The sequence below is a fragment of the Panthera leo genome, chromosome D3 (assembly GCF_018350215.1).
Source record: "Panthera leo isolate Ple1 chromosome D3, P.leo_Ple1_pat1.1, whole genome shotgun sequence".
Lineage (NCBI taxonomy): Eukaryota > Metazoa > Chordata > Mammalia > Carnivora > Felidae > Panthera > Panthera leo.
In genome coordinates this window covers 46696811-47273526 of record NC_056690.1, presented here as the reverse complement: position 1 = coordinate 47273526, position 576716 = coordinate 46696811, and the positions used below count along the sequence as shown (strand labels likewise).

At 39.9% G+C, this 576716-nt stretch overlaps 5 protein-coding genes, 1 long non-coding RNA gene and 2 other non-coding genes across 26 annotated transcripts; 2 read left to right on the top strand and 6 right to left on the bottom strand.

The window, feature by feature from the left end:
* Positions 1-31130: 31130 nt before the first annotated feature.
* Positions 31131-31234, top strand: LOC122204339. Its single transcript, XR_006195624.1, has one exon. It is a non-coding gene; the product is annotated as a U6 spliceosomal RNA (small nuclear RNA).
* Positions 31235-88899: 57665 nt separating this feature from the next.
* Positions 88900-102070, bottom strand: HRH4 (histamine receptor H4). The gene is made up of 3 exons (XM_042910609.1): positions 101875-102070; positions 95494-95657; positions 88900-90008 (listed from the first exon to the last, which is right to left on the bottom strand). The coding sequence occupies exons 1-3, from the start codon at positions 102068-102070 to the stop codon at positions 89175-89177; spliced, it is 1194 nt and encodes a 397-aa protein (XP_042766543.1). The 3' UTR covers positions 88900-89174.
* Positions 102071-116226: 14156 nt separating this feature from the next.
* Positions 116227-147025, bottom strand: IMPACT (impact RWD domain protein). Of its 4 annotated transcripts, none has more exons than XM_042910676.1 (11): positions 146894-147025; positions 145688-145816; positions 144667-144719; positions 142430-142492; positions 133138-133223; positions 129879-130001; positions 127252-127349; positions 125066-125139; positions 121183-121273; positions 119719-119853; positions 116227-118764 (listed from the first exon to the last, which is right to left on the bottom strand). In XM_042910676.1, exons 1-11 carry the CDS (start codon positions 146927-146929, stop codon positions 118696-118698), a joined length of 957 nt encoding a protein of 318 aa, XP_042766610.1. In that variant the 5' UTR covers positions 146930-147025; the 3' UTR covers positions 116227-118695. The 4 variants fall into 4 exon arrangements, with proteins under 4 accessions (XP_042766610.1, XP_042766611.1, XP_042766609.1 ...); XM_042910677.1 differs by lacking the exon at positions 146894-147025 and adding an exon at positions 146433-146454; XM_042910675.1 differs by lacking the exon at positions 146894-147025 and adding an exon at positions 146210-146409.
* A 23528-nt stretch (positions 147026-170553) lies between these two features.
* OSBPL1A (oxysterol binding protein like 1A) lies at positions 170554-413721 on the top strand. 6 transcript variants are annotated; one of them, XM_042909435.1, is made up of 28 exons: positions 170554-170761; positions 189114-189236; positions 196493-196578; positions 197869-197943; positions 223070-223181; positions 228388-228473; positions 229616-229760; positions 247421-247482; positions 247585-247629; positions 248905-248978; positions 249097-249160; positions 258900-258998; positions 260159-260281; positions 266396-266477; positions 275379-275485; positions 308588-308750; positions 330713-330869; positions 374650-374725; positions 392467-392601; positions 393576-393673; positions 394633-394815; positions 402466-402573; positions 403467-403556; positions 403793-403919; positions 406469-406585; positions 407183-407306; positions 408843-408933; positions 412482-413721. In XM_042909435.1, the coding sequence occupies exons 2-28, from the start codon at positions 189116-189118 to the stop codon at positions 412582-412584; spliced, it is 2853 nt and encodes a 950-aa protein (XP_042765369.1). In that variant the 5' UTR covers positions 170554-170761; positions 189114-189115; the 3' UTR covers positions 412585-413721. The 6 variants fall into 6 exon arrangements, with proteins under 6 accessions (XP_042765369.1, XP_042765364.1, XP_042765365.1 ...); XM_042909430.1 differs by lacking the exons at positions 266396-266477; positions 275379-275485 and having other exon boundaries at positions 412482-413720; XM_042909431.1 differs by lacking the exons at positions 170554-170761; positions 266396-266477; positions 275379-275485 and adding an exon at positions 188627-188646 and having other exon boundaries at positions 412482-413720.
* On the bottom strand, positions 224401-224473 carry TRNAN-AUU. The gene has a single exon. It is a non-coding gene; the product is annotated as a tRNA-Asn (tRNA).
* Positions 226508-281138, bottom strand: LOC122202972. 3 transcript variants are annotated; one of them, XR_006194996.1, is made up of 3 exons: positions 280569-281138; positions 263397-263489; positions 226508-226699 (listed from the first exon to the last, which is right to left on the bottom strand). It is a non-coding gene; the product is annotated as an uncharacterized LOC122202972 (long non-coding RNA). The 3 variants fall into 3 exon arrangements; XR_006194995.1 differs by lacking the exon at positions 226508-226699 and adding an exon at positions 244238-244532 and having other exon boundaries at positions 280569-281137; XR_006194997.1 differs by lacking the exon at positions 226508-226699 and adding an exon at positions 262441-262609.
* Positions 413722-414069: 348 nt separating the features above from the next.
* Positions 414070-433058, bottom strand: CABYR (calcium binding tyrosine phosphorylation regulated). Of its 9 annotated transcripts, XM_042909442.1 has the most exons (7): positions 432954-433056; positions 430224-430396; positions 430071-430124; positions 419230-419580; positions 418309-418377; positions 415550-416153; positions 414288-414431 (listed from the first exon to the last, which is right to left on the bottom strand). In XM_042909442.1, the coding sequence occupies exons 2-7, from the start codon at positions 430369-430371 to the stop codon at positions 414377-414379; spliced, it is 1281 nt and encodes a 426-aa protein (XP_042765376.1). In that variant the 5' UTR covers positions 430372-430396; positions 432954-433056; the 3' UTR covers positions 414288-414376. The 9 variants fall into 9 exon arrangements, 8 of the variants coding, with proteins under 8 accessions (XP_042765373.1, XP_042765374.1, XP_042765375.1 ...); XR_006194993.1 differs by lacking the exon at positions 415550-416153 and adding an exon at positions 414070-414157 and having other exon boundaries at positions 414275-414431; positions 418309-419580; positions 432954-433058; XM_042909439.1 differs by lacking the exon at positions 414288-414431 and adding an exon at positions 414070-414157 and having other exon boundaries at positions 415546-416153; positions 418309-419580; positions 432954-433058.
* Positions 433059-437546: 4488 nt separating this feature from the next.
* Positions 437547-544366, bottom strand: TTC39C (tetratricopeptide repeat domain 39C). Its single transcript, XM_042909444.1, has 14 exons — positions 544101-544366; positions 498992-499040; positions 497031-497159; positions 494408-494522; positions 483807-484161; positions 481924-482092; positions 453200-453293; positions 450229-450336; positions 446757-446866; positions 445610-445733; positions 441991-442088; positions 440301-440405; positions 438997-439035; positions 437547-438326 (listed from the first exon to the last, which is right to left on the bottom strand). The coding sequence occupies exons 1-14, from the start codon at positions 544265-544267 to the stop codon at positions 438237-438239; spliced, it is 1752 nt and encodes a 583-aa protein (XP_042765378.1). The 5' UTR covers positions 544268-544366; the 3' UTR covers positions 437547-438236.
* Between the last annotated feature and the right edge of the window lie 32350 nt (positions 544367-576716).

The following is a 576716-nucleotide window of genomic DNA, read 5'->3' as shown; positions in this document are numbered from 1 at the left end:
TGTATCACGAGTATTGGTGTATTTCTGACTGTTATCATAATTAACTGAAATTATTATCTCCCAACTATTATACTTTGTTGTCTTATATTTGGAGGTAGATTGGTTATATTTCTTTTTTTTTTTTTTAATGTTTATTTATTTTTCAGAGAAACAGAGCATGAGCAGGGGAATGGCAGAGAGAGGGAGACACAGAATCTGAAGCAGGCTCCAGGCTCTGAGCTGTCAGCACAAAGACCGACGTGGGGCTTGAACTCACCAGCCGTGAGATCATGACTTGAACTGAAGTCGATGCTTAGCCAACTGAGCCACTCAGGCACCCCATAGATTGGTTATATTTCAACTTAATTCCTTTTACATACAGCTTTAGGAAATTAAAATAAAAATGCACCAAAACCAAATGGGATTTATCCCAGTAATGCAAGGAGAGAGTTCAATATAGGAAATAATTAATAAAATGAACCATTTCAATAAAACAAGGAAAATGATAAAATTATATCATGAATTCTGAAAATACATTTGATAACACTCAGCATCTATCACTGATAAAAACTCCTAATACTCAGGAACATCACTTCCTTACAGTGTGTTCAGTACTACCCCTGCCCTGAGCCCCATGCTTTACAGTCCACCCCCACCCTTCCACTGCTGGACCATCCTTAGAGCACCCAGGACCGCAGAATTCCCTATTCAAATGTCCCGAAGCCTGGTGACATCTGGGACAGCACTATCTCTTTTCTAGTTCATTGTCCAGTGGGCAGACCGTCCCCACACAGACATCCCCATTCACACTCCAGGCCCTGGTGAAGACCAAAGAACGGGCATTTATGACACAGGGTGCCAACAGAGCTCAGAAGTTCGGCTGGGGTAACCTAACACATAAGCGGACCATGAGCCCTCTCCATCTGGGTTAAAGCTGGAAGGGACAAAAAGCTAAAAGTGCTAAATTTCCCCAGACTGCTACATTTCAGCACAAACTCTGAAGAGTCCTGAAATTCTGTGTTTGAGTCTGGCTTCCAGATCTTTATAAATATATCATGTTTTTCATGACAAATAATTATTTTACTTAACAGGTTTTGGCTTGATTAATAACTATAAAATGTTTACAGATTTGTTATGTCAGTTTTCATTTTGGGTCTTGTCCCAGTTCTCATAAAAATCAGGGCACACCAGTGTGGCATAGTGTAGCATTATAAGAGTAGGGTTTTATCTTGAGCCAAAAACTAGGATCATGCACAATGAGGAAAAAACAAAAAACAATTAATCCTTTTAAAGAAGAAGCAAAATGACAATATCCATTTTCACGACCTGGGGACATTTTTCAATAGGAATTAGCTAAAACAATTAGATAAGATAAAGATATTACAAACAATTGATAAGGAAAAGCAAAATATCAGTATTTGGAGATGATATAAATGTCTGACTAGAAAACCTAAAAGAGGGGCGCCTGGGTGGCTCAGTCAGTTAAAAGTGTCCAACTTCAGCTCAGGTCATGATCTTGCAGTTCATGAGTTCGAGCCCACATCAGGCTCCGTGCTGACAGCTCAGAGCCTGTGGCCTGCTTCAGATTCTATGTCTCCCTCTCTCTCTCTCTCTGCCCCTTCCCCATTTGCGCTCTCTCTCTCTCTTTCTCTCAAAAATAAATAAACATTTTAAAAAATTTATTAAAAAGAAAACCTAAAAGACTCAAATGGAAAAAAATATTAGAAATAATTTTTAGTTTGTTAAGTTGACTTGTAACAAAATCAATATACAAAACTCAATAACTTCAGCCAATTAATAAATATAAGAAAAAACATATTTGTAACTGCAACAAAATGTAAAATATATACACCCAAGGGTAATTTTTAAATTTGTGACACCTCAAAATTTGCTTTATAGGTAAATAAATAAACTTACAAAAATGGTTATAACAATCCTGAAAAAGAATAATAATTAAGGAAACTGGCTTATTAGATATTAAAATCTATTATAAAGCAATAGTAATTAAAATACCATGATGTTTTCTCCATAAAGAAGCAGGGTAATGAAACAAAAGAGAGTATCCAGAAATGGACCAAAATGATCTAGAAATCTAGTACATGATAAAGGAGTCATTTCAAATCAATGGAGAAATAATAGGTTTTTCAATGATTTTGGAATATCTCATTGCAACAGCTATCTGGGGGGGTGGAGGTAAAGTAGGGCCTCTATAGATTCCTAACTTTATTCTTTTTATTTTTTTTAAGTGTTTATTTATTTCTGAGAGAGAGAGAGAAAGAGAGAGAGAGTGGGAGGGGCAGAGAATCCAAAGTGGGCTCCACAATGACAGCAGCAAGCCTGATGGTGGGGCTCACACCCACGAACCCTGAGATCATGACCCCAGCAAAAGTCAGACGCCCAATTGACTGAGCCACCCAGGCGCCCTTAAACTCCTAACTTTAAAGTAAGTCTCAGAGATATGAAATATGTTGATGTCTAAAATTAAGCCATAATTTAAAAAAATACTAGAAAAACATAGGGATTTTTGTATTGGCTTGGAGTGGGAAGGTCTTTCTAAGCAAGACAGAAAGGCTCAATGCATAAAAGAAAATAATAAAAATTCTCACTACGTAAAACAATAAAATTTAGCACAGGAAAAAAATAATAAAGTCAAACACACACATATAATTTAACAAGGTTTTTTTAAAAGAAAATGAAAAAAATTTGCAACACAAATGACAAGGAATTAATCTCTCCAATATACAAACTTATATAATGAATACATTAAGAAAAATAACAATTTAATACAGAAAGAAAAAGAGATAAAGAATATGCAGAGAACATTCACAGAAAAATTTTAAAATGTAATTCAATCATAAATATAAATAAATACAACTATAATGAAATAAAAATGTTTAGCCTCCCATCCTAGCAGATCAAAATTCAATAATAAACCAGTGATTCATGTAGAGTGTACATTGGCATTCTCTCACTGAGTCCACAATTCCAGCTCTAGAAATTCATCCTGAAGATATGCTTAGCATTTGAGTGTGAAAACCTATGTAAAAGCGTATTCGGTGTGGCATTAGTAGTAGTGGTGAAATAAGAAAACAACGTCAGTGACCACCACCCACAGGACAGTTAAATACACATTGATACCTTTATCCAACGTGCCCACTTTGTAGAATGGTTACTGAAAATGTATGAATATAGAACTAACTATCTTTAAGATACGCTGTAAGCAAAAAGAGTAAAGAGCATTTTGAGCAATATATATAGGACACTTCCGTGTGTGTGTGTGTGTGTGTGTGTGTGTGTATGTGTGTGTGTGTGTTTATGTATATTTGTAGATAGAGAGAATACATCTACTTCCTAAGAAACTCACAGCAATCACCTTGGGAGAAGACTGAGAGACTAAGGCCAGGGATGAAGTAAGGCTTCTTTCTTCCTGTTCTTGTATGTATTGTTTTTCTTATTATATGCACAGATTCACCTTCCAAAAAAATTAAAATATTAAGATATTTTAAAATATTTCATGCCAAAAATAAAAGCATCAAAAGAAAAAATGTGTAAATCAGACTTCATCAAAATTACCAACTAGTGTGTTGCAAATGATCCTATCAAAAAAGCAAGAAGATGACCCCCAAAATTAGAGAAAATATTTTCAGATCATTATAAGAGGAGGGCCTGGGTGGCTCCTCTGACTTCAGCTCAGGTCATGATCTCACGGTTTGTGAGTTTGAGCCCCACATCAGGCTCTGCACTGACAGGTCAGAGCCTGGAGCCTGCTTCAGATTCTGTGTCTCCCTCTCACTCTGCCCCTCCTCTGCTCACGCTCTGTGTTTCTCTCTCTCTCAAAAATAAACATTTTTAAAAATCATATGAAATGTCCAGAATAGATATACCTAGAGACAAAGAAGATAGATTAATGGTTACTGGAGGCTGGAGGAGGGGCTTGGGGGACAGGAAATGGGACAAGACTGCTAAGGAGTGTGTGGTTTCTTTTGGGGGTGATGAAAATATTCTAAACTTAGATTGCAGTGATCATTGCACAATTCCATGAATATACTAAAAAACATTGACTTGTACATTTTAAATGGGTGAATTTTATAGTATGTAACAAAAAGCTGTTAGAAAGAAAGAAAGAAAGAAAGAAAGAAAAGAAAGAAAGAAAGAGAGAGAGAAAAGAAAGGGAGGAAGGAAGAAAGGAAGGAAGGTAGGGGAAAGCTGTTAGAAAGAAAGAAAGAAAGAAAGAAAGAAAAGAAAGAAAGAAAGAAAGAAAGAAAGAGAGAGAGAAAAGAAAGGGAGGAAGGAAGAAAGGAAGGAAGGTAGGTCCCCTGGATAGGGGACTCAGCCTCAACATGCCAGCTGAGTAGATGGCCTTTTCAATACTTTCTTGCCTGTAGGGGAAATCTCATCCTGCTGGGATAATGGGGCAGTGACTATACGTGAGCTAAACACTGCCAAACAGGGCCCCTCATCATCATTCGGTAAATATTTATTAGAGACCTTCATGAGCCAGGCCGTTTGAAGGACTGGGGAGGCAACTGTGAGCAGCACAGAATGTTTCCTTTCTTCACAGATCTTGGATGTCAGCTGACAACAGCTATCTTTATAATGCATTGTATGTTGCCCACCTTATATGGATCATCTCTTGTCATCCTCACAAGTATGAGTACTTCCTTGTGGATACTCCTCTTGTGGGTACCCTATGAGTACTCTTACTATGCCCATTTTACTGATGGAAACTAGTCACAGAGCTGATAAGCAGTGTAGTCAGACTTCAATCGTAACACTCTGACCCCAGAATCATGCTTTGGACCCCTGTTCTGGGTCTATTGGTTATCTAGAAAATAAGCAAACATCAACAGCCAGTTACCATGACAGCCAGTGACCAGCAGGTTTCTGAGAGATATGTTTAGAGGGATGTTTAGATATCATTTAGATGAAGTGATCAGTCTCTATGAGGAAGTGCAGCTTAGGCTGACAACTGAAGGATGAGAAGCCACCACGAAAGAGAAGAGAAGGCTGAGGTGTTGCAAGGCGTAAAGCTGGATCGGGAGGTGGCAGAGGCTGGGGGGAGGGAGCAGAGCAAGCATGTCCTGACCGGCCAGAGAAATGAGTTTGGGTTTCATTCTCAATGTAATAGGATCTCACTGGATGGTTTTAAGCAAGGTGAAGTACAGAGCAATGAGTCGGGTCCAATTCAACATGTGTACTGGAAGTAGAATCAAGGAAAGGAAGAATGGATGTCTCCTGAGACCCTGGCCTGGTGCCTTGTGTCAGGCCATGATGTCCTCATGCTTTGACCAAGTCTTTTATTTTCCTTATTCTGACGCTTTGACACCCACGGCCTTGCTGACCCTGGAGGGACGGCCCCTCCCTGGGTTAGACGATTCTTAAAGATAGTAAACAACTCATCCATGAGTGTGTTCTTTTTTTTTTTTTTAAGTTTATTTATTTACTGAGAGAGAGAGAGAACAGGAGCAGTGGAGGGGCAGAAAGAGAGGAAGAGAGAGAATCCCAAGCAGGCTCTGTGCCCAGCGTGGAGACAGATTTTGGACGCTTAACCAACTGAGCCACCCAGGGCCCCACATGTGCTTTTCAAATGCAAACCAACCAATTCACAGCCCACACCTCAGCCACCTCCTTTAGTGACTCTCACACTCCAGGCCACTATCTACCTGCCCTAATCACTCCAGGGTCAGGTGAAAGGGATAGCCCCTGAGCCCCAGAGCTGGCTGAAATGATTCCAACTAGCCAGTCCTATGCCTGCTCATCCTTCCTTGCCTGTTCCTTCCTGTGGAAACCACAGCAAAGGCTCCTGCCCACAGGTCCCCTCTCTCTGTCTGCCTCCTGACCGACCCTAGTCTTCCCTGTGTGGCCTCCAAAGCACAAAGTAATCCCCCTCCTTAGAAACTGAGTAACAATCTCTCTCTTCAGTAGCGGCTGTCTCTGGTCTATTGACCTAACTATGCCTCACATTTCCTATTCATGCACTGTATTTTAAAACACCCTACTCAACCAGAACCTCACTTCTTGGGGAATAGAAAAGAGAGACATACACATGGGAGGCATACACAGAGGAGTGGGGGTGGCTGAGCGTTCAGGGCCTTCATTGACCCTTATGAGGATCTCCCCAGGCTTGAGATCAAGTGAGCCCCTCAAAGAACCACAAGATCCAGGACAAGCCCCCTCTTTTTCCCATTCCAGCCCCCACCCCCATCATTTTCACGGGCACCCCCCAGACTGAGAAACAGAGCTGGGCTCTCACTCCACTGTCCCCACCACATGAGGTGGAAGGAAGTCCATCTGCTCCGGGCTGGGAATGAGGCTCCAAATTATGTGCTCATTGCACTGTTCACTCCCCACAAGCTGCACTTGGACACTCAATGCTATTGATATCACAGATATTATTTTAACAATAGCTTCCAAGATAATTAAGCCAGCGAACATCTCTGCCTGGGGAACCATAGGCAGGGTCTGTGAGAGGGTGGGACAGGGGTGACTGAACATATCCACACTATTAAAAGAGGTGAGAATTAGCAGAGGCACTTAGAGGGATTTCCAAGAGTTGTTAAAAGTGATCAAAGCCTTTTCTTCCTCAATAAGACCTTAATTGTGCTGAGAGTTACCACAATTAAGCAGTGGGTAGCAAATAAAATGCCCTGGCTCTTTGCAAAGTGAAGCAAGGAAATTGTGAAACTGGGTTTCAACAAGCAAGATTTTCAAACTCCTGCCAGGAAAGTTCCCAGAGCACCAGATTCAGAGACAGTGTGAGTACAGAGACAAACACACCTCACTGCACCCACTTCCAATCCTGGAAGCCAAGATGGGAAGGGCCCAGGAGAAGCCCTGGCCAAGACTTTCTTTATACCAGTGGGCACGACAGAGCCCAAGAAGTGATGTGAGATGGCTGAGATCACACAGCTGGGGAGAGGAGACTGTGGCTTGTTTCCAGAACGGGGGGGGGGGGGGGGGGGGGGGGGGTGCATTTTTGAGTGGGGCACTTTTGACCTTTGCCCTACCCCAGGTGCCCCCATCCCCAGGCCCTCACCCCACTTCCATGGCCCAGGCAAGCCAGGCTTCTACTTGGCCTTCATGACATAGACAGGCAGCCCTCTCCTGGGAAGCCCAGGGGACATGGCCAACTCCCCGGGCTTTTGTGGCCCTCTGGGCTCTCAGTATGGTCACTGTCTCCTCACTAGTCCCTAGGGTACCAGATGCAGGCTGCTCAGTGAGCTGACTCTGACTCAGCTACCTTCCTATTCGCTGTCTTACTTCCTCAAGCCCCACTCTCTACTTTATAATGTCCCATCTGACTTATCTGACAAACCAACTTTTGCTAATGAATTCGTGAATTACAATGACCAATTTAATTCCTCAGCAAACTTTAAACAGAATATATATATATTCTAGGCAGAAAAGGCCCATTTGAGAGTGTGCAAAGCCTGGTATTTCTCCCATAGGGGATGGACATATATATATATATATATATATATATATATATATATATATACATATATATATATATATATAATATATCATATATATGTATATATATCATATATGATATATATATATACCTAAACCACAAGGTACCTGGAACAGACCCCTAGTACCTTGTGGTTTAGGTATATATATACATCCCCTGTGAGAGAAATACCAGGCTTTGCACCCCTCAAATGGGCCTTTTCTGCCTGGAATGAGAGGAAGTCTCATTAATCCAGAGAAAATAATTAGATGTAGAATCCAGAGTGAATATTTGTCCAATGCTTATCTGATCTAACAGAACTGAACTTATCATAGCTTAAAGTCGGGATTTCTATTACATATGTGAAGAAACAAAATTCAACTGAATAAATTTTAAAGATCTTATTGGCTTTTATTCAATGATTCATGAATTGGGTAGCATCCAGCCTAGCAGACAGAAAGGAACACCACAGAGCTGCACATAATGAAAGACTTTTAGAGGCCGAAGGAGTGGGATCAAGGACGTTATACTAGATAAAAAAAACAGGTTGATTATTTCAAAGTTACTTTCCTTTAGGGGATAGTGGGAGTCTATCAGACAGATGACCTCACTAGTGCTGATCAGGTGGGTCCAGACTGACTGCATTCAGATCCCATTTCTGGAAGAGCCAACACTATAATTAAGTCTCGGTTTGGTGAGTTGGGGCTAAGCATAAGTGACTCCATTTGGGGCCTGTTGTCTTGTTTTAAACACATAACACAAAATATTCATCCCTCTCAGGTAATGTCAATACAATGGAAACTTTTAGGGGAAACACTATCGGATTTGACTATTGACCCGGTGTTGGCATGTCACAGAATTGCTTCTTGAACCCTGGATTATTCTCTGGATGTCTTTTTCTAAATTAAAAAAATATTTTTTAAGTTTTTTTTAAGTTTATTTATTTATAGAGAGATGGTGGGAGGGGCAAAAAGAGAGAGAGAGGAAGAAATATGTGTGTATATATATACATATGTATATATATGTACATGTATATATACATGTATATATATGTATATATGTATATATACTTTAAATAATTTATCATTAAAAAAAAAGGTATCATACTGATTCTGCCAAAAAATTAAACACCTAGTCTTTATTACATATTTTCAAGAAACCACATCTTGAGGCACCTGGGTGGCTCAGTCTGTTAAGCATCCAACTCTTGATCTAGGCTCAGGTGACAATCTCATGGTTATTGAGATCAAACCCTGTGTCAGGGTCCACTCTAATAGCACAGATCCTGCTTGGGATTCTCTCTCCGCCTCTCTCTGCCCCTCCCCCATTTGTGAAATAAATAAATAAGTAAATACATTAATTAATTAATTAAATTAAATACATTAAATACATTAAATTAATTAAATTAAATTAATTTAAAATTAATTAATAAATAATAATTAAATTAAAGAAATTAATTAAAGAAATTAAATTAAAGAAACTGTATCTCTTCATTACAGCAACGACTATGTAGTCTCTGCACAACTCTTCTGCACTTAATTCTTGTGCTCTATTCTATTAGGAAAATACTAGCACAGTAACCACAAAGAACTGAGAACTTGAAAGGACCTTTAGGCCCATGAACAATATTTGCCTTCATTTCAAATCAACTTTGTTTATTTGCTTGAAAGGAAATGGGTGATACCAACTCTTTGTAAACACTGAACCTTGAAAGCTCATTTTTCCCATTTTTCTTCTATTTCTCGAACATTTAAAGCAGGGCCTATATCCGTCCTTGGGATAGAACACTCAAAAACTGGAGATTGACACTCCAGTGTCTGTCCTGACACTTCATAACTCTTCGTTCTGCATACTCAATTCTTCGTTTCTGGAAGAAACCTCAGACATCAACTCCAGTCTGCAACGGAATACCCTTCAATGGCTTACCATTGCCCTTGAGATGAGATCAAAATGCTAACTACACCATGTGCAACCCTCCATGTGGCCTACATTTTCCTTCATGTTGCAAAATTGAGTCACAACACCTTTGGCTGCTGTAGAACCTTCACAAATGCTGTTTGTCTGTGCTGCCCCCCGCCCTTGATTCCATCTCACCCCCAACTCTTTAGGCTAACTCCTCTTCATCCTTCAGTCTCAACTTAAACTCCCTTATCTTCCATCTCAAACTAAACACCTTTCCTCAAAGCCTTCCTTGACTCCTCAAACTTGTATAGCACCATACACTTCCCACCTAAAATTCATCACCCTAAAATTATTTTTTTTAATGTTAGTCTAACTTGGTATCCTATATAATCCAAAAGGACATGAACTATATCTGATTTATTCCCATAGTCTCCCCATTTCTTAGCACACATCTTGGCACAAACTGAACAATAAACTAAAAATTGTTAAGTTACATTGAACCATCTGGTCTACCTTCCTCATGTTACAGAGGAACGTGAAGAAACTCACCCAAAATCACCATCTTTGGTTGCAGCCAAGAATTAGAATCCAGGTCCCCCAATGACCAGTCCCAGGGTCCTTCTCCTGCCACCTTCCCCCATTCCTGACCTTACTTAGCTCCCATTTGTCACAATCCAGGCACATACAGAAGATTGATTCCCGCCATGGATCAATTTAATTTAAATTGTCTGACATCCACCTTCTCCATTCCGTATGAGGGTGAACTAGGAAGACTGCTATTTCTCAATCTCTTATGAACATGCTGGGATTCTTATTTGGACATCACACAGCTGAGCACATAGCTAGCGTGTAAGAGCACACGCTACCCCCACTGCTTTGTTCAGCGCCTTAGAAAAGTTAATGCTACATGACAATATCCTTTTGGTGTAACTGTTGAAATAGCCTTCTTTCCCCAGTGAGGAAACATCCCAAATGAGTGCAAGGTTCCCTCCAGTGGTGTCATCTTCAATGAAGCTTGCCCATGTCATTTGCAGTTAGGGGTTCATTGGTCAGAAGTGTTTTCTAGAAATGCGTACAATGGAAACCATTAGAGAGATACTCAGAGCCGCCAGCTAGCCCGAAAGTTTAATCCACTATATTAGCTATAATGGTGCTAGGCAGCTGCTAAAGGAGAGGAAAGCAGAGGAACCAAGAGAGTGCCAGCCTTGTACTAACACCCTCACACGAGGTTTTTAACAAAAGCCCAGTGCCGGATGTAATATAATTGTAGCATTAATAATCTCTTCCAGATTACTAAAAACATCTTTAAAATCCTTCAGATAATGAAAGGATCTGAAAAGACCTTTCAATAAGCCTGTGTGCCTCCACTGTGCGTTACTAAAGTGGAATTCTGTCATCACTTTTATTTTTGCTTGAGGTGGGCCAGGGGAACCCAATCACCCTTGGGATAACTTTCAGGTTCATTTCTCAGCTAGACAGTTTCATACATGAATCCCAGAGAACAGTGACATTCTTGTTTAGAAGGCATTGGGTAGTATAGGAATTCTCATCTCTGCAACCAAAGTCATCAAAAATAAATTAGGACTTAAAAAAAAAAAAAAAAAAGAGGGTCATTATCAAGGGCTCCAGATTCACACTTGTTCATCTGATGAGTTATAGTGTATCATCTGTGCCAGTAACTCTGTGTTACAAAACAGCCAGTGCAATATCTGAGGTACAGATTACAGACTTTGATCCCAACTTGCCCGTTAGAACGGGAAACTAGGCTTGCTCTTTATATTTTATATCTCCAAATGTTTCCGAGTGAAGAGATGAGAAAGCGGATTGAATCCTTCAGTTCTCTCTTTATCCATGCCTAAATGGGATCTTAGGAGTGTGTGTGCTTACCTCGCCTTTTATCCAGCCTGCAGTGTGACTCATCTGCAAGCACAAATTACCTCGCTAAAGTATTCTTAGGAGAAATAATTAGCCACATGCCCCTCCTCCGCACACTCGCCCGCATTCCTCGGGAGGCCCGGATGCCTGACATAAATCATTTAGTCCTGAGCCCTAGCACACACCTTTCCCACTGGATTCCATAATTGGCAAAGTAGTTGCCAACTGGGTTTAAAGTGATTTGAAATTGTTTTCCATCCAGTCTTGCTGATAGCAAAAGGTTTCCCCTTTACCTCAAGCATGAGTTACAGTAACATGATTGAGTGTAACCAGTTATTCAGTTCAAGCTGTGATTCTGATACAGTATAGACAATATGAATTCCCCAGAGCTCAGTGAGGCCATCTCAATGGTCCGTTTAAGTCCAATTCAATTAGACTCACCATGGTTCTTAGACTTTCTTAGGTATGTGTGCAGCAGCCCTCGGGGTTGAATGTGAGACCGGTATTCATCTAGGACTTTTAAATTAGGTCTCAAGTGTCATCATTCTAAATGAATTATTACAGTGGTGTGTTCACACTGCTATAGTTGAAGTTATGTTAGCATCTCCTCTCAACCATTTTAATCCACTGTGGAACGGAACTTGTCATGTAAGGTCTCTGCCAGAGAGTGACTTTTTCCTTGAAACCCAGTTTTTAAAATAATTGGTCTACCAAGTAAACACTGTGATATGCATTTTTTGATGGAGTGGAGGGAAAGACCACCTTACTTTATTGGGAGTTGTTTTGTTTGTCTGGACATTTCTTTTACTTTGTAAAGGAGCACATGAAAAAAAAATTAGCTATCTTACTATTGAAATTTCTTTCATTTAACAGCTTGAGTCTTTGATGCATCCCTATTTGGAGGTGGCTGGGGGGAGGGGAGGTCAGACCTAAAAGTTGATATATTGGTAAGCTTTCTTTTGCCAAATTTTCTGTTGCCTGCCTCTGTGATCTCTCCTTCTAGAGCCTTAGCTAGCATTTTCGCCTTTCTTTTAATTTCCCGGGCTTTATATGAGCCCCAGTCATGACATCAACAAGCATGTGGGAACATCTGTCTGTGTGTAGCTATTTCAGACATGTGAAAAAGTACATGCTCATTTCCCTATGCTAGAGTTGCCTAACCAACTATAGCACTGAGCATAGTGACCGTGACATTAACATCATAGTAGAGGGATCAGCCAGCCTAAGGAGGAGAGCACCCTTTGCATGTATCATCAATAACAAATCACATGCTAGAGAGAAAATAAAATAATTACAGGACCTACTTTTCTTTATTCAGGCAATTCAGACATTGTGGCAGTGTTCCAAGTTTTCCAGAATCAAGGGGTTGCCGTAATCAGGCTCACTCTGAAAATGTATGCAAGAGAGAGTTTAAAACAACAGAGCCATGAAATTCAGAACAAAGTGACAACAGGTGAGCAGATTAAATGGGACACTAATTGGGTAGTTTATAAATCAGAAACACAGAATGCGAACATATTCAGGGTTTATTATTCGTTCCCAATGAAATAAAAGCAGAACTGGCAAATTGACTGATATTTCTATATGCTAGCTCTGTGATTATCCCTGTGGCTTTTGTCCATGAAGTGTAAAAGGAAGGTGCTATTTTGCAGTCATATGGTAAATTTGAGTGATGTACCCAAACTATTAGGTTCCAGTTTTCCAACTATTCAAGACACCTAAAATATGCGAGGAGAGTATAATGGTCTATCTCTACACAAAAATAAGCTTATTTTTAGTCATCACTATGAAATCGTAAGCAAAACCATTACAGTCTTCACAGTTTACCTATTAAATACTTGCATGCTAGAGCAAGTAGTGGAAGAAGTATTCCCCAACTGCCTAAAGTGACCAGAAAGGGGGAAGAAAATGTTAACCAATTGTAGCGTTGAAAATTGGTTGCTGCTGATTTAAATGGATGCTCTGGCTGTTTTTATTCCATCAATACATTTTTTTTAAGAAGTTGTATTAATTAAGGATAATATTTGCCAGGCTAAAGTTCCTTGCCTACTTGGATTTTAGGTTTCCCCAGATATTAGCACAGTTGCCTCATCATTAACACCAGGTCTCAGCTCAGATATCCCCAGAGACTCCTTTCCTTACCACTCTGGCCAATGGAGTCCCCCTCCTGCTGTCACACTCTGACCCATTACCCTCTCATATTCTTTGTGGATTTATAACCCGAAACTACCTTGTTTATTTGTTTGCTGATATGGATACTGTCTCTTTCCCTATTAGAATCTAGGCAGGAAAATTGTCTTTCTTACTTCTATATCCTCAATGCCTAGCTTATGCTTCATATACAACAGTACAGGAAGGAAGGAAGGAAGGAAGGAAGGAAGGAAGGAAGGAAGGAAGGAAGGAAGGAAAGAAGGAAGGAAGGAAGGAAGGAAGGAAGGAAGGAAGGAAGGACCTGCACACCACACACACTCAACAGGTGATAGGAATTCAAGTCAAGTTATCTTGACACATGAATTTATCCATGCTATACACATGTGAAATATGGATCTATTCCTCAAAGGAAGAATTATAGAATTGGTACTATCACACGCCATCAGGAAATGTGTAAATAATGTGATGTAAAATAATATCTGGGAGACTCAAAGAACAAAAGGAACAATATAGACCACTCAGTGAGGCAGAACTGAATTCTTAGGTTATCAGATTGGTTTTCATAGTGTTGGAATCTGACTGGGTATCCATATGGAGCTGAACTTGAGTGCCCAGTAGACTCCATGAACAACACAAAGGAGAAGTCAGTAAGGGGATTTCTGATTCCTGCATTACAGAAGACTAGATATCTCAGAATGCAATCCTGAAAATACCAAATAAATTATGGAAGCATTTTTTAACTGTAGTAAAATACAACACATAACACCATTTTATCCATTTTCAAGTGCACAGTGCAGTGGAATTAAGTACTTTCGCATCGTTGTGTGACCATCACCACCATCCACCTCCAGAACTGTTTCTTCATCCCAGGCGAATATTTTATACCCATTAAACTCTCCATCCCATTCTCCCCCCAGCCCCTAGTAACCACCATCCTACTTTCTGTCTCTAAGAATTTAACTACTCTAGGTACCTCACATAAGTGGAATTCTACAATAATTGTCCTTTTAGTGACTTATTTTAGTCAGGATAATGTCTTCAAGGTTCTTCCATGTTGTAACACATGTCAAAATTTCCTTCCTTTGTAAGGTTCAATAATATTCCATTGTATGTATGCCCCACATTTTGTTAATCCATTCACTATAGTAAACACTGGGGCTGTTCTACCTTTTGGCTATTGTGAATATGTCACGATAAATATGGGTGTGCAAATATCTATTGAAGCCCCTGCTTTTAATTCTTTTGAGCACATACCTGACAGTGGAATCTTATAGCACTTAGATTACATGGTAATTATTTTTGTAATTTTTTGAGGAATTTGTGTACATTTTTCCATATCAGCTGCCCCATTTTACATCATTGCCAGTGGTGCACCAAGTTCTGATTTCTCCACAACCTCAACACTTTTTTGCTAGTTGTCGTTTTTTAATAATGGCCATACTAATGGATGTGAGGTGGTATCTCATCATAGTTTTGATTTGCATTTCCCTGATGATTAGTAATGTTGAGCATCTTTTCTTATGCTTTCTGGCCATTTTTATATCTTCATTAGAGTATATTCAAGTTCTGTGCCCATTTTTAGTCAGGTTGTTTTCTTGTTGAATTGTAAGAATTCTTATGTATGTTATATATACATATATCGTACATGTGTGTATATACAAACATATATATTTATAATATATATTAGATATTCTTTATCAATTATGATATATGTGGTCTGTAAATATTACTCTCATTCTGTGGGTTGCTTTTTCACTTTGTTGATAGTGTCCTTTGATGCACAGAAGTTTTTAATTTTTATGTGGTAAAAAAATATTTAAAAAAATTTTTATATTTATTTTTGACAGAGAGAGAGCAAGAGACAGAGCATGAGCGGGGGAGGGACAGAGAGAGAGGGAGACACAAAAGCCAAAGCAGGCTTCAGGCTCTGACCTGTCAGCACAGAACCTGATGTGGGGCTCAAACCCACAAACCTGAGTTGAAGTCAGATGCTCAACCAACTGAACCACCCAGGTGCCCCCAAAGAACATTTTTAAATGTATGGCTATGCTGGTGAGGAAGAAGGGAAAGTCCTTAAAGCCCAAGATAATGAGAAATGTCAGACTCAGAAGATAACCAAGTTTGAAACCACCATTTGGCCACCATAGATGCACATTCCTGGATTCTTAGCCACGTACAGGTGGCAAGAAAGGAAACAAAACCCAGAGCCAAACAAAGCAGGAGATGTATCTTAAAGTTGAGACTCCCTAAAAGTGACACTCTCAGTGGGTATGTTGTTTTATTTATTTTATTTATCTTCTTTTTTTTTTTTTTTTTTTTTTTTTTGAGAAAGAGAGAGAGAAAGCAGGGGAGGGGCAGAGGGAGAGGGAGAGAGAGAGAGACTCCCAAGCCTGCTCCAAACTCAGTGCAGAGCCCGTCCTGGGGCTTGATCTCGAGACTGTGAGATCACAACCTGAGCTGAAATCAAGAGTCAGATGTATAACTGACTGAGGTACTCAAATGCCCCTGGTAGGTATATTTTTTAAAAAGATTTCTGAGAGAGAGACGTTTGGAATACTTGCATGTCTCAGCCTTGTCTCTGGTTAGAGTACAACAAAGAAGATTCTCCCCCAGTAATTACTAACCATAAGTCCATTTTCATGCATGTTTGGGACCAGAGTTCATTATTGCTGGAACTCAAGAAAACTCAAGCCAAAAATTTACTATGAAGCAGCCTTGGTTGAGGAATTCACAAATCCACTCTGGCAAAACACAGGTTAGACATTAAAGAACAAATAAAATTGCAAATAACATGAGTTTACCATCACTAGACAAAAGAGAAAAACAACTAACATACACAGGAATCAGCAGAAATGGCAAAGCATAGATACTGGAGCCACCTGAAGATTTTGATATAGTGATATAGTGACTAGAAACTAAATAAGTTTACATGTTTCGAGAAAGATTTGCAATATTTTCAAAATTATGATGAGGATTAAAATAGTATCAAAGATCCCCAGTAGGCTCAGAAAAAACTAAATAGAGCTTCTACAATGTAAAATTGAAATTAAGGGGTGGGAGGAGTCAAGAGATGGATAAAAGCAATGAAGAAAACATGGAAACTTGAGGAGCAAGATGAATAAATTTCCAAGAATGTGGCACAGAGAGAGAAGCAACAAGAAGGAAAATATGAGAGGGGTCAGAGGACACAGAGGATAGAATAAGGTCTAAAATCCAATCAGAGTTTCAGAGAAAGAAATTAGAGACAATGAGGAAGAAGCAAGTATCCAGAACTGGGAAATATCTACTGCCCTTCAGATTTGAGAAACCCAGTGAATCTCAAGAAAAAGAAATACAAATAAAATTCACTAATTACCATTTCTATCCACCAATAATGAAGAAGCAGAAAGAGAGATTAAAATAACAATCCCATAGGGGCGCCTGGGTGGCGCAGTCGGTTAAGCGTCCGACTTCAGCCAGGTCACGATCTCGCGGTCTGTGAGTTCGAGCCCCGCGTCAGGCTCTGAGCTGATGGCTCGGAGCCTGGAGCCTGTTTCCGATTCTGTGTCTCCCTCTCTCTCTGCCCCTCCCCCGTTCATGCTCTGTCTCTCTCTGTCCCAAAAATAAATAAAAAACGTTGAAAAAAAAAATTTTTTTTTTAAAAAAATAACAATCCCATTTACAACTGTACCAAAAATAATAAGATACCTAGGAAGAAACCTACCCAAAGAGGTAGAAGACCTATATTCTGAAAACTATAAAACACTGATGAAAGAAACTAAAGAAGACACAATGAAATGGAAAGGCATTCCATGCTTATGGATTGGAAGAACAAATACGGTGGCAATGCCCCTTATGACCCAAAGTAATCTACACATTTAAGGCAATCCCTATCAAAATACCACCAGCATTTTTCACAGAGATAGCACAAACAATCCTAAATTTTATATGGATCCACAAGAGGTTCTGAATAGCCAAAATAATCTTGAAAAAGCAAAGCAAAGCTGGAGGTATCACAATTCTGGACTTCAAATTATATTACAAAGCTGTAATAATCAAAACAATATGGTACTGGCACAAAAATAGACACATAGATGAATGGAACAGAATAGAAAGCCCAGAAATAAACCCACAATTATATGGTCAATTAATCTTCAACAAAGCAGGAAAGACTACCCAATAGGAAAAAAAAAACAGTCTCTTCAATAAATGGTGCGGAAGACTGGACAGCAACATGCAAAAGAATGAAACTGGACCACTTTCTTACACCAAACATAGAACTAAATTCAAAATGGCTTAAGGACCTAAATGTGAGACATGAAACCATAAAAATCCTAGAAGAGAACACAGGCAGTAACTTCTCTGACATTGTCCATAGAAACTTTTTTCTAGATAGGTCCCCTGAGGCAACAGAAATAAAAGCAAAGATAAACTCTTTAGGAATGCATCAAAATAAACATCTTCTGCACAGCAAAGGGAATAATCAATAAAACTAAAAAGGAACCAACGGGATGGGAAAAGATATTTGCAAATGGCATATCCAATAAAAAGCTGGTATCCAAAATATATAAAGAAGTTATAAAACTCAAACCAACACCCAAAAAAACAAATAGTCCAATTAAAGAATGGGCAGAAGACATGAATAGACATTTCTCCAAAGATGTCCAGATGGCCAAAAGTCACATGAAAAGATTCTCACCATCACTTACGATCAGGGAAATGTCAAAACTACCATGAGCCATCACCTCACAACTGTCAGAATGGCTAAAATCAACAACATGAGAAACAACAGGTGTTGGCAAGGATGTAGAGGAAAACAAACCCTCTTGCACTGTTGGTGGGAATGCAGACTGGTACAACCACTATGGAAAACAGTATGGAGGTTGCTTAGAAAGTTAAAAATAGAACTACCCTACCATCCAGCAATTGCACCACTGGGTATTTACCCAAAGGATACAAGAAAGGTAATTCAAAGGGATACATGCACCCCTATGTTTATGGCATCATTGTTTACAATAACCAAGATACAGAAGCAGCCCAAATGTCCATTTATAGATGAATGGATAAAGAAGGAGTGGTATCTATATATACAATGGAATATTATTCAGCCATAAAAATGAATGAAATCTTGCCATTTGCAACATCATGGATGGAGCTGGAGAGTAAAATGCTAAGCAAAATAAGTCAGTCAGAGAAAGACAAATGCCATATGATTTTACTCATATGTGGAATTTAAGAAACAAAACAAAGAGAAAATAAGGGAGAGTGAGAGACAAACCAAGAAACAGACTCTTTAGAGCATAAACTCTTAACTATGTTTACCAGAGAGAAGGTAGGTGGAGGAATGGGTTAAATAGGTGATGGGGATTAAAGAGTACACTTGTCAGGATGAGCACTGGGTGATATATGGAATTGTTGAATCACTATATCATACACCAGGAATGAATATAACACTGTATGTTAACTCACTGGTATTAAAATAAAAACTTTTGGGGCACATGGGTGGCTCAGTTGGTGAAGCATCTGACTTTGGCTCAGGTCATGATCTCATGGTTCCTGAGTTCGAGCTCCACATCAGGCTCTGTGCTGACAGTTCAGAGCCTGGAGCCTGCTTTGGATTCTGTCTCCCTCTCTCTCTGCCCTTCCCACACTTGTGCGTGCTCTCTCTCTCTCTCTCTCTCTCTCTCTCTGCCTGTCTCTCTCTCTCTCTCTCTCTCCAAAATAAATAACCAGTAAAAAAAATTTTTTAATAAAATAAACACTTTTAAAAATTCACTAATCACATCATAGAGAAGAATACCAAAAACAAAGATCGTAAAAGTAACCAGAGAGAAAAGATAGTTTACCTATAATTAAAGTCATGGCAGGCCACATTGACAGTCAGAAGACAATGGAGTATTTCAACAAATTGAGAGCAAATAGCTCTCCATCCAGAAGTTTAAAGACTATCAAGGATAAAAGCAAATTTTCCGAAAGAAAAACATAACTAAGGCATTTCCTACCAACTGATCCTCACAAAATGCAATTCTACAACATATATTTCAGGAAGAATGAAAATTAAACCAGAGCAGAGTCTGGGATTCAAGAAGGCAAGAGAGAATAGTGAGGGGAAGATAATCTTTGACTGTATAAAACAATAATGTGTCTAATTTGTGGGTTAAAACACAGTCAAGATGGAGTCAAATGTACCAAACAGTAGTATAGTATGTAAGTCAGAAGGGGATAACCGGACTTAGTCATCTTGGGTTTTGAGTGTCTGACAAGACAGCAAAGAAAATAAATGCAGACTATGTTAAGTTATACATGCATAATAACACATCAACATTGTAAGAATGGAGATGGTGTATACAACTTTCAAACCAGTAGAGGGGGGACAAATGGAATGAGAAAGATAAAAAACAAAGCTAACCACAAAAAAGACTTAAAGATGGGAGAATAAACACAATTATTTGAATGAACAAAAGGCTAAATTTGTAATAATGGTAAGAGCAGAAAGAAACATCGATTATATGTCCAAAATAGTGACAAAGAAATAAGCTAATATAATATGCAAGCTATACTTATAAATAAAATCATATTTTATAAATCAAAGCACCTACATGCATCTGATTGGACATACAGCTTAAAATATTCTGATCAGGGATTTAAAAGCCATGCTGGAATTTTGTAAATCTATATAGAAAAGCATACGACCTACATAAATCCAATGTAGGGATATAAAAATATATATGAATAAATAGAAAATGCAAGTTGCAGAATTGTACATATAATCCTTTCTTTGTTAAAAAATTTTTTTTCCAGTGTGTATGTGATTGAACTCACACATAAACACACACATCTACATAAAATGCATAGAAAAAATCTTGAACACATGGGAGGCTCTTTATAACTTTATGCATTTTGCATTATTGGAAATTGTTTATACAATAGGCATGTGTTCCTTTTATAATAAAAAAATAATAAACGTAGAAAATGCAAAAAAAAAAAAGCATCTAAAGGGCTCAAGGGACTATAAACAGATAAGAAAAACAAGAGGGAATAAAATGAAGGTCATGGAAAAGAATCAGACCAGAAAAAAATAAAATAAAAAAATATAGTGAGAAATTGGAAAACAGGAACGCCAAAAGGTTATATAAATGTTGTTCTGGTTAACTTCTCCGATTTAAAAAAAAAAATGGCTCTTTTATTTACTGGTTGGTTTTATTTTTTTGTTTTTTTATAATGTGTGCTGGTATGTTGCCAAAGCTCTAGATTTCTCTGCAGCTAATTAAGACCCTTGTCTGGATTTGGACCCTGGAGATAAAGGTCAAAACTGCTGGTAGGGGCTCTCAATGGTTTTAACTGTTGTTCTTTGCACTCCTAAAAGCTTAACTCCTTAATTGCCAACCTGAAAAATGGTGTTGTCCTTTCCCCTGACAAACCCTCCCTCCAGTTTAAATCTTTGCCCATTTAACCCCTCATTAACTCATTGAACCCCTTCAACTGAATTTACATGTTTGTTTCTTGCAGCTTTGGTATTTTCTGGAGATAATGCTGCCTGGGCACATCATTTCGTCTCTCCTATGGCTAGTTAACATCAGGACCCTGATTTCCCAAACTGCCACAGCTTTTTCAGAATTAAAAGCCCTGTGAGGAAGGTGTTAATCAGAGCAATACTAAAACAATTGGACTCTAGGTACTGTCTCAAATCCTGAGGTAAAAACAGCTCTGAAAATATACAGTGGCTCCCAGGCATCAAAAAAAAGTTATGAAAACTTAACGAGGCAGTGGGCAAGAAAGGCCTAGGCAGGAAATGAGGTAATGAGTCATATGAATTCTAAAGTCTACAGACGTGTGTGTTAGGAGGGAAAGGGAAGAAAAGAAAGGTGCCCCTCTGCACTGCCTGATTTACGGCAAAATACAAAAATATTCTGCTAATGCAGTTTTCGGGAGATTCAGTTGCACAATTAATTATTAAGTTCTCAAAAGAAAATAGGAACTAACGGTATGACTAATTAAAATTCTGGCCTTAAAAATACTGTAACCAAAATCACTTTATTCTTAGCTAATGAAAAATAACATGATCCACCGTTGAAGGCCCCCTCAAAGCCTGCTTGGCGTATTCACAATTCTCTTGGTCTCAAAGCTATCTGGCTCTTTTGTTCCAATACAATAGCCTCCATATATCAGACTATCTCTGTTTGCTTCAAGCAACATGGAGAATTTGCTCCTTTTCCACTATGTGAATTTTCATCTTCATGAATCCCTTTCCGCGTAAGCAAATAGGCAGGTAGGTACCTAATATAGTGACTGCAGTGGTCCCCTGAAATCTCCTAAGAATGTCTCCTGTGCCCCGGGTTCCAAAATACCAGGAACACCACCATGGAAGAGACTTAAAGCCTAAAACAGAATTTAAAATTAGGAAGTTTCCTCTTCTTCGGGTCTCTTTTAAAATGCAAATATGAGGGACACCTACCTGACTGGCTCAGTAAGAGGAGTTTGCAACTCTTGATTTCGGGGTCGTGAGTTCAAGCCCCATGTTGGGTATAGAGATTACTTACATGCGTACATACATATACACACACAAACTTTAAAATGCAAACATGACAGGAGATATAGCATACAAATCGCTAACATTATAGTTTGAATTAATGCATCAGAGATGCCAACTACCTGAGACCCAGGGTAAGATAGCTGAATGTAGATTTCTTAAAATATTTACGTAGACATTTAGCTTCTTTTTCAAGACTCTTAGAGAAAAAGTGTTACTTTTATCACATGTACTTCCTTTCATATGAAATAGAACCTAAACAACATGCTTATATAAGAGAGGGAAAAAATTCTTTTTTCCCTTACCCAGCTTAGGCTCATCAGCTGGAATTCTGCAGATTAGACTGACATGAGACAGATTAACAAGAGGAAAACAAGCCTTAGGTTATTAACATGTGCATCTCACACACAAAAGTATTAAGAGATGAGTAACTCAAAGGGGTGATTAAAACTTCAACTTAATAGTACCTTAGCAAAGAAAAATAATTTTGTAGAGAACTGACAAGACAAAGGAAAAGAACTTTGAGCTTCTAGGAGGAGCAAATTATGGAAAGGCAAATCTATAGGAAAACTAATAGCAAGTAAGAGCCAGTTAGTCAAGTTTGTTATGTAGATTCCTCTGGTGCTATCTCTGGGCTGATAAAGATCTAGTTGTCTCCAGTGATTAACTTCTCTCCTTCCTGGCAGAGAGGTGACAGAGGACACTTTCACAAATTTGTGTCCTGCTTTTCAGCAAATAGGAAGAAGGCAGAGCGCTTTTCTTACATCTACTTCTTCTCAATTGCCTTCAGCTCAAAATAATCTGTATGTGAAAGTGGCATATTTTAGGGTGGCATATTCTGCTACCCTTCACTTATTAGATATTATTAGTAATGTTGATATGGATTATTTTTTCTATTTTAAATTTTCTATCCATTCAGAAATGAATTTTAAAATTCCCGGGGCACCTGGGTGGCTCAGTCGGTTGAGCGTCCGACTTCGGCTCAGGTCACGATCTCACGGTCCGTGAGTTCGAGCCCCGCGTGGGGCTCTGGGCTGATGGCTCAGAGCCTGGAGCCTGCTTCCGATTCTGTGTCTCCCTCTCTCTCTGCCCCTCCCCTGTTCATGCTCTGTCTCTCTCTGTCTCAAAAATAAATAAATGTTAAAAAAAATAAAAAATAAAAAATAAATAAATAAATAAAATTCCCAACGCAGTGGCCCTAGATAATACCTGTAGGTATTAGGTCAGCCTGACTGGGTATCTTAGTGTTATCAGATTATACCATAGACCATTTTCAATTAAAAAATAACAACAGCAACAACAACAAGCTCATCTTTGATTTTTTTTTTCCAGTAATAATGCCTTGCTTCAATTTCCCACCTTTAACCTTGACATAAATATGGCTTGAGATATTTTATAGATGAGAGTTTAATAAGACTTCTAAAATTAGTCTAATTCTATTAATGTTTTAAGGTTTTGGTTTTTATAAGATTTATAATAGAGAAATTTGAAGAAATGTTTTATAATGGATAATTGATTCTTTCCCATTTTGTGAATGTTTACTTAATGACTTCTGTTTTTCCAAGCTACTTCCAAAGAAGTAGAAGCCACTTAGTAAACAGAAGTGTTTTACCAGTCATTCCTTCACCAACATGTGATTCTCTGTCCTGTTGTGATAAATAGTTGCTATCATCCAGTGTGGCTAAATGGGTTAGTCATCAAGAAAGATTCACTTTGTTATTTTTGGATGCTCCAAATATTAGGTGGGTGTGTCTCTATTGCCCCTAAACTCTGGGTCAGAGTAATTCAAACCTATATTCTATGGATTACAGATGCTCAAAGCCAACCTCAGATATTCAGTAACACTATTAAACCTATTTATATATCATACAGAGTTTCTCCTTAAATAGTTCAGTTTATGGTTCTCCCTCAAGTCTTGCTTATGTCACCCTGGTCCTATGCTAATGCTGCTCTAGTGATAAAACTCTGCCTTCATTTAAAAAAGCAAACAAGTAAAAAAACTACTTATGCAAGATATTGATATTAAGGTTGAAAGCTGAAGGAAGGAGTCTTTAGCTTACACTATATCAAGCCTTGGACATACTCATTTTCATAAGCCTTTGACTTCCTCTCATGCAGAATTTTCCCCTGTCCTTTCAGGGCACAGGATTACAAAGCACAATGCCATCTCCCTGTTTCCTCTCCCCACTTTCCCCTTCTTTCTGTCACTCTATGGTTCCTCCATCCCAGGTTTGTTTTAGAAACCACCTTTCTTTATCTCATTGTTATATGGAAAACTTCAACTCTCTGTCTATAATAACTATGTCCAAATTGGTTTTTGCCCTCCTTTATGTATCAAACATACCTAGTTGCTCACAGAAGGGTTTTTAACAACATGAAATCCACGATCTTCAAAAAGTCCTGTGAACTGACCAATAATTACTTTAAATATAAGTGGACTAAATTCTCTAATCAGAAGACATGGAGTAGCTTCATGAATAAGAAAAATAAATAAATAAAGACCCAACTATATGTTGCTGACAAGGGATTCACTTCAGCTTCAAGAACACACATAAGCTAAAAGTAAAAGGATGGAAAAAGATATTCCATGCAAGCAGAAACCAAAAGAGAATAGTAGGTGCTATGCTTATATCCTACAAAATAGACTTTAAGTCAAAAGCCATTATAAGAGACAAAGTTCCTTATATAAGGATAAAAGAATAAACTCATCAAGAGGAAATAACAATAGTAAACACATATGCATCAAACACTGGAGCATATATATATAGTAAATATATATAGTAATATATATATATATATATATATATATATATATATATATATATATATAAAAAGTAAATATTTTATATATATATATATATATATATAAAGTAAATATTAACAGGGGCACCCGGGTGGCTCAGTGGGTTGAATGTCCAACTCTTGATTTCGTCTCAGATCATGATCTCACAGTTTGTGAGAGTGAGCCCCAAATCAGTCTCTGCACTAACAGTACAGAGCCTGGTTGGGGTTCTCTCCCTCTGTCTCTTTGCCCCTCCCCTGCTCACATGCATGCTCTTTCTCTCAAAATAAATAAATAAACATTAAAAAATAAAGTAAATATTAACAGCTCTGAAGACAGAAATAGCGATATAATAATAGTAGGGAATTTCAGTAGCCCACTTTCAACAATAGGTAGATCATCCAAACAGAAAATCACTAAAGAAACATTGAACCTGAACAACACTTTAGACTAAAAGGATCTAACACACATGTTAAGAACATTCCATCCAACAGCAGCAGAATACACATTCTTCCCCAGTGCACATGGGACTTCTTCAGAATGGATCATATGGAGGTTCCTCAATAAATTAAAAGTAGAATTACTATATGATCCAGCAATCCCATTTCTGAGTACATATCTAAAAGAAATAAAATTACCACCTTGAAGAAATCTCTACATTCCCATGTTCATTGAGGTACTATTCACAGTAGCCAGAATATGGAAAGAATCTAAGAGCTGGTCAACAGATAAATGGAAAAAGAAATGTGGTATAAACAATGGAATGTTATACAGCCTTAAAAAAGAAGGAAATCATGCAATGAAGGACATTATGCTAAGTGAAATAAGCCAGAGAAAGACAAATATCACAGATTCTCAATTATATGTGGATTTTTTGTTCAAAGTCAAACTCATAGGGGTTCCTGGGTGGCTCAGTCAGTTAAGTGACCAACTCTTGATTTCAGCTCAGGTCATGAGCTCATGGTCAATCAAGCCCCAAGTCAGGCTCTGCGCTGGGCATGGAGGCTGCTTAAGATTTTCTCTCTCCCTCTGCACCTCCCCCATGCTCCCTTGCTCTCTCTCTCTCTCTCTCTCTCAAAAATAAATAAATAAATACATAAATAAATAAATAAATACATAAATAAATAAATAAACAAACAAATAAAAGACAAACTTATAGCAACAGAGAGTAGAATGGAAGTTACCAAAGGCTGAGAGATGGAAAAAAGGAGACATATTGGTCAAAGGGTAGAAATTTTCAGTTATAAGATACAAGTTCCGGAGACCTAATGCCCAGTGTGGTGGCTATAGCTATTAACACTGTATCGTATACTTGAAATTTGCTAACAGAGTAGATCTCAAGTGTTCTCAGCGCACATACACAAAAAATGGTAACTGTGGGAGGTGATGGATATGTTAAGTAGTTTGATGGTGGTGGTCATTTCACAACGTATACATATATCGAAATATCACATTGTCTATCTTAAATATAAATAATTTTTATTTGTCAAAAATAAATACATAAAAATAAAAATCAAAGTCCTGTGAGCTATACATAGCTGTATTTCTTCTTCATTGTATAAGATTGTTGGAAGTTCTGAGATTTTTCCCCCATTTTTATTTTTTTGGATGCCCCACCCCCTCAACCCCCCACCCCGTACATGAACCTGGGTCACTGCAATGATTTTTTGCTGCCAATACATATCAGTTTCCACAGTTATTCTAAGAAACACACACTGTAGGTCCTTGCTTCTCTACAGATGGTGCCTACATCATGTTAAGCAAACAGGTTAACTGAAACAATATGATGTTGACCTTTGCTGAGTGAAAAAAGGGAATCCATTTGCAATTTCATGTTTGATGTATTTTGTGCATTGTAGGTACTCAATAATGCTGGTTAAATGAATAGTTGTAAAAATATGCTGCTGGTAAATAAATTCTGAAGTCTTGGCTTCAATTAACATTTTAGATAGGGAAGATAAAAATGATAGCTCCACATTCAACATTTGTCAAGAAGGATGTAGCCTGAGGGGCAATGTTACCAGGGTGCAATTTAAATAGCACCACCACAATAATTAGTTGAGTAAAAGGAAATTGATTCTGCATATTTTTTTAATCTATGCATTATGTACACACATAAAGCTTAAACTGGTTTAAACATTGAGGTGATTTATGTAAAAGCCCAGCAAGTATGACAGAAAGTATATTCAGATGGGAAAGGTATTGTCATCTGAAAATATGAATGTGCTTGTGGTGTCTTTCTGGCAATCTTAATTTTACTGCTCTGAACATAAACATTTATATGGCGAAAGAACATAAAAGTCTCAGTTTTTTCAAAGGCACTTTCAGGTATGTCGCTTATAAAACAGCTCCTCATCCTGGAATGGCACTGTAGGCAACATACACTGTCTCTTTATCAACCGTCCAAACTCCTGCATTTTGCAACAACAGAATCCAACAAAGAAAAATAATTAATCAGATGTACCTATCAATTAAATTTGCATCCATGGAAATTTGAATCTCTAACCTTGGTTTTGTGTAACCTCTGGCCATTTATTTGCTAGTCACCCGCCACGTGTAATATAATTGTCTGTTGGTATGTCTTAGCCAGTCTCTGAGTCAGCTCATTGAACAGAGACTGGATCCTCCTCTATGTATCATGCCTGACGAATAAAAGGCTTTCAGGAATGCTTATTACAGGAGTGAATGCCAATGATCTGATTATTTGCTCTTTGGGGCCTCTCTGAGATTTATAGTTATGATGTCAACCTCAAGTTCTCTCTGTCCTTTCTTGAGTCATCTTGTCCAACCTCATACTCGCAGCTCGCATTGCTAGAGCATGTGTCACACTCAGGAGCTGTGCACCCCTAAATGCATTCTCATTCAATCTTTAACACCAGCCTGGAGGGTTGATGTTCAGATTATCATTGGATTCATTCTCAGAAGATTTCACTGAAGTTTGAAGAAGTTAAGTGTTTTGCCTGAGGTTACACAGCTAGAAAGAGACCAGCTAAGAGTTAAGTCTCTATCTGTTGGATTCCAGAGCTTCCATGTGATTTTAGGCATTTCACTAAAATTCTGAACTGGAAATGAGCCAAAGAAAAAGCTGAGTGCCCATTAGTAATGGATAAAAAGCATCTTGTCTCTGAGGACCTGGGGGCTTGTAAAAATTCCAAGAGTTCTTCATCTCTTCCATCTTCTGTGCCCTCGGTGGAGGCCTTGAGCTTGAGTTACTAACAGAGAGAAGTGGGAGGGGAGATGCTCCCCTGAGTAGTGATCTGCGTCTCCACTGGAAGATGACTGTGGGAAAGGGCCAGGGGGGGTGGGTAGAAGCAGGTGACACTTTCTTCTGGCTTTAAATGCACAACCTGTCTGTAGCAGTGGTCCTGCAGTTCTGTACCAGAAGCCAGTACAAAAGCAAGATTCAATTATGGATTTCACCTTTACATAGCTCTAGGGGGAGAGAAGTATATTAATTAAATTTAACCACTGTTGAGTTCATCCAACTCCTCCCATGCTTACCAGGGGCATCTCCATAAAGTGTGCGGTGTCTGCGAGCAGCCAGAGTGAGTATCTACTACGTGTATGATCCAAGGGAAGCCAAAAGGCCCATGGCCTTCCTCCCACGCCTTACTTAGCCTGCTCCAGGCACAGAGCCTTCCACCATTGATCTTCTCCACAGCCTATAGGCTGGGCCAACCTCCTCCTTCCAAACTTCTCCCACAACATCCTTTGCAAACAAGTATACAACATCATACAGCATATGTGAAAGAACAGCAAAACTGTGAGTCGAAGAAAGATCTCTCTATCCCTCCCAACTCAATTCTAGCATTCTAGTGGTAGATGGAGTACGTGGTGAATCTGTGAGCAAGGTCTCTGGGGGTGATCAAACAGAGGTGGGCGGCCATTCAGCCAGATCCTAGTGGGGATCCTGCATTAGGCAGAATGTTAGAAGAGGTGGTCCCTAAGATGTGATTCTCTAGTTCTATGAGTACAGTGCTAAGTCTGAGTGTGGTACAGACTGTCAACAATCCAGGTGTTCAGACAAAGGGGAAATGGTGTCTTTCCAATGGGTTATTCTGAAGACAATTTGTAAGTGCCCAACCATCTCTTTGTCACCTAAATCAGATCATTAACAATGGTTACTCCTTGATAGGATATTATTTCTTTGTTGTGTTGCTTATTTATAATCCAACCTTGTCTCAAAGAAGCTCTGAGGTGACTGTAATGTAAATTGGACAAAGCAAGAGTATTAAAAATGCAGACACAGACCTAGAAACCTCCCAAACCCTCGAGCCTAGCAGCTAGCCATAGTATTTCCTGTATATGGAACAATAGTGACATCCAGTGGTCAATTAAATTATACCCAGATGAGGTTTGCAATTTGTCCCCAACCTAGAAATAATTATACTGGGAAAATTATTTTTTGAGCCACTCAATGTGGGGCTGTTCTGAACTTCAAGAAAGACTTGATGTGTCCTCAAATGCAGGAAAAGACTCTGTCTCCCAGCCTGCAGCTTTAATGTCTGCAGACAGGATTTGCTCAAATGTAGGAAAAAAAGAACTCTCTACAGCCTCATCTATAAAATGGAGCAGGTAATAAACTACCTGCCAAATTGGAGCCAGCAATGAGTTGCCACGGGAAGCACAGTGTGTGAGGACAGCCATAAATGCACACCGGAGGAAAAAAGGAGAGAAGGTATTCCATAAGTCAAACACAGAACAAAGAAAGGAAAGCTGAAAGAATGCGGCCAGATTAATGGTCTCTCAGGCAGAGAACGGCATTGAGGGTAAGGCCTTTGGCTTATTTGCTGCCGTATCCCCAGCACTTAGCATGGTATCCAGCACATGGCAGGTGCTCAGATGGTCTTTTACTCCATGAATAAATGAATGAATGAATTGAGGGGTTTTCAAGCATTCTGTCCTAAAGGACCTGCCAGTTAGAGATGAGGCAGGTCTGCTCAGCCCAGTTTTGATCTGCCCATTGCCCTGTATCTGAAGACCAGCAGGAAAGATGAAGACTCAAAATGATCTTACTGATCTGAGAGTGAAAAGCTGGAACAGTAAAGTGGTGTCCGTAAATCCTATGTCTGTGTGGTTTATACTGAAAATGTACGTGTTTAGTTATCTGATTCACTAACAGAGGTATTCAGCAGCTGACCCACTCACTAGTTAAGTAGTGGCCCAGGAGAACAAAACAGGAACCTGTGATAAGCAGCCCCCAAGGTCAAGGTTCAGACAGTTCCTGCTTTATTCCCTTGGGTCCTGACAGCCAGACTTAATCAGAGGCCAATCTAAAGAGCCTTTTGGGCAGACGTGCTCTAGATGGTTTTGCATAAACCGTAGCTTTAGATTATTTATCTAATTTTAAGTGAAATATTTGTAACAAGAAAATAGCATTCAATACAAACAATTTTCTTTAATGACATTTTAGGGGCCAATTACATAGAAAAATGTCTTTATTATTTAGAAGATTTTACGACTAAATATGTTGATCACCTTGATAGTGTTAGCAAACAAAGCAAAAATTTCAAAAATATAGTCCAAATCATCTTATACCATTCTCCTCTGGATCCATCTTTGTGGAGAGGGAGTTAAAAGAGTCTTAAACTACAGCGAATGTCATTTTTGCATAGCCTGTAAAAAAACCAAAATGGCCAAAAGTGATGATTTCCAATTCATGTAATAATTCATCATCCTATAACTTCACCAAAAAAATGTAATAAAACATGATATTCTTGGTAACAGTAGTATGTCTGAGATTCTAATTATAATAAAATACAGAGAAATCCAAGGCAATTTCTTCCTAAAACTGTAATTAGTATAAAAGAGCATAAAGTCTTGGAACAACAAAAACACATTTGTATTAAGAAGATCATTCTTGGCCATTACTAGAAAATTGTGAATTCGTGAAAAGCCACATGTATATAAATTGTTAGCACAATTATTATACTCTTCTCCCACATGAAATATGATAATATCAACATTACCAGCAATAATAAATTAAAGAGTGTGCATGTGAATTCATTTAACGATTTTACTATGTCTTCTGTGCAGATGGGCTGCAGTCTAGATTAAAGTAAAGATTTGTGAGATTCACGAATTGCGGAAATGAATCATTACAAATACAACACAGTCTTCCTGCTTATGGGTTCTCCCATCAGCAAAATGTCATTCACCTTCTAACATAATACGTAATTCCACAACTTCCCAAGAGCATATATGGCATCCTGGGAACCTATTCAGCCCTCAGTATGCACAAGTAAAAGTCCTTGTATGCGCCTTTAGTATGCAACTCTCAAGGTCCAAAAGCGCAAGTGTCAGAGAGAAGAGAAAGGTCCTATCAGAGACCAGAGAAAGGGGTCTTCTGCATCCGTAGTTATGGACGCCCGCCATACTTTGTCCCTGGATTCCATTTAATTCATTACGTAATACATAAAAGACACTATACGGAAATACAACTGTTTTCAAATGAAAGTCCACTTAAATTCATTTTCTGAGTGCTCACTTCAGCAGCACATATACTAAAATTGGAACGATACAGAGATTAGCATGGCCCCTGCGCAAGGATGACACGCAAATTTGTGAAGCGTTCCATATTTTTTATTCATGTTTGAGGCGTCTGGGTGGCTCAGTTGGTTGGACATCCGACCCTTGATTTTGGCTTAGGTCATGATCTCATGGTTCATGATTTGAGCTCTAAGTCTTGCTCTGTGCTGACAGTGTGGAGCCTTCTTGGGATTCTCTCTCTCCCTCTCTTTCTGCTTCTCCCTCACGCACACGTGCATACTCTCTCAAATAAATAAACTTTTTTTAAATTTTTTTTTAACGTTTATTTATTTTTGAGACAGAGAGAGACAGAGCATGAACAGGGGAGGAGCAGAGAGAGAGGGAGACACAGAATCTGAAACAGGCTCCAGGCTCTGAGCTGTCAGCACAGAGCCCAATGCGGGGCTCGAACTCATAGACGGTGAGATCATGACCTGAGCTGAAGTCTGACGCTCAACCGACCAAGCCACCCAGGCGCCCCTAAACTTTTAAAAAATATATTTAAAAAATAATAAAATAAAATATTCATGTTTCATGGTCAGATTCTCCCATTAAAGTCGAGAACAAGATAAGAATATCTGCTATCATCACATTTGACAATGTCTTACTAGACAAGAAAAAGAAACTGTAAGGATTAGAAAAAAGTAAAAGATCCTTTTTTGCTGATGGTATGATTATTTACATAGACTGTATAGCTCTCTGAGTAAACTACTGGGATTAGTAAGAGAATTCAGAGTTACTAGATATTACTAACACCAATAAATATCTTCTTGATATACCAGTGATTATGAAATTAATAGAAAAAAGATCTCATTCACGATGGCAATAAAATAAGAAATTTGGAAATAAATGTAATCAAAATATGTTTAAGACCATTATCTAGGAAATTCCAAGTTATTGTTTGAAAGCATAAAAGAAGATTTGAACAAATGAAGAACTATACCATGTCTGTGAATATGAGAAAGGTGTCAGTTCTTCCTAAGTTAAACCACGGTTTTGGTGCGTTTACAATAAAAATCCCCAGGCGCCTGGTGGCTCAGTTGGCTAAGTGTCCGACTTGGGCTCAGGTCATGATCTAGTGGTCCTTGAGTTCAAGCCCCATGTCTGGCTCTGTGCTGACAGCTTGGAGCCTGGAGCCTGCTTCGGATTTTGTGTCTCCCTCTCTCTCCGCTCCTCCCCTGCTCACGTTGTCTCTCTCTCTCAGAAATAAATAGACATTAAAAAACATTTTTTTAAAATCCCAATAAAGTGATTTGTGCCACATAATAAGCTGATCTAAAAATTCATGTGACACACAAAAATAAATTCAAAATGGATGAAAGACCTAAATGTGAGATAGGAAACCATCAGAATCCTACAGGAGAAAACAGGCAGCAACCTCTTTGACCTCAGCCACAGCAACTTCTTACTTGACATGTCTCCGAAGGCAAAAATGAACTATTGGGACCTCATCAAGATTAAAAGCTTCTGCACAGCAAAGGATACAATCAACAAAACTAAAAGGCAACCAACGGAATGGGAGAAGGCATTTGCAAATGACATATAAGATAAAGGATTAGTATCAAAAATCTGTAAAGAACTTACCAAACTCAGCACCCGAAAAACAAACAATCCAGATGTGAAGAAATAGGCAGAAGACACGAATTGACACTTTTTCAAAGAAGACATCCATATGGCAAACAGACATATGAAAAGATGCTCAATATCACTCATCATCAGGGAAATACAAATCAAAACCACAATGAGATACCACCTCACACTGGTCAGAGTGACTAAAACTAACAACTCAGGAAACACCAGGTGTTGGCGAGGATATGGAGAAAGGGGAACCTTCTTGCATTGTTGGTGGGAATGAAAACTGGTGTATCCACTCTAGAAAACAGTGTGGAGTTTCCTCAAAAAATTAAAAATAGAACTACCCTATGACCCAGCAATTGCACTACTAGGAATTTATCCAAAGGATACAGGAGAGCTGATTCAAAGGGACACATGCACCCCAGTGTTTGTAACAGTGCTATCAACAATAGCCAAATTAAGGAAAGAGCCCAAATGTGCATCAACTGATGAATAGATTAAGAATATGTGGGGTGTGTATGTGTGTGTGTATGTATATATATATACACATACACACACACATACATACACAATGGAGTACTACTCAGCAATGAAAAAAGAATGAAATCTTGGCATTTGCAATAATGTGAATGGAACTGGAGGATATTATGCTAACCAAAATAAGTCAGTAAGAGAAAGATCTCATGATTTCACTCATATGTGGAATCTGAGAAAGATAACAGATGATTATAGGGGAAGGAAAGATATAAATAGAAAGGGAGGCCAACCATAAGAGACTCTTAAATACAGAGAACAAACTGATGGTTGATGAGGGTGAGGAAAATGAATGATGAGCATTAAGGAGGGTGCTTGTTGGGATGAACACTGGGTGTTGTATGTAAGTGATGAATCACTGGAATCTATTCCTGAAGCTAAGACTATACTGTATGTTAACTAACTTAAGAATAAATTTTTTTAAAACAATAAAGGAAAAAAAATAAAAATTCATATGAAAGAGTCAAAGGCCAAGAACAGTAAAATAAATTTGGATGAATACTTGCCCTACTCAGTACTGGAACTTTTATAAAGCTATAGTGATTAAGACAGTGTGGGATCAGACAGATAAAAAAGTAGAAGAGTGGCACCAGAAAAGAAGGCTCAGAAGTGGACCCACATGTAAATGGAAATTTATAGCATAATATGTCAATGGAAAATGGTGGACTGTTCAGCAAATGATGCTGATGCAATTAGTTATCTGTAGGAAACAAAATTAGATGTCTTCCTCGCTGAATACACACAAAAATATGTATTAAATATGTAAATATTAAAAGAAAAACTAAAATATTTTAAAAGTAAAAAAATTCATTTTCTGAGAATTTTTGAGGATTTCAAGGCAGCTTGTATTTTTTTTTTTTTTGGTCAAATTTTTATTTAAATTCTAGTTAGTTAACATACAGTGCAACATTGGTTTCAGGAACAGAATTCAGTGACTCATCACTTACATAGAGTACCCAGTGCTCATCACAACAAGCGCTCTCCTTAGTACCCATCAACCATCTCGTCCATCTCCCACCCACCTGCCTCCATCAACCCTCAGTTTGTTCTCTATCATTAAGAGTCTTTTATCCTTTGTTTCCCTCTGTCTTCCCCCTTCATATGTTCATCTGTTTTGTTTCTTAAATTCCATATATGAGTGAAATCATATGGTTCAAGGCAACTTTTTAAAGAATTAGATATAGTGATACTTTTTAATAACTAGACACCCCCTCAGCTAAAGATCTGTGCAGTGGCTTCCCATCACCTGCCCCATACATTCTGACTTCCTGAAATAGCACATAAGACCTTAGTGTCCTAACCACTCTATGCCTCCCTCCTGCCACCCACACCGTGCCCCCTCCCTACCCAATGCCTCCCCCAGAGAATTTTCAACATCTCAAACAAGTACAAAATCACATAAGGGACTCCTTTATCGACATCTCCCTATATTCATTTAGCAAGCATCTATTTCACACCTTCCGCATGGGTGGCTCTCAGGATAAAATGTTGAACAAAACATTGTTCCTATCCAAGAAGCTCATAATCTGGTAGACTGCCATCGGATGTTGCAGAGTTTCTCTAAATCTTAGGAAGGAAATAAGACTCACACCACCTTTCTAACTGCCAAGAAGAAGGAGTTATAAGCCTGAATGACAGGATAGGGTAATACTGATAGCCAAACTTCCAATTTGGGAAGCGGCTTCAAAGTTCCAATTACATCCAAACGTGGGCCAACTTAGACTGGTTACCCAGAGAAGATAGGAGAGATAGGAGAGAGAGCTGGCCTTAGAAGTGCAGAGTGGAACTCAAGGGACCATGATGAGAAAGATGATCAGGCCTTGGGAGGGCGCTGGTAGGATCAGAGAAAGCGAAGACTCCTAACCTTCTGGGGACCCAGAAGGCTGGGCAGAAGGCAGTGGTTGATTTAAGCTCACCAGGAAACAGTTCAGGATGTGGGGTGTGAAGAAAGACCAGAATTTAGCACTTCAGAAACCTGGAAGGGCTAAGGACTTCTGCCCTTTGGCAGAGAGCAACCATAAGAATTTGTAGAGCCAGAGTAGAACAAAAGTAATTTGGCCAATTCCTCAGTGGATCTAAGGAAGGGAAAACTAGACTGTGAAAGACTCAGTACCTAGCTCTCACCGTTGACCAAGATTTCTCATCAATGTACAGAAGGAAGGTGAGGGAGGCGAGGTCTCCAATGAATAGCATCTGTGTCTCTCATTTTCTCAAAGCTACATTAATTAGGCCCTTGTTAGTTCTCATGACACCTATGTGGTATTATGATCTCCATTCTACAAATGAAGAGACTTGAGAACCAGAGAAATTGTGCTCAATATCCACATAATTACTGTGTGTTGGAGCCACAATTCCAAAACCAGTACTTTTAATCACTGTGCTATGTTGCCTCTCTGAGTCATTTACTTGGTCCCAGGTGTCATGAGAATTAGAGCTCTACTGGACACCATTAAGGTAAAGGCAAGTTACACATAAGGTAGTAAGGAGTGCTGGTCACCTCAGCGATTTCCAGGTTGACATCATACCAACTTGCCTTTAGAATTAAAATAAGCCACCAGGTGCTAGAGTCGTATGGGGGAAAAAATAGCTAAAAAGTATCAACACTGTCCGATCAAAAAACAACAACAACAGTCAGATAAATGCACATCTGGTTTGTGCTATGGAGCAGTCATTGCAAAACATAAATAATTTCTCTTGAAACCAAAATACAGGATCAAAATTAATGAAAAAGAAAAAAAGCCATTCCATTTTAGAAGTCAGTGATACAAGGTGGTTACACGTGGAAGGGACTAATTTCTGTCCATCGCTAGAAGGTGTTGGTGGTTATTTTAAGTCTTTGCCATGCCACCTAGACATGCTTGCACAGAGGCAGGGCCTGAAGAAGAAATGTTCATGCCTCAGCAGAGGCAGAGTATAGGGACCTGCCAACTGAAACTTGGTGTACTGAATAAAAATATTTACAGCACCACTTTATGAAATGACCCATTTTCAAGGCATCAACTGCTTTATGCAATACCCTATCATGCTAAAATGTTCTCTTCTGAGTCCACATATAGAGGAAGTTGAAATATGTTCTTATGAATATCGACATGATTAGAACAGCTATTTGTTACTAAATCTAAAAACGTACTTTAAGGGGTGTGGGATTAAGGATGCTGCAAATTGAAATTTTGAATGTGTCTATTTCATATGGTGAACAAGACCTCTGAAAGCTTTGTTTTCTATTTCTTTTATGCCAGTAGAAAGATATGTATGCTCTGCAATTTCAGGATAATGTTTTTGCTTTGCTGCTTAGTGATATAATGGAAAGAGTGCACGGCTGAAAATTTGTCTCCACAGTGCATCTAGAATACTAATACCCCAGTTATCATAGAACTTCATTTATTTAGAAAGATGAGGCAGGTCCCTCTGTTTTTCTTCTTTATTCATTCATTTAGTTCAGTAAATGCTATACGTAAGGGAAAGGAATGTAAATGTTCCACTAGACCGATTTCTCAACCTCAGCACTATTGACATTTTAGACCAGATAATTCACGTGATGGGGACTGTCCTTCGCATCGCAAGGTGTTTAGCAGCATCCCTGGACTCTACTTACAAGATGTCAGTAATACCCATCCTCCCAAATGTGGCAACCAAAAATGTCTTCAGATGTTGCCAAGTGTCTGCTATGGAGCAAAGTCGCCCCCATTGACAATGATGCATTCTCCAAGCCCAATGGGCAGGCATAATTGAGCTCTGATTTTCCCGCTATGCCGTCAACAGCCATCTTTTTTTCACCAGAAGCCACTGTGTTTGTGGATGAGTTCTGCTTAGATAAGGAGAGTTCTCAAATGCAGTAAATTGGAGGTTCCACTCTCACATGGGTGAGAAAAATGACCAGGGCCAGTTAGTTATATACCGGAGAGTTTCCTCCTCTAATATTTAAGTACAATTTTGTTTTTGTTTTTTAACAAAACACCACCTTTGCTTCACCACCTTTAACACATCTAGTAATGTTGTCAAGGAGACAACCACCAACTAGCAGATAACAGCTGCGCCAAGATAATTTGACCTTGGTTTCTGTCTGTTGTTCCTGTGCACACACACGGTGGACCTTGCAGCCTCCTTAAATCAGGGCTGGCTGCATGATTATTGTATCCAAATAAGAAACTCACAGATTCTAATCTCCTGATCTTACCTGGTTTAAAACCAAAAAGACACATTTCATTTGTTTCACCAGATCAAATAAAGAGGGAGTCTGGCAATAGCGATAAACCCCAGAGATCAGCTAAATTATGTCCCAACTTGACATTTATATGAGCACACGCCTCTCAATCTCCGGAGGTGATTAGATTAAGTGTATTTTAGCATGAGCTTCAGGCACGCACATCCTTAGAGATTCAAGGACAGGGGTGGATTGTGACTAATACCATCACTGCTTTTATTCAAATGTTTTGTGTTGCCAACATGCTGCCTAAAACGTTACTTAGGATCGAGAACCGCATTTCAACAAAGCACATACAAAAGCTTCTTACATTTCGGGATTAAGGTTTTCATACCCGCTTTAGCTCAGACCCTGAGCAAATATTTCTGCCGTTGAGACATGTGATCATGGTTTCTTATCTGGGCATCATCCCACATGGGGGATACGTTACCTCCAGAGACTGGAATCATTTTGCTCAGAGATTTTGATTTACTTCATTAACTCCAGAAACCTCAGGAGAGGCGGTGAGACTGAGCACTGGAATGCAGCCTGGTGGCAGTGAGTCTCCCGGGGGCATGGGAGAGCAGTGAAAGACGCTTCCCTACCTCTGCTCTATGTTAAAAATAAAAACAGAAACACTAATGCCCATAAAATTCAGAATTACAGCTGAAATGCCAAGTCACCAACAGCTAGTCAAAACCCACTTCTTTGTCCTGGTACCAGTTAAAATCTCATTGATTGCATCCAGGGGATACCACATTTGTCATTCTTAAAAGGAAAATGAGCAGTCACAAGGGATTTCAGATTTCAGACCTGATAGTTTAAGGATAGTAAAATACATCTCAAAATGCACTATTTATTGACATGGAAAAGAAGGAAAATATTGTAGTCTTTATTTTTATGTATATATAAATTATTCAATTCCTTCAATCCAAAAGACATTTCAGTCTTGGCCAAAAAAAAAAAAAAAAAAAAAGATTCTGAGCAGCAGTTTAATGTTATAAATTTTTAAATATTTTATCTATCACTGGTCGAATAAAGCAAACTTTTTCAATTGTAGAAATTTATGTTGTTTCTCTTGCTTCCCTGCCTTCTGCTTTACTCTCAATGTATTATTTAATCTATAAATATTATGACTATTTATCCTCTATTTTTGCAGGCCGATGGCAATATTCTACCCTGTTATCGTTGTGTCAGACCCTACCTCAGAACAAGGGGCCTAATTTGAGTGTCCAAAAATAGCTACACTTGTCTCATAAACACCAAACACAAAATCCTTTGGAAAGACAAGTCCCTCTCATCATGGCCAAACTTCCAACATCCCATCACATAGAATCATCTGTGGCAATAGAAAGTCCAGAAGTCATTTTCTTTTTTTGCCTATACTTACCCTCATTTCAAGCCACAAAGAATTACAGGTAACTTACAAAAGTATATACATTACAAAAGAATAAACTAGGTGAAAGAATCAAGGAAGAGGTAAATGAGAACAGGAAGTTGATAAAGCCCAGAAGTAAGATCAGAATGCAGAGATGCACAGCATGGGACCCTGTCTGGTTGCAAGAGGTGAGCCCTGAGCTTGACTTCAAACTTCCTAGTGACCATATCAATGACAGAAAGATGACTAGTTGTGAGATCGCAAACAAACTGTTCAATAACAGTTCTATTGGAAGTCAAGTCCTGAGGTTATCACTCTGAGGACTCCTCCTAAGAAGTCTTATCAGACTGGGGCCTCAACCGCACCTGGATTCATTTTTTTCATCTCCTTAACCCTTCTCAAGGCAACACCTAATCCTCCCCAAAGAGGACATAGTTGGTTCTCATTGTTAAAAACAATCACTAGGGAGGAAAACTTGGACACAACATCCAGTGACTCACAGCTCTGCAAATACTCCTTACTCCTTCTTTCTTACAGGTATATTACATCCCTTGTCTCCTTTCTACAGCCAGCTCCCTAACCCTCCTTTCACATGGATGAAGACAATCCTACTTTCTGAAAATTGTATGTGTATATAACCTTGGCACATCAGCCCCAAGAATCAATAAACCTTCATATTAGAATCCACGGTGCTTTAAAAACATGTTTTACTCTAAAATATGCCCTACAAACTTACACGGAAAACTGTGGAAAATCTGTATTGTGTGTGTATAACTTTCTGTAATATATATGTGCTACCTAAAATCATTTGCCCCCAGTAAAACCTTTTTGTGGGGGGGAGAGAAAATATTATGGAAAAGAACAGGCAGCAGAGAATGATATGAATATTACATGCTCTTGTACAGAATGTCTTCAAAGGAGAGGAGCCTTGCCAGCGTAACTGAGTAATGATCTTCGAACACAGCATTAAAGTCATAGCATGAAGGAAGGGAGATAAAATATTTAATGACATCTTAATATTCCCAGTCTTGCAAAAAGCCAAGAACTGGTCACAGTTTATCAATGGTCATACATTTTAATATCATTAGACAACAATTTTCTCAATCAGAGTATTAGAGCTACCAAAAGCATAGGGTGGTAGAAAGCAAGGGAAACAAAGTGAGCTATAAACTGCTTGGAAATCCTGTCTTTTTCAGTTGACTTTTAATATGAATGTGGAAACTGGGCTCGACAATGAATTGGCTCACTTGGCTAACAGCTTGGCCAGAACCTCAATAACTATTGAGCATGTTTCTATGAAATAGCCTTTGTCGAATCATATTGAGGACAAGTCCTCAAAAACCCCACTTGACTCCTGGGACACGAGTGTGGTCAGAAGTCATTGTAACATCTGGTATCATTGTCCCCAAATCTTCCAGTTCTCCCTGTATGCTTCGGTTCCAGGAGAATAATACATCGAGAGCTTTGCACCAGGCAAGCAGATGCCTGATGAAGAGGGGATGAAGAGGAAGAGAAGGCAGGGAAACCTGTTTCATCATAAAGAGAAAAGCAGACAGGCATGAAAAAACAAAAGCGGGGAAACAGAAAGCAGACTGTGGAAGGTAATTTATTGAGTCACCAAAATGCCTCAGTGCATTTTCCTCTCCTCTACTCTACCACCCCCTTCAAGTAGCAATGTCCTGACTATTTTCTTGCCACAGAAACTTATGACACAAAACAGAAGCTATGTAAAGCAAATGGCTCTTCTGTCTTTCAAAGAAGCCCAAGCTAATAAAAAAGCAATTTTTTTTAAGGTACAAAATGCATTAGTCAGCTAGGACTACTATAAAAAAGTACCACAGACTGGGGGCCCTAAATAACAGACCCACAGGTCTAGGAGCTTGAAATTCAAATTTAAGGTGTCAACAGGCAGGGTTGGTTTCTTCTAAAGCCTCTCCTTGGCTTATAGATGGCTGTCTTCTCCTCCCTCCACCTTCACATGGTCTTCCTTCTGTGTGTGTGTGTGTGTGTGTGTGTGTGTGTGTGTGTGTGTCCTAATCTCTTCTTATAAAGACATCAGTCGCATTGCATTACAGCCCACCCTAATGGCCTCATTTCAACTTGATTACCTCCTTAAAGGCCTGACCTCCAAATACAGTCACATTCTTAAGTACTGCAGGTTAGGACTTCAACATAGGAATTAAAGGGGACTCTACTCAGCTCAAACAGAGAGATATATATTTTGAGTTCTAGAGGGAGAGGTGTGTGAGTCTGGTGGGCAGTAAGGTGATAAGACTTAGAAGGAGTCTCTCTGTAGGACAATTAGGAAGGACAGACTTAAACCCAGAGATCCCTCAACCTCTTTCAGAATTCCTCTGCTGTAAGCACCACACTCAAGGAACAGAACCTCTGAATCTGAAGATCAAGACACCAAGAGTTTCTCTGGAGGAACAGACTGGTGGCCAATGACCAGATGGTCTTCCCTGATGTCTAGGCTCCAAGTCCCAAATCCCCTGCAAAATTCAGGGCTGGGAGCCTACAGAGAGGCTTAGTAATGGCCAATATTGAATTTCCAGACAGTCCTGTGGAATAGGGGCTCAGGGACAGATTTATATTCATTTAAAGCAAATACAGAATGTGATATTTCTTGTTGTTTATGGACTGAGTTCATACCTTCTGGAATCAGGTCAAGATATATACTATAAAGCCTGAGAAAGAATTAAACAACAGAGAAACCAGTCCTTATCTATACAGTAAGCCAACCAAGGTAACCAAAACAGCACCAGACGCAGTGCAGAGCTCAAACTAAGAGGTCTCGGGGTACAAAGCAATTTATTTGGACTTAAGAGGCAAGAGTAAGTCAGATATCCTGACCTACTCCAACAACACATTGAGCTCCTCCATGAATGATATTAATAGTAGTTAACAGGTGCTAGGAGCTACCACATGGTCAGTCTTCCCAACCCATCCAATCATGCCAATAATCCCATTTCAATTTAAAATCCTTCCTGATCTCCTATATACCTTAATATTTTAGCACTCTAAATGATTTTATATATCTTTTGTTTACTCAGTCCTCCTATTTAAATGATAAACTTCATGACAGCAAGATCTGTTTGGTAACTCCTTTGGACATCCTCACAGTGCTTAGGGAAATTTCACTTAATCATGGGTCACAGTTATGACTGAGGAGTCTGTTTTTCCCTCCCTCTATAAGCATTAAAAAGAATCCATAAATCCCTACATCCCTTTGTGCTCTTGAGACGGAATGGGCAATCTGAATGAAATCTCCCTGTTTTTCCATTTAACACAGGTTAAGAGTGTTTTCAGAAAAATTTTCTGGCAGGTAGCTAAGTTCTAGAATGACCAGTGAGAGGGGAAAAAAAATAGGTCCAGCATTAAGAAAAACAAAAGAAACAAAAGGAGAGGCAAATTGCAGAGAAAAAAGTATGAGAACATGGTTAATTGGGTTTAGGATAATATTAGCACTTGAAATCCTTACTCTACCCCATTTACTCTAGCCAAATATATACCTTTTCCAAGAAAAAGTTCTGGAAGTTCTGAACCATTAGTAAATAGAACAAAAAAAAGCAGATAGGAGATCATATTGCCCCCTCTATTCCAAATAAGGTTTATAATATAGAACAGAGGTACACACCTGCAGACAAGTGGACTGTGTAATGTGTAATCTAATCTCTAAATTAGATCCTCCTTCTCTACTCTGGGATGACTGAGTGCCCGTCGGTTCCTCTGATAGATGCCAGACCTTTGCCACTAAGCTTGCTTCAGGTCAAGAGCAATCAGGAACGTGTGTCCTCTGAGAGCAGCTCACCAATCAGGGAGGTTTTTCCTCTCCAAAGTGGAGAGTAGACAGAGGCTACTGAGTATCGTGCTAGTGAGTATGACTGACCATGGAAGAAAACATCAGAAGTGAAAAAGGGTTCTTCCTTTAATGGATATGTTGAGCAAAAGCTTCCAAGATCTCAGTGGACCATCTCACTGACAGATACAGAGAAAGAGATGCAGAAGGTTCCAGAGAGAAGTCTAGGGCTGGGACATGCATCTTGATGTCACAGTGTACAGTAGTGGCTGAAGTCATGCACGGATATGGGATTCCACAGAAAGAGGAGCCAGGGTGTGAGGAAAGGGAAGCTAGGAAGAGAGCCCTTAGAAATGCAAGCAAAGGGTAGAGCAAAGAGAAGCCAAGAAAGTGATGCAGAAAGAAGAAACCGAGAATGGTATTGCAAAAACCAAGAACAGAAGAGCTGGAAGAAGAAAAGTCAGTACCAAGCTGTCAAGCAGCCCAAGTTTGGGTATGAGGTTTGGCAGATAGGTAGCCTTTGGGGCACCTCTGCCCTTCTGCAGAGTAGTTTTGAGAAGCTGGTAGTGAGAAGCCATACTGCAGTGAGATGACAAATGAATAGGAGGTGAGAAAGACCTGTTCTCTGCCCTCCAGGAGAGGAGAGCCCTACAGCAGTGGTTATCCATAATTAACCAGGCAATTACCAAAGGCACAGTCTTTTTTTTTTTATTTTTTTAATGTTTTATTTATTTCTGAGAGAAAGAGAGAGAGACAGCATGATCGGGGGAGGGGCAGAGAGAGAGGGAGACACAGAATCCAAAGACAGGCTCCAGGCTCTGAGCTGTCAGCACAGAGCCTGACGCGGGGCTTGAACTCATGAACCACAAGATCATGACCTGAGCCGAAGCAAGATGCTCGACCGACTGAGCCACCCAGGCGCCCCCCCAAAAGGCACAGTCTTCATCTTAGACCCATGAATGTTCTCCCCAAAGGCCCCAAAAAATCATACAGCAAACCTTATGTGCTTTGTGTATCTGTGTATTTTTCTAGGTTGAGATTTATAGCTTCCTAAAATCTAATTGTCCAATATTAGGAGCCAAGAAAACAGATAGCTGAACAGAGATGGCTCAGGATTTTAAGCTCTTGTAAGGGCAAGTGTCTAGTCAAAGTCTGTCTTGGGGTCTTGGGGTCCAAGTGGAGTAGGACAAGAACTAAACCCAGAAGGCAACTCTTCCAGAAATGTTTATCCTCAGATACTTGGGAGACACTTGAGGGGTCAGTTGAGGAAATCTTGGTAAAGAACAGGAGAAACAAAAGCAAGTCAGAGAAAGCTGGAAAGCTAGAACTGCCATCCATTCATTTCACAAATATTTGATAAGTGCCTGTTATGTCCCGGGGGCACTGCTAAATCCTGGGGCTATAGCCTGAGGGAATTTGTCTTTAGAAAGTGAGAGATGGAAACTTGAGATTTCATGGGTGAAAACAATTCTTTTCACTACCTCTTGTTAGGTTTGTTCAATTATTTCATTCTTAAGTCAGAATGTTCACATTTGGACAAAAAAAGAAAAAAGAAAGAAAGAAAAATCATGCATGGTGAATTAACCTACCAAGCTGTCAAGATCAATCTCCAATTCATTCGTTTGAGTCTTGGGGGAAGAAGGGAAAATGCAGGATGACAATTAAAAAAAGAGAGAAAATTGATATGTTAAAACTTTGCATTTCAACTTTGAGCTGACATTGTGGTGAGACTCTTTCCAGCTGCTTTGTCTGGCCATGTCAAGAAGTGACCATGATTTATTGTGCCACCTCCACAATTTCAATGCGCTTGATCTCCCACCGGAAGCAGTGACAAGTAAGGTTAACTGCTGTGTGAAGAGACAGTATGAGTAATGCTTCATGAACAGAACTGGCACCAATCTGCAGCACGAGGTGGTGGGGGGGGGGGGGGGGGGGAGGGATGTTAGCCATTGGTCAAATCCCTTCCAAATAGCAACTTCCCTAATGCCCTAACACCTTTTGGAACAGTCGATCCTTGTACAGAAAAACACCCTGAATTGTGTTAGAGTCTGTTTCCCTGTCCTTATTCCCTCACAAACATGCAAACAGCCAACCTTGCTCACACTTGCATTTTGTATTGTTAGTGATTACTCACATTAAGTGTCCCTATATCATGCCAGCCCCGTCTGCGTGCTTTATAGTCTTTATTACTTCAGTCAGTCCTCATCTTGTCATTCCCTGTTATCATCCCCATACACAGAAGAGAAGAATGAGGCAGGTTAAGCAGAATGAGGTTATTAAGTAGCTCACCAAGGAGTAGGAAGCAAAGCCAGGATTTGAGCCCAGGTGGTCTAAATGTACAACCCCGCCACCCTACTCCTCCATGAGTCCATTCTTATTTACTTAATTCAGTCAACCTATTCTAATTCATATTTTCTCCTTAACCAAGCTTTCTATATTTCCAAAGGACTATTGCTTGCCACACTACTGAGGAAACTAGCACATGCATCACCACAGAAAATATTTTTTTATTCTTCCACGATTATAGTTTGTCTTGATGAATAGGCTCTAGACTGGAATTTTTATGCCTGCAAATATTCCATGAATGCTAATCACTTGCTCATATGTTTACACCTCATTTCCTCCAAATAAATGAAAGAGAGAAAAGAAAACTAACATTTTCTTAGAACACCTACTTCATTCTAAACATTGTGGTGAGTGCATGAAGCCTCACAGTGACCCCATGAGGTAAATGTAATTATCCTCATTTTATAAATTGAGACATGGGAGCTCAAGGAAGTTCAGGACACTTCCCCTGGTCTAATTATGTGAGAGGCATAAGTGGGCTCAAAGGCCCCTGTGATTCTCCTTCCCCAGGACTAGACACATGCTGTCTTGTGTATGTAACTCGGTGCCTCATATTTTGTTATTCATACAGATAAGGGGAAACCAATGGGAAAGAGATAGGCAGGAAGACAAGAGATTAAGGAGTAAGGTGAGAGTTGGCATCAGAGCTTAGGCACCCCAGAACACTGGAAAAATGGCTTCTCTGCATCCCAAGTTTTCTCAAGGTCTGTCTAAATTATTGTCAAAGACTTTAGATTACAAAATTGGCTGGACGGCAACCTTGAGATGTCACACAAAATCTTCTTCTCTGGCAAAAAGCCAAACTCCTTCCATCTTCTGGCAAATGCACAGTACCTGTGTGAAGTGTTCTGCTTTCCAAAATGCCTGAGGACAAGGTCAAGGATGGGCCGCTACTGGGATCTCATCCCATACAGTGACTCAGCTGGTAGGGATTGGGTTCCTGGAGGAAAAGGTAGGGACCTAGCCTTCTCTCCTCATATGAATATCATCTTAATCTTATCTTCTCAACTCTTTGCCCTCATTGAAGAGTTTGTGAAAGTCAATTCATATCTCAATTCAAACTCTCTTTTGTCCAGAGGGCAAAAAATGCTGTTGTTGTTTTTGTCTAATCGAAGTACTGTGCTGTAACTGGATTTGTAACAGCAGAGTGTCAAAATGCCAAAAAATGTCAAAAATAACATCAAAAAAAAAAAAAAACAACTCAGGGGAGACATGTTATAGTCCTAAATGAACATCTTTATTTCTCTTTGTTGAAATGTGTTAGTCTCTTCTCAAGGGTCTTAATAAACCTAAAAAAAAAAAAAAAAAAAAAAAAAAAAAAAAAACATACAACACTTAATGAATGCAATTTAAGGGCCAATTCAGCCCTTGATACTCCCATTCCTGTCATAACATCTCTCACTTGTGTTTGTGAGTTCTCCTCTTTCAAGTCTTCCCATGCAATTTCTTCTTCAATGAAGGCTTGTTTTCCCAACATCCACAAGCTCCAAAGTATATGCATATTGCCATAAAGTTAGTCAACTAAAAATAATTAATTTCAATTTATTTTGTTTGTAATTGTTGAGGAAAACATCACAAAGTATTTCTTGACACACTACAGGTAACAGTCAAATTCATAGCAATCCCTTGTTGCCAAGGGTCTATATATTTAATTTAACAGGCTTTTCAACAGCATTCAAGAACATCTATAAGCAAGATGCTGGCCTCCCATGATATGGCTGAAAGAAGATAAGAATATTAAAATTTCAGAGGTTATTCAAATCATTCAAAGTATTATAGTGTCTTTCTGCATAACTTGAAGAGGAAGTATTTACTTGTCTCAAGATCCAGAGTGGAGGTTTTATCTAATGCCAGGAAGCTCCTTGAATTTCTTGCTTCAACCCCTTTATTGGTCATCTACTGCTTAGTGACTGCTCAGTTTCCCCACTGCAGAGGCAAAGGCAAATGAATCAAAACCTAGGCAAAATAATTGGAAACTACATTGACCGATGACATAGCATAGCCATAATTATTCTACAAGAATTATTTTTATTCTAGGAGGAAAAGAGTATCTCTGCTAAGTTCAAGAACAGTAGAGGGTGATAAAACTTAGGACAGCTGGTGGCCATGCTTGCCATGATGTGAAGAACCTCTTTATAAACATGAAGTCAATAAAGGTAGCCAAGGGCCAAAACATGAAGAGCAATCTCACCGATAATAGTTGAATGCTTGGATCCAGCTGTACCTAAAGTCAGACCTATCCAAGTTCTTGGAAATCCTAGATTTCCAAGTTATATGAGCCCATACATTTCTTTTTGTGCTCATATTAGTTGGATTTTGCTTCTTTGCATACTTGAATAATAAGCCTGATAATTCCTATAGGTACAGAAAACTGTATTTCTTTCATAAGCCCAAGGCATCATGGTTCAATGTGGGTGGGTTTTTAATTTTTCTGTTGCTATTGCTGTGTTACAAAGATGTGGGGTGCTTATACCCGGATGATTCCCCCTCATCTCTTTGCTGGTAAATTTTCACTACCAAAGACCACAGATCACCTTCCCAACACTCGTTTGCTAGGTGCTCTGATACACCTATGGTGGGATTATAATCTAATGCAGTCTTTCTACCTAGCTAATTAGCAGTAGGGATCAAGAGTCTTTGATATTCATACCACTGGGATTATTCCAAAAATGCCAAGAAATCCTTTAATGGATCAAAAGTGAAAACTCACACACAATCTCCATAAGTGTCGAAAAGATATTTGAAAACTTCACTATCTGCTTTTTATTTTTTTAATATTAACAAAATAGGAAAAATGGATACTTCCTCAGCATGATACAATATGCCTCTCTCAACCCAAAAACCTCCATCATACTTAATGGAGAAAAACTATACATATTCTTAGTAAAATGAGAAATAAAATAAAGATGTTCATTATATCAACTTCTATTTAGCATTATTTTGGAGATATCAACCAAGACAACAAAATAAGAAAAAAAAATGAAGCATAAAAATGAGAAAAGAGGAAGTAAAATTATTATTATTTGAAGTGGTCTAACAATTTATCAGAGTGGTCAATAGACTCCATTACAAAACCATTATTAACCTAAAAACAAGTCATAGTATGACTAGTGACAAAATTATTACATATATTTAATAGCCATTATAGATTTAATAGGCAACTACCAGCTATCTTATGAAATGGAAGAAAAGACTCCATTTGCAATAGCAAAAAAAAAAAAAAAAAAAAGATTCTAAAATACCTAGGAATAAATTTAGCAAGAAATGTGCAAAATCTACTTATATTAAACTTTAATGCTACTAATGAGGAAAAGGACAATAAACAAATGGAAAAACAACCATTTTCTAAAATAGAGAATATCAAATTATATAGATGTAATTTCTTCCCAAATTAAACAATGAATTTGAAAATACTATCGGATTAAGGGGGGGAAGCAGGCAAAGCAATTCTAATGTTTATATGGAAAATATAAATGGACAAGACTGTCAGAAAGAAAGAAAGAAAGAAAGAAAGAAAGAAAGAAAGAAAAAGAAAAAAAGAAATCTGAACAATAATAAAGAAGGGACACTAGCCATGCCAGGTATTGGCATATATCATAAAAATTTTTAAGTATAATTCATGAAAAACTAGGTCAATATAACAGAATAGAGAAATCAGAAATAGAACCAAATATATATAGGAATTTAATATATGATAATTCTGGCATTTTAAAATAATGAGGGAAAACATACAACAAATGGTATTGATTAGCTATTTTTTTAAAATTTAAGTTATATCTCTATCTTACACTTAACGCAAAAATAAATTTTAGATTCAGCAAAAATTTGTGTAAAATACAACTCATAAAAGTACCAAAGGACAATGGAATAGTATATTTAAAATCTCCAAGTAGAGAAAGGCTTTCTAAGTGTGTATGACAAAACTCAAGACCTTTAAAATAAAAAATATTAATACAGACAATCATACACATAAAACCCTTCTGGAAAAAGAACATTTCTGAATAGCAAAAACAAATAAATAACAAACACTGAAAAGATAATCTGAACCAAAAAGTACTTGCAAATAATATCACAATCAAAGACCTATAATTTCATCAATATAAAAATAATGCCCTCAAATTAACAAGGAAAAAACTAACCCAAAAGAAAGCACCTCCCAAAACACCCCACCCCCCAAAAGGAAATAATAAATGGCTATTTTAAAATGCTCAACCTCATTCAAAATAAAAGAAATTAAAATTATAAGGAAATAACATTTAGCCTCTTAATTGGCAAAGATCAAAACATTTTGTAATATATTGTGTAGATGGGGAGAATAAAAAAACAGACTCTTTTCTCATATTACTGGTAGAAACATAAATTGATACAACTCAATGGAAATACATTTTGTAAGACAGTAGTGCCCCCTTATCCATGATTTTGTCTTCAACAGTTTCAGTTACTCTCAGTCTGGAATCAAATGATCCTCCGCTAACATATGGTCAAGTCAATAGTAGCCTAACACTCCATCACAATGCCTATGTCATTCACCTCACTTCATCTCATCCCATAGGCATTTTATAAACTCACATCCTCACAAGAAGCAGGGTGAGTACAGTACAATAAGATATTTTGAAAGATACCACGTTCACATAACTTTTATTACAGCATATTGTTAAAATTGTTCTATGTATTATTAATTTTTGTTAATCTCTTACTGCGCCTAACTTATAAATTAAACTTTATCATAGATTCGCATGTATAGGAAAAAACACTGTACATAGATTTTGGTACTACCATCGGCATCCACTGGCGGTCTTCAAATTTATCCCCCCAGATAAGGGGAGACTACTGTATCTATCAAAATGTTAGATGTTTGTAACTTTCAACCAACCAACTCCTACTATCTTATATGGTAGAAAAGAAGGTCTACACAGTGATAGTCAATACGGTATTGTATATTGTAGAAACAGATTAGGATTCATGTAAATGTCCATCAACAGGAGACATATACTCAAATATTACACAGCTAATAAAAAGAAAAATGCATCTCTTTATATATGACATGAAACAATCTCCAGGATATATGTGCCCATAATATAATTTATCTGAAAGGAAAAGCAAGAAAATGAGGTGGCTGGGAGACAGAATGGAAAGGAGACTTGATTTCACTGCATGACCTTTTGTATCATTTGAATTTGTATCTTACACATATTTGTATTACTTATGAAAAATAATTTAATAATTTAAAAATTATTAAACTATTTTTAAATAACATATCTGTATGGTAACAGTAAGATCATTTCTAAGGCTCTATTTTAAGAAAATAATCTGAAACAGACCAAAGCACATGCACAGAGATATGTCACAAAGTCTTGTTTGTTTGTTGTATTGTTGTTTTGTTTTCATAATTAGGAAGTAGTAACAACCTAAATAGATAATGTTAAGGAAACTTTTAAGGAAATATTATTACATTTACAAAAGGGAATATTATGCATCCATTAAAAATGATGTTTATGAAGAGTTTTTAACAACATGGGAATGTGCTGATAGGATTTGGTGAGAAAAGCAAGCCAGAGACTTTTTTTTATACACTGGGATCTCAACTAAGTAAAAACACATAGAAAAAAATGTTAAAATATTAATGATAATTATCTCTGAGAAATGGGATTACAGAACATATTTTTCCTTTTTATTTTTCATAGCATCCAATTTTTCCAAAATGGGAATGTATTTTTACTATAGCAATAAGAAAAAAATGTTGAGTAAAAATTAAAATCTGTGTTCTTTTATTCACAATTGCTGGTCTCCTTACTAATGACTGGTTCAGAAAACCATGCCCTCTGGGACTTCCTTTTAAACTACATATAACATTGTTTTCTGCTTTCTAGTAGGATCCTACCAGAGGTGGTGATTTCATTTTATGTCTGCACTTGGTGCTGAAGAGATCAGTGCCCACCTTTTCATCATCACACCCTCTGCATAAGACTGGACATCTGGGCATCCAGCAGGATGACAGTTTCTGAAGTCAAATTGCTTGGATAAACATCCCAATTCCGGCATTCTCTACTTAATGTCTCTGTACTTCCATGGGGATACAAGAGATCCACCGTGTAATGTTGCCATGGAGATTAAATGAGATAGTTCATTCAGGGTGCATAGCACAAAAGTGCCTGGCACACAACTAATCCTTAATAAATACTAAATATTTTTCAAAAGAGAAATTTGCTTTTTGATGCAAGACCATGACTTCAAAACATGACGATAAATTCTCTTAATAACAGCCAATTCTTTATCAGTTTATCTGCTTTTGTTCTTCTCCAACAGTTTGAGGTTCTGTCACATGGCTTGAGATTTTGTCACCCGCCCTGCATTAATTCCACGCTGACTCTGCTGCCTTTGAAACCCACACTAGCAGGAAGCTTCAGGGACTTTATAAAGGTTTCAGTGCTGATGCCCTAGGGGGGCTGGCTGTCTTAGGAAACAGGGAATGAGTTGGGGGAGGGGAAGGTCAGAGGAAGCCTTCAGAGGATTTGCATTTACTCCTGAAAGGCTGGAGTGATGGTCAGAGTTCTTTATGCAGAGCAAGGATTCAAGATTACTCATAGACAATAGATTAATTTCATACCTAAACTCAAAAAAAGAAGTTTGGAACTAATATCTTGATTTCTGAACACTGTTCTCCACTAAAAGAAGTCAAGGGCTATTTGAAAGAAAGTTTGTTTCCAGGACTGAGGCAGGAAAAGGAAAAGATGCTCCTGGAATATTGTTTTGTGCCTGAAACTAAGGAAGTGTTCAAAAAACGATAAGGACCCGTCAAAGGAACACAGAAGTCAACTTGAAGGTGCTCCTACTGAGCGTCAAAATAAATAACAGTAGTAATGGATGATATCCTTGAAATAAAATAAAATTCCAAAACTACATACTAATGGGAGGGAGGGAAGAAGGAAGGAAGGAAAGAAGGAAAGGCCACCAGCAGTGTACAAAGTTTCCATTTTGTCCACATCCTCATCAACACTTGTTATTCTCTCTCTCTCTCTCTCTCTCTCTCTCTCTCTGTGTGTGTGTGTGTGTGTGTGTGTGTGTGTGTGTGTGTGTGTGTATAATAGCCATCCTGCTGATGAGTATGAGATGATATCTCATTGTGGTTTTGATTTGCCTTTCCCTAATGATGAGTGATGTTAAATTTCTTTTCATGTGCATTTACTGTATTTACATTGGAGACTATTCAAACCCTTTGCCCATTTTTGAATTAGATTGTTTTCTTGTTATTGAGTCATAGGAGTTCTCTATATATTCAGGATATTAACCCCTTATCAGTTCTATGATTTGCAAATACTTTCTGCAGGATACCTTTTCACTCTGTTGATAGCGTCTTTTGATGCACAAAAGTTTCTTGTTTTGATGTAGTCCAGTTTATCTCTTTATTCGTTGTTGCCGATAATTTGTGTGTCATACTCATTCCATAGACTCTTAACTTGTGCCATGTTCAAAGATTAGTGCACGGGTATTTAATTGACTCAGTTATTGACATCCGTGTCCTGTCACTTACCATTCAATGACAGCCAGTGATGTGGAGCTCTTCAGCACCCACTGCAATGATAGGCTTCCCATTTCAGGGTGGCAAGGGGTTGAGGACTGACCCCACAGATGATCAGTTTTTAAAAACGAACTCATCCAGGCTCCTGGATATCTCAGTCAGGTAAGCAACCGACTCTTGATTTTGGCTCAGTTCATGAGTTCTAGCCCCCTATAGAGCTTTGCCCTGACAGGGCAGAGCCTGCTTGGAATTAATTCTCTCTCTCTCTCTCTCTCTCTCTCTCTCTCTCTCTCTCTCTATCTCTCAGTCCCTCCCCCACGCACCCACTCTCTCTATCTCAAAATAAATAAATAAACTTAAAAAATAATAATAAAAATAAAAAATAAATGCAAACTCATCTAAGAGAAGCAGAGCTAAAAATTTTTTATCAAGGAATCACATCCTCTTATGGTACTGTCATCAATCAATAACCAGCTGATAAGCTCAGAGGAGATCAAGCCTGCACCAGGGACATCCATCCTTAGCCTACTTTGGTCTTTGCAAGGGAAGGGAAATGTTAAATGCAGCCTGAAAGCCTGGTGACATAGAAGAGAAAAATATTTTGAACTCTGTTTCTTAGGCAGCATAAAAATTTGTGATATGTTGATCAAAGATAAAAAGCAGCAATACAGAGTGATGAGTTTGTCCTGAGGGGCTGGCAGATAACTTTAGGCACCAGAAATTACATCGAGCTTCAGATAAACTAAAGGCATATCTAACAACAGTTCCCTCATACAAAATGAAAATAATGACCTCTCAACTTTTGTCCCTAACATGCGTTTTCTAGAACCTTCTCCCTGTGTTCATGTTACTCATCTCATCTATAACACATATGTAATAATAAAAGCAAGTGCTTATAGACACTTACTATATGCTAGACACTGTTTTTAAAAGCATATATTAGCATATTTAAACCCCCCAACAACTCTATGAGGTAGTTAATGTTATTATCATCCCCATTTTATAGATGAGGAAACTAAGGCACAGAGAAGTTTTAATAACTCATCCAGGTCGCAAGGCTTAGAGGCCAAAGCTAGAATTTGAACGTAGGCCATCCAGTTCTAGAAGTGATATCTTAATCGTAACAATTTGACAATCTATTGTCTTTGGACTTAGAATGTGTACACACACACACACACACACACACACACACACACACCTGTAATCATCCAAAAGATCCCTCTTTCAACACAATTTCAGCAGGAGGGAAGAGCAAATATATTGACAGGTCATCTGTCATTCTCTGTGGTCTAAGTAATATATGCCAAGCTTTTGAGATTCCTGAATACAGACTCAAATAGTTTATGAAGAATATGCAACGTATCTTCAAAACAGACTGGGATCTACACCTTTGGTTCAATGAATAAATTTTCTACTATGGAATGTCAGACAGCCTCAAGTATGTAGGAAAATCTAAGTGTGGAGATGCTCCAGTCAAAAAAACGTTTGCTAGTACCTTAAATTGCTCTGGATGGGCAGCTATCTTTATTCTTGTTGCATTTCTCAGGCCTCACCTGAGATCTCCTGCCACCCAAAACTCTCCCTTCCCATTAGATTAGTTGTGTTTCTTTTTTTCCTCAATACCACATTTGCATCTTTATGCTTCAATTTCCTTATCTGTAAAATGCGCTAATTAAGTCACCTACATCATAGGATCATTAGGAGAATTAAATAAGACATGTAAAGTTCTTGGAATGGCTGGTGTAGAGCACTAGGAAGTGTCCATTGCTATTGCAATTATCACAAACTGAAAATCCATGTTCCCTCATTTTGCATTTTGTGTGATGGTTCCACGTGGCTGTTCCTGATGGACTGTGGACTGTTCCATCCATCTCATGACACTATCACAGATAACTTCAGCTCCTGATTGTGAATTAAATTATGTCCTCCCCAAAATATGTTGAAATCCTTGGCCCCAGAAACCATGAATGTGGCCTTATTTGGAAATGAGGTCTTTGAAGATATAATCAAGTTAAGATGAAGCCATACTGAATTAGGGTATACTCTAATCCAACACAACCACTGTCCTTATAAGAAAAGAAGACATGTGTGCATGCATGCACACACACACACATATGCACACAGGAGAATGACACGTGACAATGGAAGCAGAGATTGGAGTGATATATCCACAATCCAAAGAGACCCAAGGATTTTGAGCAACCACCAGAAGCTAGAAAGAAGCAAGGAAGGATCCTCCTCTAGAGCTTTCAGAAAGAATAGACCCCTGTGAGAGAATAAATTTCTGTTGTTTTAAGCCACTCAGGTTGTGGTAATTTGTTATATCAGCCCCAGGAAACTGATCCACTGATCTTTGCTTTTCACTTTATGTGTTTTCCTTCTCTAACTTGCCTCCCCAATGTCTCTTGTTCAAGTTCTGGTGCATGAATTCTCCCTATCTTATGAAATACCTGATGAAATATTTAGTCACAGTGGTCTGTATCAGAAACTGTCCTGTTCTCTAGAGTTTTTTTTTTTTTTTTTAATTTGTTATACATTAATTCTTTCCCTACCGCAAAATACCCCAGTGCAACAAAGGGCTATGACACAGAACACTGAATTTCTTCTATTTAACTCTGTCAGCATTAGGGAACAATGTGTTATCATTGGAATCAGAAGCCAATCTTGTCCTGCTGGGTTATCGTGAATCCTCATTTGGCTCTGGCCATTCATAATCTTGATGTCCTAATATTCTTTCAACTGGGAGATTGACAGAGAAACCACTGTCATTTCACTGAGTGATTATTCAATTCCATATTCCTAAATCTCATTTTTTCCAGCTTCTCTGAGTTAAACATTACATTTTATTTCAGCTAAATCACCCCTGTAATAGGCTGAATCTTATTCTGTTAGAGATTTTGATGACTTCTCCATTGATGGAACATAAAACAGTGTCTAGCATATATACATTTTTACAGTTTAATTCTGGGCTCCCAAAAGATAAATTGTGAACCAAATGGGGAAAGAGACATGAATAAATAATGCCAGCTGAACAGACTAAAATATGTAGGGAAAGTTAAGCCCCTCTCAGTAAATGTCAAGTATGAAATTGTTTTATATAATTTTATTCATTGGACCTAACCTACTCCCACAAGATTTCATTTGATTTTCAGAGATTGATACCATTATGTTCTGCATTTCAAGTATGAGATCAAAACATTTCCAGCACCAGACTTCAGCTTCTTGCACTGTGATGCAGAACTTGCTTTAACAATGGTGCATTCCTCAGAACAGAGTGAAGTCTATGGTTCATCAAGACCCTACCCAACACTGCTCGCTATGAACTGGAATGTGTGGGTAATCACTGAGTGAGAGTTGAAGAGTGAATCTCCACTACTATATCAGATCAGAGCAAGGAAGCTTAGTGCAAGAGCAGAGGAATGACTCCTGATTTTCAAAAGCTATTGCCCCAATAGCGGTTAATTAGAGACAGCGCAGCAGCCAAGCTGACCACACATGTAGGCATATGTGACAGAGATTGTCCACCAAATTATTTGACTTATCCCCCTAGACACACAGCTAGACTACATATCCCAATCTCCCTTATGATGAGATGTTGCCTGGTGATTGAGTTCTGGACATTGGAATATGGATCATAGTGGTATACTCCACCTTCAAGCATGGGCTACAAACCTTTTCATACAGTTCTTTCTATTATCTCTCTTTCTTCCTCTGCTAGCCAGACTCTGAGAATTCAGGGGAAATTTTCAAAGCCTTAGAGTGGAAGCCAGCAAGGTGTTTCCTATGAAGGGCCAGAGGGTAAATATTTTAGGCTTTAGAGGTTATACAGTCTCTGTCGTGACTACTCAACTCTGTTGTTGTATTAGGAAAGCACCCATCAACAATATGTAAATGAATGAATGTGTCTGTGCTCCAATAAAACTTTATTTACAAAAACACATTGGATTTGGCCAATAGGCCATAGTTTTCTAAACTCTGCTCCAGGGGACCACTCAATGCAAGGATCTTTGGGTCCTGAGTAACCATGTGGATCAGACCATCTCCTCCTCTGTATTGACCTTATTGGCTGGGACATGCGTGACAGGCTAGACATGTGACAGGCTAGCGTGACAGGCTCTGTTCTGCTCCTGGCAGAACAGAGGCGTTACCTTAGGAATCCAGGCCAACAGAGGCATTATCTTAGCACACATTTTTGCAATCACCCCCATTTTTGAAAGGATGTATTTCATATAGTGCCCTTCTTAAAGCTTCTTCCTAGAAGTGATGTGTCCTTTCCACTCACATTTTATTTGCTTAGTCAAGGCATATGACTACATCTAAAATGGAAAAATTGGAGAGGTGATCCAACCACATGCCCAAGAAGAGAAGAGAATTTGATTATTTGTGAATGACACTAATGATACTACAGAATGTTAAATAAAGCCATCAGTCATTCACATCTTAAGTGCAAGAAAAGCTTAGACTGCTATCGTCCTAAGGATGAAGACTGGTCTATGGGGACATCTGGGTGGGTTAGTTGGTTGGATGTCTGCCTTCGGCTCAGGTCATGATCTCACGGTTTGTGGGTTCAAATGCCACATCGGGCTCTCTGCGGACAGCTCAGAGCCTAGAGCCTGTGTCTCCCTCTGTCTCTCTCTGCCCCTGCCCTGCTCGTGTTCTGTCTCTCTCTCAAAAATAAATAAACATTTTTAAAAAATTTCGTGAAAATAGAAGAGTATAAAAACAGTTATATTAAGTTCAGAGAGTTAGAGGGTTCTACCCAAAAATTTGCTGATAAAACAAAATATTCCCTAGATTGTGTAACCAGATCTAGTCCTGAACATACTCGTAACAGGAGTAAGACTGACTATATTCTTGTCTTGACACTGGCTCTTCTAAAGTTGCAATCACTCCACCTCTAAACATAGGAAAAAGAAGATTAATACATGTTGAGCTCCAACATGAGCTCCCTGTATGTGAGGGACTTAGAGCCAAGGTCACAGTTGAGTTGAGATGAGGAATAAGTGTCTAGCTGGCCCACAAGCAGTCCCAAGGATCTTTTTGTCCAGTGGAATGGAGACTATAGCCAAGCAGAAGTGAGGAGCAACTGATATGAATGGATATAGGGTTGGCTGGGAACCCAACCTTCAGGGCTAGGTCTGAGCCCCACACTAAGAGGCTGGAGGCAGAGGCTGGCTGGGGCTATTTTCTTGAGAGACTTTGTGAGATATAAGACTTAAGTGGTGAGTCTTTGGAGTCATTGGGATTTTGTGCCTTTCATGTAGCAAGTGCACTTACAGTGGGGTCTTGGTTCGCTAGACAGAAGTCAGACAAGAAGAGGTCTGTGAGAAGAGTCTTCATAAGCCCAAATCAGATAATCCCCTCAGGAGCTCAGAAATAATGGAGGAAAATTGAGGAAAGATGGAAGGGATGATGTCCTGAAGCAATGGGGGACACTGGCCATAGAAATGTGGGCTTTTCTTACAAAGTGAATTAGTCAGGGTTCTCCAGAGAAACAGAACCAGAAAGTGAGTGAGTGAGTGAGTGAGTGAGTGTGTGTGTAAGGAGATTTATTTTAAGAAATTAGCTCATGCAATTATAGAGGCTAGCAAGTCCCAAGATCTACAGGGTGAGTCGTGAAGCTCAAGACACAGGAAGGTCAATGATGTAGTTCCAATCCAAAGGTTGGCAAGCTCAAGACCCAGGAGGAACCAGTGTCTCAGTGTGAGTCCAAAGGCATCAAAAGAAAAAAACAATATCCCAGTTTGAAGGCCCTGAAACAAAAAGAATTCTCTCTTACTGGGAGGAAGGGCAGTCTTTTTGTTCTATTCAGGCCTTCAATTGACTGGACAAGGCCCACCCACATCAGGGTGCCTTATTTAGTCTACTGTTTCAAATGTTAATCTCATCCAGAAATATCCTCTCAGAAACACCTGAACGTGACCAAATCTCTGGGTACTCTGTGGCTCAATCAAATACACACATAAATAACCATCACACAAAGTAACCTCTTTTATTCCCACAGACTGATAATTTTCTATGTCACAGAATCTTTCCAACAACTTCTGAATTAGGTATTACTGAGATAATTGAAGAGTTAAGTGGACTCTCTGAGGGCATAACTAATGGAGGAGTCAGGATTTGAACCCATGACTTTATATGTTGGTTGTTTCTAACAGTTTCCAGCATAAAGAATCCTTTTTCTATGCCATAACCTTGTTTATTTCTTGATTTAAGAAAACTATGAAGAAAAAATCTTAGGGGCGCCTGGGTGGCTCAGTCAGTTAAGCATTTGACTTCAGCTCAGATCATGATCTCACAGACTGTCTCTATTCCATTGGATATTCTTTCCTACTTTGTCAAAGATTAGTTGACCATACTTTTGTGGATCCAATTCTGGAGTCTCTATTCTATTCCATTGGTCTATGTGTCTGAGAAACTTACAGAAGACCATGGGGGAGGGGAAGGAAAAAAAAAGAAAGGGAGGGAGCCAAACCATAAGAGACTCTTAAAAATGGAGAATAAACTGAGGGTTGATGGGGGGTGGGAGGGGGGGAAAGCAGGTGATGGGCATTGAGGAGGGCACCTGTTGGGATGAGCACTGGGTGTTGTATGGAAACCAATTTGACAATAAATTTCATATTAAAAAAAAAAACTCACCAAAAAAAAAAGAAAGACAGAATAGATAATGAGATGAATGTCCAAACCAACAATTTTCCCTCCTATATTCCGTAAGTAGGATTGATTCTGGGTGTGTTAGTCTTCAGGTGACAAGGAAAGTTAGCCCTTCAAGGATGGAATGTTTCCTAAGGACATAGGGATCTTATAAGATATTAAATCAGGACAGTTATCCAATCTTATATTCCACTATTCTCTTATTCTAGACAAATTAATTTATTATATTTTATAGGTCTGAGACTTTCTTATCTCTGCTTGTGTTAAGTTTGTCCACCCAAAATGCCCTCCCTCCCACCCTCTCATGTCTTATAAAACTCCTGCTTCCCATTGATGTTCAGCTCAGATGCCACTTTCTTCACAAAGGTTTTTCTTCACAAAGGTTTCCCTGAGCTACTGCCCTCACAGCACCCCCCATCTTACCCAATCCAACTTCTTCTGAGCCTCTATAGTGCTGTGTGCCTCTCCTACGACACCTCTACTTTTCCTGTGGATTCATGGGGTGTGGGGCTAATTGTGCTGTCACCTTCATCTTCCTTCCAGATTGTAAACTCCCTGAAGTGAGCCTGCTTTATTCATCTTCACGTGCTTCAACACCAACTCATTGTCAGCACTCAACATGTATTAAATCTCGTTCAACTCAGCACCCAGAAATTTGTCAATTGTCACAATGATTTCAACCACCATTAAAACAAATCAAGATGTTCTAGTTCTTAACCTGGGTAGTGGGATCAAGAGCATCATTTTATAATATTAATATAATTATTACCAATTCTTTTAACATGTGTGATATAGTTTTTTAAGAAAACAGGAAAAATAGAGGTCTCATGGATTCCCCATCATCTACACATCACGTTTACACATAATATGCAGCTTAAACTGTAGAGGGCTCTAGGTCGACCATGCTCTGGCTTTAATTCCGCCCTGGATCCTTCATATATTTCTTAGAGCTTAGTCACTGCTACCTTAAGAAAGCACTGGTTGAAACTTGATGCCTATAATTCTTAATTACAATTGCATTGCTGGCTTTATGTGCATCTCTGCTCATTTAAACTCAATGCTGACTGACAAATTGTGCTCGTCTGCCTATCCGACAGTAATTTAGTCAGGCAACCTGCAGCTTGCACCAGATTGATGAGCAGCTGTTTGATCTGTTTGGGGATGTATTGTTTTCTTGGTGTAGACTGCTTTGTGCTGCTGCTGAATGGATGGATGGTTTTGTCTCCTCCAGTGACATTGTGGACACTCTGGATGGCCTCTCCTGTAACTCCAAAGGCACATTTTAAAAACATCGATCACTCTCCATTGCAGACATAACATCACAGAGAAGAGCAGAATGAAATGGCTCATCAGACTCAACTCAAACTCCTATCGTTGTTTTTCAAGCCAGTGAGAGTTCAGGTTGATACTCAAAAGGTGGCTATCCTTCAACTGCAAACCAGAATCTATGCATTTGTTACACACGGTGATTTCTCTCTGAAGAGCTTTATGCCAGTAAAAGTTGCCTTTCGGTAGAATAACCCTACCCACCACGACACAAAATACAGCGCAATACAACATTGGATCCTGAACCACCCACTCTTTCCCATGGCCTTCAGCCTCTTAAGCAAGGCAAGTTACTGAGTTAATTATCTGAATCTCTTTACGCTGTGAAGAGATCTCTCTCCCTCATGATTCACACTATATTTTTTTTCCAGTTCAGGTTTTCATGGTCCCTGTGCCCTGAATGCAGAGTGAAGGAAAAGTGAGTATCCCTAAGGTAGAACCAATGGCTTTGTTGAGATATAATTTACGTACCATGCAATTCACCCATTTTTAAGTGTACAATTAAATGGACTTTGGTATATTACAGTATTAATTGTTTTAAGTTGTGGTAAAATACATATCATGTAAAAATTTGTCATTTTAACCATTTTTAAGTATACAGTTCAGTGGTATTATTACATTTACAGTGTTACACAACCTCCACCACTATTTCCAAAATGTTTTATCACTCCGACAGAAACTCTGAAACCATTAAGCAATAACACCCATTATCCTCCCTCTGGCCCCTAGTAACCTCAATTCCACTTTCTATCTCTATGAATTTGACTATTTTAGTACCTCGTATAAGTGAAATTATACAACACTTGCCTTTGTGTGACTGTCTTATTTTACTTAGCATAATGTGTTCAAGATTCATATCAATAGTGATAGCATGTATCACTATTGCCTTCCTTTCTATGGCTGAGTAATACACATGATACCCCATTGTGTGTGTATATTACATTTTTTTATCCATTCACCTGTTAATGGACATTTGAATTGCTTCCAACTTTTGGCTTTTGTAAATAATGCTGCAATGAACATGGATATAAACTATCTGTTCAAGTCCATGCTTTCCATTCCTTTGGGTATATACATAGGAGTGCAGTTTCTGGGTCATATGGTAATTCTATATTTAGCTTTTTGAGGAATCACCAAACTGTTTTACATAATGGCCGCATCATTTTACACTCCCACCAGCAATGCACTAGGTCCTAATTTTTTCACATCCTTGCCAACACTGATTATTTCCCATTTTTGTTTTTATAGCCATTCTAGTAGGTGTGCCTAACATCTTTTTAATCCTTACAGTCTGGGGTAGCAATTTTCACAAGCAGTAGTGGGAAGGGAGAAGGAGACTGCCCAACTGGGGTTTGAAAATATACCTACACCTCCACACTTTAAGGAACTTAATCTAGGTCAGTTTTAATTCCAGATGTTTTCTGGTGGCCTCATCTTATGTTCTGTGACATTGATGGTGGGCAGGGGGGACCCTAAGGTCACACAAATCCTCCTACTTGCAAACATGCTAATTGGCTCATATTAAGGGACAACATCAAGTGAATTGATAAGTCACCCATAGAAGACAATAAAGCATAGACATAGTATATATAACAGTAGTATATTTTATATGCCATGTATAAGGAAGTCTCCAAAAGTCGAAGACAAATATTGGGGCAGGGGAGAGGAAATCAACCTCTGAAACTGAAGACAGTAAAAATCAAATATGTGCACTTTCTTCAAACTCCCAACCCACATACAAACCCAATATCATAACAAATAAGGCCAATTATCTCTTCGCGGAGAAAATAAAGCAATTAGTATGGGTTTTTCAGTCAGATTCAGGCTCCAGAGGACATCTCCCCAGCTCTCCAGCTACTGCAGGTTAGATCTGACCTGAGACCACACTTCGCTCACTCTTTCCCATCCCTCCCTGGCTCCCTTCCTTCCCTTTGGTCTTCCTAAAATGCACACCCTCAATAAATCACATGCATCTGATGCCCTGGCTCATAATTTGGCCTTATACCAAGTATGTGTTGTCTTAGGGACCTGTTCTCCTCATCTCTGAAATGGGGATGAAGTTATCTCCCAGGGTCGTGAAGGAAGACCTGTGGCAGCATTTAGCCAGCTTTCTGGGAACTAATAGGCACCCACTAAACACTGGAATCTGACCATTAGCTCCCCCCACACTCCCTCCCCCCCACCCCTGGGGCAGACAATAAAAAATTACTGCAGGGAATGTTCTGGTGGAAGTGAGGGTGAGGTAATGTTCCTGGAAAGGCAGGGACAATTTCACAGTGAGTGCGGCTCAATCTCAGACACCAGTGGTCCATTCTTCCTGACCTTAGCAACTCTACTCATGGTTCTACCCATGTTGTTGCCCATGAACATAGCTCTGTCGACTCACTCGTGAATTATTTCTAGTTATTCCTATGTGACCCCCAGAAAAACTAGGACTGTTAGGCACTCTGTAGTTGGTCAGTAAGCACTGATTCAGTTACCACTGAAATCATCTGGTGAGAGAAACTCCAGCCTAGTTTCAACAGCCCAGCTCATACCAAAGGATGATGGTGTACAGTCTGACAAAACAGATGCAATGCACAGGAGATGGGGTACTATCCTGGGCATTTAGGTCCCAAAAGGAGAGAGTCAGGAGATGGCTCACATAAGGCTACAGAATACATTTTCCCATTTGTTTCAAGATATGCTAACTATTCTCCAGCCCCGAATGTGCTGCTATGACTTAAAGGTCCACCCCATCTTTGTCTACCTTATATTTTGGTCCTCAAGCCCTGAGGATTCTACTTGCTTAGAATTAAAAGTCCTGCCCAGAACATTTTAATTTGCAATCAGATAAACAATATTTCTTACAGATCAACCAAGAGCATTTCATCCTTCCTTCGTATGACTTCCACCCCAAAGTGCACAAAACGATTCAGGAAACAGACATAATAGTTGTGAAGTCAGACATAACCAGATGGTTTTCCAGTCCTGGCTATCTAAATACCATGTCATCTGTGTTACATAATTCTTACAGGAAGCACGCCGCTTTAATTGTGCAGCACAGATCATGACAGATTGCTCAGTTTTTTGACATCATTTTCTTTGGTGTTTGTTCTGCTCTGAGCACAGGGAAACTAATTATGTCCAGGTGGGGTCCAGGTGCAAGTATGTGTGCTAACTCCGGAGGGCCTGCTTATATATAAAATGGTTTCGTTGGAGTGTTCTATCTTTGAAAACTTGCTCTCTTGGCCCTTTTTAATAAGTGCTCATTTCTCTCTAAATATTCCCCCATCCCCACACTGACTAATGACTAATTGAAGTTCTACAGCAATGGAACAGGCTCTGGGAAGGAAGAGAGTCTCCATTGCAGATTGTGGTCTGCCATTCTTTACGGTCTCTCTGGAAACCTATCTGTCTTTACGGCACGTGGGCTCATTCCTGAAATTAGCATCATTATATACAGTGCTAAGATGACTTAGCTTCACTTCATGTTTATAGTAGAAAAATGTACTTGTTAAGAAGATATATCCCCTGTTATCAAAGCAACTGGAGTTTTGAAGGAGGATGCTTGGTAGTGATGGCCACACAACAATGTGAATGAACTGAGCTGTACACCTAAAGACTGTTCAAATGGTGAAATGTTATGGGATGTATATCTTGTCACATTAAAAATAAGTAACTGGTACTGTTTCTAACTTTGGGAGATGGGATCAATAGAAATTAGAGCAGTATGCCAACTTCAGATTGGTAATATTTACAGAATCCTTCCATTTGACGGGTTACTTCAGAGACCGTCACCTTATATTGGCATAGAATTGCTTTCTGGTTTGCAAAGCACTCTCAAAAACCCTATCCTACTTGGCCTTCCTTGCGTATACAAGACAAGTGGGTTTATTGCCATATTGCAAATGAAGATTGTTGCCATTATCTTTGCTAAATAACAAACTAGTGACTTAAGAGGTGCACTCATTTGTTACTCACCAGTCTGCAATTATGGACAGCGCTTGGTGGGGCTGGCTGTCTTTGCTCCACACACCATCACTCTGAGTGGCTCACCAAGGACTAGAGGGTCCACCTCCAAGAATAGTTCTCTCACATGGCTGGCAAGCTGGTGCTGGCTGGCAGCTAGCAGCTGAGTCAGTGATGTCAGCTAAGGGTTATTCTTCACATGGTCTTCTTCATAAGGCTGCTTGGGCTTCCTAGAGCATGATCATTAGGTTTCAAAAGTGGACGTCCCGAAAGATAGGAAATGGCAGCTCCCAGTCTCTTAAGCCTTGGGTTCCAAACCTGGCACATCATCACTTGAGGTACATTCTATTGGTCAAAGCGGGCATATTGTTCACCAATATTCAAGAGGAGCAGACATGGACCCAACCTCTTGAAGGAAGGAACAACAATCCAATTTGTGAGCATCTTTACTCGCCACAAAGATGTCAAGGCTTAGAGTGAGTTGGCCATGGTTACTCAGGTAGCAAGTGAGACTTAACCATTCAGATTTCTCCACCAAACTATTCTGGATTAGTATGCTAATTATTGCACCAAAATCCATATAAGCCATTTGAAATTATTTCTTTCCCATAAAGTCAGTGAATGATCATGCTTAAACCACTTTTCCTCCTTCAAGTGAGAGTACTGAAGTAAACTCTTAAAAGTTACTCTTTTGGGGCACCTGGGTGACTCAGTTCAGTCATGAGTTTGAGACCCACGTTGGGCCCTGTGCTGACAGCTCAGAGTCTGGAGCCTGCTTCAAATTTTGTGTCTCCCTCTCTCTCTGCCCCTCCCCCGCTCGCACGGGCTCTCTCTCTCCCCCTCTCTCTCTCTCAAGAATAAATTTACATTAAAAAAAAATTTTTTTAAGTTACTCTTTAAAATACAAAATGCTTTGAAACACATCTCTTTCAGGTCTGAGTTCTAGGTATACCACGAAATCCTTAATTTGGTGTCTGCCAATGATTTAAACACGACCTCACATAATATTTATCACCGCCAAAATGCATACAAATGCAGTATCATGTGTCCTAAATCTGAGCAATTTTAATATCAAAACTGTCATGCTTATCAAATTATCTCAAGTAGCAAGGGAATTTATTTTACGTCACCTACAAATCTCAAAGACTAAAACTGTTCTATTATGGTTAAGATGTCATTTTCACGATATGAAGTTCCCATTTAAGGTGAAGCTCTGTAGGTGAAATAACCATTTTGCTTTGAGAAATCCTACCATGCAGCCAAGTTTGCTGGAAATAAACTACTCCATCAAGTGGGAGATACTGACCTATGAGGCTTCATGTTGACAAATGAGGTTGTTAAGCCATGGAGACTTGGGAAAACGTCTTTTACAATGGAGAGAGCTGGCTGACACCACCTTAACCAAGTGATCAAACTCCACATCCACATCACTAATAGTGGAACAATCTGCCATTAAATGCCTCTCAGCATGATACAGGGGGAAGGACACAGTACCACTTATAAAATAGCCCTGCAGAAAATGTCTGAAGTTGACGCTCATCAGCCTCCACACCTGACTTTCAGGACACCTTTCTCGAAGGAAGTTCCTCCACTGAACCTTAGAACACAGAAAACGAGTTGAGTAATGATTTATTCAATTTTCCCAAGAACAAACCATAACGAGTACCATTCTATCTGCATTGGGATAGAAGTTCATTCATGACATAAGATGGGTGTCATCAGACATTACAGCTTAATTCTTTCCTGGATCTTCAGTTGCAAAGGATCAAGTGAAGCAAGGAAATAATCAAACATATCCAGAACATGAGACAATCTACAAAACAATTTGCCTAGTCTCTTCAAAAAGAAAATGTCACAAAAAAGTGATATTTGTTAATTAAAGGAGACTAATGACCTCTCACAAGGGATGATTTTTGTGTATTTTTTACCTTTATCTACAAAGATTTCTATATAATATATCCTCTTTGTATCAAGCTTGTGTCCTCAAGATAATGTCTGGGGCACCTGGGTGGCTCTGCTGGTTGGGCATCTGACTCTTGGTTTCAGCTCGGGTCATGATCTCACGGTTTGTGAGTTCAAGCCTTGCATCAGGCTCCCTGCTGATGGCCCAGAGCCTGTCTGGGATTCTCTCTCTCCTTCTCTCTCTGCCCCTCCTCTGCTGTGTCTCTCAAAATAAATAAACTTTAAAAAACCTTTAAAAAAAGATAACATCTGAGATTCACCCAAGCTATTGCATGATTCAGTATTGCTCTGTTTTTTATTGCTGTGTAGTATTCCTTTGCACAAATAACTCACAATTTATTTATCCATTTTATTGTTGATGGACATCTGGGATATTTCCAGTTTGAAGAAATTAAGAAAGCTGTTATGAGCATTCTCAAAATGCCTTTTAGTGACACATTCAATCATTTCTCTCCAGTATACACTGAGGAACAGCATTGCCAGATCATAGAGTCATTGTAAGTTGAAATTTATTAGATTCTGGTGAACAATTTTCCTAAGTGGCTGAACCAATTTATACTTCCAGCCAAAGGATCTGAGAGTTCCAGATCCTCACCTCTTCTGGGAGACGGGGGAGGAAGAAATATTGACCAGGAAAGCTATGAGAAAACCTTCCAGGGCAATGAAAATATTCTATTTATCTGTTAGTACTTACATAGGAATATATTTAATAAAAATTCATCAAGGTCTAAAGCAGTTCTTTTTTTTTTTTAATTTTTTTTTTAATGTTTTTATTTATTTTTGAGACAGAGAGAGACAGAGCATGAGCAGGGGAGGGGCAGAGAGAGAGTGAGACACAGAATCTGAAACAGGCTCCAGGCTCTGAGCTGTCAGCACAGAGCCTGATGCGGGGCTCGAACTCACGAATCACGAGATCATGACCTGAGCCAAAGTCAGACACTTAACCGACTGAGCCACCCAGGCGCCCCTAAAGCAGTTCTTAAAAAAATCAATTGTGAGGGAGGAGCCAAGATGGCGGAACAGCATGGAAGTTTTTTGTGTGTCTCACGTCCATGAAATACAGCCAGACCAACACTAAACCATCCTGCACACCTAGAAAACTGATGTGAGGATTAACACAACAATCTGCACAACCTGAACCACGGAATTCAGCAGGTATGTGGCACAGAGAGGTGAACTGGGGGAGAGAGAAGTGCGGAAGGCAGGGAGCCGCTTTTGCCTGCCAAGAGAGGACGGAGACAGGGCTGGGGTGGGGTGGAGAATACGGGAAAAGCATGCCCCCCAAAAGCAGCTGAAGAGAAAGTGGAAAAGTGGAATCAGCCGCAGGGACTGAACTAAAAAGGGAGAAAGGAGAAAGGAGAAAGGAAAGGGTTTAAATCCCATTAAGACTATAAACAGGGGGAGCACAGAGGCTGAAACTCCGCAGCTCCATACCTGGCGGTGCTGTGGTGAGAAGGAAGAATCCCCAGGAGCAGAGTGGAGTCCAGGGTTCTTCAGGCCACACGGGAGAAGCGGTTCCCCTGCTGGGAGGACACCTGGTAGAGGCTGTGTGAGTCCCCCAAAGGCAAGGCTCCAGTGGACCCGGGAGAACAACCACATTCCCTGGTTGCTGGAACAAGGTCATTAAGGGTGAAGCCTGGTGCCAGATGCGTGTTGTGATTTTCCATAATCCCTGAGGCGCTGCTCCTACACTGTGTCACAAACTTTTTCCGGGGCGGACTGGCACCTGGCCGCAGTCTCTGGGCGTCGACAGCAGCACGGCCCGCAAACATTCCTCGGTGCGGCCGGCACCCGGCCATTGCTCGGTGAGACCCTCCCGCAGACGGGCAGATCAGGTCAAAGCCGCAGTCCCTCAGAAATAAGGGGTCGGGAAAAACAGCCGCATCTGAGACAAAACTCAGGAGGGAGGTGCTGCCTGGGGCTTGGTCACGGACCGTGTAAAAGCGGGGAGTGGATGGAAGCCGAAGACAAAGGATGGGTGCGTGACTGCTGATCAGGGAGAAAAGAGTTCTGATATTAGAGACTGAATACCTGGGTGACACCATGTTCACGCTCCAGCGCATGCGCATATGCATCTACAAGCACTACAAGAATCCAACCCGGTAAGCTAAGCAGCGCCATCTAGTGGAGAACGGGGCCATTACACTAAGCCCCGCCCAACTGGGCCAACCTCACTCTTCAGGAACACAAGTCCTTCCCCCTGCTTAGATTATGGACTATAAAGCAATTCATAGTTTGACTTCTAGGGGAAAACGAAGTAATTTCAGTCATACTTAAGCCTGTTCACTAGTCCATCTATTCAATTTTCTTTTTTTTTTCTTTTTTCTATTTTTGTTTCTTTTCTTTTTCTGGAATACAGAAAGAGAAAAAATTCATTTTTATTTTCAACTCTTATTAAATATATTTTTCTTTAATTTTTTTCTACTATATTTTTTACTTTGGTGTAAATTTTTTCAGATTCTATTTTACTTCCATCATTTCATTTTAGTCTACTCCAATGTATTCATTTTTTCAAATTTTCAAACGATTTCCTTTTTTTTCTTTTTTTCTTTCCCCTTTTTTCTCTATTGTATCAAGCCCCTTTCAACACCCAGACCAAAACACACCTAAGATCTAGCATCATTTATTTGATTTTTTGTGTGTGTTTGTTTTTAATTTTTTAATTTTAATTTTTTTACCTCATCAATTCCTTTTCTTCCTTCAAAATGACAAAATGAAGGAATTCACCCCAAAAGAAAGAGCAGGAAGAAACGACATCCAGGGACTTAACCAACACAGATACAAGCAAGATGTCTGAACATTTTAAGACAAAAGAGCACAATTTAAGAATTAGAGAAATCAGTGACTCATTAAAAAGGAACAACATCAGTATCATAAGGGTCGCAGAAGAGGAAGAGAGAGTAATAGGGGTAGAAGGGTTATGTGAGCAAATCATAGCAGAAAACTTTCCTAACCTGGGGAAAGTCACAGACATCAAAATCCAGGAAGCACAGAGGACTTCCACCAGAGTCAACAAAAACTGACCATCAACACGGAATATCATAGTCAAATTCACAAAATACTCAGTCAAGGAAAGAATCATGAAAGCAGCAAGGGAAAAAAAAGTCCTTAACCTACAAGGGAAGACAGATCAGGTTTTCAGCAGATCTATCCACAGAAACTTGGCAGGCCAGAAAGGAGTGGCAGGATACATTCAGGGTGCTGAATCAGAAAAATATACAGCCAAGAATTCTTTATCCAGCAAGGCTGTCATTCAAAATAGAAGGAGAGATTAAGTTTCCCAGACAAACAAAAATTAAAGGAGTTCGTGACCACTAAACTAGCCCTGCAAGAAATTTTAAGGGGGACTCTCTGAGGGGAGAAAAGAAGAATAAACAAACAAAGAAAGAAAGACTAAAAACAACAAAGACTACAAAGGACCAGAGAACACCACCAGAAACTCCAACTCTACAAGCAACATAATGGCAATAAATTCATATCTTTCAGTATGCATTCTAAATGTCAATGGACTCAATGCTCCAATCAAAAGACATAGGGTAACAGAATGGATAAGAAACAAGATCCATCTATATGCTATATACAAGAGACCACTTTAGACATAAAGATACCTTCAGATTGAAAGTAGGGACATGGAGAATCATCTATCATGCTAATTGTTGACAAAAGAAAGCCAGAGTAGCCATACTTATATCAGACAATCTAGACTTTGACATAAATACTGTAACAAGAGATGAAGAAGGGCATTATATCATAATTAAGGGGTCTATCCACCAAGAAGACCTAACCATTATAAACATTTATGCTCCAAATGTGAGAGCACCCAAATATATAAATCAATTAATCACAAACATAAAGAAACTCATTGATAATAATACCATAATAGTAGGAGACTTCAACACCCCACTTACAACAATGGAAAGATCATCTAAACAGAAAATCAACAAGGAAACAATGGCTTTGAATGACACACTGGACCATATGGACTTAACAGATATATTCAGAACATTTCATCCTAAAGCAGCAGAATATATATTCTTCTCCAGTGTACATGGAACGTTCTCCAGAATAGACCACATACTGGGACACAAATCAGCCCTCAACAAGTACAAAAAGATCAAGATCATACCGTGCATATTTTCAGACCACAATGCTATGAAACTCAAAATCAACCACAAGAAAAAATTTGGAAAGGTAACAAATACTCGGAGACTAAAGAACATCCTACTAAGGAATGAATGGGCTAACCAAGAAGGTAAAGAGGAAATTAAAAAGTTCATGGAAGCCAATGAAAATGATAACACCACAACCCAAAACCTCTGGGATGCAGGAAAGGCAGTCATAAGAGGAAAGTATATAGCAATCCAGGCCTTCCTAAAGAAGGAAGAAAGATCTCAGATACACAACCTAACCTTACACCTTAAAGAGCTGGAAAAAGAACCGCAAATAAAACCCAAAACCAGCAGAAGACAGGAAATAATCAAGATTAGAGCAGAAATTAATGCTATTGAAACCAAAAAAAAACAGAACAGTAGAACAGATCAGAAGCTGGTTCTTTGAAAGAATTAACAAAATTGATAAACCACTAGCCAGTTTGATCAAAAAGAAAAAGGAAAGGACCCAAATAAATAAAATCAAGAATGAAAGAGGAGAGAACACAACCAACACAGCAGAAAAAGAAACAATAATAAGAGAATATTATAAGCAATTATATGCCAATAAAATGGGTAATCTGGAAGAAAGGGACAAATTCCTAAACACATATACTCTACCAAAACTGAAACAGGAAGAAATAGAAACTTTGAAAAGACCCATAACCAGTAAGGAAATCAATTAGTAATCAAAAATCTGCCAAAAAACAAGAGTCCAGAGCCAGATGGCTTTCCAGGGGAATTCTACCAAACATTTAAGGAAGAGTTAACACATATTCTCTTGAAGCTGTTCCAAAAAATAGAAATGAAGGAAAACTTCCAAACTCTTTCTATGAATCCAGCATTACCTTGATTCCAAAACCAGAGACCCCACTGAAAAGGAGAACTATAGACCAATTTCCCTGAGGAACATGGATGCAAAAATCCTCAACAAGATATTAGCCAACTGGATCCAACAATACATTAAAAAAATTATTCACCACGACCAAGTGGGATTTATACCTGGGAAGCCAGGCTGGTTCAATATCCACAAAACAATCAATGTGATTCATCACATCAATAAAAGAAAGGACAAGAACCATATGATCCTCACAATAGATGCAGAGAAAGCATTTCACAAAATACAACATCTTTCTTGATAAAAACCCTCAGGAAAGTAGGGATAGAAGGAGCATGTCTCGAGATCATAAAAGCCATATATGAAAGACCCAACACTAATATCATCCTCAATGGGGAAAAACTGAGAGCTTTTTCCCTAAGGTCAGGAACAAGACAGGGTTGTCCACTCTCACCACTGTTATTCAACATAGTGTTGGAAGTCTTAGCCTCTGCAATCAGACAACACAAAGAAACAAAAGGCATCCAAATCAACCAGGAGGAGGTTAAACTTTCACTCTTCGCAGATGACATGATACTCTATATGGAAAACTCAAAAGATTCCACCAAAAAGATGCTAGAACTGATTCATGAATTCAGCAAAGTTGCAGGATATAAAATCAATGCACAGAAATCAGTTGCATTCCTATACACCAACAATGAGGCAATAGAAAGAGAAATCAAGGAATCTATCCCATTTACAATTGCACCAAAAACCATAAAATACCTAGGAATAAATATAACCAAAGAGGTGAAAAATCTATACACTGAAAACTATAGAAAGCTTATGAAAGAAATTGAAGAAGACACAAAAAAAAAACAAAATGGAAAAAGATTCCATGCTTCTGGATAGAAAGAACAAATATTGTTAAAATGTCGATACTACCCAAAACAATCTACATATTCAATGCAATCCCTATCAAAATAACACCAGCATTCTTACAGAGCTAGAACAAATAATTTGCTAGAACTAAAATTTGTATGGAACCAGAAAATACCCTGAATAGCCAAAGCAATCTTGAAAAAGAAAACTAAAGCGGGAGGCATCACAATCCTGGACCTCAAGGTATACTACAAAGCTGTAATCATCAAGACAGCATGACTGGCACAAAAACAGACACTCAGATCAATGGAACAGAATAGAGAACCCAGAAATGGACCCACAAATGTATGGCCAACTAATCTTTGACAAAGCAGAAAAGAATATCCAATGGAATAAAGACAGTCTCTTCAGCAAGTGGTGCTGGGAAAACTGGACAGCAACATGCAGAAAATGAACCTGGACCACCTTCTTACACCATACACAAAAATAAACTCAAAATGGATGAAAGACCTAAATGTAAGACAGGAAGCCATCAAAATCCTCAGGGAGAAAGCAAGTAAAAACCTCTTTGATCTTGCCCGCAGCAACTTCTTACTCAACACGTCTCCAGAGGCAAGGGAAACAAAAGCAAAAATGAATTACTGGGACCTCATCAAAATAAAAAGCTTCTGCACAGCAAAGGAAACAATCAGCAAAACTAAAAGGCAACTGACAGAATGGGAGAAGATATTTGCAAATGACATATCAGATAAAGGGTTAGTATCCAAAATCTATAAAGAACTTATCAAACTCAACATGCAAAAAACAAATAACCCAAGGAAGAAATGGGCAAAAGAGATGAATAGACACTTCTCCAAAGAAGACATCCAGATGGCCAACCGACACATGAAAAAATGCTCAACATCACCCATCATCAGGGAAATACAAATCAAAACCACAATGAGATACCACCTCACACCTGCCAAAATGGCTGACATTAACAACTCAGGCAACAACAGATGTTGGCGAGTATGCGGAGAAAGAGGATCTCTTTTGCACTGCTGGTGGGAATGCAAGCTGGTGCAGCCACTCTGGAAAACAGTATGGAGGTTCCTCAAAAAACTAAAAATAGAACTACCCTACAACCCAGCAATTGCACTACTAGGTATTTATCCAAGGGATACAGGTATGCTGTTTCAAAGGGACACATGCACCCCAATGTTTATAGCAGCACTGTCAACAATGGCTTTTTTGGAAAAGCCCAAATGTCCATTGATGGATGAATGGATAAAGAAGATGTGGTGTGTGTGTGTGTATATGTATATATGTGTGTATGTATATATATATATATATATATATATATATATAATGGAGTATTACTCAACAACCCAAAAGAATGAAATCATGCCATTTGCAACTACATGGATGGAACTAGAGGGTATTATGCTAAGTGAAATCAGTCAGTCAGAGAAAGACAAATATCATATGACTTCACTCATATAAGGACTTTAAGACACAGAACAGATGAACATAAGTAAAGGGAAGCAAAAACAATATAAAAACAGGGAGGGGGACAAAACATAAGAGACTCTTAAATATGGAGAACAAAAAGAGGGTTCGTGGATGGGGTGATGGGCTAAATGGGGAAGGGGCATTAAGGAATCTACTGAAATCATTGTTGCACTATATGCTAACTAATTTGGATGTAAATTTAAAAAATAAAATTAAAAAAATTTTTAAAAATCAATTGTTAAAAAAGTAATCAAGGTCCACACTTGAGATTTGTGCATTTTGTAGGTCGGTTCTACATCAATGAGAGAAGAGAGACCAAGAGACTAACAGCCTTAACAAGCAAACTTATGGCAGTCTGGACCAACTCCCGGTTCAAAACGAAAACCAGTTATTAAAGATCATTGGGAGTCAACTGGAGAAGTGGTAATGTGGACCAAATGTTAAATGTTATCAGAGAATTATTTTACATTTTCTTAGGTGTGAGCGTTGTATTGCGGTTGTGTAGGAGAATGTCCTTACTAGGAAATGTACCCTGGAGTATTTAGGGGTGAAGTGTCATGATGTCTGTAATTTACTTTCAAATGGTTCAACAAATATGCCTGTGTGAGAGGAGGGTGGAATGTATTCACACAGAGACAAAGATAAAACAAATATGGAAAAAATGTTAACCACTGTTGAATTGAGGTAGTGGGTATAAAGGGGTCTGTTACATTTTTTTTTCAACTTTTCCGAATATTTTTAAATTTCTATAATAAAAACTTGTGGGGTGGGGAGAGAATATAGAAACCTGAAGTAACCACCTGAAAATGACAAAGTAACAAAGAAGACCCTAGGACAAAATCTAGGAATCTTGACTTCTAATTCTATGCCCTCCGGGACATTGTTTCTTCCCGGTGTCACAAACCGATTGTTAAATATGAACATGCTTTTTTATATCAATTTCCTTCTGCAAGGTACCCCCAATAGTCTAACCAGATGACACAAAGACACCCCAGATTTCTTTTCAAAATAAATTGAACTTGCATTCTGCCCACAGACCTACACCTCTCTCTGCAAATATCTCTCCTCCTCCCCCTCTCTCTCTCCTTCTCTTTCTTACTTTCTGTCTGTCTGTCTCTCTCTCTCTGCCACCCCCTCTAGACACCTCCCTCAGGTTTACACAGCCACTTTCAAAACCTCGCCACAACCACTTTACTCACGTCCAAATTCCCTTCTTCTAATGCAAAAGCTAAATTGAAAGCTGAGTGGCCGAGGCAGCACACAAAGCCCCGGTGATCCCCCTCTCCCCCCAGGGCAGGAGGGGGACACCAGACAACGCAGCTCTTCTGTTTGAGGTTCACTAGCCCAGCTGCAGTGCTGAGCGGAGCTTCTCAGGTGGCTGGGCCACTTTGAAGGTTTACTTTCAATTAAAAAAAAAAATAAGAAGAAGAAAGAAGCCAAATCAGCAGCTGTCAGGGATGCAGGGAAGATTTATTCAGGGTGGTCAAAGGGGAGCGGCCAGCAGTAAAGGCCTGGAGATAGACGGGAAGGAAATTCAAGCTGGAGAGAGAAATTCCTCCTGGCAAGGTCAGGCCGGCACTGGGCTGGTCCTTCTGGGTAAGGCGGCGCTGAATCCGATTGCGGGGCTCGGTCACAGGGGAAAAGAGGGTCCTGTTTGCAGACACTTGGAGGGTGGGCTTGGGGAGGTGAGCTACCCAGGGGAAGTCAACCGATCGGGCCTTGAACGCACAGCTTATTAATCAGATGAAACCAGGCCTGCGGGATCAAAACATGACTGATTTTAAAATTGCTTCCTGATTCAAAAGCTGGTGTTGCCCACCTCAAAATGTGATGAGGGGTGAGGAGGCCAGGTCCCCGGGCAGTTCTGCAGGCACAGAGCCTCCATTGAAGTCTGCCTGTGTGGAGAAGCCACGCAGATGTGGAGAGAATAGAGGCAGCCAGGGTCTGCGGTTTTATCACCTTTCATTTCCTGTCTCTGTTCTTCTATGGCTTCAGACATTTGACGCGCTATTGTGAAAACTAATGTGTGCTTTTCAGATGGAATGAGCCAAGTTCCCAGTTAACCCTGATCAATGCCCAAGTAACTAATAGAAGTAAACAGTTAAGCTTACAGGCCCCAGTTTGAAAACACTATCTTCTCAGCCTCTCTCCCCAAGGCTACCCTCCTTCTCCTTCCCACCCAATCTTGGAGGCCATGGGAATATAGAAGCCAGAGTGGGTTCTATGCCCCACACCCTTCCGCCAGAGGTGCTAAGTGTCCAAATTACACCTGCTCGAATTGCACCATGGGTAACAAAGGTTACTATGAAGCTGCTGTTTGTGCCTATGGATGTTGCCCAAATATCCCAGACTTCATTAGCCTGTGATTGCTTTAAACATGAATATATATGTATATACACATACATACATAATTTTATTGTAATGTAGACCGAAAAAGAAGCATTTAATTTCCAAAGAAATTATAATAGACTAAGCCTACACCTGTCTGATCCCCAGACATTGGCCTTTTTTGTACCCATCCTGTCGTTTCTGACAGATGCCCTTGCACACGCCCACAAGCCAAACTGTCAGCTGCAGTCAGCATGAGGCAACCACCATTTTTTCCATCTCCAGCTCTCCTTTGTCCTTGCCCACCACACGTGAAGTCTCCTGCATGGGGAAGGCACAGGAGAATCCAGTGGTCATACTGAAGTCCAAACGATGTGGAGACCGAGTTCTCAGAACAGTGCTGGGCTCCTGGCAACATGGAGGAAAACGCATCCTTCCTAGCTCTGTGTCATACTTTGACATCTGGTCACCCAGGCAGTTCTGTTATGCCAAGAGAATCACAAAGTCTTTCTGAAGATTTTTTATCAACTTCTGGATCACCCTTTGCCTGGAAGAGAGTCCTCAAGTAAAATAATTCTAGCAACTTGTGGTCCTCATTCCTCTCTCCAGAGAAGTTCAAATATAAGCCAGGAAGATAAAATTTCTCATTCCCAAACTGCAAAACAAAACTTCACAGAATTTTAATAAATGAAATGTATATTGACTGATAGAGATGGAATGAAAGTATAATCTGCATCAACAGGATCTGGGACTCTCCTAAGTCAAAATTTTGTGTAAATCTAAAAAACCTACCAACACTGAGGAATGCCCCAACTAAATGGAATGGAACATTGGGGGCAAGATAAAGATTCTAAACTTGGCTTAGACTCATGGAACACGGTGTAACAAGAAATTATAAATGATTACATAATTAAAATAATTTCTCCTTTTACCTCCTAATATTACAAGCTGCTTTTGGGGCTGGACATTAACTAGACCTGAGCTGCAATACCAGAATTAGCCAGTAGATAGTGCTGTCTTAAAAGGAGAAAACAATATCGAAAACTGCTTTTAGGAAGATAATCGAAGTTAGAGGATCATGAGTTCACAGCTGCCTCCGACTATTAAAGTTTTGGATATTTGGGCATACCAATCTTATAAATACACAGCTACTTTGGGGGGTCACCAAGAAATGTAAAGAATAGATGAAAAAGAAATGCCAGTAAAATAATAGTTTAGGAAAGATGTGCATAGGTTTGTGTATGTGTAAGAATAAGAAGAGAATTACTGTTTTCAGTGAATTTTGGAGAAGAAAGATTTTTCCAGTTTTATTGAGAAATAATTGACATATATCACCGTATAGGCTTAAGGTGTCCAGCATGATGGCTTGATTTATACACATGGTGGAAAAATTGCCACAATAGGCTCAGCTAACATCCATCTTTTCATATAGATACAATAAAAAGAAAAGAATAAAGGAAAATTTTTTTTTTCCTTTTGATAAGAACTCTCAGGATTTGCTCTCTTAATGACTTTCCTATATATCATACAGCCGCATTAGCTATAGTCATCATGTTATACACTATATCTTGGTACTCATTTCTTTTATAACTGGAAGCTCGTACTTTCTGACCACCTTCCTCCAATTCCCCACCATTGCTCTCCACCTCTGGCAGTCACCAATCTGGTCTCTGTATCTGTGAGTTTGTTGGGGTTCTTTATTTTGTTTTGGGTTTTTTTTAAGATTCCATATATAAATAAGATAACGCAGTATTTGTCTTTCTCTGTCTGACTTATTTCACTTAGCCTAATGCCTTCAAGGACCATCCATGTTGTCACAAATGGTAGGATTTCCTTGTTTTTTCATGGCTGAGTAATATCCCATTGTATATATATACTACAATTTCTTTATCCATACATCCATCAGTGGACACTTGGGTTGTTTCCATGTCTTGACTATTGTAAATACAATTGCTGAGAACATGGGGACACAGAGATCCTCTATTACCTTTGGATATATTCCCAGAAGTGGAAATCCTAAATCATATGTTAGTTCTATTTTAAAATTTTTGAGCATCCTTCATACTGTTTTCCATAGTGGCTGTACCAATTTTCAATCCCACCAACAGTGCACTAGGATTCCCTTCTCTCCACATCCACGTGAGCATTTGTTATCTCTTGTCTTTTTGATGATGGCCATTCTAACAGACGTGATGGGATATCACACTGTGTTTTAGTTTGCATTTCCCTAACCAATTGGTGATGTGGAACATCTTTTTGTGTACAACAAGTACATATACTTTCATGTATCTTCTTTGGAAAAATGTCTGTTTAGGTCCTTTGCCCATTATTTAATTGGGTTATTTGGGGGTTTTGCTATTGAGTTATGTGAGTTCTTTATGTGTTCTGGGTATTGAGTCCTTATGAGACCCATGATTTGCAAGTATTTTCCCATTCCATAGGTTGTCTTTTCAGTTTGTTGATAGTTTCTTTTTGCAGAAGCTTTTTGGGGGGGAAGAAAAATTTTTCATAGGCTTTGGAGATCCTGTAATGCAGTGATTTTATTTATTTTTTTTTTGCAGTGATTTTTTTTTAAAAAGCAATAGTTTGTCATGTTTTCACAAAGGAAAGATTAGCAGATGAAACAAATGAAATAGGCACAGAAAAACTTTTATACTTTCCTTTTAGTCTTAAGGGGTTTTTAAAAGATTCCTTGAGAAAAGATTCTTGTTCTTGGAATATGCATGTCTGTGTATGTGTGTGTGTGTCTATGTGTGTGTGTGTTGTGTTTTTGTGTGGCTGTGGAGGGAGTAGATCTGTGTGGGTGTATAGATGTGTGTATGGGTTGCTGTGGGTGTGTGGATATGTGTGTGTTTGTGGATGTGTGTGGGTGGATGTGGGAAGATGTATGAGACAAGGTGGATGCGTGTGTGTTTGTGGATGTGTGTGCACACTAGTGCCCTTATGGGAGCACCTTGGCTCAGTCATACCTTCTAGTGGGGGCCAGGGGCGGGGGAAGGTCGTTGTTTTGTTTTTACAGAGTTTATACAGCCTTCCCTGATTTTATGAGCTTAATTCAATTTAAAATATTGACAAGTGAGATGGCTGTTATCAGATTTCTTTGAATTGTAACACAAAACCATATTGCCTATGTATTTATTCAGCGGCCGCTCCTCCAGAAACGCGAAGCAGAAAACTATGTGGAATTACTGCCATCTTGTGGAGAAAATAGAGCCTAACTATTGTGAAAGTGGGGGAAAGGACCATTATGTTTGGGTTTCCTTGATTTGGATTTGTTTTGTGTTTATTTGATTTGATTTGGGGTTTTGTTGAGTTCGTTTACACTCACTTCCTCATAAAAGCTCTGATTCACTAATGTTCCTGTGTGGGAGGAGTAAGCAGAGATTTGCTAAGTGTGGAGAGGCCGTGTGGGATGGGGCTTATGCATCCTGGCGCTAGTGTCAGACTCCCTGAGTTCAAGTTTGGTGACGTTACCTGCTGATTATATCACTGGGGCAAGTCATCTACTCTCTTTGTTCTTTAGTTTCCTTGTCCACTGCAGAAGAATAACAATGGTGTCTGTTTTACACAGGTGTTCTAAGGGATAAGGCAATTAATCCTGTCTGTCACGTACACAAGTTTCCATGTTATCATTATCCATGCAAATCCTATTGTAGCTTTTTCCAGTGGAAGCCTTGTCTATGCTGGTCAGAGAGAACAGCTACATGGCCTTGCCATGGAGGGACTGGGTTGCTTGGAGAGACAGAGACAGACAGGGTAATTCTGCAACAGCACAGCTGTAGGGCACTGCCCTCTCTTGCCTCCCTACAAACATCACTATAAACGAACCATTCATCATGCTGTGTCACTTCGTGGCTGTGCACATTTGTGTGCAAGTCCCTGTTGATTCCAAGCTAGCTGACATGTAACCCTTAAAGGCAAGGATGGACTCCACCTAACCTGCCCCCCACCCAGTGCCCACTATCTGATGGGAACACTGTTGGAGCTATTTTCTCAAAGCAGCATACATTATCCTCAGTCTGGAGAGCAATGTAGAAGGATGTGGGCTTTAGAACTCCAGGCGACCCTCTTCTGGGTCCTCATGAATGCTAGAGAGTAAGGAATACTGAGGACTAGATCAGGGTGTCCAACTCCGTACCAGGGGGACCACAGGCCCTTGAGAGCTATTCGTAGGTCAGTAATTGTGAACTTCAGCCCAGCCTGAGCCAGTGAAATTAGAGGAACAAAACCCAAAAATAAAGGTTGAACTCAAAACAGTTGTCTTCCAGAAACAGGAAGTCAGAAAAGAGAACGTCCAACAAGTTGCTTAACTGCTACCTTGGCCATTACCCAGATAGCCTAGATTGGGGCAAGAGCACAGGAAAGATAGAGCAATCATTCTGAAAACATTTGTCTTCCAGGTTCTTAGAAGGACCAGATAAAAGCCTTTCTATCAAGGAAAAAGTATACCTTTTATGTCTTTATCTTGACTATTAAAAGCTTCAGGAAAGGCTGAACATCAGAAAAAGGTTTCAACAATTCTCTAAACTTTCCTTAGGATTTCCATTGCTCTGCTGATGTTGCCCATCTGTTCTTACATGCTGTTGAACTTATCCATTCATCATAGTTGTTTTAAATTCCCGGTCTGATCATTCCAACATCTCTGCCATGTCTGGTTCTGATGCTCTCTCAATGTATTCAAATTGTGTTGTTTTTTTTTTTTTTGCCTTTTGGTATGCCTTGTCATTTTTTCTGCTAGCCAGATTGGATGTACTGAATAAAAGGACCTGCTGTCAATAGGCCTTTATAATGTGATGGGGAGGGGAGTGGAGGGGAAGTGCTCTTTAGTCCTGTGATTAGGTCTAGGTCTTTTACGGAGCCCTTGACTCTGAACTGTGAACTCCACAAACTTTCTGGATTTTTTTTTCTCCGCAGTTAAATGGGTCAGGATGGCTACTGCCAGCTGGAATTGGGTACTTTCTTCCCCCAAGGTCAGTTAGGCTCTGTAATACCTCAGCAGGTTAACTAACCTGCTCTGGTTAACCAACAGTTACCTAAACTTTTCCTGCAGGATGTTTCCTTTTATGGTCAACTCCTTGTGATCTGTGGTAAGAGAACAGAGAAAGGCAGAATTGCAATCTGAACAAGATAAATTCGGCTTCTTCCGCTAATCCTTCATAGAGCTACTTATCACTAACCAGACTGGCTGGTTCTATTTAAAGTCTTGTCCTTTCCCCTCTTCTTCTCAGAAGTTCAGGCATAGAAAGACATCACTACAGGCGTGAGCAAGGAGAAAAGCATTCAAAAAAGACAGACTATTTAATACAAACCGCACAACCAGTTGCAATGGAGTTAGGTTGCGGGACCTGACTTAAGGTAGAAACTTGAAGAAACTGAAGGAGGCAATTAAGGGAGAGACGTACATAGCTAAGAACAGCTTGTTGAAACTTGTGATGCCCTTTCTCTTCCATCCCCACAACGCAACTTTACCCTCATGGGTGCATCTACCCTATTCGTTTATGATGGTTCAAAATCAATTACCCTTGCTATGAAGTCATTTTGCAATGACTATGTTTCTGTGGAGAAGTAGGTCTGCCCTTAAAAAATGTCTGTCGCATTACATAAGAATGTGTATGTCTCTTTTCTCAGCTCCCACAAAAGAACGAGTGATGTAAATATCTACATCTCTCTGGAAATCAACACGGTAGGGTAAGCGCTTGCCATGTCAGCTACCTATTGCTGAATACAAACCACTCCCAAAATGCAGTGTCTTGCCATTGCTCAGGAGTCTCTGGCTTAGCCGAGTGATTCTTCTTGTCTGGGCCACACTAGGCTCCCTTCAGCTGGTCTTGGTTAGCCTGCATTTGCCCATGCACCTCCAATTGGCTGCTGAGTCAGCCAGGGTCCAGCTGCTCCAAGATGGGCTCAGCTACTACAGCTTGATTCTGCTCCACATGGTCTCGCATCCTCCAGTCGCGCAACCTGCGTGTGTGCACCTGACAGCTGAGCAAGGTTCTAAGAGTGAGAAGAGACATGCACAGGCCACTTGAGACCTATCTGCCTTGTCACTTCTGCTGCCTATTAGTAGCAGCTTATTGGCCACAGCAAATCCCTCTTGATGAGAAGAGCTGCAAAGTTACATTGCAAAGGGTGGGGATACAGGAAGGGATAGAGAATTGTGTCCATTTGGGCACGCTCACACGATGTATAAGGAAGACAATCAGATCTTCACGATATCCCCAATGTTTGAATATCCCCTAGAATAGATTTTATTATCTCTTTCCTCTTCTTTTGGTAACTGTACCTCTCTTCATTTAAGGAAACGGTTTCTCCCTCTCCAGGTCGCATAGTTTGAATGGGCTGACCCTACTTCCCTGCCACAGAGATTAGTCTGAAGGAGGAACTAACCCAAGAGGGCAGTACTAGCATCTACTCTCCCCCACAGGGATTGGTCCTGAGATATTAACACAAGGTAACCATTGGGCACTCAATTGATATTTTCCAAGATTTTTTTTTTCTCATCATTACTAGGAGAGGTGCTGTCCCCATTGGATCAAGAAGAACATGAGCATTCATCATCCCAGCCTTATGGAGAAGCCACATGTAAAATAAAGTTGTCACAGTGTCCCTGGACTATCTCATACCATTGTGTTTCTGCACTTTGGCAACAGAAACCAAGACACTCACTTTGGCCCAGGTGGTTCAAATGGTATTTCTGTCACTTGTAACTTAAGGAATCCTAACTGAAAGAACCCCAGAACATAAAATTTCAAACAGAAAAGGCCACATTTGTACTTTCTGGGGTACTCACTAGTTTCATGAATCACTCTTCTTTTTACATATAGAGCAGGAGTTGTAATTCCCATGGTGGAAGGAAACAACCAGTAAATGGAAGTAACTAAATGAAGGAAAGTATCCTGCCCCACCCACCATGGAAGTCTGAGCACTGGCGACCCCACCCCTTTGGCATCTAAGCCCTAACTATTGGGCATGAAGCACCAGTTAGAACTCCAAGTATTGGTCCTCTGGGATCCCAGATTCTCTTTGATTCTCTTTCGTTTCTCTCTGTCCCTAAAGATGGTTATTGCTCGCTTAAGTTATTATGTATGGACTCTGTCAACATCTACTTCTTTCTCATTTAGCTTTCCAATAGCCTGTATTTACCCAAGTCTTTGTATTAAATTCCTTCTGTTTGAAATAATTAACATACCCTCTGTTTCCTTGACTCAACCCTGACTGATAACAATCATTAGAACACAAAGTTTATTTTGTATGCTAGAATTTCTTTTTCTGAAATCATAATGTGAAAAATAATTTCTTCAAATGCCAAGATCCTTGCTACAAGAAAGTAGTTACCAACCAGCCACAAAAAAGACTTCTGTAAAATAGTTATGATTGTTCTGTTACTTATATCAAAGCCCTCATGATTCGTAAAAAGACTAGACCTGAAGTGTCAGTCATAATTAGCATTTATATCCCTAAATCTGTCTTCGCTCTTCTTGAATCTATTTTTCTTAACGTTTATTTATTTTTGAGAGAGAGAGAGAGAGCTTGGGCGGGGTGGGTAGAGAGAGAGGGAGACACAGAATCTGAAGCAGGCTCCAGGCTGTCAGCACAGTCCATCTTGGAGCTTGGAGCCACGAACCGCAAGATCATGACCTGAGCCAAAGTCAGATGCTTAACCGACTGAGCCACCCAGGTGCTCCTTCTTGAATCTATTTCTTTCTCTTTTAAAATTTTAAATATGTATATATTTTTATTTTTAATTTTTGTTTTAAATATAATTGATTGTCAAGTTGGCTAACATGCAGTGTGTACAGTGTGCTCTTGGTTTTGGGGGTAGATTCTTGTGGCGCATTTGCTTACATACAACACCCAGTGCTCATCCTGACAAGTGCCCTCCTCTATTTCTAAACAGGTCAACCAAAGCCAACGCTCAGGAAACAACATTCTAAGAAATGTTCTGCTAATTATACCAGTGAAATTGGGTCTGGATTTAAAATGTGTTAGTATTTTAAATTTTGAAAAATACGTATTTTAAAATACTTAAAATTAAGTATTACATATTGAAGTATTTTAAATCAATTTGAAATTAGGTATTTTTATTTAAAATTTAATAAGTATTTTTAAGTCAGCTCTATATGTGGGGAAAGGGACAATAATTACTCATCTAGAATAGGAAACTTCATTTCAGGGAAAAATTCACCTGAGGATATTGTGAGAAGTTTAGATATACAAACGCGTGTTTCTAAAAATGGAATTACATTATTTTTTTTCCCTAGAAACACCTACACCAAACTAATAATTATGACTGTTTCTTGGTTACAGGAATTGTTTTATTATTGTCTTTTTATGATCAGTACATACTACTTTACTTATAATGCAAAATATATTTTGAAGTTTCTCCAGGGCAAATTTAAAAGCCTTGGATTTTAAACCTAGAATTTATATTCCATATTTAAGGAAAATGCCTAATGAATTCCTCCTCAATAAATATCTACTGCGCACCTGTGGGGTGCCTAACACTACAGTTAGAGAACCCCAAAATAAAACTCCTACCCTATGGAATTTAAATCAACAAAGTTCATCGGCATCTTTACAGTTAGGTAGCTAACACGTGGTAGACTCCTAATAAATGTTTGTTAAATGAATACATGACGGTACCATCAAAAGTATTTATTTATTCAAACACTCATTTCACGGAGGCTTGGCCTTGTTCTGTTCATTCATCATACATGTATCATATTTCATCACTTCCAAGACACACATTGCTCACATTTCAACAACTCTGAAATCAGAATGGGACTTACTATCAATGTGATTTTTAAAGTATTGTTTCGTTGGGGCTCCTGGGTGGCTCAGTCAGTTAAGCATCCACTCTTGATTTCTGCTCAGGTCATGATCTCATGGTTCGTGAGTTCAAGTCTCATGTCGGGCTCTGCGCTGAGAGCATGGAGCCTGCTTGGGATTCTCTCTCTCCCTTTGTCTCTGCCCCTCCCTGCTCGTGTGCTCTCTCTCAAAAATAAATGAATATTATAAAAATGAACATTTTTTAAAGCAACAAATATTATTTCATAGACAGTTTGCAGCATTTTCTTTGAAGTGGCAAAAAAAATAACAGTATGTTTTACATTGTTTAGCACACTGAAGATATCGTGCCAATCCTTTCTGGCCTGCCAAGTTTCAAAAGAGAGATCAGTCACGAGTCTTATAGGTCTCCCTTTATATGTGAGGGCACGTTTATCCCTTGCTGCTTTCAGAATTTTCTCTTTATCCTTGTATTTTGCCAGTTTCACTATGATATGTCGTGCAGAAGATCGATTCAAGTTACGTCTGAAGGGAGTTCTCTGGCCTCTTGGATTTCAATGCCTTTTTCCTTCCCCAGTTCAGGGAAGTTCTCAGCTATAATTTCTTCAAATACCCCTTCAGCACCTTTCCCTCTCTCTTCCTCCTCTGGGATACCAATTATGCATATATTATTTCTTTTTAGTGTATCACTTAGTTCTCTAATTTTCCCCTCATACTCCTGGATTTTTTAATCTCTCTTTCTCTCAGCTTCCTCTTTTTCCATAACTTTATCTTCTAGTTCACCTATTCTCTCCTCTGCCTCTTCAATCCGAGCCGTTGTCGTTTCCATTTTGTTTTGCATTTCGTTTAAAGCGCTTTTCAGCTCCTCGTGACTGTTCCTTAGTCCCTTGATCTCTGTAGCAAGAGATTCTCTGCTGTCCTCTATACTGTTTTCAAGCCCAGTGATTAATTTTATGACTATTATTCTAAATTTACTTTCTGTTATATTATTTAAATCCTTTTTGATCAGTTCATTGGCTGTTGTTATTTCCTGGAGATTCTTCTGAGGGGAATTCTTCCGTTTGGTCATTTTGGATAGTCCCTGGAGTGGTGAGGACCTGCAGGGCACTTCCCCTGTGCTGTGGTGTATAACTGGAGTTGGTGGGCGGGGCCGCAGTCTGACCTGATGTCTGCCTCCAGCCCACTGCTGGGGCCACAGTCAGACTGGTGTGTGCCTTCTCTTCCCCTCTCCTAGGGGCGGGATTCACTGTGGGGTGGCGTGGCCCGTCTGGGCTACTTGCACACTGCCAGGCTTGTGGTGCTGGGGATCTGGCGTATTAGCTGGGGTGGGTAGGCAAGGTGCACGGGGGCAGGAGGGGCAGGCTTAGCTCGCTTCTCCTTAGGTGATCCACTTCAGGAGGGGCCCTGTGGCAGCGGGAGGGAGTCAGATCCACTGCCGGAGGTTTGGCTCCGCAGAAGCACAGAGTTGGGTGTTTGCGCGGAGCGAGCAAGTTCCCTGGCAGGAACTGGTTCCCTTTGGGATTTTGGCTGGGGGATGCTCGGGGGAGATGGCGCTGGCGAGCGCCTTTGTTCTCCACCAAACTGAGCTCTGTCGTCCGGGGGCTCAGCAGCTCTCCCTCCCTTTGTCCTCCAGCCTTCCCGCTTTCTGAGCAGAGCTGTTAACTTATGACCTCCCAGACGCTAAGTCGCGCTTGCTGTCGGAACACACTCCGTCCGGCCCCCCCCCCCCCCGCTTTTGCCAGCCAGACTCAGGGGCTCTGCTTGGCCGGCGAGCCGCCCCTCCGCCCCGGCTCCCTCCCGCCAGTCCGTGGAGCGCACACTGCCTCGCCGCCCTTCCTACCCTCTTCCGTGGGCCTCTCGTCTGCGCTTGGCTCCGGAGAGTCCGTTCTGCTAATCCTCTGGCGGTTTTCTGGGTTATTTAGGCAGGTGTAGGTGGAATCTAAGTGATCAGCAGGACACGCGGTGAGCCCAGCGTCCTCCTACGCCGCCATCTTCCCTGTCTCCCCCAGTATGTTTTACATTGATCACATCTTTGAATGAGACATATTTTCTATAGTTTAGAAAATACATTATGAATATTTATGTTTGTTTCCCCTAGGGTTCAACCAGAAAAAGTTTTCATGGGGCCACACAATTCAATAAACATTCACGGCTATAGTAATCATATGAAATCCCAACTACTAATGTATAAATGTCAAAGCCAATAGCTGACAAGTAACAACTTTATAAAAAGTTGTGTATTTGTAAGGGTTCATTTCTCAAATTTTCAACATTACTATTGAATGTTTTTTTTTAAATATGAAATTTATCGTCAAATTGGTTTCCATACAACACCCAGTGCTCATCCCAAAAGGTGCCCTCCTCCAATATCCATCACCCACCCTCCCCTCCCTCCCACCCCCCCCTCCCTCCCACCCCCCATCAACCCTCAGTTTGTTCTCAGTTTTTAAGAGTCTCTTATATTTTGGTTCCTTCCCTTTCTAACCTCTTTTTTTTTCCCCCCTCCCCCCTGGTCTTCTGTTCAGTTTCTCAGGATCCACATAAGAGTGAAAACATATGGTATCTGTCTTTCTCTGTATGACTTATTTCACTTAGCATAACACTCTCCAGTTCCATCCACGTTGCTACAAAAGGCCAGATTTCATTCTTTCTCATTGCCACATAGTATTCCATTGTGTATATAAACCACAATTTCTTTATCCATTCATCAGTTGATGGACATTTAGGCTCTTTCCATAATTTGGCTATTGTTGAAAGTGCTGCTATAAACATTGGGGTACAAGTGCCCCTGTGCATCAGCACTCCTGTATCCCTTGGGTAAATTCTTAGCAGTGCTATTTCTGGGTCATAGAGTAGATCTATTTTTAATTTTCTGAGGAACCTCCACACTGCTTTCCAGAGTGGCTGCACCAGTTTGCATTCCCACCAACAGTGCAAGAGGATTCCTGTTTCTCCACATCCTCGCCAGCATCTATAGTCTCCTGATTTGTTCATTTTAGCCACTGTGACTGGCATGAGGTGATACTATTGAATGTTAAACATGTGTCTCCTATATTTGAACTTAATGCAAGGCACAATTGCATATAAAAATCATAGGCATATCTAAGTATTTATGTACTTAAAGGATTTTCATATTTTAGTGTTTGAAATTAACCAAGGTTTAAAAGATCTAAAGAATACGGAAATGACTAAGGAACTCTGAGAAGTTACCAAAGAAACACTAATAAAACCTTATAGGGGAGATGAAATTAACAATGAAATCAAAATAAAATTTTATTACAAAGAAGGAAGAGGAAAGGTGGAGGAGGAGGAGGAAGAAGAATTAATAATAACAAAAAAATAAATAAATAAAACATCACCAGACTAAGAAAATGTGACTCATCAGCAAGGTATAACTTACACTAATGGCACATAAAGAAATCACTCTTAGCACTACACACACGTTAAAGACGTCAAATAAATACAGAAGTATATTTTATTAATAATTATTGACATCTATTAGTTCTGAGAATGTTAAACAGCTACATCAAGTTTAATCATAGAGTCCTTTTGCCATCTCATAGCCTTTCTCTTACATATTTTCTCACAGATGTTTAGCTGATGTGGAAGTTGGAAGAAGAGGGCAGGAAGGACAAAAGGAAAGCCATCTTTCAACCAGTTGGTGATCTTGTCTCTCACTTACTCTCTTATCCTATGATTGCCAGGCCCTCTGAGGAACTCTGAGAACCGCAGTTACCTGCTCTTCCCTCCCCACACTTTCTTCTTTTCTGGAATCAGTAGCATAGAGCCTGGAAGTACACGTGCCTTCTACCTTTCCATCTGGGCACACCCTGGCTCCCTGCTCCTGACAACTCAAACCCCAACATGCCTTCCCACTTCCAGCGAAGAGGACAATATATCTCCCTCTTCTATTGTATGCTTTAGGAAAAAATGACTTTACAACTTGACAATTTCTCATCACTATAAAATAAAAGGGAAATTCACTTAACACTATAGCAAACACTGAACATAGAAAACAAGAACTCTTGACTTTTGCAATCAGTGTTATATAAAGATCTAAAAGACAAGGAAGAGGCAATGAGTAAGAAAAGTACAGTGCATTTGTGGCTGTGAGTTTACAAAAAAGATTGTTGTCTATTTCTGGTTATTTTCCCTTGACTTCCAGTTTCTGATTTTTCTTTTAAGTTTGCAAGTGTTACAATATTATGGACTTTTCTCATTTTGCCTTGCCTAGTGGAAAGGGAAAAATGAATGTCAGATCAAATTCATGTATGTGAGCTTAAGACTAAAATTTTTGTAAATGATAAAATCATCTTTAAGAGGACATTGACCGATTTTGTGTTAGTATGGGTTGCTTTTTCACATGAAATATTCTCAAGAAAGCCTTCTGGAAATGCTTGTGACATAATGGATACAGAAAAGGATTGACAAGGGAATTGAACCATTGAAGCCAAAAGGTGATTTCATACCAAATTGTTTGAGGACGCTGTTCTGGTGAAAGAAATGAACGAATGATCGTGAACAGAGAATATGGAGCCCAGCAAAAGGCAAAAACACCTAAGAGAATGGCCAGTGACTTGGCTAATTTCCTGGCTCTGAGCAGTTCAATGTGTTCCCTTTGGTGAAGACACAGGGAATCACAATGGGAGAGGGAAGCCATTTTGGAAGCAATTATATTGCTATTCGTCTGGGCTCTTAGAGAAAACAAGAGACTGCTCTTTCTACCGTGTCTCTTCGAAGGAACAGATGTTGCTGTTTCCTTCAGTTCAGGAAGAGATGTTCTTGAAAACAGTCCACCCCTGAGTGAGCGTCCACAGTTATTGGGAGGGGTAGGAGAAGTGAGTCCAGGCTGGCTTTGCCACCGACTGAGATTACCACGCTTCCACAGCCTCCAGTAAATGTATATGTTGAAATAGGCCACTGACAAGACTGGAACCACAAATTCCAAGAATGAAGTGATGGCGAGGATGTACCATTTGGAAATGAACCCAGGTTCACAGTCCTTTTTCTCCGAGACTCTGACACTGGAATTATTCCAAGACTCTGAAACTAGAATTATTGGCCCGTGCACTAAGAAGGCCAGAACCCAGACAGCCACCATCAGAGCTACGATCTTCAAGATCCCAATGTGTTGAGTTCTGTAAGATATCTAAAAGAGAGCAAATAAGTTATTTCCATTATAATGAACATATGTTGGTTGCATAAGGCATATCATAGACCCTCTCAGGAGTTTCAGGGATATGCAAGAGGCAGGGAAGTTACCTGGCCCTGAGTAACTGGGTAAGTAATCTAAAAGGTCAACCACCCTCTATGAGAGATAAACACATGAACCAAGAGTTTTTTGAGGGGACCTGGAACAGACAACCTCCCTAAGCTTCTTTTAGATCAGTAAGGTTCCTTCTAGCTCATATATTCCATATTTCTCTGATTTCCTCACTCAAGGGAAAGGAAATTATTTCCCCATGAAACTGGAACATGCCTCCCTTTCCAACTATGGTTCATATACTATTTTCTCTGAGTTTCTAAGTCTCGTGCTACAGTGTTTACTCATTTTTATTAAAAAGGTGCAACAATGCCCAGCACTGTCTTTCTTTGATGGATTGTGCAGGCTGGGAAGGGCTCACCAATTGGCTGGAGGTAAGAAGAAGCTGGCTTCAAAAAAAAAAAAAGGTTATTTTTATAAACTGCAGGGAAGTTGGGTTTTTTTTCCTACATTACTAGTATTTCTTAGGCTAAGCTAAAATGCATATGGTGCTGACCACAAGTTCCCATATAAAATACGCTTCTTTGCCTTCTGCTTCTCATGCCACTAATTAATATATCTCTTGCACTAAATCTAATGATTATGAAGATGGTAACAATACCCAGATGGTCATAAAACTGCATTTAGTTTTTTAATTGCTCTGTTCAGCCTTTGTAATGATGTGTTGCAGTATGCTAGGTAGTGATCTCTATTCTATTATGCATAAGGTCAAATGCGATAATGGACATCCAAGGGAATTGAGAAGATGATGCCCATCTCTTCATCTCTGGGTAGCATTTTTGACAGGTAGCTCAAGCATTGCTTGAATTCAGGCCCAAGCCAGTTGGCATGGCCTTCCTGACACCAATCAATGGCCCAGTCCTCACCCACGACAGGATCCGTTCATTATTCAGAATATTGCCTCTTATGCCTTCCCCACCCCAATAAGATATCCAAACGTTCCATCAATCAGATTTCTTTTATGAGGCAGAGCAGCCTACAGAACACACTGGTGGTAACAATGAGACGGGATTGCAGAGCCCTTCTGAGTGCCTGTTGCAGGTTGAGCTGTGTCCTCAAAAGAGATACCCTGAAGTCCCAACACCCACTGTCCGCGTGCACGACCTCATTTGCAATGAGGGGCTTTGCAGATATAATCAAGTTAAGATAAGGTCATACTCGATTAGGGTGAACCTCCCTGTAAGAGGCACACAGACACACAGGGAGAATACCACGGGACAATGGAGGCAGAGCCTGGGGTGATGCATCTACAAGTTGAGGAAGGCCAGGAAAGCCAAGGATGGCCAGTAATACTAGAAGCTAAGAGAAAGGCATGGAACCGGCTGCCCTAGAAGCCTCAGAGAGCATTGCCCCGCCTACACTTGGATTTTGGACTTCAAGTCTCCAAATATTAAATTTATTCCAGAGAACAGTTCTGTTGTTTTAAGCCACCCAATGTGTTCTACTTTATTACAGCAGTCCTAGGAAACCAGCAACAATATTTTCATGGTCTTGATTTTCCTGTCAAGCTTCCTTCATCTTCAGTGTACTCTCCACTTACCATCTTAACTCTGCATACATGTTAATTCCCACTCCTTCCAATGACACTGTTCTACTTTCCCTCACCCACCCTTACTTCAGCCATACAGAAATCTGCTCTCCAGAAAATGCGTCTGAGCACTGTAATCATGCACTGCCATCTGCATTGAGCCTTCCTTGTCCAAGTTATTATCAGATTTCCACCTTTCAGGCTCAGCTCATGACTCTGCCCTATCACACTACTTCGTACTACAGCAAGAGCTCAGCTTCCCCACAACTACTTCCCACAAGTTTCAGTGGTCTTTGAGGGCTTCCTGGCTTACACAGCTGTATTTGAAGTATTAGCCAACAGAGGTGCAAGAGCTGCCTGAGTGCCCCTCGCGAACATCCATGCACTGGTGTTACACAGTTGACTCTGTGCTAGGTGCTAAGGACCTGGGATCCAGCTGGCCCAGCCCTCACCACAGGGACAGCTTATGTGGCCAGAGGAATTCCTCAGGGCAAGACTAGAAAACAAACCTACTCATTTTCTCTCTGTGGCCATCACTCCTTCTGTCTCTGTGACTTCTTTTTTTCTTTTTTTTTTTAAGTTTATTTATTTATTTTGAGAGAGAGAGAGAGGGCACAAATGGGGAAGGGACAGAAAGAGAGGGGGAGAGAGAATCCCAAGCAGGCTCCATACTGTCAGCGCAGAACCCAATGTGGGGATCGAACTCATGAACCACAACATCATGACCCAAGCTGAAGTTGGACACTTACCCGACTAAGCCACCCAGGCACCCCTGTCTCTGCAACTTCTACACACTTCTCCTAACTGCACCTGGGGTAGACCTAAGAGCTTAGACATCCAGTGAAAGGATGTCCTGATGAATGTTAAGTGGGAACACCCAGGAAAGGCTACAAAAGAAATATTAACACAGAAAACAAGGAAATGTTTAGTACAAATGGGAAAGATTGTGAATTAGAACACTCTTTTTTGAACATGTTGTCTGACTTAAAATAAATACATTTTAGGGGTGCTTAGGTGGCTCAGTTGGTCAAGCCTCCGACTTCAGCTCAGGTCATGATCTTGTGGTTTGTGAGTTTGAGCCCTGCATTGGGCTCTGTGCTGACAGCCCAGAGCCTGGAGCCTGCTTTGGATTCTCTGCCTCTGTCTCTCTCTCAAAAATAAATAAATGTTTAAAAAAATTTAACAACAAAAAAAAGAAATACATTTTACATCACAACTAAGTCCATAGACAGAGGTATTCATAAAATAACACATTTATTATGTACAAAGTACTCTGATATTTTATACTCTAATTTTTAAAAATTGTTTTAGTATGTTCTTCTATGCACTTTTTCATTTAAAAAAAAGTGGGGGTGCCTGGGTGGCTCAGTCGATTAAACATCTGACTCTTGATTTTGGCTCAGGTCATGATCTCAAGGTTCGTGGGTTCAAGGCCCATGTTGGGCTCTGCACTGACAGTGCAGATCCCGCTTGGAATTCTCTGTCTCCCTCTCTCTATGCCCCTCCCCTGCTCATGTTCTCTCTCTCTCTCTCAAAAATATTTAAACATTTTTTTGAAAAGTGGTCACGACCCACTGAACTGACTTCATGACTCAATAACGGGTCATAACCTGCAATTTGAAAAACATGAGCTTATAGGCATCTAAATTGTTCTCCCAAGCTGATCTGCACTCTCTCCATAGTTTGTCTAGTACAAACTGCAGTGGACCCTGGGTCAATGAAGTACCCAAGGCCAAGTGTCTGGATGTCCCAACACATTAATTCTCCCCTTCTTCCTGGCAATATGGTAGCTTAGTTAGAGACCACGTTTCCCAGCTTTTCTTGCAGTGCGATGTTACTGCAAGATGTTACTAGCAGATGCATGTTAGTAAATGTCACCAGTAAAATGTGAGTGGAAATGATTGTATGATTCTGAACCACGTGGTTAAGACAAAATCCCTTGCCCTGGATTTCTGCTCTTTTCCCATCCTTTCTAGAACCTGGAGTGACAACAACCTGAATTTGACCATGCAGAGGAGAATAATGACCTAGGGCAGGGGTCAGCAAACCACTGTCCATGAAACAAATGTGGCCCACCACCTGCTTGGATAAATAAAGTTTTACTGGAACACAATGAATGAATCATTCTTTTTTTTTTTTTTTTTAACATAGTATGTATGGCTGTTTTTGTACCATAATGGCAGACTTGAGCAGTTGCAACAGAGACCATAGGTCTCTTTCTAGCTAAAGTTTGCTGACCCCTCCCCTAGAGGGTGCACAGCCACCCTGTTAGCCTAGGTCCCTGGATGAGTTTCTGGAACAGAGGCTCCCACCTTTCCTGGACTGTTCTGTGACAGAAAAATCAATTTCTATCTTGTTTGAGCCTCATCTTTGTTCCCACAGCTTACCCTTGCCTTATGCAATGTACCTTCCCAACCCTGTCTACTGCAAGCTGCGCAGACCTCCCAAGTCAGAACTATCACTGTCCCCTCAACACCTCCAACACCATGCTTAGTCCACTATACTGAACCCATTTGTTCCTGGATCTGTCTCCACATTAGACTATTATGCTCCTCGAAAGTGGAGACTCTGCGGGCGCCTGGTTGGCAGTTAAGCGTCTGACTCTTGGTTTTGGCTCAGGCATGGCTTCATGGGTTCAAGCCCTGCATCTGGCTCTGCACTGGCAGCACGGAGCCTGCTTGGGATTCTCTTCCTCTCCCTCTCTCTCTGCCCATCCCCAACTTATGGTGTCTCTTTCTCTCTCAAAATAAGTAAACTTAAAAAAAAAAAAAAAAAAGTAGAGACTCTGCTAATTCATTTCCCAGCACTCAGCAAAATCCCTTGCACAGAGTAGCATCCCTCAAAGATTTGGGTCCTGGGACTCAAGAATGAAGGAAGTTTCCCATCTAGGTTTCCTAGACATCAGAGTACTGCCCCTTATTTCTCTACCCCTTTCACCCTCTGTCTTTACTTGCATCTGCCCTTGTTTGCTCCCTTGTTCTATTGCTGATCAATTTAGCTGGCTTATGAACTGCCACTAACTTTTTAATGAGGCTATTCCAAATCCTGGGTCAATCCAGCCTTTCTTGGCATGGGTCCTACCCTGGCACTAGGAGTTGATCTTTCAGGTTGGGCTCACCATCTAAGCTATAGCCTCCCTGTACACTGTCTTTTTTCCTTTGGCCATTCAAAATTGATTTTCTCATGACATTCAAAAGTGTGGGTGTCTTTCTACTTTCCCACTAGATCCCACCTGAGGAAAATATTCAGGTCTTAGTTTGTGTAAGGAATGAAACTGATAGGGATGCCTGGGTGGCTCAGTTGGTTGAATGTTAGACTTTGATCCAGGTCATGATCTCACAGTTCATGGGTTCAAGCCCCACATAGGGCTTTGGGCTGACAATGTGGAGCCTGCTTCAGATTCTCTGTCACCTTCTCTTTTTGCTCTTCCCCCACTTGCGTGCATGTGCATGCGCGCACTCACTCTCTTTCTCTCTCTCTCTCAAAAATAAATAAACGTTAAAAAAAAAAAAGGAAAAAAAGAAACTGATAAACGTACTGCGACCCCCACATCTATCCAATCTACTATGGACTCGGTACATACCGTTTCTGACAACTCGCCTTAGATTTTCTTTAATGTCTTCCCATTTCAGTGGCACATAGGGGAGTGACTTAGCCAAATCACACACAGAAATTGTTCACTAAGGGCCAATGAAAACTTAGTGCCAGTTAACTGAAGGATAATCAGGCTCCTCTACGGTTTGCCAACTAAACGAAAAAACTACACTTAAAAACTTTTGCTTGTGGACCCAAAATTTATAAGCACATAATGTTTAAAGAAGGCAAATTAATGTTTTGACTTACAGCATTTGAGACTGACTGGTATCGATCGTAGCTGATGAGTACAATGTTATACACAGATGTCGTACACAAAAGATAGTCAACAATGAGCCAAAACACACAGAGTTTACTTTCAGAGCTCCAACCATACAGCGTGTGAGGGATGTACAAAGGAATGGAGATCATACCTGTACAAGGAAAAAAGGTTAAAAAAAAAAAAGCACATATCAATGACTACCCAGAGGCATAGGTACACAACACAATGACATATATGACATGACCAAAAATGGCTTGATGATAATTTAGAAATTCATAGTGTTTCATCAGCAAACTCAGGACTGATTTCCTATGTGTTCTTTAAATACCATTTTTACAATGGCTGTCATAAATATCCTGTGCTTCCTTATTGCTTTCCAAATGAAGCACAGGTCCGGACGGCATTTCCAGCCACATACAGCACAAGCCATCTTCACGTTCGTGATGCAACCCACACAGGATGGGCCAGCCTTCCCCCACAGACAGCCTGTAGTTTCATATCCCCTTTGCCTTTGCCAACAGCATTCTTTCCTCCTAGAATATCCTCCTCTCTTCTACTGAGAAGTCTACCTCCTCATTTTCCATGCAGTTCAAAAAAATGACTTTCTCCTTGTCATCTCTTTTGGAACTTCCTTGGCAGAAGGGACACCTCTGTCCCCTGACTATGTTGGCACTTTGCTCTTCACTCCCTCTCTCAGGTAGAAATACTTGCTACTTGGTATCTCTGTCATCTTTTAACTAGCTTCTCCTGAGGCCTGGGACCATGTTGTAAGTTGATCTTTGTATTTTTCACAGCCCAGTGGCTCACACATTTAACTTGGGTAAATTAATAACAGCCAATATATATTGTGCAGTTACCATATGCCAGACATTGTGCTATGTCTGCTGTATATATCACCTCATTAAACTTTCATAGAAGCTGTGTAAGGTAGAAACTATGCTGAGTTAGACGATAAAGAACCTATAGCTCAAGAGGGAGACATGATTGCCAAGGTCTACTCAGCTGGTAATGGAAGATTGGCTTTGAAACCAGGCAGTGTGATTTCAAGACTCCCTACCGGGACACCCGGCTGGCTCAGCCAGTTAAGCATCCGACTTCAGCTCAAGTTTTACTCTCACAATTCATGAGTTCGAGCCCCACATTGGGCTCACTGCTGTCAGCATGGAGCCTACTTCAAGTGCTCTGTCTCCTTCTCTCTGCTCCTCCCCAACTCGTATGCACGCTCTCTCCCTCTCTCTCTCTCTCTCTCTCTCTCTCTCTCTCTCAAAAATAAATAAACATTAAGGGGAAAAAAAAAAGACTCTTGACTTTAACCACTACACTTCACTGAATGAACAAATATGTGAGTGGTTCAGCTTAGCACAGAAATAGCCTAATTAAGAAAAATGACTACACTGGTTTCCCTTTCCTTAAGCTTTGCTGGGAGTTTTCCGTTGGATTGACATTTCAGACAGGTGACACTACTCACTGAGAATATAATCTATTAAGTGGAAGCTCAGTGAGTATCTTCATATTTCATCAGGCACTTGGCAGGATTTCCCATTTTCATATGAGAACCAAGTAAGCCTATCAGGAAGAACAGTAGTGAAGGTAAAAAGAAAGGAGAAGGAAAGGGAAGGAGGAAGGCAACCCTACATTCTCCCAAAACAAGATGACGTGAGGATATGATGCTGTAGTTTCAGCACCAGTGAAAGGGGATGCAGAACTTAGCATTCTGTACCTAAGTTCACATACAAAGATGAGACACGAGGCATCATGGAGATGGAAGAGTTGTGTGGTTGTTTTTTTTTTTAATGTTTATTCACTTTAGAGAGAGAGAGAGGCAGAGTGTGAGTGGGAGAGGGGCAGAAAGAGGGGACACAGAATCTGAAGCAGGCTCCAGGCTCTGAGCTGTCAGCACAGAGCCCGATGCAGGGCTCGAACTCACAAACCACGAGCCAAAGTCGGATGCTTAACCCACTGAACTCACCTAGTAATGGAAGACTGGCTTTGAAACCCAGGAGCCCCAGTCAGTTCTTATATGTAGTTCAAATTGCCTGCTTATTTCATGTTTCAATTATATTTTTAATGATAACTAAGCTTCCCTATGGTGTCTCCCATCTCAAAGATGGGTGTGTGCACGCACGCGTATGCATACACATGCCTGTGGTATAAAATAGGTAAATAAATAAGATAAATCAAAGTATCTGAGATAAATCACTTGAGATAAGTCAAAGTATCTTCAAAACAGAAACATATATTTTGGTCCAGAGTTGTGGCTTCTAATATTCCCAACATGAATATTTTCCACACACACACACACACACACACTCACACACACATTTCCTCCACAGAAATGACAGCAAAGAGTACAACGCCAGTAATTTCTTTGCCTGACAGACACCACTGTCTATTTAAACGTTAAAGGAAGGGGGACTCCTGGGTGGCTCAGTCTGTTAAGTGCCAACTTCTGCTCAGGTCATGATCTCACAGTTCATGGGTTCTGCTGTCAGTGCAGAACCTGCTTGGGGTCCTCTCTGCCCCTCCCCTGCTCTCTCTCTTTCTCTCTCTCTCCCTGTCAAAAATAAATAAACATTACACATTAAAGGAAGGCTGTGAGTTCAATAATCTTGTCCACACATTTTCTGAAATAGATGAAAGAGGAAGGGTGTGTTTGGGTGTGTCCAAGACTTTAGTTGCTGCTTGACATAGCATTTTAAAAGAGGCCGTAGCCTATTCCTTTGGCTTTCGTGAAACCCCGCTGTTCCCTTGTGTTCTACATGATGTTTTAGCACAAACGTCATGCTCAGATCCTCTATCTTGTTGAGTGGGGGAGATGTTTGTGGCTCATTCCACCACTGTGGAATCGGAAATATTTCTAGGATACACGCACTCTGAAGTGTTTCTGTAACTTCCACTCTGGAAGCATACTTCTGGGTCAAATGGACTTGATAAGGAAAACTAAGAGCCAGTTTCTTGAAAGGAGCAAGAAGCCTTTGGCATGACACATTAAGGGCGTGGGGGCTGAGGGAAAGAAAACTGTATTAAGAGAAGATGGTGAAGAAATAAAAACAAGGAGGTGAAGGAACAGGGGGCAGAGAGAAGGGAAAAAGAAGAAGGATGGGAGGAAAGCCCAGGCCACTTGCTCACCCCAGCCTGCCCCGTCTTTCCTGTCTCACTTCCTGCTACGCCCTCCATCCCAGTTCTTGGGCCTCAGAAACACCGTACACACACACCCTCAGACCCTTGCACTTTCCTCAGCACGAACTGCTCTTCCCTCAGAAGCTCCTTCTATTTGCTCAGAAGTGTCCTGACCAGTGAGTCTTGCCCTTGACATTTCAATGGCAACCTCCATCTCTAGCACCCTTTCTCTCCCTCTTCCCTGCTGCTGTTCTCACTAGCAACGACCACCTTCTAAAATACTACATACTTTTATTGACTTATTTATACTTATTATGTATCCCCCCCACTGTCCCTCCCCCAGTAAAAACAGAAGCACCACGAGGACAGGGAATTTTGTCCCTATTTTCACTGCCATATGCCCAGCACTTCAAAGAGTGCCTGCTTCAAAATAAACCAGTATTGGATGAATAGATGAGAATGGGGAAGCCCAGTTTGTGTGAACATTGACACTAGTCTGGTATTGTCCTTTCTTTCCAAAGCCAGCTAAGACGCTACATCTTCCATGAGAAAATGACAGTCAAAATGGAGGGTGGGTTGGGGAGAGAGCTAAAAGTCCCTGTGAATTCTGTGGGCCAATAGAGAAATGTGTGGATAACAGTGAGTGCTTAGAGGGTGTTATGAACTGAATGTTTGGGTCGCCCCCAAATTCATATGTTGAAGCTCTATCCCCCAGGGTCACTGCATTTGGAGATAGGGTCTACAAGGAGGTAAAGTTAAATGAGGTCATAAGGATGGAGCCCTAATCCAACAGGATTAGTGTTTTTATAAGAAGAAACACCAGAGACTCGGTCAATTGGGTGTCCAACTTTGGCTCAGGTCATGATCTCACAGTTTGTGAGTTCGAGCCCCGCATCAGGCTCATTTCTGTCAGTGTGGAGCCTGTTTCAGATCCTCTGTTTCCCTCTCTCTCTGCCCCTCCCCCACTCTGTTGTGTGCTCTCTCTCTCTCTCTCTCAAAAATAAATAATCATTAAAAGAAGAAGAAGAAGAAACACTGGAGAGCTTGCTTGCTCTCTCTCCATGCACACACAGGGGAAACAACACGTGACAGCACATGGAGAAGGCAACCATCTACAAATCAGGACAAGAGCGTTCACCAAGAACCGAATCAGTCAGCACCTTGGTCTGGTACTTCCCAGCCTCCAGAACCTTAAGATCGTCAATTGCTGTTAAGTCACCCCGACTGGGGTATTGTGTTGTGGCAGCCTGAGCTAACTCACGAGAAAAGAGAAGAGTCCTGAACTGAAGCATGAAGGGACTAAAGATTAACTGTGCCCTCCTGAAAATGTGGTTCAGACTCTGTCAGCCCCAACCACCTTTGTCCTTGCAGATCCTGCCTGGGCCATCTGTCACCTGGTCATGTAGGTCATAAATGCCCACAAGTGCAGATGTGAAGACGGTACCCACAAATGTGATACCAATTTTATAGACGTCTCCCTATATTTATATATATTGATGGTACTTTGTTTCTGGAATAGTGTGCAGATGAGATATATTTCTATCAATGTAGCTGGTACTGGAGTTTTTCCTCAATAAATCTTTGCTTTCCAACACAACAGTCAGCCTGGGAAGTTGTTCAGGTGCTACGAATTTAGATTTTCGACTGGAGGCCATTTTCAAAATCTGTAAGAAAAGGGCATTCAACCAAAAGCCCATAATATCTAGCACATGTGATACTCCAAGCCATTGCCACATGGTTCTGGAGCTCAAGGTCTCCTGACCACAAGTCCTAAGAATTGCTGCCTTACAATTATATGAGTTCTGCCCTGGCTCACCACAACTGTCACGAGCCTACAGGCTGAGCCAAAAAGCCCACTTCTGAGCACGGCAAAGGAAAAGAACAGCCTTGACTCAAAACACCAACCTTGTTACAGAAAGTTCTCAGAAACTGTTCTAATTCTTCCATCGTCATGGCAGATGCTGTTAAATAAGTGGACATCTGGATGAAGCTGGCAAGGGGCATGGGAAATGTGAAGGAGGAGAGTGGCAGATTAACAGAGACTCTGGCCTGTGCCCAGTTGCTCTCAGCAAGCTGTGGGGTTGTTTTTGAAACCAAACTTCCCCATTCCAGCTTCTCCCACCTGCTACATCTCTGCTAATGTCTCTGAGGTAAAGCCTCACTCCATCCAGTCACTCAATTGTTTTAAAAATCTAGATCTCCACACTGCCTGTTGAATAGCCTCCAATCCAGACACACTAGCATCCAAGAGCCTTCATTATATAGATCCCAACTACTCCAACTTCATCCCCTACTGATCCCATGTAGCCATTTTCACACCAACCAGCCTGCAGCTCACACTTAGGAAGACATACACAATGATTTTCTACCAGCATGTCTTTGCTGATTCTTGGAATACTCCTCCCCTCTCCATCTCTGACTATGGAAATTCTACCCGTCCTTTGAAGTGCACTTCAGATGCTACCACTCACAAACCAAATGTGCTCTCTCTCTCCTCTGAGCACCCATAGCACTTGGTAGGTCTCTGTGGTTCTCACAATGCTCTATACTGTTACAGTCACTGGTGAACATCTCTTATCCACTCTCCTACAATGAAACCTTACTAATGAGACTTAGTCTTCTATAGATCTCCTCATTAGCTAATCATACTTGAGTACCTAACAGTCCTTACACATGGATGGGTAATCTACTGACATTTGTGACCTTGGGTGGAATTGACACGTATCTGCAGAGAAATCAAAAGAGAAGAGGACTAACATTTGTTGAGCAACCCTATGTTCCAGGCAATAAAGTAAATATTTTATGAGTTTTGGTTCACTGTAAGATACGCAAAAGCGTTTATGTAGCTATAGACAACCACAAGTTAAGTTATACTAGAAGTTCCTATAAAACAATATCATCAGCTGACTTTTCTACACCCACTTATAAACCTAAACATTGAAGGAAGGTACCTCTAGAAACAAGTAACTCTTAGACTGAAACAATTTTAGAACTATTCTGGACTCATTTTTATTCTATAAAAAGAAAATAAACGATTTTCAAATGAAAATTCTCCTACAAACCCCCCCCCACACACACACACGTATATATATACTACTCCCCTAAAGCCTCCCCAGAACTTTAATCCTTAAACTTTTTGTTTTTAAAATCCCTAATTCTACACAGTCCCTTGAAATAACAAAAGTTTAAAGTTATAGAAATAAATTATAATTGGAAAAGATTATCTGAAATAAAGATATGTCACTTACCAACAAAGAAGTCAGCAATGGCCAAGTTAAGGAAAAAGTAATTACTTCGATGTCTAAGCTTTTGGTCCACCACAAAAGCTAGAATAACCACAGCATTTCCTAGCATTATAGCAAACGCTACTAAGCACATTAAAAATGCTAAAAAAATGTGAGTGCTTGGTAGTAAAGCAATTGTGCTATTAGTAGAAGCTGACATCTCATCAAATAATGAAGAGGCCCTTATCATCTAGCTAGTTAGTAGAGCAAACGAATCCAGCAAGACGATTCTGACAAGTATGTTTTCCAATCGGATACCTAATACATATAGTCTCCTACTCATAACAATATTTCTCAAAATCTAATGCTGATCTCACTGTACTTCCTGATTCTTGATAAAGCAAACTTGTGATAACAGTTTCCCTTTAACTGACACTGAACAAGTTTTTTCCAAAAGACAGTGAAATGTTTTATTGTAAACATTTGAATGTGACTTAACCATCTTCACTTAATAGAGCAATATTATGTAATATATATGAAATACAATTGGTTCATTATATAAGTAAGAAATTGGGCTCCAGTGAAATTCATTTTTTAAACTAATATAGAACTAGTTAAAGATTCCCTTCTGACCATGATGGAAAAACAGGGGCTGAATTCACCATCCTATCTGACATAGCCAAAAAACTGGGCAAAATATATGAAACAATGGTTTTCAAGGCACTGGACATCAGGCAATGAAGAACAATGATCCCTGAGAAAAGGGGTTTATGAGGCGAGCTCAGCCGTTGCCCCAGCTTACTGTCTTTTGAGACTTTCCAAGCACAGAGCAAGGAGTGGACATCCAGAAGGAGCCCCCAGAAGATTCTTTGAGATGGGGAGGTGAAGATGAGAGTTGGGGAGTATCAGATAGGACTCCGTTGCACCGCTGCTCTGTAATATATGCTTTTATTTATTTAGGGAGACAGAGAGAAAGAGGCAGAGAGAATGAGCAGGGGAGGGGCAGAGAGAGAGGGGGACAGAGGATCTGTCCCAGACAGAGGGTTCCACACTGACAGAAGCAAGCCCAATGTAGGACTCAAACTCATGGAGTGCGAGATCATGACCTGAGCCGAAGGTGGACGCTTAACTGACTGAGACACCTAGGCACCCCAATATATGTATTTTAACTGCACATAAGCTGGAAGTCTTGTGTACAAGATGGTGCTTGTGATTTAAAAAAAATGTATCTGATAAAAATAAAATACACATTACATAGTGAGATTTGACTTAAAATATGGTTGATTTGATTGTTTTTCATTCATGGCATGCAAATTAATGATAATGATCTTTTTAAAAAATCTGAATGATGTTCCCCATCACTCTCCTTAATCTTTATTCTTTTTTGCATTCACTCATTCACTACCAAGAGGCATTAGGACTTTTTTTTTTTTAATTTTTTTTTTTAACGTTTATTTATTTTTGAGACAGAGAGAGACAGAGCATGAACAAGGGGAGGGGCAGAGAGAGAGGGAGACACAGAATCTGAAACAGGCTCCAGGCTCTGAGCGGTCAGCACAGAGCCTGACGCGGGGCTCGAACTCACGAACTGTGAGATCGTGACCCGAGCCAAAGTCAGACACTTAACTGACCAAGCCACCCAGGCGCCCCAAGGTATTAGGACTTTTTACATTCTTCCACAATTACAAAGTCCCTTCCAAAACTAGCCAGGATTTAAAAAAAAATTTTTTTAATGTTTATTCATTTTTGAGAGAGAGACAGACAGAAACAGAGCATCAGCAGGGGAGGGGCAGGTGAGAGGGAGACACAGAATCTGAAGAAGGCTCCAGGCTCTGAGCTGTCAGCACAGAGCCAGATGCAGGGCTTGAACTCACAAACTATGAGATCATGGCCTGAGCCAAAGTCAGACACTTAACTGACTGAGCCCTCCAGGCGCCCCAAAACTAGCCAGTTTTTATGTTTGGCCAACTTTCAAGGCCTTTCTATTAAAAAAGCAATGCAGCACCGGTTTAATGTAATTTCTTAATTCCAGTCTCTAAATTGGAGACTCTAAAGAGCATTCAGTGTGAAGAGGAAGGAAAGAAAGGTTGATAAATACACTGCTGACTTTGTAGTAGAAGATAAGGTACAAAAGTAAACAAGATGACTATAAGCAGTATAGATAAGATTGTAAAGGGGCACTGAGTGGGTTGGCTCATAAGGTAAACAAGGATTTATTTTATGGACAAAGTGTGGTAATCTGGACTTTTTTTTTTTTCTTGTAATTTCATGTGGGAAGAGAAAGCAATCCAACAGACTTTGGAGAGCTTGCCTTGTGGTCTGAGGTTGTAGGGAATTGCTTTCATGGAAGTGGACTGCCAGGTAGGTAACATTTAAGAAAAAGAATAATGACAAATTATGTTGGGCAAGATTTCATCCTTTCTTACCTTGTGTGAGCAGAGAGTTGACTAGGTGCATAGCTCAGAATTCCATTCTAGGTACTCTGTTTACATTTATTTAAATTTACTGGTGTCAAGTCGCTGTAACTTGTGTGGCAGGCCCCTTCCTTTTCTATCCTTCTGATGTATGTCCAAGGATTCTTTTTAAAGTATTTACGATACTTTAAAAATTCGAGTTCTGTAAATAAAAATAAATATATATAAATAAATCCTAGTAGCTATCATCAGTAATCTTCACAGGTGAGTTCACCATTCAAAAGAACCTATTCACAGAGACTGTTTAATAATCATGGACTTTAACATTCAGAAAGTCATGATTAAACCCTTTTAAAAAAATTTTTTTTAACGTTTAATTATTTTTGAGAGGGAGACAGAGCGTGAGTGGGGGAGGGGCAGAGAGACAGAAACAGAATCTGAAGCAGACTCCAGGCTCCAAGCTATCAGCACAGATCCTGATGTGGGGCTCAAATCACAAGCTGTGAGATCATGACCTGAGTCAAAATCAGATGCTCCACTGACTGAGCCACCCAAGGTGCCCCATGATTAAACCCTTTTAATCAAGATTGTTAAACATCTAGAGATTTTCATATATCAGTTAGCAATTTGCTACTAAATAATGAATTTAAGTAACTTTTTTTAGTGAACTGTGACCAGTGATCTAAGGTCTTTTGGAATTATTTAGATCCTTTAACTTAAGCCACTAATTATGCTTATATAGCTAAGAATAGAAATAAACATCACCTTACCTCATGTAGTGACTGTTAAAGATTCATCTTGTGGGGTTCCTGGGTGGCTCAGTCAGTTAAGCATCCAACTTCTGATTTCAGCTCAGGTCTTACAGTTCGTGGGATAGAGCCCCACATCAGGCTCTGTGCTGACAGTGTGGATCCTGCTTGGAATTCTCTCTCCCTTTCCCTTTGCCCACCCTGTGCTCAAGTCTGCGTGCACTCTCTCTTTCTCTAAAAATAAATAAATCAACTAAAAAAAAAAAAAAAAAGATTCATCTTGCTAATGTGAAGAGGGACACAACAAGAGACTTAAACTTACCCTGCAGAATTCTGCCGGTCTCCAACACAGCCCATCTCCTTTAACAAACAGGAGACTAAAATCATCACCATGCAGAGTCTTACCAGCAGGTTTACATTTAGGGATGAAGAGGAAGTAGAAGGACCAGACTCTTTTCTTCCTGAGGCTATTTTGCATTATTTGTTGTTGAATTTTAAGACTTCTTTATAGGGGGGCCTGGGTGGCTTGGTGGGTTAAGTGTATGACTTCGGCTTAGGTCATGATCTCAGTTTGTGAGTTCGAGCCCCACATCAGGCTTGGAGCCTGCTTCAGATTCTGTGTCTCCCTCTCTCTCTCTCCTTTCCCTGCTCACTCTCTCTCTCGCTCTCTCAAGAATAAATAAACATTAAAAAAAAAGACTTCTTTATATATTCTGGCTACTAGATCCTTATCAGATATAATTTGCAAATATTTACTCCCATTCTGTGTGTTATTTTCACTTTCTTAATAATATCTTTTGAAGCACAGAAGTTTTTAATTTTGATGAATTCCAACTGATTTTTTTAATTGCTTACACTCATGGTGTCACAGCTAAGAAACCATTATCTAATCCAAGGTTATGAAGATTTACTATTATGTTTTCTTCTGTGAGTTTTATAGTTTTAGCTTTATATTTAGGTCTTTGATACATTTGAGCTAACTTTCATATATGGTGTGAGGTATGGATGCAATTTCATTGTTTTGCATGTGAATATCAAGTTGATGTTATTTGTTGGAAAAGTTACTTTTTAACCCATTGAATTGCCTTGCAATCCTTGTAGAATATCAACTGACCATAAATGTATGTGTTTATTTCTTGATTCTCAATACTAGTCCATTGATCTTTATGTCTATTCCTATGCCAGGACCATACTCTTCTTTATTTTCTATTCAGTTTAACAATATCTTTGTATCTCAAACATCAAATAAAGTATATTTCAAGCTTGTGAAATAGAATTTTATGGTTTAAGACATAAAATCACTAGGGAAGCCAATATTAAAAAGAAAACTCACCAGCATATAAGGTCAATATGAAATGACATTTTAGCATTCAAACAACATACATTTGTTTAAGCTCTTGTAAAAAAAAAAATTTAATAGCACAACAGCATAATTGGCAGATGACAAAACTGAGCAGCATGAGTTTTCAGTCTTAAGCATAGAACTTCATTTAAAATGTGGTCATTATGATTATACTTAAATAAGTTAGGTAACATATACAAACATGGTCTTAGAACTTCTGGTTCCACATGTAAGGAACTTGGAATTCACCACTCCATCCTAATGATGAAAAAGCTGAACAGGCTGAAAAAGCAACTCTTCTTGGATCCATAAGAGAGGGAGGGACACAGGGCAAACTGCTATCGCCAAGACTGGAAAGACAGCCGGGCAAATATACAGAGTTATGAGTTATCAAAGCAGAAGGTCTGAAAACAGAAAACACTAACGAACTGGTGCCAGGGTGCAAAACCATGAACTGTAATTGATGAATTGTTAGAGGATCAGGGAAGTTAACTCACAGTGTAAAATTCCAGGGGGATCCAGTCACAGGGAGGACCCTACAATATTACGAGATTTGTTTCCAAGAGTTCGACCAAGTTCCCAGTGCAAATATCAGAAAAATCCCTTATACTTCCAGCAGGGGGAGAGAAAAAGAAACCATTTTGAAATATGCCAGAGCACTCTGTTCTTAACAAGGCCTGCCCTCAGGAGGAAACTAGTTAACCAGAACCCAACCTGTTGGGGTTAGATCAGAGCCTAACAGATCTTGGGGAAGGGAAACACCCAACTCCAGCCCACTCCAGCCATCTTGTCCCACCTAATGGAGGAGAGTAAGAAATACTTTTACAGTTCACAGTCCAGAGGCATGGGCTCACGAAAAGACTGAGATGTAATCATAGGACTATAGAATGCTTCCCCTCTCCTGACACCTCATTGTCACATCACTAAAGGCCTATATAAAGCAGTTCTTTTTACTCAGTGCATCATGTCTGGCTATCAAGAAAAAAAAATTACAAGACATACCAAAAGGCAAAAAACACAATTTGAATAACATGAGTGAGCATCAGAACCAGAAATGGCAGCGATGTTGGAATTATCAAACTGGGAATTTAAAACAACTATGAAGAGTATGAGAAGGGCTCTGGATAATGCAGGCAGTATGCAAGAACAAATGGGCAAACACTAACTTGAAAAGATGTATGTACCTCCATGTTCATAGAAGCATTATTTATAATAGCCAAGATATGGAAGCAACCTAGGTGTCCACTGATGGATGAATCAAAAAGAAAATGTGGTGTAGAGGCACCTGGGTGGCTCAGTCGGTTAAGCATCTGACTTTGACTCAGGTCATGATCTCACGGTCCGTGAGCTCGAGCCCCACGTCAGGCTCTTTGCTGACAGCTCAGAGCCTGGAGCCTGCTTCAAATTCTGTCTCCCTCTTTCTCTGCACTTCCCTCACTCATGCTCTCTCTGTCTCTCAAAATAAATAAACGTTAAAAAAGAAAATGTGGTGTATAAACATACATACAATGGAATATCATTCAGAATGAAATCTTGACATTTGTGAAACTATGGATGGACCTTGAGGGTATTATGTCAAGTGAAATAAATAAGACACAGAAATACAAATACCGTATGCTTTCATTTCTTTGTGGAACCTAAAAAAAAAAAAAAGACAAAACAAAATAACAATGACAAAAGCCAAGCTCATAGATACAGAGGACAGATAGGTGGTTCCTGAGGTGGGGACTGGGAAGAGGTGGCCAAAATGGGTAAAGGAGGTCAAAAGGTACAATATTGCAGTTATGTAAGTCATGGAGATGTAATGTACAGCATGGTGACTATAGTTAATAATATTTGAAATTTGCTAAAAGAGTAAATCTTAAGTTATCATCAGAAGAAAAAAAATACTTATGGTAATATATATTAACCAGACTTACTGTGGTGATTGTTTTGCAATATATACAAATTTCAAATCATTATGTTGTACACCTAAAACTAACATAATGTTATATGTTGATTATACTGCAGTTTTTAAAAAGAGAGAAAGAAAGAAAAGAACAAACAAGCAATATAAGCAGAGAAGTGGAAATCCTAAGAAAGAACCAAAAATAAATGCTAGAGATAAAAAAAACACTGTAGAAAACTGGGCTAGTTAGTAAACTGGACATGACTGAAAAAAGAATCTCTGAGCTAAAGGTTATGTCAATAGAATCCTAGAAAACCAAAAGCAAAAAGAACAACAACTGAAATAAAGAAAAGAATATCCAAGGCCTGTGGGCTGACTACAAACGATTAACATATGCATAGTGAGAATACCAGAAGAAGAGAGAAAGGAACAGAAGAAATATTTGAAACATCAATGACTGAGAATTTCCCCAAATGTCAGACACTAAACCATAGATCCAGGAACCTTAGAGAACACCAACCTGAATAAATACTCAAAAGACTACACCTAAGCATATTATTTCAAACTTTCAGAAAATGAAAGGTAAAGAAAAAATCCTGATAGAATTTCAGAGGAAAAAACTACCTTACCTATAAAAGAACAAAGACAAGAATTACATCCAACTTCCCAGAAATCATGCCAGCAAGATGAGAGTGAAATATTTTAGTGTTGAGAGAAAAACCCACCAACCTAGAATCCTGTACCCTACAAAATTATCCTTCAAAAGTGAAGGAGAAATAGACTCTCTCAGATAAACAAAAATTGAGGGAATTTGTTGCCAGTAGACCTGCCTTGCAGAAATATTAAAAGTTTTTTAGGGGCGCCTGGGTGGCTCAGTCAGTTGATTGTCTGACTCTTGATTTCAGCTCGGGTCATGGTCTCACGGTTTGTGGGTTCGAGCCCCATGTCGGGCTCTGTGCGGGCAGCATGGGTCCTGCTTGGGATTTTCTCCCTCCATCTCTCTCTCTCTCTGTCCCTCGGCTTGCTTTCTCTCTCTCTTTCAATCTCAAAATAAATAAACATTAAAAAAAAAAAGTTTTTTAGAGAGAAAGAAAGAGGTCAGAAACTTGGATCTACCTAAGCTAAAGAAGAGCATCGAAGAAGGAATAAGTGAAGGTAAAAAAAAAGAAAACAAAACATTTTTTTAATTCATTTTTAAATGTTTATTTATTTTGAGAGAGAAAGAGAGAGCAAGTGGAGGAGGGGCAGAGAGAGAGAGAGGGAGAGAGAATCCCAAGCAGGCTCCATGCTAACAGCACAGAGCCCAATGCAGGGCTCGACCTCACAAATTGTGAGATCATGTCCGGAGCCAAAATCAAGAGTGGAACACTTAACTGACTGAGCCACTCAGACACCTCATATATTTCTAATTCTTAATTGATCTAACAGATAATAGTTTGTTTAAAAAAAATAATACCAATAACATATTTGATTATGTATGCTTATGTAGATATCATATCCAGTCTTATATACGCTTATTTGTAAATGAAATGAATGACAGCAATGACATTAGGGACAGATGGGAGGAATTAGGATTATTTTGTTATTATAGAATACTCATACTACCCAGGGGTACATGAAATAGTAGACTGTTATTTGAAAGAGGACTTGGATTAACTGTAAATGTATATTGTAAACACAGTTTTATGACTTCACTCAGTAGTTTCAATGAGACATAGATTTTGTTATCAGTAGATAGGTACCATACAATCATATTAGCAAAGCCAAATTTAGTTTTTCCAGTCCCTCAAAATAACAGCCAAAGGAAATTCAAATTATTAAAAATCAAAACAAACAAAACCCATACTTTCTCCAGTTATTTGTTCATCCTGATTAGGATATATAACTAATTTACAAATTAATAAGTCAAATGAAACATGAATTAAAGTTAAAAACAATTCTTAGAAATTGTCATATGCCAATGAAATTCTGTGATATTCCCATTTTGGAAATAATGCCATACATTTCTCATCCCTGTGTTGAGGGATGGCAAACATGTGTATCACAGGCAACTCACAAAAGCCTAGGAATAGGAATACCAAAGAAAAAGAAAGAAATTTCAAGAGGTATATTTATGAGAGTATCATAATATGGATCCATGCCAATGGCTCATCCTGTTACCCAATTCATCAGCAGATTCTAAGTTTGCTTCCTAAATGTTTTTCAAATTCATCTACATAGTTTCATCTCCATTGCCATTATCCTAATCCAAACTACCGTTATCTCTTTATTACTACAATAGCCTCTTAAATGTTTTCCATTATCCACTCTTGTTGATTTTCAATCCATTTTCTACCAGAGCAACTAAGGTTCTCTTCTTGAAAGACAAATCTGATTGAGTCACTCTTCTGCTTAAAATCCTTTCGTTGTTTCACATTGCTCTTTTTAAGATCTTCTCAGGGAAGAAATTGTGGTTTATATACACAATGGAATACTACATGGCAATGAGAAAGAATGAAATACGGCCTTTTGTAGCAATATGGATGGAATTGGAGAGTATTATGCTAAGTGAAATAAGTCATACAAAGAAAGAAAGACAGATACCGTATGTTTTCACTCTTGTGTGGATCCTGAGAAACTTAACAGAAGACCATGGGGGAAGGGAAGGAAAAAAAAAAAGTTAGAGAGGGAGGGAGCCAAACCATAAGAGACTCTTAAAAACTGAGAACAATCTGAGGGTTGATGGGGGGTGGGAGGGAGGGGACAGTGGGTGATGGGTATTAAGGAGGGCACCTGTTGGGATGAGCACTGGGTGTTGTATGGAAACCAATTTGACAATAAATTTCATGTTTAAAAAAAAAAAAGAAAAGAAAAAAAAAGATCTTATCAAGGTCTACAAGATTCTACCTGACTCATTTTGCCTACCTTTTCTGTTTCATCTCATAAGATTCTTTCTCCAGTCCCCTGCACCCCAGCCACACACCAAACTTTCATTTCCTCTAAACAAAAGTTTTCAATAAACTTATAGTAAAACAATGAACTATAAAGGGTAGGTCCTCCCACCAATGCAATTCCCCAGAACGTTTATTTCAGTTGGTATTTTTTTCTTACATCGATCAGCCCTGTGCATGCCTCCGGACAACTTCCATCAGCTACTCCCACTGCAGCTTTCTTCCTGCTTTCCACATCACCTTACAACAGTTAGAACAAAGTGAAGTCTACCCTATACTATATAGGGTCCTATTACTATTTTTTTTAATTGTGGCAAAAGACACATAACTTAAGATTTGCTATGTTAACCATTTTTAAGTGTGCCATTCAGTGGTGTTAAGTATATTCATACTGTTGTACCAACCAATCTCCAGAACTCTTCGTCATGCAAAACTGAAACTCTACACCCATTACCAACAATTTCCCATTTTCCCTTCTTCTCAGCCCCTGGCAACCACCATTCTACTTTGTGTCTCTATGAATTCAATGACTGTAGGTACCTCATGTAAGTAGAATCATACAGTATTTGTCCTTTTGTGACTGGATTATTTCACTCACTTAGCGTAATATCCTCAAGTTTTATCCATGTTGTAGCACGTGTCAGAATTGCCTTCCTTTCTAAGGATGAATAATATACCACTGAATGTATATAACACATTTTGTGTATCTATTTATCTGTTGATGGACATTTGGGTTGCTTTTACCTTTTGGCTTTTGTAAATAATACTGCTATGATCATAGATGTACAAGTATTTCTTCAAGACCCTGCTTTCAGTTTCTTGAGGTATATACCCAGAATTGAAATTGGGGTATTGTATGGTAATTCTGTTTTAATTTTTTGAGGAATCACTATATTGTTATCCCTAGTGGCTGTACCATTTTACATTCCTACCAGCAGGCACAAGGGTTCCAATATCTCCACACCTTTGCCAACACTTGTTATTTTGTGTTTGTTTGTTTTTTTCATAGCAGCCATCTTAATGGGTATGATGAGATTTCTCATTATGGTTTTGATTTGCATTTCCCTAACGATTAATGATATTGAGCATCTGTTCATGTGCCATTTGTATACATTCTTTGGATAAATATCTGTTCAAGTACTTTGCTTCCTGTAATAAAAAAACAGATTGACAAAAGAAAAACAAGCAGACGTTTATTAACATGTATGCCTCATATATGTGTGGGAGATACCCAGGAAAAATAACTAAAACTCCCGAGACGATCCAAGCCACTATCTTAAATACCATCTTCATCTAAAGACAAAAAAGATGTTGGGGGGGAGAGGGGAGAGGAGGTAATTTATGGGAAGGTGGGAGGAGGAAATGATTGGTAAGCAAAGGTTGCCCTTTGCAGGGTAGACATGCAGATAAGACACAGGTGAAAAAGTTGTATATGGTAATAGCTCTCTTTCTGGTACAGGCCCCCTTTCTAATGTAAATTTCCTTTATAAATGTAGATTTCCATTACAAAAAGGTAACTTTTTCTTAGTCTTCAGAACTTCTGCTATGTCTGCAGTTTCCTGAAATAATTAGCTCAAACTAATCCTTATGCCAAAGAGGCATATTTCAGGTGGCATATTCAGCTACACTTCAGCACCAATATCTTACTGATTTCAGATCAATCTGATTTCACTTCTTTTACAAGAAACATTAAGCTCCTCCTTTGTGTGAAACTTTAGTGGCATTTCACACACGATCTTATTTCATTCAACCCTCCAAAAGTCCTATGAGGAAGGATTATTTGCCCCATTTTACAGATGAGAAAAATAAAGCTCAAAGAAGTTAAGTAAGTTGTCCAAGATGGCTTCCATGTCCAAGGAACAGAACCAAAATTTAAATCCAGCTCTGACTTGCAAATCTAATTCTCCTTAATTACAAACACATAGTTGTGATTTATCTCTTGTCTGTCGAATGACAATAATACAATCTGGTAATGAGTTTGATGTCCTTTATTCAAAGAACAATAATCCACAGATTAGGGGAGTACAGTGCCTGACAACCAGTAAAGCATTCTTGGCAAGGAATTTTGGGCAAGAGTGAGTTTTATAGAATATTAGGAGAGGTAAGACAGAAACATGGCTAGGAGGTCCGATTCCTTATAAGGCCAGCAGGTCCTACTGTTTAGAGTAGGGTAAGATAGCTAAAGCTGAGTTGGAGGACTATGATTGATATAAGCTGAGTTTCCTTGAGAGGCATTTCCCGTAAGTGCAGACAGACCTATGTTTAGATCTATGACATGGGTTGTGCTACTGGGGCAGTCCCCATTTGGTGGGTCCTGATATATGAATTAACTTTATCATGACCCTAAACAGTATGTAACTCAAAAGTGGGGCTAAATGGGAAAACAAAATGTAACAAAAAAACTCTTCCCTATAGGTTCAGAAACCAAAATCCTATCTGTAAGCGTTACAATTTTTGACTTGCCTTTCTTTCTCTTTTTTACCTGGTCTACACCAGGGGGTTGGCAAACCATTGCTCACAGACCATAGTCTGGCCCCTGAGCTAAGAATGGTTTTTATATGTTGTGATATTATGCTTATCACATACTAAGCACCGTGGAAGGCATCCCATTTAATATCCATAATATCCCATCTCCATAATATCCCAGTCAGGGAAGAATCATAATCTACATGTTTATAAATTAGGAATCTAAGAGCAAAAAAGATGAAGTTCCCTGATAAATTCACAGAGAATATACCAGTGGGACAGTGCTGGAGTACTGAAATTTACAGAATATGTCACAGGTACGCAAAACCGTAAACGGATTTCTCTGTATCTGAACCAACTTGGTAACAAGCCCCAATATTTCCACTGCTGGCAGGGGGGACATGTGTCATTTAAGATTACTCAGTCATTTCAGGTATAAACTATAGTAACCAAAGGCATTCAATTTCATTAGTCATCAGGGGAATGCAAATTAAGACCACAAACTGAAGGCACAATGTACCACACAGCATAATTAAATTGAAAGTCAGGTAATACCAAATATGGATGTGCAGCAACTAGAACTTTGTTCACTACTGGTAGGAGTGTAAATTGGTTTAACTGCTTTGGAAAACTGCTTGGGAGCATGAGTGATGTGTGCCGGAACTCACAAAGAAGCAACTGCTAGGTTTTCAGGAAGTTTGCCGCAGGTTGATTTCACCTTGGTAGCTTGGAATTGAACGGTGTGGGAGTATATACACCACAGGAACTGGCAAATGTTATTGATGAGCAACCACCCCAGAGAGAGTTAAAAAATTTACCAGCACACCTTGGGGCGGTGTACTCTAAAGCTCTACATACGTGGATCCTGACTTGGCAAATTCATTTCCAGGTATATATGCTTCAGAAATGCGTATATGTGTTGACTACAAGCCATGCACGAGAATAATCGTAACAGCACTAATTGTAACAGCCTCAGACTGGAGACCCAAATACTCATAAACAGAATTGATAAACTGCCATGTTCACTCAATGGAATATTATACAGTGGTAAGAATAAAATAACTGCTACATACAAGAATCAGATGAATTTCAAAAAATGTTGGAACAAAAGGAGTCCAAACAAGAGTACATACTGTGTAGGGGAGGTTGGGTGGCTCAGTCGGTTAAGCAACTGACTTCGGCTCAGGTCATGATCTCACAGTTCGTGGGTTGAGCCCCACGTTGGTCTCCGTGCTGACAGCTCAGAGCCTGGAGCTTGCTTCGGATTCTGTGTCTCCCTCTCTCTCTGTTCCTCCCCTGCTCGTTCTGGCTCTCAAAAATAAATAAACGTTAAGAATACATACTGTGTGACTCCATGTTAAAGTCAAAACAGACCAAATTAACCTCTGGGGTCAGAAGTCAGGGAGATGGTTAGGTGGCAGGGAGAGCAGCTAATGTGGGATGAGATGCAAGGGGATTCTGCAGTGCCGGTAGTGTCCTTCCAACCTAAGTGCTGGTTATATAACTTTATTTTGTGAAACTCATTAAGAAGTTCAATTTAAAAACTTAGTCACTCCTGGGGCGCCTGGGTGGCTCAGTCGGTTAAACGTCTGACTTCAGCTCAGGTCACAATCTCACACTCTGTGAGTTTGAGCCCCGTTTCAGGCTCTGTGCTGACAGCTCAGAGCCTGCAGCCTGCTTCGGATTCTGTTGTCTCCCTCTCTCTTTCCTCCTCCCCTGCTGGTGCTGTCTCTCAAAAATGAATAAATGTTAAAAAAAAAATTTTTTTTTTTAATAGTCACCCTCATAATTGGATATCCATATGGAAATGAACTGCAAATTAAATCTCTTATACAAAAATTAACAAAAAATGGATAACAGATCTGAATGAAAAACAAACAAAAAACCTCTAAAACTTTAAAAAGAGAACAGAAAAAAATCTTTATGACCTGGGTTTAGGCAAAGTCTTTAGACCTAACACCAAACTCTTGATTAAAAACAAAACAAAAGGTCAATTATGTCTCATCAAAATTAAATACTTTTACTCTGTGAAAAACAGTCAAGAGAATGAAAAGACGACAAGCAACAAAATGGGAGATTATTTGCAAATTACCTGACAAAGAACTTGTATCCAGAATATGTTTCTTGGTTTTGATAAATATACTATAGTTATATAAGATGTTACTAGTAGGGAGAGCATTTTTCAACTTCTAGTGAATCCATAATTATTTCAAAACAAAAAAAGATCAATTTAAAAATATACTGGTATTTTTTTCTACCAGAATCCCTACTGTCCCACATCTTTGGTATCCTAAGTATCTTCTAACACAATGCTAATGTAGGTCTAACCAATAAACCTTTCCTAGAGAGCAATTTGGCTAAACCAATCAAGCTATTAGAATGTATAAATGTTTGACCAAGAAATTCTATTTCTAGGAATTTTTCCTAATAATCAGAGACAAATACCAAAAAATCTGCATACAATGATTAGTTTTTCATAAATATTTAAGCGAAAAAATTGAAAAAAACTTAAACATTGGAAACATGGGAGAACAGTTAGTATAGTATGATACACCCAGAAGACAGAATACAATGTAGTCATAAGAAATTAAGCCATAGAAGAATATTTATTGACATGGGAAAATGTTAACAATATGCTTCTATATGAAATATGCAGGATACAAAACAGTATATACAGTTTAATACCATTTTTATGGAAAGAAAAATAGCCATATATACAAAATCATGCACAGGAAAAAAATAGAAGGATGTACATAGTAAATGTTAATAATGGTTATCTCTAGATAGTACAATTAGAGGTGATTATACAATTTTCTCAGTAAATTTCACCTGCCCGCCAAACAGTATCTGCTTCATGCTATTCTTTCTTGGGTGTGATTAGCTTGATGTAACTCTTTTCAAACAGACTGCTTCATGGTATGTACCTCCAAACCATACTGCTTTTCCCACGTAAAAAGTAGATGCTACTTGCTCTTACATAACTGGCATATGGAGAATATTTTTAACTAACACAATATACTACAAAATATGCCACAGCATAGATCTGGCTATAGAAAATTAATTGTATGGAGAATCTGAAAACCCTCTACTAGAGAGAAATTTTAAATAGAGAAAAAGATGCTCTCATTAGCTAGGGGTCCACAATGGTTGGGTGTAAATAACTCAGATTCCAGAATTAGAGACTTTGGGATCTCTTCTTCCCAGCTAACTGACTTTAGGCAAAGGAGATTAGGTTTTTTAGTCAGGAAAATGTGATTAATAATTTTATAGAAAGATGCAAAAATAAGATTTTTTTTAAATAAGGGAAAATGAGATCACAGATATTAAAGGTCTTCCATAAAGACCTAAACAACTGAGATGAACAGCAAGAAAGAAATTCACATTTGGTGTTACAGAAAAATTAATTCAATTTTTCTGCAGCACCAAATTCTTCCTATTTTATATCTTTGTTCACAGGTTAGAATGTGTTAAAATTGTGAAATTATTTTAGTGTTAATTAATGGTCTTCAACTTCTTTAGTTAACAGTTAATAACACTGGATATACTTTTCATGGAATCTGACCTAGCTGTTCTAAATATATATAGCACATCCTCCGATGACTCTTGATCACTGGCAACATCAGACATATTTACAACAAATATGACTTGGATTTTATTTCTCAGAATCCATCCTAGTGGAAAGCTATTTACTAATTTTTATTAAAAACACCAAATAAGGTTGTTGGATCTTTTAAAGGTAAGACATCAAGAGACCAGAAAAGGCTATCTATCTGTGTCTGCTTTTCTGCAATGCTTTCCATAATGCAAGCACCATTCCAAGTTGCCTCCTAATTTCTGTCCCCTTCCTTTGGAAGAGAATCTCAGGCAAATCTGCAATCAATTAATGACTCTCAATAATTGTTTGCAATCATATCTGAAGGGGAACAGTTAATGACTTACTGTTAGATCTCAAAGATAAATGTATTGTCTAGAGGTAAACAGCATAACTTGCAGATGAAAGGAACATAAAACACTGATCTTAAGGAAGATCTGGTAAGAATGGACAAGAGGGATTTTCTTTGTTTTCCCAACCAAAATGTTTGCTCCTTTTCGCCCCAAAGTCAAGGAGTTGAGAAAGACAGCTGGAGCATACCTACATAACTATGCGATGATGCACTCCACCCCATACCAGTGTTGTTTTCCTACCTCTACCCCCTTCTAGAAAGGCCCCGTTAACTGCAGAAGAGCTTCTACAGTAGTCCTAATTCCTCAATGAAGATCACAAGAAAGGTACTCCCAGGATATGAAAAGACCCAAAACTAGAATATTACACTAACACGTTTCAGGGGCAAGAGACTACTGACACTCCGTATCTACTGGTTTGCATTACAAGAATCAAAAAAAGTAAAAGCCAAAAAACCACATTTTGAAATTTCACAATCACCAATTTGCGACAGAAATCAAAGCATAACACTTGTGCTAACAAATATGTCAGATGAATTATCGCTTCAGCACATAACTGCAGATGGATACTCCTGGATTTTTGCTTAATCATTACTCAGTGATGAACACTATAAAATGCAAGGTGACTTCCTATGAACCAAAATCACAAGAAACTCTCCAAGATCAATCTGCAATGAGCTCCTATTCCAATAAGCCATAACGAGCAGTAAAAGGCAATATTCATTTAACGTTATGAGAATCCCGATGACAAGATATCAGGTATTTATATTCCTCTCGAGACATTTCTTCCCCACCTAACAAAGGCACTTGACATGTACTGAAATGGACAGTTAATTCAGGTACTGCCCTGGACAACTGTTACCTTCCTAAGATTAGATGAAGTGGCAATTAAGTTCAAATTAATTCTTCTGAAGCAGCCTGAAATACACATGAATATATCACAAGTTCTCTATTTTTGGCAGATGATATAACCAAAGAAGAAAAGGTAACGCTGGTGTCCACAATGGATTGGCTGACTTGAGCAGTCCAGGATCCTCTCTGCACAATATTCCTTGATGACTGTGGAATTTGTGTATAATTATAGGCAAATTAACCTGTTGTATAATTTTAGGTATTAATGTTCACTCCTCTTCTTGTCTTTTTTTACTTTTTTGTTTTTTCCCAAAGCCTTAGATGATTCCTCCTAAAAAAGATATAAATCAATGTAGTATCTCCCAGTTTATATCAAGATACTGGCTTAGGAACCTTAAGTCTAATCATACAGAATAAACAGAACAGTGAAAATATAATTACTTCCAGGTACATCATCTTTCTGTTTTATGGGACATTTTTACTTATAGTCTATTTTAATATTTCCAAAATAATCAAGGATAGTCAAGGAAAACACTCATCTAACAGATTTATGTTTGAATCTATTTAATCTATTGTGCACTTTTCAAAGTTAAGGTAGAAAACTTTAAATAAAATAAACATGTTTATAAAATATGAAACAAAAAAAATTCAAAGTTTAAGGGCAGACATCCAAATGCATGCCAGGGGAGAGGGAAGGGACTCTGAGACTAACAGTGAATATCAGAATTTTACATATGTTTAATTTTTTTTTTTTAACCTTTATTTATTTTTGAGACACAGAGTACAAGCAGGGAGGGACACAGAGAGAGGGAGACACAGAATCTGAAAGAGGTTCTAGGCTCTGAGCTGTCAGCACAGAGCCTGATGCGGGGGACCGTGAGATCATGACCGGAGCCAAAGTCAGACGCCTAACAGACTGAGCCACCCAGGCGCCCCGGAATTTCACATACGTTTAAAGAACAGCTAGCTCATAGCATTAGCTATACAACCTCACCTGGCCTCAATTTAGGGACTGAAGAATAATTGGGTCTTAAAAGTTTTTATAAAATTCTGTATGAATCTATGAAATTAAGGCTCAAAGGGATGGAGTGATCTGCCCAAGGTTACACAACTAACTGGCCACACTGTTTTTACTAGAACCTAAGTCTACAATTTCCTAGTCCAAAGGTTTTCCCAGTGTACCACAAACACTCTGATTCATTCTTAATTTTCTGTCTGGGTTTGGTTTTTTTCTACTTTCATAGGCAATGGTGAGAAACTCTATATAGTATCAATAAGCACTCACCGGTGAATTTGTGTAGTTTCTCTCCACCAGTATGTTTCTGGCACAGTTGTTGATATGTTTAAAGCGATCTGGTCCTAGTAGAATTCCTCCGTACCAGCGTGATACTACCACCATGACATTTCTCACATTCAAAATCTGTTATTTTCAGAAGCGTAATTAGATATACACATAGACATGTACAAATTCGAGTTCTAAACTGCACATAAAATTTCCCTATGACTTGAATGGCAGAACCACCCGAGTGAGCAGAGTGAGATTCCTAAAATTCAGGCGACAGAATTTAGAAATCAAACACTGTGCTCCACAGTGTCCTCGAATTCCAAACTGTGGGGCAACTGGGAAGAATGAAGGGGAACTCATGCAGGTTGTGTTCCAGTTCTTCATGAATTCAACCAAAATAGCTCAGTTTAAGCAGCCTTTTGCCCCTAGGCCAAACAACAACCAAAACATGCTTCTGAACAAAACAGTGGAAAGAACTCGGGCTGCATGGGTAACTGCTGGGGCCTACCAGCAAGGTCTTCCTCAGTTGGGTATCTGTCAAATGCTGTTCTTAACATGAAGCCCACCAGGCTACAGGCCTGACCACACAGAGTTCCTATCATGGAAACGGCCTGATTAGAAAACAAACCTCCACATACGGTAACAGAAGAAACTATAGCAACTACCTTAGGAAAAAAACCAATCTATTCTTAAAATTAATAGACAATTAAGATCAATGATCACCATACAGATGAAGAAAATCCAGCAGCATGAAAGAGAAAGGACAAGATAAACAAACTAAAATGGACCAGGAAAAATTTAAAGGGGAGAACATCTAAAAAAAAATCCTCTAATTACTATTCTCAGAGAAATTGCATTCATAAAGCCAAAACAACACATTATAAAAAAGGGCTCAACCTCATGACCCCAAGGTCAAGAGTCACATGCTTTTCTGACTGAGCCAGTCAGATGCCCCAACAAGAAAGAACTGTTAAAACTTAAATACATGATTGCTAAAAAAAATTTTTAATTCAACAGAAATCTTGGAAGACAGGTAAGAAAATGTCTTAGAACATAAGGTGAGGAGATGGACAAGTTAATGAAGAAAGCAATATTCTGGGTCTATCCAGATGGTCCAATAATACCCAACTAACAAGAAATGCACAAAGACAGAACAGAGAAAATACAGGGATGACATTGTTGAAAAACAAAAAGGAGATGCTTTTTTAGAGTTGAAGACAATCTTCTATCATTTATGACTGCCAGACCTTCCAAGCACAGCGCTTGTTATTAACCTTGGGCTTTCTGCCCCACATCAAGTGGTTAAACGTTTCTCTCAAGGTTTAAAAATTAACTACTAGTTATCCCAAATATATCTCATGTCATGTAGCCTAACTGATTTACTTATTCCTAAATGGAGCTCTGTTTCATTGAAAAATTTTATGGCTCAGAGAGCAGGATTACCAGGGTTTAACTTACACTTACCTCCATGAGATGGAGAAGACGCCCGCCAGCTGCTGTCTCCCCATCGTCCTCACAGTCCTGTAAGAAGGTCTGTTTATCCTCACAATATATTCTAGAAATACATATAACAGTGTTACACTTTGAAACTCCAAAATATTGCACCTAAAAGTTACACCTACATACTTGTTGCAATCAATTTACTTCCAAAATCTGCATATTTGTCAAAAAAAAAATTCTTCTTGAACTATATATTAGATACATTTTCTCTGATTTGTTATCCAGTACATTTCATTTTTTTTTTTTTTATATTTGGGAAAGCTAGGAATCAAGGGCACCTCCCTTAAAGCAGAAATGCTATAATTATGGAAAGGTGAGTTTATACATCTGACACTTCATCTAATCTTGAAGCTATAAGGTTACAGAGAGTAGTCATTGAAAACCATTGATTGAGAATATACTGTAGAGAAGTATGTAGGCACCATGAAATGATATAAAGAAATAAGTGGCATACTTCAGTCTTCAAAGAGCCTTAGAGCTAGTGGAAGAGACAAAGAGTATATAAAAAAGATGGAGGTGATGGAATCAACATAAATTAACATTTTATACTTTCCTCACATCTTATTCTAGCCATCAAACATTTCTCTATCCTCCCCATTCTAAGAATTATAAGGTTTACCTTCTCTATAATTTTTCCCCTGGTTAATTATCAATATCTGAGATAAATCATGATATATTTACCTATTTAAATTATCTAGAAAGTTTGCATTTGGAATAATAATTTGGGCTACATTGTAGCAGAATAAGCATGGCAAGTAAGGGTGAGATATAAAAAGAAAACAGTGACAGTTAAGGTATGGTGTCTACAGGATTTCTTAGGTCCCTACAGATGACACCATCTAGGACTAGGCAAACGCAGCAAAGATACTTTTCCAGCTGTGGCTATAAAAAAGCCAGATACTACCATATCTAATACCTAAGTCAATTATAGCAATCCTATTCATATATTTATTATATATTCATATGTATTATAGCAATCATATTCATTCATTTATTCACTCATTCCTCCTTCAATCTATCTTTCCATTCATTGACTCAATCAATATTTACTGCCCACCTACTATGACCAGGCTCTACAATTATTTAGAATTGACCTCATTCCAAGAGAACAAAGTTCGTGCTACTAGACAAAATTTTATATGGCAAATTTAAGGCAAAAAGGTGTCAGCAGTTGGTGTATATTAGGACTGTAATTATAACCTAACACCATAATTTTATGGAACAAATGAAGAAAACTTGAGTTATAAATCAGTGCTATTAGGTTTTTTAAAAATGAAAATACGAAGGACATTTTTACTTTTTCGGCACATGCCAGGAAGACGATAATGCAGTATCCCATAGCTGTGTATACCAGTAGCCTGACGAGTGCCTCGTAACTCCAAAGCAGGAACACAGCCCCAGAACGAAGAAGTAACCTTAAAAGGATCCTAAGCATTCAAAATATACAACACAAAGTCCATATACGAGATAAAGGTTATTTACTTTACTTCCAGTGGGATCCTGCAAGACTCCACTTTGTACCTGGTTTAGTCTTAGGTGCCACACAATTCTGGCAAGCTAAGCTCTTTCATTCCCAAGTGTCAATTATAATGGAGCAAGGTGGAGCAAGCATGTAAGTCGTGCTGATATCTGTGAGAATTGACAGCTGGTCTGATCACCTACTAACTTGCAAAACTAAAAAAAATACTTCCAGGTACTTAAAAACAAAAATCTGGGGCCTGAAATAGAATATCTGGCATATTATTTAACTTTTTTTTTTTTCAACGTTTTTAATTTATTTTTGGGACAGAGAGAGACAGAGCATGAATGGGGGAGGGGCAGAGAGAGAGGGAGACACAGAATCGGAAACAGGCTCCAGGCTCCGAGCCATCAGCCCAGAGCCTGACGCGGGGCTCGAACTCACGGACCGCGAGATCGTGACCTGGCTGAAGTCGGACGCTTAACCAACTGCGCCACCCAGGCGCCCCTTAACTTTTTGATAACTTAAGATTAAAATTATATCCAGTGACTGATTGTTGAAGGTGCCGCCACAGAGCCATGTCGGAATAAAAGAGAGAGAAATCAGTTTATCAGACTCCACTTAACAACTTTGTGATCTTGAAAAAGCTAAACTTTTTGCAGGGGCAGAGTTCCTGAAATAATCAAAATTAACTTTCATAAAGTATTTGGCACAGAGTAGGCACTCAATAAACACATGGGATGAATGAATGGCAATTAATACTTTTATAGCACATTCAAATCACCGAGAGCAAGCAGAGTCTAATCCCTTGTTTTTATATTGATGACCCTAACTCAAAACATCAAAATCCTGCCCAGGGATACTCTAGTAAGCAGGGAATCATATAACAAATAGTTTTTGGAAATTTTGGCACTTAAAGAAATGTGACTTAGTAATATAAAAAAACTCACCTATCCAAAGTGATGGATTGTTTTTTTTAATTTTCTGATTTTCAGATAGCCTAGATTTTACTAATATTCTCAATCACACTTTAAATTTGCACTAAATCTTGGGGCACCTGGGTGGTTCAGTAGGTTGAGCATCTGACTTCGGCTCAGGTCATGATCTCACGGTTCGTGAGTTCAAGCCCCGCGTCGGGCTCTGTGCTGACAGCTAGGAGCCTGGAGCCTGCTTCAGATTCTGTGTCTCCCTCCCTCTCTGCCCTGCTCATGCTGTCTCTGTCTCTCAAAAAATGAATAAACATTAAAAAAAAAAAAAGTTTAAATTTGCACTAAATCTCTATGTTTATATTCTGATTCATTTCAGTCCCAAAATATGTTCTTTTAAGTCTATACTAATTTACGTATTTAGAAATATATTCTTCCTCTGTTTACTAACACTTTAGCAAACATTTGTATAAAACCTTAGTATTCAAAACTAAAAGGAATACGGCAAAAGAAGCACACTTACTTCCCTGCCAATGAAAGCATACATTGGTTTAAAAGAAATACTTGGGAAAAAATTTGGCACTATGTATCAAGAGTTTCAAAAATGTTCATACTTTGATGATTTTACTTCTTTTTTTTTTTTTTTTTCAACGTTTTTTTAATTTATTTTTGGGACAGAGAGAGACAGAGCATGAACGGGGGAGGGGCAGAGAGAGAGGGAGACACAGAATCGGAAACAGGCTCCAGGCTCCGAGCCATCAGCCCAGAGCCTGACGCGGGGCTCGAACTCACGGACCGCGAGATGGTGACCTGGCTGAAGTCGGACGCTTAACCGACTGCGCCACCCAGGCGCCCCTGATGATTTTACTTCTAGGAATATATTCTTTCTTCTTCAATTACACGCCCATTTCATTTCAAAAAATAATCTCAAGTAACCAGAACCTACTCCAAGTAAATAATCTAGAATGTATACAAAGATGTTCACAAGAATATTTTTTATAATAATGAAAAATATGAAAAACTAGAAAAAGAAAATAGCTAATTACGGTATACAGCCCGAAAGAAATAGTACACAGCCATTACAATAATGTCTATAAAGCAATTATAACAACATGGAAAAATGCTTTTGGTAAATTGTTTATTTCAAGTTATTTAAATTCTAGTTAGTTAACATAGATACTACAGGCAATGCACTGAAAAAATAAAAGTTGCATAGAAGACAAGGAAAATGTATTGATATATTATCAAAATGTATCCAACTATTATCAGTTACATTTAATGGCAGAAAAAGGCTGATTTTCCCTCCAATTCTTTTCCTTTTCTGCAGATTCCAAATATTCTATACGTGATTATTACTTTTATAATGAAAAAAACCCCACATAATAGTTGTTATTTTAAAAATCATGCATCAGTTTCCCCCATTTTTTACAAATTGAACATTCCTAAAATTAGGTTTACTCACCGGTATGCATAGATGTTGTGGGTGGCACTAGCTATTTTCTTATTCTCATACAATTTGGCAAGAACCATCTTCACCTTAAAAACAGCAGTAATATAAATAAACCAATGTATACTTTTTATTTATTCCATAAATAAATGCTAGAAAAATATCTTAAAGCATATTGATATAAATACTGTTGTACTGAAATAGTGATTTAAAGAATTTACTACACTCTGAAAAAGCGATTTCCAAAGTTTTCTCCTCATTTAAAGAGTCTACTACACTCTGAAAAGGTCATTTCCAAAGTTTTCTCCTCGTTTTAGAGGCAGAAACTAATACTCTCAATTGGTATAAAAAACTACAGACCTGATATATTTTTTTTCTTCAAAGGCACAGGTAAGGCTTTATTGGGCCTTATAGTTTGAGCTGAAGCAGGGCACAGTGCTGACAGAGAGTGGTCGGGCTGGCCTCCAGACCTGGTATTTTGAGTACCAAATAGCAACAAATATTTAAGCACTAACTATGTTTAAGGTCCTTATAGATGAAATTGTCCCCCCTGTAAAGAATTTTAAACATAAATATGACCATTTTTTAAAAAGAACTCTGAAAATTTATCACACTTATGTATCCAAATTGACAGGTACAACATGGTTATGTTCCAAATGTTGTTAAGACCAAAGCTCTCTTGGAGTCCTATGAAGTTTACGGACAAGGTAACAAGAGCCAGATCTTGAAAGATAAGTAGCAATCTCTTTTGCACCAAAAGGGAAGAAAGGGGTGCAAGCAAGAATAAGTCATTCCATTCAGAGGAAACTTCATGTGCAAATCTATCAGATTTAGCAAATAAAACATAAAGGATGCTCAGTTAAGTTAGAATTTCAGATAAACAACAAATAATTTTTTATTAGTAGTATGTCCCATACGATAGTGTTTATCTGAAATTCCAATTTAACTAGGCATCCTATATTTTATCTGGTAACCTTACCAGGGACATAAAAGAGAAAGGTTCTGGAAACAACCAATAGTTTTATGTAGAAACTATTTAGAGTATGAATGAGATGAAAGACAATGTATCAGGAATGATAAAGCTAGGGTCATATCACAAAGGGCCCCATAGAAGAGTTTAGGTTTCTCCTTGTACACAACGGATATAAGCAAAGATTGGGGGTGGGGCCAGGGACACACAGCGAGATCTTTCAGAAAGGTAACTTGCTGGCAAAGAGTATGGAAGAAATACTGGAGGTAGGGAAGACTGAGCTGCAGCCAGGGAGATCAATTTGAATCGGAAACTATGTTATCTTGTGGTTATTACTTTTTAATCTTTCAGGTTCTCAGGTTCCTGATCAACAAAATAAAGCAGACACTGATCTTTAAGATTTATTTGAGCTCTCACAATTATGATCCTGTAAGTCCAAGAGACTATAATCAGAAAAAGAAAGAGGATCCAGGATGAACAGATTCAGAACATAATGTCTAAGGAGGACCCTGGCAACAAGATTATGGGCAACAGCCAAGGACAAACTGCGGACAGAAAGAGCCAGAAGCCTGAACCAAAAGCTGTTATCTTGACCACAAGTCAATGCAGAGGAGAGTGAAAGTGCAGCCTGGTACAAAGAACTGTACCCTGTAGTTCAGGGCTTCAAGAAGGGCTTACAGTTGAGGAGCTATAGAGACCAAAGAGAAGAGACTAAGGATTCAAACCTATGCTAAGTTAATGAGACTTTTGTTGTTAATTTAACTTTCTAGGTAGTTACAGTTTGTGATTGAAAATTCTCCCATTTGGTATCCTTGAGTGGGAATCAGGTCACCTAAGATCAAGAGGCAGAAAGGAAAAGGAATTCAGGTCAGAAAGACTCTGCTCAGCCAGTCTGTCCACTGTCCTCTTCCGTGGGCATCAATGGAGCCGACTTGGTTTTGCAGAACTCCCACACAATAGGACAAATAATTTTTTTAACAAGCTATTAAGCATCATAATTTTCCACACAATGTGCTTTTCTTGTTTGGAAATCCATTAGAGGGTTAAGCCCTAATTTGTTAAAACTGAAACAAATCTTCCATGATTCACAGTAATTCCGGGGTAGGAAAATGAACAAATAATTTTCATCTTATGTGAAAATTAAACATAACAGCAAACATAATAGGAAAACCATTTACTTGAATTACTTTGGTAAAACAACATCAAAGTGAACTGGACATAGAAACTTTACCTGTTTAGGACAAACTACCGGAGCCAAGTGCGCCTGAAAAGTACTCCTTCGGTCTGTAATAGGAATGCCATGATCAATCGGAGGTAATTCTTCTATTTCTATAAATTTAAAGAAATACATTATTTTATTTTTAAAATTCTTACATTTGAATAATGAAAAATTGACAATGGTGTGAGCAGAGGGTGGGGAAGGGAGTTGGGAAAGAGATGCACATCATATAGCAAATCAACCCAAATTACCCTTAATAGCTATCTATTAAAATTATAATTTTAAGTAAAAAGTGTTCAAATGTAAGTTAAGATTAAACTACTTGACTTATAAATGATTTTCACCTGTCAAGGTCACCCAGTAGGTTGGGCCTCAAATCCTGGGATGTTATAGTAGTATAAATCGGTATAATAACTAAGTTTTAAGAGTATAAAAGGGTCCTGGGGCGCCTGGGTGGCTCAGTCGGTTAAGCGTCCGACTTCGGCTCAGGTCACGATCTCGCGGTCTGCGAGTTCGAGCCCCGCGTCGGGCTCTGGGCTGATGGCTCAGAGCCTGGAGCTTGCTTCCAATTCTGTGTCTCCCTCTCTCTCTGCCCCTCCCCCGTTCATGCTGTGTCTCTCTCTGTCTCAAAAATAAATAAACGTTAAAAAAAAAATTTTTTTTTTAAAAAAAAGAGTATAAAAGGGTCCTAAGACCAAAAAGATTATCAGCTGCTAATATACCACAATTTATTTATCAATTCTGTTGATGGACTTCTGGGTTGGGAAACCTATGACTTTATTTTGTGTAGCTGTGATGAAATGTTTTCTGCTAATAAAACTGTTCCTTCTTCATAGGATTGAATATATCAATGATACACCAAATTGGTATTCCATGGAGTATCATTATTTCCAGTTATTCTGCCTCTTAAACAAGTTTAAGAACCACTAATTTGACCTTAACTCTGTTGAGAAACTTACCAACTATCCTGGCTGCTACATCTGCCTCATTTAGGATCTAAAGCTATTCAGGGGGGCGCCTGGGTGGCTCAGTCGGTTGAGCGTCCGACTTCAGCTCAGGTCACGGATCTCGCGGTCCATGAGTTCGAGCCCCGCGTCAGGCTCTGGGCTGATGGCCCAGGGCCTGGAGCCTGCTTCCGATTCTGTGTCTCCCTCTCTCTCTGCCCCTCCCCCATTCATGCTCTGTCTCTCTCTGTCTCAAAAATAAATAAATGTTAAAAAAAAAAATTTTAAAGCTATTCAGGAAAAATAATTAAAATTGTTTCCTATTTCTATTCACTGATCTGTTGAATCTTACCCAAGTCAGCTTGCCTTACAATTGATGGACTACTTCAACTAACACACGTAAAAATATTTCTATACAGCTTTAAACAACAACTTGTCAAAACTTACTGCACTGGTGTGTGGCGGGGCTAGGTCAAGAAACCAGGTTTATGCAGGATGTTTTGCCTTCCTCCTGAGTGTGTCCTCTTCTTGAACAAACTGTGACCACTGTACCAGGGTAGCACTAAGGTCAACATGAACTGGACACTATTTATTGTTGACTATGATTTTTACTCTTTTTTTTTTTATTAAAAAAAAAAAATTTTTTTTAATGTTTATTTATTTTTGAGACAGAGAGAGACAGAGCATGAACGGGGGAGGGTCAGAGAGAGAGAGGGAGACACAGAATCTGAAACAGGCTCCAGGCTCTGAGCTGTCAGCACAGAGCCCGACGCGGGGCTCGAACTCACGAACCGCGAGATCATGACCTGAGCTGAAGTCGGACGCTTAACCGACTGAGCCACCCAGGCGCCCCTTTTTACTCTTGCTTTTAATAGTGTATCCTGTTTCCTGAAAGAAATCTTACGCCAAATCCACAAATATATAAATGAATAAAATGTGAGACTGAGGTAGGGGTGGGAATCCTGGGTCTTTTCTCCCACTCTTTCTCTTCCTATTTACTTCCCTTCCTGGTCCTGAAACACCACACAAGAACTTTAAAGCTTCATAGTATTGTTTGAAAGCTACTGTATAATGCATAGTTCCCTCTGGCCTATGATGTTTTTGTAAAAGCCTTGAGAAAACTGATGCTACCGTTCAAAATTTTAAGATACTAAAATAGAAGATATTTTCCAATGGCAACATACAGCTGATTGATTTATCACATCAACCTATTCATAAGCTGAATACTATCTGATTATGGAACAAATCTACTTAAGCAAAAACTAAAATCTTAAAGGCATTTTACTAGCTTGAGTTCTGTGGCTGTACGTTCAGCTATTATATTTATGAACACAGACTAAAAGTTAACTGAAACATCAGGAGATAGCTGAGGATTTCAAAATAGACATATAAAAACAGGATGTGAACTGAAAACATTAACAGAGTTTTTCTTAGTTTCAGTTTCTCCTATCATTAATTCAAAACTCTAGAAAGTCACACACAAAAAAAAACAGTGAGGGGAGGGAGAAATTTCTGTTTTTTCCTCATCATTCTGACAGACCTAGCAAACATCAAAATGGCCAGCAGGCAGGAAAAAAAAAACCCTCAATTCTCTGCAAATTAATAACTATTTCTTAACGTATGAGAGTTTACTACAGTTCTATACCATTTCAGAAACATCCCACACGCCTCAAAAGAAACTAGATGGTAATATACCTGTTTGATTTTCACTAATCTCAAAATCCAATGCTTTAACAGGATTTTCCGGTTGACATGCTAAAATGAGATCATCTTCACATTCTACATCTTCCTCTTCAGTTTTCTTCTTGATGTCAGGACCTATGTGGATATGAGACCTTATGAATGAACTTAGAGGACAGTAAGGAATTCCACTTAATAATTGGTTGGTCTTTGTCTAGGAAAATAAATAAAAGATGAGCCTGGAAGAGCTTATGATTCCGGAGAGCAAAGAAATGCTAAAAAAAAAAAAAAAAAAAAAAAAAAAGACAGGTGAGCTAACAAAAAAGAATACAAGAGTCTACCTGAAGGCCAAACCTGGAAAAATCTGAGCAACAAAATAATGATAGTATAGAATTTTAACCCATGGAGTAAAATAATATACATGAGTTCATACTGATAAAAATAAATAAAAAACAAACAGGGAGAAGAGGCATCTCTTCCTCACAGAAGAATTCCAATTCCATGAAGAAGGAAAGAAGGAAATGAGAATCATTATTATGCAAACACCACAGCAATAAATCCTGTTGACAAGACAGACTAATAGATATTAAAGTTAAAGTTTAAGGAGGAACAGGATATTAGCAGAGGCTCAAAGTATCTCCCTCAAGGTACTTATCAACTACAAAGAGAAAGACAGTAACTGTGAAGTTAAGTTTATATGTCAACTTGGCTAGTTTAGTCCACAGTACCCAGATATTTATTTGATCAAACTCTATTCTAGATGTTTCTGTAAAGGTATTTCTTAGATGGAATTCACATTGAAATCAGTTAACTTTGAGTAAAGCAGACTGTCCTCCACAATGTGAGAGAGCTACATCTAGTTAAGGTCTTAATAGAAAAGGGACTAGCCTCCCCAGAGGAAGAGGGAATTCTTCGAGCAGACAGCCAGCCTTCAGACTTGAGCTGCAACACTAATTCTTCCCTAGGTCTCCAGCCTGCCAAAGTACCTTGCAGAGTGTGGACTTGCCAGCCTCCACAATCTCATGAGCCAATTCCTTAAATTGATCTCTCTCTCCTTCTCTTCCACACCTCTTCCTCCCTTCTTCTGCATCCATCCCTCTCTTCCCCCATCCTTGTCTTTATAAATACACAGGCATACACACACACACACACACACACACACACACACACACACACACACACTCTCACACCCAATTGGTTCTCTGGAGAGGCTTGATTAATACTATAACTTTACAGTGGAGATACCTGACAGATACCACCGTAACCAAAGGATCAAGGTAAACATAACAATAAAGCATACTGATACCATGAGTTCCTTGATATTTGCACTGTGAAGGAGACAATATCATTTTTGTGGTATTCTTGCCAAAATGCCTAATCTTGCTCCAATATGAGAAAACAATGGACAGACCCAAACAGAGGGACATTCTACAAAATACAGTACTCTTCAAAAGTGTCAGGTCATAAGAGGTCATAAAAGCCAAGGAAAGACTGAGAAATTATTTACAGACTAGAAGAAAGTAAGGAGAAATAACAGGTCAATGCAATGTAGAATCTTGGACAGCATCCTGTAACAGCAGAAAGGACATTAGTGGAAAAAATCCATGAAATTCGGATCTTTAGTTTGGTTAATATTATACCAATGTTAGTTTCCTATTCTTGGTAATTATACTGTGGTTAAGTAGGCTGTTACTAGGGGAAACAGAGTGAGGAATATAAAAGAGTTCATTGTACTATTTTTGCAATTTTTCTGTAAGTCTAAAATTAGTACAGAAATGTAAAAATTTTTTGTGTATATAATTACTTCAAAATTTAGTACTTCTGCAATAGAAAAAACCTATGAGATAAATTTGTACTGAAGATTAACAGTAAAATCAATCTAAGTTACTTGTTAAGTGGGTAGAATGGAAAATTCTCATGAGATATCTTGATCACGAGCTTGTAACCTTATTAGTTCTTTAGAATTACAAATCCTTCCATTTTAGTATGAAGTCTACAAAAACAATTTTTGGTAAGAAAAATACCAAACAAAATTTCTAAAAAGTATAACTACAAATTGTAAACAAAAATCAATAACATTACAATTTAAAGAGTGGCTAAACTGTAATGTGGATATAGATGGAAAAGGGAAAATATCTTATTTTTAAGATCTATACTTTTAAAAATCTCCTGAGAATTGAGTGATTCCAAATTTTTTGGAGTCCTAAATTTTTACTGGCATACATTCCATTTTTTGCAATTATCCCACACTCTAGCATGGTAGATCAGCAAAAATCAATTTTATTTTGAGACTACTTTTCCTATCAATGCCCTGAAATGCTACAAAATCAGAACATGAATTATAAAAGTCAGGAAAACAATTCAAAAATGATTGTCACATGGAGAGAATATCTTCACACCATTTATCTCAGATGTTAATGGAAGCAGTAAAAACGTTTATTTTCTACAGAAAAATAGTAAAATGCTCTGAAAAAGTTACCACTACTATCAATTTTAAATATATAATGATTTTGCTAAGTGAGTCCAAAATAATTGGTTCCTTATAAATAATCTTCTAAAAAGTTAGTAAATAAACTATTGCTGGTTTTTTAAAAATCTCTTTACCAGATTGAAAACAATTCTATCAGTGGTAACAATGAAATATTAGAAACACCTGCGTTGTCATGAATGCTTCAATCAAAGAATAATAAAGACATATATTGATTTTCAAATCAATATATGTCTTTGATATGAAATTAGATAGTAGCGACAGGTGTACAATTTTGGAATATACCAAAACCACTGTATTACACATTTTTAGAGGATAAATAATTATGGTATGTGAACTACATCTCAATTTAAAAATCAATTTTCAAAGTAAATTTTTATATCCTAAATATCAGTTGGTGTGTTTTCCAGAGTTCTTTTTCTATAAACACTTTATTCATTTGAAGCTAATGTCTAACTTGTGTACTCCAGTAATTCATGAGGAATGTTACATGGTTCATATTACCTTAATAGTCAAAGAAAGCAGAAATTTTAGACCCACGTTCTTTAACCCAAGTTCTGTAAGAGTATAATATGAAACCAAAGAGGCTAAAATCACATAGAAATAACCATAACTACATGAGCAAATGAACTTGTCCAGAGAAACCTGTATTTTACCACTTATGAACCATAAAACAGAATACAGATTTTTCATTAAAAATTTCATTTAGAATAGTTACATGGAAATTTAATTATGATTAAGTTAAAAGAGCATTAATAATATTAATAATATTCTTCTGGTATTTACCTGGTTCTGTCATCTGAGATTTCTGTATTAGAACATCTCTTATTTTCTCTACCCATAGGTAAAGAATACTTTCACCAATATTCTGTCTAAACAAAATTGAAGAGAAAACTTGGTTATTAAAAAAAATTCTTTCTCAAATTCAAGAAAATATAAACATATTTACAATCTAAGAAATTATATGCAATCTAGCTATGCCTTTTACAAAAGAATTTATAATAACATGAGATTCCCTAACATCTGTTAGCTAAGTATTGAATACAGATGTTCATATCAGTATTAACAATTTCAACAGGCTCCAAATTAACATTGCTTACTTAAAATAAGAGAAAAGCTGCAACCAAAGAGGGTAAAGAAAACTTCTGAACTTGAACTAGATGAAGTAGATAGATGTAAAGGGGATTCGGTTCCTGTTAGCAGATATGGTTTCAGTACTGATGTCACAGCTTGCTTTTTTTTTTAAGCTTTTTGAACAATTTCAAACCGCTTATTTGGCACACTTGTTTGGTATAATTATTTCAGCAAAGAAGAATGCAAAGCATCAGAGGAACTCCCTCAGAGACCAAATTTAAAAGACTTAAAAGACAATTCAGGTAACAACTTTACAATTGCATTTTGTTTTTGACAAAATATTCTGTTGCCCAAATTGACTCATTTTGGTTCCAAATAATGTCTGACTGATTCAGATAAATTAAATCCAACTCAAAGGTCACTGAGAAAAAGAACATGGCATGGTTCATGTCCATAGAGTTATGTCAAATGATGACAACAGCAATAAAATAAAGGTCCCGGTGTCTACTCTTTAGGGAATGACACCAACTTTAGATAAATGTCCGTTACGTGTACTTAAAGTAATCCCCGTATTACTTGATAACAACACCTTACCTCCTTCCTCTGAAAGTCCCCCTTGAAACCACTATCTCTCTTCATCACTACTCATCAGTACCCACCAAAGGAAACTTTCAAAACAAGCAGAGAGAAGAAAATATTGTTTTCAAATAATTCTGTACCCTCAAATCTTCCCCATCTCACCCATAACTCCTTAGCACTAAACATTCCTCCCTGTGCTCTGGTAACTGGTGTCTAAGATTCTAAGAGAGAGGAAAATTCAACTGGGAAGGCTTTAAAATTTGGGGAATGTGGTTTGAATTTCTTTTAAACAATTCCCACTTCTATCCTCTCTTCTCAATAAATGATTCAGAGGTATAGACGCAGAAAGGTACGATGGATTGAGTATATACAAAGCCCAAAGTTCATTATATGTGTCAACACATTAAATGCTCACAATTATTTAATGAAGTATTATTTCCCCATTGTACAAATGAGAAAACAGACCTAGAGAAAACAGACTTGTCTAAAACAGTCTTAGAAGCAGTGAAGAAGCCCAGAGACAGAATGTGAATGCAGACTGACTCCAAAACTCAGCTTGCTCACTGCATTTTGCTCTCCTATCAAGCAGCTATGATCCTAGGCAAGTAAGCCACTTGAACTCTGAGTCTGTTTCTTCATCTATAAAACAGAGACTTAGAGCATGTTATCTTATTTTACAGAAGCAGTTTCTCTTCAAGTGAACCTATCTTAATTCACTCAACATAACTACACCATGTCTACATGCTGGCCTGGGGGGATGGTAGTCAATGAGAAAACTGGGTCCCTTATATCAGTGTTTGTGATCCTTACAAATTTATGTTTTTGTATGTAATTCTCTCCATCTCCTAATCTCATTCTATTGAATTCTTCACATCACCAAAAATAGTAATACCAGTATCTAGTGTTTAATGAACACCTACTATACAGAAGACATGTAGAAAACACTTTGTTACTTCACTAAATCCTTAAGCCACCCTTCGAGGCAGGAAAATCATCCTGTGTATGAATCATACATTCACATTCAGATTTGTTGTTGGAGTGTTGTGAAAACACCTTGGAAGAATTTTCACGATTAATAAATAATTTTTCCAAATAATAAAGACAAAATTAAACCTTAACTCCAAATCTCCTCTCCTCCGGCCCACGGCTTCTTGCAGAAAAACGTACAGCAGCACTTCTGCCCAACATCAGTTACCGAATGCTTCCTTTTTCCCTTGTATTTAACAAAACTTACTGAAATCCAACGTACGGAAGTTGTAGTGGGTGTTTACAATTTCCTAAGGAAAATGACAATTACTCTTTCCCTTGTTCTATCACTAATGGTGTTTTGTTTGTTTTTGTTGTTGTTGTTATTGCTGCATTTGTGTTTTCTCTTGTAAGAAGAAACTGTGTTTTCTCCTTGGTCCAAGATTTTAACTATCCACTAGGATTTGGTGGTTTTCAAACTTTTGCATTGCTATAACGAAATCTCTCACAGAATCAGAAACAAATAAACAGACAAAAGCTGAGAGTCCTCCTTCCTGTGTCTATCTGCCTTGCACGCCACCCACAACTGGTCCTGGAGGAAGTCTACGGAATCCTAAGGACTCTGATACAAAATTTTAAAAAACTACTTATTATAGGGTGAGATGCTAAGCTTTTATTTATTAAATTAAATTATGGTAAAGTAGCTAAATAGAAAATGTCTAGAACAATATTTGTTTCAAATTGAATAAAAGACAAACTTGGACTAAAAGCTGGATTTTGTGAATAGCTATACTTAAATGACTATTAGCCAATCCAGAATGATCAAAACAAAGTCATGTTACTTGTGGCTCTGTTGTATCTTTAATTTTCTAATATTTATATTTGTTGATTTATGGACAAAGCCACTTGCTAAAATACACTACTAAGTTGTGTGACCTCAGACAAATCACTCAATCTGAGTTTCTATTATCCCATTTTCAAAATGACAAAATTGGATGAGATGATTCTTTTAATAACAATAAAATTAAGGGTGGCTATCATATGCTTCTAAAGCACATTACACAGATTATGTCATTTAATCCTCACAACAGTATTATTCTATTATCCTTATTTTACAGATGAGAAAACAGATTCAAAGAGGCCACATTATTTCCAAAACTGATTCTAGAAGCCTGGCCAAGACAGCCTTAATGCCAGCTTAGCTAAACTTGAGACTGGCAGAACTTCCTAACTATAGGCCCTGACCTCCCTTTTCTTAGTGCATTTTTGTTAGAAAACTTGACATTATAAATTCTTTCTCTACTCCTTTGGGAGTATCCCAAAGGATTTAGGGAGAATCCTGTCAGTTTTATAGCCTAAGAGTGTCTTTCTCAAGGACCTGGCAGCCATCATTTTGAACTGTAATCATTAAGGAAGACAGCATCCCTTCTCCCGTCTTTATGGGAGGGGAGGAGCCTAACTTCTGATGAGCAACAATTAGCAAACACAGATGGCCTAATCATGAGAAACACATTTGCAAACTCAGGAAATAACTTACTGGGCTTACACAGCTCACTGATTAACCTTCCCTCAAATCCTTATCCCAGCCCTTACAAATTCTGTTGATAGGAATGCAAACTAGTGTACCCACTGTGAAAAACAGTAGGCAGGTTCCTCAAAAAATTAAAAGTAGAACTACCCTACAATCCAGGAATCACACTACTGTGCATTTACTCAAAGAATACAAAAACACTAATTTGAAAGGATACATGCACCCCTATGTTTACTGCAGAATTATTTACAACAGCCAAACTAAGAAAGCAACACAAGTGTCCATCAATAGATGAAGGGATAAAGGAAATATGGTGTGTATGTATGTGTATACATACACATACATACACACAATGGAATATTATTCAGCCATAGAAAAGGATGAAAACTTGCCATCTGCAACAAATGGATGGATCTAGGTAGCATAATGCTAAGCAAAATAAGTCAGAGCAGAGAGAGACAAATACCATATGATTCTACTCATGTGGAATTAAAGAAACAAACAAAGGAAGAGAAATAAAAAAAAAAGACTCTTAACTTTAGAGAACAAACAGCTGGTTACCATAGGGGAGGGGGGGGGGGGTGTGGGATGGGGTAAATTAAGTGAAGGGGATTAAGAACAGACTTATCTTGATGAGCACTGAGTAATATATGGAACTGCTGAATCACTGTATTGTACATCTGAAACTAATATAACATTGCATGTTAACTACACTGGAATGAAAATTTTAAAAATTCTCCTGGCAAGAAAAACAAAAGCAAAAATAAACTACTGGGACTACATAAAAACAAAAGACTTCTACGCATCAAAAGAAACAAATCAACAAAATTAAAAGGTAATCTATGGAATGGGAGAAGATATTTGCAAATGACACATACAATAAAGGGTTAGTATCCAAAATATGTAAAGAACTTATAAAACTCAACACCCAAAAAACAAATAATCCAATTAAAAAATGGGCAAAACACATAGATATTTCTCCAGAGTAGACACCCAGATGGCAAATAGACACAGGTAAAGATGCTCTTCATCTCTTACCATCAGGGAAATGCAAATCAAAAGTACAATCAGATATTACCTCACACCTGTCAGAATGGCTAAAATCAACATGAGAAACAACAGGCGTTAGGGAGGATGTGGAGAAAAAAAGAACCCTTGTGCACTGCTGGTGGGAATGCAAACTGGTACAGCCACTGTGGAAAACAGTATGGAGGTTCCTCAAAAAGTTAAAAATAGAACTATCCTATAATCCAGCAATCGAATTACTAGGTATTTACCCAAAAAGTACAAAAACACTAATTCAAAGCAATATATGCACCCCTATGTTTATAGCAGCATTATTTACCATAGCCAGGATATGGAAGAAACCCAAGTGTCCATCCACTGATGAATGGATAAAGATGTGACATATATAAATATGTATAATGGAATATTACACAGCCATAGAAAAAGGATTGAAGTATTATGCTAAGTGAAATAAGTCAGAGAAAGACAAATACCATATGATTTCACTCATATGTGGAATTTAAACAAAACAAAAAGCAAAGGAGACAAAAAAAAAAAAGACAGAGAGAGAGAAATCAAGAAAGAGACTCTTAACTATAGAGAATAAGCAGATGATTACCAGAGGGGAGGTGGGTAGGGAGATGGGTGAATTAGGTGATGGGGATTAAGGAGGGCACTTGTCATGATGAGCACCAGCAATGTATGGAATTATGGTATCTTACATACATGAAACTAATAACACTGTATGTTAACTCATTGGAATTAAAAACACAAAAAATTCTGCCTTTTGTTTCTGGAAGTTGAAGTCAGACTGAGCTCTGGCCTCTCTCCCCTACTGCAATAGTCTTGAACAATGTTTTCCTCACTCTTTTAGCTTTGTGGCAATTTGTGCTTTGATAAGCCTCGCCTTGTCTACGGCCATACCACCCTGAACGCACCTGATCTCATCTGATAAGCCTCTCCTCCCAACTTTCAAATCTAAGACTCCATGATAAATCAAAATGTGAGGGGCTGTGGGAAATTAAAATCATCATCTTGGATTTTAAATTAAATATTGTTAAAATGATCCATTGTAAATTTAAATACAGATATTCCCCCATTTTCCAAAAGTTTGTGTTATGCCACTGCACTTTTACAAAAGATCTACATTAGCTGTTTTCACTAACCAAAAGAAACCTGAAGAGAATTTTCACTTTTACAAGAACTGCCATTACTGTACCAAATGTAGGTCTCTCATAAAGTGAAGCAGTGTAACTTGAACATTCAGAAAGTTGGGGATATTCTTTCTTTATGCCATTTTGAGAGGTTTAATAGGAATGCTCCACTTTTAGATGGTGGGGAAAAACCTGTACTACCAAAAAAAAAAAAAAAAATGTTAATCCCCTTCCTTAAGGGATTACTCTTAAACAACATTTATTATTATGTTCCAGGTATTTTTAAATCCATCATTCACCTTTTGCTTGATTAAAATAATTATTTTCACAGATTTAAAATACTCATATGCAAAATATTTCATCAAAAATAAGGTATGATAAGCAAATTAATCTACAACTAACTAATCACCAAATCCTAGTCAATATTCTTTTTTTTAAAGAGTTTATTTATTTTGAAAGGGGGAGGGAGGGAGGGAGGGAGGGAGATGGGGGAGAGAGAGAGAGGGAAGGAGGGAGAGAAGAATGGAGGGAGACAGGGGGAGGGGGAGAGAGAGACAGTATCCCAAGTAGCCTCCATGCTGCCAGTACAGAGCCCAACATGGGGCTCAAACTCTTGAACCATGACATAACGACCTGAGCCCAAACCAAGGGTTGGATGCTTAACCGACTGAGCCATCCAGGTGCCCCAGTCTATATTCTTAAGTATTTCTTTAACCGATCATTCTTCTCCATCCATTCTTGTTGCCTTCCTAAAAAGGCTTCCACCATCTCCCTCCTCCTCAAACTCTTCACAGCCCATCTCTCACACTGCAATACAAATCTGATTACATCACTACTCTGTGTAGAACACTTAAGAGCCTACAACATAATGCCCACACTTCTTTCCCAACTTACGACTTCTTTATTCTTATCCTTACCTAATTTGTATACCTGGCATCTTAAACTATTTGCTAAATTCTGAAGATGCCAGGTTGCTTCACACCTACATGATTTTGCTCATGCAGTCCCTTCTACCAGAAAACCTCTCCCCACTTGATTACCTCGCAAACACCATGCTCCAAGGTCTCCTTCACAATGGAACCCTTCTTTACAACTCTATCCACATGCCCAGAGATAGTCTGTTGCTAAAACCTCTTAAAAAAAAGCTAGTACAGCACTTGGTCCAAACCTCTCAGTAATTACGTCATTATATCATACTGGTACACATTTATCTTCATTTTTAAATTCCAAACTCCTAACAAAGTACCAGCATATAGGAGATACTCAATAAATTCTTACGGGAAAAACTGTTAGTTTTCTGACTTCTGCTTTCCTACCTAAGAGGAAACAAACCATGGCTCATCCTCTTGTCTAGGCAAAAATCACATTTTACATACAAAATGATGTTAATGTAAAAATCTTCATAGTGATATAATATTTAGAATATAATGAAACTATAAATATTAAAAACTATATTCATACATTTACTAATTTTCAAAACTAATAATATTTTTCAATTTGCTGCCCCCTGCTGGATTTATGGAAAAATATTAAAGGCTGTCACAAAACTTTTTAAGAGTGTTTTAAAAAGTGCTCTTTTAAAAAAAATTTTTTTTAACGTTTATTTTTGAGACAGAGAGAGACAGAGCATGAACGGGGGAGGGTCAGAGAGAGGGAGACAGAATCTGAAACAGGCTCCAGGGTCTGAGCCATCAGCACAGAGCCCAACGCGGGGCTCGAACACACGGACTGCGAGATCATGACCTGAGCCGAAGTCGGCCGCTCAACCGACTGAGCCACCCAGGCGCCCCAAGAGTGCTCTTTTTAAAAGAGTGTTTATTTTTACTCACACCACCTGTGTGAAAACAATACCATTGGACCAGGATTATTCAAGCCCTTTTTAATAAGCAAGACAGTATAAACCACAATTCTATCTTTAGAACAAACTGCTTTATAATCTCTGACCTTTCCTAATTCCCAAATAGCTCAACTGAACCAGTTAGGGAGAACACCAAATTGTGTCCTATGGGAAGGGATCTATCTCTTAGTAAAAGAGGGGCTTTTGGATAGAAAAAAGGCAGATGGGAAGCCATTTCTGAGTACATGACATTGTGGATAGGTAGGAGAAAAATCTAACTTACGAACATTAGTATGATAAAATCCAAATATGGGAAGGTTTTCAAGAAAGAGGTACTTCAACACCAGCATAAGTTACAGATGTCATGTAAGATAAGAACTAAGAAAATGACCACAAGATGTATAATTACAACATCACTGGTGAACAAATTTGCAGTATATTTATTCTACTCTAAGGGAGAAGACAAAATGGTAACTAAACATAAATAAAGGATTACAGAAACAAGTTTCTTGGGGGCGTAAAGTTGGAATGACCAGTAAGGTTAGAGAAAGTTATCAGAAAACATTTAATTGAGGAAATAAATAATACTTATATGCTGAGGAATATCTAAATGGGGTCATCCTTTATTGATACGTCCAGTTCTTGGTTGCTTCCAGGGTCAAGTGTAAACCTGGGACTCAAGGAAGACCATACTTCTCCAGGAAGGAATGAACAGAAGCAATTCCATAAAGACTTACCACATTTTAATTAAATATTTTAGGAGGAAAAGGAACCTGGCCGAGATCCCAGGGATACACTGTACCAAAAAGGGTGGCCACCTAGAACATATAAGACAATCCTTACCAGTTTCTGGATTACAGTAAAACTGATTCTAAAACATTGTTTATTTTACGAAATTAACATCTTACTAAAATTAATCCAAATCACAGTCATCTTCCCTGGACTACTGCATTAGCCTCCTAACATATCTATTCTTGCTCCCTTCCAATCAGCTCTCCACACAGAAACAGATTGGTGTTTTCAAAGTCAGAATCTTATCAACGACATCACACCACTTGAAAACCTCTGCTTTCCACGGGTCTTAACAACAAAGACAACAATCCTTCACATGGCCTCCAAGACTGTGCATGACCTCCCCGGCCTACCTCACCAGGTCACTGTCCCAGCATCCTCCCTCCTCTCCCCTCCCCTCTCTTCCCCCTTCATACCACCAACTTTATGTCTTGACAAGCTCCTTGACACAGAGCCTTTGCACATGTTGTACCATTCGCTAGTTATCTTCACTTCAGTAATTCAGCTCTGAAGTCAAACAAGCCATCCTTGACTAGGTCATATCTTGTTTCAAATTCATTTAGTACTGCACATTAATATCTTTCTTTTACAGAACTTATCAGAGCTGCAGTTTTACCTTCATTTTACAATGTCATGAGTGGTATCTCAATCAGTAAGTTCTAAAATCCATGAAAACAGAGACCATTTTTGTTTTTACTATGTGTACCTATGACCTAGTACAGTGCCTGTCTTGTAGTATTTCTTGAATGAATGAAACAGTGAAGAATACAGTGTCAATAGACTCTCAGTTTTATGACCTAATACAAGATTCTGCTGTAACCAGTTTCATTCAACATAGCCTGTGAAAGTATTAAAACAAGAACTGTATCTTTGGGTTTACTTTCACAATCTGGTATTTTTACAGCTATTAGCTCTGAGTCGTTACTGTTTTTTGTTTTTGTTTTATCTAAGTAGAAATCATATCAAGTGTATATATAAAATTATATAACCAGTCTTTCAAAGACTTTTCAAATGCATCCTTTATGTTAAGGGAAAGGCAGCTTAACAAAAACTTTAGAAAATGCCCTAACATATCAGTGGCAACAAAAGCCCACAATAAAATCACAAGTAGAATTTTTTTTTAAATCATTTGCTACTTACATATATATTTCCTCAAGGCTATTTGATAAATCTGCACGTTCTTGTCCTTTAAGCCAAGGAGCACTAAGATTAAATAAAACACAATGAAGAAGACTATTCAAGGATTGTGTTTATATTTCAAACAGAAATTACTGATTAAATTACAAATTATTTGATAACTTTTAAAAATTACCTACTTTCATTAAAATGTTATATTGTACAAATCTATACAGTTCCAAAATGCTTTCATTGGCATTAACTTATTGTGTCCTCCCAGGAAACTTTGATGAAGGCAATCCCAATATTATTCAATTAAAATATAGTTTAAAAAACAGAGGTGAGGGGCGCCTGGGTGGCTCAGTCGGTTGGGCGTCCGACTTCAGCTCAGGTCACGATCTCACAGTTCGTGAGTTCGAGCCCCACGTCGGGCTCTGTGCTGACAGCTCAGAGCCTGGAGCCTGCTTCACATTCTGTGTCTCCCTCTCTTTCTGCCCCTTCCCTGCTCATGCTGTGTCTCTCTCTGTCTCAAAAATAAATAAACATTAAAAAAAATTTTTTTTAAAAAAAACAGAGGTGAGTTCATAGGATATCATGAACCTGTCCAGGTTTACGTAAATGGCAGAACAAGTTTGAGAATCCAAATTTCCAGATTCACAGTATCTGCGACACTGTTAGGAATTGCCAATTTTTTTTTTTTTTCTAAAAAGTGTCTCAAAAACAACTTTAACAAATAGAGTGGTTGCCACGTGACTGCAAAAATATATATCAACTTTTCCTGAAAAGGGCATTTATGTTTATAGGCATTCTAAAATTATATCTCTCATTTTCAATAAATAAAAATTAACAGAACCATTATTATTATCAAATTTTATTTCTGTTTTAAAACACATACAAAAAATTATCCCACTGGTAGGTAAAAATTTTAATAATGACAATTTAATGGAATTCTCTTCACACAAGTTTATATATCTTAGGAGGTCAAGTGGGCAAAGCTGATCAAAGATCATTTGCAATCAACAGGTCATGACTAAGATTAAGCTTAGGCTGCTAAGAAGATGGTTCCTCCACAACAAGGCGCAGAGAGAAGCTCCAGAAGCACCAAGCATGGGTAATTCCCAGAGGGCAAGCAGTCTTAGGCAGAAGCTTGCCAAGGAACTATGGCTAGGTCAGCAGAACCAGATTAGGAGAAACTAAACCACCAGATTGTCTAAAGAGAAAGATTTCTCTATCTCTAAATACAATTCAGTAGCTGTTTTATCCCTATGAACGCTGTGATTCTCTTTTATACTAAATACATTCTGCAATGTGTTTTTTATATAATTTAAATTTTTTTATTTAAATGCTCTATACAAAGTCCAAAAGGTGTCCTTTTCAAGTACTTTTTTATTTTTTTAAAAATGTTTATGTATTTTTATTTTTGAGAGAGAGACAGTGTGAGCAGGGGAGGGGCAGAGAAAGAGAGAGAAAGACACACATACAGAATCTGAGCTGTTAGCACAGAGCCTGACACGGCGCTCAAACCCACAAACCATGAGATCATGACCTGAGCCGAAGTCGGATGCTTAACCAACTGAGCCACCCAGACACCCCCAAATAAATAAACTTTTAAAACAGGGGTGCCTGGATGGCTCAGTTGGTTAAGCAACAGACTTTGGCTCAGGTCAGGTTTGTGGGTTTGAGCCCCACATCCGGCTCTGTGCTGACAGCTCAGGGCCGGGAACCTGCTTCAGATTCTGTGTCTCCCTTTCTCTCTGCCCCTCCCTTGCTCACACTCTGTCTCCCTCTCTCTCAAAAATGAATAAACATTACCAAAAGGTAAGTTTCTTTATTGTGAGAGAGAGAGCATGCAACCATGAGCAGGGGGAGTGGGAGAGGGAGAGAGGGAGAGAGGGAGAGAGGGAGAGAGGGAGAGAGGGAGAGAGGGAGAGAGGGAGAGGGAGGGAGAGAGGGAGAGGGAGGGAGAGAGGGAGAGAGGGAGAGAGGGAGGGAGGGAGACTCATAAGCAGGCTCTGTGCTGCCAGCACAGAGCCCAACATGAGGCTTGAGCCCACGAACTGTGGGATCATGACCAGAGCCGAAATCAAGAGTCGGACGCTTAACCAACTGAACCACCCAAGTGCCCCCAAAAGGTGTTCTTAACTTCCATATGTATTTTCCTAAGAAAGGTATTTTATATAAACACAAAGCACAATATAGAGAAATAATCTTTAAAAAGTATAATCTTTTTGTAAGAATATAAACATAGAAATATAGCTTACTTCAGTTGATAAATAGGTGGAGCTGTACCTGGGTATTCATTTGGTAGCATCACCTGTAAAGCAGTTTAAAAATAAATCTGTTTATACTTCATCGTGACTCAAAATTAACAATATTTATAAAGCTAGTTACTGGACAAATTTCCTACTTGCCAAACTAAAATCAAAACCATTATTTTGTTCAATCTCAGGAGAGAAATGCCTCCTCATATTTATACTTAAAGTATGTTGTTAATGATAATGCCAATTTTTTAAGGAGCACATTATTTACAGAGAAGGTATACAAGCAATGAAAGTTAGGAAATAAGAGTGGGGAAGACAAAGATGAAAAGAAAACTGAAACAGGGGCATTAAACCCTAACCTCAAGTGAAAAGGGTGGCACTATAACTTGTTCCAGGTATTTTTCTGAAGAAATATTAAAAAAAAATCCTATTAAATACTGGTAAACACATTAAATAACTAACCCTTTACAGAGACCCATACACCTTTGTTCCCAGATCAGTATTGTTATAAAAACAAACACTGACAAAAACCTTTATGTTGAAAATACAGGCAGTCACCAAAGAATAAGCATTAATACAGAAAGCTATACTCATCTTGTCACTTTTTATCTTAACCACACTGATTCTCAGTTAATAAAGAAACAAGTATCTGTTTTATAAAGCCTTTTAAATTACTAACATATTCTTCCTCTTAAAGGTTAGCCATCCTTCCAGGTTTAAACCCTCTCCTATTAAATGAACAGAACAATGAAAGGAAGTGAAACTCAAGTCTGTCAAAGGTACACTGAGAATATCTAATTAAAATAACTGGGATAGGAAAGATTGAGACTATCAGTTAAAGCTTGTCTTGAGTGATCAGAGATTTCATTACCCTGGTGCTTACTCAATTGTTAACAAAAGCTAACAAGAAAACAGACAATTTAGAAGTCACACAACAGTCATTTAGAGGAATACAGTATTAGTCAATCATACAGTCACTGTTGTAACTGGAAAATGGCTATAGAGAAGGAGGGAAAAATACCTGCAAGCAAAGTGTCCACTTGGGGTCATCTATATCGTCGCTAATTCTAATACAAAATATTTTGGCACAGTCATCAATGACACACCATTCCTCGCCATAGATAGCTGCCATTGCTTCAATTTCCTCATTCTGTAAGAAGTTGATGGGAGGAAAAAAAGTCAACGAATGTACATGCCCTAAAAGCCTGAATTTTCCTTCCTCTCTTATAAAGTATTTTTATTTAACATTACTAGCCTTTATAAAGGATCCCTGAAGGAACACTGCCAGAAGGTCTTAGCAGCAGGTCACCATGTTCTACTCTGTAAGTGGTTGCCAGACAAGGACTAGGACCAGCCTTGCTGCAACATCACTGGGTTTTTGGCCACTAGTGAGCCAAGATATATACAATACCCTACAGCACGATTTACAAGTGGAAAGATGAACACACATCCTCTGCTTCACCTTTTCTTAGGTACCACGTAATCCTCACTCCCACTCCCCAGTATCCTTGCTATATACTAGCCATATAGTCCTACTTAATACCTCCATTGTTTCTTTTGGATTTAGGCACAGGTATGGGTGGTTGTTTCGTTGTTTTTTTTGGTAATCGTATCCTAAAAACATTTCGGAAATTATTCTTTGGTTTGGGGTTAAAAAAGAAAAATAACAGGATCTAAAGGTGAAAAGGGGAAGCAAAGTATGCAATCTTGTATGCATCTCATTTTGGCCTCACAGCCCAGATGGAAAAGCTTTTAAGAGTACCCACGTGAGCCACGCACTAGGGAAAGCTCACTATCAAGAGGAGTAAGATCCAGCGGGCCCTCAAGGAACTCCAGGGTTTGTGTTATTATTGCCCATTTTGCAAAGGCAGAAACTGGAGATAAGTGGCTTGTCCAAGGTGACCCGGCGGCGACAGGGCAGAAAGCAGAACCCGGATTTCTGTCGCCGGCCCGGAGCTGCTCCGTCGCGTGCTGATGGTTGACGACGACACCGTCGGAGGCAGGCCGAGCCCGCCGACGCCCGGGAGCGGCTGGCCGGAGGGCGATCGGCGGAGAACGGGCGCCAAGAAAATGGAACGCGGTGCAGCAAACGGCGCGCCTGGAGGCCCGGACGGTGCCGGCGGGAATGGGGGCGGCCCCGGGCAGAGGGCCTCTCGGCGGAGGAGGCCCGGGACGGCGAGGCGAGGCCGAGCCGAGCCTGGAGGTCGGCGCCCCGGCGGGCCCTCACCTGCCTCTGGTCGCTCCCTGCGTCCCCCTCAGCCATGTGGCCCCGGGAGCAGCCAGGCGGCCGCCGCCGGCCGAGGTCCGGAGTGCGGGGGCGGGGCGCTGCGGCGGCGAGCGGAGCACCGGCTGCGGCGAGGCCGACCCGGAACCGCAACCCGGGGCGCGCCTCGCAGCTCGCATCTGCTTCCGGGTTGTGGGCCAGGTGATGTGAGGGGCTCTCCGCACCCGAGGTTCCTCTCCCTGGCCCTGTGCCCGCCTTCTTTCTGCCCCTTAGCGGCGCCCGGGGAAGCCGTCCCGCTAGAGAGACGGCTGGAGGGCTTCTGGGCTCCGTGTCCTGGAAACGCCGGGGCTGGGGGCTTCAGGTCGCCCACTGCGGCCGCGGTATACCCCGGAGTCCCCGGGAAACGTTGGGGCGTCGGGCTTACCGCCACGGCCCAGGGAGGAATTCGACCGCAGTCTGCAGCCCAGACTCGTCTTTGCATTTCCAGGCAGGGGTTGTTTTGTTTTGTTTTGTTTTCTGGATTTTTAAAAACGTGTTTTAAGGTATTTTGTTTAATCTGGGCAAGGATGTGTTTGATTTTCCAAAAACAAGCGAGGAGAGAGCAGGCGGCATTTCGAAAGCGTGCAGGAAAACTTACCCACCCAACTGTTGTATTGTGATAGCTTTTTGGGGTTTTGTTGGTTGGTTGGTTGGTTGGTTGGTTGTTTTGGCGTTCTTGGACATTTTGCCTAAAAGCACCTTTTGTACAAGACACTAGTTATGCCAGCCAATGTAATGGTCATTGTTTCATTACCCAAAACATTTGCATCAATTTGCTTCAGTTAGTCTCCACTCCACCCCACCCCTCCAACACCTACTTTGCAATACATTGGTTGTGAATTATATGGATATCATAATCAAGGCACATAATAACTTATTCAACTGGGATTTTGTCCCCTCTTCACTTTCTTCACACGCACAGACAAAACCTCAAAATATTACATCCTTCCTCTCTTTTGTCTTAATTATGGGCGTGTTTTAATTACCCCATAAAACTTATCTGAGTTAAGAGTGCACCACTTAAGTACTTGTAAAGAAGTCTGCTTAAATTACTTTGAGAGGATCTTACTGAGCCTTGTGGATTTATTAATTCAGATATTTATTAGGTTCTTGTGCTAAGCTTTAGAGATGCATTTTCAGACGTAATGCATTGCCTTTAAGGAGCTAAGATGGGGAGCAACAAAAGTAATTAAGATTAAAATGGACTAGAATTGTGTCTTGTTGTGTTAGTAGCACCAAAAAAGGCCGTCCAACCAATGTGTGTGTGTTTTTTTTTAAGAGAGAGACAGAGCTGGGGCGGGGGGGGGGCGGGGGGGGGGCGGTGGCGGCAGTCAGAGAGAGAGTGGGAGACACAGAATCCCAGGCAGGCTTCAGACTCTGAGCTGTCAGCACAGAGCCCAACCCAGGGCTGGAACCCACAAACTGCGAGACCATGACCTGAGTCGAAGTGGGAGACTTAACCAACTGAGTCACCCAGATATCCCCGTCCATCCAAATTTTACTGGGCTTCTTGTTCCAGAGAATGCTTGCACTGACTTATAGAAGAACAGGTAGAGGTTAGCTAATTGAAGAAGGGGAGGGTAGTTGTTTCACATGGTGAGAAAAATACTGGCAGAAAAATTGTGGCCCATGTAAGAAATTTCATGCAGTTCATTGCCTCTGACATCATAGCTGTTAACCTCCTCTTGTCACATGGCTTGCATGTGGCTTTCTGATTGTCTCCATAAGTTTGCAGCTGTGCATTCATTTTTGTTCCAACAGAGTGCTTGGAGGGCTTTAGCCCTCAGTAATGTCAATCACATTTCCTCCCTCTATTTGGTTTGGACAGTGTGTTTTTCTTCATCTTGAGCTAAAACAGTTTCTAGCTCCTCCTTCCAACCAAGTTGGGCCCCAAAGTCCATGGTACTGCCAGTTTATCATGGTATTTCTCTACTAGGCAAGGAATTTGCCTGGAAGTGCTATGGGGTTTGGCCACCATGCATCTCCAGGTTGCTTGAAACTTTCTGCAGTTAGCATCCTAATACTACCTAGATGTCCATCTATTGTTAAACAGCTTTCTTCCTTCACTCTGAACTCTTCCTTCATTGATCTCTTCACATTTCTTACAGCTTCTATTGCATAAAATAGTGATTTTCACAGTTAAAAAAAAAAAAAAAGCCATGGGGGGGGGGGGCTGGGTGGCTCAGTTGGTAAGTCAAGCATCTGGCTGTTGATTTTGACTTAGGTCATGATCTCACAGTTTGTGAGTTTGAGCCCCACATCAGGCTCCATGCTGATAACAGAGCCTGCTTGGGATTCTCTCTCTACTGCTCTCCTCCTCGTGTTCTCTCTCTCTCAAAATAAATAAATTAAAAAACAAAACAGAATCCTTCCTTCAATGAAAGCTTATGTAAAACAGATTAGATCATTCTGGCTGAAATAGTGGTGATGGTCCTGAAGTCCAAATTACCAACAACCTTCCCTCCCCCCACCTCCCCCACAGAGGCCCCTCCTAGACTTTAAGCCCAAATTTGAAAACTACGTGTTAAAATATAACAAAACCATGCACAGCACAACTTGAAAGTCTAAACAAAGCACACTATATGCAGTTTATTTTACATAATACCTCTTTTCTTACCATATATCACAGAAGCCCAGTCTATTTTACCTTCTACAGATTACACCCATGATTTCCTAGTAGAGTTGACACTTGCACAACATGGGTTTGAACTGCAGGGGTCCACTTACATGTGGACTTTTTTGGACAAATACAATACAATACTGTAAATGTATTTTTCATGATTTTCTTAATATTTTCTGTAGCTTATTTCACTGTAAGACTACAGTATGTAATGCATTTACGAAATATGTTATTGACTGTTTATGTTATCGGTAAGACTTCCTGTCAACAGTAGGCTATTAGGAGTTAAGTTTTTGGGAAGTCAAGTTACGTGTGGATTTTTTACTGCACAGGGGTTCGGCATCCCTAACCCCCACGTTGTTTAAGGCCAGCTGTAATTCCTATTTCTTCTTAGCTAGAGCCTTTAATTTTTCTTTTGAGCTCAGATTCTGAACAGAAATGATTCTTTGCCAAAAGGAACAAAACAAAACCCTCTCTAATGCACTCAATGCTTATGTGTCAGATACAGAGAACCCCAAACTCAGACATGCAAAGAGCACTTTGGAAGAGAAGGAAAGAAATAGTTACTGAAGTAACAAGTGTAGCAAACAACCAACCTGTTTTGTAAAACACCTTGGGAAAAAAAGCAAAACTTTATTGACAACTTAGTTGAAAAGATTTTTTACCTAACACGAACTTTGAGCAGTTGCCTAAGCAGAGGCTGAGAATGGTTTGCAGACAGTAACATAGATTTGGATCCAAGAGGGGTCTCTAAGCCAGATTCTTCTGATTTCCATATCAGTTTACCCAAAATGTTGGTTACTGGATGTCTTCTTCAAACTCAGTATGTTCAAAACCAAACTCAGTTATCTTTCTCCCTAAACCTCTTGTCATCCTCCTGTCTTCCCCAGTTCAGGAATTGGCAACCGCTGCACCTCTGGGTCGGTAATTAATTGCCCAAGCATGAGCCCTGGGAGACATGCTGCACCCCTGTCTTTCACTGCTTTCACACTCAAACAGCAAGTTTGATGATTTGGATTCCTGTATCCCTTATGTTCCTCATATCCTCCTCCCTTTTCTTTTGGATTCCATCTGGACGCTCTTCAAGTTATCCTCCTCACATCTGCCAGAGTAATCATTCACAATGTTAGAGTCTGATCATGTCTTTTTTCTTCCTTGAAATCCTTCACTTGCTGCCCATAGCTTTTGTGATGATGCTTCAGCACCTTAACACACAAGGAATGTTCATGGTGACCTCTCTATGTCCCACTTTTCTAGTGAGACCAAACTAACTTATTTAAGCTTCCTTTGATGAAAGAATTACATGGCTTAAAAAAAAAAAGTATGAAAACTGCTCTCTAACACAGTAAACACTGTATAGAATTAAGATATACAAAGAGGCCAGAGACCAGAGTGAAGGAAGAGAGCAGATGTGTTTAACAATATGTGTCTGGCTGCTTGCTGTTAGTGTGATAACTGCAGAAGGCTTCAGGTGACCTAGTGGAGACACAGGTGGCCAGATCCCATGGACTTCTCAGCAAGAAAGATGGGGTGACTGGCTGCACCAGAGCTTCTATGTCAGATAGACTTGAGAGTGCAATATGGTTGATCGGAGATGCTTGCAATTTTTTGTTTAAGATTAAGAAACGGGTGCCTGGCTGGTTCAGTTGGTACAGCATGCCACTCTCGATCTCAGTGTCCTGAGTTCAAGCTCCATGTTGGGCATGGAGCCTACTTAGGAAAAAAAAAAAAAAAAAAAAGATTAAGAAACATAAACTTTCTGAATCAAATAATTGGAGGAGAGAAGGGATGTTGTGGAGATCACAAAGGGTCAAAGCCCTCCCTTCATAGCAAAAATGAATGCATATAGATATAGAGATGATATAGAAATGACCATTAGCAGGTTTTGCAAGCAGTGTGACAAGATGAGATTGACAGCTGTGATATTAGAGGCAAGAATGAGTTATGTGAATGGGGGAAAAAACAACAACCCTAACCTGGAAGGGTATACATCTGACTATGACAGAGATGACTGTTACATCAGGTGAGGAGTTAATCCTGTGAAGCGTTCTCCATAAACATAGATAGTTTAAATAGGGCTCTTCCAAACATTCTCTAGGACCATGCTACTCAACATGAGGTGTGTGGACCAACAGCATCATATTATCTGAGAACCTGTTAGAAATACAGAAATTTAGGTCCCACCCAGACCTATTGAATCTGCATTTTAATAAGATTCTTGGGTGATTTGTATGTACGTCATATTTTGAGGATCTTGTGTGACAACCATGGGGAAGTGCCTCTTAGATATTAAAGAAGACTCCAGCTCCTGTGCTCTGGGATCCATTACTCCATTTACACTGAGGCTATGCTTCCCATGGGCTGTTCTCAACAAAGCAGAGTTACGCAAACTGGCCCGTTCTTAGGAGACAAGACCCCTCTGATGGGGTACTTGGGCTCCAGGGTTCCCCTGAAGGCCTTGCTGAACTTTTCTTAAAATTAGTGCCTTACAACTTTCCTCTGTCCCTCCTTCCATTTCCCCACTCACTCAGGGTCAGATTTGTATCAGTTTGTTGGCTCTCTGAGCCTCTTCAGGTTCCCTTCCTATTTTCTCGCACAGGTATTTCTTCCAATAAATTTCTTGCACATTTAATCTCATTTTGGGGTCTGCCTCTCCAGGATCCAGACCAGCACAAGGTGCTTTAGGGTACACTGTAACTCAGGTGAAGTCTGTCCATGTAGTATTGACTTACAGTAATATCTCATTCTGAAATTTTTTTCTTAAGAAAATATGTCCTTAAAATATTTAAGAAACAAAACACAAGCCATCTTGGCATACTATTAATAATAAGTCTCTCCCTTATTTCTCTGTGCTTATCTTACACTCCCCGTCAATGAAAGCCAATGTGGCAGGCTACAGGCCAACAAATGCTAAGGTTATAGGTTCTGCTTGTGCCATTTATTTGTGTTCTGCTTGTGCCATTTATTTGTGTTCTGCCAACAGTTTGACCAAATATGGCCAAGAAAAGTGATAAAGGTACAAAGGAAGATTAACATGCCGGATATTAAAATACAAGTCTTCGGTAGAAGCTTTGTCAAAGAAATAGTCAAGGAAATGGAGTCACGATTAGCAAACAATAGAGGAAGGAAAGAAATCCTTGAATATTGTAATGTCACCATAAGTAATATGCAGCATGGCAAGATTAGCTGGCAGTCACCAGAAACTAATGGTGCCAGGCATTTGCTGACTTCAGGAGATTTGAAGGGAATGGAAAGGTGGCATGTAATGTGCACAGTGGAGCTGTGCAGATCCTGTCAACACCAATCCAAGTCAGCAATCCCATTGCAGAAATAGGAACCCCCTCTTTGGACGAGGTGTGCAACCACTTCAATTAACCTCTAAGGCAGTGGTTGATTTCCCAGTAACAGCATGTATAAATGTGTAGGCCACAGAAATTAATCCTTCAAGCGGTCAAGGGGGGAAGGTGGTGTGTGGTCAAGTTTATCATTGCTGCGCTAAACACACTTCATCTGTTAATTTTATGTTAGATTTTTCACAGCCCTTCATATTCTAATGTGCAATATAAATCTCTAAGAGTGGATGATAGTTTCAGCTTTTCACAGGGAATTTCTGTAAGGAATCCCTAACTTTCCTTCCTAACTCCCTAAAATCTTGGAACAGTAGCATTATTAGACTGCTCTTTGATAAGTACTACCTCCATTAAGCATCAGTGTATCTCATATCCTCCTGGCAATGATAGTTCAGGGTCACATTTATATCTATTGCTGGCCCAGTATTAAGAAGGACCTTATGTGGCAAAAATATTAACTCTGACTTTTTGATTATTTTCAAGAAGCATCTTCTTTTTATTATTATTTTTTTAATTTTATTTTTTATTTTTTAAAATTTACATCTGAATTAGCATATAGTGCAACAATGATTTCAGGAGTAGATGCCTTAGTGCCCCTTACCCATTTAGTCCATCACCCCTCCCACAACCCCTCTAGTAACCCTCAGTTTGTTCTCCGTATTTATGAGTCTCTTCCGTTTTGTCCCCCTCCCTGTTTTTATATTATTTTTGTTTCCCTTCCCTTATGTTCATCTGTTTTGTCTCTTAAATCCTCATATGAGTGAAGTCCTATGATTTTTGTCTTTCTCTGACTAATTTCACTTAGCATAATACTCTCCAATGCCATCCACGTAGTTGCAAATGGCAAGATTTCATTCTTTTTGATTGCCAAGTAATACCCCATTGTATATATATACCACATCTTCTTTATCCATTCATCCATCGATGGACATTTGGGCTCTTTCCATACTTTGGCTATTGTTGATAGTGCTGCTATAAACATGGGGGTGCATGTGTCCCTTTGAAACAGCACACCTGTATCCCATGGGTAAATGCCTAGTAGTGCAATTGCTAGGTCGTTCTAGGTAGTTCTATTTTTAATTTTTTGAGGAACCTCCATACTGTTTTCCAGAGTGGCTTCACCAGCTTGCATTCCCACCAACAACGCAAAAGAGATCCTCTTTCTCCTCATCCTCGTCAACATCTGTTATTGCCTGAGTTGTTAATGTTAGCCATTTTGACAGGTGTAAGGTGGTATCTCATTGTGGTTTTCATTTGTATTTCCCTGGTGATGAGTGATGTTGAGCATTTTTTCATGTGTCTGTTGGCCATCTGGATGTCTTCTTTGGAGAAGTGCCTACTTATGTCTTTTGCCCATTTCTTCACTGGATGATTTGTTTTTTGGGTGTTGAGTTTGGTAAGTTCTTTATAGATTTTGGATACTAACCCTTTAATATGTCATTTGCAAATATCTTCTCCCATTCTGTCGGTTGCCTTTTAGTTTGCTGATTATTTCCTTTGCTGTGCAGAAGCTTTTTAATTTGATGAGGTCCCAGTAGTTCATTTTTGCTTTTGTTTCCCTTGCCTCTGGAGACGTGTTGAGTAAGAAGTTGCTTGGCCAAGATCAAAGAGGTTTTTGCTGCTTTCTCCTCAAGGATTTTGATGAAGAAGCCTCTTCTTAATGAATATATTTCTAGGAGGGATGGCTGCCAGTTCTATTGTTAATTGCTTGTTAAAACCTTGGAAGGAGACAGCCCACAGAGAACAGGGTCCCAAGTTGGAATAGGAATAAAACCATGGCTAAGCCTTCCTCAGCATTATGCACACTGACGCTGCCTTAACCCACACTGCCTCCACATTCTACCTCCTTACCTCTTTACATGGCACCTCATGTAAAGATTTCTTTTTCTCCAAAAGCTTTTCTTTTTTTTCTTTCTTTTTTTTTTAATGTTTATTTATTTTTGAGAGAGAGAGAGAGATACAGTGCGAGCAAGAGAGGGGCAGAGAGACAGAGGGAGACAGAATTCAAAGCAGGCCCCAGGCTTTGAGCTGTCAACACAGAGCCCAACATGGGGCTCGAACTCACAAATGGCAAGATCATGACCTGAGCCAGTCAGACGCTTAATCAACTGAGTCACCCAGGTGCCCCCAAAAGCTTTTCTTGATTAGAAGTAGAATATGAGAATAGGATTAGCTCCCCCCACCCCAAAATCAGTGTTCAAAGGAGATGATGTACTTGAAATTTAAAAATGTTGTTTAGGGGTGCCTGGGTGGCTCAGTCAGTTAAAAGCGTTAGACTTCGGCTCAGGTCATGATCTCAAGGTCAGTGAGTTCAAGCCCCGGATTGGGCTCTGTCCTGACAGCTCAGAGCCTGGAGCCTGCTTCAGATTCTGTGTCTCCCTCTCTCTCTCTCTGCCCCTCCCCCACCCACGCTCTGACTCTCAAAAATGAATAAATGTTAAAAAAAATTTTTTTAATAAAAATATTGTTTAAAAATACAAGCTGTTTTTTCCTCTGATGGGAATGTTCTCCCAATATTCAGATGACTGTCCCTTTACTTTTCAGTTCTTAGCAGAACAACACTTCATCAAAGACTTCCCTGACCATCCTAACTAAAGAATTGTTCCCTCTCCCTCCTATTGATGCCCGTTAATCAAAGACCACCGGGAACACATTGTAATCCAACAAAGTTGGGCTTATAGATGCCCCTGCCACCAAGTGAGAATGCACATCTTGGCAAAACAGGATGTCTCGAAGAAGTCTACAGTGGGGCGTGTTAAGGGTTTGGGCTTATATCAAGGAACTGGGATTTACTCTGGATTGGGGGCTGTAAAGAAAGGGGAGTCATTCTGTGATTGCATGTCTTAGCGAATTCTATCTTAGAGGCAGGAGGAGCAGAGTGGGGCTGAAGCTGCAGTCAGTAAAGAAACAGCATTCACTTGTGGTAGCTGGGAGAGGGGCTCTTCAGTCATTTTAGGGGTCTACCCAGTGTAGTTGGTTTTGTCTCTGCTTAGACATGACTATAGGGTAGTCTTTTTGTTGTCATTGTCTCCATCGCAATCCCAGAGTGGTCTTATCTCATGTCGATATGCCACAAAATTTTTCTGTTCAATGGGAGAACACCACCATCTAGCTCTAAACTCCAGACCAGCTCCCAGAAAACGGGTGATTTTTTTCCTTTCTCACTTTACCCCATCATCCTGTGTAATGTTCTTCACAGTATGAATCAGCATCCAACAATTATATAACTTAACATTTTTAACGTGTGTGTGACCCGTCTTTATGTACGTATGTATGTATGTATGTATGTATGTATATGTATATAAGCTCTGTGAGGGCATGGTATCAAGTTCTCATTTATTGCTTGTCTCCAACGTCAAAAGCAGCCCCATCATATGGTATATCCTCAATAAATACTAGTTGAAAGGATGCGTAAGTTAGGTGCTTAGGAAAGGACTCAAATAGAGGTGGCGATAGAGGTTCAGGAAGGGCAGTGAGGTAGTTCCAAAGCATATGCCTGATGGCACAGCCATTTCAAGTCACCTCGGGGGTTGCCAGACCATCCTCTGATAGGGTACCTGATCTGGGAGGCTGGGAAACTACTAACTCTAGAATGAATGGCCTTTTGAATTCTGACTAAAGAATCCTGTGAGACTGTGAAATGGTCAAATCTGATTTTATCTGGCCAGTTATGTACAGAAGATATTCTAGTTCTTGCCAATTTTGATTATTACCTTCAAGAAACAGAACCTGAAAAAACAAGGTCTCTCAATCATCTTCCTACAATGGCTATCATAAGGTATCTTCTCAGAACTTTTGTTTTAGTGTCCAGGCCCAAGCTTCCTGTACATATAAAAAGAATATCATTGAATATAGATCTTTTATGCTCATTAAAATACTGGGGCTCCTGGATGGCTTCTGGTCAGTTAAGCATCCAGCTCCTGATTTTGGCTCAGGTCATGATCTCATGGCTTGTGGGTTCGAGCCCCGCATCAGGCTCCCCGGCTGGGGGCATGGAACCTGCTTAGGATTCTCTCTCTGCCTCTTTCTCTCTCTGCCCCTCCCCCACTCACACTGTCTCTGTCTCTCTCAAAATAAATAAATAAATGTAAAAAAAAATACTATGGTATATTTGGAAATCACTCTGAAGCTTTCAAAGAAAGCATTCCAGGTAAATACATGCTTTACTGCAGTTAGTAACCATTTTAAATTGTAGTCTTGAAAATATTCGTTGAATCATTTTCCCAAAGCTAGCCAAAATTTGTATCTAGGAGGCAATAATGATCATTTATGTTTATATTGACTGTTTGTGTATTTTACTACCACTGTTTGCTTATTTGTTTTTAATGCCTTCTGATGCGTTTTCCTACAAAGCTAATGAAAACTTACTAGCTTGGTTGAATTAAATAAAGATTAAAGCCCTATTTTGTGCTGGATACAAAGCACTGTGAATTCATTTCCAAGAAGTTTAAGAAAGAATAAAGGAAACCATGTAACTGTGTTTTTTTCAACTATGTGTAGCACACTGAATTATTCTAATTTGTGCTGAAGAGATTCAAAGTTATTAGCAATAGCCAGGCCATGTTTAGCATATCTTGTGAAGTTGATGTGATATACATTTAAGCTGCAATAGGTATATAGTTTCTTCATGTACTTTGTAAGGGCTCCAGAGCCAGAGTGCTTAGGTACAAATACCAACTTTGCCCATGACTTAGCTGTGTGACTTAACTGCTCTTTGCCTCAGTTTCCTTGTCCATAAATGAGGATGATGATGATAGTATCTATTTTATAGGAGTATTATGAAAATTAAATGATCTAATCTATGGGGGCGCCTGGGTGGCTCAGTCAGTTAAGTGTCCGACTCTTGATTTTGGCTCAGGTCATGATCTCATGGTTTGTGAGTTTGAGCCCTGCATTGGGCTCCATGCTGACAGTACAGTGTTCTCTCTTTCTCTCAAAATAAGTAAATAAAGGGGCGCCTGGGTGGCTCAGTCGGTTAAGCATCCGACTTCGGCTCAGGTCATGATCTCACGGTCCGTGGGTTCGAGCCCCGCGTCGGCCTCTGTGCTGACAGCTCAGAGCCTGGAGCCTGTTTCAGATTCTGTGTCTCCCTCTCTCTCTGCCCCTCCCCTATTCATGCTCTGTCTCTCCCTGTCTCAAAAATAAATAAAATGTTAAAAAAAATTTTTTTAAATAATAAAAATAAATCAACATTTAAAAAAGAATTTGGTAGGGGGCATCTTGGTGGCTCAGTCAGTTAAAAGTCCGACTTCAGCTCAGGTCATGATCTCGCGGTTCATGGGTTCGAGCCCCATGTCAGGCTCTGTGCCGAGAACTTAGTCTGGAGCCTGCTTCAGATTCTGTGTCTCCCCCTCTCTCTGCCCCTCCCCCGCTTGCATTCTGACTCTCTCTCAGAAATAAACATTAAAAATAAAAATAAATAAAACATAATTTGGGGTTTGGAGCCGAGGAGAGAACAAAAAACAGGTGGGCAGACCACTGTCGGCCCCATCCATAAAACCTCCCGTACCATCCTCTATGCCCCTTTTTGCTTTCAGTGACTCTGGAGTCTGTGCATTGACGGTGGTGATGTTCACAATAGAAGAAACGTGGATCTCTGAATGAGTGCTCAGAGCAGGGCTCTATCGTGACCACATTGCACTATAATATGAAGCCCCTGAGGTTTCAGTGGTTATTTGTTTCAGATGTCAGATGGTTGTAGGGGGCCGAGGGGAACAATTAACACTGATGACTCCCTAATGTGCCTCCCTTCAGGTTTGTTCTCTCTGTTGAGCTTCTGAGCACTTCCTCTTTAAGTACCTGTAAGGCATTTATATTATTTATAATTCGTGTAATTGGATATTTTAGATGTCATCTTAACCTTTTTTTAATGTTTATTTTTGAGAGAGAGACAGAGCATGAGCAGGAGAGGGGCAGAGAGAGAGGGAGACAGAATCCAAAGCAGGCTCCAGGCTCTGAGCTCTCAGCACAGAGCCTGACATGGGGCTCGAACTCACGGACCGCAAGATCATGACCTGAGCCGAAGTCGACTGAGCCACCCAGGCCCCCGAGTGTCATCTTAAACTCAAAATTTCACAGCCAAACTCAAAACCTTCCCCGAACGATCTTGTTTTCATGTATACAGTAGTCTCCCCTTAGTCCGCAGCTTTACTCCAAGGTTTCAGTTACCTGAGGTCAGCAGATGGTCCTCCTTCTGACATATCATCAGGTCAATACTTCTGTGGCCTAGCGCTATGTCACAGTGCCTGCATCAGTCACCTCACTTTACCTCATCACGCAGCCATTTTGTCTTCTTACATCATCACAAGAAGAAGGGTGAGTACAGCACAGTAAGGTATTTTGAGAGGCCACGTTCATATAACTTCTATATAGTATAATTATTTTATTATTAGTTATTGTTGTTCATCTCCTAGTGTGCCTAATTTACAAATTAACTTTATCATAGGTATGTGTGTACTGGAAAAAACGTAATACATACAGGGTTGGGTACTGTCTGTAGTTTCAGGCATCCACAGACAAGGGGGACTACTGTACCCTGCCATTCCAATTATTTATTCATTGAGTTGGTCATTTTGGAATATTTGCAAGCCTGGATCTTGAGCCATAAAATGCACTATATAAAGATACAAAGATAAGTAAGACATGCTTTCTGATTTCAGGAAGCCCAGAGTCTGATGGGGGTAAACACATAAACAAAACGTGTTATGTGCCATGGCTGTATGTCAGTTGCTTCCTCTCCTTTACACCTCACGGTAAAGGAGTCAAATATCTTAAGTCCTTCCTAAGTCATAACCACTTTCTCGGAGGGTTATATTTTATTTAAATGATCACTGCAGTCTCCTTGCTGCCTCTATCTTTTCTGTCCTCACTCAAGTCCTGTTTCCACCTTTCCGCATTCTAGATCTGGTGTTATTCCTTAAATGCTGCTTTGTTCAAGAATTTAAAGTTATTTTCTTTTTTTATCTTTAGATAGAGTGTATCTGTTCAAGCAGGGGAGGGGGCAGAGGGAAAGAGAGAATGTTAAGCAGACTCCATGCTCACTGTGGAGCCCCACATGGGGCCCAATCCCACAACCCTGGGATCATGACCTGAGCCAAAATCAAGAGTCAGACACTCAACTGACTGAGCCACCCACATGCCCTGGAATATTTTAAAGTGTTGTCTTTTCCTACTGAATGAAGGCTCAATTCTGCTTGGTTTTCAGAGACAGATCAGTCCCCCTCATGCAGTTTATACCACTCTACCCACCTGTTTTCATTCTTTCCTTGGCTCCAAATCCCTGACTGATTGCTCTGGACTGTGCGTTCTTGACCTCAGTCCTTTCCATGCCCTTCTCTACTCTGCTGGGGGGTGAGGTGCTGCAGGGCTGTGCACTGTAATTGCCAAGCCCTGCCTATTGTGATGCCCTGTCTCCTTCTACTGTCACTGCTTATCTTAGTTCAGGCTCTCTCATCTCACTTCACACTATGGCAGGCACCTCTCAGCTCATCTTCCTGACTCCAGACCCTTCTACCCATCCTCCTCCCTGCTGACAGGACCCTTCCCTTAAAGCATCACTTGGGTCGTGTCAGTCCTCTGTCCCAAAGCCTTCCCATCTTCTGTATCACCTGTGTCAGTGAGGACGCCCTGTAGGCCAACTGTCTGCACCAGAAATGTGCCATCTTTACTCTTCCTTGTGCAGTCGATCACCACGCTCTTTCTGTTCTGTCACCTGAATCTTCCAACAGTTAACTTCTTCTTTTCTCCATCCTCACAGTTCTTGCCAAAGTTCAGGCCACTGTGATCTCTTGACTGGACTACAGCAACAGTCTTGTGACTGGTATTCTTGCCTCACACATCACTGCCTTTCAACCCTTTCTCCGTGTTGCCACCAGACTTTTCTCTTTGTGATAGACATCCAGTGTTGAAATGATTAGGTTTTAACTCCATGGTTTTGAGGATGAATCGCAAACTCTATGACACATTGTAAAGGACCCTTCATGATGTAATTCCCATGGATTTCTCCAGTCTCCTCTCCTCATCCCAACTCTCCAGCTGTCTGGCCTGCACCTTAGATGTAGCCTTACTGGACCACTGTCACTTCCCACAATGAGGCACATGATTGCTTTTCTGCTGTCCTATCACCTGTTAGCCCCTCTACTTGGAATGCTCTTTCCTTCCCCCTCCCTCCTACCATACACTGTTTGGGGCTTGGCTTTCTTGGCAGTTTGGGACTTGGCAGTTACTATGTTTTTCTTTATCCTTGCATTGCTGGCAGCTAGTACAGTGCCCTGCCTCTGGTCGGCTCTCTGTTCAGAGAAGTTACGTGAATTGTTCATGTAGACACCTGGTAAGTGGCAGAGGACTGGGATTCAATCCCGATTTTCTGATGCTTAATTTTGTGTACATTCCATTTCATTACACTGCCTCCCACCTTGGATAGAATATCTTAGACATAAAGTCCCAGTTCATTCATTGATTCAACAAGTATTTATTGATTTCCTAATGTGTGCTAGCCACTGTGTTAGATAAAGGGAGGAAACTAGTAAACAAGACACTCCCTGCCTTTAGCATACTTCTAATTTGATGAAAGACATAGATAAATAAAGAGGCCTTTGTAGCACAGTGTAATAAATGTCATGGGTGTAAGTACACAGTAAATCAGAAAGCCTATAAGAGGGGCACATAATCCAGTCATAACGAGTCAGCAAAGGGAGTTAGAAGTGATTTCTAAACTCAGATTGTGTGAAACATAAGCCTCAGCAGGAGGAGGAAGCTGGGGAGGAGAGTTCAAGGCACAAGAAAACATGGGCAAAGGTTTGAAAGCATCAGAGACTGTGTCAATACAGGGAACTGAAAGTTGTTCATGATTGCTGAAGTGTAAAACGCTACGGTGATAATGAGACATGAATCAGGATGTTGCGGGGCTTTGTGGTGCTAAGGAGTTTGGACTACATCCCAAAGCAATTAAAAGAGTAGAATTCTAAGAGCATTATTTGATCAGATTTAAAATTTGGAAACATACTTTGACTACAAAATGGATTAGGGTTGGGTATGGGGGGTGGAGAGAGGAAAAGGTAGTTTGGGGAAAATGGAGGGAGAGAGACAAAAACGTTTGCCACTTGAGAAAGAGAATGAATATAAGGAGGGGAGCAGCCTGGAGGGTAGGGGGGCGGGGAAGGACAAATTGCCCTTTTAGTTATGCTGAGTTTGATGAATTGGTGTGTGAGTCAGAAGTTCAGGTGTAATGTTGGGACCCAGTTATAGGTTTGAGACATGAGCATCCAGAGGGAACACATGACCTAACCCAGGAAGGGTACGAAGAGAGGTAGCGTTTAGGGCAGAACTTGTAACATTTAAGGAAAGGGGCAAGGATGAGGAGCTCAGGGAAACTAAGGGAAGAGAGCGTTCCCAGGAGGTGGGAAAGGGCCACTGGTGTCAGATGCTGCCAAAGATCAAGTCAAGTCAGGAGCAGTAACGGTCCATTGGGTTTTGCAACCAGGAGGACTTCGGGGTCTTCAGTGGGAGCCTGTTGAGTGGAGTAGCGGGAACAGAAGTGGCAGTGCAGAGAGTAGAGAGAGAGAGGAAATGGAGGGAGTCCTTATAGACCACGCTGTCAAGGAGTTTAATTTTAACTGTGAAGGAGGAGAGAGAGAAAGGATACTACTCTCTGGCAGGTAGGTTTGCAAAGGATGGCACAGGTTAGAGACGCCCTGTGCGGCAGGCACACTGTGAGAGCACTTGAAGATCCAGGAGAAAGGGAGTTGATGGGATGAGGGTGCTGAGGAGGGGAGAAGGAGGGGCCACGAACACAGGTGCAGGCCCTTGGCCTTGACACGTTAACAGAAAGGAAACTTAAGGAAGAGTGTGGGTGCAGGTAAGCTTGTTGGCCCGGAGGTTAAGAATTCCAGGGGGTTCTCATCTAATGGCTTTTGTTTCCTTGGTAGAGTCGGAGGTGAAGTCATCTATTGAGAGCACAGGGGCACGGGTGGGGTAAGGGATGTGAGGTAGGGCAGGAGACAAAGCTCAGCCCTTGCCCCTTTTATTCCACTCTGTTCTTCTTGCTCCCTAGGCGTTCCCCTGCAAGCCTCGTGGCTTCAAGTTGCCTCTGCACAGACACTGGCAGGTTGATATCTTTAGTCCAGGCCTCACCTCCAAGCTTTCGACCATTTACCTGTCACCTACCTTTGAGTATCTCAAAGTCTCCTTCCCCACTCTGCCCCTCCAGCTCCAGCTCAGAGCGTCCAGAGGAGGAGAGGAGACTGGTAGGCAGAGCTGAGAATTCTCCACGTTTTAGCCTCACCCACTTGCAGCATGGCCTACTCCGTGTGAGGCCCTATGCTATCTTGTATGCCACCCCCTGGCTTTGCTCAGACGGTTTCATCAGCTTTAACATGCCCTTTCCCCAACTATTTCCACAGCTTCAAATCCTGTCCCTCTTAATGACTTGACTTCAAAAGACATCTTCTTTGTAAAGCATTCACTAATAGCCCCAGCTGGAAAACAAAACTTTCCTCTTCTTTGTCCTTTATCTAAACTTTTCTTATGACTCCTCATTCTCGTATGTGGTACACCTGCTTACAAGCCTTATATTGTCTCATCTGCATTAGTAGGTTGTTAAATTCCTGAAGGCAAGGCTATTGTCAAAGGCATCTTTTCTGTCCTAGTGGAGAGCATGTACTCCCTCACAAAATCATGTCATTTATGAAGTTAATGTGTATCTACTGACTAATGAATAAACGAGTTAATCCACAATGAATGACACATTCTGTGCTCTGGTAAGTCTTTACATGTCATTATCCCAATCTTCTTTCCACTGGTAATCCTATCACAGATATTTGAGGGTGATTCGTAAGTCGGCTTCTAGAGTAAGCTCTTGCCCAGAAGAAACTCCCACGTTTTGTTTCTTGCTGCATCTTTCAGATTTACTATGTGGGAGGCACTCATTTCCCGCTTCTTGGGGTTTCTAAAGTTGAGGCTGAGTGTCAATGCCACCACTTCTAAATGTCTTCTCTATTCTAGTCCTCACTGATCTGGTCTTCCCAAATACTTGGGGGTGTTACTGTGGCTTGTCTTTTTTGTTGGGTTTCCATTGTATACTTTGCCTCCAACATTATATTGTAAACTTCAGGAGGCCAAGAATTTGTATATAAATGTATCACATTTTTGCCGTTCTTCTTTGCCCCTTTCTCCAATCTCTTTTCTCTCCAATTCTTAGTTGAGAAAAAACTAGCTACCACCAGAGGGCAGTAGAGAGGTCAGGGAGACTTAGGGATGGGAAAAAGGCCTTAGGTTTGGCAAAGTTGATCTAATAGGACTTAACTATTAGTTAAGATAAGATACTCTTTAGCTTCCTAGAAACAGATGTGATTTGCTTAATTCTAGGCACTAAATTTTAAGAGAGCAAAGTACAAACTGTATCACAATGCCATGACCAGTTGGAACACGAGGACGGGCTGGAGCATCTGGGAATGTAAGCCTAGAAAAAATCAAGGCAGCTCGTGCTAGTTGTCTTTAAATGTGAAAGGATCATTAATCCTAACAGGTGAGGGCAGTGTGGAGACAGCATTTTCCTCAAGAAGAACTTGCAACAGCCAGCATGTTGGGGTGGGGGTAGGGGGAGTGGTTTGAGCTTGTAGGGGTGGAAAGCTTTTCCCTTCTTCCCTTCTAGGTTCTCTGGCTGGTCTAATAATTCAGTTGACATAAAACAGATTAATAGGAGAAAAACAAATTCTGTACTTACTGGAGCCCCATAAAAATACGAGACTCCCCTGCAGTCAGGTGATTGAGGCTTATCTAGCATCCTGAGCCAAGGAGAAGTGGGTAGGGGTCTGGGGCTTCAAAGGGGAGGAAGAGAGTTCATAAGATGGAAAGGGTAAATGTTTGGTAAACAAATGTTTTCCATGCCATGCAGATAAGTCTTTTCTGATATAAAACGTTCTCTGTAGTAACAGCTCTCTTTCCTGGTTCATGCTCCTGACCTAAATTATTTTAGGCAGTTAAGAGGGAATAGGGGCACCTGGGGGACTCATTTGGTTAGCGTCTGACTTTGGCTCAGGTCATGATCTCACAGTTTGTGAGTTCAAGCCCTGCGTCAGGCTCTGTGCTGACAACTCAGAGCCTGCTTCTGATTCTGTGTCTCCCTCTGTCTCTTCCCTACCCCACTCACACACACACTCTCTCTCTCTCTCTCTCAAATAAATATTAAAAAAAATTTTTTTTAAAGAGGGAAGTAAAAATCTCTTCTTGAATCTTCTGGATCCCCATTGTCTTCAACTTGAAAATATCCACATGCCAAAGTGGCACATTCTGGGTGCTATGGTCTGCTCCCCCTCAAGCTGCACTGAGAAGTCTAGGAATCTTCCTTCTTTGGGTATGAAGAAGAGTGAAAAGTGTTTACAGTAGTGGAGAGAATAATACTGTACGTCTCTAGTGTATTTTAAAGTTCAGAAAAAACTACCCTGTCATCTTTGATCCCCACGTATTTAAGCTTTTTAGAAGAATGGCTTGGGAAAAGGGAATTAAAAGGTTCGGCTTTATCTTGAGGACCAACAGGTGAGGGCTGTGTGGAGCCAGCATTTGCCTCAGCAGGAGGAACTTCGAACAGTAATATGGAAGGGGGGGGAGGGGAATTGAGCTGCACTGTGAAACAGTGATCTGCCCGTTCATGAATTCCCCAGCCTGAGGCTGGGGGAAATACTTCTTTAGAATGTGGTTGAGGACAACGTGGCTTAGGTTTGTGGTTAGACTAGCTGATTTCTGATGGCTCTTCCAAATCTAAGATCCAGGAGTCTGTGATTTGATCCACACTTACAATTCAGGCCCAAAGGTTGGTCCGTCAAATCCCCGTGATGAGATCTTCGTGATTTCAGTAAATGAACTGTATTTCATGCTATGGCAACTCATCGAGAGTAGGGCCTTGGACCTGGCTGTATCAGGTATCGAAAGGTGACTCAGAACAGATAGTGGAGGTTAGTGAGGATCTGGAAGAGAGAGGTGTGTGTGTGTTTTAACGCTTATTTCTATGAGAGGAAGAGGCAGAGCATGAGCAAGAGAGGGTCAGAGAGAAAGGGAGACACAGAATCCAAAGGAGGCTCCAGGCTATAAGCTGTCAGCACAGAGCCTGATGCGGGGCTTGAACTCAAGAACTGTGAAATCACAACCTCAGCTGAAGTCGTACACTTAACCCAGGTGCCCTAAGAGATAGATGTGTTTTAGGAGGCTCAGAAGAGCAAGGAGGAGTAGAAACCCTGAAGGAAGAGGTGGCTCTTGAAAAGAAAGGCGGTATTGACAGGGCTGTTTGCTAGAGATGAAGAACAAGAGAGCTGAATGCATGGAAGGGGGGTAGGAGTGATATATTAGGCTCTTTCTGGGTTCAAGGAATAGAGCGGCACTCAGGTTTCATCCGGTAAAGAGCAGGATTTGTTGAAAGCAAAAGTACCTCTGCTGCTCTGAAAGGTTGTTGAAGATACAACGGTGCCAGCAGGTGGCGCCCTCTCAAGCAAGGAGCCTCTCCCTACTCTAGTGTTCCCGCACTCTGGGGTCTCTGATTCTCTCTCCACTTTTGCTTCTATTTCTGATCACCTTTTTCTACTCTCCTTCTTGCCATCCTATGGTTTCTGTTTATTCTCTGCCTTCACTTACCTCTATGCCTTTATGCATGTACCCTGGCTAAAGAATGTACTTGTATACTTTCATGGTCAAATACTCCCAGAGGGAATCTAGATAGTTTAATGCTACTCAGTAAAGACCTTTTCTGCTGGGCAGAGAGTATCTACCAGATCTTTGTTAAACCTAATAGAAAGGTACCATTCAGTTAGCTCCTGACCTTGCACCTTCTGCTGAGCCAAGGATAGTAGGTTGCATAAGCAAGTTCTCAAAACAGGGCTTTGGGTGGGGCAGACTCTGTGACTTTTTTTTTAAATTATTTATTTATTTCATTTTAATGTTTTTATTTATTTTTGAGACAGAGAGAGAGCATGAGCGAGGGAAGGGCAGAGACAGAGGGAGACACAGAATCTGAAACAGGTTCCAGGTTCTGAGCTATCAGCACAGAGCCTGATGTGGGGCTTGAACTCATGGACTGTGAGATCATGACCTGAGCCAAAGTGGGATGCTTAACCAACCAAGCCACCTGGCCGCTCCTCTTTTTTTTTTTTTTTTTAATGTTTTTTTATTTTTGAGAGAGAGGGAGACACAAAATCCAAAGCAGGCTTCAGGCTCTGAGCTTCAGGCTCATGAACTGCGAAATCATGACCTGAACCAAAGTTGGACACTTAACTGACTGAGCCATCCAGGTGTCCCCAAACTCTGTGACTGCTAAGAAGGGGTAGTATTTAATTGTCAGGTACACTGGATGGAAAAACAGGGTTTACTCATGATGAATAGAGCTAAGGGCTAAAGGTGCAGCTGGAAATATTGCCCAAGGAGCTTCTGTCACAAGCTATGAAAGAGAAGGGCTTGATTAAAAAAAAAAAAAAAAAAAAAGGCTATAAAGGGTTTTTCTGTGATGGTGGCTGCCCATTAACCATTGGCCCTTCTTCTGGTTATAGCACTGTACCAGGACACTCTCTCTCTCTCTCTCTCTCTCTTTCTCTCTCTCTCTCTCTGTGTGTGTGTGTGTGTGTGTGTGTGTGTAGGTGAGGAGCTACTTCTCCTATGGAAGGTAATCTTGTGAGATTGTCAGCCAAGGAGCCCAAACTCCATCTCTCCCTCTCTTTCTTAAATTTCCCTCTTCTGAAGATAGGATAGGAAAACAAAAATAATCAGAACTTATTCTTATTTCCTGGAAAAGCTATAGACTAGCTCCTCCTGCTGTAATCCCTGCAAGTGCCCCAGTCCTGCCCTTGCCAGGCCAGATTTTCAGCTTTCTTTGATACTCTAGTACATTCCTTATGTGTTTCAGGTAGCCAGGGTCAGGGCTCATTGCTTGCAACCAAGAAACTACAGGTATAGGGGACCTTTCTAAGCTTCTTGTGTGGAGACCCAGCAAAATCAATCATTTGTGGAAGTTGAGTTACGTAGCCATCTGTAACTTGTCACCCTAGGAACAGAAGGTCAAGTGTGGAATGAAGTCTTAGATGAAAGTAATTTAATATCTGAAAATATACCACCCCCCTTATTTTAGCTGTTAAATAAACTGTAATGGTACAAATCACAAAGAGAGAAAAACCTCCAATGACCTCATAGCATTTATGGTCTGGAGTTCATAATAACTACAAAGTACTTAATATGTAGGTGTAGAGGATGGTTAATTTCCCCCAACTCAACAATTGATCTGGATTTGCCTGATGACATCTGACCTACTTTTTCAGCATTCCAGGCAGTAATTACCCAAGGTCCTCCCCAAAGCCTCGGTCTATAAAATCCTCCTTTTAATAAGATTTAACAAGCCTTTAGTGTGCTCCTGCAGCACTTCAAAGTCACACCAGCACCAGGAGAGTGTTTTTAAAACATGGAATGCACCAAGTGCATTCTGGGGTGTTTCAGGCTTAAGACAAAACTGCAGGGATACAAACGTCAGGTACTGTAGTCTGGAGGGAATAGTTGGGATGTGGGGAGGAGAACAGGGGTAGAAAGCCGTGGGCTCTTAAGTTTATTGAATCAAGCAAATGAGAGAGTACCAGGTAGATCTTGTGTGAACCAGGCAGTGGGCAATTCTGAAGCATATCATGGCCTAAACAATAGCTACCTTTTCTTTTTTTAAAAATTTTTCATTTGGGTCAGGCAGGCATGGGAATGGCAGGGCAAAGGCTTACTTACTCCCAAAGCCCCTGCCATACATCTAGAGCTTCCAGTTCTATTTCTGTTTGCATGCGTTGTAGCTAAGCATGATACAGTCACTTTAATGTGCGCTGTCTATAAAATTAAAATACCTACTTTCTCAAAAGCTCAGAAAAGAGTTTGGAGAAATTATTGCTTCCAGAGGTTCTGTATCTGCCAAACGTTTTCTCAAGAAAGAGACTACCATGGTTGGGGAAATTTAGTGATTTCTTTGTTGTTCTAGAACAGCACTCACCAGTATGGTAGTGGCTAGCCACATGTGACTTAAAATTAATTAAAATTTAATAAAATTTAAAATTCAGATCTTTTGTCACACTAGCTAAATTTCAAGAGTTCAGCAGGCTCATGTGACTACTATATTGGACAAGATAGAATTATAGAACATTTCCATCATTTTCAACATTTCCATGCAGAAAATTCCATTGGACAGCAGTGTTCTACAGTAAGAATTGTTAACACCTTTGTTGTGTTTTCATCTTACTAGTCGGCAATAAAAATGCCAAAGAGATACCTTTTCCTAAAGATTCTTTATATAAATACCAAAGAGACTCCTGTAAATATACAGAAAAATTAGTGATCTTACCAAGATTGGAACTTCTTTTATTAGTAAACATGATGATTACCTTCTATTACCTTCATCCTCCTATTTGGCTAGGATCTGTTTTCATTTACTAACTCAAGAGAGTACAGTGAATTGGAAAAAAAAAAACGAGAGTAGTAAATTTAGGCATTTAAATATCATAGCGAGAATGCAGCTTTTCATATAATTTTGTGGAAAATTATTTCAATGGTCAATTTTTATTTTGGCTGGGAAGATAATTCAGTATCCTTAGAAAATAAATCCTGATGTTCTTTGTGAGGAAAATATGACTGCCTCAGTTACCACACATTTTGCAGTTGAAGTATTGTGCTACTCAAGTGCCTTTTTTGTTAATAAGGGATGATACTAGCCTGGGAAATACAAGCAAGGCTACTGGTGTTCTCTAAAAACATTCTAAGAAATCTGCCAAAAGATGTATCACATGTAGCGCAATGACCAACCGGCCTATAATAGGTTCTCAATACATGTTTTCAAAATGGAATTGACAGGAAAACTACAGCCCCTTAAAAAATAATACCTACTTACTAATTTTTCATTACAAAAAGGTTCGTAAAATATATTGGAAAATACAAAAAAGTTGGAAGATTTTTCACATGCTCATAATTCCCTTTGTTTTGGTTAAGCATAATTTTTTAAAAGTTGTAATTATACTAGAGTTTGAAGTTGAAGACGGCGTAATTAAGGCTTCTGGCTAGACCTGTTAGAATGGAGTCTGAAGAGGTTGACTCTTCATGAAAGATTTTTTGATGCGGGGGCGGGGGGCGGGGGAGGAGATGAGGGAAACTTTGTAAATCCTCATCTCTTTAAGCATCCTTCGCTGGTATTTATCTTGTAACAGTTACACCTGTATGGCATTTTAAGCCCATCCTTTGACACGTGAAAAGAAAAACAGGTGTAGCCAATTCACAAAGCCAGTTAAGTTCCCTCGGGTAAAGTCAAGGAAAGAAAAAACGTGGGCAGCTGTGTGATGTATTTGTTTACTGACAAATTTCCAGAGGCTGAACCCAGTATTTATATTCGCTTCGGCCGGGGAGGGGGCCATTTCTCTCCCCGCCACAGCTCGTAAGTATCAGGCCCACCCTTTCTTCTGAGTCAGGGGTTTGGGGAGAAAAGCACGAGCCTCTGCAACTCCCGGCAGCCCTTGACAAAGCCTGGGCCCGGGGCCTGCGGGGGCGGGGCCTCGGCGTGCTACCCGCACGCTTAGAGGCCTGCGCGCCGGTCACGTGCTGCACGGGCCCCGCGCAAATAAACCGGGCGCGCGCGCGCGCGCTCCTGACGCGGGCGGCGGGGAGGGGCGGCGTCACCTCGCAGAGTGGCGTTTGACTGTCTCGCGTTTCGCCCCGTTCCGGGCTCCGGGACTCGGGAGACAGTCCTTCCGCGGGGCCGCGAGTCCTCCGGTAGTGCCAGCCAGAGTCGGTGACGGCCGCTTCATCGACGTGGGGAAGCCTGCGGTCGTGGCCCCCACCCCGGGAGCTCTGGGAGCCCGGGTGACCGCGTAGGTCAGTTTCCGTGCCCGGTTCCTGTGCGAGCGCGTTCCCCCCTGCCTGGTGCGCGGGGAAGATCTGTCCTCCCCTGGTGGGGGGTGCGCGGGCCTCGCGCGCGCGTCTCCGAGGACTGAGTCCTGGCGATGCTGGGCTCCCACCCCCGGCTCGGCTACCGTGTGGCCGCCGGCTCTCCAATGCTGCAGCGAACTTAGTTGTTAAAAGCAGCGAGATGCTGGCGTTTGTTGCACTCCCCCTCGGGGTGCAACGACTTGTGTGCTACATGCATTCCCTACCAAGTCATCAGCCGTGTGCTTTCTCGGTACTCTGATGTGTGCATCATAACTTTTAGTTTCCTACTACCATGAGGAGAGGATTGATTCTCAGTGGAAGTCACGAGCTGTCCATGTGACCATTCTCTCAGTGTACCTCGTGGTCACTTCGACTAGCATGGAAGACTATCAAAGGGATAGACAGTACGAAAGATTGCAGCTGCACAGTAGAAACGATTCATTTGCCTGGTGGCCCTATTGATTGGCAAAAGGCGTTAAAGAGGTTATTCTGATTTAGTTAATATTAGTTTTTCGTTGTCAAAGTCGTTGCTTTATCCAGACTATATCGTGAAGTTGAACTGCTGGCAATGTGATATTAAGTGGAGACTGCTCGAATTTCGCACATTTAGTTACTAGGCTCTTGTGGATAGTTGTTGGTAATGCCTAAAATCAGTGATGCGTTTTCCCTGAAGCCTTAGTATTGTAGTTGTTGCATTCTTGATAGAGTTCGGAATATCCTCACCTCTTTACTAAGCATTTGGAAAATAATTTTGTCGATTTATTTTGAGGGCTAGCAATGTTTGCGTTCTAACCCTGAGAACAACAAATTTTATGCAGCCAGTATTGTAGGTATAATTTCTGCATCCCGCAGCTGAAAATTTTAAAGATCTCTGTGATAATTACAGAATGGTTACAAAATCCACATTGTCTGCATCTCCTAGTTCTAAACTAGGGGCTCTATCTACAATCTACAGGAGACAAAAAAAAAAGTGTCAGTAACAGTTTTAAATTTTATCATCTTTTTATTTTCTCCCTGGCAGCACTGAAATTTGATATTCAAAACAGGAGGTAACTGCCGCAAGTTGAGTAGATTTATCTGAATCAGTTGCTGTAATTCTGTGTCGTCTTCTGCCAAGGTCAGTTTGTCAGATGACACTTGCTAAATATCTCAGCAGAATCTTGTCTGGAAATTTATGGTGGGTGGCTAATCCTGGTCTCTGGAGGCCCTTCGGTCTTGGCGGTATTATTCAAGCAGTACTTAACACCTGTAATTCCGAGCAGCTGGATGTTTCTACAAAAGCACCGCTCCCCCCACTCTGCCCTTAGGACAAAGGGGAATACTTGTTTAGAATCAACAAGTAGGTAGGAGAATGCAGCTGGTTTTGTTTTATTTTGGTTTTGAGGGATAACATGGCGCAGTGTCTGTTAGATAAATTAAAACTTTTCTTCTTGTGGCTTTATTTAACTTACAGAAACATCTGTATATTTAATCATAATCTTTTCAGGTTGGAACTCTGTGGCCCTTTCTTACCTCTTGACCTCACTAAAAAGCTGAGGTTTTGTACATTCCATGTATTCACTGAGAAAAGTAGTAGAAGGTAGAAATCAGCTTAAGGAAAGGAAAGAATGAGGTAGCAAGCACACATGAGAAATTTGAAGGGGTTAGGAACCTTGTCAGTTCTTTCAAGCCAAGTCTAGTAGTAATCAGAACTTTATTGATGACTAGTAAGTTCTTTCCAGTTCCCAGAAAGAGGGCAGGTGTTAGCAGTGTAGTCACCAGCTTATACCAGTCTTGCCAGAATTCATTAATGAAGTGATAGAAAAGATGCAGTCTGTGCAGTTTATATTGATGATCATGATGCCATATAAGTATCTTTTAGGATGCTCTTGATCCCTAGAAATGTTGGATTTTCCCTCACTTACCTGATCTCAACCACTAATAAGGTGGGCAAGTATTAGAAGTAGTTTTAAAGCTTTTTCCTTGAAGTATAGTTGACATATAATGATTAGTTTCAGGTGTACAACATAGTTATTGCACAACTCTGTATATTAAGTTATGCTTACCACAATAAGTGTAGTTACCATCTGTCACCATACAATTTTTACGCTTTTAGTAAGAGGAACTACTAGGTCACTGGCTGTGAGTTCTTGTACATATCAGCCAGCAAATAGGAAATTACTGTGTAGTGAAAACAGTCTTTGTCCATTTTCCTATCATGTGACAGCGGAAAGTAACCACATGTTTTCACTTTGTTATTTAAAGTTTTTCTTTAAAGAGAAACTTCTGACTATATGGTAGATAACAGGTCAGTATTCTATGTACATAATTTAAGTTTGGAAGATAATTTTCAAATGTGAAACAATAAAAGTGGAAAACATTTAAATACATTTTACCTAAAATTGAAGGAATTTTATCATTAAAAGGTAACAATCAAGCTCATTGTTAGAGTATTTTTACTATCCAAAACTGGATTTGTCTAATGTGTGGACTTGTCTGCCCTTTGCTTCTACAGATCCAAACTGTTTGAGACAGTAGTTAACAGTTCTAAGAATCTATCCAGTTCAAATGCAAATCAGGGTTGCATCTAAGGGTTCTTGGTTATTGAAGCACATAAAATGTGTAGCAACCTAAGGTTAGCTTAAACGATTTCATAAAGCAAGGCCGAGAAGCTTACAATAATTTTCACAAATTTTGATTAACACTTTCAACCAAATAAAGGTAAAATAAATACACAGGAAGTGGGATTGTTCTTCTATGGTGGAATAGCATCTAAGCCCATGTGGGTGTATAACAAGTATGAATAGAGAAGGTAGTATAAATATGTCAAATGTCACTACAGTTTACAAACTGCAGTGTTACTACAATTTTAGCTACTTCTCTATCATTTCTCCTCCCAAGGACACAAGGCTGTTTATCAGTGCACAAAGTCTTGAAGGAATTTATAAAGTTTCATTGAATTAAAAATTAAGTGACTTTTAATTGAACTTTACCTTTTTGAAAGAAAGAAGTGAGTGCCTCCTAAAATAGACTTGATAATTTGTTTTCCTTAAATTGCCATGTTTTGGCTACCTCCTTTTAGTTAGTGAATAAGGCTTCTAAAAATGAGAGGATTAAGGCATAAATCAGATTTAACTTTCTTAATGTTCACACAGGAACAATAACTAGAATCAATGGCCTTTAGTTTTAGAGACCGAATTGAGTTTTATGAAATGTATAGCTTTAATAACAATGTGCCTTGATTAGAAGTTCTAGATTCTGGTTTTGGCTTTATTGGCAAATAACTTTACCTCTGTACTTTCCGGGTTTTTTTTTTCATTTCTAAAATCAGCATTAGGTTAAATATGAATCTACCACTGCTGAGTTTCTAAAACAATGTATTTGTGTAATTGTTATCCCAAATTTATAGTTGCATACGTACATTTATATGTGTATATACGTACATACGTACACATAGGAATATGATCGTATTAGAGAAATCACTGCTAGGAGTTAGAATGAGGACAAAATTTATTTTCTTGCTATTGCCATGTTTTTTACATAGTTCAATTTTTAATATTTCCCTCACATTTAAAGAATAATAATGGGGAAAAAATAACTCATACCACTAAGCAGCTAGCTACATTGGAAAGCAGTGCTAAGTGCACTACGGATTTTTATGTTAGATTTTGTAAAATATGTTCATAATTACATTTAATGTTTCTCATTCAGATTCCTAGCATACAGTGTGTTTCAAATATTGTAATAATACCAAGCATAAAAGCAGTATCTGAGAATTTTTAATTTTTTTTTTTAAATGTTTATTTTTGAGAGCACGAGCAGGGGAGGGGCAGAGAGGGAGACACAGAATCTGAAACAGGCTTCAGGCTCTGAGCTGTCAGCACAGAACCCGACACAGGGCTGGAACCCACAAATTGTGGGATCATGACCTGAGCCGAAGTCAGACGCTCAACTGACTGAGCCACCCAGGCACCCCTGAGAATTTAAGTAATCACAATATGTAGTCAATTTTGAATAATTAGGTTTCTTTTGACTTTAATAGTATAAAAGCTATTTGACAATTGTAAGAACCATATTTCAGATGCTTCCTGAATTTCTTTTATTGTAAAATATACGTAACAAAATTACTCTTTTAACCATTTTTAAGTATACTATTCAGAGGCATTAAGTAACTTACATCATTGTGCAACCATTGCCACTGCCCATCTTTAGGATTATTTCAACATTCCAAACAGAAACTGTGTAACCATTAAATACTACCCACTCCCTCCTCCAGTTCCTAGTAATCACTATCCTGTTTTCTCTCTGAATTTGTCTATTCTAGGTGCCTCATATAAATGGAATCATATAATATTTGTCCTTTTGTGTCTAGTTTCACTTAGCATAATGTGTGCAAGTTTCATCCATGTAGCATGTGTCAGAATTTGCTTCATTTTCAAGGCTGAATAATCCATTGTATGTATATGCCACACTTTTTCTATTCACCTGTCACTGAACACTTAGATTGCTTCCACCTCTTGGCTATTGTGAAGAATGATGCTGTGAACATGGGTGAGCGATTATCTGTTTGAGTCCCTGCTCTAATGCTTTTGGGTATATTGTGGGTCATATGGTAACTCTTAATTTTTGAGAAACTGCTATACTTTCCTGACACTTTATAATACCCAGTTAAATATTATGTGTATTATTGAATAAAGTCAGCATGGATGTCTTTGAATATTAACTTTTCAAATACCATTAAGAACTCGAAGACAATATTTTGAGTTTATGATACTCAGGTGAATAAGCTCTGATCGTTGAACTTGATTATCTTTGTTTTTATTTTTTAATTTTTTTGTTTATTTTGAGAGAGAGCAAGCAGGGGAGGGGCAGTGAGAGAGAGAGAGAGGGAGAGAGAGAATCCCAAGCAGGCTCCACACGGTCAGCATGGAGTGTGATGTGGGGCTTGAACTCATGAACTGTGAGACCATGACCTGAGCCGAAATCAAGAGTTGGAAGCCTAATCAGCTGAGCCAGTCAGGCACCTCAAACTTCATTATCTTTGATTTCTCCAGGAATTTTCTACATCGATTCTATAGACCTTAAACTTAAATACTAGGGAAAAGTAGCAATTCAACTTGATAGATCTCCAGCCAAATTTAGCAAGTTATGACTGTCCTTTAGGCTCCAAGTTTTAGGGTCTTTGCCAGGATCTCAGAGTTGTAAGGGCTACAGAATTTATTTGCTGTATTGAGTGGGCATTTAGTGGCACAGACTATCAAGTATGGGGACCAGTCTAATTCGGTGATTTACAGTGTTTATAAAACAACAAAATAATTTAGAAGCCTAGCTTCCTCAGTGGACCTGGGAGGTGAGGAAACAAGGCAAAATAGTCTGTAGCCTCCCAGCTTTTGAAGCTCAAACTGTTGTCTAGTTAGTGCCTTGAAAACATTCTCTTGGTCATTAAAAATCTCCTTAATCTTAAAAAGAAAGCTTGGAATTGCATGAATGTGGAAAGAGCAGTTGAAAATATCCACAGAGTGATGATGAAAAATACAATACTGATAGGCTGTGGCTCAGATCCATTCTGATCAGCTGCATTAAGGGATTGCTTGTCTTTTTCTTTCTCTTACACATCAGGGACCAAGCTTATTTCAGCTTATTTCTGAAATAAGCTTATGATTCCAAAGAATGTTTGTTTTAAAAATCTGTTCATGTGAATTTGGATTCTTTTGTTTTTCTTCTAAAGTCAACTATTAATCATAGATATCAGCTTATTTATAAATTAGAGATGCATCAAGTTAAATAATAGTAATCCTCAGTAATCCTAGAGTAGATTTTTTTAAAGGTCTCTTTTTCTGTGATCTATAAGAAAAAGGCTTCCTTAGGGGCACCTGGGTGGCTCAGTTAAGTGTCTGACTTTGGCTCAGGTCATGATCTCGCAGTTCATAGGTTCGAGCCTGCGTTGGGCTCTGTGCTGATGGCTTGGAACTTGGAGCCTGCTTCGGATTCTGTGTCCCCCTCTCTCTCTGTTCCTACCCCACTCACTCACTCACTCTCAAAAATAAATAAAGATTAAAAAAATTAAAAACCTTCATTAATTGCTATTAGATAAAGGTGTCCCACTTAAAGGCATTGCCTTTAGGCCTTCCTATAGGGAGGCATGATTGCTTTATTCTCAGAGAACTGAATCCACATCTATTCATCTGCCCATCTATCTATTTAACGTTTGATTACCTGCTGTGTTCTAGGCACATCGTTAGGTCCTAGGAATATGATGGGGAACATAATAGACATGAGTAGACATGAGACCCTTGTCCCATTCAAGTTTACAGGGAGTGCAGTGTAAGGAGAGCCAAAGAAATGACCACATGAGTACTTGCAGACTGATGTGTGCTAAACATGGTGAGGGATCTAGTTGAGGTTGGGAATGAAGAGGGCAAGTCAGACTTCTTGAGAGCGGTGGATAGTAATTGATTTGTATACTTGTCCCTACAGTATTTATAAGTTCCCCCTAGTATAAGGCCTGGTTTTACTCATTAATGAGCCAGCAAAGCTCAGGACAAGTATTCCTGGAATGTTGTCGGCCCTCAATGAAGCGTTTGCTGCTTCATCTCCTTGTGGGACACAAGTGCTAGGAAAGGTGAGGGTGGCCCTGGTGCTGGTAGGGGAGCCACAGCTTCTTGGGCATGTCACGCCGGACACCTTCCCAGCCCGTGCTGACTACCTGGATGCCTGCCAAAGGCACATGGTTTAAGATCCTGGTGGATATTCTAAAGTTCAGGTCTTCATCCTCAGCAGTGGACTCTGAGTTGTGATTTTTGAATGGAGAAAGAAGTTGCCGTGAATGGTTTTATGCCTTGGTTTGGAACAGTTTCTTTGTAGCTTAGTTGGAAGGAACATAGAGATTAATATGGTGGCCACACTGCTAGCATTTTAGGAAGTTTACTGAGTTTTTAAATTACAGGTATTTTTGGAGTTGTGCTAACTTTTGTGTTAGAGCCACTGAGAAATTATCTTGCTAAAATATATTCTTACTGTTTTCTGCTCCTAACACGCAATGATTTGTTCACAGATGTAAGTTTTAAATGTATATGTGATTCGGGGATGCTTGGGTGGCTCTAAGCCTCCGACTCTTCATTTCGGCTCAGGTCATGGTCTCACAGCTTCATGGGTTTGAGCCCCGCATCAGGCTCTCTGCTGACAGTGTGGGGCCTGCTTGGGATTCTCTCTCTCTCTGCCCCTCCCCTGCTTGTGCTCTTTCTCAAAATAAACCTTAAAAAACCTGTATATTTAAATGTTTATGTGATTTTATAGACTTGTTTCTATAGGGAGATAGGAGAAAGTGTCAATCCCCTTCCTACCCCTGCTACTCCTTTCTAGGGTAATAGAAGTTTACAAGAGCAATGTAAGGAAAATGCATTTTGGATTTATCATTAAGGATACTACTTAAGTCCTAAATGTTACAGTCTGCGAACCTTTGGAATTGGCTTGGCCTGCTGATAGACTAATTCGTTTTGATAGATGTGGTGTTAAAAGTGCTTTGTAAATGACAGAATGTCCAAATTGCTTTAAGAATGTTTTTTAATCAAACAGGCACCTGCATTAAAATCTATGGGAGTTAAGCAGAGAGCAACAAGAGATTTTTTTTTTTCTCCCAGTTTTGGTGAGATTTAACTGGCCTGGTTCCCTTCAAAATAATCTGTATTTTATTTACCTCTATTACACCTCCCCACCCACCCATCCTGTCTTATAGCAAGAGTTCTCTCCCCTGTTAAGATACCTAAGAATCTGTTTCTGTTCTGAGGAAATTGGTGGCCATAGGACAGGAGATCTTTCTGGGCTGCCTAGCTTTGCCCACCGGCCCCTCAAGTACCATCCCCCTGCCCCTGGCCTCAGTGCCATGCTCCTTTCTCTTAGGCTGTTCATCCGCTTACTTTAGGCACCTCTAGGATCTTTTCAGTCCGGCACCCCTCCTTTCTCTTATATATACATCAAGCTTTTCCTGTTTCTGGCCCTTGCCTCACAGCCTGTAAACATGTGCCCAGCTATCCTAACTCTGGAGCTAACACTAGTTCCTCAGAACAAAGTTCCTCTAAAGGAGTCTGGTGTCCTCTCTCCTTAGCATCCCTCATTCAGTCCTCAGTGTACCTACATCTGCTTTTGCCTGTGTCATTTCCACTGGATGTACCCTTGAGCTCATCAGTGACCTCCGATTCACCAGACCAACCAGCGATTTCACACCTGGTCCTGTGCTTCCTTTACCATTTCACACCCATCTGGCCCCTTTGAAACTCGGTCTTCTCTTGGTTTTTTTTGGTGCTGTCACCCTTTTCTGTCCCCTTTTCCAACCTTAGGCCTTCTCTGCTAGATTGTAGTCACAGGCCTCCTTCCCCTTAAATGTTGGTCTCCTCTAAGTGAGGGATCTCATTTACTCCTGTGACTTTAACGACCACTGCTTGGCTGAAAGTCCTGCTGTGTGAATTCTAGCCTACAACTGCGTGCTTCTCCTCATGCTGCTCTCTGGACCTATCCTTCTCCAGTTCCCACAGGAATCTCAGACTCCCCATGGCCAGCATGGACTCACACAACTTCACCCAGGGTTGTCCACATTAGCAACTTTCTTCACGCTGCTGGTCTTAGAGAACTTGTCATTCCTTTTTTTTTTTTTTTTTTTTTTAATGTTTATTTATTATTACTGACAGAGCATGAGGAGAGAGAGGGGGAGACACAGAATCTGAAGCAGGCTTCAGGCCCTGAGCTGTTAGCACAGAGCCCGATGCAGGGCTCGCACTCATGAACTGTGAGATCATGACCTGAGCTGAAGTTAGTCGCTTAACCGACTGAGCCACCCAGGCGCCCCAAAGAACTTGTCATTTTTCAGGCTCCAGCTTAAACGTCACCTTCTCTGTGATTCCTTCTATAACTGATGCAGACAAAGAACGCACCATGCTTTCTCCTGAACAGCTGCTGTCCCTTGGACATGTTACTATTCGTGGCACATGCTGCTCTGGTGGTTGGCCTGTCCCTTGCACACGTTACTGTTTGTGGCACATGTTGGTCTGGTGGTTGGCCTGTCCCTTGAACACGTTACTGTTCGTGGCACATGTTGGTCTGATGGTTGGCCTGTTTCTGAGAGGCAGAGACTGTGTCGTCATCACTGTACCTCCAGTGCCTCCTGCAGGCAGCCCATCTTTGGTAGGTATTAATAAACATTTGTTAGGTACATTTTAATCCCAGTCCCAGCATTTATGAGCAACCGTTGTGGTTAATATATTACTGTAGACTGTTTAAGTGGGTAAGGTTTATTTTTATTTTTATCGTTTTATTTTGTTTGTCATGATAAGTGTATTTTTTAATCTCCATCCCTGATTTCCCCCTTTCCCTTATGCACCTTCCCTCTGGTAACCATCAATTTGTTCTTTATAGGCAGAACACTGTTTATTTGTGTCTCTCGTTTTCCTCCCTTTGCTTATTTGTTTTGTTTCTTAAATTCCACATGAGTTATATGGTATTTGTCCTTCTCTGACTTATTTTGTTTAGTATCCTACTCTAGCTCCATCCGTGTTTTTGCAAATGGCAATATTTCATTTTTTTATGGCAGAATAATATTCCATCATGTGGATGGGTAGTATATATACACATCTTCTTTATCCATTCATCTGTTAAGGGACCTTTGAGCTGCTTCCAAAGTTTGGCTGTTGTAAATAATGTTGCAGTAAACATAGAGGTACATGTATCTCTTTGAATTAGTGTTTTCAGTTTTTGGGGGTGAATACCCAGTAGTGCTATTCCTGGAATGTAGGGTAGTTCTATTTTATAAAAAATGTTTATTCATTTTTGAGAGAGACTGAGCACAAGCAGGGGAGGGACAGAGAGAGAGGGAGACACAGAATCTGAAGTAAGCTCCAGGCTCTGAGCTGTCAGCACAGAGCCTGATGTGGGGCTTGAATCCATGAACCGTGAGATCATGACCTGAAATGAAGTCGGATGCTTAACTGACTGAGCCACCCAGGCACCCCTAGGGTGGTTCTATTTTTAGTTTTTGAGGAACCTCCATACTGTTTTCCACAGTGGCTGTGCCAGTTTGCATTTCCACCAACAATGTAAAAGGTTCCTCTTTCCCCACATCCTCGCCAACACTTGCTGTTTCTTGTGTTATTGATTTTTGCTGTTCTGTCAGGTGTGAGGTGGTATCTCATTGTAGTTTTGATTTTCATTTCCCTGATGATGGATTTTGTTGAGCATCTTTTCATGTGTCCATTGGCCATCTGTATGTCTTCTTTGGAGAAATGTCTGTTCATATCTTCTGCCCATTTTTTAATTGGGTTATTTTTTTGGTGTTATATAAGTTTTTTATAATATGTATAATATATAACATATCTTTTAATAATCTTTACACCCGTTGTGGGGCTCGAACTCATGACTGCAAGATCAAGAGTTACAGTGTCCTCCAAATGAGCCAGCCAGGAGTCTCTAAGTTTTTTATATATTTTGGATACTAACCTTTTATTGGATGTGTCACTTGTAAATATCTTCTCCCATTCAGTAGGTTGCCTTTTAGTTTTGTTGGTTGATTGTTTACTTTGCTGTGCAGAAGCTTTTTATTTTGTTATTGTCCCAGTAGTGTGTTTTTGCTTTTTTTTTTTTTTTCTTCCTTGCCTCAGGAGACACATCTAGAAAAATGTTTCCATGGCCAGTGTCTGAGAAATGACTGCCTGTGCTCTCTTCTATGATTTCTATGGTTTCATACCTCACATTTAGATCTTTAATCCATTTCAAGTTTATTTTTATGTATGGTATAAGACAGTGATCTAGTTTCATTCTTTTGCATGTAGCTGTCCAGTTTTCCCAGCATCATTTGTTAGAGACTGTATTTTTCCCATTGCCTATTACTGTCTCCTTTGTTGAAGATGAATTTACCATAACTGTAGGTTTATTTCTGGGGTCTCTATTGTGTTCTGTTGATCTATGTGTCTGGTTTTTTGCCTGTACCATACTGTTTTGATTACTACAGCTTGGTAGTATGTGTTGAAATTTAGGATTGTGATACCTCCGGTTTTATTGTTTTTCAAGATTGCTTTGGCTAGTTGAAGTCTTTCGTGGTTCGATACAAATCTTAGGATTGTTTGTTTTAGTTCTGTGAAAAATGCTGTTGGTATTTTGACAGGGGTTGCATTAAATGTGTAGACTGCTTTGGGTAGTGTAGTCATTTTAACAACATTGCTCTCCTGGGGCGCCTGGGTGGCTTAGTCAGTTGAGCATCTGACTCTTGATGGCAGCACAGGTCATGATCCTGGGGTCACGGGATTGAGCCCTATGTTGGACTCTGCACTGAGTCTGGAGCCTGCTTAGGATTCTCTCTAAGTAAAAACAAAAAACAACAAAAAACCGTATTCTCCCAACCCATGATCATGAAATATCTTTCCATTTGGTTTTGTTATATTCAATTTCTTTCATCGGTGTTTTATAGTTTTCAGACTATAGCTCTTTCATGTTCTTGGTTAAGTGCATTCCTAGATATTTTTAAATTCTTGTTGAAATTGTAAATGAGATTGTTAATTTCACTTTCTGCTACTTCATTATTAGTGTATAGAATTTCAATGAATTTCTGTATATTTATTTTGTATCCTGCAATTTTGCTGAATTCATTTATAAGTTCTGGTAGTTTTTTTGGTGGAGTCTTTAGGGTTTTCTATATATAGTATCACATCATCTGCAAATAGTGAAAGTTTTACTTCCTTACAAATTTGGATGCCTCTTATTTCTCTTTATTGTCTGATTGCTGTTGCTAGGACTTCCACTACTATGTTGAATACAAGTGGTAAGAGTTGATATCCTTGACTTGTTCCTGATCTGAGAAGAAAAGCTCTGTTTTTCACCACTATGATGTTGGCTGTGGGTTTTTCATATATGGCCTTTATTATGTTGAGGTGTATTCCCTCTAAACCTACTTTGTTGAGGACTTTTGTCAAGAAAGGGGGTCATACTCGGGGCGCCTGGGTGGCGCAGTCGGTTAAGCGTCCGACTTCAGCCAGGTCACGATCTCGCGGTCCGTGAGTTCGAGCCCCACGTCAGGCTCTGGGCTGATGGCTCGGAGCCTGGAGCCTGTTTCTGATTCTGTGTCTCCCTCTCTCTCTGCCCCTCCCCCGTTCATGCTATGTCTCTCTCTGTCCCAAAAATAAATAAAAAACGTTGAAAAAAAAGAAAAAGAAAGGGGGTCATACTTTGTTAAATGTTTTTTCTACATATAGTGAAAGAATAAAAACCGTATGATCACTTCTCTTGTTGATGTATCATGTTGATTGATTTCTGAATATTGAACTACCCTTGCATCCCAGGAGTAAATCCCATTTGATTGTGATGTGTGTTTTGTTTTGTTTTGTTTTGTTTTTTGATGTATTGTTGGATTTGGTTTGCTAATACTTCATTGAGGATTTTTGCATCTGTGTTCACCAGAGAGATTGGCCTATAGTGTTCTCTCTCTCTCTCTCTTTTTTTTTTTTTTTTTTTTGTAGTGTCTTTATCTGATTTTGGTATTGGGGTAATGCTGACCTCATAGAATGAACTTGGAAGCTTTCCTTACTCTTTTGTTTTTTGGAATAGTTTGGGAATAGGGATTATCATTTCTTGAAATGTTTGGTAGAATTCATTCTGTGAAGCCATCTGGTCCTGGACTTTTGCTTTGGGAAATTTTTTGATTACTGATTCAATTTCCTTGCCGATAATTGGTCTGTTCAAATTTTTTGTTTCTTCTTGATTCAGTTTTGGGAGGTTACATGTTTCTAGGAATTTATCCATTTCTTCTGTCCAATATGTTAGCACTAATTTTTCACAATAATTTCTTACAATCCTTTGTAATTTTGTGATGTTATTTCTTCTCTTTATGATTTTGAGTTATCTTTTTTTCTTTTGAGTCTTGCTAAAGATTGATCCTTAATTTTTTTTTAATGTTTGTTTTTGAGAGAGACAAAGCATAAGTGGGGGAAGGGGCAGAGAGAGAGGGGGAGACACAGAATCCAAAGCAGTCTTCAGGCTCTGAGCTGTCAGCACAGAGCCTGATGTGGGGCTTGAACCCACCAACCATGGGATCATGACCTGAGCTGAAGTCAGACGCTTAACTGACTGAGCCACCCAGGTGCCCCAAGATTGATCTTTTAAAAGAACTAGCTCCTGGTTTCTTTGATATTTTTTGCTATTATTCTTAATACTCAAATATATTTTTTCTGCAGTTTTGTATTTTAATATAGTATCTTGGTTTTGTTTCAGAATACAATGTTATTCTCCAAAGATTAGGTTTTATTTAACTTACTCTCTGAACTTTTTTTCAAGTTGCTTTTTTTTTTACCCCCTGTTTGGTTTTTAGACTCTCATGTTTTAGAGCTTTTATTCAGATGTCTTGTCGCCCTTAGCTATTGGCATTTAAGAATGAGGAACTTGAAAGCTGACTGGAAATTGAGAAAGTAGGGGAGCCTTGTTAACTGCCATTTTTACTAAGATTCATCTGGCTTAGCTTCTTGTTGGGAGCTGCTGGTGTCCTCTTGGAATGTGTTATCCTTTAGGGACTGTCACCAGCTTAGTCTCCTCCCAGTGGGTGGAGCCTGGCTTGTCAGCATTAGGAATGCTGATTAAGAAAGAGAGCTGGAAGTCATGCTGTTCACTGTACATAGGCTGCTACTTTTTGAAACCGTCCTCCGACGGTCTTCCATCCTCTAGTCTGTAGAGCATTTCTTTTAGCCTTAGAGGATTTATTTAACCAGTTGCCTATTGATGGACGTGGACTTCTTAATACCTTTTTCACTACTGTAAATAAAGCAATCCTTATGTGCTTATGAAATAATCTTCTGTAAGTATTTCTATAGCATAGATTCCTAGAAGTAGAATTGCCCTGGGAAAGGAAATGGTGTATGTGTATTTTTTAAAATATTTTTTAAATTGTAAAATATGCATAAGATATAATTTACCATCTTAAAAATGTTTGTGGTATTAAATACATAAATATGTGCTACCATCACCATCATCCATCGTGAGAACTTTTCTTATAAAACTGAAACTCTGTACCCAATAAATCCCCATTCTCCTCTCCCCCAAGCCCTTGGCCACTACCATTCCGTTTTCTTTCTCTTTTGACTACTGTGCTCAAAGTACTTCATAAAAGTGGAATCATACAGTATTTGTCTTTCTGTGACTGGCTTATTTCCCTTAGCATAATGTCCTCATGGTTCATTCATGTAGCATATTGCAACAACGTCTTTCTTTTTAAAGATTGAAAAATACTCCATTGTACCTATATACCACATTTTGCTTAACTGTTCATCTCCTGGTGGACACTTGTATAGCTTCCATGTTTTAGCTATTATGAGTAATGCAGCTCTGAACACAGATGTACAAATACCTCTTTGAGACCCCCACTTTCAGTTCTTTTGGGTGTATACCCAGAAGTGGAATTGCCAGATTATAGGGTAGTTCTGGTTTTAATTTTTTGAGGAATTGCTAATCTGTTTTACACAATGGCTGTACCATTTTACATTCCTGCCAACAGTGCACAGGATTCTAATTTCTCCACATCCTTGACAACACTTGTTTTCTGTTTGTTTGTTTTTTTTCCCCATAGTAGTCTTCTTATTGGGTGTGAGATGGTAGCTCATTGTAGTTTTGATTTGCCTTTTCCTAATGATCAGTAATGGGAAACAACTTTTCATGTCCTTATTGACCATGTGTATATTTGTAGAAATGTCTATTCAAGTACTTTGTTTTTGAGCTGGGTTTTGTTTGAGTTTTAGGAGTTCTCTGTGTATTTTGGTTATTAATCCCTTATCAGATATGATTTGCAAATATTTTCTCTGATCTTGTGGTTTGTGTTTTAACTCTGCTAGTAGCTTTTGATGCACAGAATTTAAAAATTCTTATAATGTCCACTTTGTCTATTTTTTCTTTTGTTACCCATGCCTTTGTTCTATCCAAGAAATCATTGCCAAAACCAATGTCATGAAGCATTTGCCCTGTGTTTTCTTCTAAGACTTTCATTGTTTTATGTTTTGCATTTAGATCTTTGATCCAATTTGAATTAGTTTTTAAATATGATGTTAGGTAAAAGTTCAACTTTGTTCTTTTCCATGTGGATTTTCAGTTTTCCCAGCACCATTTGTTGACAAGACTGTTGAATCATGGCGTCAGTCTTGTAAAGAATCATTGACCATATACACAAGGGTTTATTTGGCTTCCCTGTTCTATTCCATTGTTCTGTATGTCTGTCTTTATGCTAGTACCACAGTGTTTGATGACGTTAGCTTTGTTATAAGTTTTGAAATCCAGAAGCGTAAGTCCTCCAGCATTGCCTCCTTTTTGAAGATTGTTTTGGCTATTTAGAATTCCTTGAAATTTCATTTTTTTAAATACTGAAATATTTAAAGTATTCTCCTTTCTGTAGATTCTGTAGTTATTTTTTGGGGATTAGGGTTACCATGGAGATTACATTTATCATCCTAAAGTTATAACACTAATTTGGGTTTATACTAGTTTAACTTAAATCACACACACACACACACACACACACACACACACACACACACACACACCTACCTTGCTCCTTTATGCTCTGTTCCCACTCCTTTTGGCTACTGATGTCACAGAATTACATCTTTGTACACTCTGTACCCAAAACAAAAATAATTCTTTTAAATGTGTTAGTCCCTTAAATTATGTAGAAAATAAGATTTGGAGTTAGAAGACAAAATTATATTTTTAATCCAATATTTTTTTCTTTAAATGCGTTACTCTTAAATCATGTAGAAAACAAGAAGTACAGCTATAAACCATTGTTAAAATAACACTAGCTTTTGTAATTGTGCATGTGTTTGCCTTTATCAAGATGTTTATTTCTCCACATAGCTTTGAGTTACTGTCTAGGGTGCTTTTATTTTACCTTGTAAGACTCTGTTGAGCATTTCTTGAAAGGCAGGTCTAGTGGTAATGAACTGCCTCAGCTTTTATTTTTCTGGGATGTCTTAATTTCTCTCTTACTTTTGAAAGGCAGTTTTGCCAGATACAGGATAGTTTTTCTTTCAGCACTTTGAATATATTTGCATACTGCTCTCTGTCCTCCAAAGTTTCTGATGGGAAATCTGCCAGTCTTCCTACCCTGGATCCCTTGTATGTGATGATTTAGCTTCTTTCCTGCTATCAAGATTTTCTGTTTTGAAAGTTGGATTATGTAGCATATCTCTTTGAGTTCCCCTTACTTAGAGTTCATTGACCTTCTTGGATGTTTATATTCATGTTTTTTCCTCAAATTTGGGAAGTATTCAGCTATTATTTCTCCAATTGCTCAACCCTCGTTCTCCCACTTCTAAGACTTTCATGATGCATGTTGATCTGTTGGTGTCCTACAGGTCTCTTAAGCTATGTTTTGTTTTCAGTTTTTTTTTCTTTCTGTTCCCCAGACTCAGTAATTTCTGTGTCCTATCTTTCAAGTTTTCTGAGTGTTCTGCCTATACAAATCAGCTTTTGAATCTCTCAAGTGAATTTTTTGTTATTGTACTTTTCAGTTCAAGAATTTCGTCTTTGTTTCTTTTTAGGTTTTTTTTTGGTCTTTATTCATATTTTCATTTTGTTTATGCATTTTGTCTTTCACCATCTCTTCCTTTAGGTCTTTGAATGTCTTTTTGATGCCTTTGTCTAGTATATTTGCCATCAGATCTTCAGGGACTGTTTCTATTGATTTGTTTTTCCCTTTGGGCTCTACTTTTCTGTTTCTTTGTATGCCTTGTAACTTTTTTAATTATCGAAAACTGGACATTTGAATCTAACGTACTAACTCTAGATAGCAAATTCTCCTCCTTCCTCGAGTTTTCTAATATGTTATTTTTCTTGGATTATTGTAGGCTGTGCTGAGGTCAGCCTTAGCTGTAAACTTAAGGTCTTCTCAGGTCTTCTTTTGGTGGTCGTGAGCAGTCATGTTTTAATTTTCTCCATAAATGCTGTTGTTTTTCAGTGTCCTAGTCTTTAGTGTCTGGCTCTTACGTGGGGGCGGGGGGAAGAATGGAGAAATGAAGGCGGGTGCGGGGCGGGGGGGGGGGGGTGGGGTGGGGGGGACAAAAATGAATGCTGGTCCTTTAAATCTCCTGGAAGTTCAGTCTGCTGGAGGGGCTTAAAGCAGTGAGAGGTGGTGCATGCAAGTGTGTCTACTTGCTTCCTTGTCTGCATCTCTGATCAGAAGCAGCAGTGTATCAGAGCTCAGCTCTCCAATATTTGGAGTACAGGGATCTTTTTGTTCACCCTGGTTCCTGTAAGCCATTCCAGGAATGCATGCACTGGGGGAATTTCGGGGTGGAGATGGGTAGCTGCTGCCTTGCTAAGAGCTTAAATTGACATAAATTAACCACAGTTCCCTTCCAAGCTTTCCCTGGTGGTTGTAAGCCTTCAGAAGATCCTAGAGTTCCAAAACCGTTATATCAGGCAGATTCTGCCAGTACAGTTGTTATCTAGGTGGGGAGACAGACAGATTGCTGGTGTTTCCATACTCTAGTCATTTTAGTAGAATCTTCCCCCAAGTGTATGTGTATTTTGAAATTTACTTGATATTGACAAGTGGTGCTTATATCCTGTCCATGACAGTATTAGGCATGTTTCATCTTTTTTTTTTTTTTTTTAATTGAATTATAGTTGACATGCAATGTTGCATTAGTTTCAGGTGTATAACCTTTTTTATTTAATCTTGTAGGCAAAAAATTGTTTTATTTGCATTTATTAGTAAGAAAGAAATTTATATTTTGTGAATTGCTACTTATTTTGACAAATGGCTTGAATTTGGTTGTAGTGCTCTATGTTTATTTTGAAGCTTAGTAAAATATGAAAGAGGAAACAAAGGAATTGTAAGTATGGTCACTCCAGGATTTTTATCTGTAATTTGATTTTTTCCTATTCAGGATGTTTTGCACAAGTTTTAAATGTGTTAATGTTTCAGCCTTATGATATTTTTATTGTAATGACCACATTTTAATTTTATATCTAGTTATATAATGTTTGTGTTAACCATTTGCAAAATATTTCATACCTTTAAGAGCATTCTGTCAAATATGATATAACAGCTCATGAGGTTGGTTATTTTGCAGATAAGGAAACTGAGGCTTTGAGAGCTTAAGAAACTTGCCCAAATGTTTAGTGCACTTTTTCAATAATTTAAGGAGTCTGAAGGTCAAGTTCTGGCCCTGCAACTGATTCACTTAGTTCTTACATCGTCCTTATTACTTGTAAAGTGAATTTTTTTTTTTGTATTAGCAGATAGTATACGAAAGGTAATTATATCACTCAATAGTAATATTATTATTTTTAAATCTAGAAATGAATACTGAAGCAGAACAGGAGCTTCTCCATCATGCCAGAAATGGCAATGCTAAAGAAGTTCGACAGTTATTAGAAACCATGGAAAAAAATCAAGTAATTGCTGACATTAATTGCAAAGGTAAGCTTTGAGTGAGTTTTTTTAGCTTTTTCTTGTGAGTATGCACAACTCTGTCATTTATTTAGCACTAATCTTTTTGGTCTTGCTAGAAATAAATTCCCAGATCTTTTTCTAGAAAGAGTCTTCATAAGAGTAGGTAAAAGAGTAGTTTTACCTAGTAGTGCCTCGTAGTTCTAAGTCCGAGAAATTGAGATCTCGTCTTAAGGTTTAGGGTCTCTGACAATTTTATCAGCTACAAGAGTGACCCTGAGCCTACAAGATGCACGCTATGATAGGGTATTATGGTTAAATCAATCAGTTTGAGTGTTCAGTGTATGCCCAGAGTCCTGTGAAGTACCTTGCAGGTGGTGTTAGGCAGGATCCCTGGCCTCATTGAGACTAGTGTAGAGGATTAATAGACTAGTCTACACTTCAAAATATGTACCAGAATATGGAACCCCAGGGTGTCATGGGATCCCATAGGAGAGGCCTGTAACTGGACCTAGAAGGATTAGCTTCTTAGAGGAAATGATTCTAAGGTGATCTATAAAGGGTGTGTAGAACTTAACCAGGTGAAAATAGAGAAGAAAAGTGTTCAAGGGAGAAGATACAGCATGTGCCAAGGTCCTGAGGTGAGAGGCAGTCCAGGTGGCAAGGGCCTGCAGGCAGGAAGGGTGAGGCAAGGTACATAGCAGCCAAATCCTAATGCACCTGTGGCAAGGTTGTATGTATTATGCTCAGGTGTGCAGAGAAATAAAATGTATCTTCTAAAATGGCTCTTATATTTCAACTAGCACCTTCTCCTTCTTGGAGTATGGAGGACTAAATAAATATTAATCTTTTGGTTTCTCGATCTTGTAGCTTTTTGATAAATGATTGGTCTTCCAGAGCCTCTCAACTCTCTTTGCCCTGTCTCCCCCAAGCTGGTGTTTAAAAATAAAGATGAGCCTTGTTGTGTGTGTCTATAGCCTTTGATTCCTCAGTGACCCTTGTCTTCCCAGTGCTCCTGAAGCATTTGTAGCTGACCCTTGGGACAAACTCAAACTCGTGTCTCTCCGTGTGTCATACAAGTAGTGAGTGCTCCGTGACTATTACTTTGTGGCCACCTTGCAGGTGGGTGCTGGGATAGGTGGTTGCTAGGATATCTTTCTCTGTCATCCCAGATGCCACTTGCCTGTTCTTGGTGTATCCTTGATTTATCTTGCTTTCTGGGCTCATGAACAGGAGCACCATGTCTCTTCATTTGTGCCTTTCTCACAGTCCTCTGTCCCCGATGCATATTTTATTCTGCTGGGTCACATTCTTCTGTCCTAGAGCAATAAACCTTATGTCTTCACCCATGTTGGGGAAGGATTATTATATTTGCAGCGGAGAGAAAACTATGATCTGAGTTGTCCAGAAAATAGTTGTTTTTGGTATGCTAAAGGAATTGTAAAAATCCTCCTGGTCCTTCAGCAAAGGCTAGTTCTTAATCTTTATCTTGGGATTCTATTTTGAATGCCAGAAACATTCCTGGCATTTGATAATCCTAATGACCCTTTATCTACCCTTTCCATCCTTACCTATGTATCCAGGCTACTTGGTGGAAAGTCATCTAATGGGAAATGTAAAACTGTGAAATAGATGTGAATGCTTCTTCAAAATTTCATCATTATTCCTGTCAGTCAGACTTTGTCTTAAGGGCAGTTTTAAAGGATTTATGTAGAAGATGACCTACCAGGTGATGTGCAGTTCACCAGTAGAAGTGAATGGGGGCCAGGGGACTGGATATGAGTAGTGTTTCCCCGTGGGGTAGCCTTGCACCAGGCATTTCTAGGATTTCTTTGCTATCTGATTTGTTTTTCCAAACCCTGAGACATTGAGAAAATGGTAAAATGTACTATAATTCTTTAAGAATTAAAGCTTAACAATCAACATAGAGATGTTATTGGTTGGAAGGAATTACCGATGTCAAGTTGAAAGTGACAGAAGGAAACAATGGCCTGCAGTTGAAGGTTAAGGCCAATATTTCTAGGATAGGGGGAAAAAGGATCTAATCTGTTTTCCTTATAGCTGTTGTTGTGTGTTTACGGTCCTGTCTATTGCTAATGGTGAGACTTTCTTGCAAAAATTAATGTTTATATGCACAGTATACTTTATGTAAATTCTGAGTGGTGTTATTGGTGGGTGAACTGGGGAGCCCCTGGCTCTGGGATCTCAACACAGTCCATCCCAAAAGGTGTCACGGAATTCAAGGACAGATACGTAACACAGCAGATGAGCTACAAAAGCGGGGAAAGTTTATTAAAGCAAAAAAGACAGTCTGGAGATGTGAGAGTGGTGAGCTAGAGGGCGGGAGGGCTGGGAGGGAGGTGCCTGCCCTGGGGGCTGGGTTTCTATCTGTCATTGACAGTTGTTAACTAGGAGGTGGAACATTCGGTACTCAGGCGAGGATTCTAATTAGAAGCAGAGTTTTGCGCCTTTTCTTCTGTATTTGGTCTTAGGTTTCTGGTCAGGGCTCCTGCCTCCTTGGGTCTGTGTGGTTTGACCCGGAGTCTTGTGGAGTGCTGCCAGAACAGGCCTCTGACTTTCCTGATAGCTGCCCATGACTTCTCTCAGCTGGCCTACAGGTATCCTGTTAGAGTAGGCACTTAGCTAGGTTCTAACAGTGTTCTGAGATATAAGTTCTGGAAGCAAAGTTGTAACCGAGGCCCAAGGGTGCCAGAGCCCGTGGCTCTGTGGGGTTCAGGCGCTCACTTCTGACAAAATCCAAAGAGGGAGACGAGTGGTGGTAAAACAAGAAAGGGATTTGTTTCCAGGAGGCCAACACCAGGAGACAGGCTAGTGTCTTTGGCTATCTCCAAAGTGCTGAAAATACTTCTAGGTTTGAATGAGGAAAATGTGGAACAAAGGGTGGTGGGTGCGTGCCGGTGGGCAGTAAAGAATAAAGGTCAGGTGGGATTGTCTTGGGATCAGTCCTGCATTGCATGGGCATGTCTGGGCAGTGCCCCCTTGCTCGAGGGGCTGGTTTTGGTACCCGTTCCAGGATGCTTTGCCTGCTGGGTCTTCTGCCTGAGTTACAAGATAAGCTGGTGAGAAGAACGTAATCGGTTAAGTGCAAAGTGAGGTCAAAACAGGGTCTTTCGAAATAAAAACATATGTTGTCCACGTCTACACGTGATTCTGTAGTGGTGTCCTGTCGCTTTGCTGGAAATTCTGAATGTGAAGTTATGTGAATGTTACCATAGTATCTGCTGGTGTTTCCCAGTGTTTCAGCATTCTATGTAGGGTACAGTCCTTTGTAAATACTCCTCAATTTGACATTTCTTATTTGTTGAACAAAATTTTTTGGATATCCGTGGTAAGTAGTAAAAAGATACTCTTGGGACACCTAGATGGCTCAGTCAGTTAAACCTCCGACATCAGCTCAGGTCATGATCTCACGGTTCGTGGGTTCGAGCCCCGCGTTGGTTCTGGAGCCTGCTTCAGATTCTGTGTCTCCCTCTCTCTTTTCCTCCCCTGCTTGCAGTCTGTCTCTCTCTCTTTCAAAAATGAAGATTAAAAAAATTAAAAAAAAAAAGATACTCTTTACTGCTAACTTTACTACTACTCTTTACTACTTTTTACTAATAAAGAATGAAGTATTTTAAGAATCATGTAGGATTTTGGAAATTCTGATTTCTTGGAAACCTCAGATGTGAGGAGACCAGTTCAGTTCATGTTAGCTGTTAGGTGTTCGCTGGGGCTGAAAGCAATGTGAATGGCAACACACAGATATAATTAACATTTAGGGGGTGGAATCGGTAGGGCACCCTGAATGTGGGTGTGAAAAGGAGAAAGGGGGCAAGAGTGTTGCTTGTTTATGATCTGAGAAACAAGGTGAATAATGGCAATTCATTGTGAAAACACACGTGGGAAGGGGTAGAGATAATTTCAGTGACTGTGTAAAGTCGACTCTTGAAGAATGCAGGGTGAAAGGGCACCAACCCCCTGCACAGTAAAAAAAAAAAAAAAAAAAAAAAAAAAAAAAAAAAAAAAAATCCACGTAGAACTTTTTTTGACTTCCACCCCCACCCCCCCCCGCAACTTAACTGCTAATAGCCTGCTGTTGACCAGGAAGAAGCCCTGCTGGTAACTCGGTTTACACATATGTTATGTGTTGTGTGTGTGATGTGCTGTATTTTTATAAAAAAGTAAGCTGGAGAAAAATGTTAAAATCATGAGGAAAATACATTTAAAGTGTTTTGTCAACTAAACTCCATGTGTGCGTGGACCCACACAGTTCAAAGCCAGTGTTGTCAAGGGTCAACTGTGTACCTATAACAGGGTAAGTTCAGCTTTGTGCTTTTTTTTTTTTAAATTTCTTTAAATGTTTATTTTTGAGAAAGACACACAGAGCATGAGTGGGGGAGGGGCAGAGGGAAAGGGACGTAGAATCCGAAGCAGGCTCTAGGCTCCAAGCTGTCAGCATAGAGCCCGACGGGGGGTTTGAACCAATGAAGTGCGAGATCATGACTGAGCTAAAGTTGGATGCTTAACCGACTGAGCCACCCAGGCACCCCTCAGTTTTGTGCCTTTTGAGCACAAAGTATTTTGCATCATCCAAATGGAGGTGTCTCGTAAAGAGATGGAATATGGATTTTGAAGTCCGTACCACAGAAAAAATGAAAGCAGTGGAAGAGGGCCAGGAGATGCCGTTATTGGAGATACCAATAATGAAGGACTAATTGGACAGTGGAGCTTCCAAAGGATCCTTAAAGAAGTGTCGGGGCAACGAGAAACCCTACAGAGTGCAGGGCTGTGGCAGCCGGGAAGGCCTGTGGGCCATACTATCCGATGCTATATGCAGTGACCCGGTGTTGTGATAGCTAAAAAGTGTCCCTGTGACTTGGTGATAGCATTTGTGGATCAAAACTGGAGGACCATTTGAATGACAAGGTGGGAGATGACCCTAGTCTGCCATGGGTAGTGGGGGCTGACAGGAGTAAATGGGGTGGAAAAAGTAAGTGAAGGCAGAGCAGGGAAGGAAGAGTGAGGAGCACGGTAGCTGGTAGGGAGGATGCCATCAGAGGGCTTTTGTTGCTCTTGATTGTAAGAAGAGACCCAAGTGTTTACTTCCTCCTTACTCATAAGTGAGGAGGGAGAGGCGGAAGATAAAGGAGAAAAGTGCCTCAGAAGCAGAAAGGGGTGGAGTCCAGGGCACAAGGTCTGGGTTAGTCTAGGCCTACGGGGGGAAGGATGGAAGAACGCCTGTAGATGGGGGTACGGTGGTACATTTGGCTCCAGGAAGCCCAGGGAATTCCATGAAAACTTTACCCCTCATTGTGAAGCTAAGAGACGGAGGCCCTTTGCTAAGGGGAGTTATTTGGGGAAGAGGCTTGAGAACAGTCGTGACTTGAAGTCGCTGCTGTGGACTGTAGGAGAGCCCCTTGAAGAGGGTATTCTAAAAAGGATTTCCAGGCAGTGTCTAGAGGCTCGCGGAAGTAGGAGATCCGGAGTTTAAGGTGCTCCCACTGTTTAGCAACCTGGTGTGATTCTAGGAAAATCAAGCCAGTGTACTGATCAGGCTTTGGGGTTTTTGTAGGCTACTGCGACAGGATTATTGAGGGGACTGGCAAAGAAGTTAAAGTAAGGGATCAAAATGCTGGATTTGTTAAAGGAAGTAAAGATGGAGGTGTTTACATACATGAGAAGTAATCAAAGGATGAAGGGCTGATTCAGCTGAACAAGTCTGGGAGTACACCTGTGGGAATAAGCTGGAAAGTGGGAGTTGATTAGCTCAGAAATGACAGTGATACCCAGGCCCTGACCCTGGCCCTGGGGGTTAACATCAAGCAGAGGCAAAGTTTGTGGGGAAATGAGGGAGCTGAGAAACAGAGGAGCCGGCATACTGAACAACTAGTAGACACCCCTAGGACAGTGGCAGGGTTTGCATGGGGAGAAGGACTGTCCCCCAGAGTTACTTGGTGAGGGGCGAGCCAGTGGGAGGCTGGTAGATGACAGCAGAGAAGGTTTTCAGGCTTAATGGTAGAAGTCTCACAAGAGGAGTTGTAACATGAGTGGAGTCCTTGACTACAGACAGCGTTGGCTTCTGTCGTGGGAGGACCAGTGAGTGTGGGAATTGGGGGAGGGGAGACTCCACCTGAGGGGTAAAGGAGAGTCCTTGTCATCAGGAAAAGGACATCAGGTTTCACTTAAGGACAGAAGGTAAACATTCCACAAAACAGTCCGTGGCTGTAGGATTCATTGACCGAAATTACAGGTTCCAGAGGGTACACATTTTAGGGGACATCATTGTAGGAGTTTGGGTAAGTGGCACACAAACACAGGACACTGTTGGTGGCAGCAGTCCCTCAGGGAGCTGTCCGAGGCTTGTTCCGGGTACACTGAGGCTGGTGCCTGGGGTTTCTATTGGCTCAAAACCTGAAGTCCAGGAAGCAAGGGCAGCCATTAAACCTTCAGCCCCTCCAGAGGAGTGCCCCACAGGCGACAGCATACTCCTGGGCTTTGGTAGACCCTCCCGAGTGCTGGGCTTTGGAATTTGATAGGCTATATTCCCTTAAGCCTGAGTGGAAATTTTGGTAACCTTTTGGAGCTATTGCTGCTCTAAGCTACAGTGCCCCCCGCCTTTTCTTCCTGAATTGAATTGTATTGTTTTTGTCGCACTCCCTTCTTCTGTACCTCTCCTCATCAGGGATCCGACATTTCATTGCTCTTAATTTTGGTTCTTGTTATTTAGTAGAACTCTACCACTCTGGTAACCCATATCCTCATTACTTGAGATTTTATCTGGAGTCAGGACTCCATTTTATGTCACTATCTACAGAGTTAACAATTTTCCAAATGCTACAGAAAAGATTCTTTATCAATTCCGTATTTCCATTCACCCTCCTGACAAGGCACAGGCTTTCAAAGAGAGGTGCTTTTTATGAAATGCTGTGCCAAGAGAACCACATCTTTGTTAAATGATGGTAAGATGGTTAGAGACTCAGAACCTTGGAGCCAACTAGAGATTATCTACTTTGAATGTCACCCCCATCGTGTCTCTCCCCACCCTTTTAAGAATGAGGACATTGAGTTAGTGAGTTAGGAAGGTGGCACCAGAATCTGGGGCTTGTGGGTTCTAATCTATTACACTTGTTATGCTTCTGACTACGTCCTGTCTCGTCCCTCGTTTATCAGCAGTGCAATATGAAGGGGAGATTGGCCAATGTATGGAAGTACCTTGGTAAAGAGAAATTTTAGTATAAAATTACCTAAATAACATCTAAAAATGCCTTCTATTTTTCCACTTTTAGGAAGAAGTAAGTCTAATTTGGGGTGGACACCTCTTCATCTGGCATGCTATTTTGGACATAGACAAGTGGTCCAGGATCTGTTAAAGGTATGTATATGGCTCTAATTTTTTTTTTTTTTTTTTTTTTGAGAGTGACCACATGCACAAGTGGGGGAGGAGCAGAGGAAGAGGGGGAGAGAGAATCCTAAGCAGGCTTCATGCTCACTGCAGAGCCTGATGCACGGCTCCATCCCACAATCTGAGATCATGACCTGAGCTGAAATCGAGAGTCAGACACTTAACCAACTTAGCCACCCAGGTGCCCCTATGGCTCTAATTTTTAAATGAATAAAATAAATATTGCTGTTACAGAAATTATGAAAGTCTTAGAAAAGCCAACTAACCATAGTGGCTTATTTAAAGCAATAGCTCATCACTAACACACTTAATTGTTCTTTGCTAAGTACATGAATTAGGTTAGCCTGATGATTAAAATTCTGTTTTCTTAGTCATTTGATTTTTCTGTTACTGACTTTTTAAAATTGCAAAAATGGTTGTACGAATTTGAAGATACTATTATTGTTTTTTAATATAACAGTTAAAAAATAACCAAAGCACATCTTAAATGATTAAAAAATGTCAGAATCTCTTAATGAGCACCATATGATTTAAGACCTCACAATTTTCAATTCTATGATTTTTTTCACATATTGGTATTTCTGAAATTGTGTCTTCAAATTTAATTAGTAAACTGTACATTTAAATAGTGGTATCTTTTTCTTCCTGAGAACTTACTAAATTGGTGGAGAAAATGTGGTATTTTCTTTAATATTTATTTATTTTGAGAGAGCATGCATGAGCAGGAGAGGGGAAGAGAGAGAGGGAGAGAGAGAGAGTATCCTAAGCTGGCTCCATGCACGGAGCCTGACGAGGGGCTCGATCTCATAAATGTGAGATCACGACATGAGCTGAAATCAAGAGACAGATGCCTAATCCACTGAGCCACTCAGGTGCCCCCAAAATGTCGTGTTTCATTCAGACAGTTCTTTTTTAATATTTGGGTTTCTAAAGTAGAGTGAAAGTCTATAGATTTTTAAAGAAAAGTAAACTTTTTATTCTTCTACCTATCATGTAGACTTTTACCTTTCAGGAAGCTTTATTGTTTTACTGTGAATTAAATTGAATTTTAGTGGTGACAACCAATCAATATTAATTATTTTAATTTTGAAGTATTTAATATATTTTGGGGGCTACTGGCTGGCTCAGCATGCAACTCTTGATCTCAAGTTTATAAGTTTGTCCACGTTGGGTGTAGAGATTACTTAAAAGTCTTTGAAAAAGAAATATTTAATATTTCTTGACACGTGGAAGATATCTAACATTTTCACGTTTGTTCAGGCTGGTGCAGAAGTGAATGTATTGAATGACATGGGAGACACGCCACTTCATCGAGCTGCCTTTACAGGACGAAAGGTGAGAACATTCCATGTTCAGTGTTTGCAAGTGGAATATTTGGAGGGGCAGTCGCCTATGTTTTTTATGGCTCTGAATAGCAACTGAGAAAAGCCACAACAGATACATAAACCAGCACTTTGGGTCACAAGGTCACAAGCTCTTAGAATGAAAAGTGAGGTCAGGTTACTTCCACTCTGGCCTCCTGACAGGGACTCCTTCTGTCCCCACTCGTGTCCTTTGGGATGGGGAACTCCTGATTGTTCCTTTTTTAAAAAAAAAAACGCTTCATTGAGGTATAATTTTATGGTGCATGAAACTCACCTACTGTAAGCGCGCATTTCAGTGATTCTTGGTACCTTTACACAGTTGTCCGGCCATCCCCACAGTCCAGTTTTAGAACATTTCCATCAGCTCAGAAAGTTTCCTCATGCCTGTTTGTGTTCATTCCCTGCTGCTCTCCCATGCCTCAGGCTACCGCCGATTGGCTTTCTATCTTTAGGATGTTGGTCTTTTCTAGAAATTTCTTATAGATGAAATCATACAAGCTTTGTGTCTGACTTCTTTAATTTAGCATGATATTACTGAAGTTTATCAATGCTGTAGCATTCATGTATCAGTAATTTCTTCCTTTTTATGGCAGAAGAACATACCATTTTATGGCTATGCCACATTCTTTAATCTTTTAACTGTTTACTGACAGGACTCTCTTCCTATTGTATTGCCTTGGCACCCTTGTGGAAATGAATTGATCATAAATGTGAGGTTTATTTCTAGACTTTCTATTCTGTTTCTTTGATCTATGTCTATCATTACATCAGTACTACACCACCTTTATTGCAGTAGCTTTATAATTAAATTTTGATATTGGGTAGTCTGAGTTTTCCAACAGTGACTTACATTATTTTGGCTATTTTCAGTCAAAAGTTTGTTTTTCCATATAAATTTTAGGGTCATATTCTACAAAAACACCTGTTGGAAACTTGAGGTTGTCTTGTCTAGAATCTCAGGCCCATTTGGGAAGAATGGCCACTTTAACAATATTGAGTCTTTCAATCCATGAATGTGAAATGCCTGTCCCTTTATTTAGATCCTTAATTTCTCTTGGCAGTGTTTTGAAATTTTCAATGTACAGATCTTATTCTCCTGTTAAATTGTTTTCTAGACATTGTATTCTTTTTGATGCTATTTTCAATGGAATTTTTCTTTTAATTTCCTTTTCTGATTCCTTGTTGCAACTATATAGAAAGACAAGTTGATTTTTTTGTTGTTGATCTGTGTCCTGTGTACTTGCTGAGCTCATTTATTCTAGTAGATTTTTTATAAATTCCATAGCATTGTCTACACTGGATCTTATCTGCAAATAAAGACAAATGTACTTCTTCCTTTCCAGCTGGATACTTTCCCCCACCACAACCTCTACCCTTTACTTTGCTAGATCCTAGTATACTATTGAATAAATATGTTGAGAGCAGAAATCCTTGTTTTTTGATCCTGGGGGAATAGCATCTAGTCTTTTACCAGTAAGTATGGTGTTTGTAAGTTTTTCCTAGCTATTTATTAGGTTGAGGAAGTGTTACTCTATTCCTGGTTCTTGAAAGTTTTTATCATGAATATATGTCAAATGCTATTCATCTGTCTTTTGAGATGATCATGTGACTTTTTCATTAGTCTATTGTGGCATATTACATTAATTGATTTGGGGATATTAAACATTCCTGTGTAAATCTTACTTCATATTGGACAATAATTGTTCTTGTGTGTTACTGGATTCTGTTTGCTAATACTTTCAGGATTTTTTTGGGTCTGTATTCATGACAGATCCTGCTCTATAGTACTGTTTTCTTGAAATGTGTTTATTTGGCTTTGGTAACAGGGTAATACTGGCCTTATAGAAGGGAAATGGAACATGTTCTTTTCTCCTGTTTTCTGAAATAGTTTGTGAAGGATTGGCTTTACTACTTCTTTAAATATTTGATAGAATTCACCAGGTAAGCCATCTGTGCTTGGACTTTCTGTGTGGGAAGATTTTAAATTATTGAAACAACTTAATTACTTTATGTAGATCTGTTCCAATTTTCTTTTTCTTACTGAATCCGTTTTCGTTATTTTGTCTTTCTGGGTATTTTTCCATTTCACCTAAATTGTCTAATTAGCTGGCATAAAGTTGTTAATAATATTCTCCCATTGTTTTCATATCTGTTGGATTGGTAATGATAGCCCTTATTTCATTTGTGTTTGCTAATTTGTGGATTTTTCCACTGGTTAATTTGGCTAAAGATTTGTCAATTTTCTTTAAAAAAATTTTTTTTTTAAAATATTTATTTTTGAGCGAGTGAGACAGAGCATGAGCAGAGGTGGGTAGAGAGAAAGGGAGACACAGAATCTGAAGCAGGCTCCAGGTTCTGAGCTGTCAGCACAGAGCCTGACGCGGGGCTCGAACCCATGAGCTGTGAGATCATGACCTGAGCCAAAGTCAGATGCTCAACCGACTGAGCCACTGAGGTGTCCCACTTTGTTCTTTTCTAGTACAGGCACTTAAAGCTATAAATTTTCATTTTAGCTGATACAATACATTTTGACATGTTTTTGTTTATTTTAAGATACTTTATAATTTTTTTATGATTTCTTCTTTGCCCATAGATTTAGAACTATGTCTGCCACATATTTGTAATTTTCCAGATTTCTCCCATCACTGATTTCTAATTTAATTTCTCTTATAATCATATAACATACTTTGAATTATTTATTGAAGAATATAACATTCTTTTAAAAGGTATCAGGAATTAATCTGTGATACAACATCTGTCCTGGAGAATGTTCCTTCAGTGCTTGAAAAGAATGTATACTCTGTTGTTTTGGGGGTGGAGTATTCAATAAATGTCCATTGGGTTAGTTAGTAAGGTTGTTCAAATTTTTATCCTTAACTGATTTTGTGTGTTTATCAAGTATTGAGAGTGTGGTATTGAAGTCTAGCTATAGTTCTGTCAGTTTTTGCTTCATGACTTGGGACTCTGTTAGGTCCATATCCAAAATGGGGTTATATGGAATATATGGCATGTATCTTCCTCACATATTGACTTTTTTTATCATTACAAAATGCCTTTGCCTTCAGTAGTATTTCCTGTCCTAAAGTTTATTTTGTTTTATGTTAATACAGCTATTCTAGCTATCTCATGGTTACTGGTTGCATTGTATATCTTTTCCACTCCTTTCATTTTCTACTTCTCTGTATCTTTGAATATAATGTTTCTTGTAGACAGCATACAACTGTGTGAGTTTTTCTTTAGTAGACACACTGTTACATTAGTTTCAGGTGTACAACTTAGCGATTTGACAGGCTTATTGTATATTTTGCTCCGTTCACTGCAAGTGTAGCCACCATCTGTCCCATTACATCACTATTACAATATCGTTGACTATATTCCTTATCCTCTGCTTTTTATTTCAATGACTTACTCATTCCGTAACTGGAGGCCTGTATCTCCCTCTCCCTTTCACCCATTTTACCCACCCCCTTCCCGCCTCCCCTCTGGCAGCCATCAGTTCTCTGTATTTATAATTCTGATGCTGATTTTTGTTCATTCATTTTTTAAGACTCCATTTATGAGTATTTGTCTTTCTCAGTCTGATTTATTTCACTTAGCATAATACCCTCCAGCCCCAACGATGTTGTCTCGGATGGCATGATCATATCCTTTTTATGGCTGTGTACTGTGTGTGTGTGTGTTATATCTTCCTTATCCATTCTTCTATTGATGGGCACTTAGGCTGCTTCCATGTCTTGACTGTTGTAAATAATGCTGCAGTAAACACAAGGGTGCATCTTTTCAAGTTAATGTTTTCATTTTCCCTGGGTAAATACCCAATAGTGGAATTATTGGATCATATGGTATTGCCATTTTTAATTTTTTGAGAAATCTCCATAGTGTTTTTCCACAGTGGCTATACCAATTTACATTTCCACCAACCGTGCATGGAGGTTCCTTTTTTCCACATCCTTGTCAACACTTGTTTCTTGTCTTTTTTATAGCCAATCTGACAGGTATGAGGTGATTATCTCATTGTGGTTTTGATTTGCATTTCCCTGATGATGAGTGATTGAGCATCTTTTTATGTGTCTGTTGGCCACCTGTTCAGTTGTGTGTTTTTATCCAGTCTGGCAATTTCTGCCTTTTGATTTAGTGTTCGGTCTATTCACATTTAATTAATAACAGTTTTGGATTTCCATCTTCAATATTGTATTTGTTTTCTATGTCTCAGGTTTTTTGTTCTTTTGTTCTTCCTTTACTGCCTTTTGTGTTACAGAGGTATTTAGTGTAAAATTTTAATTTCTCTGGATATTAAACTTTTTGAATGTATTTAAATAGCTTCACACTCTTTATCTGCTAAATTTAACATAGCCAACTGAAACTCAGTTTCTATAATCAACATTTTTCTCATTAAAGGTAACTTGATTCTTTGTCTCACAAGTTTTTATTGAAAATTGGACAGTTTTTAAAAGCTTGGTGTTTTTTTTGTTTGTTTTTTAAGTTTGAGAGAGACAGAGTGAGCAGGGGAGTGTCAAAGAGAGAGAGGGAGAGAGAGAAAGAGAATCCCAAGCAGGCTCTGCATTGTCATTAGTGTGGAGTCTGACCAGGGCTTGAATACATGAACCATGAGATCATGACCTGAGCTGAAACCAAGAGTCAGATGCTTAACTGACTGAGCTGTCCAGGTGCCCCCAAAATTGGACATTTTTTATAATGTGTTTTAGCAGCTCTGATCTGACTTGTCTCCCTTCAGGTTATTTTTTTCTTTTTTTATTAACTTGTCTGGTCTTCATTTGTGAAATCTGGAATATGCCTGGCCTGATATCTCTGCTCTTTTTTTAAAAATGTTTTAATGTTTTAGCATTGTTTCTGTTTGGGACTGAATGTGTCCCCCTAAAATTCATATGTTGAAATCCTGTCCCCACAATGTGGTGGTATTAGGAGATATGGAGGTGGGTGTGGGATAGGAATGGCCTGTGGCTTCAAAGCTAATGATGCCTGATGATCTTGCCTGGCGTTCTAGTTCCTGTTGAGTTGCCTCTCAGTTTGTTGTTTGTCTTAACTGAATATCCAGCACCATGAAATGATTTCGTTTTGTTCATTTTTATACTCATTTTTCAGGATGACCATTCTCTGATCTTTTCATACTTCCGTAGCCAAAAATTGCTTTCCCCTTTATCCTGATTTTTTTTTTTTTTTATTATTTGAATGATCTGGTAAATTAACTATGGTGGAGGGCTTATTTGATTACTGACCATAGTTTAATATCCCTAAAGGTTATTTTAAAATACTAGGAGGATTTGTGAGTGTGTATCACAAGTTAATGAGTTTATTATTTGTTTCACATTTTCTATGTGTGAAACGACATAAATCTAATGACTAGCTTTAATTTTTGCATAAATTACCATGAATGAGCCCTGTAAGTATGTGATTAATAAGCATGTTTTAATTAGTACATTTTACACCATTACAGTCTATTTGTTCATATGTTGATCCTTGTGAACCAGGTATGGAGTCTTGCTAAAGCTGAGAAAAATGTAACATTTACAGTAAAAAAATATAGTGGGTAAATTGCTATACTCTATGGGATTTCAAAAATGAGCTGCAAATAGTTTAATTTGCCTGATTCATGCGTGAACTTCTTGCTCTTGATAGCCCTGCACCAGTTGTTTCTTCTGTGTAAGAATGTTGTTTGTTATCTGATTCCCATGGCTCAAGTCTACCCATTCTTGAAAGTGCAGTTCAGGTGCTGTCTGCATAAATTCTTTCCTGACTTACTGCAGCTGGAAGAAAGGTATGCTTTTTCCAGATTTCCTAAATATTTACATCACCTTCTTTTATCTTCTACTTGGTAGTTACTGCTGTGTATGTTTTTATTACTAGAGTGCATTAATCTTGCTTTCAAGGAGTTAATACATTTCAATTTTTGTATCATTGAGCACAGCACATGTCTTTCTGTCCATCTTACCCACATAAGATCAGTTCATTTATCTGTACTTGGTTCTTCTTTACATATTTGTCCATTTCTACTGTATTCTTGAACTTCGAACATGAGATTGTGCTAAGTTGGGCCTTTGATTCAAATATTAGCATATATATCATCTCTTATATTAGAAAATTTAGCTGATGCTAAGTGGGTACATCACATAGGAAACTTTAAAATGTATGTGCTTAATATTTGAGTATGATTGAATTTTGCAAAAAGTTTAATTTTCTAATTAAACTTTCATGTGCTCATGAAAGGAATCCAATTATCTTGTTTTGATGTGATCCTTTGCCATGAATATAATTTAAAATATGATAGATTCTGTGATTTAATAAATACAAAGAGTTGAAAAGGGATTTCATTTGTTATTAAAGTACTTTACATTCTTGTCTGTTTGAATATATAAAATCTCCCAAAATTTTGTGAGGCTTTTCTTGGTAATTAGTGAACTCCGGTGTTTTTGTTTTGTTTTAATTTTTTTTTAATGTTTATTTTTGAGAGAGTGAAAGAGAGTGTGAGCAGGGGAGGGGCAGAGAGAGAGGGAGACACAGAACCTGAAGCAGGCTCCAGGCTCTGAGCTGTCAGCACAGAGCCCGAGGTGGGGCTGGAACTCACTCCAGGATCTGTGAGATCATGCCCTGAGCTGAAGTCAGCCGCTTAACCAACTGAGCCACCCAGGCGCCCCCTGCTGGTGTTTTATAATAAAAATTAATATACCAGAATTTTAAGATGTATTTAGTATTCCTTTATTTTTTAAATGCAGTTAGAATTCTGAAATTTTTATATCTGTATGATCAGTACAAAATAGGGATACAATCAATATAGTAAATAATGGGATTGTGGTACTGAATTTTGTGTTGGCTACTATTTTCCAGCAGATCTGAGAATACATTTAATATACATGCTTCCTGGGGCGCATGGGTGGTTCTGTGGGTTAAGCATCTGACTTCGGCTCAGGTCATGATCTTGAGGCTCGTGAATTCAAACTCTGTGTCGGGCTCCGTGCTGACAGCTCAGAGCCTGGAGCTGGCTTCAGATTTTGTGTCTCCATCTCTCTGTCTCTCTCTTTCTCAAAAATAAATATCAAAAAAAGATTTTTTAAAAATATGTGCTTCCTATGTTCTGTGTCTCAGGAACTATATATCTGTCATCGCCTGGCATATAGAAGATACATATAATCCTGGGGTTTATATAAGCTTATCTGTCTTGTTCTTCAAGATCCCATCTCTCACGAGTATGTATTAAATGCCTACTGTATATCAGGCATTGCACAGATGACTTGATATGTATCGTCTCATTTAATAGAGAATGACAACTCTGAACTATAGGCATAAATATTGCTATTTCTTACAGGTTGGGCTTCCCGGAAAGCCTGCTGAGCTGCAGCAGGTCAATGGGAGTGCTGTGGGATCACACTGTAGCAGGGAAGGAAGGAAGCAGGAGTGGGCAGAGGCTGAAGTCAATCTGTGATGTACTCTTAAGGGACGCCTCAGCCAATGATGGGGAGCTCTGCAGAAGAGATGACCCATCAGAACTGTCCCACTTGGAGGTGAGGGAACACAATACCGGTGATGGTCAGTCAGTGGATACAGGCTGCCTTGGGAAGGGACAGGACCTTGTACAAGGCAGCCCTCTTCAGCTGAGACGGTCCCTGAAATGACTAAAGGTAACAGCTGTGTCTTGGTCACTCCTAGCATCTAGGGAAGTAAGTCCCTTGTTCCTCAGGGTGAGTCTGGGTGGTGCAGCACAGCTTGGACCACAGCTCACCTTTTATTTTGCTCAGATTCACTTCTACATACGCTTTGGGGAGCAGCCTCTTCAGGGTCCCAGTGGGCAGGAGGAAGGACGATAGTGGGGCAGACTATAGCCCTTGTTGGCTGTAGTTGGCCTTTGGGCCACAACTGAATCATTTTCTCCCTCCTGTGCTGTCCATTCTAGATACAGCCTCCCCTTGGCTTGCACGTCTGCTCTTCGTGGGTTACCCAGTACTGTGACTCAGGCCCTCATCACTGGAGGTCTGCAAAGGTCATGCCCTTCATAAGCTTGTGGTTGCTACACTCATTCATTTACTGTCAAAACTGGACTAGGGAATACCAAGAGACACCTGTGTCTATCATCTGCATGCCAGACATACTCCTCCATTTCCCCACTGTGTACAGTCCTCCTTTTCTTCTGACATTCGAGTTCATCTTTACCTCTAACTCTTCTTACCTCTGGACCTTTGATAGAGGAGCCACTTGTTCAGGCAGCCTCTCTGATCTCTTGGCCTTGGATCAGAGCATTATCCTCAGGTGTGGACTGTGCTGCCCAGAACCGGAAGAAACCAATCAGACATTGTACTTCTCCATTTTGAGAAGTGCAAGATGGAATAATTTGTTCTTTACTTAGGAGACAGTGTCCTGGCATCACCCAGACCACTGAACGCCTAAAAACTTACTGACATCACATAGTCCCTGAATTCTCCCCAAGATTTATTTCCCACTCCCTAGAGCATCATGTCTTACCAAGGCTTTCAACATTCTAGCCTCTTCTTGTTCATTTGGTTCTATTAACATATCATTGATAAAGTGGACCCAGTGTGATATTCTGCGGGATGACCAAATGGCTCTGGGGCAAAACTGTACGTGTGTCCTGTTGTCTATGGGTATGCAAACCGGTTTTGATCTTTTTTCCTAATAGGGAAAGAAAAGACTACATTTGTCAGATGAGTTGCTGCGTACCATGTCCTTAAGTAGTATTAACTTGCTCCAGCAAACACAGTATGTCTGGCAGAGTGGCTACGATCGGGGCTATTTGAGTTTATGCAAGTCCTCTGCAATCCTCCACATTCCTCTGGTTTTTGCAGTGTTAGACTGGTGAATTAAATGGAAATATGGTAGGGACTGTCACCCCCGCCATTTGAGGTTTTTGAGGGTGGCACTAATTTCTCCCATTTCTCCCCATATGGGATATTAGTTTTGATTTATCTTGGCCAAGAGATGGGGGAGGGCAATTTTAGAGCCTTCCATTGGCTCTTACACTATAGACCAAGGGAGCCATGTGACACTTTGCCAACAACTGAGTGTGTGTGTTCCAATTATGTGTTCACAGACTCGGGGAGTGACTATTAGATGTCATTGTGGACCCAGTGTATGCACTGCGAGCCAGACCTGGGCCAAGGTTTCATTTATCATCTCACTCTCGCATATGCCCCCTTACTAAGGAGACAGATGACACTTTGGGTCTCTTGGCGTCAGTGTCAGCTTGGATCTTATACCTAACAATTCCTGAAATGTCTGGATATTCCCTTTTTCCCAGTGTAGTTACTTGAATAAAAGGTCATTTGTCCCCTTGGGAATAGTCTAGGAAATTCGTAGCTGTGTAGGTTTGGTTTGGTGTTGCAAAATCTTTCCTTCTGGAATTAGGTCTCTCCTTTAATAGTTTTCAGTCCAAAATTGATTCAAGTCCAGAAAACTGGACAAGGTATCATGACTTCTTCAGCTTCTGACCATTCATCATTGACTTTTTTTGATGGTACAGATTTTTACTTGGGTGCTTCCTTAGCAGCATGGACAAAAAGCAGTGGCCCCCTATAGATGTCAAAATGCCAGAAATGCCATTGCAGACAGTAGAAGGCTCTAGATAAGAAGGCTTGCTAGATTGGGCATAGTATGTAAGATCATACCAGGTCATTTTGTGCCTGGAAGGCCTTAGAGGATACATCATTTACCAAAACAGGAAGAAATGACTGGTGGAAAAAGCACCAGCATCACCGGGAAACTTATTAAGAACTATCCTCTCAAGTCTAGGGCTGCCATCAGGAAATGCCATTGTAGACCTGGTTCACTGATAGTGGGGTGTGCAGGGTGGGGGCTGTGTCCTAGGACCCTGAGACAGTAGAGGAGGTGGCACTTAAACATCAGAAGCCAGGTGGATGTAATTATGGTAATGAGCAGTGAGTTCAGAGGGGCAAGGTCAGGAGGACTGGCCTGCAGAAGTTCTGGAAATGGCTGACAACATGGCATTCCTGAAGACAAATTATATGGGCATGGCAGATAATGCTTTTGTCTTTTTTCTTTCTTTCTTTTTTTTTTTTTTTTTTTTCTCATTTTTACCCATTTTTAGCAGAGGGAGAAACTACTGCCTCATACAAATTCTTCAGTAACTTACACATTTGTTAGACTGATCATCCACTGGGTGCTCAGTTCTGTTTCTTCATTTTCTCTCCCATCCCTCTCTCTTTCTCTTCCCTTTTTTGTCATGGGTCAATAGAAATCACTATCTTCAGGTTTACTGATCTATCTTGACCATTGTCCTGATGTCTCCTGATACCATTGAAGAAGGCATTCCTTATTTCTGTTACTATGATTTTTATTTCTAGCATTTTCCTTTAACTTATAGTTTGCACTTATCAGTTGAAACTCTTACTATGTATGTAGTCCACCTTTTCCACTAGACCTTTTAATGTAATCCTAGTTATTTTTAATTCTCTGTTTCAACATCTTGGTCATTTCTGTGTCATTCTGTTGATGGCTTTGTCTCTTGACAGTGGATTGCTTTTTCCTGCTGTTTGTGTGTCTGGTAACTTTTTATGGGCTGTTAAACAGTGTGTGTAAGCTAGTAGAGACAGAGGTACATAGTATTGGGCCTGGAAATGAGCATACCTCTTCTTAGTGTGGGAGGTCCAGTCAGTCTAGTCTGGAGTTGGTCTGAGCTTGGGTTTTCTTGTTGCCATAGCTACCTTCTGTGTACCACTGGCTTCAAATTTCTATTTCCAAATTCACTATTACCTCTGCATAAGGTGCAGGCTGATTTTTCTGGAGGGTTGTTTTGCTGTGTGTGTGTGTGTGTGTGTGTGTGTGTGTGTGTGTGTAATGTTCCTGCTTTACTCTAAGCTTTAGGCCTTCCTAGTGGGTCTTGTGCCTCAGAGTGCGTTTCTGTCCATGCTGTTGCTTTTCCCCCATGAACTGACTATTCTTGCTTGTTCTCAGTACTTGTTAGCCTTGGGGAGGGGGGGTGGTGAGAGGAGGGGATGGAGTGAGTTCTGTGGTCCTGGTCCAAACTCCATCTTAGGTCTGGGACAGGGATTTCTTAGATGGTGGTCAATCAGTGACCCTGCTCCTCCCATAACGGTAGGGGACCTTTGGTGGTATGGATCCTTGATTGTTTCCTGTCTCTTTCCTTGGCTGAGAGGATCCTCACCGTGCCCTGTGGGTGAAAAATTTGCCGACCTTCTCACAGCAGTGTTGTTCCTTAAGGAATAACCTGAGGCAGAGAGGCTTGCCTGGGGCTTTATGCTTTTTCTGCTGCAGTGGCAGTCCCCCTCCTCCAGGCCTGTTGCACCACTGAGGGAAAGGCTTTTTCTGGTCACCTGCCTGAACCTCCATCTTTTTTTTTTTTTTTTTTTTTTTTTTTTACTTTTTTAAGCACCAAGTGGAGGTCCGTGGGGAAGATCCTGCAGGTGGATAGGAGCTTCCCCCCATACCTGTGGCTTGCAGAGGTTCTCATGCTAGCCTTTCATCCTGTAGCAGTTCGTTAAAAATTTCAGCTGAATTATGTTATCTGCTTGTTGGCCAGTCCCTGTCTTACTCCCATACCTACCACAGTGAGCCAGTGCTTACTTTGGGGCAGTTTCCTTAGATTCCAGACTACAGGCAAAGCTCAGAGATATTGCGGGTTTGTTTCCAGACAACTGCAATAAAGCAAATATTACAACTAAGTAAGTCAAATGAATATTTTGGTATCCTTTGCATATAAAATTTATGTTTACACTATAGTCTGTTAAGTGTGCAATATCATTATGTCTAACAAAACAATGTATATACTTCAAAAATACTTTATAGATTAAAAAATGCTAACCATAATCCAAGCTTTTAGCGAGTTGTAATCTCGCTGGTGGAGGGTCTTGCCTCCATGTCGATGGTGGTTGCCGAAGGTTGGGGTGGCTGTGGCAATTTCTTAAAATAAGACAACAATGCAGTTTGCCACGTGGATCAGCTCTTCCTTTCACGAACTGTTTCTCTGTAGCATGTGTGGCTGTTGGATAGCATTTTACCCACAGTAGAACTTCTTTCAAAATTAGAGTCAATCTTCTCAAACCCTGCCATCAACTTAATTTATGTAATATTCTGACTTTTGTTATTTCAATAGTCTTCACAGCATTTTCATAGGGAGTAGATTCCGTCTCAAACCGCTTTCTTTGCTCATCCAGAAGGAGCAACTCCTCATCTGTTAAAGTTTTATCATGAGATTGCGATTCAGTCACGTTCTTAGACTCTACTTCTAATTCTAGTTTTCTTGCTGTTTCCCCCACATCTGCAGTGACTTCCTCCACAGAAGTCTGGAACCCCTCAAAGTCATCCATGAGGATTGGAATCAACTTCTTCCAAACTCCACAAATGTTGATAGTATTTTGACTTCTTCTTTTGAATCATAAATGTTCTTAACGGCATTTAGAATGGTGAATCCTTTCCAGAAGTTTTTCAATTTACTTTGCTCAAATCCATGAGAGGGATCACTATGACAGCTATGGCCTTATGAAATGTATTTTTTAAGTCAGGAGATTTAAAAGTTGAAATTACTCCTTGATCCATGGGCTGCAGAATGGATGTTGTGTAAACCGGCATGAAAACAACATTAATCCCACTCTAATCTGCATCAAAGCTCTGGGGTAACCAGGTGCATTGTCAAAGGGCAATAATATTTTGAAAGGAATCTTTTTTTCTGAGCAGTAGACCTCAACAGTGGCCTTAAAATATTTGGTCAACCATTTATAAACAGATATGGTATCATCTAGCTTCGTTGTTCCATTCCTAGAGCCTAGGCAGAGTAGATTTAGCATCATTCCTAAGGACTCTAGGGTTTTTGGAATGCTATTTGAACATTGGCTTCGACTTAAAGTCACCAGCTGCAATAGTCCCTAACAAGAGAGTCAGACTGTCCTTTGAAGCTTTGAAGCCAGGCATTGACTTCTCTCTCGCTGTAAAAGTCCTAGATGGCGTCTTCCTCCAAAATAAGGCTATTTCATCTAGATTAGAAATATGTTGTTTATTGTAGCCACCCTCAGTAATGGTCTAGCTAGATCTCCTGGATAACTTGCGGCTTCTACATCAGCACTTGCTGCTTCCCCTTGCACGTTGGTGTTACAGAGATCGTGTCTTTCCTTAAACCTCATGAACCAACCTCTGCTAGCTTCAGACGTTTCTTTCGCAGCTTCCTCCTCTCTCAGCCTTCATAGAATTGAAGAGAGGGCCTTGCGCTGGACTAGGCCTTTGGCTTGAGGAAATGTTGTGGCTGGTTTGATGTTGTATCCAGACCACTCAAACTTTCTCCATTTCAGCAATAAAGCTGTTTCGCTTTTTTTTTTTTTTTTAATCATTCACGTGTTCACTGGAGTAGCACTTTTAATTTACTTCAATAACTTTTCCTTTGTACTCACAACTTGGCTATTTGGCCTGAGAGCCTAGCCTTCAGCCTGATGAAGCTGTGGACATGCCTTCCTCACTAAGTTTAACCATTTCTGACTTGTGATTTAAAGTGAGAGACCTGTGACTTTTCATTTGAATAAACATTTAGAGGTCTTCATAGAGTTACTAATTGGCCTGATTTCAACATTGTGTCTCCCAGACCAGGGAGGCCTGAGGAGAGGGAATTGGGGGAATGGCTGGTTACTGGAGCAGTCAGAACACACACATTTATTGATAAGTTTCCTGTCTGCTATGGGCACGGTCCATGGTGCTCCGAAGCAATTATAATAGTAACTTTAAAGATCAGTGATCACAGATCATTATAACAAATGTAATGATAATGAAAATGTTTGAAATAATGCAAGAATTAACAAAATGTGACACAAAAATACTAAGTAAGCAGATACTGTTGGAAAATGGTTCTGATGGACTTGTTCAATGCAAGGTTGCCACAAACCTTCAGTTGGTGTAAAAACAAAACAAAAACTCTGCAAAGTACAATAAAATGAGAGGGGCTTATAGTTGGTCACCATACCACCTTGGTTCTCTGGGTTCAGCATAGTAGTTTTATAGATTATCTGTTTTTTCCCCTTTTTTGAAAAAAATATTAAAAAAAAATTTTAACATTTATTGAGAGAGAGGGAGAGCATGAGTAGGGGAGGGGCAGAGAGAGAGAGAGGGAGACACAGAATCTGAAGCAGGCTCTAGGCTCTAAGCTGTCAGCACAGAGCCTGCTGCAGGGCTCAAACTCACGAACTAGGAGATCACGACTTGAGCTGAAGTCAGACACTTAACCAACTGAGCCACCCAGGTATCCCGAAAAAAATATTAAAAAAAAAAAATTTTTTTAATGTTTATTTTTGACAGAGACAGAGCATGAGTGGGGGAGGGGCAGAGAGAGAGAGAGGGAGACACAAAATCCGAAGCAGGATCCAGGCTCTGAGCTGTCAGCACAAAGCCCAATGCAGGATTGGAACTCAAAGACGGTAAGATCATGACCTGAGCTGAAGTCAGACGCTCAACCAACCAAGCCATCTAGGTGCCCCCCCAAAATAGTTTAAGTTTCTTTATTTTTGAGAGAGAACATGCAGGCAGGGTAGAGGCAGAGAAAGGGGGAGAGAGAATCCCAAGCAGGCTTCACACTGTTAGTGCAGAGGCAGATGCAGGGCTCGATCCCTGAACTGTGCGAACATGATCTGTAATCAAGAGTTGGATACTGAACGGACTGAGCCACCAGGCACCCCTCTGCTTTTTTTTGTTTATTTTTGTTTTTGTTAGAGGGGGTATGATGCACCTTCCAGCTTTTTAAATCCCAGGTGAAATCTGCAAGTCCTAGTTAATTTATGAAATAAGCTTTTCTTGTAACTTCAGAGACTGTGCTAATACTTAAATGTTTAGTTAAGTTGGTCATGTGTCTGTGCCTTATGTGGATCAGTTAATATTTAGCATGTCTTAGGAATCTTTAAGATGCTGTGAATTGCTTCTTTAAAAAACTAAATGTGGCTATGCATGTGTATTTCTATATTCAGTTTTATCTTTTTGGAATTCTAGGTGACCAGATAAAAGGTCTCCATAATTGATTCTCTAATTCTTTTATCTTTTTTTCACCTGTACTTACTCCCTCTTAGGTATCTTCCGCTCCCCTATTTTCATGGGAGAGATCTTCCAATTTTTCTATTGAATATTTAATTTGCTATTATTTTTTAAGAGTCCTTTATTTTTCTCTAAATATTCCCTTTTTTGTAATCTTCATTTCTTGTTTAATAAAGAAATATCTAATTTTTCTGAGGATGTGTTCTTTTTAAGGTTTTCTTCATTTTTGAAGTTTTTTTTTCCTTACCTCTCTTGATCTTTGTCCTTTGTGCCAGTCAGATCTCAAATCTTGGTTGTAATTGGCTGTTAATTCACATTTAAGAGTGATGTTTCTCAAAACTTGTAGAGGTCGGTAAGCATGAGTAGGACTTGCTGACTTTCGTTGTAGGGTGAACTTTGTTGAATTTGTATAGTAGACTGTGATGTGTTTTCATATGAGTGTATATAACACATACTGACCTCAGTGCCTCAGATTTCCCATTTTTAAAAAGATGGGTTATAATAGTACCTGCCACACAGGATTTTTGTGAAAATTTAAATGAGTTAATAAAACTCTTGGAACAGTGATACGTTGTAAATGTTAATTAAATATTAGGTATTGGTATGTAATTTTTTTAGAAATAACTTTTAATATCAAATCTAGCCTTAAATTTGCTCTTGATTTATTATGATCTTAGGAAATCATGCATCATTTTTCAGATGCACAGCTGCTGATATTTTTCAATAAAAATTTGGATTTGGAGGAATACTTTATTTGCCTAAGTTTGGGGAATTGTATTTCCACATGTATGGCTATTGGATAATTAAAGCTTACTATTTTAAGTCACTAGCTTTTAAAAAATATAACCTTTTAAAACAGTTGAGGTATAATTGGGGCATCTCGCTGGCTCAGTTGGTGGAGCATGCAACTCTTGATCTTGGGGTTGTGAGTTCAAGTCCCATAATCTCTAAAAAAAAATTGAGGTATAATTAATTTGTAACATTAATTTCAGGTATATAACATAAGGATTCAATATTTGTATATGTTGCAAAATGATCACGGTAAGTATAGTTAACATCCATCACTGTAAATAGATTTTTCTTGTGAGAACTTTTCAGATCTACTCTTAACAACTTTTGAATATGTAGTACAGTATTAACTATAGTCCCTGTGCTGTGCATTATATCCTCATGATTTATTTCCTTTATAATTGGAAGTTTGTACCTTTTGATATGCTTTACTCATTTTGTCTACCCCTCCACCCCCTGCATCTGGCAGCCATCAGTCTGTTCTATCTTTGAGTTTGGTTTTTTTAGATTCCTGTAAGGAAAATCATATAGTATTTGTTCTTCTCTGTGACTTATTCACTTAGCATAATGTCCTTGCAGTCCATCGATGTTGTTGCAAATGGCAACACATTCCTCCTTTTTATGGCTGAATAATACTCTATTGTATATGTATACCACCATTTCTTTATCCATTCATCCATTGATGGACATTGAGGTTGTTTCTGTATCTTGGCTATAGTGAATAATACTGAAGCGAACATAGGTGTGCTAGTATCTTTTTGGGTTAGTATTTTTGTTTTCTGTAGATAAATACCTAGAAGTGAGATTGTCCAGTCGTATATTCTATTTTTAATTTTTTGAGGAACCTCCATACTGTTTTCCATAGTTGTACCCATTCACATTCCCACTAACAGTGCACAGGGGTGGGAATCCTTTTTTTTTTTTTTTTTTCTTTCCACATCCTCACCAACACCTGTTTTGATAACCACCATTCTCACAGGTATGAGGTGGTAACTCATTGTGGTTTTGATTTGTGTTCCCTGATGATTAGTGATGTATAGCATCTTTTCATATGTGTCAGCCATCTGTATGCCTTCTTCCAAAAAATGTCCATTTGGATCCTCTGCTCATCTTTTAATTGGATTGTTTTTCTGCTGTTGAGTTGAAGGAATTCTTTGTGTATTTTGGATATTAACCCCTTATCAGACATACAGTTTGCAAATATTTTCTCCCGTTCAGTTGGTTGCCTTTTTTTTCTTTAAGATTTTTTAATGTTTATTTATTTTAGAGAGAAAGTGAGCAAGGGCAGAGAGAGAGGGGGACAGAGAATCTGAAGTGGGCTCTGTGCTGACAACAGAGAGCCTGAAGTGGGGGCTGAGACTCAGGAACCCTGAGATCATGACCTGAGCTGAAGTTGGATGCCTAACTGACTGAGAGGCCACCCAGATGCCTCAGTTGGTTGCCTTTTCATTTTGCCGATCGTTTCTTTTGCTCTGCAGAAGTCTTTTAGTTTGATATAGTCCCACTTACTTTTTACTTTCATTTTTTAATTTTTTGCTTTTGTTACCTTTAGTCATCACCAAGACACATGTTAAGGTGTGTACTGCCTACATTTCCTTCTAGGAGTTTTATGGTTTCCTGGTCTTGGGTTCAAATCTTTAATCCATGTAGAGTTACTTTTTGTGTGTGGTGTCAGATAGTGGTCCAATTTCATTCTTTTGCATGCGACTGTCCAATTTTTCCAGCACCATTTGTTGAAGAGACTGTCCTTTCCCCATTGTATGTTCTTGTCTCCTTTGTTGTAAATTGGCTATATATGCATGGTATGTTTTTTATAACTATATTTTAAATGTTTTAACACATTTCCCTGCTTTCTCTAATACAATGTGTCAATATAGTGAACCCCCCGCAAGTATTCTGATATTTCCCTTAGAATTGTATTGAAGTTACAACTCATTGTTGAAGCAGTTTTCTTGAACCTCTCCTAAATTCTAAGAGTTCAGTGATCATAATTTGTAGAAATTATTTTTTTCTAACTTTGAAACCTGAAGACTGCATTAAGAGATTGCTTTACAAGAAGTAAAATTTTCACCGGCACCTGGGTGGCTTAGTCGGTTGAGATCCAACTTTGGCTCAGGTCATGATCTCACGGTTTGTGAGTTCGAGCCCTGCATCGGGCTCTGTGCTGACAGTTCAGAGCCTGGAGCCTGTTTCAGATTCTGTGCCTCCCTCTCTCTCTCTGCTCCTCCCCTGCTCGTGCGTGCACGCGTGCGCGCGCACTCTCTCTCTCTCAAAAATAAATAAACATTAAAAAAAAAGGCAGTAAAATTTTCATGTGGAATTTCTGCTAAAAGTAGATTAATTTTAAAAAATCAACACAGGAATGGTCATAACATCATAATAACCCAAAGGTGGATGCAACCCAGATGTTCATTAACTAATGAATAGATAAACAAAATGTGGTGCATCCATACTGTTGGAATGTTAGGCAGCTATACCAAGGAATGAAGTACTGACACATGCTGAAACACAAAGGAACCTTGGATACGTGCTGAGTGAAAGAAGCCATACACAAAAAGCCGCTGCATATTGGATAATTCCATTTATAGAAATATTCAGAATAGGCAAATCCATAGACAGAAGGTAGATTAGTGGTTGCCAGGGGTGTAGGGGAAGGAGGATTGGGGAGTGGTTAATGGGTAAGATTTCTTTTTGAGGTAATGAAATGTTCTGAAATTAGATAGTGACGGTTGTGCACAACTCTGTGAATATACTAAAAGCCACAGAACTGTGCGCTTTAAAAGGGTGAAATTTATGGTATGCAACTTATGTCCTAAAGCTATTATTAAAAAACAATCTGGGTATGGGCATTTTTCTCTAAGTGTTTTGTCTGAGATGAATTCTATTATGGTAGCAGAGTAATGGTGCAGTGAGGGAATGACAATTTACTAAGCAGAGTGGATTAGGGCAGTTTAGGGGCACGATTTACAGTTGTGTTAATTTTGTTTTGCTGTAATCTTTGTTGTGTACTACTAGGCCGAATGTACTATGTGGCACCCATTAAAAAAAAAAAAGGAAAGGTATCAGGCTCAAAGTTAATACTTTACTCTGCCTTCTTGGTAGTTAGTTGTTTGACAAATTGGTCAAAATGCTATCTTGACCAGGAATATTTTAAGCAAAATATATTTATTTAGGAATAGATATTAAATAAGTAGTCGTTTTGCGTGGAGGGGATATAACAACAAAGCGGACAAACTTCATAGGGGAGAAGAGACAGTAGGTACAGGAAGTTAACACACTATGAAAATAATTCAAACTGGGCAAAGGGGAAAGGAGTTAGGGGGTGGGCACATGCTACTTGAGATTGGGTGGGAAGGAAACCTCCTTTGAGCAAGATGCATGTTTTCTGAATTTTAAAAAATATTTAAGTGTGTCTACTCTTTTTCAGCTTCCTTAGCACCTGGTTATTTTGACTCTTTGTAGTAGAGATCCTGGCTCTACCCATGCACTGAATGTTTTCTTCAAGGTCATCAGTGTCAGTGGTTTACTGTTTTTAAGATTTTCTGTCTTCACATTTTTCTGTACCTATGTTTCTGTGCCTAACAAAGCTGATCACTTCTGGGAGGAGAGACTCTTCTTGTGGCATATCTGGTTGCTTTGATGGTTCCTATTGTTTTTTACTTTACCCTTTTAAACCACTCTTCCCTTTTCCCTTGAAACTTTCCCCATAATGAAAGCCACGTCCTCTTATGGCTTCATTATTTTTCCTGGGGGATTATTTAGAAATACGTGTTTGGACCTCCTGCTTCTCTCCAGGCATACAGGTCCTCTGTTGGGCTGCATGTTGGACGTCCTTACCTGCCCTCAGGAATCTTGAAACTTCACGCTTCTAAAGTGGGACTCCTCCTCCTCTACATCTGCTCCTTTTGCAGTATTTGAGTTGGTTGTTGAAATATGTTTTACTTTAAATCCTCCTTTTTACTGTCTCCACTTGAGAACAAACTCCTTGCTCTTTACCTGGACTGCTCTGTCTCCCCAATTACTTTTCTAATTTTGAAATCTCTTAATTCCACCCTGTGCGGGGATGCCCGGTCAGTATGCTAATGTCAGCTCTGATTTTGGGATCCCTTCGTTATTCATTATCTAAGTTTGTTTTCTCTGATTCGTGGAGAGTCTTGCATAATGTTGAAAGCTTACGCGTGTGAAGTGAATTTAACAAGAGTGGAGAGCCACATAGTCAGCTGGTGACAAGTGACTGTGAGGGAGAAGTGGATGGAGTTGGGGACTTTTGTAAAGCACCACTGACTACTCAGGACTAGATTAGGAATTCCAGGTCCTGGGAGGTGAAGAGGAAGATAATGACTCATTGTTTGGTGTCTGGGCAAAGTGGTTAAGAAGTCAGGATGGTCTTTAATTTTGGCATAGAGAAACACAGTTAGGCTTACTTTACTCTGAACATAGGAACAATGATCCTGCAACAAACTCTTAAAGAAAATTAAAACCTCTTCTACTCACTGAGGCATTAAAAATAGGCACTGACCTACCTGTTGGGTAGGTAGTCTAATTTCTGTCCCTGGATTAGAAGTCCAACCACTAGTCTCTTAAGGTGCCGCCTTTTTTCAAATTATGATTCAGCGAACAACAACCTTTTCTGATACCGCTCCTGCCTAAGCGCTTATATTCCTCACCTGGAGGGCTTCTTAAAAGACAGGTCGCTGGGGGCCCCATGCCCATCATTTCTGATTCATTGGGTCTGAGATGGGGCCTGAGAACTTGCATTTCTGTAGATTTCATGGGGGACACTGATCCTGCTGTGGAAGCAAATTCTGGGAACTTTTGCTCTAAATCTTTTTCACACAGTGGTCCACTGATTTTTCCAACTTGTAATCTGATATGATTCTTCTGAAACCTTCCACACGTATCCCTTTACCTTTCAGACAACCTGAGCTCCCTATAATTGCATATAGCAACTCCACACTCCACATTGCCCTGTTTGCTCCCTATGCCCTTTTCCTCATTCTTGAAGCACATTCTTTGCTCTTAACAGAGGTATTTCTCTGTACCTTTGCTCATCCCATTTCCTCTGCTCATTCTCCATAGTCTGTCCCTTTGGGGATTTAGATCATTCAAGTTCCACATTAATTGTTATAGCCTTCCTAAAGATCATATCAGGCTAATCACTTGAACTCTGTGCAGTTGCAAAAATGGTATAAGGCAATTAGGTAAGCTATTAAATAGGTTGAGAAATAACATTCCTTAACTCAAATGTGCCAATGTGGTACCAGGCTTGAATAACTCTAATCATTTTTTAAGCAATTTTGCGATCTGTTTCATACACTGAACAATTCAGCCATCTAAAGTACACAATTCAGTGACTCAACTATGTTAACAGACCGTCAACACAGTTTTAGAACATTTTCATCACTCCAAAAAGAAGCCACATACTCCTCTAACTCCCTGTTCCCTCTTCCCCTCCTCCCCAGGCAATTACTCATCTATCTCTATGGATTTGCCTGTTCTGGAATCTAATATAAATGGAATCGTGTAATACGTGGTCTTCTGTGACTGGCTTCTTTTAGTTTAATATTTTCATGGTTCACCCATGACATGGCATATGTTAGTACTTCATTCTTTTTTCTTGACAAATAATGTTCCATTGTGTGGACATTTTATTTATCCATTCATTAACTGATGGGCATTTGGGTTGTTTTTACTTTTCAGGTGTTATGAATAATGCTGCTCTGAACATTTGTGTGTAAGATTTTATCATTCAGTTTATTTCTCTTGGGTGTATACCTAAGAAGTGGAATTGCTGCATCCTATAGCATCTTTATGTTTAGTATTTTGCAGAGCTGTCAAACTGTTTACCAAAGCATCTGCACCATTTTACATTCCCACTAGCATTGTATGAAGGTTCCAGTTTCTCCACATTCTCGCCAACACTTGTCATTCTTCTTAATTTTAGGCATTATAATGGTTGTCAAATATTACCTCATTTGTTTTTGATTTCCATGTCTGTAACGCAAATGTTCAGCATCTATTTGTGTACTTCTCAGCCATTCTTTGGAGAACAGTCAGTTGTAGTCCTGTGCCTGTTTATTTAAAATCTATATATTTTATTTTGAGGTCTTAAATTTGAGCACCTTCAGGTTCACAGCAAAATTCATGGAGTAAGATAGAGATTTCTTACATGTGCCCTGTCTCCACTCATGCATAGCCTCCCCCATTATCATTTTCCACCAGAGTGGTCCATTTGTTACAATTGCTGAACCTGTATTGACCTATCAGAAACTCCCCCTCCCCGCCCTCTCAGTCCATAGTTTATCTTAGGGTTCAATCTTCTATGTTCTTTGGGTTAGGACAAAGGTATAATAATATGTATCTACCATTGTAGCATCATACAGAGTATTTTCACTGTCTCTGCGCTCTGCCTATTTATTCCTCTCCCTACTCCAGCCCTGGGCAACTACTGATAATTTTACTGTCTCCATAGTTTTGCTTTTTCCAGAGTGGTGTGTAGTTGGAATCATATAGCTTGTAGCTTTTTCAGATTTTTTGCCCATTTTTAAGTTGGATTGTTTGGGGGTTTTTGTTGAGTTTTAGGAGTTACTTACGTATTCTGGATATAACTTTATCAGACACATGATTTGCAAGTATTTTCTCCTATTCTCTGGATTGCCTTTTCACTCTCTTGATATGTCCTTTGACGTTCAAAGTTTTAAATTTTGATATGGTCCAGTTTCCTTTTTGCCTGTGCTTTGTGCGTCATAGCCAAAATTCATTGCTATATCCAGTGTCTTGGAGTTTTTCTGCTGTTTCCTTCTAAGATCTTTATTGTTTTAGATCTCACACTTAGGTCTTTGATCCATTTTGATTTAATTTTTGTGTATGGTGTAGGGTACAGATCCAACTCCATTTTGTTTGTTTTGTTCTCCATGTGGGTATCCAGTTTTCCCATTGTTTGTTGGAATTTTCCCCTTAGAATGGTCTTGGCACCCTTGTTGGAGATCATTTGAGCATATATGTGAAAGTTTATTTCTGGACTCTCTATCCACTTCCATTGGTCTATAGGTCTGTCTTTATGCCATTACCACAGTTTTGATTACTGTAGCTTTAAGGTAAATTTTGAAATCAGGCAGTGTGAGATCTCTTACTTTTTTTCCCCAGTACTATTTGTTCAGGGTCCATTGAGATTCCATATGATTTGTAGGGTGGGATTTTCTATTTTTGGGAAAAGCATCCTTGGGATTTGATAGGTATTCCAGTGAATCTATAAATTGCTTTTGGGTGCCTAACTGTGAACATTAGATGTCTTCCCTTTTTGTCATTTTAATTTCTTTCAGCCATGTTTTAAAGTTTTACTGTACAAGTCTTTTGCCTCCGTGATTGAGTTTATTGCTAAGTATTTTATTTCCTTTGATGCTATTGTAAATGGAATTAAAAAGTTTTGCTTAGTTTTGTTTTATGATTGTTCATTTTGTCTTTGCCCATTTTTAAAGTAAGTTATTTATCTTTTTATTGAGTTGTTAAAGTTCTTTATTCTGGATATGTCTCTTATCTGATACATGATTTGTAAATATTTTGTCATTCTGTGGGTTGTTTTACTTTCTTTAGTCATATGAAAACACTTCTCCCAAAATGCTGCCTTTAAGGTGACAGGAAATTCTAAGATTTTATTAGAATTCACTTTATTAAAATATTAACCATTTTTCTATTTTAAATGTCATGATATATTTTCTAGAATAATATTCAGCTGTGAAAAGTCTTTTAGATCATTATATAGATACTATGTAATATCCTGGAAAATACATGATATATTAGGTGAAAGGAGTTATAAGCAACTTTAATATAAAAGTTGTGTTTAAAAAAAAAAACTCTGACTCATGCATAGGAAAAAGGATTAGAAAGAAATACACCAGAATGTTTATAGTGGTCATAGACTAGGACAATGAGTATTTTGTTTTCTACTTACTGTGTTTTTTAGGTTGTATTTAAGCATTTCTTAGTTAAAAAAAAAAAAAATTTTTTTTTGGAAAGTACATGGGAAATTTTTTAGTCCAAAGGAAAAATGTAACTCATGGGAAAGCATAACGTGATGACACAAGATATTCTTTCATATGTATCTGTGCATGCGATCAACCTGGCAGTTAGAATAGCATTGTATTTCATCCTGCCCTAGTGTTACCACATCCACCAGTACCCCTGGGTACTAACATTGAACATCAGATCTCTAGCATTCTCCTGCAAATCTGCATTCTTCTTCATTTCTGCTGCCCTGTTAAGTTGTATAACTGAACCAGTGATGCTGGACTTCTATACATTGCTGGTGAGTCTGAAATTTGTCAGAGCAGTTAACTGCTTAGAGTAAATATGAATGATATAGTTAATTATTGTTGAATATTTATTTTAGGAGAGTGTTTGCTTCATTACAAACCATGCCTTTGGCAGTGTATCCTATCAGTCTGTATCACTTTAAGAGTCACATGTTCTACCTAGTGTCAGGTGCCCCTACCTACTGCCTACAGCCAGGTGCCCCTAGTCTGTATCACTTTAGAAGATGAGGGTCTATGTATTATACATCTCACATTTTTTTTTTTAAATCTAGGTCTGTTGGGGAAATTTTTTTTCAACAGGTGTTGTAGGAATAACGTTAAATGAATGTTTTATCCGCTGCAATTTCAGTAATGGCTTTGCTAACTTATACATTTGGTTTAATCACATGAATAGTTTGGTAAAACAATCCAATAATTTACTTAAAAATCAATTATAGAAGTTTGTGTTAATTATGGATTGGCAATTGTCTGGGTAATCATCAATTATTACAGTTAGCTAAATTGTACGGTTGACCTTTTGAACAACACGGGATGGGGCACTGAGCCCTGCACAACTGAAAATTTACATGTACCTTTGACTCCCCCAAAACTTCTAATAGCCCACTGCTGACTGGAAGCCCTACCAATAACATAAACATTAATCAACACATATTTTGTATGTTATATGTACTATAGACTCTAAGAAAAAAGTAAGCTAGAGAAAAAATATTACTAAGAAAATGTAAGGAAGAGAAAATATATTTACAGTAATGTGCTGTATTTATTTTTTAAATCTGCATGTAAGTGGACCTGCCCTGTTCAAACCTGTGTCATTCAAGAGTTGGCTCTATTCAACTTAATGTACTTAGTATTCACTTATTGTAGATACAACTGATGTAATACACAGATTCCTATGGTTCTTGTTTCTATTTTTGAGTAATTACTAATTTGGAAAAGGGTTATAATAAAGTCTTAGTTTAATAACTAAAAACAATTTTTCTGCTTTTCTAGGAGCTGGTAATGCTTCTTTTAGAATATAATGCAGATACTACTGTTGTTAATGGGAGTGGACAGACTGCAAAAGAAGTCACTTATGACAAAGAAATCAGGAACATGCTTGAAGGTAAATATTATGGATCTTAAATAGTAATTACTTTAATGATAGCCAAGGTTCAGACTATAAGTAGAAATAGCTTCTGGGATGCCAGAATAGACTACACTGCGCTTATGCTCTAAAGAGAATGCAATCTTGGAGTCCCTGATTAGACACAAAATTATTTGAGTATTCCTCACAGCTTTAAAACTTAAACAGGTTGGTAAAATTTGCCATAATGTTGTATGATCAAATCTGCAACAGAATGGAAAGTAGAAAGTGAGAGACATGAAGAATGTGGCTGGTAGGCTGCAGAAACATCATAACAAAGGATACAGAAGTGGAGGACAGTGAAGCTGTGAGAGGTGCAGCTGGTGGGAGTCGTTTGATGCTGGCCTGCTCCGTTGTCCTGAGGACTGCATTGTAGCACAACGACTGACAGTAATTTCCTGAAGGATCAGCATCGTCATTAGAAACTCCAGATATTAAATTATGTTAAAGAAGATACGAGTCTACAATAACTCAGAGCAATTTCTCTAAAATAGAATAAAACAAACATATTTTGATTCTTACATTGGGAAACTCTCATGCATTAAGATTATCCTCTGAGTGGCCAGGGCTTTACTATAATTATTTTTTGGTAGTATTTCTATGCTAGAGAAGAGAAGATTTCTTAATTTCTACTCTGTAGAAGAAAGCACATATCCTGTGTTTCTTTGTTTTGCAATTCAGGGAAAGGTAAGATAATTCTGTATTTAAAGGGTATTTCTTAATTATTTTAATTATTAGTATGTTTAGCTATGTAAAAACCAGTATCTTTTTTCTATTTTCCAGTTGTCCTTGAAAACTAAAATTTTCTCTTGTTTTCTAGTTAGAAAATAATGTCAGCCTATCAACCATACTCCTTCTCATGTCTACTACCTTTCTACTTTTAATTTTTTTGAAGATTTGATCATACAATTTTATGGCAAATTTGACAAATCTGCTTAAGTTTTAAGTTTTGTCAGACATCCTTAGGTCACTGTCTTAACTCTTGCCTTAAAAATAAAACCCTTTGATTTAAAATGAGCAGGCTTATCAACTAAACATCTTCTCTAAAGCTCTGTCTTATGTGATTTTTTTTGGGAGATTGCACATATTAGATGTGATCCCTGCCCTTTAATATATTGTGATCTAACTGGGAGGCTGAGGTGTCCTGTCCTTCACCATATCCTATCCTTTTTTTAATTTATTTTTAAAGTAATCTGTACACCCAACATGGGGCTCAAACTCATGACCCTGAGATCAATAGTCACATGCTCTACCAACTGAGCCAGCCAGGTGCCCTTGTCCTGTTATTTTAACTGTAACAAAATGAGAACCTGGAACTGAGGCTCACCTGACAGTGGATTGTTAGTTTAGCCTGACAAATTGACATTTAGTGGGGCCAATCACGAAGACATGTTCTACTACCTCCCCAAAACTCAAATGCGCTAAGGACAAGGGCTCCATTGACGTATAGTTTGTCAGCTAATAAGGTGCTATCCTGGGAAATGAAAGGAGAAAGTTATTTGACTCTGCTCTGATGAGATCACCTTAGCCAGATACAATTTGTGGAGAGTGCCTTAAATGGCTCAGACTTCAGGGAGTGCATCTAGTAGCCCCCCAAGACTATAGGTAGAACAGAAGCCACATCATGGGGTAGTGCACTAGAGACAGGAAGAGTTTCACCCCAGAAGCACAGATATCAGTGGTCACAACAAAATTTTACTCAAGCATCTAAAGAAGTGTTATATTGTAATCTTATTTGTGCTAGAACAGAGCCAATTGTTGGTCCAGTTGATGGAGTGCCAGGGGTTCATCTTTGGGTCCTGTGTATTGTAATAATGGCTTGGGTTGCACTTTAAGGTGTAGGGAGTTCATGTGATTGGAGTTACCTGGAAAGAGGTTAGACTACTATGGGTCAGGCACTAGAGAGGAATACCTTCTTCTACATACCATTCGTCTTTCATTTTATTTTGAGAAATTTCTAACCTACAGGGAAGTTTCAATTATAATGCAATGAAAACTTGTATGTCCTTCACTTAGATTCAGTAGTCATTAACATTTTGCCACATCTGGTGTGTCCTTTTATATATTAATGTTCCTTAATATTTTTTGTAGAACTATTTGGGAGTAACTTCTAGAAAGTGGTACTTCTAAATATTTCAGTATGTATCCCTTAAGAACAAGGATATCTTCTTACATAATCACAATATAACTACCAATTTCAGAAAATTTATCACTAATGTAATATAGTTTATATTCAGATTTTGTCAACTGCCCAAATAATGTCCTTTGTAGAATTTTTCCTCCAATTCAGAATCCAATCCAGAATCTCTCATTGTGTTGACAGATTGCTTTAGTCTCCTTTATCTGGAATAAGTCCTTAGCCTTTGTTTGTCAGGATCTTGACCTTTGTGAAGAGGAAGGAAATTATAGAATTATTTGTAGAATGTCTCAGTTTGGGTTTGTTTTTTTTGTTTTTTTTTAATCTTTTCATATATTTTAGATTCAGGATCTGCTTTTTGGCGAGAATGGTGAGGTTGTATCCTTTACCAGTGCATCACACGTTAGGAGGAAACATTGTTTATTTTGTTCTATTACTGGTAATGTTATCTCTGATAACCCAGTGCTCCACTGTAGAGATACCCCCCCCCCCTTTGTAAGTACTAATCTATGGGGAGAAAAATTCAAATTTCCTGTTTACCATTAATCTTTTAATAACTGATTTCAGCATTAATGATTCTCGTCCTGAATCACTTCTTACTATGGAGATTGCAAAATGGTGTTTTTTCTGTTGTCCGTGAAGGACATTTGCCAGGTTCTTACCTCCATTTCAAGTGTATTGCTATTTAACCTGCCCTGTGCATATACATAAGAGTGTTGTTAGAAGGGAGTTAAACTTCATGATCTCTGCACTCCCTATTAACTCGGGATGCAGATTCAAACGAAAGATAATTAGTTTGTCATATTAAAATTAAAATTTAGGGATGCCTGGGTGACTCAGGCAGTTAAGCATCCGACTCTTGGTTTCTGCTCGGGTCATGATCTCATGGTTAGTGAGATTGAGCCCTGCGTTGAGCTCTGTGCGGAGAGCACAGAGCCTGCTTGGGATTCTCTCTCTCCCTGTCTCTGCCCCTCCCTTGCTTGCACATGTGCTTGCTCGCTCTCTCTCAAAAATAAACTTACTTAAATAAAATTGAATTAAAATTTATAGGACAAATGAATTTTTTGAATGGAATATTTCCTTTGAAAACATTTATTGAGGTATAAAATATATGGATAAAAGCATACATAATTAATGTACAGCTCACTATTTTCACAAACAGAACACATCAATGTAAGCAACAGATCAAGGAACAGAATGTTACCAGCACTCTGGAAGCCTCATCTCCCCAGCTGGAATTTTTCCTTTTCATTGGCTGCGTCAATAATCTTTCAGTGTCTTTAATGAACAGAGGACAGGAATATATGCAGTGTTTGCAACTCCAAAACCCCATTTTCCTTCATTTATGAACCTAGGCAATCTAAAAAGAAACATTAGGGTACCCTTTACCTCTTTTCCATGAAGTCTAGAACCAACATGATTAAGCATTGTTTGATTATTTAGTAAATATTTATTGACCAAATACACGTCATGCCAGACACTGTCATAAATGGCTAGGATACACAGAAGAGTAAGAACAGTACCTGACTGCTAGTGATAACTTACAGCTCTGGGTAACACATGCAGGAGTAGAAGTACATACAAGAGGGATAGGAATGTGACTGTTCTCAGAGCTCATGGTGCAGTAGCCCCAGGACCAGTAAGAGGAAACACTGAAGAGTGTGAATCGCAGCAAAAGAAGCCATTGAGAGCTTATGCAGAGTCTTGGGTGCCTTCCTTTGAGGTGGGGAGGGAGTCTGGGTGTGGAAATAGAAATGTGAGAATAGAAGATGATGGTATGTTAGGACTGTCCATCTTTTCTTAAAGCTAAACTAGTTCTAGCTATAGCTGTATCCACGATCGCATTCATAGTGTTTCCCCAGTCACTTGGCTCCCCAACCTGCTTTTTAGTCCATGACCTTACTTCAGCCAGGAAGACCTGAGAAACCTTTTATAGTTTCTCCCTTGCAGCCTTTGCAAAGGATATTATGCACATGTTTTAAGTGAGGTTACTGAGCCTTCCTGTGAAATTGGTTTTTTTTAAGCCAGAACAGAATTCAAATCTAGCAAAAAGAGACCTTATTGCATATTGCAGTTTCTTAAATCAAATTGCCTGTTCTCTTTCTGTGCAAGTGTGATTTAAGAAGCAGGATAGAATAGTGGTAAGAGCATGGTCTCTGGAACCAACCTGCACAAGTTCAGATCCCAGCTCCTCCATTTCCTAGCTGTGTGACCTTAGTTTAATTCCTTAACCTCTTAGTGCCTCAGTCTCTTCATCTGTACAATCAGAATAATAGTAACACCTACTTCATAGCATAGTTATGAGGATTTAATGAACTAATATATTTTTTTCAAAATTTAATATTGAAGTATAGATGACCTACCGTGTTTTGTTAGTTTCAGGTATGTAACAAAATGATTTGATTTTTATATGTTATGCAGTGTTCACCGTGGTAAGTGTAGTTACCTGTCAGCATGCAGTATTACTAAAATACTGGCCTTATCCTGTATGCTGTATTTTTTCCATCTCTGGGACTTATTTATTTTATAACTGGAAGTTATTTTTAAAGTGCTTTGAATAGTACTTGGCATATACTAGGTGCTATAGAATTTGTTAAAATAAGTCTTCTATTAGGCGGAAGTATATACGTATGTGTAGATCTACTTACATGGTTTGTACATCTTCTACCAGTGCTGTTTCTTATTGTTATTTTTAACGGATTCTAAGGTTCTAGAAGGTGTGAGTGCTACTCTCCAATTTATCAAGGCAGATGTGTAATAGTATTTCAGCATGCAAAAGTAATTCATAATTATCTGTGATGGGTGTTATAGTAAGATACTTAGACTTCTGAATTGAAAACATAAATTCATATGAACCTAAAAGGAGTTGAACTCCCTTATCTGAAATTCAAGGCAGTGAGAATAACAATAAGTCTTTAACTATATTTGAATTATAATTCAAAATATTGTGACTTTTTTCCCACAGTCACTTTATTCATACATCCTTTTAATGACGTTGCTAATAGGATACTGACTAGAAGTAGAGTAACATATACTTTCCTTTTGCAGCTGTAGAAAGGACTCAACAAAGAAAGCTTGAAGAAGAACTTTTAGCAGCAGCGAGAGAAGGCAGAACAGCAGAACTCCTAGCTCTGGTAAAACAACATGTCTTAGTTCTTTACCCTTCAGGAAAATTGTAACTTTACGTTAACACTTCATAATGTAGTCAAATTGCAGGGCTAAAATACTTGAGGTTGTAATAGTAGTACAAAAGTCCTTAAATATCTGAAAGCACTTGGCATATAATAGTTTAAGCAAGATACATTTTAAGGATTGTTTTCTATGAATTTGTGATTTATGTCCCCACTCCCTACTGTGAAAATCTGATAAATTAAGAATCTGATTTTTCAAGGTGAATACATTATGTAAGACAATTGTTTTTTTTCAAATTAAGCCAATTTAAATTGAAACATAATATGTAAGATCCTATAAAGGAACAAATTTCTCTAATTGTGATAAGCAATCATTTCTGAAGGGTATGCTACACTTTTAGAAAGTAACGTACAAATATGTGATAATACTTGGGAATATTCATATCATGTCAGAACAGATTGAAAGCTTTACCCATTTTTTTTTTCCTTTTGGAGACCTACTTTCCAGTGTCTATTTCCCACGTAGTCTCATTAAACATGGAACTAAATTTGTTCTAAATTGAAGAATGAAGCATTGCCATTTGCTTTAAAGTTATTTCAGCCTTTTCATTTGAAAAGACCTCTTTGGTTTCCAAGTAAAGTACCTAAAACATTTTTTAATCTTTGTGAAATGGAGACTGTATAAGGAAGTTTTTAAAATAGTCAGTTGGGAACAACAAATTCAGTAGAACTTTAACACATTTAACCTTTATGGTTTTAACTCTTCTGAATGTCTGTGGTAGACTGGTGTATATTTTTGCTGTCACGAGTATGAATCACAAAATGGGTATAAGTGAGCCAATCTTAGTGAAATCTTAATGTCCAGGAGTGGGTGGGGTGGCACTGGTGTAGTGTGTGGTGTCTGTTGTCAGGGGAATGTGGGACCCAAGATTTCATGGCACCTTGAGGACGAGCATGGCAAGTGACATAGATTTGCTGGTTTTAGGAAACAAGAAGCCACTGACTGTCTAGCATCCTAGAGCTCTGGTGTTCACCTGGTTCTATAGTTGGAGGGTCCACCTGAACATCAGTTACACCTTCCTGTGTTTTAAGGGAGAAAATCCATCTTTGATATATAATTCTGCATTGCATTTTTCATTTGTTAGCTCAACAGGCCCAATCCTCCTGATGTTAATTGTTCGGATCAGTTAGGAAATACACCCTTGCACTGTGCAGCTTACCGGGCTCATAAGCAATGTGCCTTAAAGCTTCTAAAAAGTGGAGCAGACCCAAATTTGAAGAACAAAAATGGTAAGCATGTTGGTAAAAGCCATTGTTGGTCATTTTGGAACTATAAAAATAAGTTAATGCCATATAAAATTGTTTTGTGTTAGGATCCAGCCTTTGTTAAACTATATGGCCCCTACTTAATTTTGAAGTCCAGGCATTCACACAAAAGAAAAAAACTTACTAATTCCCTTCCTCGTTAAGAGTTAACTGTATAATAATACCTATTCCTTAGGAGGAAGTTGTGATTAAGATAGAGTTACTCCCTCGAGGAAAGAGAGTACAGTTGATTCGTGTTATTTAACTCCTGGGGGAAAAATAGAGTTGGGTTCTTGAGAGGTTCTGGTCACAACATTTTTATACTGATTAATACATACCCTTGTTTATGTGTGTATTTCTATTTAAAAACACCTTTAATATATATTGTTAATCCATTAACAGAGCTTACTGCCAACAGCACTGTCATTCATGCCTCAATAGAGCTTGTCTGCTACACATATATTTTCCATAAAGCATATCACAGCCCTCTTGCACTTAGGAACAGCACTATATAATAATTCAGTACTATGTTTGGCAGCCCGTTTCAATAGTGAAGTCACCAAGAAAAAGCAAACAAAATGTGAAAATGCGGCCCTGGATAGACTATGATGTGGACATTTGTTTACCTATGAGAGCTGAAACAAGCAGAGCATCACCTTTTTCTAACTCAGCTGGGAATATGCGCCTGAGAAGACTCAAATTTTTCACCACTTTTGATGTGCCTGTGAATGAGAAATTGCGATAAGTATTGATTTTGAGGTTACAGATAAATTTTAGCAATAGGCAAATCTGCAAATATCAAATGTACAGGTAATGAGTGTTGACTCTATGCATAACAGTATCAGAGATGGGATCAGATAACCCCAAGAGAAGCTACAAAAGGTGTCTCGGGTATTCAAAGGGGGAACATCGCATTAGGGCCATTATCACTATTTAGGATGCTTCCCTCTGCCTACCATCAACCTGGATTAGGACTTGACTTGTTAGTAGTCCACCAGGACCCTGTGCTCACCTCCATTGTTTGCTAAATCACACTCCATGGTAGTTGTTGATTTATATAGCTGTATCTCATGAGACTGAATTCCTAAAGGCGGGGCTGATATTCTCCTGTCTAGTTTTCCTAGGACCTAGAGTAATGTGTAGCACACACCTTCTACATGTTGCGTGTTGAAGATTTGAGTAGTTAGAGATGGCTTCGTGAAGGAATAGATACTTAATATAGACTCTGAAGCCCTACTAGGATTTTTTTTTAATTATTCTAAATACTTGTATCTCTAACAAAAGGTCCCACTGTATTTTTTTTCTTTTTAAACATAAACAGAATATCATTAAATTTTGGAAAGGACATTCTAAGCAGAGAGATTATGAGCAAAGGCATTAAGATAAAAAATTCAAGTAAAGTTTTAGGTGACATCCTCAGTTTGGCATATCCCTACACATGAAGGGGGACAGTACCAGATAATCCTATAAATGCAGATTAGGCTTGCATAGTGGAAAACCTTAATATGGCAGACTATTTTACCCCTTAATTTGGAAGTTCAGGGGATCATGATAAATAGGTGAGCAGTGGAGAGAGGAGGTGCTTTAATTAGGGCCTGAATTTTTATTGACATCAGTGGGAGTAGAAAGGAAAAAGAAAATTAATGATCGAATTTTCTGCTCTCTTCCCTTCTTTTGGCCCATATGCTGTAGACCGGCACTATCCAATAGATGGATAATGAGAACCACGTATATAATTTTAAGTTTTCTGGTAGCCACATTTAAAAAGTAAAACGAAACTGATGAAATTAATTTTAATAATGTATTTTATTTAAAGCAATTTATTCAAAATACGTCAACACGTAATCAATGAGAATACTGAGACTTTACATCCCCTTTTGGATATTAAGTCTTTGAAATCTGGCATGTGTTTTACGCTTAACATCTCAGTTTGAACTAGCCACATTTCAAGCACTGAATAACCACATGTGATTAGTGTCTATTGTATTGGATATAAAAGCTCTAGACATAACAAAGTGTTGAGTCTCTGGTTAACCATGCTGTCCCCAACCTGCGTATGCTTTTTTCTCTGCTGGAAATGTCCTTTTTCTATTTGTCCATGTGGTAAGCCCTAGTCTCACTCTAAGAGTTATGTCAAACTATTTTCGCCAGAGAGGCTTTCCCTGTATCTCTAGGATAGATATAAGTTCTTCCTGGAATAAGAGAAACCAGGGAATAGTGAAGGGGGAGCACTCAGGAGCTGTGAGGGAAATACAAGTTCCATGGAGCCAATGGAAGACATAAAATGTGGAGTGAAGGGGTGGGGTGTATTCATTGTCATGTGCAACTTAGACTGAAGAAGATATAAACACTGAGGCAAGGCTGTGGAACTCAGTGACTCGGTGCCCAGGGGTCCTTTCTGAAAGGGTGGTTTCCGCTGGTAGTTGAACAACAGCTAGATGCGTGGTTAAGGATGGAGTAGGAAATGAGGAAGCTGAGGCAGCACTGCTTCTCTGCAGTATTTAAGAACAGAAGGAATGGTTCTGTGGCCAAGAGGAAGATGTTTTAGGCAGAGAGATTTAAGCATGTTTGTAAAGTTAAGGAGGACTAAAGCAATAGAAAAGGAGCTTGAAGATTTAATTGTGACAGAAAGTGTAATTTTTTCAAAAAAGCAATGCTTTGGTAACAGCAAAAAAAGGGAACATATTTGATAAAGGATGCTTGGTTGTTTATGGCAGCAATTACCAACACAACTGAAGACCTAAAAGAAGACCTAAAAATGGAGAGACCGGCCATGTTTGGGGGAAGGGGAACTCAACATCAAAAAGCTAACAGTTCTCTCCAAGTTAATTGAAAGCAATCCCAGCCAGAACCTTCAAAGGGTTTTCATAGGTCTTGACTAGCTAACTCTCATTTATATGGAAAAGTCCAGTGTAGTGGATTTTAAAATGGAAGAGAAGCAGGGGGAGTTGTCCTGCTGGATAAAAAGACTAATGAACCTATGGGATGTAAAACATTTATTCAACAAAGTGTTTATATGCTAGCTACTATTCCAGGGGCTAGGGATCTAGAGCAGTGAAGAAAAAAATCCCTGCTTTTGTGGAGCTTATGTTCTAATAGGAGAGGGCCAATAAAAAAAAAATATGTCAGATGAGATTGGTGCTGGGGGGCGGGGGAGGGGGGGAGGCAAGGAAGGAGAATTGAGAGTGTGCTGGGTGTATAGATCATTGCTGCTTTGTGAAAGATGGCAGGAGAATCTCTGTTAGAATGGTAATTACGACTCTTAAGTGAAGGAACAAGCAGTGTCAGTATCTGGGCAGTGAGGATGGTCCCAAGCAGAGGAGGCAGAGAGTGTATATGATGTGTGTCATGAAAAGCCAACCAATATGTCCAGAGTAGAGTGAGAGGAGGAGGGCAGTTGGAAGAGGTTAAAGAGGCAGAGGGACATGGATGAAGAAAGGCTTTGTGGGTTATTGTAAGAATTGTGGCTCTTACTCTGTGTGAGATGGGAAGGTATAGGAGGGTTTAGGATGCAGCAGTGATATGGTCAGATGTAGGTCCTGAAAAGTGATCGCTGATTGTTGTGAAAATAGATCCTAGGAGGGAATCAGTTAGGCTATTCAGGTGAGAGGAAATTGGCTTGGATCAGGATAAGTGGCAGTAAAAATGGTTGTTAATGGTTAGATTTTTTTAAACATAATTTGAAGGCAGAGTGGTCAGGATTTTCTGATGGCTTAGATACATGAGGTGTGAGAGAAAGACCAGAATTGAGGGTGACTCGACAGTGTTTGAGTCGAGGACCTGAAAAAATGGAATTTCCAGTTACTACAAAGGGTGAGACTGCGGGGAAGGGTAGGCTAGCAATGGCTAAGAATTAGGAGTTTGGTTTTTAAGGCATAAAAAATTTGAAATCCTATTCTACAATTCAAGTGAGACAGTCGGGTATAGAAGTTTGTGTTTAGAAGAGAGGTCTGGGTGGAGATAAATTTGGGAATTTTCAGGATGTAAAATTATTTAAAATAATAGAATGGATAGGATCACTGAGGTATTGGTTCAGGGTAGATGAAGGTGAACAGACCAGATAGTTTGGAAGTTAAAACATATACATATGAGAACTTGACAGATGACAAAGGTGGCATGATAAGTGGATGAGGAAAGAACTGAGTAAACAATCCTGGGGCAAATAGCGAGCCACAGAGTAATAGGTCATTTTAGACACCTGTTGCATATTGGATACTAAATTCCAGCGACTAGATTTACCTTCCCCTCTCTGTTCCTAATAACACTGTATTGGAAGTCTTAGCTAATGCAATAAAGCAAAAAAATAAATAAAAAGAAAAAAGAAGTATTCAGACTGAAAAAGAAGAAACAGAACTCTTTATAGGTAATCTGATCATTCACATAAAAATTTTTAAGAAATCTCAAGGGAATATACCTCCACATAATAAAGGCCTTATATGGAAAACCCATAGCTAACATCTCAATGGTGAAAAACTGAGCACTTTTCTTCTAAGGTCAGGAACAAGACAAGGATGTCCATTCTGACCACTTTTATTCAACATAGTACTGGAAGTTCTAGCCACAAGACAAGAAGAAAAGACATCCAGATTGGTAAGGAAGAAGTAAAACTTTCACTATTTGCAGATGACATGACAGAATATATATAAACTCTAAACACTCCATCAGAAAACTACCTAAACTGACAAATGATTCAGTAAAGGTGCAGGATACCAAATGAATACACATAAATCTATCACATTTGTATAATAATCAAGTAGCAGAGAAATTAAGAAAATAATCCCCTTTACGATTGCACCAAAAAGAATAAAATGTCTAGGAATAAACTTAACCAAGGAGGTGAAAGACCTATACTTAAAGTAAAACACTGATTAAAAAAAATTGAAGATGATACAAACAAATGGAAAGATATTACATGCTCCTGGATTAGGGCTTGAAATATTTAAATATATTAATTACCTGAAGCAATCTACAGATTTAATGTAATCCCTGTCAAAATACCAACCTTTCCCACAGAACTAGAATAATCCTATGGAGCCACAAAAAACCCTAAAAAGCCAAAGCAATCTGGAGAAAGAAGAAAAACTCTGGAGGTAACACAATTCCAGATTTCAAGATCTACTACAAAACTGTCGTAATCAAAGCAGCATGATACTGGCACAAAAACAGACACATGGATTAGAGGAACAGAATAGAGAGCCCAGAAATAAACCCACACTCACATGGTTATCTATGACAGGGGAGGCACAAAATGGGGAAAAGGTTGTCTTTTCAATAAATGGTGTTGGGAAAACTGGACAGCTACATGGAAAAGAATGAAACTGGACCACTTTCTAATACCATACACAAGAATAAAATGGGTTAAAGACCTAAATGTGAGCTCTGAAACCACAAAATTCCTCGAATACATAGGCAGTACTTTCCTTGACATTGACCTTCACAACATTTTTCTGAAGATGTCTCCTCAGGCAAGGGAGCTTGTGATGAGCACAGGGTGTTGTATGGAAGTGTTAAGTTAGTGTAACACCTGAAACTAGTAACACTGTATGTTAACTAACCGGAATTTAAATAAAAACGTAAAAAAAAAGTCTCGACGTTGATAAGATGGGTCTTCACCAAATGGATCTAGCAGTTTGGTGCAATACGAGTCCAAAACTCAGGCTTTTTTGTAGAAATTGACAAATTGATTATAAATTTTATTTGGAAGGACCTAGTGTACCCAAAACAACTTGAAAAAGAACAGAATTAGAAGTCCTCGGCTACTTTGTTGTCAGGGTTTTCCAAGAGAAAAACAGTTAGTTACATATAAACTTATATATGATTTTGGAGGCAGAGATCTGCCACGATACACTGTCTGCAAACTGGCAAACCAAGAAAGCTGGTGGTGATATTCAGTCTGAAGCCTGAGACCAGAGAGGCTACTGGAGCAAGTCTTTGAATCCAAAAGCCAGAGAATCAGGACCTCCAATGTCAGAAGGCAGAATGAGAAGGAGTCTCAGCTCAAGAAATGACAGAATTCATCCTTCCTTTGCCTTTTTGTTCTATTTAGGCCCTCAGTAGATTGGATGATGCCCACACACATTGGTGAGGGCAGATCTTCTTTACTAGTCCACTGGTTCAAAAGCTAATCTCATCCAGAAACCCCCTCGCAGGCACACTTAGAAATATTTTACCAGCTATCTGGGCATTTTTTAGCCTGTTTAAGTTGACCCATAAAATGAACCATCATATAACCTAATTTCAGGACCGTGTGAAAACAGATCGATCAATCAATTGATCTCTGGAACAGGAGGGAGTCCAGACAGCAACCTACAAATACAGAGAATTGATTTGCCTTGACTGAAGTCTCACGGCCATCAGTGGGGAAAGAATAAATTTTTAACATGATATTAGAAGAGTTGGATAACAATCTCCAAAATCACAGAAAATAATATAAGAGTTAAGATTTATTTCCTTCTAGATTTTTATGGTTTTGAGTTAACTTGGGTTTTGCAAAGATTTCTTAAGCATATAACAAGTATGAATATAGAATACAGATAAGTTGGACATTATCAAAGTCATAAAATTTTGTTCCTCAAAAGGCATTGTTAGGAAAATGAAAATGCAAGCTATTGTATGGGAGAAAATATTGGGAAAACCTACATAACAACAGACTTGTTTCTGGGGTATATACAGAACCCTTATAACTCAATGGGAAGATAATTCAAGTTTAAAAAGGTTCAGACAGGGGCGCCTGGGTGGCTCAGTCGGTTAAGCGTCTGACTTCGGCTCAGGTCATGATCTCGCGGTCCGTGAGTTCAAGCCCCGCGTCGGGCTCTGTGCTGACCACTCAGAGCCTGGAGCCTGTTTCAGATTCTGTGTCTCCCTCTCTCTGACCCTCCCCCATTCATGCTCTGTCTCTGTCTCAAAAATAAATAAACGTTAAAAAAAAATTTAAAAAAAAAAAAAAAAAAAAAAAAAAAAAAAATAAAAAGGTTCAGACACTCCAAAGATCTGTGAATGGTAGAAAAGTACCTGACTAAAGGCTTCACGTAGAGGTATAAACCTAAATTAAAATGCATTCCAATGAAAAAACATTCACATAACTACAAGGGGATATGTACTATGATGTTTCATTCTCCTTAAAATAGTGAAAAAGTGGAGATAATCCCTATGCACTTAAATAAACTGGTTTGACTTAATACTTGCAGCAATCCTAAAATAGAAAAAATAGGAGCTACGTGTGTCAAGTGAATAAAGGAAAACAGTGTTAAAGGAAGTTGCAGAATGATACAGTATACCCTTATTTTAACATTAATACCCATATTTAATATTTAAAAGTACTTTATGAATACATTTCTATATAATGAAAGTAGAAAGATATGCATGAGAACGATAATACCCATTGAATAATGGTGAAGAACAATAAAGCTGGAAAAAGAATTATAATTCCCTTTAATTTTTTTAAATTTTTTTTAATGTTTTTATTTTTGAGAGAGCATGAGCAGGGGAGAGGCAGAGAAAGAGAAGGAGACACAGAATCTGAATCAGACTCCACGGGGCTCGAACTCATGGAGTGTGAGATCATGACCTGAGCTGAAGTCGGATGCTCAACCGACTGAGCCACCCAGGCGCCCATATAATTCCCTTTTAAAGTTAGTAGCCATTAGCGATTTAACATTGAAGCCTAATTTTTGTTAACTTTTATTTAAATTCTAGTTAACATAGCGTAATATTAGTTTCGGGTATACAATTTAGTGATTCAACACCTATAACACCCAGTACTCATCACAAGTGCCCTCTTTAATCCCTACCCCCTCACCTATCTCCCCCCCCCCCCCCCCCCCCCCCCGGTAACCATCGGTTTGTTCTTTATAGTTAAGAGTCTGTTTTCTGGTTTGCCTCTCTCTCTCTCTTTTTTCCCCTTTGCATGTTTGTTTTGTTTCTTAAGTTCCACATTATGAGTGAAATCATATGGTATTTGTCTTTCTCTGATTTATTTTGCTGAGCATAATATTCTCTAGCTCCATCTATGTTGTCACAAATGGAAAGGTTTCATTCTTTTTTATGGCTGAGTAATAATCCATTGAGTGTATATGTGTATGTGTATACACACACATACCATGTCTGCTTAATCCGTTCATCAATCAAGGGATACTTGGGCTGTTGCCATAATTTGGCTAGTGTAGATAATGCTGCTATAAACATTGGGGTGCATGTATCCTTTTTGAATTAGTATTTTATTATTATTCTTTGAGTAAATACCTACTAGTGCAATTGCTAGATCATAGGGTAGTTCTATTTTTAACTTCTTGAGCAACTCCATACAGTTTTTTTCCAGTGTGGCTGTACCAGTTTGCATTCCCACTAGCAGTGAAAGAGGGTTCCCCCTTTCTCCACATCCTCGCCAATGCCTGTTTCTTGTGTTGTTGATGTTAGCCATTCTGACAGGTGTAAGGTGATGTCTCATGTTAGTTTTGATTTTCATTTCCCTGATGATGAGTGATGTTGAGCATCTTTTCATGTGTCTGTTGGCCATCTGGATGTCTTTTTTGGAGATATGTCTGTTCACATCTTACTATTTTTAAATTGGATATTTGTTTTTTGGCTGCTTATATATTTACTAAACCTTTATCAGGTATGTCATTTGCAGATATCTTTTCCCATTCTGTAGATTGTCTTTTGGGGTTTTTTTTAAATGTTTATTTATTTTGAGAGGGACAGGGAGAGGGAGGGAGAGCAAGCATGCAAACAGGGGAGGGGCAGAGAAAGAATCCAAAGCAGGCCTCATGCTGCCAGCACAGAGCCCATTGTGAAGCTCAAACTCATGAACCGTGAGATCATGACCCGAGCCAAAATCAAGAGTTGGATGCTTAACCAACTGCATCACCCAAGTGCCCTGCCTTTTAGTTTTGTTGATCATTTCCTTTGCTGTTCAGAAGCCTCTTACTTTGATGAAGTCCCAATAGCTTATTTTTGCTTCTGTCTCCCTTGTCTCAGGAGACCTATCTAGAAAGGAATTGCTATGGCCAATGTCAAATAAGTTACTGCCTGTGTTCTAGAGTTTTTATGGTTTCAGGTCTTTAGATCTTTAATCCATTTTGAGTTTATTTTTTGTGTATGGTGTATGAAAGTGGTCTAGTTTCATTATTTTGTAGGTTGCTCTCCAGTTTTCCCAACACCATTTGTTGAAGAGACATTCTTTTTCCTATTGTATATCCTTTCCTCCTTTGTCAAAGATTAATTAACCATATAATTGTGGCTTCGTTTCTGGGTTTTCTGTTCTGTTCTCTTGATCTGTGTGTGTGTTGTTTTGTGCAATACTCTACAGTTTTGATCACTACAGCTTTGTAACTTGAAGTCCAGAATTGTGATGCTTCCAGCCTTTTCATTTTCAAGGTCACTTTGGCCATATGAGGTCTTTTGTGGTTCCATCAGATTTTAGGATTACTTGGTCTGGCTTTGTGAAAAATGCTGTTGGTATTTTGATAAGGATTGTGTTAAATATATAGATTGCTTTGGGTAGTATAGACATTTTAATGATATTTGTTCTTCCAGTTCATGAGCATGGAATATTTTCTGGTTTCTTGGTGTCTTCTTCAGTTTCTTTCATCAGCATTTTGTAGTTTTTAGAGTACAGGTCTTTCACCTCTTTAGTTAGGTTTATTGCTAGGTATTTACTGCTTTTGGTGAAATTGTAAATGGGATTGATTGCTTAATTTCTCTTTCTGCTGCTTCATTATTGGTGTATAGAAATGTATCAAATTTCTGTACATTTGTATCCTGTGACTTTACTGAATTTGTGTATCAGTTCTGATAGTTTTTTGGTAGAGTCTTTAGGGTTTTCTATATATAGTATCATGTCATCTGCAAATAGCGAAAGTTTTACTTCTTCCTTCCTGATTTGGATGCCTCTTATTTCCTTTTGTTGTCTAAATACTGTGACTGGGACTTTCTGGACTATGTGAATAAAAGTGATGAGAGTGGATAGATATCCTTGTCTTGTTCCTGACCTTAGCGGGGAACCTCTCAGTTTTTCCCCATTTAGGATGATGTGAGCTGTGGGTTTTCATATACAGCCTTTCTTATGTTGAGGTATGTTCCCTCTAAACCTACTTTGTTGAAGGTTTTTATCATGAATGGATGCTGTACTTTGTCAAATGCTCTTTTTGCGTCTATTGAGAGGATCATATGGTTCTTTACATGTACTATTAATGTGATTTATCATGTTGATTGATTTGTGAATATTGAACCACCCTTGCATGCTGGGAGTAAATCTCACTTGATGGTGAATGATTTTTTAAAATTATTTTTTTAATGTTTATTTTTGAGAGAGAGAGAGAGACAGAGACAGAGTGCGAGCAGGAGATGGGCAGAGAGAGAGGGAGACACAGAATTGGAAGCAGGCTCCAGGCTCTGAGTTGTCAGAATAGAGCCTAGAGCAGGGCTTGAACTCACAAACTGTGAGTTCATGACCTGAGTTGGAGTCAGACACTTAACCAACTGAGCCACCCAGGTACCCCATGAATGATTTTTTTAAAAGTATTATTGGATTTGCTTTGCGAGTATTTTACTGAGCATTTTTGCATCTATGTCCATCAGGGATATTGGCTCATAGTTCTCTTTTAGTGGTGTCTTTATCTGGTTGTGGTATCAGGGTAATGCTGGCCTTGTAGAATGAATTTGGAAATTTTCCTTCCTCTTCTACTTTTTGGAATAGTTTGAGAAGAATATGTAGTAACTCCTCTTTAAGGGTTTGATAGAATTTGCCTGTGAGGCTGTCTGGTCTTGGACTTTTGTTTCTTGGGAGGTTTTTGATTACTGATTGAATTTCTTTGCTGGTAATCAGTCTGTTCAAGTTTTCTGTATCTTACTGTTTCAGTTTTGGTAATTTATATATTTTTAGGCATTTATCCATTTCTTCTAGGTTGTTCCATTTGTTGGCCTATAGTTCTTCAGAATATTCTGTTGTAACTGTTTGTATTTCTGTGTTGTTGTAGTTCTCCTCTTTCATTTGTGTTTATTTGGGTCCTTTCTCTTTTCTTTTTGATAAGTCTGGCTAGATGTTTATCTATTAATTTATTTTCAGAGAACCAGCTCTGATTTCATTCTTTTTTTCTTTTTTTTTTTTTAATTTCTTTTCTTTTTTTTCTTTTTTTTAATTCCTAGGGGTGCCTGTGTGGCTCAGTCGGTTGAGTGTCCGACTTTGGTTCAGGTCATGATCTTGCATTTGTGGGTTCAAGCCCCACTTCAGGCTTTGTGATGACAGCTCAGAGCCCAGAGCCTGCTTTGGATTCTGTGTCTCCCTCTCTCTGTCCCTCCTCTGCTCACACACTCTGTCTCTCAAAAAATAAGACATTAAAAATTTTTTAAAAATCTCTATCATTTATTTCAACTCTAATCTGTAATATTTCCTTCCTTCTGCTGACTTTGGCTTAATTTGTTCTTTTTCTCCTTTAGGTGTAAGGTTAGGTTGTCTATTTGAGGTAGGCCTGTATTGTTATATACTTCCCTCTTAGGACCACTTTTGCTTCATCCCCAAGGTTTTGGACCATTGTGTTTTCATTTTCATTTTTTTCCAAGTATTTTTAATTGCTTTGATTTCCTGTTTTACCCATTCATTGTTTAGTAGCATGTTGTTTAACCTCCATGTATTTGTGGTCTTTTCAGGCTTTTTTTGACAGATCAGCTTTTAAAAGTAATGGATGGTAGGTACAGATATATGGAAAGGACTTCCCTAATAGGCTCTATGAACTACAGAGCAATGGGAACAACTACAGTACAGAATTTAAATTTTATCTGCTAATTACTAGTTACAAACCAAAGTTATTTTCCTAGCTGGGAATTAAGCAGAATAATTCTAAAAAGTGCTAAAAGAATAAGAAAAAAACAAATTGATATTAACGGTATCATTCCTACTGTCTCTACCAACTTCCCAAAGACTTGAATAGTTTTTCTATGTGGTGGTTTATAATGATTCTTCCTTGAAAATTTAGATTCAAAAAGCATTCCAATGTAACTAGAATTAACAGTCCCATGCAAATATCAGTCTAAACTGAGGCAATATCCCTGTAAACATGAAAAATTTAATTGTTGGTGTTTAAATGTACTTTTATCCTGTTGTTTTATTAGTAACCAAGTGTTAAAGTGTCCTTGATAAAAGTCAAGATGGAGCCTTCTGAAAAAGTATTTAAGTCATAAGGGTGATATTGTCTGCATTATAGAAAGTTTTAAAAATAGGAAAAACATAAATGACTAAAATACAACCTCTGTTTCTTTCGCATATTATATAACTTTCTAATTTATTTTCAGTACCTACATTAGAACAGTTTTTTTTAACTGCAGAACTAATGCTTGTTTATGTTCGAAATGAGGAAGATGAAGGCACCAACAAAGTGTAATCACCTATGACCCAAAAATCCACAAAGATTTACCTTTTAGCTGTTATTCTCTGGTAGACTAGACTTTTTTTTTTTTTTTTTTTTTTTTTTTTTTTTTTTAAGTTTAAAATATTGGCACCTGGGTGGCTCAGTTGGTTTAGCATCCAGCTTTTGATTTTGGCTCAGGTCCTAATCTCATGTCTCATGGGATTGAGCCCTACATCTGGACTCTGCGCTGACAATTCAGCGCCTTCTTGGGATTCTTTCTGTCTCTCTGTCCTTCCCCCACTCACACATGCTCACTCTCAAAGATTTAAAAAAATAAAAATAAAGTTTAATACCAACTCAAGAGTGTAAATAAAAGAAAATTCATACATTATTATCAGAATACAGAAGTGTCTCATGGTATTGAAAAGCAGGCATCAGAAGGGATGGAATCAGGAACCAGGAAGCTGTTAGGAACCAAGAAGATTGCCACTCATTGTCTGTGTATCCTTCTCATTGCTTGGTCTCATTTCTGCCTCTTAGCAGATCCATTTTTCAGCATGCATGCTAGAAGATGGCAGCGCTGAACTCTGTTCGGGAGACAAGGATCTCCTAAGCTCAGCTTTAAATTCCAGTGGGAGATAATCTGATGGCACCCGCTGTGTTAGACATCTGCCTCTGATACAGTCAGCTGGAACTCTGGGGGCGGGGCATTATGGTACAAACATGGCTGCTAGGGCCTTCCCCTTGGGGTGTGGAAGGGGCAGTGCTCAGACAGCTTACCACCCACAACTCCACAATATGGATGATAATCTATCTCTATATTTTCTAAGACTAAATTTTCCCAGTTTTTTTTTTTTAAGATGTTTTCCATTTTTATTCAAATTTATTGATCCTCTTCTTTGGTTTCTTTGAACACTTCTAGCCTTAGAGATTTAGTAAATAGTTGAGTCTGTTTTCTGCTAGCTTATCTGTAATCACATTCAGTCATTAAGCAAAAATGCTGAGCCTCTACTCTGTGCCAAGAACTATTTGTAGATGTTGGAGATCCAACAGTGAACAACACCTGATAGTTTCCACACTTTGGGAGCTTATATCCTAGTGGGAGGAGACAGATAAGGTGTAAATACACATATAATGTCAAGCAGTGAGGTGCAGAAAAATAAACAGGATGAAGGGGATAGAGAGTGATGGCATGGGGTAGGGGGCTGTTGTTTTGGAAAGGGTGTAAGGGAAGACCTCCCTGAGCACAGAGCTGCAGTGAGTCAGGAGCGAGCCTTGAGGAAATCTGGTAGAAGAGTATTGAAAAGCAAAGGAAGCAACTGTAAAAGCTCTGGGATTGGAGAGGAGAGTGCTTTGCATATTTGAAGAAGAAAGCTTTCCGGGTGCCTAGAGCAGGGCAAGTTGGGGAGAGGGGAAAGGTCAGGAAAGTAGCCAGAGGCCCAGCCCCATTTGTTGGTGTGCTTGCTGGGTTTTGAATAGGAAACGCTATGTGAGAGTGTTAGGATGTGAGGCTCTCAAATTGCTGACCACTTACCTTTATTTACATCCTTCATCAAGCAATCTTTCCTTTCTGTTTTTTATACCTTTCTCCTACATTTTAAGAATCTGTTTGCTATTTTCTTTCATTGCTTCATCTGCTTCTTTTTTTGCAAGTATCTCTTTTTCCAATAGTTTTTTTTTTAATGTTTATTTCTGCGAGAGTGCGAGCAGGAGGGAGCAGAGAGAGAGGGAGACAGAGAATCCCTAGCAGGCTCAGAGCTGCCAGCGCAGAGCCTGACATGAAGCTCAGACCCACGAACCATGAGATCATTACCTGAGCCAAAATCAAGAGTTGGATGATTAACCAACCTAGCCGCCCCACAAGTAACTCATTTTTAATGATTGTTTTTGTAGTGTTTTAATATCTGGTAAAGTTTCCCTTTTGAGGATTTTCTTTGACATTCGTATCTGTTTATTCTCCCAGATGGCATTCAAAATAATTTTTTTTTAGGTTCCTAGTAAAAATACCATTGGTATGTTATTGAAATTACATTCTGTGTAAATTCCTTTGAGGAATGTTGACATTTAGTGTTTTCATTAAGGGACAAATGTATATCATATACAAATGTAAATATTGGATCATTTCTGTTTTTTACTTTATTTTGTTGTGCTTGATAAGAGATTTTGAAGTGTCTGGTTATGATGCTTCTCCAGGTAGGGAGGCTATTTCATTCAGTTCAGAAAGCATTTTATTTGATTCTTACTGTCTGCCAGGCACTTTAGGCACTGAATCTAGAAATGAAGGCTTGGTGCTGGGATTTCAGTTAGTTGGCAGGAGTTCAGAATTTATTTTTGGTGTTAGGGCAGAATTCCATGAAAGAAATCACATTGTTCTCCTCCTCTTCACCTAAAGGAATAATTTCTCAAAAGTGCCCTGTAGATAGAATAAAAATAACAGTTGGCAGACCTTTTTTAAGACCTCTTCCTATATGCTAGCTAGAAAACCTAAACTGGTTATTAATTTCTCAGTTAACACTTTAAAAAAATTTTTCCCCACTAAGGCAATAATATATAATCCAAGTTTTACCCATTAGTCCTATAAATCTACCTCTAGAAGCTGAAACCTGTGAATTTTTCTCCACATTTTCTGCTACTAACTCTGCAGTCCAAACCACCATTATCTTTCACCTGGACTATTGATATTGCTTTGTACATATTATCTCTACTTTTCTCTTGCCCACGTTCACAAGGCATTTTCCACACTGTAGCCATGGTGATCTTTAAAAACAATGTTTTTATTATGGAAATTATCAAGCCTTAAAAAATAATAATAGAATTAATTGATGTCTCCCTCCCTCCCACTCTCTCCATCTCTCTGTCTCCAGGACAGACATGTCTCAATAATGGCCACTGTCCAGTTACGTTATTTTTGTGTATAAATATTTCAGTGTATGGGCTCCTAGCTGGCTCAATCAGTAGAGTATGTGACACTTGGTCTCAGGGTTGTAAGTCTGAGCTCCACGTTGGGTATAAAGATTACTTAAAAATAAAATCTTAAAAAAATTTTTCGGTATAAAAAAAAACCCTGTAATCACATGATGGTTGCACAGCTCTGAATATACTGAAAACCACTGAATTGTACACTTGAAATGGGTGAATTATATGGTATGTAAATTATATCTCAACATAGTTGTTAAAAAAATATCAAGGAGCCAAAGTTTGCATTTCTCCAGTTATACTTTTAAGTATTTTTTAACACTTTGATAGAGTTTTAAATGTAAGTTGGATAGTGTACTGTTTTTCTTAAAACCCTTCAGTGACTTTTCATCATATTTATAATAACCCATACCCCTTGTACTGACTCAGAAAGGTCTGACCTACAAAGCCCTGGCGTAATACGCTTCTTTGCCTCTCTGACTTTCTACCTCTCTTGCCCGCTAAATTTTTTCTACCTCAGGGCCTTTGCATTAGCTGTTCCATCTACTGGAATGCCTTTCCCTATATTTTCCCAAGCCTAGATCATTCCTTTCAATTTAAATACCTTTTCCTCACAAAGGCCTACCCTGATCAGTTGCCCAGTCTCCAGTCTAAAGTGCTATCCTAGTCATTCTCCATCACATCATTCACTTATAAAGTATCAGCATAGCATAGTTTATCTGGCATGTAATTGTTGTTAATTTACTATTTCCCTTTTTCTGTGCCTTCCCTGCCCCCCTCCCATGTTTTCTGTCATGTTCACTGCTGAATCCCCAGTGCCTAAAATATTAATTGGTGCATAATAGACCCTTATTAGGAGAAATTCATACAAAAAAACTGCCCAACACATGCCAGGTGTTTGGTACTTATAAAAAGGTTATTTGATAGAATATATTATCTCACTGCATAAACAGAGTTCTGGTCAGGTATGTTACTTTGAAAGGGCCATTTTCTACTCCCAAGTTATAACATGACTGGTTTTTGGGTTTTTTGTTTTTTTTTTTTTTTTTTTTTTAAGCGACCTTATTTCATATAGCATCCTGTTCACTTCAAAGCTCAATAAGTAACTTTTAACAAATTCTGTTTTTGTTGTTTGGCAAAACATAGGGTGCTTGCATGAATAAGGTTGCAAAAGTTACTATAATGCCTTGCTGGTTTCATTCTCCATTATCACTTTTTCTTTTGTCCTCAACTGTGGACCATCACACTCTTTGCTTATGATCTCTCTCTGCTACCTGTTCTCTGGTGAAGCAGCTTAAGAGTGGCTGTGGTAGGCTGAATGACAGCCCCCTAAAGATGTGATTAGTTAAGTATCTTGAGATAGATAATCCTGAATTATCATGGGGGGCTGTGTAATCACAGTTGTCCTTACAGGCAGGAGGAAGGAGAATCTGAACATTGAGAAAGAAAACGTAAAGATGGAATCAGAGGTTGGAGTGATGCCCTTTAAAGATAGGAGGACCACAGTTTGAGCCCTGTGTTGGGCTCTGTGCTGACGGCTCAGCCTTTGGATTCTGTGTAGTCCTCTCTTTTTGCCCCTTCCCTGCTCATGCTCTGTCTCTCTCAAAAATAAAAAAAATAAAAAAAATTCTTTTAATTAAGATGGGAGGACCACAAATCAAGGGATATAGGTGGCTTCTAGAAACCAGAAAAGGGGTGCCTGGGTGGCTCAGTTGGTTAAGTGACTTCAGCTCAGGTCATGATCTCACGGTTTGAGTTGGAGCCCTGCATCAGTCTCTGTGCTGACAGCTCAGAGCCTAGAACCTGCTTCAGATTCTTTGTCTCCCTCTCTCTTGTCCCTTCCCCCCCCCACACCTCACCTCTCTCTCTCTCTCTCTCTCTCTCTCTCTCTCTCTCTCTCTCTCTCTCAAAAATAAACAAACACAAAATTTAGAAACCAGAAAAGGGGCAAGGCAATGGATTCTCCCCTAGAGCCTCCAGAAGGAATGCAGTCATGTCTACACCTTGAGTTTGGCCTAGTGAGACTGATTTTGGATTTCTGATCTCCCAAACTATAAAAGAATTAATCTGTATTGTTTGAAGCAATTAAGTTTGTGGTACTTTGTTTTAGTAGCCATGAGAAACCAATTCAGTGATTTAAAGTATAAGAAGGCTTGAAGGATCACAGAACCTGTACAGAGTGTTCTGAGGCTAATCTTGCTGGCTTAGTAGTTAGCTACCAAAATGGAAGCCAGAAAGAGTTGAGATGGCAACTTCAGGTGGGTAATGTGGGGGGAGAAGAGAGAGGTGTGGTTGTTGGAATAGTGAAAGAATATTCATGCTGTAATGGCAGTATCCATGTTATATACAATTAAGCTCTTGATGGTTTCCTTGTGTTTTACACAGATCAGAAACCCCTTGACCTTGCCCAGGGTGCTGAAATGAAACACATTCTTATTGGTAATAAGGTACGTAGTAATAGACTACATGCATATGATCATTTTTAGAAAAAGATTTTGAATTCCTGAAATACATAGATGGCATTTTTAATGAAAACATATTTTCAATAGGTCATCTACAAAGCACTGAAACGATATGAAGGCCCTCTTTGGAAGGTAGGCTGAGATGATCTTATTTCTAGAACTGGAAAGAATTCTCGGGTGCCCCATTTTTATTTAATAAAAAAAAATTTTTATAATGTTAGAGAGAGTGGGGAGCCCATGCTTGCATGGGGGTGGGGGCTGGAGAGAGATGTGGGGAGAAAGAATCCCAAGCAGGCTTCATGCTGTTAGCCCACAGCCCGATGAGGGGCTTCATTTCACAAATCGTAAGATCATGACCTGAGCTAAAATCAAGAGTAGGACCCTTAACCAACTGAGCCACCCAGGTGCCCCAAAAATTATTTCAGAAGAAAAAATGATTTAAGCATTCTTGGATCTTGCAATGTAAACCATTTTGTGTGTGTGTGTGTGTGTGTGTGTGTGTGTGTGTGTGTGTGTGTGGTATTGGCTTTCGTTAGGGTTCCACTTGTTATAGCAATTGCTGCTCTTTTTGTTGATGGTCTAAGAACACTTTTAAGTGACCAAGTTTATGCAGAACAGTGTTTAATCATAGAATTGCAGTGTTTTTGTTATGAATGTTGAAACAGGGAGGACTTGATAGGAATTTAATGTTTGAGTTGTCACAGAACACACATACAAAATCTTTCTGGTTCTAAAAATTTCTTTGCATTTTGGAGTTCATTTATTTTCTAGAATTAACTGTCTTAGAGTATGTGTTTTCTTTTGCATTTGCAAGCACTCCCTTTATTTATGCACAAGTATGTTTATGTTGTATAAAATTAGAATTAATTCTTAGACTTTGTCTTTGAAGTCCACAATTGAAAATTGTCCTATAATTATCCTTGGACAATATTGTCAGAACTATAAACTGTGTTCATTATTGATCTTATCAGTATGCCATTTCTTCTCTTCTTGTCCCCCTGTAGTGGTATGTTTTCATTACTGCACCTAGTTACCTTAGTTCATGTTTGATCATTTTTTTTTTTTATAATGTTTATTTTTGAGAGAGAGAGGGAGACAGAGTGCAAGTGTGGGAGGAGGAGAGAGAGGGAGACACAGAATCCGAAGCAGGCTCTGGCTCTGAGCTTTCAGCACAGAGCCCGATGCAGAGCCTGAACCCATGAGCTGTGAGATCCTGACCTGAGCTGAAGTCGGACACTTAACCAACTGAGCCGACCCAGGTGCCCCCATGTTTGATTATTTTTTAATATTCATCAGTACTATCTACATGAAAGACTACAATAGAATTATCATAACTTAATTTTTATCAGTCAGGTATTTGAATCTAGATCTATCAGCTTGGAAAATCCTTGCCATTTTTTCCCTTAGAGTTCAAGATTTTTTGGCTGGAGATTATTCTGGGTGGTATTAGAACATGGAGTCCTTTCGTGGTATAGGAAACAGTAAGTATTATCCTGATACTTAGTAAATTTATTCTCTAAATTTTGAAAGATTAAAAGTTTTCACTTATCTCTTTAATATTTATTTATATTTCTAATAATTGTAATATTTATTTTGAAGGCCTGATGCAGTCCATAAGATTTATCGCCAGGGATGCAAACACTTAACTCAAGCAGTATGCACGGTAGGATGACACATGCATCTTTTGCCCACACTGTGAAGTCAGTGTTGCAAGTGTTATTTTTATAAAGCTGCCTTGTCAAATCTTGGGGTAGGGGGGACTTGTGTGTATTTTTATTTGAGAACAAGTAAAACCGTGGAATCTCTTTAAAAAAAAATAATGGACCCTTGTTTATTTCACATATTGTGGGATGAGATAGCAGTGGTCTGAAAACATAAAGAGCCTGTCATGTTTTGTGTGTGTGTATGTGTGTATATTCACACACATATATGCATGTGTGTGTACATGTATATGTGTACTTATACATGGGCAAATCGAGATAAGGGAAGTTTTTCTGGTGTTAAAATTTAAAGCCTGTGTCAAAATTAGGATTCTTAGGTCCTCTGTGTTCACTGTTATACTTTACCAACCAGGAGAAAAAGTGAGTTTCTCCTCTTAGGTATTAGTCTAAGACTGGAGCCTAGACATGCTTTCTTCTTTCCTACTTGAAATCCTTGAGGGTTGTCAATATGTCGTGGCAATCACTTGTCACATTCCCCAGCAGTACAGCCTGATTACACAGCCAGCCCTTAATTGTCCTCACACCCCTTCCTCCCTTCACATTAGACCAGAGGGCCAGGGAACCTCTCTCTAATCTGGTGTGTGTAATCTTTTGTTTTTTCTTTCAGTGCAATCTTGGCCATTGTCTTCTGTTCCCCCTATAGACTCATCTACTTACTACCAAGCTTTTTCCTTAGTTGAGCCTTTTATCTCGCAAATAAGTGCTCCCCCTTCCCTTTTAAAATTTCTTGCTCTTTAACTTCTGTGGAATCCATTAGCTCTTGCTGTGTTATGCCTCTCCTTGTTGTATAACTTTTGTTTCTTCTGTAAAATGTCTGCTTAAAGCTTATCTTTATGAGGCCCATATCAACACAAGCTAATGAGCATTCACTGTGTGACTGCTTTAAGCAGACTCTGTTTGCTTTGTAGTTTTTTTTCTTTTTTTAAGTTTATTTGAGAGGGAGGGAGAGAGCAAGTATGCACGCACATGAGCGGGAAAGGGGAAGAGAGAGAGGGAGAGAGAGAATCCCAAGCAGGCTTCACACTGTCAGCACAGAGCCCGGTGCAGGGCTCGAGCTCAAGAACTGTGAGGTCATGACCTGAACCAAAATCAAGAGTCAGATGCTTGACCAACTGAGCTACCTAGGCACCCTACTTTATAGTTTCTTAAGGTAGAAGCTTAGAGTATTGATTTGAAATCTTTTTTCTAATATAAGTGTTTGCAACTATCAGTTTCTTAATTTTTCTTCAGTGTGCAGTTCAGGACCATTAAATACATCTGTATTATATTGCAGCCATCAGCACCATCTATCTCCAGAACTCTCTTTATCTTCCCATACTAAAACTCTGTACCCATTAATCACTTATTCCTTTCCTTTCTATTCCCAGCCCCTGCCAGCCACCATTCTACTTTCTCTCTCTATGAATTTGACCTTGCCAGGTACCTCAGCTAAGTTAAGTAGAATCAGACAATATTTGTCCCTTCATGACTGGCTTATTTCACTTAGCATAATGTCCTCAAGATTCATTCATGTTACAGTATGTATCAGAATTTTTTTCCTTTTTGAAAATTTTTAATTATAGTAAAACACATAACAAAATTTACTATTTTAACCATTTTTAAGTGTGCAGTAGCTTGAACTGTAGTCACTTTGTTGTGCAACAGATCTCTAGAATTTTTTCATCTTGCAAAACTGCAGCTATACCCATTAAGCAACGGCCTATTTCCTCTACCCCTAGCCCCTGGCAACCACTCTTGTACTTTTTGTCTCTATGAGTGTGACCACTTTAGATACCTCTAAGTGGAATCTTAGAGTATTTGCCTTATGTCATTTCGTCTGATATCCCCAAGATTCATCCATGCTGTAGCATGTGCCCGGAATTTTTTTTGAAGGCTGAATAATGTATATGCCACATTTCTTTATGCGTTTATTCCTCAGTTTACATTTGGATTGCTTTCACCTCTTGGCTTTTGTGAATAATGCTGCAATGAACACGGATATGCAAATATCTCTTCAAGATACTGCTTTCAGTTCTTTTGGATATAGACTTAATAGTGGAATTGTTCAATGATGTGGTAGTTCTATTTTTGATTTTTTTGAGGGATTTTCATGCTGTTTTCCAAAGCAGCTGCCCCGTTGTATATTCACACCAGCAGTAATGGGGGGGGGGGGGAGGGCTCCAATTTCACTTTTTCCACATCCTCACCAGCACTTATTTTCCTTTTTTTTTTTTTTTTTTTTTTTTTTAAATATGGGCCATCCTAATGAATGTGAGGTGGTATCTAATTGCAGTTTGATTTGCATTTCTCTGATGACTAGTGATGTTGAGCATCTTTTCATGTGCTTAGTGGGCATTGGTTATTGTCTTTGGAGAAATGTCTATCTAAGTCCTTGGCTCATTTTTTAATTGGGCTGTTTGGTTTTTTTGTTGGTGTTGAGTTGTGAGGGTTCTTGGCATATTCTAGGTATTAACCCCTTACCAGTATATGATTGTAGATATTTTCTCCCATTCTATGGATTGCCTTTACACTCTCTTGATAATGTCCTTTGATGCATAGAAGTTTTTAATTTTGATATAGTCAAATTTATTTTTTTTTCTTTTTGTCACTTGTGCTTGTGGGTATCATGTTCAAGGAATCATTGCCAAGTCCAGTCCCATGAAGCTTTACTCCTATGTTTTCTTAAGAGTTTTATAGTTTTAGCGCTGATGTTTAGGGATAGTTTTCTCCTGAGGCCTTTCCCCTTGATTGCAGCCAGCTGCCTGACAATCCTGCCATGGCTTTTTGTGTGCAGGTCTCCCTGGTTTCTCTTCCTCTTATTAAGGAATCCAGTCTTACTGAATTAGGGCCCCACTCTTGTGACCTCATTTAATCTTTTTTTTTTTTTTTTTATTAAAAAGAATTTTTTTTAACGTTTATTCATTTTTTGAGAGACAGAGCATGAGCGGGAAAGGGGCAGAGAGAGGGAAGCAGGCTCCAGGTTCCGAGCTGTCAGCGCAGAGCCCCACATGGGGCTTGAACTCATGAACTGTGAGATCATGACCTGAGCCGAAGTAGGACGCTCAACCAACTGAGCCACTCAGGCGCCCCTGACCTCATTTAATCTTAATTTCCTCTTTAAAGCCCTATCTACAAATATAATCATATTGAGGGTGGGATCTTCATATGAATTTGGGGAGGACACAGTTCAGTCCATGACAATCAGTGTGGCTACTCCAGCTTTCGAATACCATTTGCATGGTAGATCTTTTTCCATCTTTTTATTTTCAGCTTATCTAGGTGTTTGAAACTTACTTATAGAGAACATAGAGTTGTATCGGGTATTTTTATCCAATTTGACAAACTCTGCCTTGTGATAGGAATGTTTAATGAAGGACAGACACCTGGCTGGCTCAGTTGGTTGAGCGTATGACTTTTTTTTTTTTTAGTTACTTATTGAGAGAGGGGGAGAGAGCACGAGCGAGCATGAGTGAGGCAGAGGCAGAGAGAGAGAGAGAGAGAGAGAATATCCCAAGCAGGCTCCATACTGCCAGCACAGATCCCGACTCAGGGCTCAATCCCACAACCATGAGATCACGACCTGAGCCGAAACCAAGAGTTCAATGCTTAACCAGCTGAGCCACCCAGGCACCCTGAGTGTATAACTCTTGATCTCGGGGTTGTAAGTTCAAGCCCCACATTAGGTGTAGGGATTACTTAATAAAATCTTTAAAAAAAAATGTTTAATTTATACTTAATGTTGTTGACATGGTTGGATTTCTGCTGCCATTTTGTCGTTCTTTGTTCTTCCTCTTCTACATAAGGGAGATACTTCTCATGTATCATTTCCTTTTGTTTATATTTTACTGTATTTTAAAGTTATTTCTTAGTGGTTGCTCTAGCTATTATAACATACATCTTAATCTATCACAATTCATACTTTATTTCATAAAATCTGAGAACTTTAATATAGTTGCACTTCCTACCCCCTTCCTTTGTGTTATTGTTATATATATCATGACTCTGTATGTTTAAAAACAACAATATAGCGTTACATCTATTGCTTTATACAATTTTATGTCTGTTTCTTTGTTTTAAAATATTTTTATTGCACTATAATTCACATTGTATAAGGTTCACCTACTTAAAATGGTTCAGTAATGTTTTGTATGGTCATAGACTTGTGCATCCATAACCAGTCAGGTTTAGAACATTTCCCTAATTCCACAAAAAAAACACTTCATATCCATTAGTAATCATATCTGAGTGCCTGTCAGTACCACCTCCTCTGAGTTCCCTAGGTAGCCATTAATACCTGTCTCTATAAATTTGCCTATTCTAGTCATTTCATATAAATGGGATCATAGAATATGTGGTCTTTTGTTTCTGGATTCTTTTGCTTAGTGTAATGTTTTCAAGGTTCATCCATATTATAGCATGTATCATTACTGCAGTCCTTTTGTGGCCAAATAATATTCCATTGTATGGATAGACCATATTTATCCATTCATCAATTAAGGAACATCTGGGTTGTTTTCACTTTTTGGGTCTTAAGAATAATGGTGCTGTGAGCATTAATGTATCAGTTTTTGTGGGGATTTATGTTAATCTCTTGTGTTTTTTAAAATAGAGGAGAAAAAATATATAGAGTCTTACTCTAACCCATATTTTTATCACTTCTAGTTGTGTTTATTTTTTTCAGTGGATGTATGGGTTATTTTTAGAAGTCATTTCCTTGCTCCACTGTAGCTCCATTCCTTCCTTTATCCTCTGTGCTATTAGTGTCATATATCATACATTAGTATGTTACAAGCCCAACCATACAATTTTACAATTGTGTAAATTGCTTTAAATTATATGAGAAAAGAGAAACTAAATACTCTATTTTAGAATTACCTATGCAATTTCACCAGGTTTTTTTTTTTTCTTTTTTCTTATTTGGTGTCTCTTTCTTTCAGCCTAAGTAACTTTTTTTGATTTTATTCTTTTTTGTTAGGTATACCTAATGAATTGTCTCAGTTTTTTTTTGCCTTCATTTTAGAACAGTAGTTACACAAGACAGAGAAATTTTCTTTCAGCACTTTGAATATGTCATCCCCTTACCTCTGTCCTCCATTGGTTTTTGTTTTAATTTTTTTTCAATGTTTATTTTTGAGAGACAAAGAGTGTGAGCAGGGGAGGGGCAGAGAGAGAAAGACAGAGACACAGAATCTGAAGCAGGCTCTCCAGGCTTTGAGCTGTCAGCACAGAGCCCGATGTGGAGCTTGAACTAACGAACCATGAGAGATCATGACCTGAGTCGAAATCGGACGCTTAACTGACTGAGCCACCCACATGCCCCAGGTTTTTTTTTTTTTTATGTTTATTTATTTTTGTGAGAGAGAGAGAGAGAGACATAGGGTGCAAGCGGGGGAGGGGAAGAGAGAGCGGGAAGGAGAGAATCTGAAGCAGGCTCTCCAGGCTCTGAGCGGTCAGCACAGAGCCCAGTGTGGGGCTCAAATCCATGAACCGAACCCGTAAGATCATGACCTGAGTCAAAGTTGGATGCTTAACCACCCAGGTGTCCCTGTCCTCCATTGTTTTTGATGCAAAGTCAGCTGTTAATTTTACTGTGCTTCCCCCTGAATTTGATGAGTCTCTTTTCTGAGTACTTTAGTATTTTCTGGTTTGAGCTGTTGACAGTTTGACTAAGATGTGTCTAAGGATAGATCTCTCTGGATTTATCCTACTGGAGTTTATTGAGTTTCTTGAATGTATAATGTTTTCATTGAATTTGGGAAATTTTCAACCATTATTTTTTCAAATACTTTTTTCAGCTTTTTTCTCTCCTTCTGTGACTCTAATTGTCTATTGGTACGTGTGATAATGCCCTACAGTGATTTTTTTTTTTTTTTTTTTTTTTTTTGGGTCCCCCTTACATCTCAGATTATCTGTTGAGGGAATTTTTCATTTCAGTTCTTGTGATTTTCAATTCCAGAATTTCCATTTGGTTCTTTTCCATAACTTGCATCTTTTATTGATATTTTCTATTTGACGAGTTATTGTCATTATACTTTCTTTTAATTCTTTAAATACAATTTAGTTTTTGAACATTTTTCTGAGAGCTTTTTAAGTATCTGGCTCATTGCCAGTTTGTTGCTTGGCCCAATATATTTAGACCTCATGTACTGTGATGTTGGCTTTTCCTGATTGTTTGCCACCAAGATTGCTGTTGTTTTTGACAAATCCCTAGGCTTGGGATTTTCAAGGCCCTCTAAGTAAAGTCAGCCCCAGTGTTTAAAGCTTGCCCCATCATGGTTCAGTTTTACCATAGAGTTAGGAGCAAGGGGGAATGGAGCATATTCAGGCTAAAACTCCATCACCATTCACTGTTCTTACTGAGAGATTCAGTAGATTTTTCTTGAATAAATGCTTTTCAGTAAGTTGTAGGTCTTTAATCAATTTTCACTATTGGGGAATGGTCGTTTCGATTGGGATTGCTACAGATTTTCTTGGAGAGGACTATTTAAGCAATATCAAGACCTCCAAGCTATGAACATTGCATCTGTTCTCTATTGAAATCTGATTTGGTTTCCTTTTACAATGTTTTATAATTGTTTATTAAATTTATTCTTAAGTGTTTATTGAAGCTATTATGATAGACTTCAAATTTTCATTTTCTATTTTTTGCTATTATATATAAATTTGTTTTTAATAGTTTGGGTAGCTTTTTTACACATTCCTCAGGGTCTCCTACATGCACAGTCATGTCATCTGCAAATAAGGATGGTTACATTTCTTTACAATCTGTATGCCCTTTCTTATCCTTTATTGTACTGGATAGGACCTCTGTTACAATTTTAAATAGAATTGGTGAGAGCCAGCATTCTTGTTTATTGTATTAGGTACAAAGCTTTGAGCCTTTCATTATGGAGTTATTAGCTGTAAATTTCATAGATGCCCTTAATCTGCTTTAGGAAGTTATTTTCATTTCCTAGTTTACTGAGAGCCCTTATCATGAGAATCTGTTGAATTTTATTAAATGCTTTTCATATTTAATAAACCAGTCTCCTATTGCTGGGATAAATTTCAGTTGGTCATGATATATAATCATTTTCATAAATTATTTGCTAATATTTTGTTAAAGATTTTTGCTCCTGTGTTCCTGGTAGATTTTGATTTATATTTTCTTGTGCTATTTTTGTGTGGTGTTGGAATCAGAAATACAGATCTAATATGAGAAATAATAGGTCTCATATAATGAATTAGAAAATATTCCTTTTCAGTTTTTTGGAAGAATTTTTGTAGGATTAGGTTTATTTCTTTCCTAGATGCTGATACAATTCATGGGCTAGAAGGGGTTTTTTTGGTTGTATTTTTGTTTGTTTTTGTTTTTTAATGGGAAGGATTGTAATTTCAGATTTCTTCAGTTGCTAAAGGGCTGTTTCAAATTTTCCATTTCTTCTTGGGTTGGTGTTTGTAATTTCTGCCTTTAAAAAATTGTGTTTATTTTCTTAGATTATCAAAGTTATTGTTAGTGATATTCCCTTATTGTGTTTTTAATGTTTGTATGATAGGTAGTGTTGTGCCCTCTTTTGTTTTTTTATATTAGTAATTTATGTCTTTTTTTTCCTCCCTGGATTAATTTGGCTAGCAGTTTATCAATTTTATTGATTTTTTTCAGAGAACTAGTCCTTGATTTTCTTGAATTTTCCCATTGTTCTTCTGTTTTCTATCGCTTTTTGTTATTTTTAAAAGTTTTCTCTGTGCTTTGGGTTTAATTTGCTTTTTTAAATAGTTTCTCAAGGTCAAAGCTTAGATTATTAAGGCTTATCTTCTTTGTTAATACAGCCATTTAAAGCTATCCCCTCACCTTTGCAACTGTTTTAGTTTCCTACTGCTAATTTTGGTATATTTTCATTATAATCTAGTTCAAAATATTTTCTAATTTCTGTTTTCTTTGAACCAATGAATGTCTAGAAGTGTGTTATTTGATTTCCAAGTAATTGGGGTTTTTATGGTTTTTTTTTTTTTTGTTTCTGATTTATAATTCCATTTTGCTCAGTGAATGTATCTTCTATGATTTCTGTCTTATCAAATGTATTGAGACTTGTTTGATGGCTCTATGTATGGATTATCTGAGTAAATGTACTTGAAAATGATGTCTGTTTTGCTATGGTTGGGTGTAGAGTCATAAATATTCAGTCATGGTGGTTGATGGTGTTTTTCAGATCTATGTTTTTGTTGATTTTTGGCTAATTGTATCAATTGATGAGAGGAGGGATACCAGAATCTCCGAGGGATACCAGAATCTCCAGCTGTGCTTGTGGAACTGTTCATTTCTCAGTTATTGCTCACATGGCATTCATGTTGTCTTCTTGACTAATTGATCCTTTTATTATTACATGGTGGTCTTCTTTATCTCCTGAGATATATTTACTTTTGCCCAATATTAATATAACCACTCAGGCCTTCATATGCTGACTGTTTGCACAGTATCTCTTTTTCTATCCATTTCCTTATAACCTATAGATCTTTATTTTCTATCTTGTATATATAGCATATGTGTGGGTCGCTGTTAACCATTCTGAAAATTTTGCCTTTTAATTAGACTTCTTTTGAGAATGTGTTCCACTTTCTTCTTCACATATCAGGTAATTTTGTGTTGTATCCTTAATATTATGAATGTTAAGTTCTGGGGATTCTGGCTTCTGTTGTTTTCCTCTGTTAAATGTTATTTCTGTTGTTTTAGCAGGTTATTTTCTTGGCTGGGTTTAGATTGTAAACTCTTGTTTCTTGGCTGGCAGCTCTGGTCTGCATTCACAGAGGTTGGATTTAAGTGACTGCTTTGAATCTTTTCTCAGCATCAATTAGTTGTGTGAAAAGACAGAGTTTGGGGATGCCTTCTCTTTTTCCCTTTGAGGATTCCCTCTCTCTCTTTAGTATTTCTGGCTCCCTGGTTTCCTTTATTAATTCTCAAAGACAGGAAGGCTGTGGGTTTTTCCACCTGTGCCCATGGTAGTTTTGTGCCACCTTATGGACTTTATGTCCCAGTTGAAAAATCTTGGGGATGGGAACTTACTTGCATAGTTCCTTATTTCCTTTCCTCCGAGAGCATGTGCATGCCCCATCAGAGTCTGTCAACTTTTGTTCACTCTCCAGTTCCTTTAGGCAGTTGCCTTTTATATTTGTTTCCTGCCAGGAGTGTGGTCCTCTTATAGGGTCTTGTAGCAGAAGTCTGTCTTTTTCCATTCTTAAAGACATAATTATTTTTTATCCTCTCTCCCTTTCTTCCTTCTTTACGAATCTTATGTGTACTAGTTCCTTTACACACAGTTCAAACATTTTCTACACTCCGCTCAGGCAAAAGGTTCAGGAGAGTGATATGAGTAAGAAATTGGAGCTGTGGTATTTAGATTTTACAGCCCAAGTGCATGCTAAGTTATTAAATACAAAGGATAGAACTAAAAAACTACATACCTAATAGACTGTTAGTATTTACTTTGAGTAAGAATATGAAAGCCAGATATTTTCAGACAAAGCTAAGCTACAATGTGTGTGATATTCCCAATGTATTCATTTTTTACCCAGTTTTTCCAGTTGGTATTTTAAATTTTCAGTGGTGTATAATTAAGTCATTTTAATACTGTTACATATAGATAGATGATAGATAATTTAGATAATTTTAAGGTTCTATTTTATGTGCATGAATGATGTTGTCTTACTGACTTCTTTATATCCAAGGTAAAATCCACTGATAGCTGCCTCTTCTTTATTAAATGCTTTGATGACACTATTCATGGCTTCAGGGTTCCTAAGAATAGCCTTCAACAGTCAAGAGAGGTAATTTTATGGATTCACTTATATTTCATAAAACTTAGCATTTAAAAGCATAAAGAATATAAGACAGGTTCACTATTAACATCTAAAATCTTTTTGACTGTACCTTTTTAATGGGGGCAATTAAGATGAATCTTGAAATTTGGGTTATGAATTAATTTCTTTATCAACATGTCCCTGCAGGTATCTTCTGTTCATAATTTCCTTTATTGTTTGGATTTTGCGAATGTAAGGGACCCTTACTGGTTTTGGAAAAAGACCTTAAATGATGTAGTCTGCTCCTTAATTTATAGGTGCGGAAACTGAAGACCATAGATTGAAGTCATTTCCCAAGGTCACAGAGCTTACAAATGACAAAACCTGGCTTCAGCTTAGGCGTTCTGATTTATTACTGTGTAGGCTCGGCCTTCCTTTGTGGTAAATTGAACAGCAGCAGCAAGCAAGAAAATTGGGATTGATGTGACAGAAATTCATAGTGCAGTTACTTAATAGAGATTCCATATTCCTTCAGATCAAAGGAGTATTCGCAGACCTGTTGTGTTTTTTTGTAAACTACATAAGGGGTTAAAAGAGCCCATTTCCAAAGTGGTTAACCTGTGCCTGCAAAGAACCCTAAACAACTAAAGCCTGACTGTCCCAACATATCATAAAATGGTAAAATATGACCCTGAATAATGCTATGAGAAACAAGGAAGTAACAAAGGTATTTTTAGGGCAAATATTCTTTTTGTGAAATCACTGATTTTTAAAAAAAGATTTGAAAGTTAAAGCATCCAGGCAGTTGTTGGCTCTTACAGTGATCTGAGTTTCTTGTGCTTATAACTCAACTGCAAGTTAGTAAAATTTTATTTCTGGATATATTAGTTTGTAATAACATATCCAACAGTGTTGAGAATCTATAATTTTTAAGTGAAAAAATGTCCACCCATTATTCAGCTTTTATAATGTATTAATTTCATTGAATATATAAACTTATAGATGATATTTTTTAAATGTCATCATTTTGTTGTTGGTTTTGTGTGTGTGTGTGTGTGTGTGTGTGTGTGTGTGTGTGTTTTAGGCTGTTTTCTCCATGTAAATTTAGGCTTTCTATATCATTGTCATATTATCTCTTTTGAGTAAAAATGCATTTCACTTTTATTTCAATTCTTGGATTATTTCAGGACTGGCTGGAAGCAATAGAAGATCATTCTGCGTACAGCACTCACTACTGTTCCCAGGACCAACTGACTGATGATGAAGAGGAAGATGCAACTTCCGCTGTAGACTTGAAGGAATCCTTAGAGGTATATAGAAAAACCTAACCTGACTTTTAGAGCTAACTCTGTCACCAAGAACTTTCTTGTCAAATGTGAAGTTTTGAAATTAAGCTATCTGAGGACAATGGAGATAGCACTGCTGTTTGTCAGGTAACATTTTATTGCCATTTATGTTGTCTGTTATGATGGTACTATCAAATGTCTCTGTAGATAATACTCTAAATATAGAGGGCTGTGCTTCTATGTTATCTTTTTTTTTATTAAAATTTTCACATTGCTGTAATCAGATTGTCGGTTTATTTGAAAACTGCCGCCAGTAGGGGGAGCATGCTTGACTTGCTGCCCTTTATGATTTCACTGCATATTTCAGAGTTTAAATAATGCAACCATAGTGATACTTTTCCTGACTGGTAGTTGGATTTAAAACCACTTGTAATCTGTAACTTCATTGATGAAAAGTAAGGTAAAGCATCAGTAATGAATGGAGAGGCCTTCATGTGAGGTGACGTCAATGTATTATCCATAGAGAAATAGCAGCATATGTAATTGAAATGAAATAACTATTTTTTTTTCTGGGCATCAGTTTTCTGGCTGTGCCTTTTAAATGGGAATTGGGTTTGGAAGAATTATACTATGAAAGGATGATGGAGTTTCAATCCAAGTCATTATGTCAGAACATAGCAGTTTGCTTACTAACTTTAATCTTTTTAAAAAAAAATCGTTGCAGGATTTGAATGTTTCTAAATCAACAACTTTAATGAAGTTTGCTCGTACCTAAGGAGTTTTATTGACTTAAGGACCTATAAACTTAGGAAAGAGATTTGGGCTTTTTCAATTTCTAATTTTATGATGGAACATTAAGAAGTTTGAGCTCTTCCATGTTCTGTTGAAGACATTCCCCAGAATTTATTGACATTTGCTTTACCAGTGCTACTTCGGTTTTTTAAAGCCTAATGTATAGTGTGGCAACCATAAACATAATTTTCAGATCCATGAACTTTGCAAAAATAACATCTACCAGAGCATCTAAATAACATTAAGACTGTTTGAGTAAAGAAAGAAGGTTTAAATATCTATGGCCAGAATTGTGTCAAACAAATGAAAAACAAAACTGTGCTAAATATTTTAACTTTTAGTCCTTATTCCCTAAGTGAAAAGAAATCTTTTCCTATTTATCCTCAATATAAGGTAAATGATAAAACCCAGAAGGACCTACAAAGCATACCAGTATCTTTCCTAGGATTATGGTAATTTTAAGACCTTTTTAATGGAAGCTACAGGTAAATAAAAGCATACTAACTTGCATATCATTAAAAAATTTTTTCCTTGAAAAAGTGTTTCTTCTTTGGCATAGTTTTCAAATTTTCATGTTACAACTTCAACTATTTTTTACTCACTAGAATATCGTGCTCTTATGTTAACTTTAAAACCATGAAGTTTTTTTGCCTTCTAGATTTTATAGCACCCAAAGTTTGTGAGAGTTACAGCAAGTGGTAAGCACTCTGAGGTTGTGCAGGTTATAAACATGTCTCTGTCCAATGGAATTTGAATGCCAATTCTGTGAATCTTGACTTAACTCTGTCTCAACTGCTGAAATTTGGTCCAAAAACAGGTTAAAATCTGAAATGAGCTGTGAAGTATGTTGAATTGTAAGACTGGCTCCAGAATGCTTTTGATCATTGGATTCTTAAGTTGTAAGGATATTATGGGACCTATTTGTGAAATGAGATCTATCCTAGATGTTTATAAACTTCTAAAGAAAATTAGGAACGGTAGGACTAGAATACTCTAAAACTATCTGAATTGACATAAAACTAACCTTATTTCCTCAACATGGTTTTGGACAAGAAGTTATGGGGAAAAAATGTCCACCTTGAAAAAGTGACCATGTTACATGTTCTTTTGGTCTCAGTTTATCTCCACCCAAAATGAGGGCCTCCAAAAATTGAAAACAGTTTCTTTTCTCTATCACTGCCTTGAGGTTAGGTCTCCAGGGAGGAAAGTATAAGATAAATCACAGAAATACAGGCTTCATGGTTGTGGCTTTGAAAATATTTCAAATCTAACAATGGGAAGACAGATTCAAACACCGTATTGGTGTAGAAATGTACTGTGCAGTACGATAGCTACGAGACATATGTGGCTCTTCATACTTTAAAATTTCAACTCCTCATTTTAACTCCACCCAATTCAAGTGCTTAGTAGTCACATGTGGCTACCACTTTGGACAGTATAGAATGTTTCCATCATTGTAGAAAGTGTAGAAAGTGTAGAACAGGGATAGGCTCTCAGATTTGGGGTGGCACAAGCAAAGCAGGGGTCTCCTATGTTGATGATATCTCAGTTCCGTAGGATCTGAGGATGTAAGATAACTCAGTGTTACAAGGAGTAACGAGCAGAGGAGGCTAAAATTTAATCAAGTGAGAAAGTGGTACACTTTGCTGATTTAAGAATAAATGATGCCTAATTAAAGTGAATATGCAGGAAGATGAATGTACATCAACACAGAGCTGATAAAGACTGGTACTTTCTTTTTTTTTTTTTTTTTTTTTTCAACGTTTTTTTATTTATTTTTGGGACAGAGAGAGACAGAGCATGAACGGGGGAGGGGCAGAGAGAGAGAGGGAGACACAGAATCGGAAACAGGCTCCAGGCTCCGAGCCATCAGCCCAGAGCCTGATGCGGGGCTCGAACTCACGGACCGCGAGATCGTGACCTGGCTGAAGTCGGACGCTCAACCGACTGCGCCACCCAGGCGCCCCAAGACTGGTACTTTCTATACAAGAACGAGACAGATTTATATATATTGATCTAAGACTTATGGTTAAGTGAAAAGGGCAAGGTATAAAAAGATGTATCTTTTATACATTGGGAGAAAAAAAAGGGATATACACACATATACACATTTGTGTAGACTTAGGTCATCCCTGGCAAGTTGAGAAATTAATAGTGGTGGTTGCTTTGAGGCTGGTAAAGGGGGAAAACAGGGACTATAGACTGATAGGTATGTGAGAGAGAATTGCCTTTTTCTCTATATCTTTTGATTTAATTTTTTAAATTTTGTGTAAATATCTGTTGTGAAATAACACTAAGCAGATGACGGAGCAGGTACAAAGAATGAATGTACTCTGGATGGACTTACATAGAGGGGAGATGGATTGGGCTGGAGGTAGGAAGCCTCTGAGATGAGCGGAGATGAGCACTGGGGCACACGACTCACATTCCTGGCTGTTTTCTGCAAAGAGGAATGTCATTGAGGTTCTACAATATACTACTTAAAAAGTTTAATATTATCAAGGTATAATTTTCATATAATAAAATTCATTTTATGTCTTCAGTGTGAAGACACGTATATACATGTTTTGACAAATGTATATACATATCTTTTGTAACCACCAAGAGACAGGGGGTGGGAGGGAGGGGGAGAGAGAGAGGACATTTTTATCACCTCAGGAAGTTCCTTGGGGCCCCTTCCCAGGCAGTGCCCTTCATCTGCATCTCAGGCAACCACTGATCTTTCTGTCATTTTAGGTGGTATCAGTTTTGCCTGTTCTAGAATTTCATGCAATTGGAATCACACTGTATGTGCTCACGGGTACCTGTCCTCTTTCACTCAGCTATGTTGTGTATATCAGTAGTTTGTCCCTTTTAATTCCTTGAGTAGAGGTGGTCTGCTTCTGTTCTTAACGAAATGTGGATCATCTCTAGCAAATAGGCTGGAATTAATGACCTCTCCCCTATCCTATTCAGTCCTCCCTAGCCCTTGATATACATTTTTGAGCTGTTTTTCTAAGCCAGAGGTAATAAAGTGCTTTAGCATCAATTTACGCAAAACCAGCAGCCAGGATCTGGGTGGGCAGAAGTGGGAGCAGGAGGCCTGTGTTGCGAATGTGCCCAGCTGCTCACGTGGGTGCCTCCTGTGCCCTGGGCTCTGGCTGTGGACACAATCCTGTTCTTGAGTTCTGTGCCCAGGTAACTTGGATTCAAAATACTGTCATACTTCAGGTACTAGGTCACTGCTCATAGTGGGATCCCGTTTATGTAGAATTAAAAGGAAAAAATTTAAACCTAAAAAGAGTGCATGACATAAGGTGAATGTCCTAGAAGTTAACAATGGGACACGATGCTGGGCTCTGCAAAGAACTCATATACATTAATCTTCATAAATAGATTTTTAGATTTTCATAACATAACTCATAGCTGCTAAGGGGAAACTACAGCAAACTAGAGAATGTCTGTACATTTGATTGTATTGATATTCTCCTGTTCCTTTTAGTATCGACTAAAACCACACCAATTGTTGAGAACAGAAGACATGTTATTCCTAACTATAAAATGGAATGTGTAGATCAAATCTCCAGCTAACCTATTCTGTACCTTTTAAAACAAGTAAATCCTTGATCAGCGAAGCTCTTTTTAGTAACTGTCAGATCTGTTAAGATGAACATTCGTGATTCAAGTATTAGAGGATGATGGTATGGAGACCATTCTTGTCTTTATTACCTGAGGAACTATCCCTTTCAGGCATCCATCCAGCTGACCTTGACCATAGAAAGGAAAAGTGAAAACCGTAGCATTGACTTGCACGTGGGCAGGGTTATTAAATATGCAGAGAGTAAAAATGACAACTTTCTGTTAATAAATTATGAGTGATACATTTGGTTGCAGTGCATATTTCAATGCCTGAACCTTCCACTTGTGTTTATAGACTATGTCTGAAAAAACAATCCAGCATACCATTTCCCTTTCTATGGTGTTTTAAATTGCATAGTGTAGGTATTTTCCCTCTTCCAAAAAAAAAAAAAATTATATTTTGATGTTATTAGAGCTCTCAAAACAGAGTAATGTAGATTTTAAAGAGAACATTGTGGTCACACAGTGTGTGAGAACACTGTCACTGATGTGGTACCATGAATAATTCTGCTGTGGGAGAGGCGAGCTTCATAAGCACTAAAAATTTTATAAGGAGAAAAGGCTGCTTATCTATGTCACTTTGTCATGAAGGACTGATTTGGGGGGAGTAAAAATGTTTAGTGATGAGCCATTTGGGGTTAGGAGTACAAAGAGGGGAAGATTCATAAGGTTAAATGTATTACTCTACCTATAACAATGTGATTCTAGTATTAAGAAACTCAAGGTTCTCAATAAATATTTTTCACTGTCGTAACCAAGTGACTTGACAATAGTTTTCTTATTCTTCCTTTTTAAAGGGAAACTATAAAAAAACTAACTTCAAAATTACATTGTTAATATAACAAATGTACTTATCTGATTTTTCAGTTTGGACTTCCAAATCTTTACTAAGATGGGATGGAACTTACGTCATAAAATTCTATATTTATGTTTTACTTTTAAGGATCTAAAAATGTAGAAAATTCAGATTGCAAGAAGGATGCTTTCTATAATTGACTTTATCTTATTTTTATAAGCTTTGACTTGCAAAGAAAATGTCCTTATTGGTCTGCTTATGTGAAGGCTGTGAGCACTTAGATTGCTGAGCAAAAAATCAGCTAGTGGGTTGTTGGTTTTGTTTTGTTTTTTTTTTTAACTTTATTTATTTGAGAGAGAGAGTGAGAATGAGTGTGGGAGAGGTACAGAGAGAGAATCCCAAGTAGGCTCCCTGCGGGGCTTGAACCCATGAACCGTGAGATCATGACCTGAGCTGAAGTCAAGAGTCTACCACTTAACTGACTGAGCCACCCAGGTGCCCCAGCTTGTGATTTCTAAGTGTTAGTACCATTTAGATTTTTTTTTTAATAAAAACAATTTTTAAAATATATTCATAATGCATTTTATAATTCCTGGATGAACTTAATCAAGTACACAAAAAGGATTAATCAGAAATTAACTCGGATGTATATGGTGTAATGAGTTCTTAGACGTGATTAATGCAATTGTATATTGTCTACATGACAAATGTTGAATGTATTTAAAATTTAGAAAGACTAATCTGTATGTGATTAACTAAATGCAGTATTCAATTTCTAAGGAAATTTTCTCTCATTTTTTTCTCTCTTTATGAAAATATCTCAATTGTGGTATATCAACATATGAACTAAAAGTTTTGATAAAAATATTAAAAGCATATGTACTGTAAAAATCCTGTATTAATAAGTTTTATTTTTGTTTTTGTTTTCCCAGAAAGCACAAAAATGCCAACAGAAACTAGATAGGGAAATTTTCAACTTTCTGAAAATGATTAAGGATTGTGACATGGCTAAAGGTAAAAAAAAAAAAAAAAAAAAAAAAAAAAAACAAAAATAAAAAAACGGGGAACAAACTACAAATAAGACCCACTCTTTAACTCAACCCATTGTCATAGATGTTGATCCTTCATGTTAGATAATTTTCAGTATTCAATTCAGAATTATGTTTGATAAGACTATTTTGAAAATTTAAGACAGTTATTTAAAATTTCTACTCATGGGGGAGGCCTGGTCTGTAGATTAATTTTTTAAGAAAAGAAAAAGGGAACATTTGGGGGCTATAAATTCATTTTGGCTACATAATGAGAATTCTTCTTATGAATCCCAGAAGACTTGGACTTTAGAATCAAACTGTCTTAGGTTTGAATCCTTGCTCTCTGCCACTTAACCAGTTGTTAATTTGAATAGTATGTTTAACTTCTCTGAGTCTCTGTTTCCCAAATGAAGGTGTTGGTTGTTTCCAGGTCTTGGCCTTTTATGATTCTATGAATGCATATGTGAACTTACCTTTCTAATGTTAATCTACCTTTCAGTAGTAATTTTTTATGCCTTCAGTCTCCATTAGTTACAAATTATCAAGAGTTGACTATAAATACTCCGAAAGTCAAAATAAAATATAAAGTCAAAAATCCAATATAAAAATTACATATTCAGAAACAATTATTACTTTGTAAATCAAAAGCTGTGTTTTTTAGACTTTAGATTCCTAACTATTGTTTTAGATTTTAGCTATGATGGCTTTATAAATAACTTCACTAAAATATAATTGACTTAGTTGTCTCTGAGTTTATCATTTTTAATCATGCTCAGGTATTTTATATCTGTCCAAATGAACCTCAGGCATCCCTTTATGTCAATTCCACAAACATGTATTTGTATCAGCGATGATAGCTTTGAGAAGGACAGAAGTTAAATCATTTTGATTATTGCGGGCTGAATATTATATTAGTTAGCACTCTTCATCCTCAGGACTTTTTAAATAAGAGCAGCTTCATTAGATAGAATTCACATAGTCTACACTCCACCCGTGTGAAGTGTTCCCTTCAGTGGTTTTTAGTATATTTATAGTAATGCAACTGTGACCATCAATGAGCTTTAAAAACACCATCTTCAAGAACCATCAAAAGTAAGAAGAGATACCAACAACATTTGAAAGATGTAGAAAATGTCTAGAGTTAGTTGAAATATAAAGAGCAATTCCTTTAACATAGACCAAAGAAAGAAATTACATCAGAACTACAACCAAATTAAGTTTTGGGATTTTTTCAAACCTCAAGTCAAATGTCTTGGTTCATGTTATGTGTATGACATATCACTCGTAAGAATGGTGTGAGTCTTTTGTGTTTTAAAGACATGAATGGTATTCACTTATAGAAGATATGTGCTATCTGGGAAATTTTGAGGTCGCTGACTATTATCTGACAATGTTATTTTATGTATCTACAATTAAGTTTATACACAAACAATTGTAAACATTTTTAAAAATTTTTTTTTCAACATTTTTTATTTATTTTTGGGACAGAGAGAGACAGAGCATGAACGGGGGAGGGGCAGAGAGAGAGGGAGACACAGAATCGGAAACAGGCTCCAGGCTCCGAGCCATCAGCCCAGAGCCTGACGCGGGGCTCGAACTCACGGACCGCGAGATCGTGACCTGGCTGAAGTCGGACGCTTAACCGACTGCGCCACCCAGGCACCCCACAATTGTAAACATTTTTTGAGCCATGGGTATAGAGAGATAATAAATCTGCACATTTTATAAATAGTAAATAGGGTTAAGATGATTTCATGAATGGAATTAAAGAGTTGAAGGTAACTGAGGTACCTTAATGCCAAGGGATATATAGAATAATCTTAAACCATGTATTTTATTGCTGATAGGACATGTTCTGTCAAACTACTATCTATTTCAAACTGTCTACATAGTTTGCCAATAACTTCTCAGGATGAAAAACTAAAATGTTTGTGTACAGAATCAAGGCCTTGTATTTGTGACTGTTGTCTTACATTTTAGTACAAAATTATGTGATCGTTAAGACCCCCCTCCCTTACTTCTTATTCCAACTTCTGCCATGCTAGTTTGGCTCTGTGGCCCCTCAAATGCATGTCCCTGCAGCAGGCTCCCCTGTGGTCTCCCTGCCTTCTGGGACCCCCCTGCATTCCATCCTTAAAGGGAAACCAGAGGCTTTTAAGAGCTCCTCCAACTCAGATTCTCTGAAATACTGCATTATTGCTGCCAGATTAATTTTAGAATGGTACTTTTTTGATCATAGATTTTTTCCCATTGAAAAACTGTTTGATTGAAAAACTGTAGAATAAAATACAAACTCTTTATCGTAGCATTTAAGGACTTTCATAGCCCAATCACAAACTTATTTTTCAGTTTTATTTACGATTACAGATCCTCCTCAACTTCTGATGGGGTTAGGTCCTGATAAGCCCCTTGTAAACTGAAAATCTCATTAAGAGTGCATTTAATATACCTGACCTACTAAACATCATAGCTTAGCCTAGCCTACCTTAAATGTGCTCAGAATATTTACATTAGCCAGTGGCTGGGCAAAATCATCTGATACAAAGCCTATTTTCTACTAAAGTGTTAAATACCACAGAATATCTCGACTGCTGTACCAAAAGTAAAAGCAATGGCTATCTGGATACAGGGTGGTTGTAAGTGTATCAGTGCCGTGGCTGACTGGTCACTACAGCCCACTGCCACTGTCCTGTATCACGAGAGATTATCATACCACATATTGCTAACCCAGGAAAACACTGAAATTCATAATTCGAAGTATGGTTTCTACTGAGTATGCTTTGTGTTCATACCATCAAGTCAAATAATGGTAAGTCAAACCATTGTAAGTTGGACATTCTGTACCAAAATAAGGTGGTAATAAAGTGATGGTAATGTGGTGTGATCAAATTTAAGTGTACAAGACAACATTATTTATCATAGTCAACAACTGGCTACTACTTAAGGGTAAATTTAGGGCTTTAGGGAAGAACAGACTGACCAGCCTCAGGGAATCTTCCAAAAGTTTTATTGCTTTAGGTGATTTTCTTTGTTTTTGGTAATGATAAAATAGAGGTTTCAATACTGCATTCACTGAACCTTGAAGGATATGTTGCCAATGCTAGATACCTAAATTTTGGCATGTATCCAAACCGAAATTAGGTCTAAGGAAATAAAGTAGTATTTCAAAGGGGATATTCTGTACCAAAATACAGAATCACTTTATTACTTTAGGATTCTTGGAAGTGAGATTAGTGGGTGAGAGCATATTAATGTTTGTGAGATGATTGATATATTGCTAATGCCTTTCTAAAAGATATATTTTATGTGCCAACTTTAACACATATACTTTATTGCATGTTACTACATGCATATAGTGAATCCTTGGTTAAAGAAATTAGAATGATTTCAGTTATTTAAAAGAAAAAAGCTCTTAAAGAAAAAGCACTTTTGTTCAACCCACTTACAACTAGGCTTTAAGTAAACACACTTCCTGCCTCCTTCACTGTTGCCACCGTGGGCCAAGCCATCATTGTCTTTCCCACAGAGTATTGAAACATCCTTCTAACTGGCCCTCTGATTCCACTCTTCCCCTCTAGTCCCTGCCCCAGGGACCCTTCTAAAACAGGAGTGTACAATGTTCTTTGCTCAAAACATGTAGTAGATTCCAGGTCATCTCACTAAGAATGAAAGACCAGTTCCTTCTGATGACTCACAAACCTCTTCAGTCCTTTTTGACCTCTCTGTCCTCATGTCCTAGTACCGCAAACCTTTTCAGTTCTTTTTGACCTCTCTGTCCTCTCCTGGTTCTCCCTGCTTGCTCATCTTCCAGCCTCACTGGCCTTCTGGCCGTCCCTCAGAGAGGCTGGGCATACTCCTGCCTCCGGCCTGGGCTGTGCTGGCCCTCTGCCTGGAAGGCTTTTCTCTAGGATACTCACACATATCCTCACATGCCCAGGTCTTTGTGCATCTCTTTGGCTTTCTCTTGCTGCCTGCCTTGGTTTGCTCCCCCATGTCCATTCTCTGCCCTGCTTGGTGCCAGGGGCTGTTGATCACTACAGACTGCGTTACTGGAGTCTTCTCACCCTCAGGCTTCTGATTGGACTCAGCAAAAAGGAGACCCTCTCAGGAGATTGGTGGAGGGGACCAGAGAAGTCAGGCATTTTCCTCGCTCCCTCCAGCCAGGCTGTGGTGTAATAGCACTGCTCTGTTCCTGACTTGGCTGAAGGTCCCCCCTCTGACTCCAGCTCCTGCTGGGCTTAGGGACACTGGCCCATCCTTTCGCTTCTCCATTCCAGGGTGGCAACTGTCCTGCCTGGCAGTCTGTTAGTTCGCTCCCTTTGTGTGTAATCTTTTTTTTTAAAAGAGTTTACAGGTGCCCTTTGAGTTTGCCAGGTCTCTCCTGCCAGGACTCTGAGACCTCATCCTGTCTAAACTTTCACCTGCCCTCAACACTTGATATTCCCCTACCTTGCTTTGATTTTTCTCTTTGTCACTTATCAAGCTTGCTGTATATGCATTGTAGTTGATTGTCTGCCTTTCCTATTAGAATATAAACTCTATGAAGGCAGGAATTTTTTGTATTTTATTTGCTGATAATTACAGCAATTTAGTGCATGGCACATGGGCACTATACAGTTGATCCTTGAGTAATATGGGTTTGAACTGCATGAGTCCATTTATATATGGCTTTAAAATATATACATATATATATACATAGCATAGGTACTGTAAATAAAATTTCTATTCCTTATGATTTTCTTAATATTTTCTTTAGCTTACATCATTTTAAGAATACGGTATATAATACAGTGTATGATATATGTGTTAACTGAATGTTTATGTTATTCGTAAGGCTTCTGGTCAATAGTAGGCTATTAGTAATTAAGCTTCGGGGGAGTCAGAGATAATAAATGGATTTTCAACAGTGAGGGGGTCTATGCCCCAACTCCCATGTTGCTCAAGGGTTAGCTGTACATGTTTTGAGTGGATGAAATGAATCACCTACTTACCTAGCTTATACATTTATAACTTCTTTTGAACTTAGAAACAAGAACCAAATTTGTTTTGTCAAATTAGTATATAGATTGTACAAGTCAGCCCCAAACTGCCACATCGTGGCCTCTGAGTCAGCAGTGGATGCCTCTTGGCTGTCTCAAGTTCCCCTGGATCACAATTCTGATAGGATCTTCTTTCAGGACTAGTGTTGTCTATACCATCGGAAAATAATAATTATAGATATTTTAGATATGCTTGCTTTATTGGGCATTATATTTAACAATAAAACTACTAGTTCTTCCAAGATCCAACTCAAGTCTCACCTCTTATCAGACCCCACTCGATCACTCCATCCCATAATGGTTATTCCTTCCTCTGAATATTTAACCTTTTTTAAAATCTATGCATAATTTGTTTGCTACCTATGTCTTATAACATCCCTCATATCTTTTTATTCTCATTTAATTCATGCTGTAACTCCTCTAACACATGATGTTTTAAACTATGTGTAGTCTCCATTGCAGCTAATACAGATTATACACAGACAGAATGGTTAGTAGTACTTGTTTAGTAAGTGATTGTGTTCATGCTAGTAATCTTAATTTGAACAACAAAAAAATATATTCTCAGTGTGACCTCTCAGTTTTTTTCAAGTTACAGTTTTATGTAAACGTTTTTAGAATATAGTTGATTTTTATATGCAGGTATCTTTTTCTCCTTTTTTGAGGAGAGCATACGGATTTTGAGGCATTTATATAATTCCAATTAGGAGTGAAAGTCAGTTTTTAAAATGCCTCTTTGCATGTAGGTTAGATCATGTCTCTCGACGTACATAGATACATTGCTGTTTTTTCTTCATCATAAAAAAAATATGTAAATCTTCATGAGAAGGTTGGCACTTGAACTTGGCCTTGAACAAAAAAGGTTTAAGTGGAGAAACTTCTGAATATGAATAATTATTATTTCCAATTTTCGGGGAAGAAGAAACATCTTGAAAAAAGGTTTGGAGGCCGTAAAGGAGAAGAATATTTCTAGGAAAACAAATACTTTGAGAAAAATAGTATAGCTGAAACTGATTCAACTTATAGCGTATCTTAAGTGTCGGCTAAAGAGTGTGGACTTCTTTTATGTTAGGAGAATGATGGAGGTCATCTGTATTAGGTTTAGTTTGCTAGCATAATAAGAAACCAGTATTTCCCCCAATAGTTTTAAAACTTACCCAATTAAAAATTGTACAGTGTTAGAAAAATGACAGATTGTGAGCTTTTTATACATGTCTCTAAAGTTAAGCTTTTCACATGAGGTCTTCTAGCATCTTTCCTGAGTTCAAAAATACTTTTAGTACAAAAAATTGACATTATTCCTCAAAATTAAGTGTCCAATTCTTATAATAAGCCAAATATGGTTACATACTGACCTTTTTACATATGTTCATTATGACTAAGTCTCCAAATATTAATTGGCTAAAACAGATTTATAGTGATTCACAGTTGGTAACTTTACTAGAAGCTTAGCAGTTTTCTTTCTTTTTATATAACAATATGCAAACATATCCTATGAAGCATGCCACTGTGAACCAACAGGCCTCTGACACACTGCCCTGGTGCTAAAGTATCCGTTCTTACACGGAGCTACTGTGCAAGTTAATGTTAATTTCAAAATCTTGCTTGAACACCAGACTGTCAGAGAAATGGAGATACCTTATGACTCTGTTTGGGACAAAAGAATCAAACACATTCTCAACAATGGATTCTTAAAAGTCAATATATATTTCTTGGAGTATCCTTTAAAAAGTTACAGAATCAGTTTCGTTTTAAATCTTGAAATTCAAAAAAAAATTATTTTGACATGTAGCGTTTTATGTTAATCAACAAGTATATAAAGTATTAAGTGTCTAAAACACAGAATTATAGATGATTAAGTATGTTGTGGTATTTAATAAAAAGAAATACATCCATGAATGACTGTGCTTCCATTCCCTTACCATTTTTGCCATGCAAGTGGAAAATTACTAGATTACCCAGTGCATTTATGGAAGGCAGAGGCTGTGCCTGATTTTTTTGTACATCCCCTCACGGTATTCAATCCACAGCTCTGTGAGACATCTGTTGAGGTACTATTTAAGTCATACAGCATCTGGCATATGGTATTCTTTTTTGCTATTTAGCAACTAAGTAAAGAAAAAATCTTCACAATGTGTATCAAAGATCCACAATGAAAAATAAAGCATGTGAAATCAAATTTATTTTAGGATATAGTAGTTTTCAATTGTTTGGGTGTTAAGAATAGCTAACACTAGGAAACTGTATTCCATAGTATGAAAAATACAATAAAATGTCATTTGGTATTTATATCCAGATATTAATGAAAGCTTGTTCATACCTTCATTTACTCTGACCTTTCCTTTTTTTTTTTTTTTTTTTTTTTTTTTAATATTTATTTATTTTGAGGGGGGGTGGGGAGAGAGAGCAGGGAATGGGCAGGGAGAGAGCAGGATCCACACCATCAGCGCAGGAGTTGATCTCAAGAACCATGAGATCGTGACCTGACCTGAAATGAAGACTCTGACACTCAACAGACTGAGCCACCCAGACCCCCCTAACATTTAACTCTTTTTGCCCACTTTTGCCTTATGGGTTTTGAGAAATAATTTTTCTAAGAAAAGGACTTGTCTTTGCTAAAATAAGTCACATTCCTACAGAAATCTTGGAAAATTAAAGAATGAAGAATAATAGAATTTTATCACCTAGAAATAATGACTGTAATTTGTTATATGTTCTTGGTAGAATTTATTTTCCTTTCCACTCATTTGAAAATATTTGTCTTTTGATGAGACCCACTTTATGGCCTGAAAATTATAGGTTGCCAGCTGTTGGATTTGATTGCTTTTGCTTATTGACCTTGGTTACCCTGTTTTAAGAACCCTGTGTTAAATTAATCAAGATTATTTAAAATACAAAGGGTGGTATAGATTTGTCTTTCTCCTTTTATTTTTAGATGACAAGCTTTCTTAATGTTATTTGCTAGAAGGGATACGCTTAGAAGATCTTAATATATAATTAACACAAAGTCCAAAACTATTTCAATTAAGTACATTTCTCCAGCATTAATCTGAACAGAAAATGTCGTTTTATTTTTTAAGTGATGTGTGTGCATTTTGCAGCTTTCCCTTGCCAGCCTTTTGTTTTTTGTTTTGTTGTTGTTGTTTGTAATAGGTAAATGGATTAAGATTTTCCTTAGGGAACCTGGGATGATCGTAACATTACCATTTTTTTTTTGTTCCCAACTTATATCCAAAAGATACTGGGCCCCCAGAGGGACACATTTGTGAGAGTGCAAAGACCTATCCATGCCAAACATTTATCCAATAAGCACTAGAGGAAGTTGAGTTAATGCTGCCTTTAGATATGTTAGCCATCATGTCAACTACAGTATTATTTTTATCTCTTTCTAGCACTTGGCTTTTGAATAAAACTACTTATCTAGCATAGAATATCATGAAAGGAAATGTTAACTGCTTTTCTTAAACATTATATTACTTATTCCTATAAACTTTGTTTTGTTTTGTTTTAGTCCTGACTCTTCAGGATATAGTCCTTCTTAGGACAAGGGTTCATCTTTTCTTTTACTGTACCAATTTATGTGCCCTGCATACAGTAGGTACTTAATGATGCTCAAGGAATATACTGTATGCTTTGTTTAAGGCAGCTAGAAGGAAAGATAAAGTTAGTCCATATAAAAATGTTTGTGGTCTTTCCTGGCTCAGTCGGTAGAACTTGGAACTCTTAATCTCAGGGTTGTGAGTTTGAGCCCCACATTGGGTATAGAGATTACTTTTAAAAAATAATATAAAATTTTTGTGGTCTTAAAAATCACACTAATTTTATTTATTTATTTTTATTTATAGACATGCTTCCATCATTTCTTCAGAAAGTTGAAGTTGTCTCTGAAGCTTCCAGAGAAACTTGTGTAGCTTTGAGTGATTGCCTTAATCTCTTCACTAAACAAGAAGGGGTAGGTAGTTGGAATTGAATTTTTCAGTAACTGTCTGGGTGTCACATACTCAATCATCCAATAAGTCATTGCTTTCAAATTGTCCAAAGGTAGGAGAAAATAGTCTTAACAAAGAAAGTGAAAGCTTTGTTTTTCGCTAAAATTTAAAACTCATTTATTCTTGATTAAGCAAGATGATTCTGAAGTAACTTAGGTTCATATCTAATTATATAGCTATATTTATCAACTATGTTTTAAAGTTCTACTCAGAGTTCTTGTGGCATTTCAACAAGAGGGTTGCGAAAATATTGTGGAAACCAGAGGTTTTATAAGAAAAATACACAGTATTTTTATTTAGAAAATAGTGCTGTCATACTAATCTGTGTGACCTGAGCTCAATGGGTGAAATAACTTGTATTCTTTTCCCCCTGTTTTCTCCCATTCAAAATTTGCCATTTTCCCAAATATTGGTAAGAGTGATACGTTTATCCATTAGTAATTCTTTTTCTGAATGCAAGCCAAGCAGCCATAGGCCTTCTTTTCCATTCTGTTAATTTCTACATATATGGTCAATCTTCAACGTTTTAGTTTAAGACACTACATTTCTTATTCTTGTTACAATTTATTTGTACCTTTTAGTTAGAAACTACGTTTTGATAAAACAAGGCAGATGAAAATGGTTTTGTATATTTCTCTCATATATATGAGATATGTATATGTAAAGATGTGACATTTTATTTTCTTGTGATTAGAACAGAAGCCTTGTGGGGGCACTTGGGTAGCTCAGTTGGTTAAGCATCTGACTTCGACTCAGGTCATGATCTCATGGTTTGTGAATTCGAGCCCTCATCCGGCTCTGTGCCAATAGCTCAGGGCCTGGAGCCTGTTTTGGATTCTGTGTCTCCCTCTCTCTCTCTGCCCCTCCCCCACTCATATGCGTGCGCGCGCTCTTTCAAAAATAAACATTAAAAAAATAACAGAAGACTTGTGAATTCATGTTAAAAAATTTTTAATGCCAATTTTGTTATGTACAACACAAATTTTGTATTTTATTTGGAGAAAAAATATGTAAATGATCTGAAATTCATTTAAAACAAACTTCCAGAAAGCCAATAGAATTTTATTAACTATCACAGGAAAACATAATTGTTCATTGAACTTTTTTTTAAGTTTGTTTATTTTGAAAGTGAGCACGTGTGTGAGAGAGCGTGAGCGGGGGACGGGCAGAGAGAGAGGGAGAACGAGAGCGAGAATCTCAAGCAGGCATTCATGGGTTTGTAGGATCAAACCCATGAGCCATGAGACCATGATCTGGGCTGAAGTGAAGAGTCGAATGCTTAACAGACTGAGCCATCCAGCGGCCCCTGTTCATTAAGCATTTTAAATGGTTGATTCTTCCAATACTATTTGAAAACATCCCCTCAGCATTTCTATTTTTGGTGATGTCATATTCTAGCTTATTTAAATGAGGCATGATGTAGTAATCTAAATAAACCTGAATAGCATTGTAGAACATTTTTAAAATGAACAAATTATGGTGTCTAGGGATTCAGGTAATACTTAACATATCGTAAAACCAAATCTCATTAACATCTCTTCTGTGGCACCTGCTGGATGTGTCAATAACGTCTTTGTTTTAGAGATGTATAGTTTTAAGGTAAACGCTAAATTAGAAGTAATTTAATTTCTGGAGAAGCCAACCTATGCTAATTTTTAAACTGCTTAAAAATACAGCTTCATGATTACTTCTCTGTGAAAATCTGGATGTGCAAGAGTAGATTAGCCTAAAGTTTAATTAGACTTTTAGACTTTTAAATTTGTCATGAGGATAAAATAACATAATGTAAGCAAAATGCTGAGCATAGTTCCTGACACATAGTAAGCCCTGAGTACAAATCAGCAGTTATTATTGTAGGATGCTATCTAACACTCGTGACCCCTTTTCTCTGATGGCATTTTGGAGCTTTTGTGTCTTTAACTTTGGATTTAATTCATTTTGGGAGAAGGCGGTATTGTCTAAAGAAAATTTGAGTATTTGTGGAATGATTGTGTTCTTTCCATCCTTATTATTCAAGTGACAAAGAGCTACTTAAGTTCTTTGAACCTTGATATTTTCATCTTACAATAAGGGAGACCATATAGTAAGTCACTGTTAGCAGCACTGGTCTGAAAGTCTTATGGGCCTTTTAAAAATCTTTTTCCTAACCAACTGTAGGCTAGTTTCTGTACAATGAAAATATGTGAATACCTCAGTATCAGGTGTGGGTATCAAATGTATATAGATGAATAATATGTATATAGAGCATATTAACACACTGTGTGACACACAGGACTCATTTAGGAAGTGGCACTTACTGCTTCAAACTTTTAAGGCATCTTTAAGTTTCTTTCTAATTAATGCTATGAGATATTAACTCTGAGGTTCTCAGTAGTATTTATGGATTTCCTTGTGAGAAATATGATTATAGACCATGAAAAGGCCCCCCCAAATAATTAAAAGATAAATGACATCATCAAAGTTAGCTTTTCAAATGGCTAAGAACTAATATAAGAATTTAATAGTATAATGGACGTCAGAGCAGAATAATTAGGTATAGTAATGCCTTATTTATCTGGAATTGTAAGTTACATTTCTGTATCTGGAAATTTTATTAAAAAGCTTTGAACTCACAGAGACCTGGGTCTAATCATGCTCCGCTATTTAATCTGTCTGCCTCAGTTTTCATATACAATTTCCTTTTTAAAGTGGTGACCAATCAAAAAAGAATGTTTTGAAAGGTAAATGTAATCATATTGGCAAAACCCCTTGTACAGTACCTGGCACATAATGGGGATCCAATCGATTGAAGTGATCCCAGTCTCCACAGCAGCAAAACTTGTTTTTATTCTAGTCTCTTTGATGACAGTTATTCTAAATATTACCCATTTACATCTTATGCTAAATTTTTAGCACTTAATTTTATCTTTTCTGGGCTGTCCTTTTGTATGTTCATAATTACTCTGTATCTTAATGCAGAGATGCCTTCAGGGGATAATGTTTATAGGACTCTGTAATTTGACAAAATGGCCCAGTCCTGCTAATGCTCTTGTATTTAGTTTTGCTCTTTATGGGTTTTAGATTTTTTTCTCTTGAGTTTTAGATCAACTGTGTGCCTGTCTGTAACAGAATACTGATCCCTTCTGCCTTACTCTTTCTAATGTTCTGTTTATTAAAAAGAAAACCAGATGACCAAACTCGGTAAAATTATGTTCACAGTAAGAACAAGCTGGCTCTGTATGAGAAATTGAGGGGTTTATAATGAGAACAGTCCTTAATGCCTGGATTTGGGTCTTTCTATTTCTGTGGTATGTGAGTGTTCTTTGCTTATTTGGGGATGCTCTGATATGACCCAGATATTCAAGGTTTCTATACGACCTCTACATTAAATGAGGTGCATTATATACGCATATTTTACTTGTAAATAACACAACTTGTGTTTTTGGAAAAAACTGCAATATATAAAGTAAGCTGTAAAGTTTGAGTTTGATTTACTAAAGGGAAATTTATTAGGTGTTCTTGGGGTGATATTCTTGGGGGAGACATTGGAGAATGTGAATGCCACAACTGTCTTTAGCCTTGTTTGAGAGTTCTATTTAAAAGGGCACCTGGGGGGAGGTGCCTGGGTGGCTCAGTCGGTTGAGTCTCCGACTTCAGCTCAGGTCACGATCTCATGGTCCGTGAGTTCAAGCCCCGCGTCGGGCTCTGTGCTGACAGCTCAGAGCCTGGAGCCTGTTTCAGATTCTGTGTCTCCCTCTCTCTCTGACCCTCCCCCGTTCATGCTCTGTCTCTTTCTGTCTCAAAAATAAATGTTTAAAAAAAAATTTTTTTTTTTAAATTTAAAAAATAAATAAAAAAAAATAAAGGGGCACCTGGGTGGCTCAGTCGGTTAAGCGTCCGACTTCGGCTCAGGTCGTGATCTCGCAGTCCATGAGTTTGAGCCCCGCGTCAGGCTCTGTGCTGACAGCTCAAAGCCTGGAGCCTGTTTCAGATTCTGTGTCTCCCTCTCTCTGACCCTCCCCCGTTCATGCTCTGTCTCTCTCTGTCTCAAAAATAAATAAAGGTTAAAAAAAAATTTTTTTTTTTTTTTAAATAAAATGAATAAATAAAAGGGCACCTGGCTGGCTCAGTTGGTAGAACATGCAACTGTTAATCTCAGGGCCATGAGGTCAAGCCACATGTTAAATGTGGATCCTATGTGGGAAAAAAAAAATATCAAAAGGCTAGAAATTTGCTTCATGAGTTATTGTTTCTATAGTTTTCCTTACCCAGAGAGTGGTATCACAAGTGGCTAAAATGTCACACAGTGCTGTCATTGGTTCCCTTCTTGTTCTGTGTATTATGGAGCTCCCTTTGATATTAGTCAAACCAGGTTTTCCAAGGTAGGAACTTGCCTATTTAAAACTAGCGTAAGCTCACTTATAAAATATTCTGTGCTTCCATGGTAAGTCTCCTGAGTTGACTGCTAAAGAGCTAGAATCCAGATGTATGATTGGGATAGTGATACTCAGTTTGTGGTGTAATGGAGAGATTTGGACCTTCTATTGGAACCAACTGGAAGGTATTACTACTTTGGATGAGATGCTGATAATCTTTGGAGAGAAACCATGCCCTCCTGTGGGCTTAGAGCTTTATAAAGTCGAGGTCGCCTCTTCATTAGTTTCCTGGACTGCTCAAAGTCCTTCAGACATTTCTTAATGTTTGTACTTTTCAGGCTTTCACCTCTCTGTCATGTCTTCACTTTCCTCCTCTCCCTCTGCTCTGAGCAAAATTCTTTGTTAAACATGAGGCAGCGGCTGTCTATGCTGTCAGTTCCCTGCCACTCCCTCCCCCAGTCTCTTTTTTCTTTCCTTTCCTTGGCATCTGTCTCCTTCCATCCTGCTTCAAAAACAGCTCCTCTCTTCTTTTGCATTCTCTACTCCCTTATAGCTGGTCTCCTTACACGCCTTTCCAATTCTATTTTAGAAAATGTGATACTTTGTTTCTACTTCTTTATTCTTCAACTAGCCCACTGGAACCATTCTTGCCATCTCCTTACTGCTAAGTCAGAGGATACCCTTAAATTACCTTGCTTGTCCTGTGATGGATCTGGCGTTTGACTGCTACTTGTTTTGGGGATTCTTCTCAGTGATTGCTGTGGTGCCTACCTCTTCTGTCTTCTCTTTCCTTTAGAGCAGCTTCTCCTCAGTTTTCTTCTGAAGCATCTTTTCGTCTGCCTGTGCCTTGAATGTTATTGTCCCCTGGTTTCTTTCAGTGGTCTTCTCACTTGGCATTCTCCGTGGATGATCTTAGCCATTCCTTCAAACAGAAATCCATGATGACTCCGATATCTCCACAGTAGATCTCTCCTAAGCTGAGCTATGAACCAGTATATCCAGCTGACTTTTAAACATTTACATATGATTCTATCACAGGCATTTCATGCCAGTGTGTCTAAAGCAGAATTACACATATTCAGGACCCCAAGCCACAATCATGGAAGCTGTCCTGTGTTCATCCTTCTTCCTCCTCCTCCTCTCACCCCTTAAAGTCGGTTGTTTTTCCTTCCTATCTCTCAGTTGCCTGTCTCCCTGTACCCCCTCTCCCCCCACCCAACAGATTCCCTGTTGCCACTCTGTGGGGATAGAGTTCTAAGGATTGTGCTATCAGATGACTGACCATTGCCTCATCCCAGGTTCCACCCTTCAAAACTGGCTTAGATATCCCTCCTGTTCTGAGAGTCCTTGCTGTTGGAGCACTTATCACATTGTATCATTATATATTTACTTGTCTGATTCTGTATTTACTAAAGAGCCCCTTAAGGAAGCAACTGTATCTTAGGAATTTTTGTAGCATCTGTGTCTAGCATAAGTACTTGGCATGTAGTAGACAGTTAATAAATATGTGAATGAATGCATAATGAAATGTACAAAGGCAAGAATACAAAGAGCAGACCAATTGGGATCTATATCTTGACGTTGAGAAAATTAAGATATGTTTGGAAATTCCATTTCCAAATCTGAAAATGAGAATACAAACGAGTTACTTTATGTGAAGCTCCTCAGTACAGTGCCTGACACAGTTTAGGTGCTCTGTAAATTGCCCTCTAAAACATTTTGTTGTCTTTGCTGCCTAGTACCACTTTTGTAAACTGAATTCTGATTTTTAGAGTCCAGGGAGGAAGATTGTGTAGCAGCTGCTTTTAGTGCCTAATGTGACATTTCACAATACCATTTAGTTTAGAATGGGGGGAAAAAGAAAAAAACAGACTTTTCAAAGACACTGTGAAACCTCATTGACATAAATTCCAAATTTTCTAGTGTACTGTTGCATCATCTTTTACGCATTTTATATCTGTAGCACAGTTACAGCCACCACTGTTGGGACAGCGAACTTAAAGTCCCCCGTGATCTTGTTAAAGAAATAGTTTGGTTCAGTTATTACTCTGCTCCCTAAAGTTTGAGGACAGATTTATATTGTTTAAAACCGTTGGAACTGAAAGTTATGTGTATCCCACCCCCACCCGAGCCTCACAGAAATTTCCTTAGCCTGAACACCCCACTTGAGTGTATTATTTACGTGGTTTTACTGTCCTTGGGCGTCTTGGTCTACGCTTCAAGCCTAGCCGGAATAAGAAACCATCTAGGTTTCACATTAGTAGAATTAATACCATTGTTTTCCTCATTGCCCAAATGGTAGCCTAGAACGTGCATTAAAAAAATAAAGGACAAGAGGACTAGTGTTTGTTTTGGAATCGGAAACCCTCACTCTAAAGTGTAAGCCAGAGTAAGAGTCAGTTACCTTTGAGGTGCAAGAGTCCAAAGAGGATTCCTCTCTGCTTTTCCCCAGGGGCGGGCTGGCCATTTAGAAGTTGTCAGGGCAGGCGTCGCCAGGAGAGGGCTTGAGCACACAGCCCGCTCTAGGACCTCGCAGGAGCCTCCGCGGGATGCACGCAGAGCACGAGTAGCAGTTTCCTTACTTCCTTCCCCGAGAATTGCGGGGCGCGCAGTCCGCCTGCTCGCTCGCAAGGGCTGTGTGCGGGCTCTCGCCGTCCGGGGCACGTCCCTACCTGCGCCTCCGCGGAGCGGGCCACGCGGGAGGGGGGCCTCGGGAGGAGGGACTGGACGACGACAGCGGCAGCGCGGAGCTGCCTGCCGCAGGCCGTTCCCCGCGCTGCTCGCACTCTCCCCGGCAAGCCCTGGAGGGGAGGGCGGCTCTGGCTCTGCGGCCGAAGGGCGCTGCACGGACCTCTGGCGGCCCGGCACCGGAGTCCTGGGCCGCTGGCGGGCGGGCCGCGCCTCTGCTTGACCTCGCTGGAGCCGGGGGCGGGCCGAGCAAAGGTGACTTAGAGAGACCTTGCGGTGCCGCCCTGGGCTGGGCTGGAGGGGAGGCGGAGGGACAGGCCGGCGCATTTGTGCTGGAGCTGGCCGAGGAGTGAAGGGTGGAGCGCGCTGCCGGGGATCCCCAGATCCGGCCCAGGTGGGTGAGTGTGTGCGCCCGCCGGGGGCTTTGCTAGGTCAGCCTCGGGGCGACAGAGGACACCAGGGGAGGAAGGGGGGAGGGCGGCCAGACGAGATCTAGGGATGTGAGTAGATCCAAGAATAGTTGGACGCCTGTGCGGGGAGCGGAGTGCAGCAGCGGGCGAGTGGGGAGGGGTGCTTGAAGCCGGGAGACCCTGATGTCCCTGCCTGGCCAGGGTCTTCCTGCCGGCTCCGGGTGTGCGTCGGGTTCCCACAGGAAGAGCCGCTGGGGGGAAAGCCTGTGGACAGATTTTTTTTTTTTTCTCCCAGCTAAATATTGGTAGTAGGTCAAGTGGGGCCCGAGTGGGAGGAGTAAGGCAGTGAAAGACATTATTGTCCTAAATAACCTTCCAAGTTAGTGATTTTTTGCATGTCTCTGCCCTGGCTGACATTGAGATGAACTTACCATCCGCTGTTTGGAGGCCGCTAAAATTCCAAGGAAACACTTGAGTGGATTAAAGAGAAAAGGAGAAATTATACTGGGGCTGGGGAGCGGGAAGGGAGGTAGCTTTTAACTTTGTTTTGATTAAGGATTTTTGATTACTCATAGGCTTTCTTTGTAGCCTAAACCAGTGGAGAATCACGTTCCCCAGCATTCAGAGCATGTGGCTAGTTGTTTTGTGTTTTCTGTTGTGCTGGTTTTTTCTGGGATTTGGAGGGAGGCTAGTAAGAAAGGGAAGATACCAGGGAAGAGCTTAGTCCAGCTTTTGAGAGTTATTAAAGGTATTAAAAGTTTCTTAATTTTAATTAGATTCAAAGACAGACTGAAGGCATTTTGTTTTAGAGACATAGGGTAACTTAGGAATCTTTTTCAAAAGAGAAAAATGCTTGAAATGTGTGTTGGTGGAGGAATGTGTAGGCTAGAATATGGGGATCTAAGTATAAAAAAAAATTTTTTTTTTCTGTTTGAGGACACACCGAAGTTCATCTCTGGTCCAAATCGTGTTTGATTTCAGCAGTGAAGTTGATGACTTTGGTAAATTAACTCAATTTTGATTGAGTAGATATTTAATCTGAGCATGATGACCAGAGAGCTATTTCAGCCTTTGTCCCAGTACTACTTTTACTAGACTGGGATCTTAAAAGCATTTGTGTCACTGTGACTATGATTGCCAGACTCTAGTCTCCCCTCTTTAGAAACTCTTTAAAGGCTCATTTTAGGGAATTTCATTGAGGCCGAAAGTGACCCACATAATCTCTCTACCCTCAGTTGTACACCTTGCAGAATGAGGGAAATGAAAAAAGGTGTTAGATTTTCCATATTTAAAAGCAGATGCACATACTACAGGGTAGTATATAAATACAGTCAAGCACATTTAGAATACTGTATGTAAAATAATTGATAAAAATAGTTATGTAATACCATGTCTTCAGCTTTATGTACAGTTTATGACATTTACCATTTATATTCTACAAAGCTTTTATAAACTTATTAGTATTCAGACATACGATTGTGTTTATCAGCTCTGTGAGGATTATAAGAATTTTTAATTCCAAGCAGAAATTTAGATTTTTTACTTGGTCCACATTATTCAGCATTATTCCTAAATTTTTAGCTTCTGTGTATAATCAGGAAATAGATTTCAAATTAATTTTGGAAGCAACTAGGACAGAAGTTAAATAAATAGGAAGTTTATGTAAAATGAAGCAGGTTTTCATTTTGATAATTTGTAAAGTATTTGAACAAAAATACATAAGGTTTTAATTAAGCAGTATGAGGCTGGGGGGGGGCGGGGCGCGGGGAGAGTGTATATGTGTGATTAGCCTTGTCATGCTTGGTATGACCCAGGATCTTTTCCTGGTAAGTTTTTGTATCACAAGGATACCAAGTCTGTAACCTGCATGCAATTGTATTTGTCTTGAATTCCTGCTAGAGAGTGCAGTACCAGATTATATTCTGTCTAATGAATTTTGAATAAGTTACAGGCAGATACAATTTTCCTCTCATTTTAACTTAAGAGTAGTAAGGATATAACCCCCATACATTTTTATAATGGTCCACCATTGATTTGATATCTATTACTTTATGTAATTTTTTGTCCTTAATTCAGTAAGTATTTACACAGTGTTTACCTTGTCAGATAACTTGCTAAACCAGTCAAAGCTAGATGAATAGAAGCAGGGTCTTCTTGAAAGGTTTTATTAAATATGCCTAAAGAGTTTGAACATTATCTTGGGAGTTAGAATCACTGAAAGATTTTGAAGAGGGGAGAGATTTAATCAGATTTGCTCCTTACAGGAAGGATTAGAGGAAGGCCTGAAAACAGGGTGACCAGGTGCAGGAATTCAAGAGAGAGATAATCAGAGTCTGAACTGAGTTGGTGACTACTGAAAAGGAAAGCAAGGTACAAAGCCAAGAGAGACTCAAAAATAACCTAATAGGAGCCGATAATAGTTGAATATGTGGAATGGAGGAGAAGATGGAATCCTAGACAGTTCGCAGGCTTATGGCGAATAAATTACTGAAGGAGGGAATAAAGGGAGTAGGTGGAGGGTGAGTTCACCTTTGGACATGGTGACGTCCAAGAAGGGCATCCTTACTCATTCAATAAAAATTTGTGAATCATTAGTATTGGAAGTCACCTGAATAAACATGGAGCTTGAGGCTGAAGGAGTAAATAATGTCACCTCGGAGACATCCAGCTTGAAAGAGTTTGAAATCAAAGGATTGAATACTTATATTAAAAGACAAAAAGGGAAAAAAGGAACCAGTGGAGAACACTGAGCAAAATCAGCCAGAGAGGCAGGAAAAGTCCAGAACAAGGGAGGCCAATGGGACAGCTGGGTCAACGAGTTGAGGTAACAACTGATGGGGGAAGTTCTAGAAGCATGGCATAGGAAGAAGGTGTATTGCAATGAGCTGCAGAGTAAATGGGAAGCAAGAAAGTAGAAATAATGAAGACAGACTGATTTTCTGTAGACAATCATAATTGTAGAATAATTATACAGTTTTGTTCCTTTCTTTCAATTCTTAAATCTCATTTATTTTTCATGTTCCTAATGTACTGGAGAGGGCCTTCAGGACAATACTGGATGGAAGCTGAGATGGTGGGAAACGGTGTTCATCCCTGATTTTTAAAAAGGGGCATATTTCTAATAATTCACTACTAAGAGTGATATTTAATAAATACCATTTCTTAGATTATTGAAGTTCTTTTTAATTCTTGTTGAGGTTTTTTAATCATGAAAGGGTATTGGATTTTATCAGATTCTTTCTGCATTTAATAAGAGCATCATAAGGTTTTTCTTTATTAAGGTGGCAAATTATATTTTTTCAAATTAATGTTTTTAGACTTTTTCTGATGATATGCCACCTTTGTGTCATTGGAATAAACCTAATTTGGTCATTATGTATTATCTTTAACATTCTCCTCGATTTGGTTTCTTTTGGATTTTAGTATCTATTTATGAATGAGGTTGGTTGGTAATTTTTTTTTCTTTTTCTTTCTTTCTTTCTTTTTTTTTTTTTTTGGTTCTGTCCTCATCAGGGCTTGGTATCCAGGTTATTATACTGGCTTCATAAAATGAGTTTGGGAGTATTCTCTATTTTGCTGTTCCCTGAAAGAGTTTATATGTAATTGAAGTGGTCTGTTCCCTCTTATAAAGCTATTTTTGTGGGATTTTTAAACTAGTAATTAGACATATTTAATGGCTATAGGACTATTTTAGTTTTCTTTTTCTTTTGGGGTCAATTTTGACAAGTTCTCTATTTCTAGGAATTTATCCTTTCCATTTAAGTGTTAAAATTTATTGTTATAAGGTTTTTCATAATGGTCTTACTTTTTTTTTTAACTTATTTTGAATCTGTAATTAAATATTTTTTCCTAATGTTTTCCATTTTTTTTCCTAATATTCATTTGGATATTTCCAATTAATATCTTTTTAATATCAGTCTCATTAAGGCTTTGTTTATTTGATTATTTTTCAAAGAACTCTTTTTAGCTTGTTATTTGTTGCCATCTTTTTTGTTTAAAATTAATTTTTATAGTTCTCTATCACTTTTTTTTGAGTTTATTTCCCTAGGTTCTATACATTTGTTATCCTCTGTCTCTTGGAAGGACATATTTTGTTCAAAATTTGTTCTTTTCCAGATTTCAAGTTGTAGGTTTCATAATTGTAGTATTTTGTAACTTAATGAATATATTCCTGCTGGTTTTTATCCATTACTTTATTTTATAGACTTAATCATGTATTTCCTGAGACTTCATCTTTCTAGACTAAGAACTGCTAATATGTGTAGAGTGCTGCCCTTCTAATACTTAAAACACATAATACTTTTGCAAAGGTTTTAACTACTTCCAATTTTTTTTTCTCTTACCTCACTCTTCTTGTTGTCATTGGTTGGTATTTCTGTTTCCTTTACCGACTTGCTTCTCATCTTCTTCCTCTTTCCTTCACCCTGACAACTTCTTTTCTACCTCTTGACAGTCTGCATGGTGGAGGAATGATCATCATTCCCTTGTCTTCACCTGTTTCTCACTGTCTTTCCAATTTTCTACCTGCTCCTCTCCCCACCCCCATCCTTGGAGGATTTTTCCATTGTCCGTTCTACATATGCCATCTTGTTCTTTCCTTCTCTGCAGAAACTTGGCTCCAGCACCAAAGAGGAAAAAGCAGATAACCTGTGTCTAATTTTCTTTGGATGCTCACAGGTTCACCCTTATTTACTGCATAATCTTTGTTACTCCTCACTCAGTCCATCCAACTGATGACAACAAAGTCAGGGAGACTTTGGGCAAGGCCCAAGAAGAAAGCACAGATGGGACAATATGGACTTGCTCTTATTTGGAGTCCTGAGCTGCAGGCTCCAGTATTAGTGACCGTGGTCTTGCCATGTGACTCTGGGCGGCTCATTCTTAGGTCTCCTATTCCTCTCATGTAACACAGAATTATTAAAACAGACGCCTTCTCTCTACTTCAGGAGTTGCTGTGAGACTCAAATGATGAAAGGCTAAACCCAACGGTTTTACAAGAGACAGTCTTCCCATGCTTTATTTTCAGAAACATGCCTTGAAAGGATTTCATGCTCAATTCAGGAACAGAGAAGTGGTTTGTGGCTTGGGGTGTTGGATCAAAGAAACCCTGATGGGAAGCCGTAGGTGTCACAGGAATGACAGGAAGCAAGGAAGTTGTGCTCAGTGGTTGAGATTCAGGGGAGGCATCTGTCCTCTGGTAGATGGGGACTAGAGACATGGACATGTCATTACACCTGGTGGCTGGAAACTATCCTGTAGCTGCATCATTACCTATTTATTATTTGCTACACTTAGGATACTGCCTTTTTGAGTTTACTTGAGAAATCTACCTTTACTTACAGTGCTTATATGAGGGAGATTTTGTTTCACATTCTAAACAACTGAATTAAAAATTAAGTTTGTGAATATAGTTCTCCTTAGTAAAATTTCTTGTGATAGAAAGGACTTAATTGTGAATATTTTCCTCATTTGTTTTTGTTATGTTAGTTTGTGTTATGGATTAGTTGCTTAAAATCCCAAGGTCGTAGAATCACTCTTAGACTGTAAAGCATCTAGTCTGGTGATCCTCAAAAGATTTCCCTGGGGCATAGGGCAAATGCAACCACCTTTCTGTCCACTAAGGCACCTTCACAAAACACAGTTCCAAATGGTTGATACAATGATCTGTTAACTTTTGACAGGTGAGGAAAGGAAGGCCTGCAGAGAGGAACAGCCACTTTCCCAAGTCTATGTAGAGAGGTGGGGGCCACGTTCAGAGCTAAACCCAGTATTCAGCCTCCAAATTTAGTGCTGAAAGAACAACCCCACTGTATCACACTCAGCTTCAGTTAGAAAATTTATCCATTAGAGAAGATAGTCTATCTTGTTTCAAAGCTTATGTGGCCATCTATTAGCTAATTTCTTAGTTTGACAAAAGGATACCAACTTTAGAAACAAACAAATGGCCAAGAATATTGCAGTGTCTTCAGAGTTTGCACAGAATACCTGTATTCCAGGCTCTCCACAGAAAATGCTGTCCCTCTTTTTGTGAAAATATTGCTTGACAGAGGTCACATTTTTAGAAGATAACAGAATTCATCCCTTTCTCTAGATAGTCTAATTTTAGGATAAATATATCAGAATACTGCATCCTGGGATGTATTTTCTTGATTTCCTGAAAAATAGCCTTTGCTAAGCTGTAAGTTAGAATTATATCCTCAATTTCTGTTGAGGGGCATTTCAAAAGAAAAAAAAAAATTTTTAAATGTTTGTCCATTTTTGGGAGACACAGAGCATGAGTGGGGTAGGAGCAGAGAGAGAGAGAGGGAGACAGAGGATTGGAAGTAAGCTCTCGGGTCTGAGCTGTTAGCACAGAGCCATACGGAGGGCTCAGACTCACAAACCATGAGATTATGACATGAGCCGAAGTTGGACACTGAACCGACTGAGCCACCCAGGCGCCCCTGAAAAAAAAGATTAGCTTTAATGAAATTATTATTCTGCCCTTGAATACTCTCATTCCCCTATACATTACCCTGAAAAAGAAATTAGAGCTAAGGGCAAAGAGGGAGTTTGTTTTCCCTAAAGAATTGATATGTATTTTTTCCTTGTGGACAATTAAAAGGGCATAATTGTATTTCTCTTTCTGTTTTGGCCTTACGAGAATTCAGAGCCAGATTTGTGGCTTGTCCATAGTATCTTGGTGGGCTCCATCACTCTTTTTTTTTTTTCTTTTTAATTTTTTAATGTTTATTTTTGAGAGAGAGAGAGAGAGACAGGACGTGAGCAGGGGAGGAGCAGAGAGAGAGGGAGACACCGAATCTAAAGCAGGTTCCAGGCTCTGAGCTGTGTCAGCACAGAGCCCGATGCTGGGCTCAAACTCACGAACTGGGAGATCGTGACCTGAGCCAAAGTTGATTGCTTAACCTTCTGAGCCACCTAGGCACCCCTGTGGGCTCCATCACTCCTAATACCGTCAGAAATTCGGTATTTTCATAGCCTCCCAGGTTGGAAATCCCTGGATTACAACATTCTCTTGTGAATTATGAATGTGGTTGAATGTGGTTATGCCTCAGAGTGCATTCATGTATGATGATTGAATTTTAGGTTTTTTTCTGCAAGCAGTAAATACTAAGTAAATAGTTGTTACAATGTTAGAAATAGATTTGTACTTTATACTATGGTTTTATTTTATGTCAACAATATATGCACTTGGGTATTGACTTGGTAATAGATAATTTCAAGTACCCAAGTTAAAATATATGGCAAATGTTACAATTGGAGCCTTTTCTTATGATTTTTATTTGTGGTAAAATACAACGAGCATAGAGTTTATTCTCTTTACTATTTATAAGTGCATAGTTCAGTCACATTAGGTACATTCACAGTGTTGTGCAGCCATTACCACCATCCATCTCCAGAACTCTTTGCATCTCTTAGTTTCATCTAAACTGAAACTCTAAGCCCGTTAAACAATAATTCCCCATTCCCTTCTTCCCCCAGCCCTTGGCAGCTGCCATTCTACCTGCTGTCTCCCTGAATTGGACGACTTTAGGAACCTCCTATAAGTAGAATCACTCAGTATCTGTCCTTTTGTGCCTGGTTTATCTCACTCAGCATAATGCCTTCAGGGTTCATCCATGTTGTAGCAGGTGTCAGAAATTTCTTCCTCTTTAAGGCTGAATAGTATTCCATTGTAAGCATACACACATTTTCCTTAGTCGTTCATCCATCGATGTTACATTTGTGTTGATTCCACCTTTTGTCTGTGTGAACGAACAGTGCTGCTGTGAACATGAGCGTACAAATATCTTAGTATAAGTATATTTTCTATATCCTGTCCAACACTTGTTATTTTCTCTTGCCATTGTTTTGTTATGGTAGCCATCCTAATGGGTGTGAAATGTGGAAAAACATTTTTTAGTAAGTAGAGTTAATCACTTTTTTATCCAAATGTCAACCTCAGGGTTGACAGACGGTCTCTTCTTACATTGCCCCATACTAGCCGTGCAAGGCCATGATTTTCCTTTATTTTCAAAACCAGAAGTTGCCCTGTTGAAGTGTAGTGGAGGGCACATAGCCCCAAGTCTCCCTGGTTTGCTCTTTTCCCTCCTTTCCCTTAGTGAAAATGCAGCTGCACAAAGCATGGGTAATTCTCAGGGTTTCCATGGATTTAAGACTAGGTGTAGGTCTAAATATCCATATTCTCCCTTTATTTTCATTATCTTTCTGTATTCTAGATACCAGATGTTGCCTTGCTGTTGTATTTTGAAGGGTCATTGCTTAATTGAGAAGAATTTTATCTTGTCTACCGAGTTAGCATAGGAAGATGGAAAGATATATTTGAATCACCACAGATATAAAATATGAAACCAGGAAATTGATATACTTGAGAAAAGTCAAGCCTATCTTCATTTGTACATGGGAACTAATAAAATATCAAAGCTAGAAAGTAATTAACCTGGGCATTAGAATTGAACAGGGAATTTAACATATTCTGTAATGAAATTATTTGATCTTTAGCCATATTTAGGAGCACAAACTTTCTGTAAATCTTGAAGTCAAAGTAAAATTTTAAAAACTAGGGAGAAAATTGAGGAAAATGTAACCACAAAGCCATCAAAAGGATCTTAGAGGTCCTCGAATTTTCCTCCATTTGCAAGAATCCTCTCTTTAGCTAGATAGTCATTTTATGTGCTTGTGAGACTGCCATCAATGGATATACAGGCAGTGTACTCCAATACTTCCAGGCTTGGAGCCCGAGTCCCACAGACCTGGGTTTGAATACCAGCTCTGTCACTTAATAGTTGGCTGGTCTCAGGCAGGTCACGTAATCTCAATAAGCTTGAGTTTCTTCATCGCTAATAATACCTACCTCACAGGATTGTGGGAGGATTATATGAAATAGTATGCCAGGTATTTATCATAACACCTGACATATGGTAAACATACCTAGATGTTGGCTCCTCTTCCTGCTGATACTACTATTATACGGGAGTTTTTTCCTTATGACCACCCATTCCCCTGTGGTAAAGCTAAAAGTAAAAGAAGGTTCAACCTTACATTAAGGTGAAACTTTTTCCATTTCTCTTTTAATTCACGTCTGTGCTCTGCAACATCACAAAAACTTAATGTTTCCTCTCCCGGGACAATACCTCAGCTATTTGGAGCAACTAGTAAATTCTACAAACATCCACAGGTTCCTTCAACTGTTACTATAATGTCTGGCTTTCCAGATCGTTTTCTTACTCTGCAATGATCTCTCTCAGGTTTTTTCTAAAAATACGTCCTCCAGAAGTGAAGCCAGTGTTCCACATGAAGTTTGAGTGCAGAGCATGGCACTTCGCATTGGCTTTCCATTCTGCTGGAGGAAGAGTCTTGATTGCTCTGGTGTTCCGCAAAGTCCCATGGGAAGGGCCCTGCTCCCCTACCTCATGGCCTCTCATGTGCTTCACTCCACAACCCCAGCTTTGTTCTGAGGACAGTGGCTTCCTTCTGTCCCACAGACTGGGAGCCTTTTCCCCCTCAGAATGTTCACTCTTCCCTTTCCTGGAACACACTTCTCCCAGGTCCTTGCCTGGTTCTCTCCCTCAGCTTTGTCAGCCTTTAACTCAGTGGCACCTGATCACTGAGTTCTCTGGCCATCGTGTCTCCCAGGACTGGCTTCCCCCTTCCCAGCTTTATTTTTGCTTTCAATGTTTTCCACCATCTAACAGACATTTCTAGCTGTTTCCTCCCAGTAGACTATAAGTTCTCTGAGTGCAGGGAGTTTGGTCTATATTGTTCGTTGCTGATCCTCTGAAGCTTGGCATGCCTGGCATGGTGTAGGTGGTGATGAGTATTTATTGCATGAGAAGCATAATGACTCCCCTTTGATTAGTAGTTGTATCATAATGGGTGACGGCCATTAAGGAGGGCCCTTGTGGGGTGAGCACTGGCTGTTGTAGGTAAGTGATGAATCACTGGCTTCTACTCCTGACACCAACACTACACTATATGTTAACTCATTTGAATCTAAATTCAATAAAAAAGAAGTTGTATTGTACTGGGCTTGGAAGGGCCATGTGGGCACCTGTTCACAGTCATGGGTCAATTTTTAAAAATTTTGAAGACAAAAATAATTTAAGTGCTGCACTCAAAGAAGGGAAAATAAGCCACATTCACTGTTTTAAGACTCTAAGGATTTTCACATTACTTTGGTTGTTTAATCAATATTTTATTTTACATACGGTTTTATGTGTGCAGAAGATTTTTTCTATAAAATCCAATATAGGTTTTTAAAGTAAGAATACTTGTCCTTTAACTGTATCTTTTTTTTTTTTTTAAGTTTATTTACTTATTTTGAGAGAGAGTGCACGCAGGGGAGGGGCAGAGAGAGAGAGGGAGAGACAGAATCCCAAGCAGGCTCTCAGCGCAGAACCTGACACAGGGCTTCAGCTCACAAACCATGAGATCATGACCTGAGCCAAGACCAAGAGTTGGACGCTTAACCGACTGAGCCACCCAGATGCCCCTCTTTAACTATATCTTAACAGAGCTCTCCAAGTAGTGAGCTTCAGATGAATAATCCTTTCCACTTAGAAGGGGCAGACCCTTCTAAGGGTCTAAACCAGGTGGCTGATCTCTTCTGTTTGCCATACAAAGATTGTATTCTGTTTGTGCCATGACTTGCAAAACTTGGGAAGCACTGCTTTAATTAAAATGCTTTCTTCAGATGGAATTAGAACCTACTGAATTGTGATCCTGGCATATTTTAGTCTCCCCCTCCCCCCCCCCCAACAGGTTAAGAACTGCAAAACACTTGTTAAAACAATGAAATATCAAAATTCTGTAATAACAAAGTTAAAGTTACTGTCTTTCTGGACTTAACACTGTTCCCACATAGACCGAACTGAAGGCATTAGAAAAGTAAGAGTTGGAAATCAGGGTATAGCTGTCTAGTGGAATGGGCATCAGGAACAGAAAAAAAGCTGCTTACGCTTGCAACAACATGAGTGATTCTGAAAAACATTGTACTTAGTGAAAGAAGCCAGACACAAAAGAGTGTGTCATACATGACTCCATTTATTTAAAATCAAGAACAGACAAACCTAAAGAAAGCATAGTTATGGAGATGAGAGCGGTGGTTGTGGGGGGTGGGGAGAACAGCAGGAGAGTGACAGTAAAGGAGCACAGGAGAATTTGGGGCAGAGGGTGGGAGTAGAAATATTCTGTATCTTTGTAATGGTGCTGGTGACATGGGGTATAGATTTGTGAACATTCATTGAACTATACTCTTAAAATGGACTTTATTGTATGCAAATTTTTAAAATTCATTTAAAAAATGAGATTTGGTAGGTGTTACTTCTGCTATGTATAACTTTTTGTAGTTATTTTCATCAGAACTACCAACTACAGAATCTTTGAATAACTTTTGAAAATCAGATTTGTTTAGATTACCATAAAACTTCCCTGCTTTTAAAAATGATTGTTTATACCTCTGGTGGCACATCTTGAAAAAAGAAATTTATTTCAAGGATACATAAAATATATAAATCTGTGGTGAGTGGTTATATAAGAGTAAGCTATTTTTAGGTAGAAGCTTTGCAACCATAATGAGACAAGAATGTGCTTAACAGAGTCTCAGTTGGGGTTTTCATTCTGGATGCCTCCCGAAGCCCTGTGTTCTGCACTGTTTGAGAGTACCTTGCAAACATTTTGTGTTTAATGCAAAGCCAGTGTTTGCAAATTTGATGCAAACATCAGTTCTTGAGTAGACCTATCTAAAGGTATTTTTCTAATTGTGAAGTTATGAGAGATATGGAAGATATGCAGTAGTGTACAGAAAGCTATCTTCTGTTGACGATGGAGAGAAATATAAAAACCAGAACCCAGCAACCACTGGTGGGGTTTTGGTGGGTCTTAGTTTAGGGGTATTGGCGAACACACAAATGCAGTATACATGACTATTTAATACGTTGTTTTCAGTAGCATCAGTGAATATTTTTCTTTTACAGACATACTCTTTGAAAATATGTTCGCATAAGAAATGTATTATTTTAAGTCCCATTATCAGTATTGAGTGGTCTTTTTACTAGGCCCTTACTCTTGCTAAATATGATCATTTCTTGCAGTTTTATTGAGGTATAACTTCTACACAGTACTACGCATATTTAAAGTGTAACTCAGTTTAATGGATGTTTACAGTAGTGAAACCATCATGCCAATCAAGATAAAGAATGCTTACTTCCAGAAGTTTCTTCCTGCCTTTTGTAATACCTCCCACTTTCCCACCTACCCCAGTACAAGAGACTATTGATTAGCTTTCTACCACTACAGATCAGTAGGCATTTTCTAGAATTTTACATAAACGAAATCATACAGTTTGCACTTTTTTGGAGGTGTAGGAGGTTGGCTTCTTTAACTCAGCCTAATTATTTTGAGATTCATCTATGTTGTTGCATGTATCAATAGTTTGTTACTTTTTATTGCTGAGTGGTATTGCATTTCACCATGTACCAGGATTTTTTTTTCACCTGTTGCCAGACATATGGATTGTTTCTAGTTTTTGGCTATTGTAAATAAAGTTGTTAGCATTTGTGTATAAGTCTTTGTGTGGACATAATGTTTCATTTCATTTAGGTAAATACCTAGAAATATGGGAAATTAATGTTTGTGGGACTTTTTTGATTAAAAAAAACTGAGGTAGAATTTATATAACATAAAAATATCTATTTTGAGTGTGTAATTCAGTGGCATTTAGCAAGTCACAGTGTTGTGCAACCATCACTCTGTCTACTTTCAAAATATTTTCATCACTTCAAAAGAGAACCTTGTACTTACTAGGCAGTCACTCTGCATCCTCTGAAAATGATTAATCTGTGTTTTGTCCGTATGGATTTGCTTGTTTTGAACATTTCACTAAATGAATTATACAATATTTGAACTTTTGGTGTCTAGCTTTTCACTTACAACACTTTTCAATTTTCATGCACACTGTAGCATGTATCAGTGCTTTGTTCTTTTTATGACTGAATAGTTTTCCATTGTATGTATGTAACACATTTTATGTATTCGTCCATTTGTTTATGGACATTTGGGTTGCTTCCAGCTTTTGACTGTTGTGAATAGTGCTGCTTTTAACATTTTTGTACAGGTATTTGTTTGAAAATGTTTCAGTTCTTTTGGGTATATACCTAAGACTGAATTTCCTGGGTCATATGACAATAGTGTGTTGAGCGTTTTGAGGTGCCACCAAACTTTTCCACAGCACCTGTACCATTTTACATTTTCTTCACGTCCTTGTCAACACTTGTTATTTTCTTTAAAAAAAAAAAACAAAAAAAACTATAGCCATCCTAGTAAGTATAAAGTGATATCTCAGGGCACCTGTCTCAGTCAGTAGAGCATGTGACTCTTGATCTCAGGGTTGTTAGTTCAAGCCCCAGGTTGAGCAGGGAGCCTACTTAAAAATTAATTACTTAAAGTGATACCTCCTGGTAATAATTTGCATTCCTCTAATGACTGAAGGGGTTGAACATCCTTTCATATACTTGTTGGCTATTTGTATGTTTAGAGAAATGTCTGTTCAAGTCCTTTGCCCTTTTGTAGTATTTTTTAAAAGTTTATTTATTTGAGAGAGAGTTGAGCAATGGAGGGGCATAGAGAGAGAGAGAATCTCCACACTGTCAGCGCAGAGCCCAGTGCGGGGCTTGAACCCACAAACGTGAGATCATGACTTGAGACAAAGTCAAGAGTCAGACGCTTAATCAACTGAGCCACGCAGGCACGCCCCCTGTGCCCATTTTTAAATTGGGTTGTCATTCTGTTGCTGAGTTAGAGGAGTTCCTTATACAGTCTAGATACAGGTCCTTTACTGGATAAGTGGTTTCTCCCAGTCTCTTATTTGCCTTTCATTTTCTTAACATTATGTTTTGAAAAGCAAAAGTTTTGATATTGATGATATCCAAGCTTCTTATATATATAAGAATATATAATAATAATACGTGTGTGTGTATCTTTGTATGACCTATATAAAAAAATCTTTGCCAAGCCCATAGTTGCTAAGATTTTCTATGTTTTCTTCCAAAAGTGTTCGAGTTTTAACTTTACATTTGGATCTATAATCCATTAAGAGTTAGATTTTGTTTTTGTTCTCATTTTGATACATGGAGAGAAACTAGACTCCTAAATACAGATATCCTTGTTATTGTTAAGATGTCTGGTCTCCCCAAATTGATTTATAGAGTCAAAATAAGTCCAGGAAGAATTCCAGTAGGGTTTTTTGTTTTCTTTTGTTTTTTGTTAGAAATTGACAAACTGATTCTAAAATTTATGTAGAAATATAAAGGACCTAGTATAGCTAAACCAATTTTGAAAGAGAACAAAATTATAAGATTAAGACTACCTGATTTGAACACTTACTATAAAGTTATAATTGAGAGAATATTATATTGATGAAAGAGTAGGCACACAGATGAATGCAACAGATCAGAGATTCCAGAAATGATCTCCACACATATCTGATTAACTAAGTCTTGATAAAGGTGTCAAGGCAATTCAGTGGAGGAAAGGATTACATTTTGCTTTGTGGTTGATGTTGACTTTTGTGTATCAATCTTACATCCAGCAACCTCACTTCTTATATCTAAATAATTCTAGATTCTCTGACATTTCTATTCAGACATCCATATCTTTTGAAAACATTTTTTCTCAGTTCTATCTTTAGTTTTTTGGCTAAATGTGTTACTAAGGCTTCACAAACGTTGAAAAGAACTTGTGATGGGCATTCTTATTCCTTATTTTAAGAGGAATGCTTTTAATATTTTAACATGGAATAAGATGTTTGCTCTAAGTTTTTTTGGTAGACTTTTTCAGGGTTTTTTTTTTTGTATTGAAGTTTCCTTCTCATATATTTATATATATTTATGTGTGTGTGTATATGTATGTACAGGCATACACACATAATTGTAATTTTCTTAAAACTTAGTTTTTTAGTTGGTTTACTTTTATTGAATCATTTTCTGTATATATATATATATATATATATATATGTAATATGTATGTTAATTACAAACGTAGAAATCTGTTAATATAATCATGTAAGATTGTTTTGATAGATTCTAAAAATTGAGCTCACCTTAAATTCCAGGAAAAAATACCCACCTTAGTTGGGATGTATTTCCTCTTTATGCATAATTTAGCATACTAATATTTTGCTTATAATTTTTTAATCTATTTTGCTGATTAGTCTGTATTTTTTTTATTTTCCTATTCACATTGTGATATCAAATTTATCAGAATCTATTAAAATTTATGGTCAAAATAACTCCATCAGTGTATTACACTTATACATAGTTTTTCCGTAAGACATTTTAAATTCGTTATTTACCATTGAGAATATATCTTTGGTACATTTACCCTTTAGAGGTTCATAACAAAACGTAGTTCTTGTGGCTCATTATTCAAACATCATTTAGCCAAAACATGTTCAAAGCATCTGTAGTTTTCCATAGGGCAAATATCTCACACTAAATTGTTTTTTTATATCTTCATCCAGTCTTTTTGTCTGTGTACCTTATAGCAATATTTTCTGACAAAGGAATGTATCTTTTTTCATCATACTGTTTTCTATTTTAGACTTTTTTGTAGTTTGAGAGTAGTGTTTCCCCAAGTGATTTGTAGGGTTTTTGTTTTTGTTTTTGTTTTTTGTCTTTTCTGAAACACCTTAAAGGAGTTTCTAAAGATTTTATTACATTTAGTGTAGAAATGTAAAGAGTAAAGCTCTGGACTGAAAGTCACATGACTTTAAATGTCACTGAAAAGACTGCAGGAGGTTTGTCTTCACCCTGTGGAAGCTCGGATGTAAAATGTTAAGTCAAATGTCTTGGCTTCACATGCTCATTAGTTTATATCTCAGGGCATAATAACAACACGTAAATAATAGGTGGCTGTGTTGTATACATCTTCTGGAAAACTGGCTTATTGTCATCTGATTATGCACAATAGGTTTTCACCAGGTGTAGCAAACAACGCACTGGTGGTAGAAGCCTGTGCCATTTTCTGCTTGCTCACTTTCCATAATTAGCATTATCTTTACTCTGAAGTTCCTTTGCAGAAGCCTTTATTAAAATGGGTGTATTTTGTGGATTAATACTGTCCGTGAATCTTCCTAACCAACTCTTGTAGTCTGTAGTACAGCACAGTGTCCTGAAGGCGAGTGCTTCTGTCAGTCTCTGAGCAGTACTTGCTACTCTTCCCTGAACGTTACTGGGTGTCCTGCACTTTAGCCTTGACCATGTGGCACGTGGACCATGTGAGTGCACTGTTGTCAGTCTGTATCTCTCTATATATATCATATCGGTGTATGTAATATTTTGTTTAATGTTTTTGACAAATGTGGAAGATTTTCTATTTCGTGGGTACACATACCTTTGGAGACTATCCAAAGGCGATAAGGGGCTACTGAAAAGCTTTAAGGAAGAAGTAATGCTGGATTTGCATTTTTAATTTTTTTTAATGTTTTTATTTATTTTTGAGAGAGACCACGCATGAGCAGGGAAGGGGCAGAGAGAGGGGGAGACACAGAATCTGAAGCAGGCTCTAGGCTCTGAGCTCTCGGCACAGAGCCCAACATGGGGCAGGGCCCGAAGTCATGAACGTCGAGATCATGACCTGAGCCGAAGTTGGACGTTCAACCGAATGAGCCACTCAGGCACCCCTGGATATGCATTTTTAATATAACAGCTGGGTATGAAGTGTCTTTTTCTCACACTAGACCATAATGTCTCCATGGATTAGTCAATCTCTTACTTTACTTTGTATTCCTAGCATTTACTTTGAAAGAGTAGTAGGCGTTCAATAAAATTTTTTTAACTGAAAGGAAATTCTCCTAAATTAGTAATTCTTATCCAGGAGCCACATCAGAATAATCTGTAGTGCTTTGAAAAAAAAAAAAAATTACATCTATTAATGTTAGTGTTAGCATTCAAGAAAACTCTAAACCTCGTAACATTAGCTTAAATAAGTTAGAGATTCTTTTTTCCACCTTAAAGGAGACAGGAGGTGGGCAGTCTGGGCCTGGTATAGCAGTTTCAGATGTTAAGGGCTATTCCATATATCTGATTTTATGGTCAGCAGGAAGGAACAAAGGGCAAAAATAGGAGTATGCCCTTCCCTTTAAGGAGATCTGGTGAATTCTTCATAATACTTTCCTTCTTTGTGGGCAGAATTTAGTCATATTGCCTTAGCTGACAGAATGAGAAATAATCTTTTAGCTGGAGGGCAGTATAGCCAGCTAACAAATTGGGATTCTCCCACAGGTAGTGGGAGAAATTGTCAATTTCTGTAACAATACACAGTCCTCGTTCATTCCTGGAAGTCTTGATTCAACAGGGCTAGGCTAAAACTAGGCCTTCTAATTTAAAAAAAGGGAAAACCAAACAGATCCTATAGCTGAACCAGATCTACTCTTCATGACAGATAACCTTGGCTCTAAGTCAGGTTTTGAAGAGAACAGATCTACTAATTCTTGGAATGAGAAATCTTTCTCCTGGAGGGTATGGAGTCAGCCAGATTTCTAACGTAAAATGCCATTTTACAGGGATCTAATCCCTGATGGGGGTCCAAGGAATAGTTTTAACAAATGTTTTGCTGTAGTCTGTGTGCACACCCTGTCCCCATTTTCTTGGTCCACCAAAGTGGTAACCTTTACCTTCCTGACCACCTCCCCCTCACCCATTTCCCTAAAGTGAGACCTCTGCTTCTAAGACTCATGATCATGTATTTCCATCAGCAGTGTTACTGGGCCACATCGTGGATTGGAAAGCTTGTGGGATTTGGAGTTAAAAGATCTTGGTTCCAGTTCTTCCTCTGCTAACCTTTGGCGAGGAACTTAAACCTTATGATCTTCAGTTTATGCAATACACACACACACACACACACACACACACACACACACACACATTCATATTCCTCATAAGAGTTGTTAGGATTTAATGAACTAATAGTATGTAAAAGTGACTTTGAAACTGTAAGATGCTATACATATACTTTATGAGTAGTGGATATAAAATTAGCCCTATGTATACAAATGCTTATGAAATTGTCTTTTTTTTTTTTTTTTTTGCTAGATAAACTCATACTGAAGTTAAGAATAATGAGATTTTTAGGGACATTTTTGCTCAGTTATTTCTTGGTAAACATTGAAATATCATAAATACTAGTTGAAGAGATCTTTTCCAAAAAAGTTATTTTGCATTGCTTCAGTGCCTCCTCTACCTCTCCTGTTACTATACACCTTGGTGTTTATTCATTTAAAAATATTGTTGCGATACTTATTTTTAAGCATGTTCCAGGAATCATTCTGGTCAGTGGGGAATACAATTATGAACAGATATTTGAAAGAGAGTTAAAAAGCCATGCATGATTAAAAAACTACTTTAAAATAATTAAGTACTTTTCAGAATCTTTATTAAATAGGCTGATTTAGAATTTTGCCATTTGTATATAACCTACACTGATTTATTACATTACATTGAAAGTTGTTTGAAGTGTGTTTAATATATACCATTAATATGGTAATTTAGCATTCTCTTTGCATGATACATAAAAATCTTTTGAAACTTTTAATACATTGTAATGCAAAATATTATATATTAGAAACTATGCATTGAAGTATGCATAGTACTTCTAGGAATATAATCCTTAAGTGCTACTTCTAGAATATAAAATATACATGCTTGTGGAAATTTTAATTTAATGTAGATATATCTTAGAGTCATTGTCAAGTGATTCAACTTTGCAATTGAAAGTGAAAAGTATTTATGAGATCACTTGTACCAAATTATTTTAAATGCCAAAACCATTGAAGAAGGCAGTGGAATAAATATGTATTGAATCTACTATTGGTAGTACATTGTAGAAGTGAATTGTTCCACATTGTTATATCGTTGGTATATACTACTAATCTCTCATTGATTTTATTTCTTTGGGACGTTGTTTTAAAATCAGCCTGACAGAATAATTATGAAATATTCTGAGTTCATATTCTTCTATTTATTGGGCTCTGTCCTACATGTAGGCATAGCCAGTTATCCCCTCAAATTCCTCCTTAATTTAAATGTCTGAAGATACAGTTGGAAGTAATTGACTTTAACAGATTATTAACAGCTTAAGCTCCATTGAGGTCATTTTACTTAAAATATGTCAGTAAGTCAACAACCATATATAGGCCCTCATCTTATTTCTTGAGGCGGAACCTAAGAACAGAGAGGCACAGAGGAAATTCCCATTGGGATTTCTTTTCCTCTTGTCTCGAGCCAGGTTGAGGAAGATGGCAATGCCAGTAAGGGACATTTTTTAATGGTGCCAAGAGCCAGTGAGCATTGACTGTAAATGACAGGAAGAGCAACAGCTGCCCTGTTTGGAGTTGACGAGGTTAGTGTGACTGAGGCTTTGGACAGCCTTGGAAATGATCTCATTTTTCAGGGCAGATTCTCTTGTGTATAGTGTTAAGAGACTAGAGGCTTCTTACTACATAACATGCTGGGATCTGTAAGTCAATGACCTCTTTCTTTTTCTCTGTATCTCGCATATGCATTGAGACAAAAGCAGTTAGGAGAAAAGTTTATTACCCATACCTACGCAGCTAAGTCTGTGCCCATTTCTACTGCCTTTCCTCCTGCAACTAAGGGTGGACTTTCTGTGCCCCAACAAAGGCCAACTGTATACTTGTGGATTAGATCTCCTCCTTGTTTGTTTTTTTAAAGGTTTATTTTTGAGAGAGACAGACTGCAAGTGGTGGGGGGGGGGGGTGGGCTAGGCAGAGACAGAGGGAGACACAGAATCTGAAGCAGGCTCCAGGCTCTGAGCTGTCAGCACAGGGCCTGATGTGGGGCTTGAACTCACAAACCGTGAGATCATGACCTGAGCCAAAGTCAGTCTCCTTTTTAGCAACCTCAAGAACATCATTCCAGCAATTCTCTCCTCTCACTCTCACATTAATTTCCCCCTCTCTATTGAATCTTTACCATCAATGTAGAAACATGCTGGGAGCACCTGGGTGGCTCATCGGTTAAGCATCTGACTCTTGGTTTCAGCTCAGGTCATGATCTCAGAGTTCATGGGTTCAAGCCCCACATTGGGCTCTGTGCTGACAGTGTGAGCCTGCTTGGGATTCTCTCTCTCCCTCTCTTACTCTGCCCTTCCCCCACTTGCATGTGCACATGTGCTCTCTCAAAATGTGTTTTCCGTAGTAAAGCATTATTGACTCTCATAGCCCCTTCCAGCAATTGCCCTAGTTGTCTCCCTCCCTTTTTGGCAAAATTTTGGGCTGTACTCTCTCTGTTTCCTTCTCTCATTTTTCGTGACCCACTCCACTCAGATCTTTGCTTTAGTACTATCTCAGTGCTCCACTGCAAATACCCGTGACAAATTCACCAGTGATCTCATCACCAAATACAGAGGTCTTTTCCTAGTTCCCATGGTATTTAGCATTGGTGTTTGACATAGTTTATCACTTAACTCCTCTTTGAAGTACTTCTCCGAAGCTTACAGGACACCACACACTACTACTTTTCCTTCTGTCTCTCTTCCTCTCTCTCTCTTTGTTTTTTTTGTGTTCTGTGCTGGTTCTTTCTCGTATCCTATCAGAAGAAAAGTCCTTGGATGTCTTCCTATTTATACCTCACTTTCTCCTTTAGTGATTGTTTCTACTCTCATAGCTTAAAATACAATCTATTTGCAAATGACTCTCAGAATTCTCTCTCCAGCCTGGACCTCTTCCCTGAACACCAGATTTGATACCGAATTGTCTACTTGAACCCTGCACTTGGTTATCTGACAGCATCTCAGACTTAACCATGTACGAAACAGAGTTCCTGATGGTCTCTGCTCCCTCTGCAGTCTTCCCCGGTTTAGGTAATGATGCCTCTGTCTTTAGGTTAGGCCAAAACTGTGGAGTTTTGATTTCTCTTTTCTTTCATATCCCATAGGCAGTCTATCAGCAAGTCATTTAGGCCTTCCTACAAAGTGTATTCAGGCTATGACTACTTCTCCGCTCTCTTCATTGCTCTTGCCCATCTCATCTTACCCTGACTGTGGCAGCAGCCCTTTAAGGGATCTTTCTGATTGGACTCTTGACCTCCCCCTGACTCCTTGTTGGCCAGAGAGACTGTATGCAAATGGAAATCAGATGGTGTTACTCCTCTGCTCAGAACTCTCCAAAAGCTTCCCATCTCAGCATCAAAGCCAGAGTTCTCCCAGCCATCTGCAAGCTTTAAGCCATCTCTCCTCCCCCACCACAACTGCCTTGCAGAACCTGCCTCATCTCCCTGTTCTCCTGTCAGGTCTCCTTTGGTCACTAAGGCACGTTTGTTTTTAAATAAGTGTCTTTTTTTTAGTGGTAGGAAAGACCGAAAAAAAAAAAAAAAAAAAGGTCTTCAGGAACATAAGTGCATTACCCTTGAAAAGCAGTGATGGAATGGCATGGAAGAAGGGCATTAGAGTCCATGAAAACTTGAAAATGTGTGTGTAAAGGGGGCCCCTGGCTGGCTCAGTCGGTTAAGCGTCCGACTTCGGCTCAGGTCACCATCTCGCGGTTTGTGGGTTCGAGCCCCGTGTCGGGCTCTGTGCTGCCAGTGAGGAGCCTAGAACCTGCTTCGGATTCTGTGTCTCCCCCTGTCTCTACCCCTCCCGTGCTCATGCTCAGTCTGTGTCTCTCAATAATAAGTAAACGTTAAAAAAAATTAAATGTGTGTGTAAAGGTGCTTTGTAAATCTATAAAACAAAGTATGTACTATATGGTCATGAGGATACATTTTTACACTTGATTGCGCTTTAGACGTGGGATCAAACCTGAATTTTCTTGTACCCTGGAGGTGAGGGTGTGATTCGGCCTGGCTATGGATTCAGAAGTAATGCTGAGGGTCATTCACGTGAAAGAGCTCCATCCTCTTCTACCAAAACAACTCGGTAGACTTGGAGGAGAAGAGTCCTTACCAGCTGTAAAGGAGCAGACTCACTTTAACAGCTATGGGGCCATTGTGGGAGTCGCCTAAAGTACGTATCTTTAAAAAAGCCTTGAAGTTAGTATAGTGTTGGTTCTATAACCACAAAATAAAGGTCAATGTAATTCTTTATCTGAGAGATAAAATTAGATGTTTTAAAATCGAAGATCTAGGGCTTCAGAGTTAAGCTGATACATTGTGTTGTAGCCATACAACCAATAATAAGAAATAAGGCTAATGCTGTTTAGCTGATGGGAGTGTGGCCAGTTGAAGGTAGCTTACCAGATTGATCGAGGCCAGAATTTCACCTAACCTGTAATTGGATAATTGGACACAGTATTCTGTGAATACTCATCACTTACTCCCCACTTAGTATGCCTTTGCCAGATTTAATTATTGTCTCTGCCTGACTTAACCTCTGTGGAACGTGGGTGAATAACAAGGCACTTTGTAGAACGAGAGTAGATAAAATGTGCGTGCACTGGGTAGCACGTAACTTTTTAAAACTCTTGATTCTTTAGCCGGCATCTGTTCACTGTTGGTGTGAAGAACACTTTGGAAGTGTTCATTGTGAAATTTCACATGCCAGCATGAAAGAGAGTAAGACAATAGATTGTGTTGCTGTGGTTTGAGAAGACTAGTGGAAAGGCTTGTATTTGCGTTAGTCTAAAGTGATACGGACGTGGAGCATATATGTTTCTTATTAAGTGTGTGATGGTTCAGTCCTTAAATTATTTCTAATAAAGTCTGATCTTTATGTTCACATTGTGATGTGTTCATTTTTGTTATGGGAAAGTTATAGGGCTGAGGGTATAAATTTTGTATTTCACTTTTATATTTAATTTGAAAAAATCACCACATTCTAGAAATGTTCTAATGTGATTATAAACCCATATGCTGGACTTCACTGATCATGAACTTCCACTCTGCATACCTTTATCAATAGTTTTGCACTAATTTTTAAATGCCGGGTTGTCCCCTGGTGTTTCTGAAGGTCCAAGATTGGAATTACATCATTCCAGTGATCTTTCTAATAGGCTGAAAGGTATCGATGGCTGTGAAGTATATTCTTAGATGCCTCTCTAAAGCAATAAAGAGCTCTTCACTGGTGTAGATCTGCTCTCAGGTGCGGTCAGTGTACATGATGAAAGAACTTGCCGTCTTGTGTGCAATTTTAGAGTGAGGTTTCTTCCTTCAGTGCGGAAGATCCTGTTACTCTTGAAGCAGGTACACGTGCAGCCAGGTCATCAAGGTAAGAGCAGGAGTAGTGGTTCGGGCCTCTTCTCCTGCTTGTGCTTCCCACCCCTTTCCCTGCTGGTAAGAGCAACTGAAAGCATGTGTCCAAATAGCAGAAATGAAGGGATGCATATTTCAGATGGTTAAGGATAAATTGGAGTTTGAATAAGATTCTGTTGAGGGAACACTATATTTGGGGGCCTCGATCATTTATTTTGCCACTATTCTAAAATCTAGATGAATGTAGGTATAAAACTAACATATTTGTAACTGGAAGGGTTAGTTGAGTTACTAAGTTTAGTTGATTCATATGTTGAAAGGTTCAGTGTCAGCAGCGTATTTGCATTTTGATGTTTGAAAAGCCAAAAAGAAAGGTAAAGCTAAAGGGAATGGATGAGCAGGGGTGAAAGAGCTTGATTCCTCTTCAGAGGTATTTTTGGAATCTACACATACAACAGTGCTGAAAGATCTTTTCCATTTGAAGAGAGGATCATTTTGGACATTATGCTCAATTTTGTAGTCCTTGTTTACAGATAAATGAATTGTCTAACCCAAGAAATGGTTGGGTTTTTTTGTTTGTTTTAGGTTTATTTTGAGGGAGAGAGAGTGCGCATAGGGGAGGGGCAGAGGGAGAGAGAATCTTAAGCAGGCTTCCAGCCCAGCACAGAGCCCAACACGGGGCTTGATCTCAGAACCTCAAGATCATGACCTGAGCCAGATCAAGAGTCAGATGCTTAACTGACTGAGCCACACAGGAGCTCCCGTTTCATTTTTAAGTTGACTCCAGCCATAATAGTATTTCCTCTGGAGGTAAAATCCAGATTATAGGGATATTTACAAGTATTTTGCAATTTCTTGAAAATTATATAAGTATTTTTTTCAGTTTTTCACATCTTTGTGCATTTATCATTTATTGCTATTTTTATTTCATGATCACAGCTATAATAATAATAATCATAATCTCATTACCGTAATGATAAACACTTAGGTGCCTGAAGACTGGAACTATTCCCAAGATAATGAAAGCTTTACTCCATTTCGGTTATGAACTTAGCATTTCAGTAAAGCTGTGTTTTTAAGTTCTGTCACTCTCCACTTGTTGAACCTGATATGTGGCTGTCAGGGACTCAGGGCTACAAAGGACTCTGGAGTCAGAACCAAAGGGAAGGGAGCATGCAAGCGCGTGTCAGGAGGTGAAAGGGTGAGATTCAGCAGAGAGTAATTCAGAGAGCAGCGGAGAGGGTTCTGTGGCTCCCAAGACCCAGAGCCAGAACTTCGGACCTGGAGGAGGTTGTAGAGTACCCCCATTCGGTGCTTTTCAAACTGTTGGAACAGCTCCCACTTTGGATGGAGGCCAAAGAAAGCCATAGCGCTCCTGAGTGTACCAGTGTCACCCAGTGCAGCTTTGGAAAACCTCTATTTCCTGTGTTAGGGTTATTTCTGAGATGGGTTCTGCTCTGCCCAAGTTAAAACACACACACACACACACAAGTTTGGAGACTACTGATAGAAGATTCCCCTGTTGTCTAATCTAATTTTCAGGCAAGGCAGTTAAAGAACACGAGACTTCTGCGATTGCACAGTGGGTAATGGTAGACCCTTTGGAATAGAAGTTGGGGGAGATTGCGGAATAGTTGTGATTTCTAGAGTTCCAATATCAAGACAGGTGAAACTGTCCACACCAAATCTAGCACCTGCTATTTTACAGGAGGATCAGCTTACTTAAATTTCAGAGGGTATTAGTTAACTGCAAAGGTTGAGATGCTCTTGAATTAGGAAGAATGGATGATCTCATTAAAAGATGAAAAATCAAACCAGGCATTACCTTTTTTTATAATCTTTTTGTGGTTGTCAGTGTACTAAATTCAAGGTAAAATAGAGAACCATAACCAAAATATGGAATTGAAAAATGGAAGTTAAAATGTCATTATGTGGCCACTCATTTCCTTTCATTTGATACTCCAGCTCTTTCAGAAGTAAACTTGAGGATTGTATCTTATACTTTGATGTGGTATACATTTTAATATTTAGAATGGTTTTAATTATTTTAGTCAAAATGGGCTTAATTTCATGATTAATGTCAAGAGAGAGAGATACTGTGTCTTTTTTAAATTTTATCTGACTTCTAAATTGGCTCATGTTCTTATACTAGAATCTTGATCATTTGAGCCAAATTTGCTAGTCTTAATCTATTTTCATTAGCTAGAGCTGTTGTGAGAAAAGGCCCCACAGGAAGAACAGAATTAGCTTAGTAATTGTGCTCATTCATCCGTGCATGCATATAACACAACTGTTTTCATTTCTGATGTTGTGATGGAACTGGATCAAAAGCAAGTAAATTTTACGTCCCTTTGAATAAGCGTATGTCTCCTGTCACTGAAGTCTTTTTTTGTGTATCTGTTTTCTTGCAGGTGAGGAATTTTAAATTGGAACAGGAGCAAGAAAAAAACAAAATTTTGTCAGAAGCACTGGAGACTCTGGCCACTGAACACCATGAATTAGAGCGATCTCTGGTTGAAGGCTCGCCACCCCACAGCATCCTCAGCGAAGACGAGTTCTATGATGCACTATCAGGTAAGTCTAGAATCCTGCCACCTGTGTTGTGGGTGGTTTGAAGCCCACCACCTGAATGTCTTCTTAGAGATGTCACCTGCAGTGTCCTGGAGAGAGCAGAGGACATGTGGCGCCACAGCTCCCCACACAGTTTCTCTTTGGTGTGGGGGTACTGAGGCAGGAGGCTGTGAGTTGGGACTGAGTCCACCAACGTGGATGGAGAGGGAGTGCTGTGAAAACTCAAGAATTTGTTCAGTGACCGTTAAATACCTCCTACTTCAGGGTGCTATTGTATGTTTAAGGGTAGAGCAAGGGACAGTTTCTGTCATCAGAGAGTACTCTGAATCCTTAAAGGACAGAGATGAGTATGGTAGTTGCGGTCCAGTATGCTGAGTGCCAAAGAGGGGAAATGGCAGTGTGGCTGGAGCAGAGAAAAGAAGTGCTTAGTTGTGCCTCAGAACTACATGCCAAAATGAGCAGGGACCCCACAGCCTAAATTAGAATCCTGCTTCTTACACCAGCTGGCTGTGTGACCTTGGGCAAGTTCTGTGACCTCTAGTTCTCTGTTCACACGTATTTAAAATGGGGATAATTACAGTATCCATTTCATCAGGCTGAGTCAGGATTAAATGAGTTCCTGTGTGTAAACTGTGTTTAGGACCATGCCTGTCATTTCCAAGGTGCTCCAAAAAAGGAGACGTGTGTGGGGAGGTGGGACTGACTTGGGAGGGGATATCCCACTAAGTAGTTAGGACCTTTGAGGAATTTGCTTTAGAATTTTTGAGGTGGGGTGCTTGGAGGAGTGGCTGCAGACGAGTGAGGCTGAAACTAACTCTTATTTGAGGAAATCAAGTTATTACAGAATAGGTGGACGTACGCAATTACTGGTCTCATAGAACTTGACCGTGGAAGCGGGAGACCTCCGTGAAGAGGGAGTGAAAGGGTCACGTTCACAGTAGGACATTAAAGGAAGTGCAGTGAGAAGTAAGAGAAATGGGAATGAAAGAAGATTGGGTTGAGGAAATGAAAGACAACAGTGTGATCATATAGGACAGGGAAAATGGTTGTTGCTAGGCTTACAGAGAAGAGATTCGTTATGTAAGGTAAACAGATTCGTTATTGTGGGAAGTGTGATATAATCAAAAGAATGGGAAAAGTAATTTTAATAGCCAGATTATGGAGTAGAAAAGATGATACTGATGATGATGTTGTCATTTGGATAAGGCATTTGTGAAAGGAGTGACTCATTGGGAAGAGAGAGTGAAGCTAGGATTTGAAGGCAGTGAGATAAGTGATGAGGCAAAGGAAGTATTTAACACAACCGAGGGAAGTGGGGGGTGTGGGGCGGGAATGACATCGGAGCCTGCCAGGATTTTTTCACACCTACCCTGGGCCAAGTCCAGTAGCGTTATCTCCTATATTCCTTCCGTTTGGGGACATCCAAAAGAGAAAGTCACTAGAGGGATCATAGGATTAAGTGCAAACAGATCTGAATATAAAAGAGCCCAGACACTTGAGCTGCTCATCTTTCCCCCAACCCGCCTCCCCCAGGCTATCATTATTTCTTTTTTTTTCTTTTTCTTTTTTTTTTTTTTTTTTTAATTTACATCCAAGTTAGTTTAGCATATGGTGCAACAGTGATTTCAGGAGTAGATTCCTTAATGCCCCTATCCATTTAGCCCATCCCCCCTCCCACACCCCCTCCAGTAACCCTCTGTTTGTTCTCCATATTTAAGAGTCTCTTATGTTTTGTCGCCCTCCCTGTTGTTATATTTTTGTTTCCCTTCCCTTATGTTCATGTGTTTTGTATCTTAAAGTCCTCCTATGAGTGAAGTCATATGAAATTTGTCTTTCTCTGACTAATTTCACTTATCATAATACCCTCTAGTTCCATCCACGTAGTTGCAAATGGCAAGATTTCATTCTTTTTGATTGCCTAGTAATACTCCATTGTATATGTATATACCACATCTTTTTTATCCATCATCTAGTGATGGACATTTGGGCTCTTTCCATACTTCGGCTATTGTTGATAATGCTGCTGTAAACATTGGGGTGCATGTGTCCCTTCAAAACAGCATACCTGTATCCCTTGGCTAAATACCTAGCAGTGTAATTGCTGGGTCAGAGGGTAGTTCTATTTTAGTTTTTTGAGTAACCTCCATACTATTGTCCGGAGTGGCTGCACCAGCTTGCATTCCCACCAGCAGTGCAAAAGAGATCCTCTTTCTCCTCATCCTCGCCAACATCTGTTGTTGCCTGAGTTGTTAATGTTAGCCATTCTGACAGGTGAAAGGTGGTATCTCATTGTGGTTTTGATTTGTATTTCCCTGAAGATGAGTGATGTTGAGCATTTTTTCATGTGTCAGTTGGCCATCTGGATATCTTCTTTGGAGAAGTGTCTGTTCATGTCTTTTGCCCATTTCTTCATTGGATTATTTGTTTTTTGGGTGTTGAGTTTGATAAGTTCTTCATAGATTTTGGATACTAACCCTTTATCTGATAAGTCGTTTGCAAATATCTTCTTCCATTCTGTCAGTTGCCTTTTAGTTTTACTGGTTTTTCCTTCGCTGTGCAGAAGCTTTTTATTTTGATGAAGTCCCAATAGTTAATTCTTGGTTTTGTTTCCCTTGCCTCCGGAAATGTGTTGAGTAAGATGTTGCTACAGCCAAGATCAAAGAGGTTTTTGCCTGCTTTTCTCCTCGCGGATTTTGATGGCTTCCTGTCTTATATTTAGGTCTTTCACATCCATTTTGAGCTTATTTTTGTGTATGGTGTAAGAAAGTGGTCCAGGTTCATTCTTCTACATGTCTCCAGTTTTCCCAGCGCCACTTGCTTAAGAGACTGTCTTTATTCCACTGGATATTTTTTCCTGCTTTGTCAAAGATGAATTGGCCATACGTTTGTGCGTCCATTTCTGGGTTCTCTATTCTGTTCCAGTGATCTGAGTGTCTGTTTTTGTGCCACAGCTGCTCATCTTTTATGTTTTTTTTAAGAGAGAAAAAATTTAATGTTCATGAAAAAAATTGTAATAATTCAATATGAAAGTGTGTGCGTTACTCAGTGAAATTTTCCCTTCATCCCTTATCCTAATGTACAGTCTTCCTTGGAAGTTCTTATAGCCTGATATATTCTCTTCCAGGCCTTTTTAAAGCATTCCCATGTGTATGCGTATGTTTACATACAGCTTTGTTTTGTTTTGTTTTTAATCAGGAATGGAAGTAGCTGTATCATTGTTCTGGAGTTGCATTTTTGTTCTTTTTTTTAATGTTTATTTTGAGAGGGAGGGAGGGAGAGAGAGAGCGCTCACAAGTTGGGGAGGGGCAGGGAGAGAGAGGAATCCAAAGAATCTGATAGCTTGGAATCTGCTGATAGCTTAGAGCCTGAATCAGGGCTGGATCTCATGAACCCTGAGATCATGACCTGAGCTGAAATCAGGAGTCAGACGCTTAACTGAGCCACCCACATGCCCCTGGATCTGTGTTGTCATGTAACGACATAACTTGGAAATTTTTCCCATCAGTAGTACAACTCTAGCTCATTCTTTTTAAAGGTTGTATAAAAGTCCGTGATATGATTCACCACTGTTTTCTTGATTATTCTCTACTTGATAGACATTTAGCAGCTACTGTCATCTTTCTGCTTCTCAGACATATTTTAACACTCAAAACACTCTCCAAAATCAGTCTTCTCTGGGACGAGGAGATAAAAAGAACTGTAGTCCCTAGGTGAGGATTGGCAAGTACATCGCATCTCGAGTACCAATTCAGATTGGTTTGCAGTACCTGCTGCTTTAAGGTTGGCTGTGTTGAGAAGGATCCTGAGGCTGGGTGCAGGTGCCTTGGTCAGTCAGCATGTGGCACCAGGGCTGTAGAAATGAAGGAGAGGGCAGGTGCCATGCCTTTGCTCCTTCCTGCCCTAAAGGACTCACCTGAGTTTTGTTACCCTTGCCTCAACAGTAGCCTTTCTGTGGCCACTCTTACTGTTTCCTGCTAGAAATCTTGCAAATCATTTGCAGTGTAGAACTGCATTAAAATTAAGAATCAGAAGCCCCAGCTTCAAGTCTTGAGCTGCTGATGACCTCGCCAAATAATCCATTGAGGTATAAAAGCCGTCCTTTGAGAATGACTTCATCTTCTCACTATAGTCTTCACACTTCACCCTTCACTCCCACTTCCTTCTTCCTTTCTGTTAAAAAAAGAAGAGGGGCACCTGGGTGGCTCAGTCAGTTGGGCTTCCTACTTCGGCTCAGGTCATGATTCATGGATTCAATCCTCATGTCAGGCTCTGTGCTGACTGCTCAGAGCCTGGAGCCTGCTTCAGATTCTGTGTCTCCCTCTCTCTCTGCCCCTCCCCCACTCACGTTCCATCTCTGTCAAAAAAATGAATGAACATTAAAAATTTTTTTAAAGAGAAGAAATGTTCCTCCTCAATTGAAGCCGTCCCTTCCTCATATCATATATTCATGTACCCATCTCCTTGTACCTTCTCAAGAACTTTTGTTATTGTTTCTTCTGCCTTCATTTTTATATCACATCATTTTATTTATTTATTTATTTATTTATTTATTAATTACTTTTTAATGTTTATTATTTGAGAGAGAGACAGAGAGCAAGCAGGGGAGGGGCAGAGAGAGAGGGAGACACAGAATCCGAAGCAGGCTTCAGACTCTGAGCTGCCAGCACAGAGCCTGATGGGGCTCAAACCCACAGACAGAGACATCATGACCTGAGCTGAAGTCGCCTGCCCAACCGGTTGAGCCACCCAGGCACCTCAATTTTATTTATTTTTTTAAGAGAGAGAGAGCACAAGCAGGGGAGGGACAGAGAGAGTGGGAAAGAATCCCAAGCATGTTCTGCACTATCACCACAGTGCCCAATGTGGGGCTCGATCTCACGAACCATGAGATCATGACCTGAGCCAAAACCGAAGGTTGGACACTTAACCGACTGAGCCACCCAGGCACCCCCAATATCACATCATTTTAAATACTAACTTAGCATTCTGTAGTAGTTTCCTGTTGCTGCTATAACAGATTACCACAAATGTCCTTGAACAATGCAGATTTATTTTCTTATGGTCCTGGATGTCAGAAGTTCCAAAGTTGAGGTCTTAGCAGGGCTGTGTTTCTTCTGGAGGCTCTGGGAAAGAATCTGTTTCCCTGACTTCTTTAGTTTCTGGAGACCACCTGCATTCCTTGACTTGAGACCCCATCCTCTATCTTCAAAGCCAGCAGTGTGACATCTTCAAGCTCTCTCACTGACTCAGACTTTTCTCCCTCACTTTTTAAAGGACTTTAGGAATTACAGTGGGCCCGCCCAGATAATCCAGGGTAACCTACCTATCTCAAGGTCCTTAATCACGTCTGCAGAGTCCTCTTACCATACCAGGTAATCTATCCACAGGTGCCACAGGTTAGGACGTGGACATGTTTGGGGGACCATTATTCTGACTACCACATTTATATCTCTAACTCAGACTCGGCTGTCAGCTGGATAAATAAGAAATGAATTTTTGATCTTTTTCCCAGATCCTCTTCCTGGGGTTTGCCTCATTTTAGTGCATAGCACTTCTCTCCTTTCAAAGCCAGAAACCTAGGAGTGATTTGTGACATTCATGTAACACATCCATGAAACCCAGCCCAAAGCTTGTCCATTCTACCTTCAAATCATACCTCAAAGCCATGTATGTTCTGTTATTATCGTGTAGGGTTAAAAGGTAGGTGCTGGGACGAGAGGCTGTTGATAAATTGTCACTCTACCGATTCCTATGCCCTTTGGAAAGTTACTTCACTTTTCTGTGCCTCATTTCTTTATCTGCAGATGGGTTATAAGATTATCATGATAAATACTTAAAACAGTGTCTGGCACTCTGAGCTCTCATTATCATCACCTGCGCTATGCCCAATTTTGTCTAGCCTCTTACCTACCATGCTTCCAGCCTTGCCTTCCTGGAGTTCACTCTGTGCACACACCCACGGTGACACTTTGTAGACGTCACGTCATTGCATTCCCCTGCCTGGAATCCTGTGGTGGCTCCTCATTGCACCAAGAATAAAAATCAGACTCCTTAACCGGCCTTCAAGGCTCTTGACATGATCCAGATCCTGCCTGTGTTGTCAAGTCAGGCTTGTCTTCTTGTTCCCTTCCCCTCACTAGCCTTTCGGACTTCGTCCAGCCCTCAAACATAGTAGTGGCAGCAGGCTATTGGATGTGGTGTGAAATAAGACCAAGAGAAAGTATGCAAACCTGTATTACACTTAAAGCTTATTTTTATTTATTTATTTTTGTTTTCTGTGTTTTTGAGAGAGAGTCTGAGCGTGAGTAGGGAGTGGCACAGAGGGAGAGATACTTAAGCAGGCCTCACACCCAGTGTGGAGCCCAACCTGGGGCTGGATCTCACAGCTGTGAGATCGTGAGCTAAGCTGAAGAGCCTGGAGCCTGCTTCAGATTCTGTGTCTCCCTCTCTCTCTTCCCCTCCCCTGCTCACACGCTTGCTCTCTGTCTCTCAAAAATAATATTAAAAGAAAAAATTAAAAAAAAAAAAAACAAGCTTTTTTTAATAGGGGTCTCACAGTAAAAGATTAAATCAAGCTAATATTTAAAAGATGTGAAAAGATTTTTAAAAATTCTTCTCTTAAAATATTTGTAAATTACTTTGACTAAATGTTTAATCTTTTTAAAAGTTGCTTGCTTACAACTTGTGTTACTTCCTTTAAAATAATAGGATAATTTTATTTGTTTAGACATGAAATCCATGTGACTTCCTGTTTTCCCTTTGCTACTTTTCCCTTATGTCCCTTTAGGTTTTTGCCAATAAGCTGGATCAGTGAAAATCTAGTACAGTGGGTGAGATAAACCTTGATGCAAGCATACAGTATAGCCTAATTTTTCCAGCCCCGTGGGATCTTTTGATCATATAAAAATTGTTTTTTCAGTATTCTCAGTGACTAAAGGTTTCATAAAATTCCATAAAGCAAACAGATTTCTTTTTCACAATTTGAATTCTGTTATGTAACGTGATCTGAAAGGAGCTACATCTTCGTGTGTGTGTGTGTGTGTGTGTGTGTGTTTAAGAAAAGAAATGTTTATATTGAGTGAGATTGCTGCTCTTACTGTCAGTGACCACCTCCTGGCATATGGCTAAACGTTCGTGCATACTGAAGCAAAAAAATGGAAGAAGAAACTAACAGATAGCTGATTCTGTAGAACATAGTCCATTCTGTGAGCAAATAAAGTACAGAAATACATAGAAAGAACCACTTTAAGGAAGAAGAGAGTGGTTCCTCTTTCATATTCCTACCCTTTCTGTTTCACTTTTACTTTATTGCTACCCTGTTCTCCTACCAGAGCTCTCAAATACCTCTCAAGTACTTCCCCGCCCAGTAGTCTTTCCTGACTCCCCCTGGCAGAATTAATCCTCTCTTCTTTTGTGCTCCCTTGTTGACACTCCTTTATAGCCCCTTTCATTGTACTGTGCTGGTCTCTGTATGATCATGGTTGCCCTGTCTACTTAAATCCCTGAGTTCCGTTCTAAATGTTGAGTACAAGTTTTGAACAAATGCCACTGATATTTCTGTCCTCCCTAAAAATATATTGGTATTCAATACAAGCACAAGAGGATCAGTAATGCCTGCTGCATGTTCCACTTTGGGTTCTGTGTAGCAGAGGAGGGATGGCAGACCATCCCCAGGAGTGAGCCTGGGTGAGGTGGTGGTAAAAGATACAATTTGTTCTTGAGGAATTTACACTCTGGTTGCAGCTATGAGACCTGCTCATGGCAGTGGGGGGTAGGGGGGGATGAAAAAGTTGCTAAGAAAGGGAGACAGTTCGGGGTGCCTGACTTTGTGAATCTGTAATATGCTAAGGAATTACTCTTGAAACATTTGTGGCTGCTATTCTTTAGAACTGGTCTGAGAAGAATGGGGCGCCTGGGTGGCGCAGTCGGTTAAGCGTCTGACTTCAGCCAGGTCACGATCTCGCGGTCCGTGAGTTTGAGCCCCGCGTCGGGCTCCGGGCTGATGGCTCGGAGCCTGGAGTCTGTTTCCGATTCTGTGTCTCCCTCTCTCTCTGCCCCTCCCCCGTTCATGCTCTGTCTGTCTCTGTCCCAAAAATAAATTAAAAAAAAAAAACAAAAACAAAAAAAAAAACGTTGAAAAAAAAAAGAACTGGTCTGAGAAGTTTCACCGAAATTCCTGCCTTTTGGGTATTATAACTTCAAAATATATTGCTTTTCTTACTGTCTGTTCATTTTCCTTTTTTAGAAAACATGTTGAGATCAGTTGCTCAAGAAAGGCTTTCTTGCTAGGTTTTCCTCTTAATGCTATTTTGGTCGAAATGTGCATGAATAATGCATACAGTCCAATAGTGTAGACTGGCAAAACCAATAGATAATTATGTCATGAAATTGAACCCAGTTTTAGCATTTCTCAGCAGTTGCAAGGGTGGGCGCTTATGTGTTTTTAAGTCAAAACTTTCAAAATGGAAAGTGGTAATATAACAATTTTGGTTTTGTTGGGAGGAGAGGAACACAGGAACAGTTAGGACCTATGTCAAATAAAGTTTAATCCAGTAAGTAGTACAGGTAATAGTGGAGAGCAAGTGATCCCATCTGCATTGACATTTTATGTATAGAAGACACAGGATCTGACCAAGGTGGTCAGTGTTATTGAGAAGAAGGTAGTTCTGTGTACACTGTTCTTTATGTTCCCAGGTCCGGTGTTCTTTCCTTCTACAGTTTACTTTATTTTAAAATGTTTATTTACTTATTTTTGAGAGAGACAAAGTGCGAGAGGTGGAGGGGCAGAGAGAGAGACACAGAATCTGAAGCAGGCTCCAAGCTCTGAGTTGTCAGCACAGAGCCTGATGCGGGGCTCTAACCCACAAACTGTAAGATCATGACCTGGGTCGAAGTCGGATGCTTAACCAACTGAGCCATCCGGGAGCCCCTCCTTCTACAGTTTATTTTTGAAATAACTATTCATTTCTCATCTGGCCCTTTTCTGTGTGTCCTTTAACTGTAGTCCGCACCTGCTTAGTATTTGGCCCTGTCAACCACCACTGTATTCCTAGCACTTATTTGTCTCTTGTTCCCCCCTCCGCTTTTTTTTTTTTTTTTTTTTTTTTGAGAATGAGGTATACTGCCTTGTTCTTGTCCTTTTTCTTGTGATATAACTTTTGGTGTATGTCTTCCTTATAGCAACACTACATTTCCCTTAACTGTAGAAATCTTGTACTAACTTCTGTGTTTTGTCTACTGCCCCGTACAAAACATTAATTAGTTGACATGATAGCAAAATGAGTGCCACAGAACATGGCTGTTACTTAGCACCTTCCATATGTAATGTGGTAAAACATTCTGGAGAAAATCTGATTAGTCGCAGGAGCTCTCAATCCCATTTTCAGTTTGTAGCATTAAAAAATTATCCAGCATCTCACTTATCTTGTATATGTGTTGCAGGTAAACACTGCTGAATGTAATCTATCCTTAAGGTTTTGGGTTGACCTTCTGGGTTCATCTTCATTTCCTAAAATGTTTTTTTATTAAATTTACTAAATTATTGGCTCTGTTAAATACCGTAAACCACGTGCATTTAGTACTGTCCTCAGCATTGGGAGGATTTCATGAACCAGATGTGACTGTTGAGTGCCAGGTGCTTTGTTAGACACAGCAATACCAAGCTAGGTAAGATCCAGTCCCCCAGTCTGGGGGGTTTGCGGTCAGGCTAGGGGAAGAGATGAATACCTGGAAAGACAGTTTGAGTGTAGTGTAGAAGGGATCCGGCCCACCAGTCCACCGCAGCTGCTCATTCTCATTCTGGAGATCGGAGCTTAGAGTTTGCCTTTCTCAGGAACCATGTTGATGCCATTATCTATCTCCATTTTGTGTGTCTCACAGTTTTGTTTGTTGTTGTTGTTGCTGTTTAAGTTCATTTTTGTTTTGAGAGAGAGAGAGAGAGAGAGAGAGAGAGAGAGAGAATATATGCGTGAGCAGGGGTAGGGGAGGGAGAATCCTAAGCAGGACCTGGGGCTCAGACTCCATGAGATCATGTACACGTCTGATGGCTGTCTCCCATCATTCGACCCACTCTCTCAAAAGCCTTGATTCCAGCATTGTTTTGACTACATCACATCATCTCCATCTTTACAACATCCCTCACTCCACATGTGCTTTCCATATGTGAGGCCTAGATTGCGTGGGGCATCATGTGATCAGTCCCCTGCCTTTCTTTCCCTGCGCTGTACCCAGCTGGCAGAACGCCAGACCATCCCTCTCCCGCTTCAACCCCAGTCCTCAAGGGACTAGGTGAGACTGGAGACACATCCAGGGCCACAGCAGTGGGTCTGGCTTTAAGTTCACAGCTGCTGACTTGTGGTTGGTCCCTTTTGCTGCCCAGCGGTCCTACTCCATTTCTGTGGTCCGTTGCTTTCACGTGCTGCTTTCATGTGTATCTCACCTAAAACTTGTCATACCTCCTCCTCCATCCTGCGCCAGCTGGGGACATTGTTTATGTCACTGACACACTCCTCGTGTTTCCAGTATCAAAGCTGCCACATCCTTGGATATGTACGTAAGTGTACATGTTGTGCCTTCTCTGCTTTGCATTGTTGAGGCTGCAACCTCCCTGTTTGTGCCTGGGGCCCCACCCCCTCTGACCTACAGGAGGACATCTATGCGGTTCCTCCCCTCTCCCAGGTAATCGCTTGTTCCTTGTTCCCATCACCTGTCTTACCTTTAAAATGCTAAATCTTATAAAGTACCTCTGATCCCACATTACTCTCCTTCCTTACCATGTTGTCTTGAACACCCTCTGTTTATAGGTTTATTCTCCCCGTTGCACTCACTGCTCTTGATCAGGTCACCATTGGACTACACTCAGTTGCCTGGTTGAGTGGTTCTTTCTCAGTTCTCCTCTTTCTTGACCTCTCACTGGCACTGAAAGTTGTTGATTACACCCTCCTTCATAGAACATTTTCTTTACTTGGCTTGCAGAACATCACTCTCATTTGATTTTATTTCAGTTTCCTGTGCCAGTCCTTTGGCATTCTTCTAGCTTCTGATATTAGAGTGTCTCTGGGGGTAGGCAGGGAACCTCTTTTCTGTCCATACTTGTCTCTAGGTCCTTTGTACTCAAAGTGTGGTCTGAGGATTAGGATCAGTATCCCCTGGGAGCTTGTTGGAAATTCACAACCTAAGGTCTCAGCTCAGACCTAGTGAATGAGAATCTGTGGGTTTTTTTCCAAATCTGTAGGTGATGCATACAGACATTAAAGCTTGATCCCTGTTGCCTTACATGGCCTCATCTAGTCTCATGCCGCTAAATATTATCTGTATTCTGATAACTCCATTATTTTGTGTCTCCAGCCTCTGGCTTCCCCCCGGATTTCAGACTCATTGTCTAACTATCCACTTGACATATTCACTTAAATGTCTAACGATATCTCCTACATATATTACAATGTCCCGAAGAGAACTCTTGCTTTCTGTTCAAAGCCGGGTCCTTCTGCAGTCTTCTGTGTTTTGGTAGGTGGAAGATCTGTCTTTCCAGGTGCTTTGGCCAAGGCTGGGAACCTTCAAACTGTCAGACAGTCTCGTTTTTGTGTGTCACATCCATATTCAGTCCCTCAACAAATCCCGTTACATGTACCTTCAAAATATATCAGACTCTGGCCACTTGTCATATCGGCACTCTTACCACTGAGACCCACGCCCCCACCACCTCTCACCTGGATTGTCACAGCAGTTTTCTCACTATTCTCCCTGCTTTCACCCTTCTCTCCAGCATTGTGCTAATCACAACGTTCATAGTGATCATTCTGAAACATGAATCCCTTCACATCAGTTCTCTGCACAAAACCCTCCAATGGCTTTGCTTCTTTGCTGGAATAAAAGCCAAAGTCCTACACGATCTGGCCCTCTGCCACCGTTCTGAAGTCTGCCTCTCTCCTCCTCACTTCTGTTACCCTGACCTCAGTGCTAGTTCTTGAACTTGCCAAGCATGTTCTCCCTTAGGCCTTTGCTTTTCATTATTTCCTCTGCCGGGAACTCTCTTCTCCCAGATATCTACAGTGCTTGCTCCCTCACTCAGAAAGACTTTCTTTTGTTCAGAAAGACTTTCACTATATCAATTTTTATTCCCTCCCCTTTTTTGCCCTTTAAAAAAAAAAAAAAAAAACCACCTTTCACATAATATTCATTTGGTGATCTCCCACAACTAGAATGTAGCCTCCTCCATGAGGGCAGGATTTTGTTCGGTTCATTCATGTATTCCCAGCCCCTGGAACAGTGCTAGACAAAGAAAGAGGTGCTCAATAAATATTTGTTCAACGAGTTAATGAATGAGTACTACTCAGTGGTATGTCACGAAGGTTACAGAAATTCAGAGGAGAGGCTGCTGACCACTTGAGAAACTTGGACAAAGCACCACAATTGAGTAATGTTTTGAAGAGTCAGGAAAGGTTCTCCAGACAGATATGGCAGGGGTAGAAAATGCTTTGTGGGAGAGGACAACACATTCAGAGGTTAAGAAAAATAGTTTTCAAAAATGTCATGAAATGTGGTGTGGCTGAGGCAAGGGTGAATGTTGAGGGTGCTGGGGAGAGGTGACAAGATGAAGCCAAGAAAGTAATTTAGGACCAGCTGGTAATGAGTCTTGTGATTAGATTGTGCCGAAGAATTTGAATTTTAGCATATTGGTGATGGGGAGCCAACAGACATAATTATTAGAGTGACATCATATTACTGTTTTACTGTTTTACTGTTTTACAAGATTCATGTATTTTTTAAGGTAAACATTGTGGAATTCTTGTAATTCCATTATACTGAGACAGGACTTTGAAGAAAATGAGACCTGATCTCTACTCAGGAGTTCGTACTCTGGTAGAGTGTGCTGTAGGAGTAAAGATTGATTCAGGGTCCTCGTGTCCTAGACGAGAGATGACAAGAGTTTGAATGAAAGCAATCATTGAGAATGGAAAGTTGCAGTTCTCTCTTTGTGTTGATTTAGTGAACACATGTCCTTCTGACCATTGCTGAAGGGTCAGAGGCTTCCTCGAGGAAGCCTGGTTGACTTTCTTGACTTGATCAGATCTCCACTTGCATGTTCTGTGCACCGTTTTCCCAGAGTTGAAATTCTGTACAATTATTGGTTTCTGTCAGCCCTGCCCGTCAACCGGATAGTACATTCATTCCATGAGAAATTCTGCAACCCTGGCAACTAGCATAGATTCTGGCACCCATTAGGAGTTCACATATTGGAGCAAATGAAATTTTGGGATACATTTTTAAGACAAAAATGACTGAGCTTGAACACTAGTTGATGTGGAGGATAATGATATATTTAGGGATCCCATCTATTTTGGCACCATATTCGGCCCCCTTCTACATTCCTTGTCTTAGTTAACAGCATCAACATCTTCCCACTGGGAAAACTACACATGTGGAAGTCACCTTTACCCCTTCCCTCACACTTCCCCCAGTACACGCTGAGGGGGCCTTAGTTCACCTCCCCTTCCTTTGACCCCAGAGACGTGGAGGGTGCTTTTCTAACCAGTTTTACTGCTTCTGGTCTTTGTCTCTGCCAGCCATTTTTCACCTGGCATGTTGTCAGATGTGAGAGTCTGAAAAGCAGTCCCCGACGGATAGGTTTGCCTTCCAATCCTGGGAACCTGTAACTGTATGTATGTATGTATGTATGTATGTATGTATGTATGTATGTATGGGAAAAAAGACCTTGACAGATGTGATTAAGGATTATGGAGAGAGAGGAGACAGAGGCTGAGGTGATCCGAAGGCCAAGGGATGTGGCCACAGGCCGGGGAGTGCAGGCAGCCTCCAGACCTGGAAAACATTAGGAATGTATTTTCCTTTTAGTGCCCCCGGAGGGACGGTGGTCCTGCCAACGCTGTGCCTTTGGTCCAGAGAAGGTGATTTTTGATTTCTGGCCTCCAAAATTATAAAGGACTAAATTTTTGTTGTTTTAAGCCACCATGTTTGTGGTAATTGTTACAGTGGCCATAGGACACTGATAGATCAGAGATGTCTGTAAAGTCTAAAACTGACCTCATCACTCCCTGGGAAAACATCCCCATTACTACAGTTGAGTCCAAACTCCGATCTATTTCACTTTAAAGCTTCAGCTCTGCTGACCACATCTTTTTCCTCCAGCCACCCTTGTCTCTAGCTGTACTAGATATTCTGGGCACACATTTGTTCTTTCAGGCTTTGGGGCTCTTTGCTGTTCCCCTCATACCCCTCATACTCTTTTTCTGCCTTAAACTAGTTTTCATCATTGCAGCTCAAATGTCATCTCTGCGTGGAAATGTACTCTGGGTCCCTCATGAATGACTTCTTCAACTGTCCCCACAAATGCTTTGTATAAACGTTAAGTTTACTTACATGTCTTATGTTTACCTATGTGTACTTATGTGTCTTATATATTGGACTTTGAATACTTGGAGAGCACCAGCCTTGTCTCTTTAATCTTCCTACACTGTTTCAGCAACTAGCTCTTTACCTGGTGTGTGGTAGATACTTGGTAAATGTTGATTTATTAAGTTGAAGTCACAAGAAAAGTGGTTTTTTTAAATAACTGTGGATTATTCTGTAACTGGTTTTCTGCAGAGTGAATGTATATGTGACCTTCCTGAAAAAAATTTTAAGGATGTCAGCAATCTAGGAAGCTGTGGATTTAATCGTCCAGAATAGATACACATAAGATTCCCAGTAGTCCACACAGTGTGGAATTCTTCGTCTTCAATTACATGCGCAGATTTTGCAAGTTGTGGAAAACAGGAGTAGATTTAGTTGCTTGGGGACAAGCCAGTACTTTTAAGAAACTCTGTCTTAAGCAACACTATACCATTTGGCTGATTTTGACCTTGGACATCATTCAGTGAAGATATGTCTGTCTAGAATGTCTCTCACTCTTGATGCTTGCTCCCAGGGTTCTGTTTCAAGCTTTTGTCACTTCCTTAGTAAATTATTATAGTAGCCTCTTGGCAGACCCTTCTGGACTCATTCTGACTTTCAGTTTACAATTTATTTTCAATGTGGTAGGTTTTTATTTATTTTGCTTATGTTCTTTATATTTACTGGGTAATTTTTAAGTTTACACAACAGCACCTTAAGGCAAAATTAAAATTTGGCACTGATATTTTGAGCTTGGGTTACCTTGGGTTACTTTGGACATTTTTAGAATATGCCTAGTATGCGGGAAACCAACAATAAAAGTATTAAATTGAGTGTGTGTATCTCCTGATCATTTCCTGTTACCTTAAGTAACAGGGGAAAGGTTACTTGGACCTTCTCCACAGTTCTTCCACATTTTGCTCCTTTGTAATATTTGTTCACAAGCTTGTTTTCAAAGGTCATATAAAAATAAGTTGATCAGGATAGCGTTAAGAATTGTTGGCATGTTTACATTGTTAACTTTATGACCTCTTCTTTTAGCCTTTTAATAGGGGTAAAATTCAAAAAGTAGGGTGGAATTAACGATCCTCTTAATTCTGAATTTTTGAAGACTACTTTATTAAGGTATGACTGGCATACAAAGAACTGTACATACTTAAAGTATGAAACTTGATAGAAATGTTGTAAAGTCACGTTAAACCAGTCACAGCCATTGGCTGCCATGCTATTTGGATGAGAGAGAGAGAGATTAGGATTGTGAAGTGAAAGGAGATTGTGTCCTAATGTGAACAGAGCTTTAAAGATCTAGGCCTGTAGAGATTTGTCACATTAAAACATTCTATTAATATGCTGTTTTCATTGAGAAAATAATCAGGCAGAGTTTCTACTTTAAGTGCTTATCTGTAGGCTAAAGAATTTATCTTGTAAAATAGTCTTTTTTTCAAAGTGTTATTCTCATAGTTTCTCAATAAAATGTAATTCTCAAGCCACCAGAGTCCTTTTGTAACTAGGTGGGAATAAACAAAGGCACAAATATTCCTTTTCTCATTATTCGATAATACGGATTTTCCTAGTTACCCATCAGAAGTTCAGTAAATAACATAAGGCTATTTCATAAATTCCCTTACCCTGATTTTCAGAGGTTGATGAAGTATCCTGAAAATTTAGGGTGGCTTTACTTACAATGCAGAAACACTTGTGTTTGTAGGGGAAAAACACAGTGGGAAATTAGAAAGATGGTGAAAGGCTAACTTTGCCTAGAATCTAGTTTGTGTATGTTGTTAAAATAAATGTCTTTTGCTTCATTTGGAAATATGTCTGTAGAAAAATCAACCAGTTTAGCTTCTGCGTTGTTTTTGTTTTCCAGTGGCATTGAAGTGAGAGAGCAGGACCAGAATATAGTTCATGCATCCAGCATGAAAGATCTTTGGCTTAACAGGTTTTGTGTGCTTATTTGTTTGGGCTTTGTTTTATTTTTGTTGTAGTAAAGTATGTGTAATATAAAATTTGCCATTTTTACCGTTTTTCAGTACACAGTTCGGTGGTCTTGAGCACGTGGAGCACAGTCACACTGTTGCACAACCATTACCCACCCTCCCCTGCCCGAATTCATCCTTCCAAACCGAAACTGAAACTCCCAACTCTACCCATGAAAGACTAACTCCCTATCTCCCTCCTTGTGTGTGTGTGTGTTGTTGTTTTTTTTAAATGTTTATTTCTGAGACAAAGAGACAGAGCATGAGAGGGGGAGGGGCAGAGAGAGAGGGAGACACAGAATCTGAAGCAGGCTCCAGGCTCTGAGCTGTCAGCACAGAGCCTGATGCGAGGCTCGAACTCACAAACCGTGAGATCATGACCTGAGCCAAAGTCGGTCGCTCAACTGACTGAGCCACCCAGGCGCCCCTGTGTATTTTTTTTTTTTTTTAAAGCATGAGGATCATTGCCTTATGCTATTATAAGATAGCTCAGTAACCACCACAGTGCAAGCATTAAGCACTGTCTCCAAGTGCTTTATGCTTTCCATTAAGACATTACTATGTTGCCCATTAACATTGGATGACAGATAAGGTCTGGTTTGATATTTATATGTATGGGCAAAATTGAAAACCTGAAGTTTTAAGATTGAGATTTAAGATCTCAGAAGTGCTAAGATCTACCACTGACATATTACTACTGGGAGATTTGAAAATTACTTCTATGGGCAGGCTTTACCTTGATCAGTAAACCTCCACAGTGGGTTTGGTGTTTTTAGGTATTTAGCTAAACATGTTTGAATTTTTGTTTTTTTAATGTTTGTTTATTTTTTGAGAGAGAGAGCAAGCTGGAGAGGGGCAGAGAGAGGGAGAGAGAAATCCCAAGCAGGCTCTGCACTGTCAGCTCAGAGTCCTATGTGGGGCTCAAACTCATGAATTGTGAGATCACGACTTGAGCTGAAACCAAGAGTAGGATACCTAACCGATTGAGCCACCCAAGTGCCCCAACATGTTTGAATTTAAATATATCTATAACTATTGGTCTACATATGAAATGATGCTATCCTAGAGACAGATTGGTGTGACTAATGCTATGAATGCAGTCTATTAAGAATAATTCCCTATTTAGAGGCACCTGGGTGGCTCAGTCATTTGCTTGTCTGACTCTTGGTTTTGGCTCAGGTCATGATCTCATGGTTCCTGGAAGTGAGCCCCCTCGTCAGGCTCCTGGGCCGTCAGCACAGAGCCTGCTTGGGATTCTCTCTCCCTCTCTCTGCCCTTCCCCCGCTCACATGCATACACATGTGCTCGCTCTCTCTCAAAAAGAAGTAAATAAACTTAAAAAAAAAAAAGACTCCCTTTTGCCAATTAGGTAATTATTTCATACTATGTATATTAGACATGTCTCTGTTCATAGTATTAGAAGTAATGAGCTTTTGTTCTTAATTAAGCAGCTAGTTAGTTTTTACCACAGGGGCACTGTAAATCATGTTGTTGATCATGTTTCTTTCTCTCCCTTTGAAGCTAAAATGCTCAGAGAGAAGTTTGTGATCAACCCCTGGCCAAGTGTACAGACCCTCATGGCATGCATGGGGACGCTGCCTCATTTCCTTCTTCATTTTACATCCTCCTTGCCCTCCTGCCTGCCTTGCTTTTTCTTTATCTTAAATTGGTCAGCTGCCCTGGGGACTCGAGATTCACCTTCTTCTCAGTGCCTGCAGTCACTCCCTACTGCCACACCTTCCTGGTGCCTTGCACTCCCATCCTACTGAATACCTCATTCCTGTCTGTATTGGGTCCTGCTCTTCCCTCTCTCCTTGGTAAAGTCCTCTCATAACTCTCCCCCCACCCCCACCCTTACTTTTGTCAACTTTGAGCTTCATCATCAGTCACAGTCCTTTCTAGACACCCTGTCCTTTTGGCCTGCTGTTCCCATTCAGACTTCTGTTATGGTACCTAGAAAACTTTACCAAATTCAGATGTTCACAAAATAGTCCACCTCTACTAGACCCTGGGCAGGGACCAGATCATACTGTTCTTTGACTCCACGCTGCCTACACTTGATAAGGAGAGAGGGGGAATGAATTAACCAGTGTCATATACCATGAATGAGCCAGTAATTCTGTAAGAATTGAAAAATGACCATTGGACTAAACAATATTGAGGTAATTGGTGACCTTTGTCAGAACCCTCCAGGGGAAAGGTGGGGATAGCCTGGTTGTATTAGGGAGGGAGGTTGGGAAGAAGGGCTGAGGGAGGGGAGAGGTAGAAGAACCAGGAGAAAGGAGTAGAAAGGCAGGCTGGGAGGGGGCAAAGGGCATTAGGTTGTACCTCTTGTCACAGAGGACAAGGGTCTGTACTCTCTGTCATTTGGTGGTGTATCCCTGGGAGGTAACCCCGGTGGCCCCGTAGTATGGATGAAGGGAGTAGGTCTTCAGCTTATATTCACCAAGTTGAAGTCTTGTTTTAGAAAAAGTTTCTTTGCCTCATAGGAGCTCTTAACTGCGTTACCTCTTTGGTGTTTACTGCACATGTCTGCTTTTTGTTAGGAATTTTCTTTTTAGGTGGACAAGTCCCTGTCTTATGATTTGTAGCCCTTAAACAGCAAATACATTGTGCTGTTCATAGTGCCATTTAATAACTGCCTGAGGTTTTTTTGCTTCAGTGCTTTTTGGTTTTCATGACATCTAAATTATAAAGTACTAATGCATCTTAAATGATACTAACCAATTCAGATGAAACTATTTTGTCTGACTCTTCAAAATCTTAATTTTTTTCATATGAAACAAATTTGAAAATGTAGGTGTGAAAAAACCACTCCTATTTCACCACCTAACACCACTGTCATCATCTCTGATTCAGGATTTGCTCAGGCAACTTCCTCTCACCAACACTCTTACCTCTACCTGAGTGTCGTTTTCTTTTTTTAAAGATTTACCTGAGGCACCACGTCTCCTACGTCGTCTTTCCTGATACCCATCAACCTAGCCGAGAAAATTGATTCCCTTACCTCACTGTGCCCTAGACAGACTTCTGTTATTTTACTGCTCTGGTCTGTATGTACATCTGAACCAGACTGGCCTCTCCTTAGGAAGGAGTAAAGTTATTTTTTTGCTCTATATTTTAGAGTTGCAGAACGATACCTTGATTATTTTTGCCTTTTGTATTTTGTTAAAAGCATTTTTCTGTTTTATTAAGTTGTATGTGTAAATGTGATTTTAACAACTAATTTCATCTGATGGCGGCTGTCCTTTCTTTGTTACTGGCTATTCAGGTTGTGTTTAATTTTTTTGAATACAAGGTTGTGTTACTGCCTGACAAAATTGACAGTGAAAAATATGTCTCTTTGAATTTATTATTAAAATATCTGTTTCTTTGTTATAACGTCTATGACTTGAACAAAGTATATTTTCAGAAATTCCAGTAAAATTATATTTACAGAAAATAAAAATTGCTGACATTGAAAGACATTCTCCAAGTAACTTAACACCATTCAGAGGGGCCAGGGTTCAGAGTTCAAGATGTGTTGTCCAACCTGCAATTGTACTTGTCCAACATTTGTTACTATGGTGTTTCCTGACTTGTAATGGTTCCAACTTACGATTTTCCAGCTTTATGATGGTGTGAAAGTGATATGCATTCAGTAGAAACCATACTTCAGGGTTTGAATTTGGATCATTTTTGGGACTAGTGCTGGGCAGCGGCAGTGAGCCTTGGCTCCCGGTAGGCCAGTAGGACAAGCATTCTGCATCCAGACAACCATTTTGTTTTTCAGTATAACATTCAATAGATTACATGAGATGTTCAAGACTTTATTATAAAATAGGCTTTGTGTCAGATGATTTTGCCCAAATAATGTAAGTGACGGAGCATATTTAAGGTAGGCTAGGCTAAGCTGTGATGTTGAGGAGGTTAGGTGTATTACATGTGTTTTTAACTTAATATTTTATTTATTTTAGAGAGCACAAGGTGGGAGAGGGGCAGAGGGGGAGAGAGAGAAAGAGAGGATCTTAAGCAGGCTCCATGCTCAGTGAAGCCCAATGCAGGGCTCGATCCCAGGATCGGGCGATCATGACCTGAGCTGAAATCAAGAGTCAGACACTCAACCAACTGAGCCACCCAGGTGCCCCATAAATTAATTAATTATTTTAACATTTATTTATTTATTTTGAGAGAGAGACAGCACGTGCACAAGCAGTGCGGGTTGGAGAGACGGGAGAGATAGAGAATCTGAAGTAGTCTCCAGGCTCAGAGCTGTCAGCACAGAACCCGACATGGGGCTCGAACTCCTTCAATTGTGAGATCATGACCTGACCCAAAGTTGGACCCCTAACTGACTGAACCACCCAGGTGCCCTGACCTAATATTTTGAACTTGATGAGTTTATTGGGACGTAACCCCATTGTAAGTCAAAGAAGATCTAAAATCAACCGAATGTGATAAAAATAAGGTTCCTTGATGTTGGCTAAGTTATAGAATGCAGCAGAGGGAAAAGAAAGTGCTAAAAAATTTGATTTCCTGAACAGTTTAGCTGTAATACAAACTAAGCAGATGGTCAGTAAATTTAAAGAAGTTTAAGGAAGTTTGCTTGAATGTGTGTAAGAGTTCTGCCCTAGAGCTGAGGACAATTGAGTGTATAGTCATCTGCTTAGGAAGGGAATTTAGAAAGTTACCTTGAATTTATATTTCAGTAGAAATACGGGCACAATTTAAAGTTTTTTGTAGATTGCTACTTTCAGCTGAAGTATATAGAGCAATAAATGAATCGGAGGACTTAAGTTCAAATGCTGGTTCACCTAACTCAAAAGCCATGAGACCATCAGCACACGTGTTAATAACCCCGTAGTCCTGCTTTACTGTCACCAAGGCACCCTGGAAATGCTAAAAGGAGATGAATAATGTGATCATGCCTGAAAACTATAATGTGTTGTATAAAAATAAGTTGTCTTCGTATTCTCAAACAGGCAGATGGCTCTACCCTGAATACATAGCCAATTAGGAACATGGTATTTCTATCCTAAAAATGCCTGCCTGATAATTGGATTGTATATGGATACTTTCAGCTTTAGCTCTTGAGGATTAAAATAATATCATACCAAAAGAAGTATTTTTTGAGGTATTTTAAGATTACCTTTTCTTCTGTGTCTACAGTATCAAAGGTAATTTAAACTTCCCCTGAGTACACCACTGTAACTTTTTCCTTATACATGAATTCTAAAAACTGAATTTTTTTTTTTTTTTTTTTTTGGTAGGTTACCCTTTAGATGCTTTGAGAGGGAAGATAGAAATTTTGGGGGAGGGGGAACTCCTTCCTGAATATGATTTCTTAAAGAATTGGATAATCTTTGGAAATCTCTTGTAATGTCTAAAATCTGTTTAATTGTAAGTTTATAGTAGCCTGTATCTGTTTCATAAATCCACTTTAGCCTTATTGGGTGCAGGTTCCCTGAAATCCCTGAGGAGGTGGTTAATGGATGGATTGTTGAAGGACAAAGTAGGCTGCTTAAGTTTCAAAGCCTAATGCATTAAGGGAGATATCCATTGTTACTGCCACCTCGCACCCAAGTTCCGTTCATTGACTGCGAACCTGCTCTGCCACAGAGTCCGAGTCCGAGCGGTCCCTGAGCAGACTGGAGGCAGTGACGGCACGCTCCTCTGAAGAGGAAGGAGAGCACCTGGGCAGTAGAAAACACAGAATGTCAGAGGGAAACGATTGTGGTGGTGGAGATGCTCTCTCCAATGGCATCAAAAAACACAGGTAGGACAGTCTAACGGTCACTATTGCTGGCTTTTTCTTATAAAATACTTACGGGTTCATAAAGAAAAGCATACCTTCTCTTTGTTTTTCCTTGTCTGTGTTGGACATTTATATTGCCGTTATCACCTCAGAGAAAGGATTTAGCTTAAGTACTTTTGCTCATTTGAGAGAAGAACATCATCTGTAATTGTAGGAACAAAGCATAAAACGTGGTTTTGGCAACCATGGTTTCGGGGAACATAAATCCTTTAGTTGAAAATTCAGATAGGCTCTTCAGAATTGTCTGTCGCAATTGATGCCGGGCTCCTTTTTCCTCATACATCTTTGATGACTCTGCCTCCCCGTGCTATTTTAGTTTCTTGCCATTGGATCTTCTTGTTGGTTTTAGTGAGAGTGGATGGTAATATTGCCTGCCTGTTGATACAATTCAGTTACATTTAAACAAAGCCCTTTATTAAGACCCAGGGTTTGTTGAACATATCCATTTTACACTGTCTAATAACATTAGTATCTTTTTATTCCCTTGATGATTTCTTCCTAGAGATTGCCCCAGAGTAACGAGAGGCAGCAGGCACTGGAGCTCTCAGGTTTCGGCACAAGTGTGCAGACACAGTGGCACATGTGCCTGCCGGTATTCATAAAATATTTTATCAAATTATGGATTAAGGCTGTATCCTGGTGTCATTGTGAAATGCACACAGGGGGGCGGGTAAGAAGTTATTAACGGTTAATTTCTACAAGATAGTTTCGTTTGTTTAATATTTGCAAGTTGTATAACTCTGACTCCATTTCTGGTCCTGATTGGTCTCAATTATTCTACTGGGGGGAAAATGTACATATCCCTTCTGATTTATGTGTATTTGCCCCTGGCTAACAAAAATAGTTTATACTCCTTTTGAAAACATCCAGTGAATTTTAGGTAATAAACTAATTGAAACCAGGATTTTCTTTTGTTTGGTTAGGGAGTATCCTCTAAACATACTTACTGATGCGATTTACTATTGAAAATTATGTGGCCAGCAGTGCTTTCCTGATTGCCTTCAGTAGTTGCTGTCAACTCCTTTGGGAGTCCGGGGCTAAAAAAGTTCTGTATAGGACATGAAATACCTAACAGGACACTTGGCAGGCTTACCAGACATACATTATGACAGTCTGGTGAGAACACAGGTGAACTCTTATGAATAGATGATACAGTTCAAATATCCATCAGAATAAAATAGAAGGTTGCAGATAAATTCCAGGGTCACTTTGTGCTTAAATACTCTCATATCCTAGGGCTGGAGGCATTTCTCTGCTGCCTTTCAGAGTGCCAGTAGCCCTTTAGTATGTGTGCTGTAATCATAACAGTAGTTATTTTGCACTTGACAGAAATTTATTATACTGTATTTATATATTGTGTGTTATATCTTAATTAGTCAAACCCAGAATGGTAAAGTGAGAAAGTTAAGGTGAAATTGTTCAAAAATGAAATCAGGGCAGGTCACTAAGAAAAACTTCAAAGGAATGCAGCTAGGTAGTGACCTCACTGGAAAAGTTAAACTGATAAATGAGCTGCAACTTACTAAGCCTGTAAGTGTAATAAAATATTCTTTAGTATTTAGGAGAAAAGAGGACAGTTTAGGAAATTGTCAGCAATCAGGTATGTAGGGAAAACATAACAGTTTCTATTTTAAAAAGTAATTGTAAGGAGTTTTTTGTTTTGTTTTTTAGCCTTTTGTCTTGAAGTTCCTCTCTAATCAAATAAAGAGAACTTATGCCACCAATAATTTAAAAGTTTCATTTCAGATTAAGAAAGTAAATGTAGTAGGGGCGCCTGGGTGGCGCAGTCGGTTAAGCGTCCGACTTCAGCCAGGTCACGATCTCACGGTCCGTGAGTTCGAGCCCCGTGTCGGGCTCTGGGCTGATGGCTCGGAGCCTGGAGCCTGTTTCCGATTCTGTGTCTCCCTCTCTCTCTGACCCTCCCCCGTTCATGCTCTGTCTCTCTCTGTCCCAAAAAAAAAAAATAAATAAAAAACGTTGAAAAAAAAAAAAAAAAAAAAAAGAAAGTAAATGTAGTATTCAGTGTTACCAAGTCCCTCTTGCCTGTGCCTTCAATTGCATTGTAAGTAATCTGTGTTTATAATGGGCAATTATTGTGGTAATAGGAAGAATAATTTGAATTAGTAGTAATTTTGGCGTTGTTTTTATTTTTTATTTTTTATTTTTTTCAATATATGAAGTTTATTGTCAAATTGGTTTCCATACAACACCCAGTGTTCATCCCAAAAGGTGCCCTCCTCAATACCCGTCACCCACCCTCCCCTCCCTCCCACCCCCCATCAACCCTCAGTTTGTTCTCAGTTTTTAAGAGTCTCTTATGCTTTGGCTCTCTCCCACTCTAACCTCTTTTTTTTTTTCCCTTCCCCTCCTCCATGGGTTTCTGTTAAGTTTCTCAGGATCCACATAAGAGTGAAACCATATGGTATCTGTCTTTTTCTGCCTGACTTATTTCACTTAGCATAACACTCTCCAGTTCCATCCACGTCGCTACAAAAGGCCATATTTCATTCTTTCTCATTGCCACATAGTATTCCATTGTGTATATAAACCACAATTTCTTTATCCATTCATCAGTTGATGGACATTTAGGCTCTTTCCATAATTTGGCTATTGTTGAGAGTGCTGCTATAAACATTGGGGTACAAGTGCCCTATGCATCAGTACTCCTGTATCCCTTGGCAATGTTTTTAGAAAAGCAGAAGTAGGTGCTGTTGGAGGATCAGCCCAAAGTGACCCTAGAGTTTATCTGCAGTCTTCTATTTTATTTTTAAAAGTCATGTGAAATTAGTATTTGACCTTGTCATATATTATATATTTCCTCTTCCCTCCATACCACCATTTACCTTCTAGGATATACACACTTAAATTTAGGAAGGAGGACATGGGAAGAATATAGATTGTAAAATTTTTTAAAGTGGGAAATTAATATTTTTAAATGGCAAAAGATAAGCCTTACAATAATTCACATGGAAAGTATTAAATCATGGCCTGATTTGCTGATAAACTAGAACAGGGGTTTTCAACTATTTAGCCATGGAACCACTTGTATAACAGATATTTAGTGTGGAAACTTAAAATCTCAACCACCTTCGGAGATTGTTGGGTCTCCCCTCAGAGGGGTCCTCTCCGCTCTTCTCCCCTGTCTCTAGCTTCAGTGGGAGACACCACATCTACTTCATGTCCTTATCTGACAAAAATATTTAAGCTCTATTTTCTGTAGTATGTGTTATAAACTGTTACAAACTATGTTTCTGTTCCTGTTTATTACATACATAGGGGCCTTGGAGGGTGTTTGCTACGTGGGAAGCACTCAGTGCAAATGACCTGCTTTAACTCTGTTCATTCCATTTTTCCTCAAAAACTGTGATTTGCTTTGCCCTCAACCTCTACCCACTCGTTTTCCTTTTCCACCTAGTCATTGTAGGGTGACATTGTGGGGCACAGTTTGAAAATTTCCAGGTATAGGGCATATGTCATATTAATCAACTATAAAATAAGGTGTGCTAAACTAATTTCTATGATAATAAAAGTGTAGATACTATGGATGTTTAATCTGTCCCATGTGATAATTGCCAACAAAATATTTAAAAAAATTTTTTTAATGTTTATTTATTTTTGAGAAAGAGTGTGAGCAGGGGGGAACGGCAAAGGGAGAGGGAGACACAGAATCCAAAGCAGGCTCCAGGCTCCAGTGCTGTGCATGCTGTTGGGCTTTCAGGTTAGTTCTAGAGAAATGTCAACAAAATTAGGGTTTTACTTATGACCTAGAACCATAAATATTGCAGAGTTAGCGAGTATACAAAACAAATGCTCCATTTCAATGGCATTTTATTTTTTCTCCGGAAAATATACTGAGTTGCTTTGTGGACAGTTAGGCTACACCATGCTGTAGTCAGGTTTATATTGATAGGGCTTCTTGACATCTTGGCTGTGTTTCACAGGAGCAGCTCTCTCGGACCTAATTTATGAAATTTATTCAGAGCTCTGATCTTTTAACTTGTTAGTAGTTTGCCCCAAGTTGTTACATTTGATAAAGATGCTGATATTTATTTCATTACATCACTGGATATGGTATAAAAGATACTTAATGTAGAACAGATTAGTTAGAATGTGAAACATAGGATCCATGTTACAGTTCTGTACATTCTATTTGTAAATGTTATTTACTTCATTAATAGCATTAAATGATAAAAGGAGAAAAACATACGATCATTCTAATAAAGAAAAAACATTCAATAAAATCACAGTCATTCCTGATTAATAAATATCTTAGCAAATCACAAATATAAGAGAGAACTTTAATCTTGTTAAAATTCACAAGAAACGAATTACTTAATGAGATAGTAAAGACAGTACTTAGAATATCAGGAATAATATAGGGATGCCTGCTGTCATCTTTGCTATTCAGCATTATTTGGAGGCCATAGTCAGAGATATACCATAGCCATGAAATTTAGAAATAAAAACAGGGTGCCTAGGTGGCTCAGTTGGTTAAGCGAGATCAGGTCATGATCTCGTGGTTCGTGAGTTCAAGCCCCACGTCGGGCTCTGTGCTGACAGCTCAGAGCCTGGAGCCTGCTTTAGATTCTGTGTCTCCCTCTCTCTCTACCCCTCCCTTGCTCACACTCTCAAAAATAAAAACTAAAAAAAATTTAAAAAAAAACCATAAGTATCTACCGGCAAATTGTTCAAGTTGGTAAAGAAGTTTGGCAGGGTTGCTTTCATACACAATCAACTGTTTACATTTCTGTGCACCATCAACACACTAGCTTAACTGCGGAAGGGGGCATACTGAGAGTACCTATTATAAAGTTACATACCTAGGAATAAATCTTAGCAAAAAATGTAATATTAAACTTACTGAAAGACCTAAAACTTATTGAGATGGCAAATACATTGTCAGAGAGACATTTTTGCCAAATTGATCTGCAAGATTCAGTGTAGTTTTAATTAAAATCTCAATGCCCTTTTCCGTGGAAGTTGAAACACGAATTCTGAAATATGTATTTAAGCCCATAGGGCTTTGAAGAGCCAAGATACTGCTCAAGAACCAGGTTGAGGGAAAGGAAAGCATTTTCTTTATCAAACGTGAAGACTGATTATAAGTCTTTAGTGCAGAAGTTTCATGGAGGCAGACCTGGAGAATGGAACTAGAAGGTCGCAAGACCTGGGGCGCCTGGGTGGCTCAGTCGGTTGAGTGTCCGACTTCGGCTCAGGTCATGATCTTGCAGTCTGTGAGTTCGAGCCCCATGTCAGGCTCTGTGCTGACAGCTCAGAGCCTGGAGCCTGCTTCGGATTCTGTGTGTGTGTGTGTGTGTGTGTGTGTCTCTCTCTCTCTCTCTCTCTCTCTCTCTGCCCCTCTCCTGCTCATGCTCTGTCTCTCTCTGTCAAAAATAAACAAACATTAAAAAAAAAAAAATTTAGAAGGTCCCTAGACCCACAGATCTAGGAAACCTGGTATATACAGCAGAGCTAGCCTAGCAGATCAGTGAGGGGAAGAATGGGTTGTTAGGTAAATGGTACTGAGTTAGTCATTTAATGTGGGTCCTCCAAAACAAAAAGGAAATGGATCCTTATTTCATACACACAAGTATAAATTCTAGATGAACCAAACACTTGTGAAAGAGAAAAACTTAAAGACTTTTAGAAGGAAATATAAAGTATCTAACAGTTTTAAAATAGGGAAGAATTTCTTACAATAGAAATGTGATAGGGACTAAGTTTATATCTGATTCTAGTTAGTGTACTTGTATTTATACTGATGTATTTACTTGAATAAAGCCTTCTATTCTCCAGTAAATGTGGCTAAGAGTCTCAAAGGTTTATTTTGCTGAAATGGCAGATTAGGACTCCTGATGATCACCTAGTTTACCCTTTATTTATCCTTCGTGACTTCTTTAGAATTGAATTATTACTAGCCAAATAACAGCAGTCTTCTGTTCATGAAGAAGTCATACAAAGAATATGCTGTTAAGTTGAAGAAATTAAGAATACAGGGTAAGACAATAACTTTCAAGAAGTAAGATTATAGTGAGAAAATGTTAGTCATGAAAATTATTCAACTTTGAATACATCTAATCACTAGAACAAAACCACCTTGGTTTTGAAATCTCACTGCAGATATGGGACAAATGATCTGGTTTCAGACTTGATCAGGTCTGGGCAGAGTTGCTAACCAGTTCCCCCTCCCAGATGTCCTCTGTTGCCCTGGGTGGAAAAAAAATACTCTTGTCTGTCAGAAAATGTTTGGGGTAATTCCCTGTTGTCATGTCGTGACCAGGGTCACGTTAGCAGGAGTCCAGATACATGTCTGAATTTTAAAGACCCAAGAGTCCTGGGAGAAGAACAAGAGCCTGGCCAGAATTACCAAGATTTGTGGTAGGGCCAGAGGGACCAGTGGTTTTAAGGACACTGTGAATCTGCACTCTCAGCCTTCTCTTTGCCCCAGAATACTTATTTGCTCTGGAAAGTAGAGGGCTTTAATGTTGTTGTTGTTGTTGTTGTTGTTGTTGTTGTTTTTAAGAAAAATTTAAAAACAGTATTACTAAAACGCACAGCTCTACTGTGGGGCCTACCTTTTTAACCAGTTGGACACATGGCTGTCTCAGAAACCTGAGAGAGAAGAGTGCTAGAGATGGAGAACATTGAGAAGCTCAAGGAGAAGCAGCAGAGAAAGAGGATGCTTGACACTCCAGGAGATGCAGAGGTTGGGGCCAGGGTGCCGCAGAGTGCAAAGGAGGCAGACAGCTGGCGGTCCTGAAACCCCCCATCGGGGGGGCAGTGGAGATCGGACCCCTGGGACAGATTGGCAGGTTGGATGCCAGCAGGCCACTCTGATTACATGTGACACCCACCTCTCCCACAAAAACATGATTGGAGATTTCTGGACCAGTAGGAGCTTGGCAGGTGAGGGCTGAGCACCCAACAAAAAGTGTTCAAATGCAAAAAGCTCATCTAGGACTAACAAGCTGTTGGGCCACAGTAGTATATTAGAAAGGAAAAGGTGCGGACAGGAGTCTAGACTCGTGATAATTACCTTCACAAAACCAGGTTGACTTGCCAAAGTTATTCCCAGAACTTACTCTAGGAAACCTGAGACCTCTTTTCACAGAATTCACCTCTTCCCACCCTGGTTTAAAAAGCAGATAGAGGAGTTGCTCTTTTTTTTCTTTTTTTTAAATATAATTTATTGTCAAGTTGACTAACATACAGAGTATATAGTGTGCTCTTGGTTTCGGGAGTAGATTCCCATGATTCATCACTTATGCACAAGACCCAGTGCTCATCCCAATAAGCACCCTCCTCAGTGCCCATCACCCATTTCTCCCTCCCCCGCCCCCAGCGCCCTCCATCAACCCTCAGTTTGTTCTCTGTATTTAAGGGTCTCTTATGGTTTGACTCCCTCTCTGTAACTATTTTCCCCCCTTCCCTTCACCCATGGTCTTCTGTTAAGTTTCTCAAGATCCACATGAGTGGAGAACATGATATCTGTCTTTCTCTGACTTGTTTCACTTAGCATAATACCCTCCAGTTCCATCCACGTTGTTGCAAATGGCAGGATTTCATTCTTTCTCATTGCCAAGTAGTATTCCACTGTGTGTGTGTGCGCGCGCGCGTGTGCACACACGTGCATACACGCACACCATACCTTCTTTATCCATTCATCGGTTGATGGACATTTGGGCTCTTTCCATAATTTCCATAGTTTGTCTATTGTTGATAGTGCTGCTATAAACATTGGGGTACATGTGCCCCTATGAATCAGCATGAAGGCTGCTCTTTTTAAAGCAGGGGCTGAGGTTCAGAGGCCCACAGGTTCACCTCCTTAGCTCACCCAGACCCCTGAAACACCTTTTTTGGGGTTGGGACATTTTAAAACACTGTTAGAAAAACACAGAATCTTTCCAGTGGTAGCATTCTATAAGCAAACAGTGGTGACATACACTTTTACCTGACTCTGAGGGCTCATTCGAATTTATTCTAGATCAGTGATTTTTGTGGGCTGATGAGAACAGTTTTCTAGGGCAGCCGTAATTTGCAAAGCTGTGCTCGAGTGAACAAAATAACAAAGAGCTAACGATTTGTGTTGTTTGCCTTGGAGACGAACAGAAGTAAAGAGTATGTTTTCAGGCATATAATCCCATTTTAGGAACTTTATTATGGAAGTTTTCAAACATACAAACAGTATCATATGATGAGCCATTCATACCCATCATTCATCTTCAACATTTATCATGTGCCTCACCTTGTTTCATCTAGAGACCTCCCCACCTCTGATAATTTAAAAGATTATTTCTATTTTCATTTTTTTAACCTTTATTTTAAGTAGGCTCCACGCCCAACATGGGGCTTAAACTCACGACCCTGAGATCAAGAGTCACATGTTCTACTGACTGAGCCAGCCAAGTGCCCCTAAAAAATTATTTTAAAAATTAAATCAAAGATACAGTTTCATCATGAATTTATTATAACCCTTTAAAACATTGGGACCATTATTTTCTAAATCCACAGTACCATTATGACACCTAAAATATAGTATCCTTAATTATCAAATATTTAGTGGTATTCAGTTTTTCTTGATTGTCTCATAAATGCCACTTAGTAATTAGATCTAAAATGTCATTGAATAAGAAAAATTTGGAAGGTCCACATACTGCATTTGATTTATAGGTCTCCTAAATACATTTTAATCTCTAGGTTTCTTCTCTTTCCCGTTTTTTTGTCAGTTATTTATGGAAGAAATCTGGCCATTTGTCCTGTAGAATAATCCACAGTCTGGATATTGCTGTTTGCATTCCCATGGTGTCATTTAACGTATTCTTTTACTCCTGAATTGCTCAGCCAGATTTAGGATTGAATTATTTGGCACAAAATACTTCATAGGTACACATACCATAGGTGTACCTCCTGTTACATCCATTGGGAGCACATGCTGTCTGGTTTTCCTACTTTTTATAAGGTTGAGATTGATTCCTGGGGTGTCAGGCGTTCTCAGCCTGACACATGCATCATAAAGTTGTCCAACAGCCTTGAACCTAATGATTTTAGCAGGTGATGTTGATCAGTATTTCCATCCTTGTTTTATTAGGGGCTGCAAAAATGGTCCTATGACTTTTCTATCATTCCTCCTTCTTAGAACCCTTTGTAAAGAAAAAACTTCCCATTACCTCTTTTTAGAATATGTTGGTTCCCTAACATCCTCCAGAGGTAATGAATGAAAATACGGATTGGATTGCTTAAATCTATTGTGGTTATTTTTCCCATCTTTTTAAAAAATTTTTTAAAGTTTTTATTTATTTACTTTGAGAGAAACAGTGCACGGGAGGGGCAGAGAGAGAGGGAGAATCCCAAGCAGGCTGTGCACTGACAGTGATGCAGGGCTTGAACTCAACGAACTGCAACATCATGACTGAGCCGAAGTTGGAAGCCCAACTAACTGAGCCACTCAGGCACCCCTTTTACCCATCTTTGATCAGACGGAGCCCTTCTTTCTGTGTCCTTTTGACGGGTTTTTGCTTTGTTTTGTTTTTTGTTTTGTTTTTAGGTATAATTTTAATATAATCTAATTCTCTTTGATAGCTGCCTTGCTTTCTGATACAGAGATGTTTCAGGCTTATCTGCTATATTTTCAGCCCCAGACCTAGAGTCAGCTTTTTCTCTAAGGAGCCACATTTCATTTTTTGGGAAGTAATGTTTAGATGTAACAATCTCAGTGATAAGAATATTCATTACTGCTCTCTTGGCAGTTTTCAGTCCCTTTTATTGGAGAGAGGTGAACTCCTCCCCCTCCCCCCACCTTTTAAGGAAAAGTACTTCATGAGTTCATACCAATATATTTCCAGTTAAAATTTTGGATTATAGGATTTTCCTCTGAATTCCTTTGGTTTTACTTGTATTTCATGGTTTCTAGTGGCATTAATAGAATTACCTGTTAGCTTTATTCTAACATGTTGGTTTTGCACACACATACACTCACAAACACTGTTACTAACAATATGGTTGCTGAAAAGAATTTCAGATTTCTTTTTAGTTCCTTTTAGTATATTCCATCTGGGATGTAGAGTCAGTGTTGTGTTTGAAGGTCACTTTATGTATGGTTAAATCACTAACTTGTTGCACAGATAGGCTCATTTGTTTCGTTTGCTTTCAGGTTTTAGAGACTCCCTTTTGACTTGGTTTTTAAGTCAAAAATACAAAACTAGCAAGATCTAGTTTCCATTCTTTTCCCTCAGCAGTTTCCCTCCTCCTCTTAAGTGTAATCATTCTTAAAATGCTCTGATGATTTTATTTTATTTTTTTTTAACAATTATTTATTATTGAGAGACAGAGCATGAGCATGGGATGGGCAGAGAGAGAGGGAGACACAGAATCTGAAGCAGGCTCCAGGCTCTGAGCTGTTAGCACAGAGCCCGACGCAGGGCTCGAACTCAAAAACCACAAGATCGTGACCTGAAGTTGGATGCTTTACCGACTGACCCACCCAGGAGCCCCTGATGATTTTGTTTTTAATATAAGCAGTGTAAAGATATATTCGTATTCCTTTTTAAATTATAAAAGATACTTAGTAACTTTCCTTTTTTTTTCACTCAGCATGTGCTAATTCCAATTCTTTTGGTCTCATGCTCCTTGATATTAGGTAGTTGGGTCACTTTTTCTTAAGTGTTATAACACTTAAGAAATGCATATATGTGTGTGCCTGCACATACATATTTAGAGATGATTCTCTTTAGAATTTTTAATTTGTGATACATTTATGTGCTTTAAAGTTCAGAAATAGGGTATATTATACAAATTTTAACTCTTTTTAAGCTAGCCATGCCTCTTCCTTTCCCTCAATTGCAATCATTATTATTACACATAATGTTTTCTCATACAAATGATAGAAAATGCATATATACAGTTTTTGCCCTGCTTTTATTTTTTTATTTTTTTTAAATTTTTTTTAATGTTTGTTTATTTTTGAGACAGAGACAGCATGAATGGGGGAAAGGTCAGAGAGAGAGGGAGACACAGAATCCGAAACAGGCTCCAGGCTCTGAGCTGTCAGCACAGAGCCTGACGCGGGGCTCGAACTCACGGACTGCGAGGTCATGACCTGAGCTGAAGTCGATGCTTAACTGACTGAGCCACCCAGGTGCCCCTGGCCCTGCTTTTGAATATACGTGTATATGTATACACACACACACACACACACACACACATATACACACATACATATAATTATGCAGCAAATATAATTTGAGCCCCTATTCTATTCATGATGCTTAGGTTACAATAATGAACAAAGTCCTCATTCCTATGGAGTGTCCCATTCTGAACTGAGGGAGGGTTAGAATCTTTTTTGTGTTTAAGATTGATTTGTATCTCTTTTTTTCTGTGAATTGCTCATATCCTTTACCCATTTTTCTGTAGGAATGTTAAACTCACCAGTTTTCAGGGCTTTATAAAAGTATCATTCGAGAAACCAGCTTTTAAATGCAACATGGGATCAAAATATGTTTTTCCAGGTTTGCTAAAGGGAAAGATAATTCTTAGAAAGAATTTTTAATTCTTAACATATAGTGGAAAAGACATTTATTAGAATGCTTTCATAAATGGCACTATTAATCCTGTTTTTGTTTCTGGACTTTGCACACATATGTATATTTGCTCTTTAAAAAAAACACATAAGTGAATTAGAACAGTGTAGTAAGAGCTACCTGGGTTTGAATCTCATATCTACCACTTTTCTGACCTAAGCAAGTAATAATTTTTTTGAAACTTCTTCATCTGTAAAATGGATATAATAATAGAGCCTACCTTATTGGCTTATTAATTAAAGACATAATGTATGCAAAACACTCATAGTGATTTTGGCTAATTAAAAGCCAGGTACTCTTGCAAGTAGAAAACTGATAAATCCTGCGTAAAAACGGGTAAATGGAATTATTTTCTTCCTTTCTTTTAACTTAAAAGGTCTTTCGCGGAGCTTAAGAAGTGTAAATTGTCCTTTGAAACTGGGGAAAGAGGTAGCTGAAAGTGTTGCTCTTGGAATGACATTGTTACCTTTGGTAAATGTGAAGTAAGGAAAATTGTCCCCACATTTAACATCTCCTGTGGTTGATTTCCATTGTCTTTTATAAGGATATTTCATAGTACGGTTAAATTGAAACGTGGTTTTTCTTTCTTTTGCCAGTACAAAGGTGTGCCTGGCCTCCACAGAGCTGGTTGTAAACTTCAGTTGTCAGAAGGGTAAACAAGTGGTGACTGGAGGCTTAAAGCTCTATTATTCATTCCTTGGTCCCTTGAGATTACTTTTCCCTTACACAGGCCCCATTACTTCTCCTTTTGATCCCTAGGCTTTTTGAATCTCATAGGTAAATATCCAATTTCTATTTGAAGTTTGTTTTATATACACTTATAATCCTCGGAATATCAAAAGGAAGAAGTTAAATATTTAATAAAATGGACATTCTTGCTTGGCATCTTGCTCTATTTAAAGATACACCCTCCACATGAACATAAGGTTTTAAATGTCTGGGAAATATCTTTCAGCGTAATTTAGTCTTTTAAGGCTCTACCTTTTTCTGTTTACTCTGTCCATTTCTTTTTTTTTTTTTCAAGTTTATTTGAGAGGGGTGGGGGAGTGGCAGAGAGAGAGGGAGAGAGACAGAATACCAAGCCGACCACACTGTCAGCATAGAGCCCAATGTGGGGCTTGAACCCACAAACCATGAGATCATGACCTCAGCTGAGATCAAGAGTCAGACCTTGACTGAGCCCACTGAGCAACCCAGTGCCCTGCTTTTTAAAATTTTTTAAATTTTCTTTATTTAGAGACAGCTCAAGTCAGGGAGGGAGAAGGGAAAGATGGGGAGAGAGAGAGAGAAAGAGAGAATCTCAAGCAGGCTCCATGCTGTCAGCACATTGCCCGACTTGGGGCTTGAACTCACAAAACCATGAGATCATGACCTGAGCCAAAACCAAGAGTCACCCAGGAGCCCTTCAGTCCATTTCTTAATTACAGTAATTCACTGATAAGGCATCTTGACTTCTGATGGCATAGGGGATTTGGTCTTTAAGAATACACTCAAGTATCTCTTTCCCATTGGAGCTGTGCTAATTTAAATTTTGCCTAAAGGAGAAAACTGCCTCAGGGGACATACTGTTCTTCAGTATTGTTTGCTTTGCTTGTTAGTGTAGGAGGAATTTTCCTCTTTCGAAAACACTATATATAATAAGGATTTGTAAGTTAAATGAAATCAGGAAGTGGTTGTTTAAAAACCGTTTAACAGTTTGTTGCTTTGTGCCTTTAAATCTTTAGAAAAATTTGGTTTTCATACAACTTTTTCAAAACCTTTTGACTGCATAAAATGTAATCTATCCTAATCGCAGAATATAACCTGCTGTTGAGTCATGTTGCTATAATACCACATTGAGCCAGGATTTGACACTTTAAGATGAAATTCCATGTTGCCATTGAAAGTATTCTCAAAGCCAATTCCTTGTTAATACAGCAGTGACTCCCATTAATTACACATCCTGGTTCTTAACCAGGAAGCATTGTCACTGCATCTGACAAATGTGGAAAATATAAATAACTATAACCAGGAAAGCATACTGTTATGATGTAGGATGGAATGATAGTCTAAGCAGATAAAGGGATATGTGGTACAGCAGGGTACAGACAGCTCTCAGAAGAGGTGAGAGAGAGAGCACAGTATCATACCAGTGCTGAAGTAAAATAGTGTGCTTGCTGGACTATAGGAGAGCACGTTAGAGACCTCTAACCAGTCTCAGCAAAACAGGCTTCTGTAGATCATTAATAACCATAGATTCTTCAGGGTGTTGTTTTGCTTTTGTGCTTTGGCATTTTGAGTTTTTTAATACCTTACGTATATTGCCACAAATTCTAGTAGGTTAAAGGTATACCAGGATCCTAAGATGACTGAGAACCATCAGCTTAATGTGTTTTTTCTTCTGGGTGTGGTTCTGGCTCTGTGACTTAGTACAGCTATATGGCTTTGGTAAGCATTTAATCCGTCTACACTCCAGCTGCTTCATCTCCAAGATGGGCAGTGCCCTATGAAAGTACAGTCCAGAGGCAAGATGCCTAGATCGTAGGCCTGTCAGTTTCTGAAGCTGCTAGCTGCCAAATGGATTATGTCAGCTACAAACCCAGTGCTCTTTACAGTATTGTGCATGATATTAATGGCTGCAAGTTACATTTAGATTATAAATTATTGTATATAAAGCACTTTTACAAACTCCGTAGTTTTTAAAAAATTTTTTTAACATTTATTTATTTTTGAGAGAGTGTGAGCAGAGGAGGGGCAGAGAGAGGGAGACACAGAATCCGAAGCAGGCTCCGGCTCCCTGCTGTCAACACAGAGCCAGGCATGGGGTTCAAACCCACGAACTGAGATCATGACCTGAGCCGAAGTCAGAGGCTTAACCAACTGAGCCACCCAGATGCCCCCAAACTCCATCGTTCTTGATTCTCAGAATACCTCTCAGTTATGGTTAAGGCAGGTATTCTTTTTTTAAAAAATTTTTTTAATGTTTATTTTTGAGAGAGAGCGAGAGAGCATGCGAGCACGAGTGGGGGAGAGGCAGAGAGAGAGGGACAGAATCACAAGCAGACTCCAGGCTCAGAGCTGTCAGGACAGAGCCCGATGTACGGCACAAACCGCGAGATCATAACCTGAGCCGAGGTCTGGTGGCTTAACCGACTGAGCCACCCACGTGCCCCTAGTTGGGGCAGGTATTCTTATATCCTCACTTATACAAATGAAGAAATTGAAGCACAGAAAGTTTAATTAACAAAATCCCTTAGCTGATAATTGGGAGGGCCTGCATTCAAACCAGGTTTTCCGATTTCAGAGCCTCTAATGCTTTTCTTAAAATTTAGACTTTTTTTTTAATATGAAATTTATGGTCAAATTGGTTTCCATAGCACACCCAGTGCTCATCCCAGCAGGTGCCCTCCTCAGTGCCCATTACCCACTTTCCCCTCCTTCCCATCCCCCCATCAACCCTCAGTTTATTCTCAGTTTTTAAGAGTCTCTTATGGTTTGGCTCCCTCCCTCCCTTTTTTTTTTTCCCCCTTCCCCTCCCCCCTGGTCTTCTGTAAAGTTTCTCAGGATCCACATTAGAGTGAAAACATATGGTATCTGTCTTTCTCTCTATGGCTTATTTCACTTAGCATAACACTCTCCAGTTCCATCCACGTTGCTACAAAAGGCCATATTTCATTCTTTCTCATTGCCAAGTAGTACTCCATTGTGTATATAAACCACAACTTCTTTATCCATTCATCAATTGATGGACATTTAGGCTCTTTCCATAATTTGGCTATTGTTAAATGGATCTACCCTACGACCCAGCAATAGCACTGCTAGGAATTTGCCCAAGGGATACAGGAGTACTGGTGCATAGGGGCACTTGTACCCCAATGTTTATAGCAGCCCTTTCAACAATAGCCAAATTATGGAAAATTTAGACTCTTTATAGATATTTAGAATAACAAAGATTTATATATCTAGATAGAGGCTTCATATTCTGAAATTTAAGATAATTTGTCCCAGATTTTAATTCAGTTGCTTGTTTCTTTTATATAGTAACTTACTGAAAATTAACAACATAGTTCCAAAGCATTTATTAAGCATGCATCTGCTGTTGGCTCCCTGATGGGCACTATTACACATTAAAGTGGACATGGAACTAGTTCTCTGGGCCTTTATAAGTTCCCACTTGTATTAACATGAGCATACAAAAGAGTACATGAACCCATTGAAAGTTCTGCCAATTTCATCTATTATTATTATTATTATTATTATTATTATTATTATTATTATTTAGAGAGAGTGAGTATGAGCAGGGGAGAGGGACAGAAGGAGAGAGAGCGAATCTTAAGCAGACTCCGTGCTCAGTGCAGAGCTGGATGTGAGCTCGATCCCATGACCCTGGGATCATAACCTGAGCTGAAATCGAGTCAGACGTTCAACCAACTGAGCCACCCAGGTGCCTTGAAAATTCTGCCAATTTCAAACAGACCTGATATCTGTTATTAAACAATCCTAAAGGAAAAACATCATTTTCTTTTCTTATAATCTCCATTATCCACCAATTTCTTACCAAGTAGAATACTCCAGAGGATGCAGGAATAATTACAGGTGTACTGTTTTCATGGAAATTGTTTTTCTTCAGTAATTATGCGTTCTCTTATTAGTGAAAACCAAGCTTTGGGGCTATTTTTTCCTCATTATATGATTGATATAATATGTCTTAGCAGAAAGAACAAGAAAATCTCAGAAGGCCAGGTACACTACTTGGATCTGATTGTGTGTTTTAGGACACTGTGTAGTCTTTCTTAGCAGCAGAAACCTTCATAGGAAAGAGGAAGAATGCTGTCCTTTGCAGTACAGGTCTTTCACTGTGTCCAAAGCAATCAGAAAGGAAACCAAAGGGAAACTAACATACATGTCGGATAACACCATGGAGGTATTATGTGTCATAGAGCAGGGAAGTACTAGAAATTCAACTCTCCCTAGAAATTCCATCCCCCTTGATGGTAAGCAGTCAGAAGCACCTCAGATCATTTAAAAAGGAAGTTAAATCAGGCTGTTGAACTGGCTAAAGCAGATCACAAACAAATTGTGAGATTCATTCTGAAAAAGTAGGTGTGGTTTAAAGGGAAATAAGCCTAGGGGTGCCTGGGGAGCTCAGGTTAGTCAAGTGCGCCTCACTTTGGCTCAGGTCGTGATCTCACAGTTCATGAGTTCGAGCCCCACGTCAGGGTCTGCACTGACAGGGCATGGAGCCTGCTTCAGATTCCGTGTCTCCCTCTCTGCCCCTCCCCCACTCATGCTCTGTCTCTCTCTCTCAAAAAATGAATAAACATTTAAAATTTAAAAAAAAAAAAGAAGCCTAAAATGTTCAGAGCCAAGGCAAGAGGCAGAGTGGTATTTGCATGCCTATCATTCAGTCCATCTCGGCTTCTATTTGTGCCTTCCCTTGTTAACTGTATTTTGCATAGTCCCCAAACTCTTGTTTTGGGGATCCAAACCCCTTGTCTGCAGTGTTCAGGTAACATCCAGCCTGTGAAACACAGTTTTGCTCCAGAATTGCCTTCAAGGATCAGCTGTGGCCATCAAGCACTCAGATCCTCAGATCTCCTCTAGGGTCTCCCCATACCTTGCACTGCCTAATCCACCTGGAGCGTATTCAGGTTCCAAGGCAAGATATTTCTTAGTATAATGTCTAAGAAAATACTGGTGTTTTTCTTCCCTTTTCTCTCTTTTTTTTAAAGAAAATTCGAATAAAGCCGCGAAATTTCTTTCCCCTCCCTTGCCAACAAAATTGCTAGCAATAAAACAGCCTCAGATCCTTTCTGGAACGTGGGGAGGTATTAGTAGAAGATTCTGCTCGCCGTCTTGATGCCCCTCTGCTCCTTAGCTGTCCACACTCTAAGAGGCTTAGGTAAGCCTTTGTGTGAGACAGAAGGATGATCATTGGCTCTGATCTGTGCTGTACACACCCTACATTTCCTCAGTGTTCTCTGTCATTAAAACCACTTCCTTTGGGTCAAAACGGCCTTACCACAATCTACTCACTTTGCTTCATCTCAGTTATTTCACATCTGTTCTAGTACCCATTGCATGAAATCTGGTTACTCTTAGAGATAAGGGTGAGCACCTTGTCCCTAAGCGAAAGTCTGTTTTTCTTTGTCTTCCCTTCCTCTTAACTAATGCTGAACACCATAAAGTAGGCCTCAAGTGAGGGGTCCATCTGCCCAAAAGGACATCTTCCTTCTAAACCGAAAGACTAATTCATTGGTGCAGTAGTCCCCCTCATCTACAGGGGAGAGCTTCTAAGACCCCCCCAGGGGATGCCTGAAACCACAGATAGCACCAAACCTAAGGTATAATGTTTCTTCCTATACATGCACACCTACGATAAAGTTAAATTTATAAATTAGGCACGGTAAAAGATTAACAATAATAAAATAGAAAAGCATAACAATATACTGCAATAAAAGTTATGTGGATGTATTCTTTCCCTGTGTCAAGATATCTTACTATACTGCACTCTACCTTCTTGTGATACTGTGAGATGATAAAATGCCTACATGATAAGGTGAAGTGAGGTGAATGATGTATGCATGTGACGTAGCGTTAGGCTGCTATTGACTTTGTGATAGTAAATCAGAAAGGCAAACCACAGAAAGCAAAACCGTGGATAAGGGGGGACTATCATATGTTCTCATCAGTCTGCTTTAGCTTGGAAATGTGATGATTTTATAGGCTTTTCCGGTTAATCCAGTAATGGTGATAAACTAACAAGAGAAGGAAGTAAATTTAATACGTTACTGAATTGGTCAGTGAATCCTAAATGTTAGAAAATCAGGATGAAAGTCAGTTTGAAATTTTGACTTCTTAAAATCAAAACAGGTAAAATCTCTTGTAAAACAAATATAATCACTTCTTTGTTATGCAGAGCCAGATTTATTAAGTGATAATCATTGATATTTTATAATTTAAAAGCTCAAAAGTGAAAAATCTCAAGTTACATAAAGCAAAATCAAGTAGTAAAATTCAATAATTACATAAAATTATCTTAACCTAAAATAGGAAACCAAGTTGTTAGATTTTTTAAAAGATGTGTTATAACTAAGAAGGCATGTGGCTAGTCTTAAAGCTCTCATCTTAGACTTGTACCAACTTGCTTCCAAGACTCTAAGCTAATTTTAGTTGAAGATGTCTCGGAGCAGGTTAAATAGCCATCTGTCAGCTAACCCCGTCACCTTCACGTCTGACTAAGCCCTAAGGCATGGTGCTGGCTGATAATAGACTTCAGAATGGCATTCTAGTTAGGCAGACAGAATTTGCAGTTCCTGTACTGTCTGAATTCAAACCTGAAAGTTGGTAGAAGGTACATTACAATGTCAGTCATGCAAGAGAAGAGCTGTAAGTGATAGGGTCTTTTTTTTGGTAATGTTTGTTTTTGAGAGAGAGCACGCGCGCGCGAATGGGGGAGGGGTAGAGAGAGAGGGAAACACAGAATCCGAAGCAGGCTCCAGGCTCCTTGCTGTCAGCACAGAGCCCAGCGTGGGGCTCAAACTCCCGAACCTTGAGATCATGACCTGGGCCGAAGTCAGATGCTTAACCGACTGAGCCATCCAGGTGCCCCGATATGGTTTTTTTTTTTTTAAAGACTTAATCAAAGCTCACTTTTATTAAAATGAAGACCAGTAGATTTGGGGATTGAACTGCCCCATATAGGTAAATTTTAGGTATTTTAATTATGTTGGTGTCAGTATATTAAGTTTATAAAATATTTCGTATATAAGATGCCTTTCAAGATGTTTTTCCCCCCAAAGATCTTAAATCTCCACATGAATTACAACTACAGTTTGAATTAATATTACATGACTGAGGAATAACAGTACATATTTTTAAAACTATGGAAATAAATCTTATCAACTTTGGAGGGCAAACATTTTTCCTAATTGTATGAGAGTATAATTTTCATAATGACAAAATCAGATTGAAGCAATTTAAGCTGAAATTCTTTGAGTTGAATGGCCAACTAATTTTACTCACAGATTTAAACGTTAAGATAGTATGAAGAGCCATATCCATTTTTTAGGCAGTCAGGTAAACTACTATAGACGAATTATGGTTGGAAATTTTTAGTTTTATCTTAATGAAATAAGATTTAATATTGGTTTCAAATATCTTAATGATTTCAGATCTCTTTAAAATTGTTCAGCTGAAGAAGTGCCGGGTTTTAAAGCAGAATCCAGAAAATGACGTTTTGAAACAAGTATCTCAACTATAAACATTATTTTTAATTTTTTTTTTAATGTTTGTTTATTTTTGGGAGACAAAGCGTGAGCAGGGGAAGGCAGAGAGAGATGGATACACAGAATCTGAAGCAGGCTCCAGGCTCCCAGCTGTCAGCACAGAACATGACATGGGGCCCAAACTCACAAGCTGTGAGATCATGACCTGAGCCGAAGTTGGACGCTTAACTGACTAAGCCAGTCCGGCACCCCTCAACTATAAACATTCTTGAATATTTTATTGATCTTGCCTCCTATTATCCTCAAAACCAGGCAGAGTAGTTGAAATTCAATTAATTTTTGAGGGGTGCCTGGGTGTCTCAGTCAGTTAAGTGTCAGACTCTACATGTCAGCTCAGGTCATAATCTCAGGGTTCTTGAGATCAAGCCCTGCATTGGGCTCTGCACTGACAGTGTGGAGCCTGCTTGGTATTCTCTCTCTCTCCCTCCCTCTCTCTGCCCCTTCCCCGATCGCGTTCTTGCACCTGGGTGCTCTCAAACATTTAAAAAATAAAGAAATTCAATGAATATTTGTGAAATGATTGTAGGTTTTTTTTTTCATTTTCACATGATAATTTTTTAATTTTTATTGAAGTATAGTTGACATACAGTGTTATATTGGTCTTAGGTGGACAATAACGATTTGGCAATTCTGTACATTACAGTGCTCACCACAACAAGTGTAGTTACCATCACTATATGACATCACTACAGTATTATTGACTGTGTTCCCTATGCTGTACTTTTCATCTCTGTGGATTATTTATTTTATAACTGGAAGTGTGTACCTCTTAATCATTTTCCCCTATTTTGCCCAGCCTGCACCTTCCTCTTTGGCAATTCTCTACGTTTATGACTCTATGTTTGTATTTTGTTTGTTATAAGTGAAATCACATAGTATTTGTGTTTCTCTGTCATTTCACTTAGCATGATACATTCTAGGTCCATGCATATTGTCACAAATGGCGAGATCTCATTCTTTTTTTATGGCTGAGTAATACTCCATTGTGTATATATACCACATTTTTTAAGTTTATTTATTTGAGAGAGAATGTGTGTGAGCAGGGGGAGGGGCAGAGAGAGAGAATCCCAAGCAGTGTGAAGACCATCACAGGGCTGGATCTCACAAACCATGAGATCGTGACCTGAGTCAAAATCAAGAGTTGGACACTTAACTGACTGAGCCACCCAGACACCCCTATATACCACATCTTTATCCATTCTTCTGTGAGTAGACACTTAGGTTGCTTCCATATCTTGGCTATGGTAATAATGCTACAGTGAACATAGGAGTGTGTCTATCTTTGAATTAGCCCTTTGGTTTCTTTAGAACAACACCCGGAATTGGATTGCTGGCTCACATGGTAGTTCTAGTTTTAATTTTTTGAGTTCTATTTTTAGTTTTTTTAATTGTATGTTCTTCATAGTAGCTACACCAATTTAAATTCCCACCAACAGTGCATGAGGGTTCCCTTTTCTCCACATCCTCGCCGACACGTGTCATTTCTAGTCTTTTTGATGATAGCCATTCTGACAAGTGTGAGGTGATAACACATTGTGGCTTTGATTTGCATTTTTATGATGATTAGTGATGTTGAGTATCTTTTCATGTGTCTGTTAGCCATCTGTATGTCTTCTTTGGAAAAATATTCAGGTCTTCTGCCCACTTTTACTTGGATTTTTTTTCTTTTTTTTCTTTTTTTTAGTGTTGAGTTATAGAAGTTCTTTATATATTTTGGATATTATCCAAATTATTTGGTTATTTGGATAACCTCTTAACAGATATATCATTTGCAGATATCTTTTCCATTCAGTAGGTTGCCTTTTCATTTTTGTTGATGATTTCCTTTGCTATGCAAAAGCTTTTAATTTTGATTTAGTCCCAATGGTTTATTTTTGCATTTGTTGTCCTTGCCTGAGGAGACGTATCCAAAAACATATTGCTAAGACTAAGTCCAAGAGTCTACTGCCTGTGTTTTTTTCTAGGAATTTTATGGTTTCCAGTCTTACAGTTAAGCCTTTAATCCAGTTTGAGTTTATTTTTGTATGTGGTGTAAGAAAGTGGTTGATTTTATTCTTTTGCATGTAGCTGTTCAGTTTTCCCAGCACCATTTGTTGAAGAGACTGTTTTTCCCCATTGTATTTTCTTACCTCCTTCATGGTAGATTAATTGACCATATTGGCATGGGTTTATTCCTGGGCACTCTATCCTGTTCCATTGATGTGTGTCTTTTTGTGCTGCTACCATACTGTTTTGATTACTGTAGCTTTTGTGGTATATTTTGAGATCAGGGAGCATGATACCTCTAGCTTTATTCTTTTTCTCAGTATTGCTTTGGCTATTTGGGGTCTTTTGTGTTCCAAGTGAATTTTAGGATTATTCTAGTTCTGTGAGCCATGCCATTGGTATTTTGATAGAGATTGCATTGAATCTGTAGATTGCTTTGGGTGTTGTAGACATTTTGACAATATTAATTCTTTCAGTCTATGTACATGGAGTATATTGCCATTTATTTGTGTCACTGTCAGTTTCCTTCATCAGTTATCTTACAGCATAAGTCTTTTGCCAAATGGGTTAAATTTATTCCTAGGGATTTTATTCTTTTTGATATAATTATAAATGAGAGTGTTAATTTCTCTGTTACTTCATTATTAGTATATAGAAATAGGACAGATTTCTGTATATTAATTCTGTATCCTGCAATTTTATCAATTCTCACATTTTTTAGGTAGAGTCTTTAGGGTTTTCTGTATATAATATCAGGTCATCTGCAGATAGTAATAGTTTTACTTCTTCATTATCCAATTAGAGGACCTTTTCTTTCTTGTGTGATTGCTATAGCTAGGACTTTCAATACTGTGTTGAGTCAAAGTGGTGACAGTAGGCATCCTTGTCTTGTTCCTGATTTTTTTTTTTATTTTTTAAAATGTTTTTATTTATTTATTGACAGAGAGAGAGAGAGAGGCAGACAGACAGCACGAGTGGGGGAGGGGCAGAGAGAGAAGGAGACAGAATCTGAAGCAGGCTCCAGGCTCCAAGCTAAGCTGTCAGCACAGAGCCCAATGTGGGGCTACAACTCATCAACCATGAGATCATGACCTGAGCTGAAGTCTGATGCTTTACTGACTGAGCCATCCAGGTGCCCCTGGCTTGTTCCTGATCTTATTCAGCTTTTCACCATGGAGTATGGTGTTAGCTGGGTTTATCATACATGGCCTTTATCATGTTGAGGTATGATTCCTGTATATCACTTTGTTGAGACTTTTTATCATACATGGATCTTGAATTTTGTCAAATGCTTTTTCTGCATCTATTGAGATGATCATATGATTTTTACTCTTCATTTTGTTAATGTGGTGTATCACATTGATTTATGGATATTGAACCATTTTGCATCCCTGTAATAAGTCCCACTTGATCATGGTGTATAATCCTTTTAATGTATTGTTGAATTTGGCTTGCTAATACTTTGTTGAGGATTTTTCCATGTATGTTCATTGGGGATATCGGCCTGCATTTTTCTTTTGTTGTAGTGTCTTTGCCTGGTTTTGGTATCAGGGTAATTCTGGCCTCAGAATTTGTTCCAAGAACAAACTTGGAAATATTCCTTCCTCTTCTAATATTTGAGAAAAATGAATATTAAGTCTTTTTTTAAATGTTTTGTAGAATTTATCTGTGAATTCATCTGGTTCTGGAGTTTTGTTGGGACTTTGATTACTAATACAATTTTATTACTAGTAATCCGTTCAGATTTTCTGTTTGAGTTAGTCTTAGAAGATTGTATGTTTCTAGCAATTTATTTCTTCTAGATTATCCAATTTGTTGGCATAAAATTGTTCATAGTAGTGTCTTACAGCCCTTTGTATTTCTATAGTGTTGTAATTTTTCCTCTTTCACTTCTGATTTTATTTTGGGGAGCATTCATTTTTTTTCTTGATGAGTCTTGCTAAGGGTTAATTTTTGTTTATCTTTGCAAAGAACCATCTCTTATTTTCATTGATCTTTCCTATTATTTTCCCGGTTTCTATTTCATTTATTTCCACTCTGATCTTTATTATTTTTTTGCTTCTACTAACTTTGGGATTTGTTTTTCCTATAGTTCCTTTAAGTGCAAGGTTAGATTATTTGAGATATTTCTTTTGAGGTAGGCCTGTATCACTATAAACTTCCCTCTTATGCTGGAGTCCTAGATTTTGGAGTGTTTTATTTCCCTTTTTATTTTCCTCAAAGCAGTTTTTGATTTCCTGTTTGATTTCTTTATTGACCTGTGGTTGTTTAATAGTCTGGTGTTTACCTTCCATGCGTTTGTGTTTTCTCCAGGTTTTTTTCCTTGTTGATTTCTTGTTTCCTCCTGTGATAGTCGCAAAAGATACTTGGTATGATTGCAGTCCTAAATCTGTTGTTTTGTGGCCTAACATGCTCTACCGGGAGAAGGTTCCATGTGGACTTGAGAAGAATGTGTGTTCTGCTGTTTGGGGATGAAATATTCTGTACATATCTGTTAAGTCCATTTGATCTAATGTGTCATTAGGCCACTGTTTTCTATTTGATTTTTTTCTTTTTTCTTTTTTTTTTTTTTTTTTTTTGGTCTGGATGATCTGTCACGATGCCACTCTTCCTGCTTAGTTATTTTTATTTTGGAAAATATGGTTATTTATTCATAAAAAAGGTCATTTTAACATTGGTCATACTGTTATTAAATGAATTAGTAAGTAAAAAATTAGTGTTTTGGTTTTTTTTCTAATATCATAGATAGTGGTAGTTATGACCCACAGTTAAAGAAAACTAACTCTGGGTTCTCAGTAATTTTGAAGAGTTAAGTTCATCTTCAGAACAAACAAGTTGAGAAATGCTCATCTATACCAATAAATTACATTGTAACTTCTTTTTGTTTCTTCAGATCTTAAATATATAATTTGATAAACTTTGGCAAATGCATCTACCTATGTAACTAATACCCAGTCAAGATCTAGAACCTTTCCATCACTCTAGAAATCTCCCTCTGCCTTCCAGTCAATCCCCACCTTGCGTAGACCATCACTGTTTTGATTTCTGTCACTGTAGATCAGTCTTGTCTATTCTTGTTTTTTTGTTTTTTTGTTTTTAAGTTTACTCTTATTTATTTTGGGAGAGAGAGAGAGGAAGCAGGGGAAGGACAGAGAGAGAGGGAGACAGAATCCCAAGCAGGCTCCGTGCCATCAGCTCAGGGCCTGACACAGGGCTCGAACTCACGAACTGTGAGATCATGACCTGAGCCGAAATCAAGAGTCGGACGCTTAACCAACCCAGGCACCCCAGTCTTGTCTGTTCTAGAAATGCATTATAAATGGAGCAATTATGGTACATATTTCTTTTGAGTCTGGCTTTAATCACTCAACATAATGCTTTTGAGATTCATCCCTATTGTGTATATCAGTGTTCACTGCTTCTTATTATTTGCATGGTTAAATATGCCACAATTTGCTTATCTATACCCTTGTTGACAGACATCTGGGGTGTTTCCAGTTTGGAGTTCTTATGAATAAAGCTACTTTAAGTCGTCTTATATATATCTTTTTATGGACATGTTTTCATTCTCTTTGTTTTGGGGGTCCTAAGGCAGGTGTATGTTTGACTTTATAAAATGTAACTGTAATGTTTTCCAAAGTCATTGTATCATTTATCAGCACTATGTGAGACTTTCAGATGCCCATGGACTTACTAACATTTGATGTTTTAATGAGTGTGACATGTGGTTTTAATTTAACATTTCCTAGATGATTTTGCTTGGTTGTTCATGTATTTATTAGCCATTTTTATATCTTTTGTGAAGTAGCAGAGCGTTTGCCTGTTTTAAATTGAGTTTTGTGTCTTTTTTATTACTGACTTGTAGGAATTATATTTCTCTTCCGGATATAATCCTTTATCAAATATACATATGAATATTTTCTTTTAGTCTAAAACTTGCCTTTGCATTTGTTTAATAATGCACAGATGTTTTTAATATTTGCACAGAAGTTTCTAATTTTGATAAAGTCCACTTTGTAATTTTCTCTTTTACCTTAAGGATTTTTGGGTCTCTCTAGGAATCTGTGTCTATCCCAAACTTTGAACTACTACCTTTGGCTCTTTCTAGTGTCATTGAAGATGTGTGCTGTTCAGGCTAACTTCTTCAGTTTCCCCAAGGAAACAAACAGCCTTTTAAAATCGTTGTTACTATGGAAGAATTATTTCATATTACAAATGCACTGTGGGACAATTTATTCAACCTAGATTCCTAGTTAATAGAAAAACAACTGGCATAAAGTTTATCTCAGCAACATTGACTGAGTACTTGCTGTGTTCTAATTGCAGGTTCAACAGAGCTTAGAGTTTAATGTTAGTAACAATTCAAGTAAATTTCAACAGTAGCCTTGCATGTGCTCATGAAGTAAGTGGAGGGATGGATACAAGTGGGCATAGAAACTTACCCTGTAAGTTGTAGAGAATGACTTGCATCTCTTACAGTTGTTTGTCCTACTCAGAAGGAAGAAGTGGTAGAGAGGGTAGTACATTTCCAAAAATGAAACTTGATACTTTCCACATGACTTATAAGTAAGAATATGTTCACCCAGTGATACAAATACATTTAGCCATGTGATGAGGCTTCTTTGCACATTGCTTCCTTTTCACTCCTTTAAAAAAAAATTTTTTTTAATGTTTGTTTTTTGAGAGAGGCAGAGTTAGTGGGAGAGGGTCAGAGAGAGAGAGAGAGAGAGAGAGAGAATCCGAAGCAGGCTCCGGGCTCCGAGCTGTTAGCACAGAACCTGATGCAGGCTCGAACTCACAGACTGTGAGATCATGACCTGAGCTGAAGTCAGATGCCTAACGGACTAAGCCACCCAGGCGCCCCCCTTTTCACCCTTTTTAAAGAGTGGATTTTTGAACTATATTCCAGATGAACTATGTAAAGATTGTTTCAAATAAGATTATCCATAATTTGTGAAAATGAAATGGCTTTTTATTACAGCCATAACTAAGTCTTGTAACATTGTTTTAAAGTCTAGTTTATTTCCAAAGTCTTCCTACTTTGGAAAGCTATTTCACTTTGAGTGATTAGTAGACAGTAGTATGATAGAAATTAAAGATGATTAGATTGAAACACAAGCTTTGTTCATTACAATTATATAATTGACCCTTGAGCAACATGGGTTTAAACTGAGTGGGTCTACTTATATGTGGATTTTTAAAATCACTACAGTAAATGTATTTCCTCTTCCTTATGATACTCATAATATTTTTTCTCTAGCTTACTTTATTGTAAGAATATAGTATATAATATAGATGACAAACAGAATTTTAAAAACTATTACCCATAAGGCTTCTGATCATTAGTGGACCATTATTAGCAGTTAAGTTTTGGGGAGTCACAAGTTATGCACAGATCCTTAATTGCGTGTGGGGTCAGCATCCCTAACCCCTGTGTTGTTCAAAGGTCAACTGTATTTAAATTGGTACTTGTGGAAGAAAGGATTTGGGTGGGGGGAGATGAATTCTGGTAGTTGAGAAGAGATGTGGTAAGTACATTTTGCAGGTAGATACACACATGTAAGTTCAAAATATATATATGCACATAAGAATTTTCAGTGTTAAAGATGTATTAGAATCTATGAAATTATTGCATATTTAGTTCATTGATTTGATCTTGAATCAAAGGTAAGAATTGGATTGTTTTTGCTTTTCTAAATATCCAAGTGAATATTCTACTTAAATTTTTGATTCCTTCAGAATATTTAACATGAGCAAATATTTGTTAAGTACAAGTGAAAATATGTGGTAAGCAAATTTGGTTTTGAAAATGCATTCTTAAGAAGTGACTTAGAGACAAAATTTGATTGTGTTTGTACCTCACTTGCTACTTCTCTGTATCTCTCTTTTTTTCCACTGTTTTTCTTTCTTTGGCCCATTTTCCCTTGAGATGTTAGGGAAAGCCATTTATTTTAAAACACTGAGCACGTGGTACAGTTAAAGTGCTCTGTACTGTGAGGGACACAGAGGAGGATAAGACATAATCCCTAATCTTGGGGAGATGACACTTCAGTGGGTAGTGCACACAAAAAAGGGGGGAAATGAAGACAGGGAAAGTTAAGAATTGTGAAATTTAAGCAGAGCGTGGAACACCAGCCTACCTCGACGTTTTAAGTTTGAATGTTAGAGCCGCTTTCAAAATCGCGTTGCTGACAAACAGCATGTTTGAGTTCTAGATCATTCCCCAAGTAGGTACTAAGGAGAAACCTGAATGGAGGAGCTATGCTTAAAGCCTCCCCCCCAGGGATATAGTTGAAAAACAATGTCCTCAGGTCCCTGGTATCCTGTGGCAAGTGAGACCACTGGCTAAACCAGCCATCATCCTGTGCTTGTAAAGCCTTCCTGGGGGAAATAGCACTCATGTCAGAACCATTTCATGATTTGCTTTTCTCTAGGGTGGCAAACACTCCTTACCTGTTTCTCTGTGCAAACCTTTATATAGTTGTGGATATTGTTCAATAAACAGACATTTTTTAAATCATCTTTTGAAACTAATAGTAAGAGTGAGGTATTCATCCAGAAAGTAACAGTAGTTTTAAATCTTTAACAACTCAGACAGGAAAATAAGATGCTTTTTCTCTGAAATAATTAATAATAACATCAGTATCCACTTTATGTTGAGTTTCTGTTTGCCAGGCACTGGGATGAATGTTCTGCGTCACTGGCAAAGTCTCATAGTAAAAAAAAATTTTTTTTCGGGGCGCCTGGGCAACTCAGTCAGTTAAGTGTCTGACTTCAGCTTAGGTCATGGTCTCGTGGCTCGTGAGTTCGAGCCCCGCATCGTGCTCTGTGCTGACAGCTCAGAGCCTGGAGCCTGCTTCCGATTCTGTGTCTCCCTCTCTCTCTCTGCCCCTCCCCTGCTCGTGCTCTCTGTCTTTCTTTCTGTCTCTCTCAAAAACAACATTAAAAAAATGTTTTTAATATATATATTTTTAAAAAATTTTGGCCATGTAGTATACATGTACAAATGCACATATGTGTGTTATTGGAACATTTTCATTTTTTAAAAATGCTGGTTATGTGGAACATTATCTTGAGTTTACAAACCACCAATGAATTAGACTGAAAATTTGAAAGGCACTTACTGTATAAGCCTGGTGTCATTGGGACCCCATCATAACCATTTGTCTCATTGGAACCTCACCATGACGATATGAAATTTTTATGTATGTAGATTTACATATATATTTCTTAATAGAAACACTGAGGCTTGGATAGTTAGGTAGTTACTTGTTGAAGTTTGCGCAGAGAAAGTGGCGGCCAGGGCTCTGAAACCCAGACCTGAGGATTTGGAGTTAAAGAGTCCTGCCACTCATTAGATTTCTGACCATGGACAAGTTATTTAAGGAGTGCTTAACTTATAGCATTATCTTAAGGACTAAGCGAAGTGATGCATGTTAAGTGGTTAACACAGGATCTAAGGTACAGTAAACACTAAATGTAGTACTCAAACACTTTGTCTTGGTAGAACTAGAGTTAGCTTAGTAAGAGTGTGATGTCAGAGCATTTGTGAAATGTTGCTTTAAAAATTTTTTTAATGTTTATTTTTGAGAGAGGCACAGAGTGTGAGTGGGGGAGGGGCAGAGAGAGAAGGAGCCACAGAATCCAAAGCAGGCTCCGGGCTCTGAGCTGTCAGCACAGAGGCCGACGCGGGGCTCAAACCCACATACCGTGAGATCATGACCTGAGCTGAAGTCAGCCGCTTAACCAACTGAGCCACCCAGGTGCCCCAAATGTTGCTTTTAAAGAAACTCATGAATTTTTCCCATCCTCCCTGACGCATATAGGTCAGTGATCAGAGGTCTTACTAAACGAGAAAAGCTAGAACGAAGCTAAATAAAAATGCAAACTATTAAGATTCCTCGAAGTATAGGTAAGAGAAAGGTCGGAGACAGAGCTTGTGTGTTGTAAGAGGGACCCAGATGACTTCACAGCCACTGTTGGAAAAGGAAGGGGGGGGGGGGGCACAGAGCACTCAGATGTTACATCACAAGTGGTCAGCAGTGCACAACCAAGGGCTTGCCCTAAAGATCCGTAGCTATTTTTATGTAAAGAAAGGAGCTGGAGATACACATGTATTTTTTGGTCATTTGAAGAATTAAAACATCGTTAAAAATCTGAAGTGGGGGAAGCCTCCTTCAGCCAAGACACACAAGCTAAAAGCTATTTTTAAAAAAACCCGTAGAAGACATATTTGTGCATTTTTTTTCTCTTTAACCTGCAAATGATTCTGTTTGCACTCAATGTGACAGATTAGTATCTATACAACAAATTCCTAAAAAATTGACCAAGAATCCCAGTGGTATACATGATAAAAGTAGGCAGTTTACGGATGCATAAATTGAGACAGTCATTAAACAGGAAAAGATGTTCTGACTCCATACTAGCCAAAGGAAAGCAATGCAGTAGGACTTTCTAACAGACTGACAAAACTTGGATGAGAATACCTTGCTGACCCTGATTGCTGCTGGTGGGGATATGGGAGAAAGTGCCCTCCTAGATTGTTGGTAAAATACGAAATTGCCAAAATCTTTTCAGGAAGGAGTCTGGTAACATCTGGGGAGATAGAAAATAGATACACTTTTTTGACCCAGCAGTCCTACCCCTAGTACTCTGTCCCATAGAAATGAAAGCATCAGATTTAAAAAGGAATGTGATGTATTAAGATGTTTTTGCTGCGTTGTCAGAGCAAAAGAATGAAAACAGTGAATGCCTTTCATGGGGAGCGGCAGAATGTATTTTCGTGTGCAGGATTCTTGTCATGGATTATGATTCACTCTTTGAAAGAATGAGTTTACCGTTTGAGTTGAATAAATTTTCACGAAATACTGAATGGGGAAAGCAAACCATCTAGAAGCATGTATAAATAGTATTCTGGTTTGGAATCTTCCAGTCAGAAGTCCCCTTTGTGTGCACATGTGCCCTATTTGATAAAATGTACAAAAGTATAGAAAAATACTTACCAGGCTTCAAACTGGAGTTACAGGGTATTCAGTGGTGGCTGAGACAGGGAAGTGGGGCAAGCAAAAAGAACGAAAGGGGGAAAGACTGCATTAAAAATACAATGAGTGTGCATGATTTGCTACTGATACAAAGTTACACATATCTGCTTGTGTACCTGTGCATAAAGATATCAGAAAGAAAGACACACTTATCTATCAACTAGGAGGAGTGTTTTTGGTACATTATTCAGTGGGAGAAATGTGATCTGTGGGGTAATATTTCAGTAAAAGAATATATACTTGTATATGCATGTTTGTGCAAAGAGAAAAGTATGGAGGGGAGCCCTCCATGCTGTTACATTGGTATTGGAGATGGGAATAGATAGATGATGGGTTTGTTCCTCCATGCGTTGTTTCAGTTGGTACATAATAACATATATTTAAAATAACAGATTTGAAAAATGAACCATGTAACTTTTTTCTAGGTATGTAAATGCTTGAGATTATCTTTGTTGTCATAGGCTGTGCTGGTTTTGATACAGAAGTTGAACTTCTGAAAATTTAAGAACAAGATTACAAAACTTGATGAATTAAGAAACTTACCTTTCTGGGGTGCCTGGGTAGCTCAGTCGGTTAAGTGTCCAACATTTGGTTTTGGCTCAGGTCATGCTCTCATGGTTTTGTGGGCTCAAGCCCTGTGTCGGGCTCTGTGCTGATAGAGTGGAGACTGCTTAGGATTCTCTCTCTGCCTCTCTCTTTCTCTCTGTCCCTTCCCCACTCACACTGTCTCTGTCCCTCTCAAAATAAATAAATAAACTTAAAAAGAAATTTGCTTTTTTTCTGCAGTGATTATTAATAGAATGATGAAATGTTTTTTAGCTTGTCCGTAGAGAAAATATTGAAAGATAGCTATTTAAGTTTCACATATAGATTATGATGTAACATGGATAGCCTCCCCAGATTTGGTTTGGCAAATTACTCTGATACTGTGAACAGAATCAGAAGACCAGTGATAGACTTAGAAAGAGTTCTCTGCAATGCAGGTGGTAGAATATTTATAATACACAGAGAGCTCATACAAATTGAGAAGCTAATTTAGTGGGGATATGATATCACCAATATCTGATGTTTTTATCTTAATATGTATGTACTTTATAAAAATAACAAAGAATTTTTAAGTTTTTTAAAAAATTTTTAAATTTTTAAATTTCGGAATTTTTAAAATTCTTTAAGACTGATGTGCAGGTAAGAAATTGAAACCTGGTCGCCATGAGACTCTAATTGTCCCGGGCATCACTTCATCTCATACATATCTAGCTGCCACATAAGGTGAGTGTACAGCTGTGGATCGGGCTTGGAGGTTTGTCCCGGGCCGGGCAGGTCAGCTGTGGCCCTGGTTGGCATCCCACGATCTTTACATTTCTCTGTGAAAAAGACCCCACACCCAAGGATAGCGCTGTTTCAGTCGCGTACACACACTCCCCAACACAAGACCTGTGTGATTCGTGTGGCCTCATGAAAGAAGCAGACCTGAAAATCATGAAACAAAAGCTTACTTTTGCCTGCCTTTGTTTTGTAATCTTGTTCTACTCTTTTTAAAAGAGCCTCCATGAGCAAACAGAATTCTGTGTTTACCAGAGTAATCCATGGGGCAAGGGCAAGAAGCCAGTGGGCCTGGTGTCCAGCAGGCAGATCAGGAGGACCTGTGCAGCTCATGTGAATTTGAGAGGCTCTGTCAGGCTGAGCCTCACATACGGTTTCTGCCACTAAAAGTACCTTGAAGATTGAGGGGAGAGTGATCTCTTGAACTTGAACAACCTTTCTTCAGAAGAAGGGGGATTCTAAGTCACGCTGATTTGGTTCAGTCGGGGGTCCGTCCACAACACTGGGTAGGTGGGAATAATGGGATAACGCACTGAGCCGTTCGCTTCACGCACATAAAACAACCGTGGTGAGGCTTTTCACTCAAAACCAGTTATTGTGTTGTTGTGTGGATAGTCGTAGTGTCATCTGTGTGCTTGAAAATAGAACCAGGACACATCACTCTCAGTCCCTGGTACAGGGTGTTTTCTCTCTGTGTGAAGAAAAAAAGGAAGCATAGAATTCAGGATATAATGACTCTCAGATAAACTCCAAGGAAAGAGAATAACTGATCTATGGTTTCAGCCTGAAAATTCTGATCGCTTCTCTCTTCTGTTCTTACTTCTGCCTGGAGTAATTCTCCTTCATCCAGTACCAATAGGGACTTTTTTTTTTTTTGTCCTGGTCGGAGCATAAAATTTTTACATATAGAAACATCTCCTTTTCAGTAGAAATGCTTTTAAAAGTTTTTAATCTGATACCCGATTATTAAAAATTTTTATTTCCTCTGCTTTCAAGAATACTACAGAAGATTTAGCATTTTCTTAATCATTAGGTTATAAATTCTTCTGTCTCTCATTGACTTTAGACTCCTATATTTCAGTGATTTTTGGTTCTTCCCCCACAGGCTCACAGCAGTACTGTCCTTGTGTTTTCCAGAAGCGATCACAGAAATCGGACATGTCCAGTAGTAGCCGTTAGCCACTGTGGTTTTTGAGCACTTGAAATGTGGGTAGTGTGATGGAGAAACACAATTTTTAGCCTTAATCTAAGTTAATGTAATACAAGTTTTAATTGTAAAAATGAAACTAAAATATTTTTGTATTAAATTGCCATTTTATTGTTTTGATAAGGTTAGACTTCACTTTAGTTGTTGAAAATTGAGCTAAATGGAGATGTGTGCTCTAAGTATAAAATACACATTGGAATTTGAAGTCTTAAGATGGGAAAAAATGTAAAGTACCTCAATTTTTTGTGTTGGTTACATGTCGACATGCAAATGTTTTGGACATATTGTGTGAAATGTAGTATATTTTTAATAGTACAGTATTGCCTGTGTTCATTTTGTCCATTAGATCTCTGTGACTTATTTACTCCCCCTTGCAGGTTTGTACTCTTAAACACCATCACTTTTATCTGCCCAACCCCTAGGAACCACCATTTTACTCTCCTTGTTACAGGCTTAGCTTTTTTAGATAGGGCATATAAGGAATACTATATAGGACTTGTCTTTTTCTCTGACTTCTCTCACTTAGTGTAGTGTACTCAAAGTCATTGTGTTGTCACAAATTGAAGGATATGTTCCTTTCTTGTGACTGAGGAATACTCCGTTGTGTGTACGTACCAACTCTTTTTCACCCATTCATCCATCGATGGACATTTCGGTTGCTTCCGTATCTTGGCTCTCGTAAATAATGCTGCAGTAAACATGGGAGTGTGTCTATCTTGTCAAAATCCTGTTTTTATTTCCTTTGGGTATATACCCAGGAGTGGAATTGCTGGATTGTATGGTAGATCTAAATTTTTATTTTTTGAGGAACTATCAGGTTGTTTTACATAGTGGTTGGACCAATTTAGATTCCCATCAACAGTGTATGGAGGCTTCCCTTTTTACCACATCCTCACCATCACCTGTTGTCTTCTGTTTTCTTGATAGCCATTCTGACAGGTGTGAGGTGATATTTCATTATGGCTTTGATTTGCATTTTCCTGATGATTAGTGATGTTGAACATATTTTCATGTGTCAGTTGGCCATTTTGATTTGGAAAAATGTCTATTTAGCTCTGCTACTAAGTTGACTGAGTTCTTGTTTTTTTATTAATTTTTTTTTTTTTTTTTTTTTTTTTTTTTGAGAGAGAGTATGTGTGTAAGCCAGGGAGGGACAGAAAGAAAAGGGGACAGAGGATCTGAAGAGGGCTCTGCACTGACTCCTGACAGCAGCAAGCCTGACATGGGGCTCGAATTCACGAACTGTGAGATCATGACCTGAGCCAAAGTTGGACGCTCAACCGACTGAGCCACCCAGGTGCCCCAAGTTGACTGAGTTATTTATGTATTTTAGACATTAATTCCTTATCTAATATATGTTTACAGAATTTTTCTTTTGTAGGTTGTCTTTTCATTTTGTTGTTGCTTTTGCTATGCAGAGCTTGAGTTTAATGTAGTCCCGTTTGTTTTGTTGGTTTTTTTTTCTTTTGTTGTTTGTGCTTTTGAATCCTGCCCCCAAAATTGCCAAGACCAATATTGATGACCTTCCTCCCTCTATTTTCTTCTAGGAGTTTTAAGGTGTATCAGGTCTTATGTTCAAGTCTTTGATCCATTTCTAGTTAATTTTTGTGAGTGGCAGGAGATTGGGGTCCAGTTTCATTACTGTGTCTCTAGCTTTTCTTAGCACCATTTGTTGAAGAGACCATCCTTTCTCCACTGGGTATTCTTGGCTTGCTTGTTGAATATTAGTTGACCAGATGTGCTGGGGTTTAATTCTGGACTTTCTGTTCTGTTCCATTGGTTGATGTGTTTATTTTTGTGCCAATACTATATTGGTTTTTTATTACTTGGCTTTATAGTGTAGTTTGAAATCCAGAAGTGCGATACCTTCAGCTTTGTTCTTTTTTCTCAGTATTGCTTTGGCTATCTGGGATCTTTTGTGGTCCCACAGAAATTTTAAGATTATTTCTATTTCTGTGAAGAATGTCTTTGATATTTTGACAGGGATTCCATTGAATCTCTAGATTGCTTTGGCTAGTGTGGCTATATTAGCAGTATTAATTCTTCTGTCTGTGAACATGGATGTCTTGCCATTTGTTTGCGTCTTTAATTTCTTTCAGCAAAATTTTGTAGTTTTCATTGTATGGATTTTTCATGTCCTTGGTTAAGTTTATTCCTATTTTATTGTTTTTGATGCTACTGGAAATGCGGTGGGTCTTTTAAATTTTTTTCAGTTGCTTCATCATTAATATAAAGGAATGTAATTGATTTCCATATGTTGATTTTGTATTCTGCTACTTACTGAAATTGTTCATTAATTCCAACAGTTTTGTGTGTGTTTGGTTTTTGTTTTTACTAATTCTTTGGGGGTTTCTCTACTCCATTTTCTCAATTTACAATGCGGTTATATCCCAATAAACCCATCAGAGGTTGAAAATATCATAAGTTGAAAATGCATTCAATACAGCTAACCTACCCAACATCATAGCTTAGCCTAGAAAAAACCATACTCAGAATACTTATATTAGCCTCCAGTTGGGCAAAACCATCTAATACAAAGCCTATTTTATAATAAAGTGTTGAACATCTCATGTAATTTATTGAATACTGTACTGCTAGTGAAAAGCAGAATGGTTATATGGGTACAGGATGGTTATAAGTGTATTGGTTGTTTACCCTTGTGAACTTGTGGTTGATTGGGGGCTGTAGCTGCCATCACCTGGCATCATGAGAGAGTACTGTATGTATAGCCCAGGAAAAGATAAAAATTCAATGCATATGACTTTCACACCATGGTAATGGAAGCCTTTTATTTCTTTGTCTTGCCTACATCGCTCCAGCTAGGACTTCCAGTGTTATATTGAATACGAGAGGTGAGGGTAGGCATCCTTGCCTTGTTCCTGATCTCAGAGGAAATGCTTTCCATTTCTCTCCAGTACATGCGTATAGTGTTAGCTGTGAGTTTGTCACATGTGGACTTTCTTATGTTGACGTATGTTCCTTCCATACTCAGTCTGTTAAGGGTTTTTAATCACGAAAGGATGTATTTTGTCAAGGGCTTTTTCTTCATCTATTGAGATGATCCTGTGATTATTATCTTTCATTGTTTTAATGTTTTACATTCATTAATCTGTGTATGTTGAACCATACTCACATCCCAGGGATAAATTCCACTTGGTCCTGATGTATAATCTTTTAACGTGTTCTTGAATTTGGTTTGCTAATATTTTGTCAAGAATTTTTGCATTGGTACTCATCAGGGATATTGGTTTATAGTTTTCTTATGGTATCCTTATCTGGTTTTAGTATCAAAGTAATGCTAGCTTCACAGTATGAGTTTGGAAGTATTCTTTCTCCTTGGTATTTCATAAGAGTTTGAGGGGGGTTGGTGCTAATTCTCCTTTAAATTTAAATGTTTGATAGATTCTTCAGTGAACCTGTTTGGTCTGCGTATTTTCTGCATTGGGAGTTTTTGTTTTGTTTTTTTTTTAATCACTGGTTCAGTCTCTTTACTCATTATTGATCTGTTCAGATTTTTCTATTTCTTCTTAATTCAGTGTTGGTAGGTTATGTGTTCGAGAAATGTATCCTAGATTTGTAACGTGTAGCCTAGAAATGTAACTTAAATGTATTCTAGGTTATATAATTTGTTGGCATATAATTAATTGTTCATGATAGTCTTATAATTCTGTGTGTTTCTATAGTATCAGTTGTAATTTCTTTTTTTTTTTTCTTTAATGTTTATTTATTTTTGAGAGGATGAGTGTGAGCAGGGAAGGGGCAGAGAGAAAGGGAGACACAGAATCCAAAGCAGACTCCAGGCTCTGAGCTGTCAGCATAGAACCTGATGCAGGGCTTGAACCCATGAACCAGAACATCATGACCTGAGCCCAAGGTGGACGCCTAACTGACTGAGTGACCCAGGCACCCCTATAATTTCTAATTTTGAGTTTTCTTTTTTTTCTTAGTCTAGCTAAAGGTTTGTCAATTTTGTTTATATTTTTGAAGAACCAGGTCTTAGATCTTAGTTTCATTGATCCTTTCTATTGTTTTTCTGCTCTATTTTACTTATTTGTACTCTGATCCTTATTATTTCCTTCTTTCTGCTAACTTTGGGCTTAGTCTGTTCTTTTTCTAGTTCCTTGAGATGTAAAGTTAGGTTGTTTGAGATCTAATTTCTTAACATATACATTTATTGCATAAATTTTCCTCTCAGAACTGCTTTGTTGCATCCCACAATACTTGGTATGTTGTGCTTTCATTTTCATTAGTTTCAGGATAATTTTTTATTTCTCATTTGGTTTCTTTTTTGACCCATTGGTTGTTCAGAAGAGTATTGTTTAGTTTCCACGTATTTGAAGATTTCCCTTTCCTCTTGATTGCTAATTTCATGCATTGTGATCAGAGAAGATAGTTGGTAGGACTTCAGTCTTTTGAATTTGCTAAGATTTGTGGCCTATCATATGATCTGTCCTGGAGAATATTCCATGTGCATTTTAAGAAGAATATGTATTCTGCTTTTGGATAGAATGTTCTGTAGAAGTCCATCTATTCTAAAATGTGGTTTGCTTTTAGTGTCCTTTGGATGATCTGTCCCTTGCTGAAACTGGGGTACTGAATTCCTCTGTAGTTATTGTATTGTTCTCTATTTCTTCTTTAAGATCTATTATTAATTGCTTAAATATTGCGCATGCATATATATATATATATATATATATATATATATATATATATATATATATATATTCAGTGCTCAGGTGTTGGTACTGTATATATTTATGACTGTTCTCTCTGCTTAATATATTGACTCCCTCCCCTTATTTTATAATGACCTTCTTTGCTTTTTGTTACGCTTTTTTGGCTTGATATCTATGTTGCCTGATAGAAGTATGGTTACACTAACCTTTTCTTTTCTTTTTGCTTGGAATATCACCTTCCATTCTTTCATATTGAGCCTGTGTGGTCTTTAGAGCTGAAATGAAGCTGCAGTCAGGCAGCACATAGTTGGCTCTTGTTTTTTAATCTACCCAGCTACTCTGCGTTTTGATTGGTGAGTTCAGTTCATTTACATTTAGGGTGATTACTGTTATGTAAGACTTACTACGGCCATTTTACCTTTTGCCTTCTGGTTATTTTGTCTCTGCTTTGTTTCTTTTTCTTTCTATTTCTGTCTACCTTTGTAAATTGGTGGTTTTCCATGGTAATTTGCTGAGTCTCCCCCTTTCTTACATTTTGTGTCTTTGCTTTAAATTTTTGCTTTGTGGTAACCGTGAGGTTTGCATGAAACATCTCATAGATAAAATAGTCCTTTTTCTGTTGATAGCAATCTATCTTCATTCATCTACAAAAGTTTTATCCTTTATTGTTACAAATTACTCTCTTTGCATGCTATGATTTTGTTACCAAGTTGTAGTAGCTTTAGTTACTCTTAATGCTCTTTTCTTGTATGCTATAATTAAGTTTAATATGGTATTCCAAAAAAAAAAAAAAAAGAGTTACTGTATTATTACTTGCCTGGTTAATCAGATTGAATTTTGTGTACTTTCATCTTTTCATTTATGTTTGAAGTGTCTCTCCTTCAACATTTCTTCTTAAGGCAGGTCTAGTGGTGAACTCCTTTAGCTTTTGTTTGTTTGGGAAAGCCTTTACTTCTCCTTCATATCTGAATGATAGCTTTGCCAGGTGGAGTATTCTTGGCTGGCAGTTTTTGAATATGTCATTCTACTCTCTCATGGCCTATAGAGTTTCCCCTGAGAAATCTGCTAATAGCCTACTGGGAGTACCTTTGTAGGTTACTGTCTCCCCCATCCCCCACCCCCATGCCTTTCAAATTCATTCATTATTATTGACTTTGACAGTTGTAATATAATGTGTCTTAGAGAAGGTCTTTATGCCTTGAGGTAATAAGGTGTTCTGTTAGCTTTGTGGATTTACGTATTCAGTTGCTTCCTCAGGTTTGGGAAGTTCTCAGCTATTTATTTCTTTAAGTAGGTTCTCTGTTCCCTTCTCCCTCTCTTCTCCTTCCAACATACCTGTTATTCTTCTATTGGCATTTTAATGGCATCAGATAGTTCTCATAGGGTGCTTTCACTTTTTAAACTCTTCATTCTCTCCTTCCACCTGAATCATTTCTGTATTTCTCTCCTCAAGCTTGCTAATCGTCTCTTCCATAAGATCTGCTCTGTTCCCAGTGCGTTCTTCATCTCATTTACTGAGTCCTTCAGTTACAGAATTTCTGTTTATTTCTTTTTTTTAGAATTTCAATCTCTCTGGTAAAACACTTCTATTCGTTAATTTTTTTCCGAGATCATTGTATTGCCATTTGGGGTTTTCTTGTAGCTCATTGAATTTCGTCATAACTGCTATTTTAAATTATCAGTTAGATTGCAGTGTTCATGTCTTTGGGTTCCATTGGTGGAAAATTGTCATTATAGATTTTTATATTATGTGATTTTTCACGGTATTTGTTAAGAAGTGCCCCTGCCTCCACATTTGAAGTAGTGAACACCTTTCTTATTTAGCCAAGGTTTCCTTTGCTTTAATTCTAACAGTTCAACAGGTTGAATAAGGGTTATCCTTTTGTTTTCCAGAAGATGGGGCTATAGCACAACCTTTTGGTTTTTGTTACCAGAGCTGACTTCCTGCTAAGGGTGGGGAGCATGAAAAAAAAGTGGAGGGAGGTGTGTACTTAGCACTTGGCGCTTTGGGTGTACCGATGGCTGGGTCAAGGGAACTTCAAGTGGGAGGGGATTCCAGAGGTTTTTGGGTCAGTCTCTTGCCTCATGGGGCAGACAGCAGATGCTTTCCTTCAGGGGTCTCTCCTCAGTGGGCCTGGTCCCTCCAGCTCACCTCTTTGCAGGCAGACCCCCCCCCCCCCCACCCCTGCCGTAACCCTCCCTCCACTTCACTTCCTCTGACAGAAAGGTTGTGTGCTGGCTCACCACAGGACCAGCTGCTGCCTTCTCTGCCATTGCTGTCGGCTGCTGCCAGGTCTGCCGCCTCTTCCAAGGGCCAGTCCACTCCCTCGAGGGTACACAGGCGGATTTCTCGGGCATCTTGCTATGCTGTGCAGAGGCGCTGTGGGTTTTTTTTTTTTTTTTTTTTTTCTCTTCCAGGATACGTATGTCCAATTAGTGGTAAATCAGAGGGGAGAGAAGACGAATGACTCATGGCACCATGATGCTGACATCATTCCCAAATAAAATATATTATTGAAATGAATTTATCTTGCTCTCTTTAATATAGCCACTGCAAAATTTAAATTTCTATATGAAGCTTTCCTATTTCTGTGGGAGGTTTCTCAGCTTTGGCATCATTAACATTTGGGGCTGGGTAGTTCTTTGTGTGAGGGCCCATAATGTTCTTTATTGGGTGTTGAGTGACATCCCTGTTCTAGATCAGCTTCCCACCCAGTGCAGGAATGCCTTTCAGGCCATGACAGAAAGGGCTCATTCAGCCTCTGTTTGAAACCTTTACTAATAAGAATCTCTTGTTTCTCGTATTTGGAATGAATTATAAGACCTTTCTATCAGGATCCTATAACTTCTCCCAGTGGTCCTAGTCCTAGTCACTTGAGTAGCACAGAATAAACCAAATTGTTTATGAAAGAGATAATGCATGCTAAAAGGCCTTATACATTCTAAAGTTGATTCATCAAATACTTCAACTCCTCCTTTGTGTTAGGTACTGTCATGGGCAACAGGGATACAGCAGTAGGTGAAACGTGAGCTCTCCAGAAGCTCTTACACCATTTTGGGGGAAGTGGTTAATACTTGAGAGCCTACAGTAGTATGTTGTGTGTTGGTCAGTGCTGTGGAGAATACCGAAGCAAGCAAAGGTGCGTAGGGAGTGCTCTTGTTGAGTGGGGCAGGGTGTGGTTATGGGGATGCTGTTGCTCCTGGCCCCGTCCCCTACTGCTCCAAGACCTCTGTCATGCCTACTGTTCCCCAGACCTCCAGTTTCTTTTGTTTGTTCTGGACTGCACATTTCTTTCATCCATTTCTTATAAGAAATGTTTTCCAGGACACATTTGCTTAGCCTCTGGTAAGTCTTTCTGAACTCAGGTGTTCAGGTTCCCTTTAAAAGTGGCACATGGATCTGAATCCTGGCTCTGGTCTGATCATTGCAGAGTTGCCCTTTGGGAATGTTCTAGCTGCTGTTCTCCTTTTGGCAATCTGAGATTGCACCTGCCTCTTTGGCAGGAGCATCATGCTCTTGACTCAGATTACGGTCAACAACCCTGAGGTCTTTTACTGTGCTACAGCTTCCACGTTGTGTGCTTGTCTTGGAGGCCAGTGTTTCTCTTGATGTTTTTGATCAACTTATTGCACACAGTATGATCTAAGGGAGTTTGCTTTTTCAGTCTTACACAAGAAAACAGCATGGACTTTATGATGGCCTGTTGCCTTTCACAGTCCCTTTTAGCTCTGCTTTCTGGTTGGGTTCTGGAATAGATAATGTTGCAGATAATCTGGCCTCCTGATGAATGAATGAATACTACATTTTCCTAAAATAACATAATGAGATAAGTGCATAAAAATGAATGTGGGATATTCTCAGGTAGGATTCTTGGCTGGCAGTCCTGTAATTTCTAAATCAAAAATTTAAAAAAAAAAAAAAAAAAAAAAACCTTTGGATGTCTTTTATCGTCTTGTTTCCAGAGTATTTCTTGCTTTTCTTGCTTTTAATCAGAATAGTGATACATACCTGTGCTCTCAGTGTAGGCATTGGCTGTGAGGAATTACAGCCCCTCATTCAGTCTTCACAAAGCGTATTTCAGGCTGAAACTTCCTAGCATCTGTTCCATTTATGGCTGACTTTTTCACAGACAAAAGATAGAAACGTTAGTTTATATAGTTGACCCTTGAACAGTTCACCTCCCGGGCAGTCGAAAATCCATATATAATTTTTGAACCCTCAAAAACTTAACTACTAATAGCCTGTTGACTGGAAGCCTTACCAATAACATAAACAGCCAATTAACACTCATTTTGTATGTCATATGTATTATATACTATATGTTACAATAAAGTGAGATTTTAGAAAATCATAAGAGAAAATACATTTATGGTACTGTACTGTATTAAAAAAAAAAAAACCACATGTAAGTGGACCCATGCAGCTCAAACCAATGTTCAGGGGTCAACTGTACACATCTCTAAAACTGCACTGTGAATGGGCAAATGGTAGATGATGGCTGGGATTCTGTCCCTAGGTTCCATTGTTCATGTTACAGAGATTCATGGTCCTGGATGGTGGAGAATGTGATTTAAATACCATCTGTGGCTACTTATCCAGCAGATTGGTTAGATGAGAAATCTGCCAAATGAGCAGTGTGTGTTTCTAAAAAAGAAAAAGAAGTCAGAAGAATTTTACCATGGAGGATTTAAAAATATTATTCATTTTAAAACTTTGTTAACTTCTGTAATTCAAATTAGCTTGTAGAATAAAAGTTCTTTAGAAGATAAATTGTTTTGTTTACTATTTTGTTTAATGTTTCAATTACGTAGGTATATTCTAACCAGCAATTGCTAAACCTGCATCCCTTGCCATATTCTAAGATAACTGAGAAAAAATGTATTAACGGTTTTAGGAAGTTGGCCTGGCATCTCTGCCCGCTGCCCCCAGTAGTGCTGCCACTGTGATTTTTGGAAGGGGGGTCAGCTTCTGACCAGCCAGGTCTGGATGCCTGAGCCCTGACATGTGGCTTACCCAGGCCACTCTGCCACTGACATCCACCAGCCTTCTGGCTACCTTGAAACCCCTGCAGAGGCTTTGAAAATGCTCCTTCTGTAGAGCTTAATTTGCAAGGGGTTTCCTGTCTTATCCAGAGGGGCTAAATTTTGTTCACATCCGTGTCTTTGGTGCTAACATATGAAGCCAGGCCTAAATTTTACTTCGGCTTTATAATTCATTTGCATTTTTCCATTTAGTTTCTTAAAAACCTTTAGGCCCTGTGATGGCGTTTTGTTTACATTATTCAGCAGCTAGAGTAAAATCATGTATGAAGTATCCAGAAGTGGTAGGTATGTCTAGGACCAAACGACAGAGTCTGCTGTGCCAGCACATGAAAGGAAGGTGTACCTGTGAGGTGGTGCAGAAAGCTGGACACCAGCAGGGAGAGCTAGAATCCTAGGATCAGAATGACAGCAAAGGCACAGGGCCAGCGGGTCTGTTGTGACACTTCTCAGGGGCCAGCATAGCAGTGATTGGGGTATAGCTTCTGGCAGACCCTGTTGTACACATTTTTAAGGTGTCCATACATGCATGCCTGTGGTGTTCATATTAATGGCAATAGCTTTTCCCTCCTAGTGACAATGGCATTAAAATTAAATGTTTATTTTTCTTTTCTTCTTTCAGAACAAGCCTGCCCTCCCCTATGTTTTCCAGAAATGACTTCAGTATCTGGAGCATCCTAAGAAAATGTATTGGAATGGTAAATTAACTATCAATTTCTAATGTAACATTAAGCAGCCATGTTTCCTTACATATTCTTTGCGAGGGAATCTTAATGTTGGCATAAAAGTAATGTACAACAAAGTTTACGGAAACTTGAGATTCGGAAATTAGGAAAGGTCTTAGATTTGCCTGACAGAATTTGAACCACTCTTTGTGCCATTTTAATAGGATTTCAGTGTGACTTTTCACTGTTGAGAAAATAGGGAAAGAAAATGCTCTTTTCCTGTTGTCACACCACATTTGTGTTTCCCCATAAAAGTACCCAGAAATTCTCTCAGAAAGCAGACTCACCAAAGTGTAGGATATAATTTCATGTGCACTTCTTCATACGAGCTACTTGTTTTGAGCTTTGAATTTTAAGTGTGGTATGTTAGATATTTGGAATGTGTCTCTGCTTGGCTGTGTAGGTAGATCTGATTTGGGGGGAAGGGCAGCACCTGGCAAAATTTGCTAAATTCCATGAAGACTTAGGTTCTTTTTAAAACAATGGTCCACATATTGGGGCGCCTGGGTGGCTGAGTCGGTTGAGTGTCCGGCTTCGGCTCAGGTCATGATCTCACCGTTCGTGAGTTCGAGCCCCACTTCGAGCTCTGTGCTGACAGCTCAGAGCCTGGAGCCTGCTTCGGATTCTGTGTTCCCCTCTCTCTCTGCCCTACTCCTGCTTGTGCTGTGTCTCTGTCTTTCAAAAATAAATAAACCTAAAAAAATTTTTTTTAAACAATGGTCCACAGCCCCAACCAGACATCAGTTAGGCTAGAATTCTGAGTAAAGTTCTCTTCATTCTGCTAGCAGGAACTTTGACCAACTAGAATGATGAACAATGTAAAACATGTGAGTCCTGAGCTGCTAAAGAAATCTGCCTGGACATTACTTTTTGTAATGTGACAATTGAACATGCTCCGGGAACTTCCTGCACCAAGAAGTATAGTCACTTTCCGCTGCTTGCCATCCGTGAAACTCATGACATGCCCACTTCGGCATTTCTCTAATGTCTGTGTTCTCTGCATGGGGTTACCTCATCTGAGACTTTCCAAATGGGAACAATGAGCTAATCCCAGAAATAGTCATTTTAAACAAATATTTTCCAATTCTATGTGGAGAGTAACTCAACTAAGGTCTACAGCCGGGTAATGGGATTTATCCCAACTTTTCTGCTTCCTATCTGTGAGACCCCGAGGGACCTGTTATACCCCCTGGAAGGGGTTTTCTACTGGGTAAAGTTAGAATAATTTGTACCTTAGAGGTGTATTGAGAGAGAAATAACATAATTTCTGTAAATTGTCTAAGAAGTCCCTGGTTTAGCATAATGCTCAATTTTATTATTAGCAGCAGTTAATTACACTAAAGAATCAGAGCACCTGCCTCTAATTAAGACTCATCAGGACAAACCAAATGTATATTTTCTTAAGACATTAATTATACATGTTACTGTCTTTGGATCTGAAATTTTCAGGGAAAGAATTAATATTTGTATTCTACAGAGGCAATATTTTTCAAACCCTTAGTAAACATATTTACCACCATAACTTAGTATGCAAATAGGTATATTTGTGTGTTTAAAATTAAAACCAGGGGCGCCTTCGGTGGCTCAGTTGGTTAAGCGTCCAACTCTTGATTTCAGCTCAGATGAGGATCTCATGGTCCTGGTATGGAGCCCTGTGTCAGGCTGCTCACTGGGTGTGGAGCCTGCTTGAGATTCTCTTTCTCTCTCTCTGCCCCTCCCCTGCTTGTGTGCACACATGCAGTCCCTCTCTCTCTCTCAAAAGAAAAATAGTAAAATTAAACCAGTTTCACAAAAGGAATATTCATCCTTACAATAAATGATACTTCCATTTATGTTAAATTAATGCTGACTCCAACTTATTAAATGCATTACATAATCTCTGATGAATGAAACCCTCACTGTAGAATTAATACCACATCTGTCAAAGACTATGTGGTCAACAGAATTTGTATGCAAACTTCAGCTGTGGTTGAGCATTTTGGGACACCATGGAAAATACAGTTTTCTGTTCTCTTGCTTGAATCTGTCTGCTACCATCTTCTGTCTCACAAGTATCAGATTTAGTGACGGTGTCATGAATTTGTTTAGGCTAGAGGTCTAGTTTATGTCTAAAGCAACCGTTCTGTCTAAATGGAGAATATTCTTTTAAAAGATAGGACATAATGTTATGTTGGATCATACCTGTCATACTTTGAAAGATAAACTCTTATTTCTCTAGAAGAATGTTTTCACTTTTACTTTTTATGGCAGAACTATTTGTATAAATAAACGTTCTCTACTAAATTTATAAGAGGCCAACATTCTTAGAAGGACATTTACTAATGTGGATTGAAGGAATTATCTAGCATTTGGAAATCTTCTACTAAATTTATAAGAGGCCAACATTCTTAGAAGGACATTTACTAATGTGGATTGAAGGAATTATCTAGCATTTGGAAATCTTGTAAGCACTGTCATAGGATCCCCTCTCATAGACGATAGAAACAATCGAAAGGTGTAACAGTTGGCCAACAATAGAGATTTAAAGTACAGTATATCGTAAAAATAAAGTACAGTGAATCTTTTTTAAACAGCTTATTTATTTATTTTGAGAACATACAAGCTGGGTAGGAGCAGAGAGATCAGGTGAGAGAGAGAGAGAATGCCAAGCAGGCTTCATGCTAGGAGCATGGTGCCCATTGTGGGGTTCGATCCCACAAACCGTGATATCATGACCTGAGCCAAAATCAAGAGTTGGACACCTAACCGACTGAGCTACCCAGGCGCCCCAAGTGCAGTGTATCTTGAGAGAAACAAATATCATCATTAGAGTAAGTTTTTAAAAGTAATTTTTGTTATTGACCCTCCAAAATCTGCCTCCTTCCACCCTCCAAGAGAAAATAGTTCAAAACTTAGAAAATGTAATATCCATAATGTTTTTGTACTGAAGTTCAAAACAAAGTCATTTTTAAAAATCCTGCAGTGCGTTTCTGTGATTATTTTTTTCTTTTTCAGATTTTTAAGTTTATTTATTTTTGAGAGCACGTGTGAGCAAGAGAGGGGCAGAGAGAGAGAGGTGGGGGAGAGAGAATCCCAAGCAGGCTCCTCACTGTCAGTGCAGAGCAGAGAGCAGTCGGTGCAGAGCCAATACTAGGCTTAAACCCACAAACCATAAGATCATGACCTGAGCCGAAATCAAGAGTTGGATGCTTAATGGACTGAGCCACCCAGGCGCACCCCACATTTCTATGATTCTGTTACACTGAACAAACACTTAAGGGGCACCTGGCTGGTTGGGTGAGTGGAACGTGCAACTCTTGACCTCGGTGTTATGAGCTCAAGCTCCATTTTGGGTACAAAGATTACTTAAAAATAAAAATCTTTAAAGAAAAAATAAGTACATGACTTTTATGAACTCATGATAGATGTTGAGTGTAGAGATTACTTTAAAAAAATAAAATCTTAAGAAAATACTCAAACACTTCACTTCCTTTCGATGTGGGCAAATCTCCATTGCAAAAGCCATATACATTTCTTTCAGCCAGCTCTTCCCGGTAACTCCACATTCCCAGTTTCTCAACTCTATAATAAGCCTTAAAAGTAGCGGAGGATATTTGGTATGGAACCATAGCTTTTTATGATGTCTCCATTGACTTGAGAGCATGCCAGAGCAGAGTGGAGAGTGTGAGTGTCCTGCAGGTGAAAACCTCACGATTCTACACTGAACTGGGGTCCAGTCCCAACTTTTTAAAAAATTTATGCCCCTTGTGATTATTTGGTTTTCTTGTATAGTATCATTGTTCAAAATATATGGCTTTGGGGCAACTCACTGGCTCAGTTGGTAGAGCATGAGACTCATGATCTTGGGGTGTGAGTTTGAGCCCCACACTGGGTATAGAGATTACTAAAAAATGAAAAAAAAAAAAAAACCCAAAACATAAATACATGGCTTTTATGAACTCATGACGGATGCTTATCTGCCAGGTGTGGTCTAGGTATAATTTGTCTTGATCGGGAAGGAAAGTCTGAGATCTTCTCCTGACATTGGCCATACTGGACCTCAGTGCCCTGCAGCACCGTCTCCAGCCGGCTCACTTTGACCCTGTCTTCCATTTCCACATATGTATGCATTTTGCTTTGCTTCTTTCTAAAAGAGTATGGATGGAACTGGAGGATATTATGTTAAGTGAAATAAGTCAGAGAAAGACGGATATCATATGTTTTCATTCATATGTGGAACCTGAGAAACTTAACAGAAGACCATGGGGGAAGGGAAGGGGAAAAAATAGGAACAGAAAGGGAGGGAGGAAAACCATAAGAGACTGAAATACAGAGAACAAACTGAAGGGGGGTGGGGGAAGAGGGGAAAATGGGTGATGGGCATTGAGGAGGGCACTTGTCAGGATGAGCACTGGGTGTCGTATGTAAGCGACAAAACCCAAAACCAAGAGCACACTGTATACACTGTATGTTAGTCAACTTGACAGTAAATTATATTAAAAAAATAAAAAGAATATGGAGACTTAGATTTCCAAACTAACGACATCTTCCTTTGTCCTTCCAATCTGTTTTGGACAGGATTATGTTACTAAATGTTGGATTATTACTACATGAAATGAATACTTTACATAACTGATACTCAACTCTAAAACTCTCCTGTAATTGAAGCTTTTACAAAACAGATTCCCAGCTCAGAACTAATACTGATACTGGTTAGTGGTTTGAAACCTTTCTTCCTTATTTCCTTACTCCCATTGTCCTTTTGTTGAAGGGCTCTGATCTCATAATCCCATTGTCCTGCACTTCCCGTTTTTCTTTCTCCTCTTCTCTCTCATCCCTTCAGCGTTTCTCAGCGGACTCACCCAGAGGTTAGGTCCTGGGTGTTCATGCCTAGTGACTTTCAAAACCAGGGCCAGCACCGGGGTGAGGCCCAGAATTTGAGTAGGCACCTGTGCCCAGGGCTTTGCAGGTGCCAACCCTGTGTTCACTAAATATCTTGGAGTCATAGAATATTAGTGTTGGATTATTATCAGAAATGAGAAAGGTCTGATATATTATAAATATATATGACCTTTTAAAATGAAAATGTGATATTATTGTTAATGATGTCCAGTGGAACCAAATACCATAGAGATTTCAATACAAGAGCAAGCTGTTACTTTAAGACTTGAAGAGTTTACAGTTCCATTTGCTCCTTTGACTCATTCTTCTCCATATTTCCTACACTTTTTATCTTTTAAGGTCTTTTACTGATTATCACACTTTGCTATCACAAAAATACTTATAAAAATAAAAATCAGTGTATATCCTGTGACCTTAAGACTTTAAGTTTCTTTGTGTCTTGTTATTCTTACAAGTATTAATATGTGAGTGATCAAAATAACAAGCATTACAAAATTTATGAAAATATTAACATAAAAGGTGAAATGTTCATAAAATGGATTTTTTCTGCTGGGTTTAGAGATCTGAGAATGTCACCTATCTATTGCTAGAATGTGATGGACTTTTCAATAACAGTTATGTAATTTTTTAATAGATTCTGGGATTTAAAAACCTTGCTCATATTAGTAGACAGATGGGAGTAGAGATTTGGTGGGGTTTTTGAATCTCGCAATACCGTTCAGTTCTTCAACCCTTTGCCAACTGTGTGCCACAAGTTCAGATAACAATGTATTATCAAAAACATTTTTAAAAAGGAGGTTAGAGTGGGAGAGAGCCAAAGCATAAGAGACTCTTAAAAACAGAACAAACTGAGGGTGATGGGGGTGGGAGGGAGGGGAGGGTGGGTGATGGGTATTGAGGAGGTCACCTTTTGGGATGAACACTGGGTGTTGTATGGAAACCAATTTGACAATAAACTTCATATATTGAAAAAAAATTTTTTTTTATGATCCATAAGTTGACAACTCAATTAGGACTTTCTTCAGTGTTACTGTGAACAAATTTGGAGAAGTCTAACTCGTAGAAGATCTTCTGAGCCTCCATTGGAGTCATAGGTGCCTTGGTCTCTGGGAAATGTAGCCAGAGAAGCTTTGCCAGGGCTCTCAACTCTTGGTGCACACGTAGCTCTGTCCTCTTACTCACATGTACATTGCAGTAGTGAGACGGGGATGAGAAAATTGAAATATTTTTCGCTGAAACACACCTGTATCAGTATAATAATTTTTGATAAAATGCTTTTATCTTACCGTGAGCTTTACAGTTTTTCCCTCAAAACCACAGATCTAGCTCATTCACTTGATGCAGGGTGCCTGCACACAGCCGTAGAGCCGGTCCATACTTGGACACATCCCAGGTCAACTGGATGTCCTGCCAGGAGTGATGGTATTTTGGGGTTCAGATAAACATGTTAGTATATGTCACTGTGACATCTGTCCCATTCTTGAATTCTAAATCTAAGATTGACACAGACTGAGGTAAGATTTGGAGCTTTGCCAAAGCTGGTACATGATAAATACTGACTTGAGAGACAGGGAACAGAAACAGCAAAGTAGTTAAACAAAACCTAGCATCTTTACCACCTTCCTTTCCAGTCTTCTGAAATCAGAATACCCTGGTATGGGAGAAATGGCCAGAAGAGCCCTTTTCTGATGTCAGGTCTTTCCCTTAACTGAAACTGGGAAAATCATGGGGCCCTCATGCAGGTTATGGCGCCTCAGTTAAAGGGGCCTCACTGATACCAGTACTGTACTTCTACACCTCCCTTCGTTTGGTACCCTAACGAGTTTTACATTTCAGAGCGAGAATACTGTACAGTGATTGAGGATGGTGTGAGGTGTCCCCCCACCCCACCCCCGTCATAGAAGAGTAGTTGAGGGCAAGTGGGAGAAGAGAAAGCATGACCTCCAATGCAGGTGTCTGCTCAGACCTTCCCATAGTTAGGTAAGAGTGCCTATGGAGGCTGAGCCTCTGGAAATTGGTTCCCTTAAAGCAGCCCTGCCCACGTAGCTACTAGCCAGTCTTTGTGCACCTTGAGTGAATACAGGGTGAAGACTGAGATCCATCCAGGCGTCAGCCAGTACATCTGTTGTCCTTCCACGTTCCTGTCGTGGTTGTCCAAACTTCGGTTAAATGCCTCCCAACTCTGAAAATACTCCGCTACTAGACAGGAAGAATAGGAAAAGAATATCTTTTTGTTCATCTTTTTCCTTGTAGCTTGTCTTCTGTTTTTCTTTTTTTTTTTTTTTACCGTTGGTTTGCACCAAGCTGAGCACAGTGTGGTTCAGTTCACACACAAGCACATACCCCTTTCCTGCTCCACAGTTCCTTCATTTCCAAGTGTGTTATCTCCCACTCATTCCCCTGTTGTGTTCCCCTTGGGCAGGTCTGTGAGAGCTGAGGAACAGTGGTGTGACCAACAGCAGAAGGCATAAGGGCGGAAGGCCTTTTTTAAACTGCTCATTCAGATGGTCCCAGGGGGGCTGTCTTTTGAGTTCTTCGTGCGGCTGCTTTGGGCACAATCAATGGTATTCGGATAGCAAGAACCTCTCATACAAGATAAACTAGTAGATAGATGGTAGACATCTTATGGAGGGAGGGGGCTGAGTAGCCGAAGATGTGAAAGAGACCTTTGACTCTCCAAAGCCCTTAAATGTAAGCGGGATGAATGTTTACATCCTTGGTAGCTGTGGGAGATGGGGCGGTGGGGGGAGGGGGTGGTGAGGAAGGAGCCAGTGCCAACCTCATCTTGCAGAAGGGACATCCAACAAGCAGAACCAAGGCTGCTTCTAGCACTTGCCCAACACTGAGGAGCCTGGAAACCCATTTAGTGCTTGGGTCCCACTCCTGGGTGAGGACTCTGCCTGCACGCTGGCTGCCTGGGCAAACGAGCAGACGAATTTAGCCAGAGACCTAAGTTGAGTTTCTCTCTGTAACCCAGGTCTTAAATATTTGCACAATTGGGTATTACAGTGTTAGAGTTTACAGCTATAAAATATTTTCCATTTTAGCTGGGATCAAACTTGGCCTTGCCTTCAGGTTGTTTATATAGTGCTCAAAAGATGAAGCAAACAGCCTTCTCTCTCTCTCTCTCTTTTTCCCCTTCTCAGTTTGTCAGCAGATGAGAAATTGCAATTAAGAGTTTCTTCAGTTTCATCATTGGTTGCTATTAATTTGCATGGATAAATTTAAACTGTGTTTTTAGCTGGGTCACAGGGTGGAACTGCCTGGCATAAATATTTAATTTTTCAGCCGACTGATGCTCCCAGTGATCAGAGTAGCCTAGTTCATGTTTCTTCCTGAAACTTGACCCTCATAATGTGCGTTGTTTCTTTTCCTATTATTGGAGTCTGCACAGTACTAATTAGTATACGGTATCTAGAGAGTCTAATACCAAACTTTATTATATGGGAAGTAAAAGTGAGGTCACTGTAAAATTCCAAAACGGAATGAAATAGGGTTTCTGTCACTTGAGTTTTTCATTACATACCTAGGGAACTGTAGATTTTAACAATTAAAAATTACTGTAATATTATTTTAAAATAATTTCACTAATAGAGGCAATAAAATTAAGTCTATTGCTGTATTTTAAGAGTATAAATACTCCTACTCTTATTCTCAGAGAGGGTGAGGCTGTTGTTATGGTGGACTGGATTTATGTATATATGTTCTCCGGGATCTTTTCTTTCCTTTGTATTCCCTCTCTGTTATTTGGCTCAGATGTGTGCCTTTTCATTTCTCTGAATGCTTACGTTCTGGGCTAACTAAAAGAAGTTAGAAAGAGTTTAAATTATTCTAGATTACAACATTGGATTTAAAGAAGCTTATTTAGATTAGGAGCTTTTCAAATGATTGGAAATAATCTACCCATTGAATTCATGATAAAACCATGTCCTTTGTGCAGTGGTCTCAGAGTTCACACTACGCCCACTTTCACGGACTCGCTAACTCCTATAAAGTCTAGCCAACCAGTGTGAGAGGCCAGTGGCTAGTAGACCCTGGATGGTCCTGTCCTTGCCTGTATATTTTCCCCGGGGGGTGGGGGCTATATGTGAAGAGGTACAGCATACCCAGCATTGCTTTAGAGATGAAAGATTAAGCCCCTAGGACATGATTCTCATCCGATCCTCTGTAATTAGGGACAAGCTAAAATGCCCTCACCTCTAGCACATATCCTATTCCCTCAGGGAATATTTTGTAGTCCTTTTAGTACTTTTTGGGGGGAAAAAATCCAGAATCAAGCTTTGAGGTAAAGTTCTTCATTGCTGTAATGAGTACATCTCATCCTGATGTTGTACACAACGAAGTGAAATGTAGAGATGAAGAACGGCACGGTGTAGGTCACATACTAGTCAAGGACATGACTCAAGTCGTCCCCTCCGTGAATTCCTGTCTTGGTGACTGGATGGAGCAGCCAGCCAGCCAGCAGAGAGAACCTTACCAGGGGGACTGCAGCTATCCCGTCCTGGTTGGGGCTCCAGGGGGAGCAGGGGTCTTTTCCTTCAGTCCCTCACCCTTTAAAGTCAGAGCGCGGAAGCCATGCTGCTTTCTCAATAGCTTTTCTACAGCCCAGGTGACCAGGCGAAGTATCCCAATCTCTGAGGCTCTCTTGCCTCTCTGCATCTGGGAGGACTTGGCGCTCTTGCATGCATTCTTAATGCAAATAGCTCACATTTATTGCTCACTTCATGTCTGCATGGTGCTTTTCCAAGTGCCACAGATGAATTAACCTGATCTTTACAAGCCCTGTGACGTATGCAATGAAATCCCCATCTGAGGAGAGGTGAGGGACTTACTTGTGGTGACGCAAGTATTAGGTAGCAAGGGGCCTTCAATCTCAGACCCCATTCCTTTTTGTTTTTCTAATTGTGGTAGAATTCACAGCATAAACTGTACCATCTTCACGATTTGTAAGCATGCAGTTCGGTGGCATCAGTACATTCACCATGTGCAGCCATCACCACCGTCCACCCAGCCTCTTCGTCCTGCAGAACTGACTCTGTACCCATTGAACAGTAACTCCCAGGCCCCTGTCCCAGCTAGCTACCATGCTGCTTTCTGTTCAGAACTGACTCTCTTAGCCACTTCACTGTCCCTGGAGCTTTGGCCTGGACCAACCTGAGCATGTTCTGTCGCTGTTCTTTTTCCCTTATGCTTAGACTTCGTTTTTCTCTCGTACATTTTATGATTAGCATAATGTCCATGCGTGTGTTCTAAGGCGATCCAGTGTCTGTGGTGCAAGGTCGTTAGCTTCCTTTGGCCAGGCTTCAAAGTATTAGATTTTAAGATAAATCTCTTGTTTTACTCCTGATTAAAAGAGCAATACATGTTCATGTTAGGAAACAGAAAATACGGAAAAGCATAAATAAGGTCGTCAAGATTACCTGCACTACCAACTCCTAGAGACAACAGCTGTTAATTTTTTGGTGCTATGACCTCCTAGTATTTGTTGCTATGTCTATAAAACATCTCTTTAAACATGTGGCTTTGTAACCTAACATTTTGCCACATTAACTATTGTGTATCATTAAAAAGAGGGTTTGAGGGGCGCCTGGGTGGCTCAGTCGGTTGAGCGTCCGACTTCAGCTCAGGTCACGATCTCGCGGTCCGTGAGTTCCAGCCCCGTGTCAGGCTCTGGGCTGATGGCTCAGAGCCTGGAGCCTGCTTCTGATTCTGTGTCTCCCTCTCTCTCTGCCCCTCCCCCGTTCATGCTCTGTCTCTCTCTGTCTCAAAAATAAATAAAATGTTAAAAAAAATTAAAACAAAAAAAAGAGGGTTTGACTTCAAGAAGCTTGTATTCCAGTAGAAGGGTCAGCAAAGTCTAGCGTATTGTGATAAATGCCTGCGTAGGCATAAAGTCCACAGGCATTGGGACTGCAGAGGAGCATGGAGGGTAGGGGCACCTGCAGTGTACCCTTCTCTCTCTGGGGTGATGAGGACACAGGTGGAGTATAGGATTTTATCCCTCCCTTCAAGAACCGTATTACTGTAGAGTTAGCGAGATGAGCTGACATAACAGTATGCAATCCAATACATGACCAAGAGCTAAATTGTGAGATATAGATTCTGGTATGCCGGGTGTTGGAGGAGGTGAGAAATCAATGAAAACTAGAACAGCTGAGAAGGAGAGACTTGAGCTGACCCTTCAAATATGGGTAGGATCTGTAAGAGGTAAGGGAAGAGAGCAGGGCATCCTTGGTCAGGACTGGCCCTACCAAGTCTTTTAACTCAGTGCCTAAAATAGTGCCTGGCACCTAGTAGATGGTAAATTAATTTTTTTCAGAAGATATTTTGAAAAATTATTTCTAATGTATATTCTATACTGCACATTGGCTGTACAAGGGATGGGGTTTTTTGATATATAGTTGACAACATTATAAGACATTTAAAGTATATATAAGATGACTGCATATGTTGTGCACTGTGAAAAAATTCCCCTTGAGTTATTTAACACATCAGTCACCTCACATACACACATCTCATCTTACATTGTGTGTGAGAACATTTAAATTCTACTCCCTTAGCAGATTTCACTTATGGAAAACAGTGTTAACAACCATAGTCACCATGTTATACATTAGATCTTTCTATCTTACTCGTCTTACAACTAAAAGTTTGTACTCTTTTAACAGTCTCTCCCATATTCCCCACCTGCAGCCTCTGGTGACCACCTCCCTACTATGTTTCTATGAGTTTGTTCTTTATTGTGTTGTTGTTGTTGATTGTTTCCACATGTAGGTGATACTATGGAATACTTGTCTTTCTCTGTCCGGCTTATTTCACTTAGCATAAGGCCCTCCAGTTTCATCCGTGTTGTCACAAATGGCAGGATTTTCTTCTTTTGTGTGGCCGAATAATACTCCTGGGTGTGTATGTCATTTTCTTGACCCAATGATCACATTTTCTTGATTCATTTATCTGTTGATGGACACTTAGGTTGTTTCCATACTGACTATTCTAAATAATGCTCTAATGAACATGGGGGTGCACATGTTTTTTCAAGTTAGTGTTTTCAAAATAAGCCAGTGAAAAAATGGGCAGAAAACATGAATAGACACTTCTCTAAAGAAGACATCCGGATGGCCAACAGGCACATGAAAAGATGCTCAACATTGCTCCTCATCAGGGAAATACAAATCAAAACCACACTGAGATAGCACCTCACACCAGTCAGAGTGGCTAAAATGAACAAATCAGGAGACTATAGATGCTGGAGAGGATGTGGAGAAACGGAAACCCTCTTGCACTGTTGATGGGAATGCAAACTGGTGCAGCCACTCTGGAAAACAGTGTGGAGGTTCCTCAAAAAATTAAAAATAGATCTACCCTATGACCCAGCAATAGCACTGCTAGGAATTTACCCAAGGGATACAGGAGTGCTGATGCATAGGGGCACTGTACCCCAATGTTTATAGCAGCACTTTCAACGATAGCTATAGAAATTATGGAAAGAACTAAATGTCCATCAACTGATGAAAGAAGATGTGGTTTATATATATAATGGAATACTACTAGGCAATGAAAAAAATGAAATCTGGCCATTTGTAGCAACGTGGTTGGAACTGGAGAGTGTTATGCTAAGTGAAATAAGTCAGGCAGAGAAAGACAGATATCGTATGTTTTCACTCATATGTGGATCCTGAGAAACTCAACAGAAGACCAGGGGGGAGGGGAAGGGGGGAAAAAAAGTTACAGAGAGGGAAGGAGGCAAACCATAAGAGACTCTTAAATACTGAGAACAAACTGAGGGTTGATGGGTAGTGGAGGGGAGGGGAAAGTGGGTGATGGGCATTGAGGAGGGCACCTGTTGGGATGAGCACTGAGTGTTGTATGGAAACCAATTTGACAATAAGTTTCATAAAAAAAAAAAGTCTTTTCATTTCTTTGGGTAAATATCCAGAAGTGGAACTGCTGAATCATAGGGCAGGTCTGTTTTTAATTTCTTAAGAAATGTCCATTGTGCTTTGCACAGTGTCTGTACCACTTTACATCCCCCCAGTGGTGTATAAGGGCTCCCTTTTCTCCACATTATTGCCAGCCATTCATCTCTTTTATATAAAAGCCATCCTAACAGGTGGGAGGTGATAATCTCATTGTAGTTTTGATTTGCATTTCCCTGATGATTAGTGGTATTGGGCACCTTTACCTATTGGCCATTTGGATGTCATCTTTGTAAAAACATCTACTCCTTTCCTGTGCCCATTTTTTAATCTTTTTTTGTTTCTATTAAGTTGTAAGAGTTTTTTAAATATGTATCTTGGATCTTACCCTCTTATCAGATACGTGATTTGCAAATATTTTCTCCCATCCTATAGGTTGCTATTTTCATTTTGTTGATGGTTTTCTTTGCTGTGCAGAAGGTTTTCCGTTTGATATGGTCCCAGATGTTTGTTTTTGCCTGTTACTTTTGCTTTTGATGTCAGATTAAAAAAAAAAAATCATTACAAGACCTATGACGATCTTACCCCTTGTGTTTTCATCTAGGGGTTATGTGGTTACAGTTCTTACATTTAAATCTTTAATCTGTATTGAGTTGATTATTGTGAATGGTGTAAGATAGTGGTCTAGCATCATTCTTTTGCATATGGCTGTCCAGTTTTCCTAGCAACATCTATTGAGGAAACTGTCCTTTCCCCCCATTGTATATTCTTGGCTCCTTTGTCAGAAATTAACCAGATATGTGTGGGTTTATTTCTGGGCTCTTTGTTCCATTTACCTGTGTGGCCAGGTTTGTGCCAGTACCATACTGTGTCAATTACTATAGCTTTGTGATACTGTTTGAAATCAGGAAGCGTGATGTTAGCTGCGGGTTTGTCATATATGGACTTTATTAGGTTGAGGTATGTTCCCACTTTACCCACTTTGTTAAGAGTTTTATCATGGAAGGATGGTGAATTTTGTCACATGTATTTTTTTGCATCTAGTGAGGTGATCATATGATTTTAATCATTCATTTTGTTAATGTGGTATATCACATTTATTGATTTGTGGTGTGGAACCATCCTGTATCCTTAGAGTGTATCCACTTGATCAAGTGTATACACTTGATCATGGTGTATATGATCCTTTTAAGGTACTTTTGAATTTGGTCTGCTAATACTTTGAGGTACTTTGCATCCGTGCTCATCAGATGCACATTCATTGTAGGGTCCTTGCCTGGTTTCAGGATCAGGTTAATTCTAACTTCACAAAATGTATTTGGACGTGTTCCCTCTACTATTTTTTGAAGGAGTCAGAAAAGTACATTCTGGCAGAATTTACCAGTGAAGCCATGTGATCCTGGGCTTTTGTTTGTTGGCAGACTTTTGATTACTGTTTCAGTCTCCTTATTGATAATTTGTCCAGATTTTCTCCTCTTTCATGATTTCACTCTGTAGGGTATGTATTTCTAGGAATTCATCCATTTCTTCTAAGATTTCCAATTTGTTAGTATGTAATTGCTCATAGTAGTTTATGAGCCTTTGCATTTTTTCCATGTATTTTTTTTAATTGAACTGTAGTTGATATACAATGTTCCACTGGTTTCCGGTGTACAGCGTGGTGATTCAACGAGTCTACACATTATGCTGTGCTCACCACAAGTGTAGCTACCACCTCTCACCACACATTACATATGTTACATTGCTTACCTTCCCTGTGCTGTACCTTTTTCCCCATGACTTATTTATTTCATAACTGGAAGCCTCTGTCTCCCACTCTCCTTCACCCATTTTGCCCATATGATCCTCTGTATTTTTATGGTATCAATTATAATGTCTTTCCTTTTATTTATTATTTTATTTGAATTCTTTTTTCTGTTGGCTTTTTAGTCTCTATTTCATTTATTTCCCTTCTGATCTTTGTTACATCCTTTTTTCTAGTACCTTTGGCCTTAGTTTGTTCTTTTTCTATCTCCTTTAGGTGTAAGGTTAGATTGTTTGATTTTTCTTGCTGCTTGAGGTAGTCCTCTATTGCTGTAAACCTCCCTCCTAGAATTGCTTTTGCTGCATCCCATCGGCTTTGGCATGTTGTATTTCCATTTTCATTTGTCTCAAGATATTTCTTGATTTTCCCTTTGAATTTGGTTCTTTGACTGATTGGTTATTCAGTAGTATGTTTTAAATCTCACATAGTTGTGAATTTATGTGGGTTTTTTTTTGTTACAATTAATTTTTTTCTTCTTCTTCAAGTTTTACTTGTTTAAGTAGTCTCTACAGCCCAAGTGGGGCTCAAACCCTTGACCCCTAGATTGAAGTACATGCTCTTCCAACTGAGCCGGCCAGGCACCCCTCTTGTAATTCATTTCTAATTTCATACTCTTTTGGCTCAAAAAGTTGCTTGATATCAATTGAATCTTCTTAAATTTATTAAGACTTGTTTGTGCCTAATGTATAATCTGTCCTGGAGAATGTTTTGTGGGCATTTGAGAAGAGTATGTATTTTGCTGCTGTTCAGTGGAATGTTCTGTAGTTGTCTGTGGGGTCTGTCTGGCCTAACATGTCATTTAAGTCCATTGTTTCTTTTTTGATCATCTGTCTAGGTGATCTGTCCGTTGCACGTAGAGTATTGAAATCCCCAACATCTAACATATTGCTGTGTAATTACATAGCAGTATATCCCAAACAGTTGATGGTGCTTCGTTTCTGGGTAAAGGAGCGTTTTCATTTTTACTTCAAGAATTATGTATTCCTCTATGATTTTTTTTTTTTTTTTTTTTTTTTTTGAGAGAGAGAGAGAGAGCATGCAAGTGGGGAAGGGGCAGAGAGAGGGAGACATAGAATCCAAAGCAGACTCCAGGCTCTGAGCTGTCAGCACAGAGCCCAACATGGGGCTTAAACTCATGAGCCATGAGATCATGACCTGAGCCGAAGTCAGACGCTCAACTGACTGAGTCACCCAGGCACCCTTGTGTTTTGTTTTGTTTTGTTTCTTTAAAGAAAGAAAACAAGGAAGGCATTTTTAAATTTTTTTTTTAACGTTTATTTTTGAGACAGAGACAAAGCATGAACGGGGGAGGGTCAGAGAGAGGGAGACACAGAATATGAAGCAGACTCCAGGCTCTGAGCTGTCAGCACAGAGCTTGGCACGGGGCTCAAACTCACGGACCGCGAGATCATGACCTGAGCCGAAGTCGGCCAGTTAACCGACTGAACCACCCAGGCGCCCCAAGGAAGTTTTTTGTTGTTGTTTTTTTTTTTTTAACGTTTATTTATTTTTGAGACCGAGAGAGACAGAGCATAAACGGGGGAGTGTCAGAGAGAGGGAGACACAGAATCCAAAACAGGCTCCAGGCTCTGAGCTGTCAGCACAGAGCCCGACGCAGGGCTCAAACTCACGGACCGCGAGATCATGACCTGAGCTGAAGTCGGCCGCTTAACCGACTGAGCCACCCAGGCACCCCAGAAAGGTATTTTTTAATAGAAGGAAGAGAGCTTGAGACATCTCATTGGAGATAAACATTGGTAGTCCCAGTTTTCTGACGTGGGCCCCATCAGTGAATTTCTGGACTTACTGAGATCTCCAAGTGTATATAGTGCAGTCTTCTTTTCTTTATCTCTTTCTGTGTTCGTATTCTCCCTTGTCTCCCCAGTGAGACAGCAATAGACTTACCGCTTCTGTTAATTAGGTTGAGCTGTTACACGTCTGTCTGTTCTGCAATACTTTATGGTAATGAATGAGCTTAATGTTTCTAATGCACTCTAGTTGTAGTCTTGTGAATGTTATATTACTTTTAATTGTATGGATTAGTAAGAACGTGGATATTGAGGGGAAAGTCAGCTAAGGCAGGTGGCATTCAACTTGGATGGCACCTTGGGAATGTTCACCTGGCCTGTAGCTTTAGTCAGTAAATTTATGAAAGACCTGATTTCCAAAGGAAACATAACTAATGGTAGGTGAAGGGATGGGAAGATCATCCGAATATCCTAGAGAATACCAAGATAAGTATGTTACGTAATGAATTTTTTAAAGAACTAATGATGCTGTTGTTTGCTGGCAGGATAGGGTATACGGGGTTAAAACTTCAAGTCAGAACCCCCCCCCCCCCCGCCCGCTGCCTAATCATTACATTATTTTTGGAAGTCTACTGTGATTGTATCATTCTAGCAGACAGAATTTAAAGCCTATTCTGTAATGTGTACGATAGCCTTCTAGTACCTAGTCCACAAAGTAGAGTAGATTTGCACGCTCAGGAAACCTCAATGTTGTTCAAAAACAGCCTGAAATTTCTTTCAGCTTTGATCATTAGCTCACTATGAAGATTTTTGGTTTTTGGGGCCCCATCATCTTTGTATCCCATTTCCTAATTTTTTTTTACATTTATTTATTTTGAGAGAGAGAGGGAGAGAACATGAGCAGGGGTGGGGTGCAGGGAGAGAGAATCCCAAGCAGACTCTGTGCTCTCAGCGCAGAGCCTAATGCAGGGCTCAGTCTCCCTGTGAGATCATGACCCGAGCCAAAATCAAGCATCAGATGCTTAACAGACTGAGCCGCCCAGACGCCCCCCATTTCCTAATTCTCATCTAAGGCAGATTTATTAATAGTTGTTATCTAATGCTCACCAGATCATGAGCTCCTTGAAGAGAAGGAGAATGTGTGGGGAGTATTTATATTTCCTTCAAGGCCTAGAACAATATACTCCATATTGCCCTCTGGGAAAGATTTGTGAAAGTGAACTGATGCTAATTCAGTTTCATGGGCTGCAATTTTCCGTTACTTCCTTCCCAGGAGACATGTGAGGTAAAGATACCAGCAGGTAAGTTTGTCATATATATTGTCATGTGTATTGACATCACCATTTCCATTTTCTTGTTAAATAGGAACTATCCAAGATCACCATGCCAGTTATATTTAATGAGCCTTTGAGCTTCCTACAACGACTCACTGAATATATGGAACATACATACCTCATCCACAAGGCCAGTTCATTTTCTGATTCTGTGGAAAGGATGCAGGTACGTGTCAAACAAACACTGAAAGGGTTTAAATCTCAGACTTCTCTGCCACCTCCACCCCCAAAACATACACAAAATTCATGTTCAATCCAGCGTGAGATTGGGAAATGTTATTAAAACTTAGAATATTTGGAGTGTCCTCTGTGTTCCTTCCCCTGCCATCCTCTGGCCAGAGTGCCACCACAGTGGGCAGACGAGTGACAATTGGAAGAGAAGCAGAAGGTGGTCCATAACCAAATCGGATGTTGGTGAGCTGTTTCTGAGTCTTCATTTTAGAAAGTAATGTGTTGGGAGAAACAGCTCAACTTTTCTTCTTTCACACTTTCTTAGAGTATTTCCGAAAAGGAATGAACACACACATACATACACAAATATGTATATTTATGCTTATGTGTGTAATTAACTTACACACTATTCTAGATTAAAACAAAAGATAACAAGGAATTGTACTTTGTAAATTTGTTTTGGATAGAAGATGCTTACATGATGTGTATAGATGGATTAGTTACAGGCAGAGCAGAATAGACACATTGTTCTCCAGACAAAGCAATAGCATTCTAAACGGAATCTTTCTGTTCTTTCATTTATATAAATCAGCTTTTCCCAACCTCATGGGACTTAATACCAATTTGTTTAGTTTTATATCTTTTTCCCTATCCTCAAATTGTACTTTTAGAAATTTTAAGGCAATTAAAAGTAATTTGGGGTTTGAGAGTTTTTTAAAAGTTCTTGAGTGAATTTGTAGCACTCAGGGTGTAACAAAAACCATAGCTCAGAATGACTATAGCAGGAGACTCAGTATTTTTCATTTTGAATACACACACTTACATATTAAGTTGCTAGAGATATATTAAAAATCCAAAGTAATTAAACTCCTCAAAATAATTTTGTAATTATTATCTTCAAGATTTCAGTTCCTTAAAGAATGGGGAGCAAGTGAGGCTATTTTTAACTTCTAATGCTGTGTTCCACAGTGTGTAGCTGCATTTGCTGTATCTGCTGTTGCTTCTCAGTGGGAACGCACTGGAAAGCCTTTCAACCCGCTTCTGGGAGAGACTTACGAATTAGTTCGGTAAAGATCTTTCCTTCACTCTTTGAGATGGGTAGTTGACTTTGCGTGATACATGTAGCTTTTTAGGTGAAGAGGAAAAAAACATATATATTTTTTTAACATTACCAACATTTGCATTCCTGGAGCAAGTTAACAATTTTGATGTTTGTTTCTCTTTTAGAGACTGTCAGAAATGTGGAAACATGCATAAAATGCACCATTATAAAAAGTAATTAAGGGATTTCAATATTTCTGATCATGTGGGATTAATTATTCTTTCCTCCTTACATAGATCATGTGATTGGAATTTTTTTAATACCCATATCAAATATAGTAACATAAATGTGTACTGTTGGCATAAAGGCAATGACACATCTATAGATGCACTTCTGTTTGCCTGTTTCTTGATCCACAATTAAGGAATTCATTTGGCTTTAGTTTTTCTGAATCTTCCCTTTTTGTACAAGTTTGGATACCATTTATTATTTTTTTTATTTAATTTCTTTTTAATGATCATTGGTTTTTGAGAGAGAGGATTGAGCCGGGGGAGGGGCAGAGAGAGAGGGAGACACAGATCTGAAGTGGGCACCAGGCTCTGAGCTGTCAGCACAGAGCCCGACGTGGGGCTCGAATCCACAAACCACATGATCATGCCCCAAGCCGAAATTGGACGCTCAACTAACTGAGCCACCCAGGCGCCCCAATAGCATTTATTTTCTAAACGTTTGGAAGGGTGGGGACACATTAGATTCCTCTATCCTAGTATCAGTGGAAGAAGTTTAAATTTACATGGCTCATATTGGCAATTCATGCAGGTCACCCAAATTCATGTGTGTGTTCTTTAATATTTTCAAGTAGCTAGAATCTGCTGCTTTAATACTTTTACATTGCCTTTTGACTGAAACGACAGTGATGTACACGTTACATGATAAGAGTTAATTACAGTGTTGCTTTTTTTTTTTTTCTTTTTAAATCTCAAGAGATGACCTTGGTTTCAGACTCATCTCGGAGCAGGTCAGCCATCACCCACCCATTAGTGCATTTCATGCTGAAGGATTAAACAACGATTTCATCTTTCATGGCTCAATCTACCCCAAACTGAAGTTCTGGGGCAAGAGTGTAGAAGCAGAACCCAAAGGAACCATCACTTTGGAGCTCCTTGAGTGAGTTGGAATCAAGCCATTAAACTCTTTTCATGTCTGTCTACACTTACCCACAGACCTGACAGTGTTGTTCTAAAGTTGGAGAAAAAGAAACAGCTTATAAACAGTGTAAATTATCCACTTTCTGTAAAAGAATTGAGAAACAGGGCAATAGCCGTTGTTTTTCAATATAGGTATATATAAAAAGTTTAACTTAATGTTTGGATCTATTTTAAGATAGAATGGAATCAATTATTCCATGATAGTTCTTAAGGAAGATGCTTTCTGTACATCATGGTGATGTTTTCTTTATCCATCTTTCAAAATGAACAGATAAAGAAAATGTGGAATATATATACAACGGAATACTACTAAGCGTTGTTGCCATTTGCAACAACGTGGATGGAACTACACTGTATTATGCTAAGCGAAATAAGTCAGAGAAAGACAGGTGTCATATGATTTCAATCATATGTGGAATTTAAGAAACAAAACAGATAAACAGGGGAAAGGAAAAATACAATAAAAACACAGAGGGAGGCAAACCATAAGAGACTCTTAAATACAGAGAACAAACTGAGGGTTACTGAAGGGGAGGTGAGTGGGGGGATGGGTTAAATGGGTGACAGGCATAAAGGAGGGCACCTGGGTGTCATGTGTAAGAGATGCATCACTGTGTTCTACTCCTGAAACCAAGACTACAGTGTATGTTAACTAACTTGAATTCAAATTAAAAAAAAAAAAGAATCAGTGTTCAAAAAAAAAAAATTCACTTTGAGAAATATGGAAATAATAATTGTGTGGCCCATCTTAGACATTAGGTAAATTTGAAAGTTCTCTTCTTTTGCAATAGAAAAAAAAAAAGATTAGCGTGGAATATCTTTCCGTTTATTTGTGTCTTCCCATTTCTTTCATTAATGTTTTGTAGTTTTCAATGTACAGGTCTTTCACTTCTTGGCTAAATTTATTCCTAGGTCTTTTATTCTTTTTGATTTAGTTATAAATGGGATTATTTTCTTAATTCCTTGCTCATATATTATAAGAATTAATACTGTTAATATATCCATACTACCCAAAGCAATCCACGGATTCCATGTAAATCCTATCAAAATTCCAGTGACATTTTTCACAGAAACAGAACAATTTTTCTAAGTGTATATTTATTTTTGAGAGAAAGAGATCACAAGCTGGGGAGGGGCAGAGAGAGAGAGGGAGATGCAGAATCTGAAGCAGGCTCTAGACACCAGGCTGTCAGCACAGAGCCCAATGCAGGGCTTGAACCCACAAACCGTGATATCATGACCTGAGCCGAAGTTGGACTCTCAACCAACTGAGCCACCCAGACGCCCCTAGAACAAACAGTTTTAGAATTGGTACGGAACCATGAAAGATCCAGAAGAGCCAAAGCAGTCTTGAGAAAGAAGAACAAAGCTGGAGGCATCACATTTGTTGATTTCAAACTATTTGACAAAGCTACGGTAATTAAAACAGTGTAGTATTGGCATAAAAACATGAAGGTAAGATGGATGGAACAGAACAGCCCAGAAATAAATCTATGCCTATATATATGGCCAGTTTATGAAAAAGGAGGCAAGAATATACAATGAGGAAAGGACAGTGTCTTCAGTAAATGATGTTGGGAAAGCTGGACAGCCACATGCAGAAGAATGAAACTGGACAGTTTCTTACCCAAGTTAACTCAAAATGGATCAAAGACTTGAATATAAGTCTATAAACTCCCTAGAAGAAAACATAAGTGATGAGGTCCTTGACATCGGTCTTGCTGAAGACTTTTTCAATCTAACATCAAAAGAAAAAGCAAAAAAAAAAAAAAGTGGGACCACATCAAACAAAAAACTTCTTACAGCAAAGGAAACCATCAACAAAATGAAAAAGCAACCTACAGAATGGAAGAAAGTATTAGCAAATCATATGTATCTGATAAGGGGTTAACATCCAAAATATATAAAGAACTCCTACAACTCAATGGCAAAACAAACAATTTGATTTAAAAATGGGCAGAGCGGACCTGAGTAGATATTCTTCCAAAGAACACACAGAGTTGGCCAACAGGTACATGAAAAAATGCTCTGCACCACTAATCATTAGGGAAATGCAAATCAAAACCATAGTGAGATACTGTTCCACACCTATTAGAATGACTAGTGTCAAAAAGACTAAAAAAAAACAAGTGTTGGTGAAGATGTGGGGAAAGGGGAACCCTTGTACACTGTTGGTGTGAATACAAACTTGTACAGCCATTCTGGAAAATAGTATGGAGATTCCTCAAATTAAAAACAGAACTACCACATTATCCAGCAATTCTACTTCTGGATATTTACCAAAGGAAATGAAGTGCCTATATGGAAGTGTCCATCCATGGATTAATAAAGAAAATGTGGGGAGGGTGTGTGTATGTGTGTGTATATACACCATATACAACACAATGGAGTATCAGCCATAAAAATAAATGAAATCTTGCCATTTGCACAACATGGATGGACTTTGAGGGCATTATGCTAAGTGAAATAAGTCAAAGACAAATACTATATGAGCTCTGTTACATGTGGAAATAAGTAAGTAAATAAATAAAAATTTACAATAACAACAAAAAAAAAAAAAGCCCTGGGGTACCTGGGTAGCTCAGTCAGTTGAGTGTCTGACTCTTGATTTTGGCTCAGGTCATGATCTCACAGCATGTGAGATCAAGCCCTGCGTCACACTCTGTGCTGACTTCACAGAGTCTGCTTGGGATTCTCTCTGCCTCTCCCCAGAAAATGCTTGCATTCTCCCTTCCCCTCCTTCCCTCCCTCCCTCCATCTCTCTCTCTCAAAAATAATAAATAAACGTTAAAAAAAAAAAAAAAAGCTCATACATACAGAAAGCAAATTGGTGGCTACCAATGGTACAAAGTAGGAGATGAAAGAAATGGGTGAACTGTTTTTGTTTTTCACTTAAATAAATTGAATAAATTTTTAAAAGAAAAAAGTTAGATTTAAATTCAAAGGTGGTTCCTCTTTTAGTTAAAATGGAATGAGCACCCTATAGTCTATCTTTTCTACTGATTTTAACTGGTCAGAAGACATAAAGCAACTATCTGAGGACTCTGAAGAGTAAAGAATCACAGACTGGGGAGAGAAATACGAACCTGAAGACCAATATGGCAGGTTCCTGGTTTTATTCACTCTACCCAACCACTGTCGCCTGGCTTACAGTCAGAGCAGCTCAGACCTTAGAACCAGACAGTGGAGGCAGACAAACAGTTTCAGAAGAAGCCATCTGTTTCTAGTTAGAACAGCTAAAAAGAGGCCTTTGCAGGATGTAGAAAGGAGGGAAAATCCTTTTTAGTTTTCTCTCCCAGCCTTGCCCCAGAGCAAGCTCCAGGTCCCACAGCTACATTCCTGGAGTGGCAGCAGCAGCCACAGAAGTACCTAAATCTCGGGAAAGGTCCTCCTTGGCCAGAGGAACTGGATAAAGGCCAAAGAGAGCGAGGAGAATCCCTGTTACTTTTTCTCTTTCTTTTCTCTTTGCCCCAGAGGAAGACTCACTTGTGGGGAATGCAAGACAGAGCAGGAACACTTTAAAACCCCAGCTTTCTAGGCAAAGGCCAGAGGAAAGACTCCTCTGGTATCTACAAGTATGGAGGGAGGAGGGAGATCAAGAAAGGGATCCCATTAAGCAGTGTATGAGTTCCAGGCTCATCCTTAACACTTATGCATTGCAGTGACCCGAAGTGGCACACCAAAGGCCTTTAGATCTGAACTGCTGTGTGGGATCAGTGCCCAGGTCCCCAACTGGCTATTGAGGGGAAATAATAGATCTGAATAGCACTACAAAGGCTACAAAATTAAACTGACACCACAATCAAAGGCAACAGAAACTGGGTTGGGACTTGTGACCTGAAATTATGTTAACAGTACAAACAAAAACAGTATTCTCCGGAACATTTTAAGGGGGCCCAGAATCTCCTATTATTAAAATGTCTAGAATACAATTCCAAAATCATTCGACCTACAAGGAAACAGGAAAATCTCAGTAACTCATGATGGAAAAGACAAACAATAGGCTCTAGCCCCAAGATGAGTCAGGTATTGAAATTCGTATCAAATACTTTAGAGCAGCTTTCATAACTGTGCCCCATGAGATAAACATGAACATGCTTAAAATGAATAGGAAGACATTTTAGCCAAGAAATAGAAGTATGTCTGGAAATTTTAATACTGAAAGTTATAGTGACAAGTACAAAAACTGAGATAAGCTGAATGGAATGAAGCTGATAAAGTATGTCCAGGGTCTGTATGAACACTACACAGTATTGATGAAAACAAAGGATATTTGGATAACGGAAGACAGACTGTTTCAGTATATTTGGAAGCCTTGATATAGTTAAGATGTCCATTCTCCCCTAATTGACCAATTAACAATATTAACAATCCAAATAATAAGTCCCAGGATGATTTTTTTGGTATACAGAAGTTGATTCCAAAATTTGTATGGAAAGGCAAATAAAAAAAGAATAGTCAAAACAATTTTGAAAAGGAAGAGCAGAATCGATGGCCTCCCATTTCCCAATTTTAAGACTTAACTCTAAAAATCAAGAGATCAAGAAACTGTGGTATTGGCAAGAGGGTAGAGATGTACATCATTGGAACAGGTCAGTTGAGAAATTGACTTATAGAAGTATGGTCAGTTGATTTGTAACTAAGGTGCAAACACAGTTCAGTGAAGGGTAGTCCTTTCTACAAATAGTGTAGAAACAATTTGACATGCGTATTTAAAAAATGAATCTCGGGGCGCCTGGGTGGCTCAGTCGGTTGAGCGTCCGACTTCTGCTCAGGTCATGATCTCGCGGTCTGTGAGTTCGAGCCCCACGTCCGGCTCTGTGCTGACAGCTCAGAGCTTGGAGCCTGCTTCAGATTCTGTGTTTCCCTCTCTCTGCCCCTCCCCCACTCATGCTCTGTCTCTCTCTGTCAAAAATAAACCTTTAAAAAAAAATGAATCTCAATTCCTATCTCCCACCTTATCCAAAAATGAACTCAAAATCATAGATTAAAATGTACAACTGTAAAGCTTTTGGAAGAAAACAGAAAATCTTTATGGCTTTGGATTAGGCACTGACCTCTTACAGATACATACCAAAGCACAATCTAGAAAAGGCAAAATTGATAAATTAGATTTTTATCAAAATGAAAAGTTTTTGCTTTGTGAAAGACACACTTCAGAAAATGAAGAAGAGAAGCTGTACATGGGTAAACATTTGCAAATCATATACCAACAAAGGACCTGTATCCAGGATATATAAAGAATTCTCAAAATTCAGCACTAAGACAATAGATAGAGCAACTCCGTAAGAAATTGGGCAAACAACATGAACAGATACCTCACCAAAAGATATACATAAGTGGCAAACACATGAGAAGATCTCAATTTGCCTTAGTCATTAGAGAAATACAAAGTTATAATCACAGCGAGATACCACTATACATCTATTAGAATGGCTAAAATAAAAATTTTTTAAACAGATAATACCAGCTCCTAACAAGGATTTAGTATAACGAAGTATTGTTGGTGGGAATATAAAGCGGTAGTCACCCTGGAGAGCAGTGTGGCAGTTTCTTATAAAGTTAACGATAGGTTTACCGTACAACTCAGCAGTCCCCTCCTATGTATTTATCTAGAGGATGAAAATTTATGTTGTCACAAAAGCCTGCACACAAATGTTTATAACAACAGTATTAATAACCATGAAAAACTGAACGTTCCTCAAAAAATTAAAAATACAACTACCATACGATCCAGTAATTGCACCACTGGATATTTACCAGAATACAAACACACGAATTGAAAGGGGTATATGTACCCCGTGTTTATTGTAGCATTCTGCACAATAGCCAGATTATGGAAGCAGCTCAAGTGTCCATCAGACGAATAGATGAAGAGATGTGTCTAAATTAATGTTATGCAGCCATAAAAAAGAATGAAATTTTGCCAATTGCAACGACATGGATGCATCTGGAGAGTATAATACTAAGCAAAATAAGCCAGTCAGAGGAAGACAGCTACCATATTATTTCACTCATATATGGAATTTAAAAAACAAAGGAAGAAAAGAAACCAAGCAATCAGACTCTTAACCATAGAGTACAAACTGATGGTTACCAGAGGGGTGGGGGGGTGGGAGCATGGGGGAAACAGGGGAAGGGGATTAAGAGTACACTTATGATGAGCACTGAGGAATATATGGAAGTGTTGAATCACTATACTGTACACCTGAAACCAATATAACACTGCATGTTAACCACACTGGAATTAAACTTTTTAAAATAAATTTTAAAAAATAACAATAATAATTGCTCAAAACTAAAAGCAACCCAAAGTCTTTCAGTGAGTGAGTGGTTAAATGTGGCACATCCATACAGTGGAATACTACTCAGAAATAACAGATTATTGATACATGGGATTTCAAATGCATCATAACAAATGAATCCCAAGAAGTTGCATAATATATCATGTCCTGTATATGGCATTTGGGGAAAGACAGTGGAGAACAGATGCACTGTATAAGGATGAGGGATGAATTAAGGATTCAGGAATTAGGTAGAAGGGAGACCTTGACTATACCAGGGGCATGAGTGAATTTGGGAGGCTGTGACTGATCTATGTTCCGATTGTGGTGGTTACAAAGGTCTATCCATGCATTAAAACTCCAAGAATAATATGCCAGCAAAAGTGAATTTTGCTATTTGTAAATGAAAAATACATGTAAAAAACACAAATGTATGAAGACGTGAAACAAATGTTTTCAAAAGGAAAGGATGTGTAAATTGGTGCTTATTGACCTAAATTTTTCTCTTTGGTGAGCTGGAAGGTACTCTTCTGGTTAGTCGTAAATAGACATTCATTTTTATTTTCCAACTCCAATTTTTTTTTTTTTTTTAATGTTCTCACCAAACTTTTGAATGCCTAAGATGAGGACAGGCATACATAGGAGGTATTGAAGGCCTGATTCCAGACTACTGCAGTAAAGCAAGTCGGATGAATTTTCTGGTTTCCCAGTGCATTTGGAACTTATGTGAGGTCTATATTATAGTCTTATTAAGTGCACAATAGCATTATATCTAAAAAAAAAAAAAAATCCAAATACATCTTATATCTTACTGCTAAAAATGCTAGCTGTTTGAGCTTTCAGTGAGTCATAATCACAGATCACCATAACATATGTAGCAATAAATGAAAAACTTTGAAATACCGTAAGAATTGCCAAAATGTGACCCAGAGACATGAAGTGAGCAAATGCTATTGTAAAAATTAGGCCAATAGACTTGCTCAATGCCTGGTGCCACAAACCTTCAATTTGAAGGAAAAAAAAAAAAGCCACAGTATCTGCCAAGTACAATAAAACAAGATACACTGGTATATACATAGTTTATTTGGAGTTCGGTGAAAGTTTAGGTTTTTCTCTTAAGCTTCTATATCCTTTTAAGAAACAACAAGAGTAGTTAGACAATAACCCATTTTATTGTGAGTTTACATCAATAGAGGTTTCAAAGTCTTAGAGCTTAGTTATCTCCAGCTGTCTGATTTGTTATCCTGAGTCACACTTTTGAGACTTTTTAAACAAAGTAACACTTCTCATTTATTTTTCTGGGCTTTGGGTTTTTTGTTTTTTAGACACAGTGAAGCATACACATGGACAAATCCTACCTGCTGCGTACATAACATCATCGTGGGTAAACTCTGGATTGAGCAGTACGGCAATGTGGAAATCACAAACCACAAGTAAGACGCTTTAGGGGGCTTATGTATCCGTTCAGCTGTCATCACCCCGTTCCGGTGGGGGTCTTTGTTTTTTTCAAAAGCTCTAGTAGAGCCTGATGATAATTTAAGAACCAGGCAGTTCGACCCTTGGGTAAATAGAAGCCCATCCATTTAATGAATGCAAGTTTCTGACCAGGGACGACTGGGCGAACTCTGAGCTTTTACAGATGAAATTGTAATTTCATCCTCAGTTCATTTTGCTTATAGTGCTTAGTTTGTATTATTTGCAGAGGAGGTGGGGTGGGGGGAACAGGAAAGTTAAAAAGAGCTGGGTTCAAAGCCTACTTTGTGACCTTGGGCAACTATCTTACTCAGCTCAGACTGCTCTAACAGACTGCCACGCAAACCAGCTGGCTTAAACAGTAGAAATTTATTTCTCGCAGTTCTGGAGGCTAAGAAGTCCAAGATCAGGATGCTGACAGCTTTGATGTCTGGTGCAGGCTTTCTCCCTGGTTCGCAGGGGCCATCTCCTCGCATCCTGACATAGTGGACACAGCTCATGTCTCGTGTCTTTTAAAAGGGCACTAATTTCATTCGTGAGGACTCTACCCTCGTGACTGAATTACCTCCAGAGACCGTCACTTTGGGAGTTAGGGCTTTGACATGTGAATTTGGGGAGACACAGACATTGACTCCATAGCAGCACATCTCTTGTTCTTTATGAACCCTGCTCACCTTTCTTAATGGTGGGTCCAGTACTAATTGAGGATTAGTCGTAACAACCACTGTGTGGAGCCTGACATGTGTTAGAAAATCAGTAAACAGCAACTGCTTTAGAAAGGTCACCTTCCTCATTATTCTCTACTGCTGCTTCTGTGGTGAATGGTCATCTGAGCTTAATATCTTCTTCACAGGACTGGGGACAAATGTGTGTTGAATTTTAAGCCATGCGGCCTTTTTGGTAAGGAATTACATAAAGTCGAAGGCTACATTCAAGATAAAAGGTAAAGTGTCCATTTTAGGTGTTGGGTAGTATAGGTGTCATTTGCTAACTAAAATGTCAGTATTAAAATCTGCCATAACCTAGGAAACAAACATTTCAGTGAGTTGAAAATTTTTTCTTCTACAAGGAAAGGTCTGTTTCTTTAAAGAATCTGATTCATAATCATTTTCATGGTAAGATTCAGTTACAGCAAAACACGGCTTTAATTGTTGGCTGAATATCAATGTCTCTCGACAGCAAGAAGAGGCTCTGTGCCCTCTATGGGAAGTGGACCGAGTGCTTGTACAGTGTGGACCCCGCCACTTTTGATGCTTACAAAAAAAACGACAAGAAAAATACTGAAGAGAAGAAAAACAGCAAACAGGTGAACATGCTGTAAGGTGGTACCGGAGGAATCCCTGGGCTTTTGAATTTGTACTAATCGTTCTGGAGGCGGCCCGTTATTGGGTCACAGTGTGATCTTTTTTTTTCTGGTTGCTAACGCGTGTGATTTTTCTCCTCAGATCTTCTTTGTTTAATTGAGGTAGATTTGACAGACATCCTTGAATCTTTTGAATGAACAGATAACCTGCCCCAGTAGCAACTGTGCGGCATAAGCTTCATGGAGTACGGCCGCGTGCTACTCTTGTGGCTGTGTGAGGTTATGCGTGAGGCGTTGATTACTCGAATTCACATAGCTTTGGAAAGTGGGAGTTCATCTTGGGACGGATGTTCCTTTCCTTCTTTCTGTTTATGTGCGTTAGAAGTTGAGATCAGGGGCGCCTGGGTGGCTCAGTCGGTCAAGCGTCGACTCTTGGTTTCGGCTCAGGTCATGAGCTCACAGTCTGTGTTCGAGCCCCGCGTTGGGCTCCTTGCCCCTCTGTTGCTTGAGTGCGCTTGCTCTCTTACTCTCTCAAAAAATATAAAAATTTTTTCTAAAAAGGAAGTTGAGATCATTTGAATGTTTAAAATTTCCTCCAAAATTATTTCCTACATTTTCCTGCCTGTTAGCAGTTTTGTTGCTCTCGCTCTTGCGTGGGCACTCTCTCTGTCTCTGTCTCTGTCTCTCTCTCTCTCTCTCTCTTTCGTGTCTAAACCACTGAAGTTAAGACCAGTGCAGTTAAGGGAGTCATTCCCCACTCACCTTTCTTCCTCATGAGACTGTTCATTTCCCACATGGAGGGCACACAGCTGCTTGTCCCGGGGCCCAAGGAGGCTCTCGTGTTCGGCGCGCTCCTGTTCCTTTCCTTCAGTCAGAGGAGCAGAGGGCTAAAGAAAGAGTGCACGTGTTCCGACAGGAGATATTTGAGGACTGGTTGCTTTCCGGGAGCTGGCGGGGTAGTTAAGAGCACAAGCTCTGGGTAGAAACCCTCCCCAACACCGAGGAGTGGGTAGAGTCAGGTTTCGTGCCTTCTCCCTGGCCTTCATGTGTGAAACGGGGATACTACTGGTACCTGCTTTGTCAGGTGAGTTGACGACTGCTGGAAAGGGCTCGGAGTAATACCTGCTCATAGTCAAGACCACTAAATACCAAGGTCCCTCTGCTCAGAGCACGTGGGCGTGCCAGGGGCCGAGCACCAGCAAGCAGGCAGGCTCCCTGGCTCCCCTCGCGGGAACCTCGTGCTTGTGAAAGTTAAGAAGCCCCAATCCTCCTCAAAAATAGGTGTAGTTTTTAGTGAGTTTCTTTGTAATTAAGTTAACCATGGTCCTGAGGCAGAAGGAGTTTTATTAAAATGTCCCGGCATGCCGCTCTGCTGTGGCTTTGACTCTTCTCTTTTTATCTCCCTGCATCTCCGGGCACTGTTCTGCTCTTCTCCTCACACCCCACGTCTGTCCCGCCTGCCTTTCCTTCCTTCTGGGAGATGTGCTGATGCTTCTCCACAGCTGTTACAGGACCGAGGGGGCCAGAGAAGGAAATGCTCCAGGACACCGGGAGCCCTGGCGGTCACTCGGGCCAGTACGAGGCCACTTGGCAAAGACACGCACTTGCCAACGTACGTGGCATCCACCCTCCTTTACGGAGTTGGGGCAGAGGACCACGGACATTGGCAGCATCCCAGAAGATGTCCCTCATGTCCCGTGAATCCTGCCAGTCTTTGTAGATCAGTGCTCTTGGAGAGCGAGATTATTCTCACCCACTCGTGCCTTGTCCACTTCCCCTTCCTGTGTGCACGGAGCTGCTGCAGGCCCATGTACCTGAGCGCATTCAGGTGCCAGGGCAAGTTTGTCGTCATCGGTGCTGTCGCCTCCCTGCTGCTGTTTTGTAAGCCGTATGTTGGCTGAAGTATCTCGGTGACTGTGTGACACTGGGGGTATTACCTAACCTTCCAAAGGCGTGAAGTCCGTGTACCTACAGAGCTGCGGAGCTCCTGTGTCCTTATAGGTTTATTACGGAAGGATCAGCACCTCGAGAGCTTCTGGCACGGTCTGCCCGTGCGGGATAGCCAGAGGAATCGTTCGTTTCCTCATTAGCCTAACATCCGTTTAAATTCTCTTTTTATTGAATGCTTTTAGGATCCCTACTGGTTTTGTGTCTTTGATCCATTTTAGTTAACTGCCCCAAGAATTTAACCTTTTCTTATTCTCATAATGCTCCAGTAAATATTCCAGCAAATTACTTTTCTTTAAAAAAAAAAAAAAAAATTAAAAAAGCTTTAGGAAGAATAAGACACTATAGTAAAGAGTGCTGATGAGAGTAGTGCTACCTTAGCGCACATAACACTAGCTGGCACAGCACACACAAAGCTCAGGGCCTCCTAGCCCCTGGTCAGCAAGTGTTTGTGGACTCCCTGCACCGCTGGAGAGAGTCCCGGCTCCCCTGTTCCCCCACCCCCCCGCACCGCTCAGTCTATGCGGGAAACCGTGGTTATTTTACAATTTTTAAGTGTACTGTTGTAAAACGTTTTAATTTTGTCCATCGGTTGGCTCTTCTAGATGAGCACTTCTGAGGAGTCGGACGAGATGCCAATGCCAGATTCTGAAAGTGTGTTTGTGATCCCTGGAAGTGTTCTCCTGTGGCGAATAGCCCCACGGCCTCCAAACTCTGCCCAGGTGAGACGGGGCTGCTTCGGTGCCGAGAGCGTGCCTTCCAGGCACGTGCAGGGCCAGCCCAGCCAGACCACAGAAGGGTGCGGCCTGTCGCCCCAGTGCTCCTCAGCCGTCCCTCTGCTGGCTTCTGTCTGCCAGTTTCCCTTGTCACCTGAGACTCTGCGTTCATGCCGTCGGTCCCTTCTGGGGTATGGCTGGGAAGATGTCGGGGTGGAACTCTTAGGGGCTTCTTTAATGATAACTCAGGAGTAAGACTGGCTCTCGTCAAATACAGGCTGGTACAAATACTTCAGTAGTAAGCCCCCAGATCCAGTGAGTTATGATTTTAATGAAGTAAAAAGGACATCAATGTGGCTTATAGTTCAAGTTGACGGTGATGGAGGATATTCATCGTGTGCAGCCTGCGTGGGGATCTCTCTGGGACAGACACCCCAGGTGGGGCAGAGTTGAGTGAAAATGCTGAAGACAAAGTGGTCAAGAAGGCGGGCCATCATTACCGCAGACTCAGGGAGTCATTGTCAAGTCATTGTGTCTTCAGGGGCTTTCGGGTTGCAGTACGCCTTGCTACATGTTAATTTGAACATTTTTGCTGCTTTTCAGATGTATAACTTTACTAGCTTTGCAATGGTTTTGAATGAAGTAGACAAGGAAATGGAGAGCGTGATTCCTAAGACAGACTGCAGGTTACGGCCTGACATCAGAGCCATGGAGAATGGAGAAATAGGTAACGAGTGTCTGGTGGTGAAATGGTGTAGATAGATGTGGGGGAGGGGGTCGTGTGATCAGTAGCATCATTGTGATGGTACGAGCATTTTTAGTCTGAATTCAATATAAATTCAGTAGCTTTCATTTAAAATTTGGAAATCTGAGGTAGACTTTAGTAGCTTAGATTCATTATTTCAGTGATCCTCCCTGACGGTTTAATATTCTACATATGGCCAGAGGCATGTCTTAAATGTCAGAGGGGAATTTGAGAAAATAATAGCATCGTTATCAACTTTAAACTATATTCTAATTATTTCACTGTATGTTTAAGAACCCAAATAATACCTCGTGAGCCTCAAAGAAGAGTGTGGCCTCAGTTAATTACAACATTTTTACCTGATGTTAAATCTGTTCTAAATCAGTGGTTCTCAAAAGGGAAGCACCCCCCCCCCCCCCCCCGAGGATGTGCGGCAGTGTCCGGAGAGTTTGTCACGTCTGGGGAACTGCTGCTGGCCATCTAGTGGCTAGAAGCTGGGGGTGCTGCCAGAGGTCCTGCAGCTCGCAGGACGCCCCACAAGCACCCCGGCAGTGTGATGATGTGTCGGGGACACTAGGGTCCAAAAGCCCTGTTCTAACCACATGCCCTAATGCTGTCCTTGAATGATCAGTGAGACAGGATTTTTGAAAATTGTTTGAATTTCTTATGAATAGAATCTGAAGCTCTGTGAGGTCTCACCAAGGATTAAGAAAATTTCACATTGATTCAGTTTTTCCACCCAATTTTCCATTGAAGCTTTTGAACATAATTATTTTGGCCTTAAGAATAAGCAGGTTCTTGGGGCGCCTGGGTGGCTCAGTCGGTTGGGCGTCTGACTTCGGCTCAGGTCATGATCTCACGGTCCATGGTTTGAGCCCCGCGTCGGGCTCTGTGCTGACAGCTCAGAGCCTGGAGCCTATTTCAGATTCTGTGCCTCCCTCTTTCTCTGACCCTCCCCTGTTCATGCTCTCTCTCTTTCTGTCTCAAAAATAAATAAATGTTAAAAAAAATTTTTTTAAAAAGAATAAGCAGGTTCTTTTTTTTTTTTTTTTTTTTAATGTTTACTTATATTTGAGAGAGAGACAGAGTGCGAGCAGGGGAAGGACAGAGAGAGAGGGAGACACAGAATCCAAAGCAGGCTCCAGGCTCTGACCTGTCAGCACAGAGCCTGACATGGGGCTTGAACTCACAGATGGTGAGATCATGGCCTGAGCCGAAGTCGGACACTCAACCGACTGAGCCACCTGGATGCCCCAAGATTAGTAGGTTCTTTTGGTAAATGCAGAAGCTGTTCAGGACTAGACTGTAGAAAGAGATGACTGGGCCTTGAGTGACCCCTCTGCCTCTCACTACCTTGGGTGTGTGTGAAAATTTTAACGTAATGTTTGTTTTCTAATAAGACAGAGATCGTGTGAATACATGTAGATGGTGCTCGTCCAAAACGTCACTGTGCTTAGTACTGTGCCCGGCAGGCTCTACCTGGAGAATAACGGTTTTCCATTAATGTTCATACCTTAGATCAAGCTAGTGAAGAAAAAAAACGACTTGAGGAAAAACAAAGAGCAGCCCGCAAAAACAGGTCCAAGTCGGAGGAGGACTGGAAGACAAGGTGCGTGTGGGGCACCCCAGGCTGTTGTGGGGGGCAGGGCACTCAGATGCAGATCTGCTAAGCCAGGCCTGACACAAGCCCTGCCAGTGTTCCCAGGTGTGAGAGAAAAGCGGCAAGACTTGCATGTGTGACACAGGAAAGGGACTATCTGGAAATTAAGGTTACAATATTGCCACACAATTAACTGGAGGTGAGTCGTTTAAGCCAACCGTCTGCCTTCCTTGTCTGGCCACGTCCTGCCCTTTTCGTTATTGTAAGAGGGAAGGTAAAATCTGGAATTAACAGATTTTGGCATGAAAGTAGGTTTGGAGCTATTTTCTTATAGTACACGTGAGTGAACGTACAGGGCCGTTTGCTTATATGTTTATCATGTGTCCAAGATATTTAGACAGTGCCTTTATTCTTCCAAACACAAGGGATTAGACATGTACCAGAAATACAATATGTATAAAGTAACCTTGGATACCATTCAGAAATAGAAAGTGGCCATAAAATTTCTAAGTTTTGAACTTTTTTTTTAAAGAGAAGTTTTCAGAGTCCCTGTATTGAGTAATAGAATCACTTGGAAACAGGAATAGAATAAAAACATTTTCTACGTTTGTATCACATGATAGAAACCATTGTCCCATAACTCGGTTATTAAATGAGTTGCAGAGCCAATATGGGTGTACTTTTGCAAGCATTTCAGTAGACATTGGTAGCCCTTTTGCATCTGAGAAATAGATAATTATTAGAACTAGAAATGACCTTAGATTTCATCCAGTCTAAGTGTTTTTTGGACGTGGTTAGCATAAAAAGTTTTTTTGCCAATGAATGTATAAAGAATCTCCAAATACAGGATGTGTGGAACCAGAGCTGCGGTGGTCGGGTGAGGAGTAGGGGCAGGACCTTGGCCACCCCTCACCTTCTTCCACCCTGTACGTTCCCCAGCTCCCTAAAACTCCGTGGAATACAGTTTGGAAAGTGGCCCAGAAATCCCTTTGTTGTTCAGAGGAAAACAAATGCTGGTGTATTTCATTTAGGGGACTTGCTCATGGCACACTGCTAGTGAGCCGCAGGCCTGTGATTAGAACCCTCCACCTTCATTAATCCTTAAGGAAAAGCTACATTGCTTTCCTGTGATCCCTTTTGAAAAGACTTGACTCATTTTATCATAATTTCTAGTCTCTTTTTGCAGAAAACCCCACTTTTATACTATATTTCTCATTATTAACTCCTTTATTTTTCTGGTCGTGTTTTCAGGTGTACAATGTAAGCGAAAAGTCCACTAAGAATTTTTACTGTCAAAGTCATAGCATTCAGAAAGTAATGAGCTTTAAATAGCTCTGTAGTCGCCTGAAAATAAAACGAGGGGCCGCGTTTGTGGGCTACAATTTGACGCCTCTCTACCACACTGTCTCTTAGCATCAGTAGTACTTATATGAATGTACCTCTTTAAAATGATCCTATCGACCCTTTGTCCAAAGAATATGTGCTTTGAGCTCTTTTTTAGTGGAGGTGGGAAGAGTGCACACTCACGGACTTGACTCTTCTCAGGATTGACGATGTGTGTTGGAAAGGCGTGGTTCAGTTTGACTAGGGTAGGATGGGGCAGGACAGTTTATAAAGGAACATTCTCTGCTGGGTTAGAGCTAACTAGCCTTCAGAGTTATCAAACCCGGAAACTTATTAAAATCCGTCTCAAATTCCTCCGCGCTAAAAGCTGGCATTCCTGCTAATACTGGTTTCACTCGAAGAGACGATAGGCTCCCAAATTTTTGGCTGTCAGCTATGGCCCCTGCTTTTGAAAAGGCCTGCTTGTAATCCTGACCTATTTTCCTAGAGGAAATCAGTGTGGTACAGGGAGGAGGTAGAGGGACCGGTGAGAGAGGATTTTTAAGAGGAGGGAGGCGGGCGATGTGATGAGGCCAAAAAAATTGATGAGGCTGTCTCCCTGATCATCTGAGCATCATGCAGAATTCACATTTTATAGAATGCTACGTTCCTGATTCAGACCTGCAGACGCCGTAGACTCCAAAATACTAAAAGCACAGAAATCTTACCTTCCTCTTCCATGTGACCTGTGCCTAAAATGTGTGAGTTTAGGACAAATTAACTGGACTTTGTGGTCTCTGTGTGTGAGCGGAGGTTTCCAGACACGAGTGCTCAAAATTAGAGCTAGCGGTTGAGGGGGAGACTCTAATCCCATGCATCAGACCGTCAACTCTGAGGTGTGCTCATCTCCAGTGTGGCGTTCGGACCCTGTCCAAGAGCAGGCGGGCCCTAAGGGGGGCTTGCAGTCCTGGTCTTCAGAGAACTTGGCTTACCCCATGGCACCATGGCCTGAGGCTTGGATTATTTTTTAAATTATTTTTTACTTGATTTGGATTTTCCTGCTTTTCTGAAGTGCTTGACTTTGCTAAGCCTAACTGCAAAAGTGCTTTTACTGCTTGGACTTTTGAGACCAAAAGGTGTGTAACTATATACTTCATACTGTTAGAATTTTGTGACTTTGATCAAATAACAGGTTTTTAAGTTATATTTCCAGTCTGCTTAACTTAACCAAATCTGATCTATCTTGATCATTTAAAGTAGACTCAAATTTTCTAAGTAGGAAAAAGTCCCAAAAACTGAATAGAGAATTTAGATATTAATATTCTAGAAAATGTGGTCTAATGCACATTTACTTTGTGGTCCTCCAAGGAATCTGCCTAATCTGAAGCAGTCTTTTCTCTTAGAGCATTTTGTGCTACTGTAGGGATAATAGGGACATTTGAGACTTACCCAACACATGTAACTTCATTTTGTTAAAAAAAATTTTTTTAATGTGACACAAATTTGTGAACCTTTTGAGCAAGTAATTTTGCATTTCCATCACCTGAAGAACACTTGGGGCTATCGGAAACAGTGATGTGATGTTTTTTAAAGGGTAAGAAAATGATTAGGGCACCTCTGTGCAGAACTAGAAAAGACAGATACGGATGTTAACTGCTAGATGCAACCTAAGAATTCGTATTAGCCTGGAGAAAATGGAGACCTAGGAAGGTGAGGACTAGTCTCAGCGGATTAGGTGTGGCACAGTAGATTGGAAAGATCATGGTCTTTAAAATCAGACGTCTCTGACATTCCACTTCTGCTTTGAGTTTACGGGGCATCATCTCTGAAGCCAGTAGCTTACCTGTTATTCTGGTATGTTGTCAAAGTTCATAAAAGTTCGTTTCCTTGTCCTAATTCCTTAAACCTTAAAAAAAAAAAAAAAAAAGCCTCCTGGTGGAAGATAATGTGGCTAGAGAGTGAACAATTAGACAAATAGTATTGTTCTTATCCCATCAGACAGAAGATCCTACTTCTGTTGAGTACTCTTGCTGAATGCTGTGAAAAAACTCACGAACCTTTTGTGTGGTATCATCCTATCTTTTGGACTCCTACTCTCTATAGTATATAGGCGGTCTCTAAAAACAATAGGACTTCTTTAAAAGTCTCTTTGGAAATCCGTAACTCAGGGCGAAGTGGCAGGTACCCTGTGATTTCAGCTTCCCCCATCAATCTTGTGCTTTCTTTTTAAACAGGTGGTTCCATCAAGGTCCTAATCCCTACAATGGAGCACAGGACTGGCTTTACTCGGGCAGCTACTGGGACAGAAACTACTTCAATTTGCCTGACATTTATTAAAATGCACACAAGTCAGGGTGTTTGGCTAATCTAAAAATAAGTCTTAAACCTATGTTTTTAAATTTTTTCCTTGGTTTCTACTCATCTTTTAAAAAAAGAAAAAACCTGCTCTGAGATAACTTGCATTTCACTCAACAAAAGTAGGGCATGAGGTGATATTGGTGAGGAAAGTCAGGAAAAATGGGTAATTTTGCTATCCAAACTTACTTCTTTGGAACACTGTTTTAGAGAGGTAAGAGAAACTGTGTGGAGAAAATGCTTTTTATGGTTGCTGTTGCCATATCTACTGAAAGTTTATACCCAACTGTAACTTTAGCTTTATGGAATTATATAGTAGTCCCAAATCAAGTTATTTTGAATATTTTTATGCTGTCATGCTTGAATGTTTTAGATGTGACTTTGAAATGTTTAGAACTCTTCTATACAATGTTAATGTGCTCAAATGTAGAGAAGGTTATGTCATTGTGTAAAGACTACGTTAAAAAGATGGCTTTTCTTCGTACTAATCCTCTCAATTTTACCTCTTCCCACTTCCAAAAAGAAAAACTTGTTCCTGATTTGAAAATTCTAAAAAATTAAACTGGAAAAGGTATTTTAGTGCTCTGAATTTACTTTTACAATTTTCTGTAATCATGGTCCTTAGAATTAAAAGGTGTTTGAATTGAAAATTCGTATAAAATCTAGTTCACAAAAATGCCCTAGAAATAGATTCTAATCACCATCATTACATAATGACAAACCTTTATAAATGCTTCAACTTTTGTGGCAAAGGCCACCTGAGACGTGAAGTTGCACTCATGTATTATAAGTACCAAACTACACAATAGGGGGTCTTGTGCATTGCAAGTACGTAAGGCCCCCGTGTACTTAAAATCTGTATGGAGACCTACTATACAGTAGCTTTGCCCCTTTCATTGGGGTACATTAATCTAATGGTATTTATCCACCCAACCCTGGACTGAGATCTTGCTCCAAGGGGCTTTAGGTAGCTGCCAGTAAATTATTTTAATTGCTGTCTTGAAGTTAACAAGTGTTACAATGAAATAATCTACCTGATGCTAAATAAAGGCTTTAGAATGTTCCCCAAAAGTGTGGTTTCTTAAACTTTCAAATATACTGATGTTGGCAATTGGTAGGATCCTAAATTATCGAGTGCCCGTGCACAGAGCCCTCGTGGTCCTGCCGTCCGTGGGGCCACAGAGCTAACCAGCACAGGCTCAGGAGGCAGTCAGCACTGGGGAGTGTTATCTGGGTAAATACAGTATTACACTGAAGTGCCCCCTGTATTCCCCTGGTGTGCACACCAAACATGGACTTCCCAAGTGGGAATGCCCACCTAGGAAATGTGTGAGGAGAGGTGTTAATAGAGTGGGAGTTTTTTCTTCTACGGTGTATATACAGAGTTGGAAAAGGCTCTGCAAGTCTGCAAAGATTTATGGCCTTCTGTAATCGGTTGTCCTGAATTACAAAATGAGAACACAAGGCTTTATGCTTGCATGAAGTTTATTGACAAATTACACGGGGTGGCAGACTCCACCTTGAAGGTTGACTCAAATGGCGTCACTTCTGGCATCTGTTAGGAATGCAAACAGTGAATTGTTTAATCATGAAAATGAACAAGTAAAAAGAACGGCAGATCAGAAATACGAGGTCTGCACTCCTATCATTAAATTCTTATCTACTCATTTACCTGTATTTGCAGTGAAATATCCCAGCATTTCATGCTGAGAAAGCCATTTTGACAATTCTGCTAAAAGTCTACAAAGGGGGTGATGAATAAGGGCACGTAGACCTAAGATTTGATAACCGAGTTGTCTCCTGAAATGCGATGTAGTATTCGAACCTGCCTGTGAAGGAAATGTAGCTTTTGCCCATCAGATGTTCAGCTTGAAATTCCCACAAATTGTTTTAAGGAGCAGAACTCGCGGGGGTGTGGGTTTAACAGTTGCATTATACCTCCTTAACTCCTGTCTCTGCTCCCTCTAGTGACCTCCAGCTCTGGCTTCCTACTGAGCTTTTAACCCCAGTCTCTCTCCTAGGGACACAGAGGCCCTGACTCATAGGGTCCTCTCTTCACAGCTCCAGCGTCCTCTTAGGTGCTGTCCCGGCTCTTCCCAGCCGCTCTCATTTTGGCCTCCTTGGGGTGTCTGACTCCTGTTCTTTCAAGCCCTAGGCCTGGTCTGTGGGGTCTCTACAAGGCTGGCTCCTTGCACTCACTCAGTGGTCAGTTTGCATCTGGGCCTGAACACCTGTCAGCATCTTGTTTGGTTCCCCCTACTTCACATGGTGTAATTAACTCTGGTGCTTTCCCCCACTAAGTGGGAAGGCCCCTGGTTTGCCCTGCCTACCCACCTCAGGAAGGAGGGACGAGCACAGGACATGGCATTAAGTACCGGGTAGATAAAGAATTTAATGATCATCTGTGAGTGATAAAACTGTCTTATCCACAGTTCATTCCAGTTTGGGCTCTTCAGGGCGTTTCCAGACTCCTACTGTGTAAATCTATAAATCTTCACTCTGAGAGGGAACAAACATACTGCTCTACACACAATCTCTTATCTCTCTCCAGTTGTCCCCAGTGCTCATGTCTTGTCTCTGCTCCGACCCACCCCTTAACACGCCAATTGGATTATACAGTTCCTACGGAATGTCTTCTTATAAATCTACCCTTTTTCTAGTATCTTCCAGGGGCTAGATGAAGAACCCATATTCCCAGGTGATCGAGTGGATCGGTTCATGTATTAGGCACCAAGTCCGAGTAGTCCTCACGGTGCAGTACACACACTGCATTTATTAGCAATTGGGGGCAATGAACTTGGAGATAGTAACCTCATCAAATTTGAGTATACACCAACTCCTTGCATATCTCAATGCAATTTTCATAAACACCTCAACCTCCAGATCAGCAAATCAAACACTAGGAGCAAGCCAAGGCCCACACATTATGGTAGGAAAACGCACCTACCAGTTCCCAGTTTCTGCTCTGCGGACATGGGCGGTGGTCACGGTTATCTCTCCAGCAATACCATAACTTCCACAGGGGGTACGTTTGTCACCAGATCCTGAACCTTTTTTGGCTACATCTTCTACTGGGAATGCGACAGAGAGAAAAACTGGGCTTTGTGGCCTGGGGACATCTTGTCCACTTGGCAGAGGACTACCATTCTGGGGGTTTGGGGTATGTTTCTGGAATTTCTGATCTGCAGGAACAGCGATGGGTACTTGGACTGCAGTGTATCTCTTCAAGGCATCTGACTGAGAAACAACAGCATGTCCAGGAAGAGGTTTCCAATCCTGAGCTTCCTGAACATTCGAGCCTACTAAAATAAAAGGTGGGGCACTGGTCTTCTTGCTGTCGTCCAGCATCACGTAAGTTGGAGAAGTAACTTTCGGTGGCTGCTGCAGAAACTGTGGATCCTTAGGATTAGATAAATAGAGGGTTGCTTGGGGGAAAGGCACAGGTGCAGGTGGCGGTGATGGGCGACTTTGTTGATTCATATCAGTTAGACAATAAAGGGTCCACATGTTAGAATATGGTGGTGGTTGTCCTGCTTCACTTGCTGCTATGGCTATAAAAAAAAAAAAATTTGCAGGCATTAAAGGTTTGGTCTCTGTATCAGGCGCTATGCACAGAAATGTCTTTGTAAGTTTACATATAAACAGCTGGAGCAGTAAATATGTGCCATAAAGCATGCTAGAGAGAGGGCTAAATAGTGTTTGGTAATGTGAAAGAAGAGCGGTTCTGTCCAGTTGGAAAGCGAGAACAGTGTTGGGACAGCAAGCGGCAGGGGCACTAGAGTTGTGGCTAAAGAAGCAATCTCATGCTAAGTGCCGCTTCCAGGGACACCCCCATTAGATGTGGCTGTCACAGCATCCTCAGGACTTTACCAAACTAGTGGCTTTACCAAAACAACCAACTGAAGGGCATGTGAAGCCACTGAAAAAGTGTTAATACAGCTGCAATCTTTTGATTACATTATCAGTTATCTCTGGCCCTTCACAGGCACCATCATCTCCCATTAATTTGTCCCCACGTACGATCATCTCATGATCTAGGACTCAGAACCCCAGAGAGCACCCCTTTTAGGCGAGGCTTGAGGTCAAAGGTCCTAGGTGGCAGTATGAGGCCTGTTGGTCTCGGGTTAAGAAAAAAGAGGTCTAGGGGCACCTGGGTGGCTCAGTCGGTTAAGCATCCAACTTGGGCTCAGGTCATGATCTCACGGTTGGTGAGTTCGAGCCCCACGTCGGGTTCTGGAGCCTAGAGCCTGTTTCAGATTCTCTGTCTCCCCCTCTCTCTGCCCCTCCCTCACTCGCACTCTCTGTCTCAAACATAAACATTAAAAAAAAAAAAAAAAAAAAAGGTCTAGGGAGTGCCATCCATCTAACCCCCAGGAATCTATGATGTCAAGTTTGACTTGCCTAGTGAAGACTGTACTGTCGTGGAGAGCTGAGTCGCAGAAGATGGGACGGAGGCGAAACTCCTTCCTGATGGAGTTTGCCCAGAGTGTGCTAAGTTCACCTTGTGAGCCCTGGGCCTTGTATCCCCGGTGTAGCTTTTCTTCTTCCCCAGAAAATAACACTATGCACATGATTAAACTGGTAAGTTTTCAGTAGCTTCAGATGCTGTCAATTGATCCTTCTGCAAAGCCAATTAAAAATATGGACAAGCCCAGTCTTCCATTTGAAATATCCTCGTAGTGCTTTAGAAAGGGCGAGGCCCTGAAAACAGTCACTCGGGATGCCAGTGCTGCATAAGCCACGAGTGTAGTGCCCGTCCTGTGTGCCAGCTCCCAACGCTGCCCTCTGCCTTCTCAGCTGTGCAGGACCCCATCACACTGCCAGACAGAATTTGATCCCCGAACACCTGCTTTGGTAACACTTGACCATTCTGGCTCTGGGAAGAGCCGCAGTTGAGAGTGTTTCTGCAAAAGGAATGGGGGAGGTTGGCTCCTGTATGACCCATCCGTCCCTAAAAGGGAGGAGACAGGAGGCCGGGGGCGGGGCGGACCAAACGCCACAGTTAGATGGAGAGAGAGGTCAAATCGTTTCTGTATCACGGGAAAGCCCCCGAAAGATCCAGCAGCCCCGAAAGCAGTGGGGTGTTAGCACCCGTCAAGGGAGCTGGCAGGAGACCAGCCGTTTCGGCAGTGCCAGTGCCCGGTGGTCCTCCGTGCTCTCCCGTGTGACAGAACTTGGGCCTGACCCGTCCTCGCCATCCAGGCGTGAAGCCCCCCCCCGTTGGCTGCAGGAGCCCCCAGCCAGGAGGCCGGGGCCAGGCCAGCTCCCCACACCCGTTCGCAGAGCTCTCCTGCCGCAGCGCGAAAGCAAGGGCGACACACCACCATTTCCCTGACGCGCCACAGGCCGCAGCCTCCGGAAGGCGTTGTGCAGTTGGAGTTTACGTTCACAAGCGAGGAATTGCAAACCAACACCACCGCGGCCACCTCACGTATCTTGGGCCTGACAGTTGGCTCTTAGGGTTCTTCACTACCTGTGCCGTGTCGAGCAAACTCTGAGGCCAAGCTTTGGTGATGTCACTTTAAAATCACTCATCTTGTAAGGGTAAAATCTCAAATTCAACAAAGCCTTTACGTAGGTTTGCCGTTTTAAGAACTATTTAAAAGTCTTTCGACCCATCTGTAGGGAGCCTACCTAGAGGTTACCTGAAATCTAGATGGCACCTGAAATGTAATCTTTAATTTTGTCAGTATCTAATTTTCTTACCTGGCTCCATCAAACCTTGTTCGGGTGCTGCTTCCCACTCTGGTTCGATTTCTGGCTCAGTAAGACCTTCTGGAACAGGAATGGGGGGACCACCAGATGACCTTACAGATGCACCCAAGCTCCCTGCTTTGGCAGCTTCCCCAGAGAGCGCAAGTGTGGCCTCCATCTCCTGGGTGGCAGAGTTTTCCCCGGATTCCTCCTGCCCAGGATTGCCAGGGACTGGAGCAGTAAACTCCATTTCAAGGTGCAAAGATTTTTCAGAGCCTACTGCATTGGTAGAGCCCTCTGCATCCTGGAGTTGTGCAGGCGGACCTTGCAGGGAGGTGTTGGAGTACAGAACTGCTTCTGCCTCCATTTGCACCGAGGAATATTCTGCGTCCTCCTCCGACTGTGCACGTTTTCCAGAACCTACGGCTTTGCCTGAGCCCCTCATGAGTGCTACAGGAATGGGACCAGAGGGTGATGACTGATCATTTTCTTTAAGAGTAGCAACGTCATCAGTGAAAGGGATAACTATGTGCTCTGGTATCTGCTCGACATAAGTGACTCCTTCAGTCACAGGCTCATCGTTATAGATAGAGGATATATGAACGAATGATGTGACCTCAATATCAGCCTGCAAAGGGACCTCAGGAGCTTGATCGTAAGCAGGAGGGTCTTGTTCATCCTGCAAGGGGAATGAGGAAGCCGTTGATGGCTCAGCGTCATCGTCTTTAGATTCAGAACCCAAATCTACACGGACAGATGTTTGGCTCAGAACCTGCAGGGCCACCACCTCTGCAGAATACACAGCAGGAGTGGCTGCCGCGGCATCTTCGGCAGCCTCTGAGCTGAGCACCTCCTCGGAAAACACAGGCAAACTTGTTGCCACATCCACCATTAACACGTCAGACTGATCAGAATGAATAGATGCAACGTTACCTAACGTCTGAGCAGCAAACTGAGCTGGGTCGGCTGGGACATAAGCAAACTCCGGGGAGCCAGCTGCCGGAGACGGTGACGACGGTGGGCTCATAGCCTTAGAGGTAGTTGGCTTTGAACTGGAGCCTCGAGCGGCTTCGGTCGTCTCCTCGGGCTCTGGGAGCAGCTCAGCATGAACTGATGGGAACTGAGTGGTTTTGCTGATGAACAGTGGTCCAGCTATATTGTCCTCCTCTGTGTCTGTAGATTTTTCCATCCGTGTAGGTTCGTGGGAAACTATGGATGTTCCTACCGGTTCTTTTACACATTCTGGTTTCTTCTCGTGTGTCATTCCTTCTGACCATCTCTCTACTAACAAACAGCCGGATGGGTTAATAAGCGTGTGTCCCCCTCCACCTGCCACCAAACTTTAAAGCAGTAACAGGTAGAACATTCAGATGGCAGTACATACACGAGTACAAAAGAGTTTGCTTTATTTCCCAACATCAGTGATTTCGTGTGGGTAATGAAACTTCCCTGTCCTGATCCACTCAAAAGATCCCTCACTCAGTTCATCTCCTCAGAACTAAGTGACCCTGAGCAGCACGGTGACAAAACGCATAATCAGATACCACCTTCAGCTGGTCAGCATCAGGGAAAAGACCATAACTGCCTAGAATTGAGTTGAAAACCTCCATGGAAAAAGCTTCTGATCTAAACTCCTACACAAAACCAGAGGGCAGAGGGCAAGACTTCAACCCGAGCAGTAAGTGACCTCATCTTCAGCTGATGGAATAGCTTATTAATGAAACAAATGCTGTCATGTTAATAAAGGCATTCCTCAATTTAAGAAAATGCATATATAAAATTTAACGATGAATCGGAAAACTTGACTACAGGACACTTCTATGTTAGGAAGCCCCATCTAGTCTAGCCTAAAAATGGTAGTGATCTTGCTGGCAAGATCTGATAATGCAGGCCAAGCCATACTGACCCAGACAAGAGGGACCGAGAGAGAACTCTGGACCCATGTGTACGTGTGGACTCGGTGAGTCCTCGGGCAGGAAGAAGTTCCCATGGCTGGGGATGGCTAGAGGGCTGGCGACGTGCAGAAACTCCTAGGACTGGAAAACTGCTGTGAGCCCCTTTTCTCAGCTCCGCATCTGCCTGCCACCACCCCCCCCCCCCCCCCCCGGCCCTTCCTCGTCGCACGCGGTCACATCTGCTTGCCGCACTGAGGATTCTCTCTTGGGGAAATGTTTCCCTAATACCAGAATGCTATCTGCAGGAAAAGCACAAAGTGTGTTTCAGTTTTGTTCTTAGTCCTCCCACAAGGTTTATTATTCCTTGGCTTTGACCTTCCTCGAGTCTCAACTGCATGGCCAGAGTTTCACAAGTCTCTTCACCTCGGCTGGGCCCAACCTCCCCCACACCAACAGCACACTACTTCTCAAACCCCCCCACTCAGCTGCCTGTCTCCCCCCAGCTCTTCCCGGCTAAGCCCCAAGCTGTCCTCCACAGGCAAGCGGCTCGGGGTTGGCCAGCAACCCCAACGAAAAGGGCTTTGCGTTTTTTTATGGGGGTGGGGGGGTAGGATTCTTCTCTGCAAACACTCCCTCAGATACTTTGTTGCTTGAATCCTAGCCATATTAGTAGCCCCTAACTCTGCTTCTGCATTTCCTCTTCCCAGGGACACTTCCACTCTCTCTGCTTGGCCTCGCTTTCCCTGTGCAAGAGTTTGAAAAATGCTGCGAGGGTGAATGAGGGGCTCACTTTCTGTGAATCTCTTCTCCCAAGTATCCAGGCACTGGACTTTGTTTTGTACAATTTCTTCAGCATTATGGCTGTTGATAGGAGGCTAGGTGTGATACCAGCCCCTCCATCAGAGCTGAAAGTGAACTCTCTCCTTCCCCACTGAATCTCACCTAGCACAACATCTGGCAGTGGGTAGGAATGTACATATTTGTTAAATGAAATAATGAATTGGGCTTTAAGGATATGTAGCACTTGAAAGGTGGAAAGGAACTCCTGGAGAGGGGAGCAGCATAAAGCAAAACTCAGAAGACAACAAACTGTCTTGTACTTAATGGGAGCGAGGATTGCAAAGGCAGGATAGATGCAGATTGCAGGAAGCTGTGTTTGCATTCAGGGGCCTGTAAAGGGATGAAAATTTACACACTATGACAGACCTGTCACAAAGCATTACTTTCTCTGTCTGCATTAAAATGCTCATTTCTACATGGCAAAATTTAGTTGATCTAGGTTTAAAGTATTTATCCCTTCTAGTTTAAAAGTCTCCTTTGGTTTATTGGTTAATTATTCACCCTTTTGGGGTATCGCTCTTTTATCGAAGGTTCTCCCACTTCTAAAGAAGGAATGTGAATGTGAGAGTTAGCTCTGGTTCTGACCCATGTAGCCCTTTCCTGCCACCTGTCTGTGACCTCTGGTGGAGGCACAGCACCTATTGCCTGTGCTCTGGGCTTTGTCTCTGACTTTGCTGTATTTCCTGAAGTATTTCCACCCTGTGAAAAATGTGGCCTGTTACTTCACTCAAGGACTGGGAGAGCCCTTCCTAATTTGTTCCTCTTTAGCCTCTGAGGCCTAGCTGCCAATTTTGATTCAGTCCCAGCTTGGACATTTTGTGCTGTAGCTCTCAGCTGGCAGGTTGAGCAACTGCACTTTTCTCAGCCCGACGCCCTGCGAGTTCAGCACTCTGGGACAATCGAAACACATCTGCACCAACTAAAAGCCACATGCAGATCCTGGGGCATCAGAAATCTTATCTCAGGCCCATCTGAGAAAGACTCTCCATTATTTCTAATCTGCTTCAAATAGAATTTTTTATTCAACAAATACTTACTGAATGTCTGATCACAATTACAATTATGGTGGAGGTGCTGAATGTAGCATAGGTTATGTTAAACGATGCTAATCACACTGCTTCTCTGAGAGGCACCCAGGAAAGCAAAGAGCAAGTGTTTTGTTCACGTTTTAGGGAATTCCAATCAGAGATTTTACCTTCCTTATAACTGCTCTGGATCTCAGCTGGCAATTGTTATGCACGCCCTAGTACCACAGCCCCATTGCCAGGAAGGACTTCTCATTTCCCCTCCCTTTGCAGCAGGAGATGAGCTTATATCCTAACTTTACCCACCCACCCCCCTCCTCCCTGGCATATATAAAATAAAACCTTGTAAGGTGCCTGGGTGGCTCAGTCGGTTAAGCAACCAATTTCGACTCAGGTCAAGCTCTCACAGTCCATGGGTTCAAGCCCTGCATCCTCTCTGTGCTGACAGCTCAGAGCCTGGAGCCCCCTTCCATTTCTGTGTCTCCTTCTCTCTCTGCCTCTCCCGCCCTCTCTCTCTCTTTCTCTCTCTCTCAAAAACAAATTTTAAAAAAAAATTTTAAATATAAACTTGACTCTACCAGAATCTTTGGCTTGTAAATTAAAATTCCACTCTGGAAAGTCCAAGATCTTCTCTCAACAAAAACAGGTTCCTGCAAAACTCCAAAGTGTTAGCTTTCTTGCTATGAACTTGGGAGACTCAGTACGGAGTAACGACTTCCTTGCTCTAGCTATTTTCGCCTAAAGCAAATGAATACGTCAATGGGTAGACATGAACGGAGTGAACAGGAACAATCAGAGGCTATCTGAAATCATGTATATTAGAGTTTAATATTTTTGCAAAAGTATCCCTACAACACCAAAGAGTTTGGATTTTGTGAACAATAGGGAGCTATCAAGGCTCCTGACTAGCAGAGCGATAAATTTCTCAAAGATGTTCTCCCTTCATGTACTGACTCTTGGGTCCTGCTGTCCCTGACCTCCTTGTCCTAATTTTCTGGTTTGCCATATCTGCTTCCTCTCTCAATCCTAATTAGCTCCGTTTCTGCCCCTAGTCTGACCCCAACTCTTGACTATATCATTGGCTCAATGATTTGTTTGCTGTCTTTAGTATGGACTATTCCCCCAACTGATTAATCTTAACACAGTGGAAAAGCATAAAAGGCCCAAGCCCCCTTCCCAACATCACCACCACAGAATCATTTGAACCCTTTTCAACTTAATGTAATTCTTACCTTGGTACAAATTTTACCACCCTGTCTAGACAAATACAAGACTTGGAGAGATAAAAAGATCATTTTGGCACATCACCCATCCCTGTTTAGGGCATCAGTGTAGCTTGATTTCCTTACTTGAAAAAAAAAAATGCCCAGGAAAGTGCAGAGTAAGCACCAGGGCTTCACAAAATTTGGTATAGGCTGTCCTGAAATTGATACATTTCTCATTTACTTAATAAGAGAGAATAGCTACAAGTATATGTAACCAACCATGAAAATAATGCATGAGAATAGAATTTGGTACAAGAATTAAACTAAAAATTGGGGCACCCAGGTGGCACACTTGGTTAAGCTTCCAACGCTTGACTTCACCTCAGGTCATGATCTCACCGTTTCGTGAGCCCCACATCAGGCTCTGTGCTGACAGCGTGGAGCCTCTTTGGGATTCTCTCTCCCTCTCTCTCTGCCCCTCCCCTGCTCAAGCTCTGTCTCTGTCAAAAACAAACTTAAAAAAGGTTTTAAAACTAAGAATTAAACTAAAAACTTCATAAATGTTTGATATGAGTAAGTAGCTCAAGACAACATCTAATGATACACATAACTGCTATGGTGCTGCATAGAAATTGAAACTGGGCCCAAAGATCCACAACAGTGCATGACGGTAATTACTGTTCTATGGCCAAGCCAAGAATGTCCAAGATGACTAGGAAAAGCTAACAGGTTAACTCAGGGTGGGCTAGGCCTCCTTGGTTCTTCAGAAGAGTTTGTTATTTCCTGCCTTTGTTGGAAGCAGGACAAGGCTGATACTAGAAACCGGACTGAATTAAGCTTAGGGGGATGTTAGGTGATAGTGGTGTTGAGAATACATTTACCACTCTGAACAGGAAAGTGCTTCCCACCCTCCTCACTGAGTGCTGAAAAAATGACAACTAGCACAATCTGGCTTCAGGGTCTACACAACATGATGGAGGAAGAAGTGAAAGAGGAGGAGATACTGTGGGGAAAGGGAGCTGAAATTCCTCTCCCTTCACTCTTTTAGTTGAAGAATTTCAAGTTTTTCCAGAGGGATCCTAGAATGCTATTTACTGTAGAAAGAGCATGAGTTATGCTTCTAGGAAGATCTCAGTTTACATCCCAACTCTACCGATTACTTAATATTTAGAAGCTTACAAGTTATGTAATCACACCCAAGCATCAGATTTCTCATGTAAAATTGCAATGATGTTACCTACTTATAAAGGTGTCTTAATTGACAAAATATATTGTAAGTACCTAGGACAAAACAGGTACATGTATACCTCATTTTATCGCACTTTATTTTACTTTGCGAGTATTGCATTTTTTACAAACTGAAGGTTTGTGGCAACCCTGTTAAGCAAGGCCACTGACTGGCTGTTCCCCCCATCTTTCTCCCTCTGCTGGGACCTCCCCATTCCCTGAGACACAACAATATTGAAATTAGGCCGATCGATAACCCTACAATGGCCTCTAAGTGCTCAAGTGAAAGAAAGAGTCTCATGTCTCTTACTTTAAATCAAAAGCTAGAAAATGATTAAGCTTAGTGAGGAAGGCATGGTGAAAGCTGAGATAGGCTGAACTCTTATGCCAACCAGTTAGCCAAATTGTGAATGCAAAGAAAAGTTCTTAAAGGAAATTGAAAGTGCTAAACCAGTGAACACACGAATGATAAGAAAGCGAAACAGCCTTATTGCTGATAGGGAGAACGTTTTAGTGTTCCGGATAGAAGCTCCAACCAGCCACAACATTCCCTTAGACCAAAAGCCTAATCCAGAGCAAAGCCCTAACTCTCGTCAATTCTATCAAGTCTGAGAGAGGAGGAAGCTGCAGAAGAAACGTCTGAGGCGAGCAGAGGTGGTTCATGAGGTTTAAGGAAAAACACCGTCTCCGTAACATCAACGTGCAAGGGGAAGCAGCAAGTGCTGATGTAGAAGCCGCCGCAATTATCCAGGAGATCTAGCTAGATCATGACTGAGGGTGGCTACACTAAACAACAGATTTTCAATGTAGGTGAGACATTCTTATATTAGAAGATGCTGTCTAGGCCTTTAATAGCTAGAGAGAAGTCAATGCCTGCCTTCAAAGCTCCAAAGGACAATCTGACTGTCTTGTTAGGGGCTACTGCAGCTGGTGACTTTGAGTTGAAGCCAATGCTCTTTTCCCATTCTGAAAATCCTGGGGGTCTTAAGAATTATGCTAAATCTACTCTGCATGGGCTCTATAAATGGGACAACAAAGCCTGGTAACAGCATGTCCATTTACACTATGGCTTACTGAATATTTTATTTACTTACTTTTATTAATTTTTTTTAATGTTTATTTTTGAGAGAGACAGACAGAACATGAGCAGGGGAGGGGCAGAGAGAGGGAGGGAGACACAGAATCTGAAGCAGGCTCCAGATTCTGAGCTGTCAGCACAGAGCCCAACACGAAGCCCGAACTCATGGACTGCGAAATCATGATCTGAGCCAAAGTCAGATGCTTAACTGACTGAGCCACCCGGGCGCCCCGGTTAACTGAATAAACTGAGGGTTTAGAGTTTAAACCCCCTAAACTCTGGGTTGAGACCTGCCACTTAGAGAAAAATATTCCTTTCAAAATATTACTGCTCAGGGACAATGTACCTGGTCATCCAAGAGCTCTGATGGAGGCGTACAATGAGGTGAATGTGGTTTTCATACCTGCTAATACATCGATACTGCAGTCCATGAATCAAGAAGTAATTTCAACTTTCAAATCTCATTATTTAAGAAATACATTTTGTAAGGCTATAGTTGCAAAAGATAATGATTCCTCTGATGGATCTGGGCAAAGTCAGTTGAAAACCTTTGGAAAGGAGTCACCATTCTAGATGCCATTAAGAACATTTGTGACTCATGGGAAGAGGTCAAAATATCAACATTAACAGGCATCTAGAAGAAGTTAATTCCAAAGTCATGGATGAATTTGAGGGGTTCATGACTTCAGTGGGGGAAGTCACTGCAGATGGGGTGAAAACAGCAAGACAGCCAGAATTAGGAGTGAAGCCAGAAGAAGTGACTGAATTGCTGCAGTCTCAGGATAAAACTTGAAGAGAGGAAGAGTTGCTCCTTATGGATGAGCAAAGAAAGTGGTTTCTTGAGATGGTCTACAATCCTGGTGAAGACCGTTGAAAGAATTTAGAATATTCCATAAACTTAGTTGCTCAAGTAGCAGCAGGGTTTGAGAAGACTGACTGGGGTTGGAAAGAAGTTCTACTGTGGGTAAAATGCTATCAAATAGCATCACATGCCATAGAGAAATCATTCATGAAGAGTCAATTGATGTGGCAAACTTTATTGTTGTCTTATTTTAAGAAATTGCTACAGATACCCCAACTTTCAGGGACCACCACCCTGATCAGTCAGCAGCCATCAACATCAAGAGCAACCATCAAGCTCTCTGGAAGCTCAGATGGTAGTTACCTTTTAATTCATTTTATTTTTTTTTTTTAGCAGTAAAGTTTTTTAAATTAAGGTATGTACACTTTTTTTAGACATAATACTATTGCACACTTAATAGACTACAGTATAGTATAAAACGTAATTTTTATATGCACTGGGAAATGAAAAAAGTTCATCTGACTGGCTTTATTGCAGTATTTGCTTTCTTGTGGTGGTCTGGAACTAAACCCACAGTATCTCCAAGGTAAGCCTGTACTCAATGATTCCATTCCTTTTTCCTTTCTTTTCCTACCATATACTAAGTGGTGGAACTTAAGAGACAACTCTTTTGCTTTAAAATAGAGCTGAGTTTCTAAAATCCCCCCAATTAATGATTCATCTCTATTAACAAAGAAACTCCTGAGAAGACTGAAAAATTGCAGCACTTTTCATGGATTCATGTGGTAGTGAGATCTGTTTAATCAAATTGCAAAAAAAAAAAAAACAAAAAAAAAAAACAAGAAGGGAGTCCAAGAAAGTTTCACAGCATGAACTACTTTGGAAATAGGCATATATGGGTGAAATGCCACAGTGGAGGCCTGGACAGTCAGGGACTATCCCATAGGTCCTAGGCTCTGGAAAATGAGGAAATGATGAGAGACAACAGAGAAGTGAGAAAAGTTTGCTTCGTATCTGGTACTTTTCCTCCCCACCTCTTCCATCACCTGAGTTTGTATGAATTTTTAAGGGCACTGGGAGATGGGTGAACCCTGTCTGTCCTATAAAGAAGCTACCAAAAATGGGCCTCCTTCCAAGAAAAATCCAGGATGAAGTGTTCAAATAAAAGGGTATGCGCAAGGATGTACTGTAGACAAAAACCAATGTCTTTCACAGTCACATCTGATAGTTGGGAGGTGAGTGGGGACCAATGCATTAGGGATGGGAGTTAGCCTTTGCCCCACATCAGCAAGCGCTAATACCTGCTACTGCCTTTAGGTTGACCTAGCCTCATGCTGAAGAGACTGAAAGACCAAAGTAAGGGTCAGTTCACATGGTCCTCAAAGAATGGTCCACTTTTCCATATTGCACATCACTGAAATCTTGGGAGAGCCACAATCCTTGGGACCGAGAGAGCATGTAGGGTACTATAGGTGCCACCATATACAGCAGCGGGATCCACAGAAGGGAAGTCTGTCTAGAGGAGAAGGTGCCACTTGTTCTACCTACATTTTTATTGTAGAGAACCCAACAACCATGCAGCCAAATGTACTTGGCACTCCCACAGGAATTGCGTTTGGGGAATTAAGCCAGTTAGAAGATAGGAGGATGTCATTCAGGGGAGGAAATGCCCTACCAAATGGAAACTGCCTCTATATCCCTAGATAGTCCCTCTTTAGCCCAGAGTGATGCTTTCCTGGATACACACAGACTCATGCAGTCTCTACGATAGGACCTAAGTTAATGGACACTGTTTTCCATTAATAAACCAGTTGATACAACAATAAAAGGCAGACAAATGAGCCAAACTGGTATTAGTTAACAATGAAATCAATATATTTTCTGGTCATATCTTCATGTTACCTTCCCATCTCCCCAGTAAACTAGAATAAGCAATGTTCATTTCTACTCTACTGCCAAAGAGCAATCTAGGTCTACAGCCATTCAGTCTGTTAATTAAAGTAATCCACATTAATTTAGTCCACTTGTTAAGCTGAATGGTGGGTAAGTTCTTCAGTAAACAAATTAGTCTCAAAAGCTACCAGTTAGAAGAGCCTGGGTGTCTCAGACAATTGGGCATCTGACCTCAGCTCAGGTTATGATCTCGTGGTTCATGAGATCGAGCCCCACGTCGGGATCTGTGCAGACAACTCAGAGCCTAGAGCCCACTTCAGATTCTGTGTCCCCCCCCCCCCTCTCTGCCCCTTTCCGCTTGCACTCTCTCTCAAAAATAATAAACATTAAAAAAAATTTTTTTTAAAGCTACCAGTTAGCTACCTCCCACCATAAAGATTCACCGACTTTATCACCACTCTCAAACATAGTAAGCCTGCACAATCCCAATCCTCTCAAACATAGCTCCTGGTATAGACAGCACGAGTACAAAGAGAAAGGTTCACAGGGAAGGGGAGAGTTGTCAGGGTTCTTGCACTTGTCTGTATGTCCTGCTGGTGGTAAGCAAATCCCAGACCTGTGTCTCATGGTAAGCTGGGAATGTCCTCAGGACCCTGCAGGGAAGAAGCCAGGCTAGATAGTAAAATATTCCTGAACCACAGCAATGGACTCTCCTGCCCCTTCAAATGCTGACTCTTGCTAGCCTTAATCTCATTTTCTGTTTTGGGTCTTTTGCCATAGACCCAAATCCCTCATGATCTTTACATTTTCCTAGATCCTACTCCTGACTTCTCCCTATCTTGACTATGTTATCTATTGGCATCACCAAACTGGTAGAGTATAAAAGTGGCTTAAACTCACTGATCCTACCTTTTCTTTCTCCACAGTCATTCCAAAATGTTGGCCAGCTAAAGCAGCAAAAATACTTCGTTATTTCTCTCCCTGCCCGGGAGTCTCCCATTTTCTCCACAAAATTTTGCCAAAAGCTTCTTCTTACCATTCTTTTAGATATGCATGCCTGTCCTTGGGATCACCCTTTTGCTTTTAGTGAGCCACCCAAATTGTCACCATGTAACTATGCTTTTCTCTTACTCCCCATCTGACTTTTCTCGGTGCTCCTCTGTCAATGCAGTTTCATGCGGTCACGTCCACCTAGACATTTACACATATACATAAAACACAATTTATCAAAGCCCTGTACAGCCCTATGTCAGAGAGATGGGCTGGAGAAGACCACTTTCTATGAAAAACTTGGGACAGAAAAGATGGTCAATGACAATTGATTTCTTGCCCTCCAACTGAACTGCAGTTAACCTACCATAGGAGGAAAAAAGAAAAAAAGATGTTTTTTTTCTTAATAAAAATATCTTCCAAGAAGAGTGTTTATACAACTTTCCTAAGTAGTGCATCTATTACTACAACATCCAGTTTTCTTCAAAGTTCATTGTACTTCCTTAAAGATAGAGGACATTAGGAAGGGTCTGAGTCATAGTTTATACATACTGTTCTAGGTCTCATTTTACCAAATGGTTTGAAGATGAGTGTTTCCTATGTTTGTCTTTTAAAGATTTAAAATCCCCCAAAATGTCAGTTTCCAATCTTCAAAAAAAAAAAATGATCCAATAATAAAAATTAAACTGTGATTAAACAAACATCAGTATAATTAAACAAAATATTTATGGGCATGATTCTGAAGCTTGAATGTATGCTAGTAATGATGCAATGATTTATAACTAGTATTATTAAACTGTTACTACTTGTGGTACTTACCTTCAATCAGATGAAATTGTTTAACGAGATCTTTTAAATCCAGAGAAGTATTCCCTGAAGGAATAAATGCAGGAAATTAGAGACATCAAATTCCCAACTTAAAATGCCTTCCTTTTCAAAGCAACAAATATATAATCTCAAGGAATAACAAACCTTCTCTAAACACAATGAGTTCTTTAAAATAAACTGCTGCAAACTGGGTGATGTTTGGTGGGTTGGTTTTGAGAACGGCTCTGCTAAGTCCCTCGAGCAGAGTCTTGAGGCCATAAGGTACGACAAGTCTGGGCTTTGAAGAAATCATTTGGGCAGGATGTCTGTAATATCAACTATAATGAAGAAAAACAAGGTCTTATAAATAGTATATGATAGCTTCTGACAACAAATCTGTCTCCTATAGAAATTATTACCTTTAGTTCCAATTTCTAGGCATTTATTCTAGCAAAGTGGGCTAATTCTTAATGGTAGTTAACACACAGGCGTGAGTGCGTACACACACACACACACACACACACACACACACACACTAGCTCATTATGTGCAGATGAGCAATAGAGTAGCACTATTAAACCCCCTGGGGAAAGCCCTGGTGAGAACTCTAGGATGATAGTAAAAACAAAGAGCCAACCAAACAAAACTTGTTTCTGTAAAATTTAGTAAATATTTTGTGCAGAATTTCAAGAAAGATAAATTAAGCTCGTGTATCGGTGCCTAAACATCCTTTGAAATTACATGGGCACTGGCTTTTTCTCTGTACCTTCATCAGATAGAATTGTCGAATAGAGTTTCTACAAGAAAACATCTTTTTCCTCATTTTTCTAAATGTATCCCTGAACACGTTGATCGTCTTTCAATATACAATTTTTAGCCTTTGCTTTAACAATCAGAATAGGTATAATTTACTTGTGGTATCACACCACCCACTACCCTATGCACGTCTCTCTTTTCTCCTATCCTCCCTTAACCTCTGCCCTAGTCTTCCCCTCTCTCCCCTTTCTGCCGCCTTTCTGATTTTAAGTGGTACCAAGGGTATTGCATAGTCCAACCTGTAATGCTCAAGAGTTGCAAAGATTGCCATCCTAAACTGTGTGTCAGTGTGTGTGTGTGTGTTCTGTTTCACTGTACAAGATGATTTCAGGAGGTTTATAAATACATGTAAAGAACAGAAGTAACTATTTAAGGAAAGGAGTTCAATGGTAAGGGAAAAATCATGGTAGGAAAAATATGATGAAGCCACAGGTAAGGTTAGTATCCCCATGCAAGCCATACATCCTACACTTTGATGGAGATGGCGTGTCAAATCAGCCCCTGAGCTACCAGGCAGCCATCACAAAATAGGAAAAATTTGGTTAAATGGTTCATGTTTCTGAGATAAAAAATCAGTTGCCTGGGAGACTCGGAGGCATTCTGAACACCGAGTCCCAGGAGAAATTTCTCCCCCAGGTCCTCATAAAGAGGGGAATAGTGTGATATAATGAATCATGTCAACAACATCCCTACAGTTGAGTAACGAGTTTCATAGGCTAAGTTGCAGTGTTTAGTTACAGCAATTATATAAGGAGCCAACCTCTAATAAAAAGTTGTGTGTCATAACAAAATGCTGAATATTTAAAAGCAGTTTCATCTTCCCAAAGGTCAGGAAAAAAAAAAATGAATCTCTGTTGGTCAAAGCAAATCTTTTGAGGATATAATTAAGTGTATTGAATCCTTTAATGAAAATCTACTCTCAAAGTTTAAGTCAACTTGACCTTTACTGAATTAAACTATCTTTAAAAAACCACTAGTGCGCAAAAAGCAAACAAAAACAAAAAAACAACCAAAACAACCCCACACCACTAGTGCAGCTTTGGCAGGCTACAAGCTAAACGTTAAGGGATGTAGGCAGTAATTGTATGCATGATCCACAGATACGCTATTTTTGTGTGCATGTGTATATAATTTTTTTTCAAGTACACATTTTGCACCCCAGTGTGAGTGGATAAGTCACGTTTGGAAAAGCGGCTTACCGGCAGCCATGATGGAGCTACCCAAACACCCTTTCTGTAGGCAGTTGGCAGTTGCTGCCACCAACCGTGGACAGAACGGCCGTACAGTGATCCTATTGGTTCTCCGCGCAGGCGGTATGCCGCGCCCCCAACCACTCCACACTCTGGGAGTGTGCGAGGCCTTTCAGTGCCCCAAGACCTGGGATGCTGTACGTCCTACAACACAGTCCCATGAGAAAAATTGTCCTGAGCAAGTTGAGAAATACTGCGACACCAAGCAGGACTACATCGACGGGTACTCAGAGACAGACACACACACACACACACACACACACACACACACACACACACACACAGCTTAAAACCGACCGCTTAATTCTACCCAAATCTCTCCTTTAGAGGTTACTTGTCCAAAACTTCTTTTACTACCCCGACCCCTGTGCTGAACTGTGAGCTTGCGTTTTTACTCACTCCCCCAGGGCTAACGCCTGAGCGGGACAACGGTGCTGTAGGCTGAGAATGCGGGAGTGCGGGCTTCAGAGCCACAGGAAACGTCAACAATACACACCGCTCCCTTAAGACCTACGTTGGGGTCTGTGCTTGGTTTGCCGTTGGTTTGGTGGGAAGGGCAGCGAAACGGAGAGCGGACGTCCCGGTTCCGCGTCTAGTTCAGGAGGCGCAGGTGGCAGACCCACCGCCGGGACTCCCGGAGCTCCGCCACACCCACGGTTGTGAGCCTGCCCTTCCCCATGGGCCTCCCACTCCGAGGGCCCTCCGTCTTCCCCAGCACTGGAAGAACCATCCACCGAGCCCACCGCGAGAGGCGCCCCGAGGGCGTGACCGCCTCCTGGGCCGCAGGGCGGGGGGGGGGGGGGGGGGCCTTTTCTCCAGACTCCCCCACCTTTTCCTTTCCGCCTACGCTATAAAAAGCTTCCTCGTTGCCCCCTTGCCGGCGGCTCCTGAAGGAGTAGAAGCGCTGAGCTGGGTATTTATAGCCCTGTGGACGTCAGGGCGTGCGTCACAAAGCTCCTCCCTCCGGCTGAGGGCTCGCGGTCAGGAAAGGAGGCGGAGCCTCAGCGTCCTCAGCCAATGGGGAGCCGCAAAGGACAAAGGCTCCAACTCCGCGGGCCAGACACGCAGGTGGGCTTTGCCTTTTCTAGAATACAAACTGCTGTTTCCAAACCGCCAGAAGTCGCTCAAGGCTACGGCCTTTCCACTTCTCATCGCTCATCATAAAATAAGAGCTGGTGTAGAAGGAAACAAATAGATTTATGGCATTTCTTGCAGTCGCCGCCTCGCCTCTTCGCACTACCCCTTCCTCCACAATGTTACTCTTTTCAGCCAGCCTTTAGAAGAATAGTCTGTCACGGTATACATAATGCTAAAATGTTGAAGAGAACGAATAATTTTATGCAACACAGTACTTTCCCTTTTGAGAAAATCACCTGTGGGAAGAGAATTTGGCAATAATCTTGAGACTTCCACTTTCTGTAACTCGGATCTGGCAATACAGACACAACCCACCCTCCCCAAATCCTACTACCAGAAACCGGTTGCAATTCAGACCAAAGTAAAGGCACATCGACTTGTTTCAAATACCTGCTCCCTGCTCTTTCACCCATTCAAACTCACATACTTGAGCTGGGCATTAACTGCCACCATAATCATGATGACCAAACTCCAAACGGGCTTCAACGTAATTCGTTTTCAAATATTTAAACAAGAATCATTGTAAATCAACCAAACAGTATCTTCAAGGCATAGATATGATTAAAAAAAAAACACAAAACACTTTAAAGAAATTCAGAAAACAGTTAAGGCTTCCAGAGCTCTTAAGAGGCAATGCTTAGGGCACCAGTCTCCATTTATGCTGCACAGAGAGCACTTTCTACACATATTAAATCTTCCAAATAATAGTTACTGAGTGCTCATTATGTCACAGGCTCCCTCTTCTCCTGAAGATTGCATTTTGAAAGCAGAAATGCTAATTTTAGATTGTGATGATAGGTCTGCAGATGATACTTGTCCTTGGCCACTGTCCGGGGCCCCATTTTGGTGGATAAAAGTGAAATGAACCATTTTTGGTGCTTTCGTTCATAATATATTTAACTATCAAAGATAGAAACTTTCTAAAACCCCCAAGTACAAACCCCATTTATGGCATCTTTGGGAATTATTTATGCTTCTGTAGCCTAACCTTGGCAGGCCACCTCAGACACACAGGTCTTAGGTACTGTGCAGAATATCTGCAATGCATGTCCTCTTTCCACATTTCATCAATGACTCTTTTGTCCAAGTCCCTGAGAGGCAAATTGTTACAGTGAAAACATTTAACCAAAAATTTTCAAACCACTATTCACTGCTTTGATTTCTAGAACTCTTATTAATGATTTCAGGTGGTTTTATATTCTTCTTGTCCTTTCAGTCACTAGGGATCTAAATGCAAAATGATACTCTGCTTTGCATTTCTCCTTGCTCCCCATTCTTACTTCATGGAAGTTCAAGGCTCTTGGCGTGACCTCTGCAAAATTCAAATGTTATTTCGTTCCCACCTGACTCGAAACTGGCCTGAACACACATACTGTTTGTCACCTCTGTGCCTTTGCTCATCAAGACCAAGGCCTGAGATGTTCTTCTAGCCATCATTTTCACCTGACTACATCCTTTAAAACTCAGGGATCTCCTACTTTAGGAAGCCAATGGGTTAGAAGCATTTCCTCAGTGGCCCCATAATACACTCTCTGAGCATAACCTTGCTATATGTTTGGTTTGTGTTTGGCTCTTCTCTCAGATTTACTAAATACTTACCAAAAGATGATAACCTAGGGTAGTGTTGCTTTAATTTAAACCACCTGCACTGGAATCATTTTTAGGAGCTTGTTAAAAATGCCTTCCTAAACCCTACCTCATAGCTACTGAGTCAGATTCTCAAAGGAAGGCTAATTTCATTTGTACAACTAAAATTTGCAACCAGCTGGCCTGTGGCTGGACAAAGCGTAACCCAGAGCTCACCCAAGTCAACTGGGAGCTAGAGCTCAGTCTTTCTGGTTTTCACAAGAAAGCCAATTATAATGTGCACTGGGCAAATTATACTCTAGTGAAGAAGAGACACATCTTTTATCGATCAACTTTCCTGTCTCCTGCTCCCGAGCCCTTGCTGTCCTTTTCTCTTTCCTAGCTTCCAAGTCTCCTCCCTCTATTATGTATCTCCTGGGGAGGATATGAGCTTAACAATTTTTTTTCTACAAGATATACCACCAACAAAATTCAAGAATATGTAAGAAACACCAAACAGTACATCGTGACTGTCAATGTGTACCTGCATCGATTCAGATCCGTAGGTGTATACTTGCCACCACAATTTGCTTAAGGAAGCAATCAACTAGGAAAGTTATACAGCAAAGGAATACCCACACACACGCACATGTGTCTATTTTAAAAATCAAATATGCACTGTCCTTTTAGTTGGCAGAAGCATAAGAGTGCAAACTCTATAATCATTGACTTGCACAATATTCAACAATTCCTTGTTATCTGTGACATCTGAAATACTTCACTTGCTCAAATACTTAGCTATCATGTGCTAAAATCAGACCCTAACCTAATAAAAAAATCTTAAATATTTTAACACCACAAAGGTACATGTCACATTAGACCATACCTCCAAGCTGTGACAAATTATGTGTTCAGGGTACATATACATTAGAGATTTCTCTCATCGTAGGCCAAATCTAATACAAAAATACATTTGACGCTCATAAATTAGAAGATCCATTTAAGAGCCTCCAAAATAGGAATGAGGAAGGAGTGATGCCAACATAAAAAAGCACACGTAGATCCAAGTTGTTCTGGTTATAGGATTATTTTCTTCATCCACGAGGGGGTAAAGAGCAAGTCACACCAAGCTAAGTTTCTAGGCAGATCACAGTTCACAGGCTGGTTAAATCATGGCACGCAGGCCAGAAAATGTTATGAATTACTCAACTCAAAAATGTTCTCAGATTTCAGTCTAATAGTACTATACCTGCACTGTGGCTTTTGTTAGAGACTTTAGAATCATTACCTACCCCATTAGGTAGGGAGGTACTCTCCATACTCTACGGCCCTGTTGACACACACAAACCACAGGGGCTATCCGGCACCAAACATAGGAAGAGTTATAAACAGACCTACTCTTGGACTATTAAAGTGGTCAGTGAACTGAATACAAACTTATTTGAATCCTGAAATCTCTCTGGAGAGATACAAATAAATTTTTAAAGCAGTGAGTGCAGGAATAGTTTTTGTTTAATCCTAAAGTACAGGGCTTCATGTAACCTTTGAATACTGAATAATAGTTCAAACAATATTTGAACTGAAAATTCAAGTGAGTATGACCTGAACCAAGAACTTTGGGTTCAGAATGCTCCACAACCCTAACTGGAAAGTCTGGCTCATATGCTATAGCCAAGGACAAAATGGCTAGGGCCAGATTTCACAAATTCATAATATTCTTCCCTTAAGCCTCCATGAAATTAGGCTTCCGATATTTTTAAACACCAAGTGTTTTCTTCAGAAAGCATCTACTTGGCTTCTGCATCTGCTCATTCACTGAATGTAAGATAGCAATCTTTTCTCTCTGGCTAGCGTCAAAAATCCAGGCAGGATTCACACCAGAAAGAGTCCATGTGAATAAAACACTTTGGAAGTGAGGAATCATGAATATAATTTAGTCAAAGTCAGTGAGGAATAATTATTTCTTTCAAAGAAATTATCATTCCCTCAGAATCAGATGAAGTAGGTTAAAGCTGTCAACATCCTAGCTGCTCCTCCTAGGTTTTATTTTGAAAAGAAATATTAAAGTATTAATATCATATGAGATCATGCTTCAGCTACAATGATATGTAAATAAATGACACCCCAAGAGGATACTCTCTTTAGCACAGTATAAATTTTAAAAAATCTAACCTTAAGCCTGAGCCAAGTTAGGCACACAATTATGGCAGAAATTCTCAAGTGACTGAGGTATTTAGACTCTTCAAAAACAAAGGTGTGCAGCACTGAGCTAAGAGGTGAATTAAATGACAACAAAAATTAGCAATGAAGGATTAAAAATTAACTTTGAACTCCTTTTATAGAATAACCTGAGCTAAGGAGACAATGATTAAATCCTGGCAACAGATAGCCCAGCAAATCCTTCACCAGCAAATATTCTGAGGGAAAAAAAACAATCACCTATGTTCATTTAAGAATACCTTGTCAAGTAATTTGTTAAAAGACCTCCAAAAGTTGGTAACAAGATAATTTATCACAAAGATAAGGAAACTCCTAAAATATAGGTATTATTTATCTAGCCAATAGACCAGGCTTTCTAATAAATTAGCAAAACAGTTCTACTTTTGATTGTAAAACTATCTATTTGCTTCTACTTGGTTGGCTTTCAAAGGAAAAAAGTGTTCATTACTTTGAAACATTCTGTAGACGATCTGGAGGTAAGTATTTTTGATGACACAACTTCAGCTGAAGCGCATTTGTGTTTTAATAAGGAAAACATGAAATTCTGGGTTATTAACACATTTTGTTTTACAAGAATATTCTGTCTGTGGTCAAGAGATCTGTGTTCTATTCACTGCTCCACTGATAACAGGAATAATTGATTGGGATCAATTAGCCTTTTTGTGCCTGAGTTTGTCTAGACAATGGGAATAAGAATATCTGTGCTATGTTATTCACAAGTTAGAGGATAAAATAAAACACTAGAAAGCACTTTTATTTTTTTTTCAAAACACAATATAAATGCTATGTCATAATACTGTTGATAATTTTACAGGTGCCTCCTAGTGTTATATGCAGTCGGATGTGTGCTTAAGGTAGGCGTTCCTAGAAGATCACAGGTGGAATATTTAGTTTGCTTTTATTTTAAAAATAATAAATCACAAAACTAAAATGTTTGAACAAGGTCACTTAACCCTCTCCCCAGGTGGTTAGTTATAATTACTAGTATCCTCATTATTATTACTTTTTAGCTATACGTTTAAAAGAGGAGATCTTTAATATGTCAGCCTAACTGGGAAAATGTGTCCCTGGCACAGGTGGTTTTCAGAAGAAAAGCCGGTCTTCGGGCTTCCAGAAGAGCTGTGTCCTCTGCTTTCATTTTAAAGTGCAGAACCTGGTAGGGAGGGACAGAACAGGAAGTCCGAGTCTATCACTGAGGAACCAGTTCCCTCAGAGAGGCCAGAGCAGCATGGATGCGGACATGCAATCTGTTTTCAAAGTCGTAGCCAGAGAAATCCTCCTGTAAGACCAAAGAAGGAGATTTATGAACTCTATGAACTGAGCCTTCTGAAACACTGCAATATAAGCCACACGATTTTGTGCTTCCTCAAGTAAAATCTCTCACACTGCTTCCCATCCACTCAATTTTATTTCCCAAACCTCAAACTTTGGGTTCATTTCTAAAATGTCCAGGAGGATGTCATTAATGCTGTCTTTGGAAAATTGTCTTCATGTTATTCCTGAAATAGTAGTCTTGAACTGTGCTCAATCTAACCTGCTATTAGAAATTCTTCATTCAAGACTATAGTTATGGGGGTGCCTGGGTGGCTCAGTCGGTTAAGTCGACTTTGGCTCAGGTCATGATCTCACAGTTCGTGAGTTTGAGCCCCGTGTCAGGCTCTGTGTTGACAGCTCAGAGCCTGGAGCCTGCTTCAGATTCTGTGTCTCCCTCTCCCTGTGCCCCTCCCCTGAAGTGTGTTTTTAAAGCAGGATGGGCGATTTCATTGAGTTTCTTATATTAGTAATTTCACTTAAACATCAAGGGCTCACCAAATCAATTAGTTATTACTTTTCCTTTCCAGAAATATCAATCAGAACAATCATCTCACAAAACTTCTTGAATTCAGACTCGAGTGGACACAACAGAGGATAAGAAGGGCCCTGGAAAAAGGTAGATACAGTATTTTTACCTTTGCTTGAAGAAGTAGAGTTCTGCCTCTTGCTACAGTCTATGAATGTAAGAAAAACATAATATCTTTTAATATCTATATTTGGACATACTCAAGCAGAAAATGTTATAACAGGATAGATTAATTAAAACAATTCACAGTAGACACAGAGGTGAGTCAACTGCTCATTCTAGTTTAGTCACTCAATTTTTCTTTAATGATGCTTGTTAAGTTCACACTAAGGCATTACTAAATAATTATGCATAACCCTCATTATACAACAAGAGATTAACAACTTAGAAGAGTTATTATAGCTTAAGATCTTAGAGAGCAACCTAAAACTGATGATCATTAAAAAGTTTACTTGACATCAGTAAGTTAGACTTTGGAATGCATTACTGGTTGAGAACATCAGCTTCACGTTTCCAGAAATGGACCAGGCTTGTTATATTTTAAGTACACATTTTAAGGCCATATTAAGAGTAAAACTTTTCCTAAAGAATATGGTGTTAGGGTTTTCTACAAAAAATGACAAAACTTGCCTTTTCTACTTTGGTAAAATTAGAATTTAAAATGACTTACCAATTACAAGCCTGTATTTGGCGAGATGGGCTACATATTTAAGGGTCAGTCTTGAATCATATTTCTGTTGATTTAGCTCTAATTTTAGAAAGCCTATTTATTTGAAAGTATAATGAACTTACTAAAAATTAGAATCTCATAAAGCTAGTATTATGTAACTGAGTTTCTAAAAGAAGGTAGCAAGCAAATCCACTCGTTTAAAAACAAAACTTCCCCAGTATACTTAAATATGTAACTGTCAAATTTACATGGCATTCTGAAATTTTTAAAGCAATCACCACATCATCCTCATTTATTCTCACCATAATCTCCATTCACTTGGCAAGGCAGGTATTTTTTATCCTGTTTTACACATTAGGAGGAAGATACATGGTTCAGGAACATAACCAGCCTCCTACACTAAGGTGAAGGCAGAGTCAGAATCCGAATGCAAATCCGTGTTCTTCTGAATAAGCCGTACTACTTCATATCCTACCATTCTAAAAAACGCAATGATTTTCCCCTCGAGTGAGTTTTTGTCCAAAAAGGTACATTTATACTGCTCATTCCAGAGAAGAAACTGCCTCAGTAAACATAGTAAAAGAGGATGACTCACTTCTTGGATTTTTCCTGCATGAAATCAAGGAAAACAAAACCAAAAACCCACCATGTTCAATTCACTGACTTTAAATGAAGGATGCTTTGTGCCTGCTCACCTGTGCATTTTTGCTGATGAACGTTATTTAAACTATATGAGGCCTTACCTCCGGTTTGTCTAACAGAAGACAGCCAAGTTCATAGCAAGCATATGGCTGGACGTATAAGTTATTCTGACGACACAACTCATCTTTAACAGCGCGCTGAAAGAACTGAAAGTAATACAAAAGTTACTACAATTAACTCATTTTCCCACCTAAGGTTCATCGCATCTTCAGGAGACAGAAGGGGGGACTTATCTCTGTATTCTAGATGTTTGTTTTGGCACCTTATTTCTTCCCAACCTCATCCATATCTACAAGCCCGCTGCATGCTTGCCTCCAGGCTATGCTACCCATCGGTCAGCTCAATTTGTGCTTCTTCTATTTCCAGTTGACAACCTAGCCTCTACTGATCTTTTTTTTTTTTTTTTTCAACTTTTTTTATTTATTTTTGGGACAGAGAGAGAGACAGAGCATGAACGGGGGAGGGGGGGAGGGGCAGAGAGAGAGGGAGACACAGAATCGGAAACAGGCTCCAGGCTCCGAGCCATCAGCCCAGAGCCTGACGCGGGGCTCGAACTCACGGACCGCGAGATCGTGACCTGGCTGAAGTCGGACGCTTAACCGACTGCGCCACCCAGGCGCCCCTAGCCTCTACTGATCTTAATGCGGAAAACATCATGATCTGCATCTCAAAGTAACATACCAATATTTAAAACAGGAAGCACACAAGCCAAGAATCCACTCCTGACACGTATCTTGACTGTATCTTGCGGATACTTAAGTATGTGATCTAAAGCAGGCTACTCAGAGCTGTGTAATAACTATCATGACCCTGTGCTGAAAAAGTAATTTAAAATTGGGGCGCCTGAGTGGCTCAGTCGGTTAAACGTCCGACTTTGGCTCAGGTCACGATCTCGCGGTCCGTGAGTTCAAGCCCCGCATCGGGCTCTGGGCTGATGGCTCAGAGCCTGGAGCCTGCTTCCGATTCTGTGTCTCCCTCTCTCTCTGCCCCTCCCCCATTCATGCTCTGTCTCTCTCTGTCTCAAAAATAAATAAAACGTTAAAAAAAAAATTAAAAAAAAAAAAGTAATTTAAAATTATAAAATAAAAGTATGTCAACACTCTAGGATTTAAAAGTCAAAGTCCCCTACTACTGTACATGAACTCTTTTAAAGAGTAATCAAAATTACACTGGGATATACTTCAAAACATCCAACGACACAAAAACTTTAGAAAAATTCCCCCAACTATATTTGAAAATAATGAATGGTTCTCTTCCATATAGTATGTACACAGAATATCTTAAGCTAACACTTTTCTAGACTTTACCTCCAGAGTTGCTTTGGTAATCTGCAGTTACAGACACAGGAAAAGTGAACGCACGCTAACATATCTGATCATCTTGGGGATTTATCTAGCTATGAGGCTTCATTTTGCTCCTTTAAAACTGTCTGCATCCTTATTTCCTCCTTCTCCAACTGAGACTGTCATCTCTGATAAGTAACTCCTGCCAGAAGAAAAGCCTGTGTATAAAGAAGCAATGTAAGAATCTGAAGTTACACGTTACTAACTAGTATTCTCCACCAGCACCTTCCAGCATCTGAGAGGAGAGGACACGGATCGGTAGAGGGTTAAGCTCACACTGCGGCGAAAGGTCTGGTTTTGTTGAATGCTTTTTCCATTGTCCTTATTCCTAAGCACACATACAGGCTTTCACAGTCTATGTTCCTTGGCCACAGCATTAACGGTTTACCTGAACAGCATCTTCTGAGTTTCCGAGACATTTGTGTATGGCACCAAGAAGCAAATACTTTAATCCAACAACAGATGAATCATCCACTTCATGGCAAGCTTAAGGAGAAGTGAAAACAGCAGCAAGGATAATAATTCACTTAATTTCTTAAACATCATGAGTTAAGTATTTCATTGTTCAGTGACCTGAATATTCAGTTCACAATCCTGCCCCCTGAAACTCAGAAGGCTCCTTTTCCTCATCCATTAGTGAATACCCTTATTCAAAGAAAGGCAAAGATATCAAACATCTGGGCATCCAGAGGACTTGGAATTATATCATATTGTTAGTAGGAACAAGAAACCAATCTGCAAAGGCTACATACTGCGTGCAGGATTCTAACTATATGACATTCTGGAAAAGGCAAAACTCTGGAGGCGGTAGTTCCCAAAAGTCTGGGGGAGGGAGAGGAAGGGAGGAACAGCTGGAAGACAGGGGATTTTTAGGGCAGTGAAATATTCTGCAGGATACTACCTCTAAGTGTGGCTACATGTCAGTTCGTACTTGTCAAATCACACAGAATGTATGAAACAAAGAATGAACTCTAATGTAGGACTAAACCCTAATGATGCGTCAGCATTGGTTCACTGGCTGTAACAAATGTATCCATCTGGGTGTGGGGGGGGGGGGTGAGTAGGGGGGTGGGGAGGGGTGGCAATGTTGATGGGGAGGCTGTGTGTATGGGGAAGTGAGGGGTGTGGTATGTGGAAACTCTAGTACTTTGTTTAATTTTGCTAAGAACCTAAAACTACTCTATAAAAATACTTCTAAAAAATTCTATCATATTAACTTCATAAGCCATATGGCGGGCACCTTTCCACGTTTGTACTGATGCACTGCACTCATCACTGAGGGGGCATCCGCCGTGACCCCTCCACTTCAAGAAGCTTGCCATCTACCACGCAGGATGGGCACACATGTTGGAGGATGTTACAGGAGTTTTTCCAAGGAAATGAAAAGGGTGGAAAATTGGAAACACAGTGGAGCTAACAGAGGAGGAAAGGAAGTTAACAGTTTCTATGGACCAACAGAGATACTGAGATTTGGTAAGATTTTATAAATAGATACACATACATATGTACACACATATACACACACACCTTTGTTTGTGGCTGGTTTAAGCCTCAATAAAAAGGTGATATTTGAGTAAAGACCTGAAGGAAATGAGTGAAGGAGCCACATGGATGTTCAGAAGCGCATTTGCAGACAGAAAGAAGAGAAAGTGCAAAGGCACTGAAGCCAGCGTGTGCCTGGTGTGTTCAAGAACAGTGAAGTGAGTGTGGCTGGAGCCTGGTGAGCAAGCAGGAGGAGCAGTGAGAGGCAATGGGGTGGACGAGGGGGGAGAGTGGTGGACAGATCAGAGCCCTGTAGGCCACTGAATGGACTTGGGCATTTACTTTAAATGATATGAAACCACAGAGGGTTCTGAGGCCCAAAATAACACGACTTCATTTAACAGGATCACTCTGGGCACTATGTTGAGGATATACAGAAATATTTTTAAAATGCAGAGGAAGAAGGGCACCTGGGCGGCTAGGTTGGTTAAGTGCCCAACTTTGGCTCAGGGTCATGATCTCACAGCTCATGTTCGAGCCCTGCACTGGGCTCTGTGTTTACAGCTCACAGCCTAGAAGCCTACCTCGGACTCTGTCTCCCTCTCCTGCCTGTGCTCTCTTTCTCTCTCTGCTGCTCACCTGCTTGTGTGCTCATTCCCTCTCTCTCGCTCCCCCTTGCTCCCCCTCAAAAATAAACATTTAAATGTTTAAAAATAAATGGATAAAGAAATAAAATGCTGAGGAAGAATGCAGTGCACAGGGCGGGGGAAGGGCTACAAATGAAACCACAAGATGAGCACTGTAAGAATCCAAGTACATCTGCTGATGAAGGAAGTTACAGATGGGGGGTCTGAGAAGCTGAATACACAAAGCTGGGTCAGCACTTAATTAATGCATTTGATTGCTTTCATCCACTACCAGTTTTTTTCTGGAACTATTACTCTACAGAGATCTTCTCTGTACTCTACATGGCTGAATAGATTTGGATCATTACTGCTTAACACTGGGGAATGATAGAAACTAATTAATCGATCTCAAAACTGCACTAATATTTAACAAAGATATTAAAGAATTATATCATGTTTACTCAAGAGCCTCCCTTTCTCCATGACCACATCATTGCTATTTATTTTGATACCTGGAAAGGGATTCAGAGAATATTTAGTCACATTAAGTGATAATCATTTCTATGCCTGTCAATTACAGCCTATTTTATATGTGCATTTGTGTCTGAATTCTCTCTACACAGTCTCACATTTGTGCATTACAAAGAATAAAATTCTGTATTGTTCCTTAGAGTTAGACATTGCTAGACATTCTAGTCTTGCATCAACAACCAGGGATTGTTTATTCTCTGTGAACTTTTCCCATAGCTATAATAAAAATGACTTTATGAAGGCTATATTACCATAACCTATGGTCCTGGGTTTTTTTTGTTTGTTTTTTTAGTATTTATTTATTTTTGAGAGAGAGAGCGAGCAAGCAGGGGAGGGGCAGAGAGAGAGGGAGACACACAATCCGAAGCAGGGTCCAGGCTCTGAGCTGTGAATACAGAGCCCTGTGCAGGGCTCGAACTCATGGACTGTGAGATCATGACCTGAACCGTAGTGGGACGCTCAACCAACTGAGCCACACACACGCGCCCCCCCTATGTTTTTTTCAAAAATACATGAATCAAAAATCTAGGCTTCTAATTACAGTCCTAGGTATTTACTCAAGAGAAATGAGTATATGATGTCTACACAAAAGACAAGTACACTTATGATGTATACTTATGTTTGTAGCAGCTTTACTCATGATGGCTAAAAAAAACCAGGAACAAATCAAACGTCCGTTAACAGGAGAAAGGATAAACACACCATGGTACAGATTTAGCCCCACAGTGAAGTGTCGCTCAGCAGGTGTAAGGAACGAACTACTGATACGGGCTACAACATGGATCACTCCCAGAGGTGCTATGCTGAACAAAGGAAGCCAAGCCAAGCAATGAAAAGTACACACGGTCTGAACTTCTATGAAGTTCAAGGACAGGCGAAAGTAATCTGTGGAGAGAGAAATCAGAACAGCGGTTGCCTTGGGGTGGGGACTGACCGAGAAGGTGCCCAAGGGAAATTACAGGGGTGGTTAGAAATGTTCTAGATCTTCATTGTGGTGGTGGATGCCAGCACGCATATATTTGTCAAAACTCAATGAAGCAGATACTACCTGTTCATTTTAATAAACGTGAATCAAACTTATATAAAACAAAGGGCTTTTGCTGGGGGGAAAAAAACGTACGCATCCAGCAATCCCCAGGGCTATAAGAGTCGGCAACACTTTGCAGTCATTGCGCCTCAGCACGCACCGCCAACGATGTGAGCATGTCCGCACATTCCCGTGCTACCTACACCTGTCACCTATATGCAACAGAGCGTTCTTCACCACTCCACCATCTAATCCAAGAATGGCAGATCTGTACTCTCTGAATCAGATAACACTAACGGGAAACCGAAGAAACCGGCCGATGAGTAGAGTTTTTTTATTACCTTGACTCATCCTCTGCAGGTTGGGGAAGGAGCAGTTGGGGAGGGCTTTCCACAGGTATAACACTTCGATGGAGGCCAGTACACACAACGCTCTGGTGGGAGCTACTTTCCGAAACCTCTCTGCCTGCAAGTGTGAGAATGATCACGCTGGGTTTGGGAAAACGAATTCAAATAAAAACATACTCGAGACATTAAAAAATGCACAGTTCATCTCTGACATCAACAACCCCCTCCAACAAAGCTAACAATGAGAACCTCTCTCTATATAAAAATTTTTGGCTTTCTAACCTTTAACGTATGATAGATATGCCTTTCATTCATTATTCAACTCCATCTACTGTTAAGATCCAGGGTGCATTCAGAAAACAGGATGAAAGTGGATTCATTTCAGTTTAAATCCAAGGAATTTATAAAAGCTGGGTGACCAGTAATAATGAATGGGCTTACGTGGAAGATGTAATTAATACTAGATGCATTTTAGTTACGGCTTTATTGACTTTTTAATTTTTTATCTAGTCCTAGTGGCCTCAGTGGTATTCCACATTATAATCCAGTTTATACTCAAGCTAAGTCACTAAATGTTCATTCATTAGTAACAAACTAAAATCATGGAAAATTCAGGATATGACAAGTTGTCATGTAACCCACAGTGATTCCACTAACTTTTTTTCCTAAAAAGTGTAGAATAAATTAGGGTCTTTGTCCCTGCAGTACTGGGCCTTTCTACTGGTACATTTGATGCATGTTTTTATTTTTTAGAAGGTCCAAATGTGATGTGTTCAGTAAATTATTGAGACTCAATAGTCTGTATCTCTTGCCTAGATTCTGCCAATTTCGATGCTTCTGAAACCACCCAACTCCTTAGACAGGTGCTTTCCCTTTCCAGATGTGCTCATTAGCTCTACAGGGTCTGTAATGTGTCTACCCACTCAAAGAAATAACAGCTGTTTTAGTCACGTGCAGCAAAACCAGCACTTTCCATTCAAAAGAGAAGTATGCCCACGGGGGTAAATTTTCTCCACGGTGGCAAAGTGCACTGGCAAGTAAGTCGCTGGCTTGGATTAGGATTTCCTAAAACTTGTCCAAGATGGTGTCGGTTACAAATGCCCGTCACAAACACACACCAGATCAATAGGCTCCAACATACCTTTTTCACTGAGAATTGTTCAATCTGATTGTTTTTCCTTTTGAAGAGCTTCTGAACTTCTTTAAACACTATCTGTGCCCCATCCACGTCACCAGTGGCTCCCTGACAAACTGCAAGAAACCATTGTTGTACTCCCTAAGTATCAGGGGAAAAATGCCACGGAAAGACACTCAGGCTGATGGTACTTGGAAAACGTTACCAAAGAAAAACACGGGAGGGAGCAAGTGTTACATAGAGGCCTACAACATCCTGTTGATTGTCACACCACTGCCTCAACAACTACTTCCTTGGGTTCCCAGAGTTTTGTGGGGACATACAGGAAAACCGTGGTCCTGGTCCTCTCGCTGGGCGCTAGTCTTGGACGTGACAAAATTCCCAGCTATTGGCACAGTGTGGTCTAGCTGAGGCCCACATACTCAGAAAGTGGAATAAAAAGGAATCTAGGAAAGAATGATAAGGAGCCAAGAAGATCATGAAGTTTCATGGTGGATGGAGGGTACCTCTCTGTGCCTGGAAAGAAAGTCATGAAATTAATCTTACACATGTTCGTGGGCCACCTACCACCTACAAGCCACCAGCAAGAACATGGAAGAAAACACATGCTTTAACCCTAAAGAAACGTAAATTTCAGCTGGAGAAAGAAGATACACACATAGTCCCATAGCTATAATGTATATGTTGATAAGAGCCTTGAGGGTAGGAAAACCAAAGTGCTTTTGGAAAGCTTCAGGAAGAGAAAGGAAACATTTCTTTCTGGGGTGATCAGGAGCTAGGAGTCAGTCTGAGAGCCTTGGAGGATGGTAAGATTTTGGCAGCCTGCACACAATCTTCATCCTACCCCAAGCCCCAGGCAAAGACTTAATCGTACTTGCTTCGTTTTGTATCTCTGAAAGTGAAACTTTACCAACTTTACCAACCACTCTTCTCAACTACAATGGCACTGAATTCATTTATATCAATTTTTTTTCTTAGATGTTGTCTTTGGCACATATTTTTCAATCCCCAGCTGGAATGTCCATTGATTTCCTAATTCCTCCTTTATTCGAGCGCCCCTAAAACTAGGTGGTCCTCTATTCACATTTTGGGGCGTGGTCAAGCAGAGCACCGGGCCACGGCATGTCACAGGATGACACCTGTCAGCAGGGCCGAAGAAGCAAAGACACCAAGACTCAGAGAAGGCTGTGGATGTCAAGGTGATGGGAGAAGCAGAAGATTTTCTGCTGGGAGCATGAGGGATTAAGCTGAATGTTCAAGGGAGGGGCAACCACATTCCGTTAGGAAAGCGGCCCTGGTCAAAAGGACAGGGTATGAATTCATCCAAAATGACCTCATCTCCTGCAGCTTTGGCATCTCAAAAACAGAAGGAAATGCAGTGATTGTTTTGTATACCAACCCCATCAGGCTATAGATCAGAGAATGTAAAGGTCCAAGAAAGTTAAAAGACTTGCCTAAGGTCACCCAGTAAGCAAATGAAAAAGGAGTAATGTCTGCTGCATCTAGTCTGACATCCTTCTCCGACAATCTGTAACTTTCTTAGTCACATAGTTTAAAAAAGGGACAGATGGTGGTGATGGCTGCATAACCGTGTACATGCACACTATGCCACTGAACTCAAAAATGGTGAAAATGGCAGATTTTACATCATGTGGATTTTATGACAATTGAACAGTACAGGAAACTAAGTCCCTGGTGGCAGTGTTTCTGGTCCCTGAACATCCATCTGCCTGTCGACATGTACCTGTCCTTCAGGACCAATTCAAATGGCAGCTCCTGCGAGATGGCAGATAGCTTGACAGAAGTGATCGTCCCCTTCCTGTGTATGCTTTGTAGTGGAGCTCCTGACACCTCTTGCCATCTGCACAAAATCCCCTTGCAAAGGCAGAGACTAGTCTTTCGTGCTTTATCAGCTCCCACAAACTGGTATAGTCCTGGGATTTCCAATATTTGGAGAAAAAATACTCCTCCATATAGCCGCGTTGCACATTTATTTGTGTTCCATGATCAACAAAGATTAAAAAAGAAACAGCTGCCCACGAGTGACTATGTGACTCAATAACATGTTAACAACTGATGGCTGTGCTGTCGTGAAGACCTCTGCTTTTCAGTTCATGCATTCAACATGTTGGGCACACGGAGGCTACTCAGGAAATAGCTGGTACTTTCATCGGAGATGCCTGTGGGTTCTATAAAACAACTTTTTTTTTTTTTTATGTTTATTTTAGTTTTGACAGAGAGAAAGACAGAGCATGAGCGGGGGAGGGGCAGAGAGAGAGAGAGAGAGGGAGGGAGACACAGAATCTGAAGCAGGCTCCAGGCTCTGAGCTATCAGCACAGAGCCTGATGCGGGGCTTGAACCCACAGACCGCGAGATCATGACCTGAGCTGAAGTCGGATGCTCAACTGACTGAGCCACCGAGGTGCCCCTGTAAAACAACTCTTAAGGTGTGAGACAAAGTATATTCACCACTATACTGAAAATAATCCTATTCAAACATAAGCTACAGAGCCATACAAAAATGGATGCCCTAGGGGGACTGTAGTCAAGAGTGTAGGTATAAAGAGCTTTCATGTTGACTCAAAATGAACCACAGTTTTAGAACATCCAGGATATGCACACTTGCCACTGTTAATTCTCTTAAACAGATCAGTTAGGGGACTGGAATAACAGGAAATCCTTCATTAAACACAAATATTCAGGGAAATGAGAGATTTAAAATTATGTCTGAATTTTAAAGAATCACTTATATGGCCATGTAAGGAGAGTTTATCAGAAGCAGAAAATGCACAGCCACTTGGTACTTTTCTTTAATTTCCACCTCTGCAAGTGTACATCATGATGGCATGACGGCACTTTATGCATCTCAGGGCACAGACATCCCTTTCTCCACCAGGTGGCAGCATATCTTTATCTCCTGAGAGGAGGCCAAAACATGCACTCTTACTCATATCAGCAATGACAAGGGGTCTCTGCTAAATGATAGGCAGTGTTCAAATACCTCATGTTCTACAAAATTACACTGTAAATTTAAGAAGGTTTTAATAAGTAAAACAAGGTTGGAGCAGACTACTCAAATACAACTTTGTAACCAGGGCACTAGTGATCCAAACAAAAATATTAACACAATTTAAAAGACATGTTAAATTCCTTAAAAAATATTTAAATTCTTAAAAACTAAAAACCATATTGTAGAAAGTAAAGGATAGGAGTTAAGGGTAGGCTGAGGCTGCTTAGGGCAAAATACACAGAAACCCTCACAATAAGCGTTTTCAAAACAGAGCCTATGACCAAACCAGCCGAGAGGGGGAGCTGGTGTGCAGGACTGAGTCAGTCACCGCTGGGTGACTAGGTAGCACAGAACATTAACATGCTACGGAAAAGGAAGGAGAGGAAGGAGAACCCCACGTCTTCTTGACATCTCCCTCCCATCAGCCAATGTGTGTGGTGAACTCACCACAGAAATAAGCTACTCACCTGCAGTTAAATAGGCGTAATAGCACTGGGACCACCTGGACTCATTTTTCAGCCTCTCAAAGGAATCAAATGCATCCTTGAAATTCAGCTCTATCATGCTGCACCAACCTATGAAAGAAATACTTTTAGTATGGGACCCCAAAGTCATGATTCATATCCTGTCTTTAAGCTAGGAATCTGATACAGCTGACCATCTTTGTCTCAGTGCCACATGCACGCTACCTGAAAACCTGAAGACTTTTTTTTCTCTTAAGTATTTTCAATGTGACATTTTGCGTAATGCAAGACAGCACTTCTGACTTCACAACCCATTAAGCAGTATGGAAGCAGTACACAGAATGACATAAAGATTTCCATGAAAACACCCTAATTTGTATCCTACACTCCAATTTGGGTGGTGAGATTAATCTAAGTACAGGAGTACTTCTCCAAGAGCAGGCACAGACACAGAAAAGGAAGGACTACTGTTAGATTATATACATAGTGAGGATCTCAAACAGTCTTCAAGCACCCGGGTGCTCCTTAATGATTATTAATTCTCGAACCCTTGTGAGAAGTAGAGACAACAAGCCAGTTAGAGATTAAGTACTCCCCCCCGCTCCAGGTTGGCAGCAGAGCTGAGAAAGAACCCCCTCTTTCCCAGATCAAAGCACCAGGAGACAGGCATTCTGGGAAGAAGTGGCAGCCACAAAAATGCAGGGAATTCTACCCTCATTTTTACAACAGTACCTGCCATTGCCACATCCCCCCGTGTGCCTGGGCACCTGGCGTACTTCTAATTCTACTAGAGGCTTGCTAAGGTGGCGGACGGTGTTCTCATTTTACCAAGGAGAAAATCTAAGGCACAGAGAGGTGGGTGAGACTTGCTCAAGGCCACAGAGCTTAGAGGGAACTGCTAAGGACTCAAGGCCACTGCTCTCTGCTATCTACCTCCTGCTATATCTGCTTCCTCGTGAAGTACTTGTGCCATCTTGGACCTGCCTTTTTAGTACAGGGATGAGAGAGATCCACACTTCCAGAAAATCCAGTGTCAATTCTATGGGATAGGAGAAGTAGACATAGGACAGTAAAAATCGGGGCTGACAATGTCCATCCTGTAAGATGGGAATTAAGTGCAAAATATGTAGAGGTGCCAATGAATCTGAATCAGAAGCTGAGTTACAACTGGGCTTCTTTTTCTTGGGTTAACCTTGCTAATAGGCCTCAGGGTTAGGCTGTGATGATTTCCAACCTTCCTTCAGCTCTAACCCTCCACACTGCCACAGACCTGAAAATGCTGCACCAAAAAAAGAGGCCATCATAATCATTGTGCAATACATGCACATATCAAATCGTTAGGGCATACAACTTGAATACAGTATATGTCGATTATATCTCAATAAGTGGAAGAAAAAAAAGAAAGCAGTATCTTAAGAACGAAAAAAAGGCCACCAAATCTAGGCCTTAATTCAAGTTCTTTGAAATACATTCCATCCTACATTATGGCTACTACCCAGAGCTCCAGCAGGGTTTGTATCATATATAAATATTTTTTCCACTGGATTATACCTCATCTCTTTTCCCTAACCCATAACAGGTATTTAAAACACAATACTGTTTCACTAGGAAGTGCCCAGTCTTTTAGTTTGTACTTCTCTTTAAAAAGATTTAGAGGCGCCTGGGTGGCTCAGACAGTTGAGCGTCTGACTTCAACTCATGTCATGATCTCACAGCTCATGGGTTCGAGCCCCGCGTCAGGCTCTGTGCTGATAGCCCAGAGCCTGGAGCCTGCTTCAGATTCTGTGTCTCCCCCTCTCTCTGCCCCTCCCCCACTTGTGTTCTGTCTCTATCTCTCTCTCTCAAAAATAAACATTAAAAAAAATTTTTTTAAAAGATTTAAAGTTATTCAGGAAGACAACTATGTCCACAGCGTATCAGCAAGTGGCAAGCATCCCAGGGTCCCAACCTGACAGGTGTCAAATGCCTCCTGTGCACCCCCCATTTGTCCTTTTCTCTCTGCAGGGGGCCTTAGAGTTCCAGTCTTCCTGTTGATTCCATCACTGCCTCATTATTTCTCCTCACCCTGGCCCCCTCATTCCCTTTCTAGGTGCTGTATGATGTGACCTTGCCCTACTGGGCTGAAACCCTAACAAATATGAAGCCCTTATTACAACGTGTCATTATTTCAAACCCAAACTTGTATGGATTCTCCTCCGCAAGACAGAGCACCTGCTACAAAAAAGGACTGTGGAATTACTAGGGTAAACAGGACAGAATTTAGTGCAGTCAGCAAAAAACTGAGTAACAGCTTTGGGGAAGAGGGAGAAAGCTGTAAGCAAGTAAGTATTTCCATGTCTGTTTATAAATGTGTCTGCAGGAGGGAGGCGAGCAGAAGGAAGGAAGCTAATACATGTGGAGGGTGTTCTGAGGACCAGGAGCCCCACCTGACACTCGTTCCTACTGCATCTAAATCTCACAACCACTGAGGGCAGGCACCCGAACACTCATGACAACCATGAGGCTTAAACCGTTTGTCCCAGGTCTTTGAGCTAGTCGGCAGAAGGGCTGGGATTGGGGTCAATGTGCCCAACTCTCTCCCACGCTGTATTTTTCTTTTCAGGTAAACACCACTGTGAGGGAGGAAAACTTAGTTTTGGATTCCAATGTACAGTCCGGTAAGGTTATTTACAAATGAGTTTTAGTCAATTCTTTTCACAGGACCTATTATCCTAAAATCAAATGTTCTAAAGAGTAAACTAACGCAGTAATGACAATCACGGAGATAAGTTATCACCCCTTGTGCTCTGATGACAAAGTCTTACCATAAATGGCAGCAAGTATTTTACAGAAGATACAAACTGAACAGCATTAATAATGCAAACGTGCACAAGAATGAAGACTTGTGACAGGAAGCTAGACATCCAGCCGGACACAAGAGGAATGCATGAATGCCAGGTCGTGACAAGAAGCTGGACAGACATTTCATATTTACCGATTTCATACAGACAGACATGCTGGATCTCTCTCTGATCTATCGCAAGTTCCAAAGCAGTATGGAAAGAAGTCAAGGCACTGTTGATTTGACACTGAGGAAAGAATGAAAACAGAGTTACTGGCTAAGAGCTGCCATGAACATTACAATCCTTTCCATTCCAATACGTCTTCTTCCTTAACAGTCATTTTAAACAGATTAAACAATTTAGAGATTTCTGGGGGCGCCTGGGTGACTCCGTCAGTTAAGCATCCAACTTCGGCTCTGGTCCTGATCTCACAGTTGGAGGGCTTGAGTCCCGCATCGGCCTCTCTGTGCTGACAGCTTGGAGCCTGGAGCCTGCTTCAGATTCTGTCTCCCTCTCTCTCTGCCTCTCCCTACTCATTCTCTCCTTCCCCCACCGCCCTCAAAAAAAAACATTAAAAAAAAAAATTTAAGATTTCTGGAACGTTCCAATTTGTCTCAGTTGTGAGATGAACCTGGCTAGGCACAAAACACTTCTTTTGCTCTGGCGGGAGATGCCCCCACTGAGGGCTTGCTCACGCCTTCTCCTACAGCATACTTTTCAGACTTGGACCATACAAAGGACTTGCTCCACTGTAACTGCTAATCCAGCCCCTGGTTACCAGAGAGGTCCTGCAAGGACAGGGTCTAGATTTCACCCTCCTGTGTATACAACAGGCATATGTTAGAGATAACTACAGGTTTGGTTTCACGCCCCCAGTACTGCAAATACTGCAACAATGTGGGTCAGAGGAATTTTCCGGTTTCCCAGTGCATACAAAAGTTACGCTCCTACTATACTGTTGTTTAAGTGTGCAATAGCATGATGCCCAAAAAACAGCGCACATATCTTAATTAAAAAATACTTTATTGCTAAAAAACGCTGGCCATCATCTGAGCTTTTGGCAAGTTGTAATCACAGATCACCATTAACAATAACAAAAAACTTCAAAATATTGCCAGGATTACCCAAATGTGACAGAGACATGAAGTGAGCAGATGTTGCTGGAAAAATGGCGCCAACAGACTTCACGGAGGGTTGCCACAAACCTTCAATTCGTAAAAAACCCCAGATCTGCAAAGCGCAATAAAGGACAACAAAAGGGAGTGTGTCTGGCCCCGCCCCAGGCCAGAAAGACCCCCATCGGTATTGAGTGACTGCGTGAAGCCTCCTTTAATCCTGCCCTCAGCTCGCTCTCCCTTCTGTGACCCACTCCGCCTGCCATACAGTCCTAGGTCAATTCTGTACCTAAAATGCTGTCTGATTGCTCCCGGTCATCACCTCTCCTCTACCCACACTCACTTCTGACTTTTGCATTAATCTAGTACTGTCCAGAGTCCAGCAGACTCTCCCAGGACTGTTCTCACTCCTGATTAAATACATTTAGTGTTTCTTTCCACTAAAGAGCCCTTTCAAAGTCTGCCAACCTCATACCAGAGCACCTGATAAAAGCACCTAAAAAGCATCAACAGCATAAAAGAGTTCAAGTCAATCCTAAATACAGCAAAGACAGGTGTTAACAAATACAAATCCTAAATGCCCTACAAATTTGGCACAGCCCTGCTCTCAGGGGCCTTCCCTGCCCCTGCAGGTGTCATTCCATGCCCGCTGCCCCACACTCAGCCCTCCCTGGGGTCCCCTTTGTGCCCGTTCTGCTGATCCCTGGCCACCAACTTTTCGGGGTCCCTACTGCCTCTTCTCCCCACAGACAGCCAGGCAGGGGCAGGGAGGATCACAAATGAGAGCCTGCGGCATTTCGCATATCTCGGCTCCTTTAGTGATGCATGGTCACTGCAGGAGGCCTCTTGGACACCCACATGCCACACAGATGAGTCAGGGAGATCCTCAGGACAGCCAGTGACTCAGGAACATCGTAAGCCAAATGACTCGTGAACCAAGGCCTCGGCTGAATCAATAACTATTCGCGTCCCATAGTAACACTTCACTGGGCCAGGACGGTTCGGACTGTGGTGTTCAATCCCTTAGCACCATCTACGGAGGCGAAGAGAGGACATACATCCCCGCGCCAGTGACTCCTGTTCTCGAGGAGGTTAACATCTAGTTGGAGGTAACCTCTTAGGAATGTGAGACAGGCCCAACCCTGTCAGACATTCACACTGGATGTAAGCACATAGCCACCAAGGTCCCAAAGAGGCAAAAAAATAATAATTATTATTTTCAAAAATTTTTAAGATCTCATATGCAGTGTGCATGTGTGTGCGTGCATAGGATGCTCATCACACCGCCCGCTTCCCCTTTCTGGATCAACACTTCTTTCCACGCATCACACACACACTCAATTTAGCCCGTTTGCACAAAACCGCAGTGCTGGCAATTCTGCTTTGCAGGCATCTCCTCAGTTTGCGAAATTCCTGACCCTCAATGGTCCCACACAAAATACTTCTGGATGAGCCACTGCCACCAAGCTGTCTCCAGCTGCAGGACAATGCAATGCCACACCGCCCTTCAGAAGACCAAAAACTACTTGTGAACACTAATTACCGGGCAACTACTAAGTGCCTAGGATGGTACCGGCTTGAGGTACAAATCACAGCAAAGCTTTAAATGCAAGTGTAGGAGAGACAAAAAGAAAAAAAACCCATCTGAATGAACATTGTTTCCCTTAACCCTTTCAAAAATCTGAGATCGCCATGTATTCGGTTCCATTTTCAGATGGAGAAACGAAGGTTCCAAGAGGTGGAGTAGTTCGATCAAGGTCAACAAGCTAGAAGCAGACTAGCATTCGCTCTGCTGTGCCTGCTTCCAGAGCGAGCTTTCCTCAGGCAGGGCACATCCAGGCCCCATTACATTAAAAGCCTTGAGATGGGGAGATTATCCTGGATTATCAGGGTGGACCTAAATGCAATCACAAGTGAGGGAAGCAGAGGGGAGGAGGCGACGTAATCACAAAGGCACAGACTGGAGGCACAGCCACAAGTGCAAGAACCATCAGAGCCCACAAAAGGTCTTCTGGGCCTCCAGAGGGAGGGCAGCCCCGATCACTTTGATTTCAGCCAGTGAAACAGAGTCTGGACTTTGGACCTCCAGAGCTGTGTGAGAATAATGTCTGCTGTTTTAAGCCACCAAGCTTGTTACATGGCCTTAGAAAGTGAGTACAGGGTCTTGCTTTCAAAATTAAACTGTGAAGAAAGTACCGCTGATCCTTCCGTTTGTTAGAAGCGCTCTGACAGAACACGAGACCACTATGGAGCTTAGCGATACTATTCCAAGAATAAGCATAACTACAAAATAAATGCTAGTTCCGGCCTGATTACTCATTAAGGAATTGCAATGAACAGACATTAAAATGGTGAAAACAGATTTCCCCTTTTTCACCAAAATAATTTAAAATAAAAATAATCCAATAGGGGTTTTTAGGATTATAAATTCTAATATTCACAACAGAGCAGAGAAAGGAGAATTATCCTCAATTTGATACTTGATTCACAGCCTAATTTTTTGAGGAAATACACATACGCTGGGCTCAAGAGAATACAGAAAACGGGCTAGCGTGAAATAGCCGTGAAGCCCAGAATCGGAGGTCAAGTACCACCTAGGCTTTTGTCTGGTGAATTACCCACGGACACTGTATCACAAAAACTGCCTGAAAGTCTCCATTTCTTCACTGGTAAAATGAGGAAATAATGTTGGCAAGCATCTGCAAAAGCATGAGTCTTTGCCAAATTAAATGGAGCATACTTGCTGCCAAATTAAATTCAGCACAATGTGTAAGTACTGCTTTGTTACTACAGAGACACAGAGCGTTCTTCCAGCCATTCAGGACTTCTTTCTGGATGGCTGTACTCCTAGGCAGTTTATGATACTTGCGGCGACTGTCAAAGGGCTTTGTTCCTCCATCATATTCTGCGAGTGAATGCTGCCGGTATGGAGGAAAACTCTGGATGTTTGCAGGATGATTTTGCATATGTCACATTATTATACTCATGGATCCTCATGATTGTTTTAGCTTTTTCTCTTGGATCTGGGGAGATATTCAAATCATTTGCAAATAATGACAGTGTTGTCTCTTCCTCTACAAGAGACTTAATTGGAGAGAACCACCAGTTAAAATGCTGTTAGCAAGCACAGCACGCTTTGCTTTATTCCCTCACTTTATTCCCGTCTTTAATGAGGATGTTCTAACGTTGCAACATTAAATATAGCTTGAGGCACGTTTTTAGTAGATGCCACCTTTACCAAATAAAGAAAAGCCCTTTCTATTTCTAATTTGCTAATAGTTTCTTGGTTTTTGTTTTTGTTTGTTTTTTTTTAAGTGGATTTCATTAAATGCTATTTGGGCCTCTACTGATGGGACTGTGCGGTTTTATCAATTACCTCCTTAATGCAGGTCATAACAGGAACACATTTCCTGAGGCTGAACGACGCTGGCCTTTCTGAAATAAGCCCTACTAAGGTCATAATACAGCATATCAAAAATACATTGTTGGATCTAACTTACTAATATTTATTTAGAGCTTCTATGTTCAGAATGAAGTTGACCTATAGGTTTTTGTTCAGTGCTCTCCTCTAGGAGTTTTGGTATCAGGATCATACCAGAACTAGCAGACTTGTAGAAAATATTTTCATACTTTCTATGCTCTGGAACTATAAATAACTAGTTCACTACAAAGCCACGCCTTTCAATTGAATAATTCATTTAAAATGTTTAAAATACCATAACTTCAATTTTTTTCCTTTAATGGAGACACGACATAACAGAGAATGTTAAAATTTAGTCAATAGTACCAGATTTCAGCGCCAACTTCACAAACAACACAGTTTTGGGCCTTGACAAAAAAATTATAATTTTCAGGAGATCTTGAAATAAATGAATTAATGCACACACAATACTCTTGGGGAAGGTACATTGCCTTTAAAAACAGGTGTATGTCATGGGGCACCTGGATGGCTCAGTCGGTTTAGCAGCCGACTTCAGCTCAGGTCATGATCTCATGGTTCGTGAGTTTGAGCCCCGCATCGGACTCTGTGCTAACAGCTCAGAGCCTGGAGCCTGCTTTGGATTCTGTGTCTCTCTCGCTCTCTGCCCTTCCCCTGCTCATGCACTCTCTCTCAAAAATAATAAATAAACTTTAAAAAATAAAAATTAAAAAAAATAAAAATAGGTGTATGTTACCTGTTAGTAGTGCCGGGAAATCACAATATTGTTTTCTAACATTTAGAAAGAGGATTTGCAATAAATGGTAATTAAGCTTCTCACAATTTGTTTTAGACTACTGGGAGAAATTCTAGATTCTTTCCTGTAGGCATAATTAAGAGCCATTTAAGATTCTACCAAAAACATATAAATCTGTATTCTTGCCTAACCCAAACACAGACATATCTGGAGAGACAAGGGACAAAGGAAAAAGGAAACATGTAAGTGGCCACAAATCCCATTTTCCAAGTTTAAAAATGTAAGCTATTTCCACATCAATATATTTTTAAAGCCCTTTAGAAAGTAAAGATTTCAGGGCACCTGGGTGGCTCAGTCAGTTAAGCAGCCAACTCTTGATTTTGGTACAGGTTATCTTACGGTTCCTAAGATTGGACCCCTCATCAGGCTCCACACTGACAGCACGGAGCCTGCTTGGGATGCTCTCTCTCCCTCTCTGTCTCTGCCCCCCCCCCCGCCCCCATGCACTCTTGCTCTCTTTCAAAATAAATGAACTTTTTAAAAAAAGATCTCAAAGTACAAATATGAAAACACAAAGAGTCCGAATAATTTTCAGAGTCATCACAGTAAGCTTGCAGTTACTAATGTTACATTCTATTCTACTCAAAGATTCCCACTAGCAATACCAAGCTGAGAAGATACATTAAATTCAGATAGCAAGCAAAAGTTTCCCTTTGTAGAGTCGTGGGGGGAAAAAAAAAAAAGGTGTTAATGGAAACAAGGCCAAGTCCTTTTGGAGACCTGACCCAGACTCTGGTGCCAAAAGGACATCAAATTCCAGACTTCCCTGAATCTGTAAGGCAAGATTCCACTTCCCCAGCGAACAGTTTCCTTTTGTGCCACCGCCAAATTCTGTTTAACATGAAATGATAGCATTCAATTGCCAACAAAAAGGTCTCAGCTCAGAGCCAGTCCACTGGCATTCAAATAATGTTGGTACCACTTAATTCTGTGGTGTTAAACACAAGAGAGGAGATCGCTGTTTGTGGTGGCAAATCCAAGAACATGATAGTTCCTGTGGACCCAGCCACTAGGAGAGGGTGTTCCTATGTGGACCACTCTAACACGCAGTTGAGCATTTTCAGCTGTTAGATATGGAAGTTTGTAAGATACAGGCACATTCTTTCAAGAGGTTTTAAGTAACCAGGAAGCAGAGTTTGTCAGGCACAGGCAGAATTCCTGAGATGTGTCCAGAATGTCAAGAACACAGTATGTACTCTGCAAGTAAGAGCCTGTGCGTGTGTTAGACGACGAAAGGGTTTAGGGTGCCTGGGTGGCGATTAAGCGTCTGACTCCTGATTTCACCTTGGGTCATGATTTCACAGTTGGTGAGTTCAAGTCCCATGTCGGGCTCTGCACTGACAGCCTGGAGCCTGTTTGGGATTCTCTCTCTGCCTCTCTCCACCCCCTCAAAATAAATAAACTTTAAAAAATATATTTGAAAAAAGAGAACGAAAAGGGTCACAAAGTATCTAAATTCATGAGGCACCTGGGTACTAAATATACATGAAATATATATAAATAAATACATAAAAAGCACCAAATATTCAGAATACTAAATATTCATAAGACATTAATATTCAGGTGGCCTTAATCTGACCATCCATTGGTGACACCCATGCTGGCACCGTGTGTCCTCTACCCAAGAAACACTAACAAAACCCGAGGGTCCACTGCTTTACTGTGGCCAGTGACGTACAGAGCGATGCAAGACGTTATATGCGTGTATGCTGGGCCTCAGGTAGCACGGCCTTTCCCCCTGCGCCAGCACTCCATCCTCAGAGCATTAACCGAGGCTACCCTTTTCGCTTGCTTCTTGCTGTTTTACACTGATTTGATAAACCATGTGGTTCATGTCTACTTTAAATTGGCGTGTGACTCTTTCCATTTTGACCCCTGAGAGAATTTTGGCACATTGAGGGAATGTGCAGGGCACCGTACTCAGAGGCTACCAGGGTATCTGAGGTGCCTGTGAAAAGAAAGGAAAACCCTAAGCGCCTGTGAGGAGACACTAATTGGCACTGATAGCTGTGATGTGTGGAACTGCATCCCCCCAAAATTCATATGTTGAAGTCCTAATCCTCACCATCTCAGAATGTGACTGTGTTTGGAGATAAGGTCTCTAAAGAGGTAACTACATTAGAATGAGGTCTTTACGGCAGGCCCTAATCCAATATAACCGGAAACCTCATAAGAAGGAAGGAGATGAGGACCCAGGCACGTGTGCACACACACAGGAAAGAACACATGAAGACACAGGGAGGAGACTGCTCTCTACAAGCCGAGGAGAGGAGGCTCAGAAGAAAATCAACCCTGCAGACTTCCAACCTCAGGACTACAAGACAACTAATTTCTGTCCCCTTTCTGTAGTTCCTTGTCATGGCAGCCTGAGGAAACGAATACATCAACTGTCAGAGGTCTCCTTTCTCTGGGGAGCCATTCCCGTACATGATGGGAATCAGAAGGGTCCTGCTTGTCTGGAAAAGCTTTCTGGTCTTAGGAAGGGTGTGAGTACCTGACCGAAGATAGCAGATCAGACCACCTGCTCCTCCCTCCCCCTCAGAATCCACTCCTGGAATTTTTCTTACAGGTGATGAACGGGGGCAGGTTTGGTCTCTGCATGCATGTATGTGTATGTGTAGGTCTCTCCATGTGTGAGAGTGCATATATGGTACATCTAAGTTGTTCCCTATACAGATTGTGGATTAATTTGTATAAATACAAGACTACATGTCCCAAAGGTTTTATGAATTTACATATGTACCAACAGTTTATAAGAGACCATTTCCCTAAACCTTTTCCCAACAGAGAATGTTTTTCAGCATTTGCCAATTATGTTTTCCCTTGTTTTAATTTGCAGCTCATTGATTCTATCATGGGGGTAAAAGGTTACTCACCATTTGTGCATCTTATTTTATGGATTGTCTGTTCAGGTATTTTGTCTATTTTTCTTTTTGTCTGTTTATCCTTCTACTACGTTCTATGTTTCTAAGAGTTCTTTCTATGTTAAGGACACTAATTCTAGCTTTATTCTCATTTTTTAAAAAAACTTTGTTTACGTTATAATATAGGAGTTCATTTATAGGTCAGTTCTACCAGTATTTTGATCCATGTACTACCAATTCTGTCACTCTTTTTCTTAAACTTTAAAACCAAAGCATTATTGGGGAGCCTGGGTGGCTCAACTGGTTGAGCGTCCGACTTCAGCTGAGGTCACGATCTCACGGTTTGTGGGTTCGACCCTCACGCCGGGCTCTGTGCTGACGGCTCGGAGCCTGGAGCCTGCTTCGGATTCTGTGTCTCCCTCTCTCTCTGCTCCTCCCTGACTTGTGCTCTGTCTCTCAAAAGTAAGTAAGTGTAAAAAAATTTTTTTAGAATGATTTATTTTTGAGAAAGAGGGAGAATGAAAGGGGGAGGGGCAGAGAGAGAGGGACAGAGAGAGAATCCCAAGCAGGCTTTGCACTGTCAACTCAGACAATGACGTGGGGCTTGATCCCATGACCTGAGCCTCAACTAAGAGCCAGAAGCTCAACCAACTGAGCCATCCAGGCACACCTCATGTTTTGGTTTTACACAGTCCTTGATTGGGGAGGATGGAGCCTTTAATACCACCACACACATGGAATCTACAAATTATGTGTAATTGAGGGGACTTTTCAAAATGCCATAAATATGGCTGCTCCCATTCTGACAAAAACCCAGGAGCTATAAAAATAGAACTATCATCACAGCACAATGAAGAAAGGCAAAAGGCAAGGGGCTGGAGTATTCATTCAAGGTGCACAAACACCTGTGCCCTCTCACACTCACTCACTCTTGAAGCCCTGGTGTCTGGAGCTGGGCACTGGTCAAGGCATTTGAGATACCCAGTGACAGAAAGAGTCCCTGCTTCGTGGAGATTGCTTTCTCATTCTAAGGGGGAGAGCCAGACCATGAGCAAAGAAGAAAGAGACTTCACCCTGAGTGTGCAGTGAACAGGAGTCTCTGGGCAGAAATGAGGAGGGTTGGTAAAGGAGACAGGGAGACCAGTGGCAGGAGTGAGGCCAACACATCCAATACCACAGTCATGGAAGGTTTCCCTGAGAAGGTGACCGAAAGTGGCTCTCCCATCCCTCAAGTTCCACCTCCTCCACCCCCTCTTCCCCAGTCATCCCCACCAACAGTGACCACCCATTCATTTGGCACTTTCATTGCCTTGAGCCATTACCTTTTCATGCATTCAACATTGCTATTCATAGTTAGATTATGAATGACTTCTGGGGCAGGGACTTTTTCTCTCTTTCTCTTGGCATCCCCCCCCCCCCGCCAAAGGCCTTTTATATCACAGGCAACAAATTTGATTACGTACAAATAATGGAATACGGTAGTTTTATTTTCAGCACCTTCACATGGATAGCAACCCCCTTGAAAAAGCGTTGTGTGACCAAATCCAGCACTAATGAGTGGTCAAAGTGATTAACGCACCAGTTACATTTCCTTGGTCTCTCAACGGTTACACATAGGATGTTGACAAAAAGTGTCACAGAAAGTGCTTTATATTGGATTTACAATCCAGATGCAATTCTGTCTAAATAGGAAAAGCCCTGTCCAAGTACCGTGTGCTGAGTGCTTTACCATATCCACATTACATTATTTAGGCCTAGCATGGGAGAGGCACTGTCCTCTTTCTATGCATAAGGACACAGACTCAGAATGCTCAGCCAGTCAGGAAGTAAAAGAGCCTGTTTTGAGCTAAGTCAGATGCTTTTTCAGCTGTACCACGCTGCCTTTTAAAATGACATGGAATTTATATGAAAAACAGCAATGAATTTAAAAGAAATGTGCATATATTAAAGATACTATTGAGGCACCTGGGTGGCTCGGTCGGTTAGGCGTCCGACTTCAGCTCAGGTCATGATCTTGCAGTCTGCGAGTTCAAGTCCCACGCTGGGCTCTGTGCTGACAGCTCAGAGCCTGGAGCCTGCTTCAGATTCTCCCTCTCTCTCTGCCCCTTCCCCACTCACACTCTGTCTCTCAAAAATGAATAAATGTTAAAAAAAATTTTTTTTAAGATGCTACCAAAAAAACTAAAATTAACAGTGAAAAAGATAATGCAAAGAATTAACTCTGAAAAACAGATACAATAATCTACAGAAAATCACACTACACAAAAGGCAGCAATTCAAGATAAACAAACACACCTAGAAGAAAACAGATGGAGAAGATCCAATATGCACGGAGATTTACACAAGAGAAATAGAAGCCATAATCAGGAAAGCAACTTTAAGAAGTTTTCCTACAACTGAATGACATCTCTACAAAGGATGTCAAATGGGCAAGTTCCTATGTTTTTTTTTTCCTCAAAGAGAATTAAAGGCAAGTTGAAAAAATCAGAAGCAATCCCATGTAGTTAATTCTGAAGATTAAAGAACCACAAAAAACTTTTATGACAGCTTTGTTGAGATATATTTCACACACCAGAAAACTTACCCTTTTAAAATATGCAATTAAGTGGCTTCAGTATATCCACAGAACTATAAAATTTAAAGCTGGGGGCAAAAAAAACCCTTAAGAATGATGTAGCCTACTGTTTCTTGAAGTGTATTCTACTGAACCCTTCGGTTCTCACAGGCTACTGTATAAAAAAGAATTTTCCTGGTCAAATAAGTTGGGTAAACACAGACGGCGTGCCTGTATACTCTAGCTCCCTCATAGTGCAAAACTCAAGTCTCTGAGCAGTCCCAGCATATCCTGATTTGCCTGACACAGAACCTCTTTTCATGGAACATATCCCAACTAGTCAATTAAATCATGGCTCCAGGGCAGACGCTGCAGAAAAACCCTAATTTTCCAGGTGAAGAAAGAGCGCCAGAGAAGGTTGACTGGCTTGACTGAGGTCTTACAGCTCTCTCAAGTTGTCTGGTCTGTGAGCAACCACTGGGAAGGAGACAGTGCCTGTATGGTTTATGACAGAGCCAAACCAGATCCTTAGACTTAGCCCAGAGCTCTTTCTCCAAAGCTCCATAGATCAAAACCTGAAGCAACGGGACAAGATTGCCAGAGCTAACAAGCCCTCTGTCAGATAGCGCGGAGAAATGAATACTATTACCCCAAACAAAGCAACACACAGCTTCAAGAACTCAGCTGCCCAAATGTTAAGAGTCCACAGTCATAAAGAAAATCAGGAAAGCTCGACACGATGCTGTGAGAAAATATAAAATTTCCTCCAAGAGCTTTAGACAAGGGGTAGGGTAAAAGTGAGAAATGCTATTTCCTGGAACCTGACTCTGTCACCTCTCAAGGAGTTTACAGTATGCTCATTCGCATCAGAAGAGTGAGGAACAAAGGACTGGAACACTGCATGGATATGTGAACCCATGTTTCAAATAGAAGACAGACAAGTCAAACATCAAAATCATTTTTTTTCGATCTAATACTAAAGAAAAATCTCAAAAACACGTAAGCATTAAAAGAAACAGAATAAACAAACACAACCCTGAAGGGCAAAGGAAAACAATGCACATGTAACACACAATTAAATATGAACAAGGAACTCTTCTATGAGAAAGGAGATTTGGACTGAGAGACAAAAATCAAATGATCTGTTGTTTCCCTAGTCACCCTCATTCCACCTGCCTCTCTCCCACCAAATGTTCCAGCCCCACTGAGATTGGATCTCCCGCTATCTGGTGGCTTCTTGGCTCTGGGCTTGAATGCAGGCTAATCCCCCACACTCTTACCTCTACCTTCAAACTCCCACACTCAAAACAGCCTGCCCCAATCCCCCCACTTCTGTGTTGCCTTCCCCAGCTGTGAGGGCAGCACAATGGTGAGCCACACCAAGCTTTACCTTCCAGTAGGCCTGTGTTTATGCTGCTTGAAGCCTGGCCACATCTCCAGCTGCTTACTGCCTGCCTGCCACACAGTCCTGCTCTCTCCAGGGCATGTGCTCCCTCACTGTCCCCATGCTGCTGCAGCCTTGACACCAGCTCTGTCATCATTACAGCCAATGAGGACTAGCACTCACTCACAGCTCCAAGAGCGGCACAGGCCTCCCAGATCACCACCTCGCTGAATCTTAACAGCAAAACTATGCCCTAGGTTCCCTCAGCCCTGGGCTACTGCCAGGCAGAGGATGAGGGCCACACAGAGACCCAAACAAACCTACCAGACAGAGCAGTCCTCATCACACAATTTATATAATAAATGTAATAAATGTAATCAATCATAACAAATGTAATCAATCATAACACAAAACACTTGGCAAGAACATTTAATAGCACTAAACCTTTAGAAGCTTGAAGGAAACCAGTCTCTTCTACTCACAACACTTCTGACATCATAAAGAATAAAAACGAACAGCCAGAGGAAGAGGCCCATAGCACAAGGTCCAACAGGGTCCTGAGCACAGAAACTTCTGTCCCTTAGAGTTCGGGGTGTGCCACACTCCCAGCACATGGATGCATTCACCTACCCGGAAGCTCTCTGAACCCCATCGTTTAGGATTTTAATGGAGGATCCATTAGTTAGGCTTGATTGAATAAATCATTGGTCTGGATGACTAACTCAATCTCCAGCCCCAATTCATTCCAGGAGGTTGGCAGTAGGAAGTGCTACTCAAAGTTCCAACCCTCCCATCCTACCAACCAGCCCTCCTCCTGCAGCTACCTAGGAGTCACAGTCAACCCATTACCGTAACTCAGGGTAAGGCTGAAAGGGGCTTGGTATGAGTAGCAACATACTCTTCTATCACCTCTCAACGAGGAAATTCCCAGGTTTTAGAGTTCTGTGCCAGGAACTAGGGACAAAGACCAAATGCATCTCTCACTGTAGCAATATTACAGGTCCCAAACCCTCTCAAGAAAACAAAATGCAAGCAGAACTTCAAAGCACACAGTACAATCCCTAAATGAGAGCACAGATACCTATTAAGAGAAATACAAAGTTTTAAAAAAATGGATTAGAAGACAAGCTAAATTAAGGAAAACTAGACAGAAAATGGAAATAAAAAATAAATTGATAAAAAATCACATTTAAAGCCAATGTATCCAAAAGCCCAATCATAGACACAAATTTATAAAATACCGCAAACAGCACAAAAATACCACAGATAGAAAGTGACACATTTTTACATATCTATTAATAGTACTGGCATATTTTTAAATAGTAAGTGGAAACAGAAAAACTACAATATAAAACTAAAATGCATAGAACAGTAAGATGTTTTAAAACATGATTGAAGAAATGTTACTAAGGAATTGATTTCAAATGGGTACCCGAATAACAGAAAAACACTCAAATGTTTAATAATGGTTTCATTACTTTAAGTGACCTGCTTCCTCAAACTGTAAAAAAGATAGTCTACTAACCAACTCATTTTTATAAAATATCAGATTTAAAGCTCACTAAGAATAAGCCTCCTTGAATATTTTCACATTGAAATATATGTGATTTACTTAGAAGTTACATATAAAACATTTGCCAACATATAAAATATTATATACATAATATGTGTGTGTGTGTGTGTGTGTATAATTTATTAACAAATAAAAGCAAAGTAACACTGGATTGAGAAAGAAGGCTTGACTTCTAGTGCCTCCTTAATCCCAAAATAACTAGGTACACTTACACATACTTATGTTATTTGGACCCCTGTTTACTCAGAACAGGACAAATGTACACACACAAACATTATCAAGTGTAATGGAAGAAATAAAGGGGCATCCCTAAATTAACAGACATCCTCAGAAATTAATGAAATATTCTAAATCTCAATTAAAATCTCCCTGTAATATGCAGAAACTGACAAACTAATAGTTAAGTATATATATGAGAAAACAAGTAGATAAAATACTAAATACTTTTTTCATGTTTATTTAGTTTTGAGAGAGAGAGAGAGAGAGAGAGAGAGAGAGAAGGGAGAAAGAGAGAAGGATTGAGAAACAGAATATGAAGCAGGCTCCAGACTCTGAGCTGTCAGTACAGAGACCGACACAGGGCTTGAACCCACAAACCGTGAGATTATGACCTGAGCTGAAGTCAGACACTTAACTGACTAAGCCACCCAGGCGCCCCACTAAATAGGTACTTTTCATGGCAATAGTTGATCTATGTTATATTCAAAGCATTATAAAATCACAATTATCAAGGCTAAGTAACAGTCATTTAAAAATATAAAAACGTCTCAAAAATAGACTCCATCTGCATCTTTTCTGACCATAGCACTATGAAATGAGAAATCAACCACAAGAAAAAGTTTGGAAAGAGCACAAATACATGGAGGTTAAATAACATGCTACTAAACAATGAATATGTCAACCAAGAAGTCAAAGAATAAAAAATTACATGGAAACAAATGCAAATGAAAACATAACGATCCAAAATCTTAGATGCACAAAAGTGGTTCTTAAGAGGGTAGGTTATAGTAATACAGGCCCAACTCAAGAAGCAAGAAAAACCTCCAACAACCCAACCTTGCACCAAAAGGAACTAGAAAAAAGAACCCAAGCCCAACAAAAGGAAATAAAGATTAGAGCAGAAATAAAAGATAGAAACTTCAAAAAACACAACAGATCAATGAAACCAGGAGCTGATTTTTTTTTTTTTTAAGATCAACAATATGGATAAACTTCTAGTCAGACTACCAAACAAAGTAGAGAGGACCCAAATAAACAAAATCACTAATGAAAGAAGAGAAATAACCTACACCACAGAAATACAAACAACAGCAAGAGATTATTATGAAAAATTATATGCCAACAAACTGGACAACTTGCAAAAAAAATGGGTAAGTTCCTAGAAACATATAACCTACCAAAATGAAAGCAGGAAGAAACAGAAAATTGAACAGACCAATTACCAGCAATGGAACTGAATTAATAATCAAGAAACACCCCAAACCCTAAAGTCCAGGACCAGATGGCTTCACAAGTGAATTCTACCAAACATTTAAAGAAGACGTTTTTTGGGGGAGGGTGGGGGGAGGGAGTGTTATTTATTTTGAGAGCAAGAAACAGAGAGAGGGCGCATGTGCACAAGAGTGAGTGAGGGGACAGGCAGAGAGGGAGAGAGAGAATCCCATGCTGACAGCATGGAGCCTGACATGGGGCTTGATCCCACAAACCATGAGATCATGACCTGAGCCGAAATCAAGAGTCAGACACTTAACAGACTGAGCCACCCAGATGCCCCAAAAGAAGAGTTAACCGATTTTTCTCCAACTATTCCAAAAAACACAAGAGGAAGGAAAACTTTTCAATTCATTCTATGGGGCCAATATTACCCTAATACCAAAACCAGATGAAGACACTACAAAAAAAGAGAACTACAGGCCAATATCTCTCATGAATATAGATGCCAAAACCCTCAACAAAATATTAGCAAACCGAATCCAACAATACATTAAAAAAATACACCATGACCAAGTGGGATTTATTCACAGGATGCAAGTGTGGTTCACTATTTGCAAAAACAATCAACATGACACATCACATCAATAACAGAAAGGATAACAACCGTAGGACCATTTCTACAAATGCAGGAAAGGCATTGGACAAAGTACAATATCCATTCGTGATAAAAACCCGTTGCAAAGTAGGTCTAGAGGGAACATATCTCAACATAATAAAGTCCATATATGAAAAACCCACAGCCAACTTCAGACTCCATGGTGGAAAACTGGGAGCACTTTTTGTAAGGTCAGGTACAAGACAAGGATGTCCACTCTTACCACTTTCATTCAACACAGTACTGAAGTCATAGCCACAGCAATCAGACAACAAAAATAAAAGACATCCAAATTGGTCAGGAAGAAGTAAAATTTTCACTATTTGCAGATGTCATGATACTATACATAGAAAACCCTAAAGACTCTAGCAAAAAACTACTAGAACTAATAAATGAATCTGGTAAAGCCACAGGATACAAAAATCAATGTAGAGAAATCTGTTCCATTCCTATATAATAATGGAGCAGCACAAGGTGAATTTAAGAAAACAATCCCATTTACAATTGCACCAAAAACAATAAAATAGGAATAAACTCAGCCAAAGAGATGAAAGACCTGTACTCTGAAAGTTTAAAACACTGATGAAAGAAATTCAAGACAACACAAAGAAGTGGAAGGACATTCCATGCTTGCAGGTTGTAAGAATAAATATTGTTAAAATATCCAAAGCATTCTGCACATTTAATGCAATCCCTATCAAAATACCAACAGCATTTTTCACAGCACCAGAACCAACAATCCTAAAATTTGTATGGAACCACAAAAGTCCTCAAATAGCCAAAGCAATCTTCAAAAAGAAAACTGGAGATATCACAATTCCAGATCTCAGGTCATATTATAAAGCAGTACTAACTAAAACAGTATAGTACCATCATAGAAACAGACATACAGATCAATGGCATAAAACAGAAAATCCAGAAATAGACCCACAATTACATGGCCAATCTTTGACAAAGGAAAAATGAATATGTGATGGAAAAAGGTTATTCAATGAATGATGTCAGGAAAACTGGACAGCCATATCCAAAAGAATAGAACCAGACCATTTTCCTTCACCATACACAAAAATAAACTCAAAATGAATTAGAGACCTAAATTTGAGACCTGAAACCACAAAAATCCTTGAAGAAAGCACAGTCAGTAATTTCTTGGACACTAGCATAACACCATTTTTCTAGATATGTCTCCTGAGACCAGGGAAATAAAACTACTGAAACATCAGTAGTTTCTGCACAGCAAAGGGAATAATTAACAAAACTAAAAGACAACCTATGGAATGAGAGAAGATATTTGCAAATGACCTATCAGATAAAGGGTTAGTATCCAAAATATATAAAGAAGTGATACAACTCACACACACACTCTCACTCACACACACACACACACAATCCAATTAAAATGGGCAGAAGACACAAACAGACATTTCTCCAAAGAAGACATCCAGATGGCCAACAGACATATGAAAGAATGCTCAACATCACTCATCATCAGGGAAATGCAAATCAGAAGTACAAGGAGATATCACCTCACACCTATCAGAATGGCTAAAATTAAGACATGAGCCAAGTGTTGGCGAGGATGTGGACAGAATGCATGTGCACTGTTGGTGGAAATGCAAACGGGTGCAACTACTGTGGAACAGTATGGAGGTCCCTCAAAAAAAGTAAAACAGAACTACTCTACCATCCAGGAAAAGCACTACTCAGTACTTACCTCCCCACCCAAAATACAAAACACTAATTTAAAGGGATACATGCAGCATTATTTACAATAGCCAAATTACAGAAGCAGCCCAAATGTTCATCAACTGAGGAATGGATAAAGAAGATGTGGTATATGTATGCAATGGAATATCCCATTGTAAAAAAGAATGAAATTTTGCTATTTGCAATGACATGATAGAGCTAGAGAGTATTATGCTAACTGAAGTCAAAGACAAACCCATATGATTTCACTCATATGTGGGATTAAAGAAACAAATGAACAACAAAGAAAGAGACAAACCAAGAAACAGACTCTTAACTATAGAGAACAAAGTGATGGTTACCAGTGGGGATGTGGGGGGGGGGGGAATGGGTGAAATAGGGGATGGGGATTAAAGAGTGCACTTATGATGAAAAGAAATTGATGGAGAAAGCAAAATTAAAAAAAAAATTTTTACATTTATTTATTTTTGAGAGACAGCACAAGTGGGGGAGGGGCAGAGAGAGAAGGAGACAGAATCAGAAGCAGGCTCCAGGCTCTGAGCTGTCAGCACAGAGCCCGACACGGGGCTCAAACCCACAAACCACGAGATCATGACCTGAGCCGAAGTCACACGCTTAACCGACTGAGCCACCCAGGCGCCCCTGGAGATAGCAAAGTTTAACAACAAACAATTTAACAAGAAAAAAAACAGACTCCATCTATCTTAAAAGGGTTTAACTCAATAAGAGGAGGAAAAACAAAAGTGTCAATATTCCTGATACAGGGGGTATCAGAATTAAACGATATCTTGGGAATGCAAGCTGGTGCAGCCACTCTGGAAAACAGTATGCAGCTTCCTCAAAAAACTAAAAATAGAACTACCCTACGACCCAGCAATTGCACTACTAGGTATTTATCCAAGGGATGCTGTTTCGAAGGGGTACATGCACCCCAATGTTTATAGCAGTGCTATCAACAACAGCCAAAGTATGGAAAGAGCCCAAATGTCTGTCGATGGATGAATGGATAAAGAAGATGTGGTACATATATACAATGGAGTATTACTCGGCAATCAAAAAGAATGAAATCTTGCCATTTGTAACTACGTGGACAGAACTGGAGGGTATTACGCTAAGTGAAATTAGAGAAAGACAAATATCATGACTTCACTCATATGAGGACTTTAAGAGACAAAACAGATGAACATAAGGGAAGGGAAACAAAAAATATAAAAACAGGGAGGGGGACAAAACATAAGAGACTCATTAATATGGAGAACAAACAGAGGGTTACTGGAGGGGTTGTGGAGGGGGATGGGCTAAATGGGTAAGGGGCACTAAGGAATCTACTCCTGAAATCATTGTTGTACTATACACTAATTTGGATGTAAATTAAAAAAATTTAAATTAAAAAAATAAAATAAAATGGTTTTCATTGAAGAAAAAAAAAGAAACTATCTGTATCTCACACATGCAAATAGGTATGAGAATGTAATACTTTTTAGAACATCAGCGTACAATCTAGAAGAAAACAGGATTATCTATGTGTCCCAGTTGGGGCAGAAGATAAATATGTGAAGAAATGAAGTCTGTTATAACAAAAATGTGTACATGTTTGAATGTTCAAATTTTCACAACAAAACGTAATAGCTTTCAAATGAAAGTATTAGAAGGTATACATGATGAAGATTCCTTATGATTACATTATACATTAGAATTTGGGAAAATATGTAAGAAAAATATTTTAAGTTTATTTGAGAGTGAGAGAGAGAGAGAGAGAAAGAGAGAGACCGACCCACAGAGAGTAGGAGAGGGTTATTTATTTATTTAGAGACAGAAACAGAGAGAGGTAGAGAGGAAAGGGAGAATTCCAAGCAGGCTCTGCACTGTTAGCACAGAGCCTGACACAGGGCTCAATCTCAGGAATTGTGGGATCATGACCTAATCACTTAACTGATTGAGCCCCAGATGCCCCAGGAAATTACTTTTTACTCAGGAGTCATTCGGTTGCATCAATAATTTACATCCAAAGAAAAAGAGACTGTATATATTCACATGGAAAATATCCTCCATAACTTTCTTGAAACATCTTTGAGATATAACTCAAATATCAAAAGGTTTGCCCACTTGAAGTATACAATTCTATGATTTTTAGTACATTCACTGAGCTGCACAAACATTAGCAGAATCTAAGTTTAGAATATTTTCATCACCCCAACAAGAAACCCTGTACCCGCTAAGAGTTATTCCACTCTCCCTCGCTCATCCCCACCCCCAAGTAAGCAATGATCTGTCTCTCTCAAAATAAAATATTCTCCTTATGTATCTGCCCATATTATAATGTATAATGTAATCATAAGGAATCTTTATCACGTATATCTTCTAATACTTTCATTTGAAAATTATTACATTTTATTGTGAAAATCTGAACAAACATGTATACATTTTCGTTATGACAGACTTCATTTCTTCACATATTTATCTTCTGCCCCAAGTGGGACACATAGATAATCCTGTTTTCTTCTAGACTGTACACTGATGTTCTAAGAACTATTGCATTGTCATACCTATTTGCATGTGTGAGATATAGATATCATTTAATTCTGATAACTAAATTAATTCTGATAGATTTGCCTGTTCTAGAGATTGCACAGAAATGGAATCCTACAATATATGCTCTTTGGTGATTGACTCTCTTCACTTAACATACTTTCTAGGTTCACCCACACTGTACCACGTATCAGTACTTCATTCCTTTTTGTTGTTGAATAGAATTATTCCATTGTATAGATGCACATTTTGTTCATCAACTGATGGGACATCTGAGTTGTTTCCACTCTTTGCTCTATAAATAATAATATGGACATATGTTTTCATTTCTCTTGGGTATACTGCCAGGAAAGGGACTTCTGGGTCATATGGTAAGTCTGTGTTTAACATTTTGAGGAAGTGCCAAACTTTTCCAAAGTGGCCGCACTATTTTACATCCCCATCAACAATGAATTAGGTTTCCGGTTTCTCCATATGTTGGCCAGCACTTGTGATTGTCTGTCTTTATTACAGGTAGCCTGGTAGGTGTGAAATAGCATCTCACTTGGTTTTAATTTGCATTTCTTCATAATTACTTATGATGTTGTGCATCTTTTCATGTGCTTATTGGTCATCTGCAGATTTTCTTGGGAGAAAGGTCTCTTCAGATCCTATGCCTATTTTAAAACGTTGCTTATTTGTCTCTTAATTGAGTTGTTAGAGTTCTTTACATATCCTGGATATAAGTCCTTTGTCCTATCTAGAAGTTGCGAATATTTTCTCCCATTCTGCAGCTTTTTTTAAGTAGGCTCCATGTCAAGCATGGAGTCCAACACAGGGGGCTTGAACTCACAACCCTGAGACTGAGATTTGAGATCAAAAGTTGGATGTACCCTAACCCTAACCCTGGTTGGCTTAGTCAGTTAAGTGCCCCCCCCCCCAACCTTTTTTAATTTATTTTTTGTTTTGAGAGAGAAAGAGAGGGAGAGGGAGAGAGAAAAAATCTTAAGTAGGCTCCGTGTTCAGCACAAAGCCCAATATGGGGCTCAGTCCCACGACCCCGAGATTATGACCTGAGCTGAAATCAAGAGTGGGGACACTCAACTGATTTAGCCACCCAGGCACCCCTGTTTACTTTGACAATACTCTTTGCAGCACAAAAGGCTTTAATTCTGATGTAGTTCAATTTAGCTGTTTTTCTTTTGTTGTTGTGCTTTTGACGTCCTGTCTAACCCAAGAGTTTTATGGTTTTAGCTCTTACATTTAAGTCTACAACCCATTTGCATTCATTTTTCCATACAGTATACAGGAGTCCAACTTCATTTACTTGCATGTGGATATTCAGTTGTCTTCACTCCATTTGCTGAAAAGACTATTCTTTGGCTACTGGTTTACCCTTGTCAAAAGTCAATTGATCTATAAATGTACAGATTTCTTGACTTTCATTGATCTCTACAGGTCTATTCTTATGCCAGTACCACTCACTTGATTACTTTGTAGTAGATTTTGAGATTAGGAAGTATGTATCTTCCAATTTTGTTTTCCTTTTCAAGACTGTCTCTGGGTTCCTTAAGTTTAGTATCACTTTGTCGATTTCTACAAAAAAGGAGGCTGTGATTTTTGAGGGATTATACTGAATCTGGTAGCTCAATTAAGGCAGTACTGCCACCTAAACACTATTGTCTTCTGATACATGAATATGAGAAGTCTTATCAGCAATATTTTACGATCTTTAAACTGCATCATTATGGAAATAAAAAGAAAACTATGCAATGGAACATGCTGCTGATACCATGCACAAAATAATGAATGATCATACTCTGGCCCACTATTTGAGTATAATCTCTCATCTAGCAGGAGCTACGGAACCATTCATACTCTGATTCTAATAATGACACCACTGGAGCTATAATCCAAAGAAATAAATCAAAAAAAAAAAAAAAAAAAAAAAAAAAAGGAAAAATATGCTAGTTACTGCAGCACTATCAGAGTAAGATACTGGTAAATAGAGAAACAACAATAATCAAATATCCCAACAGTTTCCCAACGAAAGGAAATGTCAAATTATTAACAAAATGGAAATCTAAATATTCTGCATGCCAATTACTTATAAAAACATGTTAAAATATGGAAGATTTATAAACAAAACTGCATCAAGTCTCATGTGTATACTAAAGATCACAAAATAACTGGAAGCAAAACAGCTTAAAATGTAAGTATCACTGGGTTATTTTTACAGAGTTGCCTAACATCTTTTTTTTTTTTTTAACCTTTATTTATTTTTAGAGACAGAACAGGAGCGGGGTAGGAGCAGAGAATCCAAAGCAGGCTCCAGGCTCCAAGCTGTCAGCACAGAGCCTGACGCAGAGCTCCAACCCATGGACCAGGAGATCATGACTTGAGCCTTACCCGACTGAGACACCCAAGTGCCCTAACATCTTAAACTATTATGTATATGTTTTAAAAGGAGAGGTCTTCCTTGTCACCTTTAGCACACAAGAGGACATGAGTGACAACCCACTTATTATCTGTGATTCAGCATTAATACTGCTGAGTAGCCGAATCGGTTTAGCAATTCTGTTATCAAGGACACCTAACAACAGACTGTGCACTGAACTCCTACCCCTAGGACCAGGGCTAATGCAGGCAAGGGAAAGCTCATCCTCTTATGCACACTTGGTGAGCTTAGGGATAAAAATCATTAACCTTCTACTTGCTTGTCAGCCCAACAGCCTGTAATGATGGAGCTGAAAGAAGAGCAAATGTATTTAACCTATTAGCAATTTGGGTTACTACCCTCTTATTTTAAAGTGCACAGAGTTATTAAACCACATGATACATGTTTATCTCACTGGAAAGTGGAGACAAATATATCCCCCCTCTCTCCCACACCAGCTTGAACCAATCTCTCATTTTGTGTTCTTCTAAGAATAAATGGCAACCCTATTTTTTTTGGCGCCTGAAGTGATAAAGAGAACCTTGTAGGATGGTGAAGAGAAGACTACAATGAACAGAACTTCAGGGAATTATTTCTCTTCCTGCATTGCCTTTTTCCTGATGCTATAAATAACAACATTACATCATGCCGGCAAGGCATGCTGTTCAAATACAAGAGGCAGGCTTGCTCTTTGACAGATGCAAAGAACACTGCTACCAAACAGCTCTACTAATGTCAACATGCCCGAGAGAAGAGAGCTCAGGCAAAGACCCTCTGTGGTGTTTGCCACTTCCACCTGGCCTCTGCTCTCCATGACCCCTGCAGGCCTCCCGTCTCTTTTCTCTAGCTGATAAATTCACCACCAAAGGGATTGACCTCCACTTTTCTGTCCCTGTCCCAATCATGAACTGGTGGGCTAAAAAGCAACACAGCCCTCCCACTTACTCCGGGGAACACCAGTGAAAAATGTCCTTTCATCTTAATAAAAATACAGACAGAAGCACTACAATTTTTAAAAGGTACCTCAGACAACTGAAGTCACCTAAAATAATGAGCAGAAAGCAAGTCCCCAGACAGAACACACGCTGGTGTAGATGTGTCCAAGCCTTTCACCCAGAACTTCACAGCTAGTAGAAAATAAGGGTGAGAAAACTCTGACTGCCTGAGAAGGAGATGGGACGGGGGGTGACATGAACATGGTGAAGCGAAGGTCAACCGTCAAAGCAAGTCCCTACAGACACTGTTCAGGGTAAAGAAACCACATCCTATCATTCTCAGAAGGAAGAGGAGGGGCGGGAGGGGAAGTACAAAACAGGGGAGCAGACTGTAGTGAGGGGGCAGCGTTTGCCAGAAAAAACAAGGCAGCTTCAAGTCAGAGAAAGAGGAGATGATCAGGGGACATTCACACACATATGAAAGGTAAAGTTCATTGTAACTTTTTCAGTGTGGTCTCCAGGCCTTGGACAAACTTCCTTCCCTTTGTCCTCGTGAAGCAGTACTGTAATGGCTAATTGTCTGAGTGGCACCTACAGTCAAGTGGGGCCCAGGTTGAGCCTGAGGAGCACAGGGGCTCATGCCTGTTGATCTGGGTACCCCCTGCCATAAGCAGAGACTTAATTTCTTTGTTTTTTCCCCATGGCTACAATATTTTTTTTTTTAATTTAAATCCAAGTTGGTTAACATATAGCATAATAATGATTTCAGGAATAGAATTTAGTGATTCATCACTTACACAGAACACCCAGTGTTCATCCCAACAAGTGCCCTCCTTAATGCCCATCACCTATTTAGCCCATCTCACCCACACAACACCCTTGCCTCAACCCTCAGTTTGTTCTCTTTATTTAAAAGTCTTTTATGGTTTGCAGGGACTTCATTTCTTTTTTAAAAAATTTAATGTTCTTATTTATTTTTGAGAGAGAGAGGAAGAGAATGAGCCAGGGAGGGGCAGAGAGAGAGGGAGACAGATTATGAAGCAGGCTCCAGGCTCTGAACTGTCAGCACAGAGCCTGACGCAGGGCCCAATCCCACAAACCGCGACATCATGACCTGAGCTGAAGTCGGACGCTTAACCAACTGAGCCACACAGGTGCCCCACAGAGACATCATTTCAATCCAGCTGCATTTTACCTCATTTATTCAATTCATTTCTTTAGAGCTGTACTTCTCCAACCAGCACATCAGAATTTAAATATCTGATTCTGCACCCTCCTTAGGAGGATAACCTCTTACTCTAATCGTGAAGACATTTTGCATCTTCTTTTTCAGAACTGGTTTCAGAAATAGGTTTACATGCCACACAAGAGAAGCAGGCAGTCTTTGATAACCAGCTTTTTCTTAACAAAGAAATCAGTCTCATTGATCAATGGACTCATCTATTCAAAAAGTAGGAGTCTCAGCTTAGAAAACAGTTTCAAAATAAGAGTTCTCAAAATGCGTGCATAATAACAACCTCATTAGAATGTTTATCAACTTTCATTAGTTTAGGTATTACAACTTAGTTTGATCACTAAACAGTCACATGATATAAAGTGTGTAATCAAAGAATATGCATGTAAAACCAAATACATGTATATATTACATACGAAGTAGATGGTTAAAACTGAAGGGAAGAAATCTGTATTATTTACAGGGAAAAAAAGAGGATCAGAGAGAAATAAAAATAAGTGATTAAAATGTAGGCTTGTCCCTGATAACTTTTTAAACAACCAAAAAAAAAAAAAATACTCATTAATCACTTGTATACTTAATGGACTTATCAGTACCATACCTGGTTTATCTGGGTAAAAACTCATGGAAGTACAAAAATTCAAAACTATATAAATTCACATTTTAAAATTGAGATTCCTATACAACATCTGGGACCATGTCCCTAATAGCTGCTTGCAGTATGGAGAATCGGGGAAATATAGGTAAATATATAGGTATTGTGTAGGACCTGTCGCCCCTCTAGCTACATGCCACCCACTTTGCCAATCATGGGTTGGCTTTTACCGACACCAAAACGTTTTTTTTCCTCTTAAAAAGAAAAAAAAGTAAGAAATTTGATAACCCTACTTCCCAGGCTTAAGCCTCAGTAAGAATAAAACCCATCACACGCTAGTTATATACCGTTTATCCCATGCTAAGTACCACAGGAACCCAGTTATGCCTCCCAGCAACATGACAAGTCACACGGGAGAGGTCAACAGGAACTGGACAGGTAATGAGAACACAAGAGGGTGGAAAGGTAGGAGGTGGGAGTATACAAACATACAGTGGGGAGAAGCCAAGGCAGTAAAGAGACAAAATTCTCTCTGCAGAGACTCGTGCTTTAGCAGCAGTACCTTTAGCACAGGGTATGCTCCATCCTGGGGTGCAAATGCACCTCACATAACCACCTCACTTGACCACCTGCTAGGTCAAGTTGGGCCCTAACAACAGGAAATAACAAAACCACCATGGCAAGGGTTATCAAGTGACAGGATGGGGTGGCTTTGACAAAAAACATCCTCCCAGACAGATTCCAAATTGTCCCAGAGGATGTAAAAAGTTGTTTATGAAATTAAACAGAAAGTGGGCAAGGGCACAGGATTTGAAAAGAATGCGTACAGAAAATAAACTAACCAGCACATACTGAGCTAGTCACCCTGTAGGACAGCAAGCTGACACAAAAGCAGCTGTTCCAATTATGTAGACTGACTCACTGAAGAAACTGAGTGTCATATGCTGCATCTGTGAGGTTAAAGCTCACACACCATGTTCTCTGAGTGTTTGTTGACAAAAAGATCTCAGGGGTCCTATCCCTAACCTAAATGCTTACTAAAAATTAAAAAAAAACAAAAACAAACAAACAAACAAACAAACAAAACCCAACATGTTCTTTGCAAGCACATTTGTCAGCGGCCCGTGTTTCCATAAACCGGTTTGAGGCCTTAGAGGCCTTACAAAAGCCTCTGACAGGAGCTGTAGCAGCCCCTCTGGGCAGTCCCACATCTGCAAACAAAGGAGTACGTGCCCCCAACCCTACCCCAACCAGCTTCCTCATGGTCACTTGGGAAGGTAAATGAAATGCTTGTGTCTGGGCACTGGGAGAATACCATTAATAGTCCAAGTTACCTCGGAATCCCCCAAATCCTTCCTTCTGGGCCCTTGGGAAGGGCCAAACAGAAAAACCGGCACATCCCCTTGGCCCTGACGCTACAGCTCACTAATCAGAGGCAGAAACATATCTTTTAGTCTTTTTTCTGAAAACCAAGGATCAGTCCGGTAAGCAAGCTGCCTCACGGTGAAGTAGTCCTAATATCCACCACCCACACCAGATGACAATTCTCCACCCCCCCCCCACCCCCGAAAGAGCCTGAATGCCTGCTAAGAACCATAATGCCAACTGTGTACCTCCGCATACTGTATTCAGAAGGGTCCTCTGACGACACTATGGCCTCCTCATTGCTATAATCATCCCAACAGTAGTGAATAACCACTTGCTTCTAGCATCCACTCAGTCCCTAATAGGAACGAATTGTGGCACAAACTAAAACCATGCCAAATTAAGTATTTGGGGGGGGGGGGTAGTTACTAGTTTAGCTAAAAGTTAGGCATTTTTGTTTGAAAATAAAAAATTAAAATGGCAAGCTTAAGATACAAACCCTTGTTTTACATTTCTATTTGACACCTTTAAGACCCAATTTAGAGCATTCATTTAACGTGGGGAGTAAAGAGAGAATTCTAATAAATGCCCAATGCTAAGGTGCCTTATGCTGTGTTGCACATAATTATAAATTCAGGCTCTCGTCCCAGGCAGCAAATCTGTTCAACACTGAACCTAGTATCAACATGTTCAGTTATTCAAAATGAGTAATGCCTGCCCTTTAAGAATTGGACATTTAAGGAAGCACTGACCTTGTAACGCAACTCTCATTTCAGAAATGGTCACTGCGGTGAGAAGGCTTGGTCGATTTAAAATTTCCTTATATAGGTTATTTCCTCTTGCACAAACCCAAGGGAGCACAGAAACTTTAATAAACTGAACATCCTTCCCTACACGTAAGACCATAACACTGAGCTTAAAAGAACACTAACCAAAAGAGCAGACTGCATAAGAAACTGATCACAACTATGTTGCTAAGACAGCAAGAAAAAGGAGAAACATAACTGAACGCTTATGAGCCTGAATGCAAAGAAAAACAGTTGCAAGATAATGAGAAAAAAACAACTCAGACACAGGTTTAAATAATTCAGATCCTGCTCCTGCTGTGCTTTCTGTATGTACTAGGTTCCAATTATAAATTATCAGTACTATCTCTAAAATAAAACTTCCATATGTAAAGATGAGGAGTCCTCAGATTTAAGGAGGCACCTCACGAGGGAAAGGAAACAATATACACTCAGTTGCCAACAAAAAATATCAGTAAACAAATCATCCCTGCACTCACAAACGCTCACAAAAGCCTTCTTCGTGAGCAAAAATCTTCAAAAGCACTCACAGTGGGTTTGCAGGAGGCTGACGACTAGAATTAACTGTGTTGCTGCCGGGCACCCGGTTAACTGGAAGATGGAGGTTGTTAGAATCTCTATTAGCTGTTGGTGCACCTGGCATAACAGCCACCTTCTTTCATATGATTTTTTTCTTATACTTTTCTTTTTCTTCAAATCTTCATGTCCCCAAGCAAGCAGATTGGGGAGGGGGGAAGGGGGAGAGGTGCAGAGGCACCTGGGTGGCTCAGTTGGTTAAGCATCTGACTCTTGGTTTTGGCTCAGGTTATGATCTCATGGTTAGTGAGTTTAAGCCCCACAGCAGGCTCCGTGCTGACAGCTAGGGATTCTCTCTCTGCCCCACTCCCCACTCACGCGCTCGCTCGCTCTCTCTCAAAAATAAATAAACTTAAAAAAAAAAAAAAAAAGAGGTGACTTTGTGTCTTTGTCATAGGGTTACTCAGGATTAAATGGGTATCCTGTATGAAGCGCCTGGCACAGGGCTTGGCCAAATGAAGCCCATGAAAAAGTAATAAAAGCTACTACCGTTTCAAAGCTGATGGTGTCCTTGACATTTCAGGCAATAACGTGTATAAATCAATTGTTAACCAAGATGAAAATTTAGAAACAGATTATTAGTAACTCCAGAAACGGAAAAAAAATAATCGTATATTGTGTTCTTCAACTGAGACGTTTGCTAATGTTCCTATGCCTCTGGCTTAGAGTACACCAATCTCGTCACCCCTGCCTCTCCCACCTCCTGAAACAGAAGGTTACTGACTAACATCCTGGGTTCCTGGAAGAGGCTTTTGTAGCAACGATGCAACTGAAAAGCACAAGAACAAAACGTTCCTTCGCCCAATGGCATTTGCCTCCTTTTGATGCTAGCACGGAGTGAGAATTACAGATTTGATCCACAGAAGGCTTTATTTAAAAATATGAGGAAGGCACAGTACCTCTAATCGTTGTATACGTCCCTTGAAAAACATGAAGAGGGAAGAATTTGGATAAGCAGCTTCTTTTTTGAGAAGAATTTCCTTCGCTTCATCCAGGCCTGCTTTGTTATCACTGCCATCCAAGGCAAAAAATGGGCGGACCACAGTATGATACCAGAGCAGAGCTAATCTAAAGGAAGAGGGAGAGAAAGATTGAGCAAGGCTTTTCTTACAGCGTTTCTACTTTGTCAAAACTCAGTACGTGCTCTTCTAATACACACTCCTTCCAAAAGTCTTTGAATAAGTAAATCAGAGTATTTTCCCCCATTTTAATCTTACCAATATTTGGAAAACTGAAACTTTGGCGCAGCTTATACATCATATGCCCATCAGGTGAGAGAAGAATAATAGGATAAAAGCATTTAGCTCTGCTGAGGCTTCCAGATGGCTCTCTGAAGGTGTGGACTGAGATAAAGCTCTGATTTCTACACTTCACTCATCAGCACACAAATTAGAAAGACGAACTGGTTACCATGAATTTACTGTCCCCTCATAATAAAGGCATTACTTTTTTGCAAAAGAGAAATGTAGTTTTCTCCTGTGTTCACAAAGTTAGAGTGTAAGCCTCAGAATCCAAATTTAAATATGGGAACCACAGACACAAATTTTACTAAAATGTATTAAAATAAGTGAGAGAACCAGAAAAAGGGCTCTTTCTCTGGCCTTTGAGAAGGCTCAATTTGAAGAATAAATAATCATTTAAAATTCCCTTATTTCATACTCCTCCTTTCAAGAAAAATAACAGTTAAATAAACTAGGTAAATAAAACAGATTCGTTAGGATCTTTAGTGAACAGACAAAAATGTTTCACTAACACATCAAATATTTTTATGTAAGTGTGTGCTTCTAGCATGTTTATAAAATCAGTTCTCTTCTGGAGATCAGACGAATTTACATTACTAATTCATTTCTTTCCAGAAAATATTAAGATATAAATAGACAAATTATCACAAGTTACAAAACTATTACATCAAATTAATAAAATACCACAGTTTATGTAATTTAATGACTTTGGGGAGGAACAAATATATTTTTGAAATGAAAATTTAATGATATTTTTAATAGCTACCAACTGATTAAGACTGAATATCCAAATTCCTCAATATCGATAGTAGAAACAGAGCTCGGTCTCTGTGATATTAACATTTTTTGAAAAATGTCAAAGGGCATCTAGTGTAAAATTACTCAAATTGCAAATGGTGAATATTTACCAGACTGAAAAAAAAAAACCACATTGTTTTTTAACTGATGGAGGAATGGGTGAATCCTCGTTCTGGATAGTTTTATCAGCTTCTCTCCACACTCTCCTGTTTCAGTAACTGTCATTTCAGTTTCAACTAACAGGACTCAGATTAACAGGACTCGATTTAGTTGACTAGCACAAAATATCCAAGCCACATGAGAGAGACCAGTGGACCAACCAGAATCATCAAAGAAAATGACCCAATATCAGGATTCTCTAGGTAATAATAAAAATTTCAGAATCACAGGAAAGTTATCAAATTCGTATTCCTTAAAAATTCAAAAATCAGGGTCATGAATCTCAGTGACTCTGGTCAAGGTCACAGAAACTGCTTATAAAATCATCTGCGGTTGAAAAATGTGGTTGCTTTACTTGTTTAAAATACAGGATTCATGAGAGTCAAGAACAGTGTCCTCTCTCTAGAAAGTCAGCTTATAAACACCACCAAAGACACAGTTCTCGGCATTGCGTTAAAAGGCATAAGGCGTGGCATCGTGTCAACCAACCAATTTACCTGAAGTTTCCTTTAAAGGCTTTGATTGTCGTTTACTTACTTTCAACACTATATTATCTACCAAAGCATTGCAATACAGCTACTCACGTAGCTAAAGGGGCCTTCATGTCCTTACTTTCGCTTGCATACATCAGTGAAGAAAGCCCTTGCAGGCGGTCTCCAGGAAAACCCAGCAGGTTGATGATTTTGAGCAGGTTGGGGGGCACCATGGATATGCAAAGGTGAAAAAGGCCATATCCAAAGCTAACAGCACCTTTCAGTCTGTTTAGAGACTCCTCAGACACCCCTTCAGCCACAATGTGATTATCATTTGCAGCATCAGAAGTCAAGGGCTCTTCAGTTAGCTTCTTCTGATACAGCTCCTGGAGGGCATTGATGTCCAGATAGCATTTATTGTAAATCTTCCAGGCTTTCCTAAGGATCCACCCACCTTTTATATAGGCTATAGAGAAGGGGAGAAAAGCATTAAAAGAAGTAAATAAGCATTCAAAATAATTTTCCTTTATTAATAAAGGAGATTGAAGAAGGACCTGAAATTCAAGCAAAAATTTAAAAAACAATAAAAATGATCATCTCTCATTGCACCTTGTTCTCTTCACAGGGCTTCAATTCCTTATTTGTCTGATTTCCCTTACTACACTGGATGACCACTGAACAAGAACCATGTATTTTTTTTGTTCACCGTCCTATCAGGCCCCTCTCTCACACACGAGCTGGGACGTGGTATATTATGCACACTGAATGAAAGAATAAATGCATTAACGCCAGCATGCAAGCGTCACTTGAATCTGACTTTTGTTCTGTATGTTCTGTGAAACATGAATCTCCACATGTTTCTGAACTACCAAGCACTTTGCTGATAAACCTCTCTTATAACGCCTACGTTTGTCTACCCTGTGCTTCTTTCCTCCTAAAGAGCAAGTTTTAAGTTGAATTCACTGCTAAAAGTACACCAAGCATGGCAACTCGCCAAAACTAAAACAAGCAAACAAAAAGGATTAATTTATACTTACTGGGTGAACAAACGGCCAGTTCATTAACGTGTAAGTCATCAGTGTTCAATGCAGAAATGCAAAGAATCCCCCATTCATCTCTACCTAATGCCTGCTGTGTGGGCCTTAACCACTCACTCCTCACTAGGAGGGCATTATTTGGTCTAGGACTAAGACGCTCCACCCACTGCCCAGCCTAGATCTAGACCAATCCAGTGAAGGAAGGTGGCAAAAAAGAAGCTACTTCATAGAGGAGGTGAAGAGATGTTATTTTTAAAGGCATTTTCATTATTTCCTGTTGGGCTCATTTTTAACATACTTCTCACAGTCGCTACCCAGTTCCATGCCCAGCTGACCCCTCTCAGACAAGCCCACAGGTCCTGCCTCACCCTCTCCTTCTGTGAACATTTACACCTTCTGATGAGGAAAGGAAGGAGCAGTCGACTTCTCGGTGCTTATCTGAGTGTATCTTCACCATATACACTTCTTCTGTAAGGAATTTTCTCCAGAAAAGAGTTTAATCACTCAGCACTGTTACCAATATGGCACTGATAATCTGACCCCAATGCACAAATGGAAGACAACATGAACTGCCCCAGGCTTTCAGGCCCTTTAGAATAGCAGAAAAAGAAGTTTGTCAACATTATTTTTAAATTACAAAAAATACGGAACATAAAAGCTGATTTACAAAGTCTAATCCCTGCATTGAAAGTGATCGAAGAACATATGGTACATACAGAAAAGAGTTACGGGAGCAGGCCTACTGCTATCCTTTGAGAGGCCTGTTTACAAGACTGACCTTTGGCTAGGGTCTATGAAATTGACTTGGGAGAGTTCCCAGCATTCCTAGAACTGGTAAGAGTGGCTCACTGTGCCTACCCTGCTTATACAAAGAGTATGTTTCATGCTGAACACCTGCTTTCCCCTGGGAGTCTGGAATTTGGCTATGTGCAAGGCAGATTGTATCTATACATGGTCAGCCCCCAACAAAAACTCTGGGTGCTGTGTCTCTAACAAGCTTCCCAGCTGATAACAAAACTCATTGCCCAGAGATTTAAGCATGCAACTCCACTGGGAGAAAATTTTGGTCACTTTAGCCCAATTTTTCCTGGATTCCATCCCATCCATCTTTTCCCTTTGCTCTTTTGCTTTGTATCCTTTGCTGTAACAAATCATAGCCATGAGCATGATCACATACTGAGTCCTGGCAAATCACTGCACCTGATGGTCTTAAGGACCCCCAATTCATGTAATCAAGCTGATATTTAATCAAACTAGTATTTTACTTAAATGTATCAAGTTTCTGATAAATGATGACCATATCTCCTAAGGGATCACAATTGAAAACACAACCATAGGACAAGTTCCAAGTTCTGGATTTGTTCATGTCTTGTAGACTAAGTCCACTGAAAAGAATATCGTTAAGATAGGATGAACAAGCAAAACAAAAGGTTGTTTTTTTTTTTAAAAGAGAACGATTTTTATAACTTTATAAAAGTAATACATGTTTGAAACAACTTTCATTTAGTTCAAATGAACAAAAACATTTACTGAGCAAATACTACATTTCAGGCACAGTTCTAGGACAACCAAAGAGAAAGAAGATACAGATGGCACCTTTAAGAGGAGGCACACTGACGTTTCTGTGAATGGAAGTACTGTAGGAAAACAAAAGGTCTGAGAAAACCCTTAAACTTCTAGGGTAACACACCCACAAACAATATGACACTCAGTTATGATCCAAAATGCCAAAGGTTGAACAGAAAAATGGGAAAAGAAGGAAACATATATTCTTAAGAACACAAAAGTCAATTGGGATAGAATAAATATTGGCTGCTACAGATTTAAATTTTTTTTTTTAACGTTTATTTATTTTTCAGACAGAGAGAGACACAGCATGAACAGGGGAGGGGCAGAGAGAGAGGGTGACACAGAATCGGAAGCAGGCTCCAGGCTCTGAGCCATCAGCCCAGAGCCCGACGCGGGGCTCGAACCCGCAGACCGCAAGATCGTGACCTGAGCCGAAGTCGGACGCTTAACTGACTGAGCCACCCAGGCGCCCCATTGGCTACAGATTTAAAATATGAAAAAAGAGGGGCACCTGAGGGGCTCAGTCAGTTGAGCATACGGCTTTGGCTCTCAGTTCATGATCTCACGGTTTGTGAGACTGAGCCCTATATCAGGCTCGCTGCTGTCAGCACAGAGCCCGCTTGGGATCCTCTAGTTCCCTCTCTCTGCCCCTTCTCTGCTTGTGGAAAAAAAGAAAACTTGCAAAACCCTAAAAATATTAACTAGCTATTAAGTTCCCATTTCATGCCTAAGACTGTGCTTGGCAACGGAAGGATACAAAAGAACCATAAGCCATAATCTCAGCTCTCCAACTGTCCATTATAAAACTGAAAAATAAATGAAAAAAAATAAGTGTGTAACATTAAGACTATCTCTCTACATATATGTTTGTATATACACTCCACTGGGCTATACATAGAAAAATGAAAACAAATAATGTTGAGTTGATGGGTGAATTATTCTTTTTTATTTCCTTTTTGTCACTAAAGTTTTCTATGCAGCAAATATATAAACGAGTTAGTGCGGAATAAGTATTGCGGGATTCCAGTAGAAAACTTTACTGCCTCCTACCTCTGGGCCTAACTGGAAATTTTATGGACCAAGTTTCATTCCATTTTATCCTGTATTTCCAGGCTGCTGGAGCTTCATTCAGGAAGCACAGCTTCCATCCAGGGAACGCCAGCATTCCAGGAAACAGCTACAGGAGTGTGAATATGACAGAGCAGGTGGACAGGCTGTTCAGAGGCAGAGTGAAACGGGGGACACAGGGAGGGTGTGCTCAGCTTGGCGGGGTGGGGTCCCCTGACATCCAGCTGAGGAATGGTCACCTGCACCAGGAGAAGCAGGCAATTTCTAAGATTGGGGTTGAGGGGACTACCACTGTAAGGAAACACATTGTAGCAATCCAGATCTCAAGTGAAGAATCATAGCAAAGGAGGGGTAGCAATGGAAACAAATGGCAAAACCCATCAATGCCAACTGCACAGACTCAGTTAAAAACTGACAAGGGTAAAAACCCTATTTTTATAAAAGAATAATGTAATTCCACAGGTCTTTAATCTCTTACCTAAGAGAGGAGTTTAGGTGCCAATGTTTAAAAGCACATGTTAAAATCTGTAGTAACAAGCTTTAAAGCTTCTAATTTGAGCCAAGTAAATAGAACCCAAAGTTTTTACTAAGTCAAAGGCCATAATTTGTGCAAAACAAAGTTCATATGTACACAGAGAAAGATACGATTTTTGCTACTTTCTAAGCTCAATGTGGTAGGGAAACAGGTTCCCCAGGACTCTCACCCTACTTCCCTGTCCCAAATGCTGTGACCAAAACATCTGAGCACAGCCAGATGCCGTCAACCACAGAACAAAGGCTGAGTGAGGATCAGGCAGAGCCGGCCCTGTGTTCCATGCAGCTCCTGCAGGAAGCACCCTCAGTTGCCTTGATGGTGTAGCAAGGCAGCTCATGAGCGCACGTTTTCCCAGCAGGCAGAGAAACAGTATTCACGAGCCCCACACCCTACACAGCCTTCCATATGGCTCCTTGAAAGGTCAAATATAAATCATTCAGCTATCGCTATCTATGCTTTTGACGGAAGGCAAAGAGAGCAAGAAAACCACAGACCATTTGCCCTCCCCCTTGAAGGCCAGCCTCAATCAGCTGGGAGATGCAGGGGAGAGAGGAAACTCTGTTCCCATTAATGGAAAGCCTTAACTCTATCCAGGTGGTGTGGGGGGGGGGGGGTGCGAGAAATGGGAGTCCTTCCCAGGAAAGGGCTAGAGTCTTCTGGAGAGTGAAAATACCAAGTTATACTAATTGATGTTGGGATAAGTTTTAGATTTTTCAGCAGGAGACTGTATCCGGTGGGATCTCCTACCATAGCATTCTGTTTGTTCACTTGCCCCAGATGAGGCTGGTCAACCCTATAATGAAAGGTCACTTCAGGCTAACCCTTTTTTGTGACCCACATAACACACTTTGGAAGAACAACGGTTTTGTTTTCACTTCTAAAGGACACACTTTTCCAATCTCAACTCTTCTTGGGACTCCATATCCTGCACCTCTTTCCTGAATGGCATCACCCCTCCTCCATCCCTTCCTTTAATTCACATTATTATACACCCACCATTTGCTAGGCAACAGTGCCACGTCAGGTGCCAAGGACAGAGAGAAGAAAACAAACTTCCATTGATCTTCCAAGGAAGAGTTTCTGAGCTGTTCACACCCTGTTCACCCAATCTGTGACTAACTTACATGTCTAGCAAGTAAAGTATCATCCTGAATGAATTATAACTGATTCACTCCTCTTTCTCCCCTACTAAACCATCCAGCTCCCTCAGGGCAAGAGCTACTTCCTACTCATCTCTAGAGCCCCAGCACTTACCACCCCACAGTATGGAATGCATAGTAGGTACTCATAGTTGGTAAGGGGGAGGGGGAAGACAGCAGGTAGACATAGTTGCTGCCCTCAAGGAGATTACAGTCAAATACGTGCACAGGCATGTAAATAAAAATTTGTACCGCCATATGATGAACACTCTGACTATGCACGGGATACATGTGGAACAACAAAGGGCAGATGATGGAATCCGTGAGGAAGGAGAACATGAAGGAGGCTGACCTGGAACGTACCTGGATAGGCAAGAGAAAAAGAAAGGGGCTGCGAGCATCTGAACTGAGGGTGGTATACAGGAAGGCAAGAGGCAGCAAAAGGCATTAAGGGAAGCGCACGAAGCCCTGCTTAACGACACGTGGTGCTGGGAAGGCAAGGAGGCTGGGAAGGCAAGGAGGCTGGGAAGGCAAGGAGGCTGGGAAGGCAAGGAGGCTGGGAAGGCAAGGAGGCTGAGAAGGCAAGGAGGCTGAGAAGGCAAGGAGGCTGAGAAGGCAAGGAGGCTGAGAAGGCAAGGAGGCTGAGAAGGCAAGGAGGCTGAGAAGGCAAGGAGGCTGAGAAGGCAAGGAGGCTGAGAAGGCAAGGAGGCTGAGAAGGCAAGGAGGCTGAGAAGGCAAGGAGGCTGAGAAGGCAAGGAGGCTGAGAAGGACGTAGGTTTATAAGTGCCTCCTTAAGAAGCAATTTGGGTTTTACTTCATAGGTGATGCAGAATGGCTGAGTGTTTAAAGCACAGGTGTAACAAATTTTAGACAGATGGCTACAATGGCAGCACAGAGAACGTGGCCTGGAGAAGCATGTCAGTTAACAGCAGACTGTCACATGACTCCAGGAGCTAGCACCTCAGGGTGTAAGAGTGAGGGAGCATGGGCATAGAGGAGAAGGCCATGAGAAACCCAAATTTCTGTGCCTCTCGAGACACAAGTCACCAAACTAAGGTGATGGCAAAATGGTGAGAAGACTAGGAATTCAGGTATGAAACAAGCAACCACTGGCTCAGGCCCTGGCCCTGTTGTCACTAAAAAGCTGTGTCAACTGTTCAGCCTTCTCTAAATCATCAGCCTCCACCATCTCACCTGTGAAGTAAAGGCAGAACCCTCATCTGAGGAAAATTTATTGGGCATATGATATGCCAAGAATACAACAACGAGTATGACATAGGACCTACCCTCAAGTCCAAAAGGAAGTAAACGAAACAAAATAAGATGGCAAATACCATCTTTTAAATATAGCTTCTTTTTGTTATAAAAGTAGCTAACATACGCATATGGGGTAGGGGGAAGCTAGCAAGCAAGCAGCCCTGGATAAGAGTTAATGAAAAAGATATTTAAAAAATAGTATATAAAATGAAGAGAGATGATGGGGCAGTTCATTATAAAGAAGTTCAAATGAGAGAAGGCACAAGAGCTCTTTTTAAATTTTAAGTTTTTTTTTAAATTTATTTTGAGAGAGACAGAGATGGTGTGAGGAGGGGAGGGGCAGAGAGAGAAGAAAGAACCCACAAGATCTTGACCTGAGGGGAAAACAAGAGTCAGACGCTTAACTGACTAAGCCACCCAGGCACTCCAAGAGTTCTTTTAAAAGAATTTAAAAATTCACAAACTCAAAACATTCACAGACTCATCCCTACCTGGAGCTCAGGTGAGTGAGTGCGCACCCTCCCCCCCCAGTTCTGCGCCACCCACTCAGGGTGGGGGAGGAGCACTTATCTCCAAAAAGATGGCTTTTCCCCAAGAAAATTATCCATCAAAAATGTTTTCTAAGGGGCACCTGGGTGGCTCAGTCGGTTAAGCGTCCGACTTCGGCTCAGGTCATGATTTCACGGTCTGAGGGTTCGAGCCCCTCGTCGGGCTCTGTGCTGACAGCTCAGAGCCTGGAGCCTGCTTCAGATTATGTGTCTCCCTCTCTCTCTGACCCTCCCCTGTTCATGCTCTGTCTGTCTCAAAAATAAATAAACATTAAAAAAAAATTAAAAATGTTTTCTAAGAAATGTATTCCAACAAAGTAGGTTTTTTGTAGTTTAATAACCCAGTGTGTTTCAGGAAAGGCTAAGGAAGAGCATTTTTGGTTGTTTGCTTGACAAATACTAAGATGTTCATAAAGCAAAAGACCACTATACACATTTATGTCTATCAATTTTATTTCAATATCAGCATCTGTTCAATAAATTATATGGAAAAACCAAGAGCACTGTTAAAAATCTATGATAAATAGGATTAAATATTAATTGATTAAAACCAACTTATCAGGAGAATGGGTAAAGGCTAAGAAGGTAATTTGTGAAAGAAATAGTTTATTAATAAAATATAGGGGCGCCTCGGTGGTTCAGTCAGTTGCGCGTCTGACTCCAGCTCAGGTCATGAGCTCACGGTTCATGGGTTCAAGCCCCATATCAGGCTCTGTGCTGACCGCTTGCTCAGAGCCTGGAGGCTGCTTCAGATGCTGTGTCTCCTTCTATCTCTGCCCCTCCCCCACTCACACTCTATCTCACTCTCTCAAAAATAAATGTAAAAAGAAATTTTCATAAAAAAATAAAATATAAGAATAGGTTTGACCTAATAAAAAAGGCAAAGCAGAGAACACCTGAATGTCCAAAAGGAATAGGTTAAATAAATCATGGCACATTCATATGAAAAACTGTTATTATTTAATATAATATTTTGAAACTGAGTTACAGGGAAAATACGTAAAATACAATCTAATAAGGAAAAGTAGGATATAAAGCACTATAGATTCCATTTTGTAAAAGAGATATAAAACATAGAACATTAGCAGTAAAGTGTAATTTCTCCCAGTGGTAAGGTATGTAGTGACTTGCTTTCTTCTTTCCCCTTCTATACTTTGAATTTTCTATAACATGTTTAGTAATTATTTTGTTTATTTATTTTTGAGAGCGAGAAAGAGACAGCATGCACGCATGAATGGGGAGGGGCAGAGAGAGGGAGAGGGAGAATCCCAAGCAGGCTCTGAACTGCCAGCACAGAGCCTGACACAGGGCTCAAACCCACGAACTGTGAGATCAAGACCTGAGCTGAGATCAAGAGTTGGGACACTTAACCGACTGAGCCACCCAGGCACCCCTAGTAATTTTTAACCAGAATGATAATTGTAGAAGCAAACAGCACTACTTGGTGATTCTAAGTTTCAAGAGGGCAGGAAGCATAGCTTGTGCTACTCACGTAACAGTGCTCAGCACATCATACATGCTCAGTAATTACTTACTGACTAGACCAATGAATGAGCAAATGAGGATAGATACACTTACTTTTAAAATTATATATATATATTTATATTATTTATATATATTACATATATATTAATTGTATATAATATATATATTTATATATACTTTCAGACTTAAAGAGTTGTAAGAACATAAAGAATTCCCAGATGCCCCCTACCCTGACTCCTCAAACACTGTACTACATTTGATTTCTCCTTCTCTCTCAAAAGATATTTTCTCAATGGCTAATGGCTAAAATAAGCTCCCTTAAGAAGTCCTTGAGTGTCAGAAAAAAGGAGTACAAGATCACAGAAAATGCCAGAGCTCCTATCTTGACCCAAGAAGTTGGACCATTCTGCTGCTCTTAATATATACATTAATGTAGAACTTCAGAGAGGGGAGTGTATATTGATGTCTCAGAGGTATTTCACATGAGCTTTGAGCCCTCAAACATACAAGTATTACGCAAGTCCTGAGAGGAAGATTAGAGAGAAAAACAGATGATAGTTGAGCCAAAGCAAAAGGCCAAAGTACAAGCATAGAACATATTTTAAAAGAAGGATAAATTCTAGTAAGTCCACATTTTGGAGATCGAAATAAAAGTTAAATTCCACTTCTGACTTGAGCCAAATGGAAATAAAGCATCCTCAAGGATGAGATGGAGGGAGGGAGAGGGAGGGAGAGGGAGGGAGGGAGAGGGAGGGAGAGGGAGGGAGAGGGAGGGAGAGGGAGGGAGAGGGAGGGAGGGGGAGGGAGGGGGAGGGAGGGGGAGGGAGAGAGGGGGAGGGAGGGGGAGGGAGGGGGAGGGAGGGGGAGGGAGGGGGAGGGAGGGGGAGGGAGGGGGAGGGAGGGGGAGGGAGGGGGAGGGAGGGAGAGGGAGGGAGAGGGAGGGAGAGGGAGGGAGAGGGAGGGAGAGGGAGGGAGAGGGAGGGAGAGGGAGGGAGAGGGAGGGAGAGGGAGGGAGAGGGAGGGAGAGGGAGAGAGAGGGAGGGAGAGGGAGGGAGAGGGAGGGAGAGGGAGGGAGAGGGAGGGAGAGGGAGGGAGAGGGAGGGAGAGGGAGGGAGAGGGAGGGAGAGGGAGGGAGAGGGAGGGAGAGGGAGGGAGAGGGAGGGAGAGGGAGGGAGAGAAGGGAGAGGGAGGGAGAGAAGGGAGAGGGAGGGAGAGAAGGGAGAGGGAGGGAGAGAAGGGAGAGGGAGGGAGAGAAGGGAGAGGGAGGGAGAGAAGGGAGAGGGAGGGAGAGAAGGGAGAGGGAGGGAGAGAAGGGAGAGGGAGGGAGAGAAAGACTGATTCTGGCAGTCTAGAAAGAACAGTGTATAACTTATCAGCAACAGACCCTTCTTCATTTAAGGTTTGGAAGGAAATACTTTTCTGATTGTGAGTTTTAGTTAATTTCCCTTTTGAATTTTCATTTTTTTCCAAGTAAATCCTATCTACCAAAGAAGCAAATTTCTCCTGGAAGTATTACAACAATAACCACATAAACAAAAGAATTGGTATCTGTGTTAGACACAGTCTTACAGAAGCTGTTAAAGACTCATTTTGAGTCTATAGCACTCAAGATATCAAAGCTACAGAATCCTGGAAAACTGTTTTGGACAAACTAAGAAATTAGTTTATATTCCTTGGACATATTTGGTACATATTCAGGCCTTCAATAACAATTTCCTAAAAAATATAATTTAAACCAGGTATATTTCACTTTAAAGGTTATTACAATTTGATTCTCACAAAGTATGATCGATCAATCAAACTGGCACTGGTAATTTCTCTATGACAGAATGATCTTGAGACAAGAGGATGAAACATTGACTTCAAGTCTAAAACTACACCTCTAAACACACATTAAACACTTGTGGTTTCAATCTCCTAAGTAAAAATCAGTATCAAGCCCCAAAGAAGCGCCATGGATTTTTAAGGCCTGAAATATGAGGCACTGTAAAAAATAATAATAAATAAAGGGCAAGGCATTACTGATTGTGTCCATTGAATTTTGAAAGCCATTAAAAATAATGCTTCAGCATACCTGACAATTCTTGCTTTACAAACGAGAGCACAGCCAGGTAAACCTGACAGTCAGCTATGATTATCTGCCTCTGAAGCCGATCAACCATGGAGGGGGCGGATTTTCGGACATCGACCTGTTTGGTGGAAAGAAAGGACACACTGATAAATCACACACACACACAAAAAGACTCCAAACAGCTATTACTTGACTATGCAAAATAATTTCACACAGGAACGATGAAACATGGAGCTGAAAGCCAGGACCAGATTTATACTATATTCCCATGAAATCTAGCTCTGTTAACAATACGATGATAAAGAACACTATAACTCATAACTCAAAGGGGCACCTGGGTGGCTCAGTCAGTTAAGCATCCCACTTCAGCTCAGGTCATGACCTCATAGTCTGTGAGTCCGAGCCCCGCGTCAGGCTCTGTGCTGACAGCTTGGAGCCTGGAGCCTGCTTTGGATTCTGTGTCTCCGTCTCTATCTGTCCCTCCCCTGTTTGCACTCTGTCTCTACCTGTCCCTCCCGTGCTTGCACTCTGCCTGTCTCTCAAAAATAAATAAACATTAAAAATTAAGAAAAAAACCATTTAAAAGAACATTATAACTCAAAGACAAACATCCTAAGGGATTAACAATGAAGCTCCTGGGAAACCATGAAGAAAACACAGAAGTTGAGTTTGACCTTTTTTTTTTTTTTTTTAAACAACTGAAGTTCTTACATATCCAAAATAAAAACCACCAAAGGTAGAAAACGTTCCCCCAAATAGCTAACCCCAAAAGCCACTATGCAGCCATCTACCTTCATTCATGTAGGAGGAACATTAGGATTCATTCCTTATGGATTACATTTTAGTTAAGGAGAAAATGGCTTTGAATGAACCACAAACTGAACTCAAAATGCAAGCCATACCTCTAAGGTGACTACCCCAATAAAAGAAGCAAAAAGTAAAACCAAAAACTCCACTTGTTATTAAAATGTTGGTCCTTATTGTAAAGAATGTTTCTAAGTGAAGAAAAATCACCCTGAAATAGAATAATGCATTCTTAACACAAAGTGAACTTGAACGAGATAAGCTAAATTAGCTTTCGTAGGCTGTATCAGTGATAAAAGAAATGATGGGATCTTCGCAAATACAACAATAGCATAACTAGTAGACAAAAAAGAATGAACTGTTTCCCTTTTTTCTAGATTAGCATAATCTATTATGGTCACTATAGTTGCAGATGTAGTCCCAGAACTCATTACTTTGCCTAGGCAAATGTCAGTCTATTGACGCTTCTGTTTCTTTGTAATAACTTCTACTGTGTAGGGTTGTTAGAAGGGCTAATGAGGCACTACACGTGAAAATGCTTTTTAAATTGCAAAAATCCTTTGCAAATGTTAATTACTAACATAGGTGTTAGGCATGGCATTAGATACAGAGGACAGACGTGTAAATAAGCTTATAGTCTAATGAGGGAACACTGCCTTCGTTACCATGTAATGTAGCAAGTGCTCTGAAGGATAAAGTACAGGGTATCATGGGCACAAGTAGGAAACCTACTCAACAGGGCTTCAGGGCTCAGGCAAGAGTCCTTGGAGAACACGATCTAGGAAGAACTCAAGACAGAATAGGAACCAGGTCAAAAGGGAGGAGGATGTTTTAGGCAGAGGAAAAGTCCTCCATCAGCCACTGTAGGGAGTTTGGACCTTATGAATGGCAATAGTGGGGGTGGGGGGGAGGCAGGGGGCAGGGACACTGAAGATGAAGCCAGCAACATGTTATTTGCATTTCAGAGACTATATTCTGGAGAACCAATTCAAGAACAGTGAGAGTTACCGTAGGCAAATGCGGATGGTGACTGACCTAAAGAAATGGCAGGAGTGGGGAGAGAAGTGGATGAACTCAGGACATATTTTAGAAAGAGGCAACAGGACTCAGTCATTTATTACATGCAGGATTTGGAGAAAGAGCAATCAAGGAAACCTCTGGCCCTTCCGCAGCATCAAGAGACTATACTCTTGGCCCATCAGTGGCTTCATCATAGTGGACACCATCATCAAGGGCAGAGGTAAAGCAACCCGGATACGAAGGAGCCAAAGAAAAGACGGGTGGCTTTTGGGGACCATAACCAAAAGACTGGTTTGTGAACTCAACATGTAACACATAGCAGACCCGTGGGCACTCCAGAAATATCAGGGTAGGAGGATGCCTCTCCAAAGACTAGACTTTGGCACTGAAAGGTGAAAACAAAATCAGGAGAAGTGAATTGCAGTGCTATTGTGACTTTATTTGTAACCAAAGGCTGGTAAGGCCTGAGAAAATTAGGTAAATAGTTGAATTCCTCAATTATGCCCAAATGCAACATATTTGAATTACACATATGAAAGCCTCATTACATAAGCTCTTACCACAAGGCCCATTACGGAAGAAGATAATCCTAAAATAGCAAAAGAATTAATGTACTTAATGGTTCTAATGACTGATGGGGTTATGCGGGATTCTCTTGTTTTAAAAAATACATTTTACATAATCAAAAGCCGTAAGAAACACGTAGTGCATTCAGTGAAATCCTAAATATCAAAAACCAAGTAAATGAGCACTGTCCTAAGTAAGCAGCACCCAGTTCATAACCTAAAGACATAGTACTTACATTCTTCTTAATTTTATTCTTGATGGTTTCAATTACTCCAGCCTCTTCACTTTCACACAGCTTTTCTGTAGTTTTTAAGTCATCACATGCCAACTGCATTTTTTCTTCTTCAAATGTCATCATGGCATTCTTCCAAGAAAGAAATAAGGAAGAAGTGAATGAACCAGGAAATGTCTGAAAATTTAGGCAATTTATTACAACAAAATCCCAAACGAGGGAAAAAAAAAACAAATTATTTGTTGCAAGTAAAGGAATCAGAATGTTACAGCATACCCTAATCATTTCCAAGAACTATAATCTCAATATGAAATAAGAATATACCTCTACTACACCTACATGAAAAAGTATATGGTAATAAATATTCTTGCAATTACTGTTCTACAACCTTTTATGTTGTTATTGAACACAGTAACAAAAGCCCTGTATAATTTCTGATTAGTCCACTTCACTCAGTTTTTATACCAATGTCTCACTGAAAAGTCCATTCTACCCACGCATGGACCCCTGGGCTCCATCACATACTGCACAAAAGCCTACTGAAACATCAGGTAGCAGGTGCTCCTTGAAAAACCTCAGTCTTTTCAGGGATGGCAATTCCAAGGGGTTCCCTTATTTGGAAATCATTTTACATTGTCCACAGTGAAAAATTCCACTGACAGCCTGTTTCCAGGCACCTGATCTGGTAGATTTTTCCAGACCACATTTGACTGGGTAAGGGCAATCCCCTTCTTGCTGAAAACCTGCAACTTTCACCAGTGAGAGTAAGGTTTCTGAGGATATGGATGGGCTCTAGGGGCAGACATGACACCTGATTCTTGGAAGGACCTAATGAACTCACAGTTGGCTCTCCATTCTCTATCCATTCATCAAGCCCTCCCCTTGGAATGGAGCCCTATCCATTCTAGGCCTCCTTGGTAGGACTCTAATATACTCTCCCCTTGTAGCCAAACCAGACCACAGCCATCTTTGGTCAAGTCCCCCACCACATTTTCTTTCCAAGCAGACCCAGCTCTGCCATAGCCTCCCTCCCCGCCTTCCTGCCCCACCTTTGGCTGGGTTTCCCTCACTGCCTCTGCAGTTAAGTGGGTATTCATGTAGTGCTTCCCACAGAGTACCATTTTCCTTAAAGTTGGAGGCTATGTTTTCCTGAAAACAGCAAGCCTTAAAAATGTTTGTCATATTCCCCAGCAGTAAGAGGAAATAAATAGCTTGAATGAAAACCTATGTCACCAGAAGCTGGTCTGGCGTCTGCAGTTGGGCACTGACAGCCTGTGTAGGACACATAAATTTGCAGATATCTTTCTAGATTTGAAATCTAAATGCTTTCTCTATTTTACTTTACTTGATCTCTATACGTGATATTGATTACACACACACACACACACACACACACACACTTGCTATTATACCATTCTAAGATAGCTATTTTTAATTTTGTGTTGCAAAGTGGTTTGTGGGATGTTATACGTATTTCTGGAAAAAAGCATCCAATTTTCTACATTGCTGAATTTTCTTTAAAAACCCAACTGCAACCTATTCCCTTCAATTCCTAAATGCTAATATTTAAAAATGTAATAGTAACTAACAAATTTCAGCTATTTTAATTTAACTTGCCTTCCAGTCCACATTTAGTCAATGATTTTCAAGCACACCTTTAGTATCCAAAGCCTGATTTTTTTTTTTTTTTTAAATCTCTACTGCAATTTGTTTTTTTTGGAAAGGTCTTTCCAATTATATATAAAAAAAATTTTTTTTGATTAAAAAAACAGAATACTCTGAAAGGTATAAGCATTTTATTTTTAAAATTAAGGAAGAGTATATCTCACAGGTTTTGGTTAATAGGCAAAACTTGATTCCACTTTTAAATGCTAAAAGATCGCTATCTATACAGCTAGTCACTCTAAGACATACTTCATATACTTGTTTCCTTCACACCAACACCTCTCCCCATACCAACTTACCAAAAAACTGACGAAGCTGGCTCCAAAACTCATCAATGGGCTATGATTTCTGTTAAGGAAACAAAATTACGTTTAATGTATACTTTCATAAACATTTAATATATTAGGATCACTATATATTTCTAATAATTGGAGACACTGTAAGGTCTCAAAGCTGATTAAATTACCCTAAGAAAAAAGTTCGAGGCAAGAAAGTTCAGTCTACCTGACAGAATAGAATCTGCCCTTGATTTTTCAAAGCAAGGCACATAAGTCAAATGATAAGAGACTGCTTTAGTAACAAACATGACATCTACAAACACATGGCCAAAGGAAGATGATCAATATTCATCTTAAAAATGCAAAACATGTTCAAAACTTAACACACATAAAGTAACCATAATTTTTAAAGTAGATCAAAGGGTTTTACCACTGAGCCAACCTTGAAAACTCCCTCATTCCAGCTAAAAAAACAAAACAAAACAAAAAAAAAACTTGAAGAATGCCTCCCGAGAGTCAGACACTCCCCCACTGGAATATAGTCATTATCCAATTACGTACATAAACCAAACAGAAACCAAATCAAACGAATGCCAATTCAAAAAATATAGGAATATAAACTTTCAAAATTCATAACTGTTAAAAAAATCTAAATTTCCTTAAGTTGCACTAAAAGAGAAAACAAGTAGTAACTGCCTTCTTAAAAATAATTTTATTGATTTTTTAAATTATGTAGATAGCATATGGTCATTCTAAAAAAAGGAAAGAACAATACATTTAGTCAATCCCCTATAGGAAGTTTACTTTGTGTGCAGTGTGTCTGGGAAGGGGTGGACATGCACATTTGTATGTGTGTGTGCGTGTGTGTGTGTGTATGTATATATGTATGTATGTATGTGTACACACACACACACACATCCAATGGACATCTTTGTACCTGTATCTTTTCAGGCAAGTCCAATATATTCTTGGGATAAACTGCTAGAGATAGCATTACTGAGTCAAACAGTATGCACATCCATTTTCCTCTAGGGTCAGGGGAAGAGAGAGAAAGTAAGTAAGGGGGGAGGGTGGGGAAGTCCTGAAGGGAGGGGAAAGAGGTGGGGTGATAAGGAACCTGATTTATTTGGAATATCAACCTTCTGCTACATTTTTTCCCATCTACTTAGTACTTACTCAGATTCTACAATAAATAACTTGTTTACCCCCACCTAATAGGATACTAAGCCAACAAGAAGAGAAGTAGGAAGATCAGTGCACTAGTGAAGAACCCCCACTAGCATTCATACCCATAAACCAAGCTCTAGTGGCACGTGTACAGCACACGATGAAGTCTGCTGTCCCTCTGTTCCTGCGCGATGTGGCAGCGCAGATGGCGATTTTCCCATCCACAGCTCCGCACGGACATACCAGTATAGGCTCCTACCCAAATGTGGTTTGCATATGAGTATCCCCTCTAGAATGTTATTTTCTGCCCGTACCCCTTATCATCCTGTCTTACACACAACAGACATTCAACAGATATGAACAAGTGAAGGAATGAAAGATGTAGAACCCTGCTTTTCAGGAACAAACTCATTTCAATCAAGTGCGGATTAGCGTGGCTTTCCCCTTTCCTTGCTTACATGTTAACCCCTTTGCCATGTGAAAAAGGAAAGAAGCTGAAACTAGGGATATGCTTCTTGTTCTTGACCAAAATTAGGTTTCTGAGAGCCAAGGCTATTAATTATTCATGGTACTCTAGACTGGCCCTCAGTACTTCCCATACTGGCTTAGGTGAAAAACCAGCCAAATGGAAATGCTCTTCTCTCTTTGAAGTACAGTCTCTGCCAACCCCACAGCATCTGGCATGTTAGACGGCATACCCAGTACAATGAACCGGTCGATAAACGTGCAACCTCTCATATGCTACACAAGACCTGTTGTTTTAAGAATTTAACAAGGTTTGGGGTGCCTGGGTGACTCAGTCGCTTAAGGGTCAACTTTGGCTCAGGTCATGATTTCACGGTTCGTGAGTTCAAGCCCCACATTAGGCTCTCTGCTGTCAGAGGGGAGCTTGCTTCAGATCCTCTGTTTCTCTCCTTCTCTGTCTCTCTGCCCCTGCCCCACTCTCGCTCAAAAATAAACATTAAAAGAAAACTTAAAAAAAATGAATTTAACAAGGGTCACTTGACTTTTTAACCCTATGTTAATTTACCTTATCTTGATCAATTTTGGCCAACAGATGTGTTTCTACATAAAACTTATGCATTTGGGGGATTTGGAAATGTTCCCAAAGATTAGAAGTATCATTATTTTAAAACTGAATCTAAGGAAGAAGAAAGAGGCTCATAGCTCACCTCAATATGCTCATATTAGGAACCAATAAACAATGATCCAAACACAAGGGGAGTAAGGATATCATGTAAAGACCAAGTATAAAGGTAAGCATTAGAACCAAAATACAAACCTTCTTAAATACCAGAAAGTAGATAAAACAACAGAGGTGGGGACAAGTGAAGCCGCCCACATGGTGAAAACCTCCCTTATTTAAAGAAGGGATTATGTAAGGATATATATACATTTGCTAATATTGAAAAAAACAGATGGAATAACTTACAATTAAAAAAAATAGATACCTACAAGGTAAGAGAAGGAATAGGGAAGAAGAAACAAGGATAGAAACAAAGCTTCTTTGTAGACACTTTGTTTTGTAGATTAGACTTTGGGATCATGTAAATATCCCTAAACAGCAAAATTAATGTACCTAAAGGCGAATCCAGTTGGTAAAATAACCACACAGAACTATTCCAAGGGACTTTAGAACACAATAACCTGACAGTGCATTTTCATTATGAAATATTCTTAAAAATAGACCCCAAAAGATGGCAAAAATAGGTTTTTTTCAGTAATCACATTCTCTCCAGTCAAGTTGGTATTGCCATTCTAAGGCTGCTGGGGATGTAGTTTGTGACAAAGCGATGGGTAGGTATGTTGCTGTTTGTTGGGACTCAGGACTTTGTGCATAGGAAAAAGAATGTAGTTAATTAAAAACCCTATAGCTTAGGATATAAAGTCTTGGTTTTATCTTTTAAAAAATAAATATTTCTGTCTGCTGAAAAAGCCTAGAAGTAGCACCACCAGCAGCCCTGAGCGGGTCTAGCACCCTCTCTAAATACATTAAGTAAAAGAGATTGTGGGTCTTTGAAGAAATGGTTGATTCTGGGTCAGGGGTAAAAAATGTTCAGGAACAGCCTGGAGTTATCTTATTAGAGCAGAAAGCTAGGAAGTTTAAAAGCTATATTAGGGTTTTGAAGAGGTTCCCACTATGCAAACATGGAACAATAATCCCTAATGAGAGTAAAAACAGCAATAGTTTGAAACATCATATAAAGTTAAACCATAAATCCAAAATGATATTTTAATTAACAACAAGACTACCACCACCACCAACACTGCTCTCATTGTCTATGGAGGATCTTAAGGAACCAACGCATTATTTTGAAAACTCATTAAAAAGAGAGTAAGCATTTATCCCGTCTTTTCTCTATGGACTCAGAGTAATGAATTAGTTGGGTAGGAGGGCAGTTCCTCCACAAAAATTTCCTGGGATAATAAATGAAAAGCAAATGATAGAATCAGTGTCTCATTGTGGATCTCCTCATGAAATAATGGATATGAGAGACAGGGGAACATATTAAACACCACCATGCTGATACAATCAGCAATATCCAAGCTGCAGGAAACTCTATAGGACAAAGATCCTAGTTTCCTCAATGACAAGAAAAAAATATATGAGTAGAGGGAAAGAAACTGATAAGGGAATCTCTAAAATAAAAGGTTTAAAATACAACAGACACATAAAACACATATAAGAGACATGTGTGTATGTATGTATGAGTGTGTGTATGTGCATATATACATATATATGTATACATATACATACATATATACATATATATATATATATACATATATACACATACACACACACACACTCATACATACCCATAACAATGAGAATATGAAACAAAAATCACAATAGCACAAAATTACTAATTATCTGTAAGGATAACTCTAACAAAGACATGCAATACTGCCACACTGCAAACTCAAAACATTACTAAAAAAAAACACTAAAGACCTAAATCAGGGTTTCTTAACATTTGAGTCAGATAACTTTTCGTTCTGGGGGCTGTCCTATGAGCTGTAGCATGTTGAGCGGCATCCTTATCCCCTATCTACAAGATGCCAGTACCACACAGCCACCCTCCCAACCACAGATGTGACAACAAAAATGTCTCCTAATATCACCAAATGTCCTCTGGGAGCAAACTGACCTTGGTTGTGAACCACTAATATAGAGATATATAATTTTTATGAATTAGAATTCAATATTGTTACAATGTTAATTTCTCTAAACTGATTTACAGCTTCAATGCAATCCAGAGCAAAATCCCTGGGGTGTGTATGGAAGGAGGTGGTATTGAAAAGTTGATTCTAAAATCTACATGGAGGGGGACCTGGCTGGCTCAATTGGTGGAGCCTGCAACTCTTGATCTCTGGGTTGTAGGTTTGAGCCCCACACTGGATATAGAGATTACTTAAAAATAAAATCTTTAAAGAAAATCTACATGGAAAGGACAAATACAATGGCCAAATCAAATTTGAAGAACAACAACAAAGCTGGACACCTGACATCAAAACTTAATCAAGAATTTCTATTCACTCATAAGAGATTGAAAAAGACAATCACAGATAGTTGCAATCCACTTATTCAAAAAAAGCTGATCCTCAGAATATATGAATTTCCCAGAATCAGTAAAAAATGACAACCCAGTAAAAAACGGGCAAAAGTCTTGAATAGCCACTTCACTTTTGTGGATATCTGAAAGTCAATAAGCATATTAAGCAGTGCTGAAAAACAATGGAAAATATCAATCAAAATTGCAATGAAATACCACCACACTCTCATCAGATTGGCCATACTCACGAGGACTAACATCACCAAGTGTTAATGAGAATGTGGAGCAAGGGGAAATCTCATACATTGCTTAGTAATACCTACTAAAAATAAACATACGCCTGTCCCATGATCCTGTAACTTCATTCCTCAGTATACATATGTATACACAGAATTATTATGCCCTCAAAAGACATGTATGTCATGTTAATAGTACTATTCATAATAGCCTCGAACTAGAAACAGAATGAATATACTGAAATTATTTGATGCATTCAATGAAATGGAATAGTTCACAGCTATGAAAACAAACTACTGCTAAGTATAATAACATGAATAAATTTCATACACAATCTTGAGTAAAAAAAAATCCAGGCACAAGAGTATATGATTCCACTGATAGGAAGTTGAAAACCACTGTTTGGGGTACCTAGGTGGCTCAGTCGGTTAAGTGTCTGACTCTTGATCTCAGCTCCGGTCTTGATCTCAGGGTCATGAGTTCAGCCCTGCATTGGGTTCTGCACTGAGCTCCACCTGAGGCATGTAGCCTACTTTATAGGAGAAACAAAACAAAACAAAACAAAACACCTTCTGACCTCTGACAACAGAGGTCAGAACAGTGGTATCTTTGGGGAGATTATCGACTAAGAAGGAGCTCAAGGGAAGATGCTGGAATGCTGGAAATATCCTATAACTTTATCTGGGTTTAAGTAGTAACACTGTGATGTTTACCCATGTATACATTCCTCACTATATGTAAACTTTTCCTTATGAAAAAGAAAAAATTAAAAAGAAAAATCTGATAAATGATCACTGCAGGCATTTGATGATATCAGTGAATCCTCATTTTTTAAGGTATGGCTACATTTTAAAAACTATTTTTTAGAGGCGTATTAGAAAAAGGCACCTGGGTGGCTCAGTCGGTTGGGTGTCCGACTTCGACTCGGGTCATGATCTTGCAGTTTGTGAGTTTGAGCCCCACGTCGGGCTCTGTACTGACAGCTCAGAGCCTGGAGCCTGCTTTGGATTCTGTGTCTCCCTCTCTCTCTCTGCCTCTCCCCTGCTCATGCTCTGTCTCTCTCTGTCTCAAAAATAAATAAAACATTTAAAAAAAGAAAAAGAAAAGTATTTACAGATAAATGATGACTGGGATTTGTTTCAAAAATATATTGAGGGGTACCTGGGTGGCTCAGTCAGTTGAGTGTCCGACTTTGGCTTAAGTCATGAACTCACGGTTCATGAGTTCAAGCCCCACATTGGGCTCTGTGCTGACAGCTCAGAGCCTGGAGCCTGCTTTGGATTCTGTGTCTCCCTCTCCTTCTGCCCCTTCCCTGCTTGCATAGTTTCTCTGTCAAAAATAAACATTAAATATATATATATATATATATATATATATATATATATATATATATACACACACACATACATACATACACACACACACATACACACACACACACACATATATATACACATAATTGAGGTAAGAGGATTAAAAGTGATAAGTATAGATAAAACAAGATTGGCCATCACTTAATTACTGAGGTTGGCTGACCACAACATGGGGATTGATTAAACTATTTTATGTACTTAAGAAGATGTAGGTTATTTTCAAAATAAAAAATTAAAAAGCAAACACAAATAAAAATCCTCTGCAAAGAGGCCTTTTGGAATCCTCTTCGATGAGAAGGCTTCTTACGGTCATTACCACCGTTTGCCTTTTGAAAATGAATCATCAGGGGCGCCTGGGTGGCGCAGTCGGTTAAGCGTCCGACTTCAGCCAGGTCACGATCTCGCGGTCCGTGAGTTCGAGCCCCGCGTCAGGCTCTGGGCTGATGGCTCGGAGCCTGGAGCCTGTTTCCGATTCTGTGTCTCCCTCTCTCTCTGCCCCTCCCCCGTTCATGCTCTGTCTCTCTCTGTCCCAAAAATAAAATAAAAAAAAAAAAAACGTTGAAAAAAAAAAAAATTAAAAAAAAAAAAAAAAGAAAAAAAAAGAAAATGAATCATCAGTAGTAATAAAATGGCTCCAGATTTTTCTCTGTATAAAAAGGCAGAAAACCTATTGCAAATACAAAGGAGCAATTGATCGTCTTTTCCTCAATTCATCAACACTGCCAAAGTTTGAAGAAATGTTTCTCTAGGATATTAAAACCTAGACTGATGAAAATTTTATCTCCTAAAATACAGAGGAAGAAAATGTATGCATCTGATTCTCAAAGGAATATTTTTTCCATTAAATAAATGGGTATAATTACTATATGTCAGTCCCTAACTGAACATGCTTTTCTCAAAGATTTTACCTCCTAACACAATGGCAAATGGCTTGAAGTTTTTAAACTTTTGATTTTTGAAAATGTTCTATATTTACACAATGTTGAGCTCTTAGAAGAATTCTCCAAAAGGACTTTTCTCCCTTCAAATGTGCAGGGAGATTGGAAACTACCCAGGGCCACCGGAAGCTAATCAGCCATGGCAACCATCCTCACCTTTCACTCAGGCCTGAGATCCCAGATTTGAGGGTCAAAGAAAGAATCACATAAATTCACTCCCCACTGCTCTTAAGGGTGCTGTGCCTTTTCTGTGACCCAGGTTGCTCATGTGACCCATGTTTTAAAAATCACAGTTCCAGAGGACGATAGGAGCAATCAAGGTATTGACTGCTTTTGTAGATGCCTCCTTGCCTTCAGAAACAAAAACAAAACCTTTGGTAACAAGTGATAATCCTCTGCTCTGTGTGGTGGTGTTTCCATGGGCACTAGAGTGGGACAAAACTGGTTCAGCACTTCATCTTTCTTTCTGAAAGTAAATAGTGCCAACAAAAGAAAAAGCTAAGTGCATGAAGCCATTCATTGCAACATCATCCATGATAGGAAAAACCTAAGTTTAAAAAGCTGTCTACATAAGGGAAAAGCTTCATGACATGGATTTGGAAATGATTTCTTGAAAAGCACAGGTAACAAAAGTGAAAAATAAATTGGACTATATCTAAATAAAAATTGTACAAAGGACATAATCAATAGTGAAAAGGCAACAGCAGCCCACAGACCAGGAGAAAATATTTTCAAATTATCTGGTAAGGGGTTAACATCCAGACTATACAAGTAACTCCTACAACTCAACCACCACCACCACCACCAATCCAATCAAGAAATGGGCAAAACAGGTGTCTAGGTGGCTCAGTTGGTGAAGCATCTGACTCTTCACTTCAGCTCAGATCATGATCTCACGGTTTGTGAGTTTGCGCTCACAGTGTAGAGCCTGCTTGAGATTCTTTCTCCTTCAAGATAAACTTAAAAAAAAAAAAAAAAAAAAAGTGGGCAAAGACTTGAAAAGACATTTCTCCAAAGAATATATATCAACAGCCAATAAGTACACAAAAGATGCTCGTCACTGATCATTAAGGACATGCAAATCAAAACCATAATGAAATACCACCTTACACCCATTATGATGGCTATAATGAAAGAAGGAAAATGCAAGTGTTAATGAGGATGTAGAAAAACAGTAACCCTTGTACACAGTTGGTGGGGGTGTAAAATCATGCAGCCATGATGGAAAACAGAAAGGCAGTTCCTTAAAACATTAGAAATGAAATTATTGTATAGCCCAGCAATTCCAACTCTGCGTATATGCCCAAAAGAACTGAAATCAGGAACTCAAACAGATATCTGTATGCCCTGTTCTAGCAGCATTATTCACAGTTAACCAAAATGTGGAAATCACAAAGGCAGACGAACGTATAAGAATGTTGTATATACATACAATGGAATATTATTCAGCCTTAAAAAGGAAAGAAACTCTGACTCGTGCTGGAACATAGACGAGTCTTGAGCATGTTATGCTACGTGAAATAAGGCAGTCACAAAAAGAGTACTGTGTGATTCCACTTACAGAAGGTACCTGCAATCATCAGATTCAGAGAGATAGGAAGTAGAGTGGTGGTTGCCAGGGGCTGGGGGCAGGGAAGAATGTTGAGTTGTTTCATGGGTGCAAAGTTTCAGTTTTGCGAGATAAAGACTTCTGGAGATGGGTCAAACCATAATGCTAATGTGTTTAACTAAAGGGCACACTTAAAAGTGGTTCAGATGGTAAATGTCATGTGTATTTTATGACAATCAAAAAAATTGTTTGAAAATGTACAGCATGTCTGCAATACAATCAATGCCTCATGAAATAACCACATTGAATCTTACAACCTAGAAAAATGCCTGTGACAGAATGTAATGTACAAAGGTTCCATGTACACAGTGTTCCAATATGTATAGACAATAAAACAATGAAAATACTTGCGGCGGGGGGGGGGGGGGGGGGGGGCAATAGGATTCACGGTGATTTTATCCAATGATTAAGTGTATGTGTGTGGGAGGATAAACAGTCACGACAACAACTGCACTAATCATCTGTTTCAATAACGTCATTGTGGACACTCTCCCTACATTCAGACACCTTTTACAGAGAAAAATGCATCATTTACGTCAATTTACTTGCTCTAAGTACTCCGTGATTCAGTTGTTGCTTTGATACAATTTCTCAACAGAATATACCATCCAGTTAACCAAACAGAATAATGGAGCAATTCAAGAGCAATAGACAAAGCCTGCTTCCATGGGAGTGAGGTATTCACTGAGTGGCAAGCCGAGGTCTGGAGGTGCCTCACTGTGGCCCAGGGTACTGTTAGCACAGGGCTAACAGACAAACAGTTGCAAATGAAGGGATAGATACATACAGGAGGTTGCTCCCTCAAATAGTCTCTGTTTTCCAAAAATGAATGCATAGGATTTGGAGATTTCCTTCTATATTAAAGGCAGTAGGCCATCAAATAAAATCACAGGATTTCTTGCTTTTTGAACTAATTATCTTATTTTTTTTAATTTTTAAAATGAAATCTTCCCTCTATCAAGATGACTATTCCCACCCTGACAAGAAAAAAACTAAACTCTTTATTCCAAGGCCTTTTGAGGAAAGCTGTGGTAAAAACTAAAATATGTCGAAGCCAGTACTAAATAGACAAAGCCTTGAACAGTCTAAACTTCACAGGACACAGGCCACCTGACTGTAGACCTCATAACTTGCACTTGTACTTCCTGGGCTATTATGTCAATTTCACTGTCCTATATTCCAAGCCCTCTTTGAGTACACCGTGTTAACAATCAATAGAGAAGATTAGTCTGACTCTTCTGCAATGAAGAGTTTCCCAAATAGACTGACCTTACTTTTCTACCCCACTCAGAAATGGGAAACGCCTTTATGGTGAGCTAGCTGAAAAGCTCAATCTTGATCTGAAGATGTTGCAGCAACAACACAGAAAGGAACATCTAGACTGCTAGGGCCAGAGAACATGCCAGTTTTTATCACTCGCCAACGAAAGAGACCGAAAGATTCATCTCTACTCCTACTGTGACAGCGACAAAGAACAGCAATGTTTCCAGCCCCTTCTTGCTCTTGCATTTGTTCAATAAACATGCGTGAATGAGAGCCGCCTTCCTGTGCAGAAAAAGAAAAGGGGCCTCCATAGTGATGAGGAAAAAGCTCAGACCCACAAGTCTAAGAAGAAAAGTACCCTCTTCTCTCAGATGGCAGTCGAGAAAAATGAAACGTGAAAAAGTTCACTTAAAATGTTTCTCTTGACATGATTTGTAATAGTTAACATTCTTCAAAAAGGAAAAAATCTAATTTATTCTAAAAGCATCTTAGTTAAGAAAGTCCTACAAAGGTTTCCTTCATGTAGAACACAAAGCATCCACAGAGGTCTCATATACGAATGGAGATCATTGGTACAAAGTTCCCTTCTGAAGCTTGTTACAAGGGCATCTGGGTGGCTCAGTCGGTTGAGTGTCCGACTTTGGCTCTGGTCATGATCTCATGGTTCATGGGTTTGAGCCCCGCGTCGGGCTCTCTGCTGACAGCTCAGAGCCTAGAGCCTGCTTCAGATTCTGTGTCTCCCTCTCTCTCTGCCCCTCCCCTGCTCATACTCTATCTCAAAAATAAACATTGGGAAAAAAAACTTTGAAGCTTGTTACAAATCAGGTTATAAAATTCATTATCTGTCATTTTTTTGAAAGTCACTTCCACAGTAATAGCAATGGATCTATCCCATTGTATCCTAATATCCTAAGTTTCCACTTAGGATCTATCCCACTGTATCCCAAAATATCCTAAGTTTCATCCTCCAGGTCCATGCACCCTGCTGCTCCACAGCTTCTAAGTCTCTGGAATAAATTTCCAATTTTATTTTTTTTAATGCTTATTTAGAAAGTGGGGACAAAGAAAGAGAGAGAATCCCAAGCACTGACAGCATGAAGCCCAACCTGGGGCTTGATCCCATAAACCACAAGACCATGACCCAAGCCAAAATCAAGACTTGGACACTCAACTGGCTGAGCCACCCAGCTGCCCAATTTCCATTTTCAAAGCAGCTTCCCGTAGCATAGAGTTGATTCAGAGCCTGTTCACTGGTTAAACTGTCAACCCTATTCAAGCCACACACTTATGAGAGTAATTAGGAAAGTGGGCCCAATCACAAACAATTCACCATCAAAGTCAAAGAAATAGATGGCTTTTCTACATTGCTCCTTCCATTCTTCATAATAGATTTATGAGAAAACTATAAATTTTACTTAAAAAAACAAAGGTAGGTTTTTAAAAAGCAGGGTATTTAATTTTAAAATCACGTACCCAACTCTTAACCAATAATGTTCTGCAGTTTAAAAGAAAATAAATGAAAAGTGAGGTCTTCTATACATGGTGCTGGAAGAAAAATTCTAATAAACCTTTTGTTTCATTCACCCACTGAAAATACATTCACTGCATACCAAGTATACAACAGGCACTGTGCTATACGGTGAAGAAACAAAGATGAACAAGAACATGCGTGCTCTTCAAGGAAACTAGTAAGTCCACTTTGGCTGCTGGAGACATTCCAGTAACAATAAATGTGCTGGAAAGTGGGCAGCTGGTTGCTACCTTTACACAGTCATTCTCTGTCATCCTATTTTTCGTGGATGAATGAGGCTCTCTCCAACACCATATTTTATGAAGTCTAAAAAAAGCTACTTGCCATCTTTTTAAGTTTGTTTATTTTTGAGAGAGAGAGAGAGAGAAAGACAGCGAGCAAGAGAGCGCGCGCGCACACACAAGCAGGGGAAGGGCTGATGCTGACAGCTAACAGCCCAGTGTGGGGCTCGAACTCACAAACCGCAAGATCGTGTCCTGAGCCAAAGTGGGACGCTTAAGCAACTGAGCCACCCACGTACCCTTACTTGACACCTTTGATTTCTTCTTCTCCAGTGTTCTTTTGAAAAAGGACGTATTAATAAACCTCCACTCTCTTCCACAGCTCTGTATTTTAATTCTCTGCAGATAAAGATTTGATATTTGACATCTGCCCCGTTATTTGTTTGCATAAACATAAACCATGAGAGTGGGAATACCATCTCGGCCACGTGCTGCTGTCCTGACCACGCAGCACAGAATGTGGCATATAAACAGGCTCCCAGCATAGAGCTGTTTCACAAACCAACCAGCTCCTACCAAATCCACTCTTCACGACATTTCATCTAATGGACCTTCCTCCACAGGTTCCAAAAAATTACCAGATAGAAGACTGTCCTCAACCTGAGCCCATAAAATCTGCTTTCACTAACAATAAATAAAAGTGCTTGCTTCTTTTATCAGAAAGGAGCAGTGGGGGAATTTCACGGGAAGGCTGTATTTTTACTTTTCAGACACAGTTCAAAGCATGGTCCTTGGGAAACTTTTCATCTAAAGGACATGACAGCATGTCTGTCACAATGCTGATCATCACAGTCACATGGCTTGTGACAGACGAGTGTTGGGAACAGGTGCAGCCTTCTGTTCAGACTTGTGTTTATGATATACCTACTCTTCTTGGGGATATGGGAGCCTTAAGCACACCACCAGCTGACCCCAGGGACACTCCACTTCCGATCACAGACATCTGCAGGCCAGGGGACGCCAGTCCCCAGGGAGCGACCACTCCTGTGTGTGCTGCAATGTCTGCACTCACAGCCGCTGCAGTTGTCTTACCATTTACTTTTGTTACATTAACTGCCTGTGAAGCAGCCTTCCTCTTACTGAGAAACCTTTGTAACTCACCAGCTGGCACTAAGGAGCCATGAAAGACTCTGCTGTAAGCAGTGCAGCCATCAGTTTGTGGCAGGCACAAGAGGACTTGCTGATGGTAGGCTGAGACTCTGGGTCACCAACTCCACTTAGGGGCAAAACACGCAGGGGCCTTGGTCTATTCCTACACCTTAGCATAGTAATTATCTACTAGCAGAAAATTAACAAGCCACTCTACCCGGCACTCTGAAAAAAGTAACTAGACCCTAGATCCTTATGTCCTATGGACAACTGTTCTGATGGGTCCATTTCTAGACATATGTACATTTTTTAAAAAAATTTTCAAGTTAGTTAACATACAGTGTAGTCTTGGCTTCAGGAGTAGAACCCAGTGATTCATGTCTTACATATGAAACCCAGCATTCATCCCCAAAAGCGCCCTCCTTAATGCCCATGGCCCATTTAACCCACCCCACCCCCCACATACACACGCCCCTCCAGCAACCCTCAGTTTGTTCTCTGCATTTAAGAGTCTCTTACAGATGGGGCGCCTGGGTGGCTCAGTCGGTTGAGTGTCTGACTTCAACTCAGGTCATGATCTCACAGTTCATGAGTTCAAGCCCCGCGTCAGGCTCTGTGCTGACAGCTCAGAGCCTGGAGCCTGCTTCAGATTGTGTGTGTCCCCCTCTCTCTGCCCCTCCCCTGTTTACGCTCTGTCTCTCTCTCTCTCTCAAAAATAAACATTAAAAAAAAAAAGTCTCTTATGGTTTGCCTCCTTCTCTGTATCTTATTTTTTCTTCCTTTCCCCTATGTTCATCTGTTGAGTTTCTCAAATTCCACGAGTGAAATCATATGATATCTGTCTTTCTTTGACTGACTTATTTTGCTTAGCATAATACCATCCAATTCCATCCACACTGTTGCAAATGGCAAGATTTCAAACTTCATCACTGAGTCGTATTCCATTACATATATATATATATATATATATATACACACACACACACATATACACATACACACACACACACACATACACACACACACACACCATATCTTCTTAATTCACTCATCAGTTGATGGACATTTAGGCTCTTTCCATAATTTGGCTGTTGTCAATGGCACTATTAACACTGGGTTCCACATGCCCCTTCAAATTAGCTTTTTTGTATCCTTTGGATAAATTCCTAGTAATGCAATTGCTGGGCTGTAAGGTATTCTATTTTTAATTTTTTGACAACCTCCATACTATTTTCCAAGGTGGCTGCACCAGCTTGAATTCCCACCAGCAGTGCAAAAGGGTTTCCCTTTCTCTGCATCCTTACCAACACATGTGGTTGCCTGAGTTGTTAATGTTAGCCATTCTGACCAGTGTGAGGTAGTATCTCATTGTGGTTTTGATTTGTATTTCCCTGATGATGAGTGTTGTTGAGCATCTTTTCACGTGTCTGTTAGCCATCTGGATGTCTTCTTTGGAGAAGTGTCTACTCATGTCTTCTGCCCATTTCTTCACTGGATGATTTGTTTTTTTGGTGTTGAGTTTGGTAAGTTCTTTATAGATTTTGGACACTAACCCTTTATCCGATGCATCATTTGCAAGTATCTTCTCCCATTCTTAGACATATGGACATTAAGAATGCACCTTTTGCATATGGCAAGATGCTCCTCAGAGCCACTGTGGTCTTTTAAAATATAAGCAGCTTCTATAAGTATATGGCAAAAACAAATTTCACTTCTTGGGCTTGTCTCTGGTATCCCACAGATTCAGGGGTACACCTCAGAACTTGGGATGGAGGGAGCTTTGGGGAACAACTACAAAAGAGAAATGGTGAGCAGGGCAGAGGACATGGAGGGTCTGGCTGGGTCAGAGGCCAGAAAGCCGAAAACTGGATTGCTGAGTGCCACCTCTCACAGAGCCCCAAATGGTGGCCCGGCACCTAGCCACAAAGGCCTGTGAGGACGGAGAGGAGAAAAGTCTGAGAAAGGGAAACAAAAGTCAAATAAAAGCCAGAGAAACCAGTTTGGCCCTGAGTCCCCATCTTTTAACTTCCAAATGATTTCTTGAATTAGAATTAATGTGACAGACTATTTAATAAACTGATATTTACAAATAAAGTTTGTCTTGCTACATGCAAAAGAATGAAACTGAACCACTTTCTTACACCATACACAAAAAGAAACTCAAAATAGACTAAGAAGCTAAATGTAAGACCTGAGGCCATAAAACTCCTAGAAGAAAATATAGGCAGTAATCTCTTGGCTATAGCAATATTCTTCTGGCTTTGTCTCCTCAGGCAAAGGAAACAAAAGCAAAAACAAACAACTGAGACTACACCAAAATAAAAAGCTTTTGCACAGCAAAGAAAACCATCAACAAAACGAAAAGGCAACCTACTGAATGGGAGAAGATACTTGCAAAGGCTATATCCAATAAGAGGTTAATAACCAAAATATATAAAGAACTCCTACAACTTGATACCAGAAAAATAATAATCCAAATAAAAAATGGGCAGGGGACCTGAACAGACATTTTTCCCAAGAACACAAACAGATGGCCAACAGAGACCCATGAAAAGATGTTCAACACCACTACTCATCAGGGAAATGCAAATCAAAACCATAATGAGATATCACGGCACATCAGTCAGAATGGCTAGTATCAAAAACAAAAAACAAAATAACAACAACAAAAAAACAAGCATTGGTGAGAATGTGGAGAAGTGGGAACCCTCGTGCACTGTTGGTGAGAATGCAAACTGGTGCAGCCAATGTGGAAAACAGTATGGAGGTTCCTCAAAAAATTAAAAATAGAAATACCATACAACCCAGTATTTCTACTTCTTGGTATTTACTCAAAGGAAACAAAAACACTAATTCAAAAAGGTATATGCACTTGTATGTTTAGTGCAGCATTATTTACAATAGCCAAGATATGGAAGCAACCTAAGCATCCATCGACAGATAAGCAGATAAAGAAGATGTGGTGTATATATACACGGTGGAGTATTAGTCAGCCATAGGAACAACGAACCCAGAGAGCATTACGCTGACATCAGACTGAAAAAATACCATACGTTTTCACGTAAATGTGGAATCTAAAATACAAATGAATAAACAAAATAGAAATAGACTCAAATACAGAGAACTGGTGGTTGCCAGAGGGAAGGCGAGTGGGGGGATAAGTAAAGGGGATTAAGAGGAACAATCTAACAGTTATAAAATAAACCACAGGAATAAAAAGTACAGTGTATGAAATATAGTCAGTGATATTGTAATATTATAGATATAGCCAATGATTTTAGTAACTTTAGTGATAGGCGGTAACTACATTTATCGTGATGAGCACTTCATAATGTACAGAATTGCTGAATCACTGTTTGCATACCTGCAAAGAATGTAATATCATATGTCAATATACTTCTATAAAAATATTAAGTTTGTCTTGAGACAAGGCAGGGAAAACATAAAAGGTCTCCATTTAACATCCTTTTCCATTATTACTTTATCCTGTCAAATTTCCAGGTCAAAATAAAAACATTGAGAAGGGAGTATCATGTTCTCTTGCCGTGGGCTTTGGCACCCGGGGTTCCACTGCGTGAGATGCTGACCTCCTTCCACACCTCTTTCCTCACCAGTTCCTATGCTCATCCTCCAGGCCTCAGTCCAAAGAGTGCTGGTTCCAGATTGCCCTTCCTGGTCTCTCACATCAGTCTGGAGCCTTCCTCTGGGCTCACACTGCTCCTTGGCCTTTGCCCTTCAGAGTCCTACTCACCTATTATTGCTTTTCCCACCTGAACGGTACCTAGCACTGGGTATGGCATCTGGAAGGCCCTTGAGGGGTATTCGAAAGAATTCAAGAGTGAATGAATGAATGAATGAGTGGCAGGACAAACAAGTAACTAGAAGAAGGTAGTAGGGAAAGTGATATCTAGAAGGTTATTAAAGGGGGCCATGTGATAGGTGAAATTATTTTTTTATGTTGTAAAGCTATTTTACTGAGTGAAGAAATTAAATAGTGCCTGGTATGCAGCAGGTAAAATACAAGAATTTACCACACAAAGTTAAATAGTGAATTCATCTAAATAAAGAAAAGATCTTTTCCATGCCTAAGAAGCTACTCCTAAAAACAGGATTAATACTTGCAGAGTCTTTCAAGTACACAAAATGTTTAAAGTGATTTGCTTTTATTATTAATTCTCCTTAAAAAAATTATTCTACAAGTATATTTCTTGACTTGTTCACCTTTAGGACAGGTGATTTGAAAGTCCACTTACGAAAATAAAAACAAATTCAAATGGCAATCCTCGATACTTCCCATGAAATTGGTATCTGAAGAGATACTGTTATGATTTTTTAATAAACTGGATTACAATAAACCAAAAAGCAGTATCTACTCAAAGTTACACGAAAATTAACTGCTATCTGGGAAGAAGAGAGGTAGGAAAAAAGTTACCTGTTTTAACGAAAACTTTACATTTAATTCAAATGTTTATCACATCACTCTTTTTAAAGTAACAAGTAATTCAAATCAGAATGGTAAAAGCCTTAAATTTCCCACTCATAGCAGTATGAAGTATGACTGCCTTCAGGCTATGTGCAGCCTTGCATAAATGAACAAGGGCAGCAAGTAAAAACACATTTTTTTAAAGTAGTTAGAAATAGGGTACTCAACTGAATTTAACAAATCAATTCACACTCAAGTCCTTAAATGCTTAGGCAATTATCAGTGTCTTCCAGTTTATCAAGTATTTCAAAATCACAACACTATATAACACATTTGGGAAAGTACACATATCAAACTCACTGGCTTATTAGTCTCAAACAAATTATTAAACTACAATGCTTTATTTTTTATTTCTATTCTAGTAGAGGCATTATCAGACCACAAAATTATACACAGGAGTGACAGATAAAGCCTCCCTACAAGAGGTTCTGTTCAATGGAATTTTTTTCTTTTTTTTTTTTTGTCCAGGTTAAAGTCGCTGTGTTGATATCTGGGAAAGCTCTATAGTGCAGATAAAAACAAACAGGCACTGTTTCAACTAAACATGGCTAAATGAATAACCCAGTGTTCCACCTTCATATCGTCTCCTTAACTTCCTTTAGTGGTCCCATCTCCAATATAGAGCTATTATATTTTACAATGATCTGTCATGGTTCCAAATATTAACACCAGGAGATATTTCCTTCTTCAACAGTTTTACTAGAAAGTATCAAATATCTCCTGTACGTCCAGTGTTGAACTATTATAGAAATAGGAAGTGATCTCTTGCTGGGGACTTTCTGAAGAAATGCAGTGTATAAAATATTGGTCATTTGCTTCTCCATTAAAATGTGTCTTATTACCAAAAAAAAGTATCAAATAAAGCTACAGATAAGTTTGTTTGGTTTTGCTGTTGTTGTGATAACACAGGCTTTCCTCTCTGTGCACCATCTGTCTTGCTGCTACAAAAAGAAATAAAGAAGGAAGAGAGGGAAGGTGGGAGGAAGAGAGGGAGGGAGATAAGGGGGAAAAAATACTGTAAGTCTAAGAATGATATATAGATGCCATGATTTTTGAGGAAAAAATGGTGTTAAATACATATTAAAGTTGAGGAAGTTGTATAACTAAAAAATTCACAGTTTACAAAAGGAATTATGAGCTTAACACATCTTTTTAAACTGCAGACTTCATTAAGCTAGGGTTTTGAGCAGGGCAGTATGAGTGTTATGCTAAAATTCTATATAATATAGAAGCCAATATTGAGACAGCCAAATATTTCAGTACCAATTATCCATTAAATATTGTGACACAAAAGTCAAATTATTTAGGGGCGCCCTTAAGTGTCTGACTCTTGGTTTCAGCTCAGGTCATGATCTCATGGTTTGTGGGGTGGAGCCCCACACCAGGCTCTTTGCTGACAGTGCAGAGCCAGCTTGGGATCCGTCCCCCTTGTTCTCTGCCTCTCCCCCACTCATGCTCACTCACTCTCACAAAAATAATCTTTAAAAAAAAAAAAGTCAAATGATTTAAAACTAAAAGAAAATACATTCAAGTGGATTTTTTCTGAAGAAGCATGGTGGACGTATTACTTTGTTCATATGCATTGAAAATACACATTTATAGTGACTGATGGGAATACAAACTGGTACAAACCTTTTGGAAAGTTCTATCTTTCAAGAAAATTAAAAATGTATCTGAGAATCTACCATATGAAAAATGAAATGCAGAAAAATATTTTTACACAAAGATGTTTGTAGTACTATATATATTATTATCCCCAGCAAGACCCACTGAACCCTGAACTCAGGAATGACCCCCCTGAATTCAGGACTGCTCTCCTCAACTTGGGAAACTGAGAAGCTTCAACCAAACTGTCCATTTCATCTTTTAGAAACTAACAAATTGCTGGGCAGGAAAATAAATATTTGAGGACAGGAAGGTCTGGACATGTTACTTTAGCTTCAGTATAATGTTAAAAAATCACCCTCGGGGCGCCTGGGTGGCTCAGTCAGTTGAGCGTCCGACTTCGGCTCAGGTCACCATCTCACAGTTCGTGAGTTCGAGCCCCACGTCAGGCTTTGTGCTCACAGCTCAGAGCCTAGAGCCTGCTTTGGATTCTGTGTCTTCCTCTCTCTCTGTTCCTCCCCTGCTCACACTTTGTCTCTCTCTCAAAAATAAACAAACATTAAAAAAAATTAAAAAAAAAAAAAATCACCCTCTAACTATTCATTCCAAGCCCCAATAAAATAAGCCTGCTTACCTCGGGGGTTCAGGTTCGGGAGTTACCGTTTTGGAATTATTCCACATGAACATGATCTCCTTATTTCTACCAATAAAGATGACTTTCCAAGGGAACCCCACCTGGTATAGTCTCTGTAACTCGCCAAGGAGTGGACCCACCTTGGTCTGGTAATAGTATCAGAGAGAAGAATACTAAAATGTTGGTGAATAGAGACGGTTAAACCATATATTCACTTAAGCAAAATATTACTTTACACCCCCCGCCAAAAGTAGTAACCAAAGAATGCTTGTTCCAGTGTGTATGGGAAAGCACGGGCTTCAGAAAATGGCCGAGTTAAAATATCTCCACTTGACCATGGACTGGCAGTGCGACCTGGAGTAGGATATACTGTAAACCCTTAGCTGGAGTTTCTTCATTTAAAATTCTGATACAATTATAATGACTTAAATGGGTGTAATAAGTAAATAAGTATTTAAAAAGCCTAGTCTAGGGGCGCCTGGGTGGCTCAGTCGGTTAAGCGTCCGACTTCGGCTCAGGTCATGATCTCGCGGTCCGTGAGTTCAAGCCCCGCGTCAGGTTCTGTGCTGACTGCTCAGAGCCTGGAGCCTGTTTCAGATTCTGTGTCTCCCTCTCTCTGACCCTCCCCGTTCATGCTCTGTCTCTGTCTCAAAAATAAACATTAAAAAAAAAAATTTTTTTTAAAAGCCTAGTCTGAAACTTGGCACATAGCAATCATGCAATAAACCAGATACCCCGCCATGATAGGTGAAAAAGCAGAATTCCAAGTAGCATGTGAAGTATGACAAACTATGGAGAAACCTTCACAATGGAAATATCCTACAATGTTCTCTATGAGTAATGGGACTAAAGAGTGACTTTTCTTCTTTCTACTTGTCTTTGTCTACATTATCAACAAAGAAGCATGAATCTCCTCTGCTATGTAAAAAGCTTTTTAATTTAATCAACGTAAGTCATGGTTTTAAAATATGCATGTAAAAGTAATTAACTACTAAGTTTTGGTATTTTAAATCTTCATCCATTTACATTTTCAAAACATTACAAATATCTTTTGAGCACCTATATGTCCCAAGCACTGTTCAGGCACTGAAATAAGACCGCTATGCATGGAGCTGATGTTCCACAGTGGGAAGACAGAGAACAAATACATATTTATCGCTAAATCATCAGTTCTAGAACTGATCCTACAAGCACTTTTAAAATGGTGTTCTTGCCATTTATTACATACTTGCAGAAAAAAACAAAATACATCATAAAAATTTAAGTTATAATTTGTTTTCTTAAAAGTCACAAGAAGACAGTGTATTGGAGCAGTGTTTTCACTATGCATTCAAATCTCCCCTGGTTAAAATGCAGAATCTCATTCGGGTGGTCTGGGGTGAGGCCTGAGCTGCTTTCTACTGGTAACAGACCCCTGAATGATACCGATGCTGCTGGGCCCATAACCACACTTAGAGGAACAAAGTTTTAGAGGCATGGTTAGGATTTTTGTTTCTAAAAAGCGCTAAGTGGATAATGCTGGCAGACAGTTTTGCTAACTGATGTACCCTATATTCTCATGTAAAAAGAAAATTTGAAGGCATTGCTAATACTTTTCTACCTGAAATAAAAAATTCTTCTATTGATTAAGGTCTGCTTTGTTGCACCAATTTAAGATCCCCAAAGTATCTCTCAGTCTTCCTGTTAAGATCACTACCTCCGTGTCCTCTCAGAGGCTTTTGGGAGCAGAGGGTCCCATCTTTTCCTTTTCTTCCGTATTTCCCTCATACCAGTCTCCCTCCACCTCGGGCCTCACCTCTCATGATTGAACTCCCCCAGACTCCAGTCCACACCGAACCGCCAGAAAAGCAGTGTTCCCTGTGGATACTTCTCCACATGCCATCTGCCCTTGACCAGTGCCTGTCTCTTTCCACCGCACAGGAGAACAAACTACCACCACTGCTGGACGTTCACATCCCCCGCCCCCCAAGCCCCGCCAACCTGACCCTCCCTGGCTTTACTTCTCATTTCTTCTTCCAGGAGGGCTCTGCTCCAGCTCTGCAAATCTTCAAGCCCTTAACCACCCGACACTGCTGATACCCTCTCGAGACTCTGCACGTTCTCCCCACTCCTCTTCACACCCCATTCAAATCCTGAAAAAATCTAACTTTTTCCAGGAAGCCTCTCTGTGAGGTGTACCCATGCTGTGCCCAAGACGGAAACCAAATTCTTGGGTTCATACCATGCAATTGGCGAGATGGGTTATTAGACTCCCACACACACTAAACTATCCTGTCAACCTCCGTTACAGAAGTTTCATTCCCATAGGTTAAAAAAAAAAAAAAAAAAGCCACCAGCTGGCGGTAAAAGACTTTTGGCAAGAATGCATGCTGTCCTGACCTAAGATGCGCTAACGGTAGAGGCTGCGGTAACACGCCTGGCAGGAATTCCGGCAAACGGCGTGCAGATGCAAAACTGTCCCTCTGACGCTGAGCCTGCTGTGCTCACATTAAAGCTCAACATTTCCAATGTCTCTCCCAATCTGAGAGCCGCCCCGGGGCCTCCCCCACTCCCCCCGCATCCGTGCACCCCCACTCAGGGACTTCTATGGGTCTGAGAGTGAGTGACAGCACTGGACCGCAGCTCCATAAGCTCGGACTATGAGATGGTTGAGCAGCCACAGTCCCAAGCGGCGGACTGGCAGCTGTCCGGGAAGCCTCCAGAGTCCCTGGCCTCCCACCCGGCACTTGGTCCCAGTATCGCAGGCTCAGTACGTGCTCAGAGGCTCTGATGTTTCTCCATCCTCTTATTTTTCAGTGTGCTAAGTGCTCTAATAATAACTTGTATCTCTAAGTATTCAGGTCTAAGGTAGGGAGGAGTGGGTAGGAAGTAAGGAATGACGTCACCCAGTAGTTTTTGATTTCACTTTTTCAACACACACTGCTTCAATTTTCCAGCTAGCTCTATAAGTTGTATTTCCTGCTACTCTCAGTTTGTTTCATAAATGTGTATCTTTCACATGTGTATGTTGTATAACCCCAGCTAGACTAAGTTTCTTGAGGCCAGAGACTAGTTTATCACTGCAGGCTCCGCACACAGGAATCTTTGAGAGGCACGGTACCTGCTCACAGATTACTCACGGAGGCTCCCACCATGCTTCAGCGCACAGGGGATTTTCAATACCTGACTGGCTAAATGAAAAATCCCTGAGACCCTAAATAGCATTAGGCACACTACTCATTTATGCTGCATCAGTACAAACAAGGTATTTTTGCTCTTTTTTAAAGTCTTTTTAGGTCTTAAAATCAAAATTATATTCTATTTAAGAAAGGAGAGACAGTTCAAGACAAATCTATAAGCCCCTGTAAAGCTCCCAGGAGAGATCTGGCAATATACAACACTGATCCTTCTACCAAACAACTCCACATCTAGATATATATCCAGATACATGTTTTGCATGTATAAGACATGTACCAAGATGTTCGCTAAAACACTGTTAGGGACCCTAGAAATGGAACTCACCCAAATAGTTATTGGTAACAACTACATCATCTGTATATACAACAAAATGCTACGTTGAACAGTTAAAATGATTATACTTAATTTATATACTTCATATATACATATACTCATATATACATATACATAGATACATACACACATGTATACATATATATACACATGAGTATATGTATGCGTGTGTATGTATATGTGTATACACACACATATATAAACAAACCCAGGTAGACTTCAAAAAATTTTTAAATGGGTGAAAAATGCAAAGTGCAAAAGATACTCATTATGGACACTTAAAAACACAAACCTATATATTGTTTATGGAGCGGGACCTGCAATAAAGGTATAAACGTGGACAGCAAAGACCCACACCAACACGAGGATAGCAGGGCTGCCTCTGGGGAGGAAGAGAAGGAAACTGCAATTGTCCTGGAACACAGAGCAGATCCTAACTATATCTGCAATGTATTTCTCTAAAAAAAAAAAAAAAAAACACTAAATATGGCAAATATTAGTATCTGTTACCTCTATGAAGGGCATCCATATTTTTATAATATGCTACACTTTTTTGTATGTTTAAAACCTGGAGTGATTTAAAGAGAAAAAGCAGTATCACACTACTATTTAAAATTACTAAAAGCTGGGGCGCCTGGGTGGCTCAGTTGGTTAAGGGTCCAGCTTCTGCTCAGGTCATGATCTCACGGTTTGTGAGTTCAAGCCCCGCGTTGGGCTCTGTGCTGACAGCCCAGAGCCTGGATTCTGCTTCGGATTCTGTGTCTCCCTCTCTCTCTGCCCTTCCCTCTGTTCACACTCTCTCTCAAAACTGAATAAACGTTAAAAAAAATTTTTTTAATTATTAGAAGCTTCGGGGCACCTGGTTGGCTCAGTTGGTTAAGCACCCAACTTTGGCTCAGGTCATGATCTCACAATTCATGGTTCGAGCCCCAAGTCGGGCTCTGTGCTGTCAGTTTGGAGCCTGGAACCTGCTTTGAATTCTGTGTCTCCGTCTCTGCCTATCCCCCACCACACTCTCTTTCTATCTCTCAAAAATAAACATTAAGAAATTTAAAAATTATTAAAAGCTTCAATTTCTCTCCTTGTTAAAATAACTAAAACAGGGGCACCTGGGTGGCTCAGTTGGTTGAGCCGCCTACTCTTAATTTTAGCTCAGGTCATGAACCCTAGGTTGTGACATCTAGCCCTGCATCAGGCTCTGCACTGAGTGTGTAGGTGAGAGTCTCTCACCCTCTCTGCCCCTCTCCCTATGTGCCCTATCTCTCATAAACAAACAAACAAACAAAGCAAGCAGGCAAGCAAACCAGGGAAATAGGAGAGGGAAGAGGTCACTAAGAAAGTTCACAATTAATTAGCGATTCCTAACCTAGTTACAAAGGCCAATCCTCCTGCTGGACCGGAGTCAGAACGTGTCGCACCTACCTCCTCTGAGGGGGCAGAAGCACTCCTGCGCCTTCTCTCTCCTGCACCGTTACCACACTGCTGAGGCCCTGGCTGGGTGCTTTCTGCACTGCCCAGCCATTTACCAGAGCCCCATCAAACACGGGCTCTCTGCAAAGTAGAGACTAGTGTTCTCAAAAGCCAACAGTGGTTCTCTTCCTGTGCTAGCTAATCAATGCTAATCCTGTCATCAAGGGAAATAACCGAGTTTCTGCTATAATGGACCACATGTGTAGGCTGTTTTAGAAGCTACAATTAGCTGTGCTTTTAGCCTTGCTAGAAAGTAGGTGGGCTGATTGTGCAGCAGTGATCATTTTAACTGATGGCATTAGGAATCTAAGAAGTCATAAATTATGAAATGACATATAAATCAAAATCTCCTTTTCTAAAACAACTACTTCTGCGCCTCTCTCTGGTAAACTCAACAGTCCCTCATTTCCCGCACATTTTTTCTCGAACTTGATTCATTTCATTTCACTACTGTATCTCATGAGAACTCCATGAACACCAGTTTCATTTTAAACTAGCATCACATAATGCTTCCTACAACCTACATTTCCTGTTGGTAACTGCTCTAAACATAATCAGAAATTCAGAATGTAGCTCAGAAAAATATGGTACTACCATTTCAAATGGAGGTCTACAATTGTCCTTATTTTGTATGCATACACGCACACAAAATACACACCATAGTAGAAACTCAACCAATTTTCGCTCACCTAAATCTCCAGATGAACCAACATTAGAGGGAGAAAAATAGATGCCCTTCACCTACTGAACACTCAAGCCAGTGGACTCTGCTCCTGTGCCAACGGAGACTCACTGGTGATTACTCCCAAATGTGTTTGTGCCTACTGATTTTATGACTGAAGTGATAGGATTCATTTTTTATTATGTAGATAGATGAAATTAGGGTATGAAAAAAGTACTACATAGGTGAAAAATAATTAAATGCTTTGAAAAATCTGATGAAGGCACAGGACTTTAAAAGTCTCTCTTGGATTAGTGAGGGTGAGGGGACAACATACTTGTAAAACCAAGGAGCTTCCACCCGATTGCTTTGGCTTCAACATCTGGCTCCACTTTACAGCCCCCGATATTGAGGGATGCCTGGGTGGCTCGGTAGGTTGAACTGAGCTGAAACTTGGTTTCAGCTCAGGTCATGATCCCAGGGTCGTGGGATTGAACCCTGCATTGGGCTCTACGCTGAGTGTGGAGCCTGCTTGGGATTCTCTCTCTCCACCCCCTCTGCTCCTCTCCCCTACTCGCATGTTCTTCCACTAAAATAAAAATTAAAAATAAATAAAGCCCAGGATCTTGAAAATCACAGGAATGCATCAGAGGTGTGGTTTAGGCAAGAAAGCCAACTTGAAAATCCACAGCAAATTCCCAAAGGAATGGTCCTGGTCATACAGCACAAGTCAGAACAAATGTTTACTCAATGTTCTTCCATTTTTACAATCTCAAATTAAATAATCAATAGTGATCCAATCACAGTGGATAAGAGGCCTCCAATATACTCAACTAGCTACTTTAAGTCCTTTTTCAATATTCAATACCACATGTTTCTTTCCCAAGAGAGTTAAAACACTTGGTGCAACATTTCTCAATTTATGCCAAATTGGTAAAGAAACTGTTATATTACTTAATCCTTCCAATGTGTTCCTCGTTCTGTATTCCTTCTCTCAGTAGCAGCACAATCTAGCTAATGACCCCCAACATTCTCCACTCCTCCTCCAACAAACAAAAGTTAAACCAAAGCCAGACAGTCCCATTGATTATACTTCCTAAAAGCTTTCACGTATATTGTTCCCTACCCTAGCAGGGCCCACATGGTCTAAAACAACTGCTACCGTGTTTTCTGAGCTCCAGATTTACTGTGTATGCTGCCCCCAGAATTAACTTTCTAAAACAAAATCCCATCACTCTTCTGCTCAAATGCCATCAATGACTCCCTACTGCCCAAGAGACAAGGCTAAAATTGCGTGGTTCTGTATACAACATGGACCCCCACCCCCAAGACCTACTTTACTGGCATGGACCGCCGTCACTGCTTTTAATACACTTCTCTACGTGCAGCTAGGGAGCAGCATGCCCCTAATACAAAGTGTGCAGAGTCAGAGGCCGCTCCTCACCCGAGAGCCCCAGGCTACTTCCCTACTTATCCTCAGGCCACCTCCTCCGACACTCCCCTAATTCCAGGGTCCTGGGTTCAAATTCTGACTCTGCTGAGCAGGCCTGAAAAAACAATCTTCTGAGCCTCCATTTCCTTATTTGTAAAATAGGGGGAAATGGCAATGTCTATCTTACAGGGCTGCAGGGATGACTGAATAAGGACACACAGCATAGTGCCTGGCTCACTCTAAGTCCTCAATAAGGTCTGGCATCCCTGTTACTATGGACTCCATTACATACCCACACCCACCCCCCAAATCCGTTTGTTAAAGTCCTAACCCAAATGTGACTGTATTCAGAGACAGGGCTTTTAGGAGGTAATTAAGGCTAAATGAGGTCATGAGGGTAGGGCCCTAATCTTGTAAAACTGGTGACTTTATTAGAGAAAATGAGACCTCGCCCTCTCACTCTCCACACGTACTCTGAGAACAGACCAGGCCAGGACAGAGTGAGAAGGTGGTCCATCTGCAGGCCAACAAGAGAATTCTAGCCACTACCTGACCACGCACCCTGATCCTGAACATCCAGCCTCCACAACAGTCAGAAATTACATTTCTGTTATTAAGCCACCACTCCATGGTACGGCAGCCCGCGCAGACTAAAACGCTGCTTCTGGTTTCTAGTGTCATGATGGGATTTCATTTAAATGAACTGCTGTGAGGAGTTTCCTCACCACACTGGTACCTCTTTCAGGTCAGAGAATGGATATTATACACCTCTGTCTCCTCCTAGCAGCTGCTGTGGTGATTTGAAAACAGTAGATGTTCAATAAATGTATAAATTTTTAAAAATTTTCTTTTAATGCTTAATTATTTTTGAGAGACAGAGACACAGAGCACGAGTGGGGAGGGGCAGAGAGAGACAGAGACAGAATCTGAAGCAGGCTGTCAGCACAGAGCCTGACGTGGGGCTCGAACTCACAGGCTGTGAGATCATGACCTGAGCCAAAGTCGGACGCTCAACTGAGTCACCCAGATGCCCCCAAAAATGTATAATCTATTAATGAACATAATGAGGATTTGGTTTTATGCAAACATTACCTTTATATAGAACCTGATGTTGAATTATAAGAGCTAAATGTCCTCACTAGACCTGCTTTGGACTATTCAGAGTATGTGGATGTGCTGTATGGCAAATGTCACTTTGTTGTATTTTACTGACCCCAAGTGAGGCCCCACCTGCAGGGAAGTCTCTGTATGTAGCCTGAAGAATGAAAGAAGTTGAAGGTCTTTCTCTTAACCTGACCCATGGTACCTGCCTTCCACAGCTGCACAGCAGCACAAAATACTGTTATCCCTTTATGACCACTAGGAGTACACAAAGCAATCTTGCCACCATCCACACTTTACTACCATCATACATTTGTACCAAATTTTGTATTTCAAAAGGGATCATATACAGTGTCAGAGCGCTAAATGGAGAATACCAAGTGAACCCTACACAGAATGTCTGATGTAGGCAAGCCTTACAAAAAAGTGAGAGAAATCCATTCAGAGTGTTATCTAATTCTCCTACTGAGAGAGTTCATTTGAGATCCTGCAATGCTACCTTCTAATCCCCCAGACCAATCCCCTACCACAAAGAAGCCACACATTTGAAGGGTGGGCGATGCATGGCACATATAGTGGGACCCCAGTAAAACCCATGTTTGAAAACAAGGACCACTCACACATCATTTAGGGACTAAGCACATACTACTTGCCAGACATTAGGCTATGCGCTGGGGATAAAATAGTGAGGAAATCACAGAGTGTTTCATCTCAAGGAACACAGTCTCAAAATGGACATAAGCTTAAGAGCTAAAACTAAAAAACTCTTAGAAGAAAACATTGGGGAAAAGCTTCATGCCATTAGGTTTGGCAAGCATTTCTTGGGTGTGACAGCAAAATCACAGGTGACTAAAGAAAAAATAAATTGGACTATGTCAAAATTAAAACCATCCCTCAAAGGCCACTATCAACAGAGTGAAAAGGCAAATGCAATCCCTGAATAGAAAATATTTGCATATCATATCTGATAAGGGTTAATATCCAGAATATATAAAGAAATCCTACAACTCAACAAAACAAACAAAAAACAGCTTGATTAAAAAATGGGCAAAGCACTTGAATAGGTATTTCTCCAAAAAAAAGATATACAAGTGACCAACAAGCACACAAAATACAACTCAACACCAGTAATCATTAGGGAAATGCAAATCAAAGCTACAGTGAGATATCACCTTATACCCATGAACATGACTACTATCAAAAAAACAAAGAACAAGTTTTAGAAAAGATGAAGAGGAATTAGAATCCTCGTGCACTGTTGGCGGGGATGTAAAATGGTGCAGCCACTATGAAAAACACCATGGCAGTTCCTAGAAACAGAATTATCACATGATCCAGAAATTCTATTTCTGGGTATATATCCAAACAAACAAATCAGGACTTCAAACAGATGTTTGAATGTCCATATTTTAGCAGCATCACTCACAATAATCAAAAGGTAGAAGCAACCCAAGTGTCCATCAATGGATGAACATACAACATACATATATACAGAATGTAGTATATACATACAATGGAATATCATTCAGCCTTAAAAAGGAAATTTTGATGCACACTACAACATGGATGACCCTTGAGGACATTATGCTAAATGAAATAAACCAGTCTCAAAAGGACTAATACTGTATAATTCCACTTGCACGACGTACCTAGAGCAGTCAAATTCAGGGAGATAAGTAGAATGGTGGTTGCCAGGGATGAGGGAAGAAAGGAATAGGGATTTAGTATTTCATGGATAGAGTTTCCATTTGAAGATGAGAAAAGTTCTGGAGACGGACGGTGATGCATTTGTACAACTGTACTTCCTACCACTGAGCTGTACACTGAGATGGCTAAAATGGTAAACTTTTTCCTATGAATGTTTTATAATTAAAGAATTTTAAAACATTAAAAACTTACAAATATACAGGGACATGAAAAATATACAGGAAAATTTAGTGGGCTATAATTTTTTAGGCATTGGCATTAATGTACTTTGCTTCTTTGTAATGTACTTTACTTCTATTAAGAATATCTGAACAGCCCACTTGCCTTCTTGTCACGTAATTTAACGATGCACAGTGAGCATTTTTGCTAAGGCTGCGTGAATTGTTGTACTTCTTACTAAGTATGAATTTTAGTCTTTGTTGTGAGATACCGGAGACTTTTTTTTTTCTAAATGTTTATTTTTGAGAGAGAAAGAGAACAAACAGGGGATGGGCAGAGAGAGGGGGACAGAGGATCTGAAGTGGGTTCTGCGCTGACAGTGGAGAGCCCCATGTGGGGCTTGAACTCACGAACTGTGAGATCATGACCTGAGCCAAAGTCAGAGGCTCAACCAACTGAGCCACCCAGGTGCCCCATCCAGAGTCTTTAACGTGAAATTGTTTGCCTGCATCACCAACTCTGGGACATCTACAACTTTTTCCTCACATCGCTTTCCCCCCTGTGTCAATAAGAATGCCTTCACCAGGCACCCATGGCCACATGTGTCATCTCTCAAAAGGTGGCAGGGACATTCTCACGTTAGCTTTTCCTTCCATAACTCCATTTATGTTTGATTCATATCTCAACTCCAATATTATCACTTCTTGCTGAACTTTCATCTTTGTTGGCCAATTCCCTCTTTCAGTTATCCATTTTTGTGAAATGTCATATGGGTTTATCCCTACGAGGCAAGGAGGCACACAAGGACACACTTTGCGGTCTGTGTGGGAAATGAACAGGTAGATGCACAGTGACCAACACAGGCAAACTCTGATAGAAGTGACATGGTCACTGACCATGATGTGTATCTGTTATACATGCGAGGACTTGCAGGCTGAAGCCAGCAGCTTGTGTATACCGTTACTCACAGTTCAAACATGGGGTAACTGAAATCTGAGCCCTGTTATCTGGTCTTACTTAACTAAACTCTGGTAACTGAAACCCATACAGATCAGAACCAAGCAAAGCGAGTGCTATCTCTGTATAATTACAAACTGAGATAAGACGACCAGAGGAAAGGAACAGGATTTGTGGAGAACCTTCACAAATCTGAAGACCATGGTGGTTAGAGGTCAAAGAGCAGAGCAACAGCACAGCAATGCAAGAAGAGGCTATAGAAGGATAAAACTTGGCAAAGTATTGATACTTTAAATAAAGGTTAATATAGATTCTACAGCTTGTTAAGACCGAAATCACTGTCAATTTAAAGCAAATTTACTTTTCATTTTTAGATAAAGCATCAGATGAAAAACAGAGCTATAAGTCTATTTCACAGGATGAGTTCACTGGGCTTTGTACAGCTATAACCTATAAGGAACACAAGGACAATATTGAAAATAGAAGAAAAAAAAAAAAAAGATTAGGCAGTACATGGTCAAGGGACCAACCGAGCAGGGCCAAGCCACGCCACAGAGTTCCTGTGGGAGGTTCTAGTCCTAATCCTGAGAGCAGTGGTAGGCTGTATTCGTTTCCTGGGGCTGCTGTTAACAACTTACCACCAACCTGGTGGCTTACAACAACAGAAATTTCTCTCTCCCAATTCTGGAGGCCAGAAGCCTGAAATCAGTTTCCTCGGGCTGAGGTAAGCTGGTGGCAGGTCTGCACTCCCTCTGGAAGCGTTAGGGGAGAATCCATTCCCCGGCTACTGCATCAGTAGTGTGGTGTGGTACTCGTGACCACTGCATTCCTGGGCTTATGGTAGCCATAAGCATCTTCAAATTTTCTCTCTGCTCTGTTTTCCTATCAGCTTCTTCTGTGTGTAAAATCTCCCCCTGCTGCTCTCTTATAAGGACATGAGTGCATCGATCTAATCTGGGTGGATTAGAGATACAGCTGGGTGATCCTGCCATCTTAAATCTTTAACTTCATCATATCTTTTCAAAGACTTTTCCTTGGGGGGGGGGGGGGTGCTATATAAGGTAATACTCTGAGATTCCAGGGATTAAGACACAGATACTGTTTTGGAGAACCGTTTTTCAGCCTAGCACAGAGGCAACATAATTAGACTCACACACTGAAAAGATCACTATGGTGAGAGGTGCAGAAGGAACAGGGGTTATGAAGAAGACAACTGGGCTACTGCAATGATCTAAGTCAGAGGAGGCTTGCACTAACTAGGTGCTGGTGGTGGAAAAGAAGAGAAGTGAATGGCAAGAGAAACACAGAGGATGAGTAAGACAGAGGAGGTGCCAAGAGAGCCTTCTAGACTTCTGGTATGTATAACCTTGTTTCAAGTGGAGCACGAGAAGACCAAACGTGCAGTAGACCACCAAGCTAAACAAGGGGCCTGCAATACTGCTGGGTAATGCTCAACAATAACAAGAGGACTCTTTCGGAGAAAGCAGGGGAAATAGCATACACTCTGGGGATGGGCTCAGATCTTCCACTCACCATCTTTTTAACTTGTGTTCTGTTAGCCTTCCCGTTGTTGCATGCAAAGTGATAACACTACTATTTATCCTCAAGGCTGTGCAGAGAATTGGGATTAAGGGTGAAATGCACGTGACACAGTGCGCATTAACAGTAAGCATTGATTACCCACTTGATTACCACTTGATTACCATTTGCCTGCACAGTAACGCAAGCAAAAACCAAGACTGTTGTATGATTACAAGACTGTAATACTTTTAACTTTATTCCGATTCCTCTCTAGCTTTGCTAATTCGTATTCATTTATTGCTAAGGCCTGATGCTCATTTAGAGTTACTGATCTATTCTGAAAATAACTCTTCGGGCTAAATAAAGTCAACTTTTTTTAGTTTTCCTAATTCTGTCATTAATGTGTATCCAATATCTTCCTAACTCATTAGCATTAGCTCCTTCTCCATCATAAATCACACAAATAGATAACTCAATCATCTCCATTCTATACCAATATCAGGCTGACCAGCATCATTAGCAACTTCCAAAGAGATCACCCAAAAAAATTTTATTGATTACCTAAGAAGCCTTTCCAACCAATCCTCCAACAGGGGTTATCTTTAAAATAACAAAATTGCTCAACATATTTTCTCATCTTTGAATTATAATAGGGTCCCTGTATTATGTGTGTCAATAATCCACACACTGCATGAATACTTTAATTGAAGATTAAACACAGCTGTTTATACAAGCAATTCAAATACTATTTTATATAATCAATTCGAAATTTCAGATTTCTCTATTACTCAAAGACTTCAAAGTGAAACTACAGGCGTATTCTTCATAATAAACTTTTAGTAAAATAGGTCTTAGTAAACAACACTGAACTTCATATGGAATTGTGGGTCTCTCACCAGGGAACCTATATTTTTCCTTTAGTTTTTAGAAGAACACAGGCCCAAGAAAATTTCATTTGTGTTTCCTTCATTCTTCATAAGCTTCCTTAACTATAAATGTAGGCTTACACAGAAAGCTCTGATGAGGTCTGGTTTTATTTCACTCTAAAATAAAATCCAACATTCTTCTATTGAGAGAAAAACTCACAATTTCAAGTTAGAGACAACAACTCTCTTATCAGCTTAAGCCCAGATCTGAGATGCCACACAGGGGCTACAGAAAAACACCCAAACCATTCTTTCATTTCTTGCCATTTTTACATGAGCAATTTCACCAGAACAAGAACTTAAGAATTCCAATATGACAGGTCCCTTGGCTAAGACTTTAGACAGCCATGGCCCCTCTCTCATGGCCCTTCTCTCTTTTTCTGCGCTACGTGAAAAGAAATCATTTCTTGCTCAAGGTGTGATTTTGATAATTCAAAGTAATGAGTGTCTCATCAATCATCAAATAACCAAAAAACATTTGGATCTTTGTGGTCAACAGCTGAAGCAAATGACATTCTAGATATCAATAAAACTCCTTCCTGGGCAATAAAACTGGTGCACACTTTGCTATAATGCAAAGGAAAGGGAGAAACCCAATTACTCCAACAACCGCAGGCCTACAAAAAAGCAGCCTCATCCTCACCTTGGATAGTTCCAGAGTCACAAGCATGCAGCTGAATTCAACCTGCTTCTTTGAGACATAAATAAAGAAGGTGAGCATGATTTACAAGAAGCAAAGATAAAGTCCTTTTTTGCTCCAGAGATCAGCTGACAATACAGAACCTGAGGTTCTGCAATTCACTGTTCAGAATGGGGAGGGGGGAAGAAACACTTGAAGCCTTGACAGTGACTCATTATACCAGGAACAATCCTAAAGAGGTCAAGCAGCATGGATTTTAGTTTAATCCAACTGTTTCTCAAAACCTGAATCTCTGTCATTTAGCAAATTCAACTTGGATTCAGATACAAAACATCATTTTCCCTCATTCTCTGCCCTGTTAGAATAGCACCAAAACTTTAACTTGTGATAAAGATAAAATGATACAAACATTTAAAAATCTGTTTATCTGGTGATGGTTACTTTTGGAGGAGTGATCTACTTGAAGTAAAACTTGGAGGGCTGCTACAGGAGGCAAGAAAGCACAATTACAAAGCAAAAGGCCTCTATCTAGATGGCAAGAAGGCTGACGTGGGAAAGGCAGCAAATCATGGTCGTGAACTGTAGGAACTCAGAGACAGACACATCATGCCCAGACTCAAGTTTCCTGGAGCCCCACCCAGCAAGGAACAGGATGGTGCCATCAAGAGCTGAAGAACAGGTTGAACTAACATGTAAACATGTATTACGGGATGCAGCTGACATCACAGTTGAGGGTGGGACAGGAGAAGTTCTACATCTGTGTATGGAGGCACCCTATCAGAGATGAAATGCTATATGTGGGTGTTTCCTGCTTGCTGCTTCTAAGCCCAATGGAACAGAAAATCATCATGAAGCATTCTGCCCTATTTCCTCCCAATTGAGAAGAATCACTTTGTCATCTCCTTGGCTGTGTAACTTTGGGGTAACTGTGTCCTGATTCCTGGGGATTTGGCCTGTGTGTGTGTGTGTGTGTGTGTGTGTGTGTAACCTACTTAGCAAAAAGCTTGCTCACTCCATGAAAAGGATGTGGACCCATGCACCAGTTTATACCCGGAGATTAAAAATTAAGAAGACTTGAGTGGGGACAGGGAAGACAGACTAGGGCTCTGAAAAAAAGTCACCTAAGGATGCAAAGACATGGGTCCTGCAAGCTAGCCCCACAGTGACAAGAAGAGAAGGGGTTCTCCACCCACATGGCGGGAGACAGAAGAACCAGTTCTAAGAGCCCTTCCTGGAGCTCTCTGGGCCCTAGAAGCAGGCATGGGGCAGGAGGGAGAGGGAGACAGAGATCTGGAAAAGCCAGTGTATAGGAGTAGTAACGCGTGGGGCCCAGCACTGGAGGCACCCCACCCGGGGCTCTGTCACAGATGCAATGGAGGACCCGCCTTATTCACCACACTCCTTCAGCAGCAGCAACAGCAGCCTGGGCAGCCCTTCTCCTCCTGTCACCAGAAAGACCTCACCCTTGTGCTGCTCCCTGCAGCCTCAAGATTCCAGCTGCAGAGACCAAACCTTGTCTTGAGCCTCATGCCCCAAGCTCAGTGCCTCTCAATAGAGGGGTTTCGGAAATCCACGGTGACATTTGGGGGCAACACAGTGACAACAGTGGAATGGGCCATGGATGTAAGACACCCTGCAACGTGGGAGAGTCCTGGACCTTGTGCCATGTCCTGCACAACTTCTCAACAACTTTTGAACCCTACTTCCATTGGCAATGAAGTACAAGGTCATGCTGGCACTGTTTAAACATACGGTTTACCAAGATTTACTCACAATTTTAGAGAAGTATGCCACCAACAGCAACACGGCTTGTGGCACGGGACACAGCAGCGACACCAGCCAGCATGTGTGGCCACCTCATGCCAAATGGAGCAGGGATTTTGAAAGCTCCTTTAAATATGTTTAAAGCCAAACAAATTTTTAAAGAGCCATGAAATACTGGATACCAATTATTTTCACTAATAGATTTCATTTTTGCCATCCTATATTCAAAATTTGTACCATATTGAGTTTCATCACAAAAAGTGAATAGAGAAATTATTTGGGGTTTTATTCTTACTCTCATACTGTCCTCACCCCCTTATCCTCGCCTCAACTTCCCTATAAGCCTTTTTAATTCATCCTCTCATCCTAGACCGCTGTTACAGGTCTGGTTTCCAAAGCACTTGGCTTGGCGACGGATTTAAAGACGGGAGACCTATTTTCTGAGACACACTGTCAGCACACATCCCATGTCCCAGCGCAGGAAACCAATGATTTTGATGCTATCCTGACACAGGCAGCCTAGCTCATTGCGAAAATGTCGCACTTCCTTGCTTGCTCAACTTCAACAGTGTTTTTGGAGTTGACGTATTATCCCTACTTCAGTGAAGGTATTTCTCCACCTCTTTTATTTCAAAGTGCACCAGCTCTCTCTCATTTTTCTATGGAATGGCTTCTGATCTTTTCTTAAATCCAAAGGTAGTCCTTACACACAGGCACAAGCACCTAACTTCATCATCTGATGAAAGAGTAGCGACCATTTATATTTTAAAATACATGCAATTTTTATATTACGAATTTTTTTTTCTCCTTTAGAATAGCATTTGGGCATTCTATGGACCTTTAGACACTGTGAACAGGTCATGTCATCTGCCAATTTTATTTTAGGATCACAGGAAGGGAATTACAATATATTATAAAAAGAGGGCATCAGATCTGATACAGCTGAGAGCCCCTGCTCCCAGCCACCAAGTTCCCCCCAAGACCAGTTCTTCCTGAAATTCAGGACAGGGATTTGGGATTAGGGAAGCTAGATTCCTGCCTTCTCCCACCTAAGAGGCAAGTATCACTGGAACATGTCATGCCACCCCTCCCCCCCACCAAGAGTATCCCAGAGCCTTGGAGGTGACTGATAACAGACAACAAAGGACTGGCCGCTTAGCATAGGCTGCCTCTTAGCCACACACAACACTGAGCAGAGGACAGCTCAGTCAGAGGACGGCAATCCCCAGCGCTGCCACGCCCCCCGCCCCCCAGGGCCACTTCATCAGAGCACTCCTCCTTCCTTCTGACTGCACCTGTCAAGGCCAGCGTGTGCTCAGTGGCAGCTTTGCTCCCTATTGCCCTACACGAAGCACCGGGCAGCCTGAATGCACCAAAGGAAAGAGGCTGACAGGCCAGACAGGAGTTCTGTTCTCTGGTTCTGAGAAGCAGTGTGTCAATTCCGGGGGCACCGGTATTGCTCTAGAGCACCTGCACTGAGTCAGGAGACCCACCCGGCATACATCAGCATGGGGAGGGGACTGAGTAATCGAGCTTCCAGAGCTCCTAAAGAGCATGACCCCTGGGCTACACTTGCTGACTGGCAAATAAAGGGATGCGGATATGCCCAGAAGACCTCTTGGACCTCACGTTACTCCAGCAACTTTAGAAGAAGGCCAGGAATCCCTGACCAGGGAGTCCACCTCTCTCTACTGTCTTAGTTCGCTCATACCAGAGAGGTAGCTGTGCAAACAGTGTCCAGCCATCACCAGTGAAGAAAGGGATGGAAGGAGCCTGTGGGGGCACTGAGGCCTCATACCATCTCTTCACAGACATCCGAGCTGCATCTTGGAGAAGTCAGAACAAGTTAGAGGATACAAAATACCCCAGCACAAGTGGGGAGGGGAATGAGGGAAGAGTCAGTGAAGCAGACAGGCCAGATCAGAGGACATCTATGCCCAGCTGGGACCTTTATCCTATAGAAGACTGGGAGCCACAAAGGGTCTATAGCTTCGGGAGACTCCTTGCCCCCTGGCAGCCTGTCATGTTAGGGTGGTTTGCATATTACCGGGATGTCGCCCCAAAATGACCTTAGAGCACACAGGTGAGCATTTCATCCTGTAAAGGTTAAGAAGAGTGGTAGTATAGTGTAGCAGTCAAATACACAGACTCTGGCACCTGCTGGCCTGGGTTTGCGCCCAGCTCTCCCACTCAACTGTGGAAGCTTGGGCAGGTCATCCAGAGTAACTGTGCTCCCCACCCCCCTGCAGCCCCTGTGAGAAGGAGATAACAAGAGCACCCCTCACAGCGCTGCAGGAGGATCAAATAAAGAACATTCCAGGACTGATGTGTGGCCTGGCATACAGTCCGCACCATCTACTATTAACCACTAGGTGAAAGTAAGCCACCTAAACCAGTGATTTCACAGACATCACAGCTGTGGACAAGACAAAGTATTAAAGGGACCATTTCTGAGGCAGACTGAAAGATATTAAGTAAAGCAGTACCTCCTCAAAGGACCAGCTTCTCACCTTCACTGTCCCACAAACAGTAGACAGAGTAGGGGTTTACTCTGTAATAACGGACCATCTTCCTGTAAGACAGGAGTAACTACCTGTTGTATATGTGTATTTCTTGTGTTCTGAAATTCTTGAGCAAGGAGGAAGAGATGGAGAAAGCAATCTTAGCTAGGGAAAAGCACTGAAATGGCAAACCATCAACCACCTTTACACACAAAGAAAAGCCCCTATTTCAATCTCCAAATCAGCTGCCGGGCAGTTTTGACTTTCTCCTCTGACACACCAAATTTATGGCTAGTTCTACACAAAGGTATTTTTTGTAATTATGTATGGTGAGGCATGTCAAGCATACTTATTGTAGTGATCATTTCATAATAGGTACAAATGTCTTTTATGTTGTATACCTGAAATTAACATGTCAATTATACCTCAATTTTAAAAAATGCAACAAAGTCCCTTATTCAAAAACTGGAATGCATCCCCCCTCCCAACATAAAAAGGCTTTAAGTGGTGACTGTATTCCCATGTTTGCCCACAAAGGCAATTCAATCCCAAATCGGACCTATGTCCTGGATGAACAGTATACTAAGAATTCAGGGAACAGAGTAAGTGGTGGAAAAGGTATAAGACCAAGAGCAGAGCCCCCCCACCCAACCCCAGCCCCTCTCCCAGGGTAGATCTGGCACTAGGCAAAGTTTTGACATAAGAGGGGAATCCTCTGCTGCCCAGCCATCTACTTTCTGTACATCCTCTATATTCTCCTCTAAAGCTCTTCTCAGTATTAGCCTCTTCAAAGTTCCACTGCTGTTGCTGGGTAAGGAGAGGGATCCTGGCAAAGGAGACTAGGGTGTGAAAATGGAGCTACAACAACCTGAGCAAAAAGATCTGGACCTCTTAAATATGGTATGTTTGGGGATCTACAAGTGGTTTCAGGTAACTAGAAAAGAAAGTGTTCTATGCTTCAATATTCTTTCTCTCTCAGAGGACCTGGGTGGCTCAGTTGGTTCAATGTCCGACTCTTGATTTGGGCTCGAGCCACAAGCTCACAGTTCTTGGGTTCAAGCCCTGCATCAGGCTCTGCGTTGACAATGTGGAGCCTACTTGGTATTCTCTCTCTCCCTCTCCTCCTCGCTTTCTCTCTCAAATAAAGAAGAACACAAAACTTCATTTCAGTGAGTGTAAGTCCCCCAACTAGGAGCAGGCCATCTCCCCAAACTACTTATTAATGCAGTATGCAGGACTCCGAACACACAGATTCTTTTAAGGTTTATATCTTTAACTTTGTGGATATAAATGTGTGTGTGTGTGTATATACACATACATATACCTATACTATACTCACAGAATATTCACTTTTTCTGGTGATTTCCTACATATAGGTTCTCCCATTAGTCTACAGTCAGTTACATTTTTAAGAGAATCCCAATTAAAATGAATATTTAATTGGAACCTTTCTAGAAAGTACAATAATTGGGGGGGCGGGGGTGAATGAGTGTTTAAAAAACAAAACAAAACACAGCCCTAAGTTGAGGATGGAAAAAACGCAACAGAGGAGTTTCCTGTCTTTCCTGCCAGTTCCCTTACACCATTTCTGCTTTTCATTGCTTCTCCTTTTCTTAATTTCTGCAACTATGGATTCTCCATAAACTCTAGCAGCAAGGTACGAACATGCTGTTGTCTGGGAACAGCCAGATCATGCAGAAAACACAGGTGGCCTACAAGCTCTTCCTGTCCTCTAATGTACCTACCCCAGTTTTGGGCTCAGGCTCAGGTGCCTGCCAGCCCAGGTTTCTTACAGAGGCTTTTGAGTTTTTCCAGACAGAACTCTGGTTTGTACCAGGGGTCAGTCATGGTTTTGTTTTTGTTTTTTCTATAAAGGACCAGACCATAAATATTTTAGGCTTTCTAGGCCATATGGTCACAGCTATTCATTACTGCTGCTGTACTGCACAAGCAGCCACAGAAAATACATAATCAAGTGAGAGTGGTTGTGTCCCAATCAAACTTTATTTACAAAAACAGCTGGCCAGATCTGGCCCACGGGCCATACTTGGCAACCCCTGTATTATATGGATACATTTCTACAGCAAGACCGACTTTAATCAACATGCTCACAAATAAGACACAGGTCATATGGCTTTGTCATGGGTGCCGTAAAAGATGTTAGACAATTAGGATCCATACTTTCATTTTAAATGTAAACATATTACCTTACCACGAATTTTTCTTGCCTTTTGTTTAGTAAATTTTTGCCATTTTTATAATTTAAAAAACAAAAATGTACTCTGTAATACAACCACTTACAAATTCTATAACAAATCCAAATGTATGCATATTTATACTCAATGAACATTCCTTATAAACACTATATGCTTGTTTTAATGGACAATGACTTTTTAATAATACTTTCTAGTAACACCTACAGCCAGGAATTAGTGGTAGTGTTGGCAGGCTAAGAACACAGGTGTTTTAAAGTCAGAAATAACACCAGAAGTTAAAGCAGGAGGAGATGATAGTAACAAGGGGAGGAGGGGGGAAAATGTCCCACCTGTGAAATGAAAGCTACAAATTTCATTTTGGCCAGGAGCCCCAAATGTCTCCTGTCTTCCTCCTATCTCAATATGCTTCACCTCTCCTGACAGTAAAAAAGTAACACTGCAAGCCAAAAACAGAAAAGTATGTCAAGAGTTTATCATGGACGTGAGGGCCGCAATGAGGAACGCGGTCATTATAAAATGGGAGTTGCCCAGACCACTAGCAGCAAAGTAACCCTGAAAAGCAGCGCTGACTCACAGGAAACACGGACTAACCAGTGATCTGAAAAAATAACAAATACAGAATAAGCCATCAAACAGGATGACCTAATAATATTGATCAGCTAGCTCACAGGGCTCACCCATTTCACATTCCCATGTGGGCTTTTCACTATTTCCTAGGCTTCCCTTTCCACCCCACCTCCTGTCACATTTCCCTCCTCCCCAAACTTCTCCTCCCCCATCATCATGCTCAGACAGCAGTTCCCCTACAAAAGTGTCCTTCCAGCTGGGTTACAAGTTGCTGTCCTTCACACCTACAGGTCAGAGAAGCAGGCCATGGATACGCCTCCACACCATTGTACCTACCCCGCAACACCTGATATCTAGTGCCTGTTCTTGTTCATGTAACCATCACCTAACCTATCGTGTGTCTCAATACCTACAGGTCTCAGTGTGTGTCACACATGTGAACATCAGTTAAGAGTGGTGTGTAGGGAGGGTGGCTAGTGAGCACTGCTGCACGAGATCACCAAGCCCAAAGATGAACAACAGGAATTTGATTTCAGGTGGTCAGTATCACGAAGGTACAAAGTTATGTCTTCAGGCTCAAAGCAGAAAGGGCCCAAGGCAGCATCCATCTGCCTCCACCTCTGGGAACACATCTCCCACGTGCACAGATGGGGTCTCTGCACCAATAGGGCACCTTGTTACATTATTACTAGCGTTACAATAGAAGTAACAGTTACACTTTGAATCCCAACTACCGAGCCTCTTACAGCTCAAAAGAAAGGCTCTACTGTGCATTTATTTCTAATTCCTGGATCTGTGATATCTAAATGACACAATCCAGACTTTTGACTAATTCAGAATGGCCTTCATGATAATCGGTTTCTATGAAGTAACCATTTCTCATTCCATAGCTGTTGCTGAAACTTTTATCATCCCAGTAATGTAGCATGAGAAAATGACCTTAAGAACATTGTTACACCAGATACAAAATAGTCTTATTGTTAAACTGTAGTAGGATTTTGGAAGGTTTACTTGTAGGGAAAGGATGGTCTTCTGTGACAACATAATCCTAACAAAGGAGAAAACCAAATTGCTCTGGAAAGAGCAGGTGGAGGTGCTCCTGGAATACTTACAATAAAGTCACTGCTAAGTTTTCCAGCAGGCCATTCAACTTTGGAACAGCAGTTTTCCACTAACATAGTAGGATCTAAATCTCTCATATGCACTATGTGAGGCTAACCTTAAATATAAAAGTTACCTGCATACAGGACATTTTTCCCTCTACTCAAACTATGTCATCAAGAAGGAAGCACAGGGTGGCTGGGTGGCTTGGTCGGTTAAGCGTCATACTTTGGTTCAGGTCACGATCTCAAGGTTTATGGGTTCGAGCCCCGCGACAGGCTCTGTGCTAACAGCTCAGAGCCTGGAGCCTGCTTCAGATTCTGTGTCTCCCTCTGTCTCTGCCCCTCTCCTGCTCACACTCTGTCTCTTTCTCTCAAAAATAAAAAAGCATAAAAAAAGAAAAAAGAAAAAAGAAAAGAAGGCACAGTTGTGGAGAAGGCATCAAGTATAAAGCTAGCTCGTGTTTACTGAGAGCTTACACCATGCCAGCTACCATGGATTATTTTTAATCCTAACGACCACATTATGATGTGCGCTACTCCCATTTTATAAGGAAGCAAATTTTGAGTCAGCACCTAGAAAAGTGGCAAAACTACAGTTACAACCTTGGTTGCAGGACGCTGGTCCACAACCACACCTGTACACAATTGTGTTCTCTAAAATCTGGATCAGCAGCACATGTGGGAAGTGGCAAGAGTGCAAGGCTTTCCCACGTCACAAAATGGATGATTCAAGGGAAAGCTGATGGGATAATGCTACCACTGTCCAGCCCTTCAAAAGCTTAAATTTCTGGAAAATAAGGTCAGAGGGCAAGTCAAGATACAGTTGACCCTCGAACAATGTTGGGGTCAGGTCATCAAACCCCTGTGCAGTCAAAAATCCATATGTAACTTCTGACTCCCCGAAAGCTTAACTGCTAGTAGCAAGACCACTGACCAGAAGCCTTACCGATAGCCAATATTTTGCATATTCTATGTGTTATGTACTGTATTCTTGTAGCAAAGTAAGCTAGAGGGGGAAAAAATGTTAAGAAAAATCACAAGTGAAAATATACTTACAGTATTAAAAAAATCCACATAGAAGTAGACCCATGCAGTTCAAACCCCTGTTACTCAACAGTCAACTGTATAGTAATTTTAGTGAGACAGGCCAAATGAGATAAGGAAAAGAGCCCTGATTTAGAACCACTGTGCTTGTGTCCTGGTCCTTGCTAAACACAGAGACTCAAGCCCCTCGTAATAAAATTAGCATGATGAAAATACAGCTCACCTTTTTGTTGTCCCTAGAATAGTAAGAATATAAAGGAATGAGCCCAGCACCGTGCCTGGCAAGAAAAAAAGAGACTACAATAGTTTGTTTTCATTTTCAATTCCTATTTCAAAACCCGAGTAGACAGCTCCTGTAAATCTTCCCTGGACACCTTCCCCCTCCTCCACCCCCAACACACTCACCCACAGAGGAACTGTTTTCTAGGTGCATATCTGTTTCTGTGAAAAAATAAATTTCCTATCACTCAGAATCCGCCCTCTGCTAGGAGCACATAAAATTGTCTGGGTAACAGTATTTTTGCCTTATTTAATGCTTTCAATATACCAGAACCTACAAGTACTATTTAAGTACACTAAAGAAGTTTGGGGGGAAAAAAGATGACTAAAACCAGTAACAGAACATTTCAAAGCAATAAGTATTGAAATATGCAAGCACTGTATCTTGATCAGCAGCAGCTACGGAGTAAACTTGACTCAGGCTTTCCCCAGCCCTCTCCTACACCACAAACTGGTAGTCTTTAAAAAAAAAAAAAAATCAGAGCACTATGTCAATCATACATTTTTTAAAAAAATGTACATTCTCAGACTGAAATCAGACTGGTATGCTTTAAAAACAAAGGGTCCTGAGTAAAGCCAAGTTGTTTCCACTTTCAGATTTTTTATTAAAAAAGTGATCTAACGGTAAACTATCTTTAGGATAAAGTTTATTGTTGTGAGATATCTGCTTTGCCATTAAGAAGTGAAAGCCCAACCATAGAACCACCAGTCCGTGAAGTGTGAAAACATCAGGTGCCTGACGTCAGATACCTGACTGTATCCTTCCTCTCACAGACTGTGGCTCTTAACCACGGACACACATCGGTCCCTTATTCCTACCAAGCCACTCAGGTCTTAAGAAGTGTGAAGCATATGGCTCCTAAACACCTACAGGGAAGCTGCTAATCAACATCCTTGAGACGGGGCAAATCACAAACTTGTTTCCTGAACCAGAAAGCAGAGGCTTTGGGTCCCCAATGAAACTGAAGGCTCCTCCCACTCGCAGGAGACAACCAGGTTTCAGTTCTTTCATTTTTTAGAAGGCGGATTTTAAGAAAGCAATTAACTGAGCACACGTGTTCTTCCTTCCACGCTTACGTATATTTACAATCCCTCCATTTTCTTAAAGTTAGACAAGTCCATCATAAACACACTCGCTTGAAAGGCATTGGCAACTCATTTTGAGGAATGAGTTCTAGAAGACAGGCAGAGAGAGGGGCGCAAGCCGAGTTCGGCCGAGTTTTCTAATTCCTGCACTGCCAGGCAGTTACGCGTTTATCTGTTTTCAAACAAGAGAAGCATCTAAGATGCACGATGATGCGAAGTAACGCGAGGCACCAGAACCCGGCACGAGGCAGCTGGTGTGCTCCGTGTCACAAAGGCTGCTCGGGCACAACACTGCGAGTTTGAGGCTCCCAGCTGCCTCCAATCGCATCCGGTCCCAGATCCCAAGCCAACGGGCTCCGGACCCGGCGGCGGGAAGGCGACCCGCGAGAGAGAAGCGGACAAGCACTGGGTGCCCCTCTGGGGGGGGGGGGGCGGGGAGCGAGAAAGTGAGGAGAGACCGCAGGAGCGAGGGGGGACGGGTGGCGGGTCCCGCGCAAGGAAAGGACAACGGGGCGGGGGTGGAAAGGGGCGATGTGACAAAGGCGCAGAAGCGCCGGCTGCAGCGCAGACCGAGGGAGGCGACCCGGGCACCGGGGCCGGGGAGGATTAGTGACCGATGGGAGGGGGAGGAGGCTTCTGGGGCCCGCGGCGGATTGCAGCGCGCGAGCCGGCCCCGAGGGGCGCGTGGCCGGGGCGGGGGAGGCGGGCGCGTCGGTCACCTGTATTGTTTGAAAAGCTGGTCCGACTCCCTGAAGCCGTTGTTGAGCAGCATGTTTATGCCGGCCAGGGCCAGCTCCGCGTCCTGCAGGGGCGCCGCCGCCGCCGCCGCCGCGGCCGAGTCTCTGTCGTCCTGCCGCCGCGGCCGCTGCTGCTCCGAGCCGGCCATGGGCGCGCGAGGCTGTGCGCAGGGCCGAGGAGAGGTGGGGCGGCAGCTGCTGCGGCCCCCGCGCGCCCGGAGCCCGGCTCTACCTGCCCGGAGCGCCGCGCAGCCGAGCGGGGCGGGGGAGGGGCGGCGTGGGGCGGGGCGGGGCGGGCCGGGGGAGGGGGGAGGAGCCGGGCCGGCTGCAGCGCGGCGGGGGACGTGAGCGCCCAGGCCGCCGCCGCCGCCCGCCGCGGGGATTACTCAGCAGCCGCCCGCCCGCCTGCTCCTCCCGCTCCCTGCGAGACGCCCGCCTCGCGCGGGCACCCAAGAGGAATCCGTTTCCGGGTGTCTCTCACCCCGCCGAGCCGGGCCCCGAGCGGCCGCCGCCCCTGCTTCCTGCAGCCCCCGCACGCCGCCGGGGTCCCTCTCGACCCGGGTCGCCACCCCGCCCGCACGCGTGCCCCGCCGCCCTGGGCCAGCGCGCCAAGCGTGCTCGGACACTCGCGAGGCACCGAGGCCCGGACTTTGACTCTTTCTTGCAAAAGAGCCGAGCCGGGGGTCGTGCGGAAACAGGCGGGTTGCAAAGGGAACTGGGAACTCCGCCTTGGATGCAGCGAGAGCGCGCGGCACTCACACCTCCGACCCCCAGCGCTGCTGGCGCCCACGACCCCCAACTTTAAACGGATCTTGGGCCCGCCCTCTAGCCCAAGGTAGCCAATCCCCGAGGAGGTGGGCGGCGGGGGCGGGGCCCCAGGGCACCTGCAGGACTTCAGCCGGGAGCCCAGCGCTGAGCGGGAGCGGAGAGGATCCCGGATCCTGGTTCGCACCTTCTCTGGCCGCCGCCAATATCTGCGAGATGGGGCAAGAGGACGAATGGAGGCCAATGTGGCGTACACCTAAATATTTAAAGCTTATCAATTAAGCTCTTCAGGTGTTTTCTATTATAACCCTGGCAATTATACTTTCAAACCAATGAAACAGAAAAATAAGTATAAAGCTAGGGTTTATTATATGACCGAATATCAGTAAAATGTCAAAGATGACAGAACTTAGTCATTATGGCATATGTCTGACTGTTCTGATGGTGGGCTGGTAATAATGTGTGCGTGGGTAATATTATAAAGACAAACAATTCACAAGTAATTTTTGTTTTTCCATAGATTTCTCTTCTTCACTTTTATTTTAGCAAAGTCACTATATGTGTTATGGCAATCAAATTTACGTTCTTAATGTCAAATCAGACCACCTTTCTTAAATCACTGTAGTTCTTAGAGTGTGGTTTATTAATTTCAATTTGGAGAAAGTGCTCTGCTGAAGCATTTAAAACTGAAATCGTTTTTAAAAAGTAAAGCGATATTCAGGTTTAGAGATAACTCAGGAACATATCACATCCAGCATTATAATGAGGTCACATGATATGATAAATTACCACAGAAGATACTACCAAAACAATTTTATTTCATCATACAAGTTGCTATCGCTTATTCTGTGATGCATGCCATCCCTTACAAGAGTATGTATCTAAACCAATATAGTATTTCCCACATTTATATATACACATTTAAGAGTAATGTGAATTGCTGTCATTCCTTGGCTGTCATGTGTAATTCTTAGAACACCATGCTAATTCTTGAGTACATCTGGAGTCACAAATTGGAATATCAAAAGAAGGAAGAAAATGGCTGATTCTCACCTCTGGGGAACAATACTTTGTAATACAGGAATCACTGCATTCATGTGATCTGAGAAGGACTTGACAAATCTGCCAGGTTTTTTTAATCCAAAAAAAAAATCCAGGTACTCTTGGATTTAAAATAGTGTTAGTCTCAAATATCAGCAGTGCCACAATTCTACATGGCATTCATAGCCTGTAACCTTTGTTTTTAGGACATTGAGCAAGAGACAAGTAACATTTCTTTGAGGTTTGAACAATATTAATCATGAGAATGGATGCTAAGAGTTATGTTCCATGGAACCAGCACTGGGTGCCAGATCCTGACAGAGCTGCCCATGTGTTCTTTAATGTGTGTGTGTGTGTGTGTGTGTGTGTGTGTGTGTGTGTGTGTGTGTGTTTTACTGGGCAGGGACATCTAACGCATGTCCTAGGTACTGTACTGGCCATGGGGCTCTTGCCAGAGAGTGTTCCCTGGTCACACATTGCCAGTGGTAACCAGAGCTGACAACGTGCCCAGTGCTTATAAGCTTCCTGTATTTTGGATCTGTGGAACCATCTACCCTCTCTAACCCTGAAACAATCTAGTCAACAAGGGAGAGCAGCCAAGAGGGCAATACCAAACCTAGCACATAGCCGGTACCTCCCCTCCCCCAACTGGAAAAGGCAGCCAAGTTCAACCAAACAAGGTTCTCTGTGTCCCTATTTCTGAAGGGGGAAATCAAGGAATTGATGATCCTGTGGGCATTAACAAGTTGTATCTGGGGCCCTGCAGCTGAGAATGTGGTGGGGGAAGGGATGAGCAAATTTAAAGCAAGCTGTCTCAGAAACCTAGCACCAATGGTTACACAGACTTAGCGAAATTTAGCTGTTGAATGATTGGGGCAAGATCCAGTGCAACTGCTCCGTGCCCCATAAAAGGTGATGTGGATAGAGGATAACTGTACCTTGTAATATACACCAGATGTGTGCCAAATTGGACCCAACCAAATACCATAATTAGATTAGCAGCTGCATCATAAACGGACATTTTCAAATATTTGCTTGACAATGAGGCATACAAAGAGGATTCAAAATGGGCCTCACCACCCTGAAGAGAGGCAATACGTGAACCAGTAATTATACCTGTGGTAGCTGTAGTTGGTACTGACACCTGTCCAAGGTTTAGCTGGCAGGCAGGGAATTAAGGTTGATTGTGTTTTCTTCACTATATAGCAACAGCAGATAATGATGGATACTTAAGAGGTCATGGTGTGTATTACCTACAAAAGGAAGGAAAAATCTAGATCACCAAGACGTTAGGGCACCCTATACTTGAAATTGTAAGATTCACTGCACCCTTTTGTAGGACTAAGGCAGTCTGCAGTGCATTTGGCTTCAGCCTAAGAGGATTTACCCAGTGGTCCTTTTCGAAGGAGAGAGGAGAAAAGGAGACTAAGGGAAAGGGAGAGGAAATGAAAAGCTCTCAGATGGACGGAAAGCTGATTTCCTTTCTACACACCTCCTGTGGGTATTGTCCTGTGAGTTTGTGGTTCATGAGATTTCATTGGGAAAATGAAACTCCCAAGCCCAAAGGATTAGTGAGCAGTTTTAGATGTCTTACTTTTCACATGGTAGATGTTTTGTAAGTTACCTTGGTTGCAAGTAACAGAAAAATCTGACCCAAATGGCCCAGAAAAGTAAATGTATTGGTTCATGAAAAGGATTCCCCAAAATGAGGTTGTACCAGGGCTGCAAAACTGTCACTTGGACCCAGTTTCTTCACCTTTCCACCCCTCCACTTTGCCACGTTGGTACTTGGTGGGCCTACTCTTACTTAGGCCCTTCTCTCCTGGTCCCCAAACAGCTGGAAGCTTTCTAGGTCTACCTGCTTCCTTTTTCAATGCTTAACTCCAAATCCCCTAATTGAATTTCACTGGCCAGGTGCTTTTTCACATGCTCATTCTTGAACCAATCAATGTAGTTAGGAGGAAATGGTTCATTAAGACAAGATCATAAACCAATGAGAGCCCCCTCCAGGGATTTGGAGGTAGACCCATTCCACCCAAACTCCATGGTTGGGAAATTCTAGGTCTATGAGGAAAAGGAAGGTAGGAAATGGGTGTCAGAGGGACAACTAATAACATTCCTTACTCTTGTCTTTCTAAACATGTTTTGAGTTTTTGGAATTACATTTTAAATACATCTAGAGACTATATATTTTAAGAAAATTTTGTTGTGTGCGCTTCGATTATATTAACATTTTTTTAGTAGTGCTAATAACCATACCTTAATGTATCTTTTTGTAAACCTACACTATCAGTTGAAATAAATACAGGTTCCCAGAATGTCTGGAATTCTAAAATGGAGGAGAGCTGGGAAATTAATGTCACTGCGTTTTCTTGTTATGCTAGCTTTGCTATCAAACTCAGCCCTTTTACTCTACAGAAGGTGGGGCAAGATTTAGTTAACTGCTTTTCATTAGAAAGCAAACCAGGTCAAGGGTCGACATGTAAAACTATACAGCCGATTCCTTCCTTTTCTGTCCACAGGGGGAGTCACTGGCTGGCTTCTAAGGAGAGGAGCACGTGGTAGACCCAAGGGGATCCACCTGGCTGTTTCTCCAGCAGGGTGGGTGGATGCCTCTGACAAGATACTCAGGCCACCCTGGAGACCACAGTGGTGACCACGCAGCAAGAAGCCATCCCCTTCAGACTGGGCACCTCTTCATCTGCTTTTCCCCAAACTATATACCTGATGGACATACTATGGGTTTAAGCCGGTGTTTGCAGGAGGTGAGATCATTGCTCTGCTGCTGTATAGATTCAGGGACACGACTGGGGAAGGAGGCATCATGTCCTTCCTCCAGTTGCTTACCTCCCCTGGGCAGCACAAGCAGCAAGGCCTCCCACTCGAGTCCTGGATTGGGATGTGTTTGAGTGGGGAGTACCACTCCTCTCTTGGTCCTCACAGGGGTTTTCTCTTTCCCTCTCTTTCTTCCTTCCCATTCCTTTGCATTTCCTTCTGCATCCCTTGCATTTAACCTGCCTCCTTGCTTTTTGCTGATATTGGCTGTTCCCCAGATCTGCCACCCTCCCTGGTCCTTACAGAAACAATCAAGCCTCCCTCTCCCTTGGTACCTTCTCAGGATTTGTGCATTTTGCAGCCTATGGTGAATGTCTATGACTTCTTTGTCCACTAATTGTCGCTCTGTAAAGAGGCTGTCTCTGATTTCAAGGTCTGGGTCAGCTGAGTCCCTGGGATATGAGGCAAATGAGCATCTGTTGATGAGGGCAGGGAAAGGTGTCAAAAGGTACAGGAGGCTCCATTGGGTGCACTGGTGGGTTTTCTCCTGGAGCTTCTCAAACCAAACTTATCTTGCCATTATGATAAATTTCAATCTGGAATTTCCATTTTTGTCTCAAAAAGAAAGTGATTTTCCTTCTGCCCATGGAACTTTACCTTACTTCTTACTGACCATCCTGGCCTTATTATGCTAAGATGTTATGAACCCTTTCCTACATTAACTGATAACAAATAGCATATCCCAGTTTTCCCTGACTGAAGGAGAAAGGAAGAGATACCTTTCTGTTCACCTAACCACATATGTGAATCTATTTTGGGTGGAAGCAGCAGCACTGACATTTGCTTCTCAGAGTGGATTTGTTTCCAAATCTTAAAGTGTAGTCAGATTCCCTAGACTGTCTAGAGCATGTAATAGGCACTCAACCCCTGTACGTAAGTTGTATGGTAAGGTTGAACTACCAAGGGGGTGAGTTGGAAATACGGGGGAAAGGGGATTGTGCCAGGAGTCTAAATCATAGATTATGATTCTGGTGCTGCAGGGCATTAACTTTGTGACCGAGGGCAATTTTACTTCACCTCTTTTAGCCTTCGTTTTCCCATTTATAACATGAAGACAATCAGTGCCTTCAAGGCAAGTAAATGAAAGAGTGGGCATGTGTTTTGTAAACTATAATGGCAAGATATTATCGAATCCATGCAATTAGTTTTCTAATATAAATTAGAGTCAGTTGATCCTTCTGTCCATATATTTACTTGTCAACGGTAGAATCTTGAAACATCCAGCTACAAAAAAAGTCTGTACAGTTGAATAACCAGATGCATCAGATAGAGATGATTAATTTAAACCATCTCTACTATAAACAGTATATTTTTGCCATTATTTATGCAGCCCAAGGAAGCAGTGCAGATTTTCTTCTGAATGTACAAAAAACATAAAGGAATAATATCCAGGCTTCAGAGTTCTTCGTCTGGATCTGAATTATCTCTGCTTTAATTATCATTGGTATGTTTTGACACTACCTGAAGGGCTAGACAAGGAAATCAACAAGTACTTGGCATGAAGATTGTAAAAATGCATCTTTTATGTCCTACGTGTATAACACGTTTTGCAGTCAGCTCTTATCTTTGCAAGGAAAGATGAGTCGCTAATATAAAATAATGCCTTACTTATAAGTCACTTGTGTTTTGCTCTGGGGCTAAATTAGCAATCCAGGTGTTCCAACCCATAATGCTACTGGCTTCCCCACAGTAACTTAAGAAACTAGCTGAAGAAAAAATTTTCTATCAATGCAGGTAATCCACACAAGTATTACCTGTGCAAATGTATGGACATCCTGGAGCTGAGTGTCCTGAATCTGTTTTTTTCATTGGGCACTTATTGAGTATTCCCACCATGTCAGAAGAGGGATAAGTGCCAGCAATATTTAGACAAATATTGCAAGCCCCCTCATCCCTGCAGATGAGACATGTAGCCAGATACACATCGATAATATAATATTTTAAGTACCATAGTAGACCTTGGTACAGAGTTTGTCAGGATCCATTTAATTCCTGGATTTCCTCCTTAAATGAGTACAAAAAAACATATTTTATACACTGATAGATGCTGATTTTCTACTAATTTGTTGATTCTTTACGTCTTTAGAATTAGTCTGCAGGCCACACCAGAACAGTTGTCTCACTAATTAATAGCCAGTTCTTGATTTTTGAGTCCCAAATAATATCAACCAGTTTCAATTCCCCCATTAGGCATCAAGGGGAGTCAATCACTATTTAAAAAATTTTTAATCTTTATTTATTTTTGAAAGACAGAGAGAGAGAGAGAGAGAGAGAGAGACAGAGACAGAGCCTGAGCAGGGGAGGAACAGAGAGAAAGGGAGACACAGAACCCGAAGCAAGCTCCAGGCTCCGGGCTGTCAGCACAGAGCCCAACAGAGCAGGGCTCGACTCACGAACCGTGAGATCATGACATGAACCAAAGTGGGTCACCCAACTGACTAAGACACGCATGTGCCCCAGCCAATCACTATTGTTGATCATTTTCACATCTATCTTCAAAAGAAGATCCATCACAACTGGAGATAGTTAAAACAATGGGAATAAAAATTTGAAGAAAATTCCAAAAGAAAGGAATTTGAAAGATTAAAAAAAAAATAGTATCTTAAGAAAAAAAGTTTTTGTAGTCTCCCAAGGTAGGTAAAGGAAGATATATCTATTCTAGTATATAATACTGTATACTTCTTTTAAAGGATTCTATTAAACAAGCTGCTTCCCTAACACACACACACACACACACACACACACACACATACACGAAAAACTCATCTTGAAATGTTCTAAAATTATATAGTGGTGATGATTGCACAACTTTGTAAAAACCATTGGATCATATGCTGTAAGTAGTGAATTTTTCACTATGTAAATCATAATAAAGCTGTTTAAAATTTTTAAAATCACTCTAGGGGCAGCTGGGTGGCTCAGTCGTTTGAGTGTCTGACTTTGGCTCAGGTCATTGTCTTGTGGTCCGTGAGTTTGAGCCCCAAGTTGGGCTCTGTGCTGACAGCTGGGAGCCTGGAGCCTGCTTCGGATTCTGTGTCTCCCTCTCTCTCTACCCCTCCCCCACACATTCTCTCTCTCTCTCTCTCTCTCTCTCTCTCTCCCCCTCCCTCTGTCAAAAATAAATCAACATTAAAAAGAATTTAAAAAGACATTCTACACTGCAGGGTTCAAGATAGTGGGGGAAGGGAGTTCATGGTGTGCTTCTTTGATTTCACATATCTGGGGCAGAATAAAACATAGTTTGTTATGAAAACACAAATCCTCATCTTGAAGCGTCCCTAAAAATCAGAAATGGCTGCTGGCTGCCATCACTACATGTCTGGTGCTACATTAAGACTTTACATATGTTGTTCTACTTAATTCTTAAATAACCCCGTAAGGTGAGCTTTATCCCAAGTTTACAGGTGTGAAAATAAATATGAAGAGGTTGGATAATTTTCCCAATGCCATGCAGCCAGTGAGGGTTGAAGTAAGGTTTAACCATATGTCTCGTTGCACACAGTGGATAAGTCCTAGTTGTTACAGTAAAACCTAGTATTTTCTGGAGGCCTGACTGAGAGGGTGCACACACACCCTAATAAATTTTGATCATCGTCATCTCTTCCCAAAAGTAAGAAAGAATATCGCTTACATTTAAAAGGTGTTTTGAAGACAGGCAGCTATATGATCTGATTTCCCAAACCCCAGGTGGGGCCCAGGCATCTGCATTTTACCGGAACCTCAGGCAGGTCTAATGTCAGCAAACCTCACACACCCCTATGAAGAGGAGTTGCCCAGGTGGAAATTCCTGGAAAGCATATCTCCCATTGCTCATGTTTGTGTATGTGGGCCTGATTTCCTACTCTCTGTGTATGTTGCAGAAATATTTCATCAGCAAATGAGTTGAAAGCATAATCTAACATGTGATTTTGATGGTAAATCATTTTGATATCGTTGTATATGAACAGTGTATTTTTTTTAAGTTTTTTTTTAACGTTTATTTATTTTTGAGAGAGAGAGTGCGAGCAGGGGAGGAGCAGAGAGAGAGAGACAGACAGAATCCAAAGCAGGCTTCAGGCTCTAAGCTGTGAGCACAGAGCCTGATGCGGGGCTCGAACTCATGAACCGTGAGATCATGACCTGAGCCGTAGTCAGATGCTTCACCAACTGAGCCACCCAGGCACCCCTGAACAGTTGTATTATTAAACTGAGGATAGGGGTGTGTGTACCTGGACCTTTAAATGAAAGGCATTTTATAGAACATCTTAAACTGTATGCATCCCATCAGCTAGTGATTTATATATCCGGAGTTGAAAGCAACATTATCCAGAGGGTAACCAGTCAGAAGAAGACAGGCCCCCATTAAGGAGGGAAGAGGATGTGGACACTGAGAAATCACTGAAAGCCTAACTCTTGACATTTATTTTTAAATGTGGTTGTAAAAGAAGACTCAGAACATTCAGCTGTGTCATGGCTAAAAATACACATTTTTTTCACTTCTCTTCACCCTCTTCACCCTGCCATCTTCTCAGAGACAAAAACAGAGAAAACAAGGAGATCTGGGAGACGGAAAAGGGAAAAGGAGAACACAGACTATATCCGCAGATGGGGAACTGGATGCCCAGATACCATAGGGATGGGTTCCTTCATTTCCAAAACCAGACCAAAGAATATCAGCTTTCTGGGTCCAGGAACAACCTTGGTTCCCTTACTTTTCTGAAAAGGTAACCAGCGCTGGTAGACAGCCCCTCACTTCTGCCTCCAAGCAATGTTACTATCTCTGCACCCCACCATACTTGCCTGGGAAGCTAAAACTGCCTTGTATAAATTAAAAAAAAAAAAAAAAAATGCTTTCATTCCTCCAGACTTAAGATAGCGGTTCTATTGTTTTCCTTTGTTCAATTAAGTAATGCAAGCAAATTTAGAACGATTTGCCTGAATAGAACTCTTTTTCATACAATGTCATACTGAGACAATATAGGGTAAACGAGAGACTTAACTCCTGTAAAGCCACTGGTCTGAGGCAGGGGTTAAAAGTTTCCATACACTTAGAGACAAATCCCTTCTTCTGCGAAAGTGATCAAATGAGAGATAAGAGCCGTTAGGGTGTAATGGTTGTCTGGGCAAAATTAGAAGTAACAATTTAAAGCCGGCTTGCACCAGTGTTTTTATTTTCCAGAGGCCTTAAAAGTATGTCGACCGTGGAGAAAGACATCCTGTGATTGTATTGTGTCCACTGAAAAGTAAGAACCACAAGATAAGGACCACGGGACTGAAGGATGCTGTCCCACTCCCAGCCCCAACGCTTTGAAAAGTGCCTTGATAAGCCTCGCACACTACTCCTTCAGAGATCGACATTCCTTTTTCTTGATGGCTCCTTTGTATACAAGCTATCTCTAATAAACTCCACCTGCTTCCTTTATCTCAAGTTCAGTGTTCATTTCTATAACACTGAGACTGAAGAACCTGGTCTTGGGGTCCAGTAACAATACATATAGTCATAGCTAGTGGTTCACTGCAGGAATGACACATCATACAAATTACAGGTTATCCCAGTTATCTAGGAGGAGTTAATTACTGGCTAATCAGAAAGACTGTCATATTTTATTTATAACAAGGTCTACTTCAGTTCAATGGCATGTTTTTCAAGGACCTACTATGTGCCAGCCTTGTATGCTGAGTGCTATGGAAGATGAAGTTGTAGAAGGTACAACCCCCGAATCTGAGAATCTTCTGGTCTAATTGCTGAAGAGAGACATACCAACAGAAACTCTAATATTAAATGGCCATAAGATAGAGGTGTATGCTGTGTGCTATGGGACCATGGCAGGTGGGGGCGGGGGGAAAGTGGTCCACCTGGGGATTCCTGGATAGCTTCCTGTGAGGATTACGATAATGAGCTGAGTCTGGAAAAGAGGCAGGAAATGTATCCCTAGTAAAGGGACCAGCATGAGCAATGGCATGGACATACGAAACAGATGAAATCTGCAAACACCACAGTTGTGCTAGAGTCAGGGCACAAGGACGTTCTATGCCTTGCTGGGGAGTGCACAGGCAATGAGGAGCTGGTAGGGAATTTAGGCATGGGAATGACATGGTCATATTTGTGGGTAGATGGAAGGCTCACCTGATTTTATATGAAGGGCTAATTTAATGTGAAGAAGACTAGAGACTTCTGAGAGCCAATTGCAGAGAACCAGATCATGTGTTACTCTCTAGTGGGTGAAATTGTAAGTTCTCTTTCTATCAATTGGGTTTAAATGGAAAAGGTGCAGCCTGAAGTTGGATCTCTGGCATTTGTGGGGCTTGATAGATCCGTTCACTCATTGACACCAGGATTCTTCTTCTCTTGACAGGTTGGCCTTTTTCTGACTTTCAGTGAGAGAGCAGGTAACAGGACCATCTATACAATGCGAGAGTCTAGAAGTCCTGCTTCCCAATGCCAGAAGCATTTCCCAGACATTGTAATGACCCACAAATCCTCATATATTAAAAAAGGAAGGAAGGAAAAATTCCTGAGACTGGTACTATTCTTTATCTTGAGCCATCACTCTAGGGTATGAGTAATGAAGGCTCTTGTCTGCCAGATTTCCGTTTTCTCTAACATTATCAGCCCTTATAACTCTAAATGACTGCTGGTCAGCTCGATTTCTGTGACTCTATGAGCTAGTAACCAACATGAAAGATCTTCTCAAGTGATAGTCTCTGAATCTAGATCCTACTCCCCACTTGCATTTTTTTTTCTGTGAACATTGGTCTCCAGGCTTGCTCACTCCTACAGGAAAAGAGACCTTCTCTCTTCACGTTCTATATACCCATTGTCAAGGATAATTCTGACTGGCACTGCTTGAGTCACATGGCAATTCCTGACACAATCACTAGAAGATAGAATACTCTGATTGGCCAGTGTAGGCCATGTGGGGAGAAAGCAAGGAGGGTAGAGCACCCTGGCTAACAGCCCCACTGGACCCACACAGAATGGAGAATTTCTTTCCAAAGAAAGGAATGTCAGCACAAAACTTACATCTACCATAGGGGCCCCCGGGTGGCTCAGTCAGTTGAGCATCGGACTTCGGCTCAGGTCATGATCTCGCAGTTCTTGGGTTCGAGTCCTGCATCGGGCTCTGTGCTGACAGCTCAGAGCCTGCAGCCTGCTTCAGATTCTGTGTCTCCCTCTCTCTCTACCACTCCCCTGCTTGCTCTGTCTCTCTCTCTAAAAAATAAATACACATTAAAAAATTTTTTTTAAACTCATGTCTACCACAGAGAATTAGTAAACAATAACGAAATATAATTACAGGGCACCTCACCCTAATAATGTTTCATTCTGTGGTAAAGAAAACTAAAAAAAAAATCCAAACCTCCTTGTACCTCTTCCAAAAATGTTGGTGGATTTGGAAAATGATCGACTTGCATGGAATCTAAGAGTAAATGAAGTGCAACTTTATTAAATGTTTCTTTAGGACATTCATTATATAACTGACTTGAAAATCTCCAGGGTATGTATTAGAAAACTGTAGTAGAACAGGGCTGGGAGAAAGGGTAGGAAAATCAAAGGAGCATCAAGGGCCAAAGTTCATTGGCCTGATGGAAAACCACGAGTCAAGTAAGGACAGAGAGAGGACAGAGAGAAGATAGACCAGGAGAGATGATAAAACTCCCATCTACACAGATTAGAGGGATTGGTTTATCTCAGGAAAGTCAAGAGCTGATATCTAGAACCACGGAAGATGGTCATCAGTTGATTCTTGAAGGTTTTTCTCTAGGTCCTTGACTAAGGGCACAGATTCAGTGGCCTGAGGTCAGTAGTTTCTGTCTAACCCCAGCCAGGAGGCCAGCAAGAACTCTGCTTCTTCAGAGATATGGTGTCTAATAGACAAATAAGTAAAAGTAGACTAGAAAGTACCAGCAGAAACTATGATACCATCAGTTGAGGCCGGTAGAGGCACTTCTTAAGTAGGAGGCCAGGGACATCAAGGGCCATAGAGGAGATAGTGAGCCTGGTTTCACGTGTTCAACATTACTCAAGGTAATGGAGTGAAGACAAAGCAATTGTGTAAAGGTTTTAGCTCCAAATTTTCTGTTTTTAGATAAGGTCTAGAGTTGCAGAATCTCAAAATTGGATGGAACACAGAGGTCTTTGCATTAGAAACCTCAGTTTCTGATCAAACTCTGAGTAATTCTGTTGACCTTGATCAAGCTGCTAACCCTCTTTCTGCTGCAGTGTCTTCTTCAATGAGGATAATGAGAAATCCCGTTTACCTGACAGGATTGTCATTTCATTTGCCTGTGCAAAATGCAAACGTGTGGCTCCTTGTTAAAAAAAAAAAAAAACTATTAAGAATTTTAAGATGGCAACAGCTGGCCATTAAACTGAGTGCCAGGTGCTTCTGAGAACAGAGCGCTGCATGACTGTACAGGTCTCCTGGCATGAAGTCAGCCCCGCCAGGTAGGATGATGCACATCAAAGCGTTTAGCAATCTAAAAAGAGTTCAACAAACTCCTGAGGGGTTTTGTCTTCCCTTGGCTCTCCAGCATTATATTAGTTTTCTAGGGCTGCCATTAAAAAAAGAACCACAAACTGGTGGCTTACACAACTGAAATGTATTGTCTCACAGTTCTGGAAGCCAGAATCCAAAATCAAGTGTCTGTAGGGCTGGTTCCTCCCGAGGGTAGTGAGGGAAGGACCTATTCCAGGCCTTTCTCCCTGGCTTGTAGATGACCATCTTCTATGTCTCTTCACATTGTCTTCCCTCTATGCATGTCTCAATGTCCAAACTTTCCCTTTTTACAAGGACATGAGTCATATTCAATTAGGGCTCACCTTAATGATCTTGTTTTAACTTCATTACCTTTGCAAAGACCCTATCTCCAAATAAGATCACCTTTTGAGGCACTGGAGGTTAAAACTTCAACATATGAATTCAGGAGGGAGGACACTATTCAAGTCACAATAAGCATCAACCCCCTTTTTCTATTTGGGGGCATGCCTGTTGGTGTGTGGCCTCATGGGGAGGCAGTGATGTTAGGCTGTGGTAGAAGGAGGGTTATGCCACCATGACAGGGATGTAGGGCCACAGTTTCCGCTACCTAGTGCTTATTGTAGCTCTCGCTGCTTGTTCCATAAGACCTGCTCTTCAGTCCCTGAAAGCTCTTATGCATACACCCAATATATTCCTTTCTGGCTTAAGAAAGCCAGACTATGTTCCTGTGGCTTGCAGCCAAAAACACAAAGTGATACTCCAATATTACACTGGAATTGGAAAGGATACTTGAATTTGACTGGAGTCTTGTGCCTCTCCAGAGCTGCTTGGCACTGTCTGCCTCCTGGGCCCTGGAAGCTTCCCGCTGTGGCCTTATCTCTGCCACCATCTGCAGACGCAGCCTTCCCACTGTGAGGGCTGGGCCACCGCACAGAAGCCACAGCAGCGTGGCAGTGCAGGCCTTCCCTGAGGAGACCTGCGGAGGCACTGGCTCTTCCCACTGCTCGCATGAAGCACCTTGCCACTTTGCTGGGGGCCATGCAAGATGGCTGCCCCACCGCTGCTTGGAGGGGCCAGGTGACAGCCCAGAACTGGGGGATGGCTGAATCCCTTTGAGCCCAGCTCTGAAACAATGAGAGTCAGGAGATGGAGGGAATGGGCAGATGAGCTCTTCTCCCTGCCTCCCTGGTGACTGACGATTCCAATATGTGATGGTTCCATTTGGCCTACTCACAGAGTACTGTTGGCTCAGCACTGGGTGTGGTTTTTGTGGCATGTGGCCAGCATTGTCACTCATCACCCCGCATTTGCTCCCTGACTCTCTCCTAGACAGCCTTCCCTTTTCCCTCACTCCTCTGCTCCCCCATAAAGCCTCACACCCTAAGCTTTGCCTCAGGCTCTGTTTTCTATGGAACCTCTTTTGATCTCCAAAGTCCAGGAGCCTTGAAGGAAGCTTTTGGTTTAGAGCTGGGAAGGGAAAAGAGGAAACCAGTTCATCACACCCATGTGTCCATATGTCAGCTTACCTGAGGCTCGAAGACATGAAGTGGCAGGTAACCAGGGATTACGAACAATGAGACCAGGCATATTATGAAAACATCATTTATGTCAAAGCTGCTCAGAGAACTGAGGCAATCATTGAAGATGATTCAGAACATCAGCTGGAGGACAAACGAGCTTTCACTTGGACCAGCCATGTAAAGGTGGCTGTGTAAACAGAGGCTAAGACCCCCAGTGTCTATTTAAAGGGCGTGGTTTTTTTTTGCCCTTGATGATAACAGGCTCCTGAAGAGCAGGATGGAAATCATTTTAACACTGTACAGTAGATAACCACTTCGGTGCCCCAAAGAGCTTCACTCTCTATTTAGAACCAGCTTGATGTTTTCAATTCCTGTCGCAGTACCATTCCAGACAATTAGAAATACAACTTCAGGGGGCACCTGGATGGCTCAGTTGGTTATGCGTCTGACTTCAGTTCAGGTCATGATCTCAAGGTTCATGGGTTTGAGGCCCGCATTGGACTCTGTGCTGACAGCTCAGAGCCTGGAGCCTGCTTCGGATTCTGTGTCTCTCTCCCTCTCTGCCCCTCCCCTACCCACGCTCTGTCTCTCTCAAAAATAAATAAAAACATTAAAAAAAAAAAAGAAATACAGCTTCAGTGTGGCTTTGGTTCCATTTGCCCCAATGGTGACTGTTAGGCAATTCAGGGCCATATAAATATATTTATATATTCTTTTAGCTTCTTTTTATTAAATGAAGTTTCAAATAGGTCTTCCAAAACAAATGAACAAAAAAAACTGGAGTTTGGGTCAACCAAGGACAAAAATAAAGGGAAATTCCAGAAGGAAAAAGTAGTTCTACCATCTACTAGCTTTATGACCTTGGGCAAATAACAAGACCTCTCTGAATTTCAGTTTCCTCTTCCACAAAACAGAGAATACAATAACCCCATTTTGTGTTTTTATAAGAATTGAGGGAGCTAGGGTGTGGGAGAAGCCTAGCACATAATTAGTGCTCCATAAATATTAGTTATTGTTACCATTATTGGTTACCACACATGATTACTTCTCAACATAAGGGTATGATAATATGTGAGATCTACTTCTGGAAGACCAGTTTGGAAGGAGGCAAGCACACTACCCTTGCTCTCTCTGTTCTCTACGTTCCGAACATGAACACACATCTCTATGCCCCAAAGGGACTCATGGACATTCCTCTTGAAACGAATTTCATAGTAGGAGGGCACCCACCCATGCCTTGGAGATAAACTCCAGCAGTAGAGAGTGGGATCGCCGATCTCCCTTGAGTTGATAGGTCTCACATTTTTGAGAGCATAGGAACCACTTGATATGTGTATACATATTTCTAGGCCCCATTCTCAAAACTTCTGATTCAGTAGTCCTGAGGTTAGGGACCTGGGAATTACCATTTGCACAAGTGTGTGTGTGTGTGTGTGTGTGTGTGTGTGTGTGTGTGCGCGCATGCACACATGATAGTGAGGTAGAAAGAATTTGGCCCACGTTTCCAGAATTATCCTCTGGAGTTCTCAGACACTCTTCTAGCCCTGTGGTGAGTATATGCAAACAGCCTGAGCTCCCAGAAAACACTTCCAATTCTCTTCTCTTGGGTTATGGACATGTTTAATGAGCCAGTCCTGCCCACACAGACCTATTTCAATGTTACCACTGGCGTAACAGTTTAACTTTAAAGTATACCTACATAGATAGGTTATTACCAGGCAGTGCTTCTTCCCAAACTTAGCTGCATCTGAGTAACATCTGGGGAAACTTTTAAATGCCACCCCCCTCATGTCCAAATCTAATTAGAAAATGAGCAAAAGACATAAAGAGACATTTCACTGAGGAGGATATACAGATGGTAAAAAAGCATGTGAAAAGATATTCAGCATCACTAGCCATGAAGGGAAGGAAAATTAAACCATGATGAGATATCGCCATACACCCAGCAGAATGGCTAAAATAAAGCATAGTGATAATACCAAATGCTGGGAAGAATGTAGAGAAACTGGATCTCTTATACGTTACTGGTGGGAATGTGAAATGGTATGGCTACTTTGGAAAACAGTTTGGTAATTTCTTAAAAAAAACTAAATATACAGGGCGCCCGAGTGGCTCGGTCAGTTAAGCATCCAACTCTTGGTTTCAGCTCAGGTCATGATCTCACGGTTTGTAAGATCGAGCCCCGCGATGTGCTGAGAGTGGAAACTGATTGGGATTCTCTCTCCCTCTCTCTCTGTCCCTCCCTAACTCATGCACACATGTGTGTGTGCACAGACTCTCTCTCTCAAAATAAACTTAAAAAAAAAAACCCACTTAACGTCCACTTAACATATGACCTAGCAATTACCGAAACGAAAACTTACCTTCACACAAAAACATTTTATACAAGTGTTCGTGGTAGCTTTACTTTTATTTGAGTATAGTTGACACGCAATGTTACATTAGTTTCAGATGAACATCCTGATGGGACAACTCTACATGTTATGCTGTGCTCACCACAAGTGCAGCTATCATCTGTCACCATACAGCGCTGTTACAATACCATTGACTATATTCCCTATGTTGTGCCTTTTATTCCCGTGACTTATTCGTTCCCTGACTGGAAGTCTGTATCTCCCTCTCCCCTTCACTCATTTTGCCCATTCTCCTATCCCTGTCTCCTCTGACAACCACCAGTTTGTTCCTCGCATATATAGGTCTGATTCTGCTTTCTGTTTATGTATTAATTTTTTTTAAGATTCCACATGTGAGTAAAATCATATGGTATTTGTCTTTCTCACTCTGAATTGTTTCACTTACCATAATATCCTCTAGGTCCATCCATGTTTTCACAAGTGGCATCATCTCATCCTTTTTTGTGGCTAAGTAATAATACACACACACACACACACACACACACACGCACACACACACACACACACACACTTCATATCTTCCTTATCCATTAATCTATTGATGGACATTTAGGTTGCTTCCATATTTTAGCTATTGTAAACAATGCTTCAATAAACACAGGGGTGCATATATCTTTTCAAATTAATGTTTTCATTTTCTTTGCATAAATTCCCAGTAGGAGAATAGGTGGGTCATGTGGTAGTTCTAGTTCTAAGTTTTTGCGGAAACTCCATACTGCTTTCCACAGTGGCAGCACCAGTTAGCACTCCCACCAGCAGTGCACGAAGGTTCCATTTTCTCTACATCATTCTCAGCACCTGTTATTTCTTATCTTTTTTTAAATTTTAGTCATTCCCTCAGGTGTGAGGTAGTATCTCATTGTGGTTTTGATTTGTATTCTCCTGATGATGAGTGATGTTGACTACCATTAGTGTGTTTGTTGACCATCTGTATTCTTCTCTGGGAAAAGGTCTATTTGGGTCCCCTGCCCATTTTTTAATCAGTTTGGTTTTTTGCTGTTGAGTTGTATAAGTTCCTTACATATTTTGTATATTAGCCCCTATTGGATATATCATTTGCAAATATTTTCTTCCATTCAGTAGGTTGCTGAATGGAACCTTTTTTTTGTTTTCTTGATGGTTTCCTGAGCTGTGCAGAAGCTTTTTATTTTGAGCTAGTGCCAATAGTTTATTTTCGCTTTTGTTTCCCTTGCCTGACAGCTTTATTTATAATAGCCTCAAACTGTAAACAATCAAAATGTCCTACAGTAGGTGATTATTAAACAAACTGTGGTACACCCACATCATGGAATACTACTTAGCAATAAAAAGGAATGAACCATTGAGACACACGTGACTTGGATGGATCTCAAGTACATTATGCTGAGTGAAAAAGCCGATCTCAAAAGGCTTATGTAATAATCTCTATAATTCCATTAATAGAACCTCCCTGAAATGATGAAATTATAGAGATGGAGAACAGTTTAGTGTCTGTTGGCATGGTAGGGAGAAGGGGGTAGGCAATACTATGAAGGGGTGATCTTTGTGGTGATGGGACATTTTTTAAACTAAATTCTGAATCCTAACACTGCCAATATCCTGCTTTTAATATTGTAAACTACATTTATGTACCATGTAATCATTAGGGCAAACTTTGCAACCTCCTGTGAATCTATAATAGTGTACAAAGAAAAAGAAAAAAATAGTCCTGGTGTCCAGGCTGCTCCCCAAACCAGTGAAATCAGAATCTTGGGGTGGGGAACAGTCCAGGGATCAGCATGTTTCAGGTGACGGCTAAGTGTAGCAAAAGTAAAGGTCTACTGTAATTGGCATGCCATAGCTACTGCTCCCACTAGCTTTCCTTCTGCTGTACCTCAGACTCGATGGGGAAGCGGCCATGCAACACACATCAGGGCAGTGAATGCCAACATTGGTTGCATAGTGATGAGGCTTTTTTACAGCCTTGAAACTGATCTGGCTGATCATATTTTCTGAGGAATCAGTGTGTGGGGAGGAGCCCCGGCAATGAAGAGCACAGGGATGGGGGCCCATGGTGTAAACCTAGGCTAAGGAAGGCCCTGAGCTTCATTTCTCTTTGTTCCTCCAGATTTCTGGACAAATACAAAATGCTCTCTTGCATTTCTCTTTGAAGTTCATAACAGATTCCCTAAGGGTTTGTAAAACATCTGCCATCCAAACTGACAGGCTCTTGCACAAAGATGTTAGAGATACAGAATGGTTTCCTCTGCTGACTACAATCAATGACATCTCCATAATTGTCTTCTCTATCATCTTATTTGAACAAGTAAAAGACGGGGCGCCTGGGTGGCTCAGTCGGTTAAGCGTCCGACTTCAGCTCAGGTCATGATCTCGCGGTCCATGAGTTCGAGCCCTGCATCGGGCTCTGTGCTGACAGCTCAGAGCCTGGAGCCTGTTTCAGATTCTGTGTCTTCCTCTCTCTGACCCTCCCCCATTCATGCTCTGTCTCTCTCTGTCTCAAAAATAAATAAACGTTAAAAAAAATTAAAAAAAATAAACAAGTAAAAGACATTGCACAAAATAAAGCAGTAGTTCTTGAGGGAAGGCATATATATATATTTTTTTCTTTTTTTTTTTTGTATCTTTGGTCAAAATATCTAAGAGCTGATCATAAAAATAACAGAATACCTTTGGCACTGACCATCCCTGTTTTTAGCCTTCACTTATATCTTGCTATTTTACTGCTATAGTTTCATATTGTTTCAGAGCCTCCTGTGTCTGATGGTTCTAATGCTTTCCAAAATGAGTTTCTCCAGCCACATCTCAGATATGGAAACTTTGTTAACTGTAACAGTTCACTTAAGACTAATATGAAGCTTTCTGGTTGATTGTTGCTGGTGTCTTATGAACTCCCAAGCCCTCTACTGCCAACCCATATGCTTTCCCACTGTATTTCTCAATACAATTAAACTGCTGTATCATTTTTTTTAAAATGGATATTTGGTTTATAATATGGGCAGGGTCTTTGAATAATTACCCAGAATGGTATTGCTAATTGTGACATTATTGAAATATTTATGAAAAGAGGGGCGCCTGGGTGGCGCAGTCGGTTAAGCGTCCGACTTCAGCCAGGTCACGATCTCGCGGTCCGTGAGTTCGAGCCCCGCGTCAGGCTCTGGGCTGATGGCTCGGAGCCTGGAGCCTGTTTCCGATTCTGTGTCTCCCTCTCTCTCTGCCCCTCCCCCGTTCATGCTCTGTCTCTCTCTGTCCCAAAAATAAATAAAAAACGTTGAAAAAAAATTAAAAAAAAAAAAGAAATATTTATGAAAAGAGAACTTTGATCTGCTATTTCACTCACAGTAGCTCAAAGACAGTATAAGACAAGAGTTCAAACTCACAGCCAGAGGGCTGTATTTTGCTGTTTATACAAGCTTTAACTGATATTCACAGTGACTTTTTGGGTCACTTTTACATATTCTTAACCAAGTAAAAGTGTAAGAACTATAAGTGGGGATCTACTAAATTACTTGATGTCAAAAAGGAGGGTGCCTGGGTGGCTCAATTGGCTAAGCATCTGACTTTGGTTCTTGTCATGATCTTACAGTTTGTGAGTTTGAGCCCCATGTCGGGCTCTCTGTTCTCAGCACTGAGCTCACCACGGATCCTCTGTCTCCCTCTGTCTGCCCCTGCCCCTGCTCGCATTCTCTCACTCTCAAAAAGAAATAAAAAACACTTTAAAAAAAAGGAGCTGCTAACTTTATAATGGTCATTACATATTCAGTGGGCATTTATTGATCTATTACACAACTGTGTAGACATTATAGTAGAGATTTTCTGCTAACCCGACATTAACACGTGTCTTTTCACCTAACCCTTCGTGGGAGACCATGGAAATACTTTAACATCTGGAATCTGTTCAAACATTAGCAGAGATTTTTAAGAATGGCACTTGAGAAAGTCTTGTCACACTTTTTGAAATCCATTCTGGAAGCATTTTTTTCCAACTACTCGTCTATTTCATAGCGAAAGGCCTTTTATCGCATCCTCAAGTGCAGTATTGTAACATCAAAGCTGAACTTAACCAATGCAATGAGATGCATGATAAAAATGTAAAATGATACACGTGATTCTCCTTACCACTCGTGCAGTCTCATTAAGCCACTTACCACAAAAGAACCTTGGGATATCTTAGGAGCAAGACAGGGAAGCTTTCCTGAGCTAATGGCACCGTTGTTCTCCCCAGTGACACTGAATGTAGCCACAGGAGGCACTAGGTGTTCAGGAGGGACAAGAAAGGAATTTGAAAATAAATTCCAAATCCTGCCACTGTTGTAACAAAACTCTTTTTTCTCCCTCAGCTTTGCTCAGAACCTGCTTCTGTGATTGTGGCTCACCTGTAACGCGTAGGTGGCATTCAGAAGACTGACGCAACCAGCCTTTTCTGTCCTGAACACCCAGGAGCATAGCCTTTCTGTGGGAAGTGGTTGGTTGCTGGTTGGTTTCTGTTGGCCGCGCGCACGCTGGTCTGGCCGGCCTGTCAATTACTCAATGGTTACGCTGAGGAAGAAGCAGGTCCTGCGTGTCAAACAGGTTGCTGCTCTCGGAGTGCAGAAACGTCAAGTGCACGTAATTACCGCTAATTTGAAAACACAAAAAAGCTGCTACCATTCAGGGGGCAGCGGAGCACTGCCTCTCCTGTTTCTGGAGAGAACCAAAATCACAGCCGGGCAATATCGTAAGCTTTCTTTGCCACCTGGTATACACACATCTTTTTGATGTGTAATTACAGTGTGTAACTACATATTTATTTTTTGATCCATGTTCTCCCCATAGCTTCATGAAGGCAGAGACCACGTGTCCGTTTTGTCTGCCATTGTACACGCCCAGGACAATGTGGGAACTCAGTAACTGTTTCATGAACAAATGACCATTGTATTTCATTTGTGAGAAAGAATTTCCAGATACATCTCTCCACATTCATTGTGACCTTATGTTTGGAGGCACTCAATATAACCTCTAAATTGTTCATGTTGAATTATTGGACCACACATGGAGGGTTGCCACGGTGGCCTATTAATGTTTTATGTAAAGTGTGATGGCCATGAAAGCTTGCACATAAAAAGTCATAGACAGCGAGGTTCATTAGTTGATAATCTTTTCCATTCCTTTGCCTCTTGAAAGATCTGCACTTATATCATTTTATATATCCATATTCTGTATCCAAATGATAAAAGCTTCTTAGAAAAATTTCATTGCCTCTTGTAATTTCTTCTAATCCTTAATAGTCTTAAAGATAACACCACAGTGTTGACACATAACATATGTTAAATAAATATTATTGTTGTTTACTGTTGTTTTTGTGAATTGAACTCAGCAGTAAAAATGAAAATGTAACTATTAAATATTTGGTGTGAGTTCTAGCCATTCTCTGTAAATTTGTTTTTAATGTTTAATTATTTTTGAGAGACACAGAGAGAGAGAGAGAGAGAGAGAGCATAAGCAATGGAGGGAAGGCAGAGAGAGGGAGACACAGAATCTGAAGCAGGCTCCAGGCTCCAAGCTGTCAGCACAGAACCCAAGGCAGGGCTCGAACTCACAAACCATGAGATCATGACCTGAGCCGAAATTGGGCACTTAATCGACTGAGCCACCCAGGTGCCCCTATAGCCATTCTCTTTAATCTATGGTTTTAGTTCAGTTATGTCTGCATTAGTTAAATTGCTTTTTCTACTACCAGTTTACATTTGGCTTTTCTACCAGAGGCAAGCGTTTTCCTAGCCACTTGGATTTTGTCTTGCTCAGCACTTCAAGGTAGATGGTCCAAGATATAAGTCAGATTCTGAGTCACTGGCTGGATCGTTGTTCCCAGGACCCCTTACACGGTAGGGCTAACTAAATTGCTCCTCAGTATTCTTCTATGTATTTGAAAGAAATACATGCTCTTGCTATGTGCAGTGCCTCATAGATATCATCTCTTAAATACTAACTTATTGGAAAATCACATTTTTACAGTTCTTTGGTTACAAAATTTTTAGACCCATACAACTACTAGGCATGAAGTATTGTTACTAGGCATGAAGTATTATTGAGTCAAGGACTAGAACTACAGCTATTATTACCATTAAAGCTTTTGCTCACCACTTGGCTAACCACCAGAAGTGAAGGTGATGTCGGTTCCTCTGCAGAGAATTATGAGAAGTCATCTTGGCCGAGGTCAAGAGCTAAAAGGTAGGAGCATTATTTGTAGATAATTTTTAGCTTTTTTTTTATGTTGACTTAGACATAACTGACATAAAACATACTGCACGTTAAAAATATACTATTTGATGAGTTTTGACATACACACAAACCAGTGAAACCATCGGCACAAATGCAGGTAGTGAACACATCCATCACCCCAAAAAGTTTCCTCTTGCCTCTTTGTCATCCCTGCCCTCAACCCCTCCATGCCCCAACCTATCGTTATGCAACCATCTATCTGTTTTCTGTCATTATAAATTAGTTTGCCATTTCTAGAATTTCATATAGATGGAAACTTACAGTATGTATTTTTTGTCTGTCTTCTTTCACTCAGCATAGTCACACTGAGATTCATCCAAGTTGGAGCACATATTAATAGCTCATTCCTTTTTGTTGCTGAGTAGTATTCCATAGCACAGATGTAGTACAGTTAATTTATCTGTGGATAGAAATTTGGATTCTTTCCAGTCTCTCTCATACAAATAAAAGCTGCTGTGAGCATTCATGCACATGGATTTGTTTATCAACGTATATTTCCTTTCCTCTTGGTTAAATGTCTAGAAACAAATGGCTGGATGATATGGTAGGTGTATGTTTAAGTTTTAAAGAGTCTGTCAGTTGTCTTCTAAAGTGTCTGTATTCTTATTTTTTTTTTTAAGTATTATTTATTTTGAGAGGGAATGCATACATGTGCATGCGCAGGGGTTTTCTTATTTCAAGTGTTTATGTATTTACGTATCATTTTCCATTCCCAACGGCAATGTAGGAGAGGTCCAGTTCTTCCACATCCTCAGTGATGACCTCAGATGACCCTACAGTCAGTAGGGTTTTTAATTTTAGTCATTCTAATGGGGGTGTAGTGGTTTCTCACTATGGTTTTAATTTGTATTTCCCTAATGGATAATGATGTTGAGCCTCTTTTCACGTACTTGTTATCAGTCTATCTTCTTTGGTGAAGTGTCCGTTCCAATCTTCTGCCCAAAGTTTCTATTGAGTTGTTCATTTTCTTATAATATAGTTTCAAGTGTTCTTCATATATTCCGCATACAATTTATTCATCAGATATATGATTTACAAATATTTTTACCCAGGCTGTGGCCTGCCTTTTTGTTTTTTGGAAGAGCAGCAGTTTTTAATTTTGATGAAATCCAGCTCATCAATTTGTTCTTTTGGGGCCTGTATTTTAGTGCTGTATCTATGAAATTTTTGTCTGCCCCAATGTCAGAAGGTTTTCTCATAGAAGTTGTATTATTTTAACTTTCACATTTAGATCTATGACCCGTTTTGTATTAATTTGTGTATATTTTGTACAGATATGAATCAAAGTCCTTTTTTTTTTCATATGGATATCCAATTGTTCTGGCACCATTTGTTGAAGAGACTAACCTTTCTCCACTGCACTGCCTTTGCACTTTTGCAAAGTGCAAAGATTTTTGTAGGTAGTGCAAAGATTTTTGCAGGTCTAGTTCTGAACTCTCTCTTTTCTTCCATTTCACTATTTGTCTATCTTTACACCAATACCACCTACACTGACTAGTGTAGCTTTATAAAAAGTCTTGCAATCAGGTCACATTATTCCTTCAACCTTCCCCTTTTCTGCAGAATTTTTAGACTATTCTAAATCCCTTGCATTTTAGAATCAGCTTGTCAATTTCTACAAAAAACATAGCCTTCTGGTATTTTGATTGACAGTGAATTGAATCTATAGATCAACTTAAAAAAAATGAACATCTTAATGATACTGATTCTTCTGACTCAGAAACATGCTATATCTCTTCATTTATTTAGGTCTTATATAATTCTTGTCAACAATGTTTTGTATTTTTCAGTGTGAATAAATTTTTACATCTTGTGTCAGATATATCTCTAAGTATTTCATATGTTTGATGTGCTGTACATGGTATTGTTTTAAAAATTTTAATTTCCAACTGTTCATTGCTAATATATAGAAATACAGTTGATTCTGTGTATTCATCTTATATCCATGACCTTGCTAAACTCATTTATTAGTTCTAGTATCTTTGTAGATTCCCTCACATTGACCACATAATCATATTGTCTGAATAAACAGAGCCAACTTTATGAGCAATATTGATCTGTAATTTTCTTGTAATCTCTATGTTAGGTTTTGGTATCAGGGTAATAGTTGCCTCATCAAATGATCTTTCAGTACATTTAGAGATACTGTTGCATTGTCTTCTCAATAGCATTGTTTCCAGAAAAAAAAATCTATCAAAAAAAATCTGCTGTCATTCTTATGTTTGTTTCTCTGTATGTGTGTGTTTCCCATCTGACTACTTTTAAGATTTCCCTTTCTCTCTTTTTTATTATCAAACTTAAAATATTTTTTTGTTATTATCAAACTTTGAGAGAGAGAGAGAGAGAGAGAGAGAGAGCGAGAGCATGTGGGTGAGCAGGGGAGGGGCAGAGGGAGAAAGAAAGAGAGAATCTTAAGCAGGCTCCATGCCCAGCACAGAGCTCAATGCAGGGCTTGATCTCAAGAACCAGAAGATCATGACTTGGGCTCAAATCAAGAGTCAGATGCTTAACCCACTGAGCCACCCAGGCACCCCTATCAAACATTTTAAATCGAAGAATAATTGACATACAATATTATATTAGTTTCAGTTAAACAACAATGATTTGATATTTATATACATTATGAAACGGTCACCACCTGTCCCCGTAAAAAGTTGTTACAATATTGTTGGCTATATTCCCGATGCTGTACATTACAGCCTCATGTCTTATTTATTTTGTGATTGGAAGGTTGTACCTCTTAATCCCCTCCACCTAACATTTTTCTTTTTATCACCGTTTTGAAGCAATTTAATTATGATGTGCCCTGACATTGTCTTATTTAGGTTTCTTGCACTTGGAGTTCACTGAACTTATTGGATTTGTGGACTTATAATTCTACCAAATTTGGAAACTTTTCAGCCATTATTTCTTCAAACATTTTTCTACACTTCTATCTTTGTCCTCTTTCAAGGACTCCAATTACACAAGTATTAGCCCAGTCGAAATGGTCTCACAGTTCACAGATACTCTGTTTGTTATAAAAATGTTCCCTTTTTTGGTTTCAATTTGGATAGCTTCTATTTGTATGTCTTTGAGTCACTAATCTTTCCATCTGGATTCTCTACTTTGCCATTAGAAAGTGGAGGAGGGACAGTAAAGTATCCTCCAGACTGAGAAAGCACTTTGAGACCAAAAAATGATGCAAGCCGCTGCATACAATTTATACAGAGCTATACTCAGGTTAACTCACTGACAGGGGGGATCTGGCGGACAATAATTCTGGTGTCATGGAAGTTCTTCTCCACAAAGTCCAGACCTTGACCCACAGATTTCATGGAGCAAAGGGTAGTTATCTAAAGTAGTGCCATCTGTACCCCAGAGGGAGGATCGGAACGAGGCTTCTGGCATTCTGGTCAGGGCATACATTAACCTCTGAGGGGTCTAGAACATGGAGTCCCTGAGGGAAATTAGGGCACAGACATGAACAAGATGAAGGGCTAAGAATAGTGAGTATTGTCAGCTCTCCTACACCCATGGGTACAATTAATTATACTTAACATCTCACATATTGTAGTTTTCATCTCTAGATGTTTGATTTGGATCTTTTTTTTAAAATAACTTCCATGCATCTACTTCAATTTTTTGAACATATGGAATAGTGTTATAGCTATTTTAATGTCCTTGTCTTCTAATTCTGACATTGATGCCACTTCTGAGTTCGTCTAATGGATTGGTTTTCTCCTTATCATGAGTCCCATTTTTCTGCTTCTTTTCATCCCTGATAATTTATTTTTTATTTTTATTTTTTGGATTCCAGACATTGTGGATTTTATCTTCTTGGTTGCAAGATATTTTTGTATTTCTATAAATATTGTTCTGGAATGCAAGGAAGTTACTTAAAAAGAAATTGATCCTTTCAGGTCTTGCTTTTAAGATGTGTTAGGTGGGTCTGGAGGAATGCTCAGTCTAGGGTTAATAATTGTTCCTCAGTACTCAGCCAAAGTTATTTGCACTTTACCAGTGGCCTGAGAATCATGAGGTTTTCTGTCTGGCTATGGGAACGGAGGCTATTCCTGGACCTGTTTGAGAATGGAGCACTGTTTCTTCTCATTCCCTAAAAGAGTAGTTTTTCCCCAGCTTCAACTAATTATCTCACTTGCACGCCCTAAGCAGTAAGTACTTAGCTGACTACTTGAGGGGGCTCCTCTTCAGATCATCTGAGGTTTTCTCTCCGAGCTCTCCTCTCCTGGACTCTGTCCTGTGAACTCTGGCCACCTTGCTGTCACCTCGGCTTCACCTCCTCAACTCACAGAATCTGCTGCTGTCTACCCCCTCACTGCACTGTGGTCTGCAAACACTCTCGAGGCAATGCTAGGCTCACCTTTGTTTCCTGTCCCTCAGAGATCATAAGTCTTTGTTGCCCGAGGTCTAGTTGCTTCCCACCTTGATCCACATGTTTTGTGTGTCTCAGTGACTGTGAATCCAGTCCTTGTGGCTCCATTTTGGTCGGTCTTGACATTTTTCGAATCTCTGAACTTTAAGCCTAAATGGGGGCTTAGTTTGGCCTTGGCCTTTCAAATGCTATTGTCCTAACCTCACCATGTGACATGATATTTGGACTTTTTGTTTCTATTTCGTAGTACAGTTCAGGTTACTGTTAGGGCATTTATTAGGGATGTTGTCGTTCAAAACAGAGTTAGGCAACAGTCATGTTAATCGGTAAAATAATTATTTCAGATACTAGCAAAATGTCAACACTGTTATTAAAGAGTCATCCTTTTAGTATTTCTTGAGCCTCTACTATAAGCTAGGCATTCTGCCAACCTGAAGTTACAGTAATGAATGAACATCACCCCTGCCTACAAGGAGCCGATGTTTTAATTAGGCAGCAGCTGGATACACCAGCAGAGCTATCAGCAAGTGCAAGGGCCCCGTGCTGAGAGAGCATGGCACCCTTGGAAAAGAGTGACTGGTCCTTCATAGTTCACAGTTTAGGAGAGAACGGTACTCTCGCGAAACAACATCCCCAAATAGTGTGAGCCCCATGGAGATAGGATTTGATGGTGATGATAACCACAGCTAATAACGTCTTGAACCATTATACTATGGCAGTCACTGCTTTACCTGTTTTCTTATCAAATCAGAAAAGCAGGGGCGTCTGGGTAGCTTAGTCGGTCAAGCGTCCGACTTCGGCCCTGGTCATGATTTCAAGGTTTGTGGGTTCGAGCCCCATGTCGGGCTCTGTGCTGACAGCTTAGAGCCTGGAGCCTGCTTTGGAATCTGTGTGTCTCTCTCTGACCCTCCCCTGCTCATGATCTGCCTCTCTCTCTGTCTCTCAAAAATAATAAACGTTAAAAAAATTAAAAAAAAAAAAAAGAAAAACAACTCCATGAGGGGTAAGCATTGTTATTATCCCCTTTTTCTAGATAAGGAAACTGAGACAGAGCAGTTAACAAGCCCAAGGCCATACTCATTGCTCTTGTTGAAGGGAAAACTCGTTTAAACCCATACTTTGACCCCACATTCAGTGACCATATCTCTTTTTATGGTAGCTAGTCGCATATTCACCAGCACTAGACCATTCCTTTTGAAGACTTGGCCGCATACTATGTAGGGTGCAAACCAAATAATCTATACCTGAAAAGTTAGTCCACGATCTTTTTTTCCTAGAACATTTTCTGGCAAAGGATAAATTCTCATAGATGTTTCTGTTTTTATTCCAGTTTCCTTCTCTCTGTGTTAAAGCAAAGGTCACCCTTTACTTTCACCGAGTGGTTAGTCCTCTGGTGTTTCTCTAGCTATCTTATTAGAATAATCACCAGCTTCTGCTCCCCCTCAGAATTTTCCCTTCAGTACCTTGGCTCTGCTCTAGAAAATGACAAGTTTTCGAGAATGGGGACTTTGCAAACCTCCGGGATTTTATGAAGTGTTTGAATTTCACTTGGAGAGTACAATTTGTTTCCAAAGACTTGTAATTTCATTATTCATGCGACAATTTTTCAATAAGTGCCTACTATGTGCCAGGTGCCAATAGGGAAGTGCACAAAATAAAAATAAATCATTTCCATATCGGGCTTACATTCTTGTGTGTGTGTGTATGTGTGTGTGTGTGTGTGTGTGTGAGAGAGAGAGAGAGAGAGAGAGAGAGAGAGAAAGAGAGAGAGAGAGAGGGGAGGGCATGTAGACTATAAGTAATTAAAGTATAGCAGGCAAGATGAAAAGTATGAAAAACAAAGAACAAAACATAATTCAGTATGTATAGCAGCTGCATAAAAGCCTATAGTTCTTTCATGGCAACAAACAGGCATAAATGAATTAGGACTTTTGATCCCAGATCTAGCTTAGGTCATCCAAACAAGAAAATGGAGAAACTTGCTTTTGGTAATGTTTTGGTAATGTTGGTTTTCCTTAATATTTATCTCTATATCCCTATTTACCTTGACATGTTTTGGTGTAAACATTTTATAGACTGTTTTTGCTAAGTTCCCACAATCAGAAACTCAGTATTTGCTTTACAAATATGTAATTGAAGAAAAATTGCCCACAGATCACTTTATCTCCAGGATACTCTTGCCTGGATCCGACGGGTCACCTGAATAGTAATTTTCAAGTAGCAATTCAGTGGAGGGTGGTCAGATATTTACTGTGAGGATGTTCCCTTCTTGAAGATTAAGGTCAAGACTAATGAAAGGGTTATCAACATGACTGTGTTTAACCACCTGCTTCATTTACTTGAAGACTAAGTCTTCTTGGTTAAAGGAATCAGCAACTTGAGGTAGCCACTTAAAGAAATTTGGTACAGATTCCACTGATACCTGTACTATTTCAGAAAATGACATAAAAAACAAAGTCTTCACTACTGCACGGAGGGAACGTTGAAGTGAAGTTGGTGGTTGATGGAATTGGTCTTTGGTACTCACCCCCCGCCCCCGTTCCCTCCATGCCCCGGACCTGCTGTCTGCACCCATGGCATGAGTGGGCATCTGTGGTGTGACTGGGGCGGGGGGAGGAGGATGTGTAACTTTGTCCCTTGCCCATCTGTGACTGATGCCCAACATGCCCATTTACTGAGTCTCTGCTACATAGGTACTAAGAATTCAAGTCATAACAAGAATACTAAGAGCTAATACTCACATGGTACACGGTAGGTACCAGTTTAAGTAATTTACAAATGTTGACCCTTTTAATTATCATTACACCTATGAAGTACTATAATTTATTTTAAAAAATTATTTTTATTTTTATTTTGAGAGAAAGATAGAGAGCAAGCGGGGGGAGGGGCAGAGAGAGAGGGAGACAGAATCCCAACCAGCCTCTGTGCTGCCAGCACAGGGCCCGATGCGGGCCCAGAGTCAGATGCTTAACTGACTGAGCCACACAGGTGCCCCGAGGTAGGTACTGTTATTGTCTCCATTTTATAGAAGTGGAAACTGAGGCACAGTTAGCTGCTAAGTGGATTACTCAGGCAGTCTGGCTGCAAAGTCCTGCCTGGACTAGGCTATATTAACCTTTCAGTTTGAAAGGTAGTAAGACACCAACTCTGCCCTTGAGGGGTACTGGTACAGTAGGCACAACATATGCAATCATTCATTTGTTCCTTCCTTCATTCGATGTTTATTAAGTACCTGCTCTACATTGACAACTATATTATCTTGGGGCTTGGTGTATCCCTTGTCCCTGTGGAACTCACAAGCACACCATCTATTATAAAATGCAGCACATGCAAGATGGAGAAATTATGGAGTGTCATGGGAGCCCCAACTGGGAAGCCATTGACAGTCACTTGGAGTAGGGAGAGCTTTGCTAAAGAAGGTGATATTTGAGCTTCATTTCTAAGGATAGATTTTACATCTCCCATTTAAAAATGTAACTCCATGGGGCCCCCGGGTGGCTCAGTCGGTTGAGCCTCCAACTTCGGCTCAGGTCATGATCTCATGCTTCGTGGGTTCAAGCCCCATGTTGGGCTCTGTGCTGACAGCTTAGAGCCTGGAGCCTGCTTCGAATTCTGTATCTCCCTCTCTTTCTGCCCCCCCCCCCTCATGCTCTGTCTCTCTCTCCACCCCCCTCAAAAATAAAATAAACGTTAAAAAAATAGAGGAAAAATAAAAATATAACTCCTGGGAGACTTAATGTTTTAAGCTGGATCTGTCATTTTACAACTGTTTGGATGAATTCTTTGCTGGTGAGCAGAGGGTAGAGAGGGCAAGTGAGCACTGGATGAGAAAGAAATATTAATGGCTTTGGCACCTGGGGGCAGGGAGAAGGGTCCCACTGGATGGAGGAGGAGAGGGAGAAACTTCTGAGACTTCTCCTGCTTCTCAGTTTCTCATTTCTAACTCCTTCTCCAGCCTGTCCTCCACGGGCCCGATGCTGGACACAGGCTCACCTGCCCTGAGAATGGCTGGAGCTCCAGAGTCACTACATTCCTTGCTCTTTATTCTTTTTATTTTTGTAACGTTCATTTCTTTTTTAGAGAGAGAGCGTGCACAAGCCAGGGAGGGGCAGACAGAGGCGGACATAGGCTCCAAAGCAGGCTCTGCCGCTAACGGCAGAGAGCCCGATAGGGGCTCGAACTCAGGAACCGTGAGACCATGACCTGAGCTGAATTCAGATGCTCTACCAACTGAGCCACCCAGGTGCCCCTCCTTGCTCTTTATTCTTAGTCAAAATCCCAGTTCCTGATGGAGAAACCCACTCTTTTAAATCTGTATGTGTTTGTTTAAAAGTAGTTTGTTCTCTGATTTCAAAGAGATGATCATATCCGCAGATCTTTTAGGGGCGCCTGGGTGGCTCAGTCGGTTGAGCGTCTGTCTGACTTCAGCTCGGGCCATGATCTCATGCTCCGTGAGTTCGAGCTCCACATCACGCTCTGTGCTGACAGCTCAGAGCCTGGAGCCTGTTTCGGATTCTGTGTCTCCCTCTTTCTCTCTCCTCCCCCACTCATGCTCTGTCTCTCTCTTCTCAAAAATAAATAAACATTAAAAAAAAAAAAAAAAGAAAGAAATCAGATATCTTTTTTCCCCCGAGAGTTCTAACCGCAAAAAGACAGAAGTTACTCAAGAAACCATTTGTCTTTAATTCCAAGCTGCCCATGGGTTGGGGACTTAGGCTGCCAGGAATAGTGTTAGCCTCTGATGAGAGGGACACTGGCATAGGGAGTCATTTGCCTACATAATGCATGTGATCTCTCTCTTAGAAGAAAGCATGGGAAAGATGATTTTCTCTCCGGTACAAAGAGAGTCTATGGGCTATTTTACGGAGCTTATATTTTGTATATATTCTAGAGGGGCTACAAACAGACCTTTATAGCATAGGAGTATTTGACATAAAGTTAGGTAGTTA

Coding starts and splice junctions, on each gene's coding strand:
- IMPACT (XM_042910675.1), bottom strand. CDS start 146,383: ATGCATACAAGATTGCATACTTTGCTTCCCCTTTTCACCTTTAGATCC. Junction 125,140..127,251: donor CGGTAGTTTGTCCTAAACAG/GTAAAGTTTCTA, acceptor GCTGTTTTTAAG/GTGAAGATGGTTCTTGCCAA. Junction 118,765..119,718: donor GAAACTACACAAATTCACCG/GTGAGTGCTTAT, acceptor TATCTTTTTTAG/GAGGAATCATCTAAGGCTTT.
- HRH4 (XM_042910609.1), bottom strand. CDS start 102,070: ATGTCAGCTTCTACTAATAGCACAATTGCTTTACTACCAAGCACTCAC. Junction 95,658..101,874: donor CATTGCTGACTTCTTTGTTG/GTAAGTGACATA, acceptor TTCCTTGTACAG/GTATGATCTCCATTCCTTTG. Junction 90,009..95,493: donor ACCAGTCAGTCTCAAATGCT/GTAAGTCAAAAC, acceptor GCTCTCTTTTAG/ATATCTTACAGAACTCAACA.
- OSBPL1A (XM_042909435.1), top strand. CDS start 189,116: ATGAATACTGAAGCAGAACAGGAGCTTCTCCATCATGCCAGAAATGGC. Junction 196,579..197,868: donor TGGTCCAGGATCTGTTAAAG/GTATGTATATGG, acceptor ACGTTTGTTCAG/GCTGGTGCAGAAGTGAATGT. Junction 402,574..403,466: donor GTGGAAATCACAAACCACAA/GTAAGACGCTTT, acceptor TCTTCTTCACAG/GACTGGGGACAAATGTGTGT.
- TTC39C (XM_042909444.1), bottom strand. CDS start 544,267: ATGGCCGGCTCGGAGCAGCAGCGGCCGCGGCGGCAGGACGACAGAGAC. Junction 482,093..483,806: donor ATGAAGGCCCCTTTAGCTAC/GTGAGTAGCTGT, acceptor CTCTTCCTTTAG/ATTAGCTCTGCTCTGGTATC. Junction 442,089..445,609: donor CCTGCAGAGGATGAGTCAAG/GTAATAAAAAAA, acceptor CTTCTCCTTAAG/CTTGCCATGAAGTGGATGAT.
- CABYR (XM_042909436.1), bottom strand. CDS start 430,371: ATGATTTCTTCAAAGCCCAGACTTGTCGTACCTTATGGCCTCAAGACT. Junction 416,154..418,308: donor ACAAGGTTTGATGGAGCCAG/GTAAGAAAATTA, acceptor TTTTTTTTATAG/CCATAGCAGCAAGTGAAGCA. Junction 414,432..415,549: donor AGAGCAGAAACTGGGAACTG/GTAGGTGCGTTT, acceptor TTTCCTTCACAG/GCAGGTTCGAATACTACATC.